The sequence below is a fragment of the Balaenoptera acutorostrata genome, chromosome 12 (assembly GCF_949987535.1).
Source record: "Balaenoptera acutorostrata chromosome 12, mBalAcu1.1, whole genome shotgun sequence".
Classification (NCBI taxonomy): Eukaryota; Metazoa; Chordata; class Mammalia; order Artiodactyla; family Balaenopteridae; genus Balaenoptera; species Balaenoptera acutorostrata.
In genome coordinates this window covers 85,869,655-86,284,767 of record NC_080075.1, presented here as the reverse complement: position 1 = coordinate 86,284,767, position 415,113 = coordinate 85,869,655, and the positions used below count along the sequence as shown (strand labels likewise).

Genomic DNA, 415,113 nt, shown 5'->3' with positions numbered 1-415,113 from the left:
TCTCAACGAAAATTGAGACAGCACCTTGTGAAGAGAGGGCAGTTGTGCAAAATGCAGACTTGGTGGATTCCGGACATGAGCGCAACTAAGCCGTTTGACCAAAAACGTCAGCACAGGACAAATTTCAAACTCCAGACTGAAATGGAATCTTGCAAGTTGGCCGAGGGCCAGGGCCTGGACCCTGGACACAGCCTGAGCCCAGAATGTGAGAGAGATTCTGGGAGAGAAAAGGCACTCACAGAGTTTTAATGAAACAGGAAATAGGTACCTCCGTTTGCCTACGGCTTTGTTCCCTTTTTGTCTGGACACCAGAAAGCCAAGGGAAGCTGGGAGGCCTGTGTGGGCATCCTCGGATTCTAAGCCGTCAAAGTGGGCTGGGCCTCCCATGTCCCAAGTCCACACCCATAAAAACGAGCTTCAGGCTCACAAGTCTCTCTCAGTCATTGTTTCTGCTCTTCTTACCCTGTCTTTCCCAGTCTTGTCTACATTTCAGTGAGTGACCGACTTCTGACTTTCTGGCTTTTGGAAAACATTTTTGGCTTCACTCTAACCCCTTGGACAGAATTCTGCTCTTCTGCTTCAACTCTCATGACACCCTAATTCAGCTTTGGTTTATACGCTATAGATTTTCCCACTGTGATCTAACTCCAGTCCTAAAGCTCTGTGTACCCTCCCAGGCCCACGCTATCCCCTGGGAAGGAGGGTTTGGAGTTATAGTGATGGGGTCACAGACCCAGTTCAGAAAGAGAAGGAAGAAAAGCTGATTCACACTTAAATGCTTTCCTAGCCTGTTCTACATCCATGATGCCTTGGTTTTTAAAAGGCTCTAAGGCCTGGTCCTTACTTATGGAGCACCAATTGCACGCAAGGCCAGGCCTGAAGTCAATGTTCTTTGGGGATAAGAATAGCTAGGCTATGAAGCATTACGCTGAGTCCCTGTCTGCAAGAAGCCCAACATCTGGATTTAGAGACCCACGTGCTCAGTGGATAAATGTCTCAGTTCAGAGTTTGCTGAGTTACCAGTCAGTTGAAGGCGGAGGAGGTAGTGGTGTGGGAATTCAGAGGATGGGACGCATTCGGGGGCTGGAGTGGAGTGGACGAGGACCAGGGCCGCCCCTTGACAGATGGAGAAGAGAAGGGAGACAGCAGTTACTAAGCACCTACTATGTGTCAGAGTTAGCGTAAGAGCTTGGGTGGTTATCTCTGGTAATTCCCAAGATAGGGGTTGGAAGAGAAGAGGGCATATCCAGCAGGGAAATGGTGCAATTAACATGAATGCACATTTATAACATTAATGCACATTTATAACATTAATGACAGCCTGGTCTGAGCTTTGGCGGAATCTATTCAGGTTGGATGTTTTTCTAGACTAGCTGTGCTTCTCTGCCAGTGCAGAAACAGCCACGATCTACATGTCTTAAATAGTTAAAGAGCAAGGTTAATTGGCTTACGCCATGGTCGTGATGAATTCTCTGAGCGCCTGCAAGGCTGTGGGGACTGTGTAAATTATGAGATGGGCAGAGACGATTGTGGATCCAGGAACTGGCTGGAAGACCTTGGCCTCACTTTGCAGCCAGATGCTCAATGATTTCAAGATGAGAAAGATTATGGGAACTTTTGTGGCCTTATTGAAGAGTCCCACCCCTAATATCATTTCTCATCTCATATCTCGAAAGAAGAGTGGTGAAAAATGACAAAGGAATGAATTAAAAAATCAGACGATGTATGTTTAAGTTTTTAATACCTGTATTTATTCTGATAGTTTGTTCAGCAAGTGTTTTCTTGAATGCCTCTGTAGCACTAGGACAATCATGGTGCACAAAATAAAGTTCTGGTTCATGTGTTTACAGTCTAGCTGGAAAGGTAGATGTTAAAAAAGGCAACACACAAAGAAGTATGTCATTACAGAGTTATTATGTACAAGATCCGGGAGCTGCGGGAGAGAAGAAACATGGAAGGCGTCTCAGAGGAGCTGACATCTGAGAAGAAACCTAAGCAATGAGAAGATCCAAATGGGTAGAGAGTGGGGCTAAAGGCGCTTGGGCTGGCCGTGTAGCCCATCTGAACTCATGAAATGGAGATAACAATGATGTGTCAGCCCAGGTTGTCATGCAGACTGTTTAATGTCTATAAGTCACCTGACCCAGTGCCTGATGCATATTGGTGGCACTGAACAAATATTTACTGAATCTGATCCAAAAGTCCCTCCTAGCCCTAGCAGCCCAGGGTTCCAAGTTTCTCTCTGACTTTGACCCCAGGGAGCCCCACCCTTGCTGTCGGGGCCTGATGCGGCCTCTGGCTACCTGCACAAGCAGGGACGCGCTGGGAGCAGGACCCTTCAGGGACCCACAACAGTGAATTTCCTGCGATGGTCCTTGGTGTCCGGAGTCAGCTTCCCCATTTGGCAGTGAGGGCACGCACTGCTTCTCCCTGGGAAGAAAGCTGCCCGCTCTTTCCCACTTGGCCATGCTGATGACAATAACCACAGTCCTGAACTCGAGACAGTAGATATTTGGAAGTCCTTGAATAGAGTTGACCTTCTCTTTACAGCTACAAAGTACGTACCCATCATCGTATATCAACTGACCATCACGTGTAACTTTATGAGCCAGGCAGGCAGATACCAAACCGTGCTATTTTGCAGACAAAATGGAGACTCTGGGAGGGAAAGTGATGTGCTGAGGGTCACGCAGATAATTAGTGGCCTGGGCCTGGGTCTCCTGTCGCTGGTCCGGTTCTCCCTCCACCGTGGCCCTCTGTGTTGTCTGCCCAGAGCAAGCCCCAGGGAGAGGACAGGGGCAGACAGGTGGGCGCTTGTACTCTGCCCCTTGTTCATTTTCAGGTGCAAACACCTGTCGCGTGTTGTCCTCTGCCAGGCCCTGCTCTAGGCCCCATGGATGCATCAGCCTCTTCGACGGTGGTGTTTTAAGGCCTATGGTGGCAGGGAGATGTCACAGAGGAATGCTGGTATTTCCACCCACTGCTGGAGACTAAGCCTGCATCCGAGCATTCCCTGGTCTGAAGGCTGTGCCAGCCCTGTGGTAACACAGTTAGCCTTTGAAACCGAATCTGATCCGCTGCCGTCCTGTGGTGTCTGGGCCTCCGTCAGCCAAGGGGACAGCCGACAAGGGGCTCAACGTCCTCCTTCATCAGCCCGACATTCCAGAACAAGAGGCAGAATTCCGGCTGTCCCCACTTGTGGTGAAGCTGTCCCTCCAGGTTTCCCTGCTGTCATCCTTGGGGGTCGTTTCTCACTCACCTCCTCCATTCCTGGCTGGGTGCAGAGTGTCTGTCACCTCCAGGAAGGATGCTCCCTAAAATGCCCAGCCTCCCCCCCGGGAGACCGTCTCAGGGAACCCACAGCTGGATCCGGCAGGTGGGCCCCAGTGCCAGCCCCTATAATGGCGGGCTTCGGAAAGCTTCCAGGCCCCCGGTCAAGCTAGGGGTCTTGGGGCCTTTTGCGTGCTGTTCTCTGTGTTTGGAATGCCCTTCCTCCTCTGGCCAGTCCTCCCCCAACTCAACCTTGTGATCCCAGCTGGGCTGCCCTCCCCGGCACCTTCCCCTAACCTCTGTGAGCACTTTGCACGGACTTCTAGAGCCCCAGAGACTTTTGTAATTAGCTCTTCTTTGTTTAGATGCCCTTTGGACTATGTCTCATTCTCCATTGCATCTGTAGCGCCTAGCCCGGTGCTTGGCACATGGTAGGTCCTCACCATACTTAATGAATGAAGGAGAGTCATCTAGCCTTCCACACCCCAGCCACGTTTGCACCAAGAACTCTGCAGCCCCCGCTGGTCTTTCATTGGGGGTCTTCCTTGATGACGCATTTGACACTTCAACTGAAATAAGCTATGCATTTTTAGGTTTCTACTGCTTGCTTCCTGTCTGTCTCTCACCCTGCTGGTCAACACCATGATGTGTGAAGGGGCGTTTGGAAGTACATTCCATGGGTGCGTATGTCAAGATAGGGCTAAGGTGGCAGCAGGAGTCCCAGCTGCTGGGGGGGGGGGGCGGTTCACCCATGAGGGTTTGAAGACAGCCACCTACTGCCTTCCTGTCCTTTGGGGATTTCAAAGATGAATAAAGTAGTCCTTGCCCTCCAAGAGCTTAGCCTGAGGATCTGGGGATGCAGGACAGAACTAACAAAGGGCAGTTCAAGAATGAATAGCATTAATAGCATACACTATTTGTTAAGCACCTACTATGTGTGGGACGCTTAATGCTCACCATCTTTCTTTTCTATAATGACCTTGCAATTTGTGAACTAGTGCCATTTTATCGGCTACAGAATTGAAATAGGTGAGCTGCCTTATGTATCAGAGAGTAGAACTTCTGGGACCAGGATGTGAAACCAGACCTTCCCAAGGAATGAGCACACCTTATTCCTTATGAAGATATCACTTTGGGAGCCTCGTCTGAAGAGTGCCTGTGTGCTTTCCTTCCGGTCCTGGCCGTCTGGAGCCCTCCTCGTCCCTGGGATCTCACAAAGCAGAGCCGAGGCGCAGGGCCCCCCAGCAACGCTGAGAACACCTGTGTCTAATTTAGTCGGTGACTCAGAAGTCCCATTCCCGAAATAGACAGCACAGGCACACGCCAGCTGTGTGTCCCTTTCTTCAGCCTCTTAACAATAAACCCAAACTTCTGACCCCGTGTTCTGTGATTTAAAAGAAGCAAAGCAGTGGCGTACACTGTTCGCAACCTGAACCTCGTACCCAAATGAGGTCACCGGGTACAAATCAACATGCCAATTGTTAAGTGAGAAGCTAAAAAAAAATACAACTCATTGAGACTTAGTGGCAGGGCTGTGCGTGTGTGTGTGTGTGTGTGTTTAGTTTGTCCATATCAGGGGAAAAAGTTATTTACAGAGGTTTCACCTTTACTTTCTCAAACCTAAAGAGATCATCACATCGAGATGCCAGTCAGTCGGGGGGGACTTGACAACGCCCCAGCCGAGGGTGCGGCCCCGCAAGGAGGGACCTCCTTTTACAACTTGGTGTCCCCAGTGCGGGCCTCGGCAGCTGTAGAACCGAAAAAGTTCTATTTCCCCGTTGAGTAATAAGTCTACAGTTAGAAGCAGGACTTTATCCTCTTTTTTTAAGGTAAGAATAAAGACAAATTTTATTCAGTTTCTACTGTATCTTGAATCATTAATTTTTACACTAACGAGACTCGATCTCGCAGGACTTTATTCTTGATATGCTTGGACGGAGACTCTGCTTGTAAACGAGTCTGTTTAAAACTAAAAACAGCCACTCCCCCGACGGATCTTCAGGCGATCGGACATCCTTGGAGTCCATTCAGGATGACACGCCACAGCCAGACTCCACCGTCTTAAAGGAGAGAAAACATGACACAGGGCGAGCAAGCTGGCCTGGGGCCCCCCGGCCTTGCTCTCGGGGCCCCCCCTGGGAACCGAGGGCAGTGGGTCTCCTCATCCGGGCTGGCGCGTGGCCCCCGTCTCCTGCTGCAGCTCCTGTCTCTGCCGTGAAGCGCTTCCTGCAGAGGACACAGCACAGCGCTCACAGCGGTCTCTCTGTGGCATTTCTGGAATGTCCTTCTTCCCCACTTCTGCTGTTCTTTTTTCTTAGCATGAAGGCAGGGGAATAAAGAGGCCTATTTATACTGGTCTGGGCTTCTGCGGAGCACATCTCATTGCGGAGTGCGTAAGACAGTTAGTGTTTCAGAGACAACCTGGGCACAGCCGGGCGCCTCTCCAAAGGGGTGGCCGTGGAGTTGGCACCTCCACCCTTGACTCGGGCGGGGCTGGGCGCTGCCTCCAGGCGGGGGGGGGGGCGCGTGGGGCTGAAGGCACACAAGGCGCTGAGATGCTCACGCCCGGCTCTGGCGGGTGGAGGGGGCAGGATCAGCGTCGGGCTGGCCATGGCGACTACCCTCAGGGGAATGTCACCAGCCTCCACCCAGCCCCTTAGACTCGGCCGAGTCCTTGCACGTATGACCCATGTTCTCACAAAAACTCAAAAGAGGCGGGTGTTACCATCCATATTTTAAAACAGAGCAATAGCTGAAACCCATCCATTCTGTCTAAAGTCACGGGCTGTTCCGGACAACTTCGGGGTGCCTGACCCGCCACCAAACCCCCTTTACTTTGAGAACTAACCCTGCCTACAGCAGGCTCAGGCAGCGACCTCGCCTCACCAAGCTTTAGTTAATTGCACTAGAGATGGACCAATGACCCAAGCCGGGCCAGGAGGATATTCTCTCTCCAAGCTTTGATTGCTGACTCGGAAATGCTACTCAGCCTCTGCTGGGCCCTAGAATGGGAGGCCCGGCAACGGAGGCCTGAGGCAGCCGCGCTGGCCATATGCAAAGATGATCAGAGGATGCTTGTCACACAGCACATGACAGAACTGTCCCCCAATGACCGCTAGCACGCAAGAGACAATTCCGACAGCTTCCCTGTTTCTGATTCCGGTCACTCTTGAGACCCTTTTGTTCCCTGAAGTATCCCTCTGTCTTCTTGTAACAGAATGTTCTACTAGGGCTTAAATTTATGTAACAGAATGACCTATTAGAATTAAAAAAAATTTTTTTAGTGGAAAAATCTCCCAGATGCTATCGGGGGAGACAAAGACAAAAGGTCAGTGTGGGGCAGGTCCTGAGCGGCCTCACTTGTTCAGTGAACCACAGGCGAGCTCTGACTTAGCAAGGCCAGCCCTGCCAGGTGGCCTGCAGGGCACCGGCAGGGACAGGCCCGTCCCAGGAGTGACCCAGGAAACTTCGGTGAGGGAAAGAGCCCTTTCTACCTGGTACTTGGAGACAGGAAGGGCTATTGGGGTAAACTAGGATGTCCCAGCCAAAACCAATGTCAGAAAAGCACAGCGAGAGGTCCTCTGACCCCCCCCCCCAGGTTGACTTTCGCTCCAGATTCCTCTGGTAGATGCTCCGTAATATTTATTGAATGCACGATTATTGCCCAAGCTTTGAATTATTAGGAGAAGAACATTTAAGGAAATGAGAAAATTTGGTAAGGTAGGAACCTGGGCCTGCTGAAAGCTAAACTCACTTTCTGATTATGAGGATCCCGGCCACACACTTCCCCGGAGAACTGTTCATCCCCCTCCTTTGCTGCCGGGCTACAGATGCCGATGACCCGTGTAACTGCGCTCAGTGGACAAAGCCACCCAGAAAGGGCTTATGCAGGCTTGGGAGTCATCTCAGGGGTGGGGCGTTTGATGTGTGGCAATGCTCCCCACCCCCATCACTTTTATTATTAGTTTGCCTGTTAAGCAGACAGAATCCATCAAAGATTAGCACTCTGCCGGAGTTTCTGGGTCGAGTGATAAAACACAAATATTTCCCTTTCCAAGACGCTCTGAACTCTCTGTAGTATTTCTATGGCTGTCACTCTCCTAGTCACAAAAATAAACCCAGGCTAAAGTAAGCTTCTCTTCCTCCCTTTGCTTTTCCAAGCCTTGCAGCGTCCGAAATAACTGTGTTTGTTGTAGCAGCACGTGGTGACATTGTCTGCTGTGATAAATGATCCCTTCCCCCAAATCATCACTGCACCTCATGGGAACTTTCTTCTCAGTGCTCTGAAGAGGGAGAGTGTGGGTGGGCCGGTGGGTCCTGGGCATGGGTGCTGTGTGGCCCAAGGCTGGCTCTTCCTCCTTACAAGGGGAATGAGAACAGGTTTTAGCATCAGATTGAGCCTCCATGTCTTAGTTCTTTTGGGCTGCTATAACAAAAATCTCATAGACTCAGAGGCTTAAACAACAAACATTTATTTGTTACCATTCTGGAAGCTGAGAAGTCCAAAATCAAGGCAGTGGCACATTTGCTTCCTGGTTCTTAGAAGGCCATCTTCTCGCTGTGTCCTCACATGACAGAAGGGTGAGAGAGCTGTCTGGGGTCTCTTTATAGGGGCACTAATCCCATTCCTGAGGGCTCCACCCTCATGACCTAATCACCTCCCAAAGGCCCCACCTCCCAATACCATCACACTGAGGGTTGGATTTTCAACATATGAATTTTGGGGGGACACAAACATTGTCTGTAGCCACCCCCCCCCCCATTAAGGCACTCATTAACTGCACAACCCTGGACAAGTTATTTTATCTCTCTGAGCCCCAGATTTCTAACTTTATTTGGTTGAGAAGAAGAACAAATGAGATAATCCATAAACGGTGCCTGGCTCAGATCGGACCTTTATAAATGACAATCCATTATTATTAGCCTCCTTACGCAGGCAGGGAAAGATGTGGTTCTTGCTTGCTCTTCTAGACGGCTCCCTTTCACCCACAAGTGCCTGTTCCACTGTCTCTCCTGGCTGAGCACTGAGCAGAAAGTTCAAAGGGGTAGGTCATCCATCCCACATCCTGCCCTGTGCCTACTTCCAGAGCTGGGCACACTGAGTCCCTCATTCCTTTGCTCACTCTCTTGTCCCATAAACATGAAATGGGTGTATACTGTGCGCAAGAGACCGCGCTAGGCCACAGGGGATACAAAGACAAGTAAGACATGGTCCCCACTCTCAGGTAGACAGATCTTCACAGGACGTGTGTGACCCTAACACAGTTGTGTACAATGTGAGCACAAAATGCCCATGCACTGGAGGGAGAGAGGCCTGACATCCACAAGAAGTTTCTGGAAAGGCTTCGTGGGAGGAAAACCTGGCTGTCAAGCTCCCCAGAGGCTGTGGGGTTTCCTCACTCACAACCAGGTTGCAAACATTTATAGCTCATTTAACTGTGCCAAGGGTTCTCATGAAGCTGGACCACGGAGGCCAGGGAAGAGTGATATTCTGGGCAGGAAGAACTCCATCTCAAAGGCAGCGAGGGGTCCCGAGGCTATGAGTGTCAAAGGAATGGCCAGTAATCCAATGTAGCAAGAGTAACACAGAGTGTTTACTGGGAAGAGTATGTGGTAAAGTGGGAAAAAGCAGCTCACGAAGGGCCTTGGGGTCCTGGATCGTCTCCAGACACAGGCTGGCAGTCCAGCTGGTCAGAGGCCATTAGAACAATGGCTCACAGACTTGTGAATTTCACACATCACAAAAAAATTATTTAAAAAAACCTGGGAGGTGGCTAACGTGGGGTTGACAACATTTTGTTTTGCCTTGAAAGGGCAATAAAATAATTTTCAGTGCCATCATTTCATAAAATAAAAGGTATTTTTAAAACCAAAAAAGTGAATAAATTTAGTTTCTTGAAGAACTCACTGCATCAGCCTTATTCTTCTGATCGTGCTTCAGACTAAAAAACATTCTTACGCCCTGACCCTGGCTCCTAGACGAGCATTTGGGAAGCAAGGATTAGAGGACCAGATAAACTGTCAAGTTGTCAGGGGAGACACAAAATTTAAATCCTTTAAGGCTCGGCCGCACCTTGGGTGGTGGGAAGACCACCTCTGTGCTCGTTTGTTCAGCTCTGATCTGTGCTAGCTCTGTACTTCCAGCCAGATTCAAAGGAGCTTCCCAGGACCAATGATGCAAAGTGACACGCTTAGGAATAAACTTTATCAGGGAAGCAGGGTGACTGGTCACCTGAGAGGAACCCAGTGACATCCTGGGGGCCTTGACCTCCCCGTATGTGTGCATGGGACCACGTGCTCTCTAAGGGGTTCCCTGGCTCTGACATCAGCAGTCCTAAAGTCAGCAGTGCTAAAAGCTGGTTACTCTAAAGCAGTCCCAAGTTTGGGTCTAATTTCCTGGCAGCTAAAACGCAGGGAGGAACGTATTGAGTTACCTAGTTTTCTTTTTCTGACCAAAGAATGCATACATATTGATTTGCAAGAGCCCGACATTTTCCGGGAACGACGCTTCGGCCAAAACTTTCTCTGAGTGTCCCTGTAAAAGAGAGACTGGGTTTTGGAATGGACCGTGGCTTCCTCCTCAGTGTTACATAAGACCCATGGATGTTGTTCAAACAGATGATGCTTGTAGGGCATTTCCAAGAAGGCAGAGATCACTGGGAACATCTTAACTCATGGAAGGCACTTCTGCCTTTGATGTCCCTGTGCTCTTAGGAAAAGCACAGGACGAACCTGATGAAATGTTGCCTCACCTACATCTCAGAACCAAAGCAGAGTCCTCAGCATGGCTTTACTGCAAGGACCCATCGAGGTTCTGGCTGTGTTCCATTTCTTGACCTGAGCAATGGATATTGACTAAGCTATACATTTACTTTGTGCCCTTTTCTGTGTGTACATCACAGTAAAAATATAAAAAGAAAACCTTGATGGATTTTTTTAAATGTACAGTTTAGCTCACAGTTAATTTGGGATGGTTAGTTTTTGTTCAGTTCATTTTTTAGCTTAGTGTTTTAAAAATGAAATAATATATTTTTATAATCATTGTAACAAACATGTTTTCAGGAAAGTCTCTTTTGCATCTTAGGAGGCCCCATGCCATACTCAGTAGAATCTGTTACATACAAGACTGCTGTTGGGTTTGTCATTCTAGCATTTAAAATTTAAACTATGTTTGTTTACACAAAATAACCCCTGAAGAAAATTACTGATGTTCTTTCAGAACCAATGGGGACGTCAGCTCTTGTGTGAGTGAACAGAAAAGCAGTTGATCACTATTCTTTGAAAAGAGTGCTCTGTTGTCTGCATGCCATAGCCCCCTGTTGGCCTATTCATGATTAAAAACCTTTGAAATTTCTGTAGTGAAATAATGTGATTATATCTTTGGTAACCCTTCCGAAAATTATTTGACCAGGTAACCCTTTTGTGATGTAGAATATATATTTAAAATCTCATGGAATTACTGTCCTGTGGAACACACTTTGGAAAACATTGAATTAGTTCATTCTTCTAATTTTACAGTTAGAGAAACTGAGGCCAGAGAGAAGTGACTCACCCAGGGTCACACGGTGAGTTCTAGTTAGAACCCCTGTGTGCTAGGATGCTTTGAAATGAGGGAGTACTCAGCCAGCAGTCACACTCACCTATTCTTGTGGGTTTAAATTAAAAAATAGAGAGAATAATATAACAACATTCAGGTACCCACCATGCAGCTTAAAGAATAAAATATTGCAATCACCTCATACCAGTCAGAATGGCCATCACTAAAAAGTCTACAAATAATAAATGCTGGAGAGGGTGTGGAGAAAAAGGAACCCTTCTATACTGTCGGTGGGAATGTAAATTGGTGTAGCCACTATGGAGAACAGTATGGAGGTTCCTTAACAAACTAAAAATAGAACTACCATATGGTCCAGCAATCTCACTCCTGGGCATACTTCAGAGAAAACTCTAATTCGAAAAGATACACGCACCCCAATGTTCATAGCAACACTATTTATGATAGCCAAGATATGGAAGCAACCTAAATGTCCATTGACAGATGAATGGATAAAGAAGATGTGGTACATATATACAATGGAATATTACTTAGCCATTAAAAAGAATGAAATAATGCCATTTGCAGCAACATGGATGGACCTAGAGACTACCACATTAAGTGAAGTAAGTCAGACAGAGAAAGACAAACATAATGTGATATCACTTATATGTGGAGTCTTAAAAATGATACAAATGAACTTATTTACACAACAGAAATAGACTCACAGACATAGAAAAAAACTTATGATTACCAAAGGGAATAGTGGGGGGAGATAAATTAGAAGTTTGGGATTAACATATACATATTACTCTATATAAAATAGGTAAACAACAAGGACTTACTGTATAGTTCAGGGAACTATATTCAATATCTTGTAATAATCTATAATGGAAAAGAATCTGAAAAAGTATATATATTAATATTATACATATAATATGAATAGCTGAATCACTTTGCTGTAAACCTGAAACTAACAGAATGTTGTAAATTAACTCTACTTCAATTTTAAAAATGGTTAAAAAATATATTGCAAAGATAATCCAAGCCTTCTGAGTACTCCTCCTTCTCAAATTCTGCTTCCTTCCTCATAGAGATAACCACTGTCTTGAATTTTGTGTTTATTACTCCTAGTCATATTTTTATACTTATATCACTGTGTTAGTTTGCTGGGACTTCCATAACAAAGCACTACAGATTGGGCAGCTTAAACCACAGACACTTATTCTCTCACATTTCTGGAGGCTAGAAGTCCCCAAGATTGAGATGTCGGCAGGGTTGGTTCTTCTGAGGTCTCTCTCCTTGGTTTGTAGCTGGCCGTCTCCTCCCTCTGTCCTCTTTTTTCCTGTGTATGCACATCCCCGGTGTCTCTTTGTTTGTTCAAATTTTCCCTTCTTATAAGGACATCAGTCAGGTCAATGGTCTTCCTTCTGTGCTTGTCTATGTTCTAACGTCCTCTTCTTATAAGGATACCAGTCATACTGGAGTAGGACCACCCTCATGACCTCATTTTAACTTAATTACCTCTTTAAGGACTACGTCCTCATACAGTCACATTCTGAGGTGCTGGGGGTTAGGACTTTAACATATGAACTTTGAGGGGCACAAATCAACCCATTACAACCACCCACACACAAATCTATCTCCTGGGGATAGATTTTGGGCATTATAAATGATACTGCAATGAATATTCTCATATAAAACTCTGTGTCACATTTACTAACTACATTTGTGTGCATGCCTAGGAGTGGAATACTGAGTTATTTGGGTTATTTATTGACTAGACCATCCTTTTCTTTTTGATCCACGATGTCATGTATCATGTTGTCAAATATACATGAGTCTATGTCTGAGTTCATCAGCTTGTAAGTCTATTGCTCTCTCTGGACCAATTCATAAAGGAGAGGGCCTCTGCTATGCATTGAATTATGTGCCCCCCCCCCCAATTCATATGCTGAAGTCCTAACTCCCTAGTACTTCAGAATGTGAATCAATTTGGACATAGGGCCATTGCAGATGTAATTAACAAAGATGAGGTTATACTGGGGTAGGGTGGCCCCTAACCCAATATGCCTGGTCTCCCTATGAAAGGGGGAAATTTGGACACAGACACATGAGGCGGATGCCATATGGAGACGAAGATGGCCACCTACAAGCCAAGGAGGGAGGCCTGGAATAGATGCTCCCTTGCAGCTCTGAAAAGGAACAGTGATTTTGGACTTCCAGCCTCCAGAGCTGTGAGACAATACATTTCTGTTGTTTAAGCCACACAGTGTGTGGTACTTTGTCATGGCAGCTGTAAGAAACTAAGACGGCCTCCATTTTGCTTTTTACTTTTGACCTTTCATCCCCATCTCTCTTCACTGCTTGAAAAGCTAGAAATAACATAGGCTGTTAGTAAGGACTTGTGGGCGTATTCAGAACTGGCATTGCTGGAAAGAACTGCCAACCACACCCTGTACCTCCTGTGCTACCATTATGAGAAAGTACGGAGCAGCGATATGGACTAGGACTCCCGGGATGTGCGTTGAGCCCTCAATCAGCCACAGATGGCCTCTGTGTTTCTGACAAGTTGCTGACCCTCTCTGGGCTTTGTTTTCCTCACCTGTAAAATAAGGCTATTAACTGGTAGTTGCCAGGGGCTGAGGGGAAGGAGGGAATGGAGAGTTATTGTTTAATGAGTACAGAGCTTTATTTATTTATTTAATAAATTTATTTATTTTATTTATTTATTTTTGGCTGCATTGGGTCTTTGTTGCTGCGCACGGGCTTTCTCTAGTTGCAGCAAGCGGGGGCTACGCTTCGTTGCTGTGCGCAGGCTTCTCATTGCGGTGGCTTCTCTTGTTGCGGAGCGCAGGCTCTAGGCACGCGGGCTTCAGTAGTTGTGTCGCGTGGGCTCTGGAGCGCAGGCTCAGTAGTTGTGGCGCACGGGCTTAGTTGCTCCGCGGCATGTGGGATCCTCCCTGACCAGGGCTGGAACCCGTGTCCCCTGCATTGGCTGGCGGATTCTTAACCACTGTGCCACCAGGGAAGTCCATGAGTGTAAGAGTTTTAGTTTTACAAGATGAAAAGAGTTCTGGAGATGGATGGTGGTGATGACTGCACAACATTATAGATGTATGTAATACCACTGAACTGTATACTTAAAAATAGTTAAGATGGTAAATTTTATGTTATATAAATTTTACTGCAAGAAAAAGAAATTGGGGGAAAAATAAGGCTGTTAGTCTTGGGATCTTCCAGCTGTTCTGTTTTAGGGCATCAGGAATAAAAATATTCTGCTGCCTCCCACTCTCTGCAAACTTGGGTGGCAAAGATGATTTCAGTTCTCCTAATTATCTGGGCCGTGGATGGTTCTGTCTCATCCTCAGGATGAGTTTTTTTTTTAATCTGAGCCTCCGCTGGTTTCACAGATGGTTATCTGTGAAAATCTGTCTATTGTAAGACTCTGTGTGTGTGTGTGTGTGTGTGTGTGTGTTGGAATTGCTTATAGTAATTGCTTATCCGATTTCATATGGATGCTGTCTGGCCAGTGTCAGGATGACTAAGTCCCAACAGAGCTTGGCCAGATTTGAACCAGAGCTCCAAATAACGTATATAAATCTTCCCTATCCCTGGACCCTGGGTAATGGAAATCATCAGACACCGAGCAACTGGTGTGCTCCAAAGGTTTCGGAACTGAACGTTGGCTCTCTGGTTCTCTGCCTGGCATCTGGCCTTCGTTAGGTTATAAAAAACAGTTTATGGCCCTTCTGGTTAGAACAATAACTTTTACAATATTCCTGGTGGCTGAGTGGTTATCAGGGAAAGGAAGCCAGCCAAATAATTATCACTGCATCCTGGCTCTTTGTCATGGTGGTGTCAGCCATATGTGTTAGCCTTTTAATCTCGCATCAGCCCTGTAAAGCAGGTGTTGTGATTGCTGTTTTCAGCTTTAGCTCAGAGAGGCTTAGAGACTTTACCAAGTTCTCATAGCCAGCAGAGCCTGGGTTCGAATCCAGGTTTTCTGATTCCCAGGCCAGCATTCTGTTCTCTTTTCTCTTTTTCAATGCTGCCTAGCCAATTTGTGATGACAGCTTTACTTGCTAAAATTTTATTTCTTAGTTCAGCTAAACCCTGAGCTCCTGCGCCTCTGTAGGCTAATGTCTCTCACTCAGTAAGGTAGTGCTTCTGCGCTGGAATTACTAGACCACATTCGGTGAGGACAGGGCCTGCCTATATAGGCGCTTCGTAAATATGGGTTCAGAGGGGGAGCAGGTGGGCCCCAACACGGTATACTGCGCTAGAATCTGGCTTCCTGTAGCTTCCTCTGATTGGTTCCTAGTGTGCCCTCTGCAGCGAGGGTCCCTTTGGTGGACACCATGATGTGTCACCTAGACCCCCTGCACCGGAGGACTCGCTTCCCCAGCGGCTGGGAGTGCTGGCTTCAAAAAACCTTGGCTATCAGCCCCTTCAGGGTCTGCTTCAGCGGCAGAGAGAGCTGGCTAGTCCAAGGTTATGCACTTTCCGTGATGGCTGCATCCAACGGGGACAGTAAAAAGGCCTGGTCAGCTCAGTCCCAAGGGAGACAAATGTGAAAGTCATCCTGGCTCCCGTGTTCCCTGTGGAGGTGACAAGGCAACTGTCAGGCCGCATCTTCTCCCCCTGCCCAGCCCTGCTTCCTTCCTCTCCCCTCCATGACACTCCTCAGCAAACATCCTGTGCGCACACTCTTCTGAGTCTGCTTTCCAGGGGACCCACCCTGTACCAGCACCCACCTCCCCCTTCTTCTACAGGAAAGCCCTTCAGGGACTGGAATTGTGGCCCGGCACCCTGGAGGCTCCTCTTCTCCGAGCTACACAACTGCACAAACTTTGGCGAGGCCCTGGCTTCTGAGTGTGCCCGATCTTGGGCGCTCTCTCAGGTTCTTCTGAATTCACTCTCTGGGGCAGGCGGGGAGGCTGGTTTTCTGGGGCAATCCCACAACACTGGGACTTTCTCATTGACTGTGGAGGCTGTCACTGGGCTGCTTCCAGCACGGAGGGAAGCATCACTCCCTACCTCCACAGGAGCGAAATTTAGTTAGAAAACCTAACAGGTAGGTTAGGCAAAAACTTGGCAGGTAGTACGGGGTTGCATTTATTCTTTCCAAGTCTCTTCTGCCCCAAGAGGGGAGCGAGCTTATCAGGCATCTGGGAAAGGCAATAACTAAGTGGACGCAATCGCTGAGGCTCTTGAAAACTGGTGTCTACCTGCCTTTGCAGAATCTTGATGTTGAGGGGGATCCGAGATGAAAACAAAGTTTATGACCCTTTTGCTCAGCAGGTGGGAGTGACTCTATTATTTTTAAAGCCTGAGGCGTGGACCCTGGGTACCTGGATTCCTTCAGGGTATCACTGCATGTGCCCTGCCCTCCACATGGTGCCTCCCTGCTGAAAGGAAGTACATCATTTAGGATTCTCTGGTTGCAAGGAACAGAAATAATGACCTAGTTTAGCAACAGTAACCACCGAAGCCAGAAGGGGAAATTTATTTTAATGTGTTTCACCAAACCTAAGGTCAGAAATGCTGCCGGGACCCAGAAAGGGATCAGATGCATGATCTGGGACCTCTGTCCCTGAATTCTGCGTCCGTGCATCAGTGTGCACACGTGCATGTGTGTGTGTGTATGCATGCATGCTTCTGCACGTGTGTGAATGTGTGCACATTCTGGATTAGGTGCCTCATCAGAGCAAATTGCCAATTGTCCACTCCAGGGTTTATATTTAACCACATCAAGATACTAAGATCCCAATCCTAAATTCCAGGGAAATACAATTTTATTGGTAGGTTTTGGTCAGACATTAACTTCTGATGCAATTAGGCAAGGATACTAGGGAGGAACATGTAGTGCAAACCTGCTGCAGGAACCCAAACCTGTGGATGTGATCGACAGACCAAAAAGTGGGCGCTCCCAGCCAGCCTTGGAGATCACACTGTGACTGCTTTTAGCTAGGCAGCTCACTTTGCTATCTGACCTGGGTAATGATGGTTAGGCTGCTGGCTAAAGTCATTAAACCCCACTACTCCCCCTGCATTGTGTCCAAGGCAACCAAGCAAACCTTTCCTGAGCTCACCTTGGTGCAGAACCCTGGAAGGCCCAGTCTTGGCTTCAATGAGCACGCAGCCTAACTGAGGACTAAGGAGAGGTGAAAATACGACCAACTGTGAAGGATGGTGAGAATCTCTGTGTTCAATAAGAAACACTATCAGTTGTTGAATGACTGTTATATACCAGGTGTTTTATATATATTATCTCTAAACTTCACAACCAATTTGTCAGGAGATAGTATTATATGCCCATTTTAGAGAACAGGAAAGTGACGCTCCAGGAAGTTAATTAACGCATCCAAAATCACATTGGTAGTAAGTAGTAGAGTTTAGGATTTTTTTTTTTGTCTTTTCAGGTTCTTTCTTTCTTTTTTTTTTTTCTTTTAAATACAATTTAGGATTTGATTCCAAATCTGGTTAGTTCTAAAGCCAGTAGTCTTCCCAGAACAATGTATCATCGTCTAAATAACTAATGGATCACACAAGTAAAACCTTAATAATTCATACATTGTATGATTCAGGAATGCCATCGGGGCTGTGTGATGCCAGAACCATTCAAAGAAACACTGGAACATTCTGTCAGTCATCGGCAGCCCAGACTTTAGTCTAGACTGATTCCCTGTAATTTATGGGATGGGAAGACTTCACTAAATTAATTCACTATGCCTGTTTTTTGCTTATTAATTGCTTTGACAATCATCCAGATGCTTGTGTTGACTTGATCCAGGCATGTGGTGCAAACCATGAGTGACACAGGGAAGGAGGAGGGCCTGGATGCTTTGCTTTCAGGGTCTCCGATTGAGGCAGGGAAGGGGGGTAGGCCCAGCCAGGGGTCAGTGTGTTGCCTGTGCAAGACAGGGTGGGGGAGTGGAAATGGCACTGGGTTTCGAGCCCAGATAGCTGGCTTTCACTCTAGTACTGATTCTTAACAATGCTGGGACTCAGGCAGAGTCACTCCTCATCCCTGAGCTCCAGCTTTCTCATCTTTAAAATGGTCTTATTAAACCCAACTTGCCTCCCCCTCTGCATTGCAATAATTACAGTTATTAGTGTGTGGCAATCATAGTTACCCTGCAACAATAACAGTTAAATTTTACTGACCCTTCCGTTTATTTCCTTACAACCCTAAGAGGCTGATCCTATTATTAGCCCCATTTTACAGATGCGGCCATTGAGAGCTCAAAGGATGAAATAATACGCCCCAAACCAAGTCTGCCTGGACCCAGAGCCTGGCCTGGATAGTCCATCACTTGTCAGATTGTCATGATTGCCCTGCAAGGCCCTAATCCAGGAAGCCCAAGGTGTGACCTATGCAGGGTGGGAGCTGGGGAGGGGCAGATACTCTGAGCTTGACTGCCTCACCTTCATCATCACCAAGGAAATGAGCTCTCCCTTGCTGTTGCCATGGAAACCATCTAACCTCCTTCTTTCTCTCACCTTCACCATGGAGACAGCCAAGTGGAAAACAGCTCTTGGAGTGGGAGGAAGGTCCCACAGAGGGAGAGGGGAGAGCATGCCTGCAGACACTTCTGTGTTGTTTGTGAGGCAGCATATTCAGTAGGAACCCAGAGCCGGGAATTCCCACTCTGTTGAGGAATGTGGAGTCATTCCTGAAGCTGTGTAGAAATACAATGTCAAAGCCAGGATGTCCCTGGGGAAACATAGGTTACAAGAATTGTTTTCTGAATTCATTTGTAGAGGCTGCCTTTCCTTTAGTCAACCATTGTCCAGTTTAAAGGAAATTCCCAAATTTTCATGTCTCACAAATGCCGAAAATCTGCCCGGCCAGGTCTTCTCTTTGTCTAATTTTACTTCCAGCCTGCTGGGTGACATTGGGTAACTCAACTATTTCTCCCTGGTACCTGTCAAATAAAGCAGGTGGGCTAGCTCAGTGGCTCTCAGACATCCAGATTTCCAAGCCAGTACAAGTTCTTTAAAACACATGAGGCTCTAACCTAGGTTGCCAGACTTTTATTTTGTAAGCTAAGGACATAAACATTTAAAAACTGTGTTATCTCCAGAGGAAGGACGGTGCGATGGTGAAGTGCGTGCAATGAAACCAGACCACCAAGCTCAGGTCCTGACTCCATGACATCTTCCCCCAGGACGCGTGCCAACCTGACCTCCACGTCTCAGTTTCTTTGGAAGTAAAATTGGATTAATAATAGCATCTATCTGCTCAACGTTGCTAATTATTAGAGAAATGCAAATCAAAACCACAATGAGGTATCACCTCACACAGGTCAGAATGGCCATCACTAAAAACTCTACAAATAACAAATGCTGGAGAGAATGTGGAGAAAAGGGAACCCTCCTACACTGTTGGTGGGAATGTAAGTTGGTGCAGCCACTGTGGAAAACAGTATGGAGGTTCTTCAGAAACTAAAAATAGAACTACCATATGATCCAGCAATCCCACTTCTTGCATATATCCAGACAAAAGTCTAATTCAAAAGGATACACGCACCCCCTATGTTCATAGCAGCACTATTTACAATAGCCAAAACATGGAAACAACCTAAATGTCCATCAACAGAAGAGTGGTTAAAGAGGATGTGGTACATATATACAATGGGATACTACTCAGCCATAAAAAAAAACAAAATTATGATATTTGCAGCAACATGGATGGACTTAGAGATTATCGTACTAAGTGAAGTAAGTCAGAAAGCAAAAGACAAATACCATATGATATCACTTATATGTGGAATCTGAAATATGACACAAATGAACTTATTTATGTAACAGAAACAGACTCACAGACATAGGGAACAGACTTGTGGTTGCCAAGGGGGAGGGAGCTGGGATGGAGTGGGAAGTTGGGGTTAGCAGATGTAAGCTACTACATATAGAAGGGATAAACAACAAGGTCCTAATGTATAGCACAGAGAACCGTATTCAATACCCCATGGTAAACCATACTGGAAAAGAATATTTTTAAAAATGTATATATGTGTATAACTGAATCACTTTGCTGTACAGCAGAAATTAACACAACATTGTAAGTCAACTCTACTTCAATTAAAAAAAATTTGGTCACAGGAAATCAAGGGCAATGAAGAATAAAGGATGGAAAAATACTTTGAAACGCTTTATTTAACGATATATTTTTTAGTAATGGTAAAAAAGTGATTTAAAATTCTATAAAAATGTTTATTGAATCAAAAAATATACAACAGCATCTGTCTCTTCAGCCCCTGTGGTGACGAAATGAGGCAAACTGCGCAGAGCTTTTAGCACAAGGCCCAGCACAATGGCAAATGCTAGCAAATATTATCACAATCACTATCATTTCATACAGGAAATTTTAACAACAAATAAAGCAAAAAAAAAAAAAAGGACTCAATCTAAGGCAAAAGGACAGTGTTTAAACTGGGTATATTTAGCTTTTGGGGGACTTCCTTGTTTGTTCAGTGGTTAGGACTGCGCCCTTCCATTGCAGGGGGCATGGGTTCCATCCCTGGTCAGGGAACTGAGATCCCACAAGCCACGTGGCCAAAACAAAAATTTAGCTTTTGGAAAAAAGTCACTCTATTGTCCTCACTGGCTCTCCATTCCCTCAGGGTGGAACTGAGAACCACTGGATCCCGTGACATTTAGGTTCCTTCTACTCTAAGAGGCCACGCTTTTAATTCTCCAACAGCCTTGATTAGCCAAAGGGCAGTCCAGGGTCCCAGAGCCAAAGATGAGTGACCAATCAGGTGCCCTTAGTGGCCATCCTGAACCTGAGGCAGGCCCAGCTCTAAGCAGCAAAGACGTCTCTGTGCCGGACGGTTTCAGGAAATGGGGAAGCACTGACACCCGATCCGATCCTTCACCAGCCTCCTCCCTGTCTCTGTGACGTCAGGGTTAGGCCACACCGGCAATGAACTGAAGGCCTAGGGTCCTGGTCTGGGATGCAGAGACTCGAACTGCCCCTGTTTCGTCCTCCGCTAAAGCTGTTCGGCCCAGTGTCTGCGCTGCCACCCCAGGCGCACCCCGTCTCCCCACCCTCGGCTGCTGCAGGGATGTGCAGAGCCCTCCAAACAGAGGCTGATTTCCCGAGGCCTCATCTTCCGATTTCGTCTCCCTCCGCCTCTCCCCACTGGGACTCGGGTGGTAGAAGCAGTCGGAGCCTGAAGAGCTCAGAATCCAGAGAGAAGAGCCTTCAGAATCAGAACGAGCAGCGACTTCGTCTCTGGGCCTTCGTTTTTCTTTGCTGTAAAACAGGGGCAATCTTGTCCACCCTACAGATGGGATGAAATAATGCGTGGGCTCAGAATCATAATATTAATTCAGGCGTGGGTCCAGGTTTTGTGGGGCCTGAAGCTTATCCAGTTCGGAGGGGCCTCTTCAAGAAGAAGAATAAAAATTTACAAATACGAAATTGAATATGAAAGGAAATGTTTACTTAGGAGAAAGGAATCACAGCAAATGACAATTTTTTTAGAAACCGCAAATACTACAAACATCACAAAATCCAGAAAAATAACCTATTTTATTAATTAACATATGCTTCTATAATACTTTTTCCTACATTTTTTGGGCTGTGTACACTGGTAGCCTCTTTATAGGACAATGATTTTATAACATTTTCTATAGAGAGATTATAAAGTTGATTCAGTCTGTTCTCTCGCACAGTTGATCCAAGTTTGTTTTTTATTATTGATAGTTTCAAGTAGATGTCAAGAAGGAAAAATTTTCTGTTTGCAATCTTATGCATTCATGATTGGAAGAATTTTCCTTGGACTTATTCTGAGTTGCTGTTTCTCCACAGCGCCGTATTTTTGCAGCCAGCATGTGTTCATTTCACACTACGGCTTTTAGTCCTGCAACTTTCTGTTGCGATGCTTGGTGGGTCCACACAGCAGGTCCTCAGAGGATGCCTAGAAGCCATTCCTCCCCCAGAATGGCTGGCAGTAACTTAATGGGAGTGATTTTGAAACATGTTAATATATCCACTAACCCAAACAAAATGTGTCTCTAGGCCCACTCCTAACCTTTATGCAGCCCAAGACAAGCCTACACAGAGAGGTCCACATTCTTATGTTTAAAATAAATACTTGAAAATAAATACTTGAAAGTTATCAACAAAGCCAACAAAGTGTTAAATAACTTATCTTCCATCCTCCTACCTTGGTAACCTGCAAGGCCGGGTGCAAATTTAGAATTCTCAGAATCCTCGGAGTGCCGTATTAGAATGTGTTGTGTGGGGAGAGCTGCTCCTTGCCCCGGCTCACCGCTTGTCTCCTTCCCCTCCAGGAGACAGCGCTGATTTTGTACCTACACAAGCACGTGGACGCTGGCTCTCAGCTGTGGGAAGCTGACCTCACGAATTGCATCCTCGGGCATAGTTGCTCTGGCTTCCAGTTGGGTTTGGCCAACAGGAGGCACCTACAGGAAATGGGAGGGGGCAGGAGGTCAGGGCCACGGGGTATTCACTTCTCGGGCTTGGCAATGCTCCTGCCTCGTGGCCTTCTCCCGCGGCACAGCTCTCACTGAATTCCAGTAACGGCTCCCTCTCTTTGCCTCTCCAGGCTCATGGGTGGCAGGGGCTTTCCTGCTTTCGCTGGCCCCGGGATGCTTTACTTTCCCATCCTGGTTTCGCTGACCCTGCTTATACCTTTGTAAATAGTCCCTTTATTACACTCCCATGAATCACCTCTTTGAAGAATGCCATCTGTTTCCTGCTGGAAGCCTGGATGATATAGCTGTTATTACTATCCCTTTTAGTTTAAGAAACATGTCTGATTTCCTGTGTGATCCTACGGAGTCAGCAATCCTTTCCGAGCCTCAGTTTCTCCACCCGTTAAATGAGAATATAATACCCCAGCCTCTCCTACTTCAGAAGGATATTGTAAGAATTAAATGAGTCGATATAGATGAAAATATTCTGGGGAATAAAAAGTACAATAGTAACTCTATTATTAGAATTATTAAAGGTAATAATAGTAATAAAGTTGTTCCTGCCCAGAGATCTCCTCTGATCCCTCTCCTCTCCAGCACGGGAGCAGTGACTGAGTCTTCAGTCTTTGGCAAAGCTGGTGTCCTTTGTTGCAAAGTTCTGTGCTGCTGAAAGATGAAACTCTGACCAAGATACACAATTCTCAGAGCTGCTGCCACCACATTTTGACAGATGACCACAGTGGGCCCAAGGCTGTGCTGCAGCCCCTTGGAGCTCCCTCTCCCGAGCAGACCCTGCCCTGCCCTTGCGGCCTCTGGGCTGTGTTTGCAGAGAGCAGAGCCCAGGGCCCTGGCTGAAGCCACATGAGCACCAGGGTCCCGCCCATGGGAGCAGAGGGTAGGTGGGGTCTGACTCAGTGAGAGCTGGTATGGGCTCAGGCTACTCTAAGCTCTGGGCAGAAAGAAAATAGCTAGTGGAGTATGTGTGGCCAGGTGGGCTGAGGTTGCCCCCAAGTTGAGAGTGAGGACCGTGGCCCTACTGGGCACGGTGTTAGTTTTCTGTGCCCATTCAGAACAGCAGCATGCCTCTGAGGGCTTCTCCTGCCGCTCCGGTCCAGCCTCTTAATCCATCACGTATTTCCACTGTCCCTTTTTTCCAGCGCATTCTCTCCACCAGGCTGACAAGGGAGGGACACCAGGATTAGCAAGGTTAATCAGTGGCCTCTGTGTGCTCCAGAGATCTCTGGCCCACGTTGTTTGAAATCAGAAGTCAATACCCCTGGAGCTACAGAAAAAACAATGGTGACTCAGTGGTCTGTTTCCTTTCCAAAGCTGACCCCAAAGTCTCACCCACGATATCACTAGCACAGCGGGGTTACGTGGGTTTCTATGGTCTAGCCTAGGAATCTAAACCCTCATTAATTGCATGGTACCCATGGGAAAGTCTGTTCTGATCTCAAACTCTGCGATTCAGTGGACCTCTTGGACATAGACCAACCTTACGTTGGGAAATGGCTGAATTAACTATAGTCAGACATGTCAAATCCGGCAGTGAGGCTGGCCTTGGAAAGCTGTGTGGGCTTTGGAGAAGGGGAGAGCAAGGGAGAGAAATACAGGTGACACAACAGTGTGACAACTCTGGGAAAAAGCAGGGGGCTGCAGCACGCATGGTGATATTCTGCGGCAGTCGCCAGACAGCTCAGAAAAGGAGGGTCCCCAGGGTTCATCTCTGTCAAGAGACTCATTAGCACCCCTTTTCTGTCTGGCTCTGTTTAAGGGAAAACAGTGTCTGTGGCCCACTCCCTCTGGGACTCCGCCTCAGGAGAAGCTGTGGGAGCACAAGTGTGACACGGAGGTCTTCCAGAGGCTTCCAGATTTAAACCAATCCCATGGAGACAAGACAGATTGCCTATAAAGAGTTGTATTATAGCCAAGTGCCAGGGTATATATTCATCTGTGCCTGAGATTCTTACCCCTTTTGAAAGAAAAAGCCACATATCTGGCCAAAAGACAAAGCGGAAAAAATGTACTGTTGAACAAATACTCACCATGGTCGCTCAGAATGTTTGAAATGATGAACTGTGTGGAAAAAAAAAAAAAAAAAAGCCTGGAGCAAATTGTCAGCAGGCTATATTTGGGGGTCCAAATCCAGGGCCCCTGCCAACTGATTTCACAGCCCTAGTGTTTTTCCATGCCTATTTATAACCGTCCACACATTCACACACAAAAAACGCAGTGGACATCCGACTTAGTTTTTAAATGACTCAAATATTCTAAATGTATCAGGTTACAGCACGTGAGAGCTTTTAATGCGGCTGCGATTAGCCGTACTTACTGGGAAAGGGATTAATCAATGAGCAGAAAACAACGTAACAGGATCCTTTGGGAATTTGAAAGTATGAAAACAACTTTTTAGAAACGTGTAAGTAACTCACTTCAACAAAACTTTATTGGGCAACAACCATCTGAACGGGCTAACTTGAGACCTAAGTATGAGGAACACACAATCTCTGGTCCCAAGGACTTTTCTTGGGGGTACAGATAATGGAATAAAATGCACGAAAAGGACGATCAGTGCCTTAACAGAAATGCTGACGAATTTATTAGGCACACAGAAGAGGGAGTGAACCTAATGGGCATTGGATCGTCTCCCAGCACCCATTCCTCCTGCTCCCTTTGGGGAGACACGTGGTTCCGGGGAAGTGGATGCTCCCGCCCAGCCTCAGACGTTGAACACATGACGACCTTGTCCAATCAGTGCACTCCGTTTTCCTGGGCACAGTGACTGGCTCAGGGGTGACCATGTGCTCTAAGCTGGACCAATCAGAGTGAAGATCAAGCTTTCAGCTAGAAATGCTGCAAAGAAGACTCTTTTTGTTGGTTGTGAAGGAAAAAGCCCCGGGAGCTGCTGAAAGCTATTTAGTACCTATGAGGTGAGTCAGCCTTCAGATGAGGTTGAAGGCAGACGGTGAATGAAGAGACAGAAATAAACGAGTCCCTGAATCACCATAATATTCCTTACCTAACACCATTTTTATTTTTGATGTTTCAGTCACATGAGACAATAAATTCCTCTTCTTGCTGACATCAGTTTGAGTTGGGTTTTTTTGAACTTGCACCAAAATCCATCCTTACCAATACAGGATAAAATAAGGTGTACTTCCTGGAGGAGGTAGCTGATAACCTAAAACTTGAGGATGAGTGGGATTTGGATCAGTGATATGGGAGAGGACAAGGAAGATACTGGTAGCTGAACAGTTGCATGCCGCTGATGTGGGATGAGGCGTATTCCTACTAAACCGACCCTGGAAAGATTGGGCTGGGTCAGATCATGCAAATAGTGAAGGACACGCTAAGAAATTTGGTCCTAATTTTTGTAGGCAGTGTTTGTGTGGGTGTCATGGGAGGTTGTCCCCTCCTTCCTCAAAGCTCTTCCCAGGTACCAGGAGGTCATTTAATCATTAGCATTTGCTGTTCAAATGATCATGGGTCAAACTTTACAGCAAATGGAAGACAAAGCCAAAATGTTCCAGTGAAAAAGCAGGGACTGACTGTATTAGTTTCCTAGGGCTGTCATAACAAATTACCACAAACTGGGTGGCTTAAAACAATACAAATTTAATTCTCACACAGTCTGGAAGCTGGAAGTCCTAAATCAAGGTGTCAACAGGGTCATACTCCCTCAGAAGGCTCTACGGGAGGATCCTTCCTTGCCGCTTCCAACTTCGGGGGCCCCAGGCGTTCCTTGGTTGTGGCAGCAGCACTCTAATCTCTGCCTCTGTCTTCATGTGGCTTTCTGCCCTCCATCTCTCTGTGTCCTCTCCTGTCCCTCAAAGGACACCAGTCATTGGATTTGGGGCCCGCCCTAAATCCAGGATAATTTCATCTCGAGATACCTAACTAATTATATATGCAAAGACTCTATTTTCAAATAAGTTCACATTCTGAGGGTCCAGATGGCATGAAGTTTGAGGGGAGACACTAGTCAACCCACTACACTGACCAAAACCCAAAGCCAACTTATGCCAGTTAAAGCATGAGGCCCCCTCCTGATGGCAGCACTGGGGCCTTTGTGGGCATTGCTGGGCCCTCAGTTCTCCTGTGAGCCCCCTGTGCCCACCTTAAAAATTAGAATAACTAATTTCTTGAGAACTTGCAATATAAGAAATACTGCACTAGGGAATTCCCTGGCGGTCCAGTGATTAGGACTCGGTGCTTTCACTGCCAGGGGCCCGGGTTCAACCCCTGGTCAGAGAACTAAGAACCCACAATCCCACAAGCCATGCATCATGGCCAAAAAAGAAATACTGCACTAAAAGCCTCCTCTTCAAGTGTAGGTACTCCCCTTGGCATCTGACAGGGCAAGGCTTTTTAAGGAAGGAAAATAGCAGGAAAGAAGGAAGGACATGGCAAGGAGACCTTATAATCCCCCTGTACAGATTCAGCTCAAAAAAGCAAAGTGACTTGCTCAAGTGGAAGGCACAGTGCCGGGATGTAAGGACACTCCTTCTAATTCCAAACTGATGTTGTTAACCATTCTCATACTGCTTTCTTGGCTCAGAAGGACAAAAATAAAAGATAGCATGAAAGTCTAATGAATTACCTTGACTCTTGGCTCTATCCTGATGGCCAAGTTAAGGGAGAAGAAGAGAAGGTCACTGCACAGCATATCTGAAACCCTGAACTCCACCTCTGAATTTACAATTTATACGTTCAAGTGCCTTTATTGGCATAGTGTTGGAAAGGCGTAAATAAACAGGAGGTTAATCTGATGCTTTCAGGACATTTTGTTCCTGGGCTGAGCAGCGGCCTGACAGCGGAGGACACAGGTGAAAAGGGAAGCCTTTCAGGGGACATCATCCAATTTATATATATGAAAAAATTAGTGACTCAATTTTGACAGGGGCCCAGGAGACAGACTTTGGATTGAGTCATCATAGATTATTCTCTGAATCCAACAGGCCAAAGTGATTTCATGGCTCAGAAGGCTAAAACAATTGGGACAGGATTTCTCAGGGTTTTGGAAACAAACCAGAATGTGTTATCCTTCTCTTGTGCAAAACTACAGTGCATTCATGCCTGGTATTCTGTGTGCATTTCTGGCGGTTTGATCTCAAGAAAACTACTGTAATTCCTCATTTGTTTCACTGATGGGTGATACAGTCTACATATAAGTGAATCTTTCAGGTAATTGAAGATTAACCAATGGAGAGCTGAAAAGCACTGAAATTCTGACCATTTGGGGAGGACCTTTTCCAAATGGTAGTACACATCTTTGCACCTTCTGAGACTAGAAAATGAAAGGATGAATCAGGGTCAGTAGTAAGAGCATCATTTACCCTCCTGGACTGTCCACAGCGATGCTGCCAGTGGCAGGACAGCTCAGTGGTGAGTCTGGGCCTCGAGTCAAACTGACCCAACTTTGAGTTACCAGTTGTGCGATCTTGTAGAAGTGAACTACCCTCTCAGACTCAGTTTCCTCAAACATAAAATGAAAATAGGGAATTCCCTGGCAGTCCAGTGGTTAGGACCCCATGCTCTCACTGCCGAGGGCCTGGGTTCAATCCTTGGTCTGAGAACTAAGATCCTGCAAGGTGCGTAGCACCACCAAAAAAAAAAAAAGAAAATAATTCTTACCTCCTGGGGTTGTTGTGAGGGTTAAAAGAGATCATGTACATACATAATATACAGAGCGCTTTTAGTAGCACATCTGACAAACAGAATGTGCATGTATCATTATTATCAACGATGCAGCAAAAAGCCTGCTATTATTATTGCCCCTGTACTAACCACCCCCAAAGACTGTTATTTTCATTGGAGAGCACAGAGTTCACTGAGTTTTATGTCTGTTTTGTGTTTTTTATGTTCTCTTTTTGAAGCGGGGAGGTGGTCTGGTCGTGTCCTTGCTGCCCATCTCTTCCTGCTGGGGCACCTGTCACAAGTAGCCTCCCTCATACTTTCTCATTCCATTCACTCACCTAACGTCCACTGGTGACAAAATACAAAGTAGAAAATAAAGGCCAAAAAAGAGTTCCAGATACAGAGTTTTGAAAACTGAGAGGAGAGGGGGATGAATAAATGAATGAATGAATGAGTGAGTGAGTGTGTCATGGATGAAGGAATTGACAAGAAGGTCAAAAGAGCAAGAGGAGATTCCATCAACCTGATAGGCCTCTCCCAGAGTGCACGCCTAATTTTCCATTGTCATTAGACATCTGCAAACAGCATCATAGAGTTTGCCTTTAGCATGAGTGAAATGTCTGGAAGAATCTTTCAAGTCCTTAAGACTCCACCCTTCAAGATGCAGTTATTTAAACTTTGGTGCCTCAGACTCAACAGATCCAAAATACTAAGTGTTGGGAATTTCCTGGCAGTCCAGCTATTAGCACTCGGCACTTCCACTGCCATGGTCCCAGGTTCAATCCCTGGTCAGGGAACTAAGATCCCACAAGCTGCATGGTGCAGCCATAAAACAAAAACAAACAAAAAAACAACCACCAAAACCCAAAATACTAGGCATATGACGTTCACAGCCAAAGCTGTCTCTCCTCCCCACATGCCTGTTCCATCTGCTGACAATATATCCAGGGATGCTGCTGAATGTCTGGGAGATGTTAGGACTCTGCCCCCTTGCTTGCCTCTCACCTCCAGTTACCGCAAAGAGATTCTCCTCTGTGGTAACTCCTCTGCCCCTTTCCATTTCCCTTCCTCACCTCTGGTCGGAATTCCTTTGATTCCTTACTTAAATATTTGCTTGTGCCTTCTAGTGAATGCAATGCCATGGATGCATTTAGGGAGGAGGAATTCAAGGAGATGGGGCTACGGCATCAAAGCTGCAAAGCTCAGGAAAAGAATGCGGTCTGGGAAAAGTTGGTACACTTGGCAATAAGAGGTTCCTTTTTTTGGTTCTGATTTACTTGGGTGGTTTTGGTCCAAAGTGCAATTCTAATCAGCATTGTACTGAGATATCGATGTGCACGACGACAGAGACTTGCCATTAGCATGAGTGTCAGATCTGAAAGGACTGAATGATTCTCCATTCCATAACCTTTATTCTGCAGCTTTGAAAATTGGGCCCAAAGAAGTAAGTGGCTTGCCCAAGTGACTGACAGAGTCTCCGAGTCCCTAGATTCAGAGCCTAATGTTTTTTCCACTAGATCACTGGTTCTCAGCCTGGATTCACATTAGAATCACTTAGAGAGCTTTTTAAAAAAATACCTATGTCTGAGCCGAGCTTTCCTCCGGGATTCTGATGTAACTGTCCTGAGATGGAGCTCAGACCACTGGTCAAGAGCTAGATTCATTCTATTCCTAGCTGAGCCTTTTACCCTCTCTCTGATTCAGTCCCTTCATGTGAAATAAAGAAAAAAAAAAAAAGACTATTTCAATTCAAATGAAAAGCAGAATATAGTTAGTGAGTCAGAAAACATTCGAACCAAAATCACATGAGAGATAAATTTGTCCAGTGGTTTCTTAAAAATTTAACTGTGGATGCCTTTCTCCAAATGAATTCTTAAGGAGTGGCCCACTACTAAAACAGTTAAGGCTGGAGCTTGTTAAGTTGCTATGGGCATGAGGGCCCGAGACCAGGCAGTGGGGACAGCAGGGAGAGGCAGGGAGCCCCCCATGGCAGTAATGAGCGAGGTGTTGACTGTGGTCTTCAGCACCAGCACCTGCGTTTCCCTGCTCACCTGTCAGGGAAAGTAGAAGAAACTCAGGGAGGAGGAGAACTGATTCAATGGACCAGGGAACGCAACTGGGAGGGGCCTGGGAAGTGTGTTTCTCCCATTCTAAGATGTTGGAGGTTGTAAAATGTACTGTTGATTGAATAACAGCTTTGTGGGGATAAAAGAACCACTATTTGCTGATGTCCACAATTTAAGAAAAATTAATGGATAGTAGCATCCTTTTATCCGTACAGTTGATTACATAACTTTCTTTTTTAGTGAACAGCTAAAATTTTTATTTAAGTATATCCCGACTCTGAAAATTCTTGTGAATTCTCTTCTGCTGTTGACAGGCAGGCATAGCACCCAGGTGACGTGTGATCTTCATACATGAACTTGTAACCTTGGTCTCGTGAGCACCTTCACAATTGACCAGCATATTGGGATTCTAGACTGGCATTTCCTATTTGGTTAAACTCCTAGTTTCATTGTTTTTTTTTTCGCTCTTAATTGAATTACCTATTACTGGAAATAAACCGATTTTCTTGGAAATCAGCCAGGAGCTTTTGATGAATGGCTGTTCTGGAGCCTGAGGAAAAATTACTTTTTAGTTAAGAACTGACTGCATTAATCTTGCTTAACTTAGAAGAATCTAAGATATATTCTGAGAGATTTGGTGATTTCAATGGCATTTTAATGTATTGGTATATGAGAGGCCGTCTTTGGCATATAAATAATTTTTGTCTCAAGGCTGCAGTGCAGTGTAAGATTATGAAGACACATTTAGATGAGAGTTACTGAGATCCGCATTTAAGATTCAGCAATGCACGATGGCACGAGCGCAAAGAATTCAACTGTGGGGAAGATGGGGTGAGCACACACCTTCTGGGAAGAACTCAACCTGCGCGTGGGCAGGCAATGACCGTCAGACCACTCGTCATGACCTGGACCCAGAGATGCTCCAAGGGTTGTCTTTTAATTTCTGATGTTAGCTGTAGGATGCATCTTTCAGAACTGTTAATCATGTAAGAAAATATTAGGTAAATATGGAACTTGAAGAGGGGAGTCCAGGGAAGGAGCTCGGATTTTCTGTATATTGGGCAGGTGGGGACACAGAGTCATTACAAGTTACATACGTCCTTAGTTTGTAGCCCCAGCTTGCTGGGATCTGAGGCCATATCAGATACAGTGACATATGGATAGGGAAGTGAGGGATAAACAATTTTTAAGAATTCATTTGTTATGGACTGTGTTTTTGGTTTTAAGACCTTGAGTGAGAAGCCCGGGAATTCACAAAATTGCAAAGGAAATGGTGAAGGCACACATCGAAGACTCAAAGACTTGCTTTTGGAAGATGGCATAATCCATCACTCTAGAGCAAAAATCTCCTCCAGCCCCTGCACGTGGAGGAGAGATAACACCCTTCCCAGACCTAACACAGAACTCCAGACCACGATTAACTGCTCCCCCTTTTCTTTCCAACTATAATGGTCCTTGTTGGGGGGCGGGGGAAGAGAGAGAATGTGACTTGCTTCCATTTTCAAGGTTTGCCCTGACAGATTGTAGACCGAGAACAAGCTGAGGCTTTATAATCCACAAAAAGGACTAGCTTGATGAAAGTGAGGTTGCTGTTGTGAAATTAGAAGCAACAGTTGAGACTTCATTCTGATCTAGTGATACCACCATAAATAAACTATTAATAGAATCATTTCAATTTTGTTTAGTAATTTTAGATCGCTGACAGGAAGGTCACATTGTTTTGCTCTCCAGGTGCTTGAAGCAAAGTTCTGGGGTTTTCTCAATAAACCCATAACGGTTTCTGTATGAAGAGAGCTGGCAGAATTTCAATAGAGTGTTGGGCATTCTTAACCATCGTTTGGAGGCATCACCTTGGCCATGTTCGTGGACGAGGTGGCAAGGGGCATCCAAATCTATGCATGAAGAGGAAGTGGTCCCAGAGTTAGATGGGCTGTATGAACCCAGTTGGACCACTTGATATTTTGAGGCTAAAGAATCTTTCAATTTCTCAGACTCTGGCAGGAGTAAGAGAATGTCCTGAATATTTATAAAATTCAATGACCTCTTTCATCATTTAATTTCTGTTTAATTTCTGGACCTCAGTTTTCCAAGTCTTTCCAGAATGGAGAAGTGCCATCAGCTCCCCCTGCAGGTCTGAGTCTTTCCTGCCAGGGAATTCCTGGAGGTCCGCTGTGAAAATGGATTCAGGAGAGAGAATCAGTCATGTTTCACAGATGGAACGCTTCAACTGGTTGGAATTGACCCATCTTTCTGCTGGGAGCTGCACATCCTGGGGAAGCAGCTGGGTCTGAGCCCATAAGAACATATATATGCCACAGGAGCACACAGACTCAAACAGGAATTCCAGGGCCCAGGTAGTGAGTTCCCTGCACAAAATGCATTTTTAAATATTCTCTTATCTCTTTCCTTTGCAAGCACCATGACCCTTTGGTAGATTCATCACAGCTAAAATTGCCTCTGTGAGAACCTTGGGCTAAGAAGTGACACATGTACCCATGGTGTGTTAAGTCCACAAGTTTTTTTTCAAGAAGTTTTGGACTGTCCCAAATTTTAAATGCTAGTTTGCTGATCCATTCATTCATTCAATAAATATTGTGACAGGCATTCTTACATGTGACCGATATGTGACAGATCTTGTTTTAGGCACCTGGATAAAGTGAGGACCAAGACAGACTAATCCTGGCCTCATGGAGCTTAAGTACCAGTGTGGAAGACACACAATAAACAAGGACATGAACAAATGTATAATTTCATGCGGAGATAGAGCTATAAGGAAAATAAAACAGGATAAAGGGTTGGAGTGACTGGCGGGGTTTACTCTTTTCTAGAGAGTGGTCAAGCTCGGTTCAATCAGAACCCAGATAAAGTGGGTCAAGATGTGGGTGAAGAGCCTTGCAGGGGCGGAAACAGCAAGTACAAATGCCCAGGGGCAGGAATGAGCTTGGTGTGTGCCAGGAACAGCAGGAAGGCCTAGAATAGAGAGAGTTAAGGAGACAGTAATAGGAGATGGGGTCTAAGAAGTAGGGGAGTGGGCAGGATTCATTATGTAGGATCTTATAGACTATGGTGAGGGGTTGGGATTTATTGAGAGATGAGAAGCCATTGGAGCCCTGGGAGTAGTGGAGCAATGCGATCTGATTTATAGTTTGAAAACTTCACGCTGGCTACTGTGCAGAGGAAAGACTCAAGGAGAACACGTGTGGAGCCAGAGAATCTAGTCAGGTGGCCACTGTAGAAGCTTAATAAGAGGTGTTGGAGGCTCACTGTTAGTCATCGTAGTGGGAAGAAATGGATACATTCTGGATGTATTTTGAGGGTAGAGCCTTAGGACTTGCTGGTGAACTGGGTGTGGGAAGTGAGAGAAAGATATTAAGTATACTCCTGGGGTTTTGGTCTGGGCAGCTGGGCAATTAGCTGAGCTTGGTAGACTGGGGGAGGCACCCACTGGAGGCGGTGGGTGGAATCAGGAGTTCTGCTTGGACAAGTTAAGTTGAAGAAACTTCTTAGTCATCCATCTGGAGATGTCGAGGTGGCAGCTGGATACACGAGTCTGGAACACATGCTCAGCGCAGGAATAACTGGGAGAAGCTATTTCTGGAAAGAGGAGCTCCGTTCTGCAAGATGTCGTGACACTGGGTTGGGAGGCTGCTCCTCTCCTGGGTCTCGGTTTTCTTATTTGTGAAATGGTGGGCTTGGCCGGTCTCTAAGCGTCCTTTCCGATAGGCAAGTGTAAAACAGAACATTAGCTTTAAATTCAGGGAGCGGCAGCGTGGGCTAGGCTGCTGCAGTTGGGACATAAAACCAAAAAGAGGTATAAGACCCACAGCTTATCTTAGGAACTGGAATTGGAAATGCGTCTTTGCAAAGCAACCATAGCCGCTGCTTGTTTCGAAAGTGGGGGAAGGAAACACTTCAGCAGCACAGGCTGAACTTGCTCAAAGCAAAGCAGTGAAACATCCGGTATAAACAGGATCTGTGGGGAAGGGCAGTGAAGTGGTGCTGCCGTCAGAGCCCCCCCCACCCCTTATCACCATGACCAGTACCATTGGACACCTGTGTCTGCGAGGGGCACTGCAGTTCAAGAAAGAAAATGTCGAGAGGATTTCTGGTTTTGGTTTTTGCTTTATTTTTTTCCCATACTGTCCTAAATTGCCTGGATACAATTTCAGTTTAATTTTTGTCTCATTTTTCTGAAGGAGTCCTTAGTGTCATACAGCTTTACAAAGTGCTGTCACATCTCTTACCCCCTCGCTTGAACAGCAAAACAGTCCTGTGGGCTAGGAAGGTTATTATCTAATCTTGTTTCAGAGATGAAGAAACTGAAGGTCAGAGAGGTTAAGTAACATGTTCAAGACTGCAAAGACAATAGAGGGATGAACTTATTTTTGAACTCAGGCCTTATGGATCCCTAATTCTTTCCTCTTATCATTATTCCATTTGACTTTCCAAACTGAGAGGCTTGATAAAGATTACTCGACCAAATTCCTGATACTGCTATGGTACAATTATTTAGTGCTTTCCTTTTTAGATTGGAATGAAATTTTAGATGAACTTGGTTTAGGTTTTCATGCTGCTTTATTAAGTTCTCCTTACATTGCTAATGTATCAAGACCTGTGACACAATTCTGAAATAGTTTTTTCTTAAGTACTTCAAATAGAACCATTAGGCAGTGCAGCAAGTTTAGAAGTATTGGGCTTTCTCTTCCATAATGATATTCAGCAGAAGGGAGGGAAGACCACAGCAATAGTAAGAGGGAAGATTTAAATATAAGTTCATGCATTTCAGTGCGTATGAGCTGTGGAATGCGACAGTCAGGTGATTCTGATCCAGAAGAACTCTACAATTTGTTGCGATTACTGTTGCTGCATAACAAATTATCCCCCAAATAAGATTAAAATAACCATTTACTACTCTCACCAATTCTGTGGTCAGGCATTTCAACAAGGTAGTGGGATGGCTCTGGAGCCTTATGACGTCTGGAAAGGTGACTCAGCAGCTACGGGCTGGACACTAACATGTCTGGTGGCGATCTAGCTGTTGGGTGGAACCTCAGATGGGGCTGTTGATTGGAGAATCCACGTGTGGCCTTTCCATGTGACTTGGGCTTCCTCACGGCGTGGAAACTTCTTACATGGAAACTCTGCTCCAAAAGTGAGTTTCCCAGAGAACAAGGAAGAAGCTGCATTGCCTTTTTAATTTAGCCTCAGAAGTCATGCGTCATCACTTTTTTACATCTTGTTGGTTACAAGCAAGTCACAAGCCTGCCTAGATTCAAGGGCAGGGGACATAGACCCTGTCTCTTGATGGAGGGGTGGCAAGGCCACATTGTAGGGGAACGTGTAGGATGGAAGATATTGTTGCAGCCACCTTTGGAAAAAAATTACCTGCCATTCTAGTGAGGATGTGTTGTCTTTGGGTTTCGCCAACAATAGTGAAGGGACAGACTTATCAACCAAACATCATTAAAGTATGGTTGGGTGTATGGCTTATGGCCAATTACAGTTGATCAAGTTTGAATCGGTTCTCTCAACCAGCCAACCAACCAACCCAGGAACCAACCTGTCTAAAGCAACACCTAATAAGTGGCAGACACTGAGCTAAAAGCCAAGGAAACAACAGTGAATCAAAAATGTGTCCATCCTCAAGGAGCTCCTGGATGTTAAACTTTATGTATGTAAAGCTAGCTGGGGTAGAATTTTCAAATACAGATCCCTGTCTCCCTTCCTCCATCCTAATTCAGTTTGTCAGTTCCATTGAGAGCCCAGGAATCCACACTGTAACAAGCCCCTTGGGTAGTTCTGCGATAACAGAGGAGGGCACTTTGAGACTCATGGGTCCAGCAGAGCAAGCAGTTTTGTTCAGAGAGTGAGCTTCAAAATCATCCTTTTTGCCTGCTCTGTGAAAACTCCTCTGGGCCCTTTAAAAATATTTAAATAGATTTTACCAGCTGGCACAATATTAAGCTTTGTCAGTAGAGGGCGCTAGAGAGAGGTTGCAGGAGGAAAAAGGTTGTGCTTTCCGGTTCCGGTGTGCTTGTTGGGCAGGCTCCTGCAGTTTGCAGCTTCTCCAGCACAAGGCTCCTGCAACATGTGCAGCTTCCCCAGAGTCTGGCTCCTACAGGGCACAGTGGCCAGCAGCACCTAGTAGCCAGCAGTTTTCCTGGGCAGCCCCTCTGGGGCAGCTTTGTAACAGAGAGCCTCTAGAGAGACACCTCCTGTGAACAGCTTTCCCCGGGAACTAAGAGGGTGATTTCTGACAAATACCAGAGTGCAGATTTCCAGTGAGTTCCACAGCACCACAGTGACTTCTGTGCTATCCAGTGGGCCAAGGCTGGCCCTACCCTATGATCTGGATCTCAGCCCTGGGGGTGGATGGGGTCTGTACCTTGGACTCTTGTCTCAGTCCTAGGTGGAACGACTGCTCCTTGTATCTGCTATTCCTGTATTCTTTAGCATTTTCTTTACTTCTTTTTAGCCAATCCTTTGTTATTCCAATCTCCTGTTATAGTTAATAATTCTTTATATTAAACTCTGCTTTTTCAAATTACTGTGTGGTTCTTCATACAGTTGTCCGACAAATAGTTACTCCCTTTCCATCAGTCTCTATGGGGGAAATGTATTTTCCTGCCCCATTGATGTTGGGCTTGGTTGGCCATATGACCTGCTTTGGCCAATAGATATGGGCAGAAACCTTGTGTTTAAGAGGCATCGCATGTTTCTACCTGTACCAGGTGGCCAGCACCATCCCTCCAGCCTGGGTTCCTAAACGAGACTGTCCAATCCACAGACCTGTGAGCTTGAGGATCAATTATTAACATTTTAAGCCACCGAGATTGGGGGTGGGTGGGTAGGGCAATTGTTACACAGCATTATTGTGGCAATAATAAACTATTTCAGGGGTAGCTGCTGCAAATACCAGGTAGGACATGTGGGAGAATTCATTCATTTGTGCCCTCAAAATTCTGCCTCGTGTATTTGATGATTTCTTTTCATATTTATAATGGCACAAAGTGAAAATAATGCACACTTCACATTTTATCTAAAATGTTTTGTAGTTCTATATAGAGGTGTTTACATTTCACTTTATCATTTTCAACTCATCTACTTAAAATGTTGAGTAAAGAATGCTATCAATGCTTTCACTTTGCAAGTCATGGTTTTACGTAGTGTATACCCCATAATCTGCACAGGAAAGGGAGAGTCGGAAAACTTGAATCCTCTCTTTCAGATCTTTCCACTATGTGTACTGGTCATAGCGATTTCTAGAAGAAAGGTCTTGATACTACTGCCAAATTGTAGCTTCATAAACATATGCCGAGTGAGCTGTTTTCCCCGGGGACGGCTCATCCAGCTGACGTCATCCTACACGGTGAGCTGCTAAAGATACCACGGTCTCAGGGCTGATGCCAAGCGGCTATGAGAATTCTACACAGCTGATAGCTTGCTCTGAGTCCCAAATTGGAAACATGAGCTTTGCCCACGTAAGAGGTTCCAACTAACTTGACAAATGAATCCTCCAGTGCTCCTAATGATCACTTGTTTAAAAAAGCTCAAGTGATTTTTTTCATTGTCTCAACTGCTGTGGAAGGTTGCCTATCACCAAGAGAAAAAAAAAAAACAAAAATCAAGTGGGATATTTCCTAAGGCAGGGTAGAAAGAACAACATATCAAAAAGGACAGGAAGTTCCACTGCTGAAAAAAAAAAAATAGATGGAGATTCCTGATCAAGGAGCCACATTTTTAGGAAAGTGAGCTGTACTGTTTTATTTTTAAAATGAGTTGCCATAAATGACACACACTTTACAGCAGGCATTCTGTGTACTAACCTCTCCCCTGGTTTCATTTATTTTTTCTACCCTTATTTGCCCTTTGCCCCAATTTCCTTAACTCTTTTTTTTTTTAAATCCTGTATTGCATGTTTTTATAAGATGTTGGAACGTTAATACAATGTAAGGTGCTAATAAGTAAAAATGTCATATTTCAAAGTATTAATAACTTTATAAATTTCTTGTGACGGATTATTTTAGGTGAGTCTGCTTAAAATAGCTCAAATCAAATTCCCTAATTGAATATAAAATAAATATTCCAGATTTCTGAAATCAAGAGCTAAGCAGTTACCTCAGAATACATATGCATTTATATGTATTCAGATATATATTGATTTCAGATCTCATATATATATATATAAGTATATACATATATATATAAATATATATATATATATATATATATAATGAGACTTTAACACAAACTTTCAGCTACAGTTCCAGGGGTTCACTGCCCAGCTAAAATAGCCTTATTAGTGAATTATGACACCAAACTCAAAAACCAGCCTTACTGCTTTAGTCAGATTGCTTCTTTTCACCTGGTATCATTATACTGTATGTTTTCATACCCGTATGTACTGGTCAAGGGAAAAAAGAATTAATCAATAGTCGAAGAAATGGAAGCAGGTAGTAGTATGGTTGTCGCAATATGGTCACAAGTTAACACTTGCCCCAACTTCTAAAGAGCTGTCCAAAAATTAAGACATTTTCTCACGGCTACAGCATGAACGAAAAGAATGTTAGAGCCTCGAAACACATAGCCTAGCAAGGGGGTCACCTCTGTCTCTAAAGGGAGTCTGGGACTGTGAATCCTGCTGTCTCGGGTCCAACTCCTGGTTCTCATATTAACTAGCAGTGTAGCCCTAGGCAGGGAGGAGCCCTGCCCAGTGTAGCCCTGGGCAACTTACCCTCTCAAGCCCCAGCTCTCTCATTTCTAAAATGAGGGTAATGATACCTATCTGACAAGATAATGTGACGATTCAACTATTTATATCTCTTACGCCAGTGACTGGCATGTGACAAGGGCTCAATAAAAGTAGTCATTATTATGCCTAGATAATAATTAAAACAGTCATGAAATGTAAAATGATTCATAAAAGCACAACAGATCTAGATGTAGCTGAAATTGCTACAATTCACTGCCCAAACAAGATTCAACTTTTACCTGCAACCCAATTTTCCTTCTGCACCAAATTAAATACTGCAGTGCGACAGAGAAGAATGATTCTTTGCAAGGATTGTAAATATATTCTCAAAGTGTAAAATGACATGAGAGCCTGTCTATAGACAACTGAGTAGGCTTGTGATGACGTTTCTACTGAAGCTGTCTTTAGAAGAGCTGAAAGAATTTTGCAGAGTACTGGACATGATGCTCAGCTACTTCGAAAGCTGACAAGTCCTAAGCAATATATTGCCTTGTTATAAATAACAAGTCAGTGTCACAATCTTGTCTCTTGTTCACCAGATTATATGATTGACTAAGATGCCATATGTTAAGTGGAAACAAATTTTTAAAGGCTTTTAACTATGCAACATTTCCATCTTTCTTCTAAGTCTGATTTTTTCCACCCCGAATACGTTTTTGAATTAATTTTTATTGGCGTATAGTTGGTTTACAATGTTGTGTTAGTTTCTGCTGTACAGCAAAGTGAATCAGTTATACATAGACATATACCCATGGTGTCCATGATATCCATATATCAATTTACATTCCCACCAACAGTGTAGGAGGGTTCCCGTTTCTCCACACCCTCTCCAGCATTTATTGTTTGTAGATTTTTTGATGATGGCCATTCTGACCAGTACAAATACATTTTTAACTCTCCTAACATTACTACCTAAGTCAACCAGAGGTTGTTTAAGAAATAGACAAATGTAAAACTATCTTACAAAATGGGAAAGCAGTTCAATGCATGGATTCCAAACTCCGTGAATGTCAGCATGAGCTTGTCTCCCGGGATTGGGTTCTCTCCTCCCATGTGGTCTGTGGCCGACTCATTTGCCTTTATCCACTGCTTGGGCATGGGTAGAATCCAGGTGCAAATCCTGCCATTTAGGAAGAGTATTTGAAGCTTTATTTATTTAGGTCTTCTTCGATATTTTTCATCAGTATTTTGTAATTTTCTGCATACAGATCTTGTACATATTTTAAGTGTATATTCCAAGTATTTAATTTTCTTTGGAGTAAATCATAAATTGTAGAAAGGCTAAGAATTTTTAAAAATCAAGTTATTAATAACAACAAAATGCAAAATGCACAGATCTTAAATGTGCAGTTCAATGAGTTTTAGCAGTTGTATACACCGTCACCACTAATACAACATAGAGGACATTTCTGTCACCACAAAAAATTTCCAACATTCCTTGTACCTCTTTCCCATCAGTTACTGATCCCAAATTCTCATACTTACCCCACAATGGCTTCTCATTTTTTCCCTAGGGCTAAAGTTTAATACATGGAATTTTATATCATCTTAGGTTAGATTGTCCCACATAATGGTGACTGTCTGATATCTGCAACCACTTATATTGGAAGAATGAGATATTGATGTCAATTAAGATATTTATGGCCTTGTTCAAAAAATATTTCTTAATGAAGATTTAAAAACATTTTCTTGTAAGAGTATAATTAAAGTGATAAAAAATTTTTCCATTTCGAACCTTGAGTTTGAAAGTTCATTATTCTGATAGAAAATTTTATTTTGGCTGTTTCAACGATATGTGTAAAGATAGATGGATAGAAATAAAACTAGGAAGAAATGTGGATGATTCTTACATGTCTCTGCATTTTCCAAATTTTTTTGCTGCAAGCATACACTGCTCTTAGAATAACGCAATAACATCCATGTAAAATGTATTTTTTTAATAATCATGTTGAATCCCTTTATATTTACTCTGGTTAAAGTGTCAGAGAAATGTTTTTATTTCAGAGGGAGGCTCCAAGGTCTTCAACTGTGGCACTTGTCCTGTTTCTTCTCACACAAACGTTAATTGGCTCCTTGGTGCTTTTATACGGACTGCGACACATGCTGGGGAAGATAAAAGATACCATTATCGATAAGAGAAAGTATTAACCAGGTTTGTTTTACTTACAGGAATAGGCAAAGTTCTGTTTCTCAAAGTTTCAATTTACATTCTTTCCAGCTGATAATACATAGGGATCCTATAATTTCTTTTTCCCTCTTTTTTGAAGAAAAATGAGTAGAGATTTAAAAAACAATGTGAGTTTAGTGAAATGGTCATGACACACGTGCTGGGCTGGATTTACCTGGCTGTGAATACTCAAAACCCTGAGGCCTCACAGCTGCTAATCAATCACGCTTCAAGCAAGCTAGGTGTTGAGTTTATATTTCATTTATATGCATTCCATATTTGTTGATACTATAAAATTCATGCTAAAACGCTTTATTGATAACTATGCCACGAGATAAATCAGCTTAACTGCTTTAATAGCTTTATACTTATTAGAACGACTATAATTAATCTTTGACAATAAAACATTTCTTTTTTTTTTTTAATTTGTTTTTATTTCTGGCTGTATTGGGTCTTCATTGCGGTGCGCGGGCTTCTCATCGCGGTGGCTTCTCTCGTTGTGGAGCACGGGCTCTAGGTGCGAGGGCCTCAGTAGTTGTGGCGCACAGGCTCAGTTGCTCCATAGCGTGTGGGATCTTCCCAGTCCAGGGCTTGAACCCGTGTCCCCTGCATTGGCAGGTGGATTCTTAACCACTGAGCCACTAGGGAAGCCCCCTAAAATATTTCTTGATTAAACAATTTAAATAAAGAAATATAATTGGTTAAGCTTAGTTACAATCTATTAACCTTTTTTGGGGGGGTGCTATAATAAAAGTTTATAGCAGCATTGTTCACTAGAACTTTCTGCGTGACAGAAATGATCTCTGTGCTGCCTAATGTGCAAGATACCAGCCACACGTGACCATTGAGCCCTTGAGATGTGGCTGGTGTGACTCAAGAATTGATTCCATTTTATTTGATTTTAAACGAATTACAATTTAGATTTAAATAGCCCCATGTGGCCAGTGGCTACTGTTTGGATGGTGAAGGTTTGTTTGCTTTTTTTTTTTGGCTGTGTTGGGTCTTCGTTGCTGCGCGTGGGCTTTCTCTAGTTGCAGCGAGCGGGGGCTACTCTGTTGTGGTGCATGGGCTTCTCATTGCGGTGGCTTCTCTTGTTGTGGAGCACGGGCTCTAGGTGCGTGGGCTTCAGTAGTTGTGGCTCGTGGGCTCAGTAGTTGTGGCGCACGGGCTTAGTTGCTCCGCGGTATGTGGGATCTTCCCAGCCCAGGGCTGGAACCCGTGTCCCCTGCATTGGCAGGAGGATTCTTAACCACTGCGCCACCAGGGAAGCCCCTGGATGGTGAAGTTTTAAAGAGTGAGGCTCAAACCAAGATAAAAGTCAGCTCCTACTGCATACAGTTGTTTGTCCTGTATGAATAGGGAAATTCTGTCTCTATCACTGAAATTCATAACTTTGTGAGAAACAAGAGGTCTGCTGAGACCGAAGAACGAAAATGACGGCTGTTTTCATCTTAATGTGATTTATGGACACATCAGACCAACCAAGAACAGATTCCTTTCCTGATACAAAAGGAAGAGATCAAATCAGTATAATTCATACTGCTTTAACTCCCATGTATTTGTAAGTTATTATTAGCTTAACATGGCCTGAATGTGATCACTAGGATGAGTATTCATGTGTTCTGGTGTCAGATGTTCATTTCCTTGTAAATAATTATTTTAAAAACATGAAGTATGTCTTCTCCTTACATTACTGAGAAAGGGATGTTTTCCTCTTGAGAATTACCCAGAGCCCAAAGTTGCACCATCTCTTCTTCTTTTCTTTTTTTATAGATTTATTTATTTTTATTTATTTATTTTTGGCTGCTTTGGGTCTTTGCTGCTGCGTGTGGGCTTTCTCTAGTTGCGGCGAGTGGGGGCTACTCTTCGTTGCAGTGCGCAGGCTTCTCATTGTGGTGGCTTCTCTTGTTGCAGAGCACAGGCTCTAGGCACGTGGCCTCAGTAGTTGTGGCTCATGGGCTCAGTAGTTGTGGCACGTGGGCTCAGTAGTTGTGGCGCGTGGGCTCAGTAGTTGTACTTGCGGGCTCTGGAGCACAGGCTCAGTAGTAGTGGTGCACGGGCTCAGTTGCTCCACGGCCGGTGGGATCTTCCCAGACCAGGGCTCAAACCTGTGTCCCCTGCATTGGCAGGCGGATTCTTACCCACTGCGCTACCAGGGAAGTCCTGCACCATCTCTTCTTAATGGGAAGTTTCCTTTCATCATTTTCTTCATGACATTTGACCACTCTGTCCCGTGTTTTCTGTCTTATTCTCCATTCCAGGCATGGAAACAGCTTTGTGGAAAGGCTGGCTTTGCATCATTATCAAGAGGACAGTGTTATAAGCCCCAAGCAGCCTTGTGGCCCTTGGATATGAAACCCTACCCCACCATGCCCTCCGGCCCTGTTGCTTTACGTCCGGGCTGGCAGACCCGACTTCACCCAGGACCCCACGACCCTGCCAGCTCCGTACCTCCACCATCTCTCATGAGTCACTGGCAGTGAGATGAAGAATGACATTCTCAGGTCCTTACTCGTCCTTCCACTCATGGGCTCCCCATTTAGACCTAAGAACATCCGCAATCAGCTCACCTTCTTGACAACAGGTCTAGGTCTACTCTGAATGGTTCTCCTTCCCCAAAGGAGCACGTTTTTCCGTGGAGATTTCTGAAGACAGTCCACTGATGACTTTGCATCCAGCCAGGTCCTCCCAGACCTTGTGGACCAAGACAACTGAACCAATGCCACCCCCTCCGTGGCTTTTCCTGCTCCGGAGAATGGCTGGCCAGGAGGGCCGCGTGCACACACTTCGAACGGGACTGAGAAAGCCCTGGGCGTGATCAGAAGCCTCCACACTGTGGAGCTGCTGCTTCTCCATGGCAGGACTGCGAGGACAGCCACGGGAGGCTCGGCGCATAAAGACGTGCCCTCGGGGACAGAACAGGCACAGCCGACTGTATTAATTCACCGCAATTGCCTCCAGACTCTCCAGCTCTTGGGCTTCCCAGAGCTGATGCACAGGTAAGGACAGCTAGGATCTGGACACTTAGTCCTGAAGACAACAGCACTGTGGAGACCTTAGGAAATTAACAGCACAAGTGTTATAATTTCTCACTTTCTTAATGGAAGATAAAATCTGTGACTCCCCATCTATTTCTCTGGGAGTTGGAACTCATTTGGCTGCAACTGGACCTTTCGTTGCAACAACGATCTGATCGTGGAAGGCTGGAATGCTCTGGATTCCTTGATCCATCACTCTGCTAGCACACGGGTCAGACAAGCCTCCGTTAAGAGCAGAAATGTGCCCCCTACCATGTCAGAAGCCCCTCTGATGGATGGATGAAAATTCAAAGTATAAATATCTGTTTAGTTACAGCCTCAAAGCAGAATTCGGATCAGCCTCATTTCTATTAGATTTTTTAAATGTATCAAATACTTATATAGTATTTACTGTGTGCCGGCCCTGTACATTAAAAATACTTCAAAAGTAAGTACTTAGAAACATTAACTCATTTAATCCTCATGTAACAACCCTAAGCATTTGATTGCTTTTTTGGATACATAGTAGATACATCTCCTTTTCATCTCCCCAGTCCAGTTTCCATCGGATACTAGGACCAAACCAGAAACCCAAACTAAACAAATATCTGTGTTCCAATGCAATTCCAAGCTACTTTTGGAAATTTAATCAAAGTTGTTAAAAGCAAAACACCCTAGTCCATAACTTCAATATAACCTATACATTTTCTAAAATGGCTGAAGCAGAAAATAAAAATAATCTTGTTTCAATCTAAATGTCCATCAACAGATGAATGGATAAAGAAGATGTGGTACCTATATATAATGTAATACTACTCAGTCATAAAAAAGAATGAAATAATACCATTTGCAGCAACATGGATGGACCTAGAGATTATCATATTAAGTAAGTCAGACAGAGAAATACAAATACCACATGATATCACATATGTGGAATCTAAAATATGACATAGATGAACTTATCTATGAAACAGAAACAGACTCACAGACATAGAGAACAGACTTGTGGTTGCCAAGGGGGCAGGGGTTGGGGTAGGGATGGATTAGGAGTTTGGAATGAGCAGTTGCAAATTATTATATATAGAATGGATAAACAACAAGGTCCTACTATATAGCACAGGGAACTATATTCAATATCCTATGATAAGCCTAATGGAAAAGAATATGAAAAAGAATGTATATACATGTATAACCAAATCACTTTGCTGTACAGCAGAAATTAACACAACGTTGTAAATCAACGACACTTCAATAAAATAAATTTTAAAAAAATCTTTTCTCCTTGCCAGTAGTCACTTCTCTCCTCAAGCCCCCTCCACAACAAGAGGGAGAAACCTGATATTTACTGAACACTTATTTTAAGCTGGATACCACGTTTCCCTCTCTCAGACTGACCGCTTTAATGGGTAATCACCCTGAGCTCAGAGAGGTTAAGTAAAGGACATATAGGCTTATGCTATTAAGTGGAAGATCCAGGATTCAAGCCCTCTTCGTCCCCCTTTTTGAAGGTGGGGACCTTGCCTGTTTGTCTTTGCGTATCCAGCACTGACACAATGTACAACGTACATTTGTGGAATGAATGAAGGAATGAAGGAACACATTCTAATCTTCCTGACTCTAGGTGGTTTTCCCTAGGATTACTGTGCAGTCGTCTTTCTAAAATACAAATCTGACCTTACCACTGACTGGTAAAGAGCGGCAACCCTTTATCCTACAGGAACTGGAGAGCCCTGAAAGCTCTATCACAATGTTTTTCAAACTGTGGCTTGTGACTGATAAAGTCTTTAAAAAGTGAAATGGAATCCATGGAAGAGTGTATTGCAAGGGAGTGAGGAAAGTATTGTTTGGGAAACATCTGTGTGTGTGCTGGACATTTAAAAAGTCATCCTCGCTGCCCTTTGACCTCTCTCTGCCTTTGCACATATTGTTTCTTCATCTGGAATGTTCTTCCCTTGCTCTGCCTGGGGACCTCTAGCTATGCTTCAAGTCCCAGTTTAAATGCATCAGCCACTCCATTCTCAGCCATTTAATTCTCGTCCCTTCCTCTGTTTCCTCGGTGGTAGTTACTTGTCTGCTGGTCTCTCCTGGTGCTGTGGGTAAAGGCAAGGACCATGTCATGTTTCGAGTTTCTTTTTTTTTTTTTTTAATTAAAAATAATTTTTTGGCTGCACTGTGCAGCATGCGGGATCTTAATTCCCCAACCAGAGATCGAACCCACACACCCTGCAGTGGAAGCTCGGAGTCTTAACCACTGGACTGCCAGGAAAGTCCCCTGTGTTTGTTTTTATCTTTCGAATGCCTGTAACAGAGCTTGTCTCAGAAAGGACTCTTGTTACGTTCACTCTTTTATAGACCTTTGCTTGCAGTTAATCCTTATTGAACATCAAGTTATTTCTCAATATGCCTTATAATTTCCCATTATTGTCATACTCAGCTTTTTACAAAAATTTATTTATTATTTATTTGTTTCAGCTGTGCTGGGTCTTCGTTGTGGCATGTGGGCTCTTTGTTGCAGTGCACGGGCTTCTCTAGTTTCGGCATACGGGCTCTCCGGTTGTGGTGCAAGGGATCTAGAGCATGCGGGCTCAGTAGTTGTGGCGTGTGGGCTTAGTTGTGGTATGTGGGATCTTAGTTTCCTGACCAGGGATCAAACCCAGGCCCCCTGCATTGGCAGCGTGGAGTCTTAACTGCTGGACCACCAGGGAAATCCCATATTCAGCTTTTAACAGCAATATAATTCCTCTATAACTAAAGCTTAAAAATAATGAAAAGTTTGAAGACAACTCACATCCACTGTGATTCTTAGATTTGTCTTGAACGAGGTGAGTACCACGTAACATGCTGGTGATGTTATCTGCTCCTTTTCCCTACTCCCAACATTGATGCGACCGCATTTAAATTAAGAATGCCATCGGCGCAGATTTCACAAGATCCACACATTAGCGGAAAGAAGCCGTGACCAAAAAGAGGCTGATTGGGCCTCCCTGGTGGCGCAGTGGTTGAGAATCTGCCTGCCAATGCAGGGGACACGGGTTCGAGCCCTGGTCTGGGAAGATCCCACATGCCGCGGAGCAGCTGGGCCCGTGAGCCACAATTGCTGAGCCTGCGCGTCTGGAGCCTGTGCCCCGCGACGGGAGGGGCCGCGATAGAGAAAGGCCCGCGCACCGCGATGAAGAGCGGTCCCCGCACCGCGATGAAGAGTGGCCCCCGCTTGCCGCAACTGGAGAAAGCCCTCGCACGAACCGAAGACCCAACACAGCCAAAAATAAATAAATAAATAAATAAATAAATAAGAAAAAAATCCTTAAAAAAAAAAAAAAAAAAAAGAGGCTGATTGACTCTGGAGGAATAAAGCAGAACAAAAAGATTAGTAAAACTTACACTTCGGAATTCAAATAGAATTTCTCTCTTTATAAATAAGTTGATTATGGGAAATGAAAGACACTTAAAGGAAACAAGCCTCAGAGGACTCTGGTTAAACCTGAAAATAATTTTCCCCCATCAATTTCACATATGTTCTTTATTTTTCCATTACAACAGCTGCCTTTGGGGCAACTAGAATAAATTCTAGAAGAAATGTGCGAAGGAGCTTGGTTACCAATCTGATGTAGGGTGGATGGTTTATTTTTCTTTCTGCTTACACGGCAACCTATGCTTCAGGACTGAAATGCTGCAAAAATGCTGGGCAGTGCTTTCCAGCCCAGCCACATAACCACTCCATTCATGAGTGGAGAGGTTCTGTGTTGGCACATGCTCAGCTTACAGACCTGTGGGCTGCGTTCCTGGGCCCACATTTCAGAGCAGTGTAAACAGTTGAAGTGGCCACCTTTGTAGATACCACTCCCAGGTTTTAAAAAGACTAAGGTTTTACCTCCTCTCACCAGAGTTTCAGGCTATACATAGAGAGCTAGGTACCTGCTTTCCCCACAGCTCGTGCACTGGCAAAAGGTCAAAGAGAATGTAAGGTAACCTTGGAATAAGAGCCTTGAATTACTGCAGCAAATCCTCGTCCTCATCACAGTAAAAGAGAGTGGAGATGAAGGAGGAAGGGAGATGACAGCTCCCAATGAGGTTGGTTTGCATTTATGCAGTTCAAACCGTATTACAACACGTACCATCAGAAGGCAAATCTCCAAGAAACAACCCATATCACAGCCATCCACTTAGACGGAGGGTCATCTTGGACCCAGGACTCAATTTAGAATCAGAGACGATAGAACTACAGTTACCCCTTGAACGACGTGGGACTTAGGGGTGCCCACCTGGCGCAGCTGAAAAGCCACATTTAATTTTACAGTCCGTCCTCCTATTCGCGGTTCCTCTGTACCCGCGGGTTCCGCATCTGCGGGTTCCACCAACCTGGGATCGTGTGATCCTATAGTATTTTTTGGAAAAAAAAGTCCACATATAACTGGACTTGTGCAGTTCGAACCCGTGTTATTCAAGGGTCAACTGTACAATGGAACTTCACAATTAGCCTACAGGTGGGAAAACAGGGTGATTTCTCTAATGTCATACTTAGCGAAGGGCAGAGTTGGGCTGCCTACACCATGCGGCCGTTATGGGTAGGAAGGACGTGCTGGGTGTTTCCTTTCTCTCAGATCCATCCCACCCTTCTATGCTCTGTTCTGTCACGCTGGGACTGGGCCCTGCAAACCCCGTGGCCTATCCTCCCCTGCTGGCCAGTTGGGTGCTGATAAGCAGGCAGTGGTGGGAGAATGGAACGCAGGAAGAGGACAGAAGTGACTTTCCTCCTTTTTCTAGCTCCTGTCAGTGTCCCGGCAGCCACAGAGGACTGCGTGGTTCCACTTTCCAGACCCCTTCGGCAGCCCCGGCACCGGCCACGGTGCCCCCTCAGAAGTGCCAGCACTAGTGGCTGTAACCCCCTTAGTGGTGTGCACGCCTGTGTCCCACCCCAACCAGAGGTTTGAGTACTAACCATTAGGTGGGTGTCTCCTTCCCCAGCAGAGCACTGGTGTGGCATCTCCTCCACAGATGTGAGGACGTCGCCTCTCGGCTCCCGGGTTATGGGAACGCTACTTTATCCTAGGGGTGGTAGCTGCTTCCTAAATTATTAATATCTGCTACCTCAAGGTCCTTTTTTGCTACTTCAGCCTTCTTGCGTTAACTCACCTCTGATGTGATACCCACCATGGTTTTCTTACTGGACCCTGCCTGATACAGTACTTGGTATTAAGAGTGTTTGTCATACCGTCTTTGGAACACGTATGTCTTACTGAAACATCTAAGGCATTTACTACTTCCTGCTCAACAGATCCAATGTCATGGGCCAATGTGATGTTCTGAGGGGAGTGAAGACACTCAAGATCTCTGCAGACTAGATCATGGCAAGAACAGGAAAATGGACACAGCTAGAATATAAGGCTGATCTCTTAACCGTTGTGACTTCTTTCCTCCCCAGTTACTGTTTAGATTTTAATATGTGAGAATTAGTGTGAATTCACTTTATCAACAAGAACGGGATCTGGAAATTTAAAGTCAATGCTATTCTCTAGCAGCATCTGCTTCATTGGATATAAGTGAAGAAATCTGGAAACTCTGAACTCTCCACTAGATGGCAATCATTACACAAATTTGTGTTAGACTCCCATGACGCTAGTGGCTAACAAATGTATTAATAGCCAGATTTTATTGATCACAAGCAACTGACAAGTTGGGAGTGTGCCAAAGGTATGACACTGGTTTGGTGCGAGGCTGTTTCTGAGTCTTTCACTCACTGACTTGGGGCAGAGATTGCTAGTTGTCCCCAAACATACTAGTTAGCACAGGCTGGGTTATGTTGCAGTAACAAGTAGGTTCCAAACAATTCCCAATGATTTGACACATTTCACATTGCATGCAGATGGGCAGGGCAATTCCACACAGTCTCTAGGGGATCCAGGCTGATAGAGGCTCCAGGATCTTATAGCTGCATCACCTACAACCTGTGGCTTTCTTGGTTATTGGGGCAGGAAGAGCTACTACAGAACTGCATGTAGTCTTTTCACATGTCACTTCCTTTCATAGCCAACTGGCTAGAATTAGTCATGTGGTCTCACTTGAGGTCATCTTCCTGCCCAGAAGGGAGGAGAATAGGATCTAGTAACGTCTAACAACACCTTGTATCTACTCTTCTTCAACAGCACTAGAGCTCCAGGTGTTAGCTGGGCACGTGGCTGTCCCCCTACCCAAGATTACATTTCTAAAGCTAAGTGGCTTAATTGTGGCCAATGGATGTAAAGTGAAGTGAACTGCAGGAAGTGTCCTCAAGGAGAAGTGTACCTTTCTTCTCTTTCTTCATCCTGCCTGCTGGCTAGTACGTAGACACAACGGCTAGGGCTCCAGCAGCTCTCCTGGACTTTGAAGTGAACTCGGAAATGGAAGCCAAGCCTGAAGGAAGAACTACCTGGAAGGAAACTTGGTCCCTGACCCCTTGGAGAGCCATACCAACTCTGGACTATCTGCAGATTTCCTGTATGTGACAGATGAACCTGTATCTTTTTTAAGCTGCTGTTATTTTGGGGTTTTTCTGCTACTTGCAGCTGAATTTAATCCTTGCTCATATGGGTGCCCCAGTGCAAAGTCTGTTATGGTTTCTTTTCCCAGTAAGTAACATCCCTCTTCCCCTTCCACGTTCAGAATTAACTGATAGACACAGAGGTCTGAGAGACGGACATCAGATATTAATAAAGTATCTCTACCATTATTAATAAAGCTGACTGGAGACACGGCTTTAGATTAGCAGACAAAGGCTGTGGCAATTTCCTAAAATCAGACAACAATGAAGTAGACTGCTCCTTTCACGGACGATTCTTCTGTAGCCTGCAACGCTGCTTGCTAGCATTTTACCCACAGCAGAACGTCTTTCAAAATTGGCATCAAGCCTCTGAAACCCTGCTGCTGCTTCGTCAGCTACGTCTGTCGTATTCTCAATCCTCTGCTGTCATTTCAACAATCTTCACGGCATCTTCACCGGGATTAGATTCCAACTCAAGACACCACTTTCTTGGTTCATCAATAAGAAGCAACTCCTCATCTGTTCAAGTTTTATATTTATAACAAACATAATAACGAAAACATTTGAAATATTACAAGAATTACCAAAATGCGACACAGAGACATGAAATGAGCAAACGCTACTGGGAAAATAGCGCCTACAGACTTGCTGGACACAGGGTGGCCACAAACCTTCAATTTCTAAAAATCACAGCATCTGCGAAGCACAATAAAATGAGGTACGCCTGTACGCACAGAGAGATGGGTAGTGATGTTCAGGGCAGAGTGGGGGAGGAAGGACCCTGGACGCTAGTTCTGGGGATGCGCACCTTAGCAGCTGTAAAAAGAAGAAACCAACACCAGAAGCTGGAGTGACAGGAGAGAGATGCATTTATGTAACACGTCTACAGTTACAAAGGACTTTCGTTTACATGATCTCATTTTACTCTCAGAGCAATCTGCAAAGTAGAACATTTATCACATTTCACAAGTAAGGAACTGCTGCTTAGAAACGATGCTATCACCTGCGGCCATGCTTTCTTTGTTGGTTTTGGGGGCACTGCCTTCTTTAGTTGTTTATTTTCCCTTCCTCTCATTATTCCTTCTCAGGAAAAGCCTTTTCTTCTGTATTTCCCCTTAAAATAAATGTTAATGGGCCTCTCCCTCTTCTGCTGTACCCTCTCATTAGGTGACTTCATCCACTCTCATGTTTAGCCGTCACATATGACCGACAGCTGCCAAATCTACAAGGCAGAGCCTGGACCTCTCCACGGAGCACCTGATCTCTACACACACCTTCTGCCTGGACTCTCAGGTTCACCACACGTGCCCAAGAGGAGGAGCACGGCAAGCAGTCCCGGGCCGACAGAGGCAGCCGGCGCGGACCGAGGAGGGAAGAGGCTGGTGCTCGGCAGCGGGACGGGACTGGCAAAAGCCGCTGGAGCCCAGAGGTCTGCCAGTCCTACATACTCAGCATGATTTTTCAGTACTTTGATTTTTGATTCCTATGCTAGCTCTATATACATGGTCTTAATTTCACGTTGCTTCAATTCTTTCTTTGAAAGCAAGACAAGTTTAAAATATGAATTTGAATGACACAAGAACCTTGTATGTTATATAAGCCAAGTATTATTAGTCTAATTTTACCATTCACTCACTCACTCACTCACTCACTGATTTGTTCAAACATTTACTGAGCACTTTTTATGTGCTAGGCGTGGTGCAAGTCGCTGGGTTTAACAATGATTAAGACAAAGTCCCTCAAGGAGCTCACAGTCTAATGGTTAACTACTGAGTAAACTGAGGCACAGAGTGGTAAATGACTTACCCAATGAGGTAGAAATAGCTAGGTACTCGGAAACGTGGGACTAGAGCTGGAGAGAGGGCAGGGTACCACTAACTCATCATAAGTAAACCCCTTTGATTGAAGAGCAAGGCTGCATACAGAAACATATTACAAAACCTGATTGCAAAAAAGGTTAAAATCGTTTCCAATTCTCATCATGATTGAATTCATGTCTTGCAAGGAATTAGGCCATGACCTGATGGCATTTGTACACTTGCCCCTAAGGCTTGGGGCGTGCCACCAGTCTGTTCAGACACAATGACTCTGTAGGGAGCTTGAAGTCCAAGTTTAGCGCTGGGAACCGTACTGAAATACCTTCATTAAATCTACGAACTTTAAATGTATAGCATATTTATGATACTTCTACATGTAGAAGTTTGGAAAAAACTCTCCTCTAACCCTCATTCAGAGGATTCTAATAAGTTATAGATACCACAGAAATTAGAGAATATGTCTGTTACTTTCCATATATACATTATTTTGGCTGTACAAAGGTGAAAAGTTTCACTTAGACTTATTTCAGACTTATTTCATAAGTGATCTAAACATTATACAAATATATACAAAGACATCATGTCCAGATGCGTGCGTACACCCATCCATTGCAGACATGAACCCGTGTAAGGCAATTTCTTTTGTGATAATGACACATGATCCATGCAGCAAAGGGCAAGGTCCACTAAGAACTGTCCATCCAGCCTGCCTGTCTGTTTCAGTGATACTCTGGGTGATTTAGTAATTTCAGTAGGCAAGATGTCTATTTCACTGACAAAAAGCAGTGAATAATTATAAAAAGAGTTGTTTTCAAACGCAGAAAGCATAATTATCCAGTAATCTAAGTAGTGAACTACTCGAAGGTACTCCTGGCCTTACGGCTGCTACTGAGAATGAGAAAATGTCTGGGATGATTTATTGCTCTGAGAATCACATCTAATGCATAATTCATCCACACAGGATGTCCCCAAAAGACTCAATGCACGAATCCTCAAATGCCATCAATTGCTCACTTCAAGCAGTTCTTCACTTTGCTGTGGAGGATTTTCTTCTGAAAAATAACAAGCACAAGAGAAACCCTCCTAAGTGAAGGTATGAAAGGCAGACAGGTAATAGAACATACAATTCAAGTGCTTAAAAAAAAATAGGAAGACCTCAGTCAAGAACCATATTCTTACGTTAATGGCATGAGGCTAATGTTTTGAGTCTCACAAGAATAAACTACAACTCAAGCGTGTGCCTGAGAGGCCGGGTCAGAGGATGCAAACAGCCTTCTCTACAGAGACCACACTCTAGGACCAGCCACAATTCTAAGTTTTCACGGCTATCAAAACTACACAGAAACAGTCTAAACTACAGTTAAGAATTACCTTGTAATTTTTTAACTCATGTTTTTGTAGCTAGGAAGAGTAAAAATACCTATAAGGCCATAATATTCATTTATAAAACTGTATGTATTTTAAAAATCATTAAAATTTTACATTTTCCTAACCACAGAACTGGCGCACTTACCTTTCTCAGCGGGAGGGCGCTCTGGATGTCTGCTTTCAGACGAAGAGGCCCCTACACCGTCCGACACTTTATGACTTGAGTGATCCTGCTCCACTTCACATAGATAAACATCAATAGGTCCTTTAGTGCTCCTGATATGTACTGTGATAGAATCCTAGCAAGAGACACAGAAAACATCAAGATGAATGAGAGAATTCACTAATTGTATTTTTTCACTTACTAGAACTGTAAAAGTTTCAAGGGACACTTTTGAAAATTCTCATTCAGGTAGTTTCCTTTCTATCATATATTTGAGAAAATCACGTATTTATTAGTTAGCTTGAGTCACAGGAAACCACTGGCCAATTCACACAGTTAACACAGCTACTTGATGGTGCAGCAATGGTTTCAGAGCCAGGAGGGGACCTCAGTACTCAGGAGCCCATCTTTCTTTACTCAAGACTTGACCCCTTTAAGGAGTCTGTACTTGAGACTCAAAAATCAGTATTTTGATGACAAAGAAATCTAAAACACCCCGCAGACTCAAATGATAAGGCTGTGTTAAGATTTCAGACCACTGAAGAGGTAACTGAGCTAAAGGAAAGGACCATTCTTCCATCCACTTGAAAAAGAGGATGAGATCAAGATAAAATATACCTCTTGTAATTTAAAACATTAAAACCCAAAAGATATCAGGAAATTGGGTACTCCTACTGAGAATTATGCTACATTCATAAGGAACAGTTCCGGTTACAGATGATTCTTTGTTGTTTTGATGCGAGTGGGTTCAACTGTAAAGTCAAGGCTATTTTCTCCCTCTCCTGCGGTTAGGCCTGGACTTGGTACCAGATGCCCCTGCTCTACACCACCCTGTGATCTCACAGCAGAGGGGCTCCCAACCTCAAGCGCCACCTTCCACAGCTTCCTGGTAGCAGGCAGGCAAGGCAGGTACGCTGAAGAACATCTGCTCAGCTCCTAGACGGGCGGGCCAGGTCTGGTTTGAACAGTACACGCTGTGCAATTCGATAGATACTTCTGAGCAATAACGGAAACCACTGAGCTGCCCAGAAGCGGCAGCTGGGGACCTCGCGGTCCACTCAGTCAGGGGTCGCCCGCATCTCGTGCAGGGCGAGGTGATACTGTGGACTCTGTGGGCCATGCCATCCTTCTCACAACCACACAACTGCCATTCTAGAGTGAAAGCAGTCAGAGACACAATCTAAACGAATGGGCACGTGGCTGTGTCCCGAAACAATTATTTACAAAAACCCAGCAGGCTGGATGTGACTCAAAGGCCAGTCCATCTCCACCGGGACGAGATCCCCAGATCTCCCTGGAATCGGACTGTGTGTGTATCGGTCCCACTGTCTTTCCTTATTGTTGAGAATGGCTGCCAAGAGGGCCCACGTTCCTCAGCTTTTAAATGGGATCTAAGAGACATCTTGGGCATGATCGAAGGCTCGGCAAGATTTGGCAATTACAGCCTGAAGCAGCTCACAGAACAGGGAAAAAACCAAAAACCCGTCAGCCACTGCAGCATGGATTATCATGCCCCAAAGGAAGGATGTATTGAAAGATTAGTGATTATGTGTGAATGTGAATATGTGAAATGATTCACATTAAATATAAATGTTACTTAGGAGACTCGGAATATATCTAAATCTAAATAAAACAACTAGGAAGCATCACCAAGAAGTCACAATTTGAGTGTGACTGGAATACACGAAAGCTGTTCCTTAATCCATCTGTAATACACTGTCAAGTGGCAACTGGGATCTCACACGGACAGTGGTCTTCTGGGGACAAAAGGAAAGGTGGGTGGTGAGAATTTCTTCACGAGGAGAGAGGTAAGTCCCTGTCGCAATGAAGTGATGACTTCAGCACTGACAGTTCTATCAGGCTGTCAGCACGTGATCTGTCCTAAGAATGGTCATGCCTCTTTGTTCTGATTCCACCCTTACCACACAACCTTCTGATGACACGTATCTTTCAGTACAAACTTTCCTGCAAGCAGCTGACAGCTGACAGTCTTTTTCATTTACAAAGCAATTTTACTTTTCATTTTAAATGTATAATTTAGTGTTCTCTTTTATTCATAGTCTTTTATGAATTTGGTTAGTGAGTTAATTCCCTAGAGCCCTCGCTGACACCGGATCTTAACACTGAGACAGTCCTCGGTGATTCCTCTAAGAGGCATGAGAGTACAACGGTTAAGAACAAACTCTGAACCCAAACTATCTGGGTTTGAATTGTGGTTCTGTCACTTACTATGCGATGGTGAGGAAGTTAACTAAACTTTCTGTGCTTCAGATTCCTCATCTTTAAAAGGATAATAATCATGACTACCGCGTTTGTTGTGTTATGCAAAACAACTCAGAATGTGTAAAGTGCCTCAAGCTGTATCAGGTATGCAGCTACCACGCACACACTGGTGATAAGGTGCTGGGACCGCAATAAAGCGCAGCCTAAGCAGCTGACCTGCCTCCCTTTAAGTCTTCTTAAAAATGCAGGGCTACCTACTTCTCTGGGCGCTGGAACATCCAATCTGGTTTCTGCCGGAGCCTTAACTGCAATTACAATCTGTTCATGGAAGGCTTGAATGCTATGAATATCTTGATACGTCACATATGCTAGTGTGAAAATCAGTCAAGGGTCTCTAAGCAGAGTGGGGAGATAATTTATCTCTTATAATACATGAATCCAAGTGTAATCTTAGAGTATCTTTAGTTTTTATGGGATACAAACTCACAATTAAGGAAAGCAGTCAGGAAAAAATTATTTCATATATAATTCTTATTATTTCATAAACAATTCTTAAGATTTTATAAAGTGTTTTACAATATTTGTAACTTGAAGAACCCCTTTAAACTATACTATTGTGATGATGACACTTTCTGGAGAAAAATATTAATGAAGTCTGGACCTCTAAAACACATACAACCCATGAAGCTATCAAACCTCCCCCGGCCCTTCCCTATGCATTGCGAGATATTACTATGAGAACCTTTGGGAAAAAATATTCAGAGTTTTGATGAGAATCTCCTAAAATGTAAGGTGGAAAGAATCGGTAAGTAGTAGACACAACTTAGAGAACCAGTTTTTCAGGACTATCATGTACTCATGGGATTTCCCTCATCCAGAATTATTTTCTATCTCGCTACCTGAATTTTTCTCATCTTCTTTTATTGTGTTGCCTGAAATTTTTACGTTACATGATTTACCGGGTTTCCCCAGCATTCTTTTTTTTTTTTTTTTCTTACTCCACACATCTTTCGATTGAGTGTAATAACAGCATTTACCTTCCTTCTAATCACCGTATTGTGGAAACGGAAGTTTTGACTGGGGGAGAGTCTAAGTAAACTTGAAGCACGGAACAGCTCAGAATCAGCGACACCTCAGAAAGGTGTTCACCCATTCCGCGTGGGGAACAGGGCAGCAAAAAAGTCTAGGAGACCCGGGAGGAGATCAGTACCAAAGACAAATCTCCCCCTCTGGTCCCAGAGACACTGAACTTAGGAGCAATACGACATTCAGCTGCGTGTTATGCTTTGTGGACTAGAATGGCAGTTTAAGTACCATTTCTATGGCAATTCACTCACTTCTAAAGGTCTTATTTTGTATCTTAAATATCTGAATTAATCCCCAAGCTGACCCTACCATCTAAAGTAATCTGCTTTGGAAGGAGAATTTTTTTAAAGGCACGGAGTTAAAGGATATCTTTCATTTTCTTTGTCGTCTGTTAACTTGAACAACTGCTGGGCACAATCCTTAATTAACGCATCCAGAGCATCTTCCATCGCCGATAAATCAGAAAGTTCCTCCTGGAGCTTCTTCTGTTGGGGCACCGCTCCAAAACTGCTAAGATCAGATCCTCTTTAAAAGAAAAAGATCACCATCAATAACATCTAGGAGATTACAAAAAAATACAAGTTAGGTTACTGGAACTTCTCCAAACGTTTACACCAGGTGTTTCCCACAATGACAGAAACCAGGTACTGAACTCCAGTCCTTCCCGCCCATTATTCTAGACAACCATTATTTCTCCTGGTTTTTGTCCCCATTTCTATTCCTTTACACAGAGACTTGAAAAACAAAACCAACACCATAACCCTGTGGAAATTAGTAGTAGTAGGGAAAGCGTAATGAAGTTTAATGAGCAGTGAACTGAGTCAGTAACACCCAGTTTCAGCCCAGCTCTACTTCTCACATGACTTTTGACAAGTTATGATCTTTTAATCCTTTGGTTCTTACATATGAAAAACAAGATGTACTGGCCAAATGATAGTTCCCCTGCTAAAATTCTGTAAGTCTTTATTTTTCCCCCACTGTGCATATTCTATCCAGTTCTATCTGAATATAATGATCATTTTTTAAAGATATATTTTCTTGGGGGGCTTCCCTGGTGGCGCAGTGGTTGAGAGTCTGCCTGCCAATGCAGGGGACACGGGTTCGAGCCCTGGTCTGGGAGGATCCCACGTGCCGCGGAGCAACCAAGCCCGTGAGCCACAGCTACTGAGCCTGCGCGTCTGGAGCCTGTGCTCCGCAATGAGAGAGGCCGCGATAGTGAGAGGCCCGCGCACCGCGATGAAGAGTGGCCCCCGCTCGCCGCAACTGGAGAAAGCCCTCGCACAGAAACGAAGACCCAACACAGCCAAAAATAAAATATAAAATAAATTAATTAATTAAAGAAACGTTTAAAAAAAAAATTAAAAAAAAAAAAGATATATTTTCTTTATTACTGTTTACCCCAATATGACATGACCTCAGCAACAACCAATATTCATTCTTTTCTTCAATTTTTATAGAAAATAAAAAGTGAAAAAAGGCTGTTACCACTTTACCTTTCTTTCACTTGCTAGTTCTCAAATCTAATTCTAATTAGTGGTTCGGAACACAATCTGATATTAACCGCTAAACCGTTAGTGTCATTTAGCAAACATGTTCAAATTAGAATCCAATTTGCATTTCCATAATATTGAAAAAATAACGTCCTTTATGAATCCCTTTCCTCTAATAGCTAAGTTAGTTACTTAGAATCATTTAATGATCTTTGTTGGTAGATTTTTCATTTGCCTGAAAGGTCTTTAGGTACTTATATGCTGGAACTGTTTCTTTTTTTTTTTTTTTAAAGATTTATTGATTGATTGCTATGTTGGGTCTTCGTTTCTGTGCTAGGGCTTTCTCTAGTTGCGGCAAGCAGGGCCACTCTTCATCGCAGTGCGTGGGCCTCTCACTATCGCGGCCTCTCTTGTTGCGGAGCACAAGCTCCAGACGCGCAGGCTCAGTAGTTGTGGCTCACGGGCCCAGTTGCTCCGTGGCATGTGGGATCCTCCCAGACCAGGGCTCGAACCCGTGTCCCCTGCATTAGCAGGCAGATTCTCAACCACTGCGCCACCAGGGAAGCCCTGGAACTGTTTCTTACTGATCCAAAATACTTGCCTATTGTGAGTGTAACAGCCTTCTTCCTGTGTGCGTTCCCCGCACATGTGCATGCGTGGACACACACACACACACACACACCCCTACATTTATACCATAAAGTCTTCTTTCCATGAGATCCCTCCTAATCATATGTTAAGTCTTTAGCTATTGACTTTTAGATATTAAGTCTCCTGATTTTTTTTTTACATTCAGGGCATTGTGTTTCGAAGTATGATATACACCATAATCACTTGGGGTAGTTGTTAAGAAGGTAGGTATCCGTCTTCTCCCAGAACTGAATTACAACCCCTGGGGAGGGAGGCATCTAAGTGTTTATTACACTACAGTGCAAGAACCACTGTTTTAGAGCCTTAACTGATTTCCCCCTGATGTTAATAATCAATTAGAACTTAAGAAATATTTTTTTTAAAATTCCTATACAAATCAGATGTCCCCTTATCTTGAAAAGTGAAATTCTTAAAACTAATCATGACTCCATTTAACTTTTCCATAATATTGGAATGATATTCTATGTCTATGGCTTTTAATTGGTACCAAGTAGTAAAAAAACATTACTAGTAACTAGTTTGTTTTAAGCATAGTATTGTCACTTAATAAGAAGGGGGGAAAAAAAAAAAAGAAGGAAAGTTTGAAAACAACTCACATCCATCGAATATGGTTCTTAGACTTTTTTTCAACAAGATCAATTCCATCCAAAACATTGGTGATGTCATACACTCTTCGTTTCCGTACTCCTAGTTTTGTTGCAACCTTGTTTAAGTCAAGAATACCCCCAGGAGCAGATCTGACAAGATCCATAAATTTTCGAGTTAAATAAACCAGTGATACATCAAAACGAGGTCTCTTCACTTTCAGAGCTTCTGGGAAACAAAACAAACACAATTCATAACATTTAAAACAGCATTTCTTTCTCAACTCATTAAAAAAACCATTTATTTATTCTTGATCAGTAAGCAGAGACACCTACAGATATTCTACACACTGACCAAATCATAGCTAATTTTTACGAAATCGATTTCTCAAACTGGATAAAAATTTATTAGCCTACTGCAGGTAAACAAAGGCTTTAGACTTAAAGGAGTGTTTGAAATACGCAACCAGTCCCCGCTGAGTACGTGAATTTAAAGGCATCATGGCACCGTATCAGACACGAAATGGTGAGTCTGCACTTGTATCCGCACCACTATCTGGAATAGGATTAGAAATGATTTTTAAAATTAAGTTTCTCATTCGGTCTTCAAGTTAAGAAATTCTTTACAAAGCAAAGTTAGAGACTTCGCTTTAAAATAAAAAAATGTTTAAAATGTTCCTATACACATCATAGCGTTACCCTGTCTGATGAAGTTCAGAAAGAGCTCAAATTAGTCTTCTAATTAGGATGATTATGCTATTATACCTTAAGGAAAAGTGGCATAACTATTTTTTAAAATATTCACTACCCTGTATTAACTTAACATAAGTAAATGAAGGGGGAAAACTGAACATTATCATTCTTTTCATCTTTCCCAATCTGATACTAGGAAAAAGAGTTCTTATGGCTTAGTGTGCAGAGGAAATACTTTATGAATGACTGAGTTGCCCTTCTGGTGTGGAGTATACGATTGCTCTTCATTTCTACTTCACGGCGCACCACAGCATGCTTCAAAAGAAACAGTCACCCTATCTCCAATCAAGAATGCCCTCATCCAGAACCTCTACAATGTCATATTCAGTTTAGAGACCCCTGGTCGTTACTGCAAGAAACAAAAGTACCTATTTTATAATGCAAATGTCTTCCATGTGGAGACTACTCCTATACTTAAGATTAAACAGGATTAAAGAGGAGTTAAACTTTTTTAAAAAATGGAAGCAGAAGATAGTCACAATTCTACAACATACCTTGGAAGATTACAAATGAGAAACTCTGACTTTAAAAACATTTACATTTGACCCTTAAACAACGCAGGAGTTGACCTGCGTATAATTTATTGTGGCCCTCCGTATCTACGGATTCAATCAACCAGACCATTTAGTACTGCAGCCTTTACTACTAAAAAATATCCTCATCTAAGTGGACCTGCACAGTTCAAACCCTGTTATTCAAGAGTCAACTGAAATGATACTAAATTACTAACAAAACATGGTTTTATAAGTTCAGGATAAGTATATTCCTATCATGCTAGTCATTTTATAAAGAACAGATATTAATTGAACACCTATAACATGACAGTTGCTGAGGGGATATAAACATGATTAAAATGGTCTCCAAAACAAAGGCGTCCCATGTTCCACAGTCTACCAGGAACTCTACCCACAACCCTGAGATGAGTGTGCCAGAGGGATTCAAGGTTACATGAGATGAAATAAAACCTTAACTGGAGTGGGAAACAGGGGAGGCCTCCTCACGGGCGTGTGCTGCGAACAGAGCATAGAAAGAGGGACAGGAAGGTGGAGGGCGAGGGGGCGAGTGAGGCAGAGGAAACAGCAGAGCCCCGCGTGAGAACACGGCGTCTGCAGGGAATCCACAGCTGTACAGCGCTCGCGATGGGGGGAGGTGCGGAGTACTGGGAGGTGAGGCTGCAAAGTGGAGCGGGAAATGGCCATCAAGGGCCTTGTCCATCTGTCTGTCCGTTCTCTGCCTTGTTTCTTAATAGAATTTAATAGAAATAAATAAATGAGGAGTCAGGGTTTTCTCCATGTGTAACAGAGCATCACTGAAGAATTTTAGGTTGAGTGATACCATCATCTAATTTCTGTATTAGAAAGATCACACGGGCAGTAGAACAGAAGAGGTGAGGGGGTGGAAGAGCCTGGAGCCGATGACCGACTTAGATGGCGAGACCACTGCTTCCTGCATGAGAAGCAGCAGCCTGACCCACGGGTAAGACTGTGGGCTCAAGTCTGAGCATGGGGTTGAATCCTGACTGAGCAAGTCACTTAATCTCTGGGCATCAGTTTACTCATCTATCAAATGGGAATAATCATCCAAACCTGAATTTTGAAAGGCTGCTGTGATAATCCATGCAAAGACCTTAATACAGGCCAGGCACTGTATGAGCTCAATAAATTGAGACATGAGTGTAAGTTGGTGGTATGCGGCAGACGAAGGGAACGCTTCCAGAGTAAAACTGGCCAAACCTGGGGGCCAGATACGGGTGGGACTGTGGCAGGGCCAGGGAGAAATGAAGGCTGAGGTTATGGTTCCTCGTGGGCACCTATGCACCACCTACCCACCGAGATTAGCACCAAACTAAGAAGAAACGGGGGTGGGGCCATTTGTCGTAACAATTTTCAGAAAGACAGGGAACTACCTGACTGACTCTGAACACTGATCCACGGCAGAAGTAGATGGGAAGGGCACAGGGAATCAAAGGAAACCAGGAGGGCCAAAGACTGTCCAGACGCTTGCTGCCAAACTGCCTTCAGCTCTGCTTGCGGTGACAACTGCTCTCACAGAACTCTGGGAAAATACCCCAACAGAGACCATTCTGTTTTAAAAATGACATTTCCAAAGCAATGGAGAATAAACTGGCATTTGTGCACATTTAACAGCCCACAACCTCAGGAGTTTTTGCTGAAATTCCAAGCTTTACATTTCAGTGTACAAATTATGCATTTTAAGTTACTCATCAACTCGTGTACATTTAAAATAAATCACTTAAATCATATGAAGTTCAAACTACAAAACCTAAAACCGATTCAGGAATTGAATCAACTTACTTCTCATGGACACATATTGTACATTATCTTCTAAATTAATCCTTATTTTTGATGGCTGGAAAAAAGAAGATACAGAAATTTAAACTTAGTAATTTAAATACAAGCAAATGAATAGCAAAAAATAAAAGCAGAATTGTTAATAATTATTGCCCATCTCCTATTTATAGCGGCACAGTGGTTAATCTTCTTTATATGAACTAACGTGCGTGCATAAGGGGCCTTGCTTACAGATTAAGGGGGCCAAAAAGGGTAAAAAAAAAAAAAAAAAAGCAGAAACAATGCAAATGAACAACATTTTTCTGGATAATATAAAAGTTTGTCTTTTTTTTCACCCTGGGGTAATAATTTTGGTGTGAGAAAACCAGTCCTCCTTCTAAACTATATCTACTCTAACTGTAATCACATCTGACAGTGTTCATCGATTTGAATTTCTGAAACTGCATAGGCCTCCATAAGTATGGAAGTAGTAGTTAAAGAGATGGCGGGGGACGGGGGGGGGGGGGAGGAATGGTGCAGGGGGGAGGGAGGTAATATGAGACTTTATTACTAAATAGACATTCACCTATCAACTGTATCAGGTACTGAGGATAAAAAGCAATACAGGGATGATCAGGACACCGTCCCTGACTCTGGAAAGCGCAGCAGAGATCTAAGAGACGTCCAAACTGACAAATGCTCACCCCTTGCTAATTAAGTGAGAGTGGCTCCAAGAAATGTGCTCACAAACTTTCACAGGCAGCCATGCATTCCCATGATAATTAATGTAAAAACAGCATTTCTAATCATGGAAAATAATGCATGCTACATAACTAGAAACTTTGGTATTAAGATTCATAAAAAAATTCTTTTAAATTCCTGAGATGACCAGGAAATTAGTAGTAGCTCCAATATCAACGCTCACCATTTTACCAGCTATTTGGAGGCTATGAAAGTTTATATAAACTTGTAGTAGTAACGTTTGCAATATATTTAAAAATTGGTTTTGCATAAAAATAAATAAAACCTAAGCTAAGGCTAATAAACAGAAATCCATATTGGCCTCTTGCTTAGAACAAAGTACGTATAATGATGCCATGTGTCTCCAGACAAGCTGTGAGCAGGTTTAGCTCCCGTGTAAGTGAAAAAACTGGCCCCCAAATGGGCCGTAGCAAAACTGGGATAAGTGAGTTTCATAAGGTGCTCTAAGAAGGGAAACAACAGTGCTCTGGATGCACCCAGCGAGGGAAATCAGAAGGATTCACAGGCAAGGGGACCCCTAGCTGAGCCTTGCAAGACAAGCCAGAATTTGCCGCAACCTGTGGGAGGTTAAGGAGGGAGGAAAAAGACAGAATTCCTGGGGCAGGAAGTGAAATGAACAAAGGTATGGAAATATAAATCACCTGGCACCTTTTGAGAAGCCACCTGGGTGGCCAGTGCAAAACCAGCTTGATACTAAGGCTGGACGGGAATGCTAGCACCATGCTCGACACGGAGGACCGTGAAAGTCATGCTACAGAGTTTGGACTTGCTGCTGTAACCAGTGCTGAATCACCACAGGATTTCCGAACAAGATATGACGTCGTCCAGCTCGTCGTCCACGGTTTAGAAATCTAAGTGTGCTGGCAATGCGGCAAAAAGACTGAAGGTGTGGAAGCCTGAAGGTGAGGTGAGCAGCTAAGAAGCTCTTTGCTGGCAGTGTTACGATCCTCGGCACAATGATTCCCTTACCATCTATGACAAGGTGACAGCACCTGTCAGCAAGCTAACTTGATATGGAATAATTCCCCTGAAACAGGATTCCACTGTAACATTAACTTAGCTGTTACACGTAAGCCTGCTGGGTGCAAAACCAGTCGGGAGGGCCCGTCTTGGGCAGGGACTCTGCCCCGCTAGCTCTCAGCACAGTGCTAACAGACTTGTGAAGACAGCGTCCAACAGTGCCACGCTGAAGGGCAGTCCTATTCAAGGCAAATATCAGACCAACAGAACAACTGTCACTGCTATTTTTACTTTCAACCCTTCTGCTAAAACAGTATGAGATGGAGCTGAACTACTGATGCAAGATTCTTAAGTGAAAAAAAATCCATCCTTATCACACTAATTTGAAACACACATCAACAAATATCCTAAGTTGTTGTAAATATCATGGTCTGTCTATGAGTTTTCTATTCAGTCCACGATCTGTTACTTATGTATCTGCAGCACACTACTTCAATTACTATAATGTCTGAATAAATCCTGAGACTGCACACAGACAGGGTTAACAGAGCAGCATTCATAGGTGCCTTGCTGCAAACAGGCTTCTGTTCTTAGCTTAGAGCAGCAGGGCGAGTCCTGCACACAGTACTTAACGGTTTCCAAACAGGCGGGCTCCCCATCTGCTCTCTACACACTGTACAAGGGCCCCTTTCCTGCTCTATATGCCCTCCCTCCGGTCTCCTTATCTAGACTGCTGCTATTCACAGCTTGGCACAGGGATAATACCTCAGTTAGTAACATGAGAAAGTATGACTTCCTTTCCCCTACATTCTTTGCTCTAAACCACATATTGGCTCTATTGAGATCTGTGGGAAAACAGACCCTAACAGCACCCATTCGTTTTTATCCCTCTGAATATAAAAGCACTATCTCTTTATTTTGGAGGAATCACAATAGCATCATGGCCCCTCAGGGGCAGACATCCCAAATAAAGATCGTATAAATCCTACAGACCTACAATTCTGGAGATTTCCAAAGTGCCCATAGTGATGACACATTCATCTCATTTATACTCAAAATAGTTCTTGGCTTAAGATCGGGTTCAGGACTACCAGAACTTCCTAGATGCTGGGAGAGCCCACCCTCATCTGTAACACGGTGTAGGGATATAACTCTACCGCCCACTTTCCAAGCTATTGTGAAGATTAAATGACAAATTTTGTAAACTGTAAAAATCCTATGAAGGCATAAGAGACTATTGTTATTGTTTTCCTTTTTGAACCAGAACAGTGCCTGGCACATTCAGGCACTTGGTAAATATTTGTTAAACTAATGAACGGAAGAGTGAAATAGGACCTTGTCTGGATGACTTCAACTGACAAACAACAAGGAGTATTTACAGACACAGGGACACAGGGTGAAGACTCCCTCTTTGGTACACCATCAATAAGGACCACTGCAAGACTATGAAGCCTCAGTTTCTGTTTTCTAATACAAATTTATCATCTGGAGAGACTCAATCTGACAATCCTGGCAAGCCTTCCCAACTACTCTAACTTTGGGGAACCACACCCAACAGGTAAGCTAGGAGCTTTTCTGGGAGGAAACGGGACTAGATAGGAGTTCTTCTTTTTAAATGGCTTTAAAATCAGAATACAGGTTTTTTCACACAAAAGTTAGTGAGCTATCCAAAAAAAAAAAAAAAAAGTAAATGAAATGCCACCCCTGCACTTGGTCCCTCAGAGCAGAGCAAGGCACCCTGCCCTGGAGGAGAATGCTGAGGCTCGACACCCCTGCGGGGACGAGGACACCCCTGCGGGGACGAGGACACTGGAGAGAAGGTGAGCAGAGGGCCCCCGGTCAAGGTGAGGAACGACCCAGGCCGTTCCCAACAGGAGACGGATCGTGTGAGCACCTTTCAGGGATACCCATTTTCCTTTTATTTTGAAATAATCTCAGCCTTCAGAAAAGGTACAGAAATAGTACCAAGAATTGCCATACACCCTTCACCCAAATCCTTCAAATGCTAACGTTTCACTACATTCACTTTATCTTTTTTTTTTCTATACACACACACAATTTATTTTTTCTGAATCATCTGAGGGTAAATTGCAGACCCCTAAATAATTCAGTGTGTATCTCAAGGACATTCTCTTAGACAACCAGAGTATAACTACCAAGAAGTCTGTTCAAGACTAAGCAGTCTTGAAAATGTTTGTCAGTAGAAATCTGGACTTTGCCAGTAAGGGTTCAAAAGGAAGGGGGACTTGTTAGAAACTTCAAGAAGGGGGATCCCCGTTATGCTAAGACAGAGCACTTAGCAACACTGTCAACTGCAGATCCATGGAAGGCAGATGGTAATGAACCGGGTAACCTAACCGAGGAGATTTCCACACAGTGTTAACGGGGATCGGGTAGGGGGAGAGGGAGAGAGAGACAGACGGAGACGGAGACAGAGAGAGACAGACAGAGGAAAGGACTGTTAAAAGAAAAAGAAGCTACGACTTGGTAGCTTTAAAAAATTCTCAGCCTCTCAAGAAGCTAAAAATTAAGAGAAGACTTCTGAGAAAGACCAAATCAAAGGCACCGCCAGAAAAACCGAATCTAAAGGGGAAGGTGAGACTGAGCAATTCTTGGTGAAGTCCTCAGAGATCAAAGATGGTATTTCAGAGTGCCATTCGGTCACACAAAAGGCCCCTGAAGGAGACCAAGGATGAGCCTCACAGATCCTCGCAGCCTAAGGACAGGGCCTCTGGGAAGCTGCAGGGCACTGTCCTCGGCCACCCCAGCAGGAGCCCAAGGCACAGAAGAGTTTATTTCGAAGAAATCTGTGGGTGGGACGCCTGTCTACTGAGTGAACCACAAGATTCACAGGACATCCACATGGATTTCGAGAGAATTACATTGGCAAAATCACTGCCAGCTTGGTCTAAAAGGGATAAAGACAGTTCAAAGTGAAAAGAGGCCACTGGACACCCCCAAATTATGCTGACAGGAAGCAGGCTGAAAAAAGGACTCAGCTACAAATACTGAAGAGATATGACCTTTCATGAAAAAGACAGACAGGCTCAGATGGTGGAACCAAGAGCCCAGAGGGAGAGGTGGGAACAGGGAGAATTGTTCCCAGACCTTGAGACCTAATCAAAAAACTTCCCACATTTACCAGGTGGCATTTCAGAACTGCTCCAGACCAGATACTCCTCTGTGACCCCCCTTTTTCTCCTTTATGGACAGGACTGTCTACAGCAGTTATCCCCTGTCTGTCCCACTAGTGTACGACGTATGCCGGGGGTGTGGGGGGGGGGCAGGGGTCAGATAACTTGTCTTTTCAGTTTCACAGGCCTAAAGATCTGGAGGAACTGTACTTGAGGAACTGTACTTAAAGAACTACACCCAAGGAGCCTGAATTCTTACCTCATTCTGTGAGTGCGAAATCTGTTACTTTGAGGCTCACACTGTCCCAGATTAGGCCAATGGGAGCCTTTTCAAAGTGGTTCCTGCACAGGACACTTATTTTTGACCTTCTCAGCATCTTTAGGATGGCAGTCCTCAGAGGAATGCTCCCTCAAACTTCTATGGCGCCCAGGCGCCAGCAGAGACGCCGCTGCTTTTCGTTCTGAGAACCCACCCCTGTGGAGGCATGCCAACACTTCTGCTCCTTTAAGGAAGTCACACTGAGGGGCTACGCTCAGGTATTTCCCCAAGACATGCCAAGGGACAGCCCAGTAGCAGCCGAGCCTCAAGGCTGGACGTCCTAGGAAACATTCCCGTTCAATCCGCAAACTGCTTCTCTCTCTCTCACTTGCCCAAGTCTCTTGGCCTGTCTGCACCTTAGCCGGGAAGAGGCAGAGCCCGCAAACTGAAACCACTAAGGCTGCTCTCAGCGCACACGGCTGTCTAGGCACCAGCAGCTCCTGATGGGCAAGGCGGCACGTTCCAAGTTATTTCACTAGCGCTCCAAGTCCCACATCTAAAAACCTACACTTTTCCACTTGTGATCTCAAAGGAGAAAAAATAGAATAAAAGGTGAGTTTTAGGGACTAAGATCTTAAACACTGCCTCTAAATTGGTTGAAAATTTCTCTACACAGATGCTTCTTTGTACCAATTGCCTGTTTGGGGGAGTAATATCCCTTTAAGAGCTCTCTGGACATATACCTTTTCCCACAGTGACTGCATTCTTGTCACACACTCAACTTTTCATTGTTTTTCAATGTGCACACTAAGTTCCATCTTTAATCAGTACCATGTTATGCCTTCACAGAATTCCAGTTTTCAAGCCATTTGCCCAGGGAACATCAGACACTCAGCCGTACACATAACTATTTTTTGCACAGTGTTTAATAATACACAGTTTACTAAATACTGCCAGTCATTAGCCAATTAAAAAATGCTGAGATAGGTGTTTAAATCAGCATTTTACAGCCAGGAAAATAAACACTCATACAGTCAAACATTTACAGAGTACCTACTTCATTCATCCAAAAGCTATTTACCAAATATTTTTGCAAGAAGCACCAAATGTGCTGGGGATGTAACAATGAAATGAACAGAGTCGCTGCACTCAGGGACTGAAGAGCCACACGGTGCGAAGAGAGGAGTAGGCACAGGGCGCTCCGGGAGCGCAAAAGGGGTGCTTGACCGAGTCCTGGGAAGTCAGGGAGGCTTCCGACAAGTGACCTATAAATCTAGGCCTGAAGAACCACGGGACGTGACAAGAAAAAGTGTGCTTTAAAGGATTTTTTAAAAGGGGGAGTGCAGATATACAAGGGTCCAAGAGAATATGGAGATATGGAAAATTTAGCAACTATAAGCAGTTCAGGAAAGATAAATCCAGGGGTCTGATTACATAAAGAAGTTTCTCCTCTCTCCTGAGAGCACTAAGGAACCATGACAGATTCTCTAAGTCAAATGACGTTGATCGGAAATATGTTTTAAAAGGACCATTATGGTTACTTACTATGTGGAGAATATATAGAAAAATCAAGGGCAAGATGAGAGGCAGGAAAACTGGTTAAGAAGATTACAGTCCAAAAGATAGATGATGGCTAGAAGTGGCAAGTATTGGTGATTAATTTTAATTAGATAGAATGGAAGGGATCCGTTTGGAAAAGGCAAGGATGACTGATGCCTAGGATACTAGCTTGGGCAAGACGGTGGGTGTGGTACCATTTACTGCAATAGGAGACAGCGAGTTGCTGCTTGCTTAGGCAAGAAGATAATGAATTCCACTTTAGATACGTGAGTTTGAAATCTAAGTAGAAATGTCTAGTAGACAGTTGCAAAGCTCTGAGCCAGATTTATAGATTTGAGAGTCACGACATGGTAACTGAAACCACCAGAGTGAATAAGACTATTACAACTTCAAGGGATATGTGCATCTTCTGACATTAAATGCAAAATAAAGTGGTTTTTCCATAGGAAGAGTTCGGAGCTTTTATCAAATTCTCAAAGATTAAGACCGGCAATACCAATAGTAACAGAAGTCACAAGAGTGGTGAATGACACCCCGCAGGAAGAAACCATGGAGAAGGTAGAAGATCTGAATAAGACCGACATGGTAGGAATGGGAAAAGGAAGAGGGGTTTACAAAAGAGGACAGGAGAGGCCAGATAAGCAGATGGAGCGCTGAGAGTACGCGTCCAGGGGGCCGTTCAAGGGTGAGTGTCCAACAAGAGTGAGTGGTCGATCGTGTGGAAACTACAGAAGGTACGGAGTGAGACATCTGCTGGACGTGACTGGCGACCTTGGTTAGAACGTCTCAGAGCTGTGCTTAGGGCAGAGGTCCCCCAGCAGGTGGTAATGACAGGTGAGCAAGCAGACCCAGGAGTGCTGACAATTTTTTCAGAAAGCTTGGCCGCGAAGGGGAAGAGATACAGTAGGTGGGAGGGCATACGGAATTTAAGGGAGGGATGGATCTTTCACAATGGAAATGGATTTAGGATGCATTTTAAGTAGTCGAGAATTTACCATCTGGAGTCAGACACTGCGAGGTTAAACCCAGGCCTGTCTACTCACTAACGACAGGCAAACCACTTAACAGCTCCACGTCTATTTTGGCAACTGCAAAACAAGAAAAACAATCCCTGAGGACTGACTGCTGGGCGGAATTAAATGAGATGATGCTCATCAACTATTTTTGAGCCCTGAGTCCTCCTGGCGTCTGGGCAGACGGACCTCAGGAAATGTTTATTTACTAGCAATGGGAAGAAACCAGCAGAGAAGTCGAAAATATGCGGAGAAATGGAAAACGATGGGTTCATCGAGGGTCCTGAGACTCGAGGAGACTATATCGCATCTAGTCCAGAACAACAGAGGAAACTGACCTCCGGCAGGGAGGCCAATATCCCACTTGCTCTGTCAAAGAGGACCGAAGGTAACTTGCTGAATGGGAAGCTGTGGAGTGGGAAGTGTGGGGTGTGGACACGGTTTTAAGTGGCTGCCCTGAAGGAGGAGAACGGGAGAAGAGGCTGCAGAGAAGAACACACGAGAGAGAGCTTGCAGAGATCCACTGAGTCCAGTGGAGACGGAAAAGCATGACTGTCTCAGGCAAAGCTGGGCAATTTTCTCCAACACTACTCTGGAGCCGACGTAAAAGCCCAGGAGGCTGACAACACATTTGCGAGCAGACGCAAACAAGAAGGCGAGAGCTTAAGCGAACAACCTGTCTGCTTCACTGGACGCGATGGGCAGTGCGAGAGCCGGGGAGACCGAGGAGCAGCCCCGGGCCACCTCGAGGAGCGCACGACCGAGACGACGGCCAGTCCGGCCTCCCCGCGGGCCTGGGAACCCCCACCCCGCGCCCCGGCCCCGCCGCTGGGACACAGGCCGTCCCCGGGGCTTACCAGCAGGCCCTCCACGTTGATGGGGTCTCGGCAGCGGCGGCGCACCGTCTCCTCCGCCGGGTCCACGAGCAGGCTGGGCAGCTTCCGCGCCGGCCGCTGCTGACTCATGCTGCCCAGCCGGCCGCCCCTCGCCTCGCACTCCGCGAGCTCTCCCGCCTTCTCCCGCTCGGGTCGGGCGCCGCCCCCGACCCGCCGGCTCCCGGGGGCCAAGCACGAACTGGACTCCTGGCCTGCCTGGAGGCGCCGCCTGGCTAGGCCGGCCCGCGGACGGGCGCGCCGCTGCCCCACGACCCCGGGAGCTGGAACGCGGGCAGGAGGAGAGCAGGGTGACCCACGGCTCTCAGGACGCCAGGCCCGCCATCTTCCCGCATGCGCACTGCGCCGCCCCCAGTGCGCATGCCCGGCGCGGCCGAAGCGCTCTCAAACACAGACCCGCTCCCGAAGGCCGGAGCCCGGGAAATCCCGGAGAGCGGAGTCCACGGAAAGGATGGCGAAGGAAAAGGAAGACGTGGAGCAGGAATTGCAGACGAAGGGAGCGGGGCGAGAGGAAGGAGGCAGCCGGGACAACGCAGTGGTCGCCTCGGAATTCTCGACACTAAAGGTACTAATAACTGAAAGTTCTGAGCTCGCAGGGATGTTAATTTACGCTTGAGGCCCTCCGCACGTCTCAGGCCCTTGCCCAGTGCTGATGCTTAGTAAATGTTGGTAACCAAACCGTCGTGGAATTGTTTACTTACATGCATCTTTCCTCCTTTACCTTTTCTTCCTTCTTTTCATTTGAGGAATAAACTATTGATTCCCTAGGTGTCAGAAATCGTGGTGCGCACAGGAGATATTCGTTTGAATTTGGCATAGTCTCAGATTCCGGTGGAGGAGACAGATAAGTAAAGGAACATTTAAAGCGGGAGCCACTTTGCTGTACAGCAGTAATTAACACAACATCGTAAATCAACTAAAGTTAAAAAATGAAAAGAAAGGAGAGCGTTTCAATAACAAAGGTTACGTGTGCCAAAAATCCACTAAGCAGGTAATAAAAGGGGGAGTTTAAATGCCAAATAAATAAAATAAAATAAGATAAAATAAAATAAAATAAAAAATAAAGCTGGAGCCAGACGGTCTGTTTTCAGATCTTGGCTCCCCCTACTTAGAAGTTTACAAGACCTGAAGCAAGCTGCTTAATCGCTCCGTGCCTCAGTTTCCTCATCTGTTAAATGGGACTAATGACTACTTACCTCATAAGATTGTTGTGAGGATTAAATGAATTAATGAATGTAGCCTACTTAGAACTGGGAGTAGCACGTGTTTGATATAAAAAGATAATACCATGTGATAAGTGCAGGGTGGAGGGCAGCTACTGAGCTGTAGACCAAGAGCTTCTACCCAGCATAAGGTGGAAGGTGGGTTCCCACTAGACTAGAAATTTCTTGAGGTCAGAGGCATTCTTTAATCTGTGATCTCCAGCATCTAGCACAGTTCCTGACAAATAGTAAGTGCCCCATAAGTGTTTGCTAAACGAATAACTTGAAGTAAAGGATAATCTAGGAGAAGTCTCTAAAAGATTGGATTATGTTGCAGAATGGAGAATTTCCCAGAGTGGTTAAGTGACACCTTTACCAACCAGAGTCCCCTGAGAAGGCAAGCTCTGGAGACCAGAAATGGCTGGGTTGTTTTCTGCCTTTCTTCCCTCCCTTCCTTTTTCCTCCCTCCCTCCCTTCTTTCCTCCCTTCCTTCTTTCCTTCCTTCCTTCCTCCCTCCCCTCCTTCCTTCTTTCCTCCCTCCCTCCCTTCCTTCCTTCCTTCTTCCTCCCTCCCTCCCTTCTTTCCTCCCTTCCTTCCTTCTTTCCTTCCTTCCTCCCTCCCTCCCTCCCTTCTTTCCTCCCTTCCTTCCTTCTTTCCTTCCTTCCTCCCTCCCTCCCTTCTTTCCTCCCTTCGTTCCTTCCTTCTTTCCTTCCTTCCTTCCTCCCTTCCTTCCTTCCTTCTTTCCTTCCTTCCTTCTTCTTCCCTCCCTCCCTTCTTTCCTCCCTTCCTTCCTTCCTTCTTCCTCCCTCCCTCCCTCCCTTCATTCCTTCTCTTTTCTCTTTTATTCTTTCTTTCCTACTTTGTTTCCTTCCTTTCCACCACCCCCCCCCCCTTTTACTTTTTTAAGATAGCAGAGACCTAAGTTTTTTAATGTTGATGAGAAGGAGCTAGTAGAAAGGGAAAGCTTGAAGATGCAACAAAGAAAGGGGATAACCCTGAGAATGCTGTCAGGGATTCGATACAGAGCTCCAGGGGAGGAGGAAATTGGAAACAAGAGGAGGGCCCCAGCTCCGCGGTGACGGGAGGAAAGTGCGAGGACAGAGGCAGACAACCTTATAAGGTGTTTTTAGCAGGAAGCTGAAGGAGTTCATGCTCTGTTGAAGGCAAGGTCATCTGCTGAGGGTCAGGGGAGATGGTAGAAGTGGAGATTTGGTAGACATACCAGGCACTCAGTAAATATGACCCAGCAATTCCACTCCTGGGTAATATATCTGAAAAAAATGACAACACATTCAAAAAGGTACAAGCACCCCAATGTTCAGAGCAGTTTTATTTACAATTGTTAAGGTATGGAAGCAACCTAAGTGTCCATCAACAGATGAATAGATAAAGAAGATGCCATGGATATGTCCATGTATATATATATATACACACACACACATGCACAATGGAATACTACTCAGCCATAAAAATAATGAAATATTGCCATTTGCAGCAACATAGATGGACCTCAAGATTATCATACTAAGTGAAGTAAGTCAGAAAGAGAAAGACAAATACTGTATGATATCAGTTATATGTGGAATCTAAAAAATACAGCAAACTAGTGCATATAACAAACAAGAAGCAGACTCAGATACGGAGAACAAACTAGCGGCTACCAGTGGGGAGAGGGGAGGGGCAGTATAGGGGTAGAGGATTAAAAAAAGGGTTATTATGGGACTAGAGGAAATCATGTGTGTGAAACTTTTGAAAATTGTAAAGCACTATAGAATTTAAACAGTCTTCATTAATAATAATAATAAAAAGATGGTTTCTAGCAGAGCTGCAATCCAAATTCTGGTCTTTTACTCTCTAGGTCAGTACCCTTTGTAGGAAGGTGATGAGGCGCAAGGACAAACACTTGGCGGGAAAGGAGTGTCGTAGAGATGGAAGGATGCAGAAAGAGGAGCGGTGGCATGCAGGAAGGAACAGACAAACCTGGACTGGAGCGAGTCCTTATTAGCCTCACGGGCAAGCATCTTAACCCTTAGGATCCTCAGTTTCTCTGTTTGTAAACTGAGGGTAAACATACCTGCAATTCTGCTGTATTAGAGACAATGGACGTCAAGTCCCTGGTGCATTGAATCCATCTTCAGTGGTAACACAAACTTCCTAGCTTCACAGGGGCTGTTTCTAACCAAGTCTCAAAGCTCCCTAACCCAGTGACTAAAAATGGTTCTAAAATGACATCAAATGGAACAAAGAGCCGGGCGGCTGACTCTTTGTTCTGAGGTTTTGTTCAGAACTTGACAAGCTTTCCTGAGAGCTCCCAAGAAGATGCTAGCCCACGAAAGTTGTCATTGGTCCAGATGCACGGATTCAGTCTCTCCACTTAGCAACAGTATTTGCCTCCTGCTTCAGAAAAGGAAACAAAAAAGTAAGCCTGCAGTTAAATACACCCACAAGGGCAAATCCCCATGAAAGCCTGTCAAAAAAGAGCTGTGGGAAAGATGAGCTATTGCTATACGCCTGGGTGAACTCCAATGAGGAAGCCACAAAGGGGAGGGAGGATGGGCACAGGGGCTTGTCAGTTCCAGCCCCCCAAAGGGTTTCAGCCCTTCCCTCCTCCTGATTCCCACTGCCCCACGACTGCCCTCATTGTCATTGTTCCTGGACTATTTTAACTGCTTCCTAATTCATTCGCCTGTCCTGCCATTTACAAGGGACTCTATACTATCACTGTCAAATTAAACAACTGCCTTTTGGGGGGTGGCTGTTGACCTTTCATTGCAGGAGAAATCTTTCTAAAGCGTGGGTCTGATCTCATCACTCCTCTGCTTAAAAGCTGTCAGTGTACTTTGTCTGTATTATGCTCGAGGTTAGTAGTTTCCCCTGGGCACTGGTCACTTGCCTGCCTGGCTGTCTGCCGCATCACACTTCTGGAGGGAGGGCAGGGGCTGGGTCCCGGGCACGCAGGGGCCCCTACCACCTTACCAGAGCCATTGGATGCATCACTTTCTCTCAGTCACATTAATCTTCATTCAATTCCTCAAAAGCTTTCCCTCACTGCTGAGTCTTCTCACATCTTGTTTTCTTTGCTAGGACGTTAACCCTTTGACACCTCCCCTAGCAGATGCCTCATCCTTATTTTGCACATTCCCCCGCCCCCCGCCAGAAAGGCTTCTCTGAACTCCCAGATGAGGCTAGCGCCCCAGCCTCCTTCCCACGTGTTGTCTAATGAGCCCCACAACCTGGACTGATGCCCCCAGTAACCTTTCACCATCCATAGACACATTACATTATAAATAAATAGCATTTGAAAAAAAATAAACTCTTTACTATGTTGACTTCGAAATGTAAATTCTAAAGCAAAACATGACAACCCAAATTATAGAGGTAATAGTTTGTCTTAAATCTTTGAAGCACACCTTATGCTGGATTTTGTTTTAATTCAGCATTATCAGATGATTGATACGTTTAGCAACTTTTATTTTTCCTCTGACTGAATTTTATGATGAATGATACTAATGTTCTTAGTATTTCTTAAATATTGTAGGTTTACGTTAGTTTCATTTTGGGAAAAGAAAATCCATTTTATTAATTGTGTTATTGTGTTATTAATTGTGCTATTATAAAATCCATTTGTATTAATTGTGTGGAAAGAAGACTTATAATCAGCAAACTTGAAACCTTTTGTTTTCTTTGTTAGGTAGTTACACATTATTTTTATAATGAAAAAGATAAATTATAATACCTTCCCCTAAAAGAAAAGAAAGTTGCCCAATATTGGAGGATAACCACGTTGGTTTCAGACTTCTGATACCAACAGTACAAAAATATCATTAGACCTCTGAGAAATTTTGGACAATGAAAATTAAGCAAGAAAACTGTTAATTTTTTGAAGAGGTTCATTTATATGGCTCAAAATACAAAAGGTACCAGAGTAAACAGTGAAAAATGTCCCTCCCACGCTTGTCTCTCAGCAGTGAAGTCTAAAGTCCTCTCTTTGAAGCTCACATTGCACTGGTTTTGTATGGATTCTTGCAGAGATATTTTATGCACAAATAGTCCTCTATGTTATTTCCCCCACCCTTGTTTGCACACTAATAATCATACTATTACTCGATTTTTTTTTAACCTAGCAAAATATCTTGCAGATTGTTCCCTAACAGTGTAATAAAAGTTTTTCTCACTTTTTTTTATGTCTACACAGTATTGCATTGTGTGTATGTACCATAAATCACCCATGCCCTCTCCAAGTCTGGACACTTGGGTTATTTCCAATATTTTGCAACCATAAACAGCACCAAACATAGAACAATCTCATTCAGCCTACCTTTCACCCAGGTATGCGTATATCTAAAAAATAAGTGGCTAGCAGTGAATTACGAGGCCAGAGGTGACTTTAATAGATATTGTCAAATTATCCTTCAAAGAAGTTGAATCAATTTACCTCCCCTTTAGCAAGGTGGGGAAAATATGATAAATCAATTTTCACTTGGCCTTTAAAGTTGAACTGCATCATTTTATTCCACTTGAATTCTATACAAGCACAATTTAGTTTGTTTGCTAACGTGTTACTGATTGTTAAATGTGTCCTACTTAAATGTTCACCTCCCACGCACTACCCCCAGGAGATACATCAGTTGCACCAAATTTGTTTTGCCCCTCTCACTCTTTCCTTTGTTTATCTAATATTTGATACCAGACGATATGATGCTGGCAGCCGGGTTACAAGCCCACTTACCGTTTGCTGAAGTGTAGCATCTTGACTCTCCACCAGGTGGAGCAGTTTCACCTTAGGGAGCGCATTGAGTAGGGCCGCTGAATTTGGGGTGGTCAATATTCCTGGTGATACGGAGGTGGAGTGAAGTCGAGTGGAATGCAGTTGGAGTTGAATTTAAGGTTTCAAACGAGGATGTGGCACATGTAGGCCTCAGATGTATTAGTGATCCAGGTGAAGTTTAGTATCTCTGGTCTGAACCACCTGTAGAAACAAGTCAAGTCCTACCGTTAGGGGTTGCTTTGTGTTCCCCATCCCTGCCTCCTTCCACATTCATACATTGAAGTTCCAACCCCCAGCACCTCAGAATGTGACCTTATTTGGGGAGAGGGTCTCTACAGAGGCAGTCAAACTAAAATGAGGTCGCTGAGGTGGGCCCTAATCCAGTATGACTGGTGTCTTTATAAGAAAGGAAATTTTGGACACTGACACACAGAGAGGGAAGAGGATGTGAAGAGACAGGGAGAAGACAGGCATGCAAGTCGAAGAGAAAGGCCTGGGACAGACAGATCCTTCCCTCGCAGCCTTCAGAAGGAACCAACCCACTGACGCCTTGATCTGGGGCTTCTAGCCTCCAGAACTATGGACGATACATTTCTGTTGTTTAAGCCCACCAGCCTGTGGTGCTTTGTTATGGCAGCCTGAGCAAACCAATATACCTACCCACTCACATTCTGGGAGAATTTAAGTAAGCTGGGTTTAAGCATTTACTAGGCTAGAGAAACATTTCCTCCACAGAAAGTGATAGCTAATAACAGAAACTGGGTTATAGTTTAGAGATATTTATTATAAGCGAATAAACGAAGTACCCTTAAGCCATTCAGAAACCGTCTCACATAGAAACAAGTGGTACGCTGATAACAAATGACTCTACACTGCTTGACACGCACAAATGGGAGCTTTTAAAGGCTTCAGCCGATTCCACTCTACCGCATTTTAATTGGGCGCTGTGATGGATGTGAAAAGAGTAAGCTGTTTTGCTCAGGCACAAAGGAAGGAGATGGCGTATCTACTGGTATGTGTGACGAGATAAACAAGTATACGTAAAAATGAAAGTGCGTGAGAGGATGAGTTTGTGTCTGGGTGTAGTCATGTGAAAACGTGTGTATGTTAGAAAGAAAAAGGTATGAGAAGAGTTGGATTTGCAAGAAACAGAAATATGGGTGTAAGCAGAATGTATGTACCAAGGGGAGAAATGTTTGCGTGACAAGGTGTGTGTGTGAGTGTGTGTGTGAGAGAGAGAGAGAGACATTCGGTGTTTCTCTGTCAGTGGAGAGAAACGTGTGAGAAGGAAACGTGTATGTATGTAAAGAAGAGTCACATGTATGTTTGAAGTGTGTGTGCATTTAAGGAGGCAGATATGTGTGTAAGGAATACGTGTGCGCAGCACATGCCTAGACGTGTAAGGGGGGGACGTATGTGTGAGGATGTGTATGTGAGAAGGAGAGAAGAATGTGTGTGTGTAAGCGTGTGAGGAGAAGTACATGCGTGTGATTCTTTAGGATAATGCTGGTCAAAGAAACAAATGTGCCCAGAAGCCGTGTCTAATTGCCTTCCTGACCCCATGGCCCCTGCGAACCCTGCTTACTGAATGAACTTAGAGATTGACAGCTCCTTTGTAGGTCTGAGGTTGGCCACCACAGTTTTTAGTTCAGTCCCATATTTGTCAACAACATTTTAAACTAGCTTGATTCCCCTCATTTAAGAAAATATCTTGAAATTACTTTTTCAAGTTTTGGTTCAAGTTCACTAAAGACATAAAATGAGTGGGTCAGGTTCAGTTCAGGAAGAAAAAAGCTGATCATTCGTATTTGCGTGCCGGTATTTAAATCAATGAACTAGGAGCAGAGCGATGATTCATCAAGCAGGAAAATACCATACAACTTTTTTTTTTTTTAATTTTTATTTATTTATTTATGTTTAATTTATGGCTATGTTGGGTCTTCGTTTCTGTGCGAGGGCTTTCTCCAGTTGTGCCAAGTGGGGGCCACTCTTCATCGCTGTGCGCGGGCCTCTCACTATCGCGGCCTCTCCCGTTGCGGAGCACAGGCTCCAGACGCGCAGGCTCAGTAGTTGTGGCTCACGGGCCCAGCCGCTCCGCGGCATGTGGGATCTTCCCAGACCAGGACTCGAACCCGTGTCCCCCGCATTAGCAGGCAGATTCTCAACCACTGCGCCACCAGGGAAGCCCCACAACTTTTTCACTGAATTTCATTTCTTGTCTTATTAATTCTCAGTTGATAGGAGTCTGTGCATTTCTAAAATTTATTATAGATTAAAAAATGGGATTAAATGGTTTCCCCAAAGTCACTGTATCAATTAGCTAAGGCATGGGACAGCTTCCTAAGAATGTTTCCCTAGCAGGAACCACATATTCACTTTGATTCGTCTGGTGAATCAAATTATATTTTTGCCTTTATTAAAAGTGACTTCCTTTTTAATGTTGGGTTTCAAGGAAAGGAATTAATTTTTGGAATGTCTTTCATACAACGGGGGTTAGGCAGGCTAACTATGGCCCATGGGCCAAATCTGTTCAGTTATCTAGTTTTTTTTTTGGAGGTGGGGGGAGTATCCTTTTTTATGGCCCATGAGGTAAGAATGGTTTTCATATTTTTAAAAATATTTATACTTTAATATAAATGGTTATACATTCATACTTTAAATGATTATACAAGTACTTTTATAATCGAATAGTGTGGTTTTGCCTCTTGGCTGGCAAAGCCTAAAATATTTCTTTTAAACCTTTAAGAAAAAGTTTGCTGACCCTGTTCTGTAGGATTTTATTTGCTTGATAAAGTGTAAGCTGTCAAAATGTAAGGGAAAAAAAAGTAAGTACCGTGATTATTGGTTTAGCAATTGCAGTAACTAATCTAAACCATAGAACCAACGTATTGGTAAATGTGAATTCAACACAGCTATTCTGTACATGTGTTTACTGGAATGGTTGAAAAACTGTGTATTCCCTAGAAACACAAATGCAGTCAAGAATGTTCAGTGCGGTCTTGTTTCTAATCATGAAAAACAGATCAACTCAAAGGTCCATCAACAGAAGGATGTCTGTACAAGTTGTGCCGTTCGTACAATGGAATACTATTTAGCAGTTAAAATGAATAACCTAGGGCTATATGTATGATGAGATCGCTCTTACAAACATCATATTGAGCAAAACAACATAAAACAAATGACTGGGTTACAGAACAAAACACAGAATATGATAACACACAGAAAGTGGTAAAATTGGAAAACATGCTATAGTTCAACTCAGGCATATGTAGTAACATGAACACATGCATATGTACTAATAGTATGAAAACACTGATGGGATGTTTTAGGAAAGTACTGGGGGTTGGGAAGGCGGTGGTGGGGGAAGAATTGGGATCAGGGAGGGCTGTCTGGGGGCTTTAACTGTATGGTGATATTTATTTCTTACGTGAATATCCGAAGTAAGTGTGGCAAGAGGTTAGGATTGGCTGGTTCTTGGGCACACAGAGAGGGGCTCGTGACGTTACTGTCTCTTGTGTGCGTTTCAAATATTTCATTATAAGAAAAGGAAAATGATGGTACTGCCAATCAGAGTACAGGAAATCTACGGAGATTGATTCAGGCAACATTTTTACCCAGGACCTGTTGTGTGGTGGCACTTGCTGGGGGCCAGGCCCTCATTCCCTCATTTCCTCATTTAACCGCCCAGCTCACTCAACTGTGACTGTCTCCCCCATCCTCAAGGACACTGTCAGACTGGCCCAAGGCCACAATGCGAGTCATGGGGGTGAGTGGCGGTGAGGGTGCCGGGCTGGTCGCCCGATTCCAGCTCTGCGCCTCGCAGGTTCCTGAAATCACAAGGGCTCCTCTCTTGCTTAAAAAAAAAGAAATACTCCTGCCCTGTGCTTACTGCTTGCTCGGTCTAGCTCTGCACCAGCCTCCTGCGAGGTCTGCAAAGATTTATCGGAGATTCTTTGGTTCGTTCCGTTCCTCACGGATTCTTCCCGACACCGGGGCCAGGGAGAGTTGGCTGGGTTCCCCCCGCAGGTGCCCACCGTTCCAGAATCTTTCTCCTCTGCTGGCCTCAGACAGGCTCCCTGGTGGGCCACTGGCCGACCCCGGCTGCTGGGGACCCGGGTCCCCCTATCCCCCCTTGCTTGAGCCGGTCTCTGGGGGCCGGAGAAGGGCGCCCCGCCGACGCGGCCCTCCACAGGGCTCAGCCCGTGCGTCCAGGGGTGGGCGTTCCGGGGCCCTTGGCGTGGAGCCTTCGGGAAGCCTGGGCTGCGCTCCTGCTGCCTCGCAGACCTGCCTTGTCCCCTCTGGGCGTCTGCGTCCCAAGCGACAAAATGACCTCTGTTCTCCGAGGGTTCTTCCAACGTCTGTCCAGACTCCCTCCCCCGCTGAGTCTCCGTTGGCTGGAGGGGCTCCCCGCGTGGCCTTGCGGGAAGGTGGGGAGGTGTGCCGGGGGGCGGGACGGGCAAGCTGGGGGAGGAATCCCTCGGGGAGATCAGAGAAGAGAGCGACGTTTCCCGAGAGCAGGCGGCGCCCCGAGCCCGGTGCCGCGCCCTTCGGGTGAGGAGGTCGGACTTTGGCGAGGGGGGCGCAGGGGCAGGGCGAGGGGACCGGGCACGCGGCGCGAAAACCCAGGCCGGCGGGCGGGCGCGGGGCTCGGCTCCGGCCCTCGAGCCTCCTCCCCTCGCCCGACGCCGCCCGGTCCGGCCCCGGCGCCGCCCTCGCCGCGACCCTTTCCCAGCGGGGTCCCGGGTCGGCCGAGCCCACCGCCGGCCCTTCTCCGCGGTCGGCCGGAAGACCCGGAGAAGCGGACTCCAGGGGGCGGCCGGGGTCAGGGGTCAGTCCCGGGCGCGGGCCGCGCTCCGCGCTCCGCAGATCCGGGCTTTGCCGCGCGCCCCCCGGCCGGCTGAGCCCGGGAGCTGGGGGAGTGAGCGCGCAGGCGGCTGGGCCGGCCCTCCGACGGCGGCGGGCGCACCGGAGCGGGGCCGCGGCGGCGCGAGGACAAAGGGCCGAGGTAGGAGCGGCCGCCGGGCGCGCCGGGGGAACGTCTCGCAGCGCAGCGCGCGGGGAAGCGCGGCCCGGGGAGCGCGCGGGCGGACGTGGGTACCTTTGAGGTTGGGACCCGCCGGGAGGCTACGGAAGTGTCGGGGTTCAGCCTCGAGGGCGCCTGGGGGTGTGGGTGCCGCTGCCTCGTGTGCGTGCGCGCGTGGGAGTGTGTGTGTGTGAGTGTGAAAGAGAGAGAAAAAGAGGGGCCGGCAGAGTTGGACTTAGATGGACTTGGAACGCGCGCTGAGCGCTTGGCACATGGTGAGCGCTCCGTAGGTGAGAGCTAATAAAAATGACAATGATGGTAATAATCACTGTTTTGAGGGTGTGCACGCGTGCGTGCATGCGTGTCCATGTCTGTGTGTTTAGAGAAGCTGGAGCCGGCGGTGGCGGCCCCAACTCCCCAGCACTTGGAACACGGGAGAAAATGGGGCTTCTTTCCAGAACCGCCCTGGGACTGTCTCTGAGGGGTTCCGACCCTTGGGAAGGCTGGTTCGGGGGAGAAGGAGGCTTAGTAGCTGGATCCCAGTTTTGGGTCTTGGGAACAAAGGCTGCTTCCCTGAAGTCCAAGAAGGTGCGTGTGTGTGTGTGTGTGTGTGTGCGTGTGTGTGTGTGTGTGGCCGCCAGGGCGCCAGGCGGGGTGGAGGCGATGATGGCCATTCATGGAGAAGGCTGTTGGGCCATTTTGCTGTCAAGCCTCTTTTGATCCCTGGTCATGAAGACCAGCAAAAAAAAAAAAAAAGAGGAACTACTTAATTTGTATACTGAAGCTTTTCTTTAAGAAACTTAATAGAGTTAAGTGTTACTCAGGACTTGGAAGATTTTTTTTGTATCTCTTTTAAACAATATGTGCATTTTAACTTGATAAAAACTTTTATTCCTAGCGAGAGCATTTTAATTTCTCCGATTAACACTGCGTGTTAGACATGGGGAAAGGTGGAGGTCTGGGACGGGTCTGAGCTTCATCTTACCTAAAGCGTTGTTTTAATGTCACCTGGTTTGCAGCACTTTGTAGGAAAACATTACTGGAAGTTTTAAAGGCCAATTAGACTCCTACCCCTGTCTTAGAATGTCTTAAATCTCTGGGCAGATTTGAAGAATTCCTCGTATGCAATCCATTGCTTCGAGAGTACTGTTTTTGGGTTTGCTCAGGAAAGTTTGTTTCTAGGAAACAAAAATCAGATTAAAAATGTGAAACAATTAAATGAAACACAGGTGAGGAGATGTTTCTACAAGTCTTTTCATACTGAAATCTGGTTCATTTAAAGTTTGCATTGTGATCTGTAACTTTTCCATCCCCACAGCAGTGGATGAGGTGGTCTGCTGTTCATTCTGGAGCAATTTTTTTTTTTTTAATTTAAGTACAGTTGATGTACAATATTATATAAGTTACAGGTGTACAATGTGGTGATTCATAATTTTTAAAGGTTATACTGCATTTATAGTTATTATAAAATATGGGGTATATTCCCTGAGTTGTACAATATCCTTGTAGCTTATTTTATACCTAATAGTTTGTATCTCTTAATCCCCTACCCCTATTGTGCCCCTCCCCCCACGACTCTCCCCACTGGTAACCACTAGTTTGTTCTCTGTATCTGTGAGTCTGCTTCTTGTTTGTTATATTCACTAGTTTGTTGTATTTTTTTAGAGCACATATAAGTGATATCATACAGTATTTGTCTTTCTCTGTCTGACTTATTTCACTTAGCATAATACCCTCCAAGTCCATCCATGTTACTGCAAATGGCAAAATTTCATTCTTTTTTATGGGTGAGTAGTACTCCATTGTGTGTGTGTGTGTGTGTGTGTGTGTGTGTGTGTGTGTGTGTATACCACATCTTCTTTATCTATTCATCTGTTGATGGACACTTAGGTTGCTTCCGTGTCTTGGCTGTTGTAAATAATGCTGCTGTGAACATTGGGTGCATGTATCTTTTAGAATTAGTGTTTTTTGGAACAAGTATTCTTCAAAGAATAAGAAGTAAGTTCAGGTTGAAGTTGAAATTCCATCCTAGCCTTTCTTGTTATTGATTAACAAATGGCTTATTTGTGGTTTAAGATGTTTTTAATCAGTGAAAATAGCCACTTGCACCAATACATGTACTCTCTTAGTGGGTGGGTAATTTGAAGCTACACTTTCATATCTGTATTTTTGTCTTGTCATTTTTAATAGGAGAGTTTATAATGTAGAGCCTGTCTAAAGGTTTCTATGCTTAGTATAAAGTTGGTTCATTTAGTAAGCAAGTGCCTGAACTCCTACGGCATTACAGATGTTCATTCTACTACTACCATTTTATTTGACATCAGAAACCCCCATTTTAAGAAAATCGTGTCTAGTTTGTGGATTCAACATTTGAATTATTTAGTGATTCCGGAGTGTTCAGAGGCAATCTCAAAGTAGAGCTGATAAAAGGTTCATTCATTCAGAATGAAAAGAAAATCGACTATAACTTAAAGAGAGAGGCAGACCCCCTGCACCCCGTTCCATGCCCAAGCACAGTCCTCATAAATGAGCGGGACCAGGACATTTAAACAAAGGCTGTGATATGGACGCTTCATGCAGTAAGTGGGTAAAAGGAGCTTGCTTTTAATAATCCACATTTCCCTGTCCAGCATGCTTCAGTGGTTCTGTTCTGTTTCCCCTAGGAAGCCTGTAGGGCTTTTGTGGGAGTAACTGACCATTGGGGCTGGCTGAGGGCAGCTCGTGGAGCCCTGATCTGGCCATGCCAGAGGGTCCATAGCCCCCTAATCCCTTCAAAAGATTCCAGTTAATCTCTGCAGTTTGTGCACTGCTTAATGGGCACGCTTGTCTTTTTGGTTCAGTTTCTGAATATACAGATAAATTATAGTACTTTAAAGCTAATTGCCCTTAAAAACAAAAACAACAGAATGAGGAAGACTGTTGTAGAAGTTGTATCTGTGACATAAAATTTAAAAACCTGCAGAAGAGTTAAAAAAAAAAAAAAAGGAAAACTGGAAATCTATGATCCAGATATAATTACTGTTAATACTTTTGCATGTTTTTTCTGGTCTTAAAATTAAGTTCTATATGCTTCTAAACATTGGCCAAAATTATATATATATAAAATGTATGTCATTTTGTATCTTTTAAATATAAAAGTTGTATTATGAATATACTTATTATTTCATTGATATTGTTTTTTTTTTTGAAGGTAGAAAGAAAACTTTTATTTTGGCATTAATCACATCAATTTGTTTACATTTATGACATGTTACATATATTATTATTCAAACAACTAACAAAGTCATCAATCTGGCTTTTATTTTCAAGCTCCTATTTGTTCAAAAGACACCTGGGACTTGAAGATTCTTTTAAAATGAATATTCTCTTCACCAAAATAAAAAGTTGACATTTAACAAGTATCACATTTTACACCTGTAAGTTCTTAAAGTACTGCAGAACTGTACAACTACGTACAACATGTATATGGTTTGCTGTCTTCCTAGATACGAACTACTGTAAAATGACATAAAATTCAAATTATTTACCTTCTCCACACTTAACTTGTAAGTCTGTCCAATAGCAGTTATTGAGTATCCAGTAATTAGAGGAGAAAGTTAAAGGAGCACATGAAGATGCTCTTCCCCTTAGGAAGTCACTTGCTATAAAGCTAACATACACCCAGAAAGTAACAAAGCAACACTGGGTCGTGTTACCTGGTAACAGAAGTAGATGTTCAGGTAACTATCACTTCATGGAATAGAGGTATCCTAAGTTAACAGCAACATCTTATTTGTTAAGTCCAAATCCTCAATTAATTAAAATTTTATACTATATCAGCAATCTATTTCCACAATAAATTAATTTTGGTTGAAAGAGGTTAAAATGTAAGTTTCTTCTATTGCATGCTTGAGAGAACAGTTCCCAATGAAGAATAAATAAAGGGGGAGGGGAATAAATAAGGGAACAATGGCAACAATAAACCGATCAATACAGCAGACACTATTAGAGGATTTTCAAACCTCCTTGCCCAATAACCCTAAATTTAAAAGCAGCAGCAACTGAACAGGTAAAAAGAAAAAAAACAAAGGAGTAGGACAGGGAATTCACGTGATGCATGGCTTCTCTGAGCAGCCCTAGCAGCAGCATGTAAAAGCAACCTCCATGTTAGCACAGTGAAGCTCAAGCAGCAACTCCATCCTTGACGCTACAAGATTCCTAGGAACCTGAATAAAATCCTCCACAAATTCCAAAAAAACCTCTAGCCCTTTTTACAGCATCAGCACTCTCTCCGTAGATTTTAAATGTTCCAGTATCTTCATCTAGCTCAATAGCTGTAACTCCAGGAACCTTTCTAGCTTGCTGTATGTTACTGCCATGTGTTCCTATTGCCAGGCCCATCAAATCTTCTCTCACAACAAATTCCTCATGAAAAGCTGCTGCAAGTTGTTTTGTGCATTCTAAATGCTTAGTGGCCTCTGCATGTCTGGACATAAGCATCAACTTCGTACGAATACTTCGCAAATGCATGTCATTCAAAATATTTACCTTCTTCACAGTTGCTTCACTGGCAGACAGTATCATTAGCTGTGTGGTTTCTGGATGGTAAAAAATTCTGCCTGCTCCTACTGCTTTCTTAAAATCTTTATGTGCATTTTCACTAGCACACGCCTCTCTCAAATCCTCGGGAACATTCACTGTGCATTTAAAGAAGGTATTTTTTTTGACAGTTTTATTTTGATTGACAGGCCGAAGTCATTCAAATGGGACCATTTCATTGTAAGTGGCATCACAAGCAGCACATTCAATGACATAAAATTCTCCTTTCATCATTCGAACTTGAGCCAACCACCATCCGCATGGTTCTTGATCATTTGCTCTTGAATACACCTCTACTTCATCTCCTTCACTAATTTCATTTTTTATATCAGGTGGTGGTGGTAATCTAACTTCATTAAATGGAACCTGGCGTTCCGGTTGCCAGTTGTTCTCAAAAACAACTGTGAGGGAGTCTTCATGAACATCTTTGATAAATCCCTTGTCGAAAGCCCCGTTGGAGCCGAGAATCTCCACCGTCACCTCCGCCATGTTGGAACCGCAAAGCGATATTGTCATTTTAAATTACAATTTTGTATTCTCTTGTGTGGATAAACTATAAGTTAACTACTACCCTAGCAGACTCTTGGGCTTTTCCTTTTATTTGTGCTTTTGGTGTTCTTTCCACTTTGATAAAACATCACTGATTGATGGTAATACACATTTCTGAAACTTGACCACCCTTAGAAAACGGCACAAAAAGTTTTACTTCAAGGATATACAGTGGGAAAAGATGCAGCCTTGCCTTAGTCCTCTCAGTCTCTTAGCCCCTTCTTCATTATCTTTTATGCCATTTATTTGTCTCTGTAACACAATAATTTGCATTTTCTTTATACCACCAAATTATGGGCTTCTTGAGGATAGCAATTTGTGCCTTAATTTTGTTTGACTCCCTCTAGTGGCCAGCCAAGACTTGGCACGTCACAGATGTTCAAAATATTCCTTTGGTGGAGAGGGAGTATATTTCAGGGGCTGTGTGGGAACCCAGGTCCTCTCAGAGATGTGCAATGACAAATCTTGATCCAACTGACTCCCATTACCCTTTTATAGTGGAAAACTTCAAACGTTTTCCACTTCAAACGTTGAATTTGAACTTCAAATTCAACAATTGTGAACACTTTATCAATTTTGCCTCTTCTTCCTCCTCCCTCCCCACACTGCAACTCTCCTGGATTACCCTGAAGTAAATCCAAGACATTACAGTATTTCATACCTTTGGATTTTTGATGATGAGTTTACCTCTGAATCCACCGAAAAGGGCATGTTTTCAGGAAGGTGGGCTTGCTGGGAAGCTGTGTAACAGACATGCCAGTGACCTGCCTGCCTTGTTCTGCTTTGACCTTGAGCAGGTTGGCTCTCTGGCTCACCTATCTATCACCTGAGGAGCTTGGCCTAGGTAATCCGTGAGCTTCCTTCCAAGTTTTACTTTGTTCAAGCTCAGGTCTGCCTTTTAGTCTAATGTGGTAGTTCTCAAATTGTAGTTGCTGGACCAGCAGCTTTGGCATCACCAGGGAACTTGCACAAAATGCAGATTATCAGGCCCCATACCCAGCCCTACTCAGAAGCTCTGGGAAGGGGGAGATTTGCCAATAATTTGTGTTTTAATAAGCCCTCCAGGTGATTCTGATGAACAGCCAAGCTTGAGAACCACTAATCTGTGAAAGTAGACAAGAGGTCCATAAGCTCTTTAAAAAAACAAACAAACGGGGGGACTTCCCTGGTGGTCCAGTGATAAAGAATCCGCCTTACAATTCAGGGAACAAGGGTTCGATCCCTGGTCAGGGAACTAAGATCCTATGTGTGGCAGGGCAACTCAGCCCGCATGCCACAACTACTGAGCTCACACGCTGCAAACTGTAGAGCCCGTGTGCCCTGGAGCCTGCACGCCACAACTAAAGAGAGAAAACCCACACACCACAGCTAGAGAGAAGCCCTGACGCTGCAACGAAGATCCCACGTGCCGCAACTAAGGCCCGACACAACCAAAAAATAAAAAAAATAAAAATAAAAAAAAAGACGGAAACCCTACTGGAAATTGTGCGTTTACCCATCATCGAGTTTGGTAAGTCAGTACAATGTCAGCTTCTTCCCTTTGTGCAGAATGAGACCAATGGTGGAGTGACTGTGAGATCTTTTGTTGCTCAGGAACTCTGATTGATAGTTACAGTTCTTGACTCAAAAAGATTTGGGAAAGAAATGATTAGATAAAATGTTTCTGAACTGAAGTATAGGTAGGCAATTTTCATTAAAAAAAAAAAAAGAAAAGGTCGAGAACCACTTCATGGGACACACCACATTTGTAATTACATATTTATTTGTTTGATGTCTTATCTCCCCCGTGACACATGGTAAGTGCTGTGAAGGGGTCAAGTCTGTTTTGCTCACCATCCTGCCCCAGCACCCAGGACAATGGCTGGTCCATAGTATGTGTTTAGTAAATATTTGAGGAACGAATGAGCTTTGTTCTTTAGGGAACTTACAGAACTCTGGACAGAGCCAAGCCTAATACTGGTAGAAACAATTAGAGAACAGTTAAGGGTTCTATTTTGAGGTCTTGACTACAGTGTAGGAGAATTTGAGCCAAAAGTTCAGTTAGTTTCATATTTGTCACATAAAAGTATCTATTATGTGCTTAGTAATATCTTGGCCTCTGGGGAGAAGTATGGAAGGCAATACAAGAAAAGAGTAAAACAAGGAGCTTGTGCTAATACAACTGTTTCATTGGTTGGTAACTACCTTGCATTCCAGTGCTTTCAGGCACAAGAGTTAGCCAAATAATAATAATTATTAGAGCCACCGCAATCCTTGGGCATCTACCATGTAAAAAGTATTTTATGAGAATCGCCTAAATATCTGTTCCCTGACATGAGCTTATTGGTAAGTTTTGAAATTTTGTATTTTAACAAAATAAAAACTCATTGATACCTTCATTTGTAAAAATTATAAACGAGGTTAGAAAGTTGTTTCCAAAATTAAAAAATCTGCAGACATCATGGTCTGTAAAGGTAACACGAGTTTTAGCATCATTTATTTAATACATACCTATTTATTGAGTATGTACCATGTGCCAAGTACTTGTCTAAGTGCTGGAGATACAGCAGTGAACAAACCAGGCAATTCCTGCCCTCCTGGAACTTACATTCTAGTGGTAAGATTGGCAGTGAACCTCTGTGCTGTAAGTGATTTTCATTTTCATAGAAAATATGGTAAAGATTCTACTATCTAAGATCACAATCTGGCCATATATAAGCTGTAATATATTGCAATCCATGGAGACCAAGCAGACAGGTGTGGGCATTCCTGCCAACCCCTCTGAGCTGTGAGATGCCCACTCTTTCCTCATGATACCTTTCCTACCCTATGTGACCCATGCATTGGAGGTGGGGAGTGCCAGGGTCGATCCATTACCAAGGCTTAAAGTATTTATGATTTTTAAAGTAAGAGATACATAATAAGAAAGATCCAATATTGCCTTCTTGCACTGCCCTGTATTAGCTTGGGCTGTCATAACAAAATACCATAGACCAAGCAGCTTAAGCAGCAGAAATTTATTTCTCACGATTCTGGAGGCTAGAAATTCAAGATCAAGGTTCTGGTTGATTTGGTTTCTGGTGAAAAGCTCTCTTCCTGGCTTGCAGGTGGCCACATTCTTGCTGTGTCCTCACCTGGCCATTCCTCACCTTCTCCCACAGGAGCATGGAGAGAGGGGTGGGGGGAGGGAGAGAGAGAGAGAGAGAGATGGAGCCCTCTGCTGTCTTGTCTAATAAGGACACTAACTCTGTTGATCAGGGCCCCACCCTTATGACCTCACTTAATCTTAATTACCTCCAGTTATAGGAGGTAATTCAACACACTGGGAGTTAGGGCTTCAACATATGAATTTTGGGGGGACACAAGTCTTCGGTCTATGGCACACTCCAAAGATTGCCCCCTTAGGTGAGCATGCTCAGTTTTGGAGCCTGCAGTTTTAGGGTTGGTTTGCAAGCGCACACAGGGGCTCCTAGCACTGGTTTGGGGGGTTTGGAGGAGGAGCGAGACTCTTCTTCTGAAGTATGTGAGGCTGGAGCACACACAGGTGACACCGTTATTGTCGGTGATCTTTTTTGTACCTTCCAGGGAGACTGAGTGTGTATACCCCTGTGCAGCCCGGGGCAACACATGACAAGGTACTTACCTGTAGGTGTTTGTGGGTTGTTGGTAGACAGTTCTGGACTGGAAACAGCACACAAAAATTGCTAAGTCCTTCAGAGAGCAAGTACTTCTGGATCTGAGCCATCAGATGAATTCCCTGCCATGCTAATAAGATCTACCACCATTATTCACACATTTCTTAAATGTCCTGGTTTATTTTGATGTTGAAGGCACATGTACAGACCACCCTTTACAAAGGATTCCGTTTGGCCCTCTCTGCTTCTGGCTTGACAAACGATTCTGTTCATTTACTGTGCCTCTGCTTCCTGCTGACGTTCTTGTCTTGTTAGACTTGAATGTGACTCAATTTAGGAGTAATATATCATGAGACCCATCTGGACCTTGGATTTACTAAGGCTTCCTTGCTCTTTGGAATCCATCATTCCCATGTTTTTAGATTGAGAAGCTATCACAAAACTGGTCAATCGCAAAAGTGGGACCTGATCCTCAAACTCTATCTCCTAGGTAGTGAGGGATGATCTTTGTGCATTTCTGTGCCTTTCTCTTCACCCACATTCACTCTGAAGGTGATTCTGCAGGTGGCCATCCTATTGCATTGCTTTTTCAGTTTTGCCACCCAAGGGTGAGCCTGTGAGTCAGGGGTTAGAAATAAGAAAATGGAAGCCCAAAGAGGAAACCTGGGAACTGATTTGAGTAGCTAATTCTGGCGCATCTAGTAAGATTTAAAAATTAAATATCATTTAACTACTCGAAGGCATTTAAATAACAGCGTCCTGCAAAGTTAGTTACCTTCATTATGGGCTCCACTGAGTTTGGTTGTATTTTCACATTGTAAGAGTGTCACAAAGTTTTCATTTTAGTAGTGTAAATTTTTTCAGTTGTGATAGGAATATAACTTTGCAGTTATTTAGTTAGATACATGGAAGTAAAACCCAGTTCCTCCTCTCTTATGATTTTAAGTGTAGTAAAGGCAATGGGAACTCACATTACATGGCTATTCTGGCCAGGTTCTGAGTTGGACTGATAGCACCTATGAGGTGTAGGTATTATCATTCCCATTTTATATGTGGGAAAACTAAAGTCCAGAGAAGTTCAGGAACTTGATCCAGGTCATGTAGAGGTGAGATGCTGTACCAGGATTTGAATGTACATCTGTCTGACCACAAAGCTATACAACTGTGAAGCCAAAGCTTAGCCCCACCCAAAAAGTCTCTGTCCATTCTGTCACCTGTCCAAACTGTCATCTGTTTCAAGTTAATTTCTACTTGTACTTTTCATTTGTCTGTCATTCAGTCTCCCTTCTCTTGGCCCTGGCCCCAGGGCTGGTCAGAGTAACAGCCATATCTCAGGATAAACATTCTGCCTTTATCCTTTCTATCATCTTCCCTGTTTCTTTCTGAGAACCTGCATTTTTTCACAGGCTTTTATGGGGTGTTAGCCTAAAAAAAAATCTTCATTTAGCCCTCTCTTTTACTAAGATATTTGTTGGTTTTGTCTAGAGAATTAGGCATTATGATTTCTGTAGCTCTAAGAGAGATACCTTTGCCTGACTGTATCCAGGATGCTGGCTTGATTTTACTTTCATCTTCTAATTACAATCTTTCTTCTGTTCATTCATGGCTGTTCACAGCATCTCTTAGAAGCGAATAGAGGAGAGAGATTCTTGGTTGAACAGAAAACCAGAACTACTATGAGCTCACATCTCTGAAGTTTAAATTGTCTTCTCAAAATGTTAGTTTGAGAGCAAATTCAGTCAGTGTGCTTGATCAATAAATCCATATTAAATGCTCACTCTGTGTCATTGTACATCGTATTGCATTAGGTGTGGCAAGGGACACACAGGGGCAGTGCGGACCTTGCCTTCAAGGGGCAGTTTGTAAACTACAGACATATGAAGTATTGCTGCTATCCTTACTAATGGCTACAGACATGATACAAGTTTAGAAAAAGTAGTATTTGGGCTGGTGTGTTTGTGGACAGAGAGGAAGTGAATCTGATTGACAGCAGGTGAGAGGAGAAAGGAGCAGATAGACTTTGACCTAAGCTCGGTTACCTTACATGGGCCATATCACTAATCCTTACTTAGTGAGGTGGAGGATTGGACCCCTTGTAAACATGAGGACATGGAGGTGTGGAAAAGCCAATGGACTTGCTCAAGGTTACATGGGCAACAAGTGGTGGAAAACCCATTTTTATCTGACTCCAAAGTGGGAGTGAGGCCTGGATAGAGCCAGGCTGATGAGATGGGCTTGTGGGGGGGGGGGTGTGGTCTGAGGGCACCCCAACACCAAGCCATTTCCCCGACTTCTCACCACACAGACTGCGAAGACTTTAGCGTTGTAAGATATCTTCAGGATTCTTGGGTCCCACCCAGACCTTATGAATTAGAATCTTTGATGAATCTGTATTTCAAAAACCCTCCAAGTGAGTCTTATGCATGCTGAAGGGTAAGAAACACTGCTCTATGAAGCTGCTCTAGCACTGCCCTGGCAAGAGGTCATTGGAAGGGCTCTTTGGTCTAGAAAGCTGGAGCCCATCCTGACACAGCTTCCTCTGTCAGACTTGCCTTTAGATGATGATGATTCTGCATCTGTTCACATGGCGGTGATCTGAGTGGTTACGCTAATGAGGGTGTAGTTAAGAGCTGGTATCTGGAGTCATGCAGACCCAGGGTCAAATGTGAACTCGGCTACACTTGGGCGAGTGACCTAATCTTCTCTAGGTCTGTTTCTTCATCTGTAAAATGGGGTCAGTGATAATAAACACCTTGTAGAGCAGTGGCAAGAATTCAGCGTGTTACATGTCAGGTGTTAGAACATTGCCTTCTACATAGAGAGAGTCCAAACGCCTTCCCCCTTCCCCTCCTCCTCCTCCTCCTCCTGCTACTACTATTACAACTCCTCCTCCCCTTCTTCCACCACTTCTTCCTCTTCCTCTTCATTGTGATGATGATGATGGTGACGATATTATCACCCACATCCTGCCTCTGGGTCTGAACACAATGCTGCTCACTTTCCACTGCCGTCCACACCCCTTGCTCAGTTCCTGTGGTGATGCTGCCGGGTCATCCTGTGACCTCTAGGCTGCCCCCATGTGACAGGGACCCATTTGCATGGGGAACTGGGCCTGTACCATTATCTGCTTATCTCACCTATTTTCCTTTAGCGCTGTTGCCTGTGAGTGGTGTTCTTTGAGCGTCGTAACTGGGAAGCAGTTGGTAGTTCTGCACAACTGGCTGCTGTGGTTTGTGAAGCTCCTACGTCGTGCCAGCATTTTACATTGTCCCTGAGCCTCAGCACAGCCTCAGAAGGTAGGGTCTGCGGTACACATTCTACAGCTGTGTAAACTGAGGCCCAGAGGTTTACCTGCTGGGCAGAACTGTAGGAAATTGCTGTTTTTGTAGATCGAAATAGTATAATGGCAATTTCGAATGGTTTAACCTAATACTTTCATCATACCGCATAATTGTTTTTCACACACTTAAAAAAATGGTGCTGGGAATTCCCTGGCGGTCCAGTGGTTAGGACTTGGCGCTTTCACTGCCGAGGGCCTGGGTTCAATTCCTGACAGGGAACTAAGATCCTACAAGCCATGCGGCTCGGGCCAAAAAAGGATATTTTCTTATTTCTTCTAACCAGAATATTACCTGAAAGGACACATTAAAAAAATTGTGGTCATGCACTTTTCCAAGCACTTCACAATGTAACTCTGTCCTCACAACAGCCTTATGAGGTGGGTGCTATTATCGGCACCCTCATTTTACAGATGGGGAGCTGAGGCACAGAGACATTAAGGAGCTTGTCCAAGGCCACACGCCAAGAGGTGGCAGAAACACAACGTGGACACAAGCAGTCTGGGCCGGGAGCCTGAGCTCTAAGCCTCCTGAATCTTGGGGTAAGGGGCTTTTTCTCGAGTAAGCAGCATTTTTGCTGCTGTGGACTTTGGACAAGTGAGGGAAGGAAGGGCACGGGCCTCCCTGAGCACCTCCGTGAACCTGTGTTAGGTGCTCTGTGTACCCTCTCATCTAATTTTAGCAGGAGACTTGTGATGTTTTCCTCACCTCCCATCTTACAGGTGAGGAAAACTAGCTGAATTTCAAGCCTCCTGGTGTCTGACTGCAGAGCTCTGTCTGTCCTTGTGCTGGGTGCTGCTTCCCTCTCCTTTCACTCCTCCTGTGGTGGAATTACCGCCACGACCGTTGTCAGGAATCCGGTTTCTCAACCTCCTGCTCTTGCTCTGTTGAGAGCCAGCCCTGGCCACTGCACTGCTCTCAACTCTCAGACTGGGATTCGGGTCGCCAATGGGGTCTTCTTTAAATGATTGGATCATCATGGTAGGGCACAAAAGTGCCTTGTTGGGATTTTATACGTATTTGGGTTCATTTACATGGGTGAAAATGAATAGAATCAGACGGGGCCCTTGGACTTGCCCTTCTAATCCCCATTAACATTGGATAAAGCCTGCAAATTCCCAGAGAGATTTCTCACGTGGAGACAATGGTAAGGAGCAGCAATGCGTCTTCTCCAGCCTGTGGCCACACTCCAATGTCTTAGTAACAAAGCAAGCAGTCTGGACCAAGAGCTTTCTCTCCTGCTCAGGTAGCAGTGTTATGGCAACTTGCTAGCAAGACTATCTTTTTAAAAAGGCTGAGAGATATTATTTATTTTTAATTAACATTTTAATTTTGAGGTATTTACAGATTCACATGCAGTTGTAAGAAATAATACAGAGCTCTCATGTACCTTCTACTCAGTTTCTCCCAAGGGTAACATCTTGAAACTCTATAGTACGATATCACAACACTGATACAGTCAAGATACAGAATTGTTCCATCACCACAACCATCCCTCATGCTGCTCTTTCGGAGACACGGCTGCTTCCCTTTCACTCCTGCCATCCCCTGTCCCTGCCCCCTGGCAATCACTGATCTGTTCTCTAGTTCTATAATTTTGTTGATTCAAGGATGTTATATAAAGAGAATTATATAGAATGTGATCTCCTGAGATTGTCCCTCCCCTCCCCCCCACCCCAGCATAATTCCCTGGAGATTCATCTAAGTTCTTTTGAGTATTAATAATTCATTTCTTTTAAATTGGTGCAATCACTATGGAAAACAGTATGGAGGGTCCTCAAAAAAGCTAAAAATAGAGTTGCTGTGTGACCCAGCAATCCCACTTCTGGGCATATACCTGGACAAAGCTACAATTCAAAAAGATACATACACCCCTATGTTCATAGCAGCACTAGCCACAATAGCCAAGACATGGAAACAACCTAAATGCCCATCAACAGATGAATGGATAAAGAAGATGTGGTATATATATATATATACCATGGAATACTACTCGGCCATAAAAAAGCATGAAATAATGCCATTTGCATCAACATGCATGGATGGACCTAGAGATTATCATACAAAGTGAAGTAAGTCAGAAAGAGAAAGACAGATACCATGTGATGTTACTTATATGTGGAATCTAAAATATGACACAAATGAACCTATCTATGAAACAGACTCACAGACACAGAGAACAGAATTGTGATTGCCAAGGGGAAGGGGGGGTGGGGGAGGGATGGACTGGGAGTTTGGGATTAGTTGATGCAAATTATTATATATAGAATGGATAAACAACAAGGTGTCCTACTGTATAACCCAGGGAACTATATTCAATATCCTGTGATAAACCATAATGGAAAAGATTATGAAAAAGAATGTATATATATGTATAACTAAATCACTTTGCTGTACAGCAGAAATTAACATTGTAAATTAACCATTCTTGAATAAAATAAATTCAAAAAAATAATTTATTCCTTTTTATTGTTGAGCTGTATTCCACGCTATGGCTGTGCCACAGTGTAACCATTAACCTGTTGAAGAATATCCAAATTGTTTCTGGTTTTTGGCTGTTATGAATAAAGCTGGCATTGACATTTGTGTACAGGGTTTTGTGTAAACATAAGTTTTAATTTCTATGGTATAAATATCCAAGAGTGCAATGGCTGGGTCTTACGGTAGTTGAATGTCTTAATTTTATAAGAACCTGCAAAACAGTTTTCCAGAGTATCTGTACCATTTTACATTCCCACCAGCAATGCATGAAGATCCAGTTTCTCTGCATTCTTGACAGCATTTGGTATTGTCACTATTTTCTGTTTTAGACGTTCTGCTGGGTGTATAGTGATATCTTATGGTGGGTTTAATTTGTATTTCCCTATTGGCCTAATGAAGCTGAACATCTTTTCATGACTTATGTGCTTGCTGTTTATCCTCTTTGGCAAAATGTCTCTTTTATGTCTCTTGCCCATTTTCTAATTGGATTTTTTTTTAATTAATTAATTAATTTAATTTATTTTTGGCTGTGTTGGGTCTTCGTTTCTGTGCGAGGGCTTTCTTTAGTTGCGGCAAGTGGGGGCCACTCTTCATCGCGGTGCGCGGGCCTCTCACTATCGCAGCCCCTCTTGTTGAGGCGCACAGGCTCCAGATGTGCAGGCTCAGTAGTTGTGGCTCACGGACCTAGTTGCTCTGCGGCATGTGGGATATTCCCAGACCATGGCTCGAACCCGTGTTCCCTGCATTGGCAGGCAGACTCTCAACCACTGCGCCACCAGGGAAGCCCTCTAATTGGATTTTTTTTAACTGTTGAGTTTAAGAGTTAAAAACATATTACAGGTGCTAGTCTTTTGTTGGATATGTGGTTCGCAAATATCTTCTTCCATTCTGTAGTTTGTCTTTTCTTTTCTTAACAGGGTCTTTTGCAGAGCAAAACATTTAAATTTTGATGAAATCCAGTGTGTCAACTTATCAATTTAAGGATTGTGCTTTTGGTGTCAAATCTAAAAACTTTTTGCCTAGCCCTAGATCATGAAGATTTTTGACTGTTCTTGGTGTTTTCTTTTTTTTTTTTTCCTAGAAGTTTTATAGTTTTGTTTTACATTAAGTCTGTGATCCATTTTGAGTTGATTTTTGTGTAAGGTGCAAAGGTTTGGGTTAAGATTCATTTCTTTGCCTATGGGTATCCAATTGTTCCAGCACCGTCTGTTGAAAAAGCTCTTTCTCCTCCATCGAGTTGCATTTGCATTGATTTCTTTTAAGATTTTAAGAATTGATGCTTTTTCTTATCAAGGCAAATATACTGGGCCACATAAGCGCCTACGGTTTGTACAGTAAATTTGAGCTGCTCGTGTAGCTAATTATAGTCAGGACATCCACAACGACAGTTCAGCTGAGGGACCCTGAGGGTCAGGACTTGATGGCAGCTGTGGGAGGAGTGAGAGTCAGGGCCCGGGGACTCTGGATGGGAGGCTGAGCTTCTCTGGAGTTTTGCTGCTGCTGGGCAGCTGGGCCGCTTCCTCTTCCAGGCAGGGGTGGTGACACCGGGTGTTCTGGATCGGCCTGGGGCACTCTGACCTGCTGGTGGACTTGACCTTGTGGAAGGCATGGGCATGACCAGGTTAGGTTCCCACTTTGTCTCACCCGTCATGTGTCTCACCCGTCATGTGTAGCTCTGCCTGATCCCTGGTGATCTCAGCTTCAGCTCCTGTGAGGTTTCCCCCACCCCGACCCCCAGTGCAGCCTCCAGCAGCTGGCGGTTTCAAACCTTGTATCTAGAGCACGCAGGACTCTAGTGCCATCTTAGGAGTGTGGGTTTGCACTGAAAAATTTGTGATTATTTTTAAATGTTTTCTATTACACACAGGTGTTCACTGGAGAAAAAACTAGATAGCACAGTTCAGCAAAATTTATCTGTAATCCCCATACCCTGAGATAATCCCTGTGAATACAAAATTATTAATTTTGGAAGGAAGATTTTTTTTTTTTTTTCTCATTTCTTTCACCAGCTGGACCATCAAGACACAAAGCTGGTTTGGAAAAAAAAGAAAAGAAAAAAAGAAATTGTTCTCTCATTGGCTGCATCTGGAGAGAGGTTTTGACACTGCGGATCGTGCCGCAGATGAGGCCTGTGTGTGTGAGGGCCCAGGTCAGCGCTGGCAAATGCAGCAAATGCCGCACCCAAAGGTGGGGTACCAAGGCCGGTGGGACCAGTGCTGCCAGAATGATCTTTTGTTTCCGCTGCTCAGCTGTCCAGGATCATGGCTGCGGACATCAAAGACATGTTTAAACACTGTTGTCTGGCCCTATCCTTTGCCCTGACTGTGGAAGGGGTCTCCCCACAGGAAGCCCTGGAGAGCAGAGCCCCTGCCTTCCGTCCCACTATTAATTCCACGTAAGAGCGGATCAGTAGTATTTGCATTAGCCATGTACATCCGTCTCTCTGTTTTGTTCTGAGAAAAAATTTGTTTACTTACCTAATTAAAAGATTAAAAGCATTTTCTTTACATTTCTTTACATTATGTGTGTTAATTGCAGAAAAGTTATAAAACACAGAAAAATACAAAACCCAAAACTGTAATTCCTCCACCTAGAAATAACCATTGTTTGCCTTTTGGGAAGTTCTTCTTGTCTTTTTCATGTTCACATACAATAGAAATTTTACAAAAAAATGCTATCCTGTACATACAGTTTCCCTGTAGGTGTGCTAGGACTTGTCAACCATGTCATTGCTGTAAACATTCTACTGCACAAATTTTGATATCTGCAGAGTATTCTATCATATGTCATTTTTACATAATTTCTTTACATTTTAGAATTGTTGCTTAAAAATATTAAGATGGTATTGTTACCTTTTCTGCTTAGCAAACAATTCTTATTGTAGCAACTAAAACATTGTGTATAAAATTACCTGCTTTTGTTTATTGTAGGAACTTTGTAAAGGTATGTTCAAGTAATAGATGGTTACTTTGCTAGTTCAAATGGTTCTGGCTGCTTGGAATAAGGGAACCGCTGAGACTGACTCAGTTTTGCTGAACAAATAGTGGATGCTTGACATCTTTACAGCAGGGAATGGATCCTGGTCGGACTCCTGAACACATGGGCACCTCTGTGGCGGAAAGGCTCACGAGGGGGACAGCAGATCGGTCCCTGGTGCATTTTCCTAGGCCAACTTTTGGCTAAGAAACATTAAGAGAGTAAGTGTAGAGAGTCCTGGCAAACTAGTTTGATTTCGGTGTTAGCCTGCAATGTAAATGTAACAGATCATGAGATACCATTTTACTCCACATTTTCATCTATGATGTGACTTGGCCGTGATGCCGGGCTCAGGTTTTTTTTTTTTTTTTTTTTTTTAAATCATTAGCACCTTTAATTATTATTAATTAATTAATTTATTTTTTTGGCTGTGTTGGGTCTCCGCCTCTGCGCGAGGGCTTCCTCCAGCTGTGGCAAGCGGGGGCCACTCCTCACCGCGGTGCGCGGGCCTCCCACCATCGCGGCCCCCCCCCCCCGCCGCGGAGCACAGGCTCCAGACGTGCAGGCCCAGCACCCGTGGCTCACGGGCCCAGCCGCTCCGCGGCACGCGGGATCCTCCCAGACCAGGGCCCGAACCCGCGTCCCCCGCATCAGCAGGCAGACCCCCAACCACCGCGCCACCAGGGAAGCCCCGGGCTCAGGTTTTTGGTCCCATCTTCGAGTCCTCGGTCAAGCGCTGTGCCAGGCTCTTTGTCCTGACCACACTGAATGTCATCGCCTGTTTACCTGCACCTTCCCTGCATGGATTGCCCAGATTTTGAAGGCAGGAAACCAGGCTCCATCACTCGGGCACCCATGGGACCCCAGCTGAGTGCTGCAGCCTCTTGGCCAATGAACACGTTCAACCCCTTTAATTCAGTGGTGTGCCCTAAGACTTTGCAGTTATTCACATAGGTCCCAAGCTCTTTAGAGTAAATTGCCGCGGTGGTGGTGGGATCTGAGAGGCAAAAGGGTGTGACCGAGAGGAGGGCGTCTTGTTTCCACTATGGGATTCTTTCCATGATGGGATGTGAAGAATTTTAGACAGGTTTCCTGAATTACTGTAACCCAGTTCATTACTAAGGGAAGGTGCTTTTAGATACTATTTTATATTATACTTTTACCAAAGGAAGAGATAATTTTGAGATGCTTCCTGTTAGGTTTGCTTTATTTTGTTTTCAGGAATCATAACTTTTTTTTTTTTGGCCATGCTGTGTGGCTTGTGGGATCTTAGTTCCCCGACCAGGGATCAAACCCGGGCCCTCGGCAGTGAGAGTGCAGAGTCCTAACCTTTGGACTGCCAGGGAATTCCCAGGAATTCTTAGGGTTCCCTTTCTATTTATGTTTGGGTGGAACTGATTTTTTTTTTTTTTTTTTTTACTCATTAGAGCCTGGATTTCCTTGTTAAGTTTACAGAACCAGTACAACTTGGCGCCTCCCTCAGTTCAGCTGTTCGCTCCTTTATTAGTGAATCTGAATAAAGGCAATAATAACAAAGAAGATGAAAATATTTACTGGCCACAAACATTGTATCAGGTACTTCATCTGTATCTCCATCTACTTTATGCATCATTTCATCTGTAGCACTTCATATAGTGAAGGCTTATAGGGGGTTCTATAGGGCTTATAGAAAGGATGCATGATTTAATGCTCCTAACAAGCCCGCAGAGGTAAGTTTTATTGTCTCCACTTCAGAGTTGAGGACCAGAGGCTGAGAAAGCCCCAAGGACAGGGTCATGCAGCTTGAAGGGGTCAACTGGGATTCAAACTGAAGTCTATGCAGCCTCAAGGCTGTGTTGGTGCCACTGGGTTGTCCAGTTTCTGGGGCGGCGGGCGTGCAGGCTTCATAGACAGAGCTGGAAAAGGAGGGGCAGTGGCGCCGACTGATACAAAAGCTTTCCAGAGGGTTAAGGGACCACGTTGTGGTTGTAGGGGCCTCATCTCAGCCCCCAGCTTGGATAGAGGTTTCACACATGCCCGAGGTCAGAGATGACTTCCCAGCGCAGACACCCTTGTAGTCCTAAGGCTGTTGGACGATGTCATTTACTGTTTTATTGGTTTCCTCAGAAATTCTCGCGAGGTACTTCTGTAGGGAAAAAATAATTAAAAAAAAAAAAGGGGGGCTACTTCCTAACCTTAGTAATTCCTGATGTGGTAGAAACAGAGACTCATCAGACAGCCAGAACATGTTAGTGTAGCAGCAGCTGCTACTTATTATCTTAAAATTCTCTTTAGATATATTTTTTTTTAAATTAATTAATTAATTAATTTATTTATTTATTTAGGGCTGTGTTGGGTCTTCGTTTCTGTGCGAGGGCTTTCTCCAGTTGCGGCAAGTGGGGGCCACTCTTCATCGCGGTGCGCGGGCCTCTCACTATCGCGGCCTCTCTTGTTGCGGAGCACAGGCTCCGGACGCGCAGGCTCAGTAGGTGTGGCTCACGGGCCCAGTTGCTCCGCGGCATGTGGGATCTTCCCAGACCAGGGCTCGAACCTGTGTCCCCTGCATTGGCAGGCAGATTCTCAACCACTGCGCCACCAGGGAAGCCCTCTTTAGATCTTGATATACTTTAGTGGAATGACAATATTTCTTTCCAACTTTTAATATTGATACGACATTCTTTTTGTAGTGATGTAACAAAAACATTTCCAAATCTCTGTATTATATATAATGAGTTTAGAGAAAGGCACCCATTCACCAAGATCACGATCAAGAATAGACACGGCACCAGAATATTGATTTTGTCCTTGAGGAAGTCCAATAATAACAAATCGATGAATTATAACACATGATGAAAGTGGTTGAACTCACCTGTAAACAGACATTGGGAGGAAAGCAGTAGTAAAGTATGCTACTAATAACCATTAAACTGGGGGAGATGATAATGTTTAGTGTTGGCAGACATTCAGGGGTGGTGCAAGGGGGCAGAGAGACAGAGCAATTTACTTGTAGTTCTGTGATGAAGAAGTGACAGGCTGGCATCAAAGCTGCCGCGTTTGCTTATTGCTGCAACAATTATTTATCGAACGCCCGCCGTGTGTCAGGCGCCGGGGACAGACTGGTGGGCCAGCCCCGCGGTGGCTCCTGTGTGTGTGTCTGTTCAGCTGAGCTGGGGGAGACAGGCTTTATCACACGATCCCTGAATGAATGAGGAGGGGTGCACTCAGATAGGAAGAAAGTTCCAGAGAGCAGAGAGCAAAGAAACGTGACCTAGATTGGAACTTGATCTGAAGAGGACTTGGCAGTAACTGCAGGACTAGGGGGTGTGGTGGTGGGTGTGGAGGAGGTTTGTCCTGACCCAGGAAGCAATGTGAGCATTGCAGGGCTCAGCCCTGCGGCCCGTGCCTGCGATGGAGGCGGTGGGGTGGATGTCTGGAGGGCAGAGGTGTGCAGCCTGGTGGGCAGGCGGGGACCTGCCCAGACAACCTTTTGGGGTTTGTTAAAGATGAGAGAGCTTAACCACAGAGCGATGGGAAGCTGCTGCCGGGGCTTCAGGGGCTGGGGCGGGCGTGGGGAGCCGTGGCCAGGTCAGTGGGCTGTCCCCCGACTCTGTGTCCTTTGCAAGCTGCCTCTGAAAACTTGATGTTCTCCATGAAGCTTTCTTCCAGGCCTTTGAATGTGACAGCAGATGGAGCTGAAGGGGGTTGGGGGGGGCGTCTAGCCTTCAGTTTTCTGAGCTGGCTTCCAGGTGGTCTTCCGGGGGACCTCCAGTGGAGATTTAGCCACAGGGATTGGGAGTCAGAGGTGAGCTTTTTCAGACAGTAGCCATGACTGGTATTTCCACCATGTCTTTCCTCTATTGCAAGACCTGTAACATCGCGAGAATTTGAGGCACTGAGGACCGTTAATGGGGTGATGCCCTCTTGCTTGTCCACGCCCTCCCCGTGTGAAAGTCCAGCAGAGTCCCAGTCTTCCAAGAAACTTCCCCTATGTTTGCAAATACTCACTGATCTCTCTTTTCTACGCTGTTTGAGGCTTATTGTCGACCCGATGATTTGGCGGAAAGGTAGTATTAAGAGTAACCACATCAACACAAGTGAGCTCTAGGTCTTTGATGGCAGGCGAGGAAGGATTTACTCTGCACTTCCCAGCTCACCACACCTGGGACCCAAAGCACCTGGCAAGCATCTGTTGTGTTACACACACAGCTGGAGAGAAGGCAGCACCTGCTTCTTCCTTTGCTTTCCTCAACTCCAGGTCTCCTGACTTCAGCTTCTTTGATGAGTCAAGGGACCAAATCAGAGGGTCTGACGTTCATAGATGCTGCAACTAGATTCAGATTTTCAGATTTTCCATCCAGTTCGACAAGAGAGGGAGCCTCTTTCCTCCCTGTCTTCTTCCTTCCCTCTGTTGTGTGTGTGTGTGTGTGTATGTGTGTGTATGCGTGTGTGTGTGTGTGATGGGTAGGGGGAGGTGGGGGGACATCTGTAGAGTCCCTGAAAGAGGGCAGTCTGGCTCTCCCTCCCATGAGCAGAGGCAAATGGAACAGGGGTTCACATCATTCACTTCCTGAATCCTGTTCCCAGGTGAGTTTCAGGGCCTTGATCTCTGGGCACAGACATCTCAAGATGGACGGATAATTAGAAGGTATACATCTGTGCCCTCACCTTTGGGGTCACTTGGTAGATTAAATTCATTTAATCCTGAAAAGGTCAAGTAGGAGAGGCGTATATGCCCACACATAAGGGCCCTCCTTTCTCCACAAGCCTGGGATGGCTGTGGTGTGTTTAAAAAGAAATTTAGAAATGTCCTTGTATATATGAACATGTACCATGTACATCATATACATGGAAGAGAATATTTTCTAAAAGTATAACATGAACATGCATACTGTGGATGTTCTTATATGTTTGTTTCCTTAAAGTGGCAGGGATGGGAATCAGGCCTTAGGCAAGATTTAGTAACTGACTTCCTTGGGCTTCCCAGGGAAGCTCTTTGGACGGGATTTCCTCACCTGGAAAGCGAGGAGATGGGACGAGGTAATGTCGGTCCCGTTCAGCGATACCATCCCCCGTGGCCTGGGAGGGTTGTTTCTAACCATGATGCATTCTTCCCTCAGTCTTTGCTTGAGTGAAGATGCTGGGATTTCCTATCCTTCGGAAGGGAGCTGGCTGTGTAAGCACGTGGTGAACAAGCGGCTGAGCCAGGGGGGTAACTGCCAGGCTGTGTGCAGATGGCTTCTCTGGGGACCGAGCCTGTGTTAATGGCCTAAGGGGAACCAGCCACACTTTCTCATCAGTAAGGCCAGTGATGACGGCCCCTCTGGCCCATGAATCTAAGCTTCTCTTCCCACGATTGATGGCAGGCCTTTTACCACATCCTCCCCAGATCCGTGGTATTTTGTTAATTAGGTTATGAGAAACCTACTGTGGCCAATGGAGGACATTAGGGCGTCGTGTGGTGTATTTATTATTTTTCCAGTAGACCAGATGCCTTTGCAATTAGTTAGGAATTGGTGGTGGCTTTCCCCAAAGTATACAGATAGAAATAATCGTATAGTTCTCCCTCTCTTTCCTTTATTCATTTATTAAAAGTTCGTTATGCTTAGATGCTGTGACGTGTGCTGGGAGGAAAGAAAGAATGTGGCCTGGGGCTTGCAGCTTGGCTGGTAGGAGAAGGGGGCAAAGTACCATAAGGGGTAACATGCAGATGCGGGGGTAAGAAGGGGCCCTTTTGGGTGGAAATGTCTCAAAGAGCTTCGTGGAGAAAGGTCATCTAAGTTAATACTTTAAAGAGACATACTCTTGGGTTATGTGAAGGGGAAAGGACATTCCTGGTGGAGGTCCAATTTTTAAAAAAAAATTACGTGTTAACTGAATATCTTCAGTTTCGTTTACAGCCAGTGTTAACGGTGAAGAAGTCCTCTGGCGTCTCATTTTCCATACAAATGAGGCGGCTGGACTTGGAGGTGAGGAAGGTGTCATCTCAGGGCAGGTGTCCATCCTGAGACAGAGCAGGTAGAACGAGGAGGAGGAGACCAGCCCTGCTGCTGCCGCCGCCCCTCCCAGCTCCTGGTGTTTGGTTCCTGATGTGAGCCAGGCATGGCTCTGAGCACCTCCTCATCGCTGGTTCTACTCCTGACAAAAAACTTGCGACAGGCCTCTATCAGCCCTGTTTTCCAGGAGAGGTAAGGGAAACCTGGAGAGGTTAAGTAACTGGCTCAAGAACACAGAGTACGTGCAGCAGGTCTGAATCCAGGGCTCCTGACTCTGCATCCTTTGCATTGGTGTGGACGGTTCCAATATTCCAGACACACGGCCGTGCGCTGTGGCGGAATGTGCTGGGGATATAACACTTTGGTTTTCAGAACTTTAAGGATCAGAGAGTCACCCACAGTAGCCATTGCCTTTTTATTTTTATTTATTTTTGTTATTTATTTATTTATTTATTATTTTTGGCTGCATTGGGTCTTCATTGCCGTGCATGAGCTTTCTCTAGTTGTGGCGAGCAGGGGCTACTCTTCATCGTGATGTGCGGGCTTCTCATTGCGGTGGCTTCTCTTGTTGCAGAGCACAGGCTCTAGGCGCGTGGGCTTCAGTAGTTGCAGCACGTGGGCTCAGGAGTTGTGACTCGCAGGCTTAGTTGCTCCGCGGCACATGGGATCTTCCTGGACCAGGGATCGAACCTGTGTCCCCTGCACTGGCAGGTGGATTCTTAACCACTGCGCCACCAGGGAAGTCCCTATTTTTTATTTTGAAGTATAGTTGATTAACAATGTTTCAGGTGTACAGCAAAGTGGTTCTGTTTTATATATATATATATATATATATATATACACACACACACACACACGTATACACACACACACACATATATGTATATATCTATTCTTTTTCAGATTCTTTTCCATTATAGGTTATTACAAGGTATATTGTCATTTATCTATTTTGCATATGGTAGTGTGTAATCTGTTAATCCCAAATTCCCAATTTATCCCCCCGAGCCATTGTCTTTCTTGCTTCTGCTGTCTGCCCTCTGGTCCGAGCCATTGTCTTAAATGCAAAGTATTTATGTCACTTTATGTGTCTTGTGTGAATTAAATCTACTGATTCTGATACAAAATTACACAATAATTAATAATTCATTGAATCAAGAAATTAAAAATATACTATACCAGTTTTGCTGAGTAGGTGATATAACAAGCATTGACATTTCCTCCTGATGAGTCCATAGTAACAACAAAAGCATAGTAATAGCAGCAAAAGTGACTGTCTACTCTGTTCTAGGTGCTAGATCAGGTGCCTTACATTTGATATTAAGAAACAAGGATAGTGAGTATATATACCGTGTTTTACTATTTTAAAGAAGTTGCCCAGAACTTGCTGTTCTGTGAAATGGGTATCATGATTTCTGATCCAGGAGTCCCCGGGCATGGAGCTCCCAGCTATACAGGCAGAGGCCCTGCTTCTCAAAGTCCCTCGCCGCTCTGAGGGCCGGGTCGAGCCCCACATCAGCAGTGGTCCACGCCGAGCCTGTCCTTTGGCTGCCTCCACTTGAGGCTGGGGTCCTGAGACCACGGAACTGTTGACTTGTTGCCGCTGTCATCATGCTGGCCTTGGAGTGGGCAGGAAAAAGTCTATTTTCTCCTTTCTGAAATTCTTCTAAGTGGGGATTCTGGCCCTTTAATTCTTTTCATTAACTCATCTAAACCAGGGCTGTATTGCTTTCCAATAACGTATTGAAGAAATTATCCCAGGAGGGCACTGTAGTCTGGAAAACACAAAACCATGTATGAGATATGTTTTCAGAGACTCCTAGACGGTTTCTAGGCTGTTTCTCCAGTGGTGAAGTTTTGCCCTCTTCTCCAGCAAGTGGAGGGGGGAGGAGAGAGAGGGAGAGAGAGGGATAGAGCGAGAGAATGACCACAAGCAGGCCCCCCAGGCTGCCCCACTGTCCCCACTGTCCCAAGTCCCAGGCCTGCTCTCCTAGGCCACTTTCCACCCCTAGATCTTCCTTCTCCAGAGATTCTTGGCAGTCGGAGTTTCTATTTCCTTTGGGAGGGAAAACCCCACCCCTTACAACCAGGGCTGGCCTTGCCCTCAGCTGCCCCTCCCCACTCACTGCATGGGAATGTTTTCCAGAGTCTTTGTTTTCCAACAAACAACAGCACCCCACGGGCTCTTCAACAGAAGAGGCTTTCTGAGCATGGTCTCCCCTCTGTCCTTCACCTTGCCTGGGGAAGACTTGTTTTCCCATCCTTCCTAACATCTTTGATGGCCACTCCCACTTTTATGTGCCTGAACAAGAACACACAATCCTTCCAGGAACAAACAGTCATTTTCCAGGACAGTGTAGACTAAACCCGTATTTAGAATGGAAGAAAATAAAACAAAATAACAAAACATCCTTTCAAAGCCAACATAAACTATAGAGATTTGGCTTCAACGTGTTGAAGACCATTTCTTTTCTAGATCTACACCATTTTACATCATCATTTGCCAGGTTAATCTTTCTGTTGCCCGCCCAAAATGTCCTTTGAGGTTGTCTTCTGTACCCAGAGACTCTCTGCCTGAAAGGTAAATCCAAACTTTTTCCCTTTCCCTTTGATTTGCCAGAAATTACCATTTCCCTTAAGTCCAAAGTTTCAGGGCCAAATCTGCTTTTTCCCCTTTTCCATCTTTTATTATGGACAATTTTAAACATACACAAAAGAAACAAGAATATTATAATGAACGCCTACATACAGTCTGTCCTCCATATCCTCAGATTCCACATTCCTAGGATTCAACCAAGCGTGGACTGAAAATATTTCGGAAAAGAATTCCAGAAAGCTCCAAAAAGCAAAGCTAGATTTTGCTGCTTTGGCAACTATTTCCATAGTATTTACATTGTATTAGGATCATAAGTAATCTAGAGATGACTTAAAGTATTTGGGAGGGTGTGCATAGGTTATGTGCAAATATTATGCCATTTTATATGAGGGACTTGAGCATCTGTGGATTTTGGTATCTGACAGGGGTCCTGGAACCCATCCCCTCTGCATACCAAAGGACAATTGTATGCATTTCCCACCTTAAAAAATTAGCAACACATGGACAGTTTTGTTTTGTCTGTCCTACCAACAGTTTTCTTTTCCCTGCTGGATTATTTTTAAGCAAATCCCAGGTAAACTGTTTCACCCAAAAATATTTTTGTGTGTTATCTCGAAAGGTATTCTCTTTTCAAGAAACCGTTATCACACTGAAATAAAAAATTAACAGTAGTTCTTTATTATCCCAAATATCCAGTTAGTATTCAGTTTCCCCTGATGTTTCATTGACATGCTTTTGCAGTTGATTTGTTTGTTGGAATCAGGATCCAAATGAGGTCCATGTGCTGCATTTTATTGATGAGTCTCTTAGAACTCTTTTGATTGATAACAGTTTTTCCTTTTTCCTTGCCATTTATTTGTTGAAACCAGCAGGTCACTGACCTTTTGCATTTCCCTTCTTTCTGGATTTTGCTGATTGCATCACTGGGCTGTTGTTTAGTATGTGACTTTGTCCCTGTATAATCAGTAAATTGGTGGTTTGATATAGACGCTTGGTCAGATTCCGCTTCAGTGTTTGGCCAGAGGTGTCCGAGTGATGGCGTGTACCTTACACTGCATCTCACTGGGAGGCATATCGCGTCTGAGTGTCCCCCTTTCTGACGTTAGGATTGGCCAGTGGGTTCAGGGATCGTCAGCCAGCCTGATCTACCCATTTATAAATTCCCCATCAGCCTTTCAGCACTGGATTTAGCCACAAGTGACAGTCACTGCCAATTCATGAGGGATTGCAAAATGATGATACGCTAATTTGGAATTCCTTCTTGACTTATTTGCTGGAATTCTTTTATAAAGGACTCTTCATCATCAGCTGCTTGGCTACCCTGAAACACAGATCACACAGGAAAGGCAGCAGAAGCGCTTGGCTCTGCAACTACCGGTTTTTCTGGATCATGAGTTGGTTCCCTCACATCCTCCAAAGCCAACCAATGAGTTTTTAGGATTGTTATGAAGGTATGGCGTTTTAGCATAGTCAGTGGGCTCAGTTCTGAGAAGTAATTGTTCTTTTTGGTGCTCAAATTGCCCTCCTCTGGCCAATGGCCCAGGTATGGGGCTCACCTCCCCACAGCAGTCTCTCTGAGAGCAGAGCTTCTCCCTGGTGGATGGCCTTGGGAGCGAGATGTCAATGAAGGGGCAGCAGAAGATCACCCTCTCCGCTTCCCATCAAACATTTTTCCAGGGGGCAGAGCTTTCTTAACGTTACACCGTCATCCCCATCTGAGCTGAGGCTCACGGAAGTGAAGTTTTCCCCAAGATGACGTAGCCAGTAAAGATGGAACCCTGAAAATCAAGGAGGGCATGAGAACAGGTCGGGGGATGGCGTTCCAGGTGCAGGGGCAAGGCAGGGAAAGACAGGAGGGTGAATTCAGGGCGAGGCCAGCTCAAAGAGGGGCACATTGAGTGTGGAGTGGAAATGGCAAGAGGAGCTAGGTCTCAGGAGAAGCTGGATGCCTTTCTGAGGAGGGATCAGACAAAATCTGAAGGCCACTTGGGTGTGGGAGGGGCGGCTGGGGGTTCACACAGGTGAGCAGCTCCTAGTCTCACCTGTACTCCTAATACTCTCCCCCGTGGGGCTTCCTCCCCCGCGTCCATTGTCTCCTCTGCTTCCTGAGCTTCTTGGGAACAGGACCCATTCCTAATTAAACAGTGAGCCCACACCTGTCCTAAAGCAGACGCTCCTCGTGGATGCCCCAAGTCTCTTAGATAAGTATTGTCAGCTCCAAGCTGGGGTAATAACCATAGTCCCTTCTCTTAGGATTGTTGTGGGGATTAAATGAGATAATACACCTCAGGTAGTGGCCCAGCACTGGTCTGCAGTGAGGACCTCCATAGACGTGGCCTCTGTTACCGTCAGTGAGACTTTTCTCCCTGCCCGTCACTTTGGCACCTGTGTTCCTAGAAGAAAAATCTTGCTTCCTTCTCACTCGCTCTCTCTCACTCGCTCTCTGTCACCAGGAAATTTCTAGCCTGCGGCTGGTGGAATTTCCATGGCACAAGGCGATGGAGTTGTACGTGAAAACAATGTCGGAAATGTAAAGGCTTTTTTTTTTTTTTTCTAAATTGAGGTGAACTTTATATGACATAAAGTGGACCCTTTTTCAAGTGAAGGGTTTAGTGGCATTCGGTACCTTCATTTGAAAAAGGGCTCTTTGCCTCTGCCATCTCTAGCAACAGCGTCTTTAAATTCTTTTATTTTCATTTTTAGAAGTTTTGGGAGGGACACAAATGCTACATTTCTATGGATCAGAATGAAACTTTTGTTTTTGTTTTTTTTTTGCCTGTGCTGGGTCTTAGCTGGGGCACGCGGGATCTTTTAGTTGCGGCACGTATGTGGGATCTAGTTCCCCGACCAGGGATCGAACCTGGCCCCCCCCCCCCCCCGCGCCTTGGGAGCGCAGAGTCTTAGCAACCGGACCACCAGGGAAGTCCCCAGAGTTTCGTATTTTTTATATTTTTTCTACCCACTGTTTTTTCCGCCTCGGGGGGCTGACCGCCCTTTGCTTTGCGACCAACATTTTGAATAACATTCTGTCCACGTTACAAGGCTTTTAGGCCCCGCCCCCCCCGAGGCGCGCCGTCGACCCCTGGCTCCTGTGGAAGAGCTCGTTTCTTAGAACCATCCTTCGGGTAAGTAGAACTCGAAGAAAGAAACTATCATATTTTATGGGGCTGAAGTGGAAAATTTTTTTTTAAAATGAAAGAAGCAACTCTCCCTATAAATACAAATTGATTCCCTCAACAAATATTTATTGAGTGCTTACTATGGGCTAAGCCCTGGGCATTTAGACATTTTTTTTTTAAAAATAAATTTATTTATTTATTTATGGCTGTGTTGGGTCTCCGTTGCTGCGCGAGGGCTTTCTCTAGTTGCGGCAAGCGGGGGCCACTCTTCATCACGGTGCGCGGGCCTCTCACTGTCGCGGCCTCTCTTGTTGCGGAGCACAGGCTCCAGACGCGCAGGCTCAGCAGTTGTGGCTCACGGGCCCAGTTGCTCCGCGGCATGTGGGATCCTCCCAGACCAGGGCTTGAACCCGTGTCCCCTGCATTAGCAGGCAGATTCTCAACCACTGCGCCACCAGGGAAGCCCAGCCCTGGGCATTTAGTGATGCATTAAACAGATGTGACTCCTGCCAGGATTTTCTTGGTGACACCAGGGCACGGGGAGATTTGCTGGTTTCCTAAGGCTTTAGAACAAAATTAGTCTTGAGCTTCTAGGCCCCAGGATTGTATTGGGTTGGCCAAAAAGTTCGTTCAGGTTTTTCTGCAAGGTGCTGCCCACTGGCAACCCACTAGCTTGTCCTCTGTTGTGTATATATTCACTACGTTGCTGTCATTTTTTAGATTCCACATAGAAGTGATATCATATGGGATGTGTCTTTTTGTCAGACTTATTTCTCTTAGCATAATCTTTTTTCTTGGGGGGCGGTGGTGAGCAGTATTCCATTGTGTGCTGGGGGGGAGGGGGGAGGGGGGAGGAGGGTGGGGAGGTGAGGTGGGTGGAAGGGAGGCGTTGCATCTTCTTTATCCAGGGCATGCTTATTTGTGTTCCTGGAGGGAGATATTTATCTTTCTTTTTCCTCTCCATGGAGATCATGGTGGGGGCATATGTAAATAGGCATATGGAAAAAACGATTCTTTGTTCTTTCCCAAAATAAATACTGGGGAAAGTAGAGGAAAAACCGGAATGAACTTTCTGGGCAACCCAGTAGAAGAGCCCCTAGTTTTGATGGGAGGCGCAGTGAGGTGAGAGTCGATAACCTGGGTCGGGTTGTTTGTCCCATCAGCTGTCATAGGAGCAATGTATCTACCCCTGAACCTCTTTCCCTATGTGATTAATGACCTGACGTTGGATCTGAAGGGTCCTCTCGAGAACAGAATGAAAGAAATGCCTCTTCCGAACAACTCCCCAGACATTTTGCACAGTTTAGCTAGTTTTATGCTTTACTTGAGTGAATATGATTTAAGTTTTATACACAAAGATAATCGGGTCAAAATGACCCTCCTTCAGTTGCTGGAGCAGCTTGGGTAAAGGAACCCAGGGGCTGTGGGAAGATGGCTGTGGGTTCTTTCATCACTCCATCTGCCTGGGAACGGATTTTTTGATAAAGTCAGGGCTTCCCTGTTCTTGAGTGGAAAGGAAAAGTTTAAAAATAATAGGCTTAATTGGACCTGATCGTCTTCCTGTTTGTTTTTCATAAACGAGACTGTGTAGGTAGGCAGGGTATGGTTCCAGAAAGCTCTGCAGATTCATCAAATCTTTTTTTTTTTAAATATACTTACGTCATTTTTATTTGATTTCTTATGTCCTAAAGTTTTGCTAAGTTATATGGTTGCAATTTACAGCTTCATATATAGGATTAAAATTTTTTATTGAAGTATATTTGATTTACAGTGTTGTGTTAGTTTCAGGTATATCTTTTCTGTTTAATTTCCCAAGGAAGGCTATTTTTTCACCCATCCTGGGGGTCGATTAGGGACCCACAGCTAATCTCCCTGACAGAGTGCTGGGTCTCTTTAATTTGGTCCCAGTGTGGGAAGAGTAAGGGCCTCTATGTCACCCTTGAGGGATTTCGGTCCCAGAATTGAAGGATGGCCTTCTCAGGGAAGGAAGTTTTAAGTAGCTCAGCCATTGGGACTAACTTTTCCAGGAGCAACATTCAAGATCTCTGCCACAAATTGGACTCTCTGAGTCCCCAGCACAGACCTGGGCTCCTAGGGAACCTCTTAGTCACCCTTCAAGGCCCACTTCCTTCAGGATGCCTTGCCTGGTCCCCTTAGCTGATAGAATTTTCTCCCTTTTCTGAACTTCTGTAGCCCTGGGTTGGAGTTTTGTTCGGATTCACCAGAAACCTAAATGAATAGGAACATCCTATTTCCCAAGATTTCCAATTCATTGAGGGTTCTTGGTCTTGCTTTACAAAAATAGGAACAGTGGCTTCTTTGTAGTACTTCACACTTTAGCTTTTATGAAATAAACCAGTGTTTGTGAAGTAACTTCCCAGGCCTGGCTCTTCTTGGTACTGAGTGTGACGTGTTGGCGGGCATTCTGGCTTGGTATGCCCCGCTGCCGTCACGTGGGCTATAGCAGGACTGGTGGCAACGGCACGTTTGTGGTTTCATTCAGCCAGTATTTTCTGAATAGTAGCCTGTGCCGGGTACTGAACCGTGCTCAGGAGCTGAGGAGCCGAATGGGTTCTGGTCTCTGCCCTTAGGAGCTCGTAGACTAGAGCGGGGAAGACAGATCTCCTTCTAACTCTGACAGAACAGGAGTGAGAATAACTCTGGAAGGTTCAGTTGGATCAGTGGGGATGGGTGGAGGAAAGAATGTTTCTGATCGGGAGCCTGGGCCAGATGGTGTAGAGTTGGATCTATACGACCAAAGACGACGGGAAATGAATGGTGTCTCCAAATCCCAGGACACAGATGATAAGCAGTGGACATTGAGGGCCAAATGTGTACATGCTGCCTTCCCGGCTAGGCTTGTTTACTACAGTTCTCGTGTAATCCTTTCATCAATCCTATTGTGTAGCTGTTACCATGTTAACCTATTTTGAATTGGGGGCACCTGAGAATTAGAGAAAATAAGTCATTTCCCCAAGTTATCTATTGCTTTTTTGAGCTTATAATTCACCAGCTGGAGACTCTGACTCCAAATCTTACACCCGTCCAGTGGGTGTCCACCTCTTTGCTCACATACCACGGCCATATTTCTATTATCAAATGTCAGTGTTGTGTCTTCAGATGTATGTGCTGTTTAACTGCTTTTTCCAGGAGGGGGTTGGCCCACAGAAATGCTTGTCAAGGAAAAGGGAAGGGGCATTGATTGATTGCAGGGAGCTCGTTAGAGGGGAAGAACTGGAATGAACTCTTTGGAGATTTCAGTTGGGCCAAAGGAATGCCACTGAAGTTTTGGGAAATCAGGTGCTGAATACAGTGACCAAGAGACACTGTGTATCTTTCAGGACTCAATCTGTACAGCCGATCTCTATGCTGAGACCATTACTCCTTCCCTTTGTCATAGCACTTATCATGTATTGATTTAGTAATATGGCATTTTGCCCTATTGGGTTGTGAGTTCCTTTGAAGTTGAGAGCAGGTGCCGTCCATCTCTATGTGTCCAGTGCCTAGCACTGTGCTTGGCACAGAGTAGGTACTTAAGAGCTGCTTGTTGAATCTATCCCTCTACCCACTCAACCATCTATCCAACCATCCATCCATCCATCCATTTGTTCATCATCCGTACATCTACCAATCCATCAATCCATCCATCCATTCATCCATCTATCTACCCACTCATCCATCAATCCATTCATCCCATCCATCCAGCCAGCCAGCCACCTATCTACCCACCCACTCACTTACCCGTTCACGCATCTGCCTTTCCATTATCCATCCATTCATTCAACCATTTATCCACCCACACATCCATCCATCCATCGTCTATCTATCCATCCATCCATCCACCCATCCACTTATTTATCCATCCGTTCACTGACCTATCCACACATCCATCCATCTGCCCATCCACCCATCCATCCATGTACCCATCTACCTACCCACACAGCCATCCATTCAACTGCCCATCCATCCATCCATCCATCCATCCATCCACTTATTTATCCTTCCATTCACTGACCCATACACCAACCCACTCGCTCACTCAGTCCTCCATTAGGTGTTCTCTGAAGAGTACAATGTGCCTGGTATTATGGCCAGTGCTGAGGTAACAAGAGATTGAGTCAGATACAGACCATGCTCTCAAAGAGCTCAAGAGTCTAAGGATAATGAGAAGAAAATGTGGCAAGTAGGGAAAAAAATGACTGAATGAAGACCATATTATCTCCAAGCCTGGGACTTTCCAAGAAGATAATAGGTTGCTTCTTTATCTTAAATGACAGAGATACGAACGAGGCAATGTCTCCCTCTCTATCCCTGTTCCCTTGTATCTCAGCCCCTGTGAGGTTTTCTCTGGCACCGTCTCGGCCCTTGCTCTGCTGGAAGCCCTTTGAGACGCGAGGATCTCCATAGGAACTCCGTGCAGAGGGCAGGGCAGGGGGCACTGATCTGGCGGCTTCAAGGTGGCTATATCGCCATCCCCTCCTGTGTCTCCCCGAGAGGAATGCTGCCTAAAAGGACAGAGCAGATGTTCTCTGGGCAGAGTGATCATTCATCAGCCCCTCCTCTGGGAACAGGGGGTAACAGCACATTTATCTGAGAGCAGAGGCGAAATCCTCTGACATTATTCTTGATTCATCCATCCTACTAGCGTTTTGTGAAACACTTCAGACTCCTGAGGGGCAGAGGACGTTTGCTCACCTTCTCCAGCCTTTGTGGTTGCGAGGCCACGTGGAGACGCTTAGTTAGCCTCGGAGGACCATGCATCGGGTACGCTTTGGAACACAGCCCCAGAGAAGCCTAGTCAGAGCTCAGTGGTCTATTGTTTTCAAACTATCCTGGCAAATCCGTCGTCACCTGGGCGTTTTAGGTGGAAAAGCGGGGTGACCTATCTTGCAGGACTTGGTGGGTTTCCTGACAACAGCACGACCAGTGCTGACTGTTTTCAGACTTGGGTGTCCCGCTCCCTGCTGGTGTCCCCGGATGCGTGCCGTCCACGACGACCTCCTCATGGTCTCCCTGTCCCGGCTCCTCCTGAATGCGCTGATTCCATCCCCAGAACTTGGGCGTCCTTCCTTGCCTCCACCACTGGTGGGTACGGCATGCTGTAGGTTTCCCTGTAATCCTCTGTGCATGTCTTTTGGGGAGGGACCTGTTCTCTCTCTTCCTGTGACTGCTCTGGGGCAGGTCCTCGGTTTCTCTTCTCTGGTCAGGTCTCCGTGGTGGGTCACATTCCCACCACTGCATCCCCAGTACATCCAAAACACGAGTCCAGTCTCATCACTCGTGGGCTTCAAGCCCTGCTGTGCTTTCCCGTCGGGACTCAGGGGCTGATGCCACCTTCTTCTCCTTACCCAGCTTCCAGCTGCAGTGAATGGAGAATCAGGCGGACGGAGACCAGACTCTCACCTTCATTTCTGCCGGGGCTGTTGGCCTGTCTGGTTAAGGTGTGAGCCGAAGGCCTGGCTGATTCTCCCGGCCCGCCCCGCCCCTGGCTAGACCTTGGAGTGGGTGGCCCTGTGTAAGGGAGAGCTTCACACTGGGGGTGTCTAGGGAGCTGTGTCTCGGCAGCAGACCACGTGCCTCCTCCTTCCGGTTCTGTTCTCCCTCTGCATCTCTCGGTTCAAACTAATAAGAGAGAGATTTGGCCCAATTACTCCTTTTGAGTCATTCCGTGCAAGTTGCTTCTCCCCACTCTGCAGGGGAGGTGGAGTCTCTTATTTGAAATGGGAATCCTACAGCAAAGGCAGGGCAGGAGACCCCCTTCTTTTGGGAGCTTGGTCAATAGAATCTGAAAAGTCCTCTTGGTGAAGATAAGGTTTAAGCCATTGCTATGGACTGAATTTCTGTGTTCCCCGAAATTCGTATGTTGAAACCTAACCCCAATGTGATGGTATTGTGGCGGGAACTTTGGGGGGAAATTTGGGCATGAGGGTGGAGCTTTCATGAAGGGGATTAGTGCCCTTATAACGGAGACCCCAGAGAGCTCCCTTGTCCCTTCTGCTGTATGAAGACACAGTGAGAAGACGGCAGTCTGCAACCTAGACGAGAGCTCTCACCAGAGCCCAACCCTGCTGGTACCCTGATCTTGGACTCCCAGCCTCCAGAACTGACAGAAGTAAATTTATTGTTTTATAAGCCACCCGATCTGTGGCTTTTTTGTTATAGGAGCCTGAGTGGACTAACACAGTCACTGTACTAGCTTCCCTGGGCTGCCGTAACAGGGTACCACAAACTGAGTGGCTTGAAACACAAAAATGCAGTATCTCTGGAAGTCCAATTTCAGGGTGGCACCTGAGTTCCCTCTGGAGCACTAGGGAAGGATCTGTTCCAGGCCCCACTTCTAGCTTCTGGTAATTCCTCGGCTTGTGACGACATAACTCCAGTCTTAACACGGTATTCTCCGTGTGTGCATGTCTGTGTCCAAATTTTCCCTTATTTATAAGGACACCAGTCAGATTACACTAGGGGCTCCCCTCCTCCAGGATGACCTCATCTTAACGAATTACATCTGCAATAACCCTATTTCCTAATAAGGTCACATTCTGAGGTGCTGAGGGTTATAGATTTTGGAAGACACAATTCATCTCATGACAGTTACCTTCTTGACTTGAAAGGTGCTTAGGACTTTACTAGGCAGTGACATGGAAGAAGGGCCTTCCTGGGGTGGGGCGTGGACATCAGTGGCAAAAAAGCACAGAGGTGGGAGGGGTGCTTCTTCTCTTTCTCCCAAGGCGGTCAACCACCTTGTACTTGATCTGCGGTTCACTTCATCCTGCTGAGAAGCTTGTCCCTGGGATAAACTTGGGCATCATAATTACATATATTACTTCAGATTTATGGGTCTTCGCCCTGCCTCCTCAGCTGGACCTAAGGACCTCCCCAAATTGCATGTGGGCAGCGTAAACGGGGTTGGAAACATGGTAATTGAATGACCCACCCATTCACTGGTAGGAGATGCTTGGCTTCAACTTGGATTTTGTGTTGGCTCCACGTTCTGAATTGACCGTCTCTGTTGATCAAACCAAGAGGATGTAATCAAATGCCCATGCTACTGGGAGCAGATTTTTTTAGGAGTGGTGCAGGCATAGTTGAGATCATTTGCCTGAATGGAGAGTGAGCTGGTCAGCGGAGCTGTTCACGCGTTGTGGGTTGTGGACAGACATGGTGGGCCGCACCCTGCCCCTCGCCCTCAGAGAGGACGCGTGTGGCTCTGGGCACGGCCCCGTGTGCCTACTATGTTCGCTTCCCAGCCTCCTGGGCTCCTGTGGCCGCGGCTTCGCACTTTTCTCCCAGGACCCCGGGTCTGTGACACCTCAGTCACTTTGCCCCATTTTTCCTGCTCTTGTCAGCCTGGTGAGCACACACCCATCTTTCACCCCTTTCGCTGGCGTGTCCTCATGGCAGTTTTCCCTGGAAACTGGGCTTGATGTGGGGCTCAGACAGTCCACCACTCGGGGGTCCCTGGTACATTTCTGAGTTTTAGCTCCTCACCTGTAGAATAATCCCCATTGTGGCACTTTCCTCGGGTGGTCCCTCTACCTGTCCCGGCAGGGCTCCCTCTGTCCTCCTGGGGGCCCCAGGCTACTGTCACAGGCATCACCAAGGCAACATGTGTTTTGGAACAGCATGGAGCCCTTTACTAAGACATTGTAAGGAATTATAGCGTATTCGCTCGTCCATTTTTTAAAGTCTGTTCTTCAAGAAATGATCAGATTAACAAAAATCTATGCACGTACGATGTTTTTCTTTTCTGGCTTACGACTGACGTCGTTCAGTGGGTGAGTGACTTTTCCAACACGTCCTTCTTGTGTTTGCAAACACTTTTCCACTTGCTTCTGCTTTTGGAAGTCCCCAAAAGGTCATGGCTCCCTGAAAACTCTTATAAAATACCTATAAGAGAGCATTTTATTGGAAACTTTCAGGCATTTGGAAGATATGCTATTGTAAATGAATGGTCCCGGACACGTCCATTTTGTGAACTTTTTTTAAACCGACGGTGGAGCAGGTGTGCCAGAGTATGGAGTCAGTTACACCCTTGGTTCTACTATCATTTCCTATATGTTCCTGTGGTGGCCAGGCTCAGCTTCTCTATCTGTGAAAAAGGGCGACAATGATTATAAAAAAAAGCCGCCTTCCCCACTCAGTTATTGAAGACTAAATTAAAGTGCTTGGTGGGGACTTCGCTGGTGGCACAGTGGTTAAGACTCCGAGCTCCCAATGCAGGGGGCCCAGGTTCGATCCCTGGTCAGGGAACTAGATCCCACATGCATGCCGCAACTAAGGAGCCCATGTGCCGCAACTAAGGAGCCCGCCTGCCGCAACTAAGACCCGGCACAACCAAATAAATAAATAAATAAACAAATAAATATTTAATAAGTAAGTAAATAAAGTCAGAATGATAAAACAGCACCATTAAAAAAAAAAAAACGAAAGTTCTTGGTAGTTTATTATCACCCAGTATGAGTTGGCTTCCTGCCTTTATAGTCATTGTTCAAAGGGATCTTCCCACATACTCATCTCGTTTTATATGTAAGTCTCACTCTAGTGCAGGCCTAGATCCTCTTGTTTTAATGTGCTAATGTAATTCTTGTTTCTGTTACATTTAACAACTGGTAGCAAAACACTGAGGAGTAATTAAAAGCTGCTGAGAACTTCACAGGACCCAGAGAGTTTTCCTAGGAGTGGTTGTTTTTCTTTTCCTTGCCTGTGGGCATTTTACTAGAGAAAGTGATTTAGTGCTTTTTCTTCAAGAGCAAAGGAAAAAAAGGAACCAGTCACTCTTAACAAAATGGTACATGCATATTTAATCACTGGCCATGGTGCTCTTTTATCTCCTGCAAACAGGGATAGATGACCTGCCCAGGAAGCAGGGGGGCCTCTTTCCAGATAGGTGTCTCATGTCAAGGTCATCAGGAACCGGAGAGTCCGGTTAGGTGGGAGTTTATGACTTTACAGTCATTGAGAGTTGAAAATGAACACTTAAAAATAAATTCAGGGCTTCCCTGGTGGCGCAGTGGTTGAGAATCTGCCTGCCAATGCAGGGGACACGGGTTCGAGCCCTGGTCTGGGAAGATCCCACATGCTGTGGAGCAACTAGGCCCGTGAGCCACAACTGCTGAGCCTGCGCGTCTGGAGCCTGTGCTCCGCAACAAGAGAGGCCACGATAGTGAGAGGCCTGCGCACCGCGATGAAGAGTGGCCCCCGCTTGCCGCAACTAGAGAAAGCCCTCGCACAGAAATGAAGACCCAACACAGCCATAAATAAATAAATAAATAAAAATTAAAAAAAAAAAAAATTCAGGAGAGGAGAAAGTCATGCTCATTTAAAGGTAAGTTTGGATTGTCTGGGTAAGTGGCGGTGATTTCCTTTCTTTTCAGTAGGGTGAAGTCTCTCTTCTTTCTGGGGCTCCTCATTTGTGCCTCAGACATTGAGTTGAGAGTTTCAGAAGCCCAGGGTTAGGGCATCGGACAAGATGAGGTTTGTCCACTCTGCAGCTGGGAAGCAGCAGGGGTGTCGATTAATGCGGGTCATCTATCCGGTCCGCCCTTTGGCCGGTGTCCTTTATTTCACCAAGGCTAAAACCTACGGAAACAACTCACCTTAGACTCACAGGTGATCTGAAGCTCTGTCTGGCTCGGTACCCAGACGTCTGGGTGGAGCAGAACAGTGGCAGAATCTCACCCAGCTCCTCAGGCTGGTGTCCAGTATCCAAAGGTTAAACTGGACCAGAGGAAAGGTGGAGAGACCACAGGCTCAGGAGCATGATCAATCTGCTTTCAGATCCCACCTCTGCCTCTTACTGGTGTGTGTTTCCTTGGGCAAGACATCCATCTCTCTGGCCCTCATGTTTCCTCTCCTGTTGGTCTCATAGGACTGCATGAGGATGAAGTGAAGTGATGTGTCAGATGCCCAGCAGAAGGATCCTCTAGGGGCAGTTCGTGTGCCCGCCTTATCAGGTGGAGAATCAATACTTAAAATAGCCACCTCTGCAGGCTTGTGAAATAGCACTTTGATATTTTTGCATTTGCCTTGCAGTACCATGTCCTGTCTGAACATCTTCTTCTCCCCGGAAGGTCAGCATGACCTCATTGTCTGGGACAGATTTGGCCTTGCTCTGTTTTGGTCTTATCACTACTTTTCATGCTGTGCTTTCCAAAACACATCACACATCTTCTTGTCACTGGCTGAACAGACGCTGGACTCGTTGCAGCCCATGGCAGACGGTTCTGTCCATCCCTTTCCTTATTCCTGACTAATGGAAACCCTGATTTTGTTCAGGATAGCAAAGCGCCTGGCTAAAAACCCAATTTCTCAGGCTCCATTGCAGTGTAGGTGGCCCTAAGGCCAAGTTCCAGCCAGTGTTTTATAAGCAGAAATCTATTGGGTGGGACTCCTTGGAAAACAGTTGTTTTCCTGGTGAAGAAGCCCTGCTCCTTTCATCTTTTGCTTTATCTCCCTTCCTCCAGTCTGGATTGTGAACTTCAGTGGCTGCCTTCCAAGGCAGAAGGAGCTCTGGTATTGAATGTCATTGTCAGAAGGCCACCCCAGCTCTGGACTAGCTCCCTGCAGGCTTCTAGTTACATGGGAAGAGTGAGCTCCTCTTGGGTTGAGCCACTGTGGTTGGGTTTCTGTAACAGGCAATGAAATATCATGATGGGTATGTGAGGTGCTTCCCTGAGGTCACACTGACATGACTCTGTCCATGTAAATGTGTTTCGTGTGACCTTTTTAAAGTTGTCTTGGTCACATTCTCTTTCTTGTGACTATTTCCTTCTGGAATGACATACCCTGTAGGTCTACTCGGGCTTCTTTCATTAGCCATTTGGCAAAGACACAGGAGGCTGTGTTCGTACAGTAATCCTGTCTCTAGTGCTGAGAGGAAGCACCTGCTGGGGTACAACCACCTCTCCTCAGGCCAGGACTGCCCAGCCAGGCACAGGCCAGCCCCATAGGATGTGGCATGAGATGGAGGCCTGGCACCAAGTCACATAGAAGGGTCGGACACTTGCCAGGGTTTTATCAAAGACTCACTTTTATCAATGCCAACTTAGTTTGTTCTAGTGAAAAAAAGATCCATTGAGGCCTTGAATTCATGTGGATTAATTACTAATGTAACTAGTTTTTTTTTTTTAATTTATTTATTTAATTTATTTATTTTTGGCTGTGTTGGGTCTTCGTTGCTGCACACGGGCTTTCTCTAGTTGCAGAGAGCGGGGGCTACTCTTCGTTGCAGTGCGTGGGCTTCTCATTGCGGTGGCTTCTCTTGTTGAGGAGCACGGGCTCTAGGCATGCGGGCTCAGTGGTTGTGGCCCACCGGCTCTAGAGCGCAGGCTCAGTAATTGTGGCACATGGGCTCAGTAGTTGTGGTGCACGGGCTCTAGGCACGCGGGCTCAGTGGTTGTGGCCCACCGGCTCTAGAGCGCAGGCTCAGTAATTGTGGCACATGGGCTCAGTAGTTGTGGTGCACGGGCTCTAGGCACGCGGGCTCAGTGGTTGTGGCCCACCGGCTCTAGAGCGCAGGCTCAGTAATTGTGGCACATGGGCTCAGTAGTTGTGGTGCACGGGCTTGGTTGCTCCGCAGCATGTGGGATCTTCCCGGACCAGGGCTCGAACCCGTGTCCCCTGCATTGGCAGGCGGATTCTTAACCACTGCGCCACCAGGGAAGCCCGTAACTAGTTTTATGAATGGTTTTAAGCATTGTCCTTCACTCTTCCTCATCTTTGCCACCTTTTTTTCTTTCTTTGCATCATATGGCATTTTATGACACCACATGACTCTAAGCTTTCTTCCTTTACGTCACAAGTTCCTTTAATAGGAGAATAAGAGAGAGAACATAATGTAGTGGAGAGATCATGAGTTTTGGATATCAGGAAACCTGCATTAAAATCTGAGCTTTACTTACTAGCTATGCGATCTTGGTTAATGTCTACAAGCCTTAGTTTTCTCATTAGTAAGGTAAGAATTTTAGTGGAGATTAAATAAGATATTGTACGTCGAATACGAAAGGCAGTCTTATTCTCTGCAGCTGCCCGCTCCTTCCTCCTTATCTTATTCTTGGGAGGCAATAACTTTCCATCCTTTTAAATGATTCTTTTAGTAATTCTCTTGACATTTCTAAAGAACATACTTTGCTACTCCTTGATTCTTGAATTTTAAATAATATTTATTAACTTCCCAATGTGGAAGATAAGGATTTTGCCCTCTTGCATATATGCCCCATTCTTCCCATACAGATACACACATTTTGCCCTCTATTCCAATATAGTTATTTATAGTGTTTGATAGCTCAATTCAATGTATGCATGAATATGGCCATGTAAACAGTTTGACGGCTGAGCCAGGTATGTACTACTATTAGTTTTATCTTTTTCCTGCATAGCTTTTGTTTTCCCTAAAATTAGCCATTGCTTATTTTTTTTTGTATGCATTTATCACTGTTTATCTGGTGATCAATGTAAAATGGGGAAGTGGTAAATGGTAGTAGGCATATTATGAGAAAAGAAGAGACATGCCACTTTTTCAGGGGAAAGGTCTCCCCTCCCCTATTAAATTCTTAAATCAATTTCTACTGTGGGACCTCATATAAATGATATTGTGACACAGTGGACTTAATTTGATAGCAAATGCCAAAGCCAGTTCCATATGGCTGTTTTCCACGATGGTGTTGAAAAAAAGCCAAAGTTACAATGTCACAGTGCAACTCTGGGCAGATGACTCCATGAGGGACCAAGTTAATTGGGTTGAAAATGTCTTGTGGTGAAACTTGATCCAAGAGTAAACTTGGGCACCTGGTGGGTTGGATGGACGGCATGTGTCCTGACCTATCTTTTCTGCTGGTCAGCCTCTCTAAATAGCAAGACTGCACTCATTCATTCAGTTAGACAGCCAGACATGGGCTGGGCTCTGGAGAGTCTGTAATCAACAAAACAGATGTGGTCTCTGCTCTCATGGAGTTCACGGTCCTGTGGGAAGACAGATACCGCAACGTGCATTGTTGGTGTCATGAGTGTTGTGAAAGAAAAAGGCAGGATGTGTCACCTAATCCCAATTCCATCAATAGTTGAACAAAGTCTGCCAGCTTGATAGTTCTGCTGATAAGGATTCCCCAAATCTCTTAGTTTCCCTTTCCTTTAACTTTTTTGAAGGCTTATCTCTTTTCTGCATTGACACGCAAACAGCTATTGAGTAGAGTAAACCCACAAGATTTCAGAATCAGTCTTTCTCAGGCTATAAAGTCAACCTTCATCCAATCCAAAACTTGCTCAGGGAAACAGTGCAGCAGAGATGGGGTTGGACACGCCAGCTGCAGCTCTCCACACTGGGGAAGGGCCCTGAATTCATGAGCGTGCTGTTGTGTGTGAGGAATGGATCACAAAAATCCAGGGGTCACTACTCTGGTAGAACAGAAGAATGATGACTTTTCAAGGTTGCAGACCTGTCACTTTACATCTACTTCAAATTCACATTTACATCAAAGTTAATGAGTGGCAGAAATCTCTTTCAAATCCATCCATAAAAGGCAAGAATTTATAAAATGCAAGCACCCTAGTTGAAAGTAGCAGAATTATTGGTTTGGATTAAATGTTCTATTCCTTGCTTTTAAAATGATATAAGTTTCTTATTATAAGGCAGAAGGTTGGACTGGGTGATAGTTTTAAGTACCCTCCAACTGTAAAACCTGTGATCATAGAATATTTTATATAGTTCTTTGCCAAGCAGTGCTCTGTCTGCAAGCATTAAGTGCCACTAAGTCTGTATTTTTGGGAGAAATCCTTAACACCAATACTCATATGAAATTATATACGTTTGTCAAATTTCACTTTTTTCTTTGCTAGCTATAGATATTTATTCTAAAAGAATGACCAGATAGCTTCTTTAGATTGGAAGTTATTAGATTCAGTAATTCGATTGGATGAAGAATTAGCCCTTGGCAATTTTTTTCAACTGGCTTGGACAATTCTCAATATTACTAAAATGTGACTTTGGTCTCTAGAAGTACAGAATTGTCTTGCAGTATAGTTATTACCTTCAAAAATAATCAGAAGACTCTAAATATTCTTATTTTCTCCTACTTTATATGTTTGTTTTGCACAATGACTTTGAAAATTCCCATTTGCCAAGATTCAGAGGATCTTTTTCATTTGAAAATAAAGGGAAGAAACTCTAAAAAAATAATGAAATTGCCAAATCTGTATTAAACCTTTGAAGATGGAAGAGTTCCCTTACCCCCACCAGGGAAAACATCCACTGTTAACATTTCAGTGTATTTCCTTCCAGTCTTTTTTCTATGCAGTTTAAAACCCACAACTGTAGTAGGTACTAAGGATGTGTAATATACTTTCTCTGCTTTCTATCATTTTTTCATGCTTTTTGTCATTTAAATGTCTCATATTAAGTATGTAAGGAACTCTCTTGCTAATGAGTCAACACTAGCCAGAATAAAGTGGGAAAGGTTCATTGACTCCTGGAGAGTTTAGCAACCATCAGATATTTAGGGTCATTAATTCTCTTTTTTCTTACTGCCTGTAGGAGCACCTCATCACTAAATACTCTCATGGTTGTTATTTTGTGCTAGGAGCTTGGGAAACAGATGGGCAGGATAGGTTTCCAGGAGCTCCAGGCTGGAGCGTCCATGAAAATTATTCTTGTGTCTAGTAAAATTAAAGATGGAGCGTTAATGGCTTCCCCGATGGGGGCTTGCTTCTGAAAGGCAGAGCCGATAATGTCCTGACTCCGAGCAAAAGCCACAAAGGAGCTATCTTTTCCTAAGTCTTTAGTTTTTGTTTTAAGGTTCACCACAAACTTTAGCAGTGGGGAAAAAAAAAAAGTGCAGTAACTGGGTCATTCTGACCTAGAACCAACCAAAATACTTCTAATTACTGCGGCAGACGATGATGAATCATACCTAAGCTAGCTTGCTGCCTTTTCAGTCACATGCGCTCATAATCAGACTCATTGTTTCGTCGCCAGTGGAACATTCGCTCCGGCTTGTTTGGGTCTGTAGGAGGAGAGAAGTTTGCGGATCTTCCCAGCGTAGGATCTGCTCGGCTGCACCAGTACAGCAGGGAGGGGTCTTCACGTTATCAGGGTTTAAGCTCCCTCAGAGCAGGGCTGTGGCTTAGTCATGTTCATCATGGTGATGCCAATAAAAGCTACCATTTTTGAGCACCGATTGTGCGCTAGACAGTGTAAAACGTGCTTTATGATCCTTGTGTCATTTAAGCCTTCCAACAATCTTATGATATAGATATTATTATCCTCATTTTGCTGAGAAAATAGGCTCTGGAAAATTAAGTCACTCAAATACCCAGTGTGTATGTAAGGTAGGCATCTGGCAAATGTTGAGTGAGTGAATGCATGATTACTCCAAGCTAATGGAGGAGAAAAGCAGAGGCGAGAACATGGCCAGTATGAGCCCAAAACTTGAGATTGTGTACCACCCAGTTATTCATTTTTTGCAATTTTTAAGCTCCAAATTTGAGTAGCAGTGAGGGAGGCGAGAGGATTTCAATGTAGGCAAATAACATAAGACATGGATGAGGGAATAAGTTTGTGATCAGCAAAAAGATCAGCTTGACCGGGACAAAAAAAAAAAAAAGAGGAGGAAAAACACTGAAGCATCAGCCACTGTGCTAAATACTTCACTACATTATCTTATTTGAAACTCACAAAACCCCTTTGAAGTAAATCTTGTTAATCTCCATTTATGGGGGAGGAAACGAACTCAGAGAGTTCAGGAGCTGCCTGAGGTCACACAGCAACAGGCCGGTGAGGGGCCGGGATGGGAACCCAGGTACCAGCTCCATAGCTGCTTCCCCATAAACAAAAGCCAGGAGTGGAGATTTCATTCATTATTCTTGAATTTTATTTTGTATTTGATGGAGAGAAAAAACCCGTATGATATACACATTTCTTTTATACTGGCAAAACCCAGCAACTGGCTCTACCCCAGGGAGAGACACCAGTTCGGTCAGTGCAGGGAAAAGGCCAAGCAGCTGATGAAAGTTCTGGCGTTGCCAGAAAGAATGAGCTTGGCGTGACTGATGTGCAATTCAGTGGTGGTGACCAAATTTTCCAAACCAGAATTGGCATGCCATGCTCTTTGTTTTCCCCCCAACCCTGCCCCACCCCAAGTATCAGAGGAACTCCTGAAAATGTAGTTGGGATGCAGAAATACAGTCATATGGTCAGTTCTGATATAATGAGACATATGTTTCTAAAAATCACTGAATCATGAAAAATCGCACAATAAAAACCACAGGATTTGTGGGAAAGATGGGATTACAGGCACAGGACTCAAAAAAATTTCATCAATGACATATTGAAAAAAAAAAGGTAAACGCCTAATAGAAAAGGGAAGCACAGTTTTACATATGAGAAATGGTTAAGAAATACACAAATGGTGCAATAAATATGGAACTTTACCTAGAAGTGCAAGATAAATAGAGTTTTGTGTGGAAATGGGCATTGGAAGGGTTGCAGCTGTGAGTTAACTGTGAAGTAGAGGAAGGAGGGAGATGTGGAATCATATGGAAAGTTCTAACACCAGCTGTGGATGGGCGTGGCTCGTAATACACGCAGAACTTGGAGGTGGCTGGTAGGTGTTTGAGGTGTGTGGTTTTGTGTATTCCTAAGCAGCTCACTTCAGCCGGGCACCTTTTTTCTGCATTCACCTTAGTGTTTCTTGCAGAGGAAATCACACCTAAGGGCACACAAAATTCACAAAATATTAATCCGTTGGTACAGATTTGTGGTTTAAAAACAAGTGTCATAGCAGAACTGACTGTATGTAGGACAACATAGCAGAATATGCAAACTCTTACATATCAAAATGTGTGTGGCTTCCATACCTGTAGCTTTTCCACTCAGCTCTCTAGTTAGGGTCCCTACTAGAGACTAAATGTATGTGTCCCTCTCAAATTCATATGTTGAAACCTATCCTCCAATGTGATGGTATTAGGAGGTGGGGCCTTTGGGAGGTGATTAGGTCATGAGGGTGGAGCCCTCAGGAATGAGATTAGTGCCCTTTTATTTATTTGTTTTTATTTTTGGCCGCATTGGGTCTTCCTTGCTGCACAGGCTTTCTCCAGTTGTGGCGAGTGGGCACTACTCTTTGTTGCGGTGTGCGGGCTTCGCATTGCAGTGGCTTCTCTTGTTGCGGAGCACGGGCTCTAGGTGCATGGGCTTCAGTAGTTGCAGCATGCGGGCTCAGTAGTTGCGGCACGCGGGCCCTAGAGCACGCGGCCTTCAGTAGTTGTGGCACGCGGGCTCAGTAGTTGCAGCACACGGGCTTAGTTGCCCTGCGGCATGTGGGATCTTCCCAGACCAGGGATCGAACCTGTGTACCCTGCATTGGCAGGTGGATTCTTAACCACTGCACCACCGGGGCAGTCTGGATTAGTGCCCTTTTAAAAGAGACCCCGGAGAGCTCTCTTGTCCCTTCTGCCACAGGAGAAGATGGTCCATCTGTGAACCAAGAAATGGGCTCTCACCAGATACCAGATCTGCTGGCACCTTGGTCTTGGACTTCCCAGCCTCCAGAACTGGAGAAATAAATGTTTGCTGTCTGAGCCATGCAGTCTGCGGTATTTTTGTTACAGCAGCCTGAGTGAACTAAGACTGTCCGTCAGCTCTAAACCAGAGGATGGACTGGGGTGTCTCTAAGAACTCTTCCTCTGTGATTTTTGGGTCTCTCAGTGAATGGACTCGGTGACACAGTGTGTCTCCCCCCAGTCTCTCAGAGGATAATAATTAGAGTTTTTAAAAAAATTCTTTATGTAGCCTTGTTTTTTTCTCAGGTTGCTTTAGTATCTTTCCTTCTCCTGGATGTTCTTGTCATGCTTCAGTCCTTCTTCAGATGCCAGGTGACCCTTGGATTTTCATGTGGGTTTAAGAAAGAGACAGTCGGCTGGGAGTTTTGTGTCCATAGGTGTTGCTTTTTGGGTGCTCAGGACAGCATCAACTCGTATTTTGGAGGTCTCTAAATGCCAGACTGTGTCTATGTTAGTGGCTCTAGTTCTTCTCTGTTGATTCAATTTAATTGATTTCATGTGTTTTGCCAGTGGTGCACACCTGAGTCCTGGAACGCTGCATGTGGCCGTCGGGTGGGAGGTGGAGGGGTCAAGTGCTCTGTACACAGTATTTCAAAGAAGTCCCCTGTTTTCAACTAACACATGCCAGAGGCCCGAGTCTGGGTTTCTGTAGGGCCGACTGGCTTCCTCTAGTTACTTGCCTTGTATTAGCCACAAGTCCTCTCTTTAGTCTGGCTTCTGGAGTTTCGTTAAAGCTGAACAAAGACAGAAGTGCTCAGGTCTGTTTAGGGAAGTCAGGTCCATCACACAACAGAAGAGATGTATGAACTAGGTTTTGAAGTATGAATAGGAGTTCATATCATGAATGAGGGGTAAGGGCTTCCCAGGCAGACAGAACACACAGCCTGCACAAAGCACCGGAGGCATGAGCAATCGGCATCGGGCAGTACCAGCCCCTCACAGCCTGTACAAGTAAAGGAGACCTAAAGTGATCTGAAAAACTCTCAGGGAAACATTTTGTAAAAGCCAAGGCCTATTTGTTTGTTAATGGTGGTTATCACAGTCTCCAGGACACTTTGTTGGACAGGTGGAGAGTTTTTGCTTTTTGAAGGTAATCACTTCAAGCCTTTGTGGTCACAGAGAAAAAGCCAACACAGTTGGCTGCTGGTACAGTGAATCTGTCCATGCTTGTCACATCATGTAAGGTGGAAGGGACTTGGCCGAGGGGTGGGGGTGGGGGGGAGAACAGCGTTTGATATGGAACAGAAGAGAGGGAGATAGATATATATGGCAAGGAGATATATTGGCATTGAGCATAGATTTGCAGATGTAAATTCAACAGGAAGACTCACACCAGAAACACCATCAGAGCTGCCACTGGGGCGAGCTCTCTCTCCTGTGCAGGCACCCCAATGTTATTTTCACATCCGAAGCCTATTTTGACAGCAATGGGAAAGCATGGTCAGTTCAAAGGTATTGTAATACAGGCCTGATGAAGGCAGTTCCTTCTTTGCTCATTTTCTCCTCGTGATGATGATAATTTATGGCAATTTAAAATTAGCAAACTATGGAAAAGATTAAAGAAGCATTAAAAAATCTTGAATTCTTTCACTTAGAGGCAACCACTGTAGACATTTTTTTTTTCAATCTCTTTTAAGCATTTTATTTATTTATTTACAGGCCGAAAGCTTAGCAATGAGAATAGCTGTTACTATTATCATGGCCTATATTTTAAGTATTATATATGTGCCTGCCGTTCACTGTTCCAAGTACCCTCTGCATATTCATTCATGGAATCCACACAACACTAAGAAACAGGTACTTTTATCCCTTTTATCAGATCGGGGAAACTGAGGCACATAAAGGTTAGGTAAGTTGCTCAGGGTCAAATGTCCAGTAAGTCAGGATTCAAACCCAAGCCTGGGCCAGACCCAAGATATATCTCTCTTGATGGATCTCTGTATAATAAGATATCATATATCAATACATTGTATTACATGTATGTGTATACATGTATTCCTCTCTTTATATTTCTATAACAAGTTAAAATCTTTTTCTTGCTGCATGTTGTACCCTAAGGATATCCATGTGGTTTAAAAACTTCATGCATAAAGCCACATGCATGTGGATATCAGAGGCTGCATTAAACCTCCCTTTCCTGTTGGACATGTCTGGGGTGTCCAGTTTCCCACCATTACAGACAGTGCTCTGAGCGGTGGACGGTGGAAGGCACTCCATGCAGAGTCACCCCCTCTCCAGTCCCCAAGCGTCCTCAGACCTGAGCTGCCCCTGCCCCGCTGTGAGTGAAGCCACGCCAGGCTTTGCTTGGACTCCTGCAGCCTCATTCAAGCAGAGCCACCAGGGGGCGCGGCCCTGCCTGTCTGTGAAGCCTGGGGGCAGGTGGGGTCTCCACTTGCCTTGCTAGGGAGATGGGGCTCAGCCTGGGGAGGAGTAAGTCCGAGACATGGGGCTCTTCCTTCCACCGCGTGGTGGTTTTGAGGACGGGGCCTCGAAACAGCTGAGAACTCTCTTTGCTGACTGGGGCACCAACAAGAATAATCCAGTCCTTTGGGCTTTGGCACAAAAGGCAGATGACATGGGTCCCCCTGGGTCCTCTCCATGTCCTCTTGGCGGGCAAATAAAAGACCGTGGAAAGAAGATGAAAATCAGAGTTAGAGGGATTTAGCACAAAAGAAGGGGGCTCCCATGATTTCTTGTCTTCCCTTTTTCAGTTAGGATTTGAGCAGGATTCCTGGATTTCCAAATGTTAGTTGCAACAGGGATGTGTAGGAAGGTCTGGACAAGAGCTGGTGTTTTCATGATTTCCAGCGTGGTGGAAATGACTTAAATACAATAAGTTTAAGAACGAGCCACTGTGACCCTCAGGGGACTTCTCCTGGCCGGGTTGTGTTCCTCGCTATTCACGGAGGCGGTTGTTTGGAGGGGCACGTGCTTCTCGGGGTCAGTGCCACACCTGCGGCCCTCCCGTGGCCAAGCGGGCTGCCCGATTCCCATGGCAAAGCCCGTGCTCTTCCCTGACCCTTTGTTCTGTGCTCAAGAGGACACGGTTCCAGGCCAAGTACAGAACTTTCATGTTTGAAAAGACTCGGTTTAACTGCTGGTGGTTAGACCGACAGATTGGTATGTACCTGCATGGTGAGCACTTTGACCCAGTAAAACACTTCAGCGCTAAGAAGATGGAAAACCATGGCATTTGCCATCTGACCCAGCAGGAGCCTGGGGCAGAGGGAGCTCAGCTTGGAAAGTCTGCTGCTGGCTTGTTTTTTTTTTTTTTTTTTTTTCCCCCTCCTGGTTGTTGTTGTAGCCTCGGGAGCAGATACTGCCTTTGAAACCTTTCCCCTGGCTGGCTTGACCGCCTCTGCCTCCCAGGGCAGGGGCCACAGAGCCAGGGTGTCAGGCTGACCGAGTGCTTGGCACTGTTCTTGGGGGCATTAAGGGCTCCCCGCACGATCAAAGGCACAGCCCGGGAGGCAGGGGCTCAGCAAGCGCTCGCCCTTCACTGGGCTCAGCCTGCTCCTGGCTGGTTGGTTTCTGGCTGCCTGAAATGACCAGCTTCTTGTAAGGTACGGCGTGTTCGACGTGGGGAGCGGAGCACCGGCTTTGGGGGGTTGGAGAGGTTGGCGTTGGCGTTTTGGCTGATGATAGAGACGGCACTGGCCCGTGTCAAGCGGAATAATGGCAAAGCATTTGCCTTTTCAGTAAGCCGAGTGAATCCACCTAATGAACTCGTTTCCTGATTTTGCTGTTGAAAATGGTATCTAAAGGGGTTAGAACTAATTAGTTTTGCACAAGGTAGACACCAAGCAGCGGTGAGTCTAGTTATAAATGATGTGCTAAGGGAATACTCTCCGGATCTTGCCTGGTGGGTTCTGGAGAGAAGTTTTTCCATGGTTTCTTCTTCCCTGAGAATCTTCCCTGGCTTTATTCAGAAGCTGCTTCTCTCCCATTCAGTTCTCCCTGCAACTGGGGATGGGGACGTCGCGTTTGCTTTGTCGTTCCGTTCCAGAGAGCTGAAGGAGGGTCCCAGAGGAAGGCGCCATCTGACCTTGTGGGGACAGATGTCTGGGTGGCGTGGTGCTCTGGCGGCTGAGACAGGACAGTCCCGGTGAGAGAGACAAGCAGATTAGATAGCCGTCAAGCCCTTAGCCCGGCTTTTGGTCATCAAACAGCACCTGTGGAGTTTATGAGTTCCTCCAGGGAAAATCGCAGAAATCTACATTAGAATGCTGTTTCCTGCCAGGAGGACCTCAAAGAGTTTGTAGGAGACCATCCTGCCGTCTGGATGCGTTTATGGCCACATCGTATATTCGGGGCTGACTCTTCCTCCTCTCCTAGAGCGTCACAGCCATTCCTCATACGCGAGGGCCCACCGTGCCGCGGGAGGTACAGGAGGAGGCTGGAAATGCAGTCTTGAGAGGGCTTTGCTTTTGTTTTGTTTTCCGAAACTTTGGTCTCATAAGAAATAAATCATCATACTTGTGTGTCGGCTGAAGGATTCTTTTTTTTAAAAATTAATTATTTATTTATTTTTGGTTGTGTTGGGTCTTCGTTTCTGTGCGAGGGCTTTCTCCAGTTGTGGCGAACGGGGGCCACTCTTCATCGCGGTGCGCGGGCCTCTCACTGTCGCAGCCTCTCTTGTTGCGGAGCACAGGCTCCAGACGCGCAGGCTCAGTAGTTGTGGCTCACGGGCCCAGTTGCTCCGTGGCATGTAGGATCTTCCACAGACCAGGGCTCGAACCTGTGTCCCCTGCATTGGCAGGCATATTCTCAACCACTGCACCACCAGGGAAGCCCCGGCTGAAGGATTCTTAACTTTTTTTAAGAAGTTTTTTTTTTATAGCTACTTTATTTATTTATTTATTTATTTTTGGCTGTGTTGGGTCTTCGGTTCGTGCGAGGGCTTTCTCTGGTTACGGCAAGCGGGGGCCACTCTTCATCGCGGTGCGGGGACCGCTCTTCATCGCGGTGCGCGGGCCTTTCACTATCGCGGCCCCTCCCGTTGCGGGGCACAGGCTCCAGGCGCGCAGGCTCAGTAGCTGTGGCTCACGGGCCCAGCTGCTCCGTGGCATGTGGGATCTTCCCAGACCAGGGCTCGAACCCGTGTCCCCTGCATTAGCAGGCAGATTCTCAACCACTGCGCCACCAGGGAAGCCCCAGGATTCTTAACTTTTGCTGTAGGGATGTGGGAGAAGGAAGGAACAGGGGTTAGTGGCAGCTCAGATCTGAGCTGGAATTTGGGGCACTGATGGTTACCTTCCGGGAGGCCCTGAGGTCAGCAGGGATTCCTGGGGAGGGCTGTCTCCGCAGAGGGACAGGTGAGAGGGTCTGAGAACCACAGGTATGTTTTGGATGTGATTCAGAATGGAGGCAGATGGTAAAGGGAGGGAAAGAGAGGCCTGACAGGGGCTGTGGATGGGTCTTCTCTTTCATGGACTTGAACTCCGGCTTTGACTCCAGGGCACGGACGCTTTCTTCTCTGCCCTTGGTCACCTCTCCAGGCGAGGCTGAGAGGAGACAGAGGACAAAGACAGGAGGGTACCAGCCCCATTTTGCACGTAGCTCAGCAGATGCTTGTGAGAGAACAGATCGCAAGCAAGGGGATGGCTGGAGGGTCCTGAACACCTGGCGTGCTGGGCTCCTCAGACCTCCCGCGGCCCCTGTCCTTCTGCATTGCGATGATGACACCACCAACTTCCTCCTCTTTCTAAAGCCTAGTCTCCCCTCTTCCTCAGCCTCCACATGAGCCAGTCTTTGTGTCCTCCTTGAGTCTCAGTGTATTGCAATATTCTCCTATATTCCTCCTTAGGAAGCCTAGGTAATAATCTCTCTCACAGTCTGATCCAGCCAGCTTAAAGTCCTTGCCTGACTCTACAGGGTTAAATCTGAATGTGTGTTCACAGGGCTTAGTCTAGACTGGCCCTCATCACCCTCCTATACCCGCCCCCGCCCCCTACCATGCTCCAGCATCTGGAAGGACCTGTGTTCCCCAATCACACATGGGTGTCACCCCCGGGTCAAACCTGGGTGTGTTGCCCACCTCCTGCCCGAATGCCCTTTCTTGTATTCAGCTGGCAAACCTGTGCTTATCCCCCAGATTCAGCTCTTCTGGGAGTTACCCTGAGATTGACTTGAGATAGAACCTTCCATGCCCATCTCTGTTTCCTTTCGAGCTGCCCTCTTGCCTAAATCCCTGCTAAGGCAACGGTCACACTGCCTTGTTTACCTGCACTTCCTCCCTACCCGTGAGTTTCTCCAGGTCAGGGACTCTGTGTCTTTCACTTTCACCCTTAGCTCCAAGTAGGAATGAAATATGACTGCCATGTATCCAAATTAGACTATTTAAGCATTTAACTTTAGGGCAAAACCATGAATCTAAGGGGAGGGTTCACTGTTTCTCATGAAGCAGAGAACAGGCTCGGCGTTGTCGATTTGTGGCTTAGGACAGACCTGGCTGTCTGAACTTGGTTCTGAGATCTTGAAGGCCTCCAGCTGTGTCTTCTCTTTGAGCCTGGGGTGGCCCGGGTGGAGGGCGAGTGGGGTCTCTGGCCGCCTGGGGTAATGAGCAGAGTCAATGGCTGATCCTTTGCCAGATCTGCTCCAAAGAAACTGTTCTGGGCTCCGTGGGGAATGAGTGAGCTTGGTTACTCCATCCAGCAGTTCAAGCCCCCGAGGAGGCGGGGAAACGCAGACACACTCTGTGTGGCTTTAGGGGGAGAAACCCGGAGCCCAGTGAGGTGTGTGCAGAGTGCTGGGGGTGGAGGAGCGGAAGCCATGAATGCTGGCCTCAGTGTGAGCCCAGGGAAGAACAGGCACAAACAGGGCCCATGGGGTAGCAGAGTGTTCATGAGGAAAGAACAGAAGTGCACATCTTGAACTTCGATGCTCGCGGGAAGGGCTCCCCTCTGACCCTGCTTGGGATGGAAAACAATCAGGTGAGTTCAGGTAGTACCTGGGGCAGGGAGGCATTAGCTAATACACTTTCTGGAACTGTAACAACCATGGCATCCTGGGGTCTGAAATGAAAACCTCAGATGCGTCTACTTGGTACACCTGGGGCTTCTGAGTCTCCATGTGATGCTTTCACACAGGACCACGCTCCGTTTCTTTGCCGTCCTCACTATATCCTTGAACAGGTGGTCTCCCTCTCCCTTTCCGTCTCCCTCTGCCTCCTTTTAGGACTTATTATCCGGGACCTGCAGTATTTACGGGAAATAAAGAATTGACTAGCATAGTTTCTGTTGTCAAGTGGCTTTAAGTCTTGAGAGGAAGGGGGATAAGCAGTGTGGAAATGCCATCTACTTGCATAGGCACATTGCAATTGGTGTACCCCTAAAGGAAGCCAGTTTAATTATTGCTATCGGAGTACAGTGAATCAAGTTAAGGATCTCTGGTTAGCATCTAGAAATTAGAATTAGGAGTAGTTAATTCCAATTTAAGAGAGAAAACTAGAATTTATTAACACCTACTATGTGCCAACAACTCTATGTATGTTAGTTCATTTAGCCCTCATTACAACTCTGGGAGGTGGTTCGTATTATCCTCATTCTACAAATGAAGAAATGGAGGTTCAGAGAGGTTAGGTAACTTGCCCAAGGCCACACAGCTCAAAAGAAGCATAGTCATAAATGAAGCCCCTGGTGGCCTTATTCCAAAGTACATGCTTTTTACTACTCAGCAGGCAGATTATGAATGCTTTTGCGTTTGAAAAATTGTTTGAAGTCGGTAAAGTCCAACTTTACTGAGGGGTTTATTATCTTATAACTCAAAGGGACCTGCAGGGCCCTCTCTGAGAGTCCTGCTGGTTTTGATCTAAGTCGACACCATGGCTGAGAACCCAAGAGCTTTCCCCCAGCACATCGCTGGCCTCAGTCTCCACACACAGAGGGACCCAGCCAACGATGTGCGCCTCCGGACGTCTGGAGGAAACGGGATGAGGGTGAGGATCCCTCTGGGGAAGGGGGAGAGCCGGCTCTGATGGGCGAGCAGCAGGGGGAGGTGGTAGCTTTACTTTTATGAGCAGAATGACCAGTGTGCAGCAGCCAGGGATACAAAGAGCTGGGTGTCATCCTTAGGAAGTGAGTTCCAGCCATTCCAGGAGCCAATAACTGTTGTTGACAGGTGCGAGCTCTGGCCTTAAGCAGAGGTGCCTCGTTACTTGACTGACAAAAGGCAAAGTTGAAAGGTGCTCAGAAAGGAACAGGAAAATCTTTGTGGACCCAGAGTTTAGCTGGACACAGAGCTCTTCAGGGTTCCCAGTAAGTGTCAGTGAGCTTTTTAAGTGAAATGGATTTTCTGTCTCTTGGGCAAAACTTTTGATATTCTTTTTTTTTTGCCACACTGCGCGGCTTGTGGATCTTAGTTCCCCGACCAGGGATGGAACCTGTGCCCCCTGCAGTGGAAGCGCGGAGTCCTAACCACTGGACCACCAGGGAATTCCCCCAAACTTTTGATAGTCTATTCTTTAAAAAAAAGAAAGGAAAAGGAAAAAGGTCACTTCAAGGAGAGGCCGGAACGAGAATGTTTTTCTTTGAAAGGGCTGGAGTCTAGTTTAATCCCTGCTTTAATCTCCAGGAAAGGGCCATTCGGGCTGTCAGAGAGGCGGACACTGTCCAGGCCCTGGCTGGCCGGCCCGCTGATTACTTGTTTGTTCTGCCTGTGTCTTGAAGCAGCACCGAGCCTGCTCGCCCTTCTCCCTCGGGGAGACCTGTCTTCAGGTAGCATTCTTAGAATAATCTTGGGTTTCTTTGCCTGGCTAGAAATGTGTCTTTTTAAATGGGGCCTTTCAGCTGCTGATGCTGTGTTTTCTCGTCATGGCAGCCCCCCTCTTGGTGAAGTACCACTAAGGAAGAACCTAAGGCAGTCCTCTTCTAATCAAAAGTTTTGGCATGGCTGGACAAGTGGACACCATTAAAAAAACAAAAACAAGAACTTTAAAAAATGCTCCCTTTTCTGAAGTCACCGACGTCATTGAAAGCAAAGATTCCCTTGCTTTGGGCCATCATTCAACATTCTAAAATTGTCCCAAATGTGAGACCTTGCACAAGTCACTTAATCTCATCCTGCCTCAGTTTCCTAATATATAAAATGAGAACCATGCTATGTGCATTTTAGGGCCATGGTGAAGATGGAATAAATGATAAATGTAAACTAAGAAAGGTGTCTGCACAAAGTGGCCCTAGTAAGTTATGATGACTATTATTTTGATTATTACTTAAAATGTTCTTGGGGTTTCTGTTGCTAAAGGAAATAATAAAGATGTGAAGACAATAAATGCTTTTAAATCCCAGACACAGTCTCTTCACCTGCAAAATGAAGACAATAGTACTTTTGTCACAGAACTGCTGGCGCAAAAGAGATACTAAACAAATATTGGTTTTCTTATTCTTTCATTCAAACTCGGGTCGCCCCTCATATATATGTATATATCTGTCTGTTGATTTATACATTGCATACATGGACTGCAGTATATCCTGTATATTATTTACATTATAAAACATACATTGAAAAATAATATAATGATTAGGTAAAATAAATATGAACAGAGGTTTTTATATTTTCTTTTTTTGTTCACTTTGGATGTAATGCTGTACTATGTATGTAAGTACTATAATTGGGACTTTATAAGGTCGGTCATGTGGTTCAGTGAGTATAGGTAGAACCTTCTCCTATGAATAATTGCAGGGTTTTATGGGCTCCCAGAGTACCAACGAGAACACAGCCTGGAAGGATGTCCAGTTTTGGATGTGTGTGCATGCTTAGTGTCATGAGACCGACTCTCCAGTGCTATCCTCTAGAAGTTTTGAGGAATGCCATAGCATTCTGTAAAACTGGGAAATGTCTTGACACGACTGGAACAAAACACTAGAAGGTAATAGTAATACAAGTTTGTAACCTTTAAACTGAGGATGTCTGAGATTTTTCAATTCTGCTAGTTTAAACTTCTTAAATACTACTTTTCATGGAAGAGATTCTTGGAGATGGGCTTTTAATTCCAGACCAGGCACTAGCTGTGTGTCATTAGACAGGTCTCCCAACCTCCCTGAGCCTTAGTTTCTTCATCTGTAAAATAGGGATACAAGTAGGGAGAGAAATAATGACCAGAAAGGATTGTTGCTAGGATTAAATTCAGTGATGCTTGTGGAGATGCTTAGCAGGGTGGCCTGCCTTTGCTGTAGGTCTGTAGTTCACCAAGATCTTCAGTTGCTCTCCTACTGAGGTGCTGTGCAATGCCCATCATCCATTATAAAAATGGATATACATAAAGCCTGCATTTCACTAATTTTTAAAAATGTAACCTTCAGCTTTTAATAAACGTAAAAATGCACACAGTCTAAAAAGTTAAATGTTATAAACTTTAAACTGAAAACCAGTGATCTCCTCTCACCTATTTCCACTCCAATTCCTGCTACGCAGAGGCAACCATCTCTTAATTCTTTTTCTTTAATTTTCTGGAATTAACCTCTTTATTTACAAATAATAACTGATGTTGCACTTTCTTGATTATTCCTGGACCATCTTTTCATTCTTACCATGGAATGAGAATTGAGGGTTCTCACACCTCTTTCCTCCTCCCCGCCAAACACATGTGTGTACCCACCTTTTTCCTTTCCCCATCTTCCAAAATAGTTATAGGCACACCTTGGAGATATTGCAGGTTCAGTTCTAGGCCACTACAATAAAGTGAATCACATGAATTTTTTGGTTTCTTAGTGCATATAAAAGTTATGTTTATACTGTAGTCTATTAAGTGTGCAATGAATAGCATTGTGTCTAAAACAATGTATGTACCCCAATTAGAAAGTACTTTATTGCTAAAAAATGCGAACCATCATCTGAGCCTTCAGTGAGTCATAATATTTTTGCTGGCGGAGGGTTGGAAATATAGTGAGAATTACCAACATGGGACACAGAGACAGGAAGTGAGCAAAGGCTGTTTTTATTTTTATTTCTTTATTGAAGTATAGTTAATGTACAATGTTGTTTCAAGTGTACAGCAAAGTGATTCAGTTATACATATTTATATATATCTATTCTTTTCAGATTCTTTTCCATCATAGGTTATTACGAGATATTGACTAGAGTTCCCTGTGCACTGCAGTAGGTCCTTGTTATTTGTCTCTTTTATGTACAGTAGTGTGTGTATGTTAATCCCAAGCTCCTAATTTATCTCCACCAGGCCTCCTGCCTCTGGGTCTTCCCTCCAATTTTGTTCCAAACATCCCTGTCCAGCTGACCTGCTTAAAACATCACCTTTATCAACATAAATCCCTAGTTCTGAAGCTTCAGGGCTGTTGCCTACTAAAACAATGTCTAATTTTTACCCTCAGCTTTGTTTTTTTTCCTATCATGGTGCCACCTTTACTACTCATCAAATGCACTTATTTTCTTTTTCTAGAGCATGTGTGTATTCGTGGAGCTTTCCTGCCTGTGTACCCTCCTGTTTCTTTCCCAAATGCTAGTCCCAGTTTTTGGCCAAAAATATCCTACTCTTTCCTTTTTGGCCCACTTTGGGTACCAGCCCCTTTGGACCGCCTGAGTTCTCACTGATTCTCCCCAAGACCCCTGCCCCCACCTTACGTTGTAGGAATTATGGACTATAGCACTTTTTGTCCCTTGTCACTTATGATTTGAAGTTCTTATCTTTTCACATGCCTGTTCAGATTTAGCTAGAAATGAATGGTCATGCACTGACTACCAGGTGCTCTGCTAGGCACTTTCACACTCTGTGTCTTCTGCTCTCTGTGATGACCAGTGAGTCCTTCAAAGAGCCCATTTTACAGATGAGAATACCGAGGCCCGGTGAGCCACACATGCTCTCTTCATCTACTATACCAGGCTCCTGTGCATTAAGGTGAAGCCCGTGGTTTGACCGTCGTCGCTGCGGTGATGGACACTGCTTCAGATTCTGTGGTTGAAGAGCATCACACACCAGCATTGGGAGGGGCTGGGCCAGGCCTTGGAGGGCAGGCAGCAGAGTGTGACGTGTCAGGGTGGGAAAGGAATCCCCGCAGTTTGCAGACTTGAGTAACTGCAACAGGAGACGAGCAAAGAGGCCGTTCCCAGGGAGCGAGTGGTAGAACCCGGTCCCGGGAGGTCACAGGTGTCGCCCTGGATCCACGAGGCTTTGGGGAGGAGTTTGGCTTTGGTGTTTGACCCTGAGCGAGGCTGTCGTCTCTCTGGCTCGTTAGTTCCCTGTGTGACAGTTGTGGGATCCTAGCACGCCAGCGAGCCCCAGCTGGGCCTCCATCTCAGCCTGCTCTGTCTGCCCTCTGAGCCCTAACTCCTGACTGGCAGGTGGTCTTGTCTGTGAGCTGGTGCACTGCCAGGTGTAGGTAGGAATTTTCCACACCATTCGATTGTGGTCCAGTAGGACTAACAACAAGGGCCAGAGCATTGTCTTACGATTCTCAGTTTCCTTCCCCATCCTCAGTTACCAGCATTTACTTAGGATTTCAAATGCCTCATGAGATCGGGAGTGGGATCATTGTCTCTCTCACTATTTGCTTCTAGGCATTAAAGCTTTGATGTTTGCTTAGGGTTGTAAAATACAATTTCCATTTTTTTAAGTGTGAGCATTCTTCTATCTATGCCCTTGTCCCTTCTGTGTTTCTCCTTCCCTCCTTCCCTCTTTCCCTCCCCTTCCCCTTCTCCTTCCCCCCACCCCCAATTCTATTTTCTTTCAACAAGAGTTCTTTCAGGTTACTTATCATCTCTGAGACTTGGATTTGCCATCCTTATGATGGGCTTCATAATATCCCTCACGTGGCTACCAAGTGTATTGAGCAAGGTGCCTGGCACACGGGAGCCGGACAATACTAGTTTTCTTTCTTCCTCTTTACTGCTCTGTCCACACCAGGCATTGCTCTGCCTTAACCGCTGGAGTCCTCTGGGCTCAGGGTGCCAATCGGGTGCCAATCAGCTGCCAGGTGAGCGGCCCAGGACCTTGGGAAGGGAGGGTCTGGATGCCCTGAGCATTTCTTTCAGCCATTGAGCATCATTCTGCAGGGGCTCCAGGTAAAATGGGCCAGAAGTAAAGCTGCTTTCTGTGTGCGTTAAGCTCTTCAGACAAAGATCTATAGAAACAGAAGGCATTCGTGATGTTATTAATTGGCGGCAGCTTTCCATGGACCACCCTGAATGGAAACGGACACAGGCGTCCCCACATGTGGCCCGTAATCCCTCATTTATGTACTGAAGGAGGCTGCGGGTCAAGAGAAAAGGCAGAGGGCCCGGGAGCCTCTTCTGACTCAGGCTATTAGGTGGCCCCAGCCGCTCCCCTCTCCCTTTCAGGGGCGCTTTCTTTTTGTTCGGGCTAATTCCTGAAGCAATCCTCCCACCAGCTCATTTCCCCAGGCTGTAAGCAGGGGCTGACCGAGGGGAGGCCCTGTGCTCAGGAGTTATTGCCCCAAGCAGGAAGTGTTTAATGGTTTCCATTTACTTTTAGTTGGAAGAAGGAAGCCTGAACCTTCTGAACCTTTCTTACAACAGAAGGCAGAAAATCAACCTGATGACACCGGCCCATTTTACCCTCAGGAGGGAAACCAGAGCTCCTTAGGGCACCAATGGTCCCATCTTGAAATTGCTTAGCCACCTACAGAACAAGGACAAGGGGAATTTCTTATATACATCTTAAGTCAAAGTGATGTGTAAGGAGGTGCCTGGGATGTGAAGCCAGTCTCACAACTTGGGTGACCGAGTGTGTGTGTGTCACTGTAATGAAGCAGGAAGCCAGTGTCCTGTGGTCATGTCGAGGATGGCATTTGTGCTATTTTTGTTTTTTTTTTTTGGCTGTGCCATGCAACTTGCGGGGTCTTAGTTCCCCGACCAGGGATTGAACCTGGGCCCCCTACAGTAGAAGCGTGGAGTCCTAACCTCTGGACCACCAGGGAATTCCCCACCTTGTGCTATTTTGAAGTCAAATGCCACTTTGGACATTAATAGTAGAGGAGGCATGAAATATATGAGGATGTAGAAAAGTTGAATAGTCTACTTTCATACCTTGAAGAGAGTTTAATCTTTTCTCATATGACAGCATATTTGTAAAAATCCATCTGGCACCTGTCAAAAAGAAACCCTTAACAAATTTTAAAAGTAGAGTTTTTAAAGGCCGCAGTCGTGATTATCCAATAAAAATTAGAAATAAATAATATAAGGCTGATCCTTCTTCCTCCCAAATTCTGACTGTTTAGAAATTAAACCTACATTCCTGGATAATTATAGGATCAAAAAGGGACTCAAAAGGGAGATCATAAACTGTCTAAAAAGAGATGGAAAGGGGAACACTTCACACTAAACCTAGGGGCCACAGCACAAGAGGTACCCAGAGGAAAATGTATAGCCCTAAATATCTTCGTTATCAAAGCAGTAAGATGGAAAATAAAGATGATGATAAAGTAGTCATTTTAAGAAGTTTGGTAAAAGTACAGCAAATTAAACCAAAAGGAAATAGAAAAAGGAAGATCTAAACAAAAAACGAAATGAAATAGAAAATAAACAGCAAACGTTAGGAAGGAATATACATTTAAATGCCAGTTTTTAGGAAGCACTAAATATAGGGATTTAACCGTATGTCTGATCCCAGAGAAATGTCTTAGCAAATACCTGAACCTTCACTCAATGGAATGCGATGCAGCCATTAAAATGGTTCTAACAGCATTTGTAAGAGGTTTGGGTGAAATGTTTATGTCAGATGAAAAGAGCAGAATCAAAAATTGTATCATAAAGGCATTAGAACCATGTGGATACAGTCTCCCAGCTCCCTCCTGCCCCCCAGAGAATTAAGTCTGGAAAGAATACATCAAAGTGTCAGAGAGAATGGAGTACTGACGCGTGCTTAACACAGAGGAGTGGTAAAGACGTTGCGCTAACGGAAGGAAGGACCACATACTGTATGATTCTGTTAATATGTCTATAGACATGAAGTAAATCAGTGGCTGCCTATGGCTGCAGGATTGGGGACTTAGGGGTGACGGCCAAAGGGTATGAGATTTCTTTCGGGGGTGATGACAGATGTTCTAAAATCGATTGTGTGATGGTTGTGCCACATGGGAATATACTAAAAACCACTGAGTTGTACCTTTTTTAAAAAAATTGAGGCATAGTTGATTTACCATGTATTAGTTTCTGGTGTACAGCAAAGTGATTCAGTTATACATATATATCTTCTTTTTTGTATTCTTTTCCATTGTAGGTTATTACAAGATATAGGATATAGTTCCCTATGCTATACAGTAGGACCTTGTTGTTTATCTCTTTTACATATAGTGGATGAATGGGGTGTTATGTGAATTAGATCTTAAGCTGCTACCAAAAAAAAAATCACAGTGGTTATCTTGGGGGATGGACATAGTGATTTTCCTCCTGCTTTTCCACCCTCTTCTGTAATTTCCAGATGTAATTCTGCATCACTTGTCTAATGGAAACATAATAAACTAAAAACATTTTAGAGGAAGTGTTCACAATTGGCCTTTTAGCAGAGGAGGCAGTGAGGGGAAATCTGCTTGCTAGCCTTCCTCCTGAGAAGGTGAGGGGAGACCGAGTCCCGTAATCCTGAAATTGGGGACTGGTTGTCATGGGTCGCTGCATTGTCAGCCGCCGTCACACACATAAAGTGGCGCAGGGCTATTCTTCTTCAAGTCAAGGAAAAGAAAGCGTCATTTGTCTGGGGTCTCTCAAAAAGCAGGATCACCACTCAGGGAAAAGCTGGGGGTCTGTGAAACCTGCAGATGACTAAGAGCCAGTTTCTAGTAAAATCTCCTAAGAGGTGTCAGGCTCTGCTCTCTGAGTGCTAAATTAGAGAAAGCTGTTACTTATATAACTTCCTGTAATTGCCCGGCAGGAGCTGTAGCTGAGAGCTGCCTGCTCCTCGTCTTGGCTGAGCGGGGGATACGCGGCCCTCTCCCCTCCTTGCAGCGGGGATCCTTTCTACCTTTGGGCTTCATGCTCGGGGTCAGGCTTTGTAACTGAAACTGAAATGCCATTTTAAACAGAAGACTGCTTCGCCTCTCTTGGAGATGGGAAACTCTTATGCTGGACAGCTGAAGACCACGCGGTTTGAGGAGGTCCTGCACAACTCCATCGAGGCCTCGCTGCGTTCCAACAGCCTGGTACCCAGGCCCGTCTTCTCCCAGTTGTACTTGGAAGCAGAGCAGCAGCTTTCCGCTCTAGAAGGTAGGAGATGCGTTCTTGCCTTTCTCTTACCGTGTGTGAGAATGTTAGTAGTGGCACTGGAAACTCTTTCCTCTTCTGAGGAAACTGTAGAAACTGTTGGGTCTGGAAGAACAGAATTATTAGAAAAGAGAACGTTGCACGTGCATCCCATCCTTACTTGGCTAAAATGAAAATAAGTTTCAGCCATAAAGTTGCAAGGAATAAAATGATTCATTGGACTAGTAGGAGAAAGAAAGAGCCGTGTTAGCCTGTTCTGAACTGGTTGTTACTTATACTCGTATTAAAAGGTTTGATGGTCTCACTTGGATAAGTAAGACATTTTAACATGCTTTTGACCCTCAGTTATATATTTTTTCTCTTTGTGATTTGTGGCCATATCTTTGCAAAGGAGTGCAGGTAGGTTTTCTTTGTGATAGCAGTTACAAGAGCCCTCTAGAAACTGTTAAAAACCAAGAACAAACCCTTACAGATTTAACGTGTGCCGGGAATAAATTATCTTCAGGCATGGGGTTAAGTTTAGGGTTTACTTAATTATCCAGAGAATAAACTGGTTGTATTTTTCAATCTTTCCTTTGTATTTTTTGTAGTCGTGTATTTTCATGTCAAAAGTAACCCACAGCAATCCAAAGTATGAGAGTTATTGCTAAAGGAAGTTCTTTTTGTCACTTTGTCTTTCACGTGAAGTTACCTGCACGCTTCTCTTACCTTTTGAAGTGAAAGAGGGCTGTGGTTTAAAACAAAAGTTAACTAATTAACGAAGCATGCAGTATGCCGGGTCCTGTCTTGGGGTGATCATGATATGTGTGTGCGTGCAAGGCGGGGATGGTGGGCTGGGGACGGTTGCACATAAGGGAAAATGAGGCTCAGAGGGCCTCGTGTGATGTCTGATAGTCCCTTTTTCTAGCAGGGAGGCATTCCTTGTGTCACTATTTAAAACGTCCTTACAAAATTAACCTTGCAAATAGCAATCGCTAAGGACCTAAAGGAACTGGAACTGGATCTGGGTCTGGGTGAAAGTAGATTGTGATCAAAAGCACGAATCAGGAAGCCCAAGAATTCTCTGGTATTCACGTCGAAAGTACCAAGGTTTTCCGGCACAGGAAGCATTACTGTGACAATGGGGGCATTTGAGAAATAACTGGGGCATCTCTTGTAGACTGTGTTTTCAGCTAGCTGAAAGACTTTTGTGAAATACGTATTAAATGGTCATCCTTAACTTCTTATAGTATTGAAAGGCTTTGTTGCTAATGATAAATGAACAATATAATGATAAATAATTTAGTACATTCGAATGGCACCTTAAAATCAACAAAGTGCTTTTACCTCCACCAGTAATTAAATCCCATGATTTGGGAAGATGGAAGATGGATTTGACGTTTTGAAGGATGTTCACCTGGGGACAGGTGGGGAGAAAGCCCTGGAGTTTCCCAGTCAGCTTTTCCTGGGGTCGAAGCTCTCCATAGACAACCTTTGCTGGCCTCTAAACGGGAGGCTGCATCCCGAACATTGACTCCTTGGGATGCCCTCATCTGCCCTCATCATGTGGCACTTTCCAGGGACAGCTTGGAGGCTTGCGTGGCCTGGGACCCCATGTTGAGTGCCAAAGCCTCCCTGCCAGCTGTCAGCCGGCTTGGTCAGCCCCTCATGTTGGTATGAAAACCAGAGCAGGCCCTCTCTATGATTTTCCCATATGTCTGGCAAACAGCATAGAGAAATCCTCCGAGATTTTGTTTCTCTAGTACTGGGAGGATGGAGGAGGGGGTTGGTGAAAAGGGGGAGACTCTTGTCGATTTGCTAAATGTCACCATCAGCCAAGCACTAGGCTTGAGCCTCTGGTTTCTGCATCATAGAACGTGGTGCAGAGGGCTTGTTTTGTCAGTCTGTCTCTCTATCAGGTCTCTTATCTTACTGCTGTCCTTCCTCAGACAGTAACATTAAGGATGCTTTTAATGACCAGGGTGCTGGTACCCCAAACACCCCTTGATCTGTTAACATTTTCTGAATTTGTGAGGGCGATTCAGAGGGCCCTTGTTACTTTGTTCTACGAATTAGGGGTATTACCCCCTCCTTCTAGGGGAGAAATCTTTTACATGTTATGTTTTTTTTAAAGGAAGGCCAATCAAACAAAACAAATACAAACCCAGTATTTGGGGATAAGTATTTATTTATTAAACAAGATGCAGGTAAATTCCTGTAATCCCACCCACTCAGAATGTCATACGGTTTCTTCTCATGGAAAGAAAACAAAATTTACTCTAAACATTAAAACAAATACCCTCATACTGTATGGGGTACAGTGTAGCTGTGGAATTTCTGGATTCCTGTGGTTGAGTTTTAAGGTCCTGAGCTCCCAATCCAGTTGGTTTTGTCTCAGGCCATTTTAAAGCTCTCATCCTGCCAGGAGACCTTGGTAAACAGTCTGGTTTAGTCTGGCCCTGGTTAGGAAGTCTCCTTGGGCTTGTTGCTGGCCGAAGGATTCCATCAAAGACCCTGGAATGTCTGATGTAGACCTTTGACCTTTAATCCTGCTTTCTTAGCAGCGACTGGATTTTGAGCCCTTTCTTTGACTGTCAGAGGCTTAAGACCCTCTCCTTTCATTCTTTCGGAGAGTCTGGATTCCTGTTCTTTTTGGTTGAACGGAATAACGTGCAGACATTCCTGTGCGTGCCTCAGAGCTCCGAAGTCCCGGGTTTTCTCTCCCCTTTTCACTCTAATTGTTGGTGCTTTGCTGTCCCCCCGCCCTGAGCCCCTGGAGCTGAGTCTCTGGCTTACAGACTAGTCTTGATTTGGCAGGCAGCCTTCTAAGCCACGTACTCCATAGACGGCCAAAGGATGGTTTGAGCCCCTGTGGGGACCCGAGCTGCATGGCTGGTACCTGGGGTCTGGGCGTGACCCTACCTTCTGCTAAAACCATCCCTGCCTGCATTTAATGGCAGGAAGGAAGCGTCTGAAGGAGGCTCTGGAGTTTATCCCTCCAGCGCCCTTTGTGTTCTTCCTGGGTAATCTTTTTACAGCCTCCCCGCCACCTCTGTGTCCTCTGGTCCTGGAGGGATGGAGACACTAGGAAGTCTTGCTCACTTCCTGCCGTGACCTCCCCAAGGTCATGGGCCTGGGCCGGCCTAAGATGTTAGTTTCTTCTGCCTCTTGTCCTTCCGGCACCTTTAGAATGGTGACCGCCCTGAGGTTATGCTCCCAGCACCCTGTATTGATTAAATCACACCTGGAATGTTCTGTGCAACTCTGAGAGCCATATATCCCCACATAGACTGTCACAGCTCAAAGTGACCTTCTATGACCACCTCATTTTAAAGATGCAGGATCTGACGCACAGAGAGGTTAAGTAACTTTTCTGTGGCCACCCAGAAAATGGCAGACCCAAGGACTAAAACTCGAGTTCCCAGATTCCTAGTTGATCTTTTTCTGCTGTACACAATTTCATCATTAACCTAAAGCCACGTAACCCACTGGATGGATGGAGAGTGTGAGAGCCAACTAAGATGAGAGTAGAAGGAATGGCAGCAAAGGGGTCAGCACTAGAGGAGGATACAGAGAAACAAAACAGGAAGAAGCAACCGTCTCCTGGCCTAGTGTATCTAAGGATGCTTGTAATGACCCTATTCCATGAGGAAATCTGGATTCTATTTATTAAATGACATTTAAAGATAGGATTTTTTTACCCAAAGAAGTTAAAAGAAGCTAGAAGGAGTTTGTAAATTCATTGATGTGAAACCCTCTTTCTCTAGCAGGCTGGGTAAATAAGGTATAACTGTGCGTGCTCACACCAGTTGGGAAGTAGTTTCCCGTGCGAGGCATTCTGCTGGGTGCCTGGGTTACAGAATAAGGGCAGGGCCCGTACTCTCCAGGAGCTGAGAGCCTGTGGGGAAGACCAACTCTTTTATTGCTGTGATGAAGGTCACACACAGGGGGAGTGGGATTTTCCTGGCCAATTCCTGGCTCTCCTGGCCGTTTCCACATTTGCCATTACTCCTAAAATACTATTTCACTTAAAAAAAGTTTCCTAAAGTCTTAAAGTCACTTGGCCTGTTCTGCGATGGCTTTTTATGGTGAGTGTGGTACATTCGGGTGTTCGCATTTCTGGTTTGTATACATCCAGTTTTCCCTTGGGGATAAATAACAGCATAGAGCTTCACTCCTCTCTTATTCAATGTAAAGGCTGTTCACACTGGACTTTGGGTTCTAAACCAAGCGGTGCAGTTAGTGGCAAGAAGAGCAGCTTGGGCATTGGGTATAACTGGGAACATTCCGGCTGTGCTGCTTAACGGCTTGTTGCATCACTGAGTCTCCCTGAACCTCAGTTTCCTTAGCTGCAAAATGGGCCTTATGTTACACCGTGGTTCCTCCCGCACAGATGATTTTGGAGCGCCTACCGTGTGCAGGCTTCATGCTCGGTCCTTGTCGACAGCGAGGTCCGTACTGAGCCCTGCTGCTCGCGCAGACGTGTGTGGCTCTGGGGGGCTGGGAGGTGACGTGGACCTGCATTTGGAGTCACAAGGCCAGGCTTGGAGCCCGAGTCTGTGACCTTGGGAAGGACTTCCAGCCTGAGTGAAGTCAAGGCCTTGGCCTTCACCGCGAGTAAAGAAGGGTGGTAACGCCCTCCTTAAACAGCGTGTCTGTGAGGACTGGTTAGTTACCGGCGAGCCGAGACTGGCTGTGTACTCACTTCCGCCCTGCTCTTGTTCTCCTTTCCCGCGTCTAGGTGGAAGCCGAGTGGACAATGAAGAAGAAGAGGAGGGGGAAGGGGGGCTGGAACAGAGCTGCCCCCCAAACGCCTACCAGATGCACCCCCCACCCGAAGGATGTTGCACCACGGACGGTGAGATGCCCGCCAGGCTGCGCGCCGAGGGGCCCCGCGGTGTGAGCCGTGCCCGCATCGCCAGCAGGTCGTGGCCAGGCGGGCCCTCCCATCCCAGCAGCACTGGCTACACCGCGTGGGGCCCCGTCAGGCTGACCGTCCTCAGTCACTCTTGGGACAGCCTCACCGTTACAAATGCATTCAGATCCAAAAGTTAATTTTTCTCCATCGGCCGTTTAAAAACTAGAATATCCCAGCTGAGGTCGGCTTCCACCGTGTATTTATGTCAGCACTGATGAGTAGGAATAATCTTTCACATCTGTGGCTGCTTTACTGTTGAAAAGGCAGATGTATCAGTACATTGTCTCAGGAACGCTGTACAGTCCGTAAGATTATCCTCATTTTGCCGTTGAGGACCCGGGGCTTGGAGATGCCGGGTGAGGTGGCACCTTTGTTCAGCGATGGGAGCCTGTGCTCTGCGCTTGAGGGTCTTGGAGGGCACTTCTGGTTCTGCTCCTCCCCCGCCTGGCAAACTCGCTGGCTGGTTGGAAGTTCACCTGTCCCGTCACCATACCAGTCAAGAGGTGTCACTACTTAGTTGGTCAGTTAATTGATTAAAATAATTATTGAGCCCCTGCTCTGAAAATATGGAGATAAAAGGTCCAAGAGCTCCCAGTGTAGCAAAGCTATGTGAGCAGACCCTCTGCACACAGTGTAGAAAGTGCTGGGAGGTTGGGGTGGCCTGGGCCAGCAGGGGTCCGTGGGAGCACGGGAGATGCTCCCAATGCTGGTGGAGAGTTTGGGGAAAGGCCTCCTGGAGGAGCTGGCCCTTTATATGGGTTTTGGAGGATCGGTAGGAGTTAGCCAGGAGAGCGAGAGAGGGCTGGGGGGAGTGGGATATTCCCGACAGAGGAACAGCAGGTGCAAAGGCTTAGAGGAGTGGGAACGCGGCCCGTCTGGGGAACTGCTACTGGTTTGTGTAGGTAGGGGCCTGAGGGGTGGCCTGGCAGGGCTTGGATAAGTGATGAGACGGCCCGTGGAGGCCCCATGCGCCCTGCCTGGGGGCCTGGACTTGACCTTGTGCACGATGGCCGGCAGGGGAGGGAGTCAGCCCTCCCTGGGGCGGCTCTTCCAGGAAAAGGGAAACAGATACAGTAGTTCTTCGTGATGTAGGACTTCTGGTGTCCAAGAGCTAAAAGGCCGCCTAATTAAATAAGAGAATGGCGAACTCTCCGGTGGTCACTACCGTGATTTTCAAAGAATTTCCAGTTGAACACAGTGAACATTGACTGCCCACGGCCTTTTTTCCTCCAGCTCTTCAGAAGGAAGGGGCTGTTGTGCAGACTGGGAGGGGCCTGGGTCATGGAGGTAAAGACCTGCTGGGCCCTTGACCTCACCTGTGGGAATTGGTTTAACTTCCCCAAGATGACACAGGGGAACCACCCCAGGCTCCATCCTGACCCCCTCCCAGCAGCTGTGAGCAAATGACTTGACCTCTCAAATGAGAACTTCCCAGGGCTTCTCCCACCTGGTGCTGTACACAGTGGGTGCCTCTTCCTGCTTCGCCCAGGGGCAGATGCGAGAACTCGGAGCTAGTGCCTTGTAAATGGTAAAGCAGATACACCGGAGGAGAGTCTTCTTAAAAGTACCATAGAGTTTTGCAGGGAAGGCCTTGGGATCATCAGGGTTCACGTTAACTCTCATCGTCCCTATCGATAACTAAAGATGGAAAACCACAGGGAATCCGGCCCAGTGTGCCTTCAGGCAGAGGGATTCCCAGAAAGGGCCCATCCAAATAAATCTCAGCTGTTTCCCTCTTCTTCATTTTTTTCCTGAATATTTTTGGACACTTAATTTTTAAATAGGAAATATATTTAAAAGCTCTGAAGTACAAAAGTTCATGTGTATAGAGTGAAAGTCTCCCTCTGCTGATGAGGCCCCTCTGAGGCCACCAGCGTCACCCGGTCCTCAGCCCGTATCCCTGCCATGTGCCCCTGCCTCGTACACGTAAAATATAGGGTGGAGAAGACATCAGCTTACAGTCCCTTATGGATTTATCTTGTCTACATTTTAATTTACCATCACTGGTCTACCCTTCTTTCCTGCTGAGCTTCATTTTACATTAATGTGTATTATACGGTGACACCGAGAGTCATAAAAACAGCATGTGGTTAAGTGTCATGAGTAATGAATTAATTTTTAAAATTTTGTATTCTTCCCAAGCACTTGATTGTTGTGATTGGTTGTGATTGGCAAGTGAAAAGCATGTCAGGGTAATGTACTTCAGAGCGTTCTCAGAATTAATCTGAAAGTCAGCCAGGCCCAGTGGCAGGGTGGCTGATTACGAGACCAGACTCTTGTCACCCCTTTGCCCGCGTGGATCCTGGTTCCGTGGGAGCCCCTCGCTGGGCAGCGTGTGAGCCTGTCCGTCCCTCCTAGGGTTCTGCCAGGCAGGGAAGGACCTGCGTCTCGTCTCCATCTCCAGCGAGCCCATCGATGTCCCCGCGGGCTTCCTCCTGGTGGGCGCCAAGTCCCCCAGCCTGCCGGACCATCTCCTGGTGTGTGCCGTTGACAAGAGGTTCCTGCCGGATGACGATGGACACAACGCCCTTCTTGGTGAGTTTCTCCCCTGCTCCTCTCTGCGACTCCGGCCGCATGGCGGGTGGGCACAAGGGGGGCCGTTGGTCCCCTTGGGGGACAGGCCACCTTTGAGCCTCTTCATCAGCATGGCTCACAGCCCTGTTTATTCATCATTCTGTGGGCGATTTCTTTGTGGAATAGAATACAGATGAGAGTTATTTTTAAAACCCGACTACCTTCCTGTAGAAAGCCCATCAGTACTAATTCTTCTTGTACACGTATTCGTCAGACCTTTCCTAAGTGCCTACTGTGTCAGGAATGCGATCCAAACCCTGTCCTAGATGCTCTCGGAAGCCAGCAGACACGAGGCAGGAGGAGAAGAAGCCCGAGCGCGTGGCCTTGCCTCCTGGACAGTCATGTCCTGGGGGACGGCCGGGCACCCTCTACCGTTCTCTCCTTCGCTTTACCCTTCACCAGCCCGTCATTCTTATCCTGGCTTAATAGGTGTGCTTGGACCTGTTAAGGCACTTGCCCAAGGGCGCACAAGTAAAGGAACAGCGTCAGGATTCAAACTCAGGTCTTCCTGGTTCCAGATTGTACCCTCTATCTACCACACCCCATGGTCCCGTACCTGGTCGAGGTCAGCATAGGGAAGCTGTGGCTTTGATCTTTGGAACCAGCGCTGGCCCAGGGGGCCCCAGCTGCAGTGCAGAGTTGAGACCAAGCCTTATGAAGCCCGGCTCCCCTTTGCTCAGACTTTGATTGAGCTCCTTCTGTGTGCCTGGCCCTGTGCTCAGCTCACTCCCCCATTAGTGGAGCAAAATCAGGGGAGACGTGAGGTTTGGACTGAGAGCCCAGCAAGCTGGCTCCCCCAGCTCCCTAGTTCCTTCTGCACTTTCCACGTGTACAGACATTTAAACCTCACTTTTGTGCTTGATACGGCCCCCAACGCTGGGTAGGTAAACGTACCGCAGTGGATATTTTTTGAGGAGGTGTTATGTCTGAAGCTCTCTGCGAAGGACCAAAGGGTGGAGGTGGGGAGGGGAGAGCAAGGATTGACCCAGAGAAGAAACAGAAGCGGTTCCTGCCACGAGGGTCGCGGGGACACAGTGGTGCGTAAACTCTGAAACACGGCAGACGGACGCTCACTGGAGGGACAGACATGGCTCTGGGGCAACGACCAGGGGGAGAAAAAGTTGTGGCCAGTACTCTCTTAAGGCAGGTCCATGGGCTTATCGTAACTGGTTTTTGTTTTTTTAAAATTTTCATTGGAGTATAGTTGATTTACAGTGTTGTGTTACTTTCAGGTGTACAGCAGAGTGAATCAGTTATACATGTACATATATCCACTCTTTTTTTTGTTTTTTAGATTCTTAAGGTGGGGGAGGGATAAATTGGGAGATTGGGACTGACATACACACACTACTATATATAAAATAGATAACTAATAAGGACCTGCTGTATAGCACAGGGAACTCTACTCAGTACTCTGTAATGGCCTGTATCGTAACTGGTTTGTTTTTTTTTTAAATTGGAGTATAATTGCTTTACAATGTTGTGTTAGTTCCTGCTGTACAATGAAGTGAATCAGCTCTATGTATATATATATCCCCTCCCTCTGGGACCTCCCTCCCCCCCACCCATCCCACCCATCTAGGTCACCACAGAGCACCGAGCTGATCTCCCTGTGCTATACAGCAGGTTCCCACTAGCTATCTACCCTACCATGTGTAAAATAGATATCGTAACTAGTTTTTGAAAGCAAGAATAATCCAGAAAATTCACTCTACCAAGGAAGCCCACAGAGTCAATGCGTCTCAGATTTCATTTGCTTATCAAGGCCGCTTAGGACAAAATGAGTGGGGAAGATGGCCTGGTGCCTTGGTTCGTGTTTGATCTGGCCGTGGCTGGGGGTTTGCCTGAATTCCTCCCCTTTGTGACTGTAAAGGAATTGCGAGGGTAGTAAATCAAGGAGGCTCTGGGTCTCGAAATGTGGAGACAATAATCTTTCAGTTCATTCACCACCAGCCCAGGAACAGCTTCAACCCCTCAGGCGGGGAGCTTAGAGGAAGTGGGGTCTTTGTTAATTGCTTGCCAAAAAGCCATCGGAGGTGGGTAACAAGGGCCGGCTGGTAATAACCGTCGCTTTCTTCTCTTAAAATAACTTTATGCTCTCAGCTTGCACACTTAGCGCTGTTTAGGTTTCCTGCAATTAACCCTGATGGCTGCACAGGAGAAGGTGGCCCTGCAGCCCTCTGGGGGCCGGGGCTCAGCGCTGTTTAGTGACCTATAAAGTGGAGACCGTGGAATATCTTGGGGGAAGCAACAGCTTTTGGTGCCTCTCCGCCCCGTAATTTATAATGAAGGGAGCGTTGTTTTAGTGAGTTTGAATCAACTGAGGGATTTGGTCTGAGAAAGTGAAAAAATGAAAACCTAGGTGGGTGTTTCAGTTTTTTGATAGTAGTTCATCGAAATTGGCTGATAGCTAAGACATAGGAGAAGAAAACATCTAGCTAGATTGTTCATTTCCGACATGGGAGTAAACAAGCTCTTTGTGCATCCAGAACGCAAATAATTAAGCATTTATGGAATGTATAACCCCAAACTGAAGGTGGACTTTAAATTCAGCCCAGGGCCCCAAAGCCAAGTGGGACCTGGTCCTTCCTGGGAGCTCAGGGCCTGTGGGAGGACACAGGCCAACCAGGACTCAGCTCGGAGATCCGCACCCATGGCCACAGAAATCTCTGTGCAGCAGGTCCCAGCCTAGGGCTTAAGGCGCTAGAGGATCCCGAAGGACATACGGACTCCCAGGGATGGGAGAGTATCTCAGAGTATGTGGTGATGGAGTTGGGTCATGAAAAATGGGTGGATTGCCAGTTGGAGAAAGACAGCAGCAGCAGCAACAAATGAACCTGACAGCGGCTACAGTAAGAGCACTTCTCATGTGCGAGAAACTGTCCTAGTTAAAATGAGGTAGGTGAGTGTGGTGTTACTACCTAGCATTTAGATACGAAGAAACAGAGGCACGGGCAGTAGAACGAGGTGTGCCTGTCCTTACTGTCCTGGAAGGGCCAGGGTTTCCACTTTTATTTCTTTTTTTTTTTAAGGCATTGTTTACTTTGTTCATTTATTTATTTATGGCTGTGTTGGGTCTTTGTTTCTGTGCGAGGGCTTTCTCTAGTTGTGGCAAGCGGGGGCCACTCCTCATCGCGGTGCGCGGGCCTCTCACCATCGCGGCCCCTCCCGTTGCGGGGCACAGGCTCCAGACGCGCAGGCTCAGTAGTTGTGGCTCACGGGCCTAGTTGCTCCGTGGCATGTGGGATCTTCCCAGACCAGGGCTCGAACCCGTGTCCCCTGCATTGGCAGGCAGCCTCTCAACCACTGCGCCACCAGGGAAGCCCCCCACTTTTATTTCTGACCCACAAGGAGGAGCCCCTTCTCGTCTCTGGCTCCCCTCCCTGCTTCTGGAATGGAGCTATGGTCCCACAGTCCACAGTTCTCATAGGACAAAGGCCTGTAAGCTATTCAGCTATTTCTGGAAAGGGATGGCAGTGCTGGCCTTGGTGAAGTGCTCTGAGCATCCTTGGTTGTGCAGTTCTGTTTCTTGTTCATCATCTTTTCAACCCTCAGGGTCAGAATCCCTTCCAGGGAGCGTGGAGGTTTTCTCAGGGCCTCATTCTTAGATGGCAGTTGAGCTGTTTATCTCAAGGTGCCCAGGTTGGAGACCAAAGAATAAATAAAAACATTAGATGATAAAGTTAGAAAACATTAGAAACATTAAAACATTAGAAAACAAAAGCCTATCAAAATGTATGCGGAGATGCTAAGTGTTCACTTTGACAGTTATCTTGTTTCCCCTCTCCTCCTTCCCTCCCGATATTTGCTGCCTCTCCTGTGTCAGGCGCTAGTTTGTATACACACGCTTACACACACAGACATGACCCATGCCTCCCCACAGACATACCATGCTCTCGGTCCTTTGGAAGCATGGGGATATTTATGGGGGAAAATACACAAATTTCAGTAACTCTAACACTAAGGAAGAAGTTATAAGAACCGTCAGCAATATAAAGTCCAGTTGGGAGTTCGGCACAGTAGTAGGAGGAACGGGAGGTAAAGCAGGAGGCGAGGATGGGGGGCATTGGGGGCAGCCTTGAAGGCCATGCTTCTGGGTCTACACTCCATTCTCATGCTAGAACCCGTGCATCACTTTCTGGATCTACACTGGACAACTACTTAGCCTCTCTGGTTCTCATTTCCCAAAAGAAGGTTTTGCTGTCCTGACTGACTGGTGGTTGTGTCAGTTAAGCTGAGTGCCCTGTTTGGGTGACAGTAAATGGCAAGAAGGCTGTTGGTTTTCTCTGCATGGCAGTTTCCTCCCTGTCCCTTTAACAACAAGTAAACATAGAGCATGGTGTTGGCATTTCTTCGGTACCTTATCTGTTTCTCTGGTACAGAGGGGATAGGAGTTTGGAAGGATAAACTAACCTGTGCCTGCCTTCTTAGACCAAGAGATTTGTCTTTATTTCTAATGCCTTTTAAGGAATATTAAATTTGCTTAAAATCAGTCAGAGAATCCAGAAGGTTTCTGTAATATAGACGTCTTCTTTCTCTGTGGAGAGATGTTTTTCTTCTTTTCTCTCTCTCTTTTTTTTTTTTTTTTAAAGACACCAATTGTACTTGAACATTTGTTACTTTTTTTTTTTTAATTAATTAATTTATTTATTTTTGGCTGTGTTGGGTCTTTGTTTCTGTGCGAGGGCTTTCTCTAGTTGTGGCAAGCGGGGGCCACTCTTCATCGTGGTGCACGGGCCTCTCACTATCATGGCCTCTCTTGTTGCAGAGCACAGGCTCCAGATGCGCAGGCTCAGTAGTTGTGGCTCGTGGGCCTAGTTGCTCCGTGGCATGTGGGATCTTCCCAGACCAGGGCTCGAACCCGTGTCCCCTGCATTGGCAGGCAGATTCTCAACCACTGCGCCACCAGGGAAGCCCCCAATGGAGAGATGTTTTGAACCTTCACAAACTGATGTTATTTTGGACAGTAGCCAGGGGCCTCAGGATTATCCCCTTTAAAAGCAGAGCTTATGCACAGAACCCCATGGTCCTCCTGGCCTAAGTTGAAATGCCCTTTGTAAACTTGTCAGACAGAGCATACGATAAAATAAGTTAGTCTCAGCTTCAGGGTCTCTCCTGCCGAAGGACCTTGCTCCTTAGAAACCAGACGTACCGGTGGGCAAGGCAAGGTCATAGGGAAGGCCTCTGTGAGATAGTGAAGTTAAACCAGAAGGGTCACCAGATAGAAAACCTAAATCATCACATTTCTCTGGTATTAAGCAACAGTCCTGTTGAGTCCAGTTTGAATAGACTTTACAGTATGTAAAGGTCTTTCAAGCACGTTCTCTGGATTTTAATAGTTCATGGGAGGCGGTTTTGTCATTGCCTCTATAAAGCCAGCCTTCCCAGAGCCTCAGAGCTGAACTCTGTCATCTCCCAGAAAGGCCCCCTCTGGCCTCAGGCAGCAGGACGCTGACATAGACCACCACGTTTTAGCCGAGTGTCTCCACTCCGCGGCCGCTGGGGCCATAGATTTCACTCACCACCGCCCTGGCTCTTGCATCAAGAGCGCCCTGGTGGAGCTCTTGATTTCTTCTCTGCAACTCGTGGGATCAACTTACTTGATTCCTGGAGGGAACTTTGGACTCTGAAGAGGACTCCCATTGCATCCAGTCTCAGGGGTCTGATTGCTTTGAGATTCTGTGACTGGCCAGCCCTGAAGGAGATGCGGACACAGCAAATTATTGCAGGTGCTCGGTCAGTGTAGACAGTTGAATGGGACAGTTCTTGTCCTGTGCCATAGGACGCAGAGGCTTTAAATAGGCCCCTAAGCGAGTTCAGTCTTCCAAGCTTGCCTGGGCTCAGCTCTACGACCAAGTCCACTTGGTCCTCCTGTTTGCATCAAGGTCATCTTGACCCCTGGGCCAGCAGGAGCTGACAGGGACCTTTGCCCTGTGGACTTCCCTGCTGGTGTGGTATAGATTGTGAATGCCTAGTGGATGATGTACCACTTGGAGGGACTTTGGTGTAAGATGGGGATGGTCATGGTTTTTTCCTCCCCAGGTTTCTCTGGGAACTGCGTTGGCTGTGGGAAGAAAGGCTTCTGTTACTTCACAGAGTTCTCCAGTCACATGAACCTGAAGGTGACCACCCAGCCCAAGAAGCAGAAACACTTGAAATATTACCTGATCCGCAACGCACAAGGGGCTCTGACCAAAGGGCCTCTCATTTGCTGGAAAGGCTCAGGTGAGCAGCTCTAAGGGGATGGGGCGTGAGAAGGGGGCACCTCCAAGCGAGCCAGGGGCCTGTCGGCACGACTCTGGGCCAAGATTGCTCTGCAGTGGGCGTGGTTTCGGGCAACACGTCAGCCCTGTTAAATTTTTTTTGTTTTGAATTTTATTTTTTTATACAGCACGTTCTTATTAGTTATCTATTTTATACATATTACTGTATATATGTCAATCCCAGTCTCCCAATTCATCCCATCCCCCCTCCGCCTGCTTTCCCCCTTTGGTGTCCATACGTTTGTTCTCTACATCTGTGTCTCTATTTCTGCCCTGCAAAACGGTTCATCTGTACCATTTTTCTAGATTCCACATATGTGTTAATATACGATATTTGTTTTTCTCTTTCTTACTTCACTCTGTATGACAGTCTCTAGATCCAGCCACATCTCTACAAATGACCCAATTTCTTTCCTTTTTACGGCTGAGTAATATTCCATTGTATATATGTACCACATCTTCTTTGTCCATTCGTCTGTCGATGGGCATCTAGGTTGTTTCCATGACCTGGCTATTGTAAATAGTGCTGCAGTGAACATTGGGGTGCAAGTGTCTTTTTGAATTATGGTTTTCTCTGGGTATATGCCCAGTAGTGGGATTGCTGGGTCATATGGTAGTGCTATTTTTAGTTTTTTAAGGACCCTCCATACTGTTCTCAATAGGGCACTGCACGATTTAGCAGCGTCCCTGGCCCCCACCCACGAGATGCCAGCGGCTCTCAGCGCTCAGGATGATCAACAGTGTCTCCGGACATTGCCAAATATCCTCGGGGGACAGAACCACCCCCGGCTGAGAACCTTGCCCCAAATACTTGCCACAACACAGTGTGGCCCTGTGTCAGCTTTGAAAGCGCCCATACAATTAGACTGATACTATAAACTAGATGCTACAGTCCTGGGAAATTACAACGTGACTTTGCACTACGGGCATCTAGTTTATAGTATCAGCCTAATTGTATGGGCGCTTTCAAAGCTGACACAGGGCCACACTGTGTTGTGGCAAGTATTTGGGGCAAGGTTCTCAGCCGGGGGTGGTTCTGTCCCCCGGGGATATTTGGCAATGTCTGGAGACACTGTTGATCATCCTGAGCGCTGAGAGCCGCTGGCATCTCGTGGGTGGGGGCCAGGGATGCTGCTAAATCGTGCAGTGCCCGGGGCAGCACCCCTCCAAAGAAGTGTGCAACCCAGAGTCAATGGCGCCGAAGTTTAGAAACTCTGACTTAGGGAAAACTCAGCTCAAATAGGCCCCCTTCCCGCCCCACAGCCTGTTGACTGTGAAGAGAAAGACCAGCTTCCCGGTGCTGGTCCTCGCAGAAGTGAGTGGGCTCCCGCTTTAGGAAAGGGCCACACTCCGCCCTTCTCTGTCTCCCTGTATTCTCATGGCTGCAGTCAGCTATAGGGGCAGAGGGGCTGGATTTCCCAGGCCCAGGTACTCTCTGAGATCCCCCCACCCCCCCCACAAACAGCTGGGGAGGGACGTGTCCTAGGAGCGGTCTCCGCGAGGTGCCCGGGAGAGCCAGACTGTTGTCCCTCACTTGTCTGCGTAGGTTCACTCTGGTCACCTGGACTCTCCGAGCCAGCTTCTGCAAGTAGAGCAGAGGGCTTCAGGAGGGGCTGGCTCTGGACGTTCTTCCCCTGTCCCCTTCCATCACTCCTCTCCCCGCCCCTCTCCTGTTCTTGCATGGCTCAGTAAATATTTCTTGAGCTCCTACTGCGTACATGCCTGTCATTTTCTACATCCTGGGGAGGCAGTGGTTCTTCCCCTTGTGGGACCAGATAAGAGTCTTTGATCACTTGCTGTGGCCAAGTACTCCTGGGAGTTAATCTTCCGGCCAGAGAGTGATTTAGGGGCTGGAGGACGGTATTAGCTGTTCCTTTACCTTTGAGTAAAGCTCTGTTCTTCCCTTGGACTTCAAGGGCGGCGATGGAAGGTCTTGTTTGTATCATGTGTTTCTGTCTTTTTCCCAAATGGTCACTATCGCTCCTGCTCCTGGCAGAAGAGCTGTCCCTCAGATGGATCCCCTGCCTTTGGCACTGAGCCTGGGGCACGTCACACCCCCTCCTTCCCCGGCTACAGCGAAGAAGAGACTAGGATGGCCTTGGCACCATTGTGGTCGTCTCTGTAGCTGGCTCTCCTACAGGACAGATTCCGGTCTAGGAAGTCATCTCACACTGTTGGGGAGGAGCAGTGGGTTGGTTTTCACGTGTGCATCTTCCCCGCAGAGTTCAGAAGCCGGCAGGCCTCCGCCAGTGCGTGCTCGAGCTCTCTGTTCCCACCGCTGGAGAGCTCTGGGCTGCCAGCTCCCTTCCCCAGCGAGCCTGGTCCGGGGACGACCCCGAGCATCCCGCTGGGAGCACCACAGGCAGGTGAGGTGATGGGGCAGCGCCAGAGGTGCCAGGAGTGGGCTTTAGTTTCCCCAATGCCGGAGGTGCCAGGAGTGGGCTTTAGTTTCCCCAATGTTCTGACTTGGAAATTGAGGCACAAAGATGCTCGCATAGGATCTCACGGGCAGTAGGATTCGATACAGGCATTTCTGGTTCATGAACTCTGCATTTGCCATGCTGAACAGACCTGATAAGCACGACAGCTGTTATCAAGGAGATAGAAGCCTCCTTCCCAAGGCCTCTGGTGGGTTGGTGGTTGTTATTCCTCCTGCCCAGGGGCTCTGTCGAGGGGACCCGGGCCCTTGCCCCATGTGACTCACAATCCATAGCGAAGAGGCTGCACCTGGGCTGGGAGCACACTCTCCTCCAGAGGCACCGTGTCCCCCCTTCCACGTGGTGTCTGCTGTTGTCCTCACTGTGCCCGGGCCACCTGGGGCCTGTCACACCTTGGCAGCTGGAGGGATCACTGTTTTTGTCGTCAGAACACCTTGGTGTGAGTTCCAGCGCTGCTGCCTGCTAGCCAAGTGATTTGGGGCCACTCATTTTAACTCTTTGAATCTCCGTTTCCTCATCCGTACAGATGGAGAAAATCTTTTCTGTCTAATTTGCAGGGTGATTGTAAGAATTGAGTGTGATGATAGTAATAGCAAATACTTTGTGCTTATGACCTTCTGTTAACTCATGTCGTCCTTACAGTGGCTCTATTATTACCTCCATTGTCTAGATGAGAACAATGGGAGGTGACGTAAGTTAAGGAAGGTTGCACAGCAAGTACGCAGCAGAGCTGGGGCTCAGTCACAGGTCGCCTGGCTTCGGAACCCACCCTTAACCCCCTCACCATGCCGCCTCAACACAGGAGACGTTTTGTGCTACTCCTGAGTCTGGAGTACCTTCCAGATCATTCTGGCTGATGTGGGTGACTTAGAAGACCACAGACCCCAGTTGCCCCCAGAATTCTCCTCGGGCCCGGGGAGCCCCAGGCCGTGTGGGCAGCCTGGATCTGGGCGATGGCAAACCTGACTGCTTTCCTGAGCATGTTTGACATGACCCTGAACTCAGGAGGGTGAGCGAGAAGGTGGAAGGGGGGTGGAGCAGGTGCAGGGGTGCTCCTGGAATCCAGGGGCCCCGCTGGCCCTTCTCTCACCGGGCATGCTCAGTAAAGCATGCGCAGGAGTGTGTGTGCCTGTGTGTGCACATATGCGTGTGTGCCTGTCCGTGTGTGTCTGTGCTTTCTCCAGGGGTGCAGAATCACTCTGGCAAGAGTTCTGACCCCCGATGGGCCGTGTCAGTGAAAGGCTAATTTGTAAACTGGAGGAAGAGTCATTTCCTGCTTGCTGGGCTCACAGAGTGCCCTGCCCTCTCCCCTCTTTCTCTCTGCTGTCAGGACCAGCCTCCGATCATGCCTCGCTAACCGCAGCCGTGGGGCTGGCTGTTTTCAACGGCAAAGATTCCCCGAAGCACCAGCCGCTGGTGAAGCACAGCCTGTCCGCCGTGCCGCGTCCCTCAGCCTTAGGTAGCCTTGCCCGTCCTGTTCGGGGGCCTTACTCTGCTCTGGGTCGAGATGGTGGCGGGGTGGGAGGATGGGGGAGCCCCCGTGCCGAGGCCCCCGAGCCTCCTGGAATTGGGGGGCTTGGAAGGAGAGTCAGGCCAGGTCAGCAGGTGCCTCCTGAGTCCGTGGCGCTGTGCTCAGGCCCTGGCGCTGGGGGGGGCCCTGGCTTCGGCCCCCGACTTGGGTGGTGGGTGTGTCTGCCAAGACACAGTGGGAGCCCCATATGGGCGGGTGACCTGTCGCATTGTGGGCCGCCCACCGTGAGGGCTGGAGAGTTCTGGAGAAATGGGGCCACATGGTGTCATGGGAAGACAGGGGCTCCAGAATCAGATGAACAAGAATTCATAACCCAGCTCTGTCAGGGGATCAAGTTTCCTGGCTAAACATTCTCTCATCAGGAGATGAGAATTCTGCTCTGAGAGCAGTTGAGGAGGTTAGATGAGGCGCTGTATGGAAATTCAGGGCACAACTGGCAGCTCACTAAGGGGCACCATTATTGCCACCTGCATCAACACCATCACTGAGCTGGTCTTTTCAGGGAGGGCTTCCTGGCAGAGGTGACAGCTGAGCTGCAGCTGACAGTTGGGGAAGCATTAATTAGAGACGGTGTGGGAGGAAGTGAGGAAGAGGGATGAGGAGGTGAGGGTCTGAGTGAGAAAAGCGAGTGAAGGGGTGAAGCAGGCCTCCTGCTGGAGTGGAGGCTGTGGGTTGAGGAAGAGTCGGAGCAGTCCGGGGACCCCACGTTCGGCGCTCTCCCTCCGTGCTTACCTGGAGCAATTTGATAGGCCAGTCTTACCTCTCTCCTCCCTCCTGCGTGCACACAGCTAAATGGAATATTAGGACCCGAGGGCATCGCTGGAAGAGGGCCCAGAAGCCGTCTAGTCCGACCTGCCTTACAGAGAAGGAAAGTGTGGCCCAGAGAGACACCAGCCTGCTTGCCAGGCTTCCCCGCTTCCGTAAATGAGCTGGGACAACCAAAAAAAGGATCCTGCACGGAGGTTGCAGGCTGGCAGAGGACTCCCCTGGTGGGGGAATTGTCTCCCTCTTAGTTGAAAGAACGATATCTTTTCTGACTTGGATCTGAGCCTTCCCAGTCCTGACCAGAGTGTCCATTCTGGAGTCAAATCCCCGTAACTTCCCCAGTGTGAGGAACCCTAGGCAGGCACCCAGTTTTCCTCCCAAGACTGTTTCTTCTCGGTGAGGTGCTAAATTTAGGGCGGCCAGTGGCTGGGGACGGTGACGGGAGACTGTGCTGCTGGTACCTCCCCTCCCTGCACTGAGGCCTGGGTGCATCCTCCCCGGACAGCAGGGACAGAGGATATCCTTCGGCCTGGGCCCTATGAGGTTGGCTCTGGGGATCCAACCTGAGGCTCCTTTTGTGGTGAATGAATGTGTTTCCTTGGAGGGGCATGGGAAATAGAGCCCCAGTTCCCTAGCGTGATGTTGGAAACTTCCGGAATCTGGCCCCAACCAACCTTTTGAACTCGCTCATTCCCCACCCTTTCTACTTAAGAACTCATACCCTGGCTGCATTGGGTACAGCTCAGTGGCCTCCGCATCCTGTCTCTATGCCCTGGTCACACATCCGTGCCCTTGAAGGGCTCTCACCACCCACCTACTATACCTGCCCTTCAGAGCTTAGCTCAGGTGTCACCTCCTCCCTGTAGGAGCGCTCCCTCCTTGTGACCCTCAGGTGTCAGGCTCTTTGTGTCTGTCGGGCTTATGAAGTTCCTGGGAGCAGGGCCGTCGTCATGTTTTCCGGGAGCCCAGATACTCCGCAGAGCCTGGCCCAGAGGGCGCGATGGATGCTGGCGGAGTGTGGTTGCACCATTAAGGGCGCAGCTGGAGCATCGGAGGTCCTGTGCCTCACGCCTGCTCTGGGGAGAGCTGGAATCAGTTTTAAGAAACTGCTTCTGAAGCTACAAGGAGTGTTTAACCAGGGCTTGGGGGCTGTCGCTCAGTGGTTCACGGCGGAAGTGCTGCGCCTGCGGGATTGGGGGGGGGGGTGGTAGGGTGGGGGAGGGAGTTAGGAAATGTGCAGGATCCTTTCTTTGGTTGTCCCAGCTCAGGGTCCGGATGTGCAGTGCCTGCAGGAAGTGGGCTATATGATGAAGGCTTGTCTCCCCCAAAGTGCCAAATAGGGTCCCCCTCCCCACTACCAGGACACATGGCCAGAAATAGATGGTCCACAGGGGCGGCTCCTGGTGACATCATTTTGGCAGAGGTCATGAGCTTACAGTCTATGTAGAGACACTGTTAGCATCCCAGAGGGAGAAAATACCTGCAGATCTTCCATCCTTAGTACCGAGGCCCAATCCCACTGCCTTCCCTGCTTTGGTAGTTTAACGTGGTTTTTAGAGGAGCTGGCATCTCAGTCTTTGTGGGAGCTCTTCTACCGGCTCTTGAGGACAGATGTTCGGGGAGGTGAAGATGTGATTCTAAATGGAACAAACGTAGCAGAAGCTGCCTCAGAGGTCGCGGGGATCAGAGGAGCCCACCTGCTGGAAAGCTCTTTGCAAACAAAGAACTTCACGTTTTTAACATTTTATTCACTTCATTTCATTCATTTTCAGTCGGTCTAAAGAAGAGGTGAAAATAACCTTGGATTACTTTTAAAAGACTCTAAAGCAATGGTTCTCAAACTGCAGTGCGCCTCAGCATCACCAGGGTGCTTGCGAACGAAGTGTTTTCTTTCACTTCCAGAGGTCTGCTTCTGTAGGTTGAGGGGTGTCCAGGAGCAGACACTTTGAACAAGCTCCCACTGGTTCTGTCCAGCTTTGTCTCAGGCCAGACTTGGAGAAACATTGCTCTAAACCGGTGGTTCTCAACCCTGGTTGTGGTTTAGAATCACCAGGAGCTCGTGGGTCATCAGAAGGCATCTGGACATGCTGGGGTTCTGGTTTCCTTGGGATGGGGTTGCATCTGGGAATAGAGAGTTTTAAAATTTAAACTTTAATGTGTCATGGTTGAACGCGGAGCTCTAAGTGTAGGGGAAATTTTGTGTTGGATGGGTCCCAAAAAATATGGTAACCAATTCTTGATATTTTGAATAATCCAAGAACAGAGCATGAGTCATGCTCATGCTGTTCCCTGCCGTGGGCCGGGATGACTCATTAACAGCAGTGGGTACCAACTTCTGTCCCCCATCATTTTGTTAGTCTGAAATTAGCTTTCGAGGCCGGGGGTGGGGAGAGGTGCACAGGTGGATCAGTACTGCCCCCAAGTGGTGAAACTGTGGCGGTAATTTGAATGAGGCAGCAGCTTGTCTACAGAAACACGTATTAATTTACTGGAATGTGTAGATGATGATGGTGATGTGGGTCTTGGTGGCTATCATTTATTGGACCCAGACTCTGTGCTTTACATATATTCTCTTTAGTCCTGATCAAACCACCTTTCAGAGTAGGTTTTATTATCCCACTGTAAAGATGAAGGAGGTAATGCTCGGAGAGCTAAAGCTTAGACACTTGCACAGCTTTGGAATAAAACATTTACGAAGGTCGATGGGATAGTTCCTTAAGCCTAGATACTTCACTAGATGCTAAAACCCATTGTGAAACTGTGATTTAACAAATTACAAGTAAGTGTGCTCCAGTTCAGGGGAACGTTGTATTGAAGGTCATCCCTAGTGACAGCCTAATCCATGCTCTGAATGTTGTCTAGGTATCTTATCAAACTCCGGGCCGCCCAAAAAACGCCACAAAGGATGGTCTCCAGAATCTCCATCAGCTGCGGATGGTGGTTACCCCCAGGGTGGTGGGAGCAGAGCTAAGTATGGTAAGTGACGAAATCCTTGCCCCAAGTCCAAGGCTTGGGTACTCGCGGTGGTGGTGCTGCTGGTGGTGTGTGTGTGCGTTTACATGTGCTTTTGTGTGTATTGGTGAGAAAGTTCTAGGGAGGCAGACTTGGGTATAACAAAAGAGTCTCTTTCTCGTATATTAGACTTGCTTAACAAAGCCCAGGATCCATGTACAGTACTGAGTTCTCTGATCCTAGAGGAATTTTTTAAAAGGCTTGCCTGTCACTTGGCAGGGATATTGAGAGGAGGAGACTGGGTTGTTTGGTTGGGAAGGGGGACCCAGTGACCTTTAAGATGCTTTGACCTCAGGAATCTGTGGTTCCCGGACTTGGACGCCCCCCGAAGCAGGGAACTGGTCAAGCTGTAGTAGACGTGTTGGTCAGCCTGACGGCAGGTCTGCCGGAGGTGGATGCTTTGTCTGACGTGTCTTCCTAACCCTCTCGGCGTGTCCCTAGAGAGCACAGGCGTGACCTGCATGCCCCAGGTTGGCTTGGTGGGACCGGCTTCAGTCACCTTTCCCGTTGTGGCCTCCGGAGAACCAGTGTCCGTTCCCGACAACTTGCTGAAAATATGCAAGGCCAAGCCAGTGATCTTTAAAGGCAAGTACAGCAGCATGACGAGTGGTGGAAGTCGGGGAGCCCAGGGAACGCACGAGAAACAGGCAACATGACACGTCCTCCCAGTCTGGCTCCACACCAAGGGGTCCTCCTGGGAAAACTCTCAAATCCTTTCCGGGGCAATGAGAGAACGAAGCAGACCGGTCCCTGGGGTAGCCCCTGATCAGGCCCCAGAGTTTCAGAGCTTGTCACGGTTTTCTACGATGAGCCCAAATGAGGCGATCCTGTTCCGTGACGACCGTTTGCTTGTTCATTTGTTCCTTCAATCAGTCCCTCTCTCAGCCTCACTCGGCTCCTGCCATGGTACCAGGCCCAGGGCTGAGCACCGTGGGTGAGAGATGGGTCATCAGCCCCTTGCCGATTTGTCAGGCCCCCGGTCTGGCGGGTTGTACTGTGACCGCTAGTATTTTTGGGCCATGAAATATGACTTTGGGCAAAGATAGCCATGGTCACCAGGCAGAAGCATGAAACAAGACCAGATTTGACCTCTATTCTGTGGGCTTATGTACGTGGTTGGAGGTCAATTTGTGGCTCAACTAAGGAAATTCCTTCCTAATGAAGCGGGAGCCCTTGAAACGTGAGGATTCGGCAGGGCTTGTTTGATGATGGTGCTGGCCAGTACCGTGGGCTGGCACGGAATGCCCCCCCCACACACACACTCACACATGCAGGTCCTTCTTAAATAACTGCGCACTGTGGGGTTTTTTTCATTTTTTTATTTTATTTTTTAATTTTTATTTTTTCTGTTATTATTAGATGGCATAAACTTTAAAAAAATGTTTATAGGAGTATAGTTGATTTACAATGTTGTGTTAGTTTTAGGTGTACAGCGAAGTGAATCAGTTGTACATATACATATATCCACTCTTTTTTAGATTCTTTTCTCATATAGGCCATTACAGAGTATTGAGTAGGGTGAACACTGGTATCATGTTTGTAGGACTAGAGGAGAGAGGGTGGTAGGAAAGTGGGGAGGTATCTTACTCTTAATTATGAAATAGGAAAGGGTACTCCTTTCTTTATCCTAAAAAAAAAATGGACAGGGTATTCAGGAAGAAGGGTGCAGGTCTGAGTTTTGAACTGGGCGTGAGGCTAGTTGCAGCAAGCGGGGGCTACTCTTCATTGTGGTGTGCGGGCTTCTCATTGTGGTGGCTCCTCTTGTTGCGGAGCACAGGCTCTAGGCGTGTGGGCTTCAGTAGTTGCGGCACACGGGCTCAGTAGTTGTGGCTCACGGGCTTAGTTGTTCCACAGCATGTGGGATCTTCCTGGACCAGAGATCAAACCCGTGTCCCCTGCATTGGCAGGCGGATTCTTAACCACTGCACCACCAGGGAAGCCCCTCAGATTCCCTTTTATCTGGGCCCCGTTGTAGCTTTTCTGTGCCTCTTTCATGACAAATTTCACATCCTTCTTTTAATAGTAATTCTTTTCATTGCCTCTTATAAACCATAATGTTTGTGAACAATGCTACCCAAATTGTGGTCCCTGGACCAGCAAAGCCAGCATCACCTGGGACCTCAGTAGAGGTGTGAATTCCCAGGCCCATCCCGGAATCCGAATCAGAAGCTCTGTGGTGGGGCCCAGCAACCTGTGTTTTAGGAAGCCTTTCAGGGGGCCCTCATGCACCCTCAGGTCTGGGAATCAGTTTCCTTGAGGACATGAACTGTGTCCCAGTCACCAGGTCTTCCCCCAGAGCCGAGTGTGAGGCCCGTACATAGCACACGGCAGGCGTCCACCAAGTGTGTGTTGGGTGAATAAATGGAGACCTGAGCGCAAGATGCCACACACACGCTTAACCACATTTGATTATCTCAGCAACCACATGAGGGCTCGATTTTCTCCACCCCGTTCTACAAAGGTGGAGACTGAGGCTTAGGGAAGCTAAGCTTCTTGCTGAGGGTCACATAGTTAATAAATGGTGCAGAGGCAGTTCGGAACTGGCCTGGGCTGTCCCGCCTCTGAGAGTTGCCATCAGAATTAATCTTGTAACGTTCGCTAAAGCATTTGTCAAGTTCTGTCAGTATTCGGAGTCTCTGGTCTGTACAGTGATTTATTTTCCTAACTCAGCTTGTCAGAGAGTTCTGGGGGACTGGGAGGCAGAATCCAACACGGGGAGTTGGGGAGGCTCGGGCTGGCGCAGGCCTGGCAAAGATCTGGTAGGTGTTGCCTGTGTGAAATTTCTAGAGTCAGAGCCAAAGGAGCAGCACAGGCGATGGCTGTTCAGCTTTGGCAGTTCCCTCTGGGCCTGGGCTTGCTTGGCTGTAAAATAGGGGATTGGACTAAATGAACAAGGAAATGCTACAGCCCCTGTCTGTTCTCAGAGCAGGTGCACAAATCAGCAAGGGCTGGGGATTCAAGATTTCCTGGAAAGGAGCACTTGAGTTACCCCAGGTGCAACTGGCCTGCCTGTTTTCACGCCCTCGCATTCAGAGATCCCCCCACATGTGGGGACCACGCCTTGTGCCCGAGGCCAGGGGCCAAGCGGGTGCTGTTTCTCCTCCCCCAGGCCACGGGCACTTCCCTTACCTCTGTGGGAACCTGAATGATGTCGTCGTGAGCCCTCTCCTGTACACGTGCTACCAGAACTCCCAGTCTATCTCCAGAGCGTATGGACAGTATGGGGCCTCCACGATACAGCCCATCTCAGAGGAGATGCAGCTCCTGCTGACCGTCTACTATCTCGTCCAGCTGGGTGAGTCTCCCTCCCATCTCGTGGGAACCACTGGTGGAATAATTGCTAAAGGCGGGAACCGCACAAGCCTTGATTGCTGAACCTCTCTTGGAATCCTTGTGAAGAACGCCTCTGCTATCAGGTCACTGCAGTGGTCTCCACCCCGAGGGGCTGGGAAGGCCTTAAAGTAGGTCAGAATCTACAGTGGGAATTCAAAAATGATTTCCCTGCCCTTCTAGGCGCAGAGATACAGCAGGAATAAAACAATGGCTTTGCCCTCAAGGAGACTGTATCCTAGTGGGAGAGAGAAACAGTAAACAAGTGGAAAATAAGCAGAGGGAGGTGGGGTATGTGACTGTGGGGTTGTTTCAGGGTGTCAGAAAAGGCCTCTGTGAGGAGATGGCGTTTGGGTCGAGACCCGAGTGATGAGAAGGATCCAGCCTTATGAAGATCTGAGGGAGGCAGAGGGGGGAGGATGGGTGGGTGGCAGGCGGGGCTGGAGCATGGAGCGCCAGGTCCGTGGGAGCCAGGGCGGCTGCAGAGTGAGAGCATGACAGTGAGGGTGCTGTCAGAGACGGGGTAGGGCCTCAGGCTAAGGTCAAGAGTTCATATTTTAGACACACTGAGAAACAATTTGTATTTGTCTGCTCAGGCTGCCATAACAAAATGCTACAGACTGCGTGCTTAAACCTCAGAAATTTATCTTCTCACAGTTCTGGAGGCTGGAAATCCAAGATGAGGGTGGCAGCAAGGTTGGGTTCTGGTGAGGCCTCTCTTCCTGGCTTGCAGACGGCTGTCTTCTCACTGTATCCTCCACTGTGCATGTGTGTGGGGACAGAGGGTGAGCTCTGGTGTCGCCTCCTCTTCTTACAGGGCCACCAGTCCTACTGGCTTAGGGCCCCACCCTTCTGACCTCACTTAGCTACTTCTTTAAAGGCCCTATCGCTAAATAAGTCGTATTGGGGGCTAATACTTAAACATACGAATTTGGGGGGGGACACAATTCAGTCCATAGCACCACTGCAATGTTTTAGGCAGGGGACAGATACGATCTGACTTTCATTTCAAGAAGACCACATGGGCTGCCATGTGTGGCCAGGTGGTGCAGTCGTCCCAGTGAAGGCAGGTGGTGGCTTGGACCACTGACGGTCACAGGGGAGAGATTCTGAAGGTCAGGATGGTGGGCTGTCTGTCTGAGGGACGTGAGGGAAAGATGGCACTTGCATTTTGGCCTGAGCAACCCGGTGAGCCATGGCGCTGGAGGATGAGCGCAAGTCCTGTCTCGGCAATTTCAAGTTTGAGCTGCTGATGGGGCAGCCAGGTGGGCAAAGTCAAGGATTTGGATGTGCAGGTCTTGAGCCCCAGGGAGAGGTTGCAGCTATAGGTATAAATTTAGGAAACACGGGCTCAGTGATGATCTATATTAGAGCTGTGAGGCTGGATGAGAGACTGGGAGGGGTGGTGCATGGAGGAACGTGCCAAGGTTTGAGCCCTGGGACACTCAGCATTCAGGGACCCGGAGGAGACGGAGATGGAGCAGGTAGGGAGGAACCCTCGAGCGTGCTGCTTAGGACTGTCTGGAATCTGGGAAAATGTGGATGTGTTTCTCTTTCTCACTCTTACAATCCACATCCAATCCATCAGTAAGCCCGGCTTCGTCCTGAATCCAACCTCGCCCACCCTCTCCATCACCACCTCCCTTGCCCAGGGTACCACTCTTGCTCAAGCTAAGACAGCTCGAGGCTGCACAGCTGGTGCTGGGTGGAGCTGGGTGGGGACGCGTCTTCTAAATCGAAGCGTGGTGCTCTTTCCTCCAGCTCACCCAAATATGAAATTTCGACACATCAACCAGAAAATACCCGTAGGGAAGAAAACACTGAAGGTACTCAATTTCACTAGTCATCAAAGAGATACAAAATTAACACATGAAACAAGTGGTGCTTTTCTCAACTAAACTGATGGTGACAACCCAAACGATGCTGTCCAGTGGAGCTAAGGGTGCAGGAGAACCAGTGTTATCGTGTGTCATTAGTGTCATGGTACGTTGAGACATTTAAGCCATCTGGAGACAGTCTGATGATATGTATTAGTTGGCTCTGTAAGCCCAATTTAGAGCATTTAGGCTAAGGAATGTCCTATACATAAAGCTGTGTATTGCAGAAGTATTTATAAATGTGCTTATTTGGAAGCAGTGCAGGGGTCAACAGTACATCAGCCTTGCTCAGTCCGTGATGATGCCTCCACGTTACCAGTGCCCGTTAACAGCGCTGTTGATGAGGGCCGTAAACATCATGCAAGCGTGATTGCGGCGTGATGGTGAGGAAAGCAGACACGCCTTGAAGTCATAGGCCCGCAAGCATTATAACGATGTAAAACCTGCGCGTGGAAAAAAAAAGATGGAGAAACATACAAAAATAGTAGTGGTTCTGTTAGGATGGTGAGATGAGGGCTGCTTTTATCACCTCCCTCTATTTCCCAGCTGTCTCGCATACCATTTAACGTTAATCATTTAGGTTGTGTTATTTGAGAGTTCGTTCACACGCATTTCCCCAGCACGGCCCCAGTTATGTTGGTGTGAAGCTGCCACATGGGGCAGGTGCTGAAGCCCCTTCCGCCCGCCTTGTCATTGCCAGCGGCGGACCAGGTGCCCCTGATGGAGGACCTGGAGCAGATCTTCCTGCGCTCCTGGCGGGAGTCACACCTGACGGAGATCCGGCAGTACCAGCAGGTGCCACCGCAGCCCGTCCCGCCGGCGCCTGGAGCCGTGGCGCCCGTCACCTCGGCGCAGCTGCCCTGGCTGGCCGGCCTGGCCGCCAGCTCCTGCAACGACAGCGTGCACATCATCGAGTGCACCTACTCCCTGGCCGAGGGCCTCTCTGAGATGTTCCGCCTGCTCATCGAGGGCAAGCTGGCCAAGACCAACTACGTGGTGATCATCTGCGCCTGCCGGAGCGCCGCCATCGACTCCTGCATCGCTGTCACCGGTGAGGCTGGGCCCCGCCGCTGGGCTGCCGGGAGAGCAGTCTGGTGATGCCCAGAAGCCCTCCTTTGCCGTTGCCCCCTTTTGCCTCTCGTGGCCCCGGGTTTGCAGCTGCGCTGGTTAGTAACAGCTGTTAGCGCACAGTAGCCCCTGGTGTGCCCTGAATAGTGTGCTTCGGGAAAAATTCCATCCCTCCTGGCATAGAAGGTGAGCCGTTCCCCTTTCTCTAGAGAGACTAGGGGCAGGTTTGGATCTGGATAGATACAGGGAAAACCTGGGTCCCCCGTGCAACTGCTGGTCTGTGGTTTAATGACTCTGGCCCTCAGCTTCTTCAACTACATAATGGAGATGAAAAAAAAAAAAAATAATGGCCTTCTTGTGTTGTGTGGGTCAATGAGCCAATTAGCTAATTAATTATAAAAACGTGTATTGAAGCCCTACTATGTGCAGTCACTGTTCTGGGGGCTGGGGAAGCAGGAGTGATGTCCCTGCTTTCCTGGAGCGTGCGTTCTGGTGGGGAGACAGACACCAAACAGCGCAGAATGTCCCGGGGGGAGGGGGGAGGGATGGAGGATTGCAGTAACTATGCAGGGTCCCAGTGATCGCTTGGCATTCCTTCGTCTTAAACACCTGTGTTTTTAATAAATTCTTTCCATTGATTTCAGTAATATCTTTAGTAATAAACCTCGAGCCCCTGCTGTGTCAGGCATTGGGCTGAATATTTTATAAACATTGTCTTGTTTTATCCTCACAATAGTCCTGTGAAGTAGATGGTACTTTTAGCCATGAATTCCAGATGAGGAAACTGGGTCAGCCTAGGTTACACAGCTAGTTAAGCGGGGAGAGAGTCAGGTTCCAAACCCCAGCAGCCCAAACTCGGGGATTTCCCTCTTATTATCCCAACTACTAAACTGGGCCCGGGGGGTGTGTACCCTTTATTCATTTCACCAGCAGGAAGCCCTGCTGTTAGCCAGGCATGGTGCTGGGCTTGAGGGATGGAGGGAGAAAGAGATTCAGGCACAGACCCTGCCATCGAGGAGCTCACGTGCTAATTCTAAGCGGAGAGCCCAGTCCAAATTGTTGTTTGTTTTCCAGGAAAATACCAAGCCCGGATTCTTTCTGAGAGCCTTCTCACCCCAGCCGAGTACCAGAAAGAAGTCAATTATGAGCTGGTTACGGGGAAAGTGGACTCTCTGGGAGCCTTTTTTAGCACCCTCTGTCCAGGTAGGCTTGTAGTGAGACAGGTGCAAATTCATAAATTGATGAGAAAGACACCAAGGGCAAGGTCGTCTCGGGGGATGGAGCCCACCCCCCGTGACCTGCTGAGGCTGGCCTGGGTTTGCATGTGTGGGCGGCCCTTCCAGCTGTGGGTCTCTGGCTGGCTGTTTCCTGCTCTGGCTGTGGGTTCTCTAGGTGGCGGCTTTATGGTTTCATCCTTTGGGGGCACACAAGGGCCTTGTGCCTGGTTCTCCGTACCTCTCCGGCTCTGTCCATCACCCTCCTGCCTCCCCCTCTGTGTTGCTTAAAGCTTCTCACTGGAGAAGTGTATTCTCTGTGCCTCATTCTGTGTGTCCTGTGCCTTGAGTGCCCGTCTCCCTTCTTTTCCTGGCCACTCACCCTACAAGACTCACCCCATTTCCTCCCAGAAACTCTTGCTGGCCCCTCCTTCTCCAAGATGTGCTCAGACCCCTACCTCCTGACCTTTGGCATCTCGCTCTTCTTTCTTTCTGTCCTGGCACCTTCTGGGTCATAATGTAATTTTCTTTAGCACATCTGCCTGCCTGGGCTGTGGGCTCCTTGACAGGATGGGCCACCCTATCTCTGGTGCCCCAGGCCCAGGACAGTGCCTGATACACAGGGGGTGTTCCACAGATGCTTGCCGCGTTTCACTGAGACGGAAAACCCATGTCTGTTATTCTCTCCGTTTTGGGCAGAGGGCGACATTGATATTTTGCTGGACAAATTTCATCGGGAAAATCAAGGCCAGATTTCTTCCTCACTTACTGCCTCCTCTGTCACCAAATCAGCATCCCTAGACGTCGGCGGGACACCGGTGTGCACAAGTGAGTGACGCCGGGGCGCTGGTGGCCAAGCTCTGGGCTGCTGAAGCAGCATCCAGGGCCCCCAGGGGCTGCAAGGAAGCAAAGGCAGAGGCACCTCCAGCGGGCAGGGCATCTCCTTAGAATCCAGTAGACCTAATGTCTAATTTTAATTTTAGTCTTTGATGATAACAGTCTCATTTTACCCTGAAACGTACATCTGGACAGATTTCCTGAGATGGCACGTTTCTCTGTTGATTTCCAGTTTGTCGATGCATTGTTGAAATACTTCATTCATTCTGAGTTCCTGAAGGGCTGTGATGCTCTCCTCCTCTTCCAGAGAACCTGTAGCCTCTTCCAAAATCCAGTCTCAGCATCAGCTTCCCTGGGATGCCGTCCTTGTCCCCTCCAGGTGGAGCAGGTCACAGCCTCTGTGGCTTCCCTGGGATGCCGTCCTTGTCCCCTCCAGGTGGAGCAGGTCACAGCCTCTGTGGCTTCCCTGGGATGCCGTCCTTGTCCCCTCCAGGTGGAGCAGGTCACAGCCTCTGTGGCTTCCCTGGGATGCCATCCTTGTCTCCTCCAGGTGGAGCAGGTCACAGCCTCTGTGCTCCCCGAGTGCTATTCATCCTTTTATTTTTAAATTAGGAAAAGGGTGTGAAATGACCATCACGGTGGGTAGCCCGGAGCAGGCGCTCAGTGAATATTGGCGTTTTCCCCATTCCCTCATCACTTTGTGTGCCAGACGGGGCGCGCTGCTTGATTCCCTCGCAGAGGTCCAGGGCTATAGCCGTCTGCTGGCGTGCACCTCACCTTGGTGGGGGCTCTGGTTCCAGGTTACCATCGGGAGCCTCTCCGCATCTGGCCCTTCCAGCTGGCCGTGGCCCAGAAGCTCCTCTCCCACGTGTGTTCAATCGCAGATTCCAGCACCCAAAACCTGGACTTAGGATCCTTTGAGAAGGTGGACTTTCTGATTTGTATTCCACCCTCAGAAGTGACCTACCAGCAGACCCTGTTCCACGTCTGGCATTCAGGTACGGGCCTTTCAGGGGCAAGTGTGAGGTCTGTGTGGAGAAGCTTTGATCTGTTTGCATTCAGATTTGGGTTCTAGCACCATCTTTACTTCTAAAGTAGAGGGTGCCGTATTAACACCCCGGTTTCATAGCTCATGAAACTCATGCCCAGAGGAAGCGACTTGTCCACTATTTTATAATCTGTTAAAGGTAGAACATGACTTGAATGTTCCCTCTGTCCCACTCAAGTCAGTGAAGTACGTCCCGATATCTGGCTTCAACTTAATGTATTTTCCCTGTGCTTTCAAGGGGATTAAACATGAACCACACAGAGAGTCAGTGTCTTCACTCGGAGGGTTCACTCTGAGTGCTCTAACCTAAGACCTGGTGGCATTCAGGCTGGAGATGAATTTGGTGGGTGAGAGGGGACCTTTCCCTTTCCTTCAGTCACCCATGCTGGGCTAAGCTGCTTCACGGAGGCAGCTCTGCTGTGCCCCTGGGTGGGCTGTGTACATACCGCGCTGGGGAGCAGGCCCACCTCCAGGCCCTGCTCCTGCAGGCAGTGACACGACAGTCGCTTGCACGGGCATCGGCCTCCCTGACTCACACGTTCCTCCTGCATCCCCGCAGCCTCCGGTCCCAGCAAGGAGCCTGCCATATGCGAGGTGCTCCTCAAGTGTCTGTTGCTGCGTGAAGAACTCATGACCATGTTCGGAGTTACGGATGCATTTTCACTGTGTTGCAGGGGTTTTGCTGGAGCTTGGCTTGGAAAAGGAGCACATGACCAAGCAGAGGGTCGAGCAGTATGTTTTGAAGCTAGATGCCGAGGCGCAGACAAAATTCAAGGCCTTTCTGCAAAACTCCTTTCAGAATCCACACACGCTCTTCGTCCTCATCCACGACCACGCCCACTGGGATCTCGTGAGGTCAGCCTGGCGTCAGCACATGGCAGGGCTGGCATTTCCCTTCTTTGAATAATATGTATGGGTAATACTGTGGGTATAAGCATTAAAAAGATGAATGGTGTTGGGGGCTTGGCATTTGTAGGCAGATGCTGTGGGTGTATTTCAGACCTTAGGGCCGGAAGTTACCTGAGGGATCATCTAGTGCAGCCTCTGAAAGGTACCATTATGGAAACTAGAGAAGGGAAGCATCTCGCTCAGTGTCGCAGGCTGGGGTGGGGGAGGGAGGGTATCAGTGGCAGAGCAACAGGTGCCGGGAAGGGATCCTGATGGGAGTAGCTCTGCCCAGGCCCCTTCCTGGTGGAGCCCCATTGGCTCTGGACACCATGGGTCACAGCTGGTGCCCTTCCCAGGGGAGATGTTACTTTCTCAATTCAAATGAACATAAATCTAGATGAATTTCAGATAGTGTCAAGCCTGGAGTCTGGCAGGATTCCTGGGTGTTTACCAGGATTGGTCATCTCCGTGAGACTGGCCTTGGGGTTGTGTGTTTAGACACTGCCACTGACATGGATGAGGTGGGAAAGAAGATTGTGGGTCGGGTATCGGAGGAAGGCTTTGATTTAGCGCAAGGGCAGAAGCTCAGGGCTGGCCAGAGCCTTAAATTTCACCCAGTTAAAGGGTTTACTTCTCGCGTCCATGTATGGGCGTGGGAGAATTTGAACATTCTGAAGTATATAAAAAGCTAAATTGTACATATCCATTTGGTGGGTAGGTTTCTCAGAGTGGCTACCTGCCACCCAAAAGGTGAAGCACTGATTTTTTTCCTGTCCCCCTAGATTTACAGACAAGAATGCTGAGACCATTGACCCACTGAGAAAGGCTGAGACGCACTTGTCTCCTCGGCCCCTTGTCCAAAATGCTTCCCATTCCTGACCCTATACTTTAAAATTTAGTATAGAATTTACCATGTTATGTCCTCTTTGGGTCATTTCAAGGTCAGTAGGACTGTTGGAGAAAAGAATTTAAGGGGGCAGGTGTACAATCAGATGGGGCCAAGGGAGAAAAGGCGACTCGTTGACAACTCCTGGCTGAGCATCCCTGTGCTAGAGAAGCAGGTGGATTGTGTATCTTGCCAGCAATCCTCTGTAGACACTGTTCCCCCAGCCAAGCTTTTAATAAGTCATGAGTATTCAGGGGAGTCCCTGAAGGGTACCTGAAGCGCAGTCATATTTAAAAATTTCATTTTCCTAGTCATGGGCAGAGCCCTAAGCTTCGATTGTTGCCAGCGTTGGGAGGCTCGCTGTCAATTGATCCAACTGCTTGATTGTCGTCAAATGACAGGACAGTGCTTGCCATTCCGCTTATCGTTTCTTCTCCCCCTTTTGCTCCCTCAGTAGCGCTGTTCACGACCTCTACTCCCAGAGTGACCCGTCCGTGGGGCTGGTGGACAGATTGCTCAACTGCAAGGAGGTGAAGGAGGCCCCCAACATCGTGACGCTCCACGTGACCTCCTTCCCGTATGCACTGCAGACGCAGCACACCCTCATCAGCCCTTACAACGAGATACACTGGCCGGCCTCCTACAGTAATGTGCGTGTCCCAGGCTGCTGGGCCCACTGTAGCAATGACCTTGCGTTGGGAGAGATCCCGTTCACTAAAGACTTGACTGACTAGCCCAGTTGAGGGTCAGTGGGTTCCAGCTCCTTGGATCTTTGATTCTACCCAGGGTTAGATTTAAACCCTTCTTGGTCTTTAGAAACCTTCCTGTGTGCATTTGTTGGCACCCTGTCTTAGAGCATGTAATGCAACACAGTTGGTTTACTGTTTCTCTGGCGACTGAAGCTCTCTGAGCAGCGTTCTGAACACCTGCTCTCCTGGTGTTGGACGTACAGCCCTCTAGGGCTGTGGGGATTTGGACTCCACATGGGGTGACTCTTAAGTTTGTCTAGAAGCCCTGGAAATGTTCCTGGCTTTCCTACCCCTGCATCCTTCAGCAGCAAGGTTCAAAATCTCCTTCCTCAAACTGAACACACGTCCACAAACCCTGGTGAGTTTTATTTCAGCTTATCACCTGCCATTTTCTCATCAAAATAGAAGACAGCAGTCATTCTGGTAATTTGAGAAATCTGGTGGTTGGATTCCACCTAATTACACAAGCAATAAGTAGACATCAAGTTGCGGACTTTTTCAGAGTGTCTCGGAATCATCCGAGGAACTTCTAAAGGCGCTGATGCTTGGCTTCCTTCCCGCCGATTCAGAATCAGAGGTAGCAACGGCATTTGTTTTTATGTAGTGCTTACCGTGAGCCAGGCAGGCACTGTTCTAAGTGCTTTATCGTATGAACTCAGATAAGACACGTGCTAGGATGATTTCCGATTTACAAATGGGGAAAATGAGGCAGAGGGGAGGGGTGAAGCCGCTTGCCTAAAGCCATGCAGCTAGAAGGTTCAGGAGCCAGGATATGACCCAGTCCAGCGAAATCCACGGCCCTCATGTTTAACCACTGTGCTACTTAAGGATGAAATTCATGCCTTTGTAATTTTAGCATCCTCCCCCCCCCCCCCCCCCGCAACTTTGCTGTGCTCTGAAGTTTGATAAGCTCTGATGTTAGTTTGGGAGGAATTTTATATCAGTGTGGGTAAAATTGGTTGGATGAATGCATTTCTTTCTGCTGATTTAATAGCAGCTGAATGCAAAACAGTTGATTTGTCTATTCCTAAAACCAGCCAAAATTGTTGGAAAGAAGCAATTTTAACAAAGGAAGTTGTGTGTTTAAAAAAAAAAAAGAGGCTGATTTTCTTCTTGGCAAAGGCACTGGGGTCAGCTGAATGGAAAAGTCTTGACCGATGGGGAGACGCCGGCCCTTACGCGTGGAGTGCACCGTGCTCTGGGGCCGCAGAGGAAAGACAATTATAAAACGTCATCCAGGGGATTGCAGTCAGCATGGTTCAGATCAAGATGCCCGTCCAGGTCATCTGTGCGCCCGGCGTGTGACCCTCTCAGTCCCCACAAAGGCAATGTTTGCGTGACCGCTGCGCTTCTGTTTTAGGGAGTGGACTTGTATCCTGAGAATAAGAAGTACTTCGGGCTGTCCGAGTTCATCGAGTCCACCCTCTCAGGACACAGCCTCCCCTTGCTGAGATACGACAGCTCCTTTGAGGCCATGGTCACCGCATTGGGAAAAAGGTACCCGTCTCTCTTGAAGTTACTAAAAATGCTCCGTAGTCAAGTGCAAGGTGAGGAATGTGCAGCCAGGGAATTCCAGGAAGGGGGCCACCTCTGTCCCTTCCTGGGTGACTCAGTCCCTCCGTTAAAGGGATCCTGGTTTATTTCTCGTCTTGCCTTTTTGGGCCGGTGATGTTGTTCCAGAAAATTTGAGAGATGAGACTCAAGGGAGGGCAAGAAAATGGGAGGTAAGATAGCAAAAGGTGTAAAGGAAGAGAGAGTGGCGGTCAGTTGGCTTTGTCTTTATTTCCTTTGCATGTCATCTACGGTGGGCTTATTTTGTGCCAGTCACTCTTCTTACATTCATCATGTTATTGAGTCCTCCCGACCTCTCTGAGCCAGTTGCTATTTTTATTCCCATTTTGCAAATAAACTGAGACTCAGGGAGACCCCATGACTTTCTCAGGCCACACGTCTAGCAAGTGACAGAACTGGGTGTGAACCCAGAGTCCGTGCTACCTTTTCAACCCTGTCACAGCAGACCCCTGAGGTGGATATCAGCGCTGCCATTTTACAGATGAGGGAACTGAGGCTCAGGGAGGTTAAGTGCCGACATCCACACCGTTTATACGTGGAAAAGCCAGGCCAAGCTTTACAGACTGTCTAATACAAAACAAAATGAATGGCTCTGCCGCCAGTTGTGGGTGTTGAACTGAGCTCTGCCCTCTCCCCTCGTGGCGCCTCATTTGTCTCACCTGCTGACAAAGGGATTGAATTAGACACGTACTTCCCAAGCTACACTGCTGGATGCTAATAGTTGTTACGTCACGAGGGGTTCCATGGTCATGTGTGTTTGATAAACCTTACATTTAACAAAGGATTCTTCTCCCAATGAGAGTTCTCAAAGCCTTCAATGTGCCACATGTGCTATAAATCTCCAAGAGACGGCTAAAGCGTGCAGTATCTCCATTGTCTCATGGGATTAGTGTTCCCCAGAGCACCCTTTGGGGAACTAAATCCCTTTCAGCTCTGATGCTGATGGGTTTAATCAGGCCACTTGTCCAACTCGTGGATTGTCAGCCGAGCTCTCAGAACCTTGCTGAGGGAAGACACGCTCCAAGATTTTACACTAAGGCTGTGAGAACTGACCTTTGTCCCGCCTCTGCTTCTCTGCCCAGCTCCCCGGCTTCTCCTCGTGCAGCAAACATGTGCTGAGCGCTTAGGGATCTGTAGACGTTGGGCCAGTATTTTCCATTTATTGCCTAAAATAATCCTCACAATGGCACAGTGAGATAGGGGACACTGTTATTCCCCCATTTGACAGAGAAAGAAACAAAGACTTGGGTTAGGTCACTTGCCCAAAGTCATGTGGGGGGTTTGTAGTGAAGCCAGACCAAATCCTCGTCACTTAAGTCCAAAACAGTAGACCTACGAAACTGTACGGAGCGAGCTCTCACAGCTGGTAGAAGGCCAGAGTGATCATGTCACCATACATCCTGGCTGTACTCTTTATGAGTTTTAACTTTAGGCAAATCATGGAACCTGCCTGAACAGTCTACTTTCAAGTGATATTATACCACTTCCTGTATAAGATTCTTACAATAGTATGTTTCCATTTCTTTCCTCCTAGGCTTTGTGCTTTTGTTATCATGCATTTTACTTATATATGTTATAAACTCCCCAATAAATCACATTTGCTTTAGGCAGTCGATCATCTTTTAAAGATATTTAAATAATATTTTTTAAAAGCTCCTTTTTAATTTATGCACATAGTTAATACTTCCAGTGCTCTTCATTCATTTGTGTAGATCCAGATTTTTATCCGGCATCATTTTCCTTCTGTCCAAAGGACTTTCTTTAACATTTCTTGGAGGGAAGGTCTGCTGGTGATGAATTCTTTCAGCTTTTATGTGTCTTTAAAAGTCTTTATTTTGCCTCATTTTTGAAAGATATTTTCCCTGGGTATAAAATTTAGGTTGACTTTTTTCTTTCAAAGTATTAAAGATGTTGCTCTACTGTCTTCTGACATACATTGTTTCAAACCAGAAGTCTGCTGTCATCATCGCCTTTGTTTCTCTCTGTGTAATGACCTCTCTTCCCCACCACTCCCTCCCAACCCCGGCTACTTCAAAATGTTTTAAATTTATCACTGATTTTTTTTTTTTTTAATAGGGAAGAACCTTTTTTTTTTTTTTAATTTTTATTTATTTATTTATTTATGGCTGTGTTGGGTCTTCGTTTCTGTGCGACGGCTTTCTCTAGTTGTGGCAAGCGGAGGCCACTCTTCATCGCGGTGCACGGGCCTCTCACTATCGCGGCCTCTCTCGTTGCGGAGCACAGGCTCCAGACGCGCAGGCTCAGTAATTTGTGGCTCACGGGCCCAGTTGCTCCGCGGCATGCGGGATCTTCCCAGACCAGGGCTCAAACCCGTGTCCCCTGTATTGGCAGGCAGATTCCCAACCACTGCGCCACCAGGGAAGCCCTAAAGCAGTTTTTGACTTGACTTCTAAGGAAGACTTCAATTTCAGGTTGTAAACAACCAGCTTCAAAAGGCAACACCACTTGTTTGTGATCCAGGAGTTGCCTGTGCCCGAGATGGCAGGTGTCTGGGTTACTTGTTTGCCCCGGGAAGGCCTTTCTCTCTCGGAGCTCTCTGGGCATCCTTGGGGGTGGCAGCCCTGGGTCACGACGTGGTCTCTCTCTGTTCCTTGCAGGTTCCCCCGCCTGCACAGCGCGGTGATCAGGACCTTTGTTCTCGTGCAGCACTACACGGCCGCGATGATGGCCGTGAGCGGCCTCTCTCAGATGAAGAACTACACGTCGGTGGAGACGCTGGAGATCACGCAGAACCTCATCAACTCCCCGAAGCAGTGCCCCTGCGGCCACGGGCTCATGGTCCTGCTGCGGGTGCCCTGCTCCCCGCTGGCGGCCGTGGCCTACGAACGGCTGGCCCACGTGCGGGCGCGGCTGGCCCTGGAGGAGCACTTTGAGATCATCCTGGGCAACCCCAGCTCTGGCATCACCATCGGGAAGCACTTCTTGAAGCAGCTCAAGGTGGGACAGGAGTGGGGATAGACTCCTGGGAGGGCGGTGGGGCGGGACCACTAGGGGGAGGGGAGGAGAGGGAGTGGGGTGGCGACAAACTCCTTAAGGTCCCATCGCGGTCCATCGGTCCATCGTGGCCTCTGCATACCGGGCCACCCCTCCAGCTGCCTCTCTTGCCACGTGCCTACCTGCAGCTTTCAGTGCAGCTGTACCACATTACTTATAAAAGCTGCACCCCCCCCCCCCAAAACACACTGTCTTGCTCTTTCAAACTTCTGGGTTGTAGCTTGATTTTATTTCTTTCTGGGGATTCATTTCTTCTTCTTCTTGTTTATTTAGCTGATGCCTATCAATCTGCAGAATTCAACTCAGTGTCTTTTTTTTTTAATTTTTTAAAATTTATTTTTGACTGCGTTGGGTCTTCGTTGCTGCGCGTGGGCTTTCTCTAGTTGCGGTGAGCAGGGGCTACTCTTTGTTGCGGTGCATGGGCTTCTCATTGCGGTGGCTTCTCTTGTTGCAGAGCATGGGCTCTAGGCACGCAGGCTTCAGTAGTTGTGGCTCACGGGCTCAGTAGTTGTGGCACATGGGCTCAGTAGTTGTGGCTCACGGGCTCAGTAGTTGTGGCATGCGGGCTCAGTAGCTGTGGCTCGCGGGCTCTAGAGCGCAGGCTCAGTAGTTGTGGCACACGGGCTTAGTTGCTCCACGGCATGTGGGATCTTCCTGGACCAGGGCTCGAACCCGTGTCCCCTGCTTTGGCAGGCGGATTCTTAACCACTGCACCCCCAGGGAAGTCCCCAGCGTCTTTTCTTCTTTCAGGAAGCTGCCCTTCCCCTTACTTGTCCCCCTGCCCCCCCCAACCTGGGGCAGGTTCTGTTTTACCTGCCTGTCATCTGGCTCCTCCCCCAGCAGAGAAGGGCAAGGACAGCCCCACACATCTCAGCCCCCCAAACTAGCACAGTGCCTGGACCGTAATCGCCTTTCACTAAACGTACAGGTGACGGAGGATGCAAAATGGTTAGGGTAAGAATACTGAGAGAATAATTGGGAAGGAACTGTGAAGGCACAGCCCCACAATGGAGAGAACATAGTACCAAATGTTAGACAGTTGAGGATATACGCTGTCTCGCAAAGAATCAGGCAGTCAGTTGGCAGATATTTCTTGAACAGTTGATAAGTGCCAGGCAGTGTTCTGTGTGGCTGGGAGTCCCGTGGTGAAGCCAATGGTATGCTTGTTTGCAGTTTAAATTTGATAAAAATCCAGCGAGGCATTGCAAGAGCTTTAAATCAACAGAAGGATATCAAGGTTCCCTTAGAGCTGGGCTGGTTGGAAAGTAAGAAGTCTTACAGCTTTCTTTTTAATTACCTGCAGATGTGGCAGAAAATTGAGGATGCGGAGTGGAGGCCTCAGACATACTTGGAGTTGGAGGGCCTGCCTTGCATCCTGATCTTCAGTGGGATGGACCCACATGGGGAGTCCTTACCGAGGTGAGTGGGGGGGGACTGTGCACCTGGGGGTCTCTGAGGAGCCAGTTGCCCGGGCTCGCTGCTGGCGGCTTTGCCAGGTCAAGCTTCCCCTGCCCGACTCTTGGGAATGCCTTCACATCAAAGTCATCATAGATGTGTATCTTTATGGTGACCGTTTTCCAGCAAATGTCAGTGAAATGCGTCTGAGGCCTGGGCAGCTTTCCCTAATTCTCAGACAGGCACCCCCCGGGCTCGTGGTGGGGGATGTGGGGACTCTTGCCGGGCTCCGTGGGTGGAGGCCCTGTAGCCGATGAGGAAGCTGAGGCTTACAGAGGTTAAGCCAGTGCGCCGCATGGCGGACTCCAGGGCCGCCCGGCTTCTTGCCGCTTGGCCTCACGACACTTACGCGAGGGCCACCTCGCGCCGCATACTCACGGGCCGGGTAGAAGTGTCCGCACAGGGTTCAACCTCGGTTGTTGCCGTGTCACGGATCAAGTCTTCTATTCCTCAACTCCATAAGGACTAAGACAATGTCTTAGTCTATCTTAATGTTGAGCAAGCATTTACTTTTTGTATCAGGCACTGGGCTAGACTTTTAATCTAGTATTTGCACCTTACGACCATAGTATTACTCCCCTGTTTTATAGATGAGCAAATGAAAGGTCATTTGCTTCAGTAAAAGCCTAACTGCACCCCCCATCTGCCTCTCTCCAAGCCCTTTGCTGTTTCCCCCGCACAGCTGCGAGCCCTGCCCCAGCCTGCCCTCTGTGCCCACTTCTCCACGTGTGTCGTGACTCATTGGCGTGTCTTCCCAGGCAGACTCTCGTTTCCAGTATGGCGATGACTTGATCACCATCCTCTCCCTTGCGTAGGGCATAGTCTTGGGCACATTTTAAATGTTGATGGAATAATCAAATATCCACTTATTGCATATATTTATCCCAGCAGTGCACGGAGATGGTTATTAATATTCATGGCCATCTTTCATTTGAAAAAAACCTGAGCCTCCAAGAAGTTGCCCAGCTTGTCGAGGGTCTGTCGCCAGGAAGTGGCAGGGCAGGGGTTCAAGCCTCATTTTTGTCTGACCTGAAAGTCAGTGTTCCTTTGATTCCAAGCAGCACGGGGCTAGATCCACGGCATGGGCCCCCAGAGACTTGCAGTCAAACAGACGTTGTTGCTCAGGGGTCCCAGTGATGCTGTTTGCTTCTCCGTTTGCACGAGTCCTAGGGGCCTAATGAGGAAGGCAGAGTGCTGGTCCCCAGCACGAGCGGTACCTCCTCTGTAGAAGGCAGTCGATAGAGCCCTTCTTCCGTTTCCTCCCAGGTCTCTGCGGTACTGTGACCTGCGGCTCATAAACTCCTCCTGCCTGGTGAGGACGGCATTGGAGCAGGAGCTGGGCCTGGCCGCTTACTTTGTGAGCAGCGAGGCTCCCCTGGAGAAGGGGGCCCGGAGTGAGGCCTTGGAGAGCGACGCTGAAAAGCTGAGCAGCACAGACAACGAGGATGAGGAGCTGGTGACGGAAGGTGGGGAGGGCCGGTCTAGACACCTGTCCCGCACGCAGCGCGGCCCTGGGCCCGTCTGCTGGTCAGTAGCTCCCGATGAGAGCCATCGAGATATGTCTTTGGGGGAAATCCCTCAACGATTTCAGACTTTGCTTTCTCCCCCTCATTTTTGGTGATGTGAGAAAATGGAAATCCCAACAGGTTCTTCGTAGCTCTAGAATTCTTAAGGAGTAGGAAGAAAAATGGAGATTTCCTAGGCTTTACGTTCAGGCCTTGTTTGAATTGCTGGCGGAATTACTGCCTGGTTTAAGGTTCACTCGCTTGTTTCCTCTATGTGAATTAACAGGATCTGTCCCTTATTGAGATTTATGAAAACAGGCTAGTTTCGTTTGCAGACATCAAAGTTCAACGCCATGTATTTTAATAGGACACATAAATCGGAGCAATGCAAGGCATTTGGCTGTAGTCAACAGGATAGCGAGAGAAAATAAAAAGCTGCTACTACAAATATGCAAGGCATTCGTGGGGTTTGGTGTAGCAGAGAGAGAGATGGAGAGCTGGAAGATGAGTACGCTCTTCCCCCTCCATCTCTGGCTGTGTGGCTTTGGACAGGTCACGTCCTCTCCAAGCCTCAGATGACTCATCTGTAAAGTGGGGTGGAAAGACCCGCCTGGTGCTGTAGGAACCTTTCACAGACGTGAATGGGACCCTGACATGAAATTGCCCGTGGAGTGAATCCACACTCCTGGGATCTCCCGACTCACCTCCGTCCTTTCCCCATTCGTTCCTCTTGGCTTCCGGCCCCTATGCCACACCCTGGGCTCTTGGCCACACTCATCTCATGAATGTGCTCTGCTCTGTCACCTCTGGGCCACACAGGCGTTCTCCCGGCCACTCGAGTTCCCTCTGCTCCGTGCTTCACCTGGAAATCCCTGCCGGCCCTTCAGAACCGGGATCAGGGTCACCTTTCCCAGGATGTTTCCCTGCTCCTGCTTCTCCCTGCTGGGTGGGCACCTGGCCCCTGGGCTCCTCCCTCTTTGCTCTCCTTACTCTGTCCTGTAGCTGTGACCCCTGGGCAGGAGCCTCACTGACCCACCAGTGCCTCACTGGCCTGCGCTGTGTTGTACACCTGTCTCCTCAGCACTCCATCAGAGGAGGATGCCTGGGAACGTGGATGGATGGATGGAGGGAGGGAGGGAGGGAGGGATGGATGGATGGAGGGATGGAGGGAGGGAGGGATGGATGGAGGGATGGATGGAGGGATGGATGGAGGGACGGATGGAAGGAGGGATGGAGGGAAGGAGGAATGGATGAAGGGATGGATGGAGGGAGGGATGGATGGATGGATGGAAGGAGGGATGGATGGAGGGATGGATGGATGGATGGAAGGAGGGATGGATGGAGGGATGGATGGATGGAGGGATGGACGGACGGAGGGATGGATGGATGGGTGGTTGGGTGGGTGGGTGGACAGATGAGAGATGATATGTGTGAACACACTTTGTAAACTGTGAAGTGCTGGGGGAATGTACAGGACCATGATTACGAGGCCTCTTCAGTGTGTGTGTTTTGAACCAGGCTCCACATCAGAGAAGAGGAGCCCTGTGAAGAGAGAACGCTCCCGCTCCCATGACTCCGCGTCTTCATCCCTCTCCTCTAAGGCATCCAGTAAGTCTCCAAGGGGTAAGGATCCCACAATTGGACCGTTTTTGTTTTTTGAGATTTCAAATGAAAAGAGATCCTTTATTTTCAACTAGAACTGGAAAGAGAAGGGATCTACGAAGAACTGGCCTTTCTAGAGAGTACGCGTCTTTCTGGACTTGGGCGGGGAGTGGGGAGTCCTTCCCGGGAGGAGGTCGTGGCCTCGTCCCCTGCAGGGCCTGTGCGGGGTGATGTCAGAGGGCCCTCCCTCTGTGCTCTACAGGCAGCTGTTGGTTTGGGGAATCAGGGGAGAGGAGCTGGGTGAGTGTTCTTGTCGAGTCTGAGGGCGGAGAGAAGTGGACATAGAAGACTTCACTGGGGGAGAAATAACAAAATTTAGCAAGTGTCACTGACCCCTGGACCTGGACCACACTTTGGTGGAGGGAGCGGGGAATGTGGATGAAGCGCTCCAGGCCTCTGCTCTGAGGGATGCCTCGGCCTCAGGAGCAGTCAGGACGGGCACACGTGAGACATATCGCATGTCTTCCCACCGCAAGCATTTACGGAGAACCTACTCTCTACCTGGCTCAGGGCATTGAGAGACCAATTAGATACGGACCTGCTCTCAAGGAAACCATTGTTCCTTTGGACCAGGTTATGTTGCAGTAGGGGCTGCTGTATTTTTTCTGCACACATATTCACACCCGTGAGGTGTTACGGTTATGCATATGAGGAAGTGATTAATTTTGTCTCAGGTGGGGCAGATTTAGGGGTAGGGTGTGACCCCTGCAGGTTTCAGAGAGCAGCTGGCCTTTGGGCCTTGCAGGAGAAGGCTTTCCAGTGCAGGAGAAGGTATTCCAGGTGGAGGAGACTTCACAGGTAGAGGAGGCTTGGGGCCTGAAGGTGTGTGTCATGCTTGGGTGCAGTGAGTGGTCCCAGGGTTACAGCTCAGGGTCAGGGCGTGGCTGCAAAGGTCGGAGCACATCAGGGGGTTTGGCTTGGGGCCTTCTTTGGTTTCCTTTCTCCTTCCCCCTCCCCACCTGCCCACGGATAACAGTGGGCCGGTGGTGGGGCTCTCCCTCACAGGTGTGCACAGAGGGAGTCAGACGAGGCCTCCTTAACATGAGCCTGGTCTCTGTGGTAGAAGAAAGGTCTGATTTACAGGCTAGAGTTGGTCAGAAAAGCCAAATGCTGCCGCTTGTTATCCTTCTGCCCCAAGCACTAGAGGGAGCCCAGGGTACCAGGGGGGCACCTGAGGAGGGGGTGATCTGTGCCGTTAGAATAGAGAGGTATGGTGCTTTGTTTTTCTCTGATCCTGGGCTGACAGCTTTCTAGAAGGTTCTGGGACACGTGGGTCTGTGCAGTGTCTTCAGGTGGCATAGATTGCCCAGGCTGCCAGCCAGCCTTCCCTTCCGGTGAGGTGACTTTTTATAATTCCTCAGAGGGTCCTGGGATCTTAGGGGTCTCTGATGAGATGCTTCCCGTGTCTCTGATGAGATGCTTCCCGTGGACTTCGGTGTAACTCCCACATTTCAGGAGGTCCAGGGAGGGGAGCCTTGGCCACAGGAGTCAAGAGTGGGGGGTGGGGTCCCACGAGTCAGCCTGGGAGGGGCTGGGTCGCTCTTTTATAGACTGACAGTCCCCCTGGACTCAACCGGGGCAGAATGACTGAGGTCAGGGCGGGTGGACGGAGAGAAGCATCATTGTGGATCTCCGTCCTGCGGGTCCTCCCAGTCTGGACCTCACAACCTAGCACGTGGGTGAAGACATTTGGGTCCCCGTGGTCTGCTTTTGGAACCTCATGCCCCTTTCACGTCCTTTGTGTCCACCTGTCCCTCCCCCGGGCCAGATGCCCAGGTCCTCATAGCCTCCCCGACCCTGGTCCTTAGCTCGTCCGCTGCCTCTGAGCTGATCACCTCGGGTGGCTTGCCCGGGGAAGAGGCGATTTAGCAGGCGTCAGGCCTTTAGCCTAGGGGGACAGGCCGCTGCTGCATTTCCTCTGTCCACGAGCAGCCTGTAACCAAGCAAGACGCAGGCCGCGGGGCTGAGTCAGAGCCTTGCTGGGGAGCTGGGATCCAGTGGGGAGGCTGGCTGAGCGGTGTGGTGTGCAGCAGGCAGGCTGAAGCAAGTGTCGTGGGGCGGGGTCTGGGGAGGGTGGCCTGGGAGGCAGCTCCCCTCGTCTCCGGGGAAACAGCAGAGCTAAGACAGAGATGTGGTTCCCGTGGCGCCTGAGGTCCTCGGGGTTGCTCGGAGCTGGCACGCGTGCCCCGGGCAGATGTGGCTGGGTTGACATGAAAGACAACGCTGCTCCTCGGTGTCCGGGGACCCACACTCATCTTGCCTTTCAACATGGTCCACGTGGGGAAAAGGGCAAAAGAAACCCCATGTTTGGGTAGCTGCTGTGTGTGCTGCATTTTCCGTCTTGAGTTCTTCTAGAAGCTAAGTGGTTGTAGCGTTAGAGTCAAGCCTTTTCAGTCCTGTGAGTTTTGCTGCTTTGAACCAGAAGCACCACTGTGCTGTGCAGAGGGGAGATCGGAGCTCCAGGATGCACCTGCACAGAAGCGGGAGTGTAGGCTGGGCGCTGCAGGTGAGGGTTCTGGAACAGATCGGGCGGGGGGTGCAGAGGAGAGGCCTTTGCGACGTGTACGGGGCCAGGGAGCCGTGCTGGCTCTCTCCCCGCGGTGCCTCTTGGCTTTGTCAGAAGGACAGAGTCTGTATTTAACCAGAGGTGGGACGGCATTGACCGAAATTCCCAGTCGTTGCAGGTAAGGGGAGTTAGTGCTGCAGAAGCAGGAGCGGCGGGTCCGGGGCCCTGACTGACGGGACCCTCTCTCCCCAGGCTCAGCGTGGTGCGGTGAGTCCCCGGCTCAGGCTCAGCCGGCGGGGCCCTCGCGGGGGGACCGGGCCCGATCGCCTCAGCCCTGCGGCCCCGCGGAGGAGGGCAGGGCCCCGGGAGAGAGACAGTGGCTCGGGGCCAGGCGGGGGCCGCCGGCGGTCGTCAGCAGGCGCAGCCCCGGGCCGGCCCCCCAGCCGGACCCCGGCCTCAAGACCGGCCAGTGGAGCGTCCAGGTGTCAGCGCCCTCATCGTCCTCCTCGGGCTCGCCCTCCTCGTCCGCGATGCCCGCCGCCGGCCCGCTCGTCCTGCAGGCCGCCCAGTGCTCCGCGAGCAAGGCCTGCCGGCGGCCGCCTGTGGTCTTCCTGCCCAAGCTGGTGTACGACATGGTCACGTCCACCGACGGCAGCGGCCTGCCCAAGGCCGCCTCGCTCCTGCCCTCGCACTCGGTCATGTGGGCCAGCTCGTTCCGGCCCCTGCTCAGCAAGACCATGACGTCCACAGAGCAGTCACTGTACTACCGGCAGTGGACGGTGCCCCGGCCCAGCCACATGGACTACGGCAGCCGCGCCGAGGGCCGCGTGGACGGCTTCCACCCGCGCCGGCTGCTGCTCAGCGGGCCCCCCCAGGTGGGTGCCGCCCCGCGCGCCCAGGCTCCACGGGGCTTGTGTTCGTGCCCGGAGGCAGGTTTGGGGCTTATTCACACCTGCCTTCCCGCGGTGGAATCTCGGATGGCCCTAAGTGGGCAGGTGGACGGCTGGGTGACCTCCACCCTCTGACCCCAGTTTCCTCCTCTGCGTGGTGTGTGGGTGGAGGAGTTCTCTGTGGGTGCTTCTTGCTCCTTCAGACAACGATTCTGCATTTCCCACGTGATTGCATTCGGTCCTCATGGCCAGTCTGCGGTTTCCTCCCACTCTGACAGTGGAAGCCAACCCCTGTTTCTGCCCTGCAAGATTTTGGTGAAACTGAACAGTGAGGTGAGAAACCTGTCTCCACCTCCCAGCTCTTTGTGTTTTTCTGACAACAAAAGACTCTTTCACCTGTCAACATGGCAGGAACCTGGGCAGTGTGAATGTCAGGTGTCGTGAGCATGTAAGGAGGACGCATGAGGTTGGTTTGGGGTCTTGGGAGGGGGCTTGGCCAGACAGGGCAGGGCTGGAGGGTGGGCCCTACAGTGAACTGCCTGGGCTTGGATTCGGACTAAAACATCACCTGAGCCCTGGGCCGGTTCCAGCCTTCTCTCTGCCTGACTGTCCTCATCTGAGACGGAGGAAGATAATAGCCCCTCTATCACAAAAACAGGAGTGCTAAACAAGAGGATAACTGTAGGGCACCTGGAACGTGGCCTGACCCCTGGAAAGCACTGTTACTGTCGCCACCATCATCACTGTCCCAATTCAAGACATGTTTCCTTTTCACACCGAATGTTCATTCCCCTGCCAGGTACCTACCCCAAGAAACACAAACCCACAAAAATATGTATAAGAATGCTCATTTTTGTATTGTTTACAGTAGTTAAAAAACAGACTGGAAGCAACTTAAGTTGCATTGGTCAAGTTTGGTTGAATATATTTGAGCACAACAATATCGTGCAGTTCAGCCACAGAAAGTTTGAACTATTCAGTAGATCTTTATATACTGACACTGAAATTTCTCTAAGATATTTACATTTTAAAGATCAAGTTGCAGAATAATATATACATGGTGTCATATCAATTATGAAAAAAATCAGTGTGTGTATGTGTCTGCGTGTGTGAAAATATCTAAAAAATCCCTGACAGGAGAGCTTGGGGGCGGGGGGGACTGGAATTTGTGACCATTCTACTTTATTATTGATCTGTACTTCTTGAACTTTTAAATGAGTATATAGTGCTTTTCGTAAGTTAAAAAAATAGGAAAAAATAAAATGTTTTTTAAAAAGGATTCCTGGTTTCTCCATACCCCTCACATTACTGAATGTTATCAATCTTTAAAAATTTTTGCCTTTTTGATAGGGGAGAAGTAGTATATTTCTAGTATAATAGTAAGGGTGAATATATTTTAATATATTTATTCATCATTGGTACTTTTTTAAAAATATTTATTTATTATTATTTTTGGCTGTGTTGGGTCTTCGTCTCTGTGCGAGGGCTTTCTCTAGTTGCGGCAAGCGGGGGGCACTCTTCATCGTGGTGCGCGGGCCTCTCACTGTCTCGGCCTCTCTTGTTGCGGAGCACAGGCTCCAGACGCGCAGGCTCAGTAGTTGTGGCTCACGGGTCTAGTTGCTCTGTGGCTTGTGGGATCCTCCCAGACCAGGGCTCGAACCCGTGTCCCCTGCATTGGCAGGCAGATTCTCAACCACTGCGCCACCAGGGAAGCCCCCATTGGTACTTCTTTTACGGTGACTTTCTGGGTTTGTTTCTCTTATTTTTCCTTTAGTCCATTTGACTTTTATTCTTTCGCTTTGTTCTTTAGATTATAAATTTTAATTCTTTGTCAGTTATATGTATTGCATATATTTTCTCTAAAGCTCCCCCAGTTGTGTCTCATATTTTCTTTTTAAACGGGTCAGTTATTTCCGGGACTTCCCTAGCAGTCCAGTGGTTAAGACTCCGCGCTTCCACTGCCGGGGGTGTGGGTTCCGTCCCTGGTCGGGGAGCTAAGATCCCACATGCTGTGCGGCACCGCCAAAAAAATAAAAATAAAAAGTTAGTTATTTCCATTCATCAGCATTTGTCAAATACTTGCTGTGAGCCGGGCGTTGAGCTAAGAACTTGGAGAGCACATGCTTAGCGCACCAGGGTGGAGGGAGGCGAGGATAGCCCACAGGTACCCACGTAACCAGTTGTGAACTCAGTGAACTCAGACCAATAGTATACGGGCCTGGTGCTGGGCTTGAAGGGGCAGGGGACTGTCTAAAACAAGAAGAAAGAGAAGGAAGAAGAGAAAAATCATTTTATTTCTTTTCCTGGCCTTGGGAGGAGAGAAATGTGATGCCAGCCTTTTATGTCCCGCACAGTGAATTTTGTTGTCTTACTACAGCTATATCAGTTAATATAAGATAGCAATTTGCAATGACGCAAGACTCTTTTAAGACATTATTGAAATGTCAGTTCATTTTTTTTTGAAGCAACCTTTGTTCGGCTCCTGATGGAGTCCTACTTCTAACAGCTTAAACAATGTGGCCAGTTAAAATCTGGAAAGACATTTGCAATGATTTATAAGCAGGTGGGTCTCCTGCCCACCGGAGTTCATCTGTCTGCCTGCCATGCTTCTTCAGGCCACATTTTCCGTCAAATGTCTTTGCATCCCCCCAGCCCTCCTTTTAATTAGGTGAGATGGTTAAAAGAGGTGGAGGAGTGGAGGCGTGTCAGGTGCTCAGTCAGCGCCTGCACGTAGGCAGGGCATACTGAGGCTAGCTCCTGTTTTGCTGTCTCTACAGATCGGGAAGACAGGTGCCTACCTGCAATTCCTCAGCATTCTGTCCAGAATGCTCATTCGGCTGACGGAAGTGGATGTTTACGATGAAGAAGAGATCAATATCAGTGAGTTACCTGCTGATGAGCTTGGGCTTGGAATCATCTTTAGTCGGTTTCTCAAGTGACTTCTGCTGTATCTTTTACTTTGAAGATGGAATTCTCAGATTAATGATCTGACTCCTCCCAAGGGCCTTGTAGGGCTGCTTTTATCTTAACCTTGTAGCCATTTTGCTCAGTCCTAGAATAGTGCCTGGGAGGCCTTGGTGGGAGATAAAATTACGATACTAAAAATACCTGCTGTTTACTGCCACCTTCCGAAAGTCAACCACTGTGCTAGATGGTTTACGTAAATCACCACATTTCGTTTCCTATGCCACACCAAGCGATGGATACTGTTATTCGGTTCTGGAATAACATGTTCAGGGGTCCAGCTGGGAGGTGGCAGAGCTGGAACCAAACTAGATTTCTTTGCTGCCTCTAGAAAGCGGGGTTGTCCATCAGGGGAGCGTTTCCCTCTCAGGCTGCTGAGCACATTAAGTCAACATCTTGGGGCAAAATGGAAACATATGCTCTGCAGGGAATAGCCTTGTCTTCTCATTCACAGAACAGAATTTACCCTGATTAAGGTAAGACTCTTTGAACAGCTGTTTCATGCTTATTGTAGAATACCTCCTCCATTTCCTCTTCCAACGCCCCTCCAGTGGCTCAGAAACTTGATCTGCTAAAGGAATCCATTGCTTTGGGGATGAAGATTTGTGTAAGGAGTCGTGTGTTGTAAAGAAGGGGCCCCAGTAAGCTTGTGACAGCACTTGTATTATGTACGTTTAAGCTGTACAGCTGGATGATTTGCTACACGTATACATTGTGAAGTAATCACTGCAATCACGCTAATGAACATTTTCATCACCTCACATAGTTACTGTGTTCAGCAGCATTATTCACAACAGCCAAGATATAGAAACAACCATATGTTGTCCATTAATGGACAGATGTCCATCAGCAGTTGAGTGGATAACGATGGAGTATATACTGGCAATGTATTCAGCCTTGACAAAGAAGGAAATCCTGTCATTTGGATACACAGAACTTTTTTAGATGCTCTTGCTGTGTTTGACTCGGAGAAAATTTAGAACCAAGGAAGCCCATCCAGTCCTTGGTCTTTCCTTTGAAGGAGAAGGGAAAGAGGCTCTTCATTGAAACTCTGAGCTTTCCACCGTTTCCCCACAGTTTGAAACCATTTTTCAAATGAAAGTCAACAGGTCTGCTGAATTTCTGTCTCCTCATTTTGTTTGATATACCAATGATAAAGATAGGATTTGAATCCAGTTTGTTAAACTTCAAAGCCTCATTTTCTTAAATATTCTCTTATTGCCTTGGGTTTCTCTTTGGCAAAATGTGTGTAATTCCTGTTTTACAGGATGTTGTGAAGATTAACGGATGTTACACATATGAAGCTCTGAGCACCTATTAAATACAGAATAAGTGTTCCTCTCCCTCTTCTTTCCTTATTTTTTCTGTTTCTTATGGACATGTACTCTGCCCATATATATATAGTAGGATACATTGATATAGATATATAGATATATATCAGTATCGTCTATACTATATATATGTCATATCAAATATGTAAAATCAATATGATGTAAAATGATGTTGATCAATTGATGTAAAATCAATATGTTACATAAGTTTGAGTTGGACCAACTAGATTGTTTTACCTTTTAGCCAACAAGCATTTAGTGAGCACTGTAGACTACACCATAATGTAGGGTGATACACTGCAAATGTGAAAATGTGGATTGGGCCGTGAGTAGTGGTGGCATTCAGACGGGAGAAACCAGTGTACCTGAGCATTCAGAAGAGGCTTTCTAGAAGTGAAGTGATAGGAGTTGGGCCTTACTGGCTGGGTAGCATTTAGATATAAGAGCAAGAGAGAGAACTACATTAAGTTCTGCCAGCGGTGGGGACCAGTGTGGTATATTTGGGGGTGGTGCTGGGGAGAAGCCCAGAGCCCAGGGGTAGGTACACTGCCAGGAGTGGAAGTCAGTGTAAGTTAGAAGAGCAACCCCATCCCATAGGAAACACAGCATAAGGCTGTTTGTCTGGATAGAGATAGATCTGAATGCACCTTCTTGCTGAATTAGAACAATCCTGAAAATGGGACGGGTGCCAGAGTATTTGAGATCCAGTGGAGTTCCCCTGGTAACCTGTAGACTGAGTATCAATTCCACTTGTACCATCATCCTTGTGCACATTGGACATAAATCCTTCTCACTTCCTGTTTTGTCATATATCTGTGTTTCTACTGATCCTGTAGACCTCAGAGAAGAATCAGATTGGCATTACCTCCAGCTCAGTGACCCCTGGCCGGACCTGGAGCTGTTCAAGAAGTTGCCTTTTGACTACATTATTCACGACCCGAAGTACGAGGATGCCAGTCTGATCTGTTCACACCATCAGAGCATAAAGAACGAAGGTCAGATTTTTAAATCTCTTGCTGCCACCTTCTTCCAGAGCACGTGGGAATAGCCTCTTAAAGGGATGAGCTGAATTTTGTTAGTGATGAACTTACCTGGTGGTGGTGAGTGAACCGACAGTGCCTGGTGGAGAGCTGAGGTCGCCACCTCACCTGGCAGGAAGGGCTCTTCACGGACCTCACGAGGGGAGACTCACGGCTCGGTTGGTGTTGAATAACGGTGAGGACCCTCTTGGTGGTTTATCATGATCAGAGTATTCTGAAGGTTCTGGTCAATAGAGGAAAAAGACATATATGTTTCTCTATGAATTTGGATTGTAACAAAATGCACCTATTTCCCTTTCTGCCCTTGGTCTCTCATTTTCTCGCTCCTTCTTCAGGGACTGCTAACTTCCACAGTATTATGACCCTGCTGGGTTTCAGGGTCACTGGTAGCAAACATCGGACGTGAGTGGCTGGTGTGATTATAAGCACTGACTAGGGAAGTTTGGTGAATGCAGCGTGAGAGGAAAATACTCACCAGTCTCCTTGTCAAACCAATCATTTTATCTTCGTTGTTCTCAGAGCAGATCACTTTTTTTTTTAAGATTTATTTTATTTATTTATTTATTTATTTATGTATTTATTTATTTATTTTATTGGCTGCGTTGGGTCTTCCGTTGCTGCGTGCTGGCTTTCTCTAGTTGCAGCGGGCGGGGGCTACTCTTCGTTGTGGTGCGAGGGCTTTTCATTGCAGTGGCTTCTCTTGTTGTGGAGCACAGGCTCTAGGCACGCAGGCTTCAGTAGTTGTGGCACACGGGCTTAGTTGCTCCGTGGCATGTGGGATCCTCCCGGACCAGGGCTTGAACCCATGTCCCCTGCATTGGCAGGCGGATTCTTAACTACTGTGCCACCAGGGAAGCCCAAGCAGATCACTTTTACTGAAGGTTTCTTCACATAGCAGACCTTCTCGAATGGAGGTTGACTGTTAAAATCTTAATTTTGCTAAGTCATTTGAAAACCTGGAGGTGATGCATGTGCTCTACAGTATTTGCATATTATGTTGGCGATCGATTTACATTGTCACGTAGCGAATCCTTGAATATGTTTATGAACCATGCATAGGCGCATGCGTAAGACGCCATGTGAACGTAGCCTTCAGTTTATCCCACTGAGACTCTGTCCTTTCTGACCAGCTGAGCCACCTGGGGCAGATAGGTGAGAGGTGATCGCACAAAGTCCTGTTACCGTGGTTCCCTGTGAGTGGGCAGGGGAGAGAACGTGGGCTGTGCCCCCTGCTGTCCTTTAATGCTGGGGATTTCGTGCAGACAGAGGGACACACCGGAAGCCGGAGGACCTCTACGTGCGGCGCCAGACGGCACGGATGAGGCTCTCCAAGTACGCGGCATACAACACGTACCACCACTGCGAGCAGTGCCACCAGTACATGGGCTTCCACCCCCGCTACCAGGTAGGGCGGAGCCCCCGCTCCAGCGGCACCTCCCGTTTTACACTTAGTATTTCTTTTCATCTCAGACCCAAACGGGGAAAGAGGAGGAGGGGGCAGCCGGAGCTGACGGGAGCCAGTCAGACACCTGTGCGGCAAACTTTTTTTTTTACATACTTTTCCCCCATAAATTGTTACGTACTTCGTGCATTATATGTATATTCACGTATACAAGTACATATACATCATATTGTACACAATACATAATATGTATAATCGTGCTTTATTTACCCCATGCTTATAAGCATTTACATTAAATCATTGGTATTACATAGTACATATATTTATTAATTGTACATAGCTCATTAAGTCAAATCAATTCCAGTCAATATGCATATCATAATGATTTATTTACGGTTCAGCCAGCACCATATTATCACTATCACACTCATGAAATAAAATACCCATCATCACAACCCTTATTCTCACTATTATCCTATCAGTAGGAGGCCTTCCACTGCTGTCAGGATTTACACCCAAATGAATAATCATCCAAGAAATAACAAAAAGATAACAACATTGCTTTACCTACACTGATAGCTATTACAGCATGAGTTAATTTATACTTCTCTATACGACTTACATACTCATGTATACATGAGTGGATGCCCCAGAAAGGCCCAAAGGTGGCAAGAGCATTGGCTTGCTCTGTCCGTCCCCTTTACAGAGGGAAACAGCAGACAGTAGCTTTAATTTTCCCGAATCTGCTCGGCCTTGAGCTCAGCTTCCACTGAAGTAGCACCTGTCTTCTTTTAGCACAGATTTTTTTAAAAGATGTAATTTTACTGTGGACGAAATTAGAAAATACATATGAGCGGTTTTTCAAAGGATTAAAATAATCAGAAATCCTATTTGCTGCAGAATAATTCTCCTAACATTTTTTCCCTCGGAGATGAAGCTTTTCTTTCAAGGCAGAGAAACATATAAGTGAAAACATTGTCTTGATTTTGAAATTTAAAGACCTGGAGAGACTCAAAGGGTTCATTCAGTCCCTGGTCACTTCAGGGTCTGCAGTGAAGGAATGAATGAAGCATGAGGGAGAAGGACAAGGGCGGGTTTGAGCTCTGGCCGGCGGGCCGGGTCTGTGTGCAGGCAGCTCGGGTCTGGGGGGCCACACTTGCAGGGGACGTGAAACCAGGCCCTGTGAGGAGCACTGAGGGGCACACGCTGGCCCCCTGCTGGCATTTCCCTGCCTCTGCTTGTTCTGTTCTTCTTCCTTCATCGCTCAAGGCTCCCTGAGAGGAAGTCTTAGGAGATTCCTCAGTTACGACCCTCTGTGTTCCCTCCCCAGGTCAGAATCTGTTTCTCCCTCATCTCTGCTCTTGAAGTAGAGCCACAGTAGGACTTCAGAGCCGGTGTGTCCCGGCCCGCATCGGCCCTCCCCTGGCCCCCGTGGTTCCCGGGAGGGGACAGCACAGGCTAGTCTGCAGGAGGGGCTGCCAGATGGAGGCTGAGGGTCAGGGAAGACCCCTCTGTGGACGCCTGAGCTGAGAACTGAAGGAGGCATAAGCGTGGCCTGGGCAAAGCTGGGCTGGGGGGTCGCACCAGAGAGCAGTGCGGGCACGGTGACTGGGTGAGGGGAGGGCTCCTTGGACAAAGTGACTAGAGGTGAGGCTAGACTGGGGATCGGAGTGAGCCCAAGACCCGTGGGTGTCAGTTTCCACGTCCACCAAGTGGGGGTGAGGACATAGGGTTGTTAATTGCTTCACAGATTGTTAATTTTAACGCCAAGGAGACGGGAGGGGGCCTGGACGTGGTGCGTGAGATAGAAGCGCACAAGTTCGCAGTTACCGTCTTATTACTATGCTGTTACACATATTACCTATGGTGGGAAGATAACCTTTGTTACAATTAAAAATGTGATCTGGCACGTGAATGCTTTAGTTGGTAACCCAGCGCACCTCTGGGTCGAATCCAGCGTCGGGTAGGGCTGGGCGGCAGAGGTGGCGTTGCTGGGTGAAGCACGGTCAGCACCAGGACGGGAGCGGCCGCTGGCCGAGTGGGTGTGGCCTTGGGTGTGTTTGTCCCCTCGTGAGACCTGGGCGTCCACACCGTGTCCCGGCGTCAGCCTGGGGCAGAGGTGGCAGCGACCTCTGTGTACTCATGGCCACGGCGGGCCTGGGTTCTTCTGGGAAGTCAGGCCGGACTCTGATGGCAAGCTCTGTCCTTTCCCCCTCGCACCTCAGCTCTATGAGTCCACCCTGCACGCCTTTGCCTTCTCTTACTCCATGCTAGGAGAGGAGATCCAGCTCCACTTCATCATCCCCAAGTCCAAGGAGCACCACTTTGTCTTCAGCCAACCCGGAGGCCAGCTGGAGAGCATGCGGCTGCCCCTCGTCACGGACAAGGTACTGGCTTCGAGTCCCCGGGGGTCAGATCAAAGTGGCTGCAAGGGACCACTGAGCTGGAGACCCAGAGACTGTAGCTCTTGATGAGTCGGGCACATGGGGTGGGGTGTGGCGGGGAGAGACGAACATGGTGACTGAACTTGGAGGCGGCTGGGGAGCACATGGGCTTTGTGGTCACTCAGAGTCAAATTTGAGTCACGTTTGATGTCATACTGTCACTTGATGTCTCTGAGCCTCAGTTTCCTCATCTGTAAGCTTTGGGCAATAATAACTCTTGCAAAAGCTTGTGGTGAGAGTTGTATGGAATAACCAATGTCAGTCACCAGCGCAATACCTGGAAGATAACAAGGGCCAGTGAACGTTCGTCCCTTCCACTATCTTTTCTTTCATGCTGTCTCTTGTGGAACATTTGAAACAGGCTAAGACGGCAGAATAGTATAATGATTCCCCCAGGGCTGATTACCCAACCTCAGCGGTTATTCACTCAAGGCCAGTCTTGCTTCATCAAGCCATCTCTCTTCATCTGCCTTCCTGTGTTACTTGGAAGCAAATCTCAGACATTGCATCATTTCATTTGTAAATATTTCAATGTATATCTCTAAAGGAGAAATCTTCTCTCTTCCGAGGAGATTGTTCCTAATAATCCATCGTCTCTGTGGCCGCCATTCTTAGGGGCGCTTGGTTTGACAGTTCCAGCCTGACAACCTCAGAGTCAACCTGCCGCCCCTTCCCCAGCCCCAGCCCCACGGACCTTGTGTACAGCTCTGCTGTTCCTTCTCCAGAGGGCCAGGCATGCCCAAAGCTGAACCCAGCCTTGCAGACCCAGCAGGCTATTATCAAGAATGAAAACATTTGTAAAGTGGCAGTGAGGGCTTTACTATAAGGTGCTTGAGCCTTTATCAGTTACTCCACGAGCTTTTCCAGGTGGTTCCCATCAGAACTGGTTATGAGGGACTTCCCTGGTGGCGCAGTGGTTAAGAATCCGCCTGCCAATGCAGGGGACACAGGTTCGAGCCCTGGTCAGGGAAGATCCCACATGCCGCGGAGCAACTAAGCCCGTGCGCCACAACTACTGAGCCTGCGCTCTAGAGCCTGCGAGCCACAACTACTGAGCCCGAATGCCACAACTACTGAGCCCGCATGCACGCAATGAAGAGCAGCCCCCACTCACCGCAACTAGAGAAAGCCCACGCAGCAACGAAGACCCAACACAGCCAAAAATAAATAAACAAATAAATAACTTTATTAAAAAAAAAAGAACTGGTTATGAGCACCAGCTGTATGCACAGCTTTGTAGCAAGTACTTTGAGGAATCGAGAGGGAACGGAAGACCTAGCTGGAAGCTTGGCCAGCGGAACCTATTGCTGAGAAAAGAGTGAAAGAAAACAGTTATTTATATAAAAGATTCATAGCCTGAGTGTATGAGTAGCTAGGCTGTATGGCTATGATAGAGGGATTTAAGTCATACAGGAATAACGTGTACTCAGAGCATGATGTTGGCTGCTAATAGGAGAGGTTAATGAATTTGGGTAATTGATATATACCTGTTAGTTTTGCTCACCTAACAAACCATTTCCGAACAAGCATGTACTTAGCTTCTGATTCTGTGGGCCAGCAGTTTGGACTCAGTTCTGCTGGGTGGTTATCCTGGGGTGGCTTGCTCTCACTTGTGTCCGAGGTTAGTTACCAGGTTGGCGGGGGGGCCGGCTGGGCTAGGGACGCCCATGTCTGTTCCCTGCGGCCTCTCCTTCTCCAGCAGGCTCGCCCGGGCTTCTTCCTGGGAGGGTTCCGAGAGAAGGCAGAATGTGTCAGACCTCTGGAGGCCAGGCTTGGAACTGGCGCGCTGTCATTTTTACTGCATCTTATCCATAAAAGCAAGTCCCAAGGCTAAGCCAGATGCAAGGAGTGTGGAAATAGATGCCATCTTTTGATGGAAGAGGCTGCAAAGTCACATTTTTTTTTTTACATTTATTTATTTGTTTTTGGCTGTGTTGGGTCTTCGTTGCTGCACACAGGCTTTCTCGAGTTGTGGCGCGCGGGGGCTACTCTTTGTTGCAGTGCGCGGGTTTCTCATTGCGGTGGCTTCTCTCGTTGTGGAGCACGGGCTCTAGGCGCGCGGGCTTCAGTAGTTGCGGCCCGCGGGCTCAGTAGTTGTGGCTCGCGGGCCCTAGAGCACAGGCTCAGTAGTTGTGGCACACGGGCTTAGTTGCTCCGCGGCATGTGGGATCTTCCCGGACCAGGGATCGAACCCGTGTCCCCTGCATTGGCAGGCGGATTCTCAACCACTGCGCCACCAGGGAAGCCCCGCAAAGTCACATTTTAAAGGGAGGGGATAATTGTGGCCATGCTGACAAACACTTGCTTCTTTATGCCCGTGCTCTGCAGAGTCACGAATACGTAAAAAGCCCGACGTTCACTCCCACAACTGGCCGTCACGAGCACGGGCTCTTTAACCTGTACCACGCGATGGACGGTGCCGGCCATTTGCACGTGCTAGTTGTCAAGGAGTACGAAATGGCCATTTATAAGAAGTACTGGCCCAACCACATCATGCTGGTGCTTCCGAGTATCTTCAACAGCGCTGGAGTTGGTAGGCCTTTTTAAACGTGCCCCACTCTGTAAACTTTCTGTGAATGGAGACTTGAGAGAATGTTCTAGATGTCGATGCACAATGGGAGAGTCGTGCGTTAAGTTTCATTTGGGGCAAAATGAGGACTAGAGCTTGGGAGACGGTCTCTCAGATAGCTCTGAGGAACTGCTCCAGTGAGATAAGGGGGGAGGTCAGTGTATATGGGATTTTGATGAAGGGAGATGCACGCAGCCAAGCACACATGTTGGCAGAGGAATGCTACTGGTCACTGGGAGCAGATATCTCTGTTAATGGTTTTAGTGCTTTTCTAGATAGGAGACGAGGCAAGAAATTGGGCTCATAAAATCGCCTCCTGAAAAATATCTAACTCTCTGAAGGCCTGTTCTGCCAGTTTTTCCCAGAGCACAGACTGCCTCCATCCTGATCGCCACCCTGAACTCCTTTCAGGGTGTGCTGAAGGTCAGCGACCGCCGTGGCTGCTGACCGCATCCTTGTACAGGCAGATGGCGAGAGACAGTTTTTGTCCGCGTAGAGATGAAAGACCTTTCTCATTAAGCTTTTTGGCGTTTAAAGCTATTTTGATTTGACTATTCTTTTTTTCTTCGATGCTTGGTTATTGATTTATTCATGTTCTCAGCTGTTAGAAAAGCAAGGAGAAAGCGATGTGTGTGCAAATTGGAGAGGAGTGTTTTCTGCCCTAGAATTCTACCGAGTCAACAGCCTATAGTGGGTGGATGAGGGCTGCAGATCAGGACCCCCAGGAGCTGGCGGGGCGGGGGCCTCGATGGGCTTCCATCACGTTCTCTCCTCACTGGGGCTTTGTCCTGGCTGGTCGTCGGCCTGGGACTGACCTGAGTCGGGGTCGTTTGCCCGTTTCAGGCGCCGCCCATTTCCTGATCAAGGAGCTGTCTTACCACAACCTGGAGCTGGAACGGAACCGGCAGGAGGAGCTGGGGATCAAGCCGCAGGACATCTGGCCTTTCATCGTGATTTCTGATGACTCCTGCGTGATGTGGAACGTGGTGGACGTCGACGGTGCTGGGGAGAGAAGCAGGTGAGAACCCACACACTCACCCCACCAGTAAGACAAGTGCATGCGCTCTCTTCTCGGTGGGGGATTCTCGTCCGCCCTTCGAGGACCCCAGGGGGCGCCTCATGCTGGAAGGTGTGGTGTGCAGTGGACAGAGCCCTGCGTGTGGTGGGCTCACGTTCCAAGCTTTGCTTTGAGTTCTTAATTTAAAAAATGTTATTAAGGTGTAATACATACAGAAAATAATGCAATATATATTCCACATCAAATATATACGAAAAGGAAAGTATAATACATATCCAGGTATTTTCACAAACAGAACACACACACCTGACAAACTCCCTGATGAAGAAACAGACCAGCACTGGCACCCCAGAACCTTCCCGTCCCTCCTCCCTCCCCCCAGCCTCCTCCTAACGTGAAGCTCTATTTTTATTTGCTGTGTGACATTAGGGAAATGACTCTTTTTTGGATTCTAGACTCCTCGTCTTTCAAAGGGGCACTTAAACTTGTGCTAGAAGTTTGTTACAAGGATTAATTAAACCATGAACTGTGTGCCCGGTCGTGGGCAGTGGAGCAGCACAGTGTAGGAAAGGCTCAGGAGATCCAGCTGCATCTGAACATCATTGGGAAAATATTTCTGTGTGGTTTTACCATGAGTGTTGCAACTTAGCCTTTATTTTTGGCTTGATTTTTTTTTTTTTTTTTTTTTTTGAGAAACAACTTGATTTTTTGGCTTGTTTTTTTGAGAGGCAGCTTTTGAGGTTGGTCCATCTCTTCTGTGTTAGTGAGTTCTAATGTAACAATTACCATTAACACCACTGCTCTTCTAGAAAAAAATGTTTTCTGTCTGATAGAGCTGCACATGCACGAGGACGGCAGTCACCGTGCTTTCAGTATTCTCACTGCAACGCTTCCGAGGGCAAGAGCTCGGCTAGGGCAGCGATGTGGAAGAGAACCGAGCTTTTCCCTCTGCCTTTCTGAATTTCATTCTGCAGCAGCCGTTCAAGTCCTGGCAAGTCAGAGCTGGCTGGGGCCTTAGAGAGTTTAGTTGAAGCCCCTCAGTTGGGGAAAAGGAAGCTGAGATGCAGAGAAGTTGAGCCACTTCCCTGGGTCTCACAGACAGAGCTCTTGTCACCCCAGCTCCCAGCCCTGGGGTTACTCCCTTCAGCAGCCCTCCCTGGTCGTCGGGTGGCCCTCACTGTCTTCACGGACTTCAGTCACCGGCAGGGTGGGGTGGGAGGTGTTTACACGCTGCCTCCTTCCCTCCCCCCACCTCACTTGGAATTGACACTGGAAACGCGAGGTCGTTTGGCAGACACAGAGATTGTGGGCTTCGGAGACAGACAACACCGTTCAAGCCAAGCTCTGTCACGTGACACTGGGCAAGTTATCCAGAGCCTCTTTTTCCTCATCTGTAAAATGGGGATGATACGCCTGTGTCATAGGATTGCTGCGAGGATCGATGACAGTGAATCTGAAGTGCTGGGCACGGTGCCTGGTGGTTGTGAGGGGTTCCTTCTGCACACCCCGCCCGGCATGTTCAGGGGAAAGCAGCATCCTGACCAGCCTGGTCCAGAGGGCCTTGCTGTTGTCTGCATGCCAACCGAGGGATGTCCGTCTCCTTCCTTCGAACAGGGAATTTTCCTGGTCGGAAAGAAATGTTTCCCTGAAGCACATCATGCAGCACATTGAGGCTTCCCCCAACATCACTCACTACGCCCTGATCGGCATGCGCAAGTGGTCCAGCAAGACCGGGAGCCGCGAGGTGCGCGAGCCCTTCTCCCGCTGCCACGTGCACGACTTCGTCATCCTGAACGTGGACTTGACCCAGAACGTGCAGTACAACCAGAATCGGTGAGCTCCTGCGCCACCTTGGCTGTCAGCTCAGCCCACGGTCCCAGGGCCCGCCGTGAGGGGCAGCCTTACTCCTGGCGGGTAGCTGCTCCATCCTTGCCCTCCAGGGCCAGCGAAACCCGAGCCTTTTCACGCGTAGCATTGGCCTGGTCCCCTGCTTGCAGCCCTCATGGGTTTTTTTTTTTTTTTTTAATGGGAATTATTTAATTATTTATTTATTTATTTTTGGCTGTGTTGGGTCTTCGTTTCTGCGTGAGGGCTTTCTCCAGTTGCGGCAAGCGGGGGCCACTCTTCATCGCGGTGCGCTGGCCTCTGACTGTTGCGGCCTCTCTTGTTGCGGAGCACAGGCTCCAGACGCGCAGGCTCAGTAATTGTGGCTCACGGGCCTAGTTGCTCCGCGGCATGTGGGATCTTCCCAGACCAGGGCTCGAACCCGTGTCCCCTGCATTGGCAGGCAGACTCTCAACCACTGCGCCACCACGGAAGCCCCCTCATGGTTTTTTTTTGGTATTTTTGTTGTATAATTTTAGGGCAGATTTGCCTAAGACCATTCAACTTCCTTCCTCAATTCACGTGGTACCTTATTTAATGACTTAAATGCTACTGGGTGTTGTTCCTTTTCCTTTTTTGGCTCCTTCTCTGAACACATCACTTTTTAGGAGCGTTAGCACTGAAGGAAACTGTAATTTCCCTGTGTCACTCTCTACAGATCTATGCAGAAATGCTCACATCACGAGAAGAATCTAATCACTAATGTTTATTGAGCCCTCTACCTGCCAGGCAGTGGGCACACCCCCGAGAGGGCCCAGGCAGGAGTGTCCATTTTGGAGCCAGACCGACCTGCTAGGAATTTGGGTTCTGCCACTTGTCAGCTTTGCAATTTAGGCAGATGACTCGCCATCTCTGAGTCTTGTCTTCTTCAGCTGTAAAAAGTGGCTAATATTTTTACTTTGGGAGGTCGGTTGTTTTCTTTTCAGCAAACAGATGAAGTGGTGTTTGTCAGGTCCCCCTCCCGGTGCCTGGCATGTCGTGCCTGGTCCTCAGGTGGCAGTGCTTCTGTAGTGTAAGCCTGGGGTGCACCCTGCTTTCCTGGTGCAGGCGCCTCACAGCTTGTCCTGCTTTCCTTCTCGGTTTGCCTTCTGTGCCTCCCAGAGGAAGGTCTTTGGGGCAGGAGCGAGCCTGCTCCGCCTTCCCAGCCCCCAGTACAGGGGTGCACACTCCACGTGTCTGGTAGGGGCGTGGCTGGGGGTGTGTGAGCTGCCTCCAGTCCGACCCGCCCCCTCCTCTGGTTCTGGGCAGGTTCATGTGTGATGATGTGGACTTCAACCTGCGGGTGCACAGCGCCGGCCTCCTGCTCTGCCGGTTCAACCGCTTCAGTGTGATGAAGAAGCATATTGCGGTGGGCGGGCACAGGTCCTTCCACATCATGTCCAAGGTGGGTGTGGCCGTGTGCCTAGAGGGGGCTGCTGTCCGTGGTGGGAAAGCTGGCAGGGAGGCCACCCGGGCGCCTTTGAGTCAGTGGGGTGGGCTTGACTGCTGGGAAGTATTAGGAAAGGTTTCCGGCTGGGAGCCCTGGGAAGGGAAAGACTGTGAGATCTCCCTTCTGATCTCCGACTCTAACTGGTTTCCTGTGTGTCCCCCCCCCCCCCCCCAGTGCACACGCACCACCAGCCCTCCTGTGCGCCCTTGCCTGCCCGCACTCTCTCTCCCCACTGGTTTCCTGAGCTCATCTCTGTCACCATCTTTGCTGTTCACTTGTCCGGCTTCTCTGCTGGGCAGAGCCCCTTGTGGGGGCAGGTGTGGTACCGTGCTCTTCTCGGAGCCCCTGGGACAGTGCCTGCCAAACACTGTCTGCATGGCACTGACGGGCTAGCTTGATGGCTGTGCCGTCTGTCCTGGAGCCGGCCTCCAGATGGGCAGAGACGTGATCTGATTGTGTCGGTCCTGGCTGGGCAGACCTGGGCATTTCAGGTGCGAGGTCACAGCGAGCCTTCGGAGGTCTGTGTCTTCCGGGAACCCATACGGAGTTGGCACACCCCTGCCTTGAAGGTCCCTCCGATCCATGGGGCAGAGTGCCAGAGATGAGCTGGAGAAGTAGGCAGGACCTTATCCGCTGTGGGAAGGTTCTAGACTTTTCTGTAGGAGTAACGAGAACCCACTGAAGGGTGTCCAGCAGAGGGTTTGATTAGCATGATTTACATCCACAGTCTCTCTGGCTGTAGCATGGGAAGTCTGTTGGTGATGGAACGAGAGATGGCGGGCCCAGATGGCCGGGCCGTGGAGAGCAGGGGCCACGTGGCTGGACAGGAGGCAGATAGGGTCTGGGGGTCAAGGGGAGATTGGTCGTTCCCAGAGGTTTGCATCCCTGGATTTGGGGGAACGTTCCCAAGGTCCATGGATTCCCTTATTTTTTTCTAGACCAGACAGCCAATTTTCGGCGTGGAATGGTCAGTGTCTAGGATTCTGATCGATCACGTGATCAGTTTTCACACGTCCCACTTCGGTTAAACCTAATTTTTCTTAATGGAGAACTTCACCGTGGAAGTTACGTGTTCTCACATCGCTGCTCCACGGCACAGCCTCCCACGACGGGGCCGCCCGCCCCGGGTCCCTGCTCAGGGTGGCTGGGAGTGGCTGACACCCGCCCTTCCCCGCGCAGGTGTCTGACAGCCCCATGGCCATCGTGCCGGCCCAGTACATCTGCGCCCCCGACAGCAAGCACACGCTCCTCGCGGCCCCCGCGCAGCTCCTGCTGGAGAAGTTCCTGCAGCACCACAGTCACCGCTTCTTCCCGCTCTCCCTGAGGAATCACGGCCACCCCGTGCTGTCCGTGGACGGCTACCTTAACCTGGGGTCTCAGGTAACTGTCAGAGGGGGCGCTGTCGAGTCCACAAATCCGGGAAGTTCCTAAACACGTGCGCCAGAACCCAGGACTTGGAATTAGAACCACTCCACTACTTCGGCTCCGGTATGACCCCACTTTACAGCTGGTAAGATAAAGGCTGAGAGGACCGAAGTGGTTTGGTCCCGATGTAAGAAGTTAAGAATCAAACCCACTTCTGATGCTAAACGTTTCTGATTCTCGAATGAATTAATGAATAGATAAATCTGGATAAGTCTTGGAGTTGAGTGTTAGGATCTAGATTTGGAAATAACATTAAATATTGTTTCTGTTCCTCCAAGTCTGAGCCTGACCTGGCAGTTAGTATTTGCTAGATGCAAAGCCCTAACACAATGTCATGGAGTATTTCATGGAAAATGACGTTTTCTCTTGGGTTCCTTTCTTTTCAGATCTCTGTGTGTTATGTGAGCTCCAGGCCCCACTCTTTAAACATCAGCTGCTCCGACTTCCTGTTTAGTGGACTTCTGCTGTACCTCTGTGACTCTTTTGTGGGAGCTGGCTTTTTGAAAAAGTTTCATTTTCTGAAAGGTAACTTCCCGTACTCTTACCGTGGATCTTGACTTGAATGGCTGTCGTCACCTGGCACCTCTGCGGAGGTGACCTCTGGCCCTGGTCCTTCTTGCCAACGGGTAAACTGAGGCTCAGGGCACGTGACTTCCCCGACCATCCAGGGGAGCACAAAAAGGCTGGGATGGGATCCCAGGGCAGCTCTTTCCCCCTCTACCTGTTTGCGTAGAGACAAGACACAGCCCCTTTCTTTTTGGTGACTAGCAGATATTTTCAACTTTTCTGTTGCTTCTCAAGCCAGGCTCTTAGCCTAAGCATGCAAATCCCCTCAGACGTTTTTCCTTCTTGGTGGATGAGTTCTTCTTCCTTGTCTTGGGATGCCACATGCATCTTTACTTTTCTTCTAATCTTTCTCCCTCTGTAGGTGTTTTCGTGCTAGAGTGGTTGAGAGTGAGAAACGTTCATTCTGTGTGACTTAAACACATTCTTTCCAATCCAGCTGGGATCCCTAATCGAGCTTCACTTTTCCTTGGTTGGCCTTGACTCTGACCTTCCTCTCTACCAGGTGTTTAGTGAGCACCAACGTTGCATAAGCTTTGGGGAAATAGTCAGAGGTTTCCACAACATTCTCTGTTCTTGGGAAACATTTCGTCCAATAGGAGGATAGGACGTGTAGGTAGGGAGGTAGGTAGCTAGAACGAACACCCATGATTACTGATGAACGCCAGGCGTCGAGAGGCGGGAGGGTCCTCGTTGCCTCAGCAGAGGGAGAGTCAGGAGGTGCGTGGAGCCTGGGCGGGTGGCCGGCTGGGATGGCTGCAGAGGGAGGGTTGGGCTGGAGGGGCAGGGTGGGGCGCTTCCCGGCAGGGGCTGGAGCCGAGGATGTTGGTTTGTGATCCTGCGAGTCTGTCTCCTTCTCCCCCTCTGCTCACTTCTTTGCCAGTGTTTCTTGGTTCCATGTTGTCTCATCTGCCAGACCTGCCAAATCACAATCTCACTGTCTTGCTAAGAATTAAGAAGCATCCCCAAGGAAACAAGAGCTCACGCGGACATCCGGTCCTTCCCTTCCAAGCAGCAGCGTATTTTGTTCTTGCGAATAGCAGCCAGGCGGTACCTTTCCTTTGGAGAAACTCCCCTGTTTTCTTCACATACCTCTGCTGTTGTCCACACAGGTGCCACCTTGTGTGTGATCTGTCAGGACCGCAACTCACTCCGCCAGACGGTTGTCCGCCTGGAGCTGGAAGATGAGTGGCAGTTTCGGCTGCGAGATGAATTCCAGACCGCCAATGCCAAGGAGGACCGACCCCTCTTCTTTCTGACCGGACGACACATCTGAGGGGGGGGCGTCTTCAGAACCTCAGGCTGCTGAGGCTAAAGGAAGAATAGGAACCACGGAGTGTCTGGACTGGGTCGGGACCCAGAGGTGTCTGTTGGCCACCCCCTCATGGTAGGAGCCAGGGAACCGAGGCCCAGAGATGGACCGAGACTTACTGAGACCGACGGGGATGAGTGGGCGGTGAGCAGGAACTCAAACCAAAGGCCCCTAGGTTCCGGCGCAGACCCCATTGCCTTGGCCTGTGTCGAAGTCCATCATGTGAAGAACAAAGTTTTGCCTGCTGTCACATCATCCGTATGCTTCCATGGACGGACTTGACTTTTCTCTTAGCTCTGAAGGATCCCCCTTGGCTTATCTTGTACAGGTGCCAGCGTTTCAGATGATGGGTATGATGTTGGCTCTGTAGGTTTCTCTATAACCTACTACAGAGCAATATTCCAAAAGAACCTTTTAACTGTAAGGGCTGGAGACAAGAAAAAATGAAATAGGTTCACTTCATAAGAACTATGTAAGTTTACTCTTTTAGAAGCTAGCCCAAAGGCATCGACTTTAATAAAGTAAAACAAATAGTTTCACTTCAGAGCAGATACGATTCTATTAAAATAGTATAGGGTAAATACCCTACCTCTTAGAAAGGGCAAAAGTGAAAAGAAACTTTTAAAACCTACAGGGGTTTCAGGAAGGAAATTAGGGTTACAGAGATTGACCTTGAGAAATAGAATTTGCCTTACAAAGGAAAGAGGACCAAATGGCTCACTTGAAACAAACAATGAGAACAACTAAAGCGATGTAGAAAATAGTTGATAAGAACTAGACTTCTGACTCTAATTTATTGAAGCTCAGTTTTTAGTTCCTTGAATCGCTTGTCTTCTCTTACGAATGTTTGGTCCCTGACAGGAGAGGAAGGGGGACAGAAAAGGCAGCAGCGATGTTCTGTGATGCCCACGCTCTCGCTTGTGCTGGGATGTTTTTTAAACCAGCGTGTTAGAGGGCCCCCTAGAGGCTGGGCCTTGGGCCAGGTGCTTTCACAGTTACGATCTTGCTTAACCCTTCCAGCAGCCCACGTGCGTGGAATTATTCTTCCCATTTCAAAGATGAGACAGTTGAGATGTAGAGAGCGCATCTCACCAAGATCACACAGCCGGAGAGAAGCAGAGGCAGACTCTGGGGTCCATCTCCCCACCACATTGCTTATGGAGTGGCCCGTAACCAAAGGAAGAGTTTAAAGGTCGTCAGAAATGAATCAGCAGAATGCACTCTCATCCATCCATCTTAGACGTTTAAAGCACTCTAATGGATAGCAATCCGAGAAGAAATTCTTTTCAGAGATGATGCCAAAGAGTTAATGTCAATCTTTTCTTCCCTAAGAAAAAAAGTCCATGAGTTTTAAGACTTAGATCAGTGTTTCTAAAATGATCACTTTGTATATGTCATTATTCCTATCTTGGAATAAAAACTTACCTTCTTTAGTTCTACTTGTCTTTTATAAATGGTGGCTTCTGGCGGCTTCTGGGCTGCTTTCCCCATTTTATTGGTTAATTTAAACTTGGGGAAAAAAAACCAAACGAGTATTTGTATTTGCTCCAGCCTTACAAATAGAATTTGTGATGCATGTATTGTTTCTTTGCTGGGAACGAGTTGCATTGTTTTGGGAGGAAGTAGTGTGGCCAGTGGTCCTGGGGGTGCTAATACCTGCTTAAAATCTCAATGAACGACAGAAGGACAGTTTTGGAAAGGAAAGAAGAACAAATCCATAAAAATAAGGGTATATTAAGATGTGGAGGAATCCCTGAAAGAGAAAAGACAGACAGAAATGGAAGGAACAGTGGCCCAAAGCGTGCAGAGAAGCCTGCCACACAGGAGGATGCTTTCAGGGGCGCCCTGAGCTTCCGAGTGACTAAAGAAGCAGGCAGCGGGCCTGGGCGCTTGGCAGGGTCGTTCACAGGGGAAGTCGCCTGGAGCAGCTAGGCTCTTTGGTCCCTCCCAGCCCTCCCTGACGCGCTCCTCACCCCCCAACCAACCTGGGCTGAGCAGCGGATTGGTTGAGGCTCAGGCCCGGAGTGTGGAGCCCCAAGCAGGGGGCGGGTCCCCAGGCCTTTGTGAAGACAAGCTGTCGGCACCCTGTCGCCACCGCAGTGTCCTGTCCCCACAGTCACTTGAGGCAGTAAATAGCAAACAGGAGCTCCCTAGTACAGAAATAAACGCACAACTAAAACTCATAACAAAAATACAGGAAATGTTATAGAGGGAGAGGTGATGAGCTCCATGAAGAGTCAATACAGCAGACGGAATCCCATCAACCAAGTATAATTAAATTCAGGGAAAAAGAATATATTGCATCTAGAACAAAACAAGATCAGGTACAGATCTTGGAAATTCAAACCTCAGTAGGCGGATGAAATAAACCAGCTCAAGAGCGAAAGAGACAGCTGGAAGGTGCAGTTGAGAAAGTCTCTAAGAAGGCAGTACAAAGGGATGTTCCTGATTTCCGCTGACCCTTAACTTTTCCCTTTGCTTACTGCATGTCAGCTGCCTGGCCCTCCTGGACCACCTTGGCCACTGCCAGGCCAGCACCCACCTCTGCCCGGAGTGCTCCTCCCCCTCACATCCGCTTGGGTCCCTCCCTCGCTTCCACTGGGTCCTTACTACTCAAAGGCCACCTCCTCAGTGAGGTCATCCCTGATTGAGAGTACCTACTAACAGAACACAGTTTGTTTAGCTGTCTTTTGTTTTTTTGGTCTTTCCGCACAAAAGCAGGAATTTTATGAGACAGTTCCACTGCACTGTTCCCAGAGCCTTGATTATGCCCAGCAAACTGTAGGGACCGTGAGATGCCCATTGAATGAATGAATGAATCTTTTCTATCTTAGCTGATCCCAACATGGGAGCTGGCGGGGGGAGTGGTCAGTGATGGAGGAACTGATAAAATGAGTGAAATTGAGCAAAAATTCCTGGTTTAATGGGGCAGAAGTGATTAACATGTTAATGGAAAAGGAATATTTAAATATATGTGTTAAAAACTTCTAGAGAAGCTGCTAGAAGGAAAAAACAGGATGTCCAATATCTAAAACATTAAAGGGAAAGGTAGCACTGACAAGGTCAGTGTATGACGTAAGAGCAGGCTGGGGAGGGGATAAACAGCAAGAAAGCTTGGTAAATAGGAAACACATCCAAACCTATCAATAATCAAAATAATTATAAATGAATTAAAGTCACCTAACAACAGATTGAGGCTCTCAGATTGGGTCAAGAAAGCTAATCAGACTAGGACTCCATGTTTAAAAATTAAATAGGTGGGGGCTTCCCTGGTGGCGCAGTGGTTGAGAATCTGCCTGCCAATGCAGGGGACATGGGTTTGAGCCCTGGTCTGGGAAGATCCCACATGCCGCGGAGCAACTGGGCCCGTGAGCCACAACTACTGAGCCTGCGCGTCTGGAGCCTGTTCTCCACAACAGGAGAGGCCGCGACAGTGAGAGGCCCGCGCACCGCGATGAAGAGTGGCCCCCGCTTGCCACAACTGGAGAAAGCCCTTGCGCAGAAACGAAGACCCAACACAGCCATAAATAAATAAACAAACAACCTGTCTTTTATTAAGCCAGGTTTAAAAAAAAAAAAACAGGCAACGAGATATTTTAAGTTAAAATTCAAAGTTCTACCCAGAGGGGTGAGACTGTCCCGACATGTTGTAGACATGCCAACATCGCTATGAAATATAAAGAACTGTGAGAAACACGAGAAGGTGGGTAAACTGTAATCATAAATGGAGACTAGTACGTCTGTCGCAGAAGCAGACAAAGAAGACCCACAGAATTGAGAGTTGGTTGACACAGTAATATGTTTGGTCTAAAGTAATTAACCTTCAAAGAGGAGAGAATTCTTGTGTAATAAAAATTCCAGAAAATGGACTGGAGCTAGATAGCAGTGAGGGTTGCATAACAGTGAATGTGCTAAATGTCACTAACAGCCAATTGTATGTGTATTTTACCACCATAAAATAAAAACTCTCCCAGAACATTGGGAAATAATGGAATCCTGTACTTCTGAAAGGCCAGATATAACAGTCACCCCAAAACCAGATAAGAATAATAAGTACACACCAAAAAACTGATTCTTTTTTTCCTGAAAACTTTCAGCAATTTACGACTGTTGCAGTAAAGGAGGAGAAATCATGCTACAAGAGCAACATTTATATGGATGTCTGAGTTCTTGACGCAGGATGTGGCAGAGGGCACGGAATCTGAAATCGGGAGACTTGGGTTCATGCCTTGGCTCCTTTGCCAAGTCATCCAGCTCCCTGGAGACTATGTTAGCTGTGAAATCAGCAACAGTGAGTAGCAAACTTTCTTGAGCATCTACTATGGTTAGGCATTTTACTAGATGGCTAATTGTCCATTATTTCATTTAGTCGTCACAATCACACTTGAAGTCGATATCATTGGTATCATTTTACAGAGTAAGAAACTAGGGCTCAGAGAGGCTAAGTGACTTGTCTGAGATCACACACCTCTCAAGTGGCAGAACAAATCTAGATTCATGCCTGCAGGTGTAAGGATGGTTTCACTAACATCACAGCTGTGTGCTATCTTGAGTTATTTACTTCCCCCAAATGCTGTATATTAGAAGGCACTGTTGGCTCCTAAGACTCTGTGTGCAATAAAAAATACTGATCCAGAATTTTCTCACTGGGTTGCCTGTTGAATGTGGTGCTGGATTCAAGCATGTACCAAATGCACCACATTATGTGCCATCCAGAGTCTAGGCAATCCCAGCATTAAGGTTTAGAAACCACTTTCAATAAAGAAGTTTGCATGAAACCTCCCACGTCTGGCTTCAGATTCTGCAGACAGCTCTTCTTTAAGGGAAAACCATGAACCAAGGGCAAGTCCAGTGTCTACGGCTGCTGTTTCTTTTTCAGTCTACTTGCTTAGGCAGACTTCCAGCTCAGAAGGAATTAGCATTTTAATTAGCAAACCAGTTGGGAAGGCCAGTGCAGAGTTTTCAAGCCCTTCAGGTCTAGAGAAGAAACAGAAATTCTAAGACTGCATTTGTCATTCACCGAATAGACTGTCCCAGTTTACTTTTGCCTTTCTTCTAGAACTCAGGCGAGCACCAATTTTTCTCTCTTAGGATCTTTTGCTCTATGAAAGGGTGTTTCCTAGGGGTGGCAATCCACCCTACCAAGAAGGGTGGGCTTTGGGTGGTGTTGTGAGTTGAATTGTGTCCCCCAAAAAGATATACTGAAGTTGTAACCCCCAGTCGTTCAGAATGTGAGTTTAATTGGAAATAGGGTTGTTGTGATGTAATTAGTAGAGATGAGGTCATATTGGAGTGAAGTGGGGCCCTAATCCAGTGTGACCGGTGTCTTTATAAGAAGACAATAAAGAGAAACAGAGGGAGAACACCATGGGGCTGTGGAGACAGAGACTGGAGTGATCAATCTACAAACTAAAGAATTCCAGGGATTGCTGGGAACCAACAGAAGCTGGGAGACAAGGAAGGATTCTTCACTAGAGCCTTAGGAGGGCATAGCCGGCTGACACCTTGATATTGAGCTTGTAGCTTCCAGAACTGTGAGAGGATAAATTTCTGTTGTTTTAAGCCCACTACCTTGTGATACTTTGTTACATGCAAGCCCTAGGAAATCAACATAGGTGGGCAATGCATACTTCATCTTTCAAAGTTTGGCAAAGTTTGGCAAAGGCTTCCTAGGATCCTGGTATGAGGTTGTCGTGGCTATAAGACTAAGACTTGGGAAAGGAACACTTTTGGGGTCTCTTGATCTTGGCCAAGCAGGCAAACAAGTAGACCAAACAAACACACAAATAGATATAGCTTTTTTTTTTTAAACACAGAATTGTAGGACTTCCCTGGTTGGGGGCGCAGTGGTTAAGAATCTGCCCGCCAATGCAGGGGACACGGGTTCAATCCCTCGTCCGGGAAGATCCCACATGACGCGGAGCAACTAAGCCCATGCGCCACAACTACTGAGCCTGTGCTCTAGAGCCCACGAGCCACAACTACTGAGCCTGCGTGCTGCAACTACTGAAGCCCACGCGCCTAGAGCCCACGCTCCACAAAAAGAGAAGCCACCGCAGTGAGAAGCCCGCGCACTGCAACGAAGAGTAGCCCCTCCTCACCGCAACTAGAGAAAGCCCGCGTGCAGCAACGAAGACCCAACGCAGCCAAAAATAAATAAATTAAATAAATAAATTTTAAAAAATACAGAATTGTAAAGATAGGCTGCATTCAGGAGCCAAGAGCTTCCCTTTATATTAATAACGGCTACTACCCATTGAGCTCTTTAAGTGCTACATACACACTTTTCCAAGCATTTTTTCATGTTTGATGTCATTTAATTCTTCACATCCAGAGGATAGTTGTTATCATGTCTGTTTCACAGATGTGGGCAGGAGGCCCAAGCAGGTGAAGGAATTTGCTGACAAGTGACAGGCAGAATCCATCTCCAGGCCTGTCTGAGCCTGGACTGCAGGTGCTTTAGTCAATGCCCAGTGCTTCTACCTGGGGCCCCAGCAAGGGGAATTTGATTTCTATTTGAAATTTGTTATTTAGATATTATACAAAAAACATTATGCCAACAAATTAGGAAAAAAAAAAAAGGTTTCATAGTCCTTTTTCTACCAGACATTTCTGAGTGTCTGCTGCGTGCCAGGCAGTAAACTCAGATCCTGGGATGAAGGTGGCAGAAACCACCCTTATTCTTAGGTCACTCATGCCTCCATAGCAAACTCAGCATCTTCTAAGTGCCTCATTCTAGACCTTTTCTCTGAATCGGAATGACTTGTGCATACTATAATTTTGCATTCTGTTTCCCTGTTTAGTTAATAGTAAAACCACAATATGTTTATACTGCTAAGTACGTCTTATTATTTGTTTATGGTGGCCTAACACATAGGATTTGTTTGAATAGATGATCATGAATCATTCGATTCCTTAAGGCTGAGCCTTTAGTTTCTTATCATCTTTTGTCATCAGACTCTTGGGAAGTAGTGTGATGCAGCGGGGGCGTACCTGGCTCCTGAGTCTGAGTTTCAAGTAATGGGACAAGACTTGTCTTAACCTCTCTTTGCTTCCATTTCCCCACATGTAAAATGACAAAAGTAATAACAGTGTTTCCAGGCAGGATGTAAGGGGCAGGCATCATGAGTGATTAACCTGCTTGGTCCAGAGCCTGCTGGTAAATGCCCCATGAAGAGCATGGCAACACACCTGTGTGCCCACAGAGAGGCTTTTCTTCCTTGGCAAACTGCCTTAAAGGAAAATTCCAGCAGGTGAAACATAGGCTCTAAGTTTTTGAACATTTCTCTAGCTTCCAAAGTTTCTTGTCTGTTTCCTTTCTAGGAGGGCACTCTGATTTTCTCTCCCTCCACTGTCTGAGCACATCGGTCACACCTGGTTTCTGGTGGCAATATGGGCTCTTGTCATTGACATTTTGAAATGAATGTATTCACCATAAAATGTTGCATCACTATTGTTTTGATTGTTGTTTCTTTAGGAACTTTTGAGGCTGAACGTATTTCCTCTGGTGTGTTTCTTGGCCTTTGAGGTCTTGGTGTTTTCCTTAATGATTTGCATGAGATCTTTGGACAACATGTAAAGTAACTCCTTATGTATCGTTCATGTTTTCTTAAATTGTTTTCTCAATATGTTTTTCTTTAAATTTTGGTCCTGCTGTTCTTTGCTATTCACAGGGCCTCCTGTAAGGGTTTACCCAGTTACCAGGTTTTACCCAGTTTGAGGTCTAGAGTGATGACAATGACAATAGTGACAACTAGTATTTATTGGGCATTTACTGTATGCCAGGCACTGTGATAGGAGCTTTTCATTCTTTCTCATTTCATCATTACACATTGATTATTAGGTACTATATATGCATAATCTCTGATCTGAAACCCTTGGGATCAGATGTATCAATATTTTGCAATTCAGAGTATTTGACTTTTTGAAAAGTAACATGGTTCATATACCGCTGACCACAGCAACCCGAACAGGGTGTTATGGACTTAATGTTGGCATCCCTCAAAATTCATATGTTGAAGGCATAACCCCCACTGTGGCTGTATCTGGACATGGGGCCTCTAAGGAAGTAATTCAGGTTAATTACTGATGAAGTAAGTTCATCATAATGAGGTCATAAAGATGGGGCCCTGATCCAGCAGGATTTAATATCCTTGTTAGAAGAGACGCCTGAGGGCTCTCTCTCTCCCCCAACACATGCACAAAGGTCATGTGGACACACAGCGAGATGGCCGCTGCCCACTAGCCAGGAGAAGCCTCAGAATGAAATATAAACTTGTCAGCACCTTGATCTTTGCAGCCTCCAAAGCTGGGAGAAAATAAACGTCTGTTGTTTAAGCCCCCCAGTCTGTGTTGTTTGGTGATGGCAGCCCGAGCTGACACACAGGAACTTGGAGCATCCCATAATCAAACACATTCATGTTTCTGCAGCAAAATGTACACATACTTCTATGAAGAAGGATAACTAAGGGCTGTACATTGCTTCAAATCCAAGTCAGTTTTTGCTGATCTAAATTATTTTTAAAAACTGGATTTAAGGGCTTTTGCTCCACCAGTTTTATAGATGAAAAAACAGGCTCAGGGAAATTCCTTTGCCCAGGGTGGGCTCATCCAAGTGATGAGGCCAGGCCCCAAACCAGGTCTGCCCCAGGCCGGGGCCCAAGTCCTGGGCCGACTGGACCCCGCTGATTCAATTGCTTCTGTACCCCCTAATGGAGCTGCACCAAAGTTTGTATTTTGAGCCGCTTCTTGCTCTTTCCTACTTCACGGTGCTCTGTGAGCTTTCGCTAGAAGGAAGGAGGGTGTCCTTCCCCGCCTTCACTAAGGAGCTCCAGAGATGGGCCTTTAAGATCAGCCCACAGTGATCCTCAGCCAGTGCGGCAGAGCCCAGGCACACGGGGCAGAGAAGGGGCGCCCACCCTCCACGTGTCGGTCTGGAGTCCGTCCTCTTCCATCCACCGGGTGATCTCGTGCCCGAGCCTCGGAGCCGCCTGATGAGAGGTTCCCAAGACCAGCACCATGTGACTCCTTCTTTCCAGGTGGCCTTCCTCTCCCTGACGAGGAGGGTGGTGGGCTCTGTGTAGGCTCTCTCTGAAGTGTGTTGTCATCGCCTCCGGCCTCTTCTCAAGGGCTTGGGGGCTGGGGGCCGGGACAGTCACCTCCCGGTCGTGCAGTGGCCACCGCACAGCACCCCAGGCCGTGTGCCCGGGCTGGGCCTTCCTCCTGGCCACCTTTCCTGTCTTCCTTTGCCTGCTCTAGCTTCTCACCTCCAACAGGGTACTCGCCCAGGCGTGTGTGCGTGTAGTGTGTGTGAGGTGTGTGGCGTGATATGTGTGCGTGTATGTGTGTGTGCGTGATGTGTGTGGGATGTATCTGTGTGACGTTTGCCCGTGATGTGTGTGCACGGGTGCTGGTTCCAGGACTGGGGACTAGGGTGAGTGATGGGCGGAGTTCAGAGAAACGTCAGCACAGTTAATCAGAGAGAACCTTTTTATCTTTTTAAATTTTATTTATTTATTTATTTTTGGCTGCATTGGGTGTTCGTTGCTGCGGCGCGGACTTTTCTCTAGTTGCAGCGAGCAGGGGCTGCTCTTCGTTGCGGTGTGCGGGCTTCTCATGGCGGTGGCTTCTCTTGTTGCGGAGCACGGGCTCTAGGCGTGTGGGCTTCAGTAGTTGTGGCTTGCGGGCTTCAGTAGTTGTGTCTCGCGGGCTCTAGAGCTCAGGCTCAGTAGTTGTGGCGCACGGGCTTAGCTGCTCCACGGCATGTGGGATCTTCCCAGACCAGGGCTCGAACCCGTGTCCCCTGCATTGGCGGGTGGATTCTTAACCACTGCGCCACCAGCGAAGCCCCAGAAACCTTTTCTTGGCCCTTCTGCTCTGCGCTTCACTTTTCTCTTCCTGCCCCTTTGCAGATCTGTGGCTTCAATGGCAACAGACAGGAAAACCACCCTTTCTCTCTGGGCTCAGGCCTCACAAGCCTTCGGGGGCAAGGCTGGCCGCGTTAAGCAGGACTTGGCCCTGTGCAGGCAGGAGAGGAGCTGAGGCCTGCGGGGAAATGGAGGGAGCCTGCTCTGACAAAAAGAATGGAAATGCAACCTTTCCGAACACTGCTGGCCAGAGCACGTCTGTGGGGCTGTTCTCCAGAGCAGGTAGCCCTGCCGTCGTCCCACGGCTGCACCGGCCGCCTCACGTCAGGCAGACACACAGGCCCAAGGCCAGAGAGGGCAGCTGGTGACTCCAGGCTCTCTAGAGCCCACAGAACGCTCCTGCTGGGGTGAACGGCTGCTCCCTTACTTGGAGCGACTGGACGATTTTACTACAGCTCATGTGATCTAACAAGGCAGTCAGCTCTGGGCACTGTTGATTTGTCATTTGCGGAAATTCAGGAGAGCAGAAAAACAGCAATAACAATAATAATAATAGTAATAACAATAGCAACAAAAATAATGCCAGCGAAAATATATTCTTTATTATGCACCAGGCACTGTGCTAAGCGTTTAATCTTCAGACAACAGGAAAGATGGGTACTGTTCATCTCCATCATACAGATGAGGAGACTGAGGCTGAGAGGTGTAAGTGACTTGCCTGCAGGTATGCAGCTGGTAAGTGGCAGAGCTGGGGGTCCCTGCAGGTCCGCCTGACGGCAGGGCTTGAGTTATTAGTGATGGAATTGCTCATCTGAATGCTAGATGGCGGTGCAGCCAGTGTTACTCTGCTCATTCTTCGATTTCATCCAGGCCAGGGTTCCTGGGGGAGCCCCAGAGCCGGAGGCTGTGTCCACTAAGGCGGGGCTCCGGGGCCCCCGGGGGGAATGGCTTCATGGGCTGGTGCTCTCGACACAGGGAGCTGAGGGCTTCCAGGAAGAGTTTTCTGAAGGAGGAGGACACAGCATTGTACAGCACAGGCGTCACCGCCGAGCTGACGTAGAAAAGCGTGTTTGTCACCAGGTAGAAGTAGTGATAGAAATCGTAGAGCTTGCTGGAAGAGAAACCCGGAAGGCAGGTTAGGGGGCCTGCTGCCTGCCCCTGGCATCCTCCCCTTCCTGCTGGGAGTGTCTCCCCTTCCACACGGCTGGGTGAGGAAGGCCTGCTTCCTGCTATCGGGAAGCTCAGTGTGAATGCAAGAGACGTTCCATCACACCAGCTGCCCTTGGCTGACCTCTGCCCAGCCATTGAGTCCCTGTTCCTGGCCGCCCGGCCCGGTCACCTGCACAGTGAGGGGCACACCTGCTGGTGGACAGGGGCCACTGGCCAGCCCGCTGAGACCCTGGGAGCCTCGTGCTGCTGGGTGCAGTCAAGGAGATGCGGCTTCACTAAGAGGAGAAAGTCCTTCTGAGAAGCTGCGCCCCTTGTCGCCGTGGGAGCGGCTGCGTGTGTGCATGTGTGTGCACGTGGGGGTCGGGGGGGGGACACTAGCAGCTCTTGAGAAGGAGCCATCTGTTGACACAGCTATCTCCTTGGAGGCCACGTGGGATCGCTCTCCTCTCAGATGTTTGACTTTCCCTTATGATCGAGGCATAGTGATTTCCAAAAGGAAGATAAGGGATTCTCTGCTTTGCTTTTCTCCAGTCGTGTCGTAAAAAGGGTGTGCATGGTCTGGTCTCTAAGGGGCCTCTGTTAGCTCATGCAATCACAGCTCTGAGGCTTCTTCCCTCCCTCCTTGTATGAACATGGCCTTTCCCCCGCTCCCTATCTGTAGGCCGCTCTCCGTCCTGAAGTCAGGATGCCCATAACCCTGATTACCACTCACGTGGCCTGACCAGTTCAGAGAGGTTTCTGGATCATGCTCTGTTCCCCACCCTGAGCTGGGAGCCTGTGGGATAACAGACTGGGCAGGACCAGATAGAAAGGAGGCCAGAGTTCTGGGGAACCCAGCAACTGGGGGTCCCTCCGGAGAGCAGAGGCAGCCCCGGCCCCGCCCGACGGCCCCTCGCTGTGTGCTGGGGTTCGTCCCCTCACTCACTCGGTCCACCCGTTGTCAGGGACGTAGCAGTACATGAGCCTGCGGGCGTGGTACGGCATCCAGCAGACGACATACACAGCCAGGATGGCTCCTGCAGGACCGGGGAGAGACAGACAGACAGGAAACACATAGCAGTTACGCCGTCTCTGGGGAGGAAGCTGCCCAAGGTGACGAGAGCATTTCCCTTGAACTTGCTCCTGGAGTCTAGGGGTTGGAAGGGGACTTTGAGGTTATCTGACACACCCTTACCTGGCTCTGTCCCCAAACCTGGTGTTACCCTGTCCTCTGAGTGTCCACTTTAATCCTGACCTGTCCACTGACATGCTTCTAGAAACTGCTACAATATCTATAAGCTCCTGGCCACTAGAAAATACTCCCAACTCAGGGCTAGATATTCCCACTTGGTTGTCTGACTGCGTGGACAACAGAACTCAAATGTCCTTCCGCCTTGTAAGGCCCCTCCCTCTTCTATCCCTTTTCCTGATTGATGGATGGCACCACCAACCAACTGGCACTCACGTCACAAGCCACAGAGTCTTCTTCTTTTTCCATTACGCCCAAGACCCAATCTATTAAACAGCTTCTCCCTAACATCTCCCTCTCCATTCCTTCCTCCTCACTTCCCCTGTGCCCACCCTAAGGGGCCCGTATCTTCCCTCCACCAGACTATGACAGCAGTCTCCTAAGTGGCCCCAGTGTCCCCAGCCTTCTCCCTCTTCCCTTCCTTTCTTCTACTCCTGCCCTGAGTGGCAAACCCATTCTCTCTCTACTCCACTGTGGCCCGTGGACCAGCAGTGTCCACCTCAGCTGGGAGCTTGTTAGAAACGTAAAACCTCGGGCACATCCCAGACCGGCTGAATCAGAGTCTCTGGGTTGGGGGCCAGTGGTCTGCGTCTTAACAACTGTTCACATCATTCTTGTGCACACAGAAGTTTGAGAAGCAAACTTCTCAAACTTGGATAGCCTGTCCTCTAAGACTGCTGAGCACATATATCTCAAGAGCAATTCTGGACACCAGCTCTTTCCATGACGGCCCATTGTCTATGGAAGGAAATCCAGGCCCTTCATGTGCTGCCCTTGTTACTTGTCACATCGCATTGCACTTGGCTCTTATATTTTGGTCCTGCCCACAAGACTGTGGCATTGATGACAGAGGAGACCCTCTCCCTTACTCCATCCTCCCAGACCGTCGTGAGTTCCTGGGTCACAGCAGGTGCTTGGAAAGACCTCTGTTTTCCTGTGCCTTTAAAGTTGCCCTTACAAAGCCAAGTTTGCCCAGATACTTAGAAAAGCAAACACACTGATTGATGTCACATTAGGAACAGTAGAGAGTTAGTGGAGAACTGGATTTGGAGACCCAGCTGGTCTGAGTCCACTGTTGCTGGTCTGTGGGTCCTTAACTACATTTGCTCCTCGCGTCTGTCTGTATGGCCAGATGCCCTGAAAAGCAGCCAGGCATCTGCTTGTCTCTGTGCGCCACTCCCTGGAGCAGATGGGGGGTTCACGTGCACAATTCCCATTCTTTCCTTTAATTCTACTGCTGCATCTTACAGAAGCTTATTGGTGACTATATAACTCCCCGGGGCAAAGAGAAAACTGAGTGCTAGAGGGAGGCAGTAACTTGCTCAAGGTCACGTGGCCAGGTATTGGTGGAGGCAGCCCTGGATCTGGCCCTCCCTCTCTGGGCGGTGTTACCGGGCACTTAACTGAGAACTTGGATGCTGCGCTGAAGGCCACGGGTCTGGCGGGAGTCCCTGTGTCTCACCAGGGCGGCCTGGCCTCCCAGGGCCGGTGTCCTCCTCTCCTCGCTCATTAGCTTCAGGTGGCTGGGGGCAGAGCCGCCGGGGGCAGAAGGGGATGGCCTCTGGGAGCACAGGGCCTCCAGGTGGCTCACGGTGACCCCGCTGAGGAAAGCAGTTAATGCCAAGGGGAGCACAAAGGACACCAGCACATTCACCTGGAAAAGGTAATTCCAAAGGTTATGGAGGTATCACCAAGGCTCAGTGATACTCTGGTCATCAGGCCGGGCTCAAGGGCCCAGGAATCTGTAGCAGCAGGAGAGCGGGGGGGTGGCAGGGGCGTGGTGACAGCAGGTTTACAAGAGGAAGTCGAGAAAATTCTCAGAAAGTAAGGAGAGAGCAATGAAAATAGAAAAGATAAGAAAATTTGGAATGTTTAGGATGCTCACCATCTAAATAATAGCCATTCTAGAAAGAAAAAGAATAGAGAAAACAGAGGGGAGGAAATTATAACAACAAAAAAACACACAACCAAAACCACGTTTAAGAAAGGTTTCCCAAAATGGAGGAATATGAGCTTCTAGACTGAAAAGCGCTTGGCTACTCAGAACAATGAATGAAAATAAATCCACGTCAAGGCATGTTCTTATGAATTTTAGCACCTGGAGATAAAGAGAAAGTCTTGAAAGCTTCCAAAGGGATAAAACGGCACATACAAAGGATGGGGAACCAGAATGGCATTAGACTCACTGAAAGCAACAGTGGAAGAAGCTAGAAAATAATAGTGATGCTTCACAATGTGTGAGGAAAATGATTTCCATCTTATAACTTTCTGCCCAGCCATATTATGAGAAACGCAAGGATAAAATGAAACATTTTCAGACATGCAAATTCTTAAAAATTTTTTTACCTTCTACGAACTTTCTCTCAGGTCGCAGGAGGTTACAAGAGCATATGTTCCATCAAAATAAGGTTATGAACAAATACAGAGGGAGAGCTGGGATCCCCAAATCAGTGTCCCACAGAGGAGCAGAGAGATGGGGTGGCATTGGCAAGGTGCCAGCTGTGCACCCAGTGAGGCTGGAGCAGAAGATAGGGCTCCAGGGATGACTGAAGAATACAAGATGAAGCTGGTAGATTACCTCATGGGTCTGAACATATTGAAATGGTATTTATACTTCTGGTAGAGAAGGAAAAATGAGTTAGAAATAGATAGGAAACTAAGCAAATGAGAGGGAAAAAAGGCTATTCATCATTAACTGCAAGGAAAACAAATACTGGAGATAATATTGTAATATTGGAAAGGACAAAACCCAAAAATATACAACCTGGCTCATCAGTGAAGAATTTTACATAGTCACAATAAAATAAATATTGACCATGAATCTAACCAAATACCATGACATAATTATACTGAAAGGATGGTGAGAGGAAGTGTGTGTGAATGTGGGGTGTGGAGGGCAGGGATGGGAATGTAAAAGAATGATGTATTCATTTTCTACAGGTAGAAGTCAGTGGATAAATTTAAGGCTGACAGATAAAGCAGGCGTATTCTTTGGAAAATGTAGGCAAAATGTAGCGGGAGTTACGTAAGAGTGGACGGTGGGTTGCCTCCAGATCAGAGACTAGAAATCAGAGCATGGAGGAGCAGGAAGGGAGCAGCTGTTTTACATTATAGGTCTTGTGTTATTATTTGATGTTTTTTGATTTATGAAAAACAAGTTTATATACCTTGTGTTTTAAATGTTTAATTTTCCAAATTCAAAATACATGTGTTATAGGGTTTTCTCCTCCTCAGTTCTTTCCCTTCGCAAACATTGAAAAAAAATGAAACATTTTAATAGCACTTTAAAATCAGTGCAAAAAAAATGGGGACTTCCCTGGCAGTCCACTGGTTAGGACTCTGCGCTTCCACCGCAGGGGGCGTGGGTTCCATCCCGATCAGGGAACTAAGATCCTGCAAGTGTGCGGCCAGGACAAAAAAAAAAAAAATCATCACAAAATGTCTCAGTTGGGTGCTGCACCTTTTTAAGGAGTTATCATTCAGGCTTTTTTCATCTTAATGCACGCTCACAAGTCAGCAACACCTAGAGAAAAATAAAACACTGTACATGACGATCATTTTAAGTTTGTTGTGGAACCAAACAGGTTTTTATTGACAATATACTTACTCTCAAACTGTAACTTTAGTACCAGTCAAGACAGAAATTGAAGGTAAAACATATATTCATAAGTTAGTAATTAATCTTTGGGACCTTTGAGATCTTTCTAGAAGAACTGTCAAGGCATACCTGGAGATATTGCGGGTTTGGTTCCAGACCACTGCAATAAAGTGAATATTGCAATAAATTCAAGTCACACGAATTTTTTTGTTTCCTAGTGCATATAAAAGTTATGTTTACCCTATACTGTAGTCTATTAAGTGTGGAATAGCATTATGTCTAAAAAAACCAATGTACATACATTAATGTAAAAACACGCTGTTGCTAAAAATTGCTAACCATCACCTGAGCCTTCAGTGTATCATAATCTTTATTGCTGTCATAATCTTTATTTGAAATATTGCGAGAATTACCAAAATATGACACAGACATGAAATGAGCAAACGCTGCTGGAAGAAAGGTGCTGATAGACTTGCTCAACTCAGGGTTGCCACAAACCTTCAATTTGTAAAAAACACAGTAAAGCTAAGAGCAATAAAACAAGGTATGCCCTTGCAACTTTTTCTACTTTCAAAAACTCTGAGCAGTTTCCTTGGTCAAAAAGCATTGATTCATGTGGATAATGAATCAACTCACTGATAAGACACTAAAAAGAAAGGTGGGCCGAAATAATTTGAGTCTGGTTATTTCGTTGTGTTAACACAGACTGTACATCTCAAGTGAAACATTTTTGACATCTACCATTTGTCAGACAACACTGGCACCCTGAAAGAATTCACTACATATAATGTCAAAAGCTTGGCCCGCGAACGCTTCATGGCTTTCATTGCATTGGTTGGTCCGTACCAGTAAAGTAAACGTTGAAAGTAGCATATCTGCAGCACAAACATTGCTTGACACTTTTTCCTCTCTCAGGCCTAGCTCCAACATAAGTACAGCCTGGAAGCCACTGCCCCAGTCTGAACTGCGTGGTGGAACTTGACAACCAGGTCCTTTGAGCCTGGGGCTGTTCGTCCATTGGCCGGGCCGCACCAGTGTGCATAGAGAGCCGGGCGGTCAGGCCTCGGGCAGGAGCTGTAGTGCACTGACTGTTCTGCTGACTGATTCCCTGCAGCTCACAATCCGGAGGCAGCTGGGCTGCTGGGAGGTAGATGAGTGCTGCCCCGTGCTGCCCTGTGGCCGGGAGGTGCTTGGGCCAGGGCTGGGGCAGGCAGCATGTGGGCAGACCGCTGAGGTCTGAGGTCACAATTAGTCCGCCTGAGGCAGCGCTACGAGGAGCCGCTCCCACTGTTGTCAGTGGGCTCCCTTATTCTGACGGCTGCCTTGATTCCCTGCAGGACCAGTTCCATTAGTATGGTTACCGTTGGTGGGTTTTGGTGTTTGTTGTTTTGGTCTCCTTTATCATCAGGTCCAGATTGGGGTAAGGAATTTGACAACTTGCAAAAATGTCTGATATAGGAAGTGGATTTTCTAATAATTAGGGATCCGGCCTAGACAGCTTTGAGTAATTCTCCTTATAGGGACCATAGTAAGCCACTTTGAAAGCAAGTGGAATGTTTTCTTATTGGGTTTAACTTCACATTTTTCCATAGTCTCAGTAAGGCTGCAGTGGATATGTGTATTTCTTTTGAAACCCTTCATTAATGTTGAATGTTCAGGCCTCTTTTTATATGTGCATAACGTCCCAATAAACTAGTTGTTCTTTCATGTTCTTGTCATGGGGCTAAAGATGACTAGTTTTGGTGATAATAAAAAAGCAGAAGCCTAGGGTGGGTCCTGAAATCTATATTTTTACCTGCTCTCAGGGTAATTCTTATACCCCGTCACATTTGCTCACCACTCCTGCAAGAGTGGGAAGACTTCAGAGTTAATTTTGAATTCAAATCTGGACTTCTCTTTCTTTATTATATTTATTTATTGAGGTATAGTTGATTTACAATACTGTGTTTGTTAGTTTGAGGTATACAGCAAAGTGATTCAGTTATACATACATACATATATTTTTTTATTTTCCATATAGGTTATTACAAGATGTTGAATATAGTTCCCTGTGCTATACAGCAAATCCTTGTTGCTTACCTATTTTATATATAGTAGTTTTTATCTGTTAATTGCATACTCCTAATTTATCCCTCTCCCCTCCCTTTTCCCTTTGGTAACCATAAATTTGTTTTCTATGTCTGGGAGTCTTGTTTCTGTTTTGCATATATATTCATTTGTATTATGTTTTAGATTCCACATATAAGCGATACCATATAATATTTGTCTTTCTCTGACTTACTTCATTTAGTGTGATAATCTCTAGGTCCATCCATGTTGCTGCAAATGGCAACATTTCATTCTTGTTTGGACTTCTCTTAGTGTTTCACTTTAGCCGAGCCTCTCCACAAGTCCTTTGTAAAATGGGGCAATGAGACCCAACTTTCTGACTGGTCTCCAGTATGAAAGATGAAAACACAGGCTGTAGGGTCGCCCCTCCCGCTTACCTGGATGAAGACCTGCAGCGTGGTACGGCTCACCAGCACGGTGCACACGCGCGAGGCGGGCTCCGGCTGCCCGCCGGCCGTCTCCAGCTCGTGCTTCTGCCCCATGACGATTGCCATGGGCAGGGCCAGGCCGAGCGAGGCGGCCCAGACGAGGGACAGCAGGCGGCGGGTTCTGCGCGGCGTCAGCAGGCTGCGGGCGCGCAGCGGCTGGCAGACGGCCAGGCAGCGCTCGGCGCTCAGGCTGGCCACGCTGAGCACCATGGCGTAGGCGCACAGCTCGCGCACGAAATAGTAGGCGCGGCAGCCCAGGTCGCCGAAGACCCAGGGGTAGTGGAACCACACAAAGTTGTAGAGCTCCATGGGCACGCCGACCAGCAGCAGCAGCAGGGCGGAGAGCGCCAGGCTGAGCACGTGGCAGCGCAGGCGCCCGGGGGGCCCGGCCCGCGCCTTCAGCACCACGTGCACGGACAGCGCATTGCCCGCCGTGCCCAGCGCGAAGATGAGCGAGTAGAGCGCGCTGAAGAGCACCTTGGCCCAGAGGCGCGTGTCCACGCCCAGCCGGGCGTCCAGGCCCGGCGCGGGGCCGGGGCTGGGCCCCGGGGGCCGCGGGCTGCTGGTCTCCATCCCGCTCCCGCGGCCGCACTCCCTCTCTCTCCCTGCCCGGAGACTGGGCGAGCTGCCCCGTGAGCCAGCGCCGCCTCCTCTCTGGGAACCTCCGGAACGGGCGGACACGCCCCGCGAAGGGCGCCCCTGCGCCAGCGCAGGACCGCGAGGGTAGGCCCGGTAGCCGCGCTCACGTTTCTCAGTTCAGTTCCACGCAGGGAAACGCGCGCTGGGTGGACGGTCGGCTCCTTTTGGGACCTGAGAGACATGCGTTGGGCCAGACGCCTTCACGTACTAGCTGTGTGACCTTGGGCAAGTTATTTTTTAACCCTCTCTCAATCCATTTCTGCATTTAAAAAATATTATGTACGTTGCAGAATCTCTGTGAAGATGAAGTGGGTGAATCTGTGTGAAACTCTGCACTGCAGCATAAGTAGGCATCCCACATGCACTGCGTGCCCCTGTGCTGTGCTACTGTCTGTGTGTATAGTCCCAAGGACAACTGATCAAGAGCTTGCCCGCAGTTCAGCATTTTGCAGCTGTCATTCTTCTTGCTAAAGCACTTTCATCTTCTTGTTAAAGGCTGTTTCAGTGCCACACTAATAACCTCAAGGACTCCTTTGTCACTGTCAGATGCCTCCTCATGATATCACGCTTCCCCCGTCCTTCAAGAATGTCATTCTCCTGAAGCAGTGTCAGGAAGGGAAAAGAAGTATGTTTAGCAGGTTTCAAAACCTTCCATTGGTCTCTTTCCTAAGCCCTTCTAGAACACCAGAACTTTAGAACTGAAAGGCCCTTGTGGAGGCTTTCTTATCTCACCCTTAGATCCCCGGGCATTTAGGGCCAGAACCAGGTCTCCTGATTTTTTGTCTTCAGCAAAGTTGTTATGGCCCAGTGATATTTGATTCTTCCATTTGGATATATAACCTTACAGTCACTTTGGGGGCTAGGGCTTCAACATATATATATATTTTTTTTAAATTTTTAAAATATTTATTTATTCGGTTGCATGGGGTCTTAGTTGTGGCAGGCGGGCTCCTTAGTTGCAGCTCCACGGCTCCTTAGTTGCAGCTCACCAGCTCCTTAATTGCAGCATGTGGCTCCTTAGTTGTGGCATGAGAACTCTTAGTTACGGCATGCATGTGGGATCTAGTTCCCTGAACAGGGATCGAACCCAGGCCCCCTGCATTGGGAGCACGAGTCTTATCCACTGTGCTACCAGGGAAGTCCCAACATACGTGTTTTGAGTGGACACAATTCAGTCCATCACAAGGATTCCATACATATGAGTTTTAGACAAATTTTCTTTAAAGCAACTAACCAATATTAATAAATTTTTAACTTTTTACTGGGTTTCACGTAGCTCAATCAGGCCTGTAGGACCTGGGAACGGGCAAGTTCCTGCTTCCCTTTGGACGAATTCTCCAAGGTCTTAGTCTCCCAAGGTCTAGTCTGGAAGAGTGGAGAGACCCCGGGGTGGAGTTGGAAGAGGTGGGTCCAAGTCTCATCTCTGCTGTTCACTGGTTGTGTGTCTTGGACAGGCCACCTGTCTCTCTTAGCCTAGTTTACTCTCTGAAAATGAGGAATGAAAAATGCTATGATCTGTTTTTCTTATCTCTTTGGGTTAGAGCACAGAGCAGATAGGAATCTTCAGGGCTGGAGTTCCCAGGCTGTCACTTCAAGGAGTTAAATTCTTAACACTTTTGAGGTAGAGAAGCCCCAGGAAAAAGGGGGCAGTCTCTGGTTTTTCATTTGTGGTGCTATTGGGGGTGAGTCCATTTTCCAGGACACACCATCAAAGACATGAAGAGGTATTGTTGCCTTTTAAGGACAGTAAGCATCCTGTGTCATGTAGAAAGAGGAGAATTTCCTTCGTATCTTCTGTGGTTGGGCCTCTCCAGCCAGGTCAGAGGAGGACGGTGAAATGCAGTTAATGAGTGAGGAGGAAGATTCAGCACCAATGACGCACCCAGTGGGTTCCCCTTACAGGTGTGTGCAGAGGGCTTGGAGTTTCTGTCTTCACCCAGGGGGACAGAGGAGGATGACTGACGTGCCCTCTGGTTGTAAATCTCATGCACGGCCCCGCTAACCTGAAACTCTTCCTAGAGACTGTATCCGTGTATAGATGCTCTGAGACTAGCGCTTGCTTCTTCAATACCCACGAGAACTTACTTTTGCCTCTGAATACAAACATCACTTGTGTCAAGATTGGTTTCAGCCTGTATTGGAAGACTCTGATCCTTGATAACCCCCACTGTCTATGTTAGAATCAAAATCTTGGGGCTCCCCTGGTGGCACAGTGGTTAAGAATCCGCCTGCCAATGCAGGGGACACGGGTTCGAGCCCTGGTCTGGGAAGATCCCACATGCTGCGGAGCAACTAAGCCCGTGCGCCACAACTACTGAGCCTGCACTCTAGAGCCTGCGAGCCACAACTGCTGAGCCCGTGAGCTACAACTACTGAAGCCCGCGCGCCTAGAGCCCGTGATCCACAACAAGAGAAGCCACCGCAATGAGAAGCCCGCGCACCGCAATGAAGAGCAGCCCCCGCTCGCTGCAACTAGAGAAAGCCCGCGCGCAGCAATGAAGACCCAACGCAGCCAAAAATAAATAAATAAAAAATAAAAATAAATAAAAGAAAGCTGCCTGCTGACTTAAAAAAAAAACAAGAATCAAAATCTTGGCTTTCCTGTTTAGCCACAGACCAGGCTAAATTCCTCCATCTCTAATTGTGCAGCAGATAATTCAGAACCACTCAGAGCTGGAGGGCGCTGCCAGGGGTGGGCAGTTATGGAAGGGCAGCAGTTCTGAGTCCAGGGATGCCAGAGGTGGAATGTTGCCCTGCTTTGGGCTGTCCGGGCAGTAGTGTCAAGTATTGACAAGGCTTCCTGGCCAGGCAAGGGGGTCACTGAGGCCAGGAATCGGGGTTTTCTGCTTGCTTTGTGTGCTCAGGTTCCTGACTTTCTTGTCTGTTGCTTGTAGGATCCCATCCTGGGGGCTTCTGCTATGGATTGAACTGTGTCGCCCCTCCCCAATTGTTGAAGCCTTAGTGACTGTATATGGAGTGAGGAAGTAATTAGGGTTAAACGAGGTCATAAGGGTGGTTAGTGTCGGTATAAGAGGAGACATCAGAGAGCCGCCTCCCTCCCTCTCTCTGTCTCTTTCTGTCTTTCTGCCACATGAGGACACAGTGAGGAGGAGATATTCTGCAAGCCAGGAAGAGAGCTCGCACCAGGAGCCAAATCTGTTGGCACCTAAATCTTGGACTTGCAGCCTCCAGTACTGTGAGAAAATAAATTTCTGCTGTTTAAGCCACCCAGCCTATGGTACGCTGTTCTGTAGCTTGAGCAGACTAAGACAATTTCCTTTCCCTAATCAGCCGACAAATAACCTGATGGTTATTGATGCCGACAAATAACCCGGAGAGATTATTTGCTGCTTCAACCTTGAAAAAAAGACAGTTAATTCCCTGTTTCCCTCACTCCAGGAGTGAGTCATGGTGGGGTTTTCTGACTCAGAGGAACAGAGTTTACTTTCATGAGAACAACAGAGAGTCATTGTGTGTGTGTGTGTGTGTGTGTGTGTGTGTGTGTGTGTGTGTGTGTGTGTGTCTATGAGAGAGAGAGCGACAAAGAGAGACAGAGAGATACAGAGAGACAGGGACAGAGAGAGAGAGAGGGAGGCAGAAGATGTAACATATCCTGTGTAGTGTGACATATCCTGCAGGTTTGGGGGATTAGGACCTGGACACTTCGGAGGCCGATATCCTGCCTCATACACCTCAGGTCACTGATTCCCCTCCTTTCCCCTCAACCCAAGCCTGGCCTCAGCCCCTCCCCTGGCTGGCCTAGGTCCCGCCACCACCCCCTGCCAGTCTTCTTCACCCCTCCCCATATCCTTGTAAACAGCTGCCTTGTCAGGCCTTGACCCAGCTCCAGTCTCCCATCTGTTCTCAGCTACGACCTTGACCAATCTAGTGTATGTGCATGATAAAAGACTGTTATCCAAAATATACACAGAATTCTTAACGCTCAGTTAGATTAAAAATGCGCCAAAGACCTCAACAGACACCTCACCAAAGAAGATATACAGATGGCAAATAAACATAAAAAGTTGCTCCACATCATGTGTCATCAGGGAAATGCAAGTGAAAACAAACATGAGCTACCATCAGACACCTATTAGAAAGGCCAAAATCTGGGACACTGACAACACCAAATGCTGGTGAGGGTGTGGAGCAACAGGAATGCTCATTCATTGCTCGTGGGAAATGCAAAATGGTACAGCCACTTCGGAAGACAGTTTGGTGGTTTCTTACAAAACTAAACATCCTCCTACCATACAAGCCAGCAATTGTGCTCCTTGGCATTTATCCAAAGGAGCTGAAAATTTGTATCCACACAAAAACCCTCACAGAGATGTTTCTAGAAGCTTTATTTATAGTTGCAAAACTTAGAAGCAACCAAGATGACCTTCAGTAGGTGAGTGGATAAACTGTGGTACATCCAGACACTGGAATATTATGCAGCACTAAAAAAAAGAGCTCTCAAGTCATGAAAAGACATGGAGGGAGGGAGAGGTGACAGGCTGAGGACAGAGGACATTCATGGCAGTGAAACTCCTCTGTATGATTCCAGTGGTGGATACATGTCATTAGACATCTGTCAAAACCATAGAATGTGAAATACCAGGAGTGAACCTTAATGTAACTTATGGACTTTGAGGGATAATGATCTGTCAGTACAGGTTCACTGATTGTAAAAAATGTACCCCCCTGGTGTGGGATTTTGATAGTGGGGAAGGTTGTACATGTGTGGGAACAGGGACTGTATGGAAACTGTATTTTCAGCTCAATTTTGCTGTGAACCTAAACCGCTCTAAAAAATTGTTTATTAATTTAAAAAAAAGCGGATGTGACTTTTTCACATGCTGTGTCACCCTACTGTGTGAGGTACTATTGTAGCTAAAGATGAGACAGGCCTGGACCCTGTGCCTACAGTGGTTGAGATAATGAGATATAAACTCACAGGTAACCCACCTGCCCCAGCGCACGCTAAGTGTTGGATAAGGGGAGTGGATGGTGAGAATTCTGAGCTCCACCTCTTCCTGGCCAGGTGAGCCCCCCTGAGTCTGTTTCATCTGGGAAATGACAACACCTAACCCTGGGACTTCGAGATGATACGTGTGAGGAAAGCACTTGGCTCATGGAAGATGCTCAAAATGTCAGTCCCGACCTCGCATCCTTTATCTCGAAGGTCAGAGCATGGGAACGTCCTTACGGAGTGGAGAGATCAGGGAAGGCTCCGTGGAGGAAGAATTCAGTTTGACCTGGGCCTAGAAAGTGGACACTTTGGGAGAGGCATTCCAGGAAGGGGTCATAGCACGAGCTAAGGTTTAGAAATGGGAACGTCCAAGGTGCTCTTGTGGGGCCTCGCAGGAGACTCCCAGACCCTGGGCCTGGCAGTCTGGGAGAAAGCAGTGCCCTGTGGATTCCTGCAGCCAGGAGCATGCAGGGGCAGTGTTTCAGGAGCAGTCCAGCATGGTCCTGGCCGTGGCCCCTTGGGGCAGCGAGGGAGTCCTCAGAAGCTCCAGTGGAGGACAAGTTGTTGGAGAGTGTGGCCAACAGAAGTACAAAATAAAACAGAGCCTCCACTTCCTTACCTGTAAAATGGAGCTATTAATACCTACCTCAAAGTTACTGTGAGGATTAATAGTTGTTACGGCTTTTTGAGAGTCTGATACGCGCCAGGCCTTGTGTCAAGGGCTCTCAGTGCCTGGCCTCAGTATTCCCACAACAGCCCTATGATGGAGAGACTATCTTTATCCCTGTGTTTCCCAGATAAGGAAACAAAGGTTCTTAAAGGCCTGAGTCAGAACAGCTTCCAGGGGCCGAGTCAGCCCCAGGGCCCAGGTCTGTGTGACTCAGGTGCTGAGGCTCAGTCATTACATGGAGCTTCCGGGAGCCATGTCAACACGTCCCCATCTCTAGGCACGCCAGCCAAGCCAGTGTTGGCTGTCAGCGGCCCGACGTAGCAGCAGGACACGCATCAGCCTGACCTCCCTGCCAGCCGGGTTGAGACACCCGCCTGGGCCCAGAGCCCCGAGGACCACGCCTCTCCCGCCTTGTTCGTCCCGAGGCGCCACGTGACAGCGCCTCAGGATGGATGCAGTGACGCCGGTGTGCTGTGTGCAGAGTGACTGCTCCTGTGTGGCTGTGTGCATCTAGGCTAAATGTTCACCGCGACCAGGTGTAATGACGGTCTTATCCCTCGTCAGTCATGAAGTTCTCAAAATATCCCCACAGGATGAATTAAAACTAGTAAGAGTGGTGGGACCCAGCTCAGTATAGATGTCTTAAAGTGTTACCTTCTCCCTTCCGTTGAGGACATGTGGGGGCCATTCCAGGGCTGGGCTGGTGGGGGTCTCCCTACCTCTTCTGCTTTTCCCCAGTGGGAGGAGGGCCAGCGGTACAGTGTGGCCAGGACTGTGGTGACCTGAGAGTGCGGAAGCCGGGGGCTGAGGACCGCCCTGCTCCCTCCTAGATGCAGCGCCAGGACAGCCACTGGCCCCAGCCTGTGAAGGGAGGTCATTATACCCATCGTGCTAGATAGGACACGCCAGGCACCTTTCATGTATTCGCCCACGCCGCTCTCAGCACAGCTCCGGATGGATTCCTGGTCAGGGTCTCCTCCGGAGGGAAGGAGGAGGAAGAGTGAAGCGAGTGGAATGGGAGAAGGCCTGGCTGGGGAGGAGGTGGAGGACCAGAAAAGGTGCTTCTCGGCCCACGGAGCAGAGTTGAGAGACTTCAGGAGGTGGTTGGTCTTAGCGTCACAGGCTGTAGGGACAGCAGCTCTGGGGGCAAGTGGGGCGAGGGGTCCCTCTGTGCTAAGAGTCAGGGAAGTTGTCTCCCTCAGTCCCTGTCAAACTGGATCCGAGCCTCTGCACGCATGCCTGCAGCGTGCCCTGGAACCCTCCCCTCCCCCCTCCCCTCCCCTCCCTTCCCCCTCCCTCTCCCCTCCCTTCCCCCTCCCCTCCCCCTCCCCTCCCCTCCCACTCCCCTCCCTTTCCCCTCCCCTCCCCCTCCTCTCCCCTCCCCCTCCCTTCCCCTCCTCTCCCCCCTCCCCTCCCCTCCTCTCCCCTCCCCTCCCCCCTCCCCTCCCCCCTCTCCCCTCCCCTCCCTTCCCCCTCCCACTCCCCTCCCTTTCCCCTCCCACTCCCCTCCCTTTCCCCTCCCCTCCCCCTCCTCTCCCCTCCCCCTCCCCTCCCCTCCTCTCCCCCCTCCCCTCCCCTCCTCTCCCCTCCCCTCCCCCCTCCCCTCCCCTCCTCTCCCCCCTCCCCTCCCCTCCTCTCCCCCCTCCCCTCCCCTCCTCTCCCCTCCCCTCCCCCCTCCCCTCCCCTCCTCTCCCCCCTCCCCTCCCCTCCTCTCCCCTCCCCTCCCCCTCCTCTCCCCCTCCCCTCCTCTCCCCTCCCCTCCCCCTCCTCTCCCCCTCCCCTCCCCTCCCCCTCCCCTCCCCCTCCTCTCCCCCTCCCCTCCTCTCCCCTCCCCTCCCCCACCCCCACCCCCACCCCACCCCCACCCCACCCAGAAACACCTTCCCTCCCGCCCTGCGCTCCTCGGAGCCCAGCCCCATCAGCACAAAGCCATGACTCCCGGCAGGATGAGAACCACATTTCAAGCACCATGTGTGGGATCAGGCTGACCCTGCTTTGTCACTTCCCGCTTTGTGACCCAAGACCAGCTCTTCACGCTCCTTATTTGACTTCCATAACCTTAGGTGCAAAATACGTACCAGAAAGCAGCTTCCTGGTGTGTGGGGGGCATTCAAATCCAGCGAATGGTCGTGATGTTGCTGCTGAGCACGATGGAGGTGACGGTGGTGGCCCACTGGGGAAGGGAGGCCACCGACCCCAGCCTTCCTGACTCCCCAAGGGGTGCCCAGGCACGGAGAGAAAGGATTCCCCGTAGCTTTTGTGGGGCGCGCTGGTAGGGAAGAAAGTGAATAGAAAGTGAGGAAATGATCTGCACAGCTTTTTTTGCAAGGTTCCCTGCACACAGCATGTGAGGTGGTCCCTCCCTTAAATCCCCTCCTCCCCTCAAATCCTCTCTGGAGGGGGCACTTGTGGGTTTGAATCCCAGTTCTGTCCTCTGTTGTTGTGACCTTGGGGAAGTTAGTCAATCTCTGAGTCTTACTCCTGATTCCTCAGAGCTGGTGAGGAGAGAATGTCCAGTCGCCGGCAGCAGGGGTCACGCCCCCTCACCGGGTGTCCTTCTCAAAAAGTCTAGAGAAACTGGCATCTGCGGGAAATCTCTGCATCCTTCAGGGAACGGGAGGTGTCCCGGTGTTGTTTTGTTAGCTGGTCCCAGGTGGGAGAGGAATTGCAATTCAGCACCCTGCTCTTTTCCTGAGCCTTGTGACTTGGCCAGGCTCCTGGGTGTAAAGAGAAGCCGCCTGCTCTGGGCTCGGTGTCGCCAGCCCAGCCTCCCAGCTCCTGAAATTAGCCGCTGCAGACGCTGCTCTCCGGGCACTGGGTGAGGAGGCGGCTGGCATCCCTCGGGCCCGGCCATGGAGGAACAGGACCGCGCCTGCAGCTCCACCTGGGAGCCCTCACAGGGCAAGAGCCGCCCGGACTCACCTTGGTCATGGGTAAGGACCAGGGCGTGGCCACTCGCAAACCACACCCCCTCCTCCCCCAGCTGAGGCGCGCTGATGGGACCTGCGGGTCTCACTGAGGATTTGTGCATTCCTACTTCTTCAAATGAGTGACAGGACCAGCTGCTGCCCACAGGCCCCTGTTATGGAGGCTGCATTTATAGAAGAGGGTTTAGAACTTATTCAAGAAGTGAAGGCTTTTTTCTTTGCCTTGGATGGAGAGAAATAGTGATTGCTTTGAGCCTCAAGACGGGCAGTTATTTGAGGGCTCCCGCTCGCCAGGCACAGTGCTGGGACCTCTTGTTGTCTTCTGTGTCTGCATGTGGGAGAGGAGGGAGGCCCTGAGTGTTGAAGTTACTGGACCGACACAGTCATTTAAGCATGGTTGTCTCAGAGAGTGTGACGTGTGTGCTGTGAGAGCCACTGGACCCCAAAGCCAGTGGCTGCACCATCCTGCCTTTTCTGGATCTCATCCTAGATGCCGAGGCTTTGTTCAAAGGTAGTTATTTTCATTTAAAGCCCCAAAGCAAGAGCAGAGGGTGTTCAGATAACGCCAAGTGGAAGCGGGGACCGAGGATGGAGCTTGGGCTAGAGTCAGGCCTTGTCGTTTCTTCCAAAGGCTGGAGGTTTGGCTGCAGTGAAGACAATGTGTTAATCTCCCACCCCGAATGGCATCTAGGACGCCTGTGACTCTCCTCAGCTGCAGAGGCTGGGCCGGCACTGGAAGGTTCCACACGCCCTGCAGGCAGAGAGAGCCTGGGGCCGTCTGCTCCCCACTGGAAGCGGGTGAGGGCATGGCGTGCGCGGGGCAGACGAGCCTCCTGGCTGCTGGCTCCCCAAAGCACCTGTCGCTTGCCCTTCGGGCACGTTCCCCCCCCAGGGCGGCTCCTTTCCCTGCAGGGGCGAGGGACCTTGCTGTTGGTGCTCAGGTCAAAATGCCGGGGGGCCGGGGGCGGGGGGCCGAGAGAGAAAGAGCATCTGGATTCTGCTCCCACCATTTGCCGCTTGGCCCTTTGGGCCAGTGTTCCCTGGGTGGACAGATGCTTGCAGAGGAGACCGGTCAACGAGCCTCCCTCTGCAGGCTGAGGACAGGAGCGGGACCTCCCCCAGCAGCGCTGTGCAGATCAATCGCACCCACACTCTGGCTAAAGGGACGGTTTTGTGGTTAGCTGGGGATTAAGATGGCTGTGTCTCATTTCCATTCCTGGAATATCTCTCTTGGACAGAGCAGCCCCGTGCTGCCTGAGAAGCGCCCCTACTTCTCCCGCGTGGGGAGCGCTCTCAGAAACCTCTCCCAGGCCCACTCTGGGACCGAGTCTCCCCGGCCCTGGGATGGAAGTTTTATTATCGTGGGTATCTCTCTTGTGCAGCCCGGGCCGACACTGTCATTCCCATTTGACAGCCGAGCACACTGAGGCTTTGAAGTTGGGACTTGCCCGCCGCAGCTTGGGGGCCGGCGGAAGACGGAGACAGGATGGCAGCCCAGCTTGTCTGTCGTCCCTGGTACCCTACGGCCGCTGTGATCCGAGGAAGCTCTGACGATATCTGCTTTCTGCTTATGTCCTTGGATTATCAGTGATTTTTCCTGGTTATAAAAGTATGTTTATTACAGAAGATTTAGAATCTACAGCAAAGTGTAAATAAGATAGTAAAATGCCAGTCATCCCATCCCTCGGGAGGTAGTCTGGGAACTTTGTAAACGGAGGCCGTGCTTCTTTTCCCTGAAGGCTCATTATAGTTAAGCCACAGAAAGGATTTCAAAGCCTCTAGTCCCTTCTTATTTCAACCCTTACACCGCCCTGTGTGCTTGATTCTAAAATCCTCACAGGCCCCTTGGCTGTCCCACTGTGGCCTGGATCCGCCGCTGCGTGGCACCTGTGACCGTCCTCCCTGGGAGAGGCAGGCGTCCACGGCAGGAGCCGGTGAAGGGCGGGCGGGTTGCTGGACCCCGCTGGCTCCTGCGGGGTGTCCACCCCTGGGTGCGGGGCCTAAATGGGCCTGGGAACTTGGGCTTGGCTCGGGCTGATGCCCACGTCTGGGAGATTCTGACCTGCTGTGCTGAAGGGTGGCTGCAGGGCGGGGATCCTGGGAGCCTATCTGGCCTCCAGGGAGAGCGCTGGCCTCCTTCCACTGCTGGGGGCTGGGTCCAGCCCTGGGAGGACAAAGGAGGGCCAGGTCCAGAGTCGGGGCTCAGCAAAGCAGAACTGGAACACAAAGCAAGAAATTGAGGCAGATGCCCAGATGGACAGACTACCATGCAGGAAAGCTTAGGAGGCGGCTGCAAGCGAGCCGGCCAAGCAGGATGGGAGAGGCGGGGGCCACAGCTGCTGTGGCCAGGAGCCCGGGCTGGGCTGGCTGCTTGTGGGAAGGGTGAAAGTGGCTCGGCCGCCATGGGGCCCCTTCATTCCTGGGGCTGGGAAAGGGCAGTTGGCAGCTGAGCCCTGGGAGGCACCTGTTAAGTCGGCACCAGCTACCTGAACATTGGCCGCAACCCTTCCCAGAGACTGTGAGCCTGATCTCCAGGCCCTGAGTGTGTGCAGAGCCCCATGGGGCACAGAGTTGGGTGAGACCTCGTCTCCACCCGCAAGAGGTCCAGGCGGAATGTGAGTGGGTGGGTCTGCACGGAGCCAGCTGCCAAGTTCATGGGGGCACAGATCAGGAGGAATTCCTACTGGCAGGCCTGGAGAAGGCGTCTTTGAGAAGCTGACTCTGGAACCAGGCCTTGGCCAAGGGTAGGATTTCAATAAACAGAGCACACGGTGGGTGGAGTCTTCTAAGCCAAGGGTTCAGCCTGAGTGAAGGCTGGGCTTTGCGAGTACAGGGCGTTCCCCTAAGGCTAAGTCTGAAGGTTTGGTTCCTCAGGCCATTTGGGATTTTAGTTCTCCTTAGCTGGGGTGTGCATGGTGATATTCATCTTGGTCAGGCACCCAGCCTGTGAAAGAAAGCACACAGGTACGGGCCAAATATGTGGGACCCAGCGTGAATCTGGGGGTGGGGGAGGCGGGAGCCATGGGGCTTGAGCGCTAGTTTTGCCACTTGGGCTAGTCTTGCCACTTACAAGTTTTGATTAACTGGAGCCTTAGTTTTCTCATCTGTAAAATGGGGCTTACAATACCTAATAATGTAATAATCACAGGTATTGGGTAAATGGTAGCTGTTATTCATAATAGCACCTAAACCCGAAAAAAAGATAGCTTGTTACAGGTTGGGCTGTAAATATCACAGTGAAGAGAAATCAAATCATTCACATTTGGACCATGGGTCTTGGCGCTGTAAGGAGGAAATGCACAAATCCAGACCCCTGTGTCCACTAATACAGAGAATTCTGAGGGAGTCTTTGTCCAGACATTTTGACTCAGCATTCAAGGCCTCTCAAAAGCTGGCCTCACCTTCCTGCTCTCGGCTCTGTTTCTCCTACCATGACCTTGTGCTGCACAGTGAGTGCCTTTCTTCAGAGGCGCTGAGCCAGTCGTGTTAGCTGGGTCTCCAGGGAGGTGGCCGTCAGGACCCCAGACCCATCCTGCCACCTCCAGCCACTGAGACTTGGGCAGGGGCTGGAATTTGGGCCTCAACTGCTCAGAGCACATGTTTGCTACCTAAATTCCTTTGGCAGAGCTGACCGGAAGCCTGGACAGAAGCCAGATAATACCCTCCTGGACTCCTTTCTTCAGGGACCTCTGGGGCCTGCACCCCTGACTGTGGTGAGGGCATGGAAAGACAGACTCAGAGAAAGGGTCCACCTCTCCCTAGACCCCCAGCCGACTTGAAACACCTGTCTGCCCACCTGGTCCAGGGAGGCTCCCAAGAGGCTACTGTCTGGGATCAGCCTGAAACCACCAGCCCCCTGGGTGTGTGGGGATGGGGAGGCGGAGAGAGAAAAACTAGGAAGCCGTCCCCAAACACCCTCCCTCTCTGGGAGGCAGAGCTTTCGGCTTCTTTGCTCTTTCTCTCAGTGTCCTGGGCCCACCCGATCCCCCTCCAAGTGAAGTCACAGGGAGGCCTGGAGCGCCCCCTGGAGGTGGTACCCTGCCACTACACACAGGAGAACCACCACGGCCTCCTAACACAACCATGAGGCAGATGGAACTTTAACTAGGGTCAGAAACTTAGGATGAACACGGAAACTCAATGCAGCAAAATCAGTGATTACTGGGTCCAAGTTGAATTCCTCGCCATTACGTTTGTTTGTGATTTAACTCCTTGAGTCCAACTGCTTTATTTATTTGGCTGTGCCGCGTGGTTTGCAGGATTTTGCTCCCCGGCCAGGGATTGAACCCAGGCCCTCGGGCAGTGAAAGCGCGGAGTCCTAACCCCTGGACCACCAGGGAATTCCCAGCAGCAAACCGTTGTTGGAACACATTCTGCATCTTGCCCAGAGAGAGATGCTGTTCCTTCCTTCTCAAATGATCCCAATCCTACTCTTCCTTTAAGGCCCGGTGCACATGCCACCACCTCTGTAACGTTTCAGTTAGCGTTGAAGGTTGAGGGCCCCCTCCCTCGTGTTAAGTAACACGTCAGTTTTCTCGGCTTCATATTCTGTATGTTTCTTTTTTTTTTTTTTTAAGTATCTAAAACTGAATTTATTGCTTGTTAAAGAAGTGTTTGCTATGCTTGTACTATACAGTCTCCCTGAGAAGTAAACTGCTTTTAGGAAGCATGGAGATTGTGAATTTGTGAACATCCATTGACAGGAACTTTAGGGATTGGTTGCCTGTTAGCCATGGGAACATGGTTACTAGAGTGAGGCTGTTGTTGATTGTAACAACAAAAAGCTGTTATTGAATGCTCAACATTTAGAAGCGTGGTTTCTTTTCTATTTTTTTTAATTTTATTCATTTATTTATTGGCCGCACCGCCCGACATGCAGGATCTTATTTCCCAGATCAGGGATCAAACCCGCGGCCCCTGCATTGGACGCACAGAGTCTTAACCACTGGACCACCAGGGAAGTCCCTAGAAGTGTGGTTTCTGAAGTGATGTTGTCATTGATTGAGTGGGATGTGTTTAAAACTGATTCTGATGGTTACTTCTTCATTTGGGCAAAATGCAATCTATCTCTTTCTTTCTTTCTCTCTTTTGCTGTAATTTATTTATTTATTTTTGGCTATGTTGGGTCTTCGTTGCTGTGCGCAGGCTTTCTCTAGTTGGGGCGAGTGGGTGCTCTACACACATGGGCTTCAGTAGTTGTGGCACATAGGCTCAGTAGTTGTGACTCACTGGCTCTAGAGCGCAGGCTCAGTAGTTGTGGTGCATGGGCTTAGTTGCTCCGCGGCATGTGAGATCTTCCCGGACCTGGGCTCGAACCCGTGTCCCCTGCATTGGCAGGTGGATTCTTAAACCACTGCGCCACCAGGGAAGTCCATCTTTTCCTTTCTTTAATTGAAAGAATAAGAATTTTTATTTTTAGGGGTTAAAATGGAAGAAGAAAAAGTCACCATTAACTTTTGCTTGATGGAAAGAACTAGAACAGGAAGAAGAACCAGTGTGGGACATAGCTGTATGTTTCTGATGGAAACTGATTTTGTATCCCTTTATGGAATTGGAGTGCAGGGGACCCTGCCTTGAAACTCGGACTCCAGCTGGAACCCCTCCCCGCCCCCTGCCTGTTCTGTTCTCATACTTATCTACAGCCTCTTCTCTCCCATTGAGCGGTGAGCTCCAAGGGAAGCCAGGGTGTCTCCATCTTGGCATTGCCCACACCTCCTAACACGGCTACCTTTGCCTGGGTCAGTTGGATTTACACCTATTGTCTTGATGTAATTACTTGTAGCCTTTGGCTCTGGAATGGGGTCATCACTCTACTTGGCCCACACCTGTAAGTCCACACCTGTGCCTGGCTTTGGGGCCAACCCCTCACCCGCATCTTGTTCCCAAAGGTCTTTTCTCACTGCTACTTAGGGGTCCTAGTCGTCTCCCCCACCCCTCCGGTCAGGGCTAGAGCGGGTGGAGGGCTTTGTGCGGTAGCGCTGTGTTTCATGCAAAGACTAGGATCTAGCGTTAGTGCAAGGGGCAGAAATTGTGTGTGGTCCAGTTCCCTGCCGATGCTGGCCCCTGCAGACACCATGCCTTGCCATGTTAGCAGAAAAACTAAGGGAATAGATTAAATAGCTTCTCTGTTGGGGCTCAATGCCCAGCTCTCCGGCTTGCTAGCTGGTGACTGACCTTTCTTAGATGCCTTTCCTTGTGTGCAAAAAGGATTTTGTGAGAACTCAATGAGTTAAAAGCCATAAAGCACTTAGTATGCACATAACGAGTGCTGGTTCTTATTAAATCCAACACAGGCCCTGTTTCCCGCAGCCTTAAAGCAGATTTCCATTCCCTCTCTTAAGCCTTGCATGATTGGCCTTTTTGTCACCAAGTGACCTCTCTCCTGGAACACTATACTCACGTGATGTGCGATGTTCGCCCCCTAAGATCCTCCTGGGAAGTGAGACAGTGAGGAAACAGCAGATCTGCATCTTCTATCCCATTCCTCTCTGGAAAACAGCAAGAGAAATTGCCATGCACGGTTGAACATTTATTTTTTGTTCTCCCCCTCTCTATTTTGCCAAAAGTATAATTAATTGAATGCATTTACATTAAAAGTATGAACATGATGAGGGCTCCACTCTTTGCCAACAATAAGTTTTGTTGCACATGTATATGTGCTATTGAGAAGCAAAATGCCGAGGTGCCCTAGAGCTGTGGACCCAGGGTCTCAGAACCAGGGCTGAGGGCCCAGCTTTCCAAATGACTAGTTATCTGACCTTGGACAAGGTCATTTCTCCGAGAGGCTCAGTTTCTCTGCCTGGTGCTGGGAGGCTCAGATGAGCTATGTGAGTTGAAGCACTTCGCAAACTGTGGGGCTCCCTAGAGATGCAGTGGAACTCATGGGTATCCGCTCTGCCTGCTCTAGGCCCTGCGGGGCTGCAGAAGAAGGGCACGTGCTCTCGAATTGAAACGATAGCCAGCGAGCCAAGAACTACGTGAGATGATGTCTGTCTTGTAACACGCATCACGTCTAATTTTGTGTTCTCGTATTTTAAAATGTCAGATTATGTGGCAGAAAGCTGGCTAGTTATGCTTTGAACGGTGAGGTCTGGAGCCTGAGAACGGCCAGCTTCAGAGATGGAAACCCTTGGAGTGAGGCAGCTCAGGAAGTCGGCTTTTTGTGGCAGGTGGGCCTGGAGCTGAACCTGAGGGCTGGGAAGGGGGGCTGAGAAGGGAGAAAGAGAGAAAAGAGGCCTGGAGCAGCTTTTGATTTGGAGAGCTGCAGGTGCGCACTTCCTGGCCCCTGGCCCTCACACCCCCCCCACCCCCCCGCCCCGGACTCTGCAGAGGAGAGGAGGTGGAGGCGGGGCCGCCCCTGCACCTGCAGTGCCTCCCTTTTCCTACCTCCGCCAACTTGCTCTTAGCCTCTCTGATCCGCGGGCTGTTCATCTTTACAACGGGGCTGATAAACCGCCTTGGCTAGCTTACTGTGAAGGTAAATGGGGTGAGGTTTGTAGAGCCGTATTTGATTTTTCTCTTAGCAGCTGCATGAAAAATGCAGTTGAAGGAGCTGTGGAAAAAGTATAACCTCACTGAAAATTCAACGTGAACTGTAAAGTTCGTGAACCACAGGCTGGTTCTCGCTGATCCAGGGGGTGGCCCTGGATCTGAGCTGGCTTCCGGAGCTGGAACCCCACCCTTTTTCAGCGTCAAGAATGATCCCCACGTGAGCAGGCACGTCTGGGGAGCATGGGCCAGCCAGGGGCACGTGGCCATCTTGTCTTTTTTTCAAGGAAGCAGCACTGTGACCCAGAGCTGGAGGGTTGGGAGGTGTTGGGGATGAACGGCCGATGGTGCCAAAGGCTTCAGTGATTCACAGTGGAAACACAGACTAGGACAATGTTGTGTGACGTGTGCATTGATGTGACCTTTTCTTGGGAAAGACTACTATTTATCCTGAGAGAATGCACTTCCCACTTTGGGGAGGTTAAAGTATCTTTCCTTTATGAGATGATTATTATAGTAGATGACACCTTCCTTCCTTCCTTCCTTCCTTCCTTCCTTCCTTCCTTCCTTCTTTCTTAAGATAAACAGTTGACAATTCTATGTCACTAATCACCCGTGCTCCTCCAAACAAGAGTAATAAAAGATGACTGTCTCTTTATTCCTTTATTCATTCTAGTAATAAATACTCATTAAGTTTCTATTAGGTGGCAGCCATCTTTCTAGGCACTGGAGATGAAGCAGTAGATAAAAGGGCCGAATATCCCTGCCCCGCTAGAGCTTACATTCTAGGTGGAGGAGAAAAGAATGAGCAAATAAAAAGTAAACTACATGCCAGATGGAGAGCGGGGTTATAAAATAAAGTAGGGAGCATAGGATGGGAGGATGACGAGCTTTTAGACGGAGAGGTCAGGGCAGATCTCCCTGAGGAGGTGACAGTTGAGCACTCCATCAGTAGAGAACCCGGGGGAGGGGTTGCCACCGTCAGTCGTCCACTGATCCTTCAAGGCCTTGTCCAAGTGCAGCCTTTGCCTGGGAACCCCAGCTGCAAGTGGTGCCTCCGCCCTCAGCCCCCATCCTCTTTTTGGAACTTGGCACACACGGTCTTTCATTGTAGTTGTTCCAAGACTGGTCCCTGGCACACAGCGAGTGCTTGGCATTTGTTGAAGGAACAGGTGAATGAAAGAGATGACAAAGTGAGAGCCCCCAGGTCTTTATCACTCGATGGCGAGCTTTGGCCTGGTCTGGTCTTCATTTACGCCCTGAGGCTCCCGGATCCCACTCCTAGCACTTACCGTGTGGTCATCCACAGCCCTGCCCTGGGTGGATGGGATGCACTTGGAGAGGGAGGAACCAGAGAGTAGCTGGGCCCTAGAAGCAATTTAGAGATGGCTCTGTAGGGACTTCGCTGGTGGTCCAGCGGTTCAGACTCTGCGCTTCCACTGCAGGGAGCGGGGGTTCGATCCCTGGTCGGGGAACAAAGATCCTTGCGAGCCACGCGGCACAGCCAAAAAAAAAAGAAAAAGAAGAAATCTCAGAGGTGGCTCTGTGGTTAGGCCCAAGGGTGAAATGGGAGGCAAAGACCAGAATGTCAGGAAGGAAAGACTCTGGGAAAGGAGACGGCTCATAGGACAGGGTGGTACCGGAGGGTCTCGCCCAGGTGAGGTGTTCTGGAATGCCTGAAGTTCGTGGATATTGGCTGCTGGACAGAGGCTGTGTGTGTGTTTTGGGGGGTGAGCTGGCCGGGTTTAAAGGCACAGGACTGGGGTGGATGGCCACCACCTGGGCGCCATGAGCAGAGCGTGTGCTCACCAGAAAGATCATACCCATCCCATGCGAGTGATCTAGAAGATGCCTGCTCCTGAGGTTCTGGTGGGTCGGACGCTAGCTTCTGTTGTTATCTGTCCTGTGTGAGCTGCCATAAATCCACTCCTTGCAGGGTGTATGGTTGGGATGCGGTCTAACGGTGCTGAATCGACATGAGTCCTTCTGTCAGACAAGAGCCCTGTGTCTCATCTTCCCCCTCTGCCCTGGCTGCCCTGGGGGCTGAGCTTTGCTAAGTGCCCAATTGCAGGATTGCTCTGAGACTAGATTTCAGGAATAATTCTCTCCACTTCCTCCCCTGATTCTAAATCCTGCTCCATTGCGTGGCTTTTGATCGTAGTCTTAAACAGTTTGATTACTTGAGTTTTTTCCCTAAGCTGCTTAGATCCTTTTTGGATTTGTTAAAGGATATAAGCAAACAATAAGCAAAAGTTTGGAATAAAAATACCTAATGTCTTTTGAATTTATCAGGATTGACAGGAAAGCAGGACGTTATGGGAACGTGACACTCCTGGTTGCTTGGTCTGTAGTCTGGGGGGAGGGGCTGAAGAATGTGACATCTCCTTCAGCAGGGACAGCAAGCGGGGGCAAGAGGGGCGCCTCTGAACTTTTGAAGAGTTTATTGTCACCAGGATGAAGAGAATGAGAGTCTCTCTCAGTAGGAGAGGAACACAAAGAATTTGAATCGTCTGGAGGTCTAGGTTCTAAGCTCACAGTGTGGCTTTGAGCAGGCCTGCTGTCACTTTGGCGCTGTGCCTCCGCCCCCATAGGGCTGTCTGCAGATCACAGAAGACTCTGTCTGTGCAGCTGCAGGCACAGGAGTGCCCCCTCTGCAGAGCTAAGCTCACTCTTCCTCAAGCCTTATCAGGTGCCTTTGTAGAATGAGGGTGAGGCAGGGCTGCCATGTAGGGTCCTGCAGTTTGCGGTCCGCACAGAGTGCTGGCTCAAGGGCACCCGGGGGCGGAAAGCCAACCTGCACTCCGCTCACCAAGCCTGCTGGGCTCTGGGACTGAGGGTGGCTGTGACAGTCGGGAGGAAGGGGCACCTTTTTGAAATCTGTTCACCCAAAGGGTGCTCTTTCTGCACTCTGTGCTCCAGAGGGGCCCTGTGTGCCAGCTGTGGCCCGGGGGAGTTGGGTCTGACCACGATTTTCAGCACTTGCATTCCCCGATACGGAACCCTTGCTATCAATGAAAATATCTGCAGACCCCTCCCTGTAAATGAAGTAAAAATGGGGCAACTTGTGAAATGCCAAGATGGCGAGTTTGGTGCCCTCCCTTCTCAAGCGCCCACATCGGCCACCTCCTTGTCCCCACCCTCACTCTCTTCACTGTCGCCCAGGGCTCCATGCAGCATAGTCGGAACCCCCTGGAGGGGGAGGTAACCTCCTGCGGTCCGTCCAAGTGGACCATCTTGGAATCACAGCCTGGAATTCTTTGGGGAGCAAAATGGAGTGACAGTCTCTGGACTTCAGATGGGTGCGCTGAGCCCTTCTGTGGAGCCATGGCTGGGGGACCCTGTTTCCATGTCCTGTTACATCCATCGGGCCCTGCACATTCCTCCTTTACTCTGTAAAAGTGCAGCCCTTCGCAGGGAGCATCTAACTGCTGTTGTTCGGTGTCCTGGCCCAGAAATGCCCTCTAGAGGGCATGTGACACTGGGACCCAGGACAGGGCATACCTGGGAAGGGACCATGTCCCCTGTGCTCCATACGAGTGCGGGACAAATGAAAACTGAATCAATATACAAAACATTTTGGCCAGCAATTAGAGTTTTGTTGAAATTCTTGAGTGAATTATTTTTATCTAAGGTGATTTGAACTTCAAAGGAGTTCAAGATAAAGGAAATGGGAACTTGGGCTAGCTAGTGACTTCCCCTGATTTGACCCAGGCAGAAACTTAGTTTATTAATAGACATTTGGCAGACACTTCACGTTTAAAAGTGAAGCAAGATGGGCTCAAGTTTCTAGGTTTTGTCCAATTAGAAATGCCAGACAGGTAAGAGGTCACCAGATGGAAAGAGAAAGAACAGTAAGTCTTACAGGCTGAACACTGAGTGGCCACCTGGTAGAATAGTATTTTTGCGAACGTATGAGTTATTTGCAATTTATGGATAATTTAAAGTGCTTTCAAAATGATAAATGTCCAGGTTCATTATTGTTGTTGCTGTTTACTGAGTGCTTTCTGTATGCCAGGCACCGATGAAGCATTTTTCTTTTTGTTGTATCAGTCTTCATAAGTAGCATGTGAGTGGATTATTAGCCTCAGTTTATACACAGAGGCACTTAGAGAGATTACTTACCTGGGCTGAGGTCTCACAACTAGCGGTGAAACCATTATGCCTGCTTCTAAAGATCTGCTCTCTCTACCGGAAATGCTGCCTTTCTATTTTTCTCTGGAAGCTTTCGCAGGAATGAGCTCTAACTTTCACGGAGCCAGTCTCCCAGCTTCATGTCTCTGCTCAGCCCTGTTGCTTAGGGTTAGAGATTTGACTCTCCAGCAGGGACCGTCTCACTTGAATGACGGTCATTTTTCAACTGACCCTGGTGCTCGATGCCTCTTCCTGGGGTGACGCGGCAGTGGAGGTGGGTTAGCAGGAGAGACGCTGTTCTCCGTGGGTCCCGCCCTGGGAGACTTTTTGGATGAAAGAACACTTCTTGGTATATGGGCTTCTCGAATGTTAGATGGGAAGGGAGGGGCCTTGCTGGCTGTCACCTAATCTAGTCTTAAACTCACAGCTGGCCTCGTGGGACTCCTGTTGTCACTCCCAGTCGTGGACATCAGACTCACGGGGTTTCCAAATAATACAGAAACAGAATCAGAATCTGTGGGGTTTAGCTCCCCGCGTCTCTGTTTTCTTAGAAGCTCCCCTGGTGATCCAGGCATGAAAACACAATTCTAGTCACGCTGAGCTCTCAAGTTTTCCCCGAATCCACCCCCTCCATGCCTTTGCCCCCTGTTCACGAAGTTCCCTCCCTACCTCTTTGTCAAGTGAGCTCTTACTTGTCCTTCAAAACCCAATTCCTGGGTCACTTTGTTAGTGAAACTTCTTGTCTACTCTTGGAGAGCAAATGAACTCCACCTGCCTCTGGCGCTGGTGGTACGTCGTATCCATCAGTCTAGAGCTGACTTCATTGTATCAATTAGTTCTGCAGCCTTCTTTCCCTACTGGATGGTGAACTTCTTGAAACTCTGCTGCGTTTCTCTGGTTTCCTGGCACCTGACAGGATCTGGGGGAGAGAAGCAGCTCCGCGAATGCAAGTGGGAGGTGGAGTGGCTTAACTACAGGCCAGCATTTAGGAAACAACATTCACCTTTTTGTAAGGTTAACCCTTGCCTCCAGCTGGACCCTCCTGTGCTACCCAGAATCAGTCTTGTATGTATATTTAATAAAATCAATCTTATTATTAACCATATATAGTTAACCCTTGAACAAGACAGGTTTGAACTCTGCGGGTCCACTTATGTGAGGGTTTTTTCAATAACTACATACTGCGATGCGATCCTCGGTTGGCTGAATCTGCCGACGCAGAACCGCAGATGCAGAAGGCCACCTGCAAAGTTCTGTGCGAGTTTTCGACTGCACGGGGGTCAGTGCCCCTAAGCCCTGCATTGTTCAAGGGTCAGCTGTATTAATAAAATAAATATATTTAACAAAGATAAATAAAAATATATTTAACAAAATATTAAATATAGCTAAATTTATTTAATTATAAATATATTTAAGATGTATTTGTGCATTAAATATATAGGTTTAAGTATAATAAATATATAAATATATGATGTATATATTAAATATAAATATATGATGTATAATATTTTTATATATTATTTATATTATATATAAATAATATATTATTTATATATAATAATATACTAATAAATTTTATGATAAATAAAAAATATAAATAAATAAAAATAATAAATTTTATGATAAATATATGATGTATAATATTTTTATATATTATTTATATTATATATATACATTTTTAGTGACTATGTCTTTTTTCCAAGGTATGTAGACAGCGTTCACGACCCTGCTTCGTCTTTTCTTCTCCAGACTAGATATGCTCAGTTCCTTCCACTGGCTCTTTGTTGTGAGACATGATTTCTGATTCTGTCGACACCCACTTGGACTCTTTGGGAAGACTCTAGTTTGCTAGTGTCCTTCTTAAAGTTTTATCTGACCAGTGCAATGTACAATGGCCCCCGTCTCCTTGTTCTAGATCTTATATATCTCTTACTGTTTTCTAAGATCAAAGCATTCAGAGTAAACTGCTGATGGCTAAGCCTTCCCTATCTACTAGTTACACAACTGACTTCTTGAGTCTTAGTATATCTGTCTTAAACGTCATGTCATTGGATTTAGACCTGTCAGAGTCCTTTGGTGCTTTAATTGTTATCCAATGTACTGATTTTGTTACATCTGGAAATCTGACTTACTTGCTTTCCTTTCCACGTTCCTCAGGAATGTTAGTTTAACTAGCTGTACTTATTACTATATTACCTAACCCAAATTATCCAACCTATCTTTTAGGGGCATCATGAAAGATTTTATCAAATGCCTTGGTCAGACCTTTAATACCCTTGTGTGTGTGTGTGTGTGTGTGTGTGTGCGCGTGCGAGTGTATGATATTCTCCTGATCTGCCAACCTAACTATTCTATGAAAAAGAAAAGCATTTTCTTTGCCAGGCTTATTTTTTGTGGATTCTGGTGGTTGCCAGGCTGTCCACGTCCCTGGCTTTTTAACACTAAGAATGACTCACTTGGGGGCACGCAGGGTAAAGTCTACATGGTGAACATGCCTTAACTGGGAACATTGACTCATCATGTATCCTAAGGAAACACCGGCATATTCAAAGTAAAAAGTCATAGCCTATCCTGTCACGATTTTGAATGTTTCGGCTTCCTGTGAAAATGCCGCCAGAAAGGTTGGTCCCACTTCCTTCTCCTTGCTTTGGCTCTGGCGCTTACTGACCATGTGACTTCAGAACGTCCCTCTGTGCTAGAGTGGCTTCATCTATAAAATGGGTTGCTGTGAGGGTTAAACGATGTAATGCGTGCTTCCTAAATACCAGAATGACCTGGGAGCTTTGAGAAGGTCCTGGGTTCTCCCGCTAGAGATTTTGATTCAGTGGGTTAGAGTGGGCCTGGAAGAAGGACTGTTAGTGAATTTTCCAGTTGATTCTGACGAGCAAGCAGGTTGAGGTCCCGAGTCGTAGTGTTTGTAAAGTGCTTAGCAAACAGCCAGTTCCCTGCAGAGGCCCCCATCCCCTTTCCTTCTCCCATATCCCCTCCTCTCCTTTCCTCCGAGACACCCAGGGCTCTGGTGTTGTCCACTTTGTGTCCCAGAGGAAAACCACAGGAGGAAACTCATTTAAATTGCTCTTCTCCAGATGTTTTCCTTTGATAAAAATAGAAGAAAGGGCAGTGTTTAGTTCAAAGTTTTCATTTAAATTTTACTGCCACTTACTAGGTCTATCTTCTGTACCCTTGGGTAAGCCCCACGATACAGAGGTAAATAGGATCCTGGCCCTGAGACCTTGGGATTATATTGCAGCCTGAGAAATTTAAGGCATCGAGACCAGCTAAAGTGGGAGAGACATCTTCTTTTGGGTCGCGGGCCAGGCTTCCTTATACAGATCATACCCCCGAGGCTTTCTCGGGCTCGAGTCCAGCTGTGAATGGAAGGAAGCTTTGAGGTCATTGTGACAGACAGCATGGATCCGGCAGGTGGAGCTAGAGAGTCAGAGACATTGAAGAGGCAGGGAGAGCTGGTCCTTGGGGTCTTGGGAAGGTGAGTTGGGACAGTCGTTTTTGGAAAAGACTACGCACCAGAATCCCTGAGCAACTTGTTTTTTTTTTTTAAAAAGACTATGGAATTCCAAATGCCATCCCTATGGAATCAAATTGTTGGCATTAACAAGTTGCCCACGTGACTCTGATGTGCTGACAGGTTTGGGAAGCACTGATCTAGAGATTCTAGGCTGATCTAACTGTGGTCCAGGCGCTCTGCTGAATGGTCTGGTCAGCAGTCCGAGAGCCCTGTGTCAGTCCTCAGACCAGCGGCAGCCTCAGCGTCACCTGGGCGCTAATCAGAAGTGCAGACTCGCAGACCCCACCCCAGGCCGGCAGGACCATAACCTGCAAGAGCCCTCTGGCTGGCTCAGAGACGTATCAGGGTGGGAGAGGTCACCGAGAATGGTGCTTCCTGTTTACCTGGGCACCCAGCCCTGCAGTGGGAGCTCCTGGAGGCCGGGTTTGTATTTTGTCCTTGGCGTGTCTCTGAGCCTCAGTTTCCTCATCTTCATTGTATCTTCTTCTCAAGGTTGTTAAGGCAACTAATGTCGGACTCCCATATTAGACTGTGAAGTCTTTGAGGCAAGGGCTATACACTTAAAAAATTTCTGCCTACTCAGTGCCTAGCATTGAGTGAATTGGCCATTTTGGCACACAGAATTATAGACTCCTCAAAACAGAAAAGACTTCGTGGGTTGTCTAGAACAAGCGACCCCGTGAACGGATGCAAAAGTTCTGGTGAGGTTGACAGATGTTTCTAGGGTCAGATGCTCTGTTGTTGTCACACGAGCTTCCGGCAAGAGTGCACCGCGGCACCTCCTGCTCTCCACGAGGTCTTCTCCTTCCCGTGGCTCATCAGAGCTGACCTCCTGTCTTTGTGAAGGTCCCCTGGGCCCTCTGACCACAGCCGTCTCTGTGCCCTCTGAACTTCTGTGCCACTGAGTGTCGGTACCACTCGTCTGCCCATGTATCCTGGACTGTCTTCCTCGTATGTTCTGAAAGTTACTGTGTTGTCTCACTGTATGTATCAAGCTCTTGGAGGGCAGGACCAGCGTTCTTTGTGCTCCCCACCTGCTCCCCAGCCCAATACTTAGTGTAGGACTGAGCACGTAGTAGTTACGGCTAACTTGCTGAATATCTGTTATTTTTTTAAAAATATGAAATCTTTCATACATATAAAAGTTATGGAGAATAATATAATGAACATCTGTATCCCTGCTACTCCTTTAAAAAATAAAAAAAGACTATTGCAGTTGAAGTGCTCTATGTACCAGTCTCCAATCATGTTCTCACCATCTGTGAATCTCCATGACAGGCCATCATCTGTGACATCATATGGTTTATTTGTTTGATTTTGCTGCCCATCAAATAAACATCTTAAATCCAAGGTCCAAGGTAGTCATGAGACTATAATTAATTCAATTCCATCACTCAAGAATAATTATTGAGAACCTGTTATATGCCAAGAACTGTGCTAGAAACTTGGGACGCATCAGTGAACAAATCTGACCAAAAGCAAAACAAAACAACTAAAAAATAAAGCCTCGCTCTCATGGAGTTCACATCTGGACAATCCATAAACAGTAAGTATAATAAATATGTAAATTATCTAATGTGCTGGAGGTTAAAAGTGCAATGGAAAAAAATGAAACAGTACAAGGATCAGAGATTCTGAGGCGGAAGGGCAGACTGTGGTCAAGGGTGGCTTGTAGAGAAGGTGATGTCTCAGCAAAGACTTGAAGGAGATGAAGGAGTTGGTCATTTGATTTGGGGGAAAAAGCGTTCCTGGTGGAGAGAATAACGAACGCAAGGACTCTACGGTGGAACCTCTGGGGACTAGGAGGAGGCTGAAATGGGGTGCAAGGGGGGCAGGGCGTCAGGAGATGAAGTCAGGGTAGGGGTGGGGGTGGAGTGGAGGAGGGAGCTTTTAGGGTTTTCCAGGCTGTTATGAGGACTTTGGCTTTTATTTTGGCCATTGCTGGGTCTGAGTTGAGCAGAGCAGTGATGTCTTCTGACGTCTGGGCCTGCAGTGTGGAGAGTAGTTTGTAAGATCAGAGAAGCAGGAAGTCCAGCTAGGAGACCACTGCAGTAAATGAGAAGACAGATAAGGGGGTTCCAACTAAGGAGAGAGCAGTGAAGGGGGTGAGAAGTGGCCAGATCCCGGACACATCCCGAAGGCAGAGCCATCGGGATTTCCTGGTGAACTGTATATGGGTGCGAGAGAAGCAGAGAAGGTTGCCCAAGCCCCTGAAAGTCTATGGTTGCCATCACCCAAGATGGGGGCGAAGCTGCAGGCAGAGCGGTATGGGGGTCAGTGGAGGTCTGCACGTGCTGAGTTGGAGAATTCTGCTAGATTTCACAATTGGAGATAACGAGTAGGCAGCTGAGTATATGATTCTGGATTTTGGAGAGAGATTGGAGCTGCTGGAGATACACACTCAGGAGTCACGAGCCTTCTGTAGGTATTTAAAGCCCCGAGACTCGATGAGGTCACCAAGAGAGTCAGTCAGCTCGAGAAGAGGGACAAGGTGGTCCCTGGAGGGCGGAGGAGAGACCTGCAGGAAACCTAGAGCTAACATTGGAGCAGGAGGGAAAGACGAGGGCCTTTGGTGTCCTGGAGGTCAGAGGAGGAAGTGTTTCAAGGAAGAGGGAGTGAGAAATTGTGTCAAACATTGTTTTTTTAGTTTTTTTAAAAAATTAATTAATTTTATTTTTGGCTGCGTTGGGTCTTCGTTGCTGCACGCGGGCTTTCTCTAGTTGTGGCGAGTGGGGGCTACTCTTCATTGTGGTGAGCGGGCTTCTCATGGCGGTGGCTTCTCTTGTTGCAGAGCATGGGCTCTAGGTGCGCGGGCTAAGTAATTGTGGCACAAGGGCTCAGTAGTTGTGGCTCGCGGGCTCTAGAGTGAAGCCTCAGTAGTTGTGGCACACAGGCTCAGTTGCTCCGCGGCATGTGGGATCTTCCCGGACCAGGGCTCGAACCCGTGTCCCCTGCATTGGCAGGCGGATTCTTAACCACTGCGCCACCAGGGAAGCCCTCAAACATTGCTGATGGATCAAAAACATGATTAAGGACTGAGAATGTTGACGGGATTTAGCAACCCGGATGCCGCTGGTGACCTTGACGGGGACAGTTCTGGTGACAGAGTGGGGGAGGCGGAGAGCCGCCCTGATGCGGGTTTAGGAGAGAACAAGAAGATGCAACTGAAGAACACAAGCACCAACGACTCTGCAGAGGCATTTGCCGGAAAGGGCAACGGAAACGGGCAGCAGCCAGCAGGGGAATCAGGTGAAGAGAGGGGCTTTGATAGGCAATAAACAGGCAACACAAAGGGACAGCGTATTTCATCGTTGTCTGGGTGCATCAACAGGGGAGACGGGCAAGCTGGTGCTGCGTTAAGAGGGGCTTCACTCCGTCCCTGGTGCGGGGGCAGCCTGCTGAGTCCCGAAGCCCTGACGCACAGGCTGGGGCCTTGCAGCCAGAGCAGGAGAGGCGGGCGCAAAGCAGCTCCATCCGCGGCGGCGCAGGCAGCTCAGCCCGGCCCCAGGGCGCCTCTTCCTGGCCCCGCATCAAGCCACAGGCCATCAGGGGCTGCTGCTCCGAGCTGTGACGCCCTTGTGCCCCTTTCCCCGCTGCGGGGATTCTTTCCCCCTTTTGGCCTTGAGACCCCCATCCACCTTCACAGCTGAGCTCGGCTGTCACTCCCCCGTGACTCTCCCTGAGCTCCTGCCCCGTCATCATGCTCTCTTTTACCTGGTTCTCAGGGTAGCAGGCATTGGTGGTGGGGGCCTGGGACCCCTTCAGGACAGGGACCTCCATCCTGTCTCTGGGTACCCAGCCTCTGGCCCAGAGAAAGGTGTTTGTTCCCAAGAGCAGAGCTGCGTCCTAGCTCGAGTCCCGAGAAGGCTGCACCCATTTCTGTGGAGCTCTGGCTTATTCCCTCTTTGTTTTTAAGTGAAGCCGTCATTCAAACGGGCAGTCCCCAAACCCGAGGCCCCCTGAGTGCCCCAAGGCCAGGCTCCTGCACGTTCCAGAAGCCCCGCCCAGCTCCTGTGTTGTGGCAGCCCTGAGCTCTGACTGCCCTCCAGGCTGGAGCAGCTGCTACTGGGGGCCCGTGGCCGCTGCCAGGCTTGGGGCTCAGGAAGGAGCCCCTGCAGCCACTCTGGGCCACACCAGGCTTTGGCTCCTGCTTCAGCCTGAAAGCCCGGCCAGCCCGAGGGGTCTGTGCGTCTAGACTGAGGAATTCAGCCCGCCTCCCCAGCCCTGGGAAGCTTGCATTTGCTGAACCTTGGTGACCTGCTGGTTCCTTTCTTGCCTGTCGTTGGTAGTGACCGTGCTTGGCTTGGGGACAGGGAAAGGCCCCCCTCACAGGCGGGCCGAATGGAGGAGCTCTTGGTTGGCCGTCTCAGCGGCGGAATACCTGACTCCCACCTAATTAGACTCTTGGCTGTGGGCACCTGGCAGAGCCTGGCACCACGCCCCTCCTGCGTCCCGCCCCATTTACATCCCCCTCCTCCCCATGTCCCCAGGCCACCGGCCACCATCGGAGGCAGGGCTGTCATGCTTCCCTCAGCTTTCGGTGACTTCCCAACCTGGAAGCGCCAGGCTTTGCCCGCAGTCCCGGCTGGGGCGTAGGCGGCCGGGTGGCCAAAGAATGTCACTGTGTCCAGCGCTGACTGCGTTGTCAGTTTCTCCCGAGCAACAGACAGTCTTTCCCTCCAGTGCCCCTCCCCGCAGGTCCCAATTCCACAGGGATGGGGGTGTCTGTCATCTGGGTCAGCTCAACCCATGGTTCTCTGGGGTGAGGCTGGCCACGTAGGGGCACATTGTGTCCTGTCATGTCCTGATTCTCCTGCTGTCGCCTCCCTTGCCCCTTGCCCACTCTCCAGCCTGGCGGGGGGCCAGCTTCACCGCAGCTGTCTTAGGAGACCAGATGCTTTAGTAGAAGGAGCTGGATGTACGCAGTCAGGAGGCTTTCTCCGAGTTCTTTATGTAAGAGTTCTCCCCGGAATCAGAGCTGCTGTAACTGGCTCCCTCCTCAACCGCCTCTTCTGAGAAATGCAGGAACTGTATTGCGTGGACCTAATGTCTTCAGGGACAGCAATTTCTTCATCTTCTTGGTGGTTGTTTATACATAGAAACCCACCCACGTTTGAACTGATGGATCAGGGCCCGATTGTGTTTTTTTTCCGCAAACGTGCCTTCCCCCCTTACTCTGTACCACTCCCACCCTTCCACCATAAACTCCTTTTCCTCAGAGCAACTGAATTTGCTGAGCGTATTTAATCTGTGGACACTGTAGGTAAAAAGTTTGCTCTGTTTGTTCTCTCCACAGGCTATCTGTATCTTTTTTTTTTTAATTAATTAATTAATTTATTTATTTTGGCTGTGTTGGGTCTTCGTTTCTGTGCGAGGGCTTTCTCCAGTTGCGGCAAGCGGGGGCCACTCCTCATCGCGGTGCGCGGGCCTCTCACTATCGTGGCCTCTCTTGTTGCGGAGCACAGGCTCCAGACGCGCAGGCTCAGTAGTTGTGGCTCACGGGCCTAGTTGCTCCGCGGCATGTGGGATCCTCCCAGACCAGGGCTCGAACCCGTGTCCCCTGCATTGGCAGGCAGACTCTCAACCACTGCGCCACCAGGGAAGCCCAGGCTGTCTGTATCTTAAAAGATGAGCTTATTACTCCAGACAAATACTGAATTGGTAGATGGCATAGGAAAGCTATTTTTTTTAATTGAGATATAATTGGCATGTAACATTGTACTAGTTTCAAGTGTACAATATAATGATTTGATGCATGTATAGATTATGAAATGATCACAATAAGTCTGGTTAACATCCATCACCATGCATAATTAAACATTTTCTTTCTTGTGATGAGAACTTTTAAGATGTACTCTCTTAGCAGCTTCCAAATATACAATACAGCATTGTAAACTGTAGTCACCATTGCATCCTCAGGACTTGTTTTATCACTGGAAGTTTGTCTCTTTTGACCCTCTTCATTCATTTCATCTAAAACAAAACAAAACAAAACCGAACGCATAGACATAGAGAACAGGTTGCTGGTTGCCTCAGCCTCTTTTTTTTTTTCTCTTTTCAGTTATTTATTACATACCTAGGGGTGGGGTGTCTGGGTCATATGGCAGTTCTATTTTTTAGCTTTGTGAAGAACTGCCAAATTGCTCCATTTTACATTCCCACCACAATGCAAGAGAGTGCCAATTTCTCCATATCCTCATGAACACTTGTTATTTTCTGGTTTTTTTTTTTTTTGGACGTGTATATGAAAGGTATTCAATATTTCATTGTGTGTTTTTTTCTTAATTAGTTACTTTATTTATTTTATTTTTGGCTGCGTTGGGTCTTTGTTGCTGCGCGCGGGCTTTCTCTAGTTGCGGCGAGCGGGGGCTACTCTTCATTGCGGCGCGCGGGCTTCTCATTGTGGTGGCCTCTCGTTGTGGAGCATGAGCTGTAGGTGCGTGGGCTTCAGTAGTTGTGGTACGTGGGCTCAGTAGTTGTGGCTCACGGGCTCTAGAGCGCAGGTTCAGTAGTTGTGGCGCACTGGCTTAGTTGCTCCGCGGCATGTGGGATCTTCCCGGACCAGGGCTCAAACCTGTGTCCCCTGCATTGGCAGGCAGATTCTTAACCACTGTGCCACCAGGAAAGCTGGGCCTCATTTTGAAAAGCTGGGCTTTTAAACTGCACGATGCTGTGTGTGCATACTTGAGAACATCAGCTGAATTCTCCTCTCCTGTGGTTCTGAAATGCAGGGTGCCCTTCAGCAGGCTGCTGCTGGCTCTTCTTTTTAGACAGAATAAACCCTCATTTATTCGATTCCTTCTCATTTGGAATCTGTGGTGTTCTGGACACAAGGCTTTGCACATTTTGTGAACAGAAACTTTGTCATGGAACTTAAGAGTATAAATGCTGTATATGAGCTGCCACTTTGGGGGTGTCAACTCTGTGCCTGAGGCCGTTACTCAGGCCCATCAGCCAAGTTCATATTCTTAACTTTTATTTATTTGTTTATTTATTTATGGCTTGTGTTGGGTCTTCGTTTCTGTGCGAGGGCTTTCTCTAGTTGCGGCAAGCGGGGGCCACTCTTCATCGCAGTGCGCGGACCTCTCACTATCGTGGCCTCTCTTGTTGCGGAGCACAGGCTCCAGACGCGCAGGCTCAGTAATCGTGGCTCACGGGCCCAGTTGCTCCGCGGCATGTGGGATCTTCCCAGACCAGGGCTCGAACCCGTGTCCCCTGCATTGGCAGGCAGATTCTCAACCACTGCGCCACCAGGGAAGCCCCTAAGTTCATATTCTTGTCCCATACTTGGGGCCTCCTTTAAATCACTCTCATCAATAAATGGTCCTCAGGCACTTTAGAACCTTCATTTACATGCAAAATACTGTATTATTTGTATCTCTTTTAAAAAATATATCCAGGGCTTCCCTGGTGGTGCAGTGGTTAAGAATCTGCTTGCCAGGACCGGGGACACGGGTTCGAGCCCTGGTCTGGGAAGATTCCACATGCTGCGGAGCAGCTAAGCCCGTGTGCCACAACTATTGAGCCTGCGCTCTAGAGCCTGCAAGCCACAACTGCTGAAGCCTACGTGCCTAGAGCTTGTGCTCCGCAACAAGAGAAGCCACCGCAATGAGAAGCCCGCGCACAGCAACGAAGAGTAGCCCCTGCTCGCCGCCACAACTAGAGAAAGCCCGCGCGCAGCAACAAAGACCCAACACAGCCAAAAATAAATAAATAAATAAAAAATAAGTGACAGCCATTAAAAAAAAGAATGAATAAAATATATATATATCCACATAAAAACCTTCCTGGGGGCACTTGCTTGCTCAGGCCAAGTCCTTATTTGTCGTTGAAAAGAATAAAACGTGCTGTAAGTTGACTTGAGCCTGCTTCGTGCAAATTAACAAAGTTTGACTTAATAGGCCATGTGGTTTCCAATCCTTTGGGGAAGCCCTGCTAGGGTTGGACCTCACCTCAGGCTTGACCGCCTCCATGTCTTAAGGGGGTCTGAGTCCCTGGAGGGTGTTCAGGAGAAAGATGATGAAACAGGGAGAACACAGGCACCAAAGCTCCGCACTGCTTCCCGATGGCATTGGGTCATGTGTGTCTCTTTCCTTCGCCTCAAGCTTTGACACATGTGAAATGCAAAGCCTTCGAGGAATCTCCCTCTAATATGTTGAGAAACTATACGTGCTGTAAATCCGTTCTGTGTACCCGCTGACCACAGCTGCAGTTACCTCAGCCAGTCATTCTCTCATTCAGACGTTCCACTAACGGTCACCGAGTGGCCACAGGTACTAAGCTCTAAAGAGCAAGAAGGATAAGCTGGTGGCTGGTCTCGGGGAGCTCCCAGTCCAGTGAGGGAGAAGCAGGCAAGGCATTATGACAAGTGTTAACGATAAGATACGAACAAGGTGCTAGGGAGACGCTGACCTGGAAATGACTGATTGCACCTGCAGGAGCAGCGGTCACCGCAAAGCAGATGGGGGGTGAGTAGGAGTTGCCCGCTGGACAGAGGGGGGCAGTGCCGTTTAGCGTAGAAAGAGCGTGTCAGCTGTGTGGCCTTGGGGAAATTACTCAACCTTTCTGAAACTCAGCTTCTCCAAAAAAAAGCAGGGTGCTAATACCCACAATGCTTAGAGAAGAATGACGGGGATTGAAGGTGGGAAGCAGCTGGTGTGGTACCAGGCGCGCAGTCGACGCGTGTTATTATTCCACGCTAATCGATGAATCACGCAAGTGATCACGTCTTAGTCAACTTTGCAATTGTCCCAGTGATGAACTCAGTACCCAGCACAGGGCATGGCCCGTAGGAGACAATTAATGACCGGACTTGACTAACCCTGTCCTCGCTGGTTTCTCTGCTCTGAACGGCAACAACACTTAGGTTTGTCCACAGCCCCTGGCATAGGAGGCACCCGCAATGGGCTCTTAACACCGATGAGGAGCTGCACCAGACCTCAATTATGTCATTCAGTTATACGCAGTGGTCATAATGATAATAATATGACATTTATTGAATGCATAATATGTATCTGTTTCTGTGCTGGGTTTTTTTTTTGTTTTTTTTAACATATAAATTTACTTATTTATCTATTTATTTTTGGCTGCATTGGGTCTTCGTTGCTTCGCATGGGCTTTCTCTAATTGCAGCGAGCGGGGGCTACTCTTCGTTGTGGTGTGCGGGCTTCTCATTGCGGTGGCTTCTGTTGTTGTGGAACATGGGCTCTAGGTGCACGGGCTTCAGTAGTTGTGGCTCGCGGGCTCAGTAGTTGTGGCTCGCGGGCTCTAGAGCACAGGCTCAGTAGCTGTGGCGCACGGGCTTAGTTGCTCCGCGGCATGTGGGATCTTCCTGGACCAGGGCTCGAACCCATGGCCCCTGCACTGGCAGGCGGATTCTTAACCACTGCGCCACCAGCGAAGCCCCTGTGCTAAGTGTTTTAAATTCATTCACATTCAATCCTCATCATAACAATATAGTCTTATCCCCATTTTACAGGTGAAAAAGTTGAAGCACAGAAAGGTTAAGTGACTAGATCAAGATCACATGGATAGTTTGTGATGGGTCTAGGATTTGAGCTCAAGCTGGTCAGATTCTAGAATCTTTGTTTTAGTCACCCTGTAAAAAGCTACTTGAATTACTAATTGGTGTATCCAAGGCTGATGTACCCTTTCTGGTTGGTTGGGTGTCTGTTTGGTTTGATCAGTGGCTGTACTAAAATTCTTAACTGTTCTGTATAGTCTCCCTGGGTATATCGATGCCTTGATGTTGTCATGGCTGCTTCTGCTGAGTTCCACCTTCTGGGCTTGTGGCTCCAGGATGCCAAGTGTTTTAAGTATACCCAAGATTTGTTTTATTCCCGTACGGTAAGACACGTGGACACAGAAACGACTGTCATGAAGGAAGAAGTTTGTAATTCTCACAGATCCCTAGAAACAGGAGGCAGACGCTCCATCCAGGGCCACACGTGGAAGCACCAGGGTCAGTCAGGAGGTAGAAGGAGAGAGGGGAACATATGGGCAAGAGTCTTTATTGTGGTTTCGGGGGGAAGGAATGGGCAGGCAGGGTCAGCGGGCTTCGGACCGGCTGGCGTGAATGATTGCAGCGGGCTCTGGGGGATGGAGCTGTCCCTGGTTGTCTGGGCCCTCTTCCTGGGGTGATTAGGACAAGTGGATAGTGGCCCAGAGTGTGAGCATTTGATCAGAGAGGTGGTTGAGTTCAGGGCTCTGGATTGGTTGGTTTGCATATGAAAGGCAGGTCCCTAAACATCATCAAGCCTGGGATCTGAAGGAGAAACCAGTCATGGAAAGCTGGATTTCAACTGCGTCACTTGTAAGAGTTTTTTCTTTTTTTTCTTTTTTTTTTTGGCCAGTCTGCTGCAAGGCTTGTGGGATCTTAGTTCCCCGACCAGGGATTGGATCCAGGCCCTTGGCAGTGAGAGTGCAGAGTCCTAACCACTGGACCACCAGGGAATTCCATAAGAGGTTTTTATGCTTAAGAAAATAAAGAAGTAAATATTGCTGCTTTTTCTTTTGACTCACAAGACCAGGTGTTCAGTAGCACAGAAATGACACTAATTTCTCTTCTTGGCTACTCGGGGAGGGGTAGTCTCTCCAGGGTGAGCAAAGCTCTAGATATTAAAGCATTAAATACAGAAAATAAAAAGACGTGGTTAATACACCATGGAATGTGGGTGCTTGAGACAGACAAACCTTGGCTTACTTGGCGTGGGCTAGAGAAGAAGAAGATCTTAGTGAGAGCCCAGGGCTCTCTCTTTGATGAGACCGGCGTGGAGAGTGTGTCGGGATGGTAGCAGAGAAGGCTCTGGCCAACCTCCCTTCCTCTGGCCTTGGTTCAGTCTTGTCCCTTGTCCCCATGGCACAAACATCTTCTCCTGTTTTCATTCACTTTTACTGCCCTCCCTCCTTTCCCTCTCCCTCCCCGCAAGCCCTCCCAGCCCTCCTGTGTCTCCTTCCACTAGCCTCCCCATTCAGACTTGAATTTCTTCTTTTTTTTTTTTTTTTCAGATTTTTGATGTGGACCATTTTTTAAAGTCTCTATTGAATTTTTGTTCCAATATTGTTTCCATTTTATGTTTTGGTTTTTGGCCGCGAGGCATGTGGCATCTTTGCTCCCGGACCAGGGATGGAACCTGCAATCCCTTCATTGGAAGGTGAAGTCTTAACCACTGGACTGCCAGGGAATTCCCCAGACTTGAATTTCTTTTATAAATTTATTTCTTTTATTTATTTATTTTTGGCTGCGTTGGGTCTTTGTTGCTGCACGTGGGCTTTCTCTAGTTGTAGCGAGCGGGGGCTACTCTTGGTTGTGGTGCTTGGGCTTCTCATTGTGGTGGCTTCTTTTGTTGTGGAGCATGGGCTCTAGGCGCGAGGGCTTCAGTAGTCGTGGCACATGGGCTCAGTAGTTGCGGCTCACAGGCTCTATAGCGCAGGCTCAGTAGTTGTGTCACACGGGCTTAGTTGCCCCACGGCATCTGGGATCTTCCCGGACCAGGGCTCGAACCCGTGTCCCCTGCATTGGCAGATGGATTCTTAACCACTGCACCACCAGAGAAGTCCCTGAATTTCTTAAAACTACTTACTACCTTACCTTCTCTGGGGGGGACGGTGGAGATGGGAGGTGTGGATGACTGACCCCTAGGGTTGGAGACCACACCTCTTATTTCTGCATCAGAATGTCCCCTGAATGAGTTACCAGACACACAGAGACCACCACTTGCTCAGTGGAAAAGGGATTTCAAGATTGTGCGGTTTGGGGAAAGCCTACATTTTATATTCCCTTTAGGAGATTGACAGCATACAATGAGGTAGTAAGGAAAGAAGTTATGCAGGAAATAAATCTTTGTCCGTCTTATCTGATGTTTCCAGAATTATCTGCCCCACCGCAGAACTGGTTTTTGCATAAGACTTACTACCATCCCACGAGAAGTCCTTGGGGAAGGCTGCCCTGCTTGTCGGGTGGAGTCGGGGATGGCTTGGCTCTGAGCTGCCCACTCATGGGCATGGACTGATGACCTTACAGGGCTTCAGGTGCCCCAGGAGCCCGAGGTCACTGCGCCCAGAACTCCGGGCTCTCATCTTGGCCTGATCCTCCCTGGGTCCCCAGGCTCCCGGCATCCCAGGGCATTGTACCAGGCCTTGCTTCTCTCTGGATTCCCAGCTCCTGGCACAGTGCCTGGCAAAGAGTGGGTGCTCAGCGATTGCCTGTATTGAATGAATTCCCCCATAGAACCCACCAATTAGAGGCTGTGTCCTTGTTTTCTAATCAGACCTTATCCTTGTGTAGGCACACACACACACACACGTGCGTACATCTATGGTCTGTGTGGGTTCTTCTTAAAAATAGGCAAGGAGACATGTAAGCACTGGGACTGGATTTCAAGGGGGAGTGTCGTCCTCATCATTCTGCCATAAATACACACGCACAGACACAGAGAAAATGAGAAGACACACAGATAAACACACAGAAGCACAGGCTGTGTAGACACAAGCAAACACATAGACACACTTGCAAAAATAGGCACAATCACAGATGCGCAGGTGTAATTTTACATGTAAACAAACAGAGAAATACAATCCAGACGCCCTCCCCCCAACACACATCCTCTGTTCTGGCTATTTATTCCTCCAGAGCAAACTGCTTCACAAATTAGTGCATGTACACAACAACTATCTCATCATATCTCATGATTTCGTGGGTCAGGATTTGGGCAGGACTTGGCTGGGTGATGCTTCGCCTCCTCATGTGATGACTCAGGGAACCTGACTGCTAGACGGGCTGGCCTGGATGGACAACGCTGGCTTCCCTCACATGTCTGGTGGCTTGGTGGCGGTGACTGGTAGGCCGGCCTCAGCCGGGACTGTTGCCAGGAGTGCCTGCCGGGCCTCTCAGATGTGATATCTCGGGGTAGTCAAACCTCTTACGTCGCAGCCGGCATCCCCCATAAAGAGCATTGCAAAACGCGGAGGGGACGCTGGAAGGTTTCTAATGACCTCAGGAGTTGAAGAATGTCACTTGTCCTGCATATCACTGAGCAAGCAAGTCTGTTAGGCTTCCTTCCTCAGATTTAAGGGGAGGGCTGTTAGACTTTATCTGTCAATGGCAGCAAAGAATTTGAGACCATCTGTAATCTAACACACACACACACACACACACACACACACACACACACACACACACACACACAGGCTTCCCTATTAAGCACACCACTGGGGTTGCCTCTGGGTCTGAAGCTGTGGCAACTGTGAGGGCCATGCCCTCGGGCAGAGCTGGGAGGTCCTGCCTGTCTTGATCGTCCTCCCAGTGGCTGCAAATGAAATATGAGGCTTGGGTAAGAGCCTGTACTGGGGGTCACTCCTTTCAGGGGAGAGTTCTCTCCTGGAAGTTACATCTCAAGTACTTGCAGGGACCAACACCACCTTCATCTTCCCTTTGGAAAAGTACGAAAATCACGCCATCCGCAGTCCCCTTCCTTTACCAGTTGCCTGCAATGCAGATGGAGTGATGTTGTGGCTTAGAGGTCAGTCACACCTGGGTCAGATCCCAGCTCACCCACCCCTGCTTGCTGGCTGTGTGACCTTGGCCGAGTTCCTCGACCTTCTGAGCTCCAGTGTCCTCCTCTGTATGTTGAAAAAGTCACACTTTTATACTTCCGTTCAACAAGTATTTATTGACTATCTTCCAGGGGTGCAATGGTGAGAACAATAGGCACTGTCCCTGATGGAGGAAGCTGTCATTAGCTGAAGAGTTATGCAAACAATTGTAACTTTGCCAACTGTGCTAAGTGCCAGCAAAGAGCAATAAGGGTGCTATCGGAGGGTGCAGTCATGATGTGATCACTGTCAAGGAGGCCAGGGACCACTTCTCTGAGGTGATACTTGGCTGTAGTCTGGGGGATCTGTAGCAGCTAACCAGCTGAAATGTGTCTTGGGCAGAGGAAATAGCATGTGCAAAGGCCCTGTGGCTGGATGGAATAAATTGAATAGGAGGTGGTGAAAGGCCAGTGTGACTGGGTCAGAGAGATCAAAGGGTGCAGGTGGGAGATGAGACTGCACAGGCGGGTGGAAACTTTGTTCACCAAGTTAAGGAAGGGTTTAAAAAATTGTATACGTTTTATATATTTATTTGAGTGGTTTTACTCATGGAGGCAAAACGACCAGATTGTGTTTCAAAAAGATGCCCTTGGCTGCCGCAAGGAGAATGAACTACAACGTGGCAAAAGGAAATGTGGGCAATCCCATTAGGAGGCTGTGCCAGCAGAATAGTGCCCCCCTAAGATGTCCATGATCCTCAGAACCCGTGAATGGGTTAATTACATGGCAAAAAAGAATTAAGGTTGCAGATGGAATTAAGATTACTCATCACTGACCTTAAAATAGGGAGATTATCCTGGATTACCGCCTGACGTAATCCCATGAGTTCAGAGAATGGGTCAGAGACATGGGACATCAGAGGCACTCAACCTCGAGAAGCTTTGAAGAAGCTTCAGAGAGCCCTCGAGAGCTTTGAAGATGGAGCAAGTGCTATTAACCTCATTTTGTGGTTGAAGAAACTGAATTTCTAAGACATGAAGTGACCTACCCAAGACCAAGCATTATTAAGTATTATAACCAGGGCTTAGATCCAGTTCTCTTGACTACAGACTCTCTTTCCATTTCTGCACTAGTCTAAGGGACCCTGGGGGACCCAGGTTAGAGTCTGACTGGGTCCAGTTCCAGCCCCACCTGTAGTGTCCTCCTCTTCACCCCATCTCCTCCCAACCAGAGCAAACCCTTCCTTATCCTCTTCCTTTATTTCAAATCGTATTGACAGAGGGTGCTGGGCTGCAGAAGAGGGGGATCTTGGCATTGGAATCATGATGTAGGAGGGCACGTGCATTTAGGCTGATAGAATTTTGGAGATAAAGAGCACTTAGTGTAATTCTGTCCTTTGACAGATGAAAAACTGAAACCCAGAGAAGGGAAGTACCTTGTCCAAGGCCTCCTCCAAGTTAGTAAGACAGTCAGGACTAAATCCTGAACTGCTTCCTCCCCAGACCAAGGCTCCTCCCACTGCATCCTGGGTTCCTGGAATGTTCCCAGGTGTTCCTGGAATCCTCAGCTGGCATTTGGATGCATTTTCCCATAAAAGTAGGCTGTATAAACCATAGTGCCAGCAGGTCCCTGGCTGTACAGCTCAGCAGTGCTTCAGTTCATCTAGGCTATGGCTTCCTCTGCCTTTCCTCCCCTGGAAAAACAAACTCACTTGGATGGAACTCTTTCTGTGTGAAAATGTTACTCTCTATTTAAAAAGAAGTTCAGATGAACAAATGAACTTTAGAATGTGTAAACTGGGACGCGCCTGGCCTATCACTGTGGACTTAAGGCCTGATGATCTGGAAGACTTTCTCTCTGAAGTCTCCCTCTTTCTCCTTCTGTGTGGTGGGAATTCTGTGGTCCAAATGTTTCTCCATCAGTGAAACGGCAGCAAGAGCTTTGGAGTCACGCAGACCTGAATTTGAATTTGGATTTAGGCCCATATATGTGACCTCCAGCAAATCACGGCAAAGGTGTAGGAGTGAGCAAGGCCCTACGAGGAACACAGGAGACTGTGTCCTGGACCTTGATCTTCATCAGCCTGCCATGGAGATTCAAATTCACCTTCATTGAGCACCTACCACGTGCTGGTCACTTTCAAGTACATCTCTCACTTAATTCCCACAGCAGCCCCGAGGTGGGTAGTGTCGTGTAGTTTCTTTAGAAGAGGAAACGGAAGCTCAGTGAGGGTGAGTCAGTGGTTCAGTATTATTCTACTTATAAGTGGCAGAGGCCCTGACCAGGACCAGTCTTTGTGGTTCTATTTCAACTGCCCTACACCCCATAATGATTAATATAGTCAAGTGAGCAAGCAAATCAACACAGCATAAAGGAAAAGACAATAGGAAAGTGTCTATCTCCTATCTATTATTCTATCTACATTTACTAGGTCCATTCTCCAACCATTTTTTCATTTTTCTATATCTGTCTGTCTATCATCTATCTGTCCATTACTGTATTTATCCAAGGACAAAAGATGGTTCAAAACATACCAGAATTTCTGTCTTGATCAGCTCAGGCTGTTATAACAAAAATACCACAGACTGGGTGGCTTAAACAACAGAAATTTATGTCTCATAGTTCTGGAGGCTAAAGAAGATGTGGGTGCCAGTACAGTTTGGTTCTGGTGGGAGCCCTCCCCCTGGCTTGTAGGTGGTCACCTTCGTGATGTATCCTTACATGGCAGAGAGAGAGCTCATTTTGCTCCTATCTCTTCTTTTAAAGGCACTAATTCCATCACAAGGACTCCACCCTTATGACCTTATTACCTCTCAAAGGCCCCACCTCCACATACCATCACACTGGGGATTACGGCTTCAAATATGAATTTTGGGGGGGACACAAACATTCAGTCCATAGCAGTTACATATGTCTAAATTAAGTGAAGAATAAAAGAAAAAAATAGGTAGAGGCAGAAGATAGAGCCAAGAATGAGGCTAACACAAACATGCATTTTATAGAATCTGGCTCATTTATAAGAAGTAGAGCAGAAGTGTGGCTCTGGCCCCCAATGTCTCAGGAAGGACCTGAGCAATTACACATTTCATGGTATAAATAAGGTGAAAGCAAACCAGCTGTTCAGAAGATGCTCACCTGTTCCTGACATTGAGACTTCCGTGTTATCATCGTCCAGGATTAGCAATTAAAATGTGTGCACTACTGTTTTACACAGTATTATATCTTTTCATTCTTACATCCGCTCCAGAACTATTTTATTGTTCTCTTCCTTTTACAGATGAGAAGATTGAGGCTTAGGAAGGTGAAATTCCTTGCTAAAGGCCGTACAGCTCTTACTGGGAGAATGGGGGTTCAAACCCAAATTCATTTTTGGCTTCCCCCACGGTTGCTAACTGCTTGTTGCCCAGGGACCAAAGGCTGGGCTTCACATTTTGTGTTAGAATTTTGAATGACAACAGACAAATAGCTATGGGGTGGAATGAGATTATTTTCTTCTGAGCTTTGAGAGAAATTACTGTTGAAATACATTGGTTCACCATTTTTGGTGTTCTTGTGTTGATTTTTTTTTTTTTTTAATAAATTTATTTATTTATTTAGGCTGTGTTGGGTCTTCGTTTCTGTGCTAGGGCTTTCTCTAGTTGTGGCGAGTGGGGGCCACTCTTCATCGCGATGCGCGGACCTCTCACTATCGTGACCTCTCTTGTTGCGGAGCACAGGCTCCAGACGCGCAGGCTCAGTAGTTGTGGCTCACGGGCCTAGTCGCTCCGCGGCATGTGGGATCTTCCCAGACCAGGGCTCGAACCCGCGTCCCCTGCATTGGCAGGCAGATTCTCAACCACTGTGCCACCAGGGAAGCCCTTGTGTTGATTTTTAATCTCTGAAATCAAAGCAAATTTCTGGGGGATCAGAGTCATTGCTCCCATGGCAGCAAAAAATATATTTGGTATTTGATTTGAAACTTTGTTTTTAATTGGGACCAAATCTAAGCATTGTGAATTTAAACTGCTGCCAGCCTTCCTAGCCTACCTCGTGAGTATAAAATCAGTGCAACTATTGTACCCAGCGAGTGCTGGCGGGCATGTGACCATGTTGGTGTCCCATGAGGAATTTGAGTTGGGTGCTTCAGAACATCTGTATCCAAGTGGCATGATTTTTTGCAGAATGCTGTAATACTCTAGAGGAGCTAAAATGGAGGTAGTAACTGGACTTCCAGAAGTGTGTCAAATGCATTGATCGGTTGAAACCAGGACTGAATTAATTACTTTATTAAGCAATTTATAGATGCAGAAACCAGTCGCCTTGCCCGCTTTCCCTACCAGGATCTGGACTTGAATAGAATTCCTTAACTCACATCTACCTTCTTTCCCGGATTCTGTATTATAGGAAAATCTATCCTTTTTATTACAGGTGTTCCAGAATACTCTAAGAGTCCTCCCCAGATTTATCCTTTCAGTTTTCCTCATTGGTTGATGCTTAATGATACCATCATCTACCAAGTCACCCAGGCCAGAAACTTCAGTCATCCTCAAAATCTCCCTCTTCTTCACCCACCCGACCATCCGAGTCAATCACTGAGCCTGGGGGCCCCCTCCCACTAGGCAGTGCTCACAGCAGCCCCTCCTCTTCCCCCCCCCCCCCGCTGTCACCACCTTCCTTCACACCCTGGCCACGCTTTGCTAGAATAGCCTTTAAAGAAAAAAAAAAAAAAGGGAATTCCACGGCCGTCCAGTGGTTAGGACTCCGTGCTTTCACTGCCGAGGGCTCGGGGGTTGAATCCCTGGTGGGGGAACTAAGATCCCACAAGCTACGCGGCTAAGGAAAAAAAAAAAGCCTTTAAATTTGCTTCTCTGCGTCCAAAACACAGATGTCCGAGTGATCCTGTAAAACACAGGTCTGACCATCCTGCCCCTCAGCAGCTCCCCACTGTGTACCGTCATCGTTCTCAAACTGTGTTCTCTGAAGCCAGGGCTCTGCAACCAAGACTGGGGACTCCAGGCCTCTTCCCTGAAATGACCACAGCATTCCCCTTCTATTTACATACGGGCTTCTGCAAAAGATTTTGTTTAAGGAGGGCATTTGTTAAAAAAGAAACTTTTTAAAATGACCCCACTCTACCTGTGTCTCCTGACTGCAGACCATCCCGGGCCTGCTCCGTATCACTTGCACACGATGGGATATTCCCCAGTCATGGGCACTCCTCGCTGTTCCCCAAACATATGTGTGGTGCCTTTGTTTCTTTGAACACACCCTCTTCTCTGCTTGCAGTGGAATTTCTCCTCCTCTCTCCTCTGAGAGCCCCACTTATCCTTCAGAAGCAGCTCAGATGTCACCTTCTGTGGCCAGAAGGCGCAGAACCTTCCTTATATTTCCCGCAAGCAAACTATTGCCTCCCTCCCGGGCTCCCACCCGGCCCTGGGCATGTCTTGATGGTGGTCCTGGCCATGAAAACCTTTTCTACATGTCTTCCTGCCTGCCCCCCACTGGATCATGAGTGACTCAAGGGCAGGATTTCTATTTTACTCATCTCTGTGTTCCCACTACCTAGCAAAGCACTTGGCCCCTGCGAGAAACTAAATGAATCATCAGGTAAAGCAACACCATTAATTATCTGCCAATCAACAATATGGGTTGGAAGAGCTAAATGCTGTAGATGAATAGCAGGTAGGGTGACGGGCAAGGGGATGAAAGGATGAGGGAAATAGGAGTAAGGGGCTTCAAGGGTTGTTGATTCTGGGCTGCTTTAATTGCACTCAGAACATATATGGTTTTTTTCAATTTTACTTTATTTATTTATTTATTTGGTTGTGCTGGGTCTTAGTTGCGGCCCGTGGGCTCCTTAGTTGTGGCATGCGAACTCTTAGTTGCAGCACGCATGTGGGATCTAGTTCCCTGACCAGGGGTCAAACCCGGGCCCCGTGCATTGGAAGTGCAGAGTCTTAACCACTGCGCCACCAGGGAAGTCCCAGAACATATGTGTTTCTGAGTATAACGTAAGTATAGTTTAAGGACTATGAAAACGTATCGCATCCCTTAGGCTGGGAGCTCTAACGGGGGCCCCTGTTGGAAAAGCAGACTGTGCAGGTGCTACTTGCTTGGATAATTTCATAGCAATAGTCTTAGCAACTCATCTGTGCATGAGGCTTTGCCCTTTCACCGGAATAGACTCAGTGAATGCTCACAGCACACCCACCCGTTCCGGGGTTGTCGTTATGCCCTTTTTACAAAGAAAACCAGCCCTGTGCAGTCATACAGCCAAGAAACAGTAGAGGCAGCACGTGAAAGCATGTCTTCGGACGCCAAATCCCATCATTTTTCCATGTTGCCTTATCTCCTGACATTTCCCCAATAGGTCCATGTGGTCTGGGAAGGAGGAGACCACAGAGGAATAGAAGAGTGGGAGAGGGAGATTTATGACCTCACAATGTGTCGTTTCTTACCAAGACCTCACACTCTGAGTGTGTTCAAAAAAAACCTCACCAAATCCTTCTTCTTACTGCATTTCCTTTTTTTTTATTGAGATATAATTCACACACCATACAATTCACCGGGTTAAAGTGTACAGTTCAGTGGTTTTTAGTATATTCACAAGGTTGTGCAATCGCTACCACTAATTCCAGAACATTTCCATTAAGTAATTTCTAATGTTTTTGTTTTGCAGATTCCAATAATGAGAGACCCTGGCTGGATTCGAAATGTATGGTCTTCAAACATTAATGTGAGTAGAGTTGCTATGAATGCCCTAATTATATTAATACATTGACATTTCAAGATGAGAGAAAATACTCTTTGACAAACTGGTTTATTGCCGTGGATACATGCAGCCCCCAAACCAGGACTCTGCCATTCGACTGAAGCTTTCAGAGTTGGCCTGTGGCCCTTTCTAAAGGTTTGATGAGCCCCAGATGAAGCTAAGAACATTTGGGCTGGTTTCTAACCTCTTCTCCCTGCGAGCCATCCTCTCCCACGCGTAGATCTGATTTTGTCACCTCCCTGATTAAAAAGCATTCAATGGCTCCCTAGTGCCAACAGGGAAATGTTCTTATCAGGTTCATGCCATTTGTTTGCCCTTAAAGGACTGTCACGTTTATTTAATAAAAGCCCTTGCAGCTGCCCCTGAACCCCTCAAAGCCCTCCTGAAGATTCTGCCTCTTCCTCCTGCACCCATTGGTCCCTTTTGTCACTGCCCTGTGCCCGGTCCCCAAGCCTCAGCCGGGCCCTTCAGGTTGTCTCTGTGACTGTACTTAGTGCTTTGCTCTCTGCTCTTTTAGGGTCTCCCTAGACCCCATGTTCAGCAGCCCGAGGGCCAGCACCACGCCGCCCCCATGCCCATGCCACCTTCCAGGTTCTGCTCGTGAATCTGGCTCGCTGAGCCTCTGTAGTTTGGGGGGATATTTTGCTGAAGCATCCCTGGCAGTGGTCCCCCTACATCCTGGTTCTTTTCTTTCTTTTTTTAAAATTAAATTTAATTAATTAATTTATTTATGGCTGTGTTGGGTCTTCATTTCTGTGCTAGGGCTTTCTCTAGTTGTGGCGAGCAGGGGCCACTCTTCATCGCGGTGCGTGGACCTCTCACTATCACGGCCTCTCTTGTTGCGGAGCACAGGCTCCAGACGTGCAGGCTCAGTAGTTGTGGCTGACGGGCCTAGTTGCTCCGCGGCATGTGGGATCTTCCCAGACCAAGGCTCGAACCTGTGTCCCCTGCGTTGGCAGGCAGATTCTCAACCACTGCGCCACCAGGGAAGCCCCATCCTGGTTCTTTTCTCACAGTATGTTCATCTTGCCCTCACTTTGCCTAAGTTCAGCAACTTCATACAACTTGCTCTACCCCATAGATTTTAAGCCTGAGATCCTTTCCTGTGGAGAAGAGACTTGGAAAAGCTCAAGGAAAGGCTTTTGGAATAATCCAGGGAGGAAGTGATAAAGCCTGAAGACTTATTTGTCCTGACTGTGGCCTGTCCTAAGCCTTGGGGATATAGAATAAAAGTAACACTTGGTCTCTCTCTCAAAGGGCTCAGTGTGGAGAGAGACTCTGGTCAGAGTGTGGACCAAGAGGCCTAGTGCAGGGCCGGGCAGAGTGAGAGATTCTTCCTCAGATGAATCCAGAGGCTCCAGTTAAATGAATGAAGAAGGCTGCTGAGGAAGGCCTGGCCCCAGTGATGCTGGGAGGACCACAAGTTCTAATGATATTTCCCAGTGGATTGGCAGAGACGGGGCCCAATCATAGGCCAGGAATCTTGAGCAGGGCAGGCAGTTAGTGGCAGCTGAGTCTGGAGTGAGGGGAGCCGTCCTCTATGGAGGAGAGAAAGGGCAGGAGGTCCCGGTAAGTGAGCCGCTCCGCCTGTGGGTAGGCGGGCAGGCTGGCCGTCATGAGGTGGTCTGAGGCTGCCGTTCTCCGTGGCCAACTTCCATTCTCCAGACCTGGGGGCTGGAGCGCATGGCCACCAGGTTTCCAGGCCCAGCCTCCAGCCCAAGATGCAGGGCAATGGCCATGGTTACAAGGGAGGCGGTCAAGGAAAGGCATCAGTTGAGCCTCTGCTGCCAGGCCCTGTACTGGGCCCATCACAGAGCTCATGTGGTAATAAGACAGGAAGCAATGGACAAGGGATGTGAAAAAGGAAGTTTCTGCTGCAAGGGCAAAATTACAGAAAATCTTACCATCTAAGCAGGGGACCTGGATTTGGAGTCCAAAGTTTTGGTCACATCTGCCTCTTAGAGTACGTGTGATGTCGAGCAGGTTCCCTAACTTCTCTGAGCGTTAGTTCCTTGGCTGTACGTTGGGAGTTCATCCGATCGTGACCACGGAGAGCTTGCTGTTCACCACCAGGCATTGTGTAGAGAGAAGACGGCTTGGGACTCAGCTTGGAGGGGTGGGGTGGAGAGTTTAGGAGCAATTCAGAAAAACGCTTCCAAGAGAAAGTGAGTCTTATGCAGAGTCTTGAAAGAGGTCTAAGTTAGCCAGGCACGGAGGTGAGAACTGGGTGGTGGGATTGAAAGAGGGGAAGAGTGGGAGGTGACAGTGGAGGAGGAGGGAGCAGGGTGCCCATGATGGGGGACCTCACTTGCTTTTCTAAAGACCTTGGACTTTATCCTACAAGTAATGGTAATGGGGGGTGTTGGCATTGAGGGGCCTTAAGCAGGCAGTGCCATGTCATATCTGCTGCCCTGTTCCAGAGTAGTCATGGGATGGGGCTGGAGGCAGGGAGGCCATTTAGGAGGTCATCGTCAGCCTGGTTGAGCTGAAGTGCGTGGTGGACAGTCCAAATGGAGGTTTCCAGAAGGTAGCTGGATGTTCGGTCTGGAACTGAGAGGCAAGGTCAGGCCTAGAGATACTGATCTGTGGGTCAACAGTATCGCTGAAGTCTCCAAGGGGGACAAAATCACCCAGGGAGTGTGTGTGGCCAGGGGAGGTGGGCGAGGTCACATAGGTGGGTTTCCAATCAGAACCTCTACTGTCACAGCTTTTGGTAATTTTTATGTTGTTATCCTTAGAAGATAGGTTCATAAATTCCAAAAATGCTTAGTGATGAGAAAACCCAAGTGAAGGGAAAGTACAACAGGGCAAGAGAGTAGGGCTCAAAATCTCTGTCTTTGCCTGTCTGTCTCTTTCTCTGTCCCTGTCCCTGTCTCTGTCTCCTACTTACTGTGCAAATAAATGTTCTAGGCACGAGGGTACACTAATGAGTGCGTCGTGGTTGGTCTTTTGCTTGAAGGGCTCACCAACCAGTAGAGGAGACAGAGGCATATGAAATGACGCAGCGACAAGGCTCTGTGGAGTCCCATGTGGGCTGGTTAGTACAGAGAAGCCAGTGATGAATTCTTCATGGACCCGAGGAATGCTTTCCTGGAGGTCCAGCTCTCAGTTTGAAGAATCTTGGTTTGGCCGTGGGATGCAGAAACCCCCCAGATACACACCAGCATACCCATCCCTGCACACGTGGAGGTTCATTCAAGGCAAAAGGCCCCGAGTTCTGGAGGGAGAGTTGAGCAATGAAATGTTCACCCAAACTGCGTAACCCGTCTAACTCAGGCGAGGGAACGTGGTACAATTAGTCACATGAAGCCTCCCTCTTGGCCAACCTGTGCTTTGATTGCACCATTTCTAGCAAAAGTAGCAATTCTCAGAATTCTAGATTATCCTGGCACAGTTACTTGGAACCATATTTTGCTTACTCCTTTTCTTTCTTATCTTTCAGTTTGAAAAAGGACAGGATTTAAAATGTCTTCTTGGATGGAAAGCACATTTTGTACAGGGAGGAAGTGACTTTTGGTTAGATTTAAATTAATTTTTGAAAAATTTTACCCAAGTGCTTCATGTGCCTATTTTCTAGAAAATCTACTAGGAAATGGTGACTCACGACGAAAGCCAACTACTTACGTATCTTCTTTGCACCTTATCCTATGGAGTTACTGATAGAGGAGAATCTAGCTGATTCTCACAGAGCATCATATGCTAATGCATCCTCCTTTTTTATACTCTGCCATTTATGTATAATCTTATCCTGTTTTAGTTTGTTCTTTATTCAGACTCTGCCTTTCTTATATAGAGAGTTTTTCTTGGGGAGAGGTGTGTTTTTCCTGGAAGTTATGTTTGCCTTTCTTTTTCCTTGTTAGCAGGAAAAATTTGTGCTTCCCATTCCCTGCCTGTCCTTTCTCCCCTGCCCTCTGTTCCCACAACACACACACATGATGTCCTTAAGCTTTTACTTTAGTCTATCACTTGGAAACTATCACAGTCTTTATTTTTAAGCCCATTAACTTGTTTTAACTGGGATCTATTTATCTTATTTGGATGACCATGATTTTCGTATAGCACTTTGGTTTTCTTATTTATTTAACAAACCTTATATGGTGCTTACCAAGTGACAGGCTCTCTTCTAAGGGTATTACAAAATTAACTCATTTACTTCCTTACAGTAGTTCTATAAGTTGGTCTTATTATTATCTCCAGTTGACAGATGAGAAAATGAGCACAGAGAGGTTGAGCCACTTACTCAAGGTCACACAGCTGATAAATGGCAGGGTTAGGATTCAGACCCACCTCTTCTAGCTCCAGAGACTTTATTCCTAAGCACTGCAACATGCTGCCTCTATAAGAAGTCTCTCTCATTCAGTAGTTGCTAATTCTTTTCATTTATTCCTTGCACTTAGTACTTTTATCACGTTCCCTAATTTTTCCAAACTCTCAGCTCTCTGTGCAGGAGTCCTTTTTTTCCCCTATAACCTCTCTCTGCAGGAAATCTCTCTTCCTGCTTGCCCTCAGTCCTCTGCCAGAGCTGTCATCTTGGGAGGCTCTCACTACATCCACCTTTACCCTGATCCCTGTTTTCTTCTTAGTTCACTCTTTAAAAATAAGCAAACTGGAGTTTTGTTTTCATGTAACCTCCCAGAAAAGGGAGATAGAAGATAAGTTTTCGAGTCCTTGCCTGTCTGAATCTCCTTTTTAATTTGACTTCACCTTTGATAGCTTGGTTGGAATTAGCATTTGAGGTTGATATTAATTTTTCACAGAATTTGAATGCACTGTTTCATTGACTCCTAATAACCAATGTTACCTGTATGCCAGTCTGACTTTTGCTCCTTCCTGGGTGACCTACTATTATTACTTTCTACCTGTACGTTTTTAGGGTCTTCAGTTAATCCTCTGTGTCCTGAAGCTCCGCAGTGTTGTGCCCAGCAGTGGATCATGTCTCACTCATTCTGCTTAGACCCTGGAGCACAAGTCTGTACTGTCCTAGTGGACAACATACTTGAAAGCTAATGAGTATCAGCAGATGAAATATGTCAACAGACTAAAGGAAAATGGAAAACAAATAAAAGAGTGGTGACTGGAGGCCCATCAAGTTCCCCTCTGTCTCTCTTATCTCATATAGCCCAACTTTTTGGTCTACAACTGGTATGTTTCATTCACTTAATCTTCTACTTTTGTTATGATTATTTTTGGCAATCAAATTTTTCCTTTAACAGACTCCTTTTTGTTCTCCAGTCTTTTTCTCTTTCACAGCATTCTCCTGTTTTTTGTTTTCTGAATGAAATAACTTCCCAGATCTCTCTGAGATTTGAATTTGGGAATTTCTTCCTATTAATTTCTCTTCTGTTCCCTTCATTATTTTTATTTCTTCTGGAGTCAGGTTTCCCCCTGTCTGTCATTCTTTCTCTTGCATGTGGCAGAGTTTCCTCAAATGGCTGGTGATTGGCAGGTGACTGTATGCATGGGATAGGAAGGTTGCCTGGAAACTCCCATGGCTGGGATTCACCCTAACCAGTCAGGGAGCCGGTGGATGCCCGGCGAACAGTGTGATTCTGGCTCCGGCACCTGTTTGAGGGTCTCCTGGGCAGGTAGCCCCTCCCTTGGCTGCAGCCCCCTTGCAGGTATTCCAGGTTGTAACTTGCTCCGTGTTATTTCTTCTTCTAAAATTTTATTTACTTTTTATTGAAGTATAGTTGATTTACAATGCTGTGCCAATCTCTGCTGTACAGCAAAGTGACTCGGTTCTATACATATAGACATTCTTTTTTTAATATCTTTTCCATTACGATTTATCCCAGGATACTGAATAGAGTTCCCTGTGCTCTACAGTAGGACCTTGTTGTCTATCCATCCTATATACACTAGTTTGCATCTGCTAATCCCAAACTCCCAATCCATCCCTCCCCCACCCCCCTACCTCTTGGCAACCACAAGTCTGTTCTCTGTGTCTGTGAGTCTGTTTCTGTTTTGTAGATAAGTTCATTTGTACCATATTTTAGATTCCACATCTAAGTGATATATGGTATTTGTCTTTCTCTTTCTGACTTACTTCACTTAGTATGATAATCTCTAGTTGCATCCATGTTGCTGCAAATGGCATTATTTCATTCTTTTTTATGGCTGAGTAGTATTCCATTGTATATATGTACCACATCTTCTCTATCCATTCATCTGTCGATGGACATTTAGGTTGTTTCCATGACTTGGCTATTGTGAATAGTGCTGCTATGAACATAGCGGTGCATGTATCTTTTTGAATTATAATATTGTCTGGATTATGCCCAGGAGTGGGATTGCTGGATCATATGGTAATTCTATTTTTAGCTTTCTGGGGAACCTCCAGACTGTTTTCCATAGGGGCTGCACCAACTTACATTCCCACCAACAGTGTAGAAGGGTTCCCTTTTCTTTTCTTTTTTTTTAAAATAAGTTTATTTATTTTTATTTATTACTTATTTTTGGCTGGTCTGGGTCTTCATAGCTGCGCTGTCTTTCTCTAGCTGCGGCGAGCGGGGGTTACTCTTCATTGCGGTGAGCAGTCTTCTCATTGCAGCGGCTTCTCTTGTTGCAGAGCATGTGCTCTAGGCACACAGGCTTCAGTAGTTGTGGCACATGGGCTTCAGTAGTTGTGGCTCATGGGCTCTAGAGCGCAGGCTCCGTAGTTGTGGTGCATGGGCTTAGTTGCTCTGTGGCATGTGGGATCTTACCGTACCAGGGCTCAAACCCGTGTCCCCTGCATTGGCAGGTGGATTCTTAACCACTGCACCACCAGGGAAGCCCTAGGGTTCCCTTTTCTCCACACCCTCTTCAGCATTTGTTATTTGTAGACTTTTTAATGATGGACATTCTGACTGGTGTGAGGTGGTACCTCACTGTAGTTTTGATTTGCATTTTTCTAATAATTAGTGATGTTGAGCATCTTTTCATGTGCCTACTGGCCATCTGTATTTCATCTTTGCAGAAATGTCTATTAAAGTCTTCTGCCCATTTTTCGATTGGGTTGTTTGTTTTTTTGTTATTGAGTTGTATGAGCTGTTTGTATATTTTGGAGATTAAGCCCTTGTGCTCTGCATTATTTCTTTACTCAACCTTTCCCTTTGCTTTCACCTTCCAAATTTGATTAGATGTCTTTTCCACAGAAGGTGGCCCTCCTGTTCTCTCTCTTCACTGTTGTAAGTTTTTAAGTTCTGAAGTTTCCTTGAAATTTAATGAGAGGCAGTGTCTGGAAGTAAAGGGAAAATAAACACACCCGTGTTTGTTCTGCTTCACCAGCTACCCTGCCCCAGGATTTTCCTCCTTGTTCAGCATTGTTAATGGAGCTATTCTGCACGTGTCCGATGACATTCACTGTGTTCCTATCCAGAAATGCACCGCATATCTCTTACAGCTGATTGCGTTTCTTAGCCTGAATCACGATAGCCCCCCTCTGCCGTACACGTCCCGGGTGGGCTAGTGCCAGGCACTAGCACAGTCAGATCCAACGATAATGTATTTAATTAGAATCTTACAGAGAACGATCATTTCCTGTTCAGTGAGTGCTTAGGTTTTAGAGAGATGTCCCAGGGCTCCTTTCTCACTTGCGATAGATAGAAACGTTCTATGAATGTCTCATTTTAGTGTGTATTCCCAATCCTCCCTCTCACCAAATCCTTCTCCCACCCCGGTGGGCATCCTGTTCTGAATTGTTTGTGTTTGTTTTCTCTTGCTGGACACACTGTGTATAGACTCATCTTGAGCTCTTTGAGGACAGAGGCATCTCTTAATCGTTAACCCCCCACTGTACCTAGCACAGAGTAAGCACTCAGAAATGGCTGGTTCAGGACATGTCATACCTGAGCTTTCCCATATGGTATCCACTAGCCACGTGTGTCTACTGAGCAGCTGAAATGTGGCTGGTCCAGATCTAAGTGTGTTACAAGTAAAAAATACATACTGGATTTCAAAGACGTAGTATAAAAGAAAAGAATGTAAAATACTTCACTAGTAATTTTTATATTGATCACCTGTTGTAATGGTAATATTTTAGATTTATTGAATTTAATAAAATATTTTATTGTAAAAAAGAGAAATGGCTGGTTGCATAAATGGGTGCATTCTTTGTGACTTCCCTCCTGCCTCACTCATGATAAGGGCACTGGTACCTTTAACACCAGTGCATCCCTAGTTAGTTTATTTTTATTAAGATGAATATATATATTTGCAACCAGGCATTATGACCCCTATATAATAATTACACAGACATTTCAAAATATTTATTGAACACCTACTAAGTGCCAGAAACGGTGCTAGATATTTAGACAGAAATGGTCTTTTCCTTCCTGCAGAGTCTGTCTGCTGGGGAGAGATTTTACAATAATTGCACACACAGATGGAACATTTAAACTATGCTCAGCACTTTGAATGAAAGATACGCAGAGCAGCGTGAGTGTCTAACAGGGAGAATTGACATAGATGGGGACGTTAGTGATGCTTGAGCTAAGGTTGAAGAATAAGCAGTGGTTAACCAGGTGAAGAGGGCAGAGGATTCCATGCAGGGGGAACAGCAGGTACAGAGGCCTGGCGGTCAGAGGGAACAGGACAAGCGCAAAGACAGGAAAATGATCCAGTGCAGCTGGAGCTTAGACTGTGTGGAGAAATAGTGGAGCCAGAGCAGCTGGGACAGCAGACGCGCAGTCAGACGTTTGATGCTGGAGAAGCGGGCATGTGTGTCTGTCAGAGAACCGTTTCCCATTCAGAAGCTCTCTAGCTGATCCGTCTGTCTCTGAGTCTCCTGAGGACACTGCAGCTGAGCTGAACATCAGTGGAGCAGATCGTACCGTGGTGGGTTCGACGCTGCAGAGCACAGAGCGATAGAAGAGAACTGAAACTGAGCTGTGTTGGGACCGGGATAAATCCTTGTCTGTCCAGCCCCCAGTCCCTGCCTCCCACTGGAAATTCAAGAAACCCTCAACTGATTCTTTGTCTTGAGTATGCCCCATTCGGCTCAGAATTTCCTCTAATTAGGTTAGTGATGTCCAAACCTTCACTTACACATCTCCCGGGGGAGGGAGACAGGAGAGGAGAATATTGGGTGCGGGTGTTATAGTTTAAAATTCAAGTGAAATCACATTAATTTCTTCTTCTGAAACTACCTCAATATCCTCTGAAATGAACGGAGATGCCCTGGGGTGTCATGGGCCCAAGACTGACAGCTATCACACTGCGTGTGTGTTTGGGGGGTTGGGCAGGGGTGACGACGCAAGACTGTCTGTACCTGTGAAGTCACAGCACAGATGTGTAGATGACAGGTCAGAGCTGATGGTCCTCTATTCCCACTTCCTCTCTTTCTGATGTGGAGACTGAGGTGACATCTGCAGGGTCTTATAAGTGGCAGAACACAGACCAGAACCCAGGTCTCCAGTTCCCCAGAACCACACCCTGCCCAGGAAACCTCAGATTCCAGAAAGATTTGTGGGATTTTTGTACTGGGCCAATGTCCTCACTGTTCGGGGAGGAATAAAATCACAGAGTGTGGCCAAGACCCAGGTCAGATTTATTTTTTTAAAGCTTTTAAAAAAATTTTTTTTTTTTTTTTGCTGCATTGGGTCTTCATTGCTGTGCGTGGGCTTTCTCTAGTTGCGGCGAGTGGGGGCTTCTCTTGTTGTGGAGCACGGGCTCTAGGCTCGCGGGCTTCAGTAGTTGCGGTGAGTGGGCTCAGTATTTGTGGCGCACGGGCTTAGTTGTTCCGCGACATGTGGATCTTCCCGGACCAGAGATCAAACCCGTGTCACCTGCATTGGCAGGCAGATTCTTAACCGCTATGCCACCAGGGAAGCCCCCCAGATCAACTTTAGTGTGGAGCTCGGGGAAGGCCACTTTCCCTCTGGGGACATGTGTTACCTTACAGATGCAACCTGACTGCTGGACCAGGTGCAGAATTAGCTTTTGGAACCAGCTTGCTCTCAGCATGCCTTTAGACAGAGTGTCCCTGGCCCTTTTCTCCTCTTGGGGCAGAAGCCTCGTTCACCTCTGTTTCACCCAACATAGAGCTTCCCTGGAACCAGGTCCTCTTTGGGGGGTGGGGTGGAGGTGGAGAGCAGCTAATTCAATCCAGGAGCAGAAGAATCAGGTGGCAGCGTTTTGAGCCCGACCTGCCCACCTCTACACAGACCACCGTTCCTCTGTGGGCTGCTCGGCTGGGACACAGCAAGACTAAGCCCAGAATTCTCAAACTGGTTATGCAAAAGATCCAGCAGTTCACTCTGGATCTGCCTCCCGTTCAGAACCCTCCACAGCCCTGTTCCAAGTGGGGATCCAGCTGGGAGCTCCCAGGCTCCAGACGCAGCCCAGATGGTCTCTGTACAAGCCTTACCTGTCTCCTTCGGTCTTTTTATCGTGATCACAAATCCACCTACTTTCATCCTTCACATCCTTTGGAATCTGCAGGCAGATGTGATCCTATCCTCGCATTAGGCCACCATTTTTCCATCTCCCGTTCCCCCACAGTGGGTTTTCTTTTGCAGGTTAAACAGCTTTTGTTATTAGAGAGTGGTTTGGCCTCGCCTTTCAGGTTGTGGGTCGTTCCTTCCAGAGAGGTGCGTGCCGCCCTTACGGAGCTCAAGTATGAAGGTGGCGCCGAATGTGGTTTTGTGAGTGTGGCGTGATCTGCAGAGAAAACCAGGAAAAATGACTTCCTTTGTTTCAGGCTAACAGTCATCTATCTGCGCAGCCCAATACCACAGGTTTGGGGAAGTGTGAAGCTTTGGGATCTTCTTCTCCTGAGGCTGGCAGAGGGGCACAGAGGCTGGATTCTCGTGGCCATGCATATGCTGGCTTCACATCTCAGTAGAAAACTGTACGCTTTAAAGATGAGAATCACAATTTAAGAAGCCAGTTAATGTTTTTTAGCCTCCAAACTTTGGTAAGGCTGGGTTGACATGATCTGGAGAAACTACAAGAAGAGCCTCATATTTGGTTGAAATGATTTGTAGATAGTTTAGATACTGCTGCTTCCAATGCCATCCTCTTACACAGGACAGAATGTGCTAGATTTGCACATGACTTCCTGAAATGTGCTGGGTTGCATGGTGACAAATCAACAGAGCAATGTACAAATCCCATGCAGTTACTGGAACTTACTGCTCAGCCTTTTAACATTAGAACATCCTTTTCAGGACTCTACCTTAACCACAAATCTATCCAAGCTACCATGAGCTAGAGACGAAAGGAACAATTCTCTTCCTTGTTAAGAATTGGTCTTACAAACGTGACTTTTCCATTAAGATTCAAAAGCACCATCCGAAGAAGACATGGGAAGGGGTAAGCGGTAAGCGGGTTGTGTACATCTGGAAGACCAATTCTGGCTCTAACTGTGGATTTTCCCAAAGAATGAGAAGGCCCATGGTTTGTGAACCAATATTTCCAAGTTTTACCTTCTACTCTGATGTTTAACATCTGGTGGTAGGCATTCTGGTCATGCCTAAAGAAATTGCTTGTGAGAAAACAATCCCACTGTAATCCTAAGCATCTATAGAAAGACTGGGTGCAAGGTGGTCCTCGAGATTCAGCTAAAAGTTTGAGTTCACAGTGTCACACCTGAGCAAAGACTTCTAATGCTGTGTAGCAGTACTGTCATATTTTAAAGGATTCCAGTCTAACTGTATAATAACTTTCCAGTTTATCACCATTTAAAACTATTTTTAGTTGATGGATAATACTTAAACAATTGTATCCTGTAATTACTCATCGTTTTTGTCCATGACTTAGGCATTTCAAAGGGTTCCTATACAGCTTAAATTTCTTGGAATTGATGCTTTGTCTGCAAAAAGGTCTATTATATAAATATCTTACTAGTATACTTAGTAGATAACACCAAATTTTCGTGCTCTATAAAAAATGGATATGCTAATTCCTCCCTTAATGTTTTCTCACTTTGTTAGAGTGAATGAAAAGTCCCTTCTAGTTAACTTTTTGTAACTCAGAATTCAGCAAGGCAAAATCTGATTTCATGGAAGACTTTGGTCACATTGTGCTCCAAGTTTTTGATCAGCCCTTGACTAGGTTCTGTTCTGGATCCAGTGCTGGCCTCCAACCAGCTCCATGCAGCAGCCTTACTGAGCCCTCTCTCTCCTCCCCTGAGCACCACCAAATGCTGACATCATAACCCCAGTGGGGTCATCACAATCCTGCCACCCAACAATGAGCTTTTCCCGGAGTCTTTGCAGAGGGCATGGGTGAAAGGACAGTGGAAAAGGAGAGAAAATGGGAGTGGAGGAGGCAGGTTGAGGGGCGAGATCAGGAGGAAAGAGAGAGAAGGGTAAGACCGGGATGGGGAGCCAGCCGTGCCTGTCCTAATAACAGCCAGTAAGCAGTGGCCCGGGCTGATGGGAACCAGAAAACTAGGAGAAAGAGGAAAACCAACCAGGAGGCCAGTGTTCCCATGAGCAGTGACCTCCATATGAAATGAATGGAAGTTGAATGGGGTCCTGCCAACATGCCCTCCAAGTGGGGAAGGTGCGGCTTTCTGCTGGCAGCGAAGGTAAATGGCTGGGTTGGGCGGGTGGACACAATGGGGTATCAATCCCCACACGACACATCCAAATGTCCCCCGTGCTGGCTTCTCAGCCACTGAACCCACAGAAGAATGGAATCCGTGGCTGAAATCTGGGGACACTAGAGCCCTATCACAAGACTCTTGGGGTCTCGATTCTACCTTCTGTGAATTGGTTTGCTCTGGGCTGTTACACGGGTCTCCTCATCTGTTCAGTGTCATTGATTGCCTTCTTGTGGAGTTCTTTGAAGAATGGTAAGCCATGGTGCATTATTTATACAAATATTTTCCAATATTTTATCTTATTAACATGGGAAATGCAAAGGAAATGCCACTTAGATGTACATGCAGGCATGTGATACTGAGAGTATTTTCAGGGAGTTCTGCAAGTTGGTGCCTAACAGGAACCTCCAGAGTCTAATTCTCATTAGAAGGACGAAGCAATAGGGACAGGAACTTCGATTCCCAGACTAGGACCCAAGCAGAGCCCACAGCACCCCTGTGAAGCAGGTGACCTTTGCCTTTTCCCTCCACCCCCTCCTGGCTCCCTCCTCCTCCCCTTCGTATGGGCCCAGAGCAGCCAGTCGTGAATGATCATCTGCACACAAATATTTATAGGAAGTGCAGTTTCATTGGGATTTAAGAGAGTGGTTCTTTTCTTTGTTTTGTTATGTTTCTGAGCTGGGATAGGGTGGTAGCCACAGACCTCTCCAAACAGCCAGCTTGTGTGGACAGATACCCACGCTAGGGTCCCAGCTGGGAAACAGGCGAGCACAGCTCCTGGATCACTTTCTCTCCCTGGTCTCTTGCCCTTCTTTAACGGATGATGGCAGAAACAAATGAAAAATCCGTTTTTCTACATCCAAGAAGGATTTCACTTCCCGGGAAGTTCTAAGGGCTCTCATTTCAAAGCTTAGGGCGGGATTTATCCCACCCGGAGCCAGTGTGGGGATTAGCGTTGTTACCGCTGGGGCTGTGAGAAAACCCGAGGAGTTTGGAAATGTGTTGTCCCTTCATCCGTTCTCCATGACAATCGATGCCTGATCATTGCTTGACCCCAGAACTGGATACCTAGACCATCGCAGAAGCTGCCTGCCTCTACTGTCTTCTGCCGCCCAGCCTTCCCGCCATCCTGCATGGCCAGCTCCCCCCCCCCCCCACCGGCCAGATTCATTTCCATAAAATGGAGGTTTCATAACATTTCCCTCCCTGCTTATAAGCTTTTCATGGTTCTCCAGGGCCTTCAGTTTAAAGCACCATTTGCAGTGCCATTTTTTTGCAGTAGGCAAATGTTCACTCTAATTGTAATTCTAAATTACTTACTTTCGCATTAACATAGATATTTCATAAACCAAGGAGAACCAAGTATTATATATTTTTTAGTGGTTAACATGATTCAGAGAATTTTTATTAAAAAGGGATCAAGAGCTGGTTGAAATTCTCATCATAAATATAAAATATCTATTAGTATTTTTATTCACAGTGAATTCAGATCTAAGCTTCCTGAGGAGTTGTACTATCTAATATAATAGGGATGACAAGTCCTTGACAGCCCCCCTCCAAAGCACGGGCTTAACATAAAGTGATGTGGTTTAAAGCACCAGCTTATAACACTAGGCTGCCATTTGAGGCCATGATGTGTTGGTCTCAGCCTGCTTGCCCATACTAACTGCTCAACAAACCCATGAGGATATTTGCTCTTTGATAACCTGCACAGCAAATCCCAAACACGTTTCTGACTTGCCCACTGCCAAAACTTCGATAAACTTGTCTTTCCACATTTACCTGCACCCCTTCCTCCCACCCCTGCAAAATCCCTTCTCTATTCATTTGCACTGGTTGTCACGCAATGACCCTTCAAGGTCTGGATCAGACTCCATCTGCTTAAGTAAATTAAGCAAAGCCTGTAGCATCTTTTTCCACCCAGAACTCTCCCAACACTCCTTCTCCCTAACTCCTTGGGCCTTTGGGTCTTTGCCAATCATTTGGAACTAAGCATATGTGGCAATATCGAACCAGTCATCTATTTTTTCTCAAGCTAAGCTGCAGAATTTATTCAAATGTCACCAGTTTTTCTGCCAATTACTTTTTCTGTTCCAGGATCGAGTCCAGGATCCTCAATGGCATTGAGTTGTCCTGCCTCCTTAGTCCCCTCCGGTCGGTGACAGTTCCTTGGTCTCGCCATGTCTTTCACTATCTTGACACTTTTGAAGGGTACTCATCAGTTACTTCGTTGGAAGTCCCCTCGATGTGGGTTTGTCTGGTGTTTTTTCAGGATCAGATAAAGTTGTTCTACTGTTGGGAATAAGGTTACAGAGGGGACACGCCTCCTCAGTGCACTCCATCAGGGGCCCGTGGTGTCGCCGTGCATCACCTAAGATGTTAGCCTGCATCCCCTGGTTAAGGCCATGTCTGCCAGGATTCTCCACTGGCTCTCTTGCATGGTTTCTGATGAGAAATATGCTGTAATTCTTATCTTGTTCCTCTGTGTAATTTCTTTTCTCAGGCTGCCTTTGAGGCTTTCTCTTTCCTTTAATTTTCAGTGGTTCAATATGATATGCCTGTGTTCATGTGTGTGTGTGTGTGTGTGTGTGTGTGTGTGTGAATATTTACCCTGCTTGGTTGCTTGGTGATCTTTGAGATTCTTGGATCTGTGGTTTGGTGTCTTTCATTAATTTTGGAAAATTCTAGGCCATAATTTCTTTAAAGATTTCTTCTGCCCAGCTATCTCACTCTCTTCTTCTGGGATTTGCTACATGAATGCTAGACTGTTTGACATTGACCCACCACTTCAGATGCCCATTTCTTTCTTTTCTCCTCCCTTACTCTTTTTCCTCTTTGTGTTTCGGTTTGGCTGTTCCTGGTCACCTTACTTCAGCTTCCCTGATTCTTTCCTCACTATGTTGAGTCTATTGATGAGCCCACTGAAGACAGTCTTCATCGTCATTACTGTATTTTCCATTTCTAGCATTTTCCTTAGATTCTTATAGTTTCCATCTCTCCAGTGAACTCATCTGATCTTGCATATTGTGTACCTTATGCATTAGAGACTTTACCCTATACATCAGATTTAAAAAAATGCATGTCAGATAATTCCAACATCTGTGTCACATCTCATCTCTTATTGTTACTATCTCTTGGAAGTGTGTTACCTTGTCATTCCTAGGATGCTAGTGACCCGAGACTGTGTACTGTAGGCGGAGAAGATGACCCGAGTCAATACTATTTCTTCCTTGAAATTTTGGGGTTAGGGGAACTGAGGTAGGTGGTCATGTGAAGGAAAGAGCGACCTGGTGAGCTGTGTGTAGGAGGCAACCCTGGAGAAGAAGCAGAGGAAGCAGCTGGGAGAGGGGAAGGGGGCAGAGCTAAGCAAGTGGAAAGACAGTGAGGGACAGAGAGAAATCTGCCACAGTTCAAGGCCCATTTCTGGAATCCCTGGCCCCTTCCAATGTATCATGCTCCATACACACACACACACACACACACACACACACACTCACACTCACTCACTCACTCACTTTACTTGAGTTGGCTTGTATGGGTTCTGTTACAAGGACATTTAGAAGGAATATAAATTACATGTTGACCCTTGGCACAGGGTGCTGGGAGAGGAGATGGTGGGCTTTAAGAGAGGGAAGGGCAGCTGGCCAGGGTACAGGATGAAGGGAAGTGGACTTGGAGAACACCGGGTTGTAAACGTGACTGTGCACTGGAATCTCATGGGAGTTCTGCGATATACCGATGCCTGGGTCCTGTCCCCGGAGACTGTGGTTACTTGATGTGAATGCTGGTCTGGGCATCGAGAGTTTTAGCAGTTCCCCAGGTGATTCTAATATGTGAGAAGTTTTCGTGGTAAACACTGCTTTACCGTGTTAGGGGTGGGTGAGAATGTCCAATTCAGAATGATTTCACTTATTCTAAGAACAAGAGATGATGAGAGCGATGACTTGAAGTCCTTGAGTATAGAGTGACTTTCCTCAACCAACCCCAGGTTCTAGGTCAACAATTAAAGAAGTTGTGTTTAGTTAAGCTCCAGGCAACGAGCAGATGCCAATGTGGATGGCTATTGTCGAGTTTAAATGCTGCATATTTACAGATATGAGAATTTGTTGGCAAATCCAGTCCCTTCTGCTTTCTTAATTGTTTGTTTAGAGACGACAAAGGATTATATCAGTTAGCATCGAAGATTTTATCTTAAATGGGTGCAAAGGTCTATCAGCTGAAAATTCTAGTAGCTGAGCAATGACCTTGGGGTTGGCCCTGAGCCCACGGCGCTGTAACGGGTTGCATAGTGTCTTCTTGCAGGAACCTGATTTTATTCTGTAGCCAGCTTCCCTCACTGAGGTCAGAGGCTGGACCACTATGTTTAGCTTTGGGGTCCAGGTTTCTGGTGGGGCTCCGCCTTCGTGATTTCATCTATAAGCCTAATTCCCTCCCCATCCCAAATGCCATCACACTGGGAGTTAGGGCTTCAGCGTATAAATTTGGGGGGATATAAACATTTAGTCCGTAGCAGATGCATTTCTCAGTTGGATTCCAAATATGTTTTCTTCTCAGGTAGATTCATCTAGTTTGGCCTTGCCAGTTATTAAAATACCAGTCACCAGTCACTGTCACAAGTTCCCTAAGTGGCCTCATTCCTGCCACCTCATCTCTCCTCTTCCCTTCACCTCCCAACCTTCTCCATAATCCAGCAGGACCCTGCTCTGCTGTGCTTCATGTCTGTTCTCACTGGCAAATGCTTGTGCCAGACCAAACAGAGTGACTATTAGTCCTGGGCCTGGCAAAGGAGAGACACTTGTTCACTACAAGGCTGGGGTAAAAACAGGGCGGGAGGAAGGCTATAAAGTGGAACTCAGACATTTGGTGTGTGTGACGTATACACCAAAGGAAATACCGTCCGAGGTGTGAGGGCTGCTTCATAGAGACCTGGGTCCTGCAGGCCTGGCTGTGGAGCAGGAAGAGAGGACGATGTAGTTTCCTAGCAAAAATATATTTCTCGTCCTCACCTGACTCTTTGGGAATCTCCCCCATGTGGCCAGGGGAGAAAGGATGTCCCAGCCCCGCTTGATCACCGGGACAAAGGCTGGGAGCCACTGCCCGGGGCGGTCAAGGGACTTGGCGTGCTCCCCCTCCCCCATCAGAGGCCAGCGGTGCAGGGCCGGGGGTGGGGGGTGTCTTCCTTCAACCCCTGCAAGTGCCAGCCCGCTCTGCACAGGCCGGCCTCCTCCCGTCCGTCTGCTCCTGCACACCCGGCCTAGAGCAGTCGAGATTAGTGCCTGCCCCTCTTCCTCTGGGGCCCAGCAGGTCAAGTCCCACAGCCACGTCCAACCGGTCAGTTCATGGTGGCACTGAATAGGGTAACAATTTTTATGTTTGTCTGTGCCACTGACCGACATTACTGCCCCCAACCGAACACTCAACGGAGGACAGACGCCGCGACCGGCCTGGTCCCCGCTGGAGCCCCCAGCGCTCAGCATGGCCATAGGGCGGCACTCAACACACGAGTACTGAATGAAGGCGGGAAGACAGATGGGGATGGGGGTTTCGGGGCTGGTGACGGCTCTCCATGCCAGGCAGTGTGGCCTGCCGGCCAGTGGGGGACCTGCATCTCCCTCTGCCCTGGGGCTGGGGGCTCTCCTTGCTCCCCCGCTGCGCTGTGTGCCTGAGCCCCATGAGTCTTGGACTCTGCCCGGCGCGTGGCCCAGGGGAGGGTGCACTGTGCTGTCTGATTAATGTATCTGTTAGGGTGAGTTAGGGTGGTGTGGCCTTCAAGCTGTGGCCAATTGTCAGCCGCTCCCCTTAATCTCCCTGCGACTTCTTTTGCCCTCTTGGATGCCTCAGCCCTCATCTACGATCCTCCCCCTAATTTGGGGGTGGGCCCTCTGTGCTTTGGTTCCAAGCATTCGTCCCCCCTGGTGTACCCTCCCTCCTCCTCCTGTGGAACCCAGGACGTCTCATACCTGCCTCTTCCCCCAAGAAACTCGCTTTGGTTAGCCTGCCCACGGGCACCCCACTGGGATGGGACCCACTCCACCTCTGGTGGATTTCCAGGCTGCTCTGTGCCCTGCCCTCCGAGGGGGCGAGGCAGCACCGGCTGGTCCCTGGTTCCCATCTGATTCTTGAGGCCTCAAGCAAGGGAGGGCCTGTGCTGAAGTCGCGAGGCCTCCAGCCAAACCCTGGCCTTGCATCCTGTGGAGATTCCCTCCCTCCCTAGGAGACCAAATCAGGCACCAGAGACAAAGTATAGCCCTCTGGGGGAAATTCATGTTCTTTCTCTGGGATCCTTTCTGCCCAGGGCATTTACAGAGCTAACCACTGTCGTCACTGTCACGATATGAGTCAATTGCACACCCACCTGCATTGTTTCATGAGACTCAGGTGAAGAGGGGCGAGCCTTCACCCTCCTGTCTCCCCTCCCCCTTGCAGAGCCCTTTCAATTGTGTAGGGAGTTGATCTGGAAAACTTCAGAATTCCCAGGATCGTTATTGTCACTGGATAGGACGGATATTTCCAGCTAGAATAGGGCGGCTTAGATCATTCTCGTGGCTTTTCTGTGTAGAGAAAAGTTCTGCCAATCGAGGAGTTGTAATTGTTTAGCCTTACACATCATCAGCCTCCTCTAGGTGTCCCTCTTAAGAGGAAGGTCAGCAGCCTGCTGAGTCTTGAGGCTGGGCAAGCCGGGCACTCTCTGTATCACAGCTGGGCTAAGCACTGAACAAATCCTGGGAATCACCACTCCTTAATGTATAGGGTTCTAGAACTTAAAAATCTTTCAGGTGAGCAAAGGCCATGTATTTCACATGATGGCCATTTCCATCCTCAAAGTGGATCTATGTGTTGAGCATCTGCCTCCCATTTTCCAGATAGTGAAACCGAGTCTGAGTCTTTTTAGGATCGAGGGTGCTTGCGTCGCTTTGCCCTGGCATCACTCCTCCCTCCTTCCTCCTCCAGAGGCTGGAGCAAGTTTACTCATCCCTGTGGTTTCCTTCTCCTCTTCTGAGTTGGGCTGAAAGCAGCAGGTCCAGGGATTGGCCCAGGGGATCACCTCAGCTGTCCTGGCTGAGTCACAGCTGGGTGACTGCTGGGTTGCAGACAGCACGGCAAGGGCCCTCCCAGGGGGACTCCAGCCAGGGCAGGATCAGCAGGGCAAGGGCTTTGGTGAATCCAGCTCAGCTTATACTGAAACATGATCTAGTGTTTTCTCCTCATTGCTTGTTGGAAACAAATTCTCCCTGCAGAGTCTGGACTTGTTTAGATGTAGTGGAAGTAATGGGGATAGCAGGGAAAGATAGCAGATGACCCTAAACTTCTACCTAGAGCCAGCCGGCTTCTTCAACGAGCACCAGAAGCCTTCCCCTTCCCGACATGTCTGGGATGGCTGGAAAAAATCTCAGTCTTAGAGTGGCCAGAACTGCACTCGTGTTCCCTTCCAAGCCCGCATCTTCCTTCTTCCCTCTGCATCTCAGTAAAGAGCACTAAGGTAGGCGAGGAAGGAGGGGCGGGCGGCCCGGGCACTTCCTGCGAGGGAGGCTCCGCCGCCTGGGGCCGGGCGGGCCCTGAAAGCAGCCGAGTGGCCCGAGTCTCGTGAGGGCCCTCGCGCCACCCCGCTCGCCCCGCCCCCGGGGGCGGGGCCGCGCACCCTGGGAGCGCGAGGCGGGCTGGGTGTTTGCATACAAAGGCGGCCAAGCGCGCTGCGCTGCAAGGTGAGTAACAGCCTCCCCGCCGCCAGCCTCCGGTGTCGAGTCTCCGTGGAGCCCCGGCCAAACCCCGGCCGCCGCCGAGGTAGGGGCCACAGCCTCTGCAGGGCCGGGCTGGGCCGGGCAGGGCGCGGCCCGGGGGCGGGGGGCGCGGTCGGGCCGCTGCCGGCCTGGGGATGCGGGACGACGGGATGCCCGGGGACCACACACTGTCCCCGCGGCCCTTTCGGGGCAGGTGTTTCGGAGAGGGAGGCGGAGAACAGGCCCAGGGACCCGGCGGCCTCGTGAGCATCCCTCGGGCCTTCTCCCAAAGGGCTGACCTTGATCGGCGTGGCGAACTCGAGGGGTGGCCGCGGGACTCCGTCCTGGCAGGACGTGTGGGTTGTACCTGGGCAGCAAGCAGCCCTTGCTTAGCGCCGGGGACTTTTATGAAACTGTTCGGGGAGGTGGGGGTGGGTTATTTAGGATACCTGCTTTGCTGTTGAGGGAACAGGCTCGGGGAGGTTGACTTACGTGCCCAAGGTCACACAGCTGCTGGGCGGCAGGCTGAGCCCGGGTTGGAATCCTGGTTCTCGGATTACAGTCTGGTCCCTCTGCCAGCTTCTGTGCACCTTTCCTGCAGCCTGATGGGTGCTAGGCCTTCCATCAGATGCCCCTGCGAATAATTTTATTTTGGGGAAGGCGGGGAAGATGTAGGATGAAAAGTAGTGTTTTGGAAATAACTTGAAGTGCCGTGGAGCAGCAGTGTGTATAGATAACTGGCTGAAAATTTGCGTGGAAGGTAGTGGCTGGAGAACGCAGATGTCAACCCCGTTTTTGACCAACAAACAGGAACTTGACTAAAACAACTGGCTGTGTTAATTCAGAGAATTTTTAGAGCCCAGTAGTTTCCAGGAGTGGTTTGGAGAGATGAGCTTATCAACTGTTTTTATGGGAGGGGGCGGGTAATGGGGGGGTGATTGTGAAATTTACTGTTTGTCCCTGTTCTATATTTTGGGTCTTATGAATTAAAGTAAACAATTGCGGAATGTATAGCAACTGAGAAATAAACACACACGTACGCGTCTTCCCCCCAGAAATGGTGGAAATCTAAGAGTTTGTCTTCCGGTTCTGTATTTTGATAATGCTTCATTCACATCTGCCGACATCTGTTTTATTATTGAGTGTTTTTGTGTATGGGTGTGTGGTTGGAGCTTTTATGCTTGTTTGTGTGGAGGGCCGTATGGTGTGGAGCCAGGCCTGGAGAGAGCCCTGGACCTGAACTTAGTGGGCCTGGAGGCCTGGGCTCTCGTCTGGGTTCTGCGTTAGCTTGGCAGTGGGGCCCTGCCCAGGTGCCTTCACCATCCCGGGTCTCAGTTGTCAAAAATCTCAGCACTCTGGAAAAGAATGGCTGCAGGGGACAGACCTGCTGAGTCTTGTTGCAAGGGAGAGAACTTGGGCACTCGGGTGGGGCACCGATGGATCTCCTGGTCTTGAGGGGACCTCGGAAAGGCTGGGAAGTCTGCCCTGGGAGCGGGTAGGGTGGCCAGCCTGGCCAGAAGGAAGTCTGTAAGCCTGCCCACCACCCAGTCAGCTGTGTTCAGGGCCCTGGACCAGAGGGCGGGGGTGGAGGGCAGGAGATGGAGAGAGATTTCAAAAGAAGGGCCTGAGGCCTATGGGGCACACAGGCTGGTGCAAAGAACTTGGCTTTGTAGTTTTAGCCACTTACCCACTTGTAACTTGGGCCAAAGACACATTCTCTTGAGTGTCTCTTGAGTGTTTCTTCTCCTAGGAAATGAAGGGAGAATCACACCCATTTGCAAGTTATGGTAAAAGTTCACTGAGGTATACAGGAGCCCCTGGGAAAGAATGCGGGGTCCCTGTGGTCATTGTTACTTTAAGAGAGGAACACAGGGTGCCAGTGAGGAGGGCTAGTTGTAGAGTTGGGACAGTCCTGCCTGACACTGGCCTCTGGGCTGTAAATCAGCGCTGTGCGACCCCCTCTCACACTGTGAGTGGGCCTCCCCTGGGTCCTTTCTCTTCTGGGTTCAAGGTCTGAAAGGTACCTAAATGTGATGAATTGATTTAGGTGGGGGTGCCGATGGGGATGGGTGAGGCTGCAGGCAGCTCATTCCAGGGAAGGCCTGTTGGCGGGGATGGCTTTCGGAGCATTTTGAAAAAGACCTAGAAGTCGGTGGTCCAGTTAGGACACTGAGGCTGGTGGTTTGACCTGTTTGCACTTCAGCTTCCTCAGCGTGACCGAGCCATGAGAACTGGGAGCTGTTGAGGTGACAAGGAACATGCGAGGCCGCGATGCACGGTCAGTGTTGGGGCGAGTGCCCTGGGGAGGGCGGGTCAAGTCCCACTTCTTAGGTTTCACTGAACCCTGGCCGGGTTTATTACACCCTAAGCCCACTCACTTAGAATCGGAGTGGGATTTGTGAAAAGAAGCCGAGCAAAGCCCGAGCAAGTCTAGAGAGAGCAGGGGCCTGACACCTGCTTTCATTCCTGGCAGCAGGTCCAGCTGGGGGAATGCCATGTGCTGGGCTCAGGAGACCCTCCTGACAGTAGGGGGGGCTGTCAGGGAGACTGTGACCTGCCCCCCTGTCCTGTGTCCTCCACACTTCCCTGTGTGCCCCTTCTCCTTCCTCTTCCCATGTCTCCCCCCTGACCCCGCCCCACCTTTTATTTAAACAGTAAGAAGTGAATACTGGCGCAGGCCAGTATTCTTCACAGCGCAGCCTATCACCCTCTGGTCCTAAAATCAGTTTAGTAGGCCCATGGGCATTTTAGAAAAGGTGAAATAGAATAGAAAAGAAAATCCCAGACCCGGACATACTAATCTGAGGTTAGGTATTGTTTTGTGAAACTTGTTTAGCTGAGATGCGTGTGTGTGTGTGTGCACGCGTGCCCCCGCGTGCGAGCTCTGGTGGAGGGAAGGGGGGTGTGTGAGACCGAGTACCTGGTGTGCGGGGAGGGGCCTGCGTGTGTCAGGTGTTGCCCCCCCCCCCCCCCCCCCCCCCCGCAGTCACCGCCCGCTGGGAGGTGACCCAGGGCGGTTCTTCCGCATCCGCTGTGCAGCTGGAGGGCGGGTGGGAGCGAAGGGACAGAGCTCTGCCTGGAGAGGATGCTTTTCCGCGCCGGTGATGGAAACCACATCTCTCAACACACTGAGCAGGTTTGGGATTCTTGAGACAACGTTTTTTCCTGGTGCTGGACGCTGGGCTTTCGAGTAAAGAGCTACAGGTTGTTAGAGCAGAGTCATGGCTCTGCCTCGACTGCTTGTTTACTCCTAAGGCCGACCCCAGACCCTGCATTCGAGACACCCTGCATGCGCAGTGATCCTGGGACACGATCAGCACGCTTCCACCATGTGCCCTGTTCCCGGAAGGCCCGTTATCTCCTTGGACACATGTCTTCTCTCTTTTTGGTGAAATCTTCCTCTGCATTCACTGGTCTCGCTAGGCATCCACCTTTGGTTTACAAAAGATAGAAGCAGCGAGGGTCCTGGGATAACGGGGCACCCACAAGGCAGCTCCCCGCTTTGGCCAGAGAGTTTCCTGCCGGTGAACTCTGCATCACCCCAGCCTGTGGCCCAGTCTTCGGGCTGCCTTTGGGCTCAGATTTTTGGGTAAAATGGAAATGTATTCCCAGCCTGTTGGAATCTAACCATACCCTTCTGATATTCCTGTATTAATTTCAAGCAGTAGTATTCTTTGGCCCTGTCTTTTCGGGAGGGTGTGACCTAAATAGCTGACGTATGCAAAGCACTGTCAGGCTGCAGCCTTAACTCACAGTCCGGCCTTTGACGCCGTTGGTGACCAGAGGGTTAGCACCTGGCTTTCGTTTGGCCGTGCACTTGGAAAAGAACTCCTCGTACACCCGTCCTATGAGGTGGGTGCTGTTAGGGTCGTCCGTTTTATAGATATGAGACTGAGCGGCCGAGGGGTCGGTCAGTCGTTCATGGTGACGGCTTAGCAGGTGGTGGAGCTGGGAGGTGAAGGCCAGCTGTCTGCCTCCGCGGCTCTAGCTCTTACCCCTGAGCTGTAGGCAGCACTGTTGAGCATCCAGGTGATATTTGGGTGGAGGCAGCAGGGATCGTGCAGAAGTCACAGAAGCAGGGCTTTCTTTTTGGCCAAGACACAGACCTGGACAGGGGGCCCTTGCGGCGGTGCAAAGAGAGGCTGCAAGCCCTGTGCTCCATTCGTGAGTTACGGGGTCAAGAGCTGGGGGATCGGGGTCTAAACCTGGGCCTGTTTTTCCAACACATTGGCCACCGGGGTAGTTCAGCTGCCTCCACCCTCCACCACCCCCAGGCCTTTTGTGCTCCTTGGCAGGGACCTGAGAACACTCATCACACGGGACTGTAAGATTGGAGTGTTGCACAATCCCAACGCTGGAGGAGCGGTCACCCATCTGACCTTTCCGACCAAAGCAGGACCTCCCTGCATCGCCCGCTCCTGTCCAGCAGTTTCAGTGCCGGGGAGACCCTGACACCGAGCAGACCAGAGTTTGCCATCCCTCCCCCACTTCTCTGAGGTCATTAAAAATGAACGTTAAAGCAGTACATGCGCATGTAGAAAACAAAACCCAGGAACCAACGCGGTGGAAATATTCGTGATGAAAAGTGAAGGTCTCCTCCCCTTCCCCAGGCCTGTTGCCTAGGGTGAGCCTGTGAAGCTTGTTTGGTATGTACATCAGTCCATAATTTTTTTGTGTGTATGAGAATATGTGTAAATGTAATTCTTAAAAATGGGTTCATGTTATAAATATTTTTGTACTTTTTTCACACAGTATATATACCTTTTCATGTTAGTATTTGGAGAACTACCTCTCCCTCTCTTTCTTTTTTTTTAACAGCCTCATAATATTCAATTATATGGTGCGGATGGTCCCTAATTTACTGAACGGAAGTCCTGTAGGTATTTGTTTCTAATTTTCCTTATTATAATCAGCGCTCTGATTACTGTTTTGTACATAGCAGAAGAATTGCTGGAGTTTGCTGGTGTGTGCAAAAAATGACAGCTGTTGCCATAGTGCTTCCCCTGTTTATTACCCCACCGGCAGGGAGTGGTGAGTGTTTGTTTTTTTCCTGTTCTCACCAGCCCCTCAGGTTTTTACAAAATGCTTTGATTTTGGACCACCTGAAATGCCTCCTTTGATTTGCATATCTTAAATTATGAATAGGATTGAGTATCTTCTCATACATCATTGACCAAATGGACTTCTTTCTCTGTGAACTCTCTCTCTTTTGCTCATTTTTCTATTGGGTTGATCTGAGGCCATCTTAAATTGACATTAATATTTTAGAGGTGGATGGTATTAGCAAAACCACAGGGTTACGAGAGCTGTGGCTGGGGTATTGAATTTTGGCAGAAGTTCCAAGAAAGCAGTGTTTCTTGGCAATCTGTGAACCCTGGAGAAGGAGTCTGCCAATTTTGGATGAAATGCTGATTTTTCTGATGTAACAGTGAGGTGAGAAGTCATGAGACCTCCCTTACCTCATGTTGACAAGTGTTCGCAGTGCTGCCCTCTGGACCTGTACGAGACTGGGGTAGCTGGCGCGTTTGTGCACCTGCTGTGTGCCCGGAGTGTGGGGGCTCCTCCCGTGTGGGCGGCCTTCAAGGAGGAGAATACCTCCTGGGCCTTCCCTCTGTCTTTGCTGAGTGTCTGGAGTTATTCTGGACGCCCACTTTCCTGACTGACTTCCGCAGAGTGACAGCCCCCTGCATCCTGGACACACTCATGCCCCACGCCTCCTGCCATACCCTGCGTCCTGCAGGATGGCCTGGAGCTGGCTCGCCCTTCCTCTGGGCCTGGAGCTGAGCTGTGATGGGCAGGACCCACTTAATTCAGAGAGGGCTTTGGCGCGGGGACCCCAGGGCGGGCAGGTTTTGCTGCTTCATCACTTTTGTCAGGAAGTATTGATGTTAGTCTGACCTGCAAGCTTTTCAAAAGCATCGCAAGTTTTTCTGGTGAATTTTTCTTACTTTGGACCAGAGTGCCTCCTGAAGAACACTGGCCTGCCAATAAAGTCCCTGCATCCCCAGGGGTACTGACGGACACAGAAGTTTGCTCTCTTGCGTACGAAGTTTCTTGTAGCGCTCCGTTCAAGATGGTCGGACTAACACAAGGGGCAGCTGCTGCCAGGCTCACCTGGTCCAGACTGGCCAGGGGGAAGGGACTTGCCCCAGCGTGTGCTGTCAGCGCAGCAGGGGTGGCGTGAAGCCCAGGCACCTGGACTTCCAGTCTGGCGTTGTTTACCCTGCATCACGCTGCACCTAAGTCATCCTTCCTCGTTGGTCTTTTGTATATAATTTATCACACTTGCCAACTGATAAATATCAATGCACAGTGCTCTGAAGAAAGACTTCCTCTTTGCCGTTACTATAAATAGCAAGAGGAAGGTACGCAGTTTATAAACCAATTTCATTTCCATGTAAGTCTTATTAGTCAAAATATCATTTTTGGAATTTCTTAGAAATTGTCTCTTTTTAATGCTTTGTATGAAAACCAGCGTTTGCCTCGTAACCTCCCAGGTGAATGTGATCTTGGCCAGTTCTGAAGCAGCACGATGTTTATATTGTTACTCAGAGCTGGTCAGACCTCACATTTGGACCCCAGACGTGGAGACAGAGTCTGGAATGTGCTCAGCGGAGATGAGCCAGGGGTGATGGGTGGAGGCCCCCCACACATCCCTGTGAGGCCCGGCTAGAGTGCTAGGGCACAAGGGGCAGTCACACAGCCGTCCTCAGATGAAGAGAGAGACGTCCCGGGGCTTCGGGGAGCTGCGGGGAGAACCCCAGGGAGGCAGCTTCTGTCGTTTCCTTGAGGAAGAATGGTCCTAGCAAATAAAAGCCAAATGGCTTAAATACGCCCAGCGGCAGATGCTGACTCTCCCAGAGCAAATTCTTCAGCGTCCAGAAAGGTTATAGATGGACGTCCACGTTCAGTTGTTCAATAACTGAGCCAGCTAAGATGTAAGACTTTCAGCTTCTCAGGACAGGAATTAGCCTTGGCTGGTGCCAAGCCCAGTGCCGGGCACAGGTGAGCGTTTGTGTCACCTGCTGGGTGCAGGGGGAGCGGACGTGTGTGGGAAGGGGTGGGATTGGCTAGTTACTCACCAGTCCTCAGAGGTGACTTTCAGACGCTTGAGGTAGATCTGGATAAAAAGGAGGAGGAGGAGAAGGTTTTATCCATGGGTATTTAATTTAGATTTTAATGGTAAAATCTCTTTGCCCATTTTCTTTGTTAACTCAAAAGTAATGAGACCCTTTCCAGAGCTGCAAGGTCCCTGGGGCATGGCCCTCACCATTAGCTGGTGGCAGGGCTCAGCCGAGCCTGTGCGCCTGCCCCGAGCACCTTCTGGTTACCTGCGTGTGCCACCTGGGGATGTCAGAGGATGAGGCTGGTCTGCCGCTCCTGGACCAACCGGCAAGCACAGACATACCCCTGGAGCAAGCAGACCAATTTCCAAGCCAGCAGATAAAACTCTTAAAATGTACTGTGGTGGATAACTTTGCCTTCAAAGTTAAGTGAATAAGAGAGAAGTGGAGAAGTGAATATATTTGGAGAAGTGAATATATTGGAGAAGTGAATATATTTGGAGAAGAGAAGTGAATATATTTTTAAATGCTGTGCGTTATATTTACCTTTCCGCAGGTATAATTTAAAGTCTGCGTGCGCTGCCCCCTATGTAGGTCAGACCATCAAGTCATACGGGAGGTTGGCAGGATTGTCATAGTGTTGGATATAGACTGAACCTGGGTTTGGATAGTACTTCCACCCCTTACCCTGCCCAGGTTATATATAGACTCCCTGCAAACTGGGAAAATTATATCCCTTGCATCATTATGATAACTAAGCAAACAATTTAAACTCTTGATTATTATCCCATCTGGACAGTGTACCAGCCTTAATGGTATGTGAAAACGGACAGCAGGTTTAAAGGTTTGTGTCACGCTGGTTTGCTGTGTTATTGTCTTCGCCTAGCGTTGCCAGTAAATACCCACTCAGTGGATGTTGAGAAGTCCCTCGGAGGCGCTCCTTTGAGCACAGCAGCTGGCGGGCCGGCATGCTGGCCCCGGAGAGCAGTAGCTGGTTGGGCTTCTGGGGGGGGTAACCCTGCTGCTGATCACGGGAACACAAAGTCAGAGGCCTTGCCCTGCGTGATGTTGGGTTGGTTTTCCAATCAGGACACTTAAACCCAGATTCCGCAGGAGTCCTTTAGGCACCTGCTGTGAGGGGAGAGGTGACAGAGCACAACGGCTGCGTGCACAGGGGGTGGATTCCTGGCAGGCTCGCTCCAGGAAGCCATGAGTCATCCTGAGGACAGAAGTGCCAAAGATGTCTTCAGATCCCAGACTGAAGGAAGGAGGGTGTCTGACCTTTTAGGCCTTGAGGACTGTGGGGGAATGTTTTGGATTGACTTTCTGCAGTCCTGAGGAGGGGGTAGCTGAGGGAGGTGTGAACGCTTGTGAAAGTGTCACACCCAGAGCCCACGACTGAGTCCGACTTATCGAGTCATTTGCTCAGGGAAGAAATGGCAGACGTTTGGCCTGTGCTTTCCAAGGGCAAAGACCTTTTCAAAGTCACTGTCTTGTACCTTGCTCTTGGTGACAGCGGCGAGGCCTCATCGGAGAGGCCGTGTGAAGACCTGGCTGCCGTGCACACAGCTCACAAGTGCTGGAGGAAGGCGAGCACGTCCAGGCCTTCGGAGCCCCATTGACTAAACACACGTGTGCACCTGAAAGCGGGGAGCTATATTTATCTGTGGCCTTACTGAGGACTACAGCCTGGGTGCTCCAGAGAGGCAAGGGGGGAGGCAGGGGATAGAGGAATTTTTTGCTGAAAACTAAAAATGTAGTTGAGCATCAAAAGACTGCTGCTAATGACAAAACCCCAGACATCTCGAGTTAAAGATTTGAGGGCTTGGGGCTTCCCTGGTGGCGCAGTGGTTGAGAATCTGCCTGCTAATGCAGGAGACACGGGTTCGAGCCCTGGTCTGGGAGGATCCCACATGCCGCGGAGCGGCTGGGCCCGTGAGCCACGGCTGCTGAGCCTGCGCTTCTGGAGCCTGTGCCCCGCGACGGGAGGGGCCGCGATAGTGAAAGGCCCGCGCACCGCGATGAAGAGCGGTCCCCGCACCGCGATGAAGAGTGGCCCCCACTTGCCGCAACTGGAGAAAGCCCTCGCACGAACCAAAAGACCCAACACAGCCAAAAATAGATAAATAAATAAAAAAAAAAAAAAAAAAAAAAGATTTGAGGGCTTGTCTATGAACGGGAAGATGCAAGAGTCTGGGCTCATTGAAATGAATTCTCTGAAATAGATTTTAATTGTCTAGCGCCTGTGTCCTGTGTTCCTCCATCCTGAGTTCCCTCCAGGGTGCACCGTTGGGGTGGCTGCAGTGGCGGTGGGTGGCTTGACGGTCGGGCGACATTCACTGTTTACCAGAATGGCAGGCAACGCTATTTGTTTACTGAAATGGCAGGCAGCATTTTTTTTTTTTGTCCACACCCCCAATTTTATGCAGTTTCTATTTTTCATACTTATCCTTTATCTTTCATGGCCTGTTTGTTGTCAAGAAACGTGTTACGAGCTTGTTACCTAAACTGCGTTTGTAGTGAATTTAGTTGGGGGCATTGTCGTCATGAGTTTCATGTTCCTGGGAGAGAACAATTCCCGTTTTCTTAATTTCTTCAGTTTTTGAATTTTAGCACTGTTCTCCTCATACCCAGACTTGCTAAGCTACTTTGAGGCCGTGTGTGCACGTCTGGAATTTTTTATGATGGGACAAAAAAAAATTCCCAAACAAATCCCTCTCCCCTACATCCCTGCTCTCCCCCTCCCCCCGCCAAAAAACAAAAAACAAACAAACAAAAAGCCCCAACAACCCTAAAACAAAAAAACAACTCCAAACCCCTGGTTTCTTGCTTGGGATGAAAACTTGCTTTTATGATGTTGTTATGACCAGGTCATAGAATCATCAACTTAGAGCCCCATTCTTGAATTTCCTTTACAGCCTCTTTGTTGGATCGTGGTTGAGATTCTTTGAATACTCCCATTGACGCTGAGCTCACTCCCTCTAATGAGTCAGTTCTCTTAGAAGCTTGGTCTCGTAGATTGTGCTTTCCACCCTGGCTCTGGGATGGCCTCTCTCTGATTCCGACTTTAATTACAATCTCTGATCACCTGGGTAGCACTGGATACCCTGTAAACGTGTGCCGAACGTTACCGACTTTTAGAACTAGACGACTGCCATCTGTTTTGCTAAAGCCACACGACTGGTTTTTCTTTGACTGGGCCTCACCCATTTATACCAGTTCTGTCCAGCAAGAAGGGGAGGCAACGCTACGCACAGCAGGACAGGGAGTTCCAGGGGTTCAGCCTGGGCCCCCGTCCTCACTGCCGCTTACCAGCTGTGCTGCCCTGAACACCACGCAAGCCCGGCACCCCAGTTCCTTGTCAGAGATGGGGTAATGATGTCGGTCCTGAGTACTCACCTTTTATGCAAAGGAGTTTCATAGATTTGCATCAGATGAGCTGCCCTGGGCAAAAGAGTTTCGTGTGTCGTGAAATGCTGAACAAATGTCGTGTGGAGGCTTGCGTGGCCTTTCACCTGGGATTCAGGAAAAGGTGATTATTAGTGATGAGTGGCCTGCCGAGGATTTGCAGCACCCACGGGGTGGGCGTTGGGTCCGATGGCTTTGGAGTATTCCTTGTTCTCCAGAGTCGGTAGGCACCCGTCGTGGTTTTCCAAGCCCATTTAAATCTTTCTCCAAACCATCATTTTATCTTCTTGCCTCCCCTTATTATCCCTGGAGTTCCTGGTTGTTGCGTCAGGTGAGAAGCATGTGCGTCCAGGCTGCACCTGCAGCTCCCCGGAGAGCCTCACGGAAACAAGGATTGGTCTGGGGGGTGGGGGCTGGGGTGACCGACAAAAAGTTAGCATCATACGGCAGTAGAATTTGTTTTCTCAGAGAGCCCGAAATTCTCTTTCATTCTGGACGTCCTTTCAAAGATGATCCACAGGTTAGCCTTTGCTGAAATTCTAGTAGAGTTAGGGAATTTGTTTTCAGTAGTTCTCTTTCATTAGCTTCTGGTACGTTTCCTCATTTCTCTTTATGTGATGACCTGTCTCCTCGTTCCTCATTAAAGCACTAGAATATTGTGCCTACCCGTGTGGCCATGTCTGCCCCGGGGGCCCCCTCTGTGACATAGCTCCGCATCCCCCTACCTGCCACAGCTCCAGTCCTGTTGTGCCACGATGGTCACCAGGGAGAAATAGGCTTCTCCTGCACTCTGGTCCGTCACTCTGGGACGTGCGTTTGTTTCAAAGTGATAAGAGTTGGACCGAGGCAGCTTTGATTGTGCATCCTCTGTTTCCATCGAACCAATGCAAAAGCGTTCCCAACCAATGAAGCATTTTCCCTTTTTGGAAGACAGTCACCATATAGATTTAATTCAATCACGTCATTCCACACGTACCTAGCTTAATAGACAAATACAAGGGATTAGGCTCCTGGCAAATGCTGAAGAATGTAGTCAAAGGCAGCCTGGGAAGTTAAAGGAAACGTGGTCGTGTGTGGCGCAACATTTCCTGGGTCCCTGGGACGGGCCGGGTGCCCAGAGACGAGCAGGCCCCCTCCCTGTCCTCAAGGAGGGCAGACAGCTTGGTGGATGGGGTCTCTCCAGCCACTTGACAAATGACAGCCTGCGTTTATCAAGCAACTGCCCAGGATGGGAGGGGGTGGTGTTAACTGAACAGGAGGGCCAGTGGAAGGTTCAGTTCACAAAACAATGAGTGATTTTGGGCGTGTAGATGAACAAGGTATCCTGACATGCAGATGAGGACGTGGAGGACGCGATGGGAAATACAGGTTAAGGGGTGATTGTAGAACTCTTGCGGGAGTTAAAGAGATGAAGGTAGAAGGAAATGATGAAGGTGAGAAAGGTTTAACAAAAATGGTGATTCTGAGAGTTGTGTTTATTGAGACAGTTTTGCACTCTTTGACCTTTGCTAAGGTGAGGTTTCTCAGCCCCGAGTCGTGATCCACCAGCCTTCTTGGAGAGGAGTAGCTCTGACTTGGGTGTTGCCTATCGTAGCACCACTGTGTCACGGCCGGGAAACACAGCCACAGTATGAAAATGGAGACACTGTTATTTCCTAGATAACATGCCTTCGATGATAGTCTCCTTGACAGAACCGGGAAGGGAATTAAAATCACTTTTATCCACCTGCATTATAAATGAGCGGGAATGATTCCTGAATTGACGATTAAAGGGGTTGGCCTAAAATAATTTAAAGCCCTGTATTTAGGTTCTTTTTTTTTTTTTAATTAATTTATTATTGGCTGCGTTGGGTCTTTGTTGCTGTGCGTGGGCTTTCTCTAGTTACGGCGAATGGGGGCTGCTCTTCGTTGCGGTGCGTGGGCTTCTCATTGTGGTGGCTTCTCTTGTTGCGGAGCACGGGCTCTAGGTATGCGGGCTTCAGTAGTTGTGGCTCGCAGGCTCTAGAGCACAGGCTCAGTAGTTGTGGTGCACGGGCTCAGTAGTTGTGGCTCGGGGGTCTAGAGAACAGGCTCAGTAGTTGTGGCACATGGGCTTAGTTGCTCCGCGGCATGTGGGATCTTCCTGGACTAGAGCTCGAACCTGTGTCCCCTGCATTGGCAGGTGGATTCTTAACCACTGCGCCACCAGGGAAGTCCCTAGTTTTAATAATTGATACTCTTCAAGCTGAAGACGCTGTTGATTATGAATGTTGTAGCTAGAATCCCCGGTGGGGATACGCTTTTGGATTTTTATGTTCCGTGATGTATTATCTATTTGGGTCTAATACTACTACTGCAGTGGTTTCTAACTTAGGGAAGAGTATCCGGAAAGACACTGTTCCAATGGCATGGAAAAATCTTAGAAAGTTAGTAGTATTCCAGGAGGTCAATCTGGAAGATGTCATGTTGAGAAAAATATATTTACCTGTTTCCTAACCTCAGAGTTAAGCACAGCTTAGAGAGCCCCAGTTTGGCCAGGGGTTTTTTTGGAGGTTTGGCTCAGCTTTGCTAGAAAAACTTTTTTTTTTTTTAAATTAATAGCTACTGTATTTATTTATTTATTTGGAGCTGTGTTGGGTCTTCGTTTCGTGCGAGGGCTTTCTCTAGTTGCGGCAAGCGGGGGCCACTCTTCATCGTGGCGCGGGGGCCACTCTTCATCGCGGTGCGTGGGTCTCTCACTATCGCGGCCCCTCCCTTTGCGGAGCACAGGCTCCAGAGGCACAGGCTCAGCAGTTGTGGCTCGCGGGCCCAGTTGCTCCGCGGCATGTGGGATCTTCCCAGACCAGGGCTTGAACCCGTGTCCCCTGCATTAGCAGGCAGATTCTCAACCACTGTGCCACCAGGGAAGCCCCTAGAAAAACTTTTGAACGAGGGTTGTGGAATCCCGTTTCACGTGGTCAGTGAAGCCTTGTCAGGTGAAGCAGGTGTTTCCTGCCAAATTCTGAGATTAAAATCAGGAGATTGAAAAGTAACTTGGAATGGGGTGAGTGGAGGACAGGTGTCTCAAAGCTGTTCAGTGGAAGTTGCAGCATTTGTTTTGTGTACAGGTTTTGCTCATCTTTGGCTTCTCTTGAGGTCCTGAAGGCACTTTCTTCTCCAGGGCAAATGTTCCCCTCAGGGCCTGCTCGCGGATACCGTGGCCGGAGGGAGGTGAAGGGTGGCAGGGAGGGGGACTCTGGCTGGCCTGGCTTCTTCGCTGACATCAAATTAGCTTCTTCCTTGAGCCTTTTACTTCAAACAGAACTGACGGAAGTGAAACTTGGGAACCGGTGCCCAGCTGGTTTATTCTTGTATTCGGTACCTATTCTCCAGCATGTATTTACAAGAGACCCTGGACGAGGGGAAGGTCAAGCAGAGTGTGGTTGCCTTCACGCCCCTCGGCCAGGCAGGCACTGGAGGTGACGTGGGCCCAAGCTGTCACTCAAAGAAACTTTTTAACCAAATAATGGTTCATCTTCCTGAAATGAGTTTTGGTTAAGGCAGTATTCTCCTTTACCCTCCTTGTAAAAAAAATTTTAAAATGGTGGTAAAATGCACATGACATAAAATTTATTCTTTTAACCACTTTTGAGTGAACAGTTCAGTAGACTTAATGTAATACATGCACGTGGTTTTGCATTTACATGGTGGACGGTCACCCTCTAGCGCCAGAACTTTTCTCATCTTGCACAACTGAAGCTCTGTCCCCCTTAGACACGAACTTCCCCTGCCCTGTCCCCACCCGCTGGTAATCACCATTCTGCCTTCTGTTTCTATGGGTTTATCTGCTCTAGGTACCTCAGATAAGTAGGCGCATACAGTATTTGTCCTTTTGTAACTGGCTTGTGTCACTTAGCGTAATGCTCTCAAGGCTCATGCATGTTGTAACATGTGCCAGAATTTCCTTCCTTTTTAAGGCTGAGTAGTATTCCATTGTGTCTATAATACTGCATTCTGTTTATCCATTTATCCATCTGTGGCCGCTTGGGTTGTTCTCAGCTTTTGGCTGTTGGGAGTAATGCAGCTGTGAACACAGGGGTGCAGGTTATCTCTTTGAGACCTAGCTTTCAGTTCTCTCGACTGTATACCCAGAGGTGGCATTGCTAGGTCACGTGGCAGCCCTGTCTTAAGTTTGTCGAGGGGTTGCCACGCCGTCGCTGCACCGTTTTGCAATTCCTCCAACAGTGCACGTGGGTTCCATTTTCTTTACATCCTCACTGGTGCATGTGTCTTCCTACTTTTTAGGTAGCAGCCATCCAAATTAACGTGAGGTGGTAGTGTTCCCCCTTCTAAAAAATTGTCAGCGCCCAGTTTTGGCAGCCCCAGGGTGTAGATGTTGACAGTTCCTAGGAGCGTGTTGCCAGGTGGGACCCTGACCCTGTCATCTGTTAAGGATTATAGACCAGATTTTCTGCCTCCAAATGGAGGTGTCTTCAGATTTGTAGATAAGTTATTCAATAGAGGGGGGAGCTAAAGATATCAAAGCAACTTCTGATAAATTTGTGGTCGGAAAAATACACCAGCCAATCCCGTGGCCCCCACAAAGGGAAGATCACAGGGCTGGAAATCGAGGAATCTGAGTCCGGCTCCGTCTCTGCCATGGGGGGAGCTTGGCCTGAGTCACTTACCATTTCTGGGCTTATTTCTTGAAAACGAGGGTGTTGGGGCAGCAACTCAGTCCGGATCCTGCCAGCTTTGGAATTCTCAGGTTCTGCACGATAACCTGGAATTTACTCGTTAGGAGCGGGAGGGATGCTTTGGTCTTGAGGCCAAGAGCAGAGAGCAACATTTCGTTCAAATTATTAAAGATGCCCTTTCGGTTGCTAAGGACTGAGGAGTGCAGCCTTTATCTTTGGGACAGTTGGAGCTGGAATTGGACCTTGCAGGTCACCTAGGCCGATGTCCTCATCTTACAGATGAGAATCTAGGATGCAGAGATGGCAATAGCATCCAGTCCTGAGCTTTCTCTTTCTTATCAATGAAAAATACTGGCTGGCGGGGCCTGAGGCCTTCTCAGGAGCGGTGCCCGCAGAGCAGTGAGCTGGCGTGGGTTCCGGACCTCAGTGCTGGGGAGGTGGTCCCTGTCATTCGGGGTGAGCAGGGCTCCTATGTGAGGGTGATGAAGTTGGGGGAAGCCGTGGGGGATGGGAGAGGCGGCTCGACAGAACCAAAGCCGAGGTAGGATTCCAGGCCTGTGATCTTGGGTGTTTGCCTCACTGCACGTTTGCTTGTCCTTAAGTTTTCCCATTTGAAAGGCCTTATACCTACAGGGTTATTGTGAGAATCACGTGAACATGAGGCCATGCGTATGAAAGAAATCATACAAAAATGTTATTTTTACTGCGGGTACCGCTATTAAGTGAGAAGTTTATCTCTCTTAGTGAGGCCAGTATGTTAAAATCTAGGTTGACCATTGCGGTGATGATTTCTTTTATAAAATGATTCCCTAGAGGGAGTGTCAAGGTTACAAAGAATCCTTTTCTGTATTGTTCAGGAACTGTCCCCCCTCCCCTTCTGCATGAAGTTAGTTAACCTGCGCCACTAAGCAGACTAGGAGGTGCGTGATCGTCTGTATTCTCGTGCCTGGGCCTTTGTTAGCGGTGGGTGCTACACAGCTCGGGAGCCAGGTCTTCGCGTCTGAATGTGTCTTCGGAAGGTCTGCCTGCTTCCTCCTCTGAGGGAATCCAGAGGGCGTCGTTTATTAAAGTTGCACAGCGAGCCAGAGGACTTTCTCACGCTCTTTTCTTCGAAGCTTTTGTTCACTGCCTTAGGTCTCTGGCTTGTCTAAATTAGAATTAAATCAGCAGTTCTTGTTTGCCTGCAGGGCATGTGACCGACCACTTTTGAGCCTCCATTACCTCGTTTGTGAAGCAGGGATGCTAGTATCACTTCTGGTTGTGTCGTAGCGGGTGAGGTGAGGTGAGGCTTATAAAAGGTAGTTTTTGGGTTTTTTTTTTTTAATAACTTGAAAGGACCAGGCTTGATCCTTGGCCTCCAGGAGAATCTGGCTTCACCGAGTGACAGGAAAACCACCTGGCAAAATAGAGACACATCGTCAGAGTGAGAAGGTTCACAGTTACAGTGTAACAGAGGTTCGTCAGGGCCAGGCGTGCACACGCGCTGCGGCGGCTGCTGGAGCCGTCGTTGGGGACCTGGGGCGGGTGGCGTCCGTGTGGTCCCGCGTGCTCCTGGGTGGGTTCCCCGAGGAACTGGGCTGTGTGGGCGAGGGCTGGAAGTCGCGCTGCGTGAGCCCTGCGTGCTCAGGTGATACTGGAAGCCTCCAGAGCATTAAGTGTGCAGAGGGGAGGGCACACGAGAGTCTGGACTCGGCCCCGAAGCGTAGGCGTAGCTGGGGCTGGAGAAGGAAGGACCCGGCGGGGGAAGGACCACTGAGCAGAGCCGTGTCCCCGAGGGAGGCTGGGCCAGTCTGAGTGTCCGAGTCACATCAGGGTGGGGGACGGGCCAGGCCGGCTGGGCAGCCAGGCGGGTGTGGCTCACACCGGGGTGGCCGTCAGAGCCCCAGCCGTGAGGAGGGCTCGGCGCCGGCGGGGCTCCCGTTGCCCTGTGCCCCAGCGTCTCCCGGATTGGCGCTCTGCCTCGTTTCTTCCATCACTGCCGCCCTTCAGGATGGCATCCTTTCTTGTCCGCACCATCACCAGCAGCCACAGGTTGGCCTTCCTGCCTTCAGTGTCTTTTCTTGCCGGCCTTCTCTACGTTTTTACTGCAGCGCTCTTTCTCAGTCACGGATCGAATCCTGGTCTTGTGGTTCCCGAGTCCCCAACGGCTTCCATTGCTACAAAGCACCTTCCGAGTCTCCTGGCCGGTGTCGGCTCTCGTCCTCCCCCTGCGTGTTCTCTGCCGCAGGTGCCACCCCCTCTGTGCCTGTGCGCACACCTGTCTGTCCCCCGCGCGTGCTCTCTGCCGCAGGCGCCTCCCCCTCTGTGCCTGTGCGCACACCTGTCTGTCCCCCCTGCGTGCTCTCTGCCGCAGGCGCCTCCCCCTCTGTGCCTGTGCGCACACCTGTCTGTCTGCCGCGGCCTGTCCGCCTTCCTCTCCTGGGGGGCATCCCAGCCCTGCTCCCCACCCGTCGACTGCCGGCCCCTCTGGGATGGCTCTCCTCTTTCCCTGGACGTAAGTCCCTCAGCGTCTCCGTGAGTCCAAGCAGACACAACCACACGGACGTGTCTTCTCCTTCTCTCTCCTTCACGAGCCCGAGTCCCTCCGGGGGACGGGGTCTGCGTCTTTTTAACCTGTGTTCCCAGCACCAGGCCCCTCGTGGAGTGTTGGCCCTGGATGTTTGCTGAGTGGACTTCGGTTGATCGGCTGGGCAGACAAACCGCGGCCGAGCACGAGTGTCCCTCGAGATGTGAGAGCATCAGGCGGGCAGAGAAGGACCAGGATGGAAACTGTGGAAAATAAAAGTCACTTAGTTTTTCCTTCTCAAGTGAAAATAGTCGTTTTTTTCTACCAGCATTATTAAACACCTACTCTTTTTGGCGTGGTGGGGAATATGAAGAGGTCTCAAATACAGTCTCTTTTCTCAAGAGCCTTAAGATTTGGTCTGTAAAACCCGCATGTGATGACAGAGCAAGAGCCACATGTACCGTGGACTCAGAGAGGAAGAGCCCGGTGATGACTGAGATCAGGCCTCCCGGGGCTGCCAGGGTTTGGGGTGCGGAGCGCTGGGTGGGGCCCATTCCAGGGGAGCCATATGCGCTGAGCTGGTTGTCTTTGAAGTTGGGCATGCGGGGTGTGCACGTTCACCTTGACAGGCTCTAGAGCCTGCCCTGACTTAACCGTTTGTGCGCCTTGCTTGTGTCTCTGTTTCCTAGGCTCAAACCATGAATTACGTCGGGCAGCTGGCGGGCCAGGTGTTTGTCACCGTGAAGGAGCTCTACAAGGGGCTGAACCCCGCCACCCTGTCCGGGTGCATTGACATCATCGTGGTCCGCCAGCCCAACGGGAGCCTGCAGTGCTCCCCCTTCCACGTCCGCTTTGGGAAGATGGGGGTCCTGCGTTCGCGAGAGAAGGTGGTACGTGACCTGGGGGACGGGTTCCCTCCTTAGAGAAAAACCCTCGCACTTCTGCGGCCTTACGTGTCCGGAGCTCCTCGCGGACCCCGAGTTTTAGCTTTCCATTGGAAAGGGCTGGTCCCTGAATTGACAGTTACTCAGATTGTTCTGATTTCTATGATTGTGTAAATTTCTCCAAGATTTAGTGGCATAAGCCAACTGTGTATTAAGCTCCGGGGGATCTGTGGGTCAGGAATTCACACCAAGTGCAGCAGGCTGGCCCGTCTCTGCTCTTTGCCGCCTGGAGCCTCAGCTGAAGACTCAGGGCTGGGGGCTGGGATCCTGTGTAGATGCACTTGCCCACTCGGCTGGTGGCCCTTGGCTGGACTCTTGGCCGAGGCTGTCACCCAGACGCCTCCACGTGGCCTCTCCACGTGGCCTGGGCTTCCTCACACCATGGCGGCTGGCTGCAAGGGCAAGCATCGTCCAAGGGAGGGAGCCGGGCGGACTCTGCCTTCTTTTTCTGGTCTAGCCTCGGAAGCCACGTGGCCTCACTTGTGTTGTGCTCTACTCACTGGGGCGATCACAAGCTTGCATGGACCCAGGATGGTGGTGGTGGTGGGGGGGAGTAGACTCCGTTTCTCGACCAGAGTGACCAACGGAGGCTTGGAATTGTGAGATGTTTTGGGGATGTATGTGACTGAAGCGTATGTAGAGACCTGATCATTCCCCGTGAGGTTTCCTGTTGTGATGAAGAACATGTGTTTTTCCTTCAGGTTGACATAGAAATCAATGGGGAAGCAGTGGATTTGCACATGAAACTGGGAGATAATGGAGAAGCGTTTTTTGTTCAAGAGACTGATAACGATCAGGTAAGGAAGGCTGGGTGGTGAAGCTTACGCCCGCGTTTTGAGCGTTGAGCAGCGCTCATCTGGGGGCGTGTGTGGAGAGGTGATACTGGTGCCGGCTGTGTGGGTGACGGCAGAGGAGAAGAGCGGCTGTTTACCTGTCCTGGGGATTTGAGCCACAGGGTGAGTGTGTGCTATGCCTACCCAAGACTCAGCAGTCCCAGCCTGCTGCGTTTGCTCCCGGTTTCCAGGGAGACAGAGGAGTTGAATGACCCTGGCCTGAAACCATCAGTCCCAGCCTGCTGCGTTTGCTGCTGGTTTCCAGGGAGACGGAGGAGTTGAATGACCCTGGCCTGAAACCATCATCCAAAGCATACAAGTTATACTCTTGTGTCAAATCTCAGACGGCTGAAATGTTCTAATTTTTGTTTAGTGAGTGACCAAATCACATTAATTTTTTAGTATATGTGCTGCCGAAGCGAGCACTACATTAATTTTTTATTATGAAAAAATGTTTAACAGCTCTATTGAGATATAATTCTCACACCATGTGCTTTAGCCATCTCACGTGTACAGTTCTGTGGTTTTTAGTGTTTTCACGGATACGTGCAAGTCATCCCCGCAGTCAATTTTAGAACATCTTCATTGCCTCAGAAATAGACTCTGTACCCTTTAGCTACACCTCCCCTATCCCTAAAGCCCTAACTCCCCACCACCCTGAGCCCTAAGCAACCACTAATCAAACTTTCTGTCTCTATAGATTTCCCTAATCTGAACTTGCATCTGAGTAGAATCACATAGTTTGTGGTCTTTTGTGCCTGACTTCTTTCATGTACCATAATGTTTTCAAGATTCATCCGTGTTCTGGCTGTGTCAGTACTTCATTCCTTTGTATGGCCGAATAATATTCCACTGTATCTGTATACCACATTTCGTTTATCTTTTCATGTGTTGGTGGACACTTGGGTTTGTTTCCACCTTTTGGCTGTTGTTGAACTGCGTACAAGTTTTCGTATAGACACATGTTTTCATTTTGGGGGGTATATACCTGGGAGTGGAATTGCTAGGTCATATGTAACACTGAATTTACCACTGAGGAACTGCCAGACTGTTGTCCAAAGCTGCTGCACCATTTTACATTCCCACCAGCAGTACACGAGGGGTCCGATTTGTCTATACCCTCATCAATACTTGCTCTTTGACTTTGTGATTCTAGCCATCCTGGTGGGTGTGAGGTGGTATCTCATCACGGTATTGATTTGCATTTCCCTAATGACTAATGATGTTGAGCATTTTTTCATGTGCTTATTGGCCATTTGTATGTATTCTTTGGAGAAGTGTCTATTCAGATCCTTTGATTGTTTTTTATTGGGTTATTTGTCTTTTTATCCTTGAGTTATAAGAGTTCATTATATATTCTAGATATGAGTCCCTTATCAGATAGATGATTTGTAAATATTTTCTTCCATTGTGTGAGTTGTCTTTTCACTTTCTTGATGTTGTCCTTTGAAACACACAAGTTTTAAATTTTGATGAAGTCCAATTTATGTGTTTTCTCTTTGTGACTTGTGCTTTTGTTGTCACATCTAAGAATCCTTTGCCGAGTTCCAAGTCATGAAGATTTACCCCCATGTTTTCTTCTAAGACAAACCATTGCTTTTTACTCTTTCATTCACTGGGAAAGCCACTTTGAAGGGATCGGATGTGGAGATTCCTCAATACAAACCACTTGAACTAGTTCCTTTATGAGAAGATGGCCTTTATAGAGGAACGGCTCTAAATAGCTCCAGGCTCTAAAATGAATGCCTATAGTTTCAATTTCAGGACAAAACCATCCCAGGCTCTGCTTCCTTTTGGTCTTCCCAAAGGTGCGATGGTCTCTCCCAGCCTCAGCCTTACTGCTCAGATGTGGATTTTATACGTGTAGCTCATTGTCTGATGCTCTCTAAGCCACTTTATTTATTTATTTATTTATTTTTTGGCCATGCCGCGGCCTGCGGGATTTAGTTCCCTGACCAGGGATCGAACCTGAGCCCCCTGCAGTGGAAGTGCGGAGTCTAACCACTGGACCGCCAGGGAAGTCCCTCTCTAAGCTACTTTAAACTATCAGCAGCATGCTTGTTTATACCCTCTCTTTTGTATATATTCTTTACTTCTTTTTTTTTCCCTAGATTTTCTTTCAAACTAGTTTATTTAGGGATTCCATTGTCTCTCCTCAGTAGATTTTATGTACTTCTCATGTGCTTCTTCACTCATTAGTTCACGTAGTTCCGGGTGTCATCTTGATCGGCCAACCATCTTCGTAACAAGATCTATTGACAAGTCCTGGATTTTCTGATAGAGCTTCATTAATTTCATTTACTTCTCCTGATAGAGGAGAATAGAGTTCACGAGCAGCTTTCACGTTTTCCAAAGCACCAAACTCCTCTTGTTTGTTCAGTTCTGTTGCAACTTCAGGCAGACTGCGGTAAACAACATCTCCCAAAGCTTCCTGTGTAAAATTGCTGATTCCCACTGTTCCAATACCGTTTTCTGTTGTTATCCATTCATGTTTGTCTGTGAATTTTTGCATATGTGTCAGGCTGTATGTACAATAGTTACATTGTTCCATTTTATCTAAAAACGCTGTAAGGTCGGGATTATCATTTCCATTTTTCTGATGAGGGAAACAGACTCAGAAGTTAAGTGACTCTGCCCAAGATCACATAGCTCATCAGAGATGGAACCCTATTTTTTACTACTTGTTACCAGGTTTCTGATAAGAAATGAGTCATTTGATAATAAAATGATTGCTATAGTTTTTAAAAAAACTGGTGAATCATTATAAAACAACTATTAAATTGACAGGCAGTGGAGGTTTTTTTTTTTTTTGGTTGTTGTTATTTTTGTTTTTTTGTAGAGAAGAGGGTCAGTACCTAATCACTTGACAGCCACATACCTAGGTGTGCTCTGGTGCAGGTGGGCACTTGGGGCACGGTGTGGGGACACTGTCAGATGTTTTCTTTAAAAATTATTATTATCCTCTTAATTCAGTGCCTGTTAAAAACACACACACACATTCTCTCTTACACACACACACACACACACCCACACACACTAGAGTGCAAATCGGAGTCCAGTTCCCAGGGTAATGTGATGACTCCAAGCCCATTTTTTCCTCTTTACCCTGGAAATTTCAGACCAAGTTGAATTTTGGTAGCCTGAAATAACTGAAAATTACCTCACTTTGTTATAATTACGAAAACGCAGGATTCAGTACAAAATGGCAGTTAGTGACTTGTCGACTTTATGACCACCTGTCAAATTCGGCAGCCGCGTCTGCAGATCGCCGTGAGTGCCCCGTGCTCCCCACTGCCCACAGCGCTTGGGCTCCGGAATTAGCACTGGTGGGTCATCGGCACCACCGGCTCCTTTAACCCCAACTAACGACGCTCCTTCTTGGAAATGTGTTCTGTCTTTCAGGAGGTGATCCCCATGCACCTGGCCACCTCCCCGATCCTGTCGGAAGGAGCCTCGAGGATGGAGTCCCAGCTGAAGAGGAACTCCGTAGATTGGATAAGAAGCCTGGACCCCAACACGTCAGCCCAGGTCTTACCTCCCAGCGAGACCCCTTCAAGTGGCTCTTTAGTGAAGAAGCGAAGGAAGAGGAGGAGGAAGTCGCAGCTGGACAGCCTGAAAAGAGACGACAACATGAACACGTCCGAGGATGAAGACATGTTCCCCATAGAGATGAGCTCGGACGAGGAGGCCGAGCTGCTGGACAGTAGTAGGTAAGTGTGGGTGAAAGCGAGGGCCTCAGTTAGAGCTGGGTGAATTCGTTGTTTAGGATGATCCTTTTCTTTTTTAAATTGACGTATAGTTGATTGATAATGTTGCGGTAGTTTCAGGTGTACAGGAGTGAATCAGTTATTTTAATATATATATATATATCTGTTCTTTTTCAGATTCTTTTCCCTTATAAGTTATTTCAGAATATTGAATAGAGTTCCCTGTGCTCTACAGTAGGTCCTTGTGGTTTATCTATTTTGTATATAGCAGTGTGTATCTGTTAATCCCAAACTGCTAAGTTATCCCTCCCCCCTTTCCCCTTTGGTAACCATACATTTGTGGGTCTATTTCTGTTTTGTTCATTTGTATCTTTTTTTTTTTCGATTCCACATATAAGTGATATGGTACGATATTTGTCTTTCTCTGTCTAGCTTACTTAACTTAGTATGATGATCTCTAGGTCCATTCATGTTGCTGCAAGTGGCATTGTTTCATTCTTTTTGATGGCTGAGTAGTATTCCATTATGTATATGTACACCACATCTTCTTTATCCATTCATCTGCTGATGGACATTTAGGTTGCTTCCATGTCTTGGCTGTTGTGAATAGTGCTGCTGTGAACATTGGGGTACAGGTATCTTTTCAAATTGTGGTTTTCTCCATATATTGGCCCAGCAGTGGGATTGTAGTAGGATTATTCTTATAAACTTTTTTCCCCCAGAATTTCTTACTCTTCTGTTAATGCATTTGAGACTGAATTTTGGAATCCCGCAGGCCCGATTCTAAAGTAACATAAAGATGGGATGTAGCTTGTGACAGAGAGACGATTGGTAACATCCTTGGTGATAACTCCAGCTTTCCAGGTCAGAACCAAGAAACAGGAGCTCAGCAAATGAATACTTAATGCACGAAACCGTTGTTTCAGAACCCGCTTATTCCTATTTGAGCACCACCTATGAGCCCGGCAGCTGGGCTGATGGATAGCTGGAGGCCGATCTGTTATAGACTTAGGGCCACAGGTGAATGCAGAACATGACCGGTTTCTCCACAAGCAAACTTTTCAATTTTGATGAGGCCCAAAGTTGAATGGACACCTGTTATTTTTCTTTGCTTTTAATAGTGTGGCAGAATGCTGTTTCTGGGTATTACTATTTTGGTGAAAAATGCCATTTTAAAAAGCCAAAACATTTGTAAAGAATATTTGATGTTTCATATTTTTATGTAATTCAGTGTAATTTTTGATCATTGTTTTTGTGTCTTGTTAACACAAAAGAAGGGAGAAGGATGGATAACTGAATCATTTTGCTGTACACTTGAAACTAACATAACCTTGTAAATTAACTATACTTCAATTAAAAAAAAAAGGGAGAAGGAACATCAGGATTAACCTCCTGCTTTGTTATTTAGAATAGAATTTTTTTTTTTTTTCCTGGCTAAAAATAAAGGCACATTGGCAACGTCGATTTTCCTAACTGTGGCCTCTGATCTGCTGTGGGCTCAGAAGCTGGGTGGTTGGGTTTATTACAGTCGCCTTCCCTGCGTGGCTCTTAGTTCCAGAACTTAGTGTTAGGTATTTCAGATAACATCCAAAAATAGAGACCAGTGGCCTCTGCGTGAGTGAAATAGTGAATCCTATTTCGTTGAGCATGCTATACCTGAAACGAGGTAGATTTGCGCCATTTCATAATTATAAGACTATGATTGGGGGCTTCCCTGGTGGCGCAGTGGTTGAGAATCTGCCTGCCAATGCAGGGGACATGGGTTCGAGCCCTGGTCTGGGAGGATCCCACATGCCGCGGAGCAACTGGGCCCATGAGCCACAACTACTGAGCCTGTGCGTCTGGAGCCTGTACTCCGCAACAAGAGAGGCCGCGATAGTGAGAGGCCCGCGCACCGCAATGAAGAGTGGCCCCCGCTCGACGCAACTAGAGAAAGCCCTCGCACAGAAACGAAGACCCAACACAGCCATAAATAAATAAAAAAAAAAAAAAAAAAAAGAATGCAAGAGAGCAAAAGTTCACACTTTAAAAAAAAAAAAAAGACTACGATTGGTTGTGACATTTATTTATTCTGCTAGACGAAACATTATCTGTGTACGGCCAAACAGGGATTTGGTAGCTCACCTGTGCATGGCAAGAGTTTTATTAACCCTCTGGGTACGGTTTTGGGCCCAATCTACCTCTCAGGCTTTTGCAACATGAAATGTGAAAGACAACTCCGTAGGCCCTACAGTGTAAGTAACAAGCAGTGTGGTCATCGAGCCCATGTCTAAGTCCCAGTTCTTGAACAAAATCACTTTACATTTATAATTCAGCCAAAGCATGAGCACACAAAACATTTCTCTGAGTCACTTTTTTCCTGTCCACATTCCTGGAATGTGCCTGGAATATGCCTGGGTAGTTTATTTATTTTATTTTTAAAAATTTTATTTATTTATTTATTTATTTATTTTTGGCTGCATTGGGTCTTCATTGCTATGTGCAGGCTTTCTCTAGTTGCGGCGAGCTGGGGCTACTCTTTGTTGTGGTGCATGGGCTTCTCATGGCAGTGGCTTTTCTTTTTGCAGAGCATGGGCTCTAGGTGTGTGGGCTTCAGTAGTTGCAGCACGTGGGCTCAGTAGTTATGGCTCGCGGGCTCTAGAGCGCAGGCTCAGTAGTTGTGGCGCGTGGGCTTAGTTGCTCTGCGGCATGCGGGATCTTCCCAGACCAGGGCTTGAATCCGTGTCCCCTGCATTGGCAGGCGGATTCTTAACCACTGTGCCACCAGGGAAGTCCCGCCGGGGTGGTTTAAAAGGAGATCATGTTAATCTATGAAGTATTAGCGATAATCAAGGAAAAAATGGAAACTTGCCTTTATTATGAATCTTATCACTAATAATTCTTTGACTTTGATTTTTTTTTTGGTCTGCAGAACTCTTTCTAATGATATACCTCCATTCCAAGGAGATATCCCTAAGGAAAACCGTTCCCCAGTCATGACTTACCCTCAGTCAGCATCTTACCCGAATTCCGACAGAGAGTGGTCACCTAGCACCAGGTGAGTGGCTGGTGTGTGTACGTGTGTGTTCACCTGTCCTGGTCCAGAGGATTCCAAGTCAGTTACAGGAAACATGTTTAATAAAATAGGGAAATCTAAGTAAAAAATGAAACGAATTAGGACTGGAAAAAACACAGTTTAGAGTAGGAGGTACAGATCCGGATTAAAACCAGAGCATGTGCAGATCATAAACTTCTGTCTAATAGCAAAATGAACTACAGATATGGCTCTTAGCTTCCCCAGGAGACACTGAAAGGCCAACCACTTGTTAAGTTACATAAAGCTAATTGTCAACAGGAGCAGACAGGTGACACAGCCTTTCTGGAACCTGAGCCCTAAAGTGGGATTCAAGAGCAGAGAGGTTGCTTCGGGGGCCCCTGCGGTCATTCGGGGCTGCGAGAATGATGCCTTCCTCCCTTGCTGCGTTTACGAATATTGATTTCCCTGAAATGAACTCTCAAGGGGCCCTAGACTTCCTGTATCAACTTGGAGAACCAGAGCTGCTCGGTGTGCGGGGAAGACTCTAAAGCCTTTAAGGCTGCGAAAGCTGTGAGGATATGTGAGCCCTTCTGAGCAGTTTTCAGGACTGGGGAGGGGACAGAACTGAAGCGTGCCTTCTCAGCAGGGATAATATCACCCCTGTCGGGACAAAACTTGGTTCTGGGGTGGCAAAAAAATCTTAGATATTATAATAGTGTGTGGCCTCCAAAGGGCCACAGTACATAAGCAGATACATAGTATATCCCTGGCATTACAATTTCATGGTGGAGGGAGGGCTGTTGGGAAAAAAAAGGTCCCGGAGGTGTGGTGAGAATGGAAGAGAGGTTGGGAAGCACTGATCTAAGTGACAGTGACATCCTTTGGTTACTCGTGCTCCTAACGTGTTAGGTTTGCTTCTGGTCTAAAGGGGAGGTGTTGGAGCCCCCAAGCCCTGGCACGTGCTGCAGGGCTTCCCACCTGAAGCCAGGCTCTTGTAGACACCACTCCCGGCTCCAGTCTGACCCGAGTAATCTCATTAATGAGATGGCATGGTCAGCCCTGTGCGCTGAAGTTGAGATTGGAGAAAAATGGATGCATCACGTGCCTCGTTTCTAGCCAGGACCGTGACAGTGCAAGTTCGTCAGCCAGGGTGGGGCTGGGGGCCCGTGGAGTCTAATATTTAGTCTAATATTTACCAAAACATAAATCTGTTCAAACACTCTACATTAATTTTAAGCATTTAAAACAAATGTTTTAAACACAATCCTGTATATGTTTCTCTGTCTTTCATGTTTTGCTCTGTGAATCCAGAAGAATGACCATGTCAGATTAAGTGATCTGGCCACTGTTAAATGCAATTACAAATTAGGATAAATAGATACATTTCCATACTTGGGTTTATGTGTTTTCTTTTAAGAGACAGTTACCAGCCCAAATGATCAAGCCTTTTGGAGTAAGTCATTTGATTAGGCACTAAATTCTGACCCAAGAAAAGCGAGCTTTTATGGGCATATGGTTGAAATAGAAAGTGAAATGGGTGTCTTGGCAGTTTCCTGTTTTTGTGGTTCAGAAGATTCATGTTGATTTCTTAGTGATTTCAACATGTGATCCTCTGCTATTGTTCGATGCCCAAGTACCTTCACTTTCTTAAAGATGTTATCGTGGAGAGTAGTCAAATAATTGATAAGAAATTTTGTTTAATTGAATTGACCTGTGATTTCTCTCTCCTTTAATGTGGATCACGTGGCATCCAGTAGCCTGATAGATTGCAGGAGGCGCCCCCCTCGTCTGGCAGTTGCGGCCGAGGGCGGTCTTTCTAGCTCTTGCCCTCCACAATCTTCCCACTTCCACGCTTCGGAAAGGTAGATGGGTTATCTTCCCGCCGTGGATGTCTTTGATAATAAAAACTTTGATCTAACTCTTAGAACTATGTGTTGCCATTAACCAAATTACTTATGTGGAAAATACATGTAGATTCTATGAAGTGAAAATGTAGCTTTAACTCCTACCAATCTATTTTACCAACTAACCAAATCACTTATGAAGAAAATACGTATAGATTATTACTTTTCCTTTCATTTTAAACATTTGTCGATGGTTAGATTTTTTTTTTTTAAGTACTAAATTTAACTCTCTGGAAATTAGGGTCAAGCATATAATTCTTTCTAATTTTGTGAAGTGCTTTGAAAAGTAGAACAATGCATTGAAAATTGGGAATATGATCTCTGTTTTGTGTCTGGGGTTGTTCAACAAATAAGTTTACGAGACTTTTTTAAGATGTTGCTTAAGCATAAGGAGAGTGATTATTATAACTCACTAAATAGCTTATGGACTTTCTGGGACGTCCCTGGTGGTCCAGTGGTTAAGACTTCACCTTCCAAGGCAGGGGTCGTGGGTTCAGTCCCTGGTTGGGGAGCTAAGATCCCACACGCTTCATGGCCAGAAAACCAAAACATAAAACAGAAGCAATATCGTGACAAATTCAATAAAGATTTTTAAATGGTCCACATCAAAAAAAAAAAATTCCTAAAAAAAAAATAGCTTATAGGCTTTCTGTGTAATATAATCAGATGTTTCCACAGCATTTGTAGCATAGAATTTTGGAGAATAGCATAGGATGGACTTGAAGGTTTGGGTTCCTAGGTTAGAGTCTTCATCTGAGGCAGAGGCCTTAGGTTCCTGCCTCCATTCCCTCAACGTTGCCCACGCTTTGACCTGCCTGCTTTGTAGACTTACAGGGATTTCTTTAGAAACCTGAACAGAGAAGCTGTGATTAACTTCTACCTGGGAAACTGTTTTTCTTTTTGACTGAAGAACCCAATCTCAGGACGTACTTCACTCACAGGTTACTGTGCAGAAGAAAGGCCATTTTATAGCTACTTTATTTATTTATTTATTTATTTTTGGCTGTGTTGGGTCTTCAGTTCGTGCGAGGGCTTTCTCTGGTTACGGCAAGTGGGGGCCACTCTTCATCGCGGTACGGGGACCGCTCTTCATCGCGGTGCGCGGGCCTCTCACTATCGCGGCCCCTCCCGTTGCGGGGCACAGGCTCCAGACGCGCAGGCTCAGCAGCTGTGGCTCACGGGGAAAGGCCATTTTAAAATGAGGTCAACTAAGTTGTGAGCAGTTATAACTGATGTCCCTGATTGGGATTTCAGGGAAAATGCTGAAAACTATTATGGCTAATAAATGCATTAGTTATGAAAATCAATCAGTGACCTTGAAGCTTACTTTTTTGAACAACCCTTATCTTAAAAGTCTAATATTTGGTAATCATATTAGAATTTCTGGAATCATCTTTCTCATCGATCACACTCAGCACTGGGAGTCTTTTTCCTAATTCATCTTCTGTCTGTCTGAATTCTCTCAACAAGCAGCGCAGACCGTGCTCATGTATTTGGGGGCGGCATCCTTCCGAGAGGCTGGTGCGGGCTGGGGGCCAGTGTTTATTGTAGCGGCACAGTGAATGTGAGAGGTGGCACGTCTAGCTTATGGCTCACACAGGGCTGGGTCCTTTGTGAATATGAATTTGCCCACCTGAATGCCTCTGTGGAAACCGTATGGCTTGTAGCTTTTATCACAGCATCAGAATGTTAGGGATTCTGGAGTTGAGCAGGGTGACAGAGAACCGCGTTCAGTGTGTGCATTCTTCTAGAGTGGGGTTTGGTAAACCACAGCCCATGGCCCCAATCCGGCCCACCCTCTGTTTCTGTAAAGTTTTATGGGGCTCAGCCAGTTTGTCCATATATTGTCTGTGGCTGCCTTTACACCGCAAGGGCAGAATTGAGTAGTTGCTGCAAAGATCACGTAACCCACAAAGCCTGGAATTCTTGCTGCCTGGCGTCTTAGAGAAAACATTTGCTGACACCTGACTCCAGAGCAGGCTCAGTCTAAAGGACTTGACTTAATTTTGTGAGGTGGGTAAGACAATGTATTGTTCCAAAGAATTTATAACAAAATATAAATACATTGTATTCTTTTCAAACAAATGATTTGAGGTTTGGGTGCAGCGCCGATGAGGGTAGGAAGCCCGTTATGATGGATTTCCCCCTTGATGCCTCTGGAGAAAGAATGACCCAGGGCAAAGTTGTCGGCACAAAGGCCCCTCGCTGGAGGTCACAGCACTCCATTTGCACATGTCACTGATACTGAACGTGTAATTCTGGACCCTTCGGTGCCAGAAAAGCATTGACCCTTTGGAGAAAAGCAGACTTAGGAAACTAGAGGAAGCAAGACAGGTCGGAGGTGATGAACACTTCACCTCTCCGATGTCTGGAGGGCCCAGCGTTCCTTCTCAGGGGACTCCTTCCTTATGGGCACGAGTGTGTGTGTGTGTGTGTATGTGTGTGTGCGCGCGCGCATGCACGCTCATGTGTGTAGAGGTGTCCCGTCGTTTACACGCCCTCGGTATGCGGTCTCAGGGTCCTCCTCTCCGCAGACTGGCCAAGCGGAGCCCGAGGGCTGCCACGTGCCGTTGACGTGGATGGAGGGCAGCGGGCGCCCAGGGAGGGGGAACCAGCCAACGTCCACCTCCGTGTGAAACGATGGAGAGAAGCAGCATTTAGTCTGTTTGTCCGAGTGGCTGGACTAAAGAGAGCCAGGAGCAGTTTAGCCATTCAGGGTCCCTATTTGTCTGAAACGAGCTGTGTGTCATCCATGAGCTCTCCTTGTCCTGGCAGGAAAGTTTTCTTCCCTTGGAGCTGACATCTAACTTGAACAGATGAATGAAACCAAGCACATGGATGAGAGGTGACTTAGGGGAGACTGTGTGAGGGCTGTGAGAGAAGGTGCAAAAGGAAAATTGCAGGGGCTTTCTTTCTCACGTCATTTAAAACTGTCATCTTACTTAGAGGAAATGGTGCAGGAGATGGAAGACCAGAGATAATTAAATGGGTCTTTTTTCTCATCTGCATGTTGTTTAGAAGGCTGTGAGAACTCTGTAGATAAGTTGGTGGTTTCTGTGCTTGGACCGAGGTATGACGGCTCAGGGCTCAGGAGTGAAAATGTAGAAAACGCAGAGAGGCAAACCCAAGTTACAGCCACTTAAAAGCTGGTCTGAGAATTAAGCATCATGATGTGTTGTGGCAGGAAGAAGAGCTTAGCAAATAGGAATCTTTGAAGTATTCTTGGAAGATATAATATTTTGCAGAATCTCAGCTTGGAGGTCCCTGCCACGTTAGTGAGTTATTGGTGGCATCTGGCATTTGTGGTAAAGTTGGCCCATGATCAGTTTCCCTGTTTTCAAAGCTGGTGCAGATTTGTACATATTTTCAGTATAGGATATAATGGGTGCATGTCCGAGATGGCCAGGACCCTCTTGCAGCTGTCTGCGAGTTGAGGGGCTTGATTTGGAAATTGGCATTGCAGGAGCGTTGAGGTCAGGGTGAGGCAGGGAAAGATGGCAACCAACTTTTCTTCCCTTTCCTGTTTCATCTCTCTTTTTTCCAACTTCCCCTTTTTTTTTTTTTTTTTTTTTTTTTTTACTATTTTTTTTTTTAACATCTTTATAGCTACTTTATTTATTTATTTATTTATTTTTGGCTGTGTTGGGTCTTCGGTTCGTGCGAGGGCTTTCTCCAGTTGCGGCAAGTGGGGGCCACTCTTCATCGCGGCGCGGGGACCGCTCTTCATCGCGGTGCGCGGGCCTTTCACTATCGCGGCCCCTCCCGCTGCGGGGCACAGGCTCCAGACGCGCAGGCTCGGTAGTTGTGGCACACGGGCCCAGCCGCTCCGCGGCATGTGGGATCCTCCCAGACCAGGGCTCGAACCCGTGTCCCCTGCATTAGCAGGCAGATTCTCAACCACTGCGCCACCAGGGAAGCCCCCAACTTCCCCTTTTAAATGCTCCTTCTTCTCATCTTTACTTGCTTGGAATTTGGCGGCAGGTTGGGACAGGGCTACCCAAATTGGAAGCACCTTCCCCCTTGGCGCATGTTCTGTTAACCCCTGGTGGCCACAGAGGGGTAGTCATGAAGCCGTGGACATAAGGCAGTAGCAGGTTGGGTGCATTTTTCTGGGCTCTCCCGAACCATAGAATTCTAGGCCAAAAACAATTTTAAAAGTTTCCCTTCCCACTTTAATCATGCGTTTGTGTTTTCTTAAGTCCTTCAGTTTCCCGACCTTCAACACCTAAAAGTGATTCGGAATTGGTCAGCAAGTCTGCGGACAGGACAATGCAGAAGAATAATCTAGAAATGCTCTGGCTTTGGGGAGAATTGCCCCAAGCCGCAAAGGTAAGTGGCTTTGGGGCTTTTTTTTTTTTTTTTAAATAATAATATTGTAAGATCCTTGGAAGATGCTACGGCCTTTTGTATCCCCAGTAAATCTTTGTGATATGAATAAATGAATAAATGAATGAGTGAGTGAGTGAAGATTGAAAGCATTCCTGTTATGACTCAAGAAGGGCAGCTCTTTGGAGACTAGGTCTGTTGAGGCTGAAGCTGTGGGTTAATTCCCTTTCTAGGTTATTTAGGTTATTTAGCTTTCACGGAAAATGCTGATTTCTCTGCCCACAAGTGGTAGTGCTAATGCAGCCAACCATCTTTACAAATTCATGTCATTTGTTGCTGGAGAAACGGCACGAAAGTGCAAACCCATCACTTCTTCTGGCAAAACAGTTCCGGCCACAGATCCACTGTTGCATTGTTTTCATTTGTGCTCGAAGCTGTGGGATCAGATACAGAAATGCATACCCTCTCCCCACTTTCTGGCCCACAAATTGCATTTCGGTTTCTGTTTGGATAAATGTTTTCTGTAACTGGAAACTCCTTGGAGAAATAGAGTCAGAAATGCTAATTTCCCACTCACGTGAACCAGCCACCAAGTCTGCCCTTGTTCATTCACGTTTTGAGGGTAGACTTCACTGAAATATAACACACGTTCAGAGAAATACCCAGATCCTAAGTGCCGAGATCAGTAAAGTTTCACACTGTGAATGTGTCCACGTGACTTGCACCCAGACCAGGAAGTGGGACTAAATCAGAACTTGGAAACCCTCCGACCCTTTGCAGTTACTGTTCCAACTGACCGCCCCCACCCAAACCCCCAGGATAAACCCAATCTTGACTCTAACAGCAGAGGTTAGTTTTGCAAGATGCATCATGTTGTTGGGTGTAATCGTAATTCACTTGTTATTACTGCAAACGCCCTGTGGTGTGAATACACTTCCCATTTTCCTGCTGGACGTTTGCGTTCCGTTGCTAATCTCACTCACTGCTATTTGGCAGTTGATGTTTTCTGTGAAAGTTCATTCACTTTGGAAGTACTGTCCTTGGTTTCCAGACCTTTCGGCAAGTACGAAATCACCAGGTGACTCCTGAGGCTTCACTGTGTCTTGCCAAGAGTGGGCATGGCTCTGGAGATCCTTACCTGCCCAGGTGTTCTTTGGTGACTCAGTTTCTCTCTGACCTTCTCTCTCCCTCCCTGCCCCTTTGATCTAGTCATCTGCACACAAGATGAAAGAGTCCAGCCCGCTGAACAGTAGAAAAATCTGTGACAAGATGCACTTTCAAGCCATCCCCAGTGAATCTTCAGACGCGCTTAGTGAACCGTCACCGACACTGGCTGGGGGGTCTCCCGTGCAGCCGCTGTTGGAGCAGAACAAGCCGCAGACGGAGACGCAGTTCGTGAACGAAGAAGATGTCGAGGCCTTAGGAGCCGCAGCGCCCCCGTTGCCTGCGATCGAAGAGCCCAAAGCCCTCTCCGCCAGCGCTGCCCCGGCAGCCAGCAAGACGGATTCACCTTCTAGGAAAAAGGGTGAGGATGCCGGCGCTTCCCAGCTCCCTCCTGTGAACTTGGGGCTCGGCACACTACAGCTTCTTCCCCCCAAAGTTCGGGGTGCTTCAAAGTGGAAACAGGGCATCTCTCCTGTTCGGTCTGTACCCTTTTGCTCAATGTGTGAGTTCTCAGAATTTAGTCGTAGAACATCCGACCTGAAGGAGGCCTCGGGGATGGTGTGGTGAGCCCCGCCCTGTGCGGGTCAGGGATGCTGGGGTCCAGCACACGCTGGGACTGCACAAGACGTTGATGACTAAGCTAATCTGCCCCCGCTCCCCTTGCCCCTAGTTCCTCTCTCGTGCATTATCCTGTTTTAATTTCTGCGTGCTGTGTGTCACTGTTTCAAATGATCATTTTTTTGCCTGACTTCCCTACTAGAACATATGTGCTCTATGAGGTCAAGAGTCTTTTTGGTCTGTTTACCTGTTTCCTTGGTACTTAGAATAGTGGTTGGCACGTAGTGGGGGCTCCTTACATAGAGTCGAATGCCCACCTGGTTGCCTGTCTGGAGCAATGACATTAAGCCTATCTGTTGGCCGTGTGGCTTTGTGCAGTGTTCTAGGTTTGTATGAACCAGTGAACGTAATTCTCCAGCAGAAGTAAACTGGAAGGCTGCAGTCATGGTGCCCAGGGGCCGACGGTACCCTCTTTAGGGTACCGTGCTTCAGAGTCTTGATGGGGAAGTGCTTAATGAAAGCGTTATTGTTTAGTAATAAAAATAACAACAAAACCAATACCATTAATGCCAATAATAATAATAATAATAATGATGGTAATCGTGTCAATATATTGAGCGCTTAGTACTCTTCAGGTCCTTCCCAGCTGGGGAGCTGAGGCTCAGCGAAGTTAGGCGACCGGCCCAGGCCACACGGCTGGCGAGGGCGGGAGCCGCATGCGAACCTGGGCCGTCGGCCTAGGCGGCGATGCCGTGCCGCTGGCTTCTAGCTCTTGGGTTTCTTGCAGTTTGGGCACATCTGCACACTGTGCTCAAGCGCCCTTTCTGGAGACACTCAGAAGTCCATGAGGTTGTTTCTGGAGAACGGTGCTCTGATTTGACCCCTTTGCTATTTTAGACAAACGAAGCAGACACCTTGGTGCCGACGGCGTCTACTTGGATGACCTCACAGACATGGATCCTGAAGTCGCTGCCCTGTATTTTCCCAAAAAGTAACAATTCTTTTTATTCTTCATATCATTTTCTGTAATCTGAATGTTAATCCGGGAGTCCGCTTTTTCCTTACATTTGATTAGAAAGTGAGTAAGAAAAGGCTGCCGGAGGCTCATGTTTTACTGTGAGAAGAAACCAGTAAAAGCAGTGGACTCTGTGTAGATGTGAGCATGTGGGTGTGTCCCCGGGGTGGCATCTGAGCGGGAACGCAGGCAAGAGGCCACCTCCCCGATGACACCAGGGTGGTATTGCAGCGGTCAGTGGCCCGCACCCCGAACCAGTGGCAAAGAGCGGGCATCTGTGTGGCCCTGTCCCTCCCCCGGGGAGAGTCTCCCGTGGCCATTGGGGGCCCGTCTTCAGTTCTCCCGTGATTTGCAGGGAGGGCCAGATCCTCGGAGCGTGTAACAGAGGACTGTGGCCTCTTAGGACAGTGTGCTTTCTCTTCCGTCTGTTTCAGTGTGTCTGGGAGAGGGTGCAGGGAGACGTAGAGGCCAAAAATGACCGTCTTCCCTCCTGAGGTCGTTCATTGAGCTTGTCTGTCTTTCTCATGGTGCCTGAATGAAAGTCTGTCCCGGGATGAAATCATTGGCTCCTCTGATTGCCAGAGCCCCTTGATATCCATGTGAGACCTCACAGCCCGTTCCACTCTTCTGCTTCCAGCGGAGACCCTCCTGGGCTCACAAAACACGCCAATGACAACGGAACCCGTTCAGCCAACCAGTCTCCGCAGTCCGTGGGCAGCTCTGGCGTTGACAGTGGCGTGGAGAGCACCTCGGACAGCCTGAGGGACCTGCCGTCCATCGCCATCTCGCTGTGCGGCGGCCTCAGCGACAACAGGGAGATCACCAAAGGTACCGTCGGGGAGCCGGTCCTCAAGCCAAGAGCGCCCCCTGGTGGCCGCCGGTGGGAATGGCTCGAAGCCTGGGCTCCTAGAATGAGTTCAGGTCACGGGCGATGTTCTCTGGCCCGGTTAGTGAAGCACACGTGACCCACTGTTGCTCAGGCCCCGAACGTTGCTGCCTGGCGGTTGGCTGACCTCAGGGTTCTGTGGGTCACACGTGGCTCCAGGTGGCAGCAAAGCCACTGGGGTCACGGGTCGTCAAGTGTGCCCGCAGAGCACAGCGTGTGCCCGTCCTGCAGGGGTGTCCCAGGGCGGCAGCGTCAACACGGGGAAAACACAGTATGTCGCAAGTGTGCAGAAGTGCCGGAGGAGGGAGGGATGTCTGAGCAAGTGCTGGGACACATCCCGGCTGCATCCGAAGGGGGCACCCACCCTACTTATAACAGTGGTTTCCCAGCGTCTTATGCCAGTTATGTGGTGAGGTGGCCCTGAGACCCCCAGTCGATGCAGTCAGCCATTCCAGCTGATGATTCCTGGACCTGGTGGCCCTGGGTGTTTCCCACCCCAACCTGCCTTAGGCAGGTCACCGCGCTTTCATTTGTGACTTTGTCCATCCTCACGACCACCGAGGGCGTAGGCGAGGTTCCTATCCCCGCGTTACACGTGAGGGAACTGAGGTTTGGGCAGGTTGGTCACTTGCCCAAGGTCACACCAGTGACTGTGACTTAAACCCGGGTGGCCGGACCTTGAGCCCTGCTCCCCGGTCATCTGCTTATGCGGGCACGTGTGTTTACCGTAGTCCCACACGCCTGCTGCCGCGGAAGCGCGTGTGCACTGACTAAGGGTCAGCCTGCCCCCCATCCTCCGACCGCTCCACCTCCCTCCATTTATGTGCAGACGCTGCCCCCAAACTAACGGAAGCCCCCTTTGCAAATAGATTTTATAGGATTGTCTGCACAGTTGGAATGTATGGACTCTCAGAAGATAGCTGTGAACATGAGCGAGTGAAAAACAGGCCTGGGTTTTGAAACAAATTTTCCTTATATTTTCCCTATGCTTGCTTTCACAGATGCGTTTTTGGAACAAGCCGTGTCATATCAGCAGTTTGTGGACAATCCTGCCCTCATTGACGACCCCAATCTTGTGGTGAAGATCGGGAATAAGTAAGTTCCTCCGGAAAGTCATTTCAGCCGTCGTGTGATAATGCTTCAGCTTCAATTTCTCAACTATAGAGACCTGGACGATAGCTCTTGGAAATATATGAAATTAAGTCTTTGTTAAAAGTCTACTACTGTCTCTTCACTCTTGGCAAAATGCTGCGTCACTATATAGCGAGAGCATTGACGTAACTGGATCCCGGGGGGTCTACACTCACCTGCATGAGATTTCATGATGGGAGGTGTGATGTCATAGCCCTGGCCTGTGGGGCTCGGCCCGTATGATGCGCGGGTGTCGCACGATAGACTGCACACACCCCGTGAAAGCTTCGTTGTCTAGGGTCAAGGGGTGTGCATGTGTTTTTACAGACTGTTGGCAAACTTCTCTCTCCAAGAGGAAGCCATGGACGTTTACGCGTTAACTGAGGGTCCTAGTTTCCTTTTCCTTGAAAGGTGGCAAGAAACGCCCCAGTGCGTTGGTGTTTGATGCGCTGCGAGGCAAGGGCTGCTCTCAGCTGGCCGCTTGGTCGCCCACCACGCCGTGTGTCCTGCCAGACGGCCGTGGCCGCTGTGGGTTTGGATGGAGGAGGGACTCCTGCAAGGGCGGGGCATGTGGGGGCCGGGCCGGGGTGCTGGCCACAGTCTTGGGCTCTTTAAGGACCCAGCTGGAGTTCCAGAGCCTTCCATGACCGCTTCTCAGGACATGAGGTTTTCAGTCTGAGCCTTGGTCTTCTGACGTCTTTTTGTTGTTTCGTGTCAGATACTATAACTGGACAACGGCGGCACCTCTGCTCCTGGCGATGCAGGCCTTCCAGAAACCTTTGCCAAAGGTGAGCTTTACCATGAGAAAGAAAGGGACACGGAAAATGATGGCGAGATGAATCTGGGGGGTTGGAACTTAGCTTTTAACTTAGAAACCAGGAGGTGAATTACACCGTGCTATTTGGAGGTCCAAGCGTGTAAACATCAGGGTCTCTCTTGCACCTTGACTGTCCTTCCCCCCTCCTCGCAATCAAGGCAGTGCCGGTACGAGCCCGGCCCCCTCCAGTCCCCTGTCCCCGCACCTGCCATGCCAGGGACACAGGTGGAGGCAGAGCAGACGGGCCGACGTCTGAGCCTGAGGGAGATGAAGGGAGAAAGGTTGAAGGGTGGGAGCAGGCAGCAGGGTTGGGCGCAGGGAGGTGCTGTACCAGGTGCCAGGTGCCACTGTCAGCATCAGGTGTCCCTCAGCCAGGAAGCAGGTCCGGGGCCGATGGGCCGAGGAGGAGCAAGTGCGCGCTCTGGGCAGCTCGTAGCTGCACCTGAGCGCAGGTGAGCGGCTGCAGGGAAGAGGCAGGGCGAGGGGCAGACGCCCCGCTGCGGCCCCGCTGTGCCCGCATCCTCCCCCTGCCGGTTCCCTGGGCCTCGCCTGGGATTGACCGTTTTCCGGTGTTGGGTCTTTCTACCAGATGCTATGTTCTTTTTGCTGCAGAGGCCACGTCTCACGCTTGCCTCCTTCATGTGCTTAGCGAGCGCTTTGTGCTGCCGTGGATGTTGTGGTCTGTCGGAACCCTCATCTCTGAGGTTCCTGAAGGTCTAATCCGACTTCGTTGAGCCCCTGCTCTCTCCTTTGTGGTTGTGTGTGTGCGTGCTTTGGGATTGTGACCTCATCCTTGGTGGTGCTTTATCTGTGAGTATCCTTTGCGGACTGGCTGAGGGCACGTTCTCCAGAGTGGCTTTTGTTTTGTCCTCGGCAGCTTCTGCATCGCATCCATGGCCCAGGTCAGACTTTTATGTTACGTGTCTCAGCTCTTACAGATCCAAAAGAAGAAAGAACAATGCACTAGATATTTAGTGATAAAGTTCACAGAAAAAGAAATGACTCCTGAACTTAAAGAAATGAGTCTTTGTGGTAGGCGTTCTCAGTCTTTCTACAGGTTGTCAGTAATTTTTTGCGTTGTGTTTTTGGTGTTTATCTAATACAGAATTTATCTTTATATGTAGAATTTTTCACCGTTTTCTTTTGTGGCTGCTGGGTTTTGTATCACACTTGGATATTTTGAGAGTCATGAGTGAGGTATCAGGAACCATATCAGTTTTTTGTTTTTGTTTTTTCTCTTCAGCTGGTTATTGAATCACGATGCTTTGGTTGCAAGAAACAGAATGACTACAAGTGCCTAAAATAATAGGGGTTTATTATCTGGCCTAATAAGAATGCTAGACGTTGGTAGTTTCAGGCTTGATGAATCTGGGTGAGCTTCTTTGATTTCCTTGGCTTCCCCTTTACGATCCCAAGATGACTGTTTTACCCATTATCTCCTCATACAGCCACATCCAAAATAGGAAGGATAGAGGCAGGCTTCTCACATTTCATTGGCCACAACTTGGTCACATGACCACCTCCAAGCCAGTTGTTGGCAACACAGTGGAATGGCCAGTCGAAGTGGTGCTGACCAATCGAAATTCCTCCTCTGGAGCTGAGCCTGCCTTCCCAGAACATCCTGTACAGTGTAGTCTGATTCTCGAGCAAAGTGTTGGCTATGTTGGCAAGAAAGAAAGGGGATGATTCACCCAGGGAAGCAACCAAGAGGGTCTGGCAAAGCTACCTAATTATCCCGATACCTTTCATTAGATAACTCTTTCTCCCACTGATAGGCAGTTACAACTTTATCATATTACTACTTCCTCCGTGAATTTAGATTTATCTCTGGACTTTGTCTTCTGTTGCATCAACATGTTTACTCATGTCCCAACACTGCATTCTTTTAAATACTATGGTTTTTAAATGTATTTTAATAAAATAAATTTTATTAAGACTCATGCCTACTTATTATTCTGAGTTTTCTTGGCGAGTTTTGTTTGTTTGTTTTATAATTGAACTTTAGAATCAGTTTGTCTAGGGTTGAAAAGAATCCTGTTAGTTTTTTTTAATTGGAGTTTTATTATATTTATGGATGAAATAGGGGGAATAGGGTAATTGACATCTTCATGAATTGTCCTATTCGTGAATTGGGTATGCGTGGTTTGCTTTTTGGTGTATTTTGTGGTTTTCTTTTGTGTCAGGTAGGGATTTTTAAATGATAGAAAGAAGCACACATCAGGCTAAATATGTGAATTATTTCTCTTTCCACTTACCTGCAACTCGTTCGGTTGAAAGACTTAAATCTTTCATTACTAGCTGAGGTGTCAGCTACCTGATAGTTCTGTAAACCAAGGAAAGGAAATTAGATAACATTTACCTTGGTCCTGGAATTAGCCTCAAGATGGCTATTTTGTTCTTTGGAAATATGTAGAAAATTATTATTATTTTTTAAAAATTTATTTTATTAAAGTACAGTTGGTTTACAAAGAAAATTATTAACATTTAATCTCCTCCTATTCAATTGGCATTTATTTAGGGCAAGAGTATGAATTTTCTTTTTAATACTTGAGCTTTTAAATCAAATGCATCTATTAATACTCAGTGTGCCAAAATTTGGAAACTTACATTTACTAAAAAGATCCTGTGCATTTTACCTTTTGTTTAAGACTGTTTACCCTATACCTCATGTTAATCATTTCATTTTTTATTTTATAATCACCTTATTGAGAATAACAATATCTTAATCAGTAAACCACTTTAATTTGAAAACTTCTGGTCTGACTAATCACTAATGATTTTCAATGCTTTCTTTTTCTGTTGTTGTTGTGTTGTATTTTATTTGTTGTTTGTTTATTCCTTTAACATCTTCTTAAGCCTTCATGCTTAAGTTCTCTTAATGTAATTTTGGACTCCATTAGGTTTTGCTTCTCAAAAATTTTTAATCCACAAATAGTATGTTGTGTTTTTTCTGATTTTTTTTTTTTTTTTTTTAAATCTTACTTTAATTTGCATGTGTGTGTCTTTTGGTTTGAATGTGCTAAGTTGATCTTTTTTTGGTTCCATTATTTATGTTACCATCCATTTAAAACAGGCCACGGTGGAATCTATCATGAGGGATAAGATGCCCAGGAAGGGAGGAAGATGGTGGTTTTCATGGAGGGGAAGAAACAGCACAATCAAGGAGGTGAGTCTGAAAAACAAGAGTGTTGCTACTTAGCGAATTTTGGTTTTGGGTAGTAGGGTTTGTCTTCATGCGTGTGTCAGTGAAAGAAGCCATCACACTGAGTGTGCAAGAGTCAGGCCTGCCACAGGGTAGGCAAAGGCAGCACAGAACGAGGGGAGGTGGAGAAGGGCCCGGAGCAGTGAGCAGAGTAGCCATCACCTCCTGGCTCTGTTACCTCTCAGCCTGGGGACCGTGGTCGGGTCACTCCTGCTCTGGAACGTGTCTTTATCTGTAAAAAGAAGAGATTCAACGTGATGTTTAAAATTTTTTTTTTTTTAAGTTAAATATCTTCCTGTTGCTTGTGAGAACAGTTTTAACGAGGTAGACTTACAGCCTAGACTAATTCCCATTAGTCGTTTCACTTCAGTGGCTTTGGTTTCCATTTCTATAAATGCCTATAATTTGTTTCAGATCTTTGCCAACCTCTCAACCTATTTCTTTGCTTGGCTTCTGTGCAAGTGTGTCTGCCTGGTCTTTCCCCCCCCACTGCCTCGGGGGCTGTTCCTCCCCTGGCTCAGCCCCTTTGTAAGTGGGTCCTCAAGGGTTGTCTTAGAGCCTTCTCTCCTGCTTCGACTGCCTGTTTTTCTCTAGGCAACCTCATTCACGCCCATGCGATGACTCCATTTTTATTAACAAGGAAGGCGTTTTGTACTCCATGTCCGTTTATCAGATAGCCAACTAGGCAGATATCTCCACATGGATGCTTCAAGCGCTTCAAACTCGTCATTTCTGAAATCGATCTGATGGTTTTCTCTAGAGTTCTTCCTTTGTTGGACTGCCGTCAGAAAATGGCAACACTGTCTGTCCACAGGCTAGTACTTCCTTCTTCCCTCACCCCTCCTGTCAGTTTACCATCCTAAATATCGCTCAGGCTTTCCATTTCTCTCTAGCTCCACACCCCACAACTCAAGGCTGCCACCTTCCCTCCGAGGATTGCTTCCAAATGGTCTTTTTGTATCCATTCTTGCCCTCTCTTCCTCATTCTCTGCAGTTGGCATTGGTCTATGTAGTGTAATGGCCCCATTTATATTTCTCCCTGCTTAAAAGCTTTCCGTGGTTTCCCAGCGCTCTTATAATTAAGACCAGTGTCCCTAGCATGGTCTACAGGACCTGTGTATCCTAGCCCCTGCCTCTGTAGAGCCTCACCTTTTGCCATTCTCCCCCTGCCCTCTGTGCTTTGGTGGCCCTGGCTGAAAGTACATTCTACCCCAGGACTCTTGCATGTGCTATTTCTCTGCCTAGTGTTCTTAGGACCCCTGTCACCCTTCTTCACTTAATTAACTAGCATCTCAAATGGCCCTTTCTGGGCAGGTTAGTCTAGTCTGCTGTTCTCTGCTCTCCTAACCCTGCCTGTGCACTTTTCCTTCACAGGTTTTCTCATCGTTTATAATTATACACTGATTAGTACGACTGTTTGATTGACATCCCCGTCCCCTCCAGACCCTAAACTCCACGAAGGCAGAGACCACACGTGCTCGTGGCTTTGATCCCTGTGGTCTCCCGAGCACCCGTTTTTGGGACCCAGAGCTGGGGTTCGGCAGATGTTTGAGGGAATGCTGATTATACTTTTGGAATCTAGTGTGAAGAAAGCCCAAGGGCAGCGGTCAAGTTGGTTATTATAAGAGTAAAAGAAATCCCAGGAGCTGTTTGTTTATTTCATTAGTTCAAAGGGAAAGAGTCTGTTGGGAGGGTTTCCAAGATAAAACTGTTCTTGGGCATTTTCTGTCCGCATACCTGAGCTTTGCTGACTGTCCCATTATCTCCAAGGGGTATAAACACAGTAGAGGAAGCATGCGCTTTACTTTAGAAGACTTAAAGTGTAAGGGGCCTTTCTGATTCTCTTACTGGAGAGCAGAATGTTTGAGAATTTAAGAAGAAGGCTACTTCAGAGACCTATTTTTGCAGAGTGTCCAGAGTTTCATTAGTTGGAACTGCAGAGAATGCGGCATGCAATAAGGAAGAGTTATGAAATCTCTTAAAAACCGGAACTATATTTCAGACAGATTCACATTCCTGCGCTGGTCTAATAAAGAATTGTTAATAGTGGCGGCTAAGTTACCTGTCTCAACAGATAAATTAAACATTACTGGGCCTGATCTCACATCAGTTATTTGTGTGCTTATAAAAAGCTAAAGAATATTTGGAAATAGCTTGTACCCATCAAATGTTAAGCTCGTCACCCTGTTACACTGTTTCTATCACTCATTTTCTTCATTCATATTAAAAACATCAATCTCTACCCCCTGACCAAATGACCACAGACCATGAAATTTGATTGTAAGTTCTTTGTCCTTTGACACACCTGTCTGGCCTGTGACGACTGCCTGTGACATCTGTGGGGCTAGTGGAGGTTCTCCTCCTCCCTTGCCTGCTGTGGGCCAGGCTCTGTGTTCATGTGCAGCATCTCCGTGGTCCTCATGGCAGCGTTAGGAGACGCATGTCATCATTCCTGTGTTGCTGGTGAGGAAACGAGGCTCCAGAAGGTTCCATGACTTGCCCGAGGTTCCTAAGCCAGGGCAGCAGGGCTGGGCCCAGAGCTCTTAGAACTCCAAAGCTCTTTCCAGTACATCAAAGGAGCATCTTCTATTAAGAGCATGCGGTATTGAGAAAGAGAATGCGCCCATGTTTTTCTCAGGCAAAATATGGTGTGAAAATATTTTCAGGCATTTCTATCAGCAATTATAAGAAAATATTTTGAAAGCCCTCGCGTATCCAAGCAGCCCTTGATAAAGCATTTGCATAAGCTACAGTGATTATGAAGTTTGGTTTGGTGCCAAGAATACTTATGGAAAACAGACTTATTTTTGTCAAAAATATTTCTCAGCTTAATTGTAGACGGCTAAGCAAAGGAGTAACTAGGACCCACCATCCCTGCGGGGGCGTGCCGTTGGGGAGGGCACTGGGGCCCTGCTCTGGACTTTGGGGAGCCCGTCACAGAATGCCAGTGGTTGTGTAGGTGGTTTCCCTTTGGCGTGTCCGTGATTCTTTGTCTTCTTCTTCTGCAGGAAAGTAAGCCAGAGCAGTGCCTGGCAGGAAAGAGCCACAGCACTGGAGAGCAGCCATCACAGCTGGGCATGGCCACCAGGTACAGTGCCAAGTCACCTTGGGGTGTTGCAGCTCCTTTCTATGTCTAGGGTCAAGGCACAGATGCCGATAGGGTTCACCGGATAGCCCGGGTCCAACTCAGTGACCTGGAGCAGTTTACTCAAATTGTTGTTCCCACGAATCAGATGGAAGCGTCTGCTCCTTAGGTACCGAATTTCCAAAGTAAATGTGAGGCGTACATGAGATAATGTAACGAGCGCTCCTCGTGGTCTTGGCACGTGCTAGCCCTCGGTTTACAGAAGGTGATAGTAGTGGTGGTAAATAATGATGATGAGGATGAACAACAGTGTTGACAGTGGCATGAAAACAAGTTGCCCTTCTGAAGGAACTTGCCTTTCTCTATAGTTTAAACACTTACCCGGACTTACATTGATACTTTCCTAAGTATTGATAGGGATTCCTATTAACTTGGTATAGGAGACCTTAGATTTTGATAATACGGATCCATATTAGTCGTGTTTTGTCTTCAGGGTAACCTGCTTGTACGGGATTTGAGGGTAACTTCTGTGAGGGCCATGCCATCAGCCACTAATTCGACGGTGTTATTGCACATTGACACTGAGTGATCCGAGCTAGTATAACGCCTTTTCCATATGACCTCACCCTTCTGGTATTCCTGTGCTTGAGAAACCCAGGATTGCGTTTCTCATTTAGCAGGCAGAAAATGCTAACATGTTCATTGAGGGCAAGATGCATATCTCTATCCTCTTTATGGCTTAGAAGCCAAGCCAGTGGCTGACCCAGAGCAGGCATGTCTTAAATGTGCTGTTACTGAACTGATGAGATTTTCCCAGTATATTGTTGTTTCACAGAGGAGGCGGGCTTAGATTTCAAGTCCTTGGATTCCTGGCCATAGCTCTGTATCTTAAACTATTTTATTTCTAGAACTCATTGTTGGAAATAGAAACTCATGTAGGTGTCACGTAGGAAACAGTGATTTCTTTCCTGTCCTCTGTGGAGAAGAGGGTGCAGGACCTGATAAAACTCTGCATGGCAGGGCCGGCTCTTGGCTGGGATGCTATCAGAGGACACCCTTCCTGTTCCCCCTGGTGGCGCCCTGGCGCTGCCCCTTCCCACCTGACCCCCTGCCGGTCTGCCCTGGACAAGGGAGCAGGGTTGAAGAGCTTGTGTGTTTCTTTTGCAATCTTCACCCTCCATCTCTGGCTCATTCTCTGGGGAGGGGCTTTCCAGCACGGTTATCTGGCTACCTTCCCGACCTGGAATTTTGAGTGTACCTTGAGTGAGCTTGGAGGGGAGAAGGCAGGTGGATCTCGGGCTAAGAATGTGCAGTCTTGAGGGGGTGTAGGAGGCTGCTAGGATAGAAGCCAGTGGGTTTTCGGTAGGTAGGTGTTTGAAGCAGCAGGATGTACATGGCAGACTTTGGAGTCAGGCAGATCTGGCTGGGAGTCCTGGCTTTGGGTAAACTCCTTTCCGTATCTGAGGGAAGGAACTAGCGTGCTGTCCGTTCCCAGAGCAGCCAGGGAGGGAGACGCAAGCAAAGATGCCACCCTTCTGTCCTGAGCAGTTTAAACCAGCAGTTTGGCTGTGCTGGAAATACCCTGCTCTCCTGGGGCTCTCTTTGAGACCCTCTCTGTCCTGCAGTAATTTCCAAGCAGAAGAGGCAGCATGAGCTGGGACTTTGTCACTCTTCTCTGTGATCTTTGGTGAATTCCTCAGCCCCTCGGTGTTTCCTCCTTCATCTGTGAAATGGGCACAAGACTGACACCCACACCGCAGGTGTTGGCTCATCTAATCCTCCCGGCAGCCTCATGAGAAAGGAGGTGCAGAACGTAAAACCCAACAAGGCCACATGGGCTGTGCCTGCGGTCAGGAGGGTGGCTCTGTGGTGGCCTGGAGGACACAGACTCATCTTAACCGTGCAGTTGCAAGTGTTTAAAATTATACTCCGCAATATGGGCCAAACGCAGGATGTCCGCCAAATCCGGCCTGCGATATGCCAGTCTGAGACCTGGGGAAGGCTGGCCAGGGGCTCAGAGAGGTTTAAAAGGGACAGAACACGACGGTGGCTGGTACGGGCTGTGTGTTCTTCTCCTTCCCGGCCGCCCAGTGGGCCGAGGGTGGAGGGAGCAGCAGGGCGCTTCTCCAACTCTTCCTGAGCTGGAACATCGGCTGACACAGTCCATCTGAAGCGCTTCGGACTTTCTTAGTATCTGATGCGATCCTATTCAGATGTTGACAGAAACGCTCTGCCCTGTTAGGTAGAAAGAGTTTGACTATCGGCCACTCCGAGTTAGTCAGTCAGGCTACATTTTTTTACGAAACCTGAAACACGAAGAATTGACTCTTGCGAAAGGGATCTGAGGTTCTGAAAAGTCTTCGTGTGAAGTCTTCTGAGCAGTGTACATCTTTTCATTTTTACTGGCATCCTAGTCCCCTAATTAGATTCATGCAGTTGACTGAAAAAAAGTGTCGGAGTGCTTTCCTAATTGACAGACTTGGGATTGACAGAACAGTCCCTGAAGTCTCATAATTGAGCAAACAGCTTGTCACCATGCAAGTCATTAAAATACCGTCAAAAACTGCACACTGACAAGTGCGAACTTCAATGTTGTTCCCAGCTCCTTGGCTGAACGCAGACACTCGAGTGAGATGAGCCCTTTTGTTTCGTTCTGTCGCTCCTTGCAGACGCCGCAAAGCCAGTGACAGTAAGGACTGCTGCAGGAGTGGCGAAGGGGGTGGCCAGGTCCACAGATGACCGTGCCCTCGCCCTAAGCCGGCACCGCCAGCTGAGCTGTACAGTTCCCTCTGCAGTTTCTGTATCTGTGTTTTCCTTTCTGCGCTCCCTCAAACGTGGCGTGCTGCACCGACCTAGGGGGTTTGGTTTTCGTTTTAAAGCAGCAGATGGAGATAAGAGCTCTTCTGCCTTGCTTCCACGTCCCACCAGCAGAGGCTCACACCAATCTGTTGTCACTGAGAGCTTCAGTTCACATTTGGATCTCATTTCCCACCAAACTGTTTGCGTGGAGCATAACATTTTCCAGTTCAATGAGGGGCCTGTAGCTTCATCTCCTGGCTTCCCACCCGGGCACTGGTCAGGCCGCTTGGCTCCAGGACCACGTGTACCCGTCTGTCTGAAAACCAACCGCTAGGTTGTTGGTTCAGAAGGATTGGCGTTGTTTGTAGGATCGGCAGGGGTCGGAAGGGGAAGGGACTTTTGTGTCATTTTACACATGAGCCACCGAGGCCCAGAGAGGAGTCCTGTGGTTGTGAGGCCTTTCCTGGGATGCCTGTTTCCCGGTCCACTTCTTTCTGCCTCGTACCTGCCGGCCTCCGGGACCTCTTGGTGGGTGGGATGCCGTTTGCTCCCCCGCACTTTAAGATGAGGAAATCTAGTCTGAAAGAAAATAGTCTGAGCAGGATAACACAGCCTGAGGTTCCTGGGGTTCAAACCCGGGCTTCTCAGGTCTCCACTCTACCTAGAACCGGCCCCCGGCGTCACAGGTGTAGATTCATCCAGTTGTAGCTTAACCCCGCCATGGACCAACCGGGATTCTAGGCTGCGTGCTCTTTCTCCGTGGACATAGTCACCTGTCCCCACGGCTCGTTCACCAGGGCTGTGTCCCCGCTTTGGCCAAGTCTGTGACTCCAGCCCAGATTGTTCTGTGAGCTCCTGGACCCCTCGCCCGGCTGCGCTCAGATGTTCTCTGCCTTCTTAGCATAGCGCCCGTCCAGCTCTGTTGTGATTGCTCAGACAGAACGCCCCGGGGAGCGCAGCGGCCAGGCTGCTCGCTGTATCCTCCACGCCTGGCATGGTGCCTAGAGGCATCGGTGGCATGAGCTCCAGCCCACCAGCCCGCAGCCCACAGGCCGCCCCTCGTAGGGCCCCGGGAGCAGGGGCCTGGGGAGGGGCGGCTCATTCTGGACATGGAAGGAGCCAGTAGAAAAGAACACAGAAGCGGGGTGCCGTGTAATGGGGTCTTCCCTCTTGTCTGCCCTAGTGCGGGGCAGTATTGGATTGTAGGAACTGCTTCTGGAACGAGCACATGGGGCAAGAAAGCAACAGGCTGCAGAGGAAATACCCAGTCATTTCCTGGTAGAAGGGAAGGGAGGGCGAGGGGGCAGGAGGACAAGGTAGGAGCTCACTGAGACGCCAAGATAAGACGGAGCCCCGCGTGCCTGTCTTGCACAAAGGGATGCGCTGAGCCAGAAGCTTTGCGGGGGGGCGTGCATCCGGGGAGTCGGGCGGGGCCTGCTCTGGGGCTGCCTAGCTTTCTCCATTTAGCCTAACAAACGTTTACGAAGCACTTTGTAGGGCGCTAACGGCATTTTTAAAGAAAATGGTCCCGGGAAGCAGGTCTAGTACTGCTGGGTTGGGGACTCTGCCATAGCAGGATTTGAATCCAGGGAACAGCTGATTGCTGACATGCCTTACCTGAGCTATTTAAAGAAAAGGAGGCTGCTTCCCACCCGCACCTCCCAGCCCCCGACCACGTGGAGAAGTCCACAAGCGCTCGGAGCGCTGGATTCTGTGCAGGTGAATAAGGTACGGCTCTTGCTCCTGGGGCAGCTGGCTTAGGGGTCCTGGGGAACATCGGGAGGCCTTTCTTGGCTCCCCCGGCACCTGTTCGTAAGGCCTAGAGTGTCCTCGTTACTTGGAATTGTGCGTTTGGAGCGGTGTGTACCGGAAACTGATCAGCTTGGACGTGCAGAAAGTTTGGGCTCCTCCTGCTTGGCCAGCAGCCTGGGACAGGGGAAGAGAGAGGATGTGAGCACCCTCCAAGGCCAGGAGGGCGCTGAACCCCGCTGGTCAGGAGGGGGAGCCTCTTGGTTTAAAGTAGAGTGATGGTAACGGGGACGTGAACGAGGAGAGGCAGTCCCGGATGAATAATGCAGGAGCCGCATGGAGGGGATTAGTGACGGCGTCTGGTCGGTGACCAACCCCAGAGACAGCGCCGGGAGACACCCGATGGACTCCGTCATCGATTGCGGCCTAATGCATTTTTAATGGCTACCCAGATGCACTTCCTAATTGGCAGTTACATCACTGTGTGTTCCAGAATAAAGCATGAGTCATCCTCCAGCGATGAGGAGCACACGGCCGCCGAGCTGGCCAGCTCAAGCCACCTCCCCCTGCTGTCCAGCGTTAGCTACAAGAAGACCCTGCGCCTCACGTCAGAGCAGCTGGTGAGTGTCCTGTCCTCCCCCTCCCCCACGCTGTGGGCACTGGCCCAGCCACGGCCACCTGGACTCAGTGGGTTCCGCGATCCGGGCGTCCCTCCCATGCTCCGGCTCCGGCTTCAGCTCTGGCACCTTCTCTATCCAACCGCCTGCTGCCCCCCCCGCGACCTCACATCCCCCTCTCGGTGCCTCCGGTTCGCGCCCCACGTCAGCTGCTGCCCAGCCGGGCTCCGCGGCGTCACTTCCCCTGTGCCGGCCCTGACGCTGCCCTGGAGGCTCCTGTCCGCAAGTGTTGGCGGGAGGCGGCCTGAAGGCGTGAACTTATCCTGAGCTGTGAATGACGGATAGCCCAAATCTCGCAGGGCTGTTTCCACTTTTCCAGAGATGTGTTTGTTAAGTCAACCGCATCTCCCGAACTGGGGGAACTGGAGCACTTGTGATGGGACTCGGGGAGCTTCCGGCAGCAGGGCGCTGTCCTGATCACAGCGTCCTCCGCTCTGCGGCTGTACCGCCCGTTGTAACCCCTGGACCCTGGTTCCCAGGAGCAGACAGCGAGCAGGTATCTGCGCCCTGCTGCTCTCCTAAGAGTTCGTGGGGGCCAGGCTTCGTTGTGACGGTGTCTGATGGCAAAAGAGAACTGTCAGGCCTGACACCCTGCGCCGCTGGAGGCGACCTGGACTCCTGCCCACAGCTGGCTTGCACTCGGGGGCCCCGGTGCAGAGATTCAGAGCCGCTGAGGGGGGATTCTGCCTTCTGAATCTGGTGTGACTTCCTGGGGTCTAGCTTCTGGGCTTCTGGGTGTGAGATGCACCTGATAACTGAGACGACTGCTTTCTTCCAGTCTGTGTCCGTGTATTAACTAGTTCTCACGGTTGGTTCGGGGAACGTATTTGCACACTTGACTGAGATTCGTCTCCCCGGCCGTGGCCCTTCGTGCTCAGCCGTGGCCTAGTAAGTGCATGCCAGTCTGAAGTTGTGATTTCCTGCGGCGACGCTCAGAGCCTGTCACTTACAAACCCCAGGGGACGTGGGTGAGCTGCGCTACCCTGGGGCCTGCGAGGGGGCCTGGGGTTCAGGTTGCCCAAGTGCTGGAAGGACCAGTCCTCCTCGAGAGCAAGACAGGGAAAGAACTGTACGGCGGCCTAGGGTGGTGCTTTGAAAAACATAAAATCCGGATCCGTTTGCTCGTGGAACAGAAACCGAAGATCCCTCCCTCTGAGCCTCGCCCTCCAGCGGACACAGAGTTCTTATCTTTCAGAAAAGCCTGAAGTTGAAGAACGGACCCAACGACGTGGTCTTCAGCGTCACCACGCAGTACCAGGGCACGTGCCGCTGCGAAGGCACCATCTACTTGTGGAACTGGGACGATAAGGTTATCATCTCCGACATCGATGGAACCATCACTAGGTGGGTCCCGCCGACTCGGGGCCGTGGGACCCCGGGGCCTGGAGCCAGCGTGTCAGTTCCTCTTTCTGGGGCATCGTGCTGCTCACGCAGTTCAGTTTCTGGGGCGGTCGGTGCCGCCCGCGGAGCCATAGCTCCTTGATCTAAACAGCTGCAGTGGGGGATCGGGGGTCGCTTCCCTCTGGGGCGGTGGCTCCCTGACTTGGTTGCTCAGTTTCGGGGTTTCCGTCCAGAGAGCAAGTCGTGCATCCCATTTGCATTTTTTAATGAGGCATTTATGGTGTGATGAGTCAGAATGACTTTTTTTTTTTCCCTTTCGCGATGCCCTTTTAACTTTATTTCTCCTGTCTCTGTTTTTATTTAGATCAGATACTCTTGGCCACATTTTGCCCACCCTTGGGAAGGATTGGACCCACCAGGGCATCGCCAAGCTGTACCATAAAGTGAGCCAGTAAGTACACAGCCGAAGTACTTGCAGCAATCCGCACACAGAACCCTTTGCTGACGGGCTGACTTACAAAGATGGGTGCCCCTTGGCCAGGGAGGGTCCTGAGCGCGTGGTGAATCCCGCCAACTCCAGATCTGAATTCAGTACCAAAAGGCAAGAAAGGAAGTGGCCGGGGAATTGCAAATTGACAGAGGAGGAAGGCGGTGGCAGCCTTAGGTGAGGGGTTGAGGTTCAGTTCATACTGAGGAATGGCACAGATAGTCAGGTGAGGACATGGTAGTCTCTGATGTAGACCAAGGGAGTTATTTTAGGCTGAAAAGATCCAGATTCCAAGCAGGTTTTGTGGGCCGGCCAGCGGTGCACATCTTGCCCACCTGGTCCGGGGAGCGCTCGGAGGGGCCGTACCTGGGACGTCAGTGTGGGAGGGTAGATCCTGAGTTGCTGTCGTGTGTCGGGCACATCTGTCACTTCACTTAACTCTTACAGTAGTTCCGAGAAGCAAGGAATATCATTTCTAGGTTTAGAGGGTTAAAACAATTTGTCCAAATTCCCATAGCTGCTAAGAGGCAGGACGCACTGAAACCCTGGTCGGCCTGGCTCCAAGTCCAGTGCATCTGCTCTGGCTCGTCTCCAGGGTTCAGAGCCCTTGGGGTCCCCATCCCTGCACCACTGCCAGCAGGTGCTTGGTCCCACTGTCTCCATCCCTCTGTGGACTAGAGTCTCCCACGTAAGTGAAACCTCTCCGCCCCACTGCTCTCTGTCCTCCAGTTAGTTAGAGCCGGGAGGTGCCCTGGGCTGATGGGACTCCGCCCCGGTGTGCGCACCTCCGGCCCACGGTGGCGGTGACGGTGACGGTGGCGGTGGTGGTGATGGGGAACGGGCACTCAAAGCTGTCGCCAGTACTCTGAATACAAGCGAGTGAAGTACACTTTCCTGCTCCTCATCCATTCATTTATCCAGCATTTATTGAGGGCCTGTTGCGTGCCTGGTACTGTGATGATGACGTAGACATGGTCTCTGGCCTCCTGGACCTCACGCTTCGGGTTGGTGGGGCACGAGGTGCCTGGGAGGACCTTTCCTCCTGGTGGATTCAAAGCTTCTCACTTCTTAGATGCCCAGCTCATTGATTTGACTTTCCTTTTCTGGATGTCTTCCTTAAGGAATGTTAAAAGTAATACGTGCTTCTTTGAAAAAAATAAGAAGAAGAACGAGAGAAATAGAAAAGTACAAAGGTCACATCTTTCTCCTGCCTTAGCAATAAGCTGCAAGTTATCGGCTACGAGTACTATACGTTCTCTACCAGTGGAACTACTGTGACCGCTTTGGTTTCGTCTGTACTGAAAATTCATTTACATGCTCCCCCGCCCCAGGTGCACATTATTTAATGGAAGATCCTTCTGTTTCATTATGTGTGAGGTTTACCTCATTCTTCTTAACTGCAGTACAAAATTCCATGCTGTGGATAAACCATCCTGTATTTAACTAGTGCTCTGTTGGTGAACACGATAGGGAGTTTCCAGTTTTTCACTCTTTCCAATAGTGATGCAATAAGCATTTACAAAAAGTCTTTATTATGTACAACGAGCATATAGATAAGTAGAGAAGGTATGACACTTACAGAAGGGCCGCTGTAAGGTGGATTCTCAGAAGGAGAATTGCCGGTGGAAGGCCGAGCACACGGAAGGGTTTGGTCGATATTCCCGAGCTGCCCCCTGAGAGGTTCTCCCGGCCTCGCTCCTGTAGGTGGTGTGTTCAGGGCCTTCCCCGCCACCTCCGCACGGCTGACTCTTTGCCTCGAAGGATTACTCCACTGATGAGCTGCCTTGAATGGCCTGACACTGAAAACTGTCTCTATTCTTAGTCGAAAGAAACCCCTGTGGGTCAGGATACAGAGTAGTTCACAGCCTGATTCATTTTGGGTTTTGGAACATAAAGCTATTCCTGTTCTTACTGTAAGGTTAAAAAAAAAAAAGGCACTGTGTTTTGCCTTTTTTTTTTTGGTTTTGATTTGTGTCTCTCTTGGGTTTTCCTAGAAAAGGTATCTTCTTGAAAAATGAAGTTGCGTAGCTTACCGAAGAATGCCTGATTGTTCTTTTGGTTCGACTGATTGATTTAGAATGAGTCCGATCCGTGGGTGAGGATCTGAGAACTACAGAGTGCTTGTTGTGTTTTCATTTTGGTTGAGAGGAAGGAGCTTGACGCTTAACTTGTTCACTGAGCTTGAGGTGTGTCCTCAGTGGCACCCGGACGGTTAGACCAGTGATGTTCTGGCCGTCCCCCGGCTTGGCCATTGCCTTCAGGGGCTCTGTACGGGAGCAAGGGCAGGCTCCTTAGTGTGGCTCTCAGACCCCGCGGTTTCGGGTCAGCTTCTGCTAGCTCCTGATGTGCTGCCGCTTCTCCGCAGACCTTCTTGCCCGAATCCAGTCTGACTGTTCCCCACCCCGGATCCGTCGTTCTCCCATCTTCCCACCTTTGCTCACATGGTGGCTTCTGCTTGCCGTGCCTTTACCTCTGATTTTTGCCTCCCCCAGTTTTTCAGCCGGTAATGCCCGGCTCAGACCCCGTGGTCCTCACCAAGCCTCTCCAGGGCAGAATCGGTGCCCCGGGCAGCTCTATGGCCTCCTCCTCTAGGCTTCCTGCTACCCAAGGGCTCGGCCTGGCTAGGTGGCCTTGGTACCATCCCAGAGTTGTAGCCCAGGCTGGACGTGGTTTCGGCTTTCGTAGCTGGTCAGAGCGAATGCCCGTCCAGGCAGCGTCTCACATGCCACCTCCTGCAAGTCTTCGGCAGCCCCAGCTGGGAGAAGGGCAGGGACTGACTGAGAACTGGCAAAGGCTGGGTGGCCGTTTCTGTTGCTGTCATATTTGTGATTACCCAGAGACATATTTAGAGAAATGTTTAGCATGATAGAGTACCAGGAAGAAGAGGCAGTTTCATTGAGTTTTGGACTGATCACTCTTTCCTGATGCCGCTTTCCTTGAATTTGGGTACCCCTCAAATTTTACACACTGCAGTATTTTTCTAATGGAAAAGCCAGTCTTGCAGATGGCCACTTGCCTGGAAACAACAGAAAATGAGGACAGTTGTATTTATTTTTTGCCAAATGTAATTACTTGTTTGAATAAGTCAGCCCATGAGAAATTACCTGTCAGGTTGATTATTACCTTGTTCGTAGAGAGGATATAAAGCTCGCTTGGTTATTGATTTTAAAAAGCGGACTTGGTTATTGATTAAAAAGAGCTGTAGCAGATACAAATAGAAGAGATGTGAAACTCCCGCATATTCAAATATACGTTCAATAAGTAGAAGGAAAATAAACAGGACCGTTTCCTAAAATATCTAGATCATTGAGCCAATGGGGATTTGGGGGGGGGCTAAGTAGGGAAAATAACTGCTCTAATTTCCTACCTTCCTTGATAAATATTTTTATATTCATGTAACCAGAAATCGGAGGCTCCGCGACTTAGTGAGAGGAGTGCTTCCTGTGTTTCCGTAGATAAATTAGTTCATCTGTGGCCTGAGGAATGTGTCGTCTGAAGCCGAGATGCTGAAGACGGGAACCGATCATTAGCAGACTCATTAACATCTTTCTTCTTCTCCTGCCCACAGCGGTTCTTTCTTCCCCTCACCTCGGGTCTTCCTAGGTTATCGCGTCACCGCTGTCTGCCAGGAAGGGAGAGGGTCGTGTGGCGAATGGGAGGGAGTCGGGGACCTGGGCTCTAGGGGCCGCAGCCGTCGGCCCACCACAGACCTTCCGACCCCGTCCCCCGCTCGCGGCTTTGGCTTCCTCATCCCTAAAGGGCGGAGTTGGGTCCCACCATCGCTTCGGTCGGTCCCTGCTAGGCTGGCAGCACTGCGCCGCTGGGTCGTGTGGTTCAAGTCAGTCCCGAGCCCGTGTGCGCTGTTCCAAGCCAAGCCTCTGTGAGAAGCCTGAGGATGGGCTGAGCCTGACCGCAAACCCGCTGTGCACCGGGCACTGTTCTGGGTGCGCTAGGGGGTGCTGCCAGCCCCTCCCGTCAGGCACCCTGTGACCCCCAAGAAGGACACCTACAGCACGCCCCGTAACGAGGCACTGGGGCGGGGTGTGGTGAGAGAGGCAGATTTTACAGACGTCAGTGAAGGAGAAGTGAGTTCTGATTGGAAGCGCGAGGAATCAAAGAAGGCTTCAGTGAGAAGGCGGCACCTGAGCTGAGCCTTAGTGGATGAGCGGAGTTCTGAAAGAGAGGAAGGCTCATCACACGTGGAGGTAGGAGTGGGAGGAGGGGCCGAGAGATGGGCAGGTTCGTGGGGGTGAGGAGCGCTCACAGAAGGGAGGCCCCGGTGCAGAGGGCCTGCGGTGCAGGGGGCCCCGGTGCAGAGGACCCGCGGTGCAGGGGGCCGGCGGCCTATGTGACCTGGAAGTTGGCTGGCACCGGAGGGCAGGGCCCGTGGAGGCGGGGCTGAGAATGAGCCTGAGTTTGGCCCTGAGCTTTCCTTTCTTAAGGTGGCAGGCGAGTACCCTTCCTCTAGGGCTGCAGGCAGGGCTACCGACTTCCCTTTCCTCTACATCACTGGCATTCAGCGGGGATTTTGCCCCCCATGGTATATGTGGCAGTGTCTGGAGACATCTTTGATTGTCGTGACTGGGGCATGTCATTGGCAACTAGTAATTGAGAAACTCCAGTATAGAAGCTTATCTTGGAAAATTAAGTAGAAGAGGTAGAAAGTTACCCAAAGGGAATCTTTCCAATCTATTTCAGTATCTCTCCAGGCCTCTAAGAGGGATGTAGAGATTGGGACGAAAGGAGAAAATCATTTGTACTAAGCCTGGCCATGGAATGATGCCTTCTTTTTGTCTCTGGCGTTTCCCCAGAGCCCTGTTCTAGTTGCTGAGATGTCGGAGGGATAAGTGTGACCCACGTGTGTGTGTTGCACCTCTGTTCACTGGTACCTCTTCAGGCAGGGCTGTCCTTCCTGCCCTGGGGTCCCTCGTGGCCACCTTGCTCCGTCCCGTGTCCTGTTTCCGTCACAGCTGGTCCCGCAGTACACTCCACTCCTGCAGGGAAGGGCTGTGCTGGGCCCCTGAGCACGCCCAGCCCAGCCTGGCTCGGGAGTGCCCGGTGGGTGTGCCTGCTGTGTCCTGCTACCGGCTGCCCTTCTGAGCGAGGGGTCTTACCCACGAGGGCTACCGTTGGGAGTAAGCTTTCTGGTGACTCTCTGCCACCTGAGAGACTGATGGGAACACCTGGCGTTTCACACAGCTTTCACGGGGGTGAAGGCTCTGGAGAGGTGATCCCTGCTGCCACCAACAGGCATTTCTCCCGTTAGGACGTCCTTGAGCTGCTTTTCCAGCTACGTTTAGTAACGGCCTTTGAAGCAGAACACTTGTGCGGTGAGGACAGCCAGTGGCAGGATGAAGCCATGAAGCATATTTGCAAACCAAGCCTTAAACAAAATTAGCGTCTCAGACCCCTGCAGGTGGCAGCTTTTAGGACTTTGATGTGAAGAGCTATATACAGAAATAGTGATTTTTAAAAAAAAGATTGCATTCATTAGACAGCTCAGATACAAAGATGTTTCATTAAAATGGTTGCTTGATTTTCAGATGCATCCCTGTATTCCAAACAACCTGATATTTCTAGATTCTCTTCGTCCCAGCACTTTCCTGTTTCTTGGTTTTAAAGAACATATTATTAGGCAAATCTCAAGACAAGTCCTTTGGCCAGCACGAAGTACTCACGGTGGAGCAGTAAGTCGGATAGGAAGCGGGTAGTTTGTATTTACCCATGCAACAAAGATTTACAAAGTGTCTGCTACTTGCCAAGCACTGTTTTTGGCGCTGGAGTTAACAGCGAGGAATGAGACAAGGTCCCCACCCTCAGGGAGCTCATGGATTAATGAGACACAGTCAAACAAGGGGCTGTCGTGTAATGTTAGTGACCGGTGGTGCATAAGGAAAAAAGCAGAGCGAGGGCTTAGTGCCTGGGGTGAGGGTGAGGGAGGGTGTGTTTTATTAGCTAGGCGGACGAGGGGGGCCCCGCCGAGGAGGTGCTGTCTGAGCAGGTCTGGACGAGGTGAGGGGGCAGGCGAGCCCGGAGGCCCAGGGGAACAGTGTGCAGGCAGCAGGAACGGCAGGAGCAGGAAGGGGTGTGGTGAGTGCGGGGACGGTGAGGTCACCTGGTGTCCATCCCGGTGCCAGGGAGCAGATGGGGCTGGAGAGAACGGCGGGGACCAGGTCTCAGTGGCCTTGCGGGTCCCGGCGAGGAATTTGGATTATATCTGAGAGAACGGGCAAGGCTTTGGAGAGTTGAGTATTAAGTTTTCTTTCTCTGTGGAGGCTCGGCGGGGGGCAGGGAGATGATTGATGCTCTTGCAGGAATAGAGGTCAGAGGTCCCGCTGGCGGGGGCGGGGGGACTGAGGGGCGGCACGGGGTTCATGGTGTTACGGGTGGGACTGAGCGGGCTTGCCGATGGGTTGCGGTGGGGCTAGAAACCCAGGGGGGCCCCTGAGATGTGGGCCTCCCACCTGGGCTAGCAGGGGTGCCGCCCCCGAGGTGGGGTGCCTGGAAGCGTTTGAGGTACTACTCGTGGGTATCTGATGCGTAATGTGGGGTGTGCTGTTGAGTGTATTGCTCTGGAGCTTAAGAGAAGGGGGGTCTGGGCTACGAATGTAAAGTTGAGAGATATCAGTGTACAGAGAGGGGTCTGGGCTACGAATGTATATTTGAGAGATATCAGTGTACAGATGGGGTTTAAAAATTTTTTTTCATGTATTTAATCCGATATATTAAAATATTACCATTTAATCATGTACTCGATATCAAAGCTCTGAATGGGTGGTATCTCATATTCTGTCTTTATAGTAAGGCCTTGAAATCTGGCGTATACTTTATATTTATAGCACAGCATCTCATTTCGGACTCTTAAGTTTTCAGCGGTTCAAAAAAAGGGACATGTAGTTCTCCTAAAGTAATAAAGTTGTGTTTAACAGAAGAATCCTCCTGTGATCTGTTTCTTCACTCGCGACACTTCCGACACCAGATGTGTGGGGTTTTCACACATTTCACAATTCCCAAGTTCTCTTCAGACACCAACTGGGTGTCCAGTAGTTTAATTCTGACACTAACTACCTAGTTAGTGCAGACCCCACGGGTTAAGGGCTCATTCCCGCAAGGCCGCCCCAAATTCAGGCACCAGTCGTAAGTGGTAGGTCCTCAGCTTACCCACACTTCTGCCTGACTTGGCTACAAAGTGAGAGTTCCCACATGCCCTCCCCAGGTTTGATGACGGCTCATAGGACTTGGGGAAACGCATTCACCGGTCTATGTTATCAGGGTATTATGAAGGATACAGCTGAACAGCCAGATGGAGATGTATGAACGGTCCGGGTGCAGCTAAGTTGGACAGTTTGATGCCTCTGGCCTCAGTTTCCCTAACTGTAAAGCGAGAGGAAGACACCTATGGAACAAGGTTCCCGTGAGGATTAAACCGAGTGAGGCCGTGAGGGTCCTTTAGCAAACGGCAGGGAAAGGCGTTCAGGCTTCTTTCTCCATTAAGATGTTATAGAATGCGGCCTTTTGCTTGGGAGTTAGAGCAGCGCCCTTCCTCCTGACACAGATACAGATCAGGGTTTGTGCACGCGAGATGGCTCCGTCGTGTGATGCTGTTAAGCGTGAACGTTTCATCTCTTTTTCAGAAACGGGTACAAGTTCCTCTACTGCTCCGCACGGGCCATCGGGATGGCGGACATGACGCGGGGCTACCTGCACTGGGTCAACGAGCGGGGCACGGTGCTGCCCCAGGGGCCGCTGCTTCTCAGCCCCAGCAGCCTCTTCTCCGCCTTGCACAGGTGAGGGCTCGGCCTGCCCGTCCCCCGCCCCGGCTCAGGACCCCCCTCCCGCTCACCGGAGGTTTTGCCAGAATAGCTGCTTTACTCGTCCTCCCAGCCAACACCCCCGCTCCGTGCCGGGCCCCGGAGATTCAGCCTCAAGGGCGGGTCTGGCCTCGTCACCCATCAGCATCCTTCGCTGGCTCGTCACGGCCCTCGGGAGAAAGCCCAAGGCCACGGGCTCAGCATCACGGGCTGCTCACCGCCCGCCTTGTCCTCCTCTCCCGTCTCATTCCCTCCGGGTTCTGGGATGCAGCCGTGCTGAACTGTCTCCGTTGTCCAGAGAGATGGTCTCTGCTCTGAGCCTTAGCACGTGCTGCCCCCTGCTTCGCGGGGAGCTGCCCCTCTCCCTGCATCGCTGGCCTGAGTCTTAGTGACTCTGAGAATCTTATCTGTGTGCTTTCCGTCCAGTCGGGGACCTTGGCTGGGTTCAGTGGCCCCTCTACCAGCCACCATCACCACCTGCCTGACCTGAGACCTCCCGTAATGAGGAGTCCTGGTCACACCATTTATTTTTATGGACCACCAGCCCAGTTCTTTTCTTTCTTTGGTTATTTTTAAAATTATTTATTTATTTTTTAACATCTTTATGGGAGTATAATTGCTTTACAATGGTGTGTTAGTTTCTGCTGTATGACAAAGTGAATCAGCTCTATGTATACATATATCCCCATATCTCCTCCTTCTTGCGTCTCCCTCCCTCCCACCCTACCTATCCCACTCCTCTAGGGGGTCACAAAGCACCAAGCTGATCTCCCCTTGCGATGTAGCTGCTTCCCACTGACTGTCTTATTTTACATTTGGTAGTGTACATATGTCCATGCTACGCTCTTACTTAGTCACAGCTTACCCTTCCCCGTCCCTGTGTCCTCGAGTCCATTCTCTACATCTGCGTCTTTATTTCTGTCCTGCCCTTAGGTTCATCAGAAGCTTTTTTTTTTTTTTTAATTCCATACATATGTGTTAGCATACAGTATTTGTTTTTCGCTTTCTGACTTACTTCACTCTGTATGACAGTCTCTAGGTCCATCCACCTCACTACAAATAATTCAATTTCGTTTCCTTTTGTGGCTGAGGAATATTCCATTGTGTATATGTACCACATCTTCTTTATCCATTCATCTGTCGATGGACACTTAGGTTGCTTCCATGTCCTGGCTATTGTAAATAGTGCTGCAGTGAACATTGTGGTACATGACTCTTCTTGAATTATGGTTTTCTCAGGGTATACGCCCAGTAGTGGGATTGCTGGATTGTATGGTAGTTCTATTTTTAGTTTTTTAAGGAACCTCCATACTGTTCTCCACAGTGACTGTATCAATTTACATTCCCACCAACAGTGCAAGAGGGTTCCCGTTTCTCCACACCCTCTCCAGCATTTATTGTTTGTAGATTTTTTGATGATGACCATTCTGACTGGTGTGAGGTGATACCTCATTGTAGTTTTGATTTGCATTTCTCTAATGATTTGTGATGTTGAGCATCCTTTCATGTGTTTGTTGGCAATCTGTATATCTTCTTTGGAGAAATGTCTGTTTAGGTCTTCTGCCCATTTTTGGATTGGGTTGTTTGTTTTTTTTGATATTGAGCTGCATGAGCTGCTTGTATATTTTGGAGATTAATCCTTTGTCAGTTGCTTCATTTGCAAATATCTTCTCCCATTCTGAGGGTTGTCTTTTCATCTTGTTTATGGTTTCCTTTGCTGTGCAAAAGCTTTTAAGTTTCATTAGGTCCCATTTATTTGTTTTTGTTTTTATTTCCATTTCTCCTCTAGGAGGTGGGTCAAAAAGGATCTTGCTGTGATTTATGTCATAGAGTGTTCTGCCTATGTTTTCCTCTAAAAGTTTGATAGTGTCTGGCCTTACATTTAGGTCTTTAATCCATTTTGAGCTTATTTTTGTGTATGGTGTTAGGGAGTGTTCTCATTTCATTCTTTTACATGTAGCTGTCCAGTTTTCCCAGCACCACTTATTGAAGAGGCTGTCTTTTCTCCATTGTATATTCTTGCCTCCTTTATCAAAGATAAGGTGACCATATGTGCGTGAGTTTATCTCTGGGCTTTCCATCCTGTTCTATTGATCTATATTTCTGTTTTTTGTGCCAGTACCATACTGTCTTGATTACTGTAACTTTGTAGTATAGTCTGAAGTCTGGGAGCCTGATTCCTCCAGCTCCGTTTTTCTTTCTCAAGATTGCTTTGGCTATTTGGGGTCTTTTGTGTTTCCATACAAATTGTGAGAGTTTGGTTCTAGTTCTGTGGAAAATGCCATTGGTAGTTTGATAGGGATTGCATTGAATCTGTAGATTGCTTTGGGTAGTATAGTCATTTTCACAATGTTGATTATTCCAATCCAAGAACGTGGTATATCTCTGTATCTGTTTCTATCATCTTTAATTTCTTTCATCACTGTCTTATAGTTTTCTGCATACAGGTCTTCTGTCTCCTTGGGTAGGTTTATTCCTAGGTATTTTATTCTTTTTGTTTCAGTGGTAAATGGGAGTGTTTCCTTAATTTCCCTTTCAGATTTTTCATCATTAGTGTATAGGAATGCAAGAGATTTCTGTGCATTAATTTTGTATCCTGCTACTTTACCAAATTCATTGATTAGCTCTAGTAGTTTCCTGGTAGCATCTTTAGGATTCTCTGTGTATAGTATCATGTCATCTGCAAACAGTGACAGCTTTACTTCTTCTTTTCTGATTTGGATTTCTTTTATTTCTTTTTCTTCTCTGATTGCTGTGGCTAAAGCTTCCAAAACTATGTTGAATAACAGTGTTGAGAGTGGGCATCCTTGTCTTGTTCCTGATTTTAGAGGAAATTGTTTCAGTTTTTCACCATTGAGAACGATATTGGCTGTGGGTTTGTCATATATGGCCTTTATTATGTTGAGGTAAGTTCCTCCTATGCCTACTTTCTGGAGAGCTTTTATCATAAATGGGTGTTGAACACCAGCCCATTTCTGATGACCCTCTCCTCTTCCCCTTCATGCCTGCATTCGGGACAGCCAAGCCAAGCTAAGTCTGGCCGCCTGGTAGGGGGCAGGAAAGCAGAGGCCTACCTGGAGCTGGGGGCCCAGGGCAGTGTCCCGAGCTGCTCTCAAAGCAGTGGATTGAAGTTTGAGACTTATAATCATACAGTCACTCATGTGTCTCTGTATAAGAGTCCTGAGATGTAGACTGTAAGGCCCTTTTAGTGCTAAGGAGGGTTCTGGAGTCCATAGACGTCCTTGCAGAGCCAGGACCAGCCGCTGGGGCTTCTGACACTCAGTTTGGGGCTCATCAGCAGCATCATCATCTAAATTACGTTTTGTTGAGGTGCGGAAGAATGGTTTCAAAATATGCATATATTTGCATCGAATAGATGCAAGGCATCTGTCGATAGATAGGTAGATGGATAGATAGATAGATATGCAGTATCTCTGTAATATACGCAAGCTGAAAGGGACCCTTGAGATCATCCAATAACCAGTGAACACCAGCCTGCCCACGACCGAGATAAAGCGAGAGGATGTGCTCTCACCCCTCCCTCTGAGCTGTAATAGTAACTGCTATCCCTGGATTTTGCGTTAGTCATTCCCTGCTCCTCTAAATAGTTAGCACGTGTATGTGTAATCCTAACCAGTATGTTGAATTGTGCACATTTGTGAACTTTATGTAAATGAATCATATGTTCTTCCGGAACTCACTTTTACTGCTCAACATGCCGTTCCCAGGATTGTTGAGAGTCGCTGTAACTGGCTCGTCTTTGCTTCTGTGTAGGTCCCGTTGTTGGACCTCACCACAGCCCGCTTATCTTTCCTACTGTTGGTGGGTGCTTGAGCCACTTCCGGTTTTCTGCTCTTAGGAGCAGTGCCGCTTGTGTGTGTCCTCTGGGGGCACCTGTGCAGTGTTGCCCCAGGGTATACCCCCAGGAGGAGGATTGCTGGGCCACAGGGCGTGCACATGTTTGGTTTTCTTCTGCTATTGCAAACTGTTGTCCAAAGTAGTTGAACCAGTTCGTACACCAGAAGCAAGCAGTGCGAAGTGTTACTTCCATCGGCTTTACTTTCTTACCTACGTGTTGTCAGCCGTTTACATTTTTGCTACTCTGGTGGGTGAGAAATGTCTCTTTTCACGTGTTTATTGGCCATGTGGGCTTCATCTTCTGTGAAGTGCCTGTGCACGTCTTTTCCCTTTTTTTCCTTTTGATTTGTAAGAGTGTTATAGATTCTGCACACGTAGCCTTTGTTATGAGCGCTACAAATATCTTTCCCCAGTTTATGGCTTTTGATGACCATAAATCTGAGTTTTCTTTAGTTGAACAGATCATTTCCCCTGTAGTTTTGTACTTTCTGTGTGTTGACAAAGCCTTCCCTGACTGTGGGCCTGAGGAAAGTGTCCTATATTTTACCTAAAGGTGTTGCCTTTCACGTTGAGGTCTGTAATTCACCAGGAATTGATTTTTGTATATAGAGTGCACTAGGGGTCTATTTTCTTTTTCTTTTTTCCTGTATGGTTATTCAGTTGTCTCAGCACCATTTGCTGAAAAGAGTGCCCTTCTCTTCTGCTTTGACTTGTCATTGTGGTCATAAATTGAAGGCCCGTAAATGTGTGCTTCCGTTTCTGGCCTTCGTTCGTCTGCGTAGCGATTTGAGTCACATTCCATAAAAACATGCAGGCAACAACCTGGTGAGAGTTTAATTGAAATGACAGTGAATCTGTAGACCAATGGAGAATTAATATCTCATTATAATATTGAGTATTCCAATTCAATTGTATGGTATATTTCTTCATTTATTTAGGTCTTTGCTAATATATTGCAATAAAGTTTTCAACTTATTTAGAATTTTTACACTGGCGTTCCCGAGTGAGATTGGCCCACACTTTCCCCATACTTTACTACCTCTTTCGGTTTAGTTTTTGAGGTCATGCTGGCTGGCCTCGGGAAGCGAGTCTGGAGAGGTTTTCTCTTCCTCTGTGCCCTGGAATTCTTTGTTCCTTGGATGACTGGTGGAGGTCTTTGTTGAAATCACTTGTCTGGGGTGTTTTCCTTGTGGGAAGACTTGAAAGTACGGATTCACTTTCTGTCTAGTGCTTCTCTGGGATGGCTTAACCGACTTAACGCATATTTAACTTCTGAAGATACGAAAGAGCTCTTAGTATCCCAGCACCTTTGACGGTTAAAAGTAGTTTGATGCTAATGAAGCTGACGGTCTCGTGCTGACCCATTATTTATTTGTTTTAACAGAGAAGTGATCGAAAAGAAGCCAGAGAAGTTTAAAGTCCAGTGTTTGACAGACATCAGAAACTTGTTTTTTCCAAATACAGAACCCTTTTATGCTGCCTTTGGAAACCGACCAGCTGTAAGTAGTAGTCGGGTATATACGAGTTCTTGAAATTACCGTCTGTTCAGATAGCCGTCATCTGAAAGGCCGGCCTAGACTCCCATGTGAAGCCAGATTCTCCTCCTACTAGAAATAACTGCTGAAGAGCCGCTTGCCTGTATCTAAAGGCAAGGAGATCGTCATTATCTCGTGGCGTCTAGTTTTCTTTGAAGGTGGGCTTGTGGGTTTCAGTTTGAAGTTTGAAACTAGAAACTTTAAATTCCAAATTGCCTGCTAAATTAGTAAAACAAGAACGTTAAATAGGATTGGACCCTTTCTACCGGAATAGAACCACAAAGCGCAAAGGTGAATCCAGTGTCTCAAGTTTTAAGAGTGTTGTTTCCTATGGTAAAAGTAATACTTTGAGACTTTGAGTGCGTACTTCCCAAATTTGCTAGAAAGGTCAGCATTCTGGAGAATGTAGTTGGGTACTTAACTTCCCAGTTAGAAAATTCTCCTGCTTTTGAAACTCATGCCCAAGAAAATGGGTCACAGAATAACCTTAAAGAATGTTAGAATTGCAGGGGATGTAGTAGGTGGTTTACTTTTTAACTCAGTTCTTGAATAGAGGGGTGAACTGAGGCCCAGAGAGGACAACTGACTTACTAGTTTCACATCCAGAGAGATTCTTTCTCTACACTACTTGGAGGTATTCTTCGAGTTTAATGAAACTTCTATAACACAGGCAGACCTCGTTTTATTGCGCTTCGGTTTGTTACGCTCTGCAAATATTGCATTTTTTTTTTTTTTTTTTAACAAACTGAAAGTTTGTGGCATTGAGCAAGTCTGTCGGCACCATTCTTCCAACAGCATTTGCTCACTTCCTGTCTCCGTGTCACATTTTGGTAATTCTCGCAATATTTCAAGCTCTTTCATGATTTTATACGTCACGGTGATCTGGGATCAGTGATCTTCGATGTGACTGCTAGGACTCGCTGAAGACTCAGATGAGGGTCAGCATTTTCAGCAGTAAAGTGTTTTTTGTATGCACCTTTTCTAGAAATAAAGCTGTTGCATACTTAATAGAGTACAGTGTAGTGTAAACATAACTTTTATATACACCGGCAGACCGAAACATTCGTATGATTGGCTTTATTTGCTTTGTCGTGGTGTCTGGAACCGAACCCGCAGTAACTCTGCAGTCTGCCTGTATTTGTATCAAATCTGAATATTTGTATTTACAATGAACTCTTTCCTTCTAATTAACCCTTTACCAAATACAGGATGTGTACTCGTACAAGCAGGTGGGAGTGTCTCTGAACAGGATATTCACTGTCAACCCCAAAGGAGAGCTGGTGCAGGAGCACGCGAAGACCAACATCTCCTCGTGAGTATCGTGCACCCTCGCTGTGATCGCCGTGTCGTGACTCTTGTCATCGTCTTGACCTTGGAGTGGTGTTTCACAGTCAACAGTATATACCTTTTTAATCCTTCGGTGCCTATATTTTAATCTTTAATTCCTACAAGGAAAACATATGTTAACGTCTCGGATTTTGTCCAGAACCTAACTTTTGGACAGCCTGCATTAAATCAGATCCCCACTGGGTCGAAAACTTAAACGAGTGGTTAGATGCTGCCGCAGAGTGGAATGGCTTGAATTTGAAAAACTACTGGCTTACATTTGCCGAATTCGTTCTGAAAGCCCAGAATGCGAATTAGAAATACAGCCAGATTAAAATATCATGAGAAGTTATATTTAAAGATGAGGAACCTATGTAGCCCTTCACATACTGACCTGTAATAATATTCTCACCAGAAGCATGGCTATGTGATGGTAAGAATTCTTCTCGTATTTTTGGCCGAAGCGCATTCTCCCCGAGGCCGTGGGCTGAACTGGGTTACTGTTTGCAGTGAGGCCTCCTGGCTGGCCGGGAATCTCCCTTGACTTGGATGTGTCTCGCTTTGGGTCCCTGACTTCTTAGAGTGGAGAGTGCTTCCTCAGCTTTGCCCACTGGGTGATGTCGGGCAGACAGGCGTCGTCCTGCCTTGTCCATTTCAGAGGCCATACCCCTGTTGGCCTGATTCCTGCAGACCTGGAAAACGGCCTCTGGCCCGAGCGACCCCAGGGGGCCTGCTGGGGCCCTCCTCATGTGGAGGAGTTGGACTGGGGGAGTTTGGGTCTAGCGGCTTCCCAGGGATTGGTTTTTTTGTTTGATAGAGATCTAGGTTCCCCTAGGGCAGATTTTCACTTTCAAGAGGATCCTTTTACCCGTTGGAGTCTAATCCAGCTTAAACAGGAGAGTTCCAGGCTAGAGGGCGCCCTGGGGTCTGCCCCCCAGGCCTCCCTCCCCCACAGCCAGACCAGGACCTAAGTAAGCAGCTCCCAGGGTATGTGGGGCGAGAGGGGGGCGGGGGAGCCAGGACCCGCCTCCATCCTTCTCAAGGGGAGGCCGTGCGGTGCTGCCTGATGGGCAGAACGGCAGCAGGGACTCTTTCTTCCACACCCCTTTCCTTACGGTTTCTCCCTCTCCTGCGTTCTGAGTGGCCGCCCTGATAACGTCTCAGTTCCCTCTTCTCCGTCGTTCCCCACGTCAGTGTTTCCTCCGTCTCGAGGAGAGAGCGGATTTCCATTTAGGGTCAAAAGAATTCTCAGCTGATGGCACATGGCCCTGAAATGGCAAAGGTTTCTGCCCAGGCAGCAGCCCAGTGGCAAGTCTTGTCATAAGGGGTGTTGACAGGGGGATGCCAGCATCTACGAAGGTCTGCCCAGGAGGCCTCTGAGGTTATCCCGTTCGCTGAGACGCTGGGGTGAAAATGCTCGCTTTGCCCACGCCTTGGGGGAGGAAACTTTATTTATCGCCAAGGAATGGTGTCGTCTTCCACCTAGACCGGGAGATGTGATTCTCCCTGTGGGAGAGACTCTCCTTCCCCAGTTTAAGCACACACTTTTCTCTGGCACCAAACTCGGTACCACCATTTCAAAGCCAAGTGGGTGCTTGCCCCTTGGAAGCCAGGACATTGTCTCGGAGAAGTCAGGGGCCCACGCCGATGGGGGGCTTCAGTGCTCTCTTTCTTGGCGTTCACGGCCAGCAGTGCGTGAGCTCTGCCTGCTCTGAAGGAGCCCCGCGCGCGGAGGGTTGGTCCGAGAGGGACACAGATGGAGCGGGTTCGGATCTGGCGCCCCCGAACCCTGATGACGAGCCCTGAACTGCCCCCTGCAGGGAGGGGCCACCTTCCAGAACCACAAAACTCAAACAGACAGGTCTCCAAGTCGGGGTATTTTAAAATTTTGTTTTAATCCCTAGGAAAGATGATTCTTGCTTATTAAGAGTGCTTTTCCCCATTTTGTGCAAGCACAATGTTTCTCATAAGTTCTTTGGAGGTCCTTTATTAAATACACACACATACATCCTTATTTAAAAGTTATTTCATGCCTCAGAACATGCTAATTCCTTGAGTTTGGATTTCAAAAGCCCTTTTTGGTTCTTAGCCAATTAGAGCTGGAGAGGGACCTGTGGCTGTCAGGGAGGACTCTGAGGATATGCAGGGAGGTCTGGGCTTGTCGCAGTTTCTGGTTGGCGGTGCCCGGAGGTCTGAGAATGCATATTCAGTACAGCAACTTTCTTTCTGTAGTTCTAGGCCACAGAAACTAATATGCAACATCTTCTTGGGAATACACAGAAAACAGAGCGAGACAGTCTTGCAGGGAGCGTTGAGAAACACTGATCAGGTCCAAGTCCATATCCATAAGGACCTGAGGCCCAGAGAGGGCAAGACACCTGCCCAGGGGTCCACAGCAGTAAGGCAGGAGTAGATCCCAGGTCTCTTGACCCTCATGCCGACTATGGCTTTTTTTTCCTGAGGCTAACGATTAGCCAGGGCGAATTATGTTGTAGTGTTCGTGATCTATTGTTGAATAAATTCATGGAGCATCGGCTCACATCATCTTACCGTGGCGTACGTTATCTGATTTAATTCTCACATGAACACTGTGCACAGTTTTCATTTTCTCCCTTTACGGTTGAGGAAATCGTGCCTTAGAGAGATGAAGCCACTTGTTGGAGGTGGCACAGCCCATAAATGGCAGAGCTGAAGGTCACATCGGAGTCTCCTAACCCCAGGGCCCAGTGCCCTTTCATTGCACAGTGGGGCAGCCTCTGGGTGACGCTCCGAAGATGTGCTTTCTCTGTGATTCTTGTCTCCACTGTCCCCAAGGCGGGCGGTTGTGTCTGTCATGCTCTCTTGCTTCTGTTCCTTCGAGTCAAGTCAGGTCACACCCGCCTCGCCCATGAGGCCGTCTCCGGCTCCCCTCCTTGGCAGACTCTCTGGTTTCCCGTTAATGAGTGAGGGATTATTCTAGAACAGCCTCCCTCGTGTTAAGCACATGCCCTCCTGACTCCCGGGCACCGCTGCGGGGTACGTGCTGCTGTCCCGCGTGGCCGAGTGTCCCTCACAGGCGGTGACGTTGTCCGTTTTCCTCCCAGGTACGTGAGACTCTGTGAGGTGGTCGACCACGTTTTCCCCTTGCTGAAAAGGAGCCATTCTTCCGACTTTCCCTGCTCAGATACGTTCAGTAACTTCACCTTTTGGAGAGAACCGCCGCCACCCTTTGAAAACCAGGACGTTCATTCTGCATCAGCATAGTACGTTCCGGGCCACCTCTTGACATCCTGTGAAGATCGGGGGCCCCCATTAAAAGATAGGTTTGGGAACCTGCAGTCATTTGCTTAAGAGCAGAGGAGCATTTCTCTCCCTGTCCCCCTGGCCGGGGTTGACATTTCTAAGTGATGTGTACGTCCTAGACGGGACGTCGGGTGCGTCCCCGGTGGGGAGGCCATGCCCGGTTGAGGCTTCAAGCCCGTGGCAGCGCTGCCCTCCCCAGCCTGCTGCAGGCTGGGAGCGGTTAGTGTGCAAGGTGGGCTGTGAACCCGGGGGGGGTCCCTGGGATGACGGGATCCAAGGAGGGGCGCCAGGTGTGCACGACTTCTGGGAGAGTGGGGGACACATTTGTGCCAGGTGGAGGGCTGTGCAGGGTCCCGTGACCTGAATCTGAGGTCTCGGAAGGGACTCCAAACCCCACCGTTCTGGGCCTTGACCTTGCGGATGTGCCTTTGCGGTATTTGCCGACTGGTCTGATGTTTCTAATTCCTCTGGTTAAAGCTAACCTATATAACTGGCGTATTTTCCCCCATTTTTGTGGCACAAGGCTGGAATGTTTATGCCTTAACGCACCCGTGGCAGACATTTTATTTAGAATGTGCTTTGTCCAGCTCCCTGTAACTCTGCGATGCCTTAAGTTCAGATTATAGGAAATATTACTAAGGCAGTATTTTGAATCAGTTCGACACTGCCAGCAACCTGTCCAGCAATGCGCTGCTGAAAATGTGGGCTCGCACAGAGCTCATGCCAAGCGGTGATGATGTCAGTTTCTTTTGGGAGCTCTCAACAGAAACTGGTTGGTTTTAAGAAAATAGTTTGAAGAAGTTAAATTATATTCTTTATAGATAGTATTATTTATTACCTTACTCTGATTGGGTTACTGTTATAAGCATTTTAGCCATGTTCTTTCTATTATAACTGTCAGTAACACATTAAAAAGATATACGTGTTAGACCATCCAAAGAGCCTTATTCTGTAATTCTCACAACACTGACCTTCTTTTGGAATTTATGAGTCATACTTTTTATTTCCCTTAGCTTTTCCCACTCAGATTTAAGGGCAAGTGGATAAGTAGTCATTTGAGTGACATTCGTCAAGCCGGTAGAAGATGATTCTTTTACTTGTTTGTTAAATTGGCCTGTGGAGAAGAGAATAATTTGAAAAGTGAAAGAATTACTTTGGTAAAAGATTTCGCTTTTCGAGCTCTTATTTTTTTAAAGAGCGTTTTACTCCAATGGTTGAAATGCTCTCCTATTTAAATCGCAGGGTTAGAGTCATGGAGGCAAACAGTGAAACAGTTGAATGCAGTTTTACTCTTTCTGTGAAAGAAAACCCAGAGGCGTTGCCTTCCCTGTCGCCGGTGGGCTCTGCTGGCAGCGGACGCCTTTCCCGAGCGGTTCGCGTGGCCACGCGGAGAAACGCAAACACCCGTGCGTAGCTGGTCGCAGATTCGCAGGGCAGCACACGCCGCATGTGCAGATGCCCTTTTGGAGGCATTAAAAATGATTTAACATAGTCCTGCCTTAACCTGGGCTAGCCATTAGTGATCTTCAGAGGCTACATTCATTCTTTCTGTCACGAGGGTATTTTGGGGTGAACTTCAACTGCTGTGAACTACGTAGAAGCTCACGGGCCTGCAGAGGCCAGCACAGTTTCTCCCTTGCACTGGGAGGAATCTGGCTGTGAGACTGGGTGGCCTGTCCCTCGGAGCGGGCGCCCTTCATCAAGACGACCAGCTGTAGTTCTCCCTCGCAAGAGCATGCAACTTTGGACCCCCAATTTTGATGCACGCTAAGCTTCCACGCCACTGCCCTCTGAAACAGAGCACGCCTTCCAGAAAGTCGCACTCAGGTCTGGGTCAGGTTCAGAGTGTGACCCCTGGAGAGGCAGTGACATTCACACCTACCTCGTGGCTTCGGAAAATGGGATTCGTGCCCGGAGAGCACTCACGCATGTGCCAGCTGGTTTTATCTGTGCTCACACAACCGTAACTCAGTGACCCCAAAGCCACATGCTAGGATGCTGTATTTGGACCACGCATTTCAGAGTTGCCCGATGGAAACGAATCCCTCCATTGCGACAAGTCATCAAACATTCATCACACGTGATGAAGAAAAATATATGTCCCTGGTACATTGGAGAAAATGATGACATCTTCAAAGAGGAGTCCCTTTTCCAGTTTAGGTTTGGATCGCCACTTTAAATATATTTTATTTACAATGCTTGATCTGTATTTGTATATGCTGGTACAATGATAAAAATCACTGTAATACTTCATTGCATTGTGCTGGATGCAAAGCTAGGATGTATGGTAACAAATGAGACGAATGAAAGACTTCCCTGAAAATCAGGTGTGTGAATTTTAAATAGTTTTTGGTAAGTTATTAAGATGCTGATTTCCTACTGTGTGATATCAAGCATGTTATTTTCTACTCAAAAAACAAAAAAACGAAACCCTTAACGCTGTGAACTGTTCATTCAATATTTGGAATAAAAGAGCCTGTCTCTTCTGATGCCTTCGGTGAAATACTGACCCTCTGTATGCACTCGGCGGGGAAGGAGGGGTGAAGACAGAGAGGAGAGGAGAGGGCTGCCCCCCTGGGCTCGTCCCACCTTGTTGGGAGTGACTGGAGCAGGGAGGGTTCAGTTAAACGCTGTACCTGAGGTGCCTCCCAGGACCTGGCCTATGATCGGTGTTTGACACGTGGCTCTTACACAGGTGGGCTCTGTTCCCTGTTCTTGAATGGGATGTCAGTCAGGTGCAGCCACAAGAGAAAACACAGGAGAGGCTCAGGAAAACCAAGCGTGTTATACTTGCAGGTTCTCAGAATGGGAGGCAGCTCGCCAGCAGGGCCACGTGGGGAAGCACCAGGGTGGTCAGGAGGCAAAAGACAAGTGAGGGGGGGAGCTGAGGCCACGTCCTTTGCTGGGACTTCTGCAGGAAAGGCAGGGCAAGGTGAACAGCTTAGGACTTCCTAGTGCGAATCATTTCAGTGGCCTCTGAGCTACAGGGGCGGCTCTTGGTTGCCTGGTGCCTTTGCCCTGGGCTGATGAAGGCAGAGGACTAGTGCCTCCTGGGGGTGCACAGGCCAGACAGGAGGCCTGGCTCTGGATCAGCTAGTTTGCATATCACAGGCATGCTTCAGCTGGGCCCTTTGCTATCTCTAAAAAATGGCCAGCCCATCTTTCCCAGCCAGCAAGTTTTTTAAGATCCCAAAACACTATAATATACGTAAAATAAAAGAGACAATACAGGTTCCCTTGCCTCATGTCCACTGTCCTCATTTTTTGGACACTTTCTGTGGTATACCCGATTTGTCTCTCATTTTGAACAAGTCAGTCAAAACCCTTGGCGAGTTCACCCAGATCACTTGAAAGCCATCATAACTCCTATTGATTTTGTGCATTGTCGACATGCCTGAGACATCCTATTGATTTACCTGTGTGCGTCAGCCTGAGTGTTTCGGGAATAAATGTAAGAATATTGGTCCCTAAATGCTTCAAAGATGTCTCCACAGGGTACCAGGCTGAGCTCCTCCTGAAGCCCAGATCCAAACAGTTCATCTCTTCATGCCTCTGTATCTTAAAAACAAAACAAAACTCTCATTTAGCTGAACATCACAGATTTATTCCAACCCTGATTTCAAGTTGTAGGTCCTTTTATCTGGAAAGCAAAAATCAGTATAAACTGCAGTCTTGGGCCCGGCAATCCCCACCTGCTCGCCCATCACCACTTTCTCTCCGTGGAGCCAGTAGGCTATGCTGTTTCCATTCGGTTGTGCAGGCAGCCCTCACACGTGTGCTGGGGAAACCAGTTCGGTAGCTTGCATTTCCCCAGTGTCTCAGCTGTAATCACCTGAATATTCAAAATACTTCCTATCCTTGTTTTCAAACCCTGATACACCCCACCAGATTTGCCAGTGACGTCATCAGACCTCAAGGAACATTGCCGATGGGTCAGTGACCGCCGGCTTTGGACCTCAGAGTGACCTTTCCTATAAAAGGTAACGCAGGCAGCCCTGGTACACTCCTGGGACAGGAGAACAGGAGTGGAGGAAAGTTACACAGGCCCCATTTTAAAAAATGAAACTCTGGAATCTGACTTCCTTGTTCCAGCAGGAGTGTCGTCCTAACCAGCTCTTCCAGGGAGCTTTGTCACATCACCCATCATTTCCTACTCATCTGCCTCCCCTTGAAAGTGTCTGTACAAAGCACCGTGCCCTGCTTCTACGGGTCTGCAGTGGCGGGGCATCCCGTCTCTGCGCTAAGCAAAGATAAGGTGGTTAAAAGCGCCACTAGAGGACTTCCCTGGTGGCGCAGTGGTTAAGAATCCGCCTGCCAATGCAGGGGACACGGGTTCGAACCCTGGTCCGGGAAGATCCCACATGCCGCGGAGCAACTAAGCCCGTGCGCCACAACTACTGAGCCTGCGCTCTAGAGCCCATGAGCCATAACTACTGAGCCTGTGCTCCGGAGCCCCGCGAGCCACAACTACTGAGCCCACGTGCCACAACTACTGAAGCCCGTGCTCCTAGAGCCCGTGCTCCGCAACAAGAGAAGCCACCGCAATGAGAAGCCTGGGCACTGCCCCACTCACCGCAACTAGAGAAAGCCTGCGCGCAGCAACGAAGACCCAACACAGCCAAAAATTAAATAAGTAAAATAATTTTTAAAAAAATTAAAAAAACCCAAACCAACCAAAAAAAACGCCACTAGAGTCTCCTTCCTGTTTCTGACCCCTTTTTCAACTCCTGCTGCAGTGGAAGGTGGAGGTGGGTGTCACCACCACTGCGATAGGTCTTGGCGTCTGCAGGAAACCAGAATTTGAGCTGGCCCTGGAAGTCATTGGCCCCCAGATGGCCACCGGGGGGCGCAGTCTGTTTTGGTTGGCAGTTCAGCCTTTAAACACATTGTCCTGGCTTGACAAAGGCCTCTCCCTGCAGTGCTTGCCTTGGAGGCCAGCCAGGTGTGTTGTGAGCTTATGGGGAGAGAAAGGAGTAACATGCGGGACCGTTCGGGTACCAGAGTGCCTTCAGTTGGCATGGCCCCTGGTCAGACATCATTAACCGGCCTCGAGGAGGGAGCAGTTTGTGGCTGCTTGTCATTCAGGTCTAAGACCCATTTAGATTCGTGGTTCTCAAAAGTATATAGTCTCAGGGCCTGTAGCGCCAGCATCAGAGCTTGCTAGAAATGCACGTTCCTGGGCTCTTCCCTGGGCCTCCTGAATCAAACCCTGGGTGTGGGGCCCACAGTCAGTCCTAATAAATCCTCCCCAGGATTCTGATGCACGCTCAAGTCCCAGAGGACACACCTGAGGCCGGATCCTGTTCCCCAGGGAGCTGCTTCTGTATTATAGCAGCTGACATCTAGCTTTGGCCTGGTCAGGGCCACAGAAAGGAGCTACTGAAGGATGGGGGCCCCTGGAAGCCCAATACAGCGCCTCGACCGACTCCAGGGTGTCCTGAGCCTTGGAGGCACAGCTGCCACCCTGAACCACCTTCCTGGGCATCTCTGTCCGCTGGTCCCGGCTGGGAGGAGATTGGAGTGCGTGTGAACCAGCAGACCTGGGCTCGGCCCGGATTTCTGACGGCTCCCTTCCTCCCCCAGATTGTTGGAGCCTTGAGTTGCTGTCCTGTTGCCAGCGATCTTTTCACTGGTGCAGGAAGTCCATTCAGCCTTGCATTGCTTTTAATGAGTTTTGCAAGCAAGTAGCCTCTTCCGGTGACTCATTCTGCCTTTTGTGAACCGGAGATGGTGGTTTTAGGTTTCACTTTGGAAAGTAACCACGACTTCTGCTGCTTTCTCCGCTGCTGGAATCCGAACAAGTTACATTCATTTTGCAACAAAGAAATGTAAATGTAGGAGCGCCAGTCATATTTCTGCTCTGATTGTAAAAACATCCTTTTCCGAGATGCATGACAGAGCCAAGCTAAGAAGAAATGGTTTATATTTTCAAGGAACACATTCATTTGGGAACTTTACATTTTTCCTTCCAGAGTGGCCTGATAGTTTCGCTTTTATTCTTTTGTCTTTTTGATTCATATTTCAGGGATATCCTAAAAATAAACAGTGCCTGTTGACTGAGTGAGGCGGTTAACCTCTGTTTTACTGAGGGAGATTTGGTTCTGGACAAAAGTTCGTGTTCTTGTTTTCATGCAGCACACAAAGGATGACAATGGAAATAATTTCTTATGCAGTAAAATTGTTTTCATCTGGACCTTCCGCAGAAATAAGTTTACGGTACCCGAATAGGTGAACCTCTTAGGACTGGAGAGTGTGTGTTCAGTGGACAAATGCTACGTAGCATCTTTCCTCTAATTCAAACAATACAGTGATCTTCAAAATGTTGTGGTGTTGAACTAAATTATTTTTATATAGTTGTATTTAAGTACGCGTAAACAGAAAGCAAGAGCCCTTATACAATAATAAAACCAAAATGCATTTAAAATTAAGAGCAGATAAAACTAAAGCACCAATGAAATTCAAATTAACCTGAATGGTATGTGGTAGAAAATGATGTGTTAAGGCTAGCGAGATGATGCTGGATTTGGGTTTATAATAGAAGTATCCGTGTTTTATGTTTCATTTGTCAGCTTGATTCTTTTGATTTTTTGAGCATGGTGGGTCATCATTTAAATCATTACTAGCACTGACTTCTGCAAAATACAGTAATGAAAAAGTCCTTATTTCCCATTTCCAGCAACACTGACGGCTAATGAGCGGTTGCAGGTTCTTCCAGCAGGATGGGGGTCCCCTCAGTAAATTGTCTGATGGGATGAGCCTGGCACCGACTTGGAAATGGGGACTTTGGTATTTAGCCAGGGCTCGCACTACCGAGATCCCATTGTCCTAATCTGTTTGAAGTGCTATAAAACTGTCGTCTGGACATCGTGTGACATCATTCGGTACTTAATGCATCAGCACACTTGGAGGCTGGGTCTGGGGTGCCCATCGCCCTTCTCTCCTCCAGGATTCTGGTTGATGGAGCACAAGTGAAGAAAATGGGCACTCACAGGTCAGCTTTTTTCCCCCAAATGACAGAAGTGATGGAAGTTGCCTGAAGTTTCATTGGAGCGTTTAAATATCTCTTTTCACCCCCCCAAACTAGAAAATTCCTCCCGTCTTTGGCTCCGTGGAGAAGGGAGCATGCCTGCCGCTTTTGGGCCCAGCCGGCCTGCACCCGCATCGTGCGACAGAAGCTCAGCCCCCCCACCCACCAGAGGGAACAGCGAGGAGGAGGCCTGCTTGGCGGCCCCTCCCACAGGGCGGGGACCGTCCCTCCGACGATGCGGAGGGTCTGATGGGCTAAATGCACATCTGCATGCATTAAGGGAGGCAGGTGGGCAATTCTGTTTCCAGGGAACCAAAGCGATTTTGAAACTTCTAAGGATGGTTTTGCTTGCTTTGAGAGAAAGTTGGCGAGTGGTCAGGTAAGAACCTTTCCGTGAATTTGGGGGGGCCCTGGGATGGCTCTCCCAGGGACTGGGGAACCAGGCCTGGCACCTCTCCTGCCCATGAGCACTTCCTGTTGCAGGAACTGGGGCAGGGGAGCTGAGCAGCCCCCAGATCCTCAAGGTCTGTTCCAGTTCACACGGAACCTGGAGAAAAGATGGGGGAGGGATCTAACCTTGACACCTGGAGATGAATGGGACCTTGGGTGGCATCTATCTCACCTGAGCTCTCAGCTCCTCACCCCTGCAATACGCAGCTGATGAGAAAGCTCCAGACCTAGGTTCCTGAGATACCCTTGACATCCTCTGGGGACGGGGACGGGGCGGGTGGGGTGGGGTGGTGAGGACAATGAGGTTGACGTGGGCCTCAGAGAAGGCCTGGCTTTTTCTCTCTGCAGAACGGCAGTACCTGGCAACGAGCATCCTTTTACAACAGTGTAAAATCATCAGCTAAAGTACAAAAATTGAAATTCAGGTACAAGAAATAATTTAGGGCTGTCGATGTACAATGTATGAAAACGTGAGCTTATGAAAAGGGCAGACATTAAAACTGAGCATGTCCTGCATGTCTGTGGGGAGGGTCTCACCCATGCCTGTGGATAAAACATGGCTTTTCTGAGGCCGTTTGTTTCGGTATAGTTGATATGCCTGTTCATATTGTTAAAAGAAATGTTCACATGTTGAGTTCCGGGAAAGTCATTCTGGCTTATACATGAGATAACTCGAATTTTATGCTAATTAGAACAGCTTTCTTTGTGGCCTACCAAGCGTACATTGTACATCTGCTTTAATGATTAACGAAAAGGGCACAATGACCAGAACTAAAGAATGTCCATTTTTAAAATAAAGATTAAACGCCTCCGTTCCTGGGACACCAATCCTGGGACTCCTTTGATGATAGGACTCCCTTCCCAGGTGCCAAGGCCATACTGACTCGATGTGCATGTGCTGGTCTGTTTGTTTGTTTGTTTGTTTTAAGGTTGAAGAAATATATCCCTGACTTACTTCATGTTCTTTGTTTTGATAAGATATAAAACCGTGCTGAACAACATGCTTCTCTGGAGCACTTGCTCAGAGTAATCTGGGAAGGTGGCTTCTGGGCTATAGTCCTCAGTGTGGCTCAAATAAAACGCTTTTTGTTTTTTTTTTTTTTTGGCTGTGTTGGGTCTTCGTTTCTGTGCGAGGGCTTTCTCTAGTTGCGGCAAGTGGGGACCACTCTTCATCGCGGTGCGCGGGCCTCTCACTATCGCGGCCTCTCCTGTTGTGGAGCACAGGCTCCAGACGCGCAGGCTCAGTAGTTGTGGCTCACGGGCCTAGTTGCTCCGCGGCATGTGGGATCCTCCCAGACCAGGGCTCGAACCCATGTCCCCTGCATTGGCAGGCAGATTCTCAACCACTGCGCCACCCAGGAAGCCCCAAACGCTTTTTTATTCTTATTATAGATTGGTTATTGATTATTTTCTTTGACAATATGTTCATTGGAACAAGTCCTCTAAGGCCACCTCTCAGCTGGCGTGCCGATAGGCCGCATTTACAGTAGCGCCCCTCTGAGCGTCTCTTTCCAGTTTACGGAGAGCTTGCACATTCCTGAGCTCACTGGCTTGGTCCCCCCACCCCCCGCTGGGCGCGCCTCAAGCATCTCTCAAGGCTGGTGTAAGCCTCACCTTCCTTCCTACGGTCTCTGTGAAGCGCTCTGGATGGCTGCCCCACGCCAGTCATTCAGTTCATCCTGACTTGCTGAGCAAGACCGAGCCGGGCCAGGAACAGGGAAGTCTCCATTTCCCAGTGTCATCCCACTTCAACTCTGAGCCCCATAGAAGGACATGCTCTTATATTTCTTTTCCGAAGCAATGATCGCAGTGCCTGGCACCTCGTGTATGTCCAGAAAGGTTGATTTGCAACCCGAGTCGGTCTTGCGGTCTTTCCTTACGGGCACCAGCATCCTACCTGGGCGTGAGTTTCCTCATCTGTGAAGTGGGAGAGCATCGTTAGCCCTGCTGGCTCCACGCGGCTGCCACAAAGCAAATAATGGCACAGAATAATGGGCATGTCTGTGCTTTGGACATGGCACAAGCCTAAGTTTTATTGTCATTGCTGTTTCAGATCACTTTTTACATTCGCTCTGTTTTACTGAGGAGAAAATTGACATTCAGAGAGACTGATTGGTCGGAGGTCCTCTGATGAGTAAAAGGCAGAGCAGGAACTGGGGTCTCCAAATCTAGCATGACCTCAAGTGTTAAGAGGCCCTGTCCCACTGCACCGACTGAGAGTGGCAGGCGTATGGGTGGCCCCTGGGGCGATGGAGGTGAAGTGGGCAAAGATCAGAGCAACCCCTCCGTGTGCCCAGAGCTCTGCACACAAGAGAGGCACCAACACGTGTCCTGGCTGAGCTGGTGGAGACAAGAGGACACAGAGCAGGGAACAGGCCGTGAGAAAGACCTGAAGCATCTTCCACAAATTACTCAGGGTGGAACCATTGTGTGCGCCACAGTGCCTTTTCGAGCTAACACGTTTTGAAAAACGGGGTAAGCACTTCCTGTTTCGACCAGAGATGAATGCAACCCAGGCCCTGTGCCTCTCACCAAGCAGAGCTTGACCTTTCAATTCGGAAATATCTGCAAGCACCCAATTCTGCTTGGGTGGGCGAATGGAGCACGTGTCACTGAAACTCCTGCCAAAGACACCGACTCTGGGCTGCACGGGAGGACCCGCCAGGCACCATGAGACCTACCGATTGGACGCACCAGAGCGTGAACTGAGGAAACAGCGTCTGGGGCATGGGAGCGAGTGAACAGCACTCGTCTTCGGCCTTCTGTTCTTTGTTTGCCACAGGTGTGTTTCAGCAGCCTAGCAACACAAAGGAATGACACTCGTGTTCCGTTGCTGAATTCCTGCTGTATAATATCCTGCTGGAAATGTTAATTGGTTTTGGACTTCCTGTGAAAATGGGGCAGGGACAGGGCATTTGGAGACCCTGAGCTTTCGGAGGTAGGGCAGAGGTGGTTAGCTGTCCTCCGAAGAGTCCTGCTGTCCTGGAGAGTCGTTGCTGAAAAGCAGCTTCCTCCCAGGGACCAAGTTCCCCAGCCCCCAGCCCCACATCTAGGTGGGGCTGTGTCACCCCCATCTTGGCGATGGAACTATAAGCGGCAGTGATCTGACCACCTCTGGGCCAAAGCAGTTGAAAAACAGGTGTGCCTTTTTCACATTCCCTGTCTCTCTGCGTCACTGGAAGCGAAGGTCTCCGGGGCAGAGCCACAGGATGGAAGGAACCTGGATCCCTGAATCGCTCTGTAGTAGGCCACCTGCCAAATTCGCAGATGAACTTTGCAGGGGGAGAAATAAGTTTCCATGGTGATAACCTCAGAGATTCAGAGGTTTATTTGCGACAGCAGCTAGTGCTACCTAACTGATCCACAGAACGAGAGAACAGTTGAGGGAAGAGATTCTGATTGGAGAGGAGCATGATGGCAGAGCCGTCCTGTGGAGGGAGGTGGCCGCCCAGGCCTCCTGTGACAGCGAGGTCACTGTGCTTTAGGAGAAGTGGTGTTTCATCCTGAGTTCTATGTTTTCTTTTTCTGTTTGTTAAAGAAGGAGAAAAAAGGAGAGAGGTATTTGACAATGTGAAAAAATGCTACTGAGAAGCTTTCTTCTCCCATAACATTTTTTTTTTGGAGAAGGGAGGAATTAGAACTACAATGAAAGAATGATAAGCAATAAAAAAAAGGAGCAACTCTCAGCCCCAGGAAAAGTAAAAAATTATAGAAATACAAAATATCATGGCGTTTATACTAGGAGGTTTGGGGATGGGAAAAGAAGCTATATGAAAGATGAAATCATCTATCATAGTAAGTCAATAAGTAGTATCTAAATTTGGTTAATGCAAATATTATAGTACGTTCATATTATTTAGAAATAGAAAAAATTAAATACCAGAATCAACAGCTCAAAGAGTTGGAAAGGCCCGTCTCCAAGGAGCAGAATGGGTATGTGTGTGGTGGACAGGCCAGGCTAGATTTTGGTTCTGTGTCTCCTAGTAACACTCTTTGACTTTTAGGACTATGCGAATATATTATTATGGTTTCAGTAAAACAGATGAAAATTATAAAAGGACGCCAACAAAATAAAGTGAGAAAGAAACAAAAAGAGCAACACAGAGGAGGAGCAGGAAAGAAGCAGGAAGAGGAGAGAGAAACTAGACGAAGCACTCGCCTTCCCTCCCCTCCATGCTTCCACTCTTCCTAAGGGACAAGGCTTCTTCACTCATCAAACTCTTCAAGGATAATCCTTTTTATTCCATCCAGTGACCAAATCTCAAGAGCACCAATCCATTTATTTATTAGCTGCTTTATGCCTAGAGTGAGTGAGTGTTCATGGAACAATCAGAGTGGTGTCTGGTACCTTAGAGCTAGTACTTGACAATAGAGCCAGCCAGACAATAGAAGGACTAAAATACATTGCAGACCCACTACACGCCTGATAAAATGCCAGGTGCCAGGGGCTCCAAGGAGCTCGTGGTCAGGAGGAGATGAATGTTTAAGAAATTGTGTGCTGAGGTGGGGCAGGTGCAGCGATAGAAACGTCCAGGGTCCTAGGCGGGGGTGGCAGCGTGGAGGGAAGGGCAAGTTTATCTAGGGGCGGGGACGGTGGGTGTTAGGGAGGGGCCTGGACTGAGTCTCAAGTGATGCCTAGATGTTTTCCACCCGGGAAGCAGGGGGGTGGGAGCAGCTTTATGAACTTGATGTGGTTAAAGGAGAGGCTTGAAGTGTGTGGAGACACGGTCGAGAGGTGGCCACGTCACGGTGTGGCCAGGCCAGAGGGTCTGGTCTTGCCTCACGTGCAGTTGGTGGCCATTCGAATGAAGGAGGGGGTGGCCTGAGTGCCGGTCACACCATGGGCCAGAGCAATGGGCCGGACCAAGGGACTCACTAGAGACTATGGGGGCAGCTCCCGGAGGAGATGTTGAGGACCCTGAGCTGGGCGGTCATACGGCTTGAGGAGAGGGAACTGGGGCCCCTGGGGCGGAGCCCAGGATGAATTCCGATGTCCGACATGAACACGAGTGTCCGGAGGAGCCCCTACCTGTAAGCCCAGGGGAACAGGACCAGCCGAGGGCAGGGACCCGGCAGATGAAGAGTCAGCCCGAGACGCGTTGTGTGGTTCAGCCCCGAGGACCCCCCACCTGCTGGCACGGGCGGCAGGTAAGGTGTCCAGTTGGACACACGTTTTGTCCCCAACGAGGTGGACAGGAGACTTTCAGACACAGGCCCTGGCCCCTCCCTCAAAGCTGCTTCCCCTCCCCCTCCCCTGCAGGGATGTCTGGCTGTCTGTCCCCGAGGCCTAAACCGCAAGAGGAGGAAGGGCGGGTCCGCTCAGAGAGAGCCCCTGCGCCGGGATGCGCACCACTTCTGGCTGAACAAGTCTCAGACCCTCTCAGAGCCCCCCGGAGCCCAGCTCCGAAAACGTGTGAGCGGGGGGACCCACCTTCTGCCCGCTCGTCTCTCAACCTCTGAGCCCAAGGCTGGCCGGGTGGGCTCCCAGCAACTCCACACCTGAGGACAGGGAGGCGGAGACTCATCTGGGCTCAGATCCAGGTCATCTCCATCCCAGCTCTCCTCCTGTTCTTCCAGGAGAGAGGGGGCTGTGGACACCTTGTCCAGGTTAAAAAAAAAAAAAAAACCCTGATATTTGGTTCCTACAGGCCTGTTAGTTCTTCGTGCAGAACGGAGGAGGAGTAATTGATACATTTCGGTGCGTTCTGGCTGGGAATCTCTGAGCACAAACTTTGCAAGTTTTACATGAAGAGAAGGAGATTCTTGGTGAGGAGGCAGAGCGTTTACAGACCCTGTGGGCCTCCGTTGTCCTTGGGGAGGCTGCAGCTGTGTGCTCCCATCAGAATTACAGCTGTGGCTGATGCTGGTGAGAAGTCTCAGAACAGAGAACCTTCGAGGTCCTACCATCAGAGATCCTCGACCTTGGTTGCATGTTAGAATTAATGGGAGGGGGGTGGTATTTTAAACATCACTGATGTGTAAGTCCCGCCCCAGACCAGCTGAATCTGAGTCTCTGGATCTCCATCCTCCAGGGAGGTGGGGCTCGGCTTGCTCGGAAGTGCTCACGTCGTAAACTCTGATGATTAAAGATTTGAAAGACCCAGACGGTGGGTTCAACCACGGCAGCGTGATGGTGGATTTTATCTACAAAAGGATGAAGACCTTTGTGAGCCGGGGGAAGGAGTTGTTTTATGAGGGTCGTTCCATCTTCTTGAGTAAGGCAGAGGAAAAAAAACCAAAACGGAATTGTCAGGAAACAAAACGCTACAAATAAATGTGGTATGCTCTGCTGAGGGAGCAGAGATTGATGTGATACATGGTTAAGCACTGGGGGTGCCAGGAACACCTGGGGAAACAGAAATGAAGAGACTTTAAGAGGCAGAAGGGAGCCTCTAATAAATGCGGAGACTTCAGATTTCTCAGGTTTTCAGGAAGACGGCAGTGTCTCAAATGTCACTTTCTGAAGAGCAGTCTATTTGCAGCCATCACCGCGAACCTCCTCCAAGGTGAAGGCTTCCTGCTGAATTTGTGCTTCTGGGAAAAAAACGCGACCAACAAATGGCCAGACTCACAGGGATTCTGCTGAAGCTGAAACCAAGCAGACTGAACTTTTTCCATGTATTTTCCATTTCTTGTCCTCTCACAGAAATTTCTGAAATCTGTAGTGGTGTTTGGCTGAGTGCTGAACTGTGCAGTGAACTGGTCTCGCCACCATAATTTTCACAGAGCTAGGGATTTGCTAGGGTTTTGTAACATTTGTGGGTGGGGGGGGGTGGTGCTGAGGTAATCTTGTGGTTCTTCATGGATCTTTGGAAAAATGGGGCATACGAGAGACTTGGCTTTGGATTTCTGCCCCTTTGCAAGTGTTAAAAAAAAAATCACATCCCTTCCATTGGAAGGAGCTCAGGAAGCAGCCGCTTCGGAACAAATCCATCCAGAATCTACTTCCATCAGGACCTCTTTCTCTAATCCTGAGTAGAATGAGACATTTGAAAGGAGAATTATTTTAGATTCGATTTCTTTGGCCTTTAATTCCTATGTGGAAATTTAAAAATGGGAAACAATTTAGTGTCCATATTTGAGAGCATTCTTTTTTTTTTTGTAAATTATAAATATAGATGCCAAATAATGGCATCCATTTGTTTTTTTTAATTAATTAATTAATTTATTTATTTTTGGCTGTGTTGGGTCTTCGTTTCTGTGCGAGGACTTTCTCTAGTTGCGGCAAGTGGGGGCCACTCTTCATCGTGGTGCGCGGGCCTCTCACTCTCGCGGCCTCTCTTGTTGCGGAGCACAGGCTCCAGACGTGCAGGCTCAGTAGTTGTGGCTCACGGGCCTAGGTGTTCCACGGCATGTGGGATCTTCCCAGACCAGGGCTCGAACCCGTGTCCCCTGCATTGGCAGGCAGATTCTCAACCACTGCGCCACCAGGGACGCCCCTGAGAGCATTCTTTAATGTATATTTGGGCTCAGTGTACAATCTCTCCAGGGCTGTATTAGACTATATGGCTGAACTTATGTACAAAGTGAAATAGAGTAAAGGTGAATTTTCAGAAGAGGGGAAATGTGGCCTTGGAGTTAATTATTGTCTTGCTTTTTCCCATCAGAGCTTTTGGTGGTACACATGGAATAGTGATAGGAATTGAGGGGGTGGGTTCACACCTTGGGGAGTGACGTCCCCATCAGGAGGACAGCTGCACTCATAGACACACATGCAATTCGATGTGAATGCAGAGTCTGGTGGCAGCAGGCACCCTCTTGGTTTCAGTCTGCATTTGATCAGATGGAATAGCCTGGGGGACTATGGGTGACATAAAACATCCAAACACTATCCCAACAGCCTACTCACTCACTGACCTTTCTGCGGATGGTAAAGTGGTCCTCAGAAGAGATCAGATTTTAGAATCATCTTTCATTTTTTAGTTGTGCAACATTTCAGGTGGATTATGGATTTGGTACTACCTCATCCCAGGCAAATATCCACTCTCCGGTTGAATTAAGTTTTCTGTTTATTTAGGCAAAGGTGCGGACACCTATTGGAAGTGAGGTGGCCACACAGAGCGGAGAGCAGAGAATTCACTGTGATGCATTAGAGTTTCCTCTGGCCCTTCATTTATCTGCAGGACAATAGCCAAGTAGGATAGGCTCTCACTGGGTCTATGAAAGTAAACTTTTTATTGTTCTGTAATATCCAAGACAGCCCCGTCCTGCAAGTTCACCCCTGGGCTGTCATTTAATATTTTTTTTATCTAAAGCGAGAAAGGCAGAGAGAGAAAGAGGGCGAGGGAGAGGGAGAAAGAGAGGGGAATTGGTTCACAGAGTTGTGGGTGCTGCAAGTCTGAAATTTGCAGGGTAGGCTGGCAGCCTGGAGACCCAGGGAGGAGGTGATGTAGCTCAAGTCCAAAGGGAGTCTGGAGGCAGAAGTCTTTCTTCCTCAGGGGACCTCAGTCTTTTCCTCCGAAGGTCTTCAATTGATTGGATGAAACCACTCACATTATGGAGGGTCCTCTGCTTAACTCAAAGTCTACTGATTTAAATGTTAATCACATCTAAAAAAATACCTTCACAGCAACATCTGGACTAGTGTTTGACCAAACATCTGGGCACCAGGCATAGTCTAGCCAAGTTGATGCAGAAAAATTAACCATCACAGATGATACAGCTGAAACTCAGAGAAACATGGGCTGGTGTAGCTAGGTCTTGAGTCGGGAGCTGACTCCAGAATTTGTTCCATTAAAGCCACACCGTCTCATTTAGTGTGTGTACGGACGGGTAAGGGCACCGGACCTATTAACCCCGGGGTCTGCTGATGGCAGCAGCCATTTTTCCTGCCTTGATAACCTTCTGGTCACCTTACTGGGAGAAAAACCTGGGATTCCCCCAGGTTTCTCAGGATAGCATCTCCGGAAGACAGTTCTCGAAGACCTGGCTTTGTGGGAAGGTAAGGATTCCTGGGTAGATGCTGGAGGCTGGCCCAGTTCAGTTCAGTTCGATTCAATCCACCCTGAATTCTTTTGCCCTGACCATGTGTTGGTTTGCTGTGGGCTACAGTGTAGGGTAGGAGAAACAGAAGAAAATACGTGGCTCGTGCCCTCTGGATTTGGTGGAGAAGGAGGCAGGCAAGCACAGAAACAAAGACTGAACAGAATAAAGAGGACTGGGGTACATATTATAGTGGGAACCCAGGGCTGCCCCCGAGGGTGACCTGCCGCATTACTCAAATCAAACCTTTCTAATTCAGTCCTTAATAGACAATACTGAAAAATACAACTTTTAAAAGGCCTATTTAAATATGTGTTGCTTTGACATTTTAGCCAAGCTTAGTTTGCCTTTGACAGAGAGCTTTATGATAAAGAACTTGTGGGCTTCCCTGGTGGCGCAGTGGTTGAGAATCTGCCTGCCAATGCAGGGCACACGGGTTCGAGCCCTGGTCTGGGAAGATCCCACATGCCACGGAGCAGCTGGGCCCGTGAGCCACAATTACTGAGCCTGCGCGTCTGCAGCCTGTGCTCCGCAACGGGAGGGGCCGCGATGGTGAGAGGCCCGCGCACTGCGATGAAGAGTGGTCCCCACTTGCCGCAGCTAGAGAAAGCCCTCGCACAGAAATGAAGACTCAACACAGTCCTAAATAAATAAATAAATAAATAAATAAAAGAATGTGAATTTCTAAAAAAAAAAAAAAAAATAGAATCCTTACTCTTTAAAAAAAAAAAAAAAAAAAAAGAACTTGTGATCAGCGGTGACATATGTGTATGTGTGTGTATAATTAATCGGAAAGAACCAACAAACATGGATTTGAATCCTAATTGGTGCTAAAATTAAAATAAAGGTAAAATCAAGACTCTCATGGAAATACATAATGAATACATGCCAAGAATTTTATTTAACTCATTAATTAATGAGGGAACCAGTAAAATGTAAAAACAGGTTCAATGGAGAATTCAAGGAACACACAAACACAGGCAGTCAGGAATTGGGAAATGAATTTGCAAATAGATGCAAAACAATTCAGTGTCCACAGGGCAATAATCAGTTGCGACTCCAAGGACCAAAATTCATTTGCATTTCCATGGACAAGAATTATTTGCATTACTATCAGTTTTCTACAGTTTACAGAGTAGTAAATAGCACAAAGAAGCACAGAAGTTTTAGATATCTTGAAAGGATGCTCTAGAAAGAACACCTAGTAATCTGTTTTATTCCCAGGTCAGAGACTTTCACAATTTTTTTTCTGACCCTGGGGAATACTGGGATAATGGCTTTGGGCATGTTATTTAACCCCTTCATTCCTCATCTGTAAAATTAGGCTGATATTTCTTCACCGGCTTGTTTTGCAGATGAAAAATAATAACATACATATAAATTTTCTGACATAGAGGATTTTTCCAATCAATATTAGATCTTCTTGCACTGTATTTTTTTTCAAACTGATATGCGAATTTGCTCTCCCATAATCTCTTCACCCCTGCATTTGTCCCTTCAACTTTTGCTGTAGGCCTGTGACACCAGGCACGTGCCAAGCTCTCACGCACAGCTAATGATCACACAATGAGCAAATCAAAGGCTAGGAGGAGCTTTAGACTGGTGGCAGGGGGTGTTGAAGAGACAGACCAACAAGTACATCAGTAGTTATGATTTCCTGTGACACGCACAGGGATAACTGGAATCCTGGGAGGGTAGCCCAGGGCATGTAAGTAGTGGTTCGAAGCAATGACTCAGGAGCCGCACTGCCTGGGCTAATTAACTGTGTGTCCATGGGCAAGTTACCTAACCTCTCTGTGCCTCAGCATCTTCGCCTTTAAAATGGGGAGGATACCTGTAGCTTGTGCAGACTGAATAAATGAATTAATGTTTGTGAACATTTGAAGCAGTTCCTGGCACCTATTAAGTGCATTCTAAGTATTAGCTATTACTATTTAATGAATTAATATACGTAGATTGAACAAAAAGTAGTTTCTACATAAAAACCCAAGTCAGGGAAGGACAAAATTCATAGGACAACATTCATATCTCCTGATTGCTAGACTGAACTGATAAACCACACTCGTGCAATCACTTGATTTTACCGTGTTCTGTTTTCTCCCGCAGGTCGTTTCTTCCCCAGGCTAAGCTGGTACGGAATTAAATCTTATGGACCCTGCTCGGGCCCTAGCCCGGCCAAGGCTCTCTGTGTTGGTGGGAAGGGTTCTTTTTCCGTTCGGGTAGGAGCAGCCGGAATAACGAAACTGAAGCTGAGATCAATGCCGCACAGGCTTTATTCAGTGGCCAAAAAATGGAGAAGCGGGAACTAAGTTCACAGAGCAATTTCTTGCCCACGTGGCAACAGGAATTGAATTTAAAGAGTAAAGACAAAGGGAGGAGGAGTGAGGCTAATGATGGGGAGGCATATGCATTAGTCTATGGGGAAGGGGCGGGGCTTTTCGAGGGAGAGGGGTGCCACCCCCTTTTTATCCTTTTTTGGTCCTTAATGTCTGGCCCTGGTCGTCGGTAGGTGTGTCATTTAATATGCTGATGTAGTCAAATCAGCGTATAATGAGACGGGGTCTGTTGGAGGTCAGATTCGTCACCACCTTGTTCCCAGCCGGTCCCATCTGGTTTTTTTTGTTTGTTTTTTGGTAGCTTCCTTTCTTTCTTTTTTTTTTTTTTTAAAAATATTTTATTTATTTATTTATTTATTTATGGCTGTGTTGGGTCTTCGTTTCTGTGTGAGGGCTTTCTCTAGTTGCGGCAAGCGGGGTCCACTCCTCATCGCGGTGCGCGGGCCTCTCACTATCGCGGCCTCTCTTGTTGCGGAGCACAGGCTCCAGACGCGCAGGCTCAGTAGTTGTGGCTCACGGGCCCAGTCGCTCCGCGGCATGTGGGATCTTCCCAGACCAGGGCTCGAACCCGTGTCCCCTGCATTGGCAGGCAGATTCTCAACCACTGCGCCACCAGGGAAGCCCGGTAGCTTCCTTTCTTATCTCTGGACCCTTTATCTTACAGATTTATGTTTAACTCCTGCTAAAGACTGATTGGGCTGGTCTTTTGGCCTCAGTGGCTCAGTGGCTGTCGGTCCTGAATGCAGGGGACACGTGAAGGAGGTTGAAAACAGACTAGATTTAAAAGGCTCTTGCAAACCATTAACGAGCCCCAGAAAGGGTGGAGATGCTAACGCCATGGGCCCTTTCTCCTACCCAAATGGACCAGCTCCCGTCAGCTCTGCAGAACAGCCTCCGAAGGCATTTTTCAGAGTTTCCACCTCGTCAGAGAAGGCATCTCTAATTCTCTGCTGTTTTTTCTGTGTGTGGCACAGTCTTCAGCGCGTATAAAAATCTGATGAGTCACCGTTTGGCCCAGGGTTAGAACTACAAGGGGTGAAGCGATGACTTGAGCACGTGTTATATACCAGGCATCGTGAGAGGTGCTTCGGCTTATTATAAACCTCATGCTCAAGACCGCCCTCAAGGTGAGGGGAATGAAGGCCGTGTGTATAATGGACGGGGACTCGAGCCCAAAGCCAGTGCCAAAGCGGGCTGAGTTTCTCTGCACGGAGATTGTGAGGATCTGTCTCTTCACTGGCTCTGACCTGCTGTGGGGCAAGCTTCCCTGAGCCATGCTGCTCAGTGGTAAATGGAGGGACAGGTGAGCAGAGAAGGAGGTACGGACAGGGAATCTCTCACAAGGCTTGGGGCCCGGCCGGGTGGGCTGCGGGGTCGGGCTGGAATGGATCTCACCGGCCACGCCTTCCCGGCCCACTGCCCCCAGCCCAGCCACACTGAGCCACCAGCCCTCCCCATCGCCCCGGCTCTTTCCTCCCCTGAGAAATCTGGGGACCATTTTCTGAAAACATTGGACAGATCCCAGGCAATCCCTACCCTAACTTCTGTTAGTAGTTCCCAGTGGTAGAGACAAGAGTATCACCGGTAATTACACAGCAAAAGCAAGCTTGAAGGGCCCTGGGTGGGCGGGCTAAGACTGCCCTGCATGTCAGGAGCCGCCCCCCTCACTCCTGGTGTCACCCCCGGAGAGTCCCTTCCCCTCTCTGGGCTCCTGTTTCTCCACCATTAAGTTAACTGATGGGGCTGGACCACAGTTCTCCAAGTGTGGGCTCTGGGCTGGTAGCCTCGGCCTCAGCACCACCTGGGAACTCATTAGAAATGTGTGTTCTCAGGTCCCACCCCAGACCTTTGGAATCAGGCATTCAGGGCTCAGGGTGCAGCAATCTGTTTCCCCAGGCCCTTTGGAAGGGGGTGGTTCTAGTATAACCTAAAGTTTGAGAACCACTGGTTAGGTGAATTTTAAGTTTCCTTCTGGCTCAAAGAGTCTATGATTCTCTCCTCTTATCTATGAAGAGGACAGAGTATACCTATTACCAATAACATCTGGGATGATGACCGGCAGGAGAGTGGCCTCTCACGATGAAAATGGAGCTAAAATAGGTGGCTCTGGAAGTTCCTTTCAAGGCATCACCTATTATCGCTGTTACCTGAATACCATCTGCTAGTTTACTGAAGCAAAAAGCAGACCCGTGGGAAGGTCCTGACACCCTGCAGTGAACGCATTAGGAACAGCTCTCATTGTCCCTGGAAAGGTGCCCTGTGGGCAGCACCTGAAGAGGGAGGCTGACAGCAGCATTGTGCATCTCAGAGCGGACACTGTTTCTCCTACTGGTTCCTGACACAATTGGGCAAGTGTGCACTGGCCCGGCCGGCCTCCAGCTGCAGCTGTGTGCCCCGCGCTCCCTGGAAGGGCGCCTAGCAGCCTGAGAAGGGGCGATCTGTTTCCCCGGGAGGATCTCCAGCTCCTGTGGACAGGTTTGTTGTTCACAAAACTTCTGCTTTCCGGAGCTAGCCTGGGACTGAGCCAGGAAACAGTTATCTCAGAGCCTAGCACATAGTAGGTGGGGTGAACATCACACATCATCATCATTGCTAAGAATTGCTTCGGGGCTCAAGTGGAATCCCAGAATCAAATTTGGGCAGCTCCTTGGCTCCTGGTGCTGCAGGGAGGGACACATGATCTCAGCATCCTGCTTTCTCCAGCTCCTGTCTAACAGATAAGCCGTGGAAGGAAATTACATTTTGCCACGTGGCAGGCTTGATGGTTTCACGTCTACGATATCGCATTATACTCACCATGGCATTGCTGGGTGGAAGTTGTTTCTAATTTCCAGATGAAAACTCTAGGGTGCAGAAAATAAAGATCCTGACCAAAGTCACACAAAAAGTGAGTCTAGAGTCAAGATACTAAATTTAATTTCATTTATTGAGTATTTATTATGCAGGCAAATAATGTACTCATTATAGACTGGGTTTCTGTTTCTAATTATCCTATGTATTTAGTTATCATATCTACTTCTTTTTATTGATTTTATTTAATATATCTATTTAATTATTCTAATCATCCCAGTAATGCTTTAAATAGGTATTATTGTCACCATTTTACAGATGAGGAAACTGAGGCTCAAGGGTATAAATTAACCTACCCTTGGTCACAGAGCTAGGAAGTGGCTGGGCTTGAACTATACCCCAGTAGGTATTTGGATGGATGGAAAACATCATAGTCTGTTCTCAGCCGTGTTCCTCTGGGGTGTGGATTTGAGTGTAGCCTGGAAGAAACTCGCTTCCTATCCGTGGTTTCAGTGTCTGGATTTTCACCAGCTTAGAATACTTAGGCTTCTAATCTCCTTTAGCCCCCAACCCCAAGTGATTCATTTTCTCAGTGAGTGTGGATGGTCCTGGACAGGTGAGCCATCAGATAAGTCACATGAACTGCACCTGATGAGACATTCCATGAGGCGTTGATGTCACAAGCTCACACACTGAGCACGTAGTTCATCTACAGGCTTTCCTTTGGACAGAGGCACCTCGAGGTGTATGAGAACCCCTGGAGCTTGGGCAGGAGGTGGGGCACCTGTCCAGAGGAGAATTCCAGAAGGAAAGGGACAGATGAAGGAGAGGGAAGGAAAGGAGAGGGACGAAGAAAACCTTCACTATATTTGCCTCTTGGGGCCATGTGCTCTCCATCTTGCAGATGAAGAAATGGGCCTAGAGATGTTAGAAGACAGGTTCGGTTAAACTGGAGTCACTCAGTCAGCGAATCATTGACACCCACGACAAACTTATTCTGAGCATCTTCTCTGTGCCAGGCAAGGGGAAGACAGAGAGAAGACACCATCTCCACCTGCAAGAAACCCACCGTCGAGTGGCAGCTAGATAGACTATCCTAAGGGATCACACAACAGGACACGGTCTGTAATTTTGGCCAAGTAACCTAAATTTCACAGATACGAGAACAGTGGAGAAAACGCCCTTCCTGACTTCCAAGTAACAACAATGAGCGTGGGGTCTGCAGGTCACAGAGAACATTCTCACGTCAGCCAGAGGGTTGAACGCATGGCTGGTGAGGGGATAAATACCATCCCACGTAGACATGTTTTGCTGAGTCTAAGATCACACGACCTGTGAGTGGCAGAGCTGGAACTTAAACCTGTGTCTGAGATTTGAAATCTCATGTGGTTGCCAGCCATCAGGGTAGGTGAGCAGGGGCAGGGCTGGGACAGTGAAGTCTATGGATGCGAATAAGCTGGGGAAGGCTGGGGTGACATCACGCAAAGTGTATCCCTCAGACCAGAGAGATTCAGGTCAGAGCTGAGAGCAGGAGATAGAGGCAGAGAGGTCGCAAAATGTCAGCGTGCCTCACGGCAGAGTCCTGGGGAGGCCAGGGAGGGGAGGGAGGAGGGATGGGCAATTACTGACTCTGATTGGGCACCAGGTATTTTACGTGATCTCATTTAATCGTCACATGAAACTACGACGTGGTTCATGATCTTGCTTAGGGATGAAGGGAAGTGGCTTGCTCAAGTCTGCCTTGTTAAGAAGCGTCAGAGGTGGGTTTTGAACACTGCTCCCTGCCTGACTCCAAGTCCACTTCTATTCCTACACCGGCCAGCATCCCCATACTGGGTTCCACCCCATCCTGTAAGATCTTTACTGTGGCATCCGTCTCAGCTGTCCTGCCCCAGCCATGTTTCCTGTGGTGACTCATGGTGGATCATACTCTAGTAACAACTTTAGTTTGGTGTTAGGGTCTTACAACCATCTAGTGGAGTAAACTGGTCTCCATCAACCAAGAGACTTGCTGTAAGAGGCTCAAAAGGGAAATATCAATATAGAGGTGTGGGACTAGCTCGGAAGAAGTGCTTAATTCTAGAGAGATGGAGAAAAAGGAAGCAAGCAATCCAGGCTCAGGGAACAAGTGTAAGCAAAAGCTTAAAGGTGGGGCATGCAGGAGTCTTGGGGTTTATATGCCTGGAGTGCAGACCCTCTGAGCTGGTGGTGGGAGATGAGGCCAGAGTGGGCAATCTGGGCTGGATACAATGGCTTGGAGTGCCTGTAGGTGATAAGGAGCTAATGGAGGGTCTTAGGGAGAAACGCAACACCAAACAATGGAGAAAATTCTTGTCCTGTTAGTTGGGGCCAGGGAGCAGGGACTCCTGCAAAGATAAAGGTTTTTGGTTGAGTGGGTCTTTCCCGAATGCTGAGAGGGAAATGCATCTCAGGTGGCCAGGACTAAAGTCCTCCTGAGACACCTCCTCTGAATGGCCTGAGTCATTGGCGGCTAGAACATTCTGAGGGCTGGCCACGTGTGTTGGTCCAGGATGATGCCGTGTGAGCGCTTAGACCCCAATGCTTCTCTTCACGTCTCCTGCTGATGGCTCTGCTCAGCTGTGGCCCCTCTTCTATCCGCACAGGTCCAGGGGCGGGAGACCAGGTCCCTGCTGCCGTGGCGTTGCCCTGGTAGTTGAAGTACAGACAGTAGCAGTGTAATCAAGAGGATGCTCTAAAAGGTGCTACCTGGAGGTGAGGCAGAATTATTGTTTATTTTTTTAAAGTATTTGTTTATTTATTTATTTATGGCTGCGTTGGGTCTTCGTTTCTGTGCGAGGACTTTCTCTAGTGGCGGCAAGCGGGGGCCACTCTTCATCGCGGTGCGCGGGCCTCTCACTATCGCGGCCCCTCTTGTTGCGGAGCACAGGCTCCAGACGCGCAGGCTCAGTAGTTGTGGCGCACAGGCCTAGTTGCTCCACAGCATGTGGGATCTTCCCGGACCAGGGCTCGAACCCGTGTCCCCTGCATTGGCAGGCAGATTCTCAACCACTGCGCCACCAGGGAAGCCCCGAGGCAGAATTATTGCAGGGGCCGGGTGGGGGAAGTGTTTGCTTTGGAGAGGTGACCGGCTAAAGTCTGTGCTGAAGTTGAGCATTGAGGCTGAGAACAATTCACCCATGAGATGAGCTGGGGAAAGGGCTTTCCAGGCAGAGGGAACAGCAAGTACAGAGACCTGGGGCTGGAGAGAGCCAGGTGTGCTCAGAGCGGTGAAAGGAGGCCAGTGTGGCAGCAGGGGAGGGAACGGACATGACGGGAGCTGAGAGAAAATGGCAGGTGGCTGATTGCTCAGGACCTCCCTAAGCCATGGGGAGGAGGTGGGGTTTGTTTTGAGAGCACGGGGAAGTCACTGAGGTATTTTAAGGGGGTGGGGGAGGTGGTGGGAAGGATGAGTAACAGAGGGCAACAGTGAATGGGAGGATCGGGTGGACGGAGGCTTCCCCCAAGGAAGGGGTGATGGGGCCATGAGCAGCAGGTGGGTTTAGGAAATATTCTGGACGTAGATCCAGAGGGATTTTGATTGTTTAGATGGGAGGCTTAAAGGAAAAGGAGAAATCAAGGGTGTTTCCTGTGTTTGGGGTTAAACTAGCAGGACGGTGGTAGCAGATAAAGCGAATTAGGAAAGGCAAAGGGAGGAGCCCACTTAACTCCATGCTGGACACGTTAAATTTAGGATGCCCATTGGGTGGCTGGATACATGAGTCCATTGGACTTGGCACTGTGGAAGGCTTTAGAATCCTAAGAAGAACATTTTCGGAAGAATGGAAATGAGGACATGGAAGCAATGAATTTGGATGACCACTTTGAGGAGTTCTGCTCTGAAGGGGTCAAGGGGAACTTTTTTCTTTGGGCAATTTAAATTTCTTTCTTATTTTAATTGTATAGTGATTTACAATATCACATTAGTTTCACGTGTATAGCACAGTGATTCAGTTCTACATATATATATTTTTCAGATTATTTTCCATTATAGGTTAATACAAGATACTGAATATTGTTCCCTGAGTTATATGGTAAATCCTTGTTGCTTATCTATTTTATATATATAGTAGTGTGTATGTGTTAATTCCATATTCCTAATTTACCCCTCCTCCCCTCCAGATCCCCTTTGGTAATCATAAGCTTGTTTTCTGTGAGTCTGTTTCAGTTTTGTAAATAGATTCATTTGCATTATTTTTTAGATTCCACTTATAAGTGATATCATATAATATTTGTCTCTCTCTGTCTGACTTACTTCACTTGGTATGATAATCTCTAGGTCTATCCATGTTGCTGCAAATGGCAACATTTCATTCTTTTTTGTGGCTGAGTAATATTCCATTGTGTGTGTGTGTGTGTGTGTGTGTGTGTGTATACACACTCACACACACACACATATATATACACACACACCACCTCTTCTTTATCCATGGGAAATTGTTTCTTGATAAGCTAGGGGTTATGTGCTGAATGGTATCCCCTCAAGTTCATATGCTGGAGTCCCAACCCCAGTGCTTCAGAATATGACTGCATTTGGAGATAGGGCATTTAAAGGGGTGGTTAAGTTAAAATGAAGTCTTTAGAGTGATCCCTAATCCAGTATGACTGACGTTCTTATAAGAAGAGGAAATTTGAACATGTAGAGGCACCAGGGATGTGTGGGTACTGAGGAAAGAGCACGTGAGGACACAGTGAGATGGTGGCCATCTACAAACCAAGAAGAGAGGCGTCAAAAAACCCAACCTGCTGACACCTTGATGTTGAACTTCCAGCCTCCAGAACTGGGAGAAAATGAATTTCTGTTGTTTGAACCCCCAGTCTATGGTGTTTTGCTACAGCAGCCTGAGCTGACTAATACGTTCAGCTAGTCAACACCCCTAAGGACGTTTGTCTGCGTGTGCACTTGGGCCTTTGACTGTTGGCTGAAATGACCACCCTCCCTGCCCCCGGTCTGCTGGCCAATATTGCTCAAAGGTCACCCCCTCTGGGAAGCCTTCCTTTATTCATCCTTTTCCAGAAGCTCCTTAGGGGAGTGGCACTGTGGGAGCTGGTGCTCTGCACGGTGCCGCCTGCACTTCTCATTCCCTTGCCTGCTTCGTTGTATCTTTTCTGCAGTGTGCATCACCTTTTTATGTTGCCTGTGCTTTGCGAGCTTGCCTCGTCTGTCTGTCTTCCTCCACTGGTATGTAAGCTGCATTCAGAGGGGCAATTTTGTCCATCTTGTCCCTGCTGCATCTCCAGGGCCTGGGACAGTGCCTGGGACCTGGTAATCACCCAATGCACTTTTGTTAATGAATAAATAAGTAAGAAATAATGGTGCAGATCTCTCTGCCACTGCTAGGCATCTTGCTCTCCCAGAGGGAGGGTCCTGCCGTTTTGATGTACCATTTGTTTTTGCCGTAAGAATCATAACTCGGTGTTTTTCTTTGCCTTTGTGTTCCAAAAAATGAGGCAGTGTTTGGCTTATACAGTGAGTGTTTCTGACATGCTCCATAACGATACTGTTGAGGAAGGCTGATCGAGGGTTTGCTAGCCTGAAACTTAGTTTCACATCCTGTAATATATGACCTTCTCACTTCTCTGCCTTTGACAAGCTTTGGTAAAAAAGTGGTAGTGCACCTATGTGCAACCCTAAAGCAGGGTTATACTCCCAAGGCCTGACGAACTGCCCCGCAGTCAAGGTGTGGGCAGTGCGGGTTCTCCCGCGGCGCCGTGAGGGGGAGGGCCAGGCACACCTGGTCCGCGGTGGGTACGCTTGCTCATCCAAAGGAGAACAAAGGCTTCAGCTTCTGCCTTCCTCTCTGCAGTTTTCCCTGAGTAGATGGAGCTTTCCCTCAAACCCTCTGTAGAGTCCATGTCCTTCCCACGTGGGATAAAGAGGGCAAGCAGCAAAGGAAGCCAGCTGGCTCTGCTACCTGCTCCCCAGCCCCCAGTGTGCGTGGGGGGCTGTCTTAGCAGTGCAGTGGGCGAGGCGCTGGAGAGCCACCCCCTCGAGTGCGGCCGGCTGCCCCACTTGACAAGCTGGGTGCCCTGGGCAAGTTCCTCTGCTTCTCTGAGCCTCTGAACTCATCTGGCAGAAGAGCATGGTGACATCTACCTTGAAGCCGTTTGTGCGGGTCAAGCAGCTGGTGCACAGTGGATGGTCACTAGCTGTCGCTGCTCTTCTCCCTTCCTGGGTGGGATCATCGTAATCCAGGACTCAGGGCCTTGGGACAGGGATGAAGATCTCAGACGAGCAGATTTACCACCGGTTTGGGTCATTTTTGTCCTCTTATTTTTAAACCGTTCATTTAGAAATGAGGGAACGGTGCTGCTTCCTAGCTTGGGCACGCGGGAAATCCCATTTTCTAGGTAAACATAAAGAGAGATCAGAGCCTGAGCACGAGAAATGAATGCCCAGTGCTGGACCACATTTGTACAGGAGCTGAGCTGGATGCAGAAGCTTCTAGATCTCAGTACTTCTGACATGCTGCTGACATGAGGGTCATTTTTCTCTCTGACTAGCTGTGCATTGTTCCTCCACAAGTTAGGAACCTCCCACTTCCCCTCCCCCTCCAGAAAGTCAGCTCCCCTTGCCGAGAGGCTCCAGACCAAGGGCTGAGAGCTGCCTGGTCCTGAAGCTGGGATCTAGTGGCTGATGGTGTGCAGGTTCCCTTCCGCTTTGACTCTTTTTCTTTTTCTCAGAGGGTTTATAAGAAGCTTGTGCTCATTCTTTCCTGTACTCATTCAGTGAACACTTACCAAGTATCTACTTCTATCTAGGGCATGCACAGACGAAGACAGTGCTTTATGTATGGTAGTAAAATATGAACAAAGTCTCTGGGTATTCAGAGAAGGGAACAACTAGAGAGTGAATGGGGTTGGGGAGGGGAAGGTTTCACAAAGGGGTGATATTGGAGATGGGCCTTGAAGGTTGAATAGGAGTTTGCCTGAGAAGGAGAGTCATCCCAGCCAGAGAGAACAAGAGGAAGAGACGTACTACAAAGATTCAAAGATGTGACAGATCCCAGCGTGTTTGGGGATGTTGAGGTTTCTGTGCCGGAGTTCATGACTGGTGCAATTTTTGCCTGTGTATAGGAGTATGGATAGTAGGTATGCTTCTGTGTTTATAGGAAGGTCGGGTGTGTGTGTGTTGGGGGGTGATTGGGAGGGGAATGAATGGAACGGTTGGTAGGGCCCAGCATGAAGAGACTTGATGAGCCTGAATATCACCAGACATTGGAGAGGAAGAAGGGTCCTAGTCTGGGACAGGAAACAAAGCGGGTGAAGCTGTCACAATAGTGAATGGTTTTTCAGAACCCTCAGTGGTGGCTGCCACTGGCCACCTAGGACTGGTTGGAGCCCCTTTAATCCGGCCCCTGCCTGTGCAGCTTGACCTCCTTCCTAATGTAGCCCCTCCAGAACAGCTCAGGGCTGGGCAGAGGTCCAAAAGGAATCAAACCCCTCCCAGGCTTTGAAGTAGTTTGTAATCTTGGAGGATGATAAAACCCCGGGCATTTCCTGAGCGCCACTGACAAACACAGCTGCTGTTCTTACTTTTGCATTTAGTTTTTCCTATTCTGTTGGATTCATCCAGACAAATTACAAAAAGACCCAGTTACTGAAGCCTGGTCCAGTCATTCACTCAGAGAACGTTTATGCTTCAGGAACTCTTCCAGGCTCTATGAGTTCAGAAAGAGGATGGATTTTTCAATGACAGCAAATTCATCGTCTTGCCCTCTGTGAAATTAATTATCTCCCTGAACCTCAGTTTCCCATCTGTAAAACTAGCAGAGCAATTCTCACCTAACGGGAACGTAACATTCAAGGTACATGGAAGCATCTGGCTCATTAGAGGCAGACTTTTGATGCTCTCCTCTGACATGTACCTTCTCTCTGAAACATTGTTTTACTTTGTTTGGGCAGGGAGATGGGTGTGGTTCCCCAGGCCACCAGCAGATGGCGCCCAACAACGCACCGTGCTGGGAACGAGGTTTCCCCCGGTCCCCGGCCCTCCCCTTCCCTCTGCCTCCCCCACCCACTCCAGCCCCTTCCCTGCCTTCCTCCCCTTCTCAGTCATTCCAGGACCCAGGCAGAAAGTCGCACAAAACACTTTGTGTTTGTCAGCAGATTCCTGGAAGGTCAAGCTGAAGGATGAATGCTCCCGGGTAGGACTGGAAGATTCTTTTTTCTTATTTTCTTATTTATTTTTTTCTTTTCTCTCTCTTTTTTTTTTTTTTTTGTCTCCCATGAGTTGCATCACTGGGCAGCCTCTTGGCTTTATTCATCAGACTCCTGTGGTTTTTCGACCTTTCCCAGTTGTTCTGTGTCTGCTTCCTTTCCAGGTCCCTTCTGGCCAAGGCAGGATATCCAGTGTTGGCTGTGGCCAGGGAGCTGGTCCTTGTCCAGCGTTTTCTATAGTCACTCCTTCTGCCCACCCATTGTATCTCCCACTCCCAGAGCCCAAACAGATGTGGTCCTGGGGACAGAGACCTGACATTGCTGTGATCCCAGGTGACAGTCTCTCAGCCCCAAGTCCCACATAGGGGAGTCTTGCCTGGCAGGGAAATGGGTTTCATCTTCAAAGTCTGATTTTTTACCTTGGAAACCCTGGCCTTTTGCCTCCCTCTCCCCCTTCCCAACCACACATGTGCTGCTGCTGGTATTTTTAATTTTGCCAGGTCTTCAAGGAACTATCCCAAATTGGGTAGCCATTTGTTTTGCAGGTATCCTGGGATGGTCCTAATTTACCATTCTGACCCATTGTCCCTGCGTCAGGTTTTAGGACCAGAGAATTGATATTCTGTTGGAGGAAGGTGAGTCTGGCCATCCAGAGGCATGCTGTATGCAGTGTAAGAAAGTGCTTTTCTTCTTTACTCATCACCCTCACTGTATGCTGGGCACTGTGAGTTATGATATGTGTAGGGAGCAATGAAAATAGACCTGGCCCCCAAGGAGCCCTTGGACAAGGGGGCATTAGAAGACAGACACAAATACAGTCCCTGGAGTGAGACACGCTGTGGAATAGATAGATCACACGAGTCCAGGAGCTAAGAGGTGGGAGCAGGAGTGGCTCTGCTCACCGTCACCCCCTAATGACCCACTTGGGGAATTTATGTTTCCTGTCACTTCTGCAACTTTGGGCTCTGAGGGTCTAGGGGTCTTGGGTCCCAGAGTGGCAATGTCATCACCAAGGAATACAACAAGAACCCATAGACTTAAAGCTACAGCATCTGCTGGCCATTTTGGGCTCTTTGTGCCAATAATCATCAGGCAAAGAAAGGAGTTCCTCTACTGGTAGAGGTAATTGGCTGTGCTCATCATGAGGAAGTGGGGCTGCTGCTTTATAACGAGGGCAGGGGAAATATGTTTGGCGTTGAGTTGGTCCCCTGGGCATCTCTTGGCACTCCCACACTCGATTTTGACACTAAATGGACAAGTTCCACAGCTATGGCTTAATAGGGGCTCAGGCCCCCTTAGGGGATGGTCGGGTCTCCCTCTGCCTCAGGAAAATCCACATAGGTCGGCAGTGCTAGCTAACATGGTGGGAAACAGTGTGGGTGGTGGAGGAAGGAGATGATGAACTTCAGATACGACCTTGGGAGCAGCGCAACAGCCCCTGTCTTGTAAGTTTCCCCAGGAAGTATGCCCAATCAGAATCCCGAAGAAGCTGTGCCTTAATAGAGTGAACTTAATATGAGAGGCAAGGGATGTGAGTGGTGAAGGGTTGGACTGCCTTGTTGATGCCCATGTAGACCCCTTTTACCTGATAGTTCCTTCTCTTGAGAATTGCCTTGGATAAGTGGGTGCAGCCCTGGAAATTCTTGCAAGGTTATGCTCTCCCCCAGAGGATGGGTTCCAGCCAAAGGTTAACTCGGGATACAGAAGACTAGACTGACCCCTTGCCTCAAGGTAGGACAACTCTAGGGTTTCTTTTTAGTCCACATAGGCTTCAGCTGAGCCCCGATTTTTGCTTAGCTCTCTCCACTGCCCCATCTGCTTCCCTCTCCTCCATAAGGATCTTACTGAGAGCCCTCCCTTAATGGATCACTTGCACAGGGATCCCTGACTTAGTCCCTGCTTCTAGAGAACCTGACCGAAAATCTATAGCTGTTGGAACGGAAGGGAAGGAGACACTTTTGTCTGGGAGCTCAGAGGAGTCTTCCTTCGGGTAGGTCTTGAAGGATGCGTGGGAATTTGATTATAGGAAAAGACATTCCAAGCAGAGGAACAGCATAAGAAAGGTACAATAGTCATGTGCTCTGTCTCGAGAATATTGGGATATTTTATCTGGCTGAAGTGCGAAGCTTATGGGGTAGGATGGGCTGTGAATGGCAGAAGTAGTTTGAAACTAATTTGTAAAAGTCCAGGTAAGAAGATGGACTTCAAGCTTTACATCCGAAATAACCCTGGCTAGAGCTCTTCCCTTGCTCTGTTGCAATTGGCTCGGACCTGAGGGACCACCACTTACGAGTTAGTGGCTATATAAAAAAAGCATCCTATGTCACATTCCAAGTCAGTGGGAGAGTTAGGGTGTAAAACTCATGCTCCCAATTTCCAGCCCAAGGCTTTATCCTTTGCTCATAATAATGAAATCCTTTGACTACTAAAATAATATTTTTAGCCCACTCCTGTACTGTGGAGATAGACGTATCCTGATTCATCTATTCCTAACGTTCTTAACTGTTTCTTTTTTCTTAACAATTCCTAACAATTAATAGTAATTCAGATTCATTAGCCTCACTCTATGTCAGATGCTTTCATGTACATTAACTCATTCGATTCTCACAACTACCCAGTGAAGCACGTAGTGTTACTCTCATGTTAGAGATTAAAAAACAGAGTCAGTGAGAGGTCAAATAAAGTATCCAATGGAGAAACCCAAGATTTCCCCACTTTACGACTAGAGTATGTTTTCCTCTATGTCATTTATTTTTTGTTGCATAACAAACCACCCCAAATCTTAGTGGATTAAAACAACAACAACTTATTTATTTGATGACTCCCTGGGTTGGCGATTTGGACTGGGACCAGCTGGGTGGTTTTTCTGCATCAGTGGTGAGCTTCTGGTTGGCTAGGCAGCTGTTTCTCGAGGTTAGCTGGCTTGCGGCTGGGGCACTGGGGCAGTTTGTGTCTCATCACGCCACGGACAAGCCCAGGCTCTGTCGCACGGTAGTTGTCTTAGGATCCAAGAGCAGCCAGGTTAGACAGGCTCCAGCGTGTGAGCGCCTTTTAGCCTCTGTTTGTGTCAAAACGGCTAACATCCCGCTGACCAAGTTACCTGGCTCAGAATCTGTGTGGTGGTCGCTGCCCAAGGGCATGGATGCAGGGAGGGAATAATTGGTGGCACTGTTCATGTATCACATTTTGTTTTCAAAACACTTTTTTTAGATTATAAAAATGAATGTATGTATGATATATTTATATATTATACATGTATTATATGTATATTGTGTTCGTTTGGAAAATTGGGGAGATACAGAAAAATCTAAAGAAAGACAAAAATCATCTAAATGTGCCACTCAGAGATGATCATTGTCAGTATTTTAGTGTTTCCTCCTGTCTTATGAGCATGTGAGTGAATTTATGACTGTGTGTGTATATATGTTTGTGTAATATTTTCTTCTAAAAGAATATCAGAGCCTGCCTTCTAAATTGACATTATATTTTGAACATTTCCCCATGTCACCAAATAATTCTTGAAAATATGATACCTTTCAATATTCTATCATATGTCTCCACCATATTTATCCTTACCCTGTCTTTAATTTATTAAGTTTTTTTTTTTCTTTTTGCTATTTAGGTTGCTTGCATTTCTTTTTGTTTGTTTGTTTTTAGGTATTATAAACGACAGTATATTGAAGACGCTGGAATATAAATCTTTATCCACATTTCTGGTGATTTTCCTAGGACAGATCCCCAGAAGTGAATTACTAGATCAAAGAAGATAACATTGCTAGGGCTTTTGATACATTTTGCTAAACTGCTTTCCTGGAATTTACTCTCTCACAGCCTGCATTGTGGCACTCTCAAGAGTGCTAAGTATTATCTTGAAAAGAGAAAAATGATCATTTTTGCCAATTAGGCAAAAAATGGTACCTTATTTTAATTTGCATTCCTGGTAAGCAGTAAGGATAAACATTTTAGAAATGCTTATTGACCACTTATAGTTCTTCTGTGAATGTCTTTTTCTTTAAAAAAGATGTCCATTTTACATCAATTTGTATGAATTGCCCTGTATTCATGTTTGCTAAATTACAAATATTTTCCTACTTAGGTTGTCATTTGCCTTTTAATTTTGTTTGGGGACTTTTTTTTGACCTGTGGGGTTTAACGTGTTTTGTTGTTGAATCTATTTTTCTTTCTTTTTTGATAACCGCCATTGCTTTCATGTTTAGAACGTCTTTTTTGACCTATCTCTTGAAAAATGTAAGAGGTAGTGGCTTTGCCACTTAGCAGAACAATGTTCAGAAAGGCTGTCTGTCTCTGGAACCAGAACTGACAGGTAGAGCTGATCTGCTGTGTGACATTTCCCCTCCAGCTGAGCTTGTGTCGACTGCCTCCAGGGTCCCTGGTTAACTGACACAAGGATGCTTGGCAAAGGCCTTTGGGGCCTCGTGGTGATGCTGTGAGCCCATCAGGAAGCCTGCTTTTCCTCTTACCGTTGGCCCCAGCCTCCCATCATCTCGGGAAGCGGGGGCCACACTCTCTTTGTGTCTTTTATAATCCTGGTTGGACTTATCACCAGATACTCCGAGGTCCACGCTGCGTGGTAGTCTGTCGTCTTCCCCATGGTGTGAACTTGAATCCCAGTGGCCGTGAGGCTGGTGTGTGATGACGTTGCTTAGCGGATTGATGAGCAGAGCCACCCCTGTCCAGCTCCTGTATTTCAAAGTAGCTTTTTAGTGCCACCTGTGGAGTAATCGAGTGGTTCTTTCTTGATGTGCGCTAAAGATGCAAGGAAATAACATTGGTGTTGCAGATTCTCATTTGTACTGATGGGAATCTGAGGTTGATTTCCTAGTGGTAACTGGGAGGGAATATGGTTGTAGTGGAAAAAGGTGGAGGATACAGAGCCATTCAGAACGGGGTTCCCATTCCTCTCAGCCTCTTATTATGTGGCTCCGACCAATCACTGACCTTCCTGAGCCTCTACCTCTGATCATTAGTAGAAACTGCCTTTCTCAGAGAACTGTTATGAGTATGGAATGAGGTGATGTAGATCATGTATGGAATGAGATAATGAGATTATGGTTGGCACATAATAGATTCTCAGTAAACAGTCAATAGTATTTTTTTTTTCTTTTTTGGCCATACCTCACGTGGCATGTGGGATCTTAGTTCCCTGACCAGGGATCGAACCTGTGCCCCCTGCAGTGGAAGCGTGGAGTCCTAACCACTGGACCGCCAGGGAAGTCCTGGTCAATAGTATTTTTATCCAGAAAAAAAAAAAGGGATCTAAGTAAAAAAAATTAAATGATGGTTTAGAGATGTTGGCAATTTGTGAAAATTTCAAGAATAATTTTTTGGAATGTCAGGGATCTGTCACTATGCTTTCCCAGAAACATGAGGTGGGATGGGTTAGGTGTAATGCAAAAACACAGCACTGCACACCTTCTGTAAGCATCGATTTTGATATTAAAACACACAGTGATATGTAATGGAGTTGGATGCAAAATTCACATGAACTTCTAGGAAAAAACATAAGGCTTCAAGGAAATTGCTCACCAGGGCAATTTGAGGGAGCAGTTTCCTCCCAGCCTTCCTGGAAGAGAACTTCCCAGGAAGGTTCCCTCCTCTTGGGCACGCACAGTATCTTTATACAATCCTTGTGGGGACATTGGAGCTGTGGAGAGACTATATCTTGTTCTTCAGGCACTCCCCTGGCCCCTTGACATTTGGTGTAACTGGGGGACTTGTCATAGACAACAAAATGTGGGCAGAAGTGATATTTGTCATGGGAGCAGAAGCTCATGAGCCAGCATCTGGTTCGCCCTTTTGCTCTGTCCAGTCTCAGCCATCGTGGAAATGGGACGAGCTTCTCTTAGCCTGGGTCTCTGGCAGGGTCTCCCAGTAGGTCACAGTGACATGTATTGGGTGGGCCAAAAGGTTTGTTTGTTTTTTTTCGTACGATGGCTCTAGTAGCACTTAGTTGTCTTTAACTTCATTAGAAACAATCTTGTTAGATTGTATGTGACAGCTGTCATATCAGTGTGCATTTAAAAAATGACATCAAAATCGGTGAATTTTTGTGTAGCCATTTTAATATTGAAGATGGAAGAAAAAAGCAACATTTTTGGCATATTATGCTTCACTGTTTCAAGAAAGGTAAAAACGCAACTGAAATGCAAAAAACGATTTGTGCAATGTACGGGGAAGGTGCTGTGACTGATCAAACGTGTCAACAGTGGTTTGCGAAGTTTTGTGCTGGAGATTTCTCGCTGGATGATGCTCCACGATCCGGTAGACCAGTTGAAGTTGATAGCGATCAAATCGAGACATTAATTGAGAACAATCAACGTTACACCATGCAGGAGATAGCTGACATACTCAAAATATCCAAATCAAGTGCTAGTCATTTTCACCAGCTTGGTTATATGATTCCCTTTGATGTTTGTATTCCACATAAGTTAAGTGAGAAAAACCTTCTTGACCATATTTCCTCATGCCATTTTCTACTTAAATGTAATGAAAAAGTTCTGTTTTTAAAACAAATTGTGACGGGCAATGAAAAGTGGATAGATACTGTACAATAATGTGGAATGGAAGAGGTGGTGGGGCAAGCGAAATGAACCACCACCAACCACACCAAAGGCCGGTCTTCATCCAAAGAAGGTGATGTTGTGTATATGGTGGGATTGGAAAGGAGTCCTCTATTATGAGCTCCTTCCAGAAAACCAAACGATTCATTCCAACAAGTACTGCTCCCAATTAGACCAACTGAAAGCGGCACTCGACGAAAAGCGTACAGAATTAGTCAACAGAAAACGCATAATCTTCCATCAGGATAACGTGAGACCACATGTTTCTTTGATGACCAGGCAAAAACTGTTACAGCTTGCCTGGGAAGTTCTGATTCATCCACCATATTCACCAGACGTTGCACCTTTGGATTTCCATTTATTTCCGTCTTTACAAAATTCTCTTAATGGAAAAAATTTCAATACCCTGGAAGACTGTAAAAGGCACCTGGAACAGTTCTTTGCTCAAAAAGATAAAAAGTTTTGGGAAGATGGAATTATGAAGTTGCCAGAAAAATGGCAGAAGGTAGTGGAACAAAAGGGTGATACGTTGTTCAATAAAGTTCTTGGTGTAAATGAAAAATGTGTCTTTTATTTTTACTTAAAAGACCAAAGACACTTTTTGACCAACCCAATAACACAAGCGAGAAATCAGCCTCTGTTGTTTTAAGTCTCTGGGCATTTGGGATTATTTCTTTCTGTAATTGCAGCAGAACCAAGCTTATTCTGACTGATACACTGCTTGAGGGCAGATGTGGAAATGCAGATGGCTTCACTTTGCCCATATGGCCTTCACAGTGCTGCATTCACAGCTGACACTCAGATGTGTTTTATTTCAGACACTAATGGAGCAGGTCTGGGCCTCGCCGAGAGGATTTGGGTGTGAGGGTGACTGAGCTGGGACATTCCATTGACACCTGCCCCCGTTGGTACCAGGGCCCCAGCACTGGTTTGGCTGATGAGGCTCATGAGGAGAAGTAAGGGCAAGGACAGACCTTTGTTCAGCATCTACTGGGTAGCAAGGCCTGAACTAGGTGCTTTCTCTACGTTCTAAAGATCATAGCAGCCTAGGGAGTTATTATTATTATTACTTCCCTTTTATAGATGGGAATGTGGTATCTCAAGGAAGTAACTTATTCAAAGCCCCAAAGCTGGTAATGGTCCAGGCTGAGATGCAAGCTCAGGCTGAGGAAATGAACTATGAAGGGAGAATCTGTGTCCTTCTCATCCATCATTTATATTTCTCTGAAGTGCTGATTCTCATCAAATTAGAGCCAGGAAGCATTTTCTGACCACTCAGTCTAAAAAGGATCTTGTCCCCTGCCTCTGCATCATCGTTTTTTCTTACTGTGTGTTTTCCTCCATAGCTCTTAATTGTTTACTATCTGCCTCTCCCATCATGCTATAAATTCTAGCACAGAAAGGACCACATCATCTCACTACCTCTTGGGTGCCCAGGACCTGTTCACTAATGGCACACAGGAGGCATTTAGTAAATGGTTACTTTATTCAATAAATGAAGATCCCATATGTTGATGGAGGGTAATGTAGAGGTTGAAAGCACAGACTCTGGAGCCATACTACCTGGTTTTGAATCTCAGCTTTGTTACATCCTGGCTGTGTGACCTTGGGAAAGTTACTTAACCCCTCTGTGCCTCATGTTTCTCATCTGTTGAATGAGGATAATACTAATAACTTTCCTCATGATAGTTGTAAGGGTTGAAAGATGTGTAAAACATCTTGTAAAGCGTTTAGAACAGTGCCTGGCACACAGGAAGTGCTCAGTGAGTACCAGGCATTTGTATGTGTGAGTCCACTGGACAGTGTCCAGAATATGTTTCTCATACTATCGCTGGTAGAGCCCATGAGAAAATGGTTGATGCTGCAGCGCTTGAAATCATTTGCTACAGTAGAAGGATCATGGAACTTGCAGTCAGACTGACCTGGAATGCTATCAATACCTCAGTTCTGTGACCATTAACCAGATATGATAAACTGAATGTTTGTGTCCCCCCAAAATTCATGTGATGAAACTGAACCCCCAGTGTGATGGTATGAGGAGGTGGGGCCTTTGGGAGGTGATCAGGTCATGAAGGTGGAGCCCTCATGATGGAATTAGTGCCCTTATCAAAGAGACCCCAGAGAACTCCCTCCTCCCTTCCACGTGAGGTCACAGCAAAAAGACTATATACCAGGAAGCAGGCCCTCACCTGACATCGGATCTTCCATCATCTTCATCTTGGCCCTCCAGCCTCCAGAACTGTGAGAGATAAATATCTACTCTTTATAAGCCACCCAGTTTCTGGTGTTTTTGTTACAGTAGCCTGAGCGGACTAAGGCACCAGGTGATTTGGGCAAACCCATTGCCCACGCGAATTTGTTTCCCCATCTGTGAGTTGTGCTGTGTTAGCAAGCACATAGACTGACATTGCTGGGAGGGAGTGATACACAAAATAATGATGAAAACAGCAATGACATATATGCATGGCAGACTTAGTATGTGGATAAGATGAAACTTGGCCTGTGAAGACCTCCTGCTCAGTGTAGGCGAAGAGCCTGTGAGTGTCTGTAACAAATGTGAACAAATGTATGGATGAAGGTGGATTTTGCTGAATGAATGCAGAGAAGAGACGGCATTGCTTTTTTGGTTTAGGACTTGAAAATCTTGTACTGTGAGGGTAGGAGAGATTATGTAGGCGACAAGAATTTCTCGGGGATTAGGTGAAATTCTGGCATTGAGAATCGCATTTTGAAGATTTTGCCACGCACAACGTTCCTCTTGCCCTCCTCATGGGGCGGCCTGTGTGGGAATGGCTCTCTACTAATCTGTCGTGACATGGCTTGAGCTCATGATCACGTCTTCCGCTTACTACTGACTATGTGGGAACAAAGAGATCAAAACCATGGTTCCTAAAACATTCCCTAATGGCTGCAATATTTTGGCTTCCTGAGCATAACTGAATTAATTCATGGTTTTTGTAGACTAGTAATGGAATCCATCGACCTATGGCTTTGTCATGCTTGTTTGGCAGATATGCCAATTGGTTCCATTAATTCTGGGAGAAAACAGTTGTCAGCCAGTTTTTCTTTGCACCTCACCTGCACAGTTAAACATTGGGTGGTCTTTTTCTCCAGTTGAATAGATTAATCTGTTCCTTGTATAAAAGGAATCGTGAGCTGAAACATTACATCAAACTGCTAGTCTGCATCCTACACTATGGAATATCAGCTTTATTAGTTCCATTCTTCAAGACATTGTGAAATAATGGGAAACACATTGTGTAACGGAGGTACACTTAATCTGTATGGCAGATTTCAGTGCACACAATTCCAAATGACCTTCTTGGTTTTCTAACTAAGTGTAAATTACTTAGTAACAATGGAGTTAACGAAACTACTATTCACGCAAAACAACATTGCTATGATTCATTTAATACAAAGTCCACGTGAGATGCCTCTAGTATATGAAATACATTATGGGTAATTATGCAGTTGCTAAAGTCTTCTAAAGCATTTGTTTGAAAATTCAGGAAATGGAAACATCAGCAAATCCAGATGTTAATTAACCTTGACAGTGATCACAGTGTAACTCTTTTGGTAAATAAGGCAGGGAAACATATTGTTATTGTTATTTGCTAAACAAGAGGGAAAAAAAATCTAGAGGTTAATAAAGTTTGCAAATCACTTCTCAGCTACTCCCTCATTTGTCATTTTTGACTCCATTTTAGAGAGATTCTGGGGAAATCATGGCTGAAAATTTTGTGAGGAAATGTGACACTTCTTGAGATGATGAAGAAAGTGATCTTCTGCAGTTGTTTGGTCTAAAAAAAAAATTCCTTTTCCTTGTCAAGGTCATCCTATTTTCACAATACGCAAGGGAGAGGTTTGTTTAAAAAACTCAAAGGGGCTTCCCTGGTGGCGCAGTGGTTGAGAATCTGCCTGCTAATGCAGGGGACATGGGTTCGAGCCCTGGTCTGGGAAGATCCCACATGCCACGGAGCAGCTGGGCCCGTGAGCCACAACTACTGAGCCTGCGCGTCTGGAGCCTGTGCCCCGCAACGGGAGGGGCCGCGATAGTGAGAGGCCCGCGCACCGCGATGAAGAGTGGCCCCCGCTTGCCGCAACTAGAGAAAGCCCTAGCACGAACCGAAGACCCAACACAGCCAAAAAAAATAAAATAATAAATAAATAAAGTAGCTATAAAAAAATTAAAAAAAAAAAAAAAAAAAAAAAAAAACTCAAAGGACTTCAAAATTCTACCTAATCAGAACTTTAACTCTGGTGTCATCCTTAGTCAATAAACATCTTTTATTATCTTCCAGGCGCAGTGAAGGCAGGTACTTAATTGGGAAGAATATTGAGGAGGAAGGTTGGGAGAACTTCTAAATTGATTTAAAAAAAACAAACACCCTTCTATTATTCTACTTTTTATCCTTTTTTTATGTATAAAATGTTGAAATATCAGGGTTAGAGGAAACTTTACAAGTTATTTAATCCAGTTGACCACTGAATTTCCTCTAGAGAATTTGTGTCACTGGTCTTCTAACTTCGACTTGAAGTTGGGTGGTGGGAAGCTCAGCATGAGCTTGCAGTCTTCCTAGTTCAGCTCTCTTTCACTAGATTTTGTAAACAATTGAAGTAGAGTTGATTTACAATGTCATGTTAGTTTCAGGTGTACAGCACAGTGATTCAGAGATATATACATACATATTTATATATATATATAGATATAGATTAGATACAGATATAGATATGGCTATTCTTTTACAGATTCTTTTCCCTTATAGGTTATTACAAAATATTGAGTAGAGTTCCCTGTGCTATACAGTAAGTCCTTGTTGGTTATCTCTTTTATATATGGTGGTGTGTATCTGTTAATCCCAACCTCCTAATTTATACCTCCCTCTTTTTGACTATTAATTTCTTCCTTACTTATTTTAAAATTTAGCTAAAATTCATTTCCTCATAAAGTCTCCTTGGTCCTAATTCCTTCTCCACCTGCCTCCACCTCCCCTTTCCCCTTATGGTCTCACGCCCACGTCTAATTCTTCTACAAGACCAGCTGTGTCTGATAGCATCCCTCTGGCCCTCCAGACCCTCTCTTCACCTCGTCCCTCTGCACTCTGCCCTGGGACGCTGACCTATAAGGAATTCAAGGGGCTTCATCCGTGGGGTCCTGTATGCTCTGACTTCTGGTTGGCTTTGGCCATAGGAGACTGAAAGGAGAGAGGAGAGTGAGTTCGGATGTCTGTATTACCTAGGGGCCTACCTGTGGGGTTCTCTCTGGTTGGGTTTGTTCTTACTGATTGTCAATGATTTTTTTTCAAGGAGACCTTCTCTCTACATGACTTCTTCAGGTTTCAGGAACTACTTCCTCCCTACATACTCTGTGTCTTGAGGGGACAGCTTCTCTGCTTCTAGCCTTCTTCTTTTGTTCCTTTTACACCTATTCCATTGCAAATAGTCCCTTCGTAAACAAATCTTCCTCGAATTAACCCAATTGGATAAAGCCATCTGTTTCCAGTTGGGACTCGGGCTGATACAATAGCCCTTCAGATAATTCTAATACACTGCGTATCCACTATGTCTTCTCCACTCGAATGCCCCAAGAACCGTCAACTGTGACTAACATTGCATGGCTTTAGGAATTCTACCCATTTTCTGCAATGTTCCAAGGGGGCAATTTCCCTGATGAAGTGTGGGACCTAGAGCTGAAAGCAGTGGTCCTGGGCTGATCAGAACACGGCAGGGGGGCTTCCCTGGTGGTGCAGTGGTTAAGAATCCACCTGCCAATGCAGGGGACACGGGTTCGAGCCCTGGTCTGGGAAGATCCCACATGCCGCGGAGCGACTAAGCCTGTGCGCCACAACTACTGAGCCTGTGTTCTAGAGCCTGCGAGCCACAACTACTGAGCCCGCGAGCCACAACTACTGAAGCCTGTGTGCTTAGAGCCCGTGCTCCACAACAAGAGAAGCCACTGCAATGAGAAGGCTGCGCACCACAACGAAGAGTAACCCCCACTCGCTGCAGCTAGAGAAAGCCCGCGTGTAGCAACAAAGACCCAACGCAGCCAAAAAAAAAAAAAAAAGAACCCAGCAGCGTTCCCTTTCATTGCCTCTGGAGACCACGTTAGCCACTAGCACAGCTGAGGGCATGCGTGCAGACCTCCTTTGCACACCATGTTGTGTGGTGGCAGCATGCCGAGCTTGTAGTTGTGCTGTGTGATGTGAGGCTTGCTGTCGGTCAGACCTCAGGGTGAGTCCCGGCTCCACCACTTACCAGACGTGCGAGCGACTCTGAGTCCATAAGGTGGGCTAAAGTGCCGCTCCCTGCCTCCCAGCTGTGTCCTGAGAGTTAAATGAGCCAGTGTATGGGGAACTGCTCTGTGAACTGTAAAGGGTGGTGCAGCTGTGACTATTATTATTCATCAGGTGGTGGTACCTCTGCTCTTCTTCTTCCTTCTGTCTCTCCCTTCCCCTACCTCTCTACTCTCCCTCCCTCTCCTCTTCAGCAGCTGCAGGGGTGTCATCTTTGACAGAAATGTCTCTCAACACTTCATCTCCAGATCCATCAACGTTCTAGGCATTTCTCAAAGGCCAGCTCACGATGGCCGCCTTCCCAGCACTCTCCCCGATCAACCACTCTCCTCGTTTTCTGCTAGAACCTATGTATTTCTCCTGGAACACTTTGCTATTCCTAACTCTTAGAAAGCTAGAGACAGAAGGAATCTTAGTTATCCTCTGGTGCTACCTTTCTGTTTTAGAAAAATGAGTAAGTTGAAATTTAGGAGGGGGAGCAACTTGTCCAAATGTATGGAGTAAATGAGGGATGCAGTCAGAACCCAAAGCCAGGACTCAAGCCTCTCGGCCCAGAGCTGCTCCCAGGACACCCCTGCACCTTGAGGACTGTCTGTCCTGCCCCGTGGTGGATGGTGTGTCCTTTTACTATTCAGCTGTGAACTCTTGGAGGGCAGAGGCTGTGACTCATTCTTCTAAGTTCTCACCTGTAGTGACATTTACCTGTAGCCTGGCCAGTCTATTCAAGGCACAGATGACTGCTGTACTGAGGCTGGAATGGAGAACAAGACTGAAAAACTGGGATTGTCTTAAGTCAGATGCTGACTGGAAGCTTCTTCATCTTCTGCCTCCTTTCTCACCCCAGATGATATACCCACTTTTTAAAATCCAAGGCCAAGATGGGATTATCACTTTCCCTGTTAATTTTAAGTGAACATTTTTGAGATTCCTGGATCTAACTGGTGAGTTCTGCTGAACAGAGGTTTTGGAACACTGTCAAATTAAAAAGGCTCAGGAGTACATGAAAATGGAAAATTCAGTTGCGAGGAAGTGACTTCCTTGGCTTATTGCAGTGAGAAAAGTTAGCTGACAAGAGTGAATCTTCAAAGAATTAATTTACAGAACTATGTGTTTAACATTGCAGCCTCAGCTGAAAGAGCCAGAGAGTAGGAAAAAGTGCGTGTGTGGGGAAAGTTACTGACGGCCTTGGTACCTTGTGAGGAAGGCAAGCCAAGTCAGCGTCCCAGAGTGGGGAGGATGGCCCTGGGCGCCGGATCTTTCCAATGAGGTGTACTCTGCAAGGTAGCGTCTTGCCTCCTTGAGGTTCTGTCGGTAGAGCTTTCCAGTGGAGTGGCCAGTGTCCTGGAGCTTCCTTTCGAGAGCCATGAGAGCTGAGAAGCCAGGCTGATTCTTAGCATGCCATCAAGCTCATGTTTCTCAAGGAGTGTGGTAGCACATCGAAGCAAGACTTGTGATAGCTACATGCAGGAGAGCATTTTTTTTTTAAACCATGGGAGCAGGGGCGGCTCTAACACCTGCTCCTCTGCTTCCTAATGTGGTATATCCTGTGCTCAGGTGCCAGATTGGTATCGCGGCATGCAGGAAGTATTAGGGAGAGAGTGGGGTATTCTGAAGATAGCACCAGCTTTGGAATCAAACAGAACTGGGCTTGAGGCTGAGTTCTGCCATTTAAATTGCTAGATGATAATAACTTACCTCTTTGAGGCTCAGTTTTCTCACTTGTGAAATGATGACAAAGAAACTTACCTTGACAGCTGTTGTATTGAATGGCAATCAGTATCTCCAGTTATAGCTTATACTAGTACCCAGCACATGGTAGATGTTGCTACTGATAATGGTGCTGCTGCTAGAGATGACAGCGATGGTGGCGGTCATCATGGTGCTGGCGGCTGAGTAGCAATGGGGCTTTTTCTTCCCATTCAGTATTTTGAAGTAAATGATTCTTCTTTGTGATTAGGAAGTAGCACCCAAATACAATAGAATAATGGGATTCCCTGGCTGGAGGGGATCATAAAGACCTTTTCCTCTAACCTTCTACATGTGATGCCTAAATACATTTAAATTAGTATTTCATCCTCTGTTTCAATATCCTCCTGATGGGGCATTCAGTAACTCACTACCCTGATGTTGATCAAATGGTTCTTTCTGAGCAGTAGTTTCCTAACCTGGAAAATAGGGTTGATAATGCCCAGGTATCAAGATTGTTACAGGGGTCAGAGGTCATGCATATCAAAGGTCAAGACAGAAGTGCAATAACTGTTTTCCTCTCTCCCTTCTCTTTCCCTTCCCTGGAAGCTGCTTGTTTCATCTTTGGATGGCTCTATTTTTTAAAAAATCAATTTCTGACTCCCCGGGCTTTCACTCATCAGTCAATTTCCCTCTTCGTGGCCACCCAGGATGAATTGAGTCAGTCTTCCCTAAGCCAGCCCTGCAGACATCACTCTTGTCCCTCAGTGTCTCATCTCTAGTCCCTGGTTCCTTTGGTCACTCCTTGTCATCACATGGTTTCCAGGCCTCTTGCCCTATTTAATCTTCTCTGAGTATGTGCCTACTTCCTACTCAAACCATGGTACCTCTCAGAGTCAAGGGAGACAGGGTATTTAGAGAGCATCTCACTTGTAGTTTTGTATCTGGAGAAACAGACGCCCAACATGAGGAGTATTAGCACAGCAAGTTCTGTCGTGGTCGGCGGCATGTCCTAGTAGGTGTTTTCTGATTTATCTGTTTACAGCTGTGATGCTATTGTGGCAGCAACTTTTATACTTTCATTGCAGTGTTTCTTAACTCTTTTGAGAATGGGCTCCAGATACAGCAAAAGGGTTCTCTTGGTGGTAAGAGTGTCTGGATTCTTTTTTTTTTTTAATAAATTTATTTATTTATTCATTTATTTTTGGCTGCGGTGGGTCTTCGTTGCTGCGTACGGGCTTTCTCTAGTTGCGGCGAGCAGGGCCTACTCTTTGTTGCGGTGCGTGGGCTTCTCATTGTGGTGGCTTCTCTTGTTGTGGAGCACGTGGTCTAGGCACGTGGGCTTCAGTACTTGTGGCACACGGGCTCAGTAGTTGTGGCTTGCGGGCTCTAGAGTGTGGCTCAGTAGTTGTGGCGCATGGGCTTAGTTGCTCCGCAGCATGTGGGATCTTCCCGGATCAGGGCTCGAACCCGTGTCCCCTGAACTGGCAGGCATATTCTTAACCACTGCGCCCCCAGGGAAGCCCTGAATTTTTAAAGAGCATTTTACATGCAACAGCAATTGGTGTTCCTTAGCACAACAACTTGAAATTTGGATGAGCATCCACTCTTTGAAGCTGGTGCAGCTGTACGGCAGAGGCGTGGAGCTGGTTATTTTTATTCCACATGGCAACAGGGTGGTGAAGAAGAAGGCAAGCTTCCCCTGTGAGATGGGGCTGAAGTACTTCCTCCAGTTACATCTAGTAGTTCAAGTGCAAGTGCATCATCCTATCTCTCTAGACCTCAGTTTCCTCTTCTTAAAAGGAGGGTTATGACCTGTTCATTGCCTAACACTAAGGGTTGTGGGAAGATTATGTGAAAATAATGTATCAAAGGATTGTTTTGAACTATAAAGCATGATGCATAAGCACATTTTCTTGCAATCTAGGCTGAGTAGATTTTCTACTGCTCAGTTATCTTCTGTGAATTCACAGCCATCTTGGTCACCTGAGGCAGGTTGCCAAGTATGGAGTACACTCAAGTTCACTGTTCTGGATTTTTCTTTTCTCAAGCTCAAGTTCAAGACTCCAGTTTTCCTGAATGTATTCTTGGACGACATCAGCCGTGGTGAGTTTTCTGTCATCTGAGCCTGGTCCTACCTGTTGTGTTTTTTATTTTGGGTACAGTTATATTATTCTACTTCATGTTTGTCTCCCCTTTAACCAGTTTCCAGCAAGTTCTGCCAACTTCAGGCCTTACAAGACTGTCCAATTAAATCCTTTTACATCTCACAAATGCATAAAAATAGAGCTTCTGAAGCAAGAGATGAAAGCTGAGAACATGTTAAGAGTTACCTTCCATTTATAATGATTTGATTATAATCAATGATTTGATTATAGTGAGGTTAACTATTTCTCTTAAGTTTTGGGCCATACATATTTCTTTTTTCCTCCCTCCTTCCTTCCTCCCTCCCTCCCTCCCTTCCTTCCTTCCTTCTGTTACTGGACTAAACTTGGGTCCACTTGCCCGCGCACAGTAAAGCCAGCCAATCTACTGACACCAGGCTTTGGTGAAGGAAAATGCAGCGTTTATTGCGGGGCGACAAGCAAGGAATCCAGATAGCTAGTGCTTAAAAGATCGGAACTCCCCAAAGGCTTTCAGGGAAAGGTTTATAAAGACAGGGTGAGGGAGAGGCATTGTGGGGTGTGTGACCAGCTCGTGGACATTCTTCTGATTGGTTGCTGGTGAGGTCATCAGGAGTCAGCATCATTAACCTTCTGGTTCCAACCGATCTGGGGTCTGTGTCGTTGTGGGCAGCATACAGTTCACTTCTTCCACCTGGTGGGAGTTTCAGTATCTGCAAAACAGCTCAAAGGACATGGTTCCAAATATTATCTACAGCCCTTGAGGAGGAACTGAATGTCCTTGACTTTGCTTAATGGCCAAACTAATATTATTTTGTCTTGCTTGACTGTTTTCCTTTCTTTCTGCATTTTCTCACTTCTCTGATTAAATTTATTCTTTGATTAAAGTTTTTGTACAGACAAAAGGCAGGCAGAGGGCATGGGGGAAGCCCTGTTCTGGGAAGACCCCACAGTCTCCTGCTCGGTTACACTTCCCTCCTTCTGCCCTCTCTCTCTCTCTCTTCTTTTCTTTCCTTTTTAAAAAAATTCTCATTTGTATCTTTTCCCATTAACTTCAATGTTTATTTTTCTAAATTTGTTAGATTTTGCTTTATGGTTTTTATCTTTGTTGATATACTTCAAACGTCTTCTTATATATGAAGATTATGTAAATACTGATCAATTTTATCTAAGTATTCTTATGTGTTAAAAAATGAAATCTTTAATTCATTCAGAACTTAGATTATAAAATATAAGTCAGGGTTCTAGTATGGTATTTTTTCCCTAAGGAGTTTCATTGCCTTTGCCAAGTGGAATCCTTTTTCTTCCCAGCTGAAACAAAATTATACCATTCCATTGATTTGCCTGCCTATATTGGCAAGAGGCTATGATTCTTTCTGTTTTTGTTATTTTAGTTTTAAAGTTCATTTTAATATCTTTTATTGCATGGATTCCCTCATTTTATTTCTACTCTTCCCCATTCCCTCCCTCATAATGTCCCATTTAGTTTTTTTTTTAAATTTTTATTTATTTATTTATTTATATTTATTTCTGGCTGTGTTGGGTCTTCGTTTCTGTGCGAGGGCTTTCTCTAGTTGCGGCGAGCGGGGGCCACTCTTCATCGCGGTGCGCGGGCCTCTCACTATCGCAGCCTCTCTTGTTGTGGAGCACAGGCTCCAGACGCGCAGGCTCAGCAGTTGTGGCTCACGGGCCTAGTTGCTCCGCAGCATGTGGGATCTTCCCAGACCAGGGCTCGAACCCGTGTCCCCTGCATTGGCAGGCAGATTCTCAACCACTGCGCCACCAGGGAAGCCCCCATTTAGTTTAATAGATTTATTCCTATAGATAATCTTTAGGATGTCAAGTCTCCCAAGATATTCCATTGTATTTTGATTGAAACTGCATTACCACGACTGGATAAAACAGACTCCAGAAAATAAAGTAAAACCAATAATAGCAGAGTAGAAATTCAGTGTTGTACAAAAATAATAATAGAGCACCAAATCAAAGTGAAATATGGATGGAGAGAAAAATGACAGATGTAGAAAATCAGAGAAAAGATGATGTAAATAAACATGGACTAGAAAAAAGAATAACTGCTAGGCCTAAAGAACAAATCAGCAAAAATATTCAAAGTAATACAGAATAAAATGTTTCTAAAACCAAGTAAGTTGTGAACCTGTCAGGTGAACTTTATCCAGAAGATTTAATTAAATCTGACAAACAGTTTTACATATCCTGGAGAAAATATTGAATTCCATGGACAACCAAAGAATCCTAAAAAACTTGACAGAAAAAAAAAAAAAAGTATAGTGGGAGAAAGTCAAGGAGTCCTCAGACTTCTGTCTACAACATTGGATAAAGGCAGTCAATGGGGGGGCTTCCCTGGTGGTGCAGTGGTTGAGAATCTGCCTGCCAATGCAGGGGACACAGGTTCGAGCCCTGGTCTGGGAAGATCCCACATGCCGCAGAGCAGCTGGGCCCGTGAGCCACAATTACTGAGCCTGCGCGTCTGGAGCCTGTGCTCCGCAACAAGACAGGCCGCGATAGTGAGAGGCCCGCGCACTGCGATGAAGAGTGGCCCCCGCTTGCCACAGCTAGAGAAAGCCCTCGCACAGAAACGAAGACCCAACGCAGCCATAAATAAAAAAAAAAAAAAAAAAAAAAAGGCAGTCAATGGAATAGCATCTATAAAGTTTGGGAGGATTATGACTCAAAAATTCTATACCCAGCCAAATTGTCCTTTGTAATTTCAACAATTAACATGCATTTTCCTATTACAAAAGAAAAATATGTTCATGATAGAAAATAAAAACTTACTATTAAAATTTAAAACATCTTAAAAACTCAGAACCACATGGAATCCATTTTTTAAAAAAAATTCTAGTTTCTCCGCTGCTTCCTTGTTCCTGCAGCTGCATGCAGTGGGGCTTAGGGACTTTGTGGAGATAACTTGTTTACATTCATTCTGCTCCTCCAGTCCTCACAATGATGACTGGAATTTGGCTCCATATTCGTACTACGTACCAGGCAGAGACATTTGATTTTGAGTTTGGTTAAAGCAGAATTTAGAAACAAGTTAGGAATGAACACATAGCATGGAAATGAATGGACTTATGTGCCTGTAGATTTGAGATTTAAATGTACTCCTAAGTTTGAATGAAAACCAGGCAAAGCCATTGGAATAAATTCTCAGTCATTTGAAGCTTCATAATCCAGAGTTGTCAAGGGGTTCATTTGTAGCAAAGGTCATTGCCATGGGCGGAATTGGGCAGACACAAGTTTGTGTATGCAGTACTTTAATTTGTGTAACTTTGGCTTCTTAGATCACAGAGCCTATATATATATATTATTTTTAGCACATATAAAATGATGATAATTATGTCCATCTTACGTAGTTGTTGTGAGGGTTAAATGAAATGATATGTATAATCAGCACAGCAAGACACTGAATATTAACTCATTAATAAATGATGACTGTTTGTTAAAATAATAATTGAGTAAACATAATAATTGTTAGTTTCATTTCAATGCTGGATAAAATCAGCGGATACTTGAAACCAAGAGATCAGGAAATTAAACATTCCTTCAACATCTGGGCCAAGTAATTAATTCTCATATTCATAAGCTTTGGTGATACATTATCAAGTAATGTAGGCCTCTTGTGAATTATAACTTTTTAATTAATTCACCTCAGGGGTACTGATTAGTACTAATTTATAGCTTAGTTTGCATATACTTGAAAGAGGTAAAACTACGTGTCTTTTGTATGCACATACATACGTGCTTCTCAGATTTTGCTCTAAGCCAACCCAGTCCCTCCTCTCAGTCTGTCTTGCTCCTTGTGCATAAGATTTTCCTGCAGTGTTTAATAATCCTGGCCAAATAGGCAAACCCTATAGTAATCTGTCCCATTTGCAGGCCTAGAGAGATATCTTTCCTCTCTCCCTTTTTCCTTCCATCGGCTCCATTTTCTGCCACTGGCTGTCCTCATGGGATGGGAGCCAAATGCCATCATTGTGTCTTAGTGGAAAGATCTTTAGGTTTGGTGTCGGAAAACTTGGTTTAAGTCTTGGCATTGTTAGCTATTTACCGTTTATGTCACAGAGGCTGTTATTCATCCTCTCTGACACTCAGTTTCCTCTTTGAGGAAGATAGGTTACAGAATATCTACTTTACCAGGTTGTGGAAGAATTGGAAAGATACATAGGTTAAATTGAGTTGCTCTGTTTATGGCTATTTCCAAGGGGCGGGTGTTGCAATGTCAGAAACAATAAAGCCATTTCTCTGAAAGGAGAATTCCTCCCTGATTTCCTCCAATAAAGAGAGAAAGGGGGGCTGAGAGAGGCAGAAAGGACGCCACACAGGGAGGTGGACGCTCTGGCTGTGTCACCCTTTCCCGGAACTGGGCGGACGCTGGCAAGACAAGGGAGGGCTTGGGCGTGGCTGGCCTTCTTTCATCCTGAGAAATGGTGAGTGGGGTCGAGGACAAGCCCCGGGGTTGGGGTGGGGAGGAGTGTCAAGACCATGAGTCTGGGTCTGGCATTGCTGCTGTTTGCTGTGTGAGCTTGGAAAATCCACCTAACCTTTCTGAGCCTTATTTTCCTAGCTGTTGAATTGAAAGTGATGATAGCCATCTCCCTCCCTTACAAAATAGCTGCGGGGATTAGATAAGAAAATGAGTGTGAAAGTGATTTATCAAGTGTAAAGTACTCTGCACATGGTAGTTATTACTGTAGATGATCTCAATGATCCCTTTCAGTCCTAAAGATTTGTGATTCTAAACGCAGTGGTCTGAGCAAGAGGCTTATTTTTTCTCAAGCAACTGTCGATATGATTTCCTCCGAGTTTCCAGTTCCTAATGCACAATCAAGGCCCCATCTCCTCCCTGGGAGGAAACGTCCCTCCTTGGGGGCCGTGCCTGCCACAGGGTTATTGGGGTGACTCAAGGGACAGAGTTGAGCTGCGTTAACTTGGGGATGTAGAGTTGCAAAGTGTAATTGAAACTTTTGAGGTTTAAATCCAGTTCTCTTTAGTCAGATTCAGAGTTTTCAAATCCCCTCCCTTTTTCTTTAAACTCAAAAGCTCCAGGAGAGCTTCGATGCCTTCTTGGATGTGAGAACTTCCTCCTGGGGAGGGAGTAGGAGGGACTTCTGATGAACAAAGTGTAAACGAATCTGAAACATATGGATTTGATTTGCCCCACGATACGCACGTTTAAGTCTCGCGTAGAAAAAGGCCTGGAAATGTGGATTTGGTGTTTCCCTCCGAAACTCTAAACATTTATAAATAGATCAGGATGCATGGGGTGGGGAGAACACATTCATTCTTACTGTGGCTGAGTGTCTGGCTTAGAGGAGCCCAATCAGCCTGGAGCTGCCTTCAGGGGTCCCGATGAGCCCTTTCAAAGGCTCTCCTGGCCCTTTGCGTTTGGACAAGCTTGTCTTATCGGCACGATCAGGTGCCTACATTGTAGGTCCAGTGAAAATGGAAACGCAGGTCTCCATGTTCAAAAGTGAAGAATTTCAAGATGGTGGCTGCAGAGGATTAGAAGAAGCAGGGTCCCTGGGCAATGATGCTTTCCAGGTGACGTGCCTGGGAAGCTGCCTCTGCTTA

At 47.6% G+C, this 415,113-nt stretch overlaps 4 protein-coding genes, 2 long non-coding RNA genes, 1 other non-coding gene and 1 pseudogene across 13 annotated transcripts; 4 read left to right on the top strand and 4 right to left on the bottom strand.

The window, feature by feature from the left end:
* Positions 1–4,912: 4,912 nt before the first annotated feature.
* Positions 4,913–5,628, top strand: LOC130709442 (uncharacterized). The gene is made up of 2 exons (XR_009009986.1): positions 4,913–5,099; positions 5,182–5,628. It is a non-coding gene; the product is annotated as an uncharacterized LOC130709442 (long non-coding RNA).
* A 45,632-nt stretch (positions 5,629–51,260) lies between these two features.
* Positions 51,261–71,749, bottom strand: E2F6 (E2F transcription factor 6). Of its 3 annotated transcripts, none has more exons than XM_007195641.2 (8): positions 71,386–71,468; positions 62,865–62,919; positions 62,456–62,604; positions 59,809–60,025; positions 57,441–57,596; positions 56,244–56,358; positions 53,745–53,898; positions 51,261–53,283 (listed from the first exon to the last, which is right to left on the bottom strand). In XM_007195641.2, exons 4-8 carry the CDS (start codon positions 59,961–59,963, stop codon positions 53,234–53,236), a joined length of 630 nt encoding a protein of 209 aa, XP_007195703.1. In that variant the 5' UTR covers positions 59,964–60,025; positions 62,456–62,604; positions 62,865–62,919; positions 71,386–71,468; the 3' UTR covers positions 51,261–53,233. The 3 variants fall into 3 exon arrangements, with proteins under 3 accessions (XP_007195703.1, XP_007195704.1, XP_028018013.1); XM_007195642.2 differs by having other exon boundaries at positions 59,809–60,022; XM_028162212.2 differs by lacking the exon at positions 62,456–62,604 and having other exon boundaries at positions 71,386–71,749.
* A 6-nt stretch (positions 71,750–71,755) lies between these two features.
* On the top strand, positions 71,756–212,084 carry GREB1 (growth regulating estrogen receptor binding 1). The gene is made up of 33 exons (XM_057558147.1): positions 71,756–71,986; positions 145,177–145,357; positions 150,075–150,191; positions 152,610–152,786; positions 158,868–159,050; positions 161,311–161,454; positions 162,857–162,985; positions 166,685–166,798; positions 167,276–167,419; positions 169,944–170,129; positions 172,742–173,092; positions 174,184–174,312; positions 175,023–175,151; positions 175,961–176,158; positions 176,883–177,063; positions 178,437–178,632; positions 180,092–180,228; positions 182,922–183,261; positions 184,622–184,737; positions 186,040–186,239; positions 187,797–187,886; positions 190,699–191,321; positions 194,114–194,216; positions 196,468–196,626; positions 197,934–198,076; positions 200,299–200,460; positions 202,846–203,050; positions 203,930–204,104; positions 205,719–205,937; positions 207,237–207,372; positions 208,597–208,797; positions 209,229–209,367; positions 210,519–212,084. The coding sequence occupies exons 1-33, from the start codon at positions 71,873–71,875 to the stop codon at positions 210,680–210,682; spliced, it is 5,985 nt and encodes a 1,994-aa protein (XP_057414130.1). The 5' UTR covers positions 71,756–71,872; the 3' UTR covers positions 210,683–212,084.
* Positions 143,004–143,076, bottom strand: TRNAR-UCU (transfer RNA arginine (anticodon UCU)). Its single transcript has one exon. It is a non-coding gene; the product is annotated as a tRNA-Arg (tRNA).
* Positions 212,085–221,195: 9,111 nt separating the features above from the next.
* Positions 221,196–229,690, bottom strand: NTSR2 (neurotensin receptor 2). Its single transcript, XM_007195640.3, is given in 5 exon segments — positions 221,196–221,519; positions 221,521–221,695; positions 222,680–222,770; positions 224,387–224,636; positions 229,067–229,690. Coding segments are annotated over 5 exon segments (1,257 nt in total). The 3' UTR covers positions 221,196–221,402.
* On the bottom strand, positions 227,637–228,248 carry LOC114235701 (cyclin-dependent kinase 8-like; annotated as a pseudogene).
* Positions 229,691–238,114: 8,424 nt separating the features above from the next.
* LPIN1 (lipin 1) lies at positions 238,115–365,558 on the top strand. Of its 5 annotated transcripts, none has more exons than XM_057558238.1 (23): positions 238,115–238,313; positions 273,644–273,700; positions 312,306–312,506; positions 313,262–313,357; positions 316,796–317,103; positions 320,012–320,137; positions 321,871–321,978; positions 326,220–326,349; positions 327,556–327,871; positions 328,966–329,059; positions 329,721–329,911; positions 330,971–331,064; positions 331,819–331,888; positions 334,991–335,083; positions 338,128–338,207; positions 343,246–343,372; positions 344,625–344,773; positions 345,135–345,221; positions 352,892–353,044; positions 358,311–358,425; positions 359,670–359,773; positions 362,871–363,029; positions 364,083–365,558. In XM_057558238.1, the coding sequence occupies exons 1-23, from the start codon at positions 238,233–238,235 to the stop codon at positions 364,114–364,116; spliced, it is 2,973 nt and encodes a 990-aa protein (XP_057414221.1). In that variant the 5' UTR covers positions 238,115–238,232; the 3' UTR covers positions 364,117–365,558. The 5 variants fall into 5 exon arrangements, with proteins under 5 accessions (XP_057414221.1, XP_057414223.1, XP_057414224.1 ...); XM_057558240.1 differs by having other exon boundaries at positions 238,116–238,313; positions 364,312–365,558; XM_057558241.1 differs by lacking the exon at positions 321,871–321,978 and having other exon boundaries at positions 238,116–238,313.
* On the top strand, positions 238,320–239,987 carry LOC103020674 (uncharacterized). Its single transcript, XR_452285.3, has 2 exons — positions 238,320–239,105; positions 239,722–239,987. It is a non-coding gene; the product is annotated as an uncharacterized LOC103020674 (long non-coding RNA).
* Positions 365,559–415,113: the final 49,555 nt, after the last annotated feature.

What these genes read in the sequence shown, in the direction of transcription:
- E2F6 (XM_028162212.2), bottom strand. Translation starts at nt 71,493, where the DNA reads ATGAGTCAGCAGCGGCCGGCGCGGAAGCTGCCCAGCCTGCTCGTGGAC. An exon ending in AAGAACCATATTCGATGGAT is followed by an intron (nt 57,597 to 59,808) that starts GTGAGTTGTTTT and finishes TTTCTTTTAAAG; the next exon opens with AGGATCTGATCTTAGCAGTT. An exon ending in GACGACAAAGAAAATGAAAG is followed by an intron (nt 56,359 to 57,440) that starts ATATCCTTTAAC and finishes ACTGATTTTCAC; the next exon opens with ACTAGCATATGTGACGTATC.
- GREB1 (XM_057558147.1), top strand. Translation starts at nt 71,873, where the DNA reads ATGGCGAAGGAAAAGGAAGACGTGGAGCAGGAATTGCAGACGAAGGGA. An exon ending in GTCACCGCATTGGGAAAAAG is followed by an intron (nt 180,229 to 182,921) that starts GTACCCGTCTCT and finishes TGTTCCTTGCAG; the next exon opens with GTTCCCCCGCCTGCACAGCG. An exon ending in TCAGAGCATAAAGAACGAAG is followed by an intron (nt 196,627 to 197,933) that starts GTCAGATTTTTA and finishes GATTTCGTGCAG; the next exon opens with ACAGAGGGACACACCGGAAG.
- LPIN1 (XM_057558238.1), top strand. Translation starts at nt 238,233, where the DNA reads ATGGAGGAACAGGACCGCGCCTGCAGCTCCACCTGGGAGCCCTCACAG. An exon ending in AAGAGACTGATAACGATCAG is followed by an intron (nt 313,358 to 316,795) that starts GTAAGGAAGGCT and finishes TCTGTCTTTCAG; the next exon opens with GAGGTGATCCCCATGCACCT. An exon ending in AATTGCCCCAAGCCGCAAAG is followed by an intron (nt 326,350 to 327,555) that starts GTAAGTGGCTTT and finishes CCTTTGATCTAG; the next exon opens with TCATCTGCACACAAGATGAA.